Here is a 476,539-nt window from a genome sequence, read left to right as displayed (position 1 = left end):
GCTTTCACTCTTAAAAAAAGCAACTTAACTGGGGCTGGGGTTGTGGCTCAGCGGTAGAGCACTTACCTAGCATGAGTGAGGCACTGGGTTTGATCCCCAGCACCACATAAAAAAAACTAAACAAAATAAAGGTATTGTGTCCATCTACAACTAACTAACTAACTATACACACACACACACACACACACACACACACACACACACATATATATATATATATTTAAAGCAATTTACTTGCGTTCCTGTCTGGCTTAAATTCACAGGACATGTTCATTCCTTAGCAAACTACCTATTATCTGCAGGGAAATCACAGGCCTGAATCGTTGATAAGCACCCAAGTTAGCCTGAAGAAGGGAATTTGTGTGACTCTTATGCTGATCATATCTCAGGATTCAGGGAGATAAGGATACTTTCCTCTAACCATAAAATTTGTAAGAGTAGGTTTCAATTAGATCTGCTCAGTATGGGCCAAAGTGAGCTAGAGTTGTCATGGTAGTGGGGACTTGGAAATCTGATGTCATCCTGCTGTCAGTCAAAAGTCAGGAGGTAGAGCTGGGTGGGACTTCCTGGAAACTTCCTGGGGACCCCTAATAAAACCAAAGAACAGGAGAGGTACTCTGTCCCTCTCCTCTCCGAGAGGGCTCACTCTCTCCCTCGAGAGTTTTCCTTTTCCCCCTTTTCTGTCCCTTCTAATAAACTCGTGCCTGTAACTCTGAATGACTTGCCTGAATTCTTGTGACTTGATCCCCAAAACCAGGATGTGAAGGGGCGTCTCTGAGCTGCCAGAAGGCCCCAGCTCTGAAACAAAGATGTTCTGGGTTCTGCTGGGTCTTTCCCTACCCCAGTGGTGGAATCAGACAGATCCCCAAGGAGCCAGGTTCTTTTTAGTGAGGAATAGGTGGTCATTCCTATGGAAGTGTCATGTCTTCTAGGCTTCTTCAGTGTACAGGTCTGGGAGCACACATATACACAGGCACACATACACACGTATCTGTAGCTCATCTGCACAATCTACCACTTTACCACGGAGCTGCATCCCAGGCCCTTTCACAGGGTCTCACTAAGTTGCTTAGGGCTGGCCTTGAACTTGCAATTCTCCTGTCTCAGCCTCCTGAGTTGCTGATATATATATATATTTCTTTTCTTTCTTTTTTTTTTTTTTTTTTTTTTGCGTGTGTGTGTGTGTGTGTGTGTGAATTTGTGCTTCTGATTCCATCTCAACACTGCAGGGCTCTTTCTCACCTGCCTGCTTTCCTCACCACTTCCTCATTTTCTCTCCCTCCCTCCCTTTCTTCTTCATCTTTTTAAATTTATTTTTTTTAGTTTTTGGTGGACATAATATCTTTATTTATTTGTTTTTCTTTTTACGTGGTGCTGAGGATCGAACCCAGTGCCTCACGCATGCCAGGTGAGCGCTCTACCGCTGAGCCCCAACCCCAGCCCCCTTTCTTCTTCCTTAACCAAAATTTATTCTCTCAGTTCTAGAGGTCAGAATCCAAGCCCGCGATGTCAATGGCTTTGGTTCCTCCTAGCGGTTCCTGAGGGACAATGCCCCCTGCCTCCCTATTTGATGGTTGCCCAAATCTTGGTTTTTCTTGTCCTAGCTTTCTTCAATTCCATGTTGTAACTGTCTTCTTCAACAGTGGAAAATCTGGCTTCACTATATTCACTCTTTTGCTCAATCCTCTACACACAGACAGAGTTTCAGAATTGCTGCTGCTAAATACAGTTAGGAGGGCCCTGGATGCTCCTTGGTGGTAGAGCAATTGCCTCGCACGTGCAGCGCCCCTGGCCTCAATCCTGTTGCCAAAATAAAGGAGGAAATGAAACAAAACAAACAAAAAAAAAAAAAAAAAAGAAGAGAAGAAAAGAAAAAGAAAAAAGAAAGAAATGAAATACAATTAGATTCATTATTTGCATTTCAGGATTTTTCTCAATTCTTGTTGATTTATTATTTTTGAGCATTTAAAATATTAACATGCCAGGTACAGTGTGGTGCATGCCTGTAATCCCAGCTCTCAGGAGGCTAAGGCAGGAGGATTGCAAGTTCAAGGCCAGCCTGGGCAATTTAGCCAGACCTTGTCTCAAAATTAAAAAGGAAAAAAAAAAAAAAGGATTTGGGTTGTAGCTCAGTGATAAAACATCTTTGGGTTCAATCTGCAAATAAATAAATAAACAGACTTTAAAAATACTAAAATATTAACATGGTTCCAAGAGTCAAAACTACCCCAAAATTTAAAGAAATGTCAACCCTTCCATTCTTCCATTTCATTCCCATCTACCCCCTGTAGGAAACCAATCTTCATTTCAGACTTCTTTTTGCAAAATTTAACAGGTGCATATATTTTTATTACTCCTTTCTTACATAAAAGATAGTACACATATTCTTTTTTAAATATTTTTTAGATATTGATGGACCTTTATTTTATTCATTTATTTATATGTGGTGCTAAGAATCAAATGCAGTGTCTCACACATGCTAGGCAAGCGCTCTACCACTGAGCCAGAACCCCATCTCCCATATATTCTTTTCCTTCTTTCCTTTTTTCCCCCCGGGTACTGGGGATTGAACCCAGGGGGGCTTAACCACTTAGCCACATCCCCAGCCCTTTTATTCTTTATTTCGAGACAGAATCTCACTCAGTTGCTTAGAGCCTCACTAAGTTTCTGAGGCTGGAGATCCTCCTGCCTCAGCCTCCCAGTCCACTGAGATTTCAGGTATGCCCCACTGCACCCAGTTCTTTTCTACTTTTCTTTTTTTTCACTAAACAATATATCCCAGAAGACATTTCATATCAGTTCATAGAGACCTTTCTCACTCTCTTCCCCCAAAAGCAACAGTAAACTTGATAGTTAACAAATAGCCTATGTACAGGCATTTTATGTGTTTCCAGTATTTTGCAATCACAAACTATGTTGCAATTAATAATCTAGTGCCTACACATTTTTATTTTGTTCAGTGGCATCTTTTCTGGGTAACATCCTAAAAGCGGGAGTGGTGGGTGAGTCAATAGAGAAATACACTTAGTAGATCTTACCAAATTTCCCTTCAATAATCTTTTCCATTTTGCATTCCCATGTGTGAGAGTGTCTGTTTCCTGTTAGTCACACCAATAGTATGTTGTCAATCTGTATATTTATTTCCATTCAGATGATATGAGATGCGATGTCAAATGGAGGCTTTATTTTTATTCAAGTGTGGTGAGACCAACAGACCTCTAGACGGACATTGAAGAGTTTGTGACTCACAGTTCCCTGGAGGAGGAGGCATACCATGTGAAGCAGGGCCACTTGGGGAGGCACCAGTGTTGCTGAAAAGGCAGAGGGAGAGGAGGGAAAAATGGGCAAGAATGGATGTGGCCGGGTAACCAGGCTGAACAGGTTAAGTCAAAATATCAGAATAACAAGAGAAGCATTAATACAAACGATATCTCAGTTCAGTTTGGTATTTGTTTGAGGGGGGATGGGTACTGGGGATTGAACCCAGGGAGCTTTACCACTGAGCTACATCCCCAACTCTTTTTATTTTGAGACAGATTCTCTCTACATTACTTAGGGCCTTGCTAAATGGCAGAGGTTGGTCTTGAACTTGTGATCCGCTTGCTTCTGCTTCCTGAGTTGGGTCACCATGCCCAGCTTTTGCCCATTTTTTAAAAAATAGGATCTTCATTTCTTCCTTCAATTTTTGAGATATAGCTATAGAAAAATATAGAATGCATTACAATTATGTCCTCTCAAACAATATGTTCTCCTAGTTTGTCATTTGTATTTTGACTTTGTTTATGGTGTTTTGTTTTGTTTTTGTTTTGGTACTAGAGATACAGCCAGAGACATTCTACTACTGAGCTACAACCCAAACTCTTTTTATGTTTTATTTTGAGACAGAGCCTTGCTAAGTTGCCAGGTTGGCCTTGAACTTTTGATCCTCCTGCCTGCTGAATCCCTGGGATTATAAATGTGCACCAATATGCCCAAAAGTCTACTGATTTTGATTTGCAGGCTTTATATCCTGCCTTATGTGAATTCTCATCTTGTCTGAGTTTTGTTTATGATTTGGTAGGGCTTTTTAGTTGTTGTTTATGAGTCTTTGGGTGCAATTCATTGGAGCAGAGATACTAACTACATTTTTCCTGGACTTTTTTTTTTTTTCAAGGCTGTTTGTACTGAACAATCTTTAAAGATAGAAATAATGTTTCCTTCCAGAGAAAATGGTAGGTTTACCTATTTTCTAGTGTAATAAAGATAATGCCTTATTCTAGGACAAAGGCTAGTTGGGCCTATTGCCGATTTATAAAACATCCTGGTAACCTACGAACAATCTGGTTTCCTCCTCTGTAAACTTTTTTTTTTTTTTCTGGGTACCAGGGATTGAACCCAGGGGCACTCAACCACTGAGCCACATCCCCAGCCCTATTTTGTATTTTATTTAGAGACAGGATCTCACTGAGTTGCTTAGTGCCTTGCTTTTTGCTGAGGCTGTCTTTGACCTAGCAATCCTCCTGCCTCAACCTCACGAACTGCTGGGATTACAGACACGCACCACACCACTGCTGGAAAGATTTATTTTTAACTCATGGCTTCAGAGGTTTCAGTCCATGGTCAGCTGGCTTTATTCTCTGGACCTGAAGTCAGGCAGAACATCATGGCAGAAGGACATTTTGAAGGAAGCCTCTCAGCTCAGAAGTAACATCTCGTTTTTCTTTTGATCTGCATTTCTCTAATACAATGTTAAATAAGATTAAATGTCAGTAAACACATCTTTTCATGTGTCCATTGACTGCTTGCATATCTTCTTTGAAGAAATATCTACTCAAATATTTTGCCCTTTTTTTTTTTTTTTTTTGTGGTGCTGGGGATTGAACCCAGGGCCTTGTGCATGCAAAGCAAGCACTCTAACAACTGAGCTATAACCCCAGCCTTCCTTTGCCCATTTTTATTTTATTTTTGCCATGGAGTCTTGCTATTTTGCACAGACTAGCCTCAAACTCCTGGTCTTAAGTGATCCTCCTGCCCCGGCCTTATGCGTAGCTGGAACTACAGGCACATGCAAGTATGTCTGGCCTTCTTCACCCATTTTAAAACTGGATTGATTTTTTATTGAGGTCTAAGAGCTGCTTCTTTTCTTTCTTTTTTATTTTAGTGCTGGGGACTGAATAATTCAACCCAGGAATGCTTTACCACTGAGCTGTATCTCAGCCTCAGCCCCTTTTATTTGGAGACAGGGCCTACCCATAATTACCCACGCTGACTTTAAACTTATGCTACTCCTTCTCAGCCTCCCTAGTCACTGGAGATGACAGGTATGCACCACCATACCCCACTTGTAAGAGTGTTTTGTGTTTTGTACTGAGGATCGAACTCAGGGGCATTCTACCACTGAGCTATGTCTCAGGTTCCTTTTATGTTTATTTTTTAATTTTTATTTTGAGGTAGGATCTCGCTTAGTTGCTGAGTGTCTCATCAAGTTGCTGAGGCTGGCCTTGAACTTGCAACCCTTCTGCCCCAGCCTCCTGAGTTGCTGGGTGCTGGTTTATAAAAGTTGTTGTTGTTTTTTTTTAACATATTCTAGATATGTCTCTTATCAGATATATGCTTTGCAAATATTTTCTCACATTCTGTGTGTTGTCTTTTCATTTTCTTGATGTACGTGTGCTTTTATGTTATGTTACTAGGTGTGGTTTATCTTCTGGGATCTTGGGTATTATTAAAAAAAAATCCATTTTGTCCCATGTAATTTTTTATGAAGATCAACTTTGATCTTCATGTCATAACCTTAATTTTTTGTTGGTTTTTCAGTACGGCGATATCTTTGTTCATTTTTAATGTTCATACTGTTTTTTTCCATGTGTCTCTTTTAAGCCTATAGTCAATACTTCTTGAAAACCCATTTTCTGCCTCCTCTGTCCTCCTAGAACGCCCCTCTTCAGACTGGGACCCCACTCGAGTACTGATGGCTGTCACAGGGCTGAGCTCCTGAATTTCAGCTCCACAAAACACCAGTGACTCTCTCAGCACTGGATCCCTTCCTGGCCTCTTGGCACTCTCCTGCTTCCCAGCAAGGTCATTGACAGGGCAGGTCCGTGCCACTGAGCTGTCATTCTCCTCATATCCACCAGGGGGCACCCCTCTCCCACTCCTGCCAGAGTTCCTGGGTCCTCCCATCTTTCCCAGCATCACCTTCAGGTTAAAGCTCCAGAGCAGTATTTTCAGTATTACCAAAGAAAGGAGCCCATCTTTGTAGCAGACATGAAACAAACTGTCTTGTGAGAAATCAGCCCGTGCATCCTGGCTCCCTCATTCAATACCTGTTTCCTGCAGTTTCCTTATCTACAAGATGGGAACAATAACTTTCCCCATGCTGAACTCTATGCAATGCCTAAAATACTGTAGGTACCTAATGAAAGCAAATCACTTGACCAAGTCTTCAGATCTCTCTCTCTCCACAACTCTCCGTAACACTCATGGATCCACCTGATTTTTTTTTTTTTTTTTTTTTTTTTTGTGTGTGTGTGTGTGTGTGAACATATCATCCTCTTCTGACCTCAGAACCCTCTTTTAGAACCTTCTATGGGAAACTTTGGTGAGCCGGCTGCCTCAGTCCCTCTCTGCCAGGACAAGCCACGCTACCACATCTGCTTTATGTGTAAGGTTCTGAGAGGTTGGCACCTCCATCCCTTCACCTAGGAAGGGCCTCTCTACCCCTGATCTCTGTGGTACCTCAGAGAGTGGGCCTAGGGTGGAGGCGGGAGAATGCCTTTGCACGGTGAGTATTTTTATCAAAGCAATGACCTCAACTTTGACGTTCAAAATTCAAAACCTAGCTTCTTTTGCTTCTCTCTTCATTTCTTCTGGAACATTCTTGCCCCGAGGACACCCTTGCTGCCGTCTGTAATGGGGCAGGGTGGTATGACACACTAAGGAAAGAAGCCCAGTTAATATTTCCAAAGATCAGCGTGCCACACCTTTTGCTCTGTTTTCTGGGTACTCTGAGTACAGACTGACTCACACCCCATAGCACCCCAGGGACATTTTGTGCTCCTGGTAAAGGATAGGGTGGAACCTCTGGTGATGGAAGAGATTTTCTGAGGTTTGGTGGTCAGCCCTTCTGGGAGGGTAGTCAGTCAGAGCTCCCTGGTTGCATGCAACAGAGAGCAACCCTGGCTAACTACCACTTGAAGAGAATTTTCTGGAAGGATGATGGGCAGGGTGAACTGGAAACCAGCCTTATAAATCAGGTAGGAAGCCAGAACACTGAGATGCAGAGCCATAGGGAGGGTCTAGCAAGGATATTCCTGCTGCTCTCAGGGTCAGTGCTGCCCCCTGATTCCTCTGCAGGGCTCCCAACAACACAGGAATGAGATCTCAGAGGTCCCCGTTTTTCTGTGACTCTTGATCAGAGTCAAAGTCCTAGGTGGGATGAGCTCAGGTTGAGTGCCCACATGTTCTCTTCAAGGATCTGGGGCGGGGTGGAGGGGCTTCAGCAGCCCTGAACTTTTGTAGGGGGAATCCTGCCTCCAGGGCCTCTTGGGATTCACCTCTCCGCCAACATGAGTGTTTGGCTGCTATGTAACCCAAAGCCACCAGTGCCACAGTGTCTCTAATTCCCCTCAATTTGCAGTTGCCAGGAGGCAATTTCAAACCTGTCTCATGTAGGCAGCCCATACCCAGAGTGCTGCCTGTTGATGCCGCTCAGGGAGCTCGCCAAGCACAGTGAAGTCATCCTAACAGACCAAGTGCTTCTAGATAATTCCTACAGTCTTCTTCCCACGGCTAGCATTGGGGCTAACATCTACGAAGCAGCGGGCCAGGCACTGGGCTGTTTCACACGGATGATCACATGGGGTCCTTCACCCAGGTTCCCAAGGAGAAAACTGTGGCCAGGGGTTTTTATAACTTTCCCGAGTTCACACGGGTCTAAATGAGAAGAACATGGGCTATGAACTGTGACTCCTGTCAGGCCCTGCTCTCTTGTGATCCAGCTGAGACAGACATTAAGTCAATGAAGAGAATTACTCGCAGGGCATGACGGTGCATGCCTGTGATCCTGGGGATTTGGGAGGGCGAGGCAGGAGGATCACATGTTCAAGGCCAGCCTTGGCAACTTAGCAAGACCCTGCCTCAAAGTAAAATAAATAAAAATGAATTTAAGCTGGGCACGGTGGCACACACCTATAATTCCAGCAGCTCAGGAGGTAGGAAGATTGTGAGTTCAAAGCCAGCCTCCGAAAAAAGCGAGACACTGAGCAACTCAGTGAGACTCTGTATCTAAATAAAATACAAAACAGGGCTGGCGGTGTGGCTCAGTGGTTGAGTGCCCCAAGTTCAATCCCTGGTACCAAAAAAAAAAAAAAAAGAAAGAAAAATAATTTAAAAGGGCTGAGTGTGTGCATCAGGTTCAATTCTTCAGTGCTGCCCCCACCCTAAAAAGAATCCTATCTGGTCCTCCCCCACACACACTGGCCTCCCTGCTTCTACCTGGCCCTGTATGATACTCCACCAGCACTGAAGCCTCTTATCCTGTAAATCAGACCTTGCAATCCCTCAGCTTCTCCTTGGGTTTCCGGTGAAAGCCGAAGTCTCACGTGATCTCCAAACCCTCCAGGTCTGGGGCCCCTGGAACCTCCCCAATGGTGGCTCCTACAACTTTTCCCTCTCACTTGGCTTCAGTCCCACTGATCCTTTGCTCTTTCTCTGACCTTTAGGGCCTTTGCTTTGACTGTCCCCTTGCCAGAATGTTCTTGCCCCTCATTTCCACAGTCCTCGCCTCTCCTGCAGGCTTGCTTGGGCACACTCTCATGGTGGAGCCGAGCAGAAGGCAAAAGCCCTTGGCTGTATCTCATGCCTGAACATCCTACATGCTAAAGCAAGTACATGGTGGGACCTGAGTCCGAGTGGGGGGACAGCAGGTGGCAGAGGGCACATGAGGAAGATGCACTGCCACTCTTATGAAGCCCACAGCCCCTTTACCTGGGCTCCAAATCCCACCCTCCCTCCTGCTCTGGGGTCCACCTCCAGGTGTCCCTCTCCTCAGTCACCATTTCATTCTCATTGGCTCTGTATTCGTGGAGCATTCGCAGAGGCTCTGGTGGAGACCCCTGTTTTAGCCCTTAGGTGCCATGTGATAAAAAGAAAACCAGCACTGGGATGTGCTCTGAAGGAAAAAAGAGGTGGGCAAGGGCCGGCCGATCCTGGGAGGTGTGGAAGACCTTGATCAGGAGAATAAGCCTAAGGGATCTATGGGGGGAAGAAAGTGCCAAGTCAGGGCAACAGCAAATACAGAGTCCCTGGGACTGGAATGTGCTTGGTATGCTTGAGGGACAGCAGGAAGCCCAGGTGGCTGGGACTGATGATTGCAGCACAGAGGAAGGAAATGTGCTTATGGAGGTGACCAGGTCAGCTGTGTAGGAACCGGTGGGTCCAGAGAGGACTTTGGACTCTTCCAGGTGCGAGGGGAGCTCTTGGAGGGTGGTCAGTGGGGTGGAGAGAGGTAATCGGAGTTATATTTTCAAAAGGCTACCCCATTGGCCGGGCGTGGTGGTGTGTGTCTGTGCTACCAGCTGCTTGGGAGGCTGAGGTGGAGGATCGCAGGTTTGAAGCCAGCCTCAGCAACTTAGAGAGGCCCTACGCAACTTAGAAAGAACCTGTCTCAAAATAAAAAGGACTGGGGATGTGGCTCAGTGGTAGAGCACCTCTGGGTTCAATCCCCAGGACCAACAAATAAATAAATAAATAATGAATTAATAAATATCTACATCATCTGCAGAGGAAGAATAAATTACAATATAATAGAAGAGGGGAAAGGGGAAGGAAGGAGCCCCGGTTAGGAAGTTGTCCTTAAAGTTGGTGGGAATGATAGTTGCCAAGTGAGGTAGTTAGATTCAGGAAATTCCTGGAAGCTGTACCAACAGGATTTGCCCATGCAATGGAGGGAAGAAGGCAGGAGTCAAGGGTGACTGATATTTTGGACATGAACAAGTGGGCAAATGAATTGTTGTGTATGGAGATGGGGGGAGGCAGTGGAGGCTCTGTTTTAGACGTGCACGATCCTCTGGGAGAAAAGGATCTTTGGAACCTGGACAGAGGGATTGGTATCTGGAGGAAGGTGGGAGCTTGGGGAACCTCACCTTTTGCAGTGTGGGGGAAATAAGAGGCCACCAGAGTGTCACTAGGTGCTTCATTCATTCATTCACTCTTTAATTCAGCAAAAATTTAGTGAGTGTCAAACATAAACCAGACACTTTTCCGGGTCCTGGGAAAGCAGCTGGGAACAAGAGAGACAGTGTTGCCACTCTGAAATGTTACCTAGCTTTCTAGTGAGGGAGACAGGGAGTGAACAAGAAAATATCAATAAAAAAGATTTTTTTTTTCAGTGCTGGGAATTGAGCCCAGTGGCACTCACCACTGAGCTACATCCTCAGACCTTTCTCTTTCTTGTTTTGAGGCAGGGTCTGGCTAAGTTGCCCAGGCTGGCCTCAAACTTGTGATCCTCTCTCCTCAGTCTCCTGAGTTCCTGGGACTATAGGCATGCACCTCCTCACCCAGCCAAGAGAGATTATTTTACAAAAGAGACTTTATTATACAAAAGGATGAGTATTGTAAGGGACAACAGAGAGTGGCGGCAAGTGACTGGGGGCATCAGAATAGAGCAGGAGGTGTTAAGTGTGGGAGCACACCCACCCTGTAATCCCAGCAATTTGGGAGGCTGAGGCAGGAGAATTGCAAGTTCAAGGTCAGCCTGGGAAACTTAGCTAGACCCTGTCTCATCAAGGTGAGAAATAAAAAGGTCTGGGGATGTAGCTTAGTGGTAAAGCATACCTGGGTTCAATCTTCAGTACAAAAAAAGAAAAGATTGGTCAGGAGGGTTTCCCAGGCATGTTCAAGAACCCATCCCAGACTCCCCAGGACCACTATGTCTTCTTTTTGTCCCACAAAGTGGCTTCTTTAGAAGGAGGAGAGAGAAGTGGACCCTTAGTGACCCTCAGGGGTCTTTGGAAAGGTTTGGCCCCAGGGGAAGCCTCTCTTGCGGCAGAGCTGCTTCTGTCCACATGCCCTGCCTGCCAAGCTCTGGGGATTAGGAATCTCGGATCCTGGAACGGGGTGCACCTAGAGAGGTCAGGGCACAGAGAAGCTGGGAGAAGGGCACACTGCGGCCCTGCAGAGCACAGCTGCTGCCCACTGCACAATTCCGAGCGTACACAGGGCGCTGCTCACTTTGTACTGTTTGAGGGTTTCTGCTATGCCAAGAATTTTCTTTGTGCTTCTTAGTGCTTTATCCTGCAAGGAATGGGCGAGTGGAGCAAGGGTCTCTGAAGGCTCAGAAGCCCAAATCCCTTTCTCATTTCTACCAGGCGATGTGTTGTGTCCTTTGGGGACAGCCAAGTTTACACAGGACAGCAACTTAGAACCGGCTTTCAAGATGGCAGCTCAGACAATTGTGGGCCAGCTTCAGGGGTGGGAGTGGGGTCTCTGGGAAAACCTGAGAGGCTAATACAGAGGCTGAGCTGGACCGAGGGGACACATAGAGTAAGAGGGACATTTGGAAGACATATGTTCAAGTGCACTTGGAGAGTGAGCATGGAGGGATGGGGAAGGCCAGGGCATTCCTGGAATTTCTAGCTTGGGCACTTGGCGGGGAAAGATGGACTGGTCACTGTGTTATGAACCCCAGAAGAAGCAGGTTTAGAGGGAAAGGGGTCAAGTTCTGTTTGAGGATATCAAGTGCAAGATGTCTGACACACTGCTAAAAATATGGATCTGACGTTTAGGGAAAACAGAAGTCATGGAGGCCCGAGTCGTGTTTATGGCAAAGAATGACCAGATGATGACTCTGCCTGTCTTGGTTTCCTTCTGGCCTCCCTCATAGTTGGGGATACTGGCCAATGGAAAGTGAGTGAGGTGAGAATTCCACTTCCAGGCCTGGCCCCTGAAATCGGCCCTCAGCCCACCAATCCCCACCCTCCAGAGTCAGCTGACTTTTCTGCAAAGAACCAGAGAGTGACCATCTCGGGCTTTGTGATCCAGGCAATCTCTATTGCAGTTTCTCAGCTCTGCCCTGGTAGCGTGGGAATGGCCATAAGCCATGTGTCAATGAATGGGTCTGACTGTGTTCCTGTCAAACTTTATCTACAAAAAGAGGCCAGTCCTGCTCTCCTCTACTCCCTATCAGCTGTGTGGGTTCTGAGGTCCAGCTTTCCCTTAGAAGTCCACAGCTCCATCTGTCTGGGTCATTGAATGGCTGTAAGGAACAGTGGTTCCAACACTTCACCTCTACATTCTCCTTTTATAGAGTGAGAACAAACTCATATTGTGTCTGATAACTAAAATTGGGGGTTTATCTGTTGCGCAAATTTGTTATTTTAACTCATAAACTGGTACTAGTATGGCATGGCTGTATAGTTGGGTCTGGTGGTGAAGAATCCATGATCAGGGTCTGAAAAGATGGAGACTCAGCTATGCCTGGGTAAAAAGTTAGGTAAAATGATCACTTGAGAACTGGGCATGGAGGTCAGTGGGAGAGTGCTTTCCTAGCACACGAGAGGTATTGGGTTCAATCCCTAGGACTGCAAAAACAACAACAAAATATTGCTTGCGGGCTGGGGATAGAGCTCAGTTGGTAGAGCTCTTGCCTCGTATGCACAAGGCCAGGATCAATCCCTAGCACCACACACACACACACACACAAAAAAAAACAAACAAACAAACAAACAAAAAACAAACAAGCAAACAAAATAACAATTGCTTGAGATAAGCAGGCCAACCATCCTCCTAGCCTGTAGCTCTCCGGGAAGGGGTTGTGATGCAGAAGGCCATACCCACCTTGGTTGTCACTGGTTCTCTTTGACAAGGTCTAAGAAGTTTAAAATGGGCTGAGGCAAGAAATGGCTGATTTGTAAGCAAAACTAAAATGAAATAAAGATTGTGGAAATTTGGGGGCTTGGTTGGGAAAGTTGACTGTTTCTAGATGCCAAATAGAAGGAAATCAGATTTTAAGAGTCTTAGATCCAGGGGGGCTAGGAGTGTAGCTCAGTGGTCGTCCCCTGTGTACTTAGCATGTATAGGGTCCTAGGTTGGATCCCCAGCACTGAAAAATAAAAATAAGTAAATAAGAAGTCTTGAGCAACAAAGGGCCATTAGGCCTCAGTCTTGTGCAAGATCAGAGTTAGGGGTGCCCTTTCCCAAGCCTGGGAACCTCATTTGACCACCTTGACATTGAGAGGGAATGGCCCGAGGGCAGGAAATAGGAAGTCTGGCTGGAGAACAGTGTCTAAAAATGAATTTTGTGTGTGGTTGCTGGCATCTGGACCTCGTGAAGCAAATAGACGAGGATAACTTTTCAGGTTTTTGAGCAACTGCATCATCAAATTAGCCATAAGCTGGAACTAAAAAAAGAAAAATCTATTTGACCCGTTGGGCCCCCAAACCACCATCAGGCCTCCAAACTTCTAACAGCAGGAGCTGTGGGCTGCAAAGGATGAGTGGCGGCCCAGGAGGGTGCACCTGCCCCAGAGGGCCGGAGTCCCTGCGCTGGCCTTTCCCAGGGGCGAGGATGGTGCCTCGCTGTGGTCAGAGCCTGTTTTTGTCTTTTCTGTTTTCAACCTCTTTTCTGAGATTGCTGTTGGGCTGTGGTTTTCCTGTCTGAGCCCTACTACTAGGTATTGGAGTGAGTGCCTGTGTTGGAGGGGGAAGGATGGACACAAGTAGCTATTCTTTAGACTCCTGATTTCTAGGCCTCAAGGAGCGTTGGGAGCCAGGAGGAGAGAACCCTGCCTCTCTGGACGCTCCTGTTTGTGTTGAGGTCCCAGGAGACGTGAAGGGGATGGGACTCCGCTGTCTCTTTGGGGAGCACTGAGTTGTGTGAAAGGCTATTTGGTGACCCTGGGCAGCCTGTGCTGGGACTGACAAGCTGCTCATCAAAGCTAATTCCTCTGCCTTCCTTGAGAAGCCCAGTTAGACTACATTCTTCATTTTCTTTTTTTTTCTTTTTTTTTTTTTTTTTGTGGTGCTGGGGATTGAACCCAGGAACACTCTAACTACTGAGCTATATCCCCAGGTATTTTATGTTATTCTGCTTCAGAGTCTCACTAATTTGCCCAGGTTAGCTTCAAACTTGAGTGTTTTTGTTTTGTACTGGGGATTCAAGCCAGGAGTGCTTAACCACTAAGCCAGATCCCCACCCCCACTTCCTTATGAAAAAAATATTTTTAAATTTTGAGACATGATCTTGTTAAGTTGCTTAGTGCCTCACTAAGTTGCTGGGGCTGACTTTGAACCCATGATACTCCTGCCTCAGCCTCCTGAGTCCCTGGGATTATAAATCTGTGTTCTCACACACCTGGTAAACTATCTTCTTTTATTTGGTACCAGAGATTGAACCCAAGGGTGCTCGACTGAGCCACATCCCCAGCTCTTTTTATTTATTTATTTATTAGTTGTAGATGGACACAATACATATTTTATTTTTATGTGGTGCAGAGGCTCACATGTGCTAGGCAAGCGCTCTACCACTGAGCTACAACCCCAGCCCTTATTTTTTTTAATTGTGAGACAGAGTCTACACTGAATTGCTCAAGGCCTTGCTAAATTACTCAGGGCTCTCTAGGTTGCTGAGGCTGGCTTTGAATTTGTGATTCTCTTGCCTCAACCTCTGAGCCACTGGGATTATAGGTATGTGCCACCACACCTGGCTTAAACTATCTTCTTTATAGTGGATGTGGCCATGGGTGGAGTTCCAGCCAGTGGAACCTGTGTGGAAAGGACATTCATGTCTATCATAAAACCCATAAAACCTTCCACACTATTCTTCCTCCTACCCCACCCCCTTCTAGTCTTGTTCTCTCCTGGTTGCTGACTGGATATAATAATGTTCAAGGTCAATGTGGAAGCCACATGTGAATGGTGGTCCTTTTGTGACTTTGTGGAACACAGATCAATTGGGTTGTATATTAAAAAAAATACACTTTTATTATACTAAGCCACTGAAACTGGGGTCTGCTTGTTGTAGCAGCTAGCGTTACTTTAATTGAAGAAGAGTTGAAGCCATGGGAGAAGAACAGTCCGTGCAGGGAGGGGCAGGGAGAGAACAGGGCGAGACCTTGTGGAGCACCAACATGTTTAAAGGGTGGGTGGAAAGGAGGCGGAAGAAAAGGAGGAGACTGAGAAGGAGGGTGGGATGGGCCTCTAGGAGAAAAGGAATGTGGTGGGTATAGAGGGACACACACACACACACACACACACACACACACACACACACATACACATCTCTGCCTCCCCCACTCTGAAAAGGCTTTGTTTATCAAGAGGGAAAAGATGCAAACAATTTAAAAATCAAAAGCTTATTTAATGAACTTTCCTGTCTTTGCTTGTCCAATGGGCAAAGCGGGCATTGGGTACATTTTCTAAGCATCTTGATCTGCCCGTGAAATCCTTGTATGGGGGAGTTGTGGGGCAGATTCCTTAAGCAACCCTTGGAAGGATTTTTATTAAGGGGAGCAATCGCGTGCTCCCCCTTACTTCTTTCCCTTCTGTCTTATGCTTACTGCAAAATAGTCGAGGGTGCAATTAGCCAGCAGCAGCTCGAGAAGCCAGCCTTGCCATCTTGGTGCTGGGCCAGGTGCTTCATTATTTTGTCACAGCCAGAGGAGCTTTTTGATGTTTCTAAAATGCAGCAAGTTCTTTTCCTTCCTTCGCTAATTAGCCTTTATCCCTGACAAATCTGTGAGATGTAAACATGGTGGTTTCCATGGTGTGCTGGGGTTGCTGGTGGGCTCTGTCGCAGCCTTGGCTGGAAGGCGTTTGGCAAGCAGGGCTGGGGTAGTCGAGAGGGAACACTATGAAGACTCCATGATGTGGGGCTGGGGTTGTGGCTCAGCGGTAGCATCCTCGCCTAGTGTGAGTGAGGCAAATAAAAACAAAATTAAGGTATTGTGTCCACCTACAACTAAAAAATAAATATTAAAAAAAAGAATCTGCAAACAAATTCTGGGTCAGGTACAGGGCACAAGGGTGGACCTGTGAGAGTCCCTTTCTACCTGAGACTTGTGTGGAGCACAGGTCACCATGGCCTGTGGTAGATGAGATGCACAGCAAGATGTAAGGTGTGCAGGGGCTAAAGGGAGCACCCAAGGGGTTTGGGGCAGATTTACATGGGGGTCTGCATGGGGTCCTGGACCCCTCTGAGATCCAGAGATAAGGACCCTGTCCTCAGAGCCGTGTATTCAAACACAATCTTGTCCTGTCAGGCTCAGCACTTTCTAGAATTTCCAAGGCTGGCCCATGGGTCCCAGGGAAAGAGCCTCTGCTTTGCAAGGTTGCTTGAAACCTTGACTAAATACGTGAGTCAACTTCATCCTGCCCTGCCAAGGATCACTGCCTTTGCCTAGGAGGAAACAGACGCAGGGTGGAACTCGCTCAGAGCCACACGGCTGCAAGTGTGATACCTGGGTTTCAAAGCAGGTGTGTCTTTCCCTTCACAGGACACCATGCTCCTCTTCAGCTGTGTGGACTCACTGCCAACTCAGAAGAACCTGGGGAGGGGCTGGGGAAGGGCCCAGCAGGAAAACGCTGCCTTGGGGAGCTGGAGGGAGACGGGCAGAGCTCACTGAGCAGGTGAGCTCGGGCCCATCTGAAGCCAAAGCCCACACTGTGGGCACCTGTGGGCGGCCAGCAGGTCACTGGCATTAGGGAGGCTTCCTGGCCTTTTCCAGCTTCTAGTGGCCAAAGATCTCTGCCCCGCTCCAGTTTCCACCAGGTGCTCCCTCTGCGTTTGTGTCTGTGTCTCCTCCTATGGGGACACCAGTTGTGATGGATGAAGCACCTTCTCCACCGCAGCCTGACGGCTCCTCGGCCAACCACATCTGAAGGGCCCTATTTCCAAATAAAATCACGTTTTCTGAGGTGCTGGGTGTTGGGACTTCCACGTATTATTTTGGGGGCAAACAGTTCAACCCATAACACCCTGCAGGGCAATCTAGCCTGCTGCCACCCTCCACAGACTCTGCACTTCAGTGCCTCCCTGCTCCGGCCCTTGGCACCGGAAGACCTGGCTGAGCTGGGAACTGTGGGGCTCTCACAGCCCCTGCCAGGAGGCCAGGAGGCCAAAGCTGGCTCCTGCCATCCGAACCTCCCTCCTTGGGCATTCCTGCGAGTGATAACATGCTGCTAAGGCGTGCAAGCAGCTTAGGGCAGCTGGGTTGTGCTGCCAGCTCCTGGTAATCTCCCACTCAGCAGGAATGTGGTGGGGGCAGGTGGGCGGGGGCTGCTGGACCCCAGGAGTGTCGTCTGGGGAAGGTGGGAAGGAGCCTGGCGCCAGCGCTTTTCCCTGCTGGTGGAGAATTCCCCCCTTGACTGGGCTCTGGGGGTTAGCACGGGAGGGAGGAGGGGGCCAGGCTCTGGCCTGTGCTTCCTGACCCACAGTCCCTGGCTAGCTGCGGGAGCTGGGGTGACAGAGGGCGCTAAGCCCTTTCAGCTCCAGGCCAGTTCTGACAGAAAGGGGCCTAAGTGAACTCAGGGCTGGCCCAGAGGGTCCTCGAATCCCTTCCTTGCCCCACCGAGAAGCTCGCTCACTACTTTTGGGTGCCAGCTGCTGTGTTGAGGGGGGCAAAAGGAAAAGGGCCTGACGGGTGTTTCAGGGAGCAGCATTCAGAGGAGGGAGAGTGCAGGACAGGCCCCCTCCAGGGTGCAAAGGCAGGGAGCTGTCACTCGAGAACTTGGCCCCAAGAGTTGGGTTGTCACTGTGGAAGGCAGTATGACGATTCCTCAGAAAGCTGGGAATGGAACCACCATTGGACCCAACTGTTCCACTCCTCGGCCTATGCCCAAAGGACTTAAAATCAGCACACTACAGTGATGCAGCCACGTCAGTGTTTATAGCAGCTCAATTCACAATAGCTAAACTATGGAACCAACCTAGGTGTCCTTCAATAGATGGATGGATAAAGAAGATGTGGTATATATACTCAATGGAATATTACTCAGCTTTAAAGAAGAATGAAATTATGGCATTTGGCAGTAAATGGATGGAACTGGATAATATCATGCTAAGCAAAATGAGCCAATCCCCCCCAAAACCAAAGGTTGAATGTTTTCTCTAATATGCAGATGCTAATTCACAATAAGGGCGGGTGGGGCACTAGAGAGGAATAGAGTTACCTTAGATTAGGTAGAGGGAAGTGAAGGGAGGGGAGGGAATATGGGGATAGGAAGGATAGTAGAATGAAACAAACATTATTACTTTATGTATATATGTGACTGCATGATCAATGTGATTCTGCAACATGTACACTCAGAAAAATGAGAAATTATATCCCATCTGCGTATATCAAAGTGCATAAATGCATTCTACTGTCATGTATAACTGATTAAAACAAATAAAAAATAAAATAAAGAGTTGGGTTGTCACCCTCAAGTTCTAAGGGGCCACACTTGCAGCAACAAAGGATACCTGATTGGGCCAGCCATGATGGCACACCCTAGTTATCCCAAAGGCTCAGGAGGCTGAGGCAGGAGGATCTGGAGTTCAAAGCTAGCTTCTGCAATTTAGCGAGGCCCTAAGCAACTTAATGAGACCCTGTCTCTAAATAAAATATTAAAAAGGGCTGGGGATGTGGCTCAGGGTGACCATCCCCTCCTGGGTTCAATCCTCAGTATTAAAAAAAAAAATACTTAATTATCGTAGCAGAGAGCATGGTGGGTGACTACAGCACACCCAACCCCACCTGGGGATTTGTGTCACCAAATCCTGCACAAAGGTACCATCACCCACTATGCTGAGGGACAGAGAAGTGATAAGAAATTGGTAGTTGTGGTGGAGGAGAGATTGGGAGTCGGAACAACCTGTCCCAAAGAAAGCTTTTTTGGCTTTATTCTGCCGATCCCCTCCCAGATAAGGTAGTTGAGAAGTTCTTTGGTTATTGGTTGTTGGCTGGTGAAGGACATGGTTGACAGGTGACAGTGCTTACCCAACCTGGAATAGGAACTGGACTTCAGGTGGCAGCATCTTTCATGGACAGAGAGCGCTTCCACCACGCAGGTATCAGCAGCTTGGGTGAGTGGGGTCAAGGTGAAGGAAGGTGGTGTTCCATCTTTGTGAGGGGTCCTCCGCTCTTAGGGTGGCAGTATAGACATGGAGGCAGTGGGGTACAGGGTGGATGAAAGTCTTTAGCCACAGTACCCTAGAGGGGCTCCCAGTCTTGGGTCAGGGTCAAGGGTCACAAGTGCTAGCCTGGATCCCCTGTGAAGATGAGAGCCTCCATAGTCCTGGACAGTTCATGATGCACTGTGAGGAGGGAAGCATGGAGTGGTGACCATCCCCAGGGAGAAGTGGACTACAACTAGGGGTGTTCATGTCTAGGCTCCCTAGGAGTCACTCCTTGGAGGGTGGCAGGAGGTGCTGGAACTTGGGAGCGTGGACACTGCTCACAAGAGACCCTCACATCTGTGGCCCACAATTGATGATGTGGCGGGGATGGCTATCTGCTCTCCAAACTGGTCTCTTCTTCCTTCTGTGCAGCCATACTCTATTCCTAGCTCCTTTGCAGTGACGTGTGGTCACGGGACTGAGTTCAGCCCAGGAAATGTGACTGTTTTCCCAGGCCCTTCCCAAACTATAAAAACCATCCCACAGAAATGGTCCTCCAGGCTCTTTGTTTTTGATTGCTGGTTGTCAACATCTAAGATGGTCTCAGAAGCAAGGCATTGAAGACAACAGAGCCTGGGGATTCGAAGAACTGTGTGGCACAGAGCTAAAGTTGTACTGGTGGGACTAAAGCTACCTGGTTATGTGAATGGAAATTAGATTTGACTGTTTTGTGCTACTGTTTTGGTTTTTTTTTGGTGGTGGGGGGCTTATTGCAGAGTTAACCTACCCTGTCCAATATGGACAGCCGTGAAGGTTCTAGGCCATGGGATCCCGTAGCTTCCGTTTCTAGATATTCTGTATCTGTTCAGCACTTTTGGTTCCCCAGACTGTATCAGCTATAGAACTTGAACTCTCACCAGACACCAGCTAAGTCAGTTTCTTTGGATGATTAACTTATGGTGATCTGATGTGCCAAGGTGGAGAGCCAGGCTACTGTAAAGTGGTCTGAATGCCCTTGAAGGGACCACGATTATTCCTATCAGTGCTCTTGTCACTGGAAGAATTCCTGGAGAGGGAAGATTTGACTCAGGACAAGTGGGGTCCTTGGCATATGTGATGGGAAAGAATTTCGGCATACACCAGAGACGGATTTATTTAAGAAAGCAGATACATATTCAAGGGAGAATGTGATCCATCTTGAGAGTGAGAAACAGCAACCTCTTGGTCTGGCGTGTTAATATTTACAGGGACAGTAGCTAGGACTGGGCCTGCTGGCACAGACCAGTAATCCCAGCTACGCAGGACTGAGGCAGGAGGATTTCAAGTTTGAGGCCAGCCTTAGCAAATAAGTGAGACCCTAAGCAACTTAGTAAGACCCTGTCTCAAAATAAAAGTAAAAAAATGTAAAAAAAAAAAAAAAAGAAAAAAAGCATAGTTACCTGGCTCAGTGATAGAGTGGCTGAGCATTCAATCCCCCAGGACAAGAATAAATAAGAAAATTTAGGGGGACAGTATGAGGGGCTGGAACAACTAGAAGTGGAGTCAGGGTAGAGTCAGTTTTCTTGCCTTTGCACCATGGTACCTTTTGCAGGCAAGGGCAGGGGCCAAGAAGGAGGGCCAAGGACATGGGACAAGTTGCTTCTTTTGCATTCCAACAGGCATCTCTCTTTTGAGACTCATTCTTTTTTTTTTTTCCCTGCATCCCCAAATTCACATCTCAGTCTCAACTGGGACCAGCCGTCTGGTCCCACAGAACTGGTATAGAAGCACAGGGAGCCTGATGTCCCGACCAAAGCACAGAAGGTGTCACCTTAGGGGAAGTGGCTCAGAGAACAAGGCAGGAAGCAGAAACAGCTTTCTTAGTTCCTGGCAGCCTACGGCGGCCACTAGACCTTTCTCCTTCCCAAGGGGGCTGGCTGTGCGAGTAACGGAGAGCACCATGGTGATGGGCTTTCTCTTGACTCCAGTGAACCCTTTGGACAGAAAGTCAACTTGATCTACTTGAAACAAAGCAGGCCTCCCCCCACCCACTGCCACCCCTGCCCCACCCTGGAAGGGCAGTAAGGAAAGTCCCCGAGAATGGTAGCAACCAGGGTGTCCCTGAAGACCCCAGAAGCCAGAGCCAGGGACCCAACCCCATGTGGCCTTGCGAGATGTCAGCAGCTCCATATCCTCCCAGTGCCACCGCCCTAGGAAGGGTCTGAGGAAGGGTCCGAAGGATCTGGCCAGGTAATGGCCCTAGACAGGAGAGGGAGGGGTTCAGTCCAAGTCGAAGCCTTACCCACACCAGGGGCAGGGTCTGAGTGGAAGAAATAGCTTTGCTTTCTTCAAAATTCAGGAGCAGCCAGAGGTAACTTCATTTTAAGACTGGCATCCACAGAAAAGAACAGCAGGCAGAAGTGTTTTTCTCCAGCTCTCTCTGAGCATGTGAAACAAAGGAACCGGATTTAGATGGTACAAAAACAAAGAAGGGAAAGAATCCAGTGAGTTCCACAAGCTTATTTATGGCCTAAGAGATAGACCAGGGTGCGATAGACTATATTTGTGCATCCTGTCTTTGCTGTGTTTTGTGATTTCATTCAGTTATTTAACTTGTGCTTTTCAACCTGGATAGTTATAATGACGATGATGGTCATGATACTGACTAATATAGTTTATTGCTTCTAATTTTCAGGCCCCATTCTCTTCCTTTAATTTAAGAGATGGGGTCTTACTATGTTGCCCAGGCTCATCTCCAACTTCTGGACTCAAAAGATCCTCCTGGCCAGGTGTGGTGGCGCACCCCTGTCATCCCAGGGACTTGGGAGTCTGAAGCAGGGGGATCGCAAGTTCAAAGCCAGCCTCAGCAAGACCCTGTTTAAAAATAAAAATAAAAAGGGCTGGGGATGTGGCTAAGTGGTTAACCTAGGGGTTAAGTACCCCTGGGTTCAATCCCCAGTGCCCAGGGGGGTGGGGAGGGGAGATCTTCCTGACTCAGCCTCCCAAGTGATGAGACTACAGTCAAATCCACACTTGGCTCCCAGGCACAGTTCCCCCCTCAACTCTATTCTCAATTCTGTACTGACTAGTGACTCTACCACTGAGCTCCATTCCTGTAACAAGGACTTAGACTCTTCCCTTTTGGCTGCAAATGTCTGACAGGTGGCTGAAAGCAGGATTAAAGACTTGGCATCTCTGCCTCCATTTTGCATTCATCTTCTTTGCTCCCAGGCACCTTGGAGTCCCTGAACAAGGACTGATCTGATCAACATCTTGTGATGAGTCAAAGCTACACCCCAGGCAAGAGCAACTTTCTTATTTGGAACAGGGCCCCACCCAGCCAACCCTGAGATGATGGACAGACCACGTCTGATCAAGATTGCCTGCTTTGGCATCTGTGAAAACCCCCCATCCTTGCCCTCATTCCCCTTTCTGTGAGACTTCAAAGTCACTGTCAGCCCCTCAAAGACAGCGAGGAACCTGGGTCCTCTTGTCTTCCTGGTGCAGCTACGTTGACTATAGCACCTCTAGTGCTTTTCAGCATTACCTTTTCTGTTTGGTTTTGAGGTGAGTGTCTGACCTGATTTGTTGGATCCCTAGAGTCAGGTCTCTAACCTGTGAATCTGATAACATCCCCAGCTCTTGAACTTGCCATCCTCCTGCTTTCCTGCTTCATCCTGCTGCATTGCTGGATTATATAGGCATGTGCTACCACACCCCAGCTGCAGGCAGAATCTTTTAATTTTTCCGAATTGAAACCCAGGAGCTCTTAACCACTGAGCCACATCCCCAGCCCTTTTTATTTTTTATTTTGAGACAGTGTCTGGCTAAGTTGCTGAGGCTGTCCTTGAACTTGCCATCCTCCTGTCAAGCACAATTCTTAAGTAATGTGTTTCTTTTCTCTTTCTTCCTTCCTCTCTTTCTTTCTTTCTTTCTTTCTTTCTTTCTTTCTTTCTTTCTTTCTTTCTTTCTTTTTGTGGTACTGGGGATTTTGAACCCAGGGCCTTGTGCATATGAGGCAAGCACTCTACCAACTGAGCTACACCCCCAGTCCTGGTAATGTGTGTTTCTTAAGTCTTCAAAATATTTATATTGAGTAAGTGTGATAAATAAAAAGTGCAGTGGCCCATTTTCAAATACAGTATTTAGCTTTAAATATAAAATTGCTGTGGATATAAAAAGAAAATAGCCAAAGGGGAAAGGGGACGATGGTTAGAAGCAGCTCACACCTGAATGTAACAGTCTCAGCCCCTTCCCAAACAGGAAGTGAGGGGAAGGAGGCTGATCTGACCAGCAAAGATAAGCCACATACGTGCACTTACCCCAAGAGATCACAGAGAAGTGGAGACCCCATAGGAGAGAGTCAAACCTAGGCAACATCCAGAAAGACTGTACACCAGCAGTCCTCAGCCAGGGAGAACGGAGGAGGCACCCTGCACATAAGGGAATAAAATGCTGCTTGTAACTGCTCTGGAGGTGTTGCCGAAAGCTCTGTCCCCGTGCCAATCTAATAACCAGGACACGGTTTTGAGAAAAAAGAAATAAATGATTTATTGCTTTGCTAGCAAAGGAGAAACACAGGGGACTTCTGTCCCAAAGGTTGTGATTTTGCCTATCAGCAGGAACAGGGGGCTTTTAAAGAGGTGACTCAGAGGAAATGAGATTAGTGAGGAGAGATCAGGAAGGAGATCAAGGAAAAGAAGATTAGGAAGGAGGTTAGAGAAAAGAAGATCAGGGAGAAGGTTGGGGGGAAAACTTAAGTTTCAAAGCAACAAGGGATACAGTCAAAGCATCAAGTGAAGCCCTATTACATTTCCCCACTGTCAATTTCTAGCTTCTATTTCTATGGACAGTGGATGATGACATATCCAAGCTACTTCCTGCTGAAAGGGGACAAAGTTGGGGGAAGTAACCCAAAGTACTTGTTCTCCATCAGGTGGGGCATGAACCGTTAAGGGCATTCAGCATCAGAGCAGTCCAAAGGTGCATAGTGGCAGATGACAGATGACTGGATAAGGACCTGTGTAGTTCAGGGATCATGCTAATACAACAATAAAGATCAAAGTATTAAATCTTTGTAAATAATTAGGAAAAAAATTAGAATTTCAGCCAGTTTCTGAAAACCATGAGGATAGTAACTCATAATCCTATCAGTGAAAATCAGATCAAGTTCATCAATATAGGAGGTTAGGAAGATTTGTAAGTCTATGAAATCAGACTCAAATTAACTCAGGACAAATTTGGAACTCTTGTGATCATTACTATTATTCACTCTCACACAAGAACCCATCCTTTATAGCCTCCAGCTTTACTTACTTTTGGTAGAGCTGACACAAGTGTTCATCTTAAGTTACATCTTTAAAACCCATTGTTTTTTCTTTTAAATGTCCAGGTAGGATGGTGCTTTTAGGCTATACTCTTTTGCCAGGTATTTAAGACCAAGTTGGTCAAAACTGAACTTGTTCCTATCTATTCTTAAGAGTCAGCTGGGATTCCTTAGATATCATTCTTGGGGACACTTGTGAAGCCTCCTGACTCCTTTAGCTTTTCTCTACCAGTGATGCCACTTACCAGGATGGGTTGGGATCTGGCTGACCAAATATGGCTTCTCTTGGAAGCATCAGGGACATTTGCATCTCCAATGATCTTCCTCTTTGCAAAATGTGCACTGGTTGGCTTCCTGTTCTCTTGGGTCCTCTTGATCTCCCTGATCAGCAGATTGGGTGACTCACCAGAGTTGCAGGGCCCAGAAAGGGCTCCTGTCATTCTCCATGTCCTGGCTAACCTTAGAGGGCAAGGGCCAAAATGTTGGCTGCTTTTTCCTTGGCTCTTTTACTTCCTTGACTTTGGTCTCCAAGTTTTTGGTTTTAAACACCCAGCAGGCCAGTTTAATCAGGTTTAAAGAGGGAATAACACGTTGTAACTTCAATATCTATAATTTTACAGGTACCCCTTTCATTTAATTGTGGTCAGTATTAGTACTGGGAGCCAGCATTATATAGTATCTATTCAGTAGGTGATAGCTTATTATCTCAAATTAACCCAGGTTGGTTTTGTTTTGTTTTTAGAAGCAGTACCTCTGCAAAACACTAACAGGCAACAGTTTTAAAATTACAAGGAAAATACAAAATGAAATTACATTCAGCTTGTGTAATAGCTATGAACAAAGAAAAATCTTGAAACTGTACTTAATTATACATTATTTCTCCCATTTGAGATCACAGTAATCTTTACAATAAAAATCAATCTTTTGAACACAACTTTGAATAGGCTCCAGCCTGTTTCAGAGCCATTTTACCATGGGGTGAGGTGGGAGGCAGAGTCTTATCTCAGGGAAGGTGGGGCTCTTCACAATCAACACAATACAACATTACATCTGAAACTTGAATCAAAGACAGGCTAAGAGAGATTTTAACTTTCTTTTTGTGGAAACAGTGGCAAAATGCTTCCTTGTTTAATATGACACCTTTAAACAGATCAGGATCTCCTTATTATCTTCCAAAAATGCATTTAAATTCCAATTCCAGTGTGAAGAGAAACACAAAATTGTATATGTAACTTATTGACAACAGGTTACTTTATCCAGCTATAAAACAACAAATACATGAATAAATACCAACTAGATTTGTCATTTTTATACAAATCCAAGATGTTTGCTGCACATAATTTTAGTTTGGATAACACCAACTTGGCAAAATGCTCTCTTCAGTTTTACATTTAACTAAGTTGAGTTTTTAAAGTACAATTTAGAATCCAGAGTGTACGGTAATAATGGGTTAACAAAAATCAAAGGATAGCCTTAAATCTCTTATACATTTAGGAAACACTGTTAATCATCAAAAATTGACTTAGTCACAGCAATCAGATATAAGACAGGTCTTTAAATGACAGTGTGGCCCTTCTATTTCAGATACACTGTATAAAAGAGAGCACTTATTCGTTATCTTGCCAGTAAACTTACATAAACTTTCATTTTATAAACTTTTACATAATATTTAGGCAAGGCTTAGACAGATAGTTTTCAGATGCATACATATACCTACTCAGACACATTTTGGATTTCAACTATATTGTTAAAAACCTAAATTACTGTGGTTCAATCAGTTACAAAATAATCACATGACTTCAAAACAGGTACAATTCAATTCCTTTTTCTCTTTTTTAGTTGTAGATGAACACAATACCTTTATTTAATATATTTATTAATTTGATTCTGAGGATCGAACCCAGCACCTTACACATGCTAGGCAAGTGCTCTACCATCGAGCCACAACCCAGCCCCAAACAATTTCTTTAAGACAGTTTCCCCAAGTAATAAAGCCTGATAAATACAAGAAAATTATCCATAGATAAGAGCAGATCAATGTTTCAGACTTTGCTTTATAGCAGTACATTAAAATTCAAATAACTTTAACTGACTGTTCTAATTGTGGCCAATTTAATCAAACACAAACGTTTTGAGATTTACCTTCCACAAACCTTCTGCAACTTGCTTAAACATTCACAACTCCTTCACATCCTTAGTTATGTCTTCTTTCATCTTGGACTTTAGTACAAGAATATTACGTTACCAGACAAAATACTTTCTCATCCAGAAACATTTCTTTTACCTTGTAATTTTCTGTACTAAAATATATTTCCTTATGAATGGAAATGCACTCCACTGTTGTCATCTATGTAATAAATAAATTTTTAAAAAAGAAATAAATAAATAAAATATATTTCCATACCTATAACTTTCTTTTATCTTTTCTAGTTTCAGAACCTTTCTTAAATTTACATTCTGAAACAGACCTTAGGAATTTTATCTGTGTGTTTAATTTACACAACAAATTTCATCCCAGGAGAGGGTTGGACAATCTAGCATATACAAAACAAATAACAAACAAACAAAAAAAGTGTGCCTTAATCTTTTTTCTCCCAGGTTGATTTCAAGGGATTGGCACACAGGATTTTTTTTTTTTTTTTTTTGAGTCTGACCTGTCTCCATTATCATTATCACAATGCCATCAACTTAAGTGCGTTCCCCATTGTCAACTGTACCCAGAGGCTCCTTTGGGGCCTTTTCTTATACTAGGCATATTGATGTGTAATGGAGGAGGCTCTTTCCACCCTTTTCTTTAGGTTTCCTTGAAGAGCCCTTTGCAGAGGCTGCCTACAAAACACAGGTTGGCCCTAGTTTCTGTCTCTTTCTTCTCTGGGTGCAGTTATTTATTTGGCCAGTCTCCCTAGACATTTAGTTTGATGGGAAACTATTATAGCCAAATTGCTTTGCACCAGTGATGATTATTCCCTGGCCAAATGGGGTCTCCTGTCAGATCTTAAAAGGGGAGACTATTCCTGTCCCCAGGTCATAAACGGACAGTGCTGGATCCTACTGCCACATCCTTTGTGGCCAGCAGGCTCCACCCCCCAGAGGTCAAAGGGGCTGGAAGACAGGGCAGAGGCCAGGTTTTCTTTAGCCATTTTTCTACATCCCAGGAAGCTTTTCTAGGATATGTTTTTTCCCAATTTAGGGCTGGTGTCCTGGACCATAGGGAGATGATCTGTGGCTGCCTGGGGCCAAGCTGAGAAATGGTGCTGGAAGTGCCAGCACTGGGTTGAAAAGATTTAAATCTTTAGACCCCTTTCTTCTGGTGTCCTGCTATCCTTGCACACCATAGGCAGTGCCTTTGGGCACCTTCAGCTTAGCTCCTGACATCAGACCCCTTATCACGCAACTGCATAAATACCTGTACACACAGACTCTCTTCCATATACTTGACCCCTGACACACCAACTTCAATGTCAAGATTGTGCATTGTGATCCAGAAATACCATTTAAAGGCTAGATTATGTTACAGCAAACCCTCTTTCTCTTAGGCTTATACCTATAGGTGGCCCACAGGCAAGATCTCTCTACTCAGGAGACTCCTGGGAAGATCATTTCTGGCTCATTTCTTAAAGGGCCAGTAACAGACAAGAGAGGATCATTGAAACCAGAACTGACAGATGCCAATCTTTAAAAGGGACAGACCTGCATGTACGAATTTCTGCCGCTTCCTTTACCTTTGACAGACCAATTCCAACTGCAAGATTATACAAAAAGAAACACAGAGAGACCACCAGAGGGTAGCCCCAAACCCATGGCCAACAGACCCGAACCTTTAAAATTAACCAGCCAAGATCTTTCCCAAGAGACTACCCATAGAATCAATTCAGCACTGGCCACGCCTTAAAAGGGGCAGTAGCAGATACAATGTAGCAGACAACCTGAGGGGATTCCCAAACCATGGCCAACAGAGGGAAACTTTAAAATTAGAGACAGACTAGAGAGGGGAAAACCCCAAACGGCCAACTCTTGCTGAACCGTGACTTTTACACCAGCAGCACCACAGATGTCCCCAAGAAGAGGGACCAGATGTTCCCACAAAGGGGAACCAGATGTGTATACCAGGGGAGCTTACCCAATGGCCAAAGCTGTCACATCTTTCCTGGGTTCAGTTTCCTTTTTCTCAAAATGGAGAAATTGAGAGCAACGTGTCAGTTCAGGGAGAGAAAGTGGGAGTTCCCAAAGCAAAAAGAGCTTCCGCAGCTGCTGGGATGGTCCCTCAGTCCCTCCCTTTACTCACAGGAACAGCTGCTCTGGTTCATCCTGGGCAAACTCACAGTCTCTCCAGCGGTTGGCTCCCCCCAGACTCATCTGCACCTTGAATCCTCAGCACAGAAGTGGGGGCCGGTTGGAAAGCCAGACCTGCCCCGGAAATCTGCAGCAGGGACTGCTCTCGGTTCTCACCTGGGGTGCCAGATTTGTTGCCAAAAGCTCTGTCCTTGTCCCTGATGCCAATCCAATAACGAGGACATGTTTTTGAGAAAAAGGCAAAGAAGGTTTATCGCTTTGCTAGCAAAGGAGAAACACAGGGGACTCCTGTCCCGAAGGCTGTGACTCTGTCCATCACAGGAACAGGGGTTTTTTGAGAGGCGATTCAGAGAAAATGAGATTAGTGAGGAGAGATCAGGAAGGAGAAGATCAGGGAATAGAAGATTAGAAAGAAGGTTAGGCAGGAGCTTTTCAGTAAAAATTACTGGAGCCTCAGAACAAGAAGGACCAATGAAGAAATCTTAGTCTGAGACTGAAGGCCTGGAAAGTCCCTGGAGAATTTCTAGTCACAGTCCATGTTGGAACAGTGAAGAAGCTGGAGTCCAATGACATTGGACCATGGCAGCAGCAATCAAGGGCATCCACTCCAGAAGAATTGAACGTGAATCCATCCAGCTTTCTCCTTCTTCCACATGTTGTTCTTTAGAGAGTGCTGCCCACATTCAGGGTGAGTTTTCCACCTCAGCTTGCTCTCCTACATGTCAAAATACCCTCATCAACACATCTGGAAGTCTGATAATCATAGGCATCTCTCAGTCAAATCAAGTTGACTATCCAGATTAGCCATCTTGATTATTTTTAGCCAGATTCACCTGTTAATATTATTATGGCCATCCTAGTGGATCTGAAGTGGTATCTTATTATAGTTTGACTTGCATTCCTCGAAAGACTAATACTGAGTGTTCATGTGTTTATTGGACATTTGCAAATCTTCTTTTGGGAAATATATATTCAGATCTGTTTTTGTATTTCTAAATTAGATTATTATCTTTAAAAAAAAAGAAAGAAGGTTAGGGAAAAGAAGATCAGGAAGGAGAAGTTTGGTAAAAAGAAAAAAACCAAAGTTTCAAAGCAACAAAGGATATAGTCAAAGTATCAAGTGAACGAACCCCTGTTACAATTCTTCTTCTTTTTTTTTTTTTTGTACCAAGGATTGAACCCAGGGGTGCTTAACCCTAGAGCCATATCCCCAGCCCTTTTAATTTTTTTAATTTTGAGCTAGGGCCTTGCTAAATTGTTGGGACTGCCTTTGAACTTGTGATCCTCCTGTTTCAACCTCCCAAGCTACTGGGATTATAGGACTGCACCACCTGTGGGTAGCACTGTTTTCTTTTTTAAAGAGAGTTAAGTCTACAGCCAGGCGTGTTGGTGTACACCTGTAACCCCAGCAGCTTGGGAGGTTGAGGCAGGAGAATCACGAGTCTGAGGTCAGCTTCAGCAACTTAGCAACACCCTATCTCAAAATAAAAAAAATATATATATAAAAAGGGCTGAGGATGTAGCTTAATGGTAAAGTACCCTTGGGTTCAATCACCAGTGCCATAGACAAATGAATGAATGGAAATTACCAGAGTGTGTGGGTTTGCAGGAGTGCCCTTTGGCAGAGCCCTCAGATTTACAAAAGGATAAGCAGAAAGAAAGTACCCTAATTCCTCGGACCTGTAAATGTTACCTTAAATGGCAAAAGACACGATCAAGTGAAGAGTTTTCAGAAGAGAAGATTGTCCTGCATTCCCTGGTGGACCCTGAATGCCATCATAAATCTTCTTCTAAGAAGGAGGCCTCTGGAGTGTTATCATGGAAGAGGTGATGGCAATGTAGCCACTTGGGCAGAGACTGGAGTGATGCTGCTGAGGAGCCAGGAGCCAACAGAAGCTAAAAGAGGCAAGCAACGGATTCCCCTAGGAGCCCCAGCTGAGTAAAAATGGCTTTCACACTTCTGGCCTCCAGAACTGTGAGAGAATAAATTTCTGTGGCTTTGAGCCACTCAGTTATGGTAATTTGTTATAGCATCCAAAGAAAACTAATACACAGTGACACACAGTTACCATTAAGCCATAATTACTATAATATTCTGACTTATTGCAAATACAAAGTTAATAACCTTTTGGCATTCTGCATCACTCAAAACTATATCAATGATTATACTTTTCTGGGCAGAGAATTAAAATATTTCATTTTGTGCATATGCATCAAATTACTGATTTATCACTGAGCTTTATCATTGTGTTACATTCCCAGCCCTTTTTATTTTTGGTGCCAAGGATTGACCCCAGGGATGCCTAATCACTGAGCCACATCCCCAGCCCTTGTTATTTTTTATTTAAAAAAAAATTTATTATTATTTTTTAAATTTAGATACTGGAATTGAACTCTGGGCACTTGACCATTGAGCCCCATCCCCAGCCCTGTTTTGTATTTTATTTAGAGACAGGGTCTCACTGAGTTGTTTAGTGCCTCACTTTTTGCTGAGGCTGACTTTGAACTCACCATTCTCCTGTCTCAGCCCCCCCAGCCACTAGGATTACAGGTGTGCATCACCATGCCCAGCCCTTATTATTATTATTATTATTATTATTATTATTATTATTATTTTGAGACAGGGTCTCTCTAAATTGCTGAGGTTGGCCGGGAACTTGAGAGCCTCTTGCCTCAGCCTCCTGAGATGTTGACATTACAGGTATGCATGGCCAAACCCAGCCCAGCTTTTATTGATTGATTTTTTAATTTATTGGTATTTCTTGACTTTAAAAAAAGCACCCTGGAGGACTGGGGATATAGGTCAGTGGTAGAGTGCATCGCATGCACGAGGCCATGGGTTTGATCTCCAGCATCAAATAAAAAATAAATAAATAAAAAACATTGTGGGAGCCTCAGACAGGGGTTCAGTCTGGGCTTTTTTTGGTTCCTGAGAGGTCCCTGTGTGGACCTTGGAAAGATCCCTTTGGCACTCTGGCCCATCCACCATTCTGTGCACGAAAAGGGTGGCCCCGTGTCACAGGGGCTGATGAGGTCTCCTCCAGCCACATCTAAGCAGCCAGTCCGTTGGTAACCTGAAGGGCCCCCCTGGGCTCTCTCCAGCTCCATGGGGCCAGTCCCATCGCCTTCCCATTCTTGTTCCCCGGCATCCAGTGCACAGCTGGTTCTGAAGCCTAGAGGATGTGCTGGTTGCTGGGCAGAGCTAGGGACCCCTGAAGGTCCTGGGGACTCTGCCTCTGAAGCATGGGACTTTCTGTCTTAGGTGCTGGCGGGCAGAGACCTCACCTTTGTGGGATCCACTGGATTCTCATGTCCAGGGAGGCTGGGGGGTGATGACACCTGCGTTGTGTGGGGTCGGGGAGCTGTTCCCACCCGGGCATACCTACGCTGCATTGGCCTGGGGTGAGACTCAGCACTGCTCTTCCGGTTCACTGGGTCCCCTTTTATCAGTCAAGTGACACTGGCAGGTTCCCCAAGAAGCCAAAACCCTGATGGGGGTAGAGGTGCGTGCAGCTGGGGCCTCTCCAGTGGCCTTAGGAGCCAGAGCTACAGTCTGCATTGTGGGGAAGAGAAAGGAGCTGCCAGAGGCGCCACGCTGTCAGGTTCCAGCAGGACAAGGCCACCAATGGCAGGACAAATAGGCATTTGGAAGCCAGGGAGGCGAGTCACAGCTGGTGGCTTGGAATGGAAAGTGGAAATGGCAGCCTGTCCAGAGTCCAGTTTACTGGTGGGGCTTGCAGTGTGGGGCAGGAGCAGCTCTGGGGCTTTGAAATGAAAGGTTTTGCTCTGGTTTGATGGCCATGTCCCTCTCAAAACTCCTGTGCAGCGGCCATAAGAGGCATGTCCTAGGAGGGGGTTAGGCCATCAGGGTTCCACACTCAGGAATCAGGTTAGCACCCTGGGAAAGGCCCCCAGGTTGAAAGGAGCACTCCTTGCCCTCAGTCCCTCTGCCATGTGAGACCACGCTCCTCCCTTCCAGAGGACACAGAACCAAGGTGCCATCTTGAGAGCTGAGAGCAGCTCTTGCCAGATACCACCCCTGCAGGTGATGGGAACAGTAAGAAATAAATTCACTCTTTCTCTCTCCCCTTCTCTCTCTCTCCCTCTTTTATTCCCCCGCCCCTAGTATGGGGGATTAAACCCAGGGGTGCTTTATCACTGAGCTCCATCCTCATCCCTATTTATTTATTTTGAGACAGGGCTTCATTAAATTGCTGAGGATGGCTTTCAACTTGCAATCCTCCTGGCTCAGCCTCCTGAGTCGCTGGGATTACAGGTGTGTGCCACTATGCTCAGTTAAATTTCTCTTTATCAATTGTCCATTCAGGTTTTTTTTTTTTTTTGTTGTTGTTGTTGTTTGTTTTGTTTTTATGATAGCAGCAGGAACAGACTAAGATTTGATTTCCCCTTCGGCTTCTCAGTCCTCCAGGCCAGTGGGGCTGAAATCAAAGAAGCTTCATTTCTAACCAGCATCTCAGGGGATTACAGCGTGTGCCTTGAGGTGTGTTTGCATGTGTGTATATATGCATATGTGTGTGCATATATTTATATCTATCTATATATATATGCATATTTGCATGCAAATATCTTCATGTGCTTTTGCACATGTGTATTTTTTTAAGTGTGCACTTGTGTTTATGTATAATTGTGTATACACATGGATCTTTGGTACATGTATCTATGTGCATACTATGTGCACATGTGTGTGTGTTTATGTTTAAATGAATGCACATGCATTTGTGTATATTTGCATATGTGTGTGTGTGTGTGTGTGTGTGTGTGTGTGTTTCCCAGGCAGGAATTGGTGACTGGATGGAGGGTGAGAGAGGAAAAGAGGGTGGCCAAAAGATAACTGGTGAGTCTCGCTTGGGGGACCTGGTGACTTTAAGATCCCGAACAAAGACTATAATAGAGTATAATTGCTAGTAACCAGGAAGGCAGTTGGATCTCAACTGCAAACCTGTCCTCAGAAACAACCATCCCTGCCTCACCATGGGAGCCTGGCTTTTGGGGTCCCTTTGTCCTTGGTTACCCTGGCTCTGTTATCCCTGGACCTTCTCCTCTGACCCCAGCTGGTCTACACTGAGCCAGAAGAGCACAGCAGACGGGCCTCTGCCTCCTTGCTTTGATGCCTTGCCATGCAGGCTTTGCCCGGTGCAGAGCCTTAGACCCTCGGGGGGCTGCTCCTCCTAACTCGCCTGGGTCACTGTGCTGAAATGTCTTCTCTGGCCAGCCTGCTTTTCTCTCAGCTTTGTTTCCACTCCCAGCCACAGAAGGGGCTGTGTAGACCGCCCTGACGTAGGGCAGGAAGAGAACGACCTCCCAGTTGATTGACAATGAAAAGTTCTCTGGGCTGTGCAGGGAGCCACCAGCTCCGCGTTCATCCTCCTTCCTCACCACCCTGCACCAGCCTGGTTTAACCACTTCCCACCCAGCATTCAGAACAGGTGGTTCTGTTCTGTGGAGCTTCACGGAGGCTTCCTTCCTGTCAGGTTGAAAACAGAATGTTCCTGTGAAGTCTGCACCCGCAAGGGTGGGGACAGGGTGACTTGCGTGTGGAACAGTAGCTGTGCAAAGATGCTCAGAGACCACAGAGGGTCCTGAGGGCCACAGGTGGGGAGTAGCAGAGCAAAAGAGAGCACCTGAAGAAAGGCACACCTTTCTTTGGGGGGGGAGGGAGGGTACCAGGCATTGAACCCAGGGGTGCTTAACCACCGAGCCACATCCCCAGCCCTTTTTATATTTTTTATTTTGAGATGAGGTCTCAGTGAGTTGCTTAGGGCCTCACTGTTGAGAGCCACAGCCGAAGGGGCCCCAGCAAACTTCCAGCTGCCAGCAAACTTTCAGACTGCCAGCTGATGATTGGCTCACAGTGGCCCCAGCAACATCTAGCTGATTGGCTCCTCTGCGGTGATGTTCATTGGGCTGTTTCCCTGCCCTTTCAGACCACGGAGCTGCTCATTGGGGGACTTCTTTGGCTCCGCCCATGTGACCCAGCCAATCGGCCTCAAGAGCAGGAGGATTGTGGGAGGTGGTGAGGCTTGTGTTTGTGTGAGAGGCTTGTGGGAAGCTGGTGGTGGCAGTTGTGCTCTGAGGGTTTTTCCTGAGGAGCTGTTTTGTTTGGCCTGTGTGGTTCTAAAAATAAAGTTTGTTTCTTTTGACAAGTGGCTCCTGAATTGTGCCCAGCCAGACTGCGGCATTTGGTGGCCTGTACGGGGAACGAACCCACGACCTTGGCTTTATCAGCACTTACCATCTAAATTGTTGCATGTAGCAACATATTGTTCCTTTTTATTGTTGTATAGTATTTTATATTATACATATGAGTTTGTTTACCGGGTTATCTGTTGAAGTTACTCATATAACAGGAATCCCATACAATCCACAGGGACAAGGCATAGTTGAAAGAGCTCATCAAACTATTAAAATGTACTTATTAAAGCAAAAAGACGGAATTGGGAAGGGGTATATCCCCAAAGATAAACTTAAAATAACCCTTTTTACTCTAAACTTTTAAAATTTGGATTCATCAGGACTTAGTGCTGCGGAAAGGCATATGTGTCCAAAAAATGTACATAAGCCCAAGGTACTTTGGAAAGATATTCTAATAGGACAATGGAAAGGTCCTGGCCCAGTAATTGTCTGGAGTCGGGGGTCTGTTTGTGTGTTTTCACAGGAAGAACAGCAGCCGATTTGGATTCTGGAGAGATTAACTAAAGTTCTGACCCCTCTGCCTGGAGTTGGGGGCCTGTTTGTGTGTTTCCACAGGGAGAACAGCAGCCAATTTGGATTCCAGAGAGATTAACTAAAGCGGTTTCTACAGACCAAAAAGAAGATGATTTGGCTCAAATCCATAACAGCTGATATCCAAAACTCCAGTTTGGCTATCCTTAAATCTGTGACAGAACCAGGAAGCTTTGTTCAATACCTATTTTATTATTGCCCTTTCCCACATCATGAAGTTCTATTTTGTTTTTTGAGCTCATACAGACCTAGGTTAATGTTTTGCTGATTAGTTCTATTTTTTGACTATAGAGTTTTAAACATTGCAATGGAGATTTCACCTGTAAAAAGTTATAAGGCCTTTACTACTATGTTATGTGTTGTATGTATTATATTATGTGTGCACACTTGTATTTTGTGTTATATGTTTGAATGTACATATGTCCATATGTCATATATGATGAGCGCTCATGAAAAAATGGATCCAAATATTTTTTTTTATTCACGTGATTTAAATGGTTTAATTTAAATTGGGTAAACAGCTGTTGAGGATTGTTTTAATATGTGAACAAAAAAGGAGGTTAACAGATCTGTTTGTTTACTTTCACCTTTCCTTTTCATTATATTTAATAATTCTCTTCAAGATAATGTAAATTGTTAAGAAAATTGTTTTCTTTTAGTGCCTTCTGGAATATTACATAATTTTTTCTTTAGCCATTATTGCCAGAATTCCTATCTTCATCCCAGTGCCAGTAAAGACAAAGATAAAACCAATCTACAGCTTCTGCAATAGCCATCACTGAACTGCTTGTAGAACTTGCCTGGACTATGTATCACTAGTATGCATTGTGAAATCACCTGTATACCTTGTGAACTATCTGTTGGTGCAGCGACTTGTGGTAGTGTTGGGGTATTTTTGCTGATGATGTCATCGGTGGTACAATTTTTCCAAAAGGAGCCGTCAATTGGCTTGGTGTATCTTCCTCCCTTCTGCTTGTCATGATCGTTCAGCTAAAATTTGGGGGCCAACAGAGGTGAGGCATAAGAACCTCACCCCCCTGCTGGTACAAAGACCTCTCCACAGGTGTGGCTGTATACTGGACTGGTAGTCAGTGACGGGTAAGATCCAATTGCAGTGGTACCAACCTAAGACAGGAGGCTGATACCTTGAGGTCAGCTCATCCGATAACGGGTAAGGGCCATATGTACTATTGGACAACCTAAGGCAGGCACGGTCCCTAAGCCACATGCTTGTTGTTTAAACAGAGGGGGAGATGTTGAGAGCCACAGCCGAAGGGGCCCCAGCAAACTTCCAGCTGCCAGCAAACTTTCAGACTGCCAGCTGATGATTGGCTCACAGCGGCCCCAGCAACATCTAGCTGATTGGCTCCTCTGCGGTGATGCTCATTGGGGGACTTCTTTGGCTCCGCCCACACGACCCAGCCAATCGGCCTCAAGAGCAGGAGGATTGTGGGAGGTGGTGAGGCTTGTGTTGGTGAGAGAGGCTTGTGGGAAGCCGGTGGTGGCAGTTGGGCTCTGAGGGTTTTTTCCTGAGGAGCTGTTTTGTTTGGCGTGTGTGGTTCTAAAAATAAAGTTTGTTTCTTTTGACAAGTGGCTCCTGAATTGTGCCCAGCCAGACTGCGGCACCTCACAAAATTGCTGAGGCTGGCTTTGAACTTGCAATTCTCCTGACTCAGCCTCCCAAGCATGCCCAGCAGAAAGGCACATGATTGAGGGGTCTGCCATCAAAATGGTGAAAACCCTGCTCAAATGGGGGCACTCATGGAGAAGCCTGAAGGGAGGATGCTGATGTTCCTTTGTCCCCTCTGCCTGCTGCCTGGCTCTCGCTGGCTCCTGTGGGCCCAGAGGCAGGTTTTGTTGTTGCAGAGGTCAGGACCAGAGGTAATGGTACATCTTCCTTACTTTTCCTCTCCCTTTAAAGATGAACACAACCCCCCCCACACACACACACACATTTCACTGGCTGGAATTGCTTCCCCTGCCCTTCCCTAGCCAATCATTTGGCAAGAGACAGGAGCTGCCTCAGTTGTTTTGGACAAATTGAAATTCACTCCCGAGGAGGCATGGCAGGCCCACGCCTTCCCTGGAGATCATGGGTGAAGTTCAGGTCTAGCTAGTCAGAAGAAGTGGGCTCAAGGTTTCAGAGGTTTTCGTCCATGATTGCTGGCTCCAAGGCAGAAGGCCATGAGAGAGCAAAGCTGCTCAGCTCACATCAGCTGGGGAAGAGAGAGAGGGGACAGAGAACAGAGAGGAAAGAACAAGGAGATAGGAGAGAGACCAGGGGCAAGACATAGTCCCGCGGTGTGTACTTGTAGTGACACACTTCCTCCAACCATGCCCATCTGTTTCTACCACCTTCCAGTGGTCCATTCAAATGACGAATCCAGGCAGGATGTTGTGGTGCAGGCATATCATCCCAGTGACTGCCCCTCAACCCCCAGGCAGGAGAATCACAAGTTCGAGGCCAGCCTAGGCAACTTAGCCAGACCCTGTCTCAAACAATACAGAGGGCTAGGAGGTTGGAGTGGCTCAGTGATAAAGCACCCTTGGGTTCAATCCCCAGCACCCCCTACCCTCCAAAAATTATTCATCCAACAAATGGACTAATCCTTCAATGAAGTTAGAGCCCTGATGTTGTAGGGACAAACGAGGCAAGGCACCAAAGATAGCAGGAAACAGTTTTATTTGGCTGCAGCCAGGTTCAGAGGGTACAGCCTTTGCTGTAATCAATCAATCCCCTGAACCCCGAGTTCAGGGAGTTTTAGAGTTTTATACTTAGCATGTAAGGGGAGGGGCTCAGAAGTTTACAGTCTGCAGAAGTTCACATAAAAGCAGCTTTTTCTCTCACTGTTCTGGGCAAGTTAAACCTTCAAGGACAACACCTGAGGAGGGGAGAGCTTCTTCTCCCCTTTCTTTCCTCCCCCTGCCAGCTGTTACCATGGGCCCATTTGTAACTTATCTTAAAAATGTAGACATCTCTGTGAAGCCCAGCTCAAGGCCAGAGGCCTTGTTTGCACATTTCTACAAAGTACTATACTGGATATGTTTGTGAAAACTAGTAAGGGGGTGTCCAGCACCTGGAGTGCTGGTATCTTCCCGGCCAGTGGCCAAGTAAACAGGGTGACACGAAAATGGAAGTTTATCTACATTGAACTCTTTTGCAGAGACTCTTTTGCTGACAGTCCTAAAATCAGCCATGGTGAAGATTTCTGGAGAGGCCCAGTTAAGATTTTTCAGTTGAGAAAGGGGGTGCTACTTCACTGAGGATCCAGTCATTTCCTGGAAGCCCCACTTCTGATCCTTGCTGCCCTGGGAACCAGCCTTCCACATGTGAATCTTCATGGGACATTTCCTATCTAACTACGCAGAGCCAGTAGCCCTGTTGTGACCCCAGCTGACTGTGATAAAGAGGACAATGTCTATTGGTTCTGTCCTGAGCTATTCCAGCGACTTATCCCCCCATCGAGTACTACCTAGGACATGGTTCTGAGTGAGCAAGTGGGGGCTTGGCCATGACCCTAGCTAGACAGGCAGGAGGCTCAAGGCATGTGGAACCTTCAACATGGTTGGGGTTGGGGGACGGACCAGAGTGTGGTGGTGAAGGCATGGGGGAGAGCGGAAGGGAGGTGGCTGGGGGAGAGGGGAAGCACTTTTCAGGGCTGTGGGTTCCGGGATGTGGGGGAGCGGCTGTAAGATGGAAAGGCCCTCCGCATCCTTCCTACTCCATTCAAAGAGGCCCCAGGCTGCTTCTCCCCGCAGGAGATGGAGGGGAGGGCTGAGGCTCCTGGGAGAACATAGCTCAACAGTCTGCAGAATCTTTTGGCAGATTTGGAGGACCCTTGGATCCTAATGGTGAACCCTAGAGACCAGCACCAGAAAGCCCCTCATACCCTGTTCCTGAGTGTTGTAGGTAGAACAATGTGACCCCCCAGTCCCCATGTCCCTATCCACATCCCTGGAGTCCAGAAATATGTCCATACATTAAGTGGCAAGAAGGACTTTGCAGATGGGATTAAGTTACAAAATTTGAGATGGGAAGGTTCGCCTCAATTATCCAGGGGGGAGGCAGAATGTCAGAGAGGAGAAAAGATGCTTCACTGCCAGCTTTGAAGATGCAGGGGAGATTCATACAGCAAGAAATACAGGTACTGGGCTGGGGATGTGGCTCAAGCGGTAGCACGCTCGCCTGGCATGCATGCGGCCCGGGTGCGATCCTCAGCACCACATGCCAACAAAGATGTTGTGTCCGCCGAGAACTAAAAATAAATATTAAAAAAAAAAAAAAGAAATACAGGTACTATTTCTGTAGAAGCTGGAGAAGGCAAAGAACCTGATTCTCATTTTGTTGCTCCTGCCCACCTCTTATTTTGATACCAGGGACTAACTCAGGGACACTTTAACCGCTGAGCCATCTTTTTATTTTTTTTATTTTGAGAGAGGGTCTTGCTAGATTGCTCAGGGCCTCACTAAATTGCTGAGACTGACCTTGAATTTGCAATCCTCCTGCCTCAGTCTCCCGAGTTGCTGGGCTTATGGGTGTGTGCCACCATGCCCTGCTTCACACTGTTCCTTTTTTGTGGCTGCTGTAACAAATGACCTCAAACTTGGTGGTTTCAAACAACAGAAATCTGTTCTCTCACAGGTTTGGAGATCAGAACTCTGACATTAAGTCGTCAGTAGCGTCACTCCCTCTGAAGGCTCCAGGGGAGATTCTGATCACTGCCTCCTCCAACATCCAGTGGCCCTCAACATTCTTTGACCGATGGCCACATTGTTCCCGTATCTGATACCATGGTCAATTGCATGTCCATTTTTTTTGTCTTCTCAGTGTGTCTGTGTTTTTTTTTTTTTTTTTTTTTGGGGGGGGAGGGTATACCGGGAATTGAACTCAGGGGTGCTTAATCACTGAGCAGTATCCCCAGCAATTTTTTATTTTTTATTTTGAGACAGGGTCTTGCTAAGTTCCTGAGGCTAGCCTCGAACTTGTGATTCTCCTACCTCAGCCTCCTGGGTTACAGGGATTATGTAACATGTGTCTGACTTGTAAGGATACATGTGACTGCATTTAGGACTCACTCTCTCCCACTCTCAAGGTGCTCAACTTCATCATCATCATCCACTGCTCTGTGTAACCCATTCTTTTCATTTATTCTTTCTTTCTTTCTTTCTTTCTTTCTTTCTTTCTTTCTTTCTTTCTTTCTTTCTTTCTTTCTTTCTTTCTTTCTTTCCCTTTCTTTCTTTCCCTTTCTTTCTTTCTTTCCATTTCTCTCTCTCTCTCTCTCTCTCTCTCTCTCTCTCTCTCTCTCTCTCTCCCTTTCTTTCTTTCTTTCAGAAAATACCATCCAGGGGGTCCAGGAATTAGGCCGTGTACATGCCTTTTGTCTTTTTTTGCGGGGGCCAACTCAACCCACTCTACTCTCCTAGAGCCTCTGGAAGCCACAGCCCTGCTGATACCCTGGCTTTGACCCTGGGAGGCTCATTTTGGACTTCCAGCCCCCAGCATGGCAACAGAATAAATATATTTATTTTAAACTACAAAACTTGCAGTAATTTGTTACTGTAGCCACAAGAAATAAACACATTGTATTGTCACCATGAAAAGACACTTTGTGAATGAATAAAGCAGGGCAAATGAATAAAGCAGGGCAGACGAATAAAGCAGGGCAGACGCTGATACTATGATAGATTACACTGAATCCTGCTGTGCCTCGTGCCTATGTACCTGCCTGCTCTCCCTGGGGACAGTGCAATGGATGGCCACATCTAGGAGCAATGACAGGAGGAAGGCTCCCACAGGCCCAGAGCTGTGGGTGGGTGGGCTGACTTGTCATCTCTACTTGCAGCCCCGTTGCCATTCCCACCCTCTTCTGAAAGACGCTAAGGACAGGGCCACCCTCCCCGTAGCCTCTGTCCCTCTATTCACTTCCCTCATCGCAAGTCCCTTAGGTTCACTGAAAGCCAGGCCACAGGGGCAAGGTAAAAAGGGAGGGTGGGGAACAGGGGCGCGGAGAAGGGTGTGCCCTGGTCTGGGCTGTAGCCCAGGGCAGAGCCTTGCCTAGTCAGTACGAGGAAATGGCTCCTGGCGGGCAGCGCTCTCTGCTGTGGATCCATTTGACTTTCAGCACTGCTTCCCGGCCCAGAGCGCCCCTTCTTTTGCTGAACTCCACAGTTTGCTTGGTTGTTTGGGAGCCAGGCTCACTCCATCCTCAGGGTCGGTGCCCTGGCCAGGAGGCCTGTGCTCTGTCCTTACCTGTAGTTCTGGATCTCCACCAAGTGATGAGCGAAGCCCTCTTTGTCCCCCATCCCTTGCCTGCCCCCTCCCATCTGCATCCTCCTGCCTCGGCCCACCAGTCCCCTGGAGAGTCTCAGCCTTCCCTGGGAGGTGTTCAACGCTCAGTTCTCCAAGAAAACCAGACCGGACTGCTGGTCGGCAGGGGCTTTGAGCGACTCTGAAAAAAATCACCCCCCCCCCCCCCCCCGCCCGGGGCTGGGGATGTGGCTCAAGCGGTAGCGCGCTCGCCTGGCATGCGTGCGGCCTGGGTTCGATCCTCAGCACCACATACAAACAAAGATGTTGTGTCTGCCGAGAACTAAAAAATAAATATAAAAAAAAATTAAAAAAAAAATCACCCCCCCCCAACCAGGTGCTGCCCCACTGAGCTAATCCCCAGGCTTTTAAATTTTTCTTTTAATATTGAGACAGAGTCTTGCTAAATTGCCCAGACTGGCTTCAAACTTGAGATCCTCCTGTCTTAGCCTCCTGAATACCCAAGATTTCAGGTGTGCATCACCATGATTGAAGACCTTGGGGTTCTTGTGTTTTTCTTTCTTTTTTTCTTTTCTTTTCTTTTCTTTTTGTGCCAGGGATGGAACCAAGGGGTGCTTAACCATTGAATCACAACCCCAGTCCTTTTTATTTATTTTTTTAAAATTTGAGACAGGTTCTTACAAAGTCACTTAGGGCCTTACTAAGCTGCTGAGGCTGGCTTTGAACTTGTGATCCTCTTGCCTCAGCCTCTGAGTCACTAGGATTTCAGGTGTGCACCACCACACCTGGCCAGGCCTTGACTTTTTAGAGATGAATCCTCCTTCTAGACAGGAAGGTCCAGCGTGCTTGGGGCCTTAACCCATAGGCAAGCGCTATTGGCAGTAGAAAGGAGGGCCCCATCACAGACCCGACACGGCGTGCCCTGGAGTAAATCTCAGACAGCTTCTATTTATTTAAGAATTATTTCATAGCAGATTGGAGGTTGCCAGGGCCTGAGGAGAGGAGGATGGGAGTCAGAGCTTAGTGGAAACAAGGTTTCCTTTTGGGGTGATGGGACTACACAGAGGTCATTGCAAAACTTTATGACTAAATGCCAAGGAATTTTTCACTTTAAAATGGTTAATTTCAGAGTGGGACACTGTGCCTCAGTGGGTAAGCACCCTTGAGTTCAATCCTTGGTCCAAAAAAAATTGGGGGAGGGGGCTTTAATTTTTGGAGTGGGGACTGTGCCTTATGTACTGTTGTTAACTGTCACAAAGGTTTTTTTGTTTTCCTTTTAGTACTGAGGATTAAACCCTGGGGCACTCTATCACTGAGCTATATCCAAAGTTTTTTAGAGTTTATTTTGAGACAGGGTCTCACTAAGATGTCCAAGCTTCAACTTCTTGGGATCCTCCTACTTCAGCCCCCTGAGTCACTGAGATTACAAGCATGTTTACCACATCCCTTGTCAAGAGTTTTTTTTGTTTTGTCTTGATTTTTGGCACAGGGGATTGAATGCAGGGGAGCTTAACCCATAAACTACATCCCTAGTCCTTTTTTATGTTTTAAATTTTGGGACAGATTCTGGCTAAGTTTCCCCGGGTGGCCTCAAACTTTTGATCTTCCTGCCTCAGCACCCCAACTTGCCAGGATTATAGGCCTGTGCCACCATGCCTGGCTTTCATGGAGATTTTTTGGTGAGAAGACACATGATACCAGTCTCTATAGGGCTAATGATCTATTGGAAAATACAGACAGGGTAACCCAGGAGATCTCTTGGTGAGGTGATCACCAAATGTTTGTTAGATAAAATAGAAATATATGTGGGTGCTCATGGGTGGTCTGTGGAATTCCAACGGAGGGCCACAGAAGACTTCCAGGAAATGGCATCTGAACCAAGACCCAGTAGACAAACAGGAACAAGCTGGTGGGAGAGTAAGGCACACAAACGCCAGGCACTCAGGAGGGTTGGCAGCTCCCAGGAACTGAATTGTGTTGCAGGGTGGGAGGTGGGAAAGGGGATTTAGGAATTAGCAGTAGCCAGCTCCAGAGGCCCTCGGAATTGTGCTAATGTCTGCAATGTAGGCCTCCTTTGGACAAGGGTGCCTCGATATTCCTTTGGGGAATAGATTCCTTTTCCATTCCCATTCCCAATTAAACAAGTCTTGAACATTTATTATCCTTTTTGCAACTAAAATTCATTACAGGTGGATAGACGGAGGGGTGGATAAATAGATGATAGCTAGGTAAAAACAGATTTCTAAACCATCACACCTCTGTAGAGGTGAGAAGATGCAGCGAGAACTTGAAATGCAGTCCTGTTTCTCACATCCTTCTGGGCTCCCTGAGTATTTTTCCCCAACCAACATCAAAGTTGTTTATTTAATAAGAAAAGCGGCACGGCTCTCTCTCCATGTCGAGTGCCGTGAGACTCCGGGGTTGGTCAGGAGGTGGAGTGGACCGGTGTTGAAGAGCACTTGGCTTTCAGGAGGACAAAGCCAGGAAGCACATCGCGGTTCCAGCTTTGCTTACTTTCAGCAGAATGGCACTGAAAAGCGAGGCTTGACACAGCAAGTGCCTGGAAGTACTTTCTGGAAGAGGAAGGTGGGGCGTTCGGAATGGACGTGCCAGCCTGGCCATTGCTGGCTGGAGGACCAAGCTGGGGTCTGCACAGATGCCCAGTAGAGATGCTTCAGGGCCTCTGGAGGTGCTTATGACCGCCAAGAAGTGTTCTTATGCAAGATCAGTTCATTTTGGAGAGGGAAAATGGATTAGCACGTAAAAAGGCAGGTCGCAGGAAAACTGAGACCTGTTGTTGCCCTAGAGAAAGTCATCTCCACCTTCTTTTATTTTTTAATTTTAATTTTTTTTAAGTTGTAGATGGACACAATGCCTTTATTTTATTTATGTGGTGCTGAGGATCGACCCCAGGGCCTCATATTTGCAAGGCAAGGGTTCCACCACCGAGCTACGGCTGCAGCCCCATCCCCACCTTCTGGCTGGTTCTGATATCAGTGGCCCAGGGCTTCACCATCTTCTCCAGGCTGAGGGCAGGGAAGCACTGGTGTCCTGCTTGGGAGGCAGCGATGGGCTTAGGAACAGAACCTGAGGGGAGGCCTGCAGAGGGAGCCCCTGAGAAAGGCTTCTTCTAGAAAGAGCTGCTGCAGCCAACACCCACTTCCCCTGTCCATTAATGGATCTCTTTTGGAGGCTGGAACTGCTAAGTTGTAACGATGAGGAGAGACAGGGCAATGAGCATCGAGGGGTGACAGCTCTCACAGAGAGCCCTGGTCACCTCCGTCATGCTGCAGCAGATCCCTGGGACAAGGAGGAAGGGGAAGAGGTTGGGGACCCCTGGGGTTGGTCCAGAGGAGAAGGCTGGCTGCTGGAATGAGGGATGCTGGAGCCTGGAGCAGCTAGGTCAAGCAGAGGACTGATCACAAGGGGGTGCAGCTCTCACCAGTCTTTAGTTCCAGAACATTCTTATCACCATTTCTAATTGGTTCCTTCAGGCCCCAACAACTACTCATCTGCTTTCTGTCTCTGGATTTACCTGTTCACATAAATGGAACCAAATGATCGCTGTGCCTTTGCCACTGGCTTCTTTCACTTAGCATAATGTTTTCAAGGTCCACCTGTGTTCCAGCATGTGTCAGGACTTCATTCCTTTTTATGGCTCAATAGTATTCCACTGTATGGATGTGCCACATGTTCACCTCTGCTTTGGAAAGAACCAGAAGCCATGAGCCTCCTTGGCAAGGCACAGGTACGTGGAAGGGGGGAGGGGCTGCAAAACTACAACCCGGAGTACAAGTAATGCTGGCTGCTCCGGGGAGACGCTGCAGTCCTGAAACACACATGGACCCCCACCTGCAGTTTGCCACAGTACTAGTGAGGGCTTGAGATAAGGGAGGCGGGAGAGATGGGGCAGGGCAGCCGGTCATCATGGGTGAGATTCCCCAGGGTCTGGGTCTTCTGCTCCCCTCGGTGTCTTTTTCGAACCTCCAGGGGGAGGCAGGAGGCTCCTGGTCTGGCAGGAGCCTGGGGGTTGGCACAGCCCTGGAGCCGTGTCTACAACGCCTGAGTGCCCACTGGGTGCCCCCGCTGTCCAGCAGGGGGCGCGGGGGCAAGTCCAGTGCCTGGAAGTTGCTCCTGGCTGGCTCCTTCCGGACTCCCACCTGGCTGCAGTTTTCTTCTTCAGTTTACTTCGCGAATCCGTATTTGAATGAGGAGCTCTTGACTGGGGACTACGGACTCTTTGCCAGTTGGTGGCATTGTTAACAGGACTCAGGGCCCAGCAAGGTGGTGCATGCCTGGAATCCCAGTGACTCTGGAGGCTGAGGCAGGAAGATTGCAAGTTCGAGGCCAGCCTCAGCAACTTAGGGAGACCCTGACTCAAATTAAAAACTGATATGAAATAAGGGTGGGGATGTAGCTTACTGTCAGAGCACCCCTGGGCTCAATCCCCGGTGTTTGTGGGGGCAAGGGGGGATAAAGACTCCAGAGACAAACATTAGTAAACTTGTTTTAGAAGACTATGAAAGTCTCAGAGAGAATTGCTTCCCTCATCGGTCCATAGTGAAAATATGCAAATATATATTCCATATGCAAATATATGTAAATGTAGAGATGAAGGAGGAGCCATGTGACTTCAGCTGGGCTCTGATTGGCCCGTGGGAAGGCTCAGGGGAAGCCAGTGACTGGCTGCCTGTCTCCGGGGAGGGCGCCCTGTCTTTGGACAGCTCAGGATCAGCACATAGGACTGAGGCAGTGGCTTGAAACCTGTCTGTCCACAACCATCTGGGGCTTTTATGTCAACACCTCGGTGACCCTGATGTCGCTGGCCGGCCTGGGGCGCTCCCATGGCAGGCACTTTCATCTCCAGATGACTCTCATGCTGGCGCTGGAGCCTCTGCCTGTGGGTGGAGAGCAGGTGGTACAGGAAGAGGAGGGGGGGGGTCAAGGATGCAGCCTAGATGTCCCTCAGGTGCAATATCTGGGTGCCAGGGGGAGCTTTTGGAAAGGAGCTACCAGGAGAGAGGGTGGAAAACCAGGAGAGGGTGATTCACCGACACCCCAGGGAGAGCAGTCAAGGAGGACTAAGTGGTCAACAGAGACCAAGAGACCGAGCACCTATGTGTCATTTGGGCCTGCAGCGGTCACCTGGTGGCATTAGCAGAGGTGGATGTGGGAGGCTGGGTCAGCGTGGCTCAGGGTTTGGAGGATGAGAGTGAGGAGACAGGCAGGCTGTCTCTGGGGGGAGGAGCGAGGCTGGGCTGTGGGCGGAGGGGACTGTGGGGTGGACGGGCTGACCTAAGGATGCTTGGGGAAGACTTGAGTATGTCCAGAGGCCCTGGGGAAAGGTCCTGTTGGGAGGAGGTGATGAGTGTTAGGGAGGGAGAAGGCAGAACTGAGGGAATCAAGTTGTAAGACCGAGGAGGGGAGGACGGGGTCTTGGACTGTCCACAGCATTGACCTCTGATGGCTGGGGCACCTCCTGGGTTGCAGCAGGGTGGGAGGTGGAGAGAGTAAAGCAGGGTTCTGAGGTGGCTAGTGTGTGTGTTGGGTGAGTGCCAATCGGTCACCTATGGTTTACTCTGGGAGGGGGCCGTGTGCCTTCCAGGGCACAAGGCCTGGACCATACCCTCTCTCCACTTCCTCTCTTCCTTTCTTTCTCTTCTTCCACGTGGCAGCCAGACAAGGAAGCCACCGTCCCAATGTTGGGTTAGCTGGTGAGGGCCTGGTCACCCTCTCCTGGTCTGTCTTCTCCAGTGGTGGCCTGGCATCAGGTCAATCGGCCAGTGTCCACCCTGTGGTTCAGACCCTGGGGAAGGAAGCCAGGAGGTTGAAGCCTGGCCTGAGCCTCGTGGCCTGTGCTCCATGCCTAGGCAGGTTCCACCTTATTAGAGGGTCTTTGCATTGGGATCGAAATAGGGACCTAGACACCAAGGTGCCTGCGGATTAAGGAATATGGCACTATGTGATGTCCCTTGGGTCCTGACTTTTATTTATTTGGGTACAAGGGATTGAACTCAGGGGAACTGTACCACTGAGTTCCATCCCTGGCCTTTCTATTTTTTATTTTTGGTACCAGGGATTAAACTCAGGGGTACTCAACCACCAAGCCACATCCTCAGCCCTATTTTGTATTTTCTTTACAGACAGGGTCTCACTGAGTTGCTTAGTGCCTCGCTTTTGCTGAAGCTGGCTTTAAGCTCGTGATCCTCCTGCCTTGACCTTTCCAGCCATTGGGATTACGGACATGTGTCGCTACACATGGTTTTATTTTTACACAGAGTCTTGCCAAGTTGCAGAGCCTGGCTTCAGACTTGAGATCCTCCTGCCTCGGCCTTCTGAGTCACTGGGATTACAGGCATGCACCACTGTACCCCAAATGGCCTTTGACTTCTGAGTGTGCCCTGCCCCCTTGGGATGCCTCTAAGAGGAAGGGATTCGTCCCAGGATTTGGGCACTGACCCTCATCCCAACACCCTGATACCTTCTACCCTCAGTGAGGGTGGGTGTCCTTGCTTCCCTGATCCTCTTGTACCTGAAGCCACACTGGACTGGCCAGCAACTTCAAATGAATGAGGCCTCTTGAGTCCTCAGGGAGTGCCTCTCCTTCTGCCCACCTGCCGCAGGCTCAGGGTTAGTGAAGCACCTGTCCTGGCCCCTCACTGGCAGGAAGTCCTTCTGGTCCCTCGTGACATAGGGGCCTGGCCCATTTTCTGCCCCTTGTCTGTGTCCAGCAGTATCTCCAAACGTTCTACGTGAAATGGTCAGTAGCTTTCTGCACTGGAGCCGTTCCTGGGTACAGATGGCCCAGTACCGACGCGGTAAGTTAGAGCCATGTGTCCCCCGGGTCTCTCTCTTCACCTACAGACACAGTGGGCTCTTCCCCCGCCTCGAATCTCCACCTCCCAACACCCACACGAAACAGAGACGGTAGTGCAAAGGCAAAAGTTCTGAAGTAGGAGGTAAAACCAGGGCCTCCTTCATGGTGGTGGAGGCTCAGCCCCGCGTGGACCCACATGGACTCACTCCTCCCCGGCAGCCTGGCCACCTTCCAGGCCTGTGAATGTCTGTGCCACCTCCAACCTCCCAGCCGCGGCACACGCTGCTCCTTCTGTACTCGGCGGCGATTTGCTCTTCTGGTCTCAGCGTCAGGGTCACTTCCTCTAGAAGCCCTCCCCTGACCTCTTCTCCTAATTGGAAACAGCGCTCCTGCCCATCAGCACTCTTCCCTGGAGTCTGAGCTGGCCAGGCGTTCAAAGTCAAGGGCAGCTCCTCTCCCACCCTTCACAGTGGAGAAGAGACCCAGGGAGGGGAAGATGGCTCGAACCCAGGAAGATGGCTTAACCGCTGAGCCACACCCCAGCCCTTTTTATTTTTCATTCCGAGCCAGGACCTTGCTAAGTTGCTTAGGGCCTCACTAAATTGCCGAGGCTGGCTTTGAACTTGCAATCCTCCCGCCTCAGCCTTCTGAACTGCTGGGATTCCAGGTGTGCACCACCTCGCCCAGCAAGTACCCTCCTCTTACGACATCCTTCATCCTCTGTCGTTTATATCCATGTGTGTAACTGTCTCATGTCTGCAGCCCACACTAAAACTGCAAATGCATGAAGACGGACGCCATGACTGTTGGATTTCCCATCATCTCCCTGTTTTCAGGGCAGGGCACACAATAGTGCTTCAAGAGTGTTTGCTGAGTAAACAGGCGAACCCCATCTGACTCGGGTGTGCTGTGCTAGTCTCCGGGCGGTGCTTTCCTCCCAGCCTCTCTGCAAACCCTCCAACCATATCGCCAAAGGCATGGACTCTGGGAACAGCCCCAAGTATCCTCTTGTACCTAAAGGGAATTCTGGCCTCGTTCCCGTGTCTGCCTCCTGGCAGCCGGAGCACTGAGGCTGAGCGGCAGACCCGGCCTCCCCCATGGCTCCTTCAAGCCCGTTCCACTGACAGATTCCAAAAAACTATCCCCCAAGTCAGTGACATAGAACATGTTTTACTTGTCCGTGGTCCTGTGAGTCAGGAGTTTGGACAGAGTTGAGCTAGGCTGTTCTTCTGCTCTTTGTGACATTTTCTGGGACAGTGGCTCTACTGCATTCAGCTGGTGGCTGCGCTAGGCTGGAAGGTCCCAGAAAAAGCATTCAGCTCATCTGGTGCCTTGGCCGTGCTCCACGGAGCCTCTGTGTTCTCCTTGTGGGCTTGTGGGGACTTCCTGTGGCGGGTCGGCTTGGGACTGTCAGACTTCTTTCCCTTTCATCATGCTGGCTTCCGAGAGGAGCCAACCGGGAAGCTGTCGTCTTTGAGGCCTGACTTGGAAGTGGTACTTCTGGGACGTTCTGTTGGTCAAAGTCAGTTATGGGACCAGCCAGGTTCAGGGGCAGGGGAAACGCAGCCCACCCCTCTGTCTCAGGAGGGTCAAGGAAAACGCCCCCATGAGGCCAAAGGTGGCAGTGCTGAGCCAGATGTGAGCCTCAGGCCCCGTTTCTGGATTTTCCCACAAGAGCACACCCAGGGCTTGTCTTTAACTGTTCACTTTTGGGGCTAGAAATTCTAAGTGGAGAGCCAGCCTTGTGGCTGGAGAGATTCCTGGGTGAAGCAATAGCTGTGGCTCCTATCCTCATCTTGTCCATCCTGTAACCCTGAACGTGATGTCTGTGTGGGAAGCGAAGGGTTTGGAGCCATCAGAAAATACCAGCATGGGGGCTGGGGATGTGGCTCAAGCGGTAGTGCACTTGCCTGGCATGTGTGCGGCCTGGGTTCCATCCTCAGCACCACATACAAAGATGTTGTGTCCGCCGAGAACTAAAAAATAAATATTAAAATTCTCTCTCTCTCTCTCTCTCTCTCTCTCTAAAAAAAGAAAAAGAAAAAGACTATTGTAAATATCACATGACATAATAGATTCAAAAATACTTTCAAAAGAAAAAGAAAATACCAGCATGGGATCTTGGATTGGGAGGTCATGAAACCCTTAAACCCCTGATAACGGCTTCCACCTACCAATATTGCTTCTATCCTCAGTCTGTGGTCTAGAACTAGTTACATGGCTTCAACCTAAGGGCACAGAAAGCTGGGACATGCAGGGAGTACATGAGATATTTGGTTTGCACTGGTGACATATTCTTTTCTTCCTTTGAATATTGTCATGTTGGCCCTTGGGGTGATGGCAGCTGTTTTGTGACCATGAGGAAAAGGTCAAGAGAACCCCAGAAATGCTGAACTGAATCCCTAGAATTGTTAAGCAGCAGAGCCAGCCCTAATACTGACTGTTCTTGGACCCCTTGATATACGATATGTGCTTAGTTGGTTGTTTCATTACTACTTTTGCAGTCAAAAGAACCTCTACTGATACAGTGGTTAGTGCCAGAGAGAAAGGAGAGCAGGTGAAATATAACAGGATTTGGGAAAGGGTGGGAACGATTGTGTGTTCCCAATTGTAAACACAACGTTTGAGGAGAGGAAGGGAGTCTTTGAAACTGAACAGAGAAAAAAAAAAAAAAAAACAACATTATAGGAAGAGATCTTTGGGCAGAAAAAAACACATGTATAAAAACATACCCGCCATTTGGGTGTGGTGACGCACGCCTGTGATCCTGGCTACTCAGGAAGCTGAGACAGGAGGATGGCAAGTTCAAGGCCAGCCTGGGCACCTTAGTAGACTCTGTCTCAAAATTTAAAAAAAATTAAAAATTAAAAAGGGCTGGGGACGCAGCTCAGTAGCAGAGCACCCCTGGGTCCGATCCCCAGTACCACAGTAAATAAATAAGCACAAATAAAGGTTCTGTGAATGTTCATGTTCCAGTCTTGTACAGGTATGTCCTTCCGTTTCTCTTGGGTACATACATGGGAGTGGGATGACAGATGTATGTGTAACTCATATACCTTGAATCTAGAATGTTCCCCAAAGACCCCTCTGTTCAAAGCTTGGTTCCCACCTGGTGATACTATCAGGAGGTAGTGGGACCTTTCGTAGGTGGGGATTAGTGGAAGGGAGTTGGGTCATTGGGGGTGTGACCTTGAAGGAGACATTAATACCCTGGCTCTTCTTTGTTTCCTGGCAGCCACGAGGGGAGCACTTTTGATCCCCCATGCTCTGGGTCACAATGGGCTGCTTTGCCACAGGCCCCAAAGTAATGAGTTCAACTGACCATGAACTAAGACCTCTGAAACTCTGAGTCACAATACACCATTCATTGCTTAACTCAGGCATTTTGTTACAGTAACAGAAAGCTGACTATCATAGTAACTTTTGAGATGCAAACGATATTACAAGGTGATTAAACCACTTTACACTGGTAACAGAAAATACTCATTTCCCCATGAGCAGTGTTTGAAAGTTCTAGTTCCTCTGCATCTTGCCAACATTTAGTATGGCTAGGCTTTTTAGTTTTAACTATTATAATTAGTGTGTAAGGAACTCTTGTCTTTTAAAATTGCATTTCCCTAATTATTAATGATCATTTTTTAATGTAATTACCATTCATACATTGTCTTTGGTGAAGTGTCTATTCAAATCTTTTGCTGATTTTTCTTTGGGTTGTTTTTTTTTTTCATAATATAATTTTGAGAGTTTTAAAAATATATTCTGGCTGGGCATGATTACAGTGCACACCTGTAACCCCATTGGCTTGGGAGGCTGAGGCAGGAGGATTGAGAGTTCAAAGCCAGCCTCAGCAACAGGGAGACACTAAGGATTATAGATATGGGGAGGGGGATATAGATATAGACATATCGTTATCTATTTATCTATCTATCTGTCATTCTGGAACAAGGTCTTTATCAGATATGTGATTTACAAATACAATTGGCCCTCCATCTCTGTGGATTCTTCAACCACCAATCTAAAAAAGATATGTTGCATCTGACCTGAACAAATGCAGATATTTTTCTTTTTATTATTCACTGAACAATACAGTATAACAACTATTTACATAACATAATATCTAAACTGTATTAGAGGGCTGGGGATGTGGCTCAAGCGGTAGTGCGCTCGCCTGGCATGCGTGCGGCCGGGTTCGATCCTCAGCACCACATACCAACAAAGATGTTGTGTCCGCCGAGAACTAAAAAAATAAATAAATAAATATTTAAAAATTAAAAAAAAAACTGTATTAGATATGATCATTAATCTAGAGATGATTTAAAGTAAACAGGAGGATATGCACATGCAAATATTATGGAATTTCAATATGGGACTTGAGCATCCGTAGATTTGGTATCCACAGAGGATCCTGGAACCAATCTCCAGAGGAGCGCAAAGCATGACTGGATTTTCTTCCCATTTGTAAGTGCCATCTCCCATTCTCTTAACAATTTTTTTTTTTCAGGGAAAGAGCATCTTTTTTTTTTTTCATTCATGAATCATGTTTTGGATATTATACCTAAAAGCTCCTGGCCAAACTCAAGGTCCTTTAAATTCTCTCTTATTATTTTCCAGAAATGTAATAGTTTTATGTTTTACATTAAGCTCTTTGATAAACTTTAAGTTAATTTTTGAAAATGTGGAGCCTGTTATGTCTAGACGCTCTCTCTCTCTGCCTTCCCCCGCCCACCTTTGCATGAGTAGGTCTCCTTGTTCGTGGCCATCTGTGAGAAGATTGTTCTTTCTCCATGGACTTGATTTTGGTCCTTTGACAAACGTTATTTGATTGCATTTGGTTGAGTCTATTTGGGCCTTGTATTCTGTTTATCAACCTAAGTGTTTATTCTTTCACCAAGACCATGTTGTCTTGATCACTGTAACTTTATAGGAAGTTCTGAAATTTAGTAACATCAGTCCTCCAAATTTATTCTTCAGTATTGTGTTAGCTTTTTTTTTTTTTGCCTTTCCATATAAACTTTAGAACCATTTAGGATTTTAGAATCACAAAATAGTGTGCTAGGATTCTGTTTGGGATTTTGTTGAATCTATATATTAAGTTGGGAAAAATTGACATCATATCAACCCTATCATCCAATTTATAAACATGGAACATCTCTTCATGTTTTAGATTTTCTTTCATCAAAGTTCTGTAGTTCTGCTTGGTATATATAGATCCTGGACATTGTTTTAAGCTTTATACCTAATGCATTAGTACATTAGTACATTTTTTGCTTGCTATAATAAAATGCCTGAAGCTGAATATTTTATAAAGAAAAAGAGCCAGGTGTGGTAGCTCAATTCTGTAATCTTAGCAACTTAGGAGGCCGAGACAGAAGGATTGCAGGTTCAAGGCCAGACTCAGCAACTTAGAGAGGCCCTAAGCAACTTAGCCAGACCTTGCCTCAAAACAAAACAAAACAAAGGGCTGGGGGAGGGAGCTTAGTGGTAGAGCGCCCCTGGGTTAAATCTCCAATATTAAAATAAATAAATAAATTTTAAAAACAAAGTAAAAGAGCTCATTTTTTTTTTTCTTATAGTTTTGGAGGCTGAAAGTCTAAGATCAGGCAGCCCCATCTGTTTGGCCCCTTGGTGACATTACACCTTGGTGACATCACACCTTGGTGACATCACACCTCGCTGATGCGTGGAAGGAACACGGCCAGACAGAGCATCTAGGGGCTGGGGTCGAGGCTCGCAGGTAGGGCGCTGGCCTAGCGTGCGGGAGGCCCTGGGTTCGATCCTCAGCACCGCATAAGGCAGAAGAAAGACACTGTGTCCACCTCTAACTAAAAAACAAATATGAAAACAAAACCATAGCAGCTAAATACGTCATTTAAAAAATGTTAACGTAACTAGATTTTGTCTGTTTCATTTCAAATTCCAATAGTTCATATATTAATCTTGAGGCTTCTGAAAAAGGCAACAGAAGTCCCAAAGCTCTGGTTGTTCCCAAGCTTCCCAAGTGACCTTCAGCTTTTGGAATGCTCAAGAAGCGTGACATGTAGAAGGGTAACCATTACTTTGTAAAACTTTTATTTCAGTTATTCTTGTGTCTGTGTACACAGAATCACAATGAAAAATACATTTCTTTTCTTTTCTTTTTGATGCCAGGGATTGAAACCAGGGGCACTTAACCACATCCCCCGCCCTTTTTTATTTTTTATTTTGAGGCAGGGTCTCCCAAGTTGTTAAAAGCCTTACTAAGTTTGCTGAGGCTGAACTTGAACTTTCCATCCTCCTGCCTCGGCCTCCCAAATTGCTGGGATTTCAGGCTGCGCTTCTGCGCCCCGCTGAAAAATACATTTCTTACCAATGTGTTGCAGTCAAAACCTCTGAAAGCATCTGCTACAGAGGGGGTCTCTTCCCCAAGGGTCACAGATCCAAGGTCGGATCAGTTCAGCTTGTCCTCTCTTCCCATGCTTACCTCCTAAAAGTTGTCCCATGTCACCAGCAACTCTTGTCCTGTGGAGTAGAGCAAGGATCCCAATTGCTGGATTCAGTTCTCCACCGCTCTGGTCACCCAAGTCTTAACGGGTGTCTTTAAAACCATGTTGACCGTCCATTTCCGGTAAAAACAACAATCATAAGCTGGGCGTGGTGGTGCACCCCTGTAATCCCAGAGGCTTCAGAGGCTGAGGCAGGAGGATCTCGAGTTCAAAACCAGCCTCAGCAAAAGCAAGGTGCTAAGCAACTCAGTGAGACCCTGTCTCTAAATAAAATACAAAATAGGACTGGGGATGTGGCTCAGTGGTTGAATGCCCCTGAGTTCAATCCCTGGTACCCCCCTGCCAAAAAAAAAAAAAAAAAAATCATAGCTTTTTTTTTTTTTTTTTTAAGGGTCCTGACTTTCTTTCACCACGTTCGTTGATTCCACATTCTATGCACAAAATTCTTGGAGAAGGCCCAGAAACCATCCCTGCTCTGGAGGAGTTGCTGTAGCCCCAGGCTTAGACAGAATCTGGAACAGAACCCGACAGTGATGAATTGGTTCCAGAGCTCCAGAAAACGGATTCTACACTGGCACCCACGACAGGCCCAGCTGGCGGCAGCCACAGTCACTGAGGAACCAATTAGTAAAATACAACAGAGTCGAGCGAAAAGTAGGCACCGAGGCCTGGGTCCACACAGGCCACAGCAGTCACGAGAGCCACTAACCCTGAAATCCAAGAACTTCCCCTTTGTCCTCACGCAAGCAGACGTGTGCAAGAGCCCTGCCTCAGACACTGACAGAGCTGGGGGACATCAAGGCTGAGGGCTCAGGGAGCAGTGAGCAGCTCTGAGCAATCCAAGTTCAAGGTGAAGCTTCTCAGACACCCAGGGAAACACACAGACCCCGACTGTTCAGGAGGAGAGCAAAGAGGGAGGGGTGGAAGAGGCAGATGTGGGCGGCAAGGACAAGGACTGGCCACGCCAGAAGCCACCGTGTGAAGAGCAAAGGCAGCCTGAGCCCTCAAGAGCAGCAGTGAGCTGGTGTGCGAGGAACAAAGAACGTAGTCCTCTGTGTGTGCATTGTGTGTGCTTGTGAGCATGTGCGTGTGTGTTTCAAAAGAGCATTTGAAGCTTGGTTTGAACTTTATGTTGTTTCTATTATTAATAAAAAGTTATCATTTTTTGTTGGATTACAAAAGAAAGTGCTGGGGTGATAAACTTGTCAGAAAAGAGAACCTGCTGCAGAGAGCACTTCACTGAGTAGGCTGGGGAGGAGCGAAGAAGGGACAAGCCCTGCTGGCCGGGCTACTTAACCAGGACTGGGAAGGGTCACTGAAGAATTCTAGGTAGGTCTGTTCATTTGGGGGGTGACTGCGGCAACCAAGTAACACAAATTCGATGGCTAGAAACAACATAAATGTACTATCTCGCAGTTCTGAAGGCCAGAGATCCAAGATTAAAATGTTGGCAGGTCCTTGCTCCCTCTGAGGCTCGGGAGGACAGTCTCTCTGCATCATCCTGCATTTGGCCCAGGCATTCCTGGGTGTGTGGCTGCATCACCTCGAGCTCTGCCTCCGTCTTCTTGGGGCTTCTGTGTGTCTCAGTGTTCTCTGCTTTCCTCTAGTGAGAGCCTTGGATTTAGGGTCCTCTGGGATAATGGAGAACGATCCCAGCTCGAGACCTTTACTGAATAACATCTGCACAGATTCTTTTCCCAAATACGGTCACACAGATTCTGGGGCTAGGATATGCACAAATCTTTTTTTTTTTTTTTTTTTTTTTTTGAGCGGGGGGGGGGGGGGGTGTTGGTACCAGGAATTGAACTCAGGGGCACTTAACCACTGAGCCACATCCCCAGCTCTATTTTTATTTTATTTGAAGACAGGGTCTCACTGAGTTGCTTAGTGACTCACTTTTGCTGAGGCTGGCTTTGAACTGGCGATCCTCCTGCCTCAGCCTCCCAAGCTGCTGAGATTATAGGTGTGTGCCACCATGCTCAGCTGGACAAATCTTTTGAGAGGCCTCCATTCAACTCACTCCACTGAACACTGAAGTTAGCCACATGTTTTATAACCCAGTGTGGTGTTTTGTTTTATCATTTAAAAACTATACCAGGAAGTTGCCAGATGGGAAGTGGCTTTGGCCTTCAGGATATGGCTTCTGGGGTTGGGGTTGTGGCTCAGTGGTAGCATGCTTGAGGCTGGGTTCGATTTTCAGCACTGCATACAAATAAGTGAAAATAAAAGTCCATCAACAATTAAAAAATATTAAAAAAAAAAAAAGATATGGCTTCTGAGATGGGTCAAGATGCCTTGGGGCAGGAGAAGCTGGAACTCTCCAGGAGGTGAGAAAGTCCATGGCAGAGGACAAGATCCGTGTGTGAGAGGCTACAGGGAAAGACCTGCAGGAGCAGTGTGGCAGCTTCCAGAGTTTTGGGCGGCGCTGCAAACGATAAGCCAGGAGAAGTAAACTGGAGGTCCAGGTTGCGTACTTTGGCTGTGGTTAAGCCAGAAGTGTTGGAATAATGGTCAGTCATGAAAAGGCCTGTTTCTCATCCCGCCCTGACCCCTGGACACACCACACACACACACACACACACACACACACACACACACACACATAGTCACTACATTTGGACTTCTAGAATGAGTATCAGGGGTGAGTCTGGGTGTACAGAATGTGAGCCCCTTTGCTTGGCAACATGGGGCAGCAGGGAGACCCAAGTCTGAGCTCGTGTCTTTCTCATCCAAAGGAAGAAGAAAGCAAGAGGGACAGCAGAGTTCAATGGCAGTAGCTTTTAGGATGGGGAGCGCTGAGAGGGTGGGAGGCCGTGCCCACTTCTGTGTTCCTACTGATCGATCCCCCAGGCTTGGGGAAAGTGGAGACGGGCCCTTGCCGTCCCCTGGCAGAGCCGAGTGGCCGGCCGGCCCCAGCCCCGCAGCCCTGGGCCTCCGGCTCCTGCTCTCCCGTGTTTGTCTTGGCTGAGGTCTTGGCTGAGGTCTGTGCGCGGCTTTTTGAAGCTGATTTCATCAAGGCAAAGCTGGAAGAATCAGGGCAGGAGATCACAGAGGAGAGAGCTGAAGGGGCCTCAGACGGGGAAAGAGACCGTCCCAGCTCGAGTTGGTGGCCCAAGCCCCACGGAGGGGTGAGACCCGGGCCAAGGAAGACTCAGGCCAGGAGGACACGCGAGTGCTCAAAGGCGCTGGCACTGGGTTGTGCGGCCTCTGCTTGTTACACATACAGACACCCTCGGCCACACCAGCAGGTGCCCCTGGCCCAGACAGGGGTCTCCAAGGAGGTCCAGCTGGCCCAGGGCACTGGACTCTGCCCACCCCTGCCAACCCCATAATTCCCAGATCTTGATTCAGTGCCCCCCACTCCCAGATCAGTGCAGACCCCCCCTCGTCCTGTTCCGCACAGATGCTGATGGGTCATGTGCCCCACAGCTGAAGGCCTCCCCATCCACCTCCACCATCTGCTGAGGCCCCATAATTATCCCAAGGCCCCGTGCAGCCTCACTTGGAGGGGAGAGTTCATGCAGCCCTGTAATGTAACCCAGGCCCGAGGCTGCTCGGGCAGGGGGTCCCCAGCTGGGTAATGAGCCTGGCGCTTTATTGAATTCCCTGGCGTGGGACTCACTAATCACTGCTGAGGCAGCCTGCACCACCCCTCTGCTGAGCAATTCACCCGTGGTGTCCTTCTTCCCTGAACCCCAATTTCTGCTTCCCAAATCTTCTCCCCTCCCCAAACATAAATGTGTGGAAATGACCAAGATCAGGGCAGGAACGCTCCCAGGGGTCTTGCCTGCCCCACCCATTCTGCAGAAGGCAAGGCTGCCTCAGTCTGAGGCCCAGGCAGGGTGGCTGGACTTTGCCGGGGCTGCAGCTCCCACCCCCACTGCCCTCCTAGACCTGCTGACTGGCTCACCTCCCCTTCCGGGAGGCCTGGGCCCCACAGAGGGAGGGCCTTGGCCAGGGAGGCTGAGCTGCTGGCCAGGCCTTTCCACAGAGAGGTGTAGCAAACCCAACTGCAGCTCAGGCCTGGCCCCACCCGTGCGTGTAGGTGACCCCAGGCCCAGCCTCCCTGGCTCGCTCTCTGTAGCACCAGCCCCGTGATGACCCCCGGCCCAGCATTCGCCATGCTCATCCACATCCGTTTTGCATTCTTGCCTTCTGGCCCAGACTGTGCCCTCTCTGTGGAGAGACTATTGTGGATCTATGTGCACATAGTAGGTACTTTAAAAAAAAATGGTGGACAGAAATAAGATAGGGAAAGAGGGAGCAGATGCAGCGCCAGGTAAGAGGCTTGCTGCAAGCCATGGGGCATCTGCGGAGCGCTGTGGGTCTCTGTGGGTCCCCACCCCGTGCGTGCCTGAAGCCTGGGGTCGGGGCGGACCCATTGGGAAAGGGTGTCATTTGGGTTGTCCTGTCAAGACCTGAGTGGCTCAGGAGTTGATATTCTCAGGGTGGGTCTCAGGTCAAGGATCACCCAGAGTTCACTGTCTGGGGGTGACCTCCTGCCACTGTACCTAAAAGCTCCCTTGGAGGATCAGACAGGTCAGAGCTCAGCCCTCTCTCTGACCTCCTACCCCAGGTGGCCAGCAAGGCCGAGTGATGCCCGATGTCCTTGGGGAACGGGTAAAAGGCAGGGGATGCCCGCAGGCCAGCCAGATCATCCCGAGGCCAGGCCCCTCCAGGCAGCTCAGCCCAAGCTCTGCTCTTGGTGGCCCAGGTTGGGACCTGTGGGACAGTGGCAGTGGGCCTCTGGACTGTCTTCTGTACCCTGGGTTTGTCAGAAGAGCCAGGGAGACTGGCGGGGATGAGAGAAGAAGCTGGAATAGAGGGGCCTGCGAGGAGGGGACTTCAAAGCTCTCCCAGAACAGCTTCCAACCAGTGGTCTGGCCAGGAAGACGGGGCCGCAGGGCTGAGAGGGGCCTTCTGCAGGGGTGGGGTGTGAGGAGCGCAGGCAGGGGGAGGGGGGAGGGAGGGAGCGCTGCTCTGTGGGCGGGGGACCCAGGAAGGCCCACCCCACCTCCCTGGGACCTGGTTTCCTCACCCACACAAGGGCACGCCCTCCCCGGGCTGCTGCGAGGGTCAGCAGGGCTGAGAGAGGTGGAGATGCGGTGGGTGCGGAGCCCTGATCGGCCGTTATTTATTATTCTCAGCTGTGTTTCTGGTGGGAGACTTGGAAGGGCCGAGAGGGAGTCAGAGTGTTCTAGGGCCCTGTCTTCCCTGAGTGCATGGCTAGGAAGGAGGCCCCGGGAAGGTACCGTGGCTCTCGCCAGCACCACGCTGGGTGGAGGGCTTTCTGCACTGACCCCAGGAACGAAGCGGGGGCAGGATGGTCAGGCGCCCTCTGTCTTCCCCACACCCTTCTTCTACCCCCCCCCCATCTTTCCCCTGCCCTCATGGTCTCAGTGACCTCCCCAGAAATCAGCCTCCTCTCCTTGGAGGCCTATCCCTGGATAATGGGGCTGTGACAGTGTCTCTAAGTGCTGCTTAGAAATGTGTCACTGTCCATTTCTCTTTGGGATATCAAAGGAGGCCGTGCGCGGGCTGTGTGGAGGCCCTGCCTCGGACGGAGCAGCTGGAACACACTTTTATGAAATTACAGGGAATTCAAAGCAGCCAGCATCGCCCGCTGTCTGGCTTCATTACTGCGCCTGGCCTCGGAGGGAGGTTTATTCCAATAATTTAGAGGATTAGGATCTGACACCCTTCATTAGTGACTTGACATAAGCAGAAAAGACAGATCTTGCAGAACAACCCACACGACAGGAAGGAATCAGCTCCAGGGGAGGAGGGCCACCCCACCCAGCTGGGAAAAGGAAGTGGGCGGGGGAGGGGCGCCATGTGGCCTCCCTACCGTCCAATTAGGGGTGGTCTGTGGCCTCAGTTTCCCCGTCTGTAAACTGAGAGGGCTGCTGAGGGCCTGGAGACCCCTTCTGGTTCTCATGTGTGGTGCTCACCCTCTGCTATCCTGGGGACACCATCCTGGGGACACTGCTGCTCAGTCACTGCTCCTCGAACCCTCTGTGGTTTGTCATCCCCCCCCCACCCGCCCCTGCTGCCGCCTCAGCCAAGTGACCAGCACCAGCACACACAGGCTGCTGGCTCTTCTGTTTTAGATGCAGGCCTTTCTAATGAGAGGTGCCCCCAGCCCCCCAGCAACTTCTGGCTCTCTTCCAGGTTCCTCCACAAATATAAGCTCCTGATCTTCAAAAATTTCTTGTCCACCCTATAAAAACCAAGACTTTGGATGGTGCCTCGAAAGCAGTTTTGGCAGAGGATGGAGGAGGGTTAGCTTAATAAGGTCTTGGAGCTGTGTGACACAGGGCAAATTGCTTAGCCTCTCTGTGTGTCCCTTCAAACCTAAGATGGAGGTACAGTTTTCTGTGAGGATTAAACGAGGTGATGCATGTCGAGTCGGGCACATATTAAGAAAGACTGGCCTTGCCATCGCTGCTTACTGTGACCCTGGGCAAGTGTCTTGCGCTCTTCAGTCCTCTGTGCAGGGGATTGGGGGTGGGGGGGGCAAGATGGTGCCTGTACAGTGCCTGGCACTCAGAAAGGGTTCCCTGAGTAGTGGCCACCGTGGCCACAGGTGCGGGCAGCTGGGCCGTGCAGCGCTATGCTGCTATCTTTCTGGGGGGGGTTTCTTGGAGCTGAGTGTGTGGATGGAGGAGCGAGGAATGTGATACGTCCCGGAGCCGGGGGGAGCCGGAGCGTATCTGGTATGTGTCTCTGGAATGATTTGGGGAAAATTCACCAAAGTTGGAACTTCAGACACCAACCGCCGGGGACCCAGAGATAGGGAACTGTCCGTGTGCACACCCCCCACCGGGGAACCTGGTGCTGGGGTGGGAGTCGGCTTACACGGCTCAGCGCAGCTCAGGCCCGCCCTGGAACGGCCGTGAACTTGTTGTTTTTCCACGTCATTTGCTCTCAAATGTACTATCGGGCTGGGCGACGCTACTCAGCCCGCTCAGGTCCCTCCTTGTAACAAGCGACTGTGTGTTCTTTAGAGGTGGCCAAAAGGGAGGAGGGGGCCCAGCCCCGGGAGGTGGGGGAAAGGGAAACAAACCTTCTTTACAGGGAGCGTGCGTGTCCTGGAGCCAGCTCCCCCGAAGCACATGCCATTTCTGGCCCTTGAAGGGGTTAAAGGCCTCCTGGAGTCAAAACAAGCAGGTGTCCCACCGTGCCAGATACGCTGCCTAAACTGCTTCCAGCTTTCTCTCCCCCTTCTGCAATAAGTCTGTGATCGGCCACGGGACAGAGGCGCCAGCAGCCTGCCTGTGACAGGCATCAGGTTAGCTCGCTCCCACTCGGGTGGCGCGCCCAGGATAGAAATCCAGGCTCGGGCCCCTGCTGCGGCTCCTCTCCCTGCACACTCAGGAGACAGAGTTTCCTTCCAAAGACCTTTCTTTTATCTGAAGCCGCACAGCCCAGCAGGCTGCACTTGGTGGAGGCAGCAGCCGCTGCAGCAGCAGCCTCAGCAAGGAGACCTGCGGGGCCGGGAGGGCAGGTGTCTCCAGCCCCGGAGGAGAAGGCCCCGGTGGGCCCCAGCCCCTGGCGTCGCCGCAGGGGAGGTCTCGACAGCTGCAGTTCGCACCATGAGGGCCCTGGGGTGTCGCCGGTTCTGGTCCTGCCGGGGTCTGCTGCTGCTGCTGCTGCTGCTGCTCCGGGTGTCCCCGCCAGGCCTGGCACTGCCGCCCATCCGCTATTCCCATGCTGGCATCTGCCCCAACGACATGAACCCCAACCTCTGGGTGGATGCACAGAGCACCTGCAAGCGAGAGTGTGAGACGGACCAGGTGAGTTGGGAATGCGGAGCCCGAGATGGACCTGAGGTGTGAGTGAGGGGGTGGGGGCGTGGGCTGGGGACGACTGGGGAGTGCCCTCCAGGAACGTGAAGGAGCACAGGCCCTGCCCACCAGGAGATAAACAGAGCACGATGGATGCCTGTCTGTTGTCACTGAGGCCTGAAAGAGGGTGTGATGTCCAAGTTCACCAGAGCCTGGGAATCGCGGGCTGCTGCTCCTTCCTGGGTGCTGAGGGCTGCTGTGGGCCAGCACTGTGCCAGGCTCATAGAGAGAATTGGCAGATGTGTGTCAGCTGCCCACTCACAGGTAGGAGAGTGGACACTCAGAGCGGCACCATGGCCAGCGAGGGACAGGTGGGCTTGGAGCCCATATCTGCCAGACAAAGCTGAAGTTTCATCTGGCCTCCAGCCACCTCCCAGGTTTTGGGCCTAGACCCAGAGAGTAGCCAGACTGGGGGTCAGGGCAGGCATCCTCAGGAAGGAAGTGGACTGAGTTCCAGCCTGCCAGCCTCCTCAGTCCTCCCTCCTGCTCCTCTCTGAGGACACTGCAGGGCAGGGCTGATTCTAGAGCAGTTTTCTCCTCAATGCCAAGGCACCCTGACGGCCACTCCCTCCCACTCTGGCAGGGCAAAGGGCCTGTGGTACCCACATCTGCTCTGAGCACAGCTACCTGCTGCCTGTCCTGGCCAGCTCTGAGGGTAACAGGGTCCCCTGGGGCTCTGGGTCTGGGTCTGGGCCAGACATCACCAGGGAACATGAGAGACCCGGTGTTCCTGCGATGCTCGGTCACCCACAGGAGAGTACAGGGCTTCCCTGGGGAAAGTGGCCTCTGCCTCACAGTGCCCAGGGGACAATTCTCTGTCCCCTCGGGATAGATGCTTCTAGTGGGCTATGGTAGTGTCTAGAAAAAAAGATAAGGAGCAAGAGAGCCAGGGCTATTCCCACAAGCTGAGGTCACTTCACTTGTTGGCTACATTTGCAGAGAAGCTTGTGTCATTGGCACAGGGTGGCCTGAAAAGTCAGGTGGGGCTTGGGGACAGTAGGACCGATTTTGTGAGTTTGGAGAGAAGGCACCTGTTCGGGGCTGGGGATTCAGACAGCCTCTGGGTGCCTCCCAGTCCCTTAAGTGAAAGTCTTCTCAGGATCCCCTCCAGGTTCCTTCCCCCAGTTCCCAAGGGCCCATCCTCTCACGGGCCTCTGGGCCCCGAGGGAGCTTCCTGTCATCTTAGGAAATGGATGACCTCAGGTCAAGAAGCAGGCTCTCCTGCCCCATGTCCCCTAACCTGCCATCAGTTCTCCTTGGGGTCTCTCTCCCTTAGACCCAAGTGGTACACACACACGGCCCCTCCCTGCCCAAAGCCTCCCTGTATGGCCGAGAAGCCTGTGCCAAACAAGGGCTGTAAAACAAAGTCCCCATTCTGAGCTGGAAGGGGCAGAGGGTAAACAAGGGAAGCCGGCAGGCCCTGCAGAGCCAGGGCGGGGGTCCCCCCCTTAGTTGATGTGGAATGTCAAAGAGGCTGAACAAAAGTCGGGAGGACCAGAGGCCAGCCCCGGTGGGGAGTAGCTCACAGAGCCACTAGCTGGTGGAGGATCAGGAGGCTTGCCCGCTGCCCAGTGGGTACGGCATGTTATTGTGGAAAACACCACATGAAATCCCTGTTTGTGCCGGCCACAGGAGCATGTTGCTAATTTCGAGGAATTAAACTAATGCCTTAGGCGGCTCCACAGAAAATCAGAGGGGATTATGGTCTGGCAATGCCTCGCTGATGGACTTGCTGACCTTTGCCACACAAGGGAGTTTTTTCTTGTGGCTTTCTCCATGAAGTGTCCCTCATGGAGCCGAGCACCTGGCTCTGGTGTAGGCTGAGACCTGGTGTCCTGGGCCCAACACATCCTGATCTCCTCAAGGGGAGACGGGGTGTGGACAGACTCCAGAGGTGGCGTCTCCCAGTTCACCAGGGCATCCTCAAGCCAACGGAAAAGACCCGAATGCAGCATCACTGTGAGCCCAGAGCTCATTTGGTGATATCAGAATCCCACCCACTGGGCTTTGCAGTCCCTTTCTGCCACCTCCCATTGCTGTGGCATGATTGTCACCTCTCTGCATCTCTGTATACTCATATATAGATGGTGGTAAGAGAATGTCCCCTCTTAGAAATCTGTGATCCACCACTTTCCACACACTAGTCATGGAGATGACCTTGGGCAAGTCACTTAATATCTCTCCCTCTCCCTCTTTCTCTCTCTCTCTCTCTCTCTCTCTGGTACCAGGAATTGAACCCAGGGGCACTTAAACACTGAGCCTCATCCCCAGCCCTGGGGATCTCACTGAGTTGCTTAGGGCCTTGCTAAGTTGCTGAAGCTGGCTTTAAACTTATGGACCTCTGGCCTCAGCCTCCCAAGCCGCTGGGATTACAGGCGTCTGCTACCTGTAACCTCTCTGTGCCTCGGTAGCATCATTCATGAAGTGGGAATAATGGTTGCACCCACCACGGGCTTGTGAGGAGCACAGCAAGCTACCTGTCAGCTCGTAGTTGAGGGCCTGGCACCTGGCAGTGCCAGGTCTGCCTGAGCTCAGTCTCTCACCACCAGGGGTTCCACTCACACTCAATGGTGAGCCCGGCAAGTCCCCTCCCCACAAACCCTGAGGTCAGGGCAGGACTGTGTCCTTTCTTCCTTCCCCTCCCTGTTCAGAGCTCTCTCTGTGGCTCTTTCAGGAATGTGAGACCTATGAGAAGTGCTGCCCCAATGTGTGTGGGACCAAGAGCTGTGTGGCGGCCCGCTACATGGACGTGAGAGGGAAGAAGGGCCCGGTGGGCATGCCCAAGGAGGCTACGTGTGACCACTTCATGTGTCTGCAGCAGGGCTCTGAGTGTGACATCTGGGATGGCCAGCCCGTGTGTAAGTGCAAAGATCGCTGTGAGAAGGAGCCCAGTTTTACCTGTGCCTCTGACGGCCTCACCTATTACAACCGCTGCTACATGGACGCCGAGGCCTGCTCCAGGGGCATCACGCTGGCTGTGGTCACCTGCCGCTATCACTTCACCTGGCCCAACACCAGTCCCCTGCCTCCCGAGACCACTGTGCACCCCACCACAGCCTCCCCGGAGACCCCTGGGCTGGACATGGCGGCCCCGGCACTGCTCAACCACCCCGTGCACCAGTCAGTCACCGTGGGTGAGACGGTGAGCTTCCTCTGTGACGTGGTGGGCCGGCCCCGGCCTGAGATCACCTGGGAGAAGCAGCTGGAGGATCGGGAGAACGTGGTCATGCGGCCCAACCATGTGCGTGGCAATGTAGTGGTCACCAACATTGCCCAGCTGGTCATCTATAACGCCCAGCCTCAGGATGCTGGCATCTACACCTGCACGGCCCGGAATGCTGCCGGGGTCCTGAGGGCAGACTTCCCGCTGTCCGTGGTCAGGGGGGGTCAGGCTGTGGCCACCTCAGAGAGCAGCCCCAACGGCACAGCCTTCCCAGCGGCCGAGTGCCTGAAGCCCCCGGACAGCGAGGACTGTGGCGAGGAGCAGACCCGCTGGCACTTCGACGCCCAGGCCAACAACTGCCTGACCTTCACCTTTGGCCACTGCCACCGCAACCTCAACCACTTCGAGACCTACGAGGCCTGCATGGTGGCCTGCATGAGTGGGCCCCTGGCCGTGTGCAGCCTGCCCGCCCTTCAGGGGCCCTGCAAGGCCTACGCGCCACGCTGGGCCTACAACAGCCAGACCGGCCAGTGCCAGTCCTTCGTCTATGGCGGCTGTGAGGGCAATGGGAACAACTTTGAGAGCCGCGAGGCCTGTGAGGAGTCGTGCCCCTTCCCTCGGGGCAACCAGCAGTGTCGAGCCTGCAAGCCACGGCAGAAACTCGTCACCAGCTTCTGTCGGAGTGACTTTGTCATACTGGGCCGAGTCTCAGAGCTGACTGAGGAGCCTGACTCCGGCCGTGCTCTGGTGACTGTGGACGAGGTTCTAAAGGATGAGAAGATGGGCCTCAAGTTCCTGGGCCGGGAGCCACTGGAGGTCACTCTGCTCCACGTGGACTGGGCCTGTCCCTGCCCCAACGTGACAGTGGGCGAGACGCCACTCATCATCATGGGCGAGGTGGATGGCGGTATGGCCATGCTGCGACCCGACAGCTTCGTGGGAGCATCCAGCAGCCGGCGGGTCAGGAAGCTCCGAGAGGTCATGCACAAGAAGACCTGTGATGTCCTCAAGGAGTTCCTGGGCCTGCACTGAAGCCCATGCACCTCTCCCTGGTCCTCTTCCACCTACCCACCCCGGTGCCCCTCAGTCATTAAACTGGGCAAGATCAGATTCGACAGTCTTGGGCCCGCAGGGAAACGGCTATCAACATGTCACAAGAAAGCTACCAGAGGGTCTTAGATCCGCTTCTATTCTTTGAGTTCAACAAGAGGGCCGGGCCCCTTTTAGCTGAGGGGAACAAAGGAGAAGTCAATAGATACATGTATGTTATTCCTGGTGACCAGGCTGCTCAGGCCTTCTCAGTCACCCTTTGCTGGCCACCTGCCTCCTCTGGCTCTCCCAGAGTTCAAGAGATGGCTGATGGTTGAACACACTGGCTCGCAAAGAAGGTGTGTGGTGACAAGAAGGCCCTGCAACCCAGCAGGACACGCTCCCCCACAGCCTCTTAGATCACTGAGAGCACTTCATGGTAAGGGTCGTGGCAGTGGGAAGCCAGAGACATAGTCCAACCCAGCCCTGAATGGAGGCTGCCGGGACAGGTGCCTTGGGGTGGGGTTAGCCTGTGTCTCGGAGGCCACCATGGCACCGGCAGATTACCTATTTCCTCTCTGGGCTGCCTTGGTCTGTTGATTTGATTCTGTTCAGTTCAGCTCAGTGTATGCTTTCTGAGCACTTCCTGGGTGCCCAGTGCGAGAACCACAGAGAGATGTCCTTCCCAGCTCATGATGCCCCAACACAAAGGCCCCGCAGAAGCCCTCCCGGCTGGCATGTGCTCCCGTCCGATGGATGGTGTGATTCCACATACCACTCACTTCCCTGGACATAAGCAGATAGAAGCCCCAGGATCTGCTTTGGTAGCAAGAAAAATAAAGGAGGAGAAGAGCAGGCTGGGAAGGGGGTAGTGGAAGAATGAAGGGAGAGGAGGCAGCTTGGAACCAGGAGGAATGTTGCTCGATGCTCCCATCTGGTGGCAGCCTCGAGAGCCTGCAGGGACCCAGAGGGAGGCTGTAAACGGGTCTGGGAGGAAAGGTTTGGGGATGTGGCAGCTCATTTGTGCTGTGTGTGTGTGTGTGTGTGTGTGTGTGTGTGTGTGCGTGTGTGTGGCATGTGTGTGTGTGTGTGTTTCCAGCCTCCTGCGTGGGCCCAGCCACCCCACTACTAGATAGAGGACTTGGGAACCCCACTGTCAGCTCTGCATCTGCCCCCCCATCCCCTCTTCAGTCCTTCATTCTGTCCATGCTCCTCCAAAGCTAAAGAAGGCCATTGGGGGGCATCCTCATTTCTTCCTCAAATGTAGGAGGAAGACACTAATTAAAAACTCATAGTATCAACAGCTCTTCTTGGGTGACTCCTTTGGGCTACTGTGGGGAAGTGAGGGAGGACTGGTGGTTAGTGTCATTTGCTCCGATGACCTTCCAGGACGGAAGTCAGGCCAGGGGCATCATGTGTGGGTGGTGGAGGGACACTGCAAATATTCTAGGCCCACTGTGAATTTTTAACTATGGCGCTCAGCACAACTCTGTAGATTAGGGATGAGAAAGCTGAGCCAGAGAGGCAGGAGGGGTGGGGCTCAGGCCAGCCAGGGTGCTCACTTCCATCCCAGTACCCCTCCCACCAGGATGCATGGTGGATCAGGTGCGGAGTCAACCTACCACAGGTGGTGTTGAGATCAGATGGTGGAAGAGACAAGAGAGGGGTGGGCAGGGGCGTGCTGCCCAGTGGTGACTCCTTGTTGGGATTCAGGGTGAGGCCAGGTTCCTGTATGCTCGGGACATGGAGCTGGCTTCTGAGAATGAGACCAGCAGCACCTTTGGCCTCAAGGAGGCTCATGGCTTATCCCCACCCCTTGGCATGTGTCCAGAGCCCTCCAACTACAGCACACCCACAACTTGTGTCCCCACCAGAGACATCTCCCTACACACGTCCCTGGGCCATGACCCAAAGGATGAATCCAGGCTAGAACTAGCCCAGTCCAGGTCAGCCATTCTCACTGCAATAAGAGAATAAATAAAAAGGGGGCCAGGAGCAGGAAGACAAGCTGTTCCCCAACAAGGGCCAGAGGAGTGTGGATTAAGGGGAGCCACCCACAGGAGATCTCAAGTTGTCCCTGGGAGGATACTGAACACAAAATTTAGCCCTCAAGACGGCAGGAACAGAACCATCAGCCCCAACTTGCTGTGATCAGGGAGGGAGAAGTCTATCTCCTCACTCTGCCCCTCGCTAGGCCTGGGGACCTCTGTTGCACCTGTTTCCAGCCCAGGGTGCCTAAACAAATAGCCTATAGCAAAAGGGACAAGGGGGCCAGTGTCACCTCCTGCCTACCCTCACTTGCACAAATATGGGCCTGAGCCCTGTGGCTGGACCATAGGGCGCAGATCATTGTTCTGCTTTCCGGGTGGAAGTGCAAGTTCAGGGGAGCCACCCACAGTGCCAGGCTGGCAGAGTCAGAAACCACACAACCCACGGGGGCACTCACACAGCTCTGAATCAGAACTCTGCCACTTATCCACTCTCTCTGAGCCTTAAGTTCCTCATCTGTAAGAAAGACAGCAGGAAGAGCACTTTACAGAGACTTGGTTGGGGGGTTGAGCCTATATCCCTTGGAAGCTTGGAAAACCTGAGAAACAGCCTGGCACAGAGGGGCTGCCTGGAACCTTCTCACCCTCAGTGGCTCCCTGGCCAAGAATAGGCCCCAGGACCTAAAGCTCAACCCTTGTTCTTTTGGGTGCTGGACAGTGACATACAGCTTCAATGCTTTATTCTGTTGCCCACAGAGTATGTCCAGCCTGGGCTCTTCACATGGGCTGATTTGGGGCTCAGAATACATGGCATTTGGGAATGGGTTGTTGGGAATCTACTGCAATTTCTGAATACTGCATGGCATTTATTTTTCTATCCTTGAAACCGTGTTTACTCTTTCATCTCTGCTACCCTAGGCCTTATGCAATGCCTGAAATCTAGCAGGGGCTCAGTCAAGGACAAGCCAAGTTCCCAAGGCTGGGTTGCCAGGCAGCCTGTGGAGGTTACCTCACTCAGTCTGGGAGATTTGGCCTCAGGGGGCCCCAGGACATGGGGAGCCTGAGGTCTCCTTCCAGAGGCCAGGTTCACCCACTTCCCAGTCTATACTGGACACTCATGCCTCCTTTTCTGTGTTTGTATCTCCCTGGCCCCACTGTCCCTCTTTTAAGGGCATCTCTTCCCCTCCAGCCCATTCTGGCCCACCGTCTCTCTAGACTAGCCCCTGGGCCTCTGAGCCAGGCAGCTTGGCTTTTTCCACCCTCTGCACCCCCCCCACACCCCTCCCTGCACCTCCAGCCTCCTAGGACACTCTGCTCCATTGTGTGGCCAGCTGCTCCATAGTCTGATGTCACCCCCTGGACAGTGGGGCCAGAGAGCAGGGACGAGAGATGGAACCTGACCAGGGAAGGGGAACCATAATACATAGCCTTATGGTGTTTTCCTTCCACTATGGAGGAGTCCCTCTGTCCAACTGTCCTGTTACATCAGCCTGAGTGAGGACTTACTGTGTGATAGGCACTGGGCACTGTCTCTTTGTAATCTCCATTGAAGCTGCATGAGATAGGATACTGTTTTGTAGGTGGAAAAATTAAGGCTAGAAGGGAAAAGAAAACATGCCCAAAATCATACAGCTGCTGAGTGGCAGAGCCAGGATTTGGAACCTGCTAATCTGACATCAGAACTCCTAATGCTTATGTTATGCTTTACACACACACACACACACACACACGCACACACACACACACACACCCTGCTCTGGACTGGGCAATGTGGCGAACCGTCAGGACTGCAGATACCACAGAAGAGCCTGCCTCCAGCCAGCCGCATGCGCACCACCCAGGCTCTTTACGACCTCGCCATGTGACATGTATTTCCATCACACACATACGTAGTCATGGCCTAGATTCCCGAGTGCAACATCAGCCCTGTGCCTACTCGTCCTTCAAGACGTGACTCCTTGGGGGAAGCCTTGCTGTCCTCAGGCTGCCTAGGCCTCTTCAAGTCTCCCTCTGTGCTGGCACTGATCCTGATCAGAATGGTTGCCTAGGGGCTCCAGGAGTGCCCCGGGCCCAGCTCACAGAGCTCAGCAGGAGCTTGCTGGAGGAACGGGATCCAGGGACCATGGGCCTGGCGTGCACTGCACTGGATGACCGCAGCTTGGGGAAGGGGTTCCTCAGGTCTTCCCTCCTCTTCCCCAGTTCCACCTCAGCAAGCCTCCCTTCCTCCTCTTCCTGCCACCTCCCCAAAGAGACTGAAGCCTCCCTCCTCCCTCCTCCTCTGGGGAATGTGTGATTAATGCAGGCAGGATGGGTGGCAGGGTTCCTGGGTCCTATTCTTGGCTGTGCCCTCATTCTGGAATCTGCCCTGAGGTCACACTCCTCTCTCAGGCTGTGTCAGAAGGAAGGAAGAACCAGCCTCTGGCTGGCATTCTGCTGGGGGAGAGGATAGGGCAGGCAGGTAGGCAAGCCTACCAATCCTCTCCTTCCCACCTCCCAGGCTCCTCAGCTCCCAGCACTTCTAGTTCAAGGTCAGGTTGGAGTTTCTACATTCATGTCCCAGATTAACCTGGGACCCGGAACCCTGGCATCCAGGTCTCCAGCAACATGGCCACCCTTGAGCCCACCTATATGAGAGGAGACAGGACTAGCACGTCCCAGCCTGGGCTCTCCCAGAGAGATCTCTTCCCAGCATGCAGAGAAGAGGTGTGGTGGGACCCTAGGGTGTTGCCTGTTCCATGTCTTGAGGATATTGCAGGAGCCCTGACCTATCCTGATTGGTTGTTTTCTGATTTGGTAAAAGGGAAATTTGAATTCTATCTAATCTAAGGGAGCAGGTCAGGGCATCTCTCTTTGTGTAAGTCAGGGGGCCTGGAGTATTATCAAGGACCCTGGGCAGGAGAGAAGCAGAGTTCCAGAGAACAGATATTTGAGTTCTAACAACCTGTCTTGGGCACTTTACACATATTGTCTGATTGAATCCTCACAAAAAATAAAAAAGTTAGATATTATTTTATTGTGTCACCATTTGATAGATTCCACCCTGGGCTACAGCTGTCGGGAGGGCAAAGACAATGTATGTTTTGTTCACTTCTATGTACCCAGCACACAGCCTGACTGCTCAGGGTGTTCCATCAATATTTACTGAATGAATGAAAGGAACAAGCCCTACGGACCTTATGGAGGAAGACATGCTCTCGGAGGTATTATTCCCGTTTCACAGATGCGAAGCTGAGACTCTTAAACATTTACAGGAAACTTGCCCAAGACCCTAGGGTTAAAAAATGAAAGAGCCAGGATCCCACCCAGGTCTGCCTGACTTTAGTAACCATGCTCTTAACAGGGCGGTATATGTATTTCAACCATTTCAGTTAAAGGCTGAGGACCCAGATGGCGGTCCTCCTCCTGAACGTCCATACCACCCCTTCTGACTGGCCCCTGGGCCTCAGGAAGCACCAAGGCTTTGCAGAAAGATTATAAAACTGCACTATAAAATATGGATAGCAATAAAAACAAGTAAATGAACTGCAATTTTAAAAAATTTAAATTCAGTTCCTCATTTGCACTAGCCACATCTCAGGTCCACGTTTCATGAGGCTGGAAGCCACTATATTGAATAACACAGTATTTCCAACATCGCAGAAAGTTCTATTGCATAGCCCTGTTATAAAGGATTAATATAGAAATCTGTTTTCTTTGGCAGAGGGCTTGTGGGGGGAGGGGTGTTGGGGAGGGACTATCTCTAATGGTCTTTAAGCTATTGCCCTGCCAGAGACTCCAGGGATTTCCTTTTTTAGCCACGTGCTGGTATGCAGTTCATGGCCCTATTGCCAATAGTAATGTAGGGCCCTTTAATTACCCCTGTTGTCATGGGACCAGATCTAAACCTCAAGATCCCCTCATCTTTCTCCCACAAGGCTCACAGACCTTCAGGCAAATAAAGTTCTTAATGTTCCTCCTCAGTATAACAGAGTTCCTGAAAAATTAGGCAAATGACCCCCACCACCACCACAGCACTAACTGTCACAATGCTCAGGTGAAACTGGATTTACTGAGCTCTTAGTTAAATAAGGTAAGAGGGGCTGACAGAAAGGGGGAGGGCAGGAACGAGAGGCAAGGCCCTCCTGTGGCACACAGCTCAGAGCCTGTGACAGATGCTGCTTCCCAAGAATCAGGCTGACAACAGGCCAGTTACTCAACAGCTCTTCAAAGACACCTATGCAGCAGCTATAATCTTGTTTCTTACATGGAAGTAGTGACTAAAGGTCTAAGAATTACTTTGATTACTTTGTTAGTGGTCATTGCTGCTATAATTGCATTACATAAACCTTTAAAAAGAAAGAGCAGATATTTTAGGCATGGGGATCCTTATATCTCTCTCTCTCTCCTTTTTTTTTTTTTTTTTTTTTTTTTGGTACCAGGGATTGAACCCAGGAGCGCTTTATGTGGGAGTGACCTGGGGGTGTCCGAGTTTGTGCAATAAACACATATTTTCCACCAACTTCTGGAAGGATGGCATCTGCTGTGAACTCTGACATCATAAAACCAAAAAGATTTTGCCACTAAAGAGAGGAAAGCAAATCAGATGATCTTTGGGGAGCTTCTATTCTGAGGTTTCTAGGATAAACTAAACTATACTGAGCCACATCCCCACCCTTTTTTGATTTTATTTTGAGACAGGGTCTCACTAAGTTGCTTAGGGCCTTTGTAAGTTGCTGAGGCTGGTCTCAAACTTGTGATTCCTCTACCTCAACTCCCAGGTTGCTGGGATTACAGACCAGCTCCACCACACAGGGCAAAGAGTTCTTAAATCTTAATGTCCAAGGAGGTGACAGTGAGCAAAGGTCAAAGTCGTGGAAGAGCATAAGCGTTTTATTTTTTTTCCCCCTAAGAGGAGGTCTCATATTTCTAAGGCTGGTCTCAAACTCCCAGGCTCAAGTAATTCTCCCACCTCAGCTTCCAGAATACATGGCACTACAAGTGTAGAATGAGCTCTTGAGACAGACTGCCTGAGCCCAAATACTGGCTATGTGACATTGGGTAAGTTATTCTCTCTGAGCCTCAGTTCCTTCATCTATAAAATGGAATAATAATAGACCAAGAGTGTCTTCCAGGAGTAGTCATCCCAGGGCTGGTTGCTCCAGTTGGCCGGGGATAATTGCTGTTGCGTGTTTCTGCCCATGGCTGGAACAAGAAGCCAGAGCTGGGCCTTTGTAGTGGACCCACTTCCACTAGGCTGGCCCTGGAGAGCAAAGTGAGAGTAGAGGCGATCTAGCTAGCCAGCAGAGAAGAGTGCAGGTGAGGACGCCTAAGTCTGGAATAAAAGTTGTGCAGCCTAGAGAAGAGACGGGAGAGAAAGAGAGAGGCCACCCACGCCTACACCTCCTGGGTTATTCAGTTGGTGGCCCAGCAAGAAAAGATAGTGTGTAATTTGTGTAGAGATGGGAAGCCTCTGGGACCCCTCAGAGAGGCCCTAAAAACATTCTCCACCCTCCACTGCCAGCTTCAATGCCTCAGAAGAGAGGGCTCAGCTTTGACTCCTTATTCAGGTAGCACTCCCCATCTCAATGTGCCACAAGAAGCAACCGCCTTAGGGCCCTGACATGATCAATAATAGACTCCAAATATTCTCCACAATCATCACAGACAATGATTTCACCCTGGTACCCTACTAAGAGGAAAAGCTTGTATTTATGGATGCACAGAATACAGCTCCAGTAAGACACAGATGGTGACCTATTCCCATCCAGGCCTCCTAGAAAGAGGGTTCCCTTTACCAATTAGAAGCCCTGGTGGCAGAGTTGATCATTTACATTACTAAGAGCTAACAGCACTTAATATATGCTCATTATGCCCATTAAACATTTACAATCCTGTGAGGTATATGTTACTCACCTGCATTTAATATTCTCATCATTTCAGAGACGATGAAATAGGCTCCGGGAGGTGGAAGAACTCGCCCAAGGTCCTTGGTCAAACAGAGAACCAAACCTAGATGAGTGTCTGTGACTCTAAAGCCCATGCACTTAACAGTGTGTTTAATATCTTCCACCAATGATTTGAGAATAGTCAAGTGTGGTTTTCTCTCACCTTTGCTTCCTCCCTTCTCCCTGATAATCCACCAGGAAGTCGGTCTCCTAGGGCTCTCATGAAAAGGCATGTTTAAGGCCAGCTGACCTCCCATTGATTCAAGTTATTCTATGTGGGGAAAACGAATATGCTTAACATAAATCATATACGTGTGTGTGTGTTTCCTTTTTTTTTTTTTTTTTTTTGGTACCAGGGATTGAGCCCAGGGTCACTTAACCACTGAGTCACATCCCCAGTTCTTTTGAGACAGGGTCTTGCTAAGTTGCTGAGGCTGGTCTTGAACTTATTATCCTCCTGCCTCAGCCTCCTGAGCTGCTGGGATTACAGATATGCACCACCGCATCCAGCTATACATCTTATATACATCACACAAACCTAACAAGTAGAATTTCTCAATCCTCCTTTACAGATAGGAAATAAAAGGCTGACTCGGTTTAGCTATGTAAAGGTGAGTTTGGGGTTCAATTCAAAGTCCGAGCCCAGAGAGCACATTCTTCCTGTGCAGGATCACTGGGAGTAAGGTTATTTTGAGGCTTAATGCAGATCATTACTCTACTGTGAGCATTCTTATTTAGTTCTTAGCAGTTATAAGGGAGTCTGGAATAAAAGTTGTGCGGCCTAAACATCCTGCTGGTGAAGTTGGTGTGAGGCCGCATCAGATGCTGGTGTTTTCGACACCCAAGCAGAATCCGTGTTTTGTACAGAGCAGTGATGTTCTCTGAACAGTTCCAGGTCATGTGGAGGAGCTTGGCCAGATTGTGGTGGTATTTTCAGTGGATGACAGAGTGCTTGGCCACCAAAGGAGCCTGGGGAAGAACATTGCCCAGGAGAAGTTACCAAGAGTAGAAGTTATTTGGGGTTGTTAATTTTTGAAAGAGATTTATGCAGAGTTTTCCTTCTAAAGCCTCATTCTTTGATTTACATTTGAACTGGAAAATATTTCAGGCATCCAAATAACCAAACTGGAAGACAGAACAGTTGAAATCCATAAAGCCTTGTTATCTTGGCCAGGGGCAGGGTGTGATGATGAGGATGGCACGTGGGAATGACCTGGGGGTGTTCAAGTTTGTGCAATGAACACATATTTTCCACTAACTTCTGGAAGGATGGCATCTGCTGTGAACTCTGACATCACAAAACCAAAAAGATTTTGTCACTAAAGAGAGGAAAGCAAATCAGATGATCTTTGGGGAGCTTCTATCCTGAGGAGGTTTCTAGGACAAGAACTAACCTAAAAATCCATCTTGAGAGATAGGAATCAGAGCCACCCCCTGATCCAACCTCCCTCCCTCCCGCATGCCCACAGCTTCTGCTGTCTGCTTCTTACTTTCCCTCCCCATCCCACCTCTGGGTTTGGTGGCTAAGGAAATTCTAAGCTCTCTCTCTCTCTCTTCATAATGTTACTGTACAAAGGTTGAAATAGCGAACAATGTATTAAAATGTCCAGATTCAAAGACAGCTTCTCCCAAGAGTGATGGGCTGGCTGCACACTTCCAGGTCCGGCTTCCTCTGCTTTTAACGAGCACATTCTGCCCCCTGGGAACGTATCAGAAGAAAAAGATCCACCACCTTGTTCTTTCTCTCCACTGGCTGTCCCTCCATTGAAGAGGGGCATTTGAGGGATTCCAGGCTTCTCAAGAGTTTCCCGTGAATTTTTGACCTGTTCTTCATGACTTGCTAACTCCTAGATCTAGAACACCTCAGAGAGGTGTGTCTCTTCCTTTTGGCTCATACTTCTAGGTGTTCCTTTGGGATTGGGTGTTATCTTCTGCTAGACTGTAGCTCCTTGAGAGGTTCCAACTGTGTGTGTGTGTGTGGCGGGGGGGGGGGGGAGAGAGAGAGAGAGAGAGAGAGAGAGAGAGAGAGAGAGAGAGAGAACGTGCCCGCTAGTGAGCGCATTGGTTCCTAACCCAGTATGTGTTCCATGAATGTGTTGAATGAATAAACAATGGCTGTTCAGTCGTATCTCACTTTGTTTGAAAGAAAGTTTAGGGACATGAATGGAATCTGAGCCCAGGGCAGTAACTTGAGTCCTTACAACCCTTTTGTTGTAACAAGTGAAGCCCAGGAACAAAGACACCAGTAACCGAAGTGCCTATTATTTCTTGAAGAGTCTGATGATCCAGAGAGCAGTGGTGATGTGGGTAAATGAAACCAGCACATAGCTCTCAAACTTTAATATCTTACAACACATTTCTCTGTCCTAATTTTGCCTGGAAAATGTTGATATTAAAAAGAATTTGGGCCAGCCATGGTGGCACATGCCTGTAATCCCAGAAGCTTGGGAGGTTGAGGCTGAGGATTTCAAGTTCAAGGCCAGCCTCAGCAACTTAGAAAAGCCCTAAGCAACTTAACAAGACCCTATCTCAACTCAAAAAATAAAAAGGGCTGGGATGTAGCTCAGTGGTTAAATGCCTGGGATTCAATCCCCAGCACAAAAAAAAAAAAAAAAAAAAAAGAGTTTGGAGTTGAAGCAAGCAATCACTTACAGGAGAGGGAAACTTGGCACAAACTGATATTATATGGCCTCCTAAATAATTGAAGGTGATTCTTATATAAAGCCTCCTATTGGGGCTGGGGATATAGCTTAGTCGGTGGAGTGCTTGCCATGTATGCACAGGCCCTGGGTTCAATCCCCAGCAACACACACACACACATACTCACCTATCTATTGAGGACAAACAAGGCATCATGGCCTCTAGAGTCCCTAAACAGGCAGCACATAAAAACTGCTTACCTTCCTTCAAAATCTAGGAGAAAACAGAGTCATCTGGACCCTGAAGCATGCCTGACTGGGGGTTCTGGTCCTGGATCTCAGAACTGCAGAGCCTCTGCCAAGGGAAACCCATCTGCAGGGTTAACCCCGAAATCTCCCTGCTCTATTATCCTGAAACAAAGGCAACAGACACACACCCTAGCCTCCTTTTTGCCTGGCAGATGCTCCTGGGAGATATCTACTTTCATCTTTCTGTTACACTTCCACAGTACCTAAAAACATCTTTGAAATTTTGTGATAACAAGAGTCTTCTTCCAAAAAACATTTCTCTTTTTTAAGTTCCCTACTCCCAATTTTTTCTCTTCCCTTCTTTCAATCTTTTGCAAGATTCATAGAAATGCTATTTCCCCAGATAAAATTCTTATAGCCATATGAAAACTAGGCTGTGCTCAAAAGCTTTAGTTAAAGAGCCTCTGGTGACACCTTAGTTTCTAGAAAGGCTGCCCAGGGATTGCGGCTGTCTTAAGCATTGTATTGAAGTGGTTTAGGGATCCTCATTGTGTTTCCTGGAAATAGAAAGGAGTTAACAGAAAGTAAGCCACATGGGCTCTAATGAGGTTTGGGATGGTAGGTAGTTTACAAAGCAAGGAGAATTATTTTGGGGAAAAGAGCTTCGAGAGCAAGTAGGCAGATGTGGAAAATCAGAGTGGAAAAAAGAACAGGCATGTTCAATACAAAACAAAATCCAGCCTTCATCCTTCTAGAAAAGAATTGATGGGTGGTGAGGAGGTGGCAAGGAAAAGCCATCTGAAAGGAGGACCTGCATGTAGGGAAGAACAGGAAAAGGGACTGTGCCTAGGAACTACTTGGCCTGTGTCCAAGGTAACTGACCCCTGTACTAAAATGGACAATATATGCATGGGCCTATGGGTCCCTTTCTTAAGCCACACTGATGAGACATCGATGGTATTCCCTTCTCTCAGTATCCAGAAGTCATCCACGCATACCCATTGGCTGGATATCCGTCGAGGCCAATACCACATCCATGCTTGTCACACTTTATTTGTGCCCTAAAGGAAGGATGACATTGTTTTAAATCAGAATCTGGTTGTAGGGGGAACACACGACCCAGCCTTCATATTCCTAAGAGTCTATGGCACCATTGTTTCCCAGTTCTGTCAATAGGGCAAAGGAAGGAAAAGAAAGAGACCTCAAGAACTATAGAAGGACATGTAGAGAAACAACATTTAAAAATAGCTGCAACCTGATGGCTGGGGAGGAAGTTTATGTTTGACTTTAACATTCAGTGTAAAAAAAAAAAAACATAAAAGCAATGTCTAGCTCATTTTGTCAATGTGGCTTTTCCACAATTATTTTTGAAACACTTGAGGAGTATATAGACAGAAGGGATTCGACCTACAATATATGCCAAGGTTTGTCTAAAAATATTTTACACCTGTTCTCTGTTCTGCACACTGGTCATATTTTGTCCGTGAAGTAAGTACTCATAATGCCAGAGGGAATGTGTTTTTCCTTCCAAGTCCTCAATGTTTTTCCCTTCTGTAAAGCAAACCTCCTCTTCTTTTCTACCTGCACTAACATACAGCTAGCATCACTCTCCAAAGGACATTTCTATCACCAGAGCTACCTTTCAACTTCTCCTATTCCTGGGCCACTGTTGTTTAAAGGACAACAACTACTGTTCAATATTTTTTCACAACATCGTGGACTTTAATGTAGCCTACATTTTTGGCTGCTCTCAATAGGAATGTCAAACGGTATATTAGTTTAAATCAACTTGCCAATGACATGAAAAAGAACGCTCAACACTGGTTTACCTCAGGGCAACAACTAGAAATATGAGCTCAGTGACATTTATTACCAAAACATGAATAGAATAGCTTTTTGGATGTTACTATATAAATTACTCACTGATACAAGTAACTGACTAGACAATGAAATATTGATAATGGGAAGACAGGTCTTCATTTACTTTTCTAATTTTAAAGGGCAACAAATATGTCTAAAGTTCTGAACTCCACGGCTTCTAAATACCATAAGCCTTTGAAGACACATGTTCTTTTTTTTTTTAATTTTTTTTTTAAAGAGAGAGTGAGAGAGGAGAGAGAGAGAGAGAGAGAATTTTTTTTAATATTTATTTTTTAGTTCTCGGCGGACACAACATCTTTGTTGGTATGTGGTGCTGAGGATCGAACCCGGGCCGCACGCATGCCAGGCGATCACGCTACCGCTTGAGCCACATCCCCAGCCCCAAGACACATGTTCTATTAGTCCTCTAACAACTTTCAATGGCAAGGGATTAGTTATTGCTTCCCAAGAAGTACACTGATATCACTGTAGCTGCTTTACAGATGAATAAACTGAGCCATCTGAGCCAAAAGACGATAAGATTAAGTAAAGAAATAGACCTATAATTTCAAAGAGTCTCCAGACATGAATTGCCTTCTGATTAAAATTTTTTCCCCTAAAGTTTGCCTAATTGTGAAAAGATCTCAAAATCTAACAGGATATACATATATATTTTAGAAGACTTTATATATATATAAACATATATATATGTTAATATTGATAATATATATATATGTTAATGTTGATCCTAGATCCTAAATAAGATAATATCTTACCAATATGCTTAACATATATATATATATATATATATATATATATATATGTTAAGTAAGTGTTCTAAAATATATAAATCTTAAAACTGATATACTGATATAAAAATGGTTAGCAGAGGTTTACTACTTACAAGTGAAATTCCATTAATAGCAAGACTATTAGTCCAATCTAAATCTCTAGTAGCCCACAGAAGCGTTCAGCAGTATTTGGTTTAAATTCCAACCAATCCCCAAGTCTAAATATAAGGTAATTTAGTATAATGGGATTTAGTTCATATCAAAACTACAGAAATTCTTCTGGTTCATTTTAAAATTGGATGTTTCTGTTTATTGTGCACTTTAAACATATTCAAAACTGATAGTAAGAATAAAAGGTATATAAGTCCATCCATAACAGCTAATGCTTCTAAAATGTAATCACTTTTTATTTTAAATCAAAACATATTTTGAATTTTTCAAAAACAAGTTTTAAATAGGAGGTCATTTGGATTCCTTAACATTTTGAAATAAAAGAAAAAAAATTCTCAGAACTTATAACCTATAGAAATCACACATTACAAAAGTTTGCCTTAAGATAACTTCAGTAATTTACAAATAAATCATAGATATAATAGGGGCTTGAGTTGTGGTCCAGCAGTAGAGTGCTCGCCTAGCACATGTGAGGTGCTGGGTTTGATCCTCAGCACCACATAAATAAATAAATAAATTTTAAGTTATTTTAAAAATCATCGATACAAGAAACATATTGTTAAACATTACTTTGAACTCTCTTTGGAGTGTTTGTCAGTAACCACAGATAAGAAATGTTTAGGAAAATAGCCACAGGATCAATGGTTAAAGTAATATGTCCACTGAATTTATAGTCTCTAACACCAGGAAATCATCAGTAGTTCTAAAATGAGAATTTACATGATTAAGAAAACCAACAAAATGACAGCATTGATGTGACTTATAATTTCTAGAAACATTTCCAGATACCCTATGATATATAGCTTTTGGCCAATGGAAATACAAAGTATCCCTCTCAAAACATCATCATAACTTATGATCGTTGTGCTTTGCTTTGGGTATAGTGTCCCCAAAGGTCCCTGTGTTAAAGGCTTGGTTCCCAGGGTGGCCCTCTTGGGAAATGCTGTGGACCTTTAAGAGGTGGTGCCTAGTGGGAGGTCCTTAGGTCACTGGAACTGTGTCCTCTAAAGAGATCATGGGACCCCAGCCTATATCTCTTTCCTTCCTGGCTCATGATGTGAGTGGTTTGCTCTAGCTGGTGCTCGTCATCATTGCAATCTGGTGCCCTCACCAGAGCCCAAAGCAAGGGGGCCACCCAATCCTGGACAGGAACCTCCAGGATTTGAGTGAAATAAACCTTTTTTCTTTATATTAATTATCTCAGGTATTTCATTACAGTAACAAATCTGGTAAAAATAAATAGGCTTCCACTAGACCCTTCTCATTAATACTTTTGTAGGTTTTCTGTAAGTCATACCTTTAAAAAAAAAAAAAGGTTTTTATCCTCCAATTTTAAATCAGCATAGCAGCTAATCTGAGGGGACAAAGCATAGGGCTTAAGAGTATGAACTCGGGCCTGGGGATATGGCTCAAGCAGTAGCACACTTGCCTGGCATGCATGCGGCCCAGGTTGGATCCTCAGCACCACATACAAACAAAGATGTTGTGTTCACGGAAAAACTAAAAAATAAATATTAAAATTCTCTTATTTTTTTAAAAAAAGTATGAACTCTGAAATCATTACTCAAATTTGAATACCAAGTCTGCCATGTATTAGCCATTCAATCTTGGGTGAGGTAAGCTTTTTGTTCCTCAGGCCCTCCTCAACCCCTCTTCCCTCTGGTCTTCATATTGGGTTAGAACTGTGCTTGACATATAGTGCTATGTATTTAAATGAATCATTTAGAAGATTAAAAAAATGACTTCAGTGAACACATGCTACTACTTTTCCAATTGCATGCACAGATATTGATCCTAGATCCTTTCAACAAGAAGATAATATTTTACCAATATGCTACGACTAAGGAACTCTGATCTCAAGTGACCTCCTGGGCCAAACTAATTAAGCATCAATTAATTGGTGTACTAAACAATGACATGGATTTTATTCAGTGATGACAGTTTCACATACTTGTTTCTAATAGGGCTATTTTCCTTTTATCCACTCTCACACTAGAGTTGTTATACAACTTCTGACAAAAGCCTGCATTCCAGCCAAACAAGTCAGTCCTATGTCTGTGGATTTTACATCCATGGATTCAACCTACCACAGATCTAAGATACGTGGGGGGCAAAATGTGCTCAACATGTAGACTTTTTTTTCCTTGTCTTATTCCCTAAACAACACAGTATAGTGACTATTTATGTAGCATTTACATTGTTTTAGGTAGTAGAAGTAATCTAGAAATGATTTAAAGTAGAAGATATGCAAATACTTCACCAGTTTATAGTAGGGACTTGCACATCCTCAGAATTTGTATCTGTGGAGGGTCTTAGAACCAATCCTATGGGATACTAGGTATGACTGCTTTCTTGAGGTATTGTGCCATTGTGCCTATGCTATTTGGTGTAAGAAATGGGTGTGGAAGGTCTACAACCAGCATTTTTATTTCATTAGCTTATATATTTCTAAAGAGACATACTTTATTTTCTTTATATGTTAGAGACTTATTTTAACATAACCTAAGTCCTAAAAGTTAGGTCAAATCTCTCAACTGATGCCAGCATCTAAGACATCTGTATGTGAATGAAATTAATGACAACACACATTAGAACAACATTTCAAATTTAGGGGCATCTTTAGTTCCACCTTCAACAGCTAACTAATTACAGTAAATGAACATTATTATAAAGAGACATTTTGGCTGAAGAAAGCCAACATCTGTCATCTATTGTAGGTAAAAGCTATTCGAAGATTTCACTGCATCTGATTTTAGAAAAAATAAAAGCATGGCAGTGAAATACACTAGGAAAGCTACTGTTTGGTTATCATTGAGCTACACAACCTATAAAGCAGTGTGTTGAACCCCAGAAGAGAGCACTCAGAGGCTGCTGTGGTCAAAAAGCTGGAAAAGACCTCTGAAGATAATTAACTCCTCAAACCTAAACCTTAACAGTCTTCATATGCAAAGGGCCAAAAGCTGATGGCATAGTGGGGAGAAAAAGATTTGGGGCTAAGATATAAGCTTTCTAAGATGTACTAGACAAAAGCACCTTTTAAAATGTTTCCATTCCTAATGAGCAAAAAAGACGTGAAAACAAGGCCTTTGTTCATTCTCTTAAAAAAAAAAAAAAGTCCTCATGAAGCTCAAATCATACCAAGTTTCATGAAATCAATCAAGTAAAATTTGAGTTAATTCTTCTCAAGTGCCAAACTATCTGTACCAAGATAAATTTTCCCTAAGAACTAAAACATTCATACATTAAGCTCAATATTTAAAATATGAACGTGTATGTGTTCTAGTCCATTACAAATGATTGTGTATGTACTCTCCAGCTGCCTAATTCTGATTTTCAGAAAAATGTTAATGATAGCCTTTCTTTACTCAACGGCCAGTTTTCTTTCAAGTTAAGCCTATGATAACTTCACCAAGCTCTCTGGCAACTAGTGCTTAAACCATTCCCCATTCTGATAGCTATTCCAACTTTGTGATCACAAAGGCACATAATTGGAAGTGCTGGCAGACCAGCTCTGTTGGTTCCACTCACTGTTCCAATGCTTCTTCATAGCCTCATTCTGTCCACTAAAGGACAAAGGGCTCACCATGGAGCTGGCGGAACAGCTTAGCTCTTGTTATTTTCAGAGCTTGTTTCCTTAAAACTTTTTTATTGCTCTATACTGCATGGGTAAGTGACAAAAGGCTTTTGTAGACTGGTGTCCAAAAAAACTCATTTGAGACAAAATTTATTTCACTGGTAACCCAGATGTGCTGGTTTCTTACTATAAAAGCACTGAGTTATTTTTTTTTTCTTAAAGTTCAAGATAATATTCTCACTAATACTAAGTCAACACTGCATCAATGAACAATTTAAACAGTATAATGACTCATCATTTTACTTAAAGGTATTCTTCCAACTCACCAGTTAAAACAAAAAACAAACAAAAAAACTCCATCCTTACCAAGACCCTAAATTTGATACACTGTCTGCAACTCATCTTTAAAACCCCCAAACTAACAGATTAGCTACCACTTGCAAAAACATTTTTGCTGGGAAAGTGAACACAGATACTAACATTTAACATCTTATCTAAACAGGATTAGATTTGATCACAAGTACTCTAGCTATATTCAATGTCTGAACTTAATTGTAAGAATTAGTATACAGATTTTTTTTTTTTTAAAGTTAGGTCAGCTGCTTTGTCCAAGTATTCTGAACTATCTAACTATTCATTACAAAACAGAAAATTGATACTATGGGCTTTCCATATGCATTTCAAATAAATCCTCTATTACATGAGTAAACTTCATCATATCACTTTATTCTCAGAGATCAGCATGATTTTTTAAAATTTGCTATAAAATAGGGTTAAGTAGTCTTATCATATCTCCATTGTGGGGAGACAAACATGGACTGAGGGTTGCTAACAAATAATGCTGTCCCAAGCACTGGTCGGGCTACATAGTTTTGGTAGGACAACTTTTTATGTGACAAACCACTATCTGATGCACTAGAAGAGCAATTGCTTCCATTATTCCTTTGTGATTCAATGAGTCAGAACTTTCTTTATCATTAGAATTTACAACATAAGGGCTGGCGTTGTGGTTCAGTGGTAGCGTGCAAGCACGAGGCCCTGGATTCAATCCTCAGCACCACATAAAAGCAAATAAAGGTATTGTGTCCAACTACAACTAAAAAAAAAAAAAAAAGAATTTACAACATAACTCCAGCTACTATCTTTAGCAAAAGGCTTAAAAACAAAGACCACACACAATAGGCATTTTTAATTTTAAAGAATTTTAATACAAACTTAATATAAACTATTTCAGTCCCTCTTAACATGTAAGACACTGACTCAAAATACTTTTATACCGTTTTTTTCAAGTATTGCACAATATAGGTACAAAATTAATATTTACGATTACATTTTCTTCCATAATATATAGCAAAAATCTTTAAACCTTTAACAGAAAATACATTTTTTTGAAAAAGCAAATATTCGTACATTTTAATTCCACCACTAAAGGAATATCCTGTACACAATTTTTAGAATAGTTGATGTCTTTAAGATGGATATTTTACAATTTCAGTAAAAAAAATACAACATGAAGCTGCTGCTGTCACAGATCACTGTAGTAAAAAGATATAAATGCAATACCATGTCGTAGAAACAATATATATATCCTCTGATATTTTACAAACTTTGTACTAAATTAAATTATACAATTAGAAAAGACCAATAAACCCACTTATTAGTGCTAATTTTTTATAAAAAAAAAAAAAATCAGCCATGTCCTTGCTATATCTTAAATACTGTAAGAGGCCATATCTGAGAGTATACTTTAAAATATACAGTCAGTATAAAATAACTTTGTGCTTGGTTGGCAAATGAAAAATGATGCATGTTTTATTTTTGTAACCAAGCCTGAATGTATCCTTACTATAAGCTTAAAAAAAAAAATCTCAAGGAGGTGAAAAAAGTCCCCTTGGGCCCGTGCATTTTAACTTGTACGATACACTTTTTTTTTTTTTTTTTTTTTTTTAGTTAGCCATAACAGGCTGGAATTGCTGGTTAGAATACTGCATGTTATTTAAGCTAAAATTCAAGCCATCTACAAAAGACTTCTCGTTGAGGCCACCATAGGCCGCAAATACATCAAAGGCATTACTGTACTGGAGAGGACTGAGGTTAAGGGGGCTGTCACCTGGGAACATTCCATTGGTACTACTACCTTGACCCTGCATATTAGGAAAAATAAATTCCTTGGCATTAGGAGAAAGAGCAGAGGTTTTCTGCTGTTGCTGCTGCTGTGGTGGTGGTGGCGGCGGCTGGGATGGCTGCTGCTGCTGCTGCTGTGGCTGCTGCTGGCTACCCAGGCCCAGCCCGTACAGAGAGTGCATTGAGGAAGAGATGGCTTTCTGTTTCAAGAGGTCATTCACATTCAGGCCGAGGTTGATAGGAGAAGTACGCGCAACCTTGTTGCTCCGGCCACTATTCTTCATTTTGGTAGAGCCGAACTTGGTGGCAGCAAAAGTGGCAGTGGTAAAGGTTAAAGGCTGAGTGGACCGGGGCATGAAGGTAGGGCTTACAGCAGCAGAGTGACCAAAGGGAGGCGATGGAGAGCTGGACACTGAAGAGGCTGGGTCACTTATGGGCATAAAAACCTGGGCCTCTGGGTTAAAGCTGTTTTTGATCTCCTTATCCAACTCACATCCATTTTCATTATTATCATCCACATAAAGCACCTTCACTGGTCCCTTTTCACCAATTTGGTAGGAAACCTCAAATGGGTCGATCCAAACACTAAGATCCTGTGGCAGATTGCCACGAACATCATCAATGTCCAAACCACTCTCTTTGGATGCTTGTTCAATCACTGGGTCCACTTTTTCCCCTATGTGTATACATCTAAACCCTGATCCTTTGTATGGCTTTTCAGGATACCAGTGCCCTTCATATTTCTTCTTAAGAAGTCTTTCAAGCTCTTCACCAAAAATGTTGACACGTCTCCTGGGAAGCTTATTGTACAAATATGAAATAATAAAATTTAGTGCTACTTGGATTTCAAGCTGCATAGCTGCTATGCCACAAAGTTAGGTTCGTTTCAACTCCTCCACACACACACCAAGAAAAAAAAAAGTTCAATTTGTGGCAGAGAAACAAATTCTCATTCAAAGTGCTGGTATTAGTAGGTTATCCTTCACCTTGAGTGGTCTTGTTCCTTTAAGAAAACAAAACAAAACAAAAGCAAACATGTCCAAATAAGATAAATGTAATGTAAGTCCCATGACCTTTTTTGTTTAATCCCTAGAGTAATTTCACTTTTGAAAAGATCTAATAGGCTGGAAAACCTGGAAAATATACTCAGTAGAAAAAAAGGAATACACAATAAAAAACTTAAAAGTTCAAAGTCTCATGGGAAAAGGTAGATTTGCAGTTAAAACAGTATTAAAAAAAACTTATTTTCCTTTTCTGAGTAGAATATTAAGAAGAAAAACATCTCCAGTATATTTGTTAAGTGTTCTTTCTTTTCCTTTCCTCAAGTCTCACAATAATATTTGCTGGAAAGTGTAATGGACATGCCCACTCGCCCATCCACTCCCATGTATACACATGCCATTTTAAGAAGCTGGTCATTAATTTTTTTTCTGGTCATTAATTTTTATTCCTTTTCATCAATTTTGAAGTGAATCCTATATTTTTGTTCATTTTGGACATATCTTGTTTAAATCTGCTCTTTAATATTAGAAATTTAGAAATTTGAAAAGTTAGAAAAATTATTTTAATTTTTGAAGTTCATGATGCCAAATTAAAAGTACTCTATCCTAAATGAACTGTCACCCTGATAAATAATTACGAACCAAGTTATTCCGTATGGTTGCGGCCTTAAAACACACTAAGAACACACAATGTAATAGTTGCACTTCTTTGTGCTTCTTTTTTTTCCTTTTCAGCATGTATTTTCCCAAATCTGAAATGCCTTTTAAACAGCAAGTATAACAAAAACAACGATCAACTTAAAAACTCTTATTGATTATTCTGTTTAAAGGGCAGGGTTTCTCAGTTTTATTCCGATTTTAAAAGCTACGTCCCTCCCTCTCTGGATAAGAAAACAGCCCAGAGAGACAAGTATGATAAGGTCGACCTTTAAACGTTTGCTGGATCAGCACTGGGTGGGGATAAGAAAAGAACAAGGGCAAACAGAAGATATTTGCAAAGGAGATCTATTTGTACACTGAGGTTGATTAAAAAGGACATTTAAAAATCAAGTTGGTATTAATCCGTCTGTTCCATTTTCCATACTGGCGGTGACAAAGGGAAAAGAATCCCTGGCTGCCCCCAAACTACAAACACTTTCCAAGCCAAACCCGAGTGTCGGCAAAGGCAGCTGATTAGGCTCAATTGCTTGAAGGTGCAGCCGAGCGAGATTCAGGCTCGGTGGAAGATAGTTTCAAGCAACGCCTTAAGATAGGAGTGTGAAGAATTACATAAACAGCTAGTTGGGTCTCATTAGATTTCTGCTCACAGCCTTGGGAGCCCAAGCGCTACGGCAGCAGCAACAGCAAGAGGAGGTGGAGGAGGAGGAAGAGTACCAGCCTGCTGTTGGAGGGGGACCGCCACGGGAAATGGAAAGGCAACCTCTCGCGGCCGGGCAGCGGGCACCGGGCAGGTCGGGGCGCCGGCTGCAGCCGGGACAGCCGCTCCCCTCCCCCGCCGTAACCTGACCCTCCGCTCCCTGCCCCCCGCCCCAGGCGCCTGGGACCCGGCCAGCGCCCGGGGAAGCACCGGTCCCCGACACCATTTTCGGCCTGGGCGGCCACCCGCCCCTCGGACCCCAGCGCGCCCCGCGAGCTCGCCGCTCCTCCCGGGCGCCCCAACCCCCGACTCCCGTCAGCTTGCCCAGGCCGCCTTCCGCCGATCACCCACCCGGTCCGGGTCGAGCCCCACGCCTCGGGCCGGGTCCCCGGAGCCGCTCCCTTTGGGTCCCGGCAGCTGCCGCCCCTCCGCGCCCGGACAGCGACGCCGTCATCCCCGAGCCCCGGGGCTCGACGACACTGCAGCCCCTCCCTTGCTGCCTCGGCTCCGGCTCCCGACCCGGGTCGCCCCGTCCGTCGCTCCGCGATACTTACGGGCTGCGTCCGCCACAGACCCACGGCTGGGCTGGGGAAAAGGGGAGGCAGGGCGGGGGCACGAGAGGGTCTGGAGCGGCGAGCTGGCTGGGTGCAAGACGTCGCTGCCGCCGGACGGGGAACGAAGGCCTCGGGAGGGCCTCAGGAGCTCGCCGTTTCTGGCTCGGGGTGGCGGGGATCAGGGTCAGGTGAGCGCGCTCACTTCACACAGCCCGGTGCCCCGGCCCAGCGTCCCCGTACTGCGCCCACTCCGCGCCGGGCCAGAGCTTCGCTCCTTCTGCCGCGGCGCGCGCCCCGCCTCTCGTTTTATATTCTCCTCCCTGCCCCCCATCCCCTCCGTGGGGGTGCGCGCGCCCGTCCGCGTCACACAACTCGGGGCGGCGTAACCATTCCCCGCCCTCTCCTCCCCGCACTCCGGACCCTAGCTGCTGGTTCCGCCCCTGCCCAGCCCCCCGACGCCATTGGCCAAGTCCCGCCTGCCCTGGCCCTGACGGGCGGTAGACGACCGGGGTGGGGAAGGCCACACCCCCTGTATCCGAGATGGCCAATGAGCCCACGACCTGGAGAGAGCGTGGGCGGGATTAAGAGAAAATTTGGAAAGGGATTGGAGGAGAGACGCGCCAATGCAGGTGAAAGGGGTGGGGCGGGGCTCTGACGCTCCGTGAGGCGGTGAGCGCCGGGGAGAAGGGGGAGGGGAGTGGAGCAGGTGGCGGAGCGGCGGGGGAGAGATCAAGTCTTGGAGCGGGAGGGGAGAGTGTACACAAAAATGCCCTATCCGAGTAGGACTGTGCCCAGGAAAATCCCACTCGTGGACGGGCTACCAAGTCGAACTCCAGCCCACCCCAGCGGAGTCTAGAGAAAAGGCAAACTGTGACTGAGAAGCGTGCACCCGATTCATTGAATATTAATCCCCGCAGGGCCTAGGCCAACTGCCGTAGAGGGGTAACTGCAGAACCCAAAGCTGCCGGGCCGGGCTGGGGGTGGGGAAGGGAGGCCACCTCGCCGCTCCTCCCGCCCAGGTGACAGTTTAACTGCCTCCGCAGTGCCACCTCAGACCTCCCCGTGCGACCCGGCGGCAGCTCGGAGATGGGGGTGGCTTGAAAGTGTAAGAAGAATCACGTTTTGTTCCAAATGTCCCAGCCCAGGCCTCCGGGCCCAGGGTGTGGCAACACGATGTCAAATTGCGTATGTATGTGGCGGGGGGGACTATATAAATACAAATATACCTATTCATTTCCAGGGCTTTAACACAGATGCACAGAATAAACACTGTGCCTTCCTGTGATGCGCGTGTAAAGATAATTTTCGGCTGAACCATGTGCGGGTGTCTAGGGAATGGGGGAAAAGGAGACTCAAGCGCGGCGGGCGGGGGGGGAGCTTTTTTCCACAACCTGCAGCCGAGAAATTCACGAAGTTACATTGGGAGTGGAATGGGGCGTCCCCCTCAGCTAAAAATATTACTCACAGGTAGCAACGACGCCTGATTGGCCGCCCGGGTCCCTTAGCAACCAGGCGATTGGCTGCCTGGTTTCTAGGAGACGGACGTCAAACTCGGACTGGGAAAAGGGGAGAGAAAGTCTAGGGGGGTGCCAAGGAGGAAAGGGGGAGAAAGACAAGCAATGAATGAAACGCCCATCGCCTGGCCTTCCCTTTTCCCCCGTCCTCTGCACTTACGGAGCGCTTCCTGGAAAAACACAGTTGGGGTGCCGCCTTCCCCTTAAAACTGCGGGGCCTGCATTCTTAATCTGCTTGTAAGGAAGTTGAACCGCAACTCACCGTGGAGTGGGGTGTCCGCGGGCGGGCCTGTGTAGACCGGCTGGGCTCCTCGGGCACAAACCCGCTTTATGCGTCGGGCCTAAAAGGCTTTTCATCTAATGTACGCAAAACCTGGATGTACCCTTCTCCACTCCGACTGACTCTCTCGTGCCCTCTCGCCTCCCCTCTTAGAGGAAACCACGTTGAGAAAGGATTTTTCTAAAGTCTCAGTGCATGTGAGGAGGGAGGGAAGATGGATTTGTGGAGTGGACAGAGGGTGGGGAGGGGTCTCCTAAAACTCAGTGTTTGGTTTTTTTTTTTTTTTTTTTGGGGGGGGGGGCAGGGGCAAGAACATAGAAGCTTTTACTCAGTGTCTCTAAATTCTGATATATTTTTAATGTTTGGGGCTTTTAGTTGTAGACAGAAAGTGGAATCGAATTATGAAAATATGGCAAGCGTTTTAAGTTAAAATGCTCTTTCCCCAGCCCCGAAATATTTTATAATGTAAATTATTCGCTCGGTGTTTTCTTCTTTTCGTTCATTGGTACGTTTTTTGGTTTTCTACAATGAACATTAACTCTATTTGCAATAAAAGTGAGTCATTTTTAATTTTATAATTGTGCACAAAAATTGCAAGAAACTAGGTAAGATATTTTGAGAATGACTTACCAAGAGAAACCCCTTGATTTTTTCGCGTGCCCCAGAACACTAAGCAAATAATGTTACTGTACCCAACATTCTGAATTGCAGGACCATGTGTTGGGCCATGTGTCTGGATTTGTTATTTAGAAAATACATCACTATAATTAGGGAGCATATTAGGCTTGGCTGAGATTAAAATGTCTAACTGAAAATAGATGAATCATAATTTTAAGCTTATCTATACTTTTCAAGAATTCTCTAAAAGAAAGGCACAGGTTTTCTTTTCTGAATGTCTTCAATCTATAATCCCAGGTATAAAATACTAGAGCAGCCATTGGGTACTGATTAAATATCAATAGCAGTAAATTGAATTTCTGAGTCATAAATTTAGATGTCAAAAGTGTATGAATTATTGTGGCTTAGTTCAGGGGTATAAGAGGTTATCAAGCCAATATAAATATAAACACACACCTTCCCCACACATTAAGGCCCTGTGGCATTCTGGAAAAAAGTACTGAAGTGTAGGTATTGGGAAATTTGAGTATCACATCAGTTTCTATCAACTTTTAGTTTTCTCATGTATAAAAAATTGAATTAGATAATTTCTAACATCCATTTAACTTTTTTAATCCACATTTAAAACTAAGGATATATTTCTTTTTCAAAAATGGATTGCAAATAAAAAAAGGAAACACTTTCCTGTTTTTTGAACATTATAAGTCATGAGGCATACAAGTTTTTTTTTATACAAGTTTTGAACTTTAAATAACCCCTAATATAGCTAATACCTATTTAATAATTTACTTTGGAATTGTGCAGGGGAGTCGACTATTAAATGATTATTTAGATTTATAGAGAAAAAAGCATTTGATATTAGACTCTAAGTAGTATCAAAATCAAGAGATATTGCTTTTTCTGAGCAAATGGTGATCACTAGAAATCACAGTCCTTCTTTTCAAATCCCACAGGAATCCTAGAGGTACCTTACAAAAAGATTAGAATTGTTTGGGAAACAAATTCCAATATCATTGTAAAACACAGTTCTTGAAAGCACCTTTATTTACACACAATACACCCCCCTTCTTTAATTCTGAGAGACATCTGCCCTATATTTTCTACTTCTCATTCTGTTTCTTTGTCAGCTGAGATGGGCTTACAGGAGAATGGCCATACAAGTATAAACATGGTGTGTATTTACTAAGACTCATTTTAGTTCTAGAGAACCTACCTTTACCTTTATTTGGAAATAATCCCCTAGACAAATATAATATTGTTATTCATTTCTTTGTAGATAGTCATGCAACACAAACCATAGCATTTAAATTAATGAAAAATTATAAACTAACCATTGAGTTATTAAAAATCAAATAAACAATTTCTTTCCTAATCATTTTTCAAAGGAAAGCAATACACTTGTCTAAAGAAACCTCAGTGTGGTTTCCTGTGGCTTTTACTCAAGTCTGTAGAAGAGCGTCATACGTTCCTCAGAACAGACTGGTGCACAGATCTGTGCAATTAAAGATAACTAGATAACATTCAACAAATCCATTTATCTTTGGAACAAGCAATTAAACTGAAGGAACTTGGTCTGAAAGGAAAATGTCTTCTTAAAACTCATTCACTCCCTGTTATCATGATGAACAAAAGTCCAACTGAAATCTTGAAGTTACTTTCCATTAGCCAAGAATGAGGATTTTGATTTTAGCAAGAGATTATAGTGCAGATTCTAGAAGTGATACAGTGTTCACAACATTCTAAGTACAAAGAACATTTATTTAAAGTCCTCTGTGAGTGAATGTTATTAGAGTACTTTAAATACATTTAAAACATGGTTTGCATATGTTAATATGCAGCTCTGCTTACCAAAATAGAATAGTTATATATATATTAGAATATAGTTAAATATATATAACCAATTATGGCAGATACTTGCTAACTTACCATTTTCCCATGCTCCCATCCACTTCCCCTTGTCTTCCTGATTAAAGAGGCTATAAGAGCTAAGTGTGCTTTCCTAGGCTTCATTGCGTAGGGGTGGCATTGTGACACTGTTCTACCAATGACACATAATCAGCAGTCAGTTGGAATGGTTTTAGAGAAAGCTTTGCTTTTCTTATCAAAGTGGTTTGCACCAGTTGCTATTACTGCATAACAAGCTATCCCAGATACTCCTTTTATTATGCTTTTGGATCCTGGAGGGTAGGAATTCAGACAGGGGACCTGGGAATTCGTGGCTTGTCTCCACTCCACAATGTCTGGAACTTCAGCTGGGTAGACTCATTTGGAGCAGACCTGTGTAACAGAACTTCCTCCAATGGTGAAATATGCTACATCTGTGCTGCCCAGTGTGCTTGCTACATGTGGCTGCTGAGCACTTGAAATGTGGCCAGTATGACTGAGGAGAACTGAATTTTTAGTGTTTCATTTTAATTAAATTTATCTTTTAATAACCACATGTGGCCAGCAGCTTCTGGAAGGGACAACACAGATCTGGAAGCTTCTTCATGCACATGTCTAGCACCTGGGCTCAGTCCGCACTATTGCCATTGCTAGGAGCAACTGTGCAAGAACTCTGCACTCCTCCTGGGGTTGGGCTTCTCACAGCATAGCCAAGGCAGCTATGAGGAAGGCTTCCAAAGAGGGAGCTTCTAGGAAAGCCACGTGGAAGCTGCATGATCTTTTATGGCCCAGCCTCAGAAGCCACAAAGCACTGCTTCCACCATGCTCTTTTGGGCGTGTGATTACAAGTCAAATCAAGAGGAGAGGACATACTACTACCTCTTGAGGGAAAATGTCAGAGTCTGGGATCATTTTTAAAAATTGCCACTGGGGCACTTTCACCTTCTTCCTGCCTTGAACATGAATCTGATGGCAAGAGCTTCTGAAGCCTTCTTACAAGCATGAAAAAAAAATCAAGTTAATCACAGAGATAGGAGCTCTCATGAATGCAAGTAACTGCCTAGGTCTGGTTTGCTTTTTAAACCACATTAAGTGTTCTATGACTCCCAACTGAAACTATTCCCAGAAACAACACCAATTTAACATCTTTTAAGGAAACCTGAACCTGATTCTAAAAAAAAAATCAAAAAAGTTTTTTTTTTTTTCCCAGTATAAAATATCAGCTTCCTTTTCCTTATAAAGCCTGGAAATAATTCATTATAAGGCCTGGAAATAACTCATTACAGAAAGTTTGGAACACACAGACAGGAGTAAAAAGAAAATAGCAATCACATTTAATCTCACTGAACTATGATAACCGTGCATCCTGCTCCATCTCTTTCTGAATGAGTTTCTATCACATACACATTTTTGTTTCCTGTAGTATTTTAACATTACATTAGTCCTATTTCCCCCAATATTAAACATTTTTTCATATGATAATTTTTAATGACTGCATACCATATTCCATTCTATAGATTTAGAATAATTTATATAACTGCTGGTCATGTAAGTTGTTGAAATTCTATCTTAAAAACAAACATGCCAAGAATGGTAGTTTCATGCCTGTAATCTCAGAGACTCTGGAGACTGAGGCAGGATGATCACAAGTTTGAGGACAGCTTCAGCAACTTAGTGAGGCCCTAAACAATTTTGAGAGACTCTATCTCAAAATACAAAAATAAAAAAGGCTGGGGATGTAGATTAGTGGTTAAGCACCCCTGGTTTAATCCTCAGTCCAAAAAAGATGCCCAGAAAAAAATTTTATTTTTATATGGAAATCTTTAACCACATCTCTGATTATTTCCTTGGTACAGATTCTGTAAGTGAATTTACCAGATTAAAGAGAAGGGATATATGTGGGATATACAAACATATATATATATACACACAAACAATATATAATATGATATAATATATATAATAATGCACATTATTATACAATATTATATATACATTATTTTATTTATTTACTTTTTTTTTTTTTTTGCAGTACTGGGGATAGAATCCAGGGCCTCATGTATGCCAGCTAGTCAAGTGTTCAACCCCAGTCCCTGTCCATTTTAACTTTTTTTTTTCTTGAAATACATGTTAGGTGAGTGTTTTACCACTGACCTATGTCCCCAGGCCAGGAAGGGATATTTTTTAAAGCTCTTAATACACACTGGCAATCCACTTGCCAGAAAGATTATATTATTTTACATTCCAATTATAGACTCATTTCAGTCTCAATTCATTCCTAGTTGGTATTGCCTATCAAACTTTTTTTTTTCCATTCTTGGCAAATATGATAAGTAAAATTATATCTCCTTATTGTTTTAATTTTTTTATTACATGTAGGGTAAATATATTTTCACATACATTATCAGCTCTCTATATTACTGTTTCTGTGATTTCTCTCTCTCTCTCTCTCTCTCTCTCTCTCCCTCCCTCCCTCCCTCCCCCTCCCTCTCTCTTCAGTACTGGGAATTGAATCCAGAGCATATTCTAGACAAGGCTCTACCACTGAGCTACATCCCCAGTCTTTTTAATTTTTTTTCATTATTCTTATGAGATGGGGGTCTCAATAATTTCTCAGGTTGGTCTTGAATTTGGGATATTCTTGCTTCAACTTCTGAAATAGCTGGGATTACAAGCATGTGCCACTGCACATGACTATTTCTGTGACATTATTATTCATTCCTTTTCTCCACATTTCTGTTAGGGGTCTTTGTGTGTTTCTCTTCAATTTGTAAAAGCATTTTACATATATTCAAGGTATATTAAAAATGTCATTCTAAAATTTGCCCAAGTGTTTTAAATATGTATTTGGATGCCTAGAACCTTGGTTTTCAACTTACTGATTCACTTTATAACATTCTGACTGGCTCAAAGGTTATCAATGAATGAGTTGTTTGGTTTGTTTTTTAAAGGGACAAAACAAAAACAGCTCTAATGATTTTTACTCAGGCCTTTTTCTCCTTTCTACCACATTTTACACTGTTTGCTGGTAACTACTTAAAATATTCCCTTTGACTTTTAAGACTTTGAATGTTCTTATATCAACATAAGAGACTCCAACGTGATTCCTGCTTCCTCACTTCTCAGATATGGTGGGGCATAGTAGAAAAATATGAGGTTGAAATGAGAGGATTTGTGTTGGAGTCTTGCTCTACCAGATATTAGCTAAGTATGGCTGCTCCAAGTCTCAGCCCTCATGTAATAAATAGAAGCAGTAATTATCCTTGGGGCTGTGTGAGAATCAAATGAGGTGATGCCTGTGAAAAATGCTTTGGAACTGCTGAGCCCTACATAGATGTTATTTTCTTCCTTTCTCCTCCCCTCCCTCCCTATTTTCCCCTTCCCCTCCTCCTCCTCCTCCTCCTCTTCCTTCTTGCTTCTCATATCTGGCAGAAACTCAGATTCCATTTGATTTAGCTCAAGAAAGAAAATATGTGACATTACTTTTAAATGAGTATTATTAACCCTTTCTTCTGTCTTATACAGTGTCTGCAGCTCTCTCATTTCCACCTTCAAATTGCCTTTCAATGGTGTTTTAGGTTGTTATTTAATTATTAGTTTGTCTGGCTTTCCAGGTTTTTATGTCCTATCTCTTATGTTAAATTCTAAGGTTTTGTTTTAAGAGCAGGGTCTTATTCTTCTTTGCACCTTTGCTCACAAATTTATTGTACCTTGCAATCAATCAATATTGACTGACTAATGGCTTTGCTATATCGGCTGCCTAAGCCAACAAAAGAACACAGAATAATTAAGCAAAGGCAAATGGTCCAGAGTGGCTGGTGTAATATGGGTCAAAAGTGAGAATTGAGAGGATGATTAGTGATGGGCAAAAGTCAGATTACTGAGGGCCTTTTATTTGGAAATTTGAAATTTTGCCTTTTAATGGATGGAAAGATGTTGAGTGATTTTTTTTTTAAATAGGAAGATGACATTACTGGAATTCTGTTTGAAACATATTTAGCCCCAAACCCCTAGAGCCTAATACAGTATTTAACACCCAGGTATTGCCCCGTCAGTGACTATTCAATTGCTCGACCTAATTTTATCACTCAGTGGAATATTCTGCCATTATTTGGTGATTCTGAAGATGAAATATTGTCTTTCAGGGAAGAAATGGACCCTTCATGGAGACCCACCTGGGAACAAAATAAAAGGAGACAATTCTGTGGCAGGGTATAAGTCAAAAGCTTTTGGTTTCTGGAAAATCTAAAAACTTTCTGAACAGATAATTTTATTGAGGCTCCAGGAAGGTTGGTTTTTACTAGCTACCTTTCCTGTCATTATTAGACATTCCCCTTTCCTCCAGCAATAGTCCTGAGTTTCATTTAAGGCTTCATCCTTCTCCCACTCTCCATCCCTGGGCTTCCATAGGGACCTCGGCATTCTCCTGAGTTCAAGGTTGGCCGTTGTCCTAATCAGGCCAACCAGAGCCAATAATACCCAGTTCTGGGACTTCCTATTTGAAGTATCAGGATAAGGACTCTTTCTCATGAAATATAAACCTGAAGGTTTGTTGAAGCCTGTAGGGCCATTTTGAGTACCACAAGCAGAGAGTCAGCCAGAGAATGAACTAACCCAGGACAAACATGGAGAAAACCAGGGCCTGGAAACAGTCTTCAAGCCTAGGTCAGCTCTACAGAGTGTCTTTACCTAAGTGCCTAAATAAGCAGAGGTGAAGGGCTTAGCACTATCACTTTTATAGGGAGCAGGAGCGAGGACAAAAGAGAGCAAAACAGAGAAGGAGAGAGAGCCAGTTCAGGGTTGCCTCACTAAGCCAGCTGATCCTGTGGGCTGGTGCCCCAAGGAGCCATATAAACTATATACCAGGGAAGAATGTATCCTCTGGTTGTCATCTCCCACTGGTCAAGGATTTCTGTCATGGGACATGAACTCTCCTACATTTCCTACATTACATAGTTTGTACATATTGGAAGCCAGGTAGAGACCTGCAACCGGGTGTCAGCAGGGAAGTCCCAAGGTAGGAAGCAAGAGACACTATGTGAAGTGAGGAGATGTCAAACTGTTCATGTGGCAATACAGCCAGAGCCCGTGTAGATCTGGACACAGTGGCGGCAGCTGGAGGGAGAGAAGGTGAAGCCAAGAGAACCTGGAGTGGTGCGTCAGTGGCAGCGGATGCCCAGGAGCTGATAATAAGCTCCTTTTGGGCCAAAGTCAGCTACAGTTAGGTTTCTACACAGGCAACTCCATGTCCACAACCCTCATCCCCACCCCTGGGTGCTATAGCACTTACTGTCTAGATCATTCATTTTGGCATGAAAGTGTGTGCTGTCTCCCCCGATCCCTGCATATCTATATTACACAGATGTGTGTCCTGTTGCTCCAAGAGATCTACATTACCATGAGAACATGCCAGTAGGTACCTGCCCTGGGCCATGCCATTCACAAGATGCAAAATTAGTATTTTGGTGAAGTGAGTGTTCAAGTTCCATCAAATTCAGCATTCTGCTATATGATGGTTTGCATTCCAATGTGCCTTTCCCAATATGTGCTATTTCATTAACCTGCTAAATGTTATTATCTGGGCAATACTTAGAGAATTAGTCATCAGATGATTTCATATATTCAGTGGCATTTGGATTTTAAGGCCAAATCATTGTAATTCTATTCATATGAAAAAAATGTTAAACAACATGCAGAAAAACTCCCAAGAGATTTGATATTGATCAACAGAGAAATTCTAGGAAGAAGTTAAGAGAATGGAGAAAAAAATAGGAAGCAAAGAACTAAAGGCATCAGGGTCAGGGCATCTGATATATTAGATCAACTAACATAATCCATCATTTTTATTTAATAACTGTCTGGTGTAAGGAAAGGAAATAATGGGTACATATCAACATGAGAAGAGAAAAAAATGACTGTTTATAGATGATATGATTATTTACCAAGAACCACCTGAGACCAATAGCTTATTAAGTAATTTTATAAGGTGTTAAGGTGCCAGCCATGATGGCACACACCTGGAATCCTAGCCACATGGGAGGCCCAGGCAGGAGGATCCCAAGTTCAAAGCCATCCTCAGCAATTTAGTGAGCCCCTAAGCAAGTTAGTGAGCCCCTGTCTCAATACAAAAAGGGCTGAGAACTAGCTCAGTGGTAAAGTGCTTGCTTAAGATGCATGAAACCCAAGATTCAATCCCCAGTACTGCAGGTAGGGTTGGTGGGGTAAGATGAGCCTCACACCCCCAAAATCCATCTCACTCTCAAGACAAAATAAAAAATAAAAAGGAAGGAGGATATGGCTTAGTGGATAAGCACCCTTGGTTCAAATCCTTGCTACCAAAATAAAAATACAAAGAAAGTGGTCAGCTAGAAAACATACAAAAAATAATCGTTTTCCTCCACAACAGCAATAATAAATTAGGAAACAGGAAAAAAAGATGCCATTTACATTAATAATAAATGATAAGAAATTTAGAAACAAATTATTGAGAAATATACATGATTTATTATGAAGTCAACTACAAAATATTTTTGAAAGGCAAATTCCGTATGTATAGAGGAAGTGCTTATATTGTCAGATGAAAAGACTCAGTATTCAAAATACACACTCTTCTTCCAAATTAATTCCTAATGACATTCATCTGGAAAGTGCTCAAGAATAACCAAGAACATTTTGAAATGGGAAGATAATGACAGGAGTACCTCCTACCATATATCAAGACAATACAGCAAAGATTCAAGAGATAAAATAACAACATGGTATGGCTGTAGGAATAGCCAAGTGGATGAGGAAACAACAGAGGGTCCTGAAATTCATCCTGTATAAATAGAAATAAGCTTACAAAAAACATTGCAATTATAATTAGTGAAGGACGATGATGTTGAGACAACTGGTTTTCAATTTGAGGGGATAGAAGTTACATATCTCAATTTTACTAAAAACATGGGGAATACAAATAAAAACAGTGAGATATTTTGTTTCATGCATTGGTTTGATAGAACTTAATAAAAATTGCTAAGTGCTAGTATTGACCAAAGGGTGATGGGAAAGGAGTTCACATTGAATGTGAAAGGAGTTCACCTTGGTTCAGTATGACCATCAGAATGGAAACTGATACTGTTTTGGAGTGCAAATAAAAATCTCCTGGTGTGCAGAAGATATCTCTTTAAAGACACTTATTTTGGAACCATTTAGAATTGCAAAGGGGAAAAAAGCAACTTAACTATCCATCAATGAGAAATGATTGAAAGATTTTGATACATCTTATACTTTGTAGCTATCCATTAGATGGATCCATAACTTATGGGGAAGATACTATGTATCAGCCAGTGTTCCCCCTGCTTTCCAGGTTTAATTTCTTTTTCAAAGTACTCAGGATCAAATCCAGGGCCTGCTGCCTGCTAGGCAGGCATTCTACCACTGCTTCTTTCCCTTCTTCCTGCTTTGCATCTATTAATCCTCACAAACAAAACAAAAACCCTATTAGGAAAATACCAAGAAGTGCCATTTTATGCCTGAGGAAGCTGAGGCACAGTGAAGTCCATTGCATCTAAGATCACTCAGCTAAGAGACAGACCTAGGATTTGAACCAACCATTTGATGCCAGAGCCTGTGGCTGAGCCATGCCCCTACGTATGCCATGCTTCCATAGAACTATGATATCCTGGGAAGATAAGAAAACAGCAGAAAAGAGAATAATTTCATTTTTATTAAAGGTGTAAAACACTGAAACATCAGTGCTTAGGAAGAAAGTGGTCACTTTGGGTGAGGGGTAGCTTTGCTGACAGGTAAAGGGGCACATCACTTTGACTTCATTCTCCACATATAACTCTAGTTCTGAACAGTTACTTTTGCAACTAAAAACAAAATATTAAATATATTATGTATTTATTATATATTTTACATATCTCTATATCCTTTATATTGGATGCTCACTTTCTTGTTTAGGTAGTGTGTGTTTCCAAAGAGCTTTCTTTAGTTCAAACTATCTCTTTAAAAAAAGAAACAAAGAAAGAAAGAAAGAAAAGAGGGCTGTGGTGTGGCTCAGTGGTGATGCCCTTGCCTCACATGTGTGAGGCCCTAGGTTCTATCCTCAGCACTACATAAAATAAAGGTATTTGTCCATCTACAACTTATTATACACATATACATACATATAATGAGAGAAGAGCATGCCGGTCTCTCACCTGTCAACTACATCCCCCAGACCATTAATTTATCACTTTTTTTCCCCCCATTTTTACCATTCCTCCTGTAGGTTTATTTTTCTCAGGTATTTTGTCACAGTAATAGAAAGCTGATGAACACATCTGGGCTAGTGGTAGTGACTCATTTGTTACCAGTGGAAAGTAGAAGGGATACTCCAGGAAAAGTTGTGCTCCCTTTGTGTACAATGAGTCAAAGTATATTCTGCTGTCATATATACCTAATTAGAATCAATCAATCAATCAATCAATCAACCAATCAAAGCAGTATGGAGATTCCTTAGAAAACATGGAATGGAACCATCATTTATCAGTTATCCCACTCCTCGGTCTATACCAAAAGGACTTAAAAATCAGCATACTATAGTGATGCAGCTGCATCAATGTTTATAGCAGCTCAATTCACAATAGCTAAACTGTGGAAGCAACCCAGATGCCCTTCAGTAAATGAGAGGATACAGAAATGGTGGTATATACACATAATGGAATATTTCTCAGCATTAAAAGAGAATAAAATTATGGCATTTGCAGGTAAATGGGTCAAGTTGGAGAATATCATGATAAGCAAAGTAAGCCAATCCCAAAAAAAACAAAGGCTGAATGTTCTCTCTGATAAATAGACACTTATCCATAATGGGGGAGGATGGGAAGAATGGAAGAACTTTGATAAAATTTATCACTTTGGAAGGGATCTGGTTTTGTCATGGAAATTCTATAAACCACTTGGCTAAAATGGCACCCCCTTAGAGAGTTTGCCCTTTTGTGAAGTTCTATTTCTGTGCATGGATTTTCCTTTTGCAAGCCATGTCCACAGGCCTACTGTTTCTGAGATGCCCTGTTAGGTCAGGGAGATAGAAGACTGAGCAAGCCCAGGCCCGTAGGACAGACATGGCTCAAGCCAGAAGCCGGGGAGCTATCCTTTGTTCTTTTGTCCCTATTTCCAACCTGCCCCTGGGCCCATTAGTCTGCCCTCCTGTTGATCTAGTCTGCCCACCACTGTCCAGGCCCTGAACATCTCTTCCCTACACTTGAAGTCCCTACCCTCGCCCTGACTTCCCGCCTTCATTCTTGCCACCACTGCTGACCCATTTTGCATGTGACCACTGAGGGAGGGGCCTCTTAAAGATGAAACTCAGACATGTCCCCATATTCCACCCCCACTGGAGCACCTGAGCAGTGTCCCCCATTTCTTTGAGGATAAGGACCAAAGTCCTCACTCCTGTCCATCAGACTCTAGGAGCACAGCCCTGAGCTGACACCTCCCTCTACCGTCCTTTACTTCCTCAAACACTATGTTTGAACCCACGTCAGGGCCTTGCTTGGGCTGGTCCTTCTGTCTGCAGCCTCTCGCCAGCCCCTCACCTCAATAGCCCCTTCCCTGTTATTCTCTCCTTCATGCCCCAACCCTCACTCTTAGAGAAAACCCTTGGCTATTTGCCATCCGAATTCCTATGTTCTTATTTGCTCCACAGCTGTCTCCACCACAGAGCTATAAAGTCCATCAGGGCAGGGTGGGCACTGTGTCTACTTTGCTCCCTGTGGTGTTCTTGGAACTAATCACAGCTCCTGGCTCCTGCAGGTGCTCAATAAGCCTTTGAATGAACAAATGAATGAGTGCGTGGGTGGTCCAGCTATCAGATAGGTGGTGGTAGGGGCAACAGGGAGGCTGGGGCAGGTGAGGCTGGCTTTGCCTGCACGTGGGGACAGCATGGCAGAGCAGTGGGAGCCCTTGAAGGGAGAGTAGTATCCTTTCATGGGCAAGGAAAGGTAAAGAACATTCCGGACTCAAGGCCCACAGGAGCCTGAGGAGACTCCGGTGGTTGGCAGGGCAGAGTCGGGAGAGGCAGAGAGATAAGGCTGCGATTGTGGGTGAGCCCAGCCTGGGAAGGGCTCTGCATACCAAAAAAAGGATTGAACTTTATTCTGTAGGTAATGGAGGAACCTACCCAGGTGTGTCAGGCCAGCTTCCCCCACTCCCTTCCTCCTTCCATTCTTCCCTCCCTGCTCTCCTTCCTCCTGGAGAGAGGGATTGACAAGGAGTTGTTGGGTCCAGGTGACTCAGTGGGCCCTTCTTCTTGGCCTCGTCCCCAGAGTTAACTGCAAAAGGGACACACATTCCCCAGAGCCACCCACTCACCCAGAGATGTGCCTGGGAATCTCCAAAGCACCTCAGGCCTCAGTGGATGCTGAAGCAAGAGTGGAGGGAAAAGTGAGAAAGGCAAGTTGACAGAGCAGGACCAGTGTCCTGGCTATGCCACCCTCGGCTGTTTCTCCTGTCCTGTTTCCTTTGCCTCAGGACAATCGAGGGTTTGAAATCCATGACACTAGGCCTCCAGGTCTGGGACTCCAACAGTTTCTGTGCTGCCCAAAGCCAAGCAAAGTCACTTCCGGCTGAACAGAGAGGTTGGTGGCACTGCACCCAGGACCCGCAGCTTCACCTTGAAGTTGTACCTGTGTGCTTGGGGAGGGGCACTCACTTCTGGCCCAGGATGGGATTAGTGGAGCCAAGTGCCCACATGGCCAGACAGTTTTCTGTGGGCCGAGACCCCTGCTCTCCAGGCTCTTCTGCCGACATTTAAAAACTTTCACAATTTCAAAACCAGGAGACATAGTGGCTTCTAAGTTTCCCATGCTATTCTTTGGTTTGGATTTGAGCTTCTGGACTAAACAGTGTTCATACCCCCTGTGCTAAGTTCAAGTGTCATAAAGATGAATAATGTATGGTTCCTGCTCTCAAGTAACAGACTAGCAAGGGAAACAGACACAAACAGAACTTTCTATCTTTCCCCTTCCTCCCTTCCTTCCCTCTAGTGCTGGGGATTGAACCCAGGGATGTTCCTTCACTGTGCCACATCCCCAGCCCTTTTTATTTTTGTTTTATTTTGAGGCAGATCTTGCTATGTTGCCCAGGCTGCCCTTGAACTTGCAATCCTCCTGCCTCAGCCTCCCAAGTTGCTGGAATTACAAGTCTGTGCACCAGGCCTGGCACCAACAGAAATAAAACAATGTAAAGACCTCAGAAGAGGTCAAATTCCAGTGGAATCCATCCGACTTTATACCGTGTTTATGAACCTGCCATATCGGGTGCATGACTGTCACGTATGACCCAACATTTTATCTTGTTGTAATCCTTGTTTATTTTGTTGTTTTCCTCCAGCCACATTTTGGTATTATTTTGATTTGTCTGGCTACAAATATGGCAGTCATGCCTGAATTTCTTCAAAATTTCCTCTTATCCATCAATTCAACCTCACCTGAATCAGATCTTCCCCATTCCTCCTTCACCTGGGAAAGACAGGCCTTTCGCAGGCCTAAAGCCAAGATGTGACTTCTGAAGAGGAGATGGATGGGTCCCTGCCACAAACATGTCCCTGAAAAGAGCCTCAAATCTATAAGATAGATTATAATTCTATTCCTCTGAATGTGCATGAGCCCTGGGAAGGAATAAAGTCTCCAATCCTGACCACTTATCAACTCCAGCAGAGGTGTGTTTTCAGCCAAGGAGACCCATGGCGGGCCAGAAACGGAGCAGGGAGGGGCAGCCAACTTTCCAGGTAGGCCCTACCACATCCTCCAGAAACTGAGGTTAGCTGAGGCTGGGTAAGAACCATATCAAAATGTAGCAGCTTGAAAAATGATATGTTTCTTGCAAAGCCAGGTTGGTGACATGGGTGATTCTGTTGGTCTCATTTGGGATCATCTGGCTTGGGCCAGAGGGTCCAATATGGTCTTGTCCACATGCATGGCAGTTGGTGATGGTTGCTAGCTCTCCAAGTGGCCTGTCACCTTCCAGTAAGCTTACTGGATACCAGGCTATCTCTAGATTCTCAGAGGTTAACAGAGGAGATTGGAAGACCCCTTCAGGCCTGGGCACCCAAATTAGCATATTGCTATTTCTGCCACATTCTTTTGGTCAGAAAAAGTCATGAGGTCAGTCCAGATTGAAGGAAATACCAAAGCAGACTCCTCAATGGGGGAGCAGCCCCGTCAAACTGCAAAGGGGTGTGTACACAGGGGTGTGGTTCATGGGGACCACTGACATCACCACAGAGGTTAAAGATTTCCAAGGACCAAGTGTGAGAGCTTCAGGGACAGCAGAGGGGAGTTGGTAGCCCAACTCCTTGACCGTCATCTATTTCCATGATCTCACCCAGGGGTCTGTTAACTTTTGCCAGCAGGATAGAGCCCACAAATCCAGTCCCCTTGACTCCATAGAGCCCATCAAATGTCTGGGTGCCTCTTGAATCGTGAGAGCATGTTCTTCGCCAGGTCTGGTGAAGAACAGCTTTAGACTGGATAAGGGTGGGGCAGGGAGGGGGGAGCCCTGGTTTGTAACATTTGCCAATTTTTATGGTATCAGTGCGGCTTCAATCTGGTCACTGCAAGCTACCAATGTGACAATACCAGGTACAGAGTTCAGAATAGCTATGTAAAAATAAAGTAGCTCTCAGGTCTATATGAGCCAACTTTACACCTTTCACTTATCTCTGGAATTTTCTTAAAAAAAAATTAAAAAGTGAATATATTAAAAAAAAAAAAAAAAAACAAGTTTGCCTCCTGGCCATCGTTTCCTGAGCTACTTTTCTCTGCCATGCCCTCTGCCATAATGTTCTGCCTCACCTGGGGCCCAGAGTTATGGAGTTGGCCAACCATGGACTAAAATTCTGAAACCGTGATCCAAGATAAAGTTTCCCTCCTCTAAACACACACACACACACACACACACACACACACACATAAACACAAATGTGTTTAAAAGACAGTCTTCTCTGGGGGAATCTGGAATTGTACAGCTATCAGGCAGGTTTGGAAAGTGGTGGGCTCTAAACACACCTGGTGACATGTTTGTTTGGTTGGAGATGACACCCCAGGGCACCCACCTGACTACCAGTGGTTATTTCTGGAGGTGCTGGTAGGTGGAAACAAGGGACCTTTCTTGATACATTTCTATATCATCTTTACTTTTTTATATTGCATATGTATTAGATTTATAATTAAGTAATTAAAGCTAAATAGACATAGACTCATTGAACTACCAGACTCAGGAAAAACTTCATCCTAGATAAATTAGGGAATTTGCCCCTGTCCAGATTATAACCAAGACTAGAATCCAGGTCTCTGGACTTTGGATTCAGAATTCGTTAATTCTCTCCCCCAGCCTCCAGGCTGCCCCATTTCCATCCAGCTTCCCATCAAGAAGTAAGTGATGGTTGTACCCTCAAAAGCGTTCAGAAGTTTGGGGGGCGTCACCGTGGGGAGACTGGGTGCAGATCAGGGCAGCCTGCTGGGAGGAGCCCAGGCTTGGTGGGGAATAGCACCAACCCCCTTGGGGACATCCCCAGGCCCCAGAGGAAACTCTGACCTCTGCTAGTGGCCTTTAGCAGTGAAATAGAGCAGGATCTCGGATCCAGATTGTTGACCTGAGAGGTCTCCCCACCAATCTACATATGGACTGTTCTTGGGAAACTACATTACACTACTAAATCAACTCATTAAAACATATTTTTTTTTGGTGAGTTTAGTGTTTCTTTGATCTGCTTTCTCCTTTCTTGTGCCCTTTTGCTTCAACAAAGTCAGTACAAGGCCAGTCCAATGCAGCAAGAAAACAAGCACCAAAACAAGACAATAATACACAAAGGGCCGCCCTCTGTTGCCGTGCAAGAGGAGACGTTTGTTTGCAAGGAAGGGTGTCTTGTTTGGGATGAATGTGGAAGGACAGTCAGGGATAAGAGAACCACCAGATTAATGGGGATCGAAAGGGATAAACTTCTGAACACCCAACAAAATAGTTGAGACGCTCACCCTCCCCCTTCCTGGCTGCTGGGACAATGTCATCCACATCATCATCACCACGAGCAAGGGGCAGCTGCACCTTGAAACAAGCTCCACCCTAAGCCTTTATCTGCTCAAATGGACTCCTCCCCTGCTCTGACCTCTTGCCCAGCTCAGGGCTGATGGGACTCCCTGGTGCCCATTAGGAGGCCCAGAGGGGCCAAACTCCCAAGCACTGGAGGAAGAAACCAGTTCCACCCAGCCCTCATCCTGTCCCTGAAGCTTCTGTATTTTCAATTTTATTTCTGGTTCCTGAGATGTCTGTGTCCTCCTCCTTGTGAGGCTGAGGTCCCCTTGAGAGTGGAGCCCTATCTCAAAGTGCACTTCTCAAAGTGCCTGTCACAGAGGCTCATGCTCGGCACGCGATCGACAAATGTGTGTCGAATAAGGGAGTCACATTCAAAGCCACAAATATATTCACAAAGGTCTTCACTTGTTGGGTTTTTCAGAAGGAGTAGGCATGGAGAGTTAGGAATGGGGAGGAAACAGGCAATTTAAAATGATCAAAAGATGTTCCTGCCTTCAATAGCTTACACATGGGTCCAAGAGGCAGAATCCCACACAGATCTGGGTTAATGACCATTTAGTTCCTTGATATTTTCTACAGACTGTGTCCCAATTTGAGAAAGCTTTCTTCACTGCACCCCCTGTTCCCACGGGGCCACTGCAGCCCAGCTGCACAACAGGAGAAGGTGGAAAGAAGTGCTGAGCCTGTATCCGTGGTTTCCAGGGCTGAACTAAGTTCTCACATTCAGTGCTGGTTCTGGGTCATTGAGGCTGAGGTCAAGTCCTGGGGTTCCAGAGGGGGTTCCAATGGAAAGTGGGAAGAAGCAAGAGGAACAGAAAGTAGGATCCTGTCAAAGTCCTTCAGGTCCAGCTAGAGTAAGGCCGTCCAGGGGCCAGGCACAAATGGCAGGCGAGACAACTGAGTGGGAGAGGCCCCAGGTGGCCCTGGAATGGAGTGGGAGTAGGCTGGGCCGGAAGTGAGAAGGCCACTGCCTCCATGGGCAACCTGAAATATCTACAGCAGGACCTCAGAGGTGGCAGCTAGGAAGGCACAAATGGGTGAGGTCAGCACATGCACTCAGGGCCAGGACAGACACCGTGTACCTGGCCACTGAGCCTTTGCCATGGCCCTCACACCCAGCCCAGGAGGTAGCCGAGTCCCTGTGTGTGAGCCCGTCCTATGTTCTGCCCTGCCCATCAGCCCTGCTCCATGACAACGCTTCACCCTGTGGGGTGCCATCTGAGAAAAAGAACATAAGTGATCTTTTTCATAAAGTTGATTTTCATTTTCAATTTAAATGGCTACCAATTCTGAGATTCTGTTTGTCTTTCCATTTGGCGATAAGATGGCTTTTCTTTGATGAAATCTTGGTGATGGTAGGTAATTAGGGTCTGAGTTGTTTGAATTGTCTTGTTTGGCTAAATTTAAAAAGTTGGCAATATTGGTGCCCAGATTTATGAGGCAAAATTATTAATAAAACAGCAAATCCAAGTCTGGTTACGTCTGCTATCAGGAGCTGAAATCCAGTCCCTGAACCTCAGGTCCTGGCTGCCAGGACAATGTCATCCTCATCATCACCGCCACCAGCAAGGGGCAGCTGCACCTTGAGACAAGCTCCACCCTAAGCCTTTATCTGCTCAAATCCACTCCTCCCCGGCTCTGACCTCTTGCCCACTGTATCTTCCTTGTACCTTGATGGGACCCTCCCTGCTCCGGCCTATCCCAAGCTGGCCACTGCTCATATCATGAGATTAGTTGCTGGTCACAAAGAGAAGTGTGTAAAAATGCCTCCTCCCTGAGGAAGAAGGAACCTCCAGTTCAAATTCTCATTTCTACCTGTTGCTGGCAGCCTGACCCATTGACTCCCTTCACCTTTGGCAAAAAACGTGTTCCCTAGACTCAGCTTGTTGACCTGACAGCTGATTTTACCTGGAACTTTGCATGCACCGCCCCATCTTCTGGGACCTCATACCTGCCAATACCTGATCCCACATGTTCTTCTTCCCTCTCCCCATCGAAGCAGAAGCCAAGCTGCCCGGGGCTCGGGGCTCAGAGGGTGCACTCTGGGTCCTACATACAGTTGGTGTGTGACTTCAAGAAGGTAAGATTCTTTATTTCTCACAGTACAGGGGACAGAACCCAGGGCCTCACACATGCTAGGCAAGCACTCCACATCGAAGTAGTCTGGCCAGCATGTATTTATATATATATATATATATATATATATATATATATATATATGTATGTTTTCATTTATTCATTTCTGGTGGTCCTGGGGGCGGGACCCAGGTGCCCTTTACCACTAAGCTACATCCCCAGCAGGTTTCATTTTTTATTTTGAGACAGGGTCTTTCTGAGTTGCTTAGGGCTTTACTAAGTTGCTGCGGCTGGCCTTGAATTTGCCATCCTCCTGCCTCAGCCTCCTGAGTTGCTGGGATTATGGAGGTGTGCCACTGCACCCAGGAGTATCACACAGCTTTTGCAAAGTGGATCCAGAATTGAAATTCTGAGCCTCTGATTAAAGGTTAACCAGCTTCTCTATTTCTTCCAGTAGTTCCTTATTTCCATTTCTCTCTCTCCCTCTCTCTCTCTCTCTCTCTCTCTCTCTCTCTCTCTCTCTCTCTCACTCTCTCATTACTGGGGGTTGAATTCAGGGCCTGACGCATGCTAGGCCAGTGTGCTACTCCTGAACTACATCCCCAGCCCCCTTATTTCCATTTCTGACATGACAGCAGTTGGCTCGGATTTCTAGGCCACCAGTTTCCAACCTCATTAATGTGCTCCTGCAAAAGCCAGGCTCCCTAAGGGGCACTGCTGCTGTTGGGAGCAGACCCGGGTAGCTTCCGCAGCTGTCCACTTACACCTCCGAGATGGAGCACTGCAGAATTACAACCATCAGTGGGGAGAACATTTACCTCCATGGGGTGCCTAATTATGTGAACCTGAACCTGAGAAATGAAAGGGAGACGGTGGCCTGCCCGGGAATGACTGATGAGGCTGGCTGCTGCGTCTTCCCCAAGCTCTAGGCCCCAGGCTCCACTGTGAGAGCAGCTTGGCTTCGTCGCAGGCGCCGGGGCCAGGAAGGCTGAACTGGGTTAATGTCATGGGCCAGTGACTCACTCCTAGGAAGGACCTGAGATGGATCATGAAGCTGCCTTGGAACTTCTTTCAGGCCCACACCCCCAAGATGAACGCTCTCCATTTGTTTATCAGGTCTCCAACAATAGGCCACTATTCTTCCCCACAACTCGGTTACACAATCTTTCCCGCCTGTCTGTCAGCCACCTACGGAAACTGCGTCTGCCAGGCGCATGCGCTCTGCATCCCTCCGCCAAATGCCAAATGTCATCCCGGTCTTTGGTGGGGACATTCGCTTGGTGAGCAAGGGACTTACTCTCCTGCTTGAGACCTCCTGGGGGGTGGGCAGATTGTTGTTCTTTCCCCCACCCCAAAAATCTCACCTTCAAGCTGAATATATAAATAACTCCTGGGGCTGGGGTTGTGGCTCAGCAGTAGAGCGCTGGCCTAGCATGGGTCAGGTACTGGGTTCCATCCTCAGCACCACATCAGAATAAATAGAAATAAAGGTATTGTGTCCATCTACAACTGACAAATATATTTTTTTAAAAAAAATTTAAAAATAACTCCTATTTGTTTTGGAAAAAATAACACAGATCATCCAGAATCCTGCTACCCAGAAATAATCCACCTTAACATTTTCAGGGTACAATTTCTTGGACCCCCACATTCTGTGCCCTTCCTGACTGGGGCAACTCTGATGAGTCTGGTATACTGGAAGTAGGCAGATGCCACTTTTTGGTGTTTGTTGGTTTGTTTTTTTGTGGTCCTAGGGATTAACTCAAGAGGCACTCTGCCACAGCCCTTTGTTCATTTTATTTTTGAGACAAGGTCTCCTCAAGTTGCTGAGGCTGGCCTCAAATTTACCATCCTCCTGTTTCAGCCTCCTGAGTCGCTGGGATTACAGGTGTGCATCACTTCCTAAGGAGCCCATAGTACAGCATGGGATATGTTTGTCCACTTGCATGTGGCTCCATATTGGGAAATCATCTGGCTCCAGGTGAGAGGGTCTTGCTTGCAGTTATAGAACAACCTCCTCCTGAATAGGTATCTGGGTTCCCATCCATCCTGTATGTGGCCTCCAGAGTAAGCAGCCCAAGATTCTAAGGCCATCAGACAGTCCTAAGCTTGCAAACTTCAATGGCTTTTTATCCAATATGGGAAGGGAATCAGGGTTCTCACTGACCATATTCTTCATGACATGAGACCATGGTTTGAATGTGTCCTCCAAAGTTCAGGTACTGGAAACCCAATCCCAGGGCAGCTGCCTGAAGAGATGATTAGGCCATGAGGGTCTGCCTTCATGAATAGGTCATTAGGGGGGAGGTGTTCATTACAGTGGCAAAGGCATCCTTACAAAGAATAAATTCATCCCCCACCCTTCCATTGTCCACCGTGAGATGACACAAAAGGCCTTTGACAGGTGCCTGCACCTTGAACACCCTACTTTCCAGAACTGTTGAAAGATAACTTATTTTCTTTATGAGTTATCCAGTCTTTGGTATTCTGTTATAGCAACACAAAGCAAACTAAAACCCTTGCCTTTGTAGTTTTGTTTAGCCTGCCTCCTCACTGTAGGCATCCACTATATGCACCCTTGTCAAGCAATTTGCTTTTCCTAGAATGGAACTGCTGTTGTCACCCCAGGATCTTTGTACCGGCTGCTCCCTCCGCCTGGAATGTTTCCCCTCCCCCTCCCTTGTCTGAATAACATTCTCACTCTTCTTCAAGTATTAGTGCTGGTATTCCCCTCAAGCCAGGGGTGGTGGTGCTGGCCTGTAATCTCAGTAATTTGGGAGGCTTAGGCAGGAGGATCACAAATTCAAGGCCAGCCTTAGCAATTAGCATTAGTGAAACCCTGTCTCAAAATAAAAGAAAAAAAGAGCTGGAGATGTAGTTCAGTGGTAAAGTACCCCTGGTCTCAATCCCTAGTACCTTAAACAAACAAAACCTAACCAACCCACCCCCATCAAAGACACTTTTGATTTTCTGATTAGAATTGTAAGAATGAGAAATACAGGCCAGGCCCAGTGGCCCACGCCTATGATTCCAGCCACTTGGGAGGCTGAGGCCGGAGGATGGCAAGTTCAAGGTTTGTCTCGGTAATTTAGCAAGACTGTCTCAACATTAATAATAAAAATGGCTGGGGATGTAGTTCAATGGTAGAACACCCCTGGATTCAAACACAGTAACACACACACACACACACACACACACACACACACAGAAAATAAAAAATAAAGCTACTCAATGTCAATCTTGCTTAGAAGGTGAGCATTTTTATTAGAACCAGGTATGGCATGAATTTTTAATTTGATCCGCACGCTAAGTTTGTGGATCACCTAAGATCACAATGGTTTACATCATGTAAACGATCTCATGTAAATCATTTAATTTAATCTCATTTCAACCTCACAACAGCCATGTGAGGTGGGAGTTATTTCCATGTTAGATCAGCAGGACACAGGAACATGTCAGGATCTTCTAAATAGTAAATAATGGGACCAGAAATTGAACAAAAGTCAAAATTATGCTCACCATCTAAAGAAATGATTGGGATTCCATTGCCTTTAAGGTTTTCTTTAAATACCTTTATTTTACTCCTTTATATGGGGTGGTGAGGGTTGAACCCAGTACCTCACACGTACTAGGCGAGCGCTCTACCAATGAGCCATAACCCCAGCCCTCTTTAAGGTTTTTTGTTTGTTTGTTTGTTTGTTTGTTTTTAGATGCAGAAACTGTCTCCATTTAAGGAGTATCCCCAGAAAGGGTCTCCTCTCCATCTGGTTTCTCAGAATTTAGCAGCTGAATAATCATGGATTCAGATCCTCCTCAAAGGTCCCTAGGGGGCTTAGGAATAAACCTTTGCCCTTTCTTCATCTCTCAAATCTGATAAACTATTCCTAGTCACCTTCCCTCAGCCATTTTCTGCTCAACTGAAGCAATTACTGGATTGTTACCCACCAAGGAGACAAGGTATTACCAATCCAGGTGACACAGTACACAGACCTGTGCTGAAGATCTTGGCAGAGGGACTCACATGCCGAATGTCCTCTATGGGTGGAAAATTGCCTCGTTCACCTTAATAGGCTCTCATTCACTCATTCACCCCAAAACATTTACAGAGGGCCTGGTAATCACCTTTCATCACAGTAGCTGACGTTTGCTAAGGGCTTAATGTTCGAGAGACCCTGCTTTACCTGCTGCATTTAATCCCAACATGGCTCAGATGGGAGCTATTGTCATAGCAGATTTCTATTTTTTTTTTATTTTATTTTTTTAATATTTATTTTTCAGTTCTCGGTGGACACAACATCTTTGTTGGTATGTGGTGCTGAGGATCGAACCCGGGCCACACGCATGCCAGGCGAGCGCGCTACCGCTTGAGCCACATCCCCAGCCCATAGCAGCTTTCTAGATGAGGAAACCGAGAAACAGGGAGGGTAACTAACTTGCCTACAGTATCCAGCCTCTCTCGCCCTGCACAAGGCTTTCAGCCAGTTTGATGTCTGTGGCAGTGAACATGACATTGGCACCATCGTCAGGAAGTGAGGATAAAAGGTCACGTGTTAGAAACTTAATTCTTCAATGCAACAGTGTTAGAAGGTGGAGCCTAGTGGGAAGAGTTTAGGTCAAGGAGCCAGAGCTCCCAAGAATGGATTTATGCTTCTGTTTTCGCAGGCACCCACTTGCCCTTCCACTTTCTGCCATGAGTTTAAGGAGCATGAGGGCCTCACCCAGATGCGGCTGCCCAGTCTGAACTTCCCCACCTCCAGAACCATGAGCCAACCCAAACCTCTTTTCCTCATAAATAACCTAGTCTCAGGTACTCTCTGATAGCAAAAGAAAACAGACTAAGACAGAAACCTAAAAAAGGGATGTTTCATGGATAATTGATGACTTCACGGGAGTTTTAGAAGAGGTGACATTTTAACAGGGCCTTACAGGACAAGCAGGAGCTCCATCAATTGACAAGAGTAGGATTGGTTGGGGACAGCAATCTTTGCAGAGGAGGCAGAATACATAAAATGTGGAGGTAGAAGAAGAAGAACTTCCTGGAGGAACAGTGAGAACTTCTGAGAGATTGGCTTGCAGAGTCTACAATGAGAAGCAGCAATCAATAGACTGGAAGAGTAGGTTGGGGCCTAAAGGAATGGTAATTTCTTGAGAAATGGAGGGTTATTGGAGGTATTTAAACAAGAAGAGTCATATGACTAGATTTGTGTCATACCCATAAGGAAGACTGACAGTTGGATGAGAATTGAATAAGAAATACAGGGAATCAACCAAAAGGCAGTTGGAAGGCTGGGGATCTAGCTCAGTTGCCTGGGTTCGATTACCAATATCAAAAAAAAAAAAAAAAAAAGGCAGTTGATATTAACCAGGCAAGAAACACACAGTCCCCCGAAGGAGGGGGAATTGGTTGGAAAACCATTTTAAGGAGTAGAATCAATAAGACTCGATGACCCTCAGGTTCCCCCTTGGGCCTGTGTGATGAGGATGATGTAAACCATGGCAGAGAAGGAAGGAAGGAGGCCTCCTTCATTCATCTGTTTCTTTGTTCAATGGACACTTGGTCAGAGAACCTGAACAGCTCCATGAACTGGGAACGCAGCAGCCATCTAGATGCCACCTGCCCTCACAGAGCCCTCAATCTAGAGCATGAGGCACGTCAGTAAACAGACTGATGACAACGCACAGGGCCGGGGAGCCAGAGTCCCTGCGGTCTGGTGGTGACATCGTGACCGCCCAGAGGCAGCGCTGTTTTCTTCCATTCGCTCCCCTCATTGGTCTGGCCCAGCCTGGCTGCCCAGGGGCACAGACCAAGAGCCTGATATGGACATTTGGTGGCTGCAGGGCTGGAGCCAGGGCACAGCTCCTCTGAAGGCAGTGCCAACACTGGGCACCCCAGAGGGTGAATCTTGTCAAGGCCCACTGGGGAGATCTGGGAGCTAAATTCCACTGACGCTGGATGGAAACCCCTGGACCAAAGTCCCAGGGCGGGGGAAGCAGCACCTGGAGTGGAGAACTGGGCAAACATGAGTCAAGAGCCAGCTGGAGCTCACAGGGCCGCTTGCCCCACCCCCGGGGGAATCTGCTGTTTTCCCTCCCAGGCTGGTGTTAAAGAGGCCTGTCACCCGAGTATCTCTCCAATCTCAGGCAGAGAACATCCTTCCCCACCTCCCAGGGAGCCCACTCAGCGGCACCGGCACCGTGGACTGCAAGGAATGAGGCTGTGCCAGCAGGAGGCAAGTTGCAGGAGCCTGAGGGAGGTAGAGAGAGGAGCCAAGGACACCGACGACAGGGCTGGTGAGGACAGCGTTGTCCCCAGCTCTCCCTGGTCCGTTTCCTCTTTTTAAAAAAGAAAAAGGAATGACCAGGGTCAGCGAAATCCAGAGGCCGTGCAGAAGCGGCCCCTGCCACCGACCCAGCACAGTGGCAGGACCTGCTCCTCCATCAAGGCCCCTCCCAGAACATTCAGGACGAATGGACAAGGTCATTAGCCACAGGGTGAGGGAGAGGGGTTGAGAAAAAGAGTAGGGAAAATGAGAGCTTGTGAACCCAGAGGGAATGCCCAGGGCAGAGGGAGCTGGAAGGGGGAGAGAGGTGAGGCCCTGTCCCCTGCCTCTGGATTTTTGTTGTTGTTGTTGTTTCTTTCTTTCTTATTTTGGGTCCTGGGGAATTGAACCCAGGGCACTTTACCACTAAGCCACATCCCAAGGTCTTTTTAAATTTTTTTTTTTTTTTGAGACACAGTCTCTCTAAGTTCCTGAGGGTCTCACTAAGTTGCCCAGGCTGGCTTCCAACATTAGCTCCTCCTGCCTCAGCCTCCCTAGTCCCAGGAATTACAAGAGGCCACCACGTGCCAGCTACTGCCTCTAAATTCTCACAGATCAGCTCACAGCAGCCTCCTTTCACCCAAAGACACAGAGATCGGGATATGGCCCCTCAGAGAGGCAGAGGTGGCAGAGAGAGATGGGGTGGGGGACCAACCAGGCACAGCTTTTGTTTCTGAACCCCGGGGAACTTGATGTCCAATGTCCCCTGAGGGGAGAGGACAACAGGTGGACTGAGTCCCCACAGGAAGGAAGTTGACATGGGAGGAGAGGGGACAATACCAAACAGGCATCTTCATGAGGAGTCAAGGCAGCTGGAACCCCGTGATCACCATGGGCTCCTCTCCGGTGCACCCCTGCGTTTGGCAGCCTTTGCATTCACCATTCGTTGCTGCTTCTTCACTTTATTAACTTTAATTTGTAACCAGGTCCATCAGCAATCGTTCTCCCTGGAGGGTGTAATTGGGATTACAAATAAAGCCAAGGGGAGAGTTTGGACGACCAACAGCTTCGTATGTGTTCTGCACAGTAATGATCCCAGGCCCCCTGCACCTTCCCCACACTCCACTTTCCAATAGGTTTGTTACCTCCTTGACTCAAAAGGGAAGCTGGGGTCTCCGAGGACCCTCACACTTCGCCATGGGGAGGAACTAGGTTTAGTCACCTTGCTCTTCTAGGAATCAACCAGCTTGGTGTTTACTGAAAGATCATGCAATCCATTCCAGACATGCCTTCTCCTGCACATAACCTTCCCAGGCCAGGCACAGGACATACTCTCTTCCACCCGTCTTGCCAGGGCTGGACCAGAAGCCCTTCCTGCTCTTGGGTCAGGGCCCCTCCCAGAACATCCAGGACGAATGGACAAGGTCATTAGCCACAGGGCGAAGGAGAAGTGATCTGCTCCCCTTCTCTCCAACCCCCTGCCCAGATTTTCTTTTTTCAAAATGACTCAAGTTTCCACCTGGATTATTCCACGGTGCCTATCTCCCCATCTCACTGTCTCCAAAATGATCTTCTTAACAGCAAATATAACTCTGACTTGCCTCTGCCTGTAAGCCTTCCAGGGATCCGTAGAATACATTAGATCTCTTTAGAATACATGAGATCTCCCTTAGCCTGGCGCAAGCCTTCTGTCTCCCTGCCACAGTCCTGCCGGAGCCCTCTAGAACAATCCCAAGCACACACAGCCAGCCCCCACATCTCAGGGACATTGAGGGGCCAACTCTCTTTTCTTTGAATACCCTTTGGCCTTCTTCACATGGAAAGCTCCTCCACACCCTGCCAGGCCCAGTTCAGATAACTCCTTCTCTAAGGATTCTTGCACACCCCTTGGACCGTCAGCCCGCTCCTTCAAGCTCCCACAAGAATTCCTACTTTCCCTTCCTCTCACGGGGAATGCTTTATTGGTCTGTTTCTCTCTTGCCTCTACAAGTCTATGATTGCTTGGCCTAATATTCTTCCCCTCAGTCCTTGTGTCCGTGTGTCATTCTGAATTGGCCAACGCACATTTTGGACAGGGATTTTATCACTGAGATTTTTTTTTTTTTTTTCCTTTGAGGCCCAGCCAGGATAAGGTCTGTATGTAGACAGAGCACAACATGTTCCAAGTGATAAGCTGCTGCCACACACGGGGCTAAGTGTTTAAACCAGCTCTACGCAATAGAACTTTCTATGACAATGGGAACATCCTGTATCTGCATGTCCACAGGTAGCATTAAGCACTTGAAATACAACTGGTGCAATGAAGGAAAGAAAAATTAATGTTATTTAATGTTTTTTCTTCTGGTACTGGGGATTGAAGCCAAGGGTGTTCTACTATTGAGCTATATCCCCAGTCCGTTTTTTTTTTTTTGAGATAGGATCTTGCTAAGTTGCCCAGCCTGACCTCAAGCTTGCGATCCTCCTGCTCAACCTCCCAAATCACTGAAATTACAGATGTTAGATACCTAATTTGCTAATTTGATTTAACTTTAACTTAAATAATTTTAACTTAAATTTTTAACTTCATTTAAATTTAAATAGCTACCTGTGGCTGGTGGCTACCACATTGGATAGCTCAGGTTTATGTTAAGCCAGCTTGGAATAAGGGTTACAAGGTAGGCAACCTGTATCAAATTTAACATGACAGCGTTTTTGCAATCTTTACATAAAATAAATGGCAGTGATAAAAGAAGGAATTAAACCTTTGGACAGCTCAGACGGGTACCATATCGTAAACTCATCATCCCCGTCAAACTTTTTCTTTATTTTTTTTGTGTGGTGCTAGGGATTAAACCCAGGGGTGCTCTACCATAAAGCTACCTCCCCAGCCCTTTTATTTTATTTGGAGACAGGGTCTTGCTAAGTTGCCCAGGATGTTCTCAAACCTACCATCCTCCTGCCTCAGTCTCCAGAGTAGTAGCTGGGATTACAGACAGATGCCATGGCACCCAGCTCCAGTCAAATTTTTGGTAGTCCAGAGATACATCATCTGTTTAAAACATACAGGGACTGGAGAGATCTTGCAGCAAGTGCCTTCTAAGAAGGTACCGCACGAAAGCACTAAATGGGCGGCTCCAGGAAAGGGCAGTGGTTTTTTTCCCAAGCAGATGTCTTAGGTATCCTGAGGTATGAGAGAGAACATATCCCAAGAGTCTTACAACGAAGAAGATAGTCATTTATCCTACAAGAGCCATTGGTCAGCCCAACCCTAAAGAATTTGAAATGGGTAGGAAGAGGCCCAGCTTGGCCATTGTACGGTGCTGGGTTGTGAAGAGTCCCTACTCTTGCTCCGAGGGTGGATCTTTCTGCCTGTATTTTCCCACCTCTTGGCAATTAGCAAGGTGTCTGAACACACACACACACACACACACACACACACACACACACACAGAAGCTTCATCCTTTTTTTCTGGGCAACTGCATCTTTTTGAGTTAGGGAAGCCCAAAGCTCTCTGGTGACTGATAGCCAGGGGGAACCAGGGGTCAGACAGGACAGGGAGAGCTGGGGGTGGGACACTCACAGCCAGAAAGCAAAATTCTCCAGCTCACATATGACCTCCCCGAGTCATCAGCGAATGCTGCTGCAAAGGGACCATTCTAGCAACCCCACTCCTAGTTATTAATGCAAGAGAAATCAAACTACGCACCCGCACCAAGACTTACACGCAGATATTCACAAGCTCTTTACAAACGAAAGCTACAAATTCCGCCAACCCAAATGTCCAGACACAGGAGAACAGATAAGCAAACCATGATAGACCCATAGTGGAATACCACTCTGCAGTAAAAAAAAAAGAAAGAGCTTCTGATAGATGTAATGACATGGATGAATCTTGAAAAGATCATGCTGAGGGAAGAAGTCAGGTGCAAGAGAACAAACTGCATGTGAACCAGGCAGATCTAATCTGTAGTGATCCTGGTTGTGTGGGTCCCTGGAGAGAGGGGGTGACTGAGGAGGGGGCATGGGGAATTGTTCAGGGTGACAGTAGGTACATGAGCACATACATTTGTCAACTGACTGAACAGGGTTCCTAAAGTGTGCACTGTTATAAGTGAGACCTTAATAAATAACTTCTTCCCAAGAGCCTAAATGATGGGGCCGGAGCCTCATTTTGTCAGAGGTGGCCACAGGCCAAGACCTTTCCAGAAAGCCCAAAGACCAGGGATGCCTCCCTCAAGGCCAGGGTGATATGCCAAGCTATAAAACAGCTCCCTGGCAGCTTGGAGAAAGGCCCCTCTGCTGCCCTGGATCCTTCAAAGGCTGGAATTTCTGGCTGAACCAGAAGGCCTGCGCCAGTCCCCGGGGGCAGCTTCTCCCCGGCTCTCTAGGAGGCCTAGCCACCCCTCCCAGGTGCCAGCTTGCTGCCCAAGCACAGAGCCAGAGGGCCCTCAGCTAGGGGCACAGGAGGAAGGCCAGCCCTCTGTGCATGCCAGGCTCAGTCAGCAGAGCAACCTCACAGGGGACAGAAGCAGAACCCCAGCACCCACCCGGGCCCCAACTCAGAGTCATGGAGACCTTTGCTCCAAGAACAGGGATGGTTTTACAGCCCCCAGAGAGGGTCAGGGAATCTGTGAAAGAACAGGCTGGAGCCCTGGACCTTGAACTCTTAGCCCAATACTCTTTCCCCCACACTGGGAAGGAATTTTTTTTTTTTTTCTTTTTTTGGTGGTGCAGGGGATTGAACCCAGAGCCTTTCGCAAGTGAGGCCAGCACTCTACCGACTGAGCTATATACCCCAGCCCCTGGGGAAGGGATTTTTCATGAGGAATTCTGAAGAAAAACTCTCTGGGGCAGGTCCTAGGAAACCAACCAACCAAAGGGACTGTTCCCTGTAGGGACAGGAAAGCTCACGAGGAGGACAAGTGGGTAGAGGAATGCAGAGAGAGGCCAGAGGGCTTGCCAAAGGGCAGCCCTGCCCCCCAGGTGTGGGCCTTTGCCCTTCGTCTGAGGCCACCCGCTCTCTTTGCCTCCTCTGGCTCTGCCCTTCAGCCCTCTCTTGGGCTCAGTTAACCCTGGAGAAAATGTGGCCTGGAGCCAGAGCTTGGTCCCTGTAGGATGTGCCCTCGCCAGTGTCTTCAGGCCACACAGCGTCCTCAGAGATCCCCCGAGCTCCATCTCCTCTCTCTCTCTAGAGCTCCATCTGTTTCTCTTTGTTTCTGCTTCTCCGCCTCCGTCCCTGTTGTCACCTGCACCTGTCCTTATTTGCTCCATCTCTCCAATCCACAGGCTGTTTGTTCCCAGGGGTCCCTTCCTCTTATCTCCCAGTCAGCTGTCAGCCATGGCCTGAAGGTACAAAATCAGTTAACTCTTCCTCTTCCCTCTTCCTCCCTTCCCTGCACACCCCAAAAAAAAAAAAAAAACAGCAGCCAGGAGCAGCAGGGAGAACCCAGGTGGGCAGCTCAGGAAGTCTGGGGTCTGGGCCCTTCTGCAGGGTGACCCCTGCCTCACTCTGTGACCTTGACCGACCCATCCCTTGCATCTCAGCTCTTGCATCTGTACAATGAGAGACCTTTACTGTATCATCCCAGTCCCGGGCCCCCACCCCAAAACACACAAGCCTGCCACACACGACATGTTTTCAAATGGGGCTATCAGATGACATTCGTTCAATAATTATGAATTCAAGAGCTGATTTTGTCTGAAACAAAACCAATCAGAGCTTCAGAGGAGCGTGTCAGGGTTTTGTTTCATATGAAACACAATCCTGAATTAGTAATTACTGAATAAATGCACATTGATCATGTTCCCTGTTAAAATTCCTGCAAAGAAACTTGACATTTTAGTTAAGCCTGTGTAGCCTTCTCACAGATAAATGTTCTATTTCTGTTAGGCTTGTCCAAAGATAAAAGCAGCTCCAGGACTCCTCCTCCTCTTTTCTGGTCTGGGGTGCAGAGTGAGGACCAGGCATAGTTGGTCTTTAAGACCCCCCTCGTGGGGGTGGGCCCAGGTTGGTAGGCCTGTCTGTGTCTCATTGGCTGAAGCATCAGTCAATCATCAGGCCCCCATCTCCCTGTACCTGGCTTCCCACTCAGCAGCAGAAAATGGGCGGGAACCGGACCTGGCCAGAAGACCCCATCCACCCTCCCTGTCTCCTGCCAGCCCAGCCCACAACTAACACTAAAATTCAGAGCTAATGACCATGGGTCCAGAGAGAGCACAGAAAGCTCTTCCCAGGAGACAGGAAAGACTGATGTAGGGAGAAGGTGCCTTGGCGGAGGCCGTGCGCAGTGACCCCAATAGGGAATAGGCAGTGACCCCAAGTCTCCCCGGGCCCCCAAGGTACAGAGGAAAACCATCCCCTTAAGCCCCTAAAGACCTCCTTGTTCCACAGATGGGGACCCTGAGGTTCAGAAGTGTCACTTCCCCGCCATTCAAAGACCTGAGCTGGACAGGACAAATCTGGGTTTCTAGGCCCTTCTGGAAACTTCCAGAGCTGTAACTCCTGCTTCTACCTTCATTCCCTACCAGATGTTCCACCTGGATGTCTTACTGGGGCCTCACATTCCACAGGCTCAAACCAGCCTCTTATTCCCCCTCTTGGGGAGCAGGGGTGCCCCTCTGGCTCGGTTCCGCATTCTTGCACAGGCACACCAATCACCCAAGCTGGGTGTGACCCAGGGAATCATCCTGACTCCTCCTTCCCTCAGTCCCCTGTGAAACCTCTGGGCCAGGCTCCCTGGACCTTGGCTGTGGTCCTCCCCTCCCCCGCCCCACCTGGTCCCCGGTGCTTGATGGTTCACAGCCAGGGTCAAAGACCCCAGGGCTGCTTCAGCCAAAGACAGAGGGTGGGAGGGGGCACGAGGAGGAAAGAGGGGCAACTGGAGCTCTTGGGGGAACAGAAGGGGGACTGTGCATCAGTCCAAGCTCTTCAGTTTACAGATGAGAAAGACACACCCAGACCTCAGGCTGCCTCAAGGTCACCCAGCAAGGCAGAGGCGGGATGGCATGTTTGGGGGACAGTGACACCCTCTCCCACCCAGCAAGCTACCCACTCCCCGTGTCCCCGACTGGATGCTACACTGCAGCCACGTGGTGCTTCCGTGTGGCCGGCACTTGCACACCCTTCCACTCCTGGCTTCCTTCTTCTCTAAATCTGCCCTTTTTCTCCTCCCCCACAAGCCCTAGCCACTTGCCCTACCCAATTCAAACACTGCCTCCTCCAGGAAGCCCTCCCAGAATGCCTGTGTCACCTCCCCTGGATGCCTCTCATCATGTCACCCAGTATCCACAGATTAGGGTTACAATTACTCCTGTGCCTGTCCTCCAGGAGGGGCATGGGATGTTTTACTCACCTTCATATCTCCAAGATCACCCTGCCCTGTGCCTGGCTTGTCTCAGGTGCTCAACAGGTATTTCTGGAAGGAATTATCATTATATTTATATTGTCATTATGAGTGGCTGGCATTGACAGGCCTTGGTTTGAGTCAGCTCCTGTGCTCAGCAGGCAAGTCAGAGCACCTGTTTTCATGGCAGGCCTGACAATTAGCCCCATTTCACAGATGAGGAAACTGGGGCTCAGAGGAGATAAGTGGCTTGCTCTGGATCTCGCTGCTACAGGCAGGCCAAGTTGGGGCTCACCCAGGGAGAAACTAACTCCAAAATCTGTGATCTTGATCTCTGAGCTCTCTCTGCAAGCCAAGGTGACAGGACACTTGGAGACAGGCTGAAAGGTTGGTCAGGGGCCAGGACTCCTCTGGGTCTTACAGCCAGTTCCACCTCCACCATGGCCTGCCGTGTGGACAGCCTTGCCACATTTAGAGATTGCCTTGGTGGTTTGGATCCTGCCCCTTGAATTCTCAGCAGGGCCAGGTGACAAGAGTTCCCCACGGGCCCCCTGCCATAGGAACACAAAGTACCTTTACACACAACCTCTCTTTGTCCCCTGCTGGTGACAGCAGAGGGCAGGGCCAGGGCAGAATGGTAAAGTGGCAGCAGTTGGTTTTGGACTGCTTCTGCGGCCTGTCTATCCTGCCCCCTCTCCACCACGGCTTCTGTCCGCCTGACCCCTTCCAGATCTGCTGGATGGATTACAGGGCTCAGCCCTTCCCCAACCCAGAGGAACACAAAGAGGGGGACGTCAGACCTCAGGGGGAGAAGGGGAGTGAGGGTGGGGTTTTCCTTGCTCCTGAAACCTGACCGCTCTACAGTTTGTCTCAAAGGGAGCTAGTGCTTTTTGTGTCTCTGGGGTGACCGCTAATCAAAATTCAGTGGGTTCCTTGCCCTCCCCTGATCTGAGTCACTGTGCCAAGACTCTCAGACAGTAGTACAGCCAAACCTCCTGTTCCTGCCACCACACCTGTGCCTTCCTGGGAAGGGGACAAGGGACTGTCTCCACCCACCAGGACACTTAGAGACAGGCTGAAAGGTTGGTCAGGGGCCAGGACTCCAGGCCTTCACAAACACCCATTATGAGAACCCAGAATTCTTGTTTCCATTTCATGGCTGAGTACACCAGGGCTCAGAGGGGTTCCTGGCACTCTGGGTCACATGGTCCGAGTATGAGCCTCTGGGATTTGAACTTTGGTCCCCGTGGCTGCAAAACCTGTGTTGCCACCATCCTCTCTCTTTTCCATACTGCAGCCCACGTCCCTCTGGGCAAACCCACAGCCTGTTACCCCTGCCACCCTCAACCGCCCAGCACCAGAGTCAAGCACAGAGGCCAGCAGGGCTGCCCAGCAGGTGGTTCTGCTCCAGAATGGAGTCAGGATGCCCGGGTTGCCTCCCTCTTGGTCAGTCATTGAGGGGAGCAGAACCAACCTAGACCTCAGTTTTCTCTTTTCCATGTGCTAAAAATGTTCATTTCTGGGGATTCTGGTGAAGATTAGAGGAGATCATCTGAGCCAAGTGCTTCCCATAGCTGCATGTGGTAGGTGCCTAAGAAAAATGTGTCCTCTGCCTGTGGCCATGGAGATGGGGTGGCAGCCACGGTGAAGAAATGACAGAGAAACCCACAGGAAACTTCATCACAGAGACTGATGCACACTCGAGAGAAGGAACACAATGAGGAGGAAAAAACTTCTCGATTTTGGCTGAGTAAAGGCAACAATATAATTACCATCATTTATAAAAACTGCTTCCCATTAATGCCTAATTCCCATGAAGCGCAACAATGATTATCTCATTAACTATGTGTCAGATTAACTTTGTTGTAGGTTTTATTTGATTAAAACAGTGAACTCTCAACGCGGATGCTCATTCTTCATAGTCTGTGGTTTTCTGGAGCATAGTTCTCTGTTGACAACTTTTTCTCAACGGCAAGTTGTATTTCCAGGGAAGTGTTTTATGAAATGCAGTTATCTGGAGGCCCCCAAGCAAGACGAGCCAGGTTGGAGGGAGGGCCTCAGAGCTTCCTGTCTGCATCCACCTTTGGGTTTGCAAAAATGGATGATGAGACATAAATTAGATGTCAATCTTTAAAAACCCTTGGAGCATTCCTACCATTTGAATATTTTACTATGTGCATTTGTATTATTTCTGGGGCATGCATGCACACATACACAGTAGGGAATGATGTTTGGTTGGTAACTTTTTTTTTTTTTTGGCCCCCAGCACATTGAAACTCAAAAATTCTTACATCCTACATTCTGTTTTGCCCCACTGGGAGAAGAGGTTGCTATCTGCCATATGCACTTAAGCGCCTGGCATTTTTTCTCCTGTTTTGATAGGCAGCGCGGCCCCCTCCCCACTCCTCTCCCCTGCCCTAAAGGAGAGAAGCTGCTGGCTGACAGCTCCCAGCTGCTCTGGGAGATAGCAGAGCATTTTCAATAGGGAAGTGTCATGCTTTGCCAACTCTGGAGAAGACAATAATTGGCTGGACTCACAGAGCCGGGCAATGGTGCAAGAGAAGGCAGAGCTGGCGGGGTGGGGGGGGGTGGGGGGGGTTGACCCTCCAGGGTGGGTATCTGCCATGATGGAAGCCAGACCAGAGGCATTGTGTCCAGAGGCATTGTGTCCAGAGGCTCAGGCCCTTGGTGGCCCCCCTCTTCCCTGGGATCCCATAGAGGGTTCTCTGCCTGAGATCAATGGGGTGGGGATGGGGACTCAGCCCCAGCACTCGATTCTCATGTGATAGGGAAGATGGGACAATGGAGATCCCTCTCATCATGACAGAAAATGTAGGTCAGAGATTGTCTGGGATCACACTGTGCTGACTCCTTAGTTTGGGCGGATCCCCAGGTGGGAATGTCAAGTGGAGACAACTGGACTCTTAGCTCCAGACAAGGGTAAGCTTGGGTCCTGGAGGACCAGAGAGAGTAGCCCCTGACCAGAGGTCACGAGGAGAGGGCACTTGCTTGTTGCATCCTCTCCTGAGCAGAACGCAGCCTCCGTGCCTGGTGTGTGGAGGCCCCAGCTCTAGGTCCCTGGGACCCACGCTCTCCTCCAGCCCCAGGCTCTGTGGTCGAGTCTCTTTGCCTTTGGCCATGGGGCATAAGATCCGGGGCAGCGCTATTCAACAGAAATATAATGCAAACTACATGTAGAGAATTTTCTAGTAGCTACATTTTTTAAAAAAGTAAAAGGAAACAGGCAAAATTAATTACAGGAATATATTTTGCTTACCCAATATATCCAGAATATTGTTTCAACATGTAATCAATATAAAAATTAATGAGAAGATCTTGGGTTGTAGTTCAGTGGTCAAGCACTTGCCTTGCACGTCTGAGGCACTGGGTTCTATCCTCAGTACCACATAAAAACAAATAAATAAAATAAAGGTATTGTGTCCATCTACAACCAAAAAAAATATTTAAAAATTAATCAGAACTTTTGCATTCATATTGTTTTTTTTACTAAGTCTTCCAAATCTGGTGTGTGGTTTACTCTTGTAGCACATCTCAATTTGAACTAGTGGCATTCCTGGTACCAAAGGCCACTTGTGGCTCAGGGCTGCCATATTGGATAGCTCTGGCTAGAGCTCTCCTGGTGCTCTGCACTCTTCTAAGGGGAGGATATATAGCTCCCTCAGATCTGCTTGCCTTCCCCTGACCCAGAAACAAATCAACTATCTTTCTTTATAGGCCAGTAGGGAAGTTGAGAGCCCTGGACTGGGCATCCAAAGGCTCTGCCACTCTGCCTCTATGTAACCCGGCAGAAGTCACCTCTCCTCTCTGGATCCTAATTTCATTCTCTGTCAGGTGAATGTTTTTCATTAGGCTTGGGTATGGCTTTCAAACAGTGGAAGTTGTATTCTCAAGGAAGTCTCCTGGAACCCCAGTGCCTAGGCAAGCGTGGTGGCACCTGCCTGTCATCCCAGTGATGCAGGAGGCTGAGGCAGGAGGATCTCAAATTTGAAGCTAGTCTCAGCACTTAGCAAGACCCTGAGCAACTCCGCAAGACCCTTTCTCTAAATAAAAATTTAAAAATAGGGCTGAGGATGTGGCTCCGTGGTTAAGCACCCCTGGGTTCAATCCCGAGTACCAAAAAACAAAACAAAAGCCCAGTTCAGAAACCACAGGAGAGAGATGCTCTGTTAGCAGGGTTGCAGGGCCCAGGCCTTGTCTACCTCCTATCCTTGAGGAACCTATATGGCCAGACCCCAAAACACAGAGGATGAAAACCTGGCACCAAGCCTCCGTCTGCAGCCCACATTTTCCCATGTCACTCTCGAAGCATGCAGATCTAACTGTAGGTGGCTTTTGGACCCATGTGCACAGTCCTGATTTCAAGGTCATGGTTTCTAAAGAGGGAGGAAGGAAAATGGATTAGGGATGATACTACAATTCTGCTGCCAATATTTAATTTTTGTCTGAAAGAGACCTAAAGAGAGTAACAGTAAAATGTTAACATTTGTTCAAGCTTAGTGGTAGGTATGTGGCTATCACCCTGTACCTTGCTGTGTGCTTGCAACATTTTATCATTTACATGTATTTAAAACTTGAAGATGGGCAAATAAGTATAATCTGGTGTCACTGTAAGCATAGAATTTTTCTAACAAGGTAGTCAAATGTAACTTCCCCTCCCCCTACACCCTTGACAATCCCCTTCCACCCTTTCTGCCCTGGTAATCCAGGGACCTGGGTGCCGAATTGGTCAAGAGTCCTGGACCCTGGAGAGACGCACCAAAGCCCAGCAGTTAAGCAACAAGCACTGATTGTGCCTTGGAGTATCAGATATGTGGGGGCCCTGGGAGAATGAGAGCTGACTCTGGCTCAAGAGTAGCTAGAGAGAGAGAGGACTGTCCACGGCCAACCCGACCTTGGCCCTTTCCCTTTCCTGGCTCCCAGCCCACCAGCCTGTGGTCTCTGGGTGGAGGGAGCCCCTTCTCTCTCCTCACCGCTCTTCTCCTTCCCATCCATCCTGACTCTTCAGTGCACCCTGAAGTCTGGGGGAACCCCATTCCGCTCACCCATTTAAATGTGGCTCCCCCAAGCCCCATGTCTGCTCCTCCTAGTCCTCCTCTCCCACTCGACCTGGGAAGCTCACGAAGGTTGGGAGACTTGCCAAGGTCACCCTGAGGGGCTGGGCACAGGGGTGGAAGGTTGTGGGCAGCGCTGCTCCAGGCTCCGTGGGGTTGTTCCAGGCCAGCAAACAGGTCTTGCTGGTTTGCCATTTGGAGAGAGTTTGGCCCCAATTCCCATGGGCTGGGTTAAATGGTAACTTGTCTCTGCGGAAAAGTGAGAGGGAATCAGCCACCTGTTCTGACAGAGAAGCAGGGTCGGACCCAGCTAGCTAGCTTAGCGTTGGACTCAAAAGAGGCTCTCTTTGTTTTGGGTTCTTTTCCAGAACCCACCCCCCCCCGCCCCCGTTTCACATGTCCTCCTGGCCAGATGAGCCAGACCAAGGAGGAGTGGCAATGTTAATGACAGAGTGCCACAGCAGCCACCAAGGACCTTTCATGGGGAGATTTCTTAACCAAGAGTGGCTATGCCCATTTTACAGCAGGAACAACTGAGGCAGAGAGGCATGAGGTCACTCTGAGTCACAGAAGGCCTGGCTCGACATGGCTGAGCCAGAGAGGTAGAGCCGTCTGGGGTCGGGAGGGGGCTTTACCTGACACTCTGAAGAGAAACGGAGTCTCTAAATACAGTCAGATGTCAGTGTTGGCCCTAGACCCCCCCTGAGCTGTGTGGCAGGGGGTGGGGTGAGGCCACAGACGCTGCCCCCAGGATATCATCTGCTCCCACAGATCACCTCTGCAGAATAGGCAGGGCAGGTTTCGCCAGGCCCACGTACAGACTAGGAAACAGAGTCGGCCAGATTGGAGGCCTGGTTCCAAGCCTCACAGCTGGTCAGGCCCAGGGAGACGGGCTTCTGATGCCAGCACAAGGCCTGGGCTTGTCTGTGGCTGCGGGGCTCACCTCAGGCTGAACCAGCTTCCCGAGAAAGGGCCCCCCGGGATGCCATGTGTGTCTGACCTTTCAGACAAGGGACGCAGGAGGGCTTCTCTGGGTACCCATAGCGACTCAGAGAGAGGCTTTGGCGAGGCCTCTCTTGACTCCATTTCGGGCTGGTTTGGCCTGTCTGGGCCCTGACTGCTGCGTCTCCAAGCATGCTGCTGCTGGCCCCGCTCGGTTGCCAGCGCAGCCCATTCTCTAGCGGGCCCCACCATTGCCATGCACCCAGCTGCCCAGACTTGCTCGGTGCAACATTCTGGTGAGATGAAGGGAGAAAGGCCCCACCCACCTCACAATCCCGGGTGGGCAGAGGAGCTTCTCTCCAGCCTGTGTGTGGAGACCTGGGGAGGAAGGCACTCCTCCGCCCCCTCCCAGACAGGGTAGTGAGCGCTGTGTGGGTGATACTCCTGGTCAGAGGGGACAGGCCAGGTGAGAGAAGGCCCATCAGACTGGCCTGGGTCACCCCTGGGCCTGTTGAGTCCCAGCTGTGACTCACTGTCCTTCTTGGTACCCTAAAAAGGATACTACCTTCCACAGCAGGTCTTGTGAAGGGACCATGACATCATGTGTGTGAAACAGCTTCAGGCCTGGCGCACAGTAGGTGCTCAACAGCCCTGACCCCCATGTCTGGCTACTTCAGCCTCAGAGCAGCGGGAGACCCCCGGGTTTCTCCGGGCAGGGGACATGGTGTCCTCAGGGTCTTGACTGGCTCCCTCGCACTGGTTCATCAGGACACTGGACGCCCTGTTGGGGTGGGAAGCCCCACACGGAGGACTCCACAGAAGTCAGTGGGAGGCTGAAGCCAGGGCCACAGGAATGGTGAGTCCAGGGCCGCTGGGGCTACTCCCCACACTGCGGGCTGACTTGGTTTTCAGAGCCCGGCGTGGTGGTACACACGCCTGCAAGCCCAGCAATTTAGGAGGCTGAGGCAGGAGGATCACAAGCTTGAGGCCAGCCTGGGCAACTTAGTGAAACCCTGACTCAACGTAAAAAGGGCTAGGGGTGTAGCTCAGAGATGGAGCACCCCTGGATTCAATCGCAAGTACCCCTCCCCTTGTCTCCCTGCCCCCTGGAGTCTGAAAGGCCTGGGCCAGCAAAGGTCATTGTTTAGCCAGGTCTGGCCATCTCGAAGGACAAAGCAGGTGGCCCAAGTGACCTGGGCTCTTTCCGGCTGTGCTCAGGGGAGGGACACCTGGCCTTCGCTACCTGGGACCCCCTTCCTGAGGGGTGAAGGTGGAAGGATGCAGCCATTACCTAATAAGCAGGGAGGGATCCTCCTGCCAGGTGCTTCCAACCTTTGACCCAATTCTTCTCTCTCTGAGGCAAAGGGAAAGGGTGTGTCCCTTCCCCCAGGGGGCCCAAGGCTGGCCACCCTCCTTTCAGGAGATTGGATCCCTGTGGGAGGCAATGGAGGCGCCCTTCTGCTGAGTGTGTCCCTAGTTGGGGTCCTTGGACCTCTGTATCAGAAGGGACATTCCTTCCCCCTGCTCCTGCTAGTCCTCCTACCCCAGATGCCTGCTTCCTCCAGGGCATCTGATGGGTGACTCTGCCACCCCCAGGACCCTGGACAGGAGCCACCCATACAGAACCGGTTTGAAGCCAAACAATGGCGCATCCCAGTGCCGCTGAGCAGGAGGCCACAGCAGGGTGAGCGCAAGTCAAGTTCACGGCCAACAGGGGCAAAGGCGTAGGAACCAGGCCTACTGGGACATGTGTGCAGTGAGCTCCTCCCTGCCTAGCAAAGGGACCGAGACTCTCTTCTCTTCCTGGTGACCCTACTATGGCTTTTTTTTTTTTTTTTAAGAGAGAGAGAGAGAGAGAGAGAGAGAGAGAGAATTTTTTTCAATATTTATTTTTTTAGTTTTTGGCGGACACAACATCTTTGTTTGTATGTGGTGCTGAGGATCGAACCCAGTGCCCCGCGCATGCCAGGCGAGCGCGCTACCGCTTGAGCCACATCCCCAACCCTTGTCATGGCTTTGGGGGCACACATGCTGTCCCCTCCCAATCAGAGGCACCCTCCCTGGCCCTGGAGGGGAGCCGGGGTGAGTCCCACAGGGAGGAGGAAGAAACCGCAGAAGGGTCTGTCTACGCAGCCTTCCTAACACAGGCAGGAGCATTCTGGGTCATAATGGCGACCTTCCACTCCAGTAGCCCAGGGAGGCCACTTGGGCCAGAGGGAGGGCTGGATGCAGGCTCTGGGTAGAATTGGACTGTCCAATAGAAGGGGGAGGCAATTCCCTTGGAGATGGTGAATTTGAGGAGGTCCCAGACCTTCATAGGGGACAGGAGTTGGTGTGGGGGGAGGACTGGAGGTGAGTGAGTGGACCCCTGAGGCCTCCTGGAGTTACCTTTACTATGTGACTGGGGAGAAGGGGGCTCCTGGCCAGAGCTGGGAAGGGCTGTGGCCTAGGGAACCTTCTCAACATACCGCACGGTCCCTGCAAAGGGGGCAACATCCAAGAGGAAGCCCATAGTCCTTCCTCGGCCCTTGTCCAACATCCAAGAGGAAGCCCATAGTCCTTCCTCGGCTTCCCTTCTGCCCCCCAAGGAGCACAGCTGTGGCTGGACTCCAACCTGCAGCTTCTCTGACCTCAAAGGCCCCGCCCTCCTTGCCTTGTGCTTCTGTTTATTTCCCCCAGAGAAGAGCCAGCGTTTCTCCCCCTGCCTGGAGGACACAGGCAGCTCCACCCACAGGCCCACCCACTGGGCGCAGGGGACTCCTGTTCACACCCCAGCTCCATCGGCAAATAGGGGAAGGACTTGGGCCACTCACACCTGCTTCCAGGGCCCTGAATCCTCAATCTTCAAACCAAGGATGAGAGACCAGAAAAGCCCTGAGCTATCAGCGGGTCCCTAAGGTCTCGGCTTTCAGTGACTTTCCTCAGCAAACATCCCCTTTCCCTACTAAAAAGAGGTGCAGTCTGGTGGGGAGCAGGGGCACTTCACAGGTCACTGTGCCTTCTTCCCCAAATCCCAGGCCCTCGCCTTAGATCGTGAGCTGCTCCCTGCTTTTCCCTGGGAAACACCTGAAGTCACCAACCTGGAGGAGATCTTTACAATTTACGCCTGACCTGTATATCATCCATGATCACGCTCAGTCTTCACTGCTAGCTAGAGCGTGAGTTCTGTTGTATAGATGAGGACACTGAGTTTTGGATAGGCCCTGTGGTTTGCTCTGAGTCACCTGGCCAGTCCAGGGGCAGGGCTGGGGTTTTGGACCTAGGGCAGGCCCACCCACCCCAGCGGAGCCCTGGGTCGCCTGTCTTCCTCCTCCCCGGAGCTGCAGTGTGAACACCCAGGCGCCTCCATTCAGGGCCTGACTCTGCAGCCAACCCAGCCCAGTGATGTCAGCGTTGCCATGGAAACCCTCCCCAGGCTTTGGGCAGGACCAGCCTCCCCAGCGCAGTTTCCCTTTGTGTGGACTTTGCAATGCGTTACCAAGGCAGTGGGGCCTGCTGGGCGGGTTGGCACAGGGTGGGGAAGACAGACAAAAACCCACACTGCATCCCAGCAACAATCTCGGGGAGGCGAGCACTGCACACTGGGCCCCTGGGGGCTGGTGGCCAAGGCGGTGAGGGCAGGGGAGACCCCTACTCAGTGTCCCCTTACATACACCATGGTGATAGCCTTTTACCATCTTAGTTCTCTCCTGGGGTCCTGCCACCTGAACCCCCTGGGCCTGGGACCTGTGGAAAAGGCAGACCTGCTTGGCAGGGAGCCGGGGAGCGGCTGGGTTAAATGCATCCCCGGGGCCATTTGAGTGGGCCATCAATTCTGAGAATTTGGAGAGAATGACATTTATCGAGTACCTATATACACGTCAGGCCCTTTTGCCTATTATATCTTGTAGAATCCTCATGGCAACCCTGAGTGGGAGAAGGGGTCAGAAGAACTAGTGAGGTTTTTCTTTTTCTTTCTTTCATTTTTTTTTTTTTTGGTTGTTTAAATCCTCATTTCACAGTAGAAAATCCTGTAACTCAAAGAGGCTAAATCTCCTGCTGTCCTCAGGGTCCCCAACTTGGACATGGCAGAGCCTGGATTCAAACCCAGGTGTCCAAGGCCCCCCACTGCGGCCTCCTCAGTCTAGGTCCGCAACCTGCAGCCTGGTGGGGTAGCATCCTCCTCCTGCTGGCTTGCAAAGGACCTTTGTAGCCTGGGTCAGCTCTGTCCAAAGCCCCCCACCAGTCTGAAACGCAACAATTGAGCCAACCAACAGGGAATCACGAAACCTGGACTTTCTTCCCTGTTTCCCAGTCATGGGCCAGGGAGGAGGTTAGAAGGCCAGTGTGTTGCTCTCTGGCCCACTGAGCAGTGCCCCTCCCACCTAGCTGCCTGCAGAGGCTCCAACGGCCTACACAGCCTGGCAGGGAGAGCCTGTGCCCTCGCCCAGGTCTCCAACATCTGTCCCCGGTCTCAGTCTCCGGTCCTCTGTCCTGCAGGCTGCCCTGGGAGTCCTTGCTCACTTAAAAGATTTCTGAAGTCCCTAGCCCCTGCCCCTACCTTAAGGTAGGTGACCCCTGGCCCAGTCCATAGAGATGCCCCCACCCCCTTCTTGGAAGAGAAACTCTGTGACCTTTGCTGGTGGGTGGCGGAGTCTGGGGTGCTTCCCGGTGTCAACCTTCCTGGGTCCAACCCCACCCTCCTGCTTTCTCTGAAGCCTGCTTCCTCCAGGGCTGTCGCACTCTTTCCTGGCCCTCTCAGAGGGCTGGGGGGGGGGGGGGAGCCTGCACTGCAGACTTGGGATCCGTCCTGCCTGTTTATTCCAGGGGAGGCAGACAGCCCCACACCCCAGCTCCGCCCTCGCCACCTGCATGTCCTTTATTGAAGGTCAACAAACACCAGTGACGTGGGATGAGGGCTGAACTCACGCCAGGGATACCAGGAATGATTGCGGGGTGAATGGCGATGGGGCTTCGCAGCCCATGCTGGTCCCGCCTACAGCTGACCAGCATCTGGCTCACGCCATTACCCGTCTCTTCCTGCTATTCTTTCATTGAGCAACTATTTCCTGAAGTTTGTGCTATAAACTAGAAAGGATTAAAAACAAACAAACAAGTAAATAAAAAGGTCCCAGATGAGCCAACAATGATGAAAATGAGGGGAAAGAAATTAAAAATTACATAACCATGACCTCTGCGCCCGTAGGAGAGTACGACCCAGTAGGTCCGGCTTAACTTGGGGATGAAGGGGAAGCAGGCCTTCGGTACGGACAATGGCAATTTTCTAGCAGGTGGCACTGTGAGTGACTTAAATATCCTCGCCCTGCTCTCCAAACTTCCTATGCTGTGAGTTGCCATTTTGGTGAGCTGAGGGACCCCCAGAAAGCCCGAGTATCTGTGACGGCCTCTGGAGAAATCATGTCCACTTCCAGCCTGAATCTGGATCTGGAGAATGGGGCCGAGGTCAGCTGCTGCCTCCCTTCCCCCCTCCCAGCAGGGGCACACCCAGACCAGACCAGTCCATAAGTTCCCCAGGTCCACCTGGGCAGGCTGTGTGAGGCTGCCAGAGCCAACAGCCCCGGTCCAGGGGGCCCCAGAAGACTCTGACCCCAATCAGAAAGTCCAGAACAACCAGTGGCCTGAGGGAAAGGAAAGGGGAACCCCCCCCCCCATGCCTTATTCCCTCTCCTCTGGCCACCTCCCCGGGAAGCAGAGAGGAAGAGGAGGGGTGCAGGTTTCTGGAAGGGAGGAGCACCCATGTGATTGTCCCTAGCCAAGGCTTAGTTTAGTCATCTGTAAATGGGGACAATAATATCTCTTGCATTAAATGAGATAACTGGCCCTCAGGCCCCTAGGGGATGTCACCTGGCCCAGAGGAGGGATCCAGTCAACGTTGCTGAGTGCCCTATGAATGTACAAGCTGTCCTCCCTTACCGGGAGGGATCCTCCCCACACCGACTGCAGGGGTTGTAAGCTCCTAGTGTAGACAATCCGGGCAAGAAGCCCCCTTGCTCCTCAGAAGCCCAGCACAGGCTGCAGCCAGAGCCCAGGGCTCTCCCGACAGCTGGCTCCTGGGATGTCTCCTGGTGCGCTGGCCCTCAGGAGCCCCTTTGAAACTGCCACGTCCAGTCCTGCCCCAGCCCAAGCAGTAACCACAAGAACAAAAAGGATTATGGCCTTGTGGGAAATTCAAACATTTAACAAGGCCCTGTGAAGGCCAAGAGAGGTCCATCTGCGGGCCACATTCTCTGTTCTAAATTTTAGTGTTGAACTTGCTAAAAGAATGCCTTGGTGCTTTTATTCGGGCCTTTCTGTGGGATGGTTTCCTTCAAAGAAAGAGAGATCCTGGTCATGGGTACTTCAGGCTTCATCTGGCCTTGGGTGGTGCCAGTCATTCATACATGCTGCGAGGACCAGCTGGGTCTGTCCCCAGAAGGCTTTCCCAGGCACCAGTGGATCTGGGATCGTGGCAGCGATCTAAGCCTTTGAAGCAGATAGGAGGGGGTCCCTCTGGAAGCAGAGGTGCCAGCTGTACCCTGCATTGCCCACCCACATCCCCAGGATCTGCTGCAAGGCTGTGGACCTGAGACTGGGTGCAGGGGAGGAGTCTCAGAAACACCCTCCTGGGCTAAGCAGATTAGGGTCTCCACCTGCTCTTCTCTCCCATAATCCCTGGGTTTGATTCTCTAACCAAACAGGAACCAGGCCAGGTAGAGAGAGGATCAGGGTTTCCATTTTTCATGGGCAAAAACTGAGGCTCCCCAGGGTCTTCCCAGAGGTCACACAGAGACTCAATTCTACCCTGGGAACTAGGACCACTTTATAGCAGATATCCTGTGACACTTTATAGCCACATTTTGTGATTATTCTCCCGTAAGAGGCTTTGTAGCTAGTGTGGCTGGTAGGATTTCTTTCCCTTTGTAACTTTTTTTTTTTTTTTTTTGTACTGGGGATTGAACCCTGGGGCACTCTACCAAGAAGCCACATCCCCAGCCCTTTTAATTTTTTTATTTTGAAACACAGTCTCACTAAATTGCTTAAGGCCTTGCTAAATTGCTGAAGCTGGCCTCAAACTTGCAATCCCCTGTCTCAGTCTACGGAACTAATGTCATTACTGCAGCCCAATCAGAATTATTATTTTTAAAAAATCATTACATAAATTCTACATTGGTACCTGTGCCAAGAACCCCTAAAAGGCCGGTGCAGTGGCGACTGCCTGTAATCCCAGAGGCTAGGCAGGAGGCTGAAACAGGGGAATCAAAAGTTCAAAGCCAGCCTCAGCAACAGCAAGGCGCTAAGCAACTCAGACCCTGTCTCTAAATAAAATACAAAATAGGGCTGGGGATGGGGCTCAGTGGTTGAGTGCCCCTGAATTCAATCCCTGGTACCAAAAAAACAAAAAAACAAAAACCTAAAAGTAACCAAGAGATAATCCATAACCTGTGAACATCACTATATTGTATTTTCCCATTCTTCTTTCCAATCTTTGTTCACAGGAAAATCCTATTTCCTTGCCTCAGAAATACACATTTGTCACATTTCCAAAACACAATCATCATTCAGTTGGTGTATACACTTAAGGTGTCTGCATTTTTTTTTGCCCACTAAAATTAGAAGCCTCTTGGAAAATCAATGGAGTCAAGGAAAAAAATCATTTTGCAGAGATACAATGAAATCATCAGTGTAGTTTGCCTCCTAATTCATTCACTTCCCTTTATATCTCTGGGCATCTGTAAGGTTTTTAACTAAGGACAACCAGCCCCAACTGGATGAGACTCAGTAATTCATAATCCCTGACCAGCTGGCCATTCTCACAAAGGACAGCTGGGCTCTGCTGCTAACCTTAATAAATCAAAGCAGCAGTAGGATGTATGTAAGCCACTGCTCTAGAAATTCTAAGGGGAAATGAGAAGGAAAGAAACTGATGTTTAGTAAGCACCTACTATGTGCCATCTTTGGGTTATAAAAATATGAAGGTCTAGGGAGGGCCTCTGGCTCCAGATTAAGAAGGAGAGGATAATGGTTTGTGCCTGTAGTGCTAGCAGTTGGGAGACTGAGGCCAGGAGTTCAAGGCCAACCTGGGCAACATAGTGAGGCCTTGTCTCAAGAAAATAGTTTCACAATTCAGACTTTAAGGGAAGAAGGTTTACAACTAAATAAGGGGGGGGGGAATAGCACATTATAGTGTTCTCTGACCCTTGCTATTTATTATATCAGAATAAGATTTTTAAATTTTTATCTTTTTTCAAAAAGTAAGTCTATTTATTTATTTATGGCACCAAGGATTGAACCCAAGAAATGCTTAACTACTGAGCCACATCCCCAGCCCTTTTTATTTTTATTTTCAGACAGGGTCTCACCAGGTTGCTTAGAGCTAAATTGCTGAGGCTGGTTTTGAACTTGCGATCCTCCTACCTCAGCCTCCTAAACTGCTGGGATTACTGGTGTGTGCCACCATACCTGGCAAAAAGTGTCTTTAAATTGACTGTCTTGCTGAGTTCAGTGGTGTGTGTCTGTAATCCCAGCAATTTGGGATTGAGGCAGGAGGATTGCCAATTTGAGTCCAGCCTCAGTGAGACTCTGTCTCAAAATAAAAAATAAAAAAGGACTGAGATTGTAGTTCGGTGGTAGAGTGTCCCTTGGGTTCAATTCATGGTACTGGGGGAAAACATTAAAAAAAGTAAAAAAAAAAAAAAATCAAAGAGGCTGGGGATGTAACTCAGGGGTAGAGTGCCCCTGGGTTCAATCTCCAGGACTGAAAACAAAACAGAACAAAACAAAAACTCAGTGTCTCTTATTCAGCTGATTATTTTCAGTGTCTGCAGTTCTTGGCCGGCACCGCCCGCCCGCCCGCCCGGGCTTCACACCTCCTGTCTAAGAAGGTGTGCCTTCAATTTTACTGAGCCTCAGAACCCCTGCAGGGCTTGTTAAAGCACCCAGTGCTGGCCCCGCCCTGGAGATTCTGATTCAGCAGGTCTAGGGTGGGGTTTGAGAATTTGCATTTCAAACAAGCTACCCTGAGACACGCTGATGCCACTGGTGAGCTTTGGGATTACCCAAGGAGCTTTCTTTAAAAGGTGGATACCTGGTTCCTACCTCTGGGATTCTGATTTAATTGTGCGCAGCCGGGGCCTGGGGATTTCTGAAGTTCCCTGGGAGAATTCTTAAAATTGGGGCCTCATTTTCACACCTGTGCCTTTGAAGCTAAGGAAACGGTTTGCTAATGGTAGGGGGGGAAATATGTGAGTTTGTTAATAGTTAAATCAAGAGTATGTCATACTAAGTAGCCAGGCTTTCTGGTTTCTCTGGACAAGCTTCTGAACCACAAGGTTCAGCTGGCTAGAGCTGGGTCACCCCTAGCCAGGGGCTGGCCAGGAGTCATTACTTGTGCCTGGCTCAACCAAAACCTGTGCCATCCCAGTTCTCCAAAGCTGGGCCCTGAGTCCCGCCCAGGGGCTCAGGCCCACCCGGGTTCCTATACCAATGCTGATGTGAGGCGCTGTGGGGAATGGCTGCACCCCAAGCTCTGGAGCCCCATGGACCCAGTCTTGTGGCTTTGCCAGTTTCCTGACTGTGACCAGCCCAGCCTTTGTGTTCTCTCATGCGAAGTGGACTTGGAGTGGATTGCTATGATGGATGACCCAAAGAGTGGCAGACTGCAAGTCATTCAGCACAGAGCCCTGTGGGTAAAAGATGCTCGGGGGCCATCACCATTATCCTTATGAAGAGGAGAAACTTAAGTTGTACCCCAGGTCCTATTCATCCCGTGCCCTGCATCTCAACCCCAACCCCAAGATGCATTTCTCTTTGTTTTGGTAGGGAGTTCCCGGGCATTGAACGCAGATTGCTTTTATTATTTTTTTTTAAAGGTACCCGGGATTGAACCTAGGGACACTTAACAACTGAGCCACATCCCCAGCCCTTCTGATTTTTTATTTTGAGACAGGGTTTTGCTAAATTGCTGAACTTTCAATCATCCCATCTCAGCCTCCCAAGTCACTGGGATCATAGGCATGTTGTGCCTCGCACAAGACACAGCTTTTGATAATAGATATGCTTAAGTCCCCAGGGAGCCTGGATTCCTTGAAAGGTGGATCTGGACCAGCCCAAGGGTACTGAATGCTTCTCAGATTCCCTGAAGATCCTAGGTCAAGGCTGTCCTCTACCCTCAAGCCTCAGCCCTGCCATTTTTTTTTATGCCACCCGCCATCCTGGGGTGCTCTGAAGCATCATGGACATGGAGTTGGATAGCAGAACCCTCCCCTATAATGTTACTTAATGTCTGAACTTCTGTGAAATGGCAATAACTCCACTGAATCCCAAACTCCATGGGGGCAGGCAGGGTGGTTTCTGTTTCATCTCCCAGCATATACCCAGCATCTCATCTAGTACAGTGCCTGGCACATAGTAGGTGTTGAACAAATGCCTCTTGAATCAATGAATGTGTTGGCCTAAGGATTTAATTGAATAATATACCTGAAGCACAGTGTCAGGCACACAGTAACCACTGGATTAATGTTTCTTGGGCCTGGATCTGACTCCTTGTGGTTTTTGTTTTGTTTTATTTTGTGGCCTACCTGTTGGGACACAGAATCACCAGGTCCTTGGTCGTCATATTTGGCTCCCGCCTACACCTCCCAGGCAAAATTCAGCAGCAAGAGCCCGCCCCCAGGGCCAGTTCCTCATCCTCAGCCTGCGTCATCTATCCTGATGAAACCATCCGCCACCTCGGTGTCCTACACCTATTCATTCACACATCTGAAGGAGTGCCTACTATGGCCACACCTCCTCCCCAGCGTAGGAGGCCTACCCCTCCTGGTTGTCTCCACCTGGACCTGCCGCACTGCTACAAAACACCCATCAGCCTCTCTTACCCAGGTCTCATCCAAGGCTCTCTAAGTTGCTGGTGCCACGGCCAGCTGTCACTCAAGAAAAATAGCAAGACCCAAAGCTGTCCACGACAGGCACCCAGACCTGATCATTTTTTTCAAATGCTTCTCACATCTCATCCTTCCCAGCTTTCCCATCCTACTGGCTCTGGGATCCTCACACTCTCTTCTCAGTTTCTTCCCAATCACTGGTCCATCCACCTGGCCTTCTCCTCTTCCCTGCTCCTCCCCCTGCTGTCTCCAGGAGTCTCCATCTCCCACTTCCACCTTTGATGCCTCCCAACTGCTCTCAGGCTAAGCTCTCGGCCTGTCCTCAAGCCCCTGGGACCTGGGGCCCTGCTACCTCCAGCCTCACCTCCAGCTGTCTTTGAGCTTGTTCTCCTTGACATCACCTGTTCTCGCTGGCCTCGGGGCTTACTCCTGCCTGGATGCTTTTTTCTGCCTCTCTTTTACTCCCCATTCAAAGCCAGCTCCAAGTCACCTGCTCCAGGAAAACATTTCAGACTCCACCCAGCCTAGATTACAGACTCTCAGCCCTGCTCCCATATTACCTGTGCGTGACTCCGTCATTGTGCTTACCACGTTATTTTATAATTATCTGTTTCTGGGTCTGGCTTCTCCATTGAACTATTCATTTAACCGGGGGCAGAGACCATGCTTATTCATTGCCGTACCCCTCTGTGAGCAGTGCCGGGCCTACCGCGACCCCCTTTCCAGATACTATGGCTTTATAACAAATCACTCCATCATTTAGCGGCTGGGAGGTACTATTTTATTTCACTTGTGGCTTTCTGGATCTGGAATCTAGGAAACTCTAGGCCAAACAGTTCTCACTTGGGGTCTGTCACTGACTGCTGTCACTCAAAGGCTGGATGCACTAGACAGCGCATGCGCATAGCTTCAGGGGACGCTGGCTATTGGCTGGAATCAGTTGGGCCTGCCACCGAAGTGCTGCGCAGGGCTTCTCCAGTAGAGCAATCTCAAGGGTAATCAGACTTCTCACATAGCCCGCCCCCGCCCCCACCCGAGCCTTCGAGCCATTGTCCCCAGAGAGCCACAGGGGAGCTTCCTGGCCTTGTATGATCCAGGCTTGGAAGTCAGGCAGTGTCGCTTCCTACTGCATTCTATGGATGACAGGGGAGTTGCTAAGGTCCGGATTGGAAGGGAAGGGGACAGAGACGCCTTCTTTCAATGGGAAGATCGTCAAGAATTTGCAGACATTCTTAAAAACCACCAGAGCCCTGGACATAGGATGGGTGGTTGAACTGATGCCAAGTTGCTCCCCAGTGACCCCATCCCCCACCCCGTGAATACCTAGTTCTTCCTTTCTGCCTCTTTCTCCAGCACTGCTGCTGTGACCCCAGCATTTTTTTTTTTTTTTGGACTGGCAAGGGGTGGGGGGAGTGGCCAGGGGGTGAAAGAAGCCAACTAACAAAGCACAGCCTTTGTTTCCTGCTGATGTGAGGTGCTGGGACAACTCCTGTCCGGTCCTTACCCAGATAGGCCTCTAAGATCCTCCCCACCCGCCACCTGCTGCTCTAACTTTAGGTACCTGCCTAATTCCTACTCACCTCTGAAAAGGTACCAGGAAGCAAAGTCCAGCCTCAGGCTGCGAAACTGCAGGCCGCCCACCTTCTTTACCTTTGAGGGTTTGCATCTCACAGATGCAAGCACACACAGTACATTCTCCTATAAGAAACTCAAATATGTGGTCCAGAAGTGCGCAGAGTACAACATGAAATTTCTGGTGACATTCCTTTACACCTTGTTTCCCTCCAGAGGTGACAGACACCTTCACCCAGGTGGATAGCCCCTTTCTATTATCTCCTCTCAGGTACATTGCAGATGGGGAAAGAGAGAGCTTTACTGGGGAGGCGCGTATTGTTTTTTCTTTTCCCGTAAGTGAGATCACACTATTCACACCATCCTGTAACTTGCTCTTTGTCACCCAATTCTCCACTTAGGGTATATTTCCACCTTCCAATCCCCCTCCCCGTTTTCTGCTCTATAGCACTGCTATAGCACGAGTGCTCCCATGGTTCATTTGACCACTCTTTACACTGCCAAACATTTTAGTGGCTCCCAACATTGTATTATTTCGTACAATCGCTCAAGGGACACCCTCGGGCGGTGTTCTGCGCTCCACGGAATTGCAGCGCGGGAGGAGACTATTCCTGTGCAATGGAGAACCTCATCCGAGCAAGACAGGGTTCAAATCCTGACTGCAAATTGCAAACTGTGTGGCCTGGGCCAACTCTTTTGAGCTCTGCGAGCTGCTTTGTCGAGCAGGGCTAACAATAGCCCTGCTTAACAGCCCCGGGGCGGCTGACGCGCTGGGCGCCCGCAGGCAAGACCCGCCCCGGGCCCTCCCGCCCCGCGCAGAGGCCGGAGGGCCGGACTGGCTCGCAGAGGCCGCTTATCAGACCCCGGGCTGGCGCCGGTTACGTAACTGGGCCGCTAAAGCTGTTTTACTTGTCGATGGAACCCAAATTAAAAGAGGAAATTATTCTCCTGATGCTCAACTCGCCTAATCCCCATCTGTCTCTCCGCTGGTCCCCCGCGCTCGCATCGAAAGGTCTTGAACGCGTTCCAGATTTCTAATTTCGTTTGCTTATGCAACCAAAAATATTATGGCCGCGTTTCCTGGGGGTGATGAAGTCTATATTCTGGGCTCCAGGCACACTAAAAACGGCAGCGCCAGGGCCCCGCGCTGCTCGCGCGCGTACCACGCGCCGGCTTTTTTTGGTTCCTCCCCGGCGCGGGCAGCTCAGCAGCCGCGGGGGCGAAGGCGGGGCGGCCGCCGGCCAGGGCCTTGGACGGCTCCCGGGAGCGCAGGCCTCCGAGCTCAGAGGCACGAGGGGAGAGAACAAGGGCTGGCCTGGGGCGCCCCCAAAACGTGGGGGACGTTCTAGGTTCAGCCGATCCTCTCAGATCCTCAGCGTCCTCCTTGGTCTTTTCTTTTCCGGTTGATTCCTGGGGGTGCCATGCACAGGAATCCATCTTTCAAGCATGCTCCCCCACCCCCAGATCTGCAGAGAGATGTTATTACACCATTGTGCATTCAGGAATAGTAAAGAAATTGGAAACAACACGTCTGTCAACCGGGGAGTCATCAAATTGAGGGGAACATCGACATTCTGGAATTCTGCGTAGCTGATTTTTAACAATGGGGGTAGATCAAGATGTAGTGATGTGGATTAGATTGCTTAAAAAATTCTTTTTAAAAAAGCAAGCCTCAGAAATAAATATACAGGATACGGTTTTGCTTGTTTTTTTTTTGTTGTTGTTGTTGTTGTTTGTTTGTTTTATACATCTGTAAACGTGGAAATGGAAGGACTGTTAACATGTTAGTTCTAGGATCCCCACCCCAGAAGGGATCCCAAGGGGTGGGGGGTGAGGAGTGGTAAGGAGGGTAAAAGACGTCAGTCCGTTACTCTGCTTTTTGTATGATTTGAATCGTACAAAGAGACTGTATTCGTGCATTATTTGCATAATTTCAAAGATTTTTTCTTTAATGTTATGGGAAAAGAGGAAGCAGAGAGCTCCCCTAACTACCTTATTCTTTAGAAGCAGTGGTCAGATCTGGAGTGGAACCTGCAGGAAAGCACCTGCTATTCTCACAACCTCCACCCCCTACTGGGGCTTCTGGATGTCTGAGCCCCAGAAGGCTGCAGAAGCTGAAGTAGGAATGCGTGCTTGGTCTGGCAGGGCAAAGGCTTAGGGGCAGAATCTCTAGCCTGGGTGGGGTGGGGTTGTCACTCAAATGGCTCAATCTCCTGCAGCTCAGGGTCTTGGAATGAGGCTCCTTCCAAGCTCTATGCGTCAGGTGTGTCTGCCCTGACTGGCCTGGAGCTGCCATGCCACCCAGCCCCATGAGAGGGTAGGAGCTAGTGTGAGGCCTCAGGGACTTTGGAGAAGGGCTCCTGACCTGCTGCATGGGCTCCCTGCAGGCCCAGGATAGAGCAAGTCATTTGGGCTTCCCAAACCACAAGGCTCCCAACCCCGAGGGGCTCAGCCTGTCTGCACAGCCCCAAGCGACCAGACATTGGGAAGCACCCACACAATTGCCAGAGAAGCAGCAAGAAGGCCACTTGTCACAGTGGGGCCACCTCCCACTGCTCACTGTAGACTTTCCCATGTGTCATGGAGGAACCCTGATTCCATCAAGGTGTTATCATTTCAGATCAGGTTCCGACATCAAATAATTGCAGGAAATCCTGTGTTGAGCTAAAGCAACCAGGCTTCTTTACTTCAGGACTTCTTGGGACCTTTCGCATGCTTGGGTACATGGTGTCTCTCTGTGGAGCGCCAGCTGCAGCTTTACCAAAAATACATTGACTCAGGAGCTCTTTGCTTCCCCAGCATCTCCAGGGGATAGGGAGCTGCAAAACAATGAGCTAGTGGAGGCGAGACTCAGGCACAGAGGGGGAGGACTGTCACAGGCACAATCTGAGGAAATTTAAGATGAGAATGAGTAGAAAAAGGTGTGAGAAAAGTCGAGGCCAGCTCACCTGGGAGACGGAAACACTGAGCAGTCCTGCGCGTAGGACCTGTGGGGGCTGGGGAGTCCTGGCTGCCAGAGCAGGTGTATGGGGCTAAGGTTAATCTCTTTTCTGAGAGCTGGACTCGGGGCACATACCTGAGGACACACACCTGCACGCAGGAGCTCACAGGCATGTGCTCACGCGGAATGCACACAAGCACAACAGTAAGAGCACCCACGCAGCTCCTCCAGGAACCCTCGGGTGCAAGCCACTCACCACACAGAAACAGAAGAGTGCATCCATGCATGCACCCACATGCAACCCACACTAGCCACGTGCCCAGGATGACTTGCCCCCCAGGACTCAAAACACAATGACACACACTGAGGCACACGCGTCTGTACACACAAGCATAAGCAGGCACACACACACACACACACAGCACGCCCAGGAAAACACACACACACACTCACACACACACACACACACAGCTTCCATCAGGTGACTGCAGATGCAGGGGCACTGGAGCACGCGCTGTCCTCACACGCACAGCGTGTCCAAGGCCATAACAGTCTCCCCACCCAGGGGCCTGGGGTGGGCGTGCAATGGTGGAGTGGCATGCAGAGGAGAGCTGAAGGACTCCTAAGGCATGGATTGGTTCACAGAAGGCATATGTCCTTCGAGTATTTTTATCTTTAGCACTCCTATGTCTAGCAGAGTCTAGGTGGCTCTGTGTTGCTACCAGGAAGGAGGACAAGCAGTTGGATTTGAAAGCAGATGGCCTCCAAGTGCCAAGGACTCCCCCTACCCCACGAACCCCTCAGCATTCCCTCCTCCAACATATCAGGTCCCCGAGGCCTGCCCAGGCCACCCACTTCCCACCAGCAAAACAGCTGCAGGGCGGGGGTGGGGGGTGGAGCCCAGTGGTAGAGTGCTTGGGGGCCTGCCCAGGACCCCGGGGTCCACCCCCAGCTCTGCAAAACAAACAACACAACCAAGACAGATTAATCAGCCCCAACTTTGGAGAGAGGGTCTGTTACCCCCTCTCAGGGGCTCAGCTCTCCAGAGCCTCTCGGGCTAGGACCCCATGGGCTGTGGCCAACTGTGTGGGAGGTCTCTCCCTTGCTGCCCCAGATGCTTGCACACCCCGTGTTTTCCCCTATGCCTGGGCTGACAGAAGGTCTGGGCATGTGTGCTGGCCCTCTGGCTGGTCGAGGACAAGCTGGTGGATTTCGAAATCTATTTAATCCCTGGGTTCTGACGCAGCCGGTTCACCACCAGGCAGGATCTAGTGCCCACGGATCTGATGTCAGAGGGCAGGAGTAGCCTCGGCCTGGCCCTGGTGTCACTCCATCCCTCCTGCCCATGCGGCCGTGTGGCAGAGCCAGCAGAGAGCGAGGGGTCCCCACCGTCTTTGCCTCTGGAATCACAACCAGTTGCTGGGCCCGCAAACACCAGCATGGTCTAGAAAATGATGTTGTAAAAGAATAACAAGGAAAAATAATTAGGAGGTATTAGGCGAAGAGAACAGATAAGCAGAACACCGTATGTGTGTTTGTTTTAAAACAATAATCAATGTATTTAAGCAGAGGCGAAACTGGAAAAACTAACAATGACTATCTTTGGAAATTTATCATTCAACAAATATATTTTTGGAGCACCTGCTACCTATTCGTCAGAGTATTCTAAGTGCTGGAGATATAGCAGTCCAAGAAACAAAAACCTTTCGGGAAGTTTGAGTTCTAGCCAACCTCTGCCATGGAGCTGCTTCCTTGGTCCCAGGAGCTTATATTCCAGAGAGTTAACATGTAATAAAAAACACAAATTCAATATATAGTATGTTAAGTGGTAATACAATGAGAAAAAGCAGAGCATGGGGGATATTATTGGTTGAGGGAGATGTCATTTATTTATGTTTTGGTGCTCACCATGGAACCCAGGGGGTGCTCGGCCACTGAGCTACATGGCCAGCCTTTTTTAATTTTTAATTTTTATCGTGAGACAGGGTTCTCACTAACTTGCCAAGGCTGTCCTCAAATTTGTTTTTTTTTCAATATTTATTTTTTAGTTCTCGGCGGACACAACATCTTTGTTGGTATGTGGTGCTGAGGATGGAACCCGGGCCGCACGCATGCCAGGCGAGCGCGCTACCGCTTGAGCCACATCCCCAGCCCATGTCCTCAAATTTGTAATCCTCCTACCCCAGCCTCCAGGTTGCTGGGATTACTGGTATGCACCACTGCATACCACTAATTTTTTTAAAAAATAAAATGTATTTTTAGGGCAGTTTTAGTTTTGCAGGACAGTTAAGAACACTGTACCTTGACTTCCCCCAAACCCCTCCTCCTGCATCCAGTTTTCCTATTATTGACTTCTGACCTCAGGGGTGTACATTTGTTGTGGTGACCCAACCAACATGGACCCATTGTTATTAATGGACATCTAGTTCTTTTAGACTCTCTGGATCCAGCTAAGTCCCTTTTCTGTTCCAGGATGCCTTCTAGGATGTCACGTTCCATTTCATCGTTTTCTCTGGTGGCTCCCTTTGGCTGTGACGGTTCTCTGACTTTCCTTTTGATGACCCTGACAGTCTTGAGGGGTGCTGGTTAGATTATGTGTGTCGCAATTCACCTCATGCTTTCTCGGGATTTTGCTGGGGCTCTGGGTTTGGGGAGTCAGGTCACCATTTCCACCTTACCAAGGGTCTACACTGCCAATCGGAGTGACGTTGACCTTGAACACCTGGCTGAGGGAAGCTTCTGCCACTTGTCTCCACACAGGGTCACTTTCCCCTCCACCCTGCACTTTCTGGAGGGAAGTCACTGAGTGCGTCTGTGCTGTGTCAGGGCTGGGAGTCCTGTGCCCCTTTCCCATCCCCCACTTAGGGTGAAGTATCTGCAAAAATCCTTAGAAATTCTTCTACCTGGAAGCTTTGTCTCTTCTCCCCCATTGGTTTATTCAATCACTTGTTTATAATAGACTCCTGAATATCTGCTTTACATTTGGGTTACCATCCAATATTTATGTTGTTACTGAATTGTTCCAGCTTGTGGCCGGGTGACTCCTATGCTCACCTCATGTATCCTTGTTGATGTGTGTGTGTGTATGTGTGTGTGTTTTAATATATACGTATATATTTAGTTGCCAGTGGATCTTTTTCTTTTTAATTTTTATTTATTTATTTATTTATTTATATTGGTGCTGAGGATCAAACCCAGGGCTTCACACATGCCAGGCGAGTGCTCTATCACTGAGCCATAACTCCAGCCTGATGTGGTTCTTTTTTTTCTCTCTCTCTTTTTTTTGGGGGGGTACAGAGGGGCACTTGACCACTGAGCCACATCCCCAGCCCTATTTTATTTAGAGACAGGGTCTCATCAAGTTGCTTAGTGCCTCGCCATTGCTGAGGCTGGCTTTGAACTCCTGATCCTCCTGCCTCAGCCTCTGGAGCTGCTGGGATTACAAGAGCGAGCACCCCCATCCCCTCCATGTGGTTCTTTTTAAAAAGCCCTTCCTGACTTTCTGGCATTCCAGGATGCTTCAGGTTCGTCTGGTGTATTTCTTTCTTTCTTCAGTTTTTTTTTTTTTTTTTTTTAGTTGTAGACAGACACAATACTTTTGATTAATTTATTCATTTTTATGTGGTGCTGAGGATCGGACCCAGTGCCTCACACATGCCAGGCATATGATCCACCAGCTGAGCTACAAAGCCAGTCCTCAGCTAGTGTATTTTTTTCTCCACCAGGGCAGGGAGGAGGCCTGGAGAGCCCCTGGCCCCAAAGCCCGCCAAGTGGAGCAGGGGCTACATGAGGGCATTGGAGAACCCTGGGCTTTGCTTTCTGCAGTGCCAGGATTTCCCATGAGCCTCTGGGGCCAGGGATGGACATGCCCCAGGTGGAGACTGGGCTTTCCCACCAGGGGAGGCGCGCTCCAGGGTGGGTCCTGGGAGCCACATCTACCTTCTCCTTAGCTCCCAGCCTCTGGGCCCTGGCCACGGTCATCCAGGGCTGCTGCCTGTCCTCAAGGGCAGTATCTCTGGCCTGCGGGAGGTGACAGCATGAAGTCACTGGACTCCTGAAACACAAGAGATGGGGCAGGGGAGGCGGGGCAGAGGGGTGAGGGAGGGGAGGACAGGGAATGGGAGACAAGAAGAGGGAGGACACAGGCAGAGGGGAGACACCCGGAGATCAGGGGAGAGAAGAGGACTCTGCTTCCTCTCACAGGCCACTTCTAGTCCATCCACAAATGCTCTGGATGCCACCTTCACAGTCTGCATAAAGTGAGACCACCTCCTACCACACTGACGGTCAGGCCTCTACTTTTCCCCTGACTTGAGCCCCCCACCCCCCACTCCACCCAAGTCTGTTCTCAGAGCAGACAGAGTGATCCTTCCATAACAAAAACAAGATCAGGCCTTGCCTTCTTAAACCCTCACAATGGCCCTGCTAGGTCTTCCCTCTGTTCTCCAGTCCCCACTGCAGTCCTCACACACTGGCTTCTCTGCTGCTTCTCAGACACATGTGCATCTGCCTCAGGGTCTTTGCACTTGCTGTGCCCTTTACTTGGATAGTTCCCCTCCTCCCCTGCCCCAAGAGCTTTATTCCTTCACTTCCTCTAGGCCTCAGCTCAGAAGTGCCCTCCTCAGACTGGCCTTTCCTGACCACCCTATTTGAAATAGACTCCCCTCCGCCACTGTCATGCTGACCCTGACTTTCACAACTGCCCTAACTTATCAGGCGTGGGCCTCTGAAGGTCTCTGGCCCTGCTCTTGTCACTATGGGCCAAATTCCACAGGGATCCAGAATGATCTTGCTAGAAGCGGACTGGTCAGCTCACTCCTAGGTTTAACCCCCTCCAGTGGCCTCAGGATGAAGTCCAAAGTCCAGCCCACTAGGGCCTCACAACCAGGCTCCCCTCCTCCTGAGAGCTGCCCTGGGGACCAGCCCCTGACTGCTGCCTGCCTGGGGGCCCACAGCCCAGCCTGCTCCTCTGCTCCAGCCCTCTTCTGGCTTGACCGCAGTTGACTGTGCTGTGGCTTCAAGTCCTCCTGCTCTGAGTTCTTGGGCACAGCCTGGCTGGACAAGGCCTGGCTGGCAAGCTCTCTGGAAGGTTTGGCTCTCTGGCCTCAGCTTGGATGCAGATGGGGGCAGCCCTGGTGGGTGAGGGGCGGCTGATGGAGGCCACAGAAGGTGCAGAGGCCCTGGTCTCTCCCTGGGTGATGCCACTGCTGACCTGGCCTAGGCCCCAGGCGGCCTGAAGGAGGAACTGGGTCTCTTGCCCAAGGTTTGAGAAACCCTGAGCCTCTGAGAAAACATCCTGAGCCTCTGAGAAAACATCCATTGGCTGGTGGAATGGTTGACTCGAAATAGTAGTAATGGGTGCTCTTTATTTTATTATTATTTTTTTTAATTTTTGCAGCTCTGGGGATTAAACCCAGGGGTGCTCTACCACTGAGCCACATAGCCAGTGTTTTTTATTTTTAACTTTGAGGCAGGGTCTCACTATTGTTGCCAGGGCTGGCCCCCAACTTGAGATCCCCTCCAGCCTCAGTTCAGGCTAGAATTGCAGTGTGTGCACCACCATGTCTCTTTTCTTTCTTTTTTACAATTCCATCTTTTCCCATTTTTAAAAAAACAGTGGTGTTCTTGTCATTTTTTTAAGAATGAAAAAAAAATTAACCTTGAAAATTCACTTTTGCTGAAATGTTCAATGAAAAAGTAACACTTCCTGGATCTTCAAAGCTGAGCAGACACACACACCTGGGCTCCACGGTCCCTGTCCTCCACAAGCCCCCAGGATGCAGTGTGCACAGAGGCGCTCTTCAGGACAGCCAGGAGCCGGCACCTGCCCCAGTGTCCATCAACAGCAAAATGGGTGAATAAATGGTGAGAGAGTCACACAAGGGCAAGCTCCCAGCAGGATGAGCGGCCCCTGACTCCCGAGGGAGGAGCGGAACCTCAGCAACACAACCCTGAGCAAGAGAAACCAGACACCAAAGGGCACGTACTGTGTGCGCCCTGGATGCGCAGCTCAGGAGCAGGCCAGAACCGGGAAGGTTGGGAGTCGGCAGAGGCCTTATCTTTGGGGGTGCTCAGTGGGAGGGGCCTTGTGGGCCTTCTGGGACCTGGAGGGCTAGTGCAAAGTGACCCAGCTGAACACTTTTGTATACTGTTCAGTGTGTGTGCTTAACTCCGGGGGGGGGGGGGGGAGAAATAGAGTTTCAAAAATAAATGGCACACTCTCTCCAAAGGGAGGTGGGAGAGGTGCCAGCTTCCCCAGGTGCCCCCAGCATCATTCCCCTCCTCAAGCCTCTAAGACCCCTGAAGCCCCGGTCTAGGGGATCTGTTTCCATTCAGCAGAGAGTGCGTGGGGGGGGGGGGGCTCTAGAAGCAGGGCCCGGTGTGGCTGTGGGCTGGCCCTCCCTGGCTGGGTCCCTCGGGCCTGCCTGCCATCAGCCTCATGAGCAGGATAGGGATTGAGGGACGCGGGAGTGGAGCGAGAGGGCAGCCTGGGTCCCTGGGTCCTGCAGCCTCCTTTCACCTTATGGTGGCGCGAGGAGGGCGTGGGGGGGCGGGGTGGGCAGGGGTGGCGAAGGTGGGACTTCAGTGACTCCTCCCCACCTACTCCCCCCAGCAGAGGACAGGAAAGCCCAGGGGCCTGGTCTGACCTTGCGCGCCACCCCCAAAGGTCACTGCGCTGCGGCTGTCTCGGGGTTCAGGTTCCCGCAGGCCGGCTGGGGAGGGCAGTAATCAATCCGTGCCCGCGGGCCGGCGAGGGGCGCAGATCCAGCGAGTGGCTCTCAGCAGCCGCCAGGCGCGGTTATTTATAACCGCGGGTCGCGTTACCTCCTGACCTTCAGCGGGCCCAGCGATCCGCAGCGATTAGCATCTCTCCCCGCCGCCCACTGCGAACAAACACCCCTCTGTGTGCCCTCCCTGGCCGGGCCTCCCGGGAGGGCCCTGCAGGAAGCAGGATGTTGACCGGAGTCTGTGCCCAGTGGCTCCTTGGGCGGGTGGACCCAGCCACGTGTGAGTGGGGGAGGTGGGGTGTGGTTGGGGGGAAGGTGCAAGAAGTACTCTGTTCCCTTGCTTCCCAGGTTGCAAATGTTCTGGGCTATTCTGGGTGGCAGTTATATTTATAATATAGGACTCCCTAGCCTGGGTCTGCCCAAGAGGGTGCCCTCTCCCAAGCCAGTGAGAAAGAGGCCGCCGTGGTGGCCAGAGCACTTGCACAGGGGTGGTGCTGGAACCACAGCACTCTGCATTCTCCCAAACAGCACCCCCCCATTCCTAGGTGCAGCTGGTGCCCAGAGGGGGAAGTGACTGGAACAGGGTCACACAACCATCTGCAGCAGACTCCCAGCTCCTGGTTGAGGGCCTTTCCCACTAGATCTCAGAGCTCAGTTCCAGTCTGGAGGAGGCTTGTACAGGGAGGCTGGGGTGGGGAGACTGGCCTCTTCACTCATTGAACATGCTGTTGGGTGACAGCCCTGCTCCTCACCAGCCTCGGGGAGTTGATGGTCTAAGGAAGACTCCAGCCCTGGAGCCACATGCCAGGCAGTTGCCAAGGGTCTTGATGTGTGAGATCCAGGGAGGGAGCCTGAGGCAGGCAGGGCCTGGCGGAGTGACTGGGGGAGTAGGCCGTGGGCTGAGTAGTCACTGAAGAAGCCTGTTGTCACCATCAAGCTGTGAAGGCTTTGGCTCTGCTGTGGGGCCTCCCGTCAGCTTCAGATGACCTTGCACCCAGGACAGAGGGTGAGCCCAGCCTCACCCTGGGAAATCACCCTGTAGGAGGCCTGGGGTGGGGCCAGCTGAGGGGCTCCTTGCAGTGGGATGGGGGACAGTGAGGAGGCGGGAGTCTCCATGCTGTCACTCCCTCTGGCACTTTGAAGCACTTGGAAAAACTGATGGTGTGGCTTGACTAACCCTTGCCCTCTCAGGAGGCCTTGGTTTCCACAAATGAGCAATGAGGAGCTTCACGGAGGAGCCATTTCAGCCCTGGCTGCCTGTGTGGGGGCCTCTATGTGGGGGAGCAGAGACTGTGGGGAGCGTGTGGAGGGGGTGTGTAGGTCCCGGTAGGTAATGTAGGGGTGTCGTGGAAGTTGTGGGAGTATCCTGTGGGGTGGGCTGGGGTTGAGGCAGGCAGAAGGCCTGGAAGGGCCTCTCCCTCACTCTGCAAACCCTCTGCCCACATGGTCAGCTTGTGGCCTGCAGGCCCTGACCAGTCAATGAACTCAGGGTCTGGAAGTGTCAGCGGCTTTTCCGACCTTTTTGCCAAATGGGATGTCAGCATGGGGGTGGGAGGGGGCAGGGGGATGCCAGCTGGGCAAGGTGGCAATGACCTCATGACAACTGGCTGCAGCCAGGGGAGGAGGGGCAGCCACAGCCTGGCTGGGCCGAGAGATCTGCCCTATTGGCCGCTGGTCAGGGCAGAGGCCAGGGCTCCACTCCAGGTGGGGGAGACAGAGTGGTCACAGGTGCGGGCTTTCTCAGGACTGTTGGTTCCTTTTGTGAGGACTCCCTGGAGGGTAGGCAGAGCACCTTGTTTTGACCCAGCATCTTGCAAGGGCTTTCACCTGTGATCTCAGATAAACTCACAGCAAACTTTACCTCCTGTTCCTATTTTATAGTTGAGGAAACTGAGGCTCCTCAGAGTAAGGGATCCAGCTGAACTGGGAACAGGTGTTGGTGTGCCCCTACTCTGCCCCATGGTAACATGGCGAGGACAGGTGAGTGCCCTGGTGTCCAGGAATGCGCCTTTCGTGAATCCTCAGGCCTGATGCTTTCCACTTACCCCAGAGAGGCTCCTCCCTGGGAAGCCCTCCACATACTTCTCTACAATCTGGGAGGCAGTCAGCACCAATAACCAGAGGGCAGCCACCTAACAGAAGCCTTTACATCCAACATGGGACCCTTTCTCTTGTACCTGCCAGAGGCAGGGTCCTAGTCATGCAGAAGGCCTCTACCAGCCCGGGCCTCTTAGACTCCCTGGATCAGGTTGGTGCTCCTCTGTGGCGTTGGAAGGGGCTCCCAGTTTGCAACCCCAGGGTGGGTGTGACCCTGTCTTTGTACCCAGATGCTGAGATCAGCTGTGGGACTGCTCTTTCTTCAGCTGTTTATTAGTTTCCCATAATAATAATAGCTACCCCTACCTAAGCTTTATGGTTCACAAAGTACTTTCACAGACATTCTCTCATCTAACCCTCACACTGGCCCTGTGATGAGGAGCTAATATACCCATTTTATAGAACAAGAAACAGAAGCTCAGGGAGGGAGGTTCTGGGACTAGTCTCAGATCACAGGGCAGAAAGTGGCAGACATAGGCTCTGGCCTCCCTGACCTGGCACTTCCCACAGCAGCGATCCTCAGGGAGCATGGCGACCCTGTGACTTCTCCTGGGCAGACACTGGGCTGCAGCAGGGGGCCAGGAGTTCGCAGGGACAATCTGCTCTCTTCAGTCTGGGAGTGCTATGAAGAAGGCTCCTCACCTCCTTCTGCAAATACTGGAGAGAGAGGAGAGGAGGAGCAATGAAGAGGCCAAAGTGCATGAGATGGCTGGGGAGAGTGCCGGGGAGGGTCCCCCAGCACAGCTGGCTGCCCTGGCAACAGGCCCAGGCTAAGCAGTGGAAGGGACCAGACGTTCCTAGAACAGGAGTCCAGCAACGGGGTGCCCAGTGGCAGCTGTTGCCATGTTCTCATCTGCCCGCGGCAAAATGAGAATAATAAGGACAATATAGTGAGGTTTCAGAAAGCTGAATCTACTCGACCTTTCATCTGAGCCATGCGTTTTCAATAGTGTGTGCATGTATTTAAAAGCACCCTTCCTTTGACATTTCCTTTTAATGTCCTTAACTCAGCAAAATAAAAAAAACTGGTGACCATGTCAGATCCTAAATTGTTTTTTTGGAAATGTTAAGTGATCTGAGAAATCCAAAAGATGGCGAAGTGAGCTACCCCTAGAGTGCTTCCAAGTAAAATCTGGTATAGGGTTTGGGATGTGGCTCAAGTGGTAGCATGCGTGAGGCACTGGGTTCCATTCTCAGCACCACGTAAAAATAAAATAAAGATATTGTGTCCACCTAAAACTAAAAATAAATATTAAAAAATTTTTAAAAATCTGGTATGGAGGGAATTGGTTTAAATTGAGGGAGAAGGGATTGGGGTTCATGCCCAGGCAGTCCCTGTGGCCCCAGACTAGGCCTCCCCAGGAAACCTGAGCAGAAGGAACAATCGAGTAACTGTACAAGGAATTCTGAGAAAGGTTTCAGGGCTAATTCTCTATGCCACACACCCTCAGCTCCTCTCTGCCCTGGAGCCAGGAGGAAATGTTCCCTTAAACCCCACCTCTGCCTCCCCCAGACCCCACAAGGATAGTCCCAAAAAGTCCAGGCCCTAGAAGCAGACATCAGGGCTTGGGCTGGCTGCCTCTCTGAGAGGGCATGTCAGTAATGTTGCAGCCAAATATAGAGGGACACCAGACACTGGCAGGGGCCCCAGCCCTGGGGGGCTCCCCAGACTCCCCGGTGCCTGTCCTATCTCTTCTCTTCCAAAGCCCTACACCCACTAACCCAGGAGGGCAGCCAGGAGGCTGGAAGCCCTCGCCTGGTCTGGCCCATGTTGGGACATGTCCCAACAAGCCCCAGCATAGTGGGAAGCTGCCTTGAAGGCCCAGGGCCTGGGCTGGGCATGGGAATGGAGACACATTTATCTGGAAACTCCAAACACTTTTAATAAGCGTAACTTCCCACAGGGCACTCTGATACCAGGACACCAAGAGGACCCTCCTGCTCTCTGTTCTCCAGCTTCTGAAGGAGACCAAGGCCATAAAGCTGGGGGTGTGGGAGGGCAGGAAGCCAGGCTAAACCCCAATAACTTGCTGGTCGAATTGAATTGCAGATAATTAGTCCTGATCACCTCCACCCTCCTCTCTGGGGGAATTAAAAGTCAAAGGGCAGGGCTGCTGACGCAAATGTCAGGGGAGACAAGCAGTCTGAACAGCTGAGATCCTGCTCTCAGCTTCACTGCCTGAGGTCCTGAGCCCCAGTGCCTTGGACATGGTGTCCCCCAGGCTGCCGGGAGCTGGCAGTCCCCAAGATGCCTGCAGGCAATGGGGCCCAGCTTGCTCTCCCTAGTTCTAAGGTCCACAGAACTTGATGGTGAAGGTTAATGTTAGACTCCCAAGAAAAGCGTTGCCAGGACGGGGAGACTGTGCTCTGGGTCACGTGAGCCCCTCTCCCTCCCACCTCTACAAGAGGAAGAAACCTGTGTCCCTGTGACAGAGGAGCCAGGCTCCCTAAAACCCACGGTGTCCCTTCTAGGCAGGCCCCAAGGCAGGCACACCCTGGGCAGCTCCATCAGGTCTGTGCACCAGTGGGGACCCCTAGCGGTCATGGCGGGACTTGAACTTGGGCTTGGCTGGGCTGCTGCAAACCAAACAAGGCAACCACAACTCATGGCCAGTAACTTGGGGAACCCTGGTGTGAACAGCTGGGGAGTTGAGTTTGGCAAGAGAGTGTTTTAAGTCTTGATTTTTCCGAATTGAACTGTGGCTAGAACTCAGCCTAAATGTCCCGCTGTTAGCAAATCAGGGTCAACATGTCTAAGAATGAACTCATCATCTCCTGGCCCTAAACTTGCTCCTCCTCTAGACTTCCTAGTTTCTATTAATAGGGTCATCACCCGCCCAGTGCCCCAGGCTCCAAACCTTCCTGTCATCTTCAGCCTCTCCCCATAGGCTGTCTTGCCCTGCCCCTCCTTACTAGGCTGGCCAGTCTGCCATCCTTCTCCTGCGTGCTCCTTGCCATTGCCCAGTCAGCCAGCCTCTTGCCTGAGCTCCTTATGTTCTTAATAATGCTGCTGCTTGGTCAGGCCTGGGTGTGTTTCCTGCCCTCTACTAACTGGCTGTGTGACTTTGAGCAAGTTATTTAACTAACCTGAGTCTCAGTTTTGTCAGCTGGATGTGAGGGTAATGATCTCATAAAGCAATATCTAAATTAAATGCTAAAATGTACATAAAGACCCTATCACATAGGATGTTCTCAACACCTGTGAATTATCAGAGATCATCCAGTCCAACTCCTCTATTTTAGAAATAAGGAAACTGAGGCCCACAATATGAGTGCTGGGTTCCAAATGTCTTTACAGCAGGCTGCAAGAGTCTGGGCTTGGAAGTTCCTGGTGTCTTCACGTTCCCTTCCCTATCATCCTCACATTCTAGAACCCAGAACAAAAGGTCACTTCTGAGCTCCTGGGGTGTACACCCCTGTCTTCAGGACCAGGTATGTCTGGGTAGATGTTGAGATCATTCAGCCACAGGAAGCATTTTCTGGGAAAACCACAGGTCATGTCCAGAGGGCTGAGTCAGGGCAGCCCATGTGCATGAGGCTCATCATGTTGGCCCAGCCACCGGCCTCAGACACATGTCAGATGGCCATAAAGCCCAGGTGTCTCCTCCCTCATCAACCTGCCCTTGAATGCCTCTCCCTATACTCCCAGCCGCAGTCTTCACATGACTGCACTTCTCTCATGGCCTGTTTTCCTGTGAGCTTATGTTCTTGACATTCACACCATGCATAAGCACCTGGAGTCCACCCTGGAATTAAAGGCGGGAGTTGCTTCTGGGAAGACAGTCATCATTCTCATCAACATTTCAAAGGGGACTTCCCCCTAAAAAAAAAGGGCGGTAGCAAGAAGAGCAGAAGCACAGATGGTCAAGGTTTCAGCTGGGCCCCTCCTAGAGTCCTTGGGCACCTGCCATCTAAGACAATGATTCTTAAACAGGGACACCTCTGCCCTAGGGGACATTAAGCAACATATTTTCTGTCACATTGGAGGTGTATGTGGGGTTATGCTACTGGCTTTTAGTGGGTCCGAGGTCAAGGTTGCTGCTGAACTCCCTCTAATACACAGACCACACAACCAGGACGCATCCAGCCCCAACTGTCAATAGTGCTGAGATGGAGAAGCCCTGGTTTAAGAGTCCTGTCACACAGAAAGACGGGCCTCACAGCTGCCCTGAGCATGAAGGGAAGCAGTGAAGCCCTTGAAGGAGCTGGGACTGGCTCAGCACTTGCCCCAGGTTGCAAGGACCTTCCTTTTCTAAGACCTTTTTGGCTTGGCACGCAGAGGTGGAGTGGGCGGGCACATGATGTTCTGACCTTAACACTTTTTTAAAAAAAATTTTATTTTGTATCAGGGATTGAAACCTACCTAGGGTGCTTTACCACTGAGCCATATCCCCAGCCCTTTTTCTTTTTTCTTTTGAGACAGTGTTTCACTAAGTTTCTGAGACTGACTTTGAACTCACGATCCTCCTGCCTGGGTCTCCTGAGCTGCTGGGATTACAGGTGTGCGCCACCATACCTGGTGACGAGAATTTTCTGAATGATTTTTTTTCCTCTTATGGACACAATACCTTTATTTTATTTATTCATTTTTAAAAATATTTTTTAGTTGTAGGTGGACATAATATCTTTATTTCATTTTTATGTGGTGCTGAGGATCAAATCCAGCACCTCGCGAGGGCTAGGCGAGCACTCTACTACTGCCCACAACCCTAGCCCCTTCTGAATGATTTTAATGTTCCTTTTTCCCTGCCCAGCCTGGGGCATTTTCTAGAACAATCCACATTCACTTCTCAACCCTTTCAACAAGGAAAGGCAGGCCCTGTGAGGAGGCTCATCCTAGGCACTCACGGCTCTGCTTCCTTTGAGTTGGGTCTCATCTCATCGGCTCTCCAGATGGCCCTTCCTGTGTGCCCTTCTTTTTCACTGATGAGGGGAAAGGCCAGATTGGCAAGGAAGGGTGCAAATGCTTGTTCCAAGCTGTCCGTAGACCAAGCTTTTAGACCCCAGTCAGGGCAGAGGACTTGTTGAGGAGTAGCCCTTTGTAGACGCAGGGGAATGGCCGAAAAGACCTTTAATAGCAATGTGAAGTTTGGGCCAGGGGCTGGCAATCCCTCCCCACCCCTCAGCTGGGCAGTCTGTAGCCAGTGGGGGTAAAGTGTCTGTCCCTGCCTTCTCCCCTGGGACTGGCTGGAACCCCCACCTGGCCCCTTGGAGCCCTGCCGGGCAATGGGGATTGGCTTATCCAACTCAAGTATAATAGATTATCGGATTACTATCTGAGGAGGTGACTGGCCTAAGGCCAGCTCCAGAGAGGGACCTTGAGACCCCTTTCTGGCACTGCTCATTTATTGTTGGTTCTTGGGACTAAAAATACACTCCCCCTCTGCAGGTCTCAGCTTTGTGGGGAGGATACTGCCTCCTTCCCCACCTAGGGAGAGTGCTGGGCTGTGAGGGTGGGGGGAGCTGTGGCTCAGGACACCCAGCTGCTACCTTGCCTGGGACAAGCCCAGGCAGGCCACTGCTGCTGAAAAGGAAGAGGCCCTTGGGGACAGGGCACAGCCAAGGGGGAGGAGCCTGAGGACAGCAGAGTGACTGAGTATAATAAAAGGCTGAGTCCTGGGCCTCAGGAAGGAGCCGCCTCCTGCCACGTCTCTTCACCCGAGGGACATTTTTGTCTTGGTTGGAAACTTCCTCCTGATCAGTGGCATCCAGACTTGACCTCTTCCACAGTTCTGCTCTGCTGCACACCTGCCCCCAGTGCTCCTTCCCAGGCAGGCTACCTTGCCCTCTGCCAGTCTTCTCTGCAGGAGCTCCAGAGGCTGGATGGCAGCATGGCCTCCTGCCTCAGGTATCGTCTGCACCAGGTCCCTCAGGGAAGGGACTGGGGCTCCTGGCTGCTGCTCACCAAAGAAAGATTCCTCCCAAGCACCCTTATTCTCTGGCTGCTCCAATTTCCACCAAGCTTTCCTGTCCTTTCATGAGGCACAAACCTGACATCTTCCCTCTTCCCCAGGTCTTTCCTTTTCTCATGTCAGCTGGTGAGATCTGGCCTGAAGTTGTGCAGAGGCTGGGCAAGGGTGGGGGGGGGGCGCAATAAAGGAGCTGACTCGCTAATGCAGGACAGTGAGGAGTGGAAGCTGTGCCTGGGGCCTGCCAACTGGAGTTTGGTACATTCATACCTCCTGGAGTATTCTGGAACAGCCCTGGATCCTATGGGGCATTAAGCTTTCCAGGCTTGAGGATGTCAAAACACTGCTATGAGGTCCCCATTCTCTAGGCCCTGGCCTGCTTCAGCTGTGTGCGTAGCCTGGGCCTGCTCTTGCTTGCCTCGGTATCCCAACTGTGGTGAGGCCTTGGAGAGGTGGCAGGGATGTTTCACCCTGGGTACTGGGAAGCTGCCCAGTGCACTCAGAGCAACCTCCGTGTACCCAGCTCTCTTCTCACACGGTCAGTCTCATGAATCTGGGAAGGGGAGTGCTGTCCATCCCGTCTCCTCCTTGGTCTACCAGTTAGGCCCTAATCTGCCCAGTCAGCACACTGATGGCCTGCTCTTCCTTCATCGCCATCAAGAGGCTCCAACACTAACACTGGGGGCAGCAGTGGGGGACAAACCTACTCCAGCTCCTGTGCTCCTATAGTTTCGTCATGGGAGAGGAAGGTATTCTAGAACTCATCCAATCCAGCCCTGCCATTTTATAGAACAGAAAAAGGCCAGGTCTTAAAGCTGTGGCCACTCACTGCAGCTTGGGACAGGGATATGAGCTTGCTGGCAGGAAGCACAGTGTCTGCATGTGCGGTGACGGTGACGCACGTCCTTGAGTGAGCTGCAGAGGGGGTGTGTGGAGAGAGTGGAAGGTGGCCTTGGAATTTTATTCCAGGCACAGATTCTCTTCCCCTAATCCTTACCCCCTCCTTTTTTCCTTTTCAGCAGCAGTTATAAAACCCAGGAAATAAATGTGGACTGATGGCCTGTGAAGGGCTTAGTTAGTGCTGTGACCTGCTGAGTTATGTAACTCCTATTTATTATCGGCCTTGGATGAAATTTCCATTGAGGCAACTCACTAAGCTCATTCTGTGATATTTTCTTGTGCTTGCTTGGAGGTGGCAGCAGCAGAAATTCCTCTGCAACTTCAAAGACAGAAATGGTGGTGTAGATACTTTCAGAAATCCCTTTCTTTAATCTCTTAGGCCAATGTTTCTCTCGCCCCTTGAAAAAATTGTTCACGCGGGCACAAGCTCCAGGACCTGGCCCCTTTGGGTCCCTCGGCTGTAAGTGACCATAGCCTGACTGAGGAAAGGTATTTCCTTCATGCTGGGGTAAGAACCAGGGGCTGTGAGAATCTACAGGAGCTGAGTAGAAAGGGCGCTAAACTGAGTCCAGAGTTCTAGTCCAGTCTCCACCGCTGTATAACAGCTGCTCTTGGCCTCAGCCTGCTTACTGGTAGAGTGAACGAGTTTACCTATCTGTGTACTTCAACCCTCAAAAGTGTGGCAAGCTCCTTGGTCTGCTTTGCTTGCCATGCTGGGGGTGACAGCCCAGTGGTGACAGAGGGGGAGGGATGAGGGAAGGTTAGTGCCAGTAGGGCTCCACCTTGTGTTCAAAAGGGAGCAGAGCTGCTGTCTCCTCGACTCCCTTCCTGCTTTGGGAGGGGATGGTACTGGAAGAATTAAGCTTCACCTCTGAGCCCCTCACCTTAGTAGCCAAAAGGGCCCTAGGAAGAAGCTAAGGGTTCTGATGCCACACTAAAGTAGACTTTTGGAGACCCCTTCTCAGCTTTAAGAAGAAAAAGACTCAAGGGAAGTCCAGGACCCACAGAACTCAACAGTGCCTCTTCATAATCAGGACATATTCCTCTCATTACTGATTCCTTGATGCCTTAGGTACAATCTGGTGCATCAAAACAGCTTGGACCAAGTGACAATGGCTGCATTAATTCCTATCATAAAGGATCTGGGTATGCTCCTTTATGTTAAGTGACCATAGCCTGACAGAGGAAAGGTATTTCCTGGGATCTGGCTGGGCATGAAGAAGGCCACCGTTCAGACAATCCAAACTGCACTTGGCCCAAGATAAGATTGAGGGCCCACAGATGATTTTTGAAGGACCAGAAGCAGAAAGGGGCTAAATTTTACAATTCTTCATCATAACTTGGTTTTTGAGCTGGTTTCATATTACAGTAGAGGAGTCTTTGAAAGAAAGAGCTATCACCTTGGGGTTCCAGAAACATGACTTTAATATGAAGTGGAATGGTCTGATAAACCCTCAACTGAGCGGTGATCAGGACATTATAGCTCCAGGCAAACTCTCCAAGATAGAACCATAGATGGCCTACACAATAAAAGCCTGCTCCCAAACCATCCCAAACACAGCAAGAGGCAAACACCTGGAAAGTCACTCCTGGATTTCAAACTCAAAGAAACATTAACACATGTCTGGGCAGAGCCAAAGGTAGGGGGAAATAAGCTTGATGAGAAAGGGCAATGGAGCTGGGCACACTGGTGTCCATCTGTAATCCGAGGGGACTTGGGAGGCTAAGGCAGGAGGATTGCAAGTTCAAGGCCAAGCCTGGGTAACTGAATGAGTCCTTGTCTCAAAATAAAAAAATCTGGAGATGTGGCTTGGTGGTAGAGCATCCCTGGGTTCCAAAGAGAGAAAGAGGGAGGGGCAGTGGACACAAGAAATCAAGGCATCAGTAGGGGAAAAAAAAAAAACATATTTCTTCATTGTTGAGTAATATTTAACATGATCTTATTTGTTTCCTCCAATAATCTTATCACAGACCATCATTAGCATACTACTTATGAAGCAATTCAAGTTTTTGAAAGACTATTCCACTCTTTGCATGTTACCTGAGATGTCCTAAAAAATATTTTGCATTCTTGCTTGAAAAGACTGAGTTCTTAAATCATGTGGACAGCATATAATCCTTCTTGTAACCATTCCACACCCTACTGTGCATCTGATGTTAATATTTAACTTTTTTATGTCTAGTCTCCACCCACTTATAATATAGTAACTGAGCTTAATTCTTGTCATAAAGCATTATGAATAACAGATACCAAAGATTTTTTTTTAAAAGAGATAGAGAGGGAGAGAGAGAGAGAGAGAATTTTTTAATATTTATTTTTTAGTTTTCGGCAGACACAACATCTTTGTATGTGGTGCTGAGGATCGAACCCGGGCCGCACGCATGCCAGGTGAGCACGCTACCGCTTGAGCCACATCCCCAGCCCCAGATACCAAAGATGTTTTGATGGCATCTAAAATGCCAAATCTACTATTTTCATGCTTTAACATGTCCCTTAGCATTCCTGCATCGGAATGAAATTAACTATTAGATGCAAAATATGGATTTTTCTTGGCTGGGTGTAGAGTCACAAGCCTATAGTCCCAGCAACTTGGAAGGCTGAGGCAAGGCCAGCCTGGGCTTGAAAATAAAAAAGTGTCTGGGATTGTGGCTCAGAGGCACAGTGCTCACCTAGCATGTGTGAGGCACTGGGTTCAATCCTCAACACCACATAAAAATAATATATAGATATTGTGTCCACCTATAATTAAAAAATAAATATTAAAAAAAAGGGCTGGGTATATAGTTCAGAAACAGAACACCTCTTGGTGAAATCCTCAGTAGCACAAGCATACACCCACAATGGGTTTTCTTGTGTTTAGCTTTCATAGAACACCCCTTTTTCCTTAAACCGTGGAGGGCAAGGCAATAGAGCAAGGTATGTGTCAGGCCAAGGCACCTCTACTTGAGGAATTACCTTCCTCATAGGAATTACCTTCCTCAAAGCATCCTAAACAAGGCCTGAAACATTAACAAGAAGACTGAAAAATAGGATAATTCTGCTTCCGACTAGCACTGCAGCCAATTTTTCTCTTATTTTTGTCACATTATAAAGCAGACACCATACTAGTATCATTTGTTCAACTTGTGCTTCTAAGGAACAGACACCTTTGGGGTTTTCACCATTTCTGAGTCTGCTTCCCCCTACTGGTCTCCATCTCCTTGAGGGTGTCTTACCTGTCTTCACACATGTGACACCTGAGAACTCCAAAAGCACAATGCTGAGTGCCTGGCAGGGTAGGTGGTTTGTTGGTTGCTGTCACATGTTACTTAGTCATCACAAGAACCCCTTGGGAATTCTTTATTTTTTGAGCAGGGGCACTGGGGATCAAACCCAGGGGCACTTTACCATGGAGGATCCCCAGCCCTTTTTAATTTTTTTTTCCTTCTTAAGACAGGGCTTCACTGAGTTGCTGAGGCTGGCCTTGAAATTGCAATCCTCCTACCTTAGTCTCCCAAGTTACTGGGATAACAGGAGTGTACCAACACTCCTGGCTCTCTTTGGGATGTTACTCTCACCTCAGAGTAAAGAAACTGAAGAGTGACGTGACTATCAAAGAGTCACAAAACTAAGAAACATTAGACCAGGGCTTAAACCCAGTTCTCTTGGAGTGGAAGTCTAACACTTTTCTGCCCACCTGAAGTAGCCCTGGTGTTCAGTTGATCTGGTTATAGCACCAGCGAGGTACCTGATACTCTCAACTAAACTTGTTTACCAACAGGCAAGGACTTTCTGATGTCCAGGCCCCTGAATTACCTGGGAATGGTAATATTCTCCCCAAAGGGTTTCTCTGAAGATCACCTTATGAATTTTTGGGCCAAATATTTGGAAAAACTGTTAGATGTTATAAAAATGAAGCATGATAAGTAAAAGGTACTTTTTTTTTCTATGAAAAACCATCAGAAGATAGCCTTGCCAAGTGAATTCAGGCTTAAGAGAGATGAAATATTCTCTTCAAGCTTTTAATGTATCAGTAGGTTCAAAGTACCCTAAACTTCAATTGTCCATGAATCAAAAAAAAGAAAGACTATTATGTTGGGCTTGGGGTGAGTCTGCTCGCAGGCCACAATGTTCAAGTTAAAACAGGCTAAAAATGAATGAAGCTGTGTGCTCCTGGAAAACAAGTGTTTGTGAATCCAGCTGAGCTGCTTTGAGTTGCCTTTTTCTTTTTTCTTCCTTTTTTCCTGTGGTGTTGGGGATTGAACCCTAGAGTATTATGCATGCAAGGCAAGCACTCTACCAACTGAGTTATATCCCCAGCCCTGCTTTGAGTTCCTTTAAGCAGATGTTCTCAATAGGAGGATAATAATCAGCTGGGTAACTATATCAGTAGTCTGATATTCCTGAGAGGAAGAAGGGAAAAAAAAGTATTCTGCAAACAGCTCCTGGGGTGATTCTGGTCATACCTCCCTCTCCTGGTTCAGCTAAGAACTGCGGCTTTAAGTTAAATTGCTATTTCCACTGAGCAGAGGTTTATTTTGTCCACCCCTCTTTTGGGGCCTCCATTCAAATCATAACTCCTTTGTGTCTGTGGGTGGGAACCACTGTACTACTTGAATATGGTGAAAAGCAAGGAGTTAAGCTATCTAGCTTCTTTTATACAATGTTGTTCTGATAAATTGGAAACTCTAGTAATCAAATCCCACCTACCAGCTGCCTGGGCCTCATGGCAGATTGGGCAGCCCTGAACCTGCAAGCAAGGTATGGTTTTTATCTGTAAAGACAATAAAGCAAGGAAAATCAGAAATAGGGTCACAAAACCAGAGGGTTACAACTAGGGTTTTTCTTAGATCACCTGACTAAACTACCTTCCCCTTTAATACAAGAGAATTCATATCCAAGGATGTGAGTGATAAAGCACTTGCCTAGCATGCACAAGACCCTGAGTTGGATCCCCAGCACCACAAAAACAAAAGGAAAAAAAAAAAACTCACAAAAAACTCCCAAATGTTATGTTAATGTGACCTGCCTAAAGTCACTGTAGGGGTAAAGCCTGGACCCACAGCTTTTTTTCCCACTACCTTGCTCTATCTCCCTAAAGAAAATGGATTTAGGGCTGGGGATGTGGCTCAAGTGGTAGCGTGCTTGCCTGGCATGCGTGCGGCCCGGGTTCGATCCTCAGCACCACATACCAACAAAGATGTTGTGTCCGCGGAGAACTAAAAAATAAATATTAAAAAAAAAAAAAAAATTCTCTCTCTCGGGGCTGGAGATGTGGCTCAAGCGGTAGTGCGCTCGCCTGGCATGTGTGCGGCCCGGGTTCGATCCTCAGCACCACATACAAAGATGTCATGTCTGCCGAATACTAAAAAATAAATATTAAAAAATCTCTCTCTCTCTCTCTCTCTCTAAAAAAAAAAAAATTAAAAAAAAATTATCTCTCTCCTCTCTCTCTCTTTAAAAAAAAATGGATTTAGATGGGTGTGACAGTGCATAACTGTAATCCAAGCAAGTTCGAAGCCAGCCTGGACAACTCAGTGAGATCCTGTCTCAAAAATAAAATTTAAAAAGGGGCTGTGGATCTGCAGCTTACTTTTACCTAGTAGCATGCATGAGGCCCTGGGTTCAATCCCCACTACGGGCGGGGCTGGGGTAAGGGGTCAGTTTAAAATGAAGGCAGTCTGAGAAATCTATCAAACAGAGCTAGGGTTAGGGATAGGGTTAAGGTTAAGAATTGGGATAGGGTTAAGGTTAGGTTTAGGTTTAGGTCATGAGTTAGTGTTAGTGTAGTTTAAGTTTAAGGGTTAGGGATTGAGCTAGTGTTTGGACTAATAAATAAATTGATTACTGCCTCTTTAAGAGCTGGTAACTTAAGCAGAATCTCTCTACTAAGGCCTGAGAGGCAGTTCTCTCCCTGGTACTGGGCAGGGGTCTATAGGCTACAGTTCCAGTTATGACCATGGGGCTCCTGCCCTGTTCCCAACAAAAAACAAAATGAATGTCTTCTGTTGCCATTTTAACCTCTTACTAGAGGGATCAAAATATGGCTAAACAGGATGCAACAGGACTGACTAATCAATTTCCAAAACAATGCCTTGGCAGGCTCTAGAGGACGGAAGAGGCAGGTGCGTCAAGGTCCTACCAAGTCAAGGAGTGAGTCAGGCTATTGGTTATGTTATAGAGCATCCCACCTCACTGGACAGATAACTGTGTCCTTTTCTGGTGAAATGTCCTATTAACATGACAAATGGGAAGACTTTCACTATCACACAAGAATCCCAATGAAGACACACAAAATCCACTGGATCACACTAAAGACCAGTGCGATGAATGGGATTAATTTTATATCATCCTTCCTCTCAGAGTCTCTCCAAAGCAAGAGATCACAAATAAGCACACCATATTATCAGAATCCCAGCACAACCTGTCTCTGATCACAGAGTAATCTGGCAAAGGGTAAATGTTAGTGTCATGAGTGGGTTGTCACTCCCTACTCCTACATCTCTAGACAGTTCTCTTGTCCATTACCTACATCTCATTTGAACACATGAGCCAAGCGGCTCACCCCACTGCTCACCTTCAGACAGTAGCAAATGACAACATTCTGGACCCTGAGAAATGATATGTTTGATGGAGAGATTATTGGACTTTCAAATAAAACCCAAGTTCAGACCCCTGGGAAAAATAAAAAGGAAACAAAACACAATGGACCTCATACATGTTTCATATACATATTTATATATATTTCATGTACAAAGTTACATTCCGAACCCCAGGGATTCCATAATAGAAATAAATACTGAAATAACTACATTGCTAAGTGAGCATTTTGCTCTTAGAAACAAAGCCTCAGCCTCTAAGACAGTCAAGTGGGACACTCCAGAATCCCACTTTATGGAGGCAAGTAAAATTCTGGATAAGATGTCTAGAACAAAAAACAAATTTAGAACATATATTGTTAAAATATATTCAAATATTGAGAAATGCAGGACAAAATTAATAATAAAACTTAATTATTTAAGAAAAAGACATTTAGTGTTACAGAAGAGCATAACCCTGTTAGAAAAGCATTGATGACTTCCACATTTCATCTTCTCTCCTCCTCTTCCCCTGTCACAAAGTGAGACCAAGTAAGTCACTTTCTCAACATGATCAATTAAGAAGAGCCCTACAGGCAATGCAGCATGGTGGTAGAGCACTTGCCCAGCATGCACAAGGCCCTGGATTCCAACCCCAGCACCATGGGGTGGAAAAATAGGGCAAAGAAAAGCCCTAACTCTGGTTGAGTCCTTTGGTAAAGGTCATAATACTCACAAGAAAATAAATATTCAGTTCCACAGCATTTCCAAGACACACATCCTTTAGGACAATTAATATTATGAGATGTTTCATTACTAAGGCAGCCTATGTCAAGAGTTCTCTTCTCAAATGCAGGAAGAAACGAACAATATTGCAACTGAGAATCTTTTTTTTTTTTTTTTGTATTGGGGATTGAACACAGGGGTGCTTAACCACTAAGCTAGATCCCCAGTCTCCCCCCCTTTTTTTCATTGAGACAAGATCTCATTAAGTTTCTTAGGGCCTTGTTAAATTGCCTGGCCTCAACCTTGCAATCCTCTGGTATCAGCCTCCTGAGTCACTAGGACTATAGGCATGCGCCACCATGCCTGGCTCAAGAGAATGTATTTTAGCCTTTCTTTTTCTTGTTTTGCGGTATTAGAAACTGAACTCAGGAGTGCTCTACCACTGAGCTATACCCCCAGTCCTTTTATTTTTCATTTTGAGACAGGGTCGTACTAAGTTGTTGAGGCTGCCCTCAAACTTATGATCCTTCCGCTTCAACTTCCTATGTAGCTGGGACTACAGGTGTACACCACTGAGCCTGGCTTTCTACATAAACACACTTCATCTGGAAAGTCACATGCTGAATATTCTGTGCTAAAATGTTTTACACTCTCAACAAGTTGCAATTTTTAAGAGACTGATTCCTATTTTAACAATTTAGATCCATACAAGTTACAGAAAAATACTCTCAAAACTGAGTCCATAGAAAATATTCTCCCTTTGCCTCACGGAGATTTTAACTTAGACTTAATAAGTATTAGATTGAGGCATACAGTGATGCCATTTCTATAGATCAGCTATGGCTAAACAATGATAATTTCATATGATTCAATTTCTTCTTTTTTTTGACAATTTTTTAATATTTATTTTTTATTTTTCGGTGGACACAACAACTTTATTTTATTTTTATGTGGTGCTGAGGATCGAACCCAGCACCCCGCGCATGCCAGACAAGCACGCTACTGCTTGAGCCACATCCCCAGCCCTCTTCTTCTTTTTTTTTTAATATTTATTTTTTAAAAGTAGTTGGATACAATACCTTTGTTTTATTTTTATGTGGTGCTAAGGATTGAACCTAGGGCCTCGCATGTGCTAGACGATCGCTCTACCGCTGAGCCACAATCCCAGTCCCTTATATGATTCAATTTCATACATAACCCAATGTAACAAAATGAGAATCCTTAGTACCCCTGATTTCTTTCAATAGGGGCAAATTTTCTATGTGGAGAGACCAACCCAAGGCACTCAATCCTTGTCCGTCCTGGATTTGGGAGCTACAGCCTTCTACTGCTTTTGAGAAGCTTACATTTGGGCATTTCTTCAAAAGACTACCACCTTGATCAAAGTAGACATTACAAGAATATAAACCTATTATTGGGGGAAAGAAGAAGGAAAGTAATCTATAGAAAGTGTTTAACTGAAATTACAAATATACGCACAAGTCTTTATACAGGCATTTTTGTCCTTTTTGGTCCCTGAAATTAATTAACAGGGCCACAGAAAATCTGATATCTTTAGGTAAAATGATTACGCACCTATATTCCTTAAGTCAGAGCTGGTAAGTTTAAAGGGAGCATTTACAACCACGTTTGCACAGTTCATTGTTAATTCCTGATTTCCTAAGTTACATCAATCATACAAATGTGTGAAAGGCTTCTGAACAAGTGGGGCATCTGACTCTGGGATGCTTACCTCTTGGGATTAAAATTCCCAACACTTTGGTGTCTCTATGAATTTATACAACATTCCTAACAAAGGTTTAATAATGCTTTTTTAGGAATTGCCAAAAGTGGCTAAGATTAAAACAAAAACACATAGCAAACAAGCTATGGAAAAGTGGCCTAAATTTTGTTTCCTTAAGTGACTAAGCTCAAGCAAAAAATTATGTGTTACATACAGCTTTTATTAAAATAGGTTTTTCTTCTAAAACATACACAGCCACAGTTTTATTGTGTATACAGTGTGCTTATAGACACATGTGGCCAAATGGATCCAAAGGTCTTCCAAAGCTCAGTAAATCCCACGTATTTTATGTCCTAGCCAGATCATGTATATGCGTTAAAGTCACTGGTATACTTTTTACAGATATCTTTGTGTAATAGTTCAGAAGAAAAAAAAAACAAAAAAACAAAAAAACCCTGGTACCTAAGAATGCTTCGACAATTGGAGACCTGTGTTTGCTTTCTTTTCTTTGAAGTCCTTACAATGACGGGGAAACATTTTTCCCGTAAGTTTGTATTTTTTTTTTTTTTTTTTAGTTGTAGATGGACACAATAACTTTATTTTTTATGTGGTGCTGAGGCTCAAACCCAGTGCCTCACACATGCTAGGCAAGTGCTCTACCACTGAGCCTCAGCCCTAGCCCCAATAGGTTTGCATTTTAAAAATAGCATAAAATTATATTTAACTTTGCCTAGAGTAACAATAAGAAATGGTAAACCATACATTTTCAAGAAGCTTGAGAGGGAAAAACCTAAAGCATCATGGTTTTAAAAAACTTACTAAGGGAAAAAAATCAGTTAAATATAGATTCTAATCTATTTTTTAAATGGACACTGTTAATTGAAAAGATGTAATTATCAGCCTTGACTTTATATATATATGGTATATCAGCTTTGTCTTCTTCCCCTTCATAGTTTTCCTTTTTGAAGATAGTATTTTGAGCTTAGAAGGGCGCAAAAGCTTAAACATGTTACTTACATCCAAAATACCAAATATTTAGTAGTTTTACACAGAAAAAAGAAAACAACCCTCCTGGTCAAATTTCTCATTCAATGGGCTAGTGATGTAGCTCAGTGGTAAGCATACTTGACTGGCATGCACGAGGCCCTAGGTTTGGTCCTCAGGAACACACACACATATACACACAAAATCCTCACTTAATTGGTGAGGACAGACTCCATCACCCTCCATCACGACTTCACTTTTACTTCTAACAGGTCAGAACAGCCCAGGGAGAACATGTGGCAAATAGGTGATATTTTATACAGAAAAAAACCCGAATTAACCACCACCATCTCTGGTACGATGAATACAAAACACAAGGCTAAAGCTTCTTCTAAGCTTTATAAATTATAAACCTCTCAAACGTGTCAGTTTGAAAACAAGAGAAACTAGTCTCAAAAAAAAAAAAATCAGGATATTCAGAGAAGCAGGCCTCATAAACTTTAGAGCTCTAATAAGTCAGAAACAGGAAACTTTTATTTAAATAGTGTAGTCTTAATTTCTTTAATATAAAACCCCCTGAAAATCTGATGAAACAAAGTTTTATATACCATATAAACAAGATTTGTCAGACTTGAAAAGTGAAAGTTAATTTACAGTTAGCTTTTAGCCTTCTTGGGACAGTTAGACAAATCCTGATACTCCATCTGATAGTAGTGTGTGTCAATTTTATATACACCGGGGAAAACTCTGTTATAGTACTTAATGGTACAGTTTCATTTATCAAGTGTTTTCCAATAATTCCATTATTAGTGACAGCTAAAAAGTGACCCCATCAAATGAAGTGAGTGACATTAGACTGTGGCAGAAAAAACCACATCTGGATTGCTTTCTGTAATTCACCAGTTTGAAGAAAGTAATTCTTTGATTTGTTCATAATATACTGAAATTGCCTATAACACTGGTGCAGTAAAACAGCTAGTTCCTTTGTATTGTTACGGCAGGACAGATTTTTGTAATATAAAGTTAACAGGAAAAAATGCTCACATATTATGTGGTGAAACTTACTTCACCAAAAAAAAAAAAAAAAAAAAAAAAAAGCATTAAATAAAGGGGAAAAGGAAAAATAAACCATGCAGAAGAGACATGTCCCTATCTCCACCTGTATCCTATGGGCTCACTCACTGCCATACATCACTTGCCATACTATCAAGTGACTTCTTTCTGCTTTGGTGACAGATGGTTCAAGTGGAAGATCTTCTCCAAGAAGTTCTGATTCTCCACCTTCATCACCTAGTGGATGATAAGGAGACTCAAGTTAGATTAACATGGGAAATATAGAACTATGTGAATTACATAATGCTCATGGTTAGTCTATGCATAGATGCACAAAACTTGTCTGACTTCCACTGCAGAAAAACAGAAAAAGAAATACCATAAGTCAGAATCTTCACCCACTCATGCAAGTCATTACAGAGCTTTGAAAAGGTTTATTCATTTTCCCCTATACGAGTTCACCATAGTATGTTGGTAAGACATTGCAATACATCTGCACACTGATGTTAACAGAAAAGGGAAGCTAAGACAACAAAGGTGTCCAAATCTGTGTTCATCCAAAATGGACAGCTGGGGCTGGAGATACAGTTCACCAGAAGAGTGTTTGCCCTAAGTTTGATCCTCAGAAGGCTGAGCCAGCCTCAAAGTGATGTGCTAAGCAACTCAGTGAGACCCTGTCTCTAAATGAAATAAACACAAAATAGGGCTGGGGACATGGCTCAGTGGTCAAGTGCCCCTGAGTTCAATCCCCAGTACCAATAACAACAAAGTAAAAGAATTGAGATTAAATAATGCTATAAGTGTGCACAAAGAGACACAGCACACAAACTACTAAATCCCAAATCCAAACAGCTTATTAAATCAAGTGACAGAAGAAAAGTTCTTCAACTGAAGATAACCGATACAAGCATGTAGAAATTAAAAGTCTCCTTGAAAGACAGCAAATTCATCACCTGCTATACTAGGCTTTTCTTCCCATGATTTTCAGGTTTAGGACAGGTGATGAATTAACAGCATATGGTAAAGATTGAGAAACAAAAAGGTTGGGGCAGTAGGGAGGCCACAGGTCCTCTGCAAGGTAGCTAAGTGAATGTGGTGAATGAGGTAGTGGGCGCACTCACTCCTCTCCATAAGCTCACATTAGTTAACTTTTGTACAGAGCAGGGTTATTCTGACACAACCTAGTGACAACTTGTCTGGTGGGATGAATTCTTCAGCAAAATCCTAAAAATATGCATACCAAAGAACAAGATATTCTACTGATGTTCTAAAATTTTCTAATGTGACCACCTGAATTTCAGCTACACAAAAGAAAATATAGAATAGAAAATAGAAATAGAGAAACAATCTTGATTATTTGCATCTTTCTTTGCAGGCCACTCCCTCCCTTATCCACCCCACTAATTTCTGCCCTTGTCCCACAAGAATGCCAAATCACAGAGATAAAATTCATTTTCTGAACTAAAAAAATCAACGTGATTTTAGAATGTGAAAAAAAAATCAGGCTTGGCTCTTAATAGCTGTTGAGACAAAAAGTTGTTGGTACTTGTTTTCTGAGTTGTTTTGAAGATTCTATTTTATCCTGTTTCCAACAGTCTCTACATACTACAATTCAAGATACAACATTAAAAAAAATAAAGAACCTATGGAGATCTGTTTGTCATTGTTAAAATATTGCAGGAAATAAAAAAGGAAACAGAACAACAACAAAAAAATCAATTTCATTTTTTTTCTTTTTTAATATTTATTTTTTTAGTTTCGGTGGACACAACATCTTTGTTCGTATGTGGTGCTGAGGATCGAACCCAGGCCGCATGCATGCCAGGCGAGCGTGCTACAGCTTGAGCCACATCCCCAGCCTCAATTTCATTTTTTTCAATATGACCCAAAATTTATTTATCAAAGTTAAAATACTTTTAAGTGTATATAAAATTGTAAAATAACTGATGCATTTTTCAATAAAGATATCCAACATAAAATGTAATAACAGAAGAAAACAAAGGATTCATCAGTTTTGCTCCTATTTAAAGTCACCTTATTGATCCAAACATCATGAAATAGACAGTTATATATCTAGGAAATTTACCAAAAGAGCTCTCTTCTACTGGTGTGTATATTTTAATTTGTTCATGTGGGTATCTCTCCCATTTTGGTGACTGGCTAGAACAGCAATCTGTATCATGAATGTTCGAGTTGGCTTTTTATGATTATCAGTTAAGGGAACATGAATCCAGCCACTTGGTTCTACCAATTCAAGTTGCTGAACTGGATGTTCACTAAATGAAGCTGGGACCCATCTGATTGCCAGTATGTTTCTAGATTGACATCTCGTAACTGATCCACTCCAAATCCTAGTTTGCAAGGTGAGAGTGACTAAACAGCTTGTGACCCAATTTCCCGTACTGTTCCAGTCCTTTCCAATTAATTGCTTAGGATCTGCACCAGGAGGTGTTTGTTTGGTCATTTTCTAAATATTACCTTCCAGACTTGGCTTGCCACAACTGAGGGTCTCAGGGATGGCGAGAGATCCACATCCCTCCCCACTCCACTTCTACGACAGCCTGGCTTCCCCAATGATGACTTCGAATGGGGGTCATAGCCCTTCCTTCCAATTTTTTTTAATTCACTACAAAATTAATTTATAAGCCAGGTGTGTGGCACAGCCTGTAATCCCAGCATCTTCAGAGGATGAGACAGGAGGATTTCGAATTCAAAGCCAGCCTCAGCAACAGTGAGGCCCTAAGCAACTTAGTGAGACTCTGTCTCTAAATAAAATACAAAATAGAGCTGGGGATGTGGCTCAGTGGTTGATGTCCCTGAGTTTAAATCTTGGCTCCCCTCAATCCCCCCAAATTTAATTTTATAACAGGGCACAGTGGTGCGTGCCTATAAACCCAGCAACTCAGGAGGCTGAGGCAGGGGGATTATGAGTTCAAAGCCAGCCTCAGCAATTTATCGAGGCCCTAAGCAACTCAGTGAGATCCTGTCTCTAAACAAAACACCAAAAAGAGGAGGATGTGGCTCAGTGTCGAGTGCCCCTGAGTTCCAATACCTGGTAAAAAAAAAAAAAACGACGACAACAACAACAAAAAACACAATTAATTTATACTTAAAGACAAGTTTATTTTTCAGGCTGGATTACTAGAGATATTGCCAAATCTAGTTAAGCAATTTTTATGCTAGTTTCAGGAGCTACAATGGAAGGAATTTAGTGGAAATAGAAAAACCACAGATAGAAAAACTACAGAGATTTTACTAACATATTCTTTTTTTTTTTGTACTGTGGATTGAACTCTGGGGAGCATTTACCACTGAGCTACATCCCCAGTTATCTTTAATTTTTATTTTAAAACAGTGTCTCACTGAGTTACTTAGGGCCTTTGCTAAATTGCTGAGGCTTGCCTTGACTTGTGAGTCATCGGGATTACAGGAGTGTGCCACCTTGTCAGGCTCTACCATATTCATCGTATGGTTCCAAGTGCCTGCTGTATTCCAAGAAAAATCTATAGAGATTATCCCTGCCAAGTGGAGTCCTTATAATTACTTTCTATAAAGAAATGCTGCACTACTAATTATTTAAAACATTTTGAAACTAATCCATTCCTGGTGATATTAACAGGATCAAATCAATTTCTAAGCATTACTTCTTCTTCCTTAAAATTATGTCTAGAAGCCTCTCGTATTAGATATTCTGTAAAATCTCTTGCATTAGATTTTACACTAGTTGCATATGGCACGCTGTAATTTAAATGACCTTAAATTTTTACAGAATTCTTATCTAAAATAATAATCTATCACTGATTTATATTTTTATATTCTTTAAAAATCATTCAATACTTTATGTTTGGAAGCTTTTCAAATCACTGAGATTTTTAGGTTAGTCTATTTATAGCTGGTAAATTCACATTGGCATGTTGCTTTACAGTTTACTAAGCACTACTCTTTTCCTCTGGATTTGCTGCCTCTGTTTGGAGTTCTGAGTGAATGGATCATTCTCTTTTGCCACATCCCACTAGGTAACAATTCTTCATCATGCTGCTTCTGTATTCCCACTGTCCCTACCTCACTCAGGTATTCATTTTTTTTCTAACTTGCTTCCCTCTCTTTAAAAAAAATTTTTTTTTTAGTTGTAAATGGACACAATATCTTTACTCATCTCTATGTGATGCTGAGGATCAAACCCAGTATCCTTACATGTGCAAGGCAAGTGCTCTACCAATGAGCTACAGCCCCAATCCTGCACTTCTCTTTAGTCTTGAACTTTCAATCCACGTTCCACACAGATCTAATCACATTGCACCTCTATTTAAAGGCCTCTAGCAATACTCCTTTTCTTGAAAGATAAAGTGAAAATCTGGTAAATAAAGGCCTCTCATAATCCAGTTCCTCCCTCACTTTTTAGACTAGAAATTCACACTTCTTTTCTACTCCATGTTCCTGTCATTTAAAAATGTTTTTTCTTCAGCTAAAATGGTTTTGCCTCTCTAAATTTTGGTCAAGACATTCTCTTACCTCAGAATGCCAATCTTCAGCCTTCCCCAGTCCATTTCCAACCTGATCCTTTAGACTAACACTATTCAGTGATGAGTCACTTCAAGCACCATTTCTTGACTTCCTTCTCTCCCCACCCATGGGAAGAACTGACTACTCTTTACCAGAGCATTTATAACATATTAATACTGACATGTCCTCAGCCTGTATTGTTCTATAAGCTATTAGAAGGAGGCTTTATCTGACTTGTTTCCACATCTCAAAGTTAAGTCTGACATAGTAGATGCTCAATTAATATACAAAAAGAAAACAACAGGTGAAATCACTTTTGATATGAGTGCTGCTTTATAAGTATTTTTATTTTCTTCATTTTGCAGGTGAGAAAACTGTAGTAGAATGATTTGCCCTGGGTCTTTAGATTCCAGGTCTTCACATGAAACTTAATGACCACTTCTTGCTATTTCTCATATTCCTTCGAACAAATACACTTGGGTATGAAAAGAAATGTGTGTGTATGTACATATACATACATACACAGAGGCAGAAAGAAGGCAAAAAAGAAATATACAATCCTTCTTCAAGCGAAGAATTTAAAGAGAATATCTTAGAAATCATTATCAGAGTGGTTTCTATTTACTATGGCTGAAAGTCCACATTGCAGAACACTGTGGAAACTGAGCCCCCAGAACCAAAGACTTACCCATCCGGAAGTCAATGTAGCCCTCTCCTCCACTGATGACAAGCATAGACTTCAAGGGTGTCTGGCTGCTGGATTCCAGTGTAGATGGTCCTGCTTTATCACCTGTTAAATCTGTGCCACTATTGCCACTTTGTGGGCTAATGACTTGACCTATTTTACACAGGAGCAGAAGTACATATTACTTATATCACAGACGAGGACAGGGCATAGTATTTTATTCTTTCTCTCTGAATTTTTTCAGAGTTAAATAAACTGGCAAATACATGCTCAGTACAAAGTACTGGGGATGCTATAAAGTTCTGCATGATCAGAAAACAATGATTAGAAAGTCATAAGATCTCAATCTGAAAATCTTTAAAAAAATTTTTTTTGTAGTTATAGATGGACAGAATGTCTTTATTTGTTTATTTTTATGTGGTATTGAGCATGGAACCCAGTGCCTCACACATGCTAGGCAAGCACTCTGCCAATAAGCCACAACCCCAGCCATTCAATCTTTCAATCTGAAGCGGAAATAGATCCAAAATCAGTGTAGGATATGTATAGCAAGGCGGGTCTTAGCTGCCTGTTTTCAAATTATTACAATCTCTACCTTCTGGTTTGAGGGACAGTAGAAAGGTCTTTCTCCTGAAAGGAAATGTTTGCATTTGTTTATGAGACAGAATAATCTTCAACTGAAGCCTTACTGATTTGCATATTTAAATTAATATTTAAATTTATTTCAAATCCATGGCCTTCCTTTCATAGTTAAGTATATCTTATTTTTAGTTTAGAGTATATAGATAAAATTGCTAATTGCTCCATTTGTTCTAAAGCTTTAGTTCTACAGTAAAACCCATGATCATGAAATGATAAAAACCTTTAAATGTTATTCACACTGTGAATAAATGAATAGTCTCCAAGGCATCCCTTTTAGAAAGCTTTGACTACATACTTTTTTTCTTGCCAGAACCTGCTGTCTTTTGGTCAAACTACCCAGACCATGACTCCAGAAGCTAGCAGGACATTGTTATATGACATGATATACTCTAAATTAAAAAATTAATTTATCTTAAAAAAGTGTATAGGACAAGCCAGGCGCAGTGGCACATGTTTGTAATTCCAGCAGCTCAAGAGGCTGAGATAGGAGGATCGCAAGTTCAAAGCCAGCCTCAGCAACAGCAAAGCGCTGAACAACTCAGTGAGACCCTGTCTCTAAATAAAATACAAAATAGGGCGGGATATGTGGCTCAGTGGTGGTCAAGTGCCCCAGAGTTCAATCCCCATTAACCACCCCCCAAAAAAGAAAGTGGATAGGACAGTATGATGTATCCCTACAGGGCTTCATTAAGATCTGATTTAAGCATTTTCTAGAAGAAATCAAGCTTATTAGAAATAACTTATATTAGTAGACTAGTTAGTTCTGCTTCAGAAGCAAGGACATGAAGGTATGACAAGGATAAACACGATGGTTGGGGCTGTGGTTGTAGTGCCGTACATGTGAGGCACTAGGTTTGATCCTCAGTACCACATCAAAAAATAAACAAAAACAAAACAATGGTATGATAAGGATAACCAAAATTCTTTAATTTTTAGGGCCAACTGGCTTCACATGTACACGTATATGTACACACACACACACACATACACACAAACGTTGCCAATTCTACTTTTAAATTTATACCCAATAGAAAAGTCTTATACATATGCATAAGAAGGACCATCATTTTTTTTAAATGTCTTTTTTTTTTTTTTGGTACTTTTTTTTTTTTTTTTTTTTTTGGATTGAACCCAGGGGGCACTTTGTCACAGACCTTTCTATTTTTTATTTTGAGACAGGGTTTCACTAAGTTGCTTAGGGCCTCTTGCTAAATTGCCGAGACTGATCTTGAACTTGTGATTCTCCTGCCTCAGCCTCACAAGTTGCTGGGATTATAGAAGTGTGCCACAATGCCTGGCAGTATTTATTTACCTTTTAATGGTATTATGATTTTGGTTTGTATTTTTTGGGGGGTTGGGGGTACCAGGGATTGAACTCGGGACCACTTGACCAATTTTGTATTTTATTTAGAGACAGGATATCACTGAGTTGCTTAGCGCCTCGCTGTTGCTGAGGCTGGCTTTGAACTCACAATCCTCCTGTCTCAGCCTCCCCAGCTGCTGGGATTACAGGTGTGTGTCACCGCTCCCACAATGGTATTTTTTTTTTTTTTTTTAGAGTGAGAGGAGAGAGAGAGAGAGAGAGAGAGAGAGAGAGAGAGAGAGAGAGAGAGAGAGAATTTTTTTTTTAATATTTATTTTTTAGTTCTCGGCGGACACAACATCTTTGTTGGTATGTGGTGCTGAGGATCGAACCCGGGCCGCACGCATGCCAGGCAAGCGCGCTACCGCTTGAGCCACATCCTCAGCCCCAATGGTATTGTTTTTAAATGGGAACAGAAACCTAGCAGCTCATCAACTGGAGAATGAATAAAACCAAACACATTTATTTAGACATGCAAATATTATGATTAAGTAAATAAACTTGATTTTTATGCAAAAACATAGACTTTTATATTTTCTAATAAAAAAAGAAAAAAAAAGAGAAAATTCTGTTAGTTGCCTATACACGCATATACATTCTGTACATGCCTATGATCACAGCCACTTGGGAGGTTGAGGCAGGAGGATCCCAAGTCTGAGGCCAGACTGGACAACTTAGCAAAACTCTGTCTCAAAATAAAATTATATATATATATTATATATTTCAGTGGTAGTGCTTGTCTAGTATGTGCCAGGCCCCAGGTATCAAGTACCGCAAAAACACAGAAAAATCTAAAACACCATTATCACAATGTTCATTCTAGGAATTTATCCTAAGAAAATGACTGAGGCTAGCTTTGAACTCGTAAATGTACAAATGAGGTTTCAGGAGGTTCATTATCATGTGAAGAATAATTGAACAACTGGTTGTACTACCATATGCCAGCTCTTGTCTTGTGTACATTTAATCATTTAGTCTTTGGAACATCCTTGGGACATGTTAATTTTATGCGTCATCTTGGCTAGATCACTGAGTCCAGATACCTGGTCAAACACCAGATATTGCTGTGACAGTATTTTAAAGATATGCTTAATGTTTAAAGTAAGGCCCTTCATTATGTAGGTGGTCTCACCTAATCAGTGAAAGACTTAAAAGAAAAATACTGAGGGCCCCTGACTGGTTTCAGATTTAGATGCAACATCAACTCCTCTCTGGGTCTCTAGCCTGCTGGCCTGCCCTACAGATTTCAAATCTGCCAGCCACATGAGCCATTTCCTTAAAAACTCTCCACATACCCCCAACTCTCCACACATGTTGGTTTTCTTTCTCTGGAGAACAGTGACAAAAACACAAAAACACTATCATTTCTACGTTAGGCAAAGTCAGATTTGAACTTTTTTTGGTATAGGGAATTGAAACCAGAGTGCTTTACCCTGAATTATATCCCCATACCTTTTAACTTTTAATTTTAAGATAGGACATCACTAAATTGCTGAGGTTGGCTTTGAGTATGCAATCCTTTCCACGTTTCTAAGATTACAAACCCGTGCCACTGCATCCTGGCTCAAATTTGAATTATATCTAACTCCTAAACTTCCCTTTTAGGAGAAAAAAAGTTAAAAACATGGGTGAGTAACATCATTTTTAGTATTCTGAGGTACTTAAAAATGGACAGAACTTTTTTTCCCCCCTGAATATCACTACTACCATGTTGTCTGAATTGTGCTTTACAAATTCAAATGGAATTTTCACAAAAAAAGGAAGTGGGTAGGCATCCATTCAGGAGACAAGGAAACTATCAGAGGTTTAAGTGACTTGCTCAAGGTGAGTGACGGAGAAAGAGAACACGCATTCCCAGGCAACTAGCTCATCCTTAATACAACACTGCTAAAGGTGCCAGAGCACATTCCCCATTTCTTCTTGCATGTGGTCTGGATGACAAGAGGCTAGTGATCTCCTTCATAAGTCAAGACTATCTTTGGCAGATTACCCCTGCTTTTCAAAAGTAAGCAAGTATCTTAAATAAAAACCAAGGAATTTGGTTTTAGGGGGTGGGGAGAGATTGCAAAATAACTTCATTCAAGTACTCTATAGTACTTTTATCATACTCCATCATAGAACTTCTTTCATGTGTTATATTGAAATTGCCTGTAATTCTAGTACTTAGCTTTAGACTAGGTGGTGGAACCAAGAGACCTAAAAGCAACATCTCAATGGAATAATCTAACTTACCTGGGACTGCCACAAAGAATTTCACAGCATCCCGGTGTCCATGGAAGCAAAGCTGTGCATGTGCCATTGAACAATAGGGTATAAATGTTCCTGGAGTCACTTTATCGCTGTTTTCATCACCATATACACGGATTACACTGCCAGGACGATTTCCTGTTGCTCCTGAGGTTTTATTTGCTGCAATTAAAAAAAAAAAATCAAATGCCAACTATTTTTTCCTAGGAGACAGTAATAATGCAAGAGGTTACTGGTTAATCCTTATGATATTATCTAAAAGCTACAGCCAGTTGAGGTAAAACAAGGGCAGCAACGCCAATTCAAGGCAAAGCTGGAAAAAAGAGATACATAGCATGCTAGTTATTTTTAAGTACCTCAGTAAATGGAGTAGGGGATTTTGCCAGTCTAGCAACTAAACTTATGTTTTAAACACATCAATTGATTTTTTAAAAAATCAGTTTAATTATCCAAAGAAAATGGATTTGATTCTTAGGTGTATCTGTTTTTTTTTTTTTAAGTCCTCATTAAAGGAATCTAACTACTATGTAGTTTAATAGTTTTTCTTCTTATTCCCCCCCCCCCCCCGTAAGAGTATGTCCCTTGAGAGGGATGGGAAATGCTGTTTAATAGAATCCAGCCACAACCATAGAGTAGCTTCACTTACATCATACTAATGGTTTGCTGGGTTACTACAGAACAACCAGACTCACAAAACATCCCCATTCCACCAGTAAATGAATGAAAGAAACATGGTTGGTAACAAGAGTAAACAATGTAGATTAATAATAGTTTTAAGACATGTTTCATGTTTTTATTGGAAGGAAAAACAAAGTCTGAAAGAAAGTTCAGCTGCAACAAAAGATGATAAATACACTAAGCTGCTGAGCAGTTGGTGGCCATGTAACAAACGTTAAAAAAAAAAAGTCTGCTGCAAGGCAGTGACTGCGAGTGGGTGACATTGAAGAACATTCAAAAGGGTTTCTAGAGAAGAGGGAACAGCCTCACAGTGGCTGAGAAGCCAGAAAGAAGAGTTTGGTTCAGGATCTGCACTTACCCCTCAGCCCCAGTAAACGTCCCTGGTGGAGGATTACGGCTAAAGTGAGAAAGGAGGAAAGGGGACATGGAGAGGCGCATGACAGGGAGGAGAGGCATTACTGTGAGCCATCACTCTGAGCATCTTCTATCTGGTCCCCAACAAAATTAATAATATCCAACTTGGCATAATACCAAGTAACAAAGTTCTCACCAATGCCTCTACAGAACAACTCTGCTCAAAAAACACAATTTGATTTACTATGATTTTGATTTCTTTAATCATAAAGCCACTTTTGTATATCCAAATAAAAAATCTAAGAGCTTGATGTGAAATATTTCCTAAACTGCTAAAATTTCCCCTTTATTTTTTCTTCTCTTCTGTGTATTTTCAAAAGAAACTAATTTAAATATATTAAAATGTAACTCCCATGAAGAATTGGAATGAAACAAGGATCCTGGACTATTTAGGATATGAAAAGCAATATGAATACGTAGACTTGTAAGTCACTGAAGAAGATACACTTGGGATCAAGAACGTGAGTTCTTTCAAGGCTCCAAATTCTCCTTCTAGTCCTCTTTCCTCCCCTTTCCCTTAGAAAGGGTAGGGTGACTGTAACTCTGAGGTCTGTATTTATTAACTTATCTTATGGTATTTTTTTCCCCAAACCATTCCCTGCTCATGAATTCTGCAACACAAAAACACTTAATGCATGACTGATGTAATGGAACATTACATGAGAAATACACAAGGCACACTTTGCTCACAAAAATAATAAATCAAATTATTTTCAAGCAGAATTTTTTTTTTTTTTTTTTTTTTTTTTGGTACAAAGAAAGGCTTGCTGACCTCTTGAGGAACTTCTTCCACAACTTTTTTTAAGCCTCAAATACAAGAAATGGGACATGCTGGACTATTTACTGGCCTAGGAGATAGAAAACTATGACAAACAATAGGCAGTGTTCATGGATACTGGTATACTAAAACTGAAGAAAATTGGACTTAAACTTTTATTTCAAAAACAAAATAGGGCTGTGATTCCTGAAATGAGAAAAAGAGCTTCTTACAATGAAAAACTTAATTCTGAAACTGGTCCTGCTCTTCTCTCTCTAGAGTTTATACATTTCATACAAAGAGTGAAACATCAGCTTGATTTTCTGAGTTACTACTTATTTGACAATATCTAAACAATCCCTCTATCTGTGTGTTCTGGACATGATTATTTTCTACAATTCTCCTATTTGTCCTGTGACAGTTATCTAAAAATATACTTACTTTCTGTCAATGGGATGGAGATAATGACACCATTTCCTGTCCCCACCCACAAACGATTGCAAGACACCATAAGAGCTGTAATCCTCACAAAAGAGAAGCCCAATTTTCCAGTACCTGTAAGGGAGGTGGAAAGGAATACATTTTACTGAGAAACCAAAGCAGACCAAGTTTTAGATTTCAAATCCCTTAGAATAGGTGGATTAATACAACAGAGGGAAAAAAAAATGTGACCAGAGGTAGATGAATGTTTGCTGAAGGTGCACATCAAAGCAAGCTCTTATTAGCCTTATCACCAATCTGACAAGTCAGGGTTAATGGAAAAAGCAAATTCTAAAAGTACCTGGCATTATATTATCATCCACAAGGAAGGTACGCAGGAAATAAGATATATCAGGAAATATGATACAGAATTTAATTAGGGAGCAACAAAACCCCAACAAAAAAACAGTTTACTAGTTTGGGAAATCAAATGTCCTTCGGTTTTACAAGCTGAAAAATTTTGATTTGCTTTAAATTTGTGTGGATAAAAACAATCTTTGCTAACAAAATTTACACTTTTTCCTTTGTTTATAAATTTAGATTCTAAAGTAGTTTAGATATATTAGGATATCATCTACAAATAATTTAGGGAGAAAGAATTTTTTTTTAATTTTAAAAGAATTTTATAATTATAATAATTTTATGTAATTGTATAACTTATTTTCAAAAGAAACTAATTTAAATACATTAAAATGCAACTCCCATGAAGAATTGAAATAAAACCCAAGGATCCTTGACTACTTTAGGATATGGAAAGCAATATGAATACGTAAACTTGTAAGTCACTGAAGAAGATATATGGTTATCAAAATGATTAAATAGATAATACACTGAAGACAAATACCATAAATCACTCATAAATTCTACTCATAAGAATTTGAGGGCCTGATCATAGAATCAGTGTAGAAAGGAACTTTTAATTCTGATTCAGCCTAAGCTAGGAATCTTTAACCTATAGTCAAAGTACACCTTTATAGTTAGAGTGTATGTTTCCACATGCCTGACTATAGGGCAAGGAAACACAGTTGAGTCATGTTCTCCTAGGGCAATAATCTAAAAGGCTAAAAGCCACTGATCTGGTTCAAACTTTCTTCATGAAATAGTCCTTTATGATATTCCAAATAAAAATACAGCACTGGATTAGGTGCTAAAAATACAGCTGAGCACAAGACAGAGATGATTCCTGCCCTTCACAGGGGTTACAGTCTATGGAGAAAGATAGTAAACAATAACCATGTAATACCCATATAAGCACAATGATAAGCCTGTGAAGAAAAAAGATCTTTTCTGAATAGGACACAGGCTATGACCTGAAAGCTAAGTAAAAAGAGAGCAAGAAGAACTTGCTACAGCATATGTGAGGGCCCCAAATGGGAAAGCACTTGTTGAGCTGAGGGTCAATGTGAGCAAAAGAGAGTCTGAAAGAAAAATGGTCCAGACCATGTAAAGTCTTCTGCTTATGGGATAAAACGTTACCTCCCCTAAAGAGAAGAGTGGAGGAGTACCAAGGCAATTTTTGCATGCTGGTTTCTATGCAGAAGACAGTGGAAACAGGGAGATCAGTTAGGAGGTACATGGTTATCAAGTGGGGAACATGGTAGAGATAAAGAACTGATTTAAGGTCTATTTAGATTTGACAGAGTTCTTGGCGATGGACTGGAGGTAGAAAGCATGAGAGGAGTCAAAGACATTCTTAAGTTTTGGTCAAGAACCACAAGGTCAACTGGAACATCTGCTGAATACGTTCAATAATAAGAATTCACCATTCCTGGGAAACTTATTCACTGGTCTACTTAGATCATGTTTATAAATCAGGGTTGGGAATGTAGCTCATTTAAACATAAATCAGGTTGGGAATGTGCTTTCCCTAGCATGTGCAAGGCTCTGGGGTCAATCCCTAGCACTGCAATCACTCAATCAGTCAGTCAGTCAATCAATAGGCTGAGGATGTAGCTCAGTAGTAGAACATTTGCCTATCATGCCCAGAGCCATGGATTTGATCCCCAGCACCACAAATAAATAAATAAACCTTCTCTTTCATTGGCAAAGAGAAAATGCTATGGAAGCTTACCTAACATTTTGCTTACATAAGGCTCAATGTCCACATCCTGTAGATGTTGGTAAGTGTGTGCATGATAGAGACGAAGTGTAGAATCCAAACGAATGGAGACCCACACACCGTCACCCACCCATGCAAGCTGCCGCACTTGGCTCTCCTTCCTGGGATGTGCATCAAATGATTTCTAGGAGAGATGTTCAGTCATAGTTACTTTGTTACATAGAAGGTCATGTTTAAAAACTCTGCTAATCTGGACAACAATTTGGAGACTATTCATTAAAAGAGGAGCCTAGGGGCTGGGGTTGTGGCTCAGTGGTAGAGTGCTCACCTAGCACATGCAAGGCCCTGGGTTCCATCTTCAGCATCACATAAAAATAAATAAATAAAATAAAGGTATTTAAAAAAAAAAGGGGGAGCCTAGTTACCTTAATATGATTACCCTCATATACACAATTTCTTTCATCTTGAATGCAAAATACACATTTACATAAACAAATAAAATAAAAATTAAAAGGAGAATAAAGAATCACATGGCATTGAGCTTTAGCACTATAGACAACGTAACTTTATGAAAATAATGCTGGTACCTCCGTACTGTGTGACAGTGTTCAACAGAAAGATTGTGACTCTCAGGATTTTGTGTCGCTATAGAATAATACATGAAGCAATATCCTATTTATAATTAAGCAAAAAGGAACCCACAATGTTGTATAAAAAATAGAGATGAAAAATAAATAACATTTTGGAACTTCCAGAAAGGGAATGGGATTTGGGGCTGGGAGGAGAAATTTCACCTTAAAAAAATTTTCCTGCTATAAATACCTTTAAAAAAAAAACTATTAATAATAAATTTATATATTGTATCAAAAACATTTTAGGAAAGCAATAATAAGAGCCTTTTGTTTTTATAACAAATTCTCACTGTAATGCTATTTCTCAGTTTGTGATATACATGAGGATGTGCCTGGATTTACATGGAGTGGTGTGTGGAAACTTGGGAATCCTCTCAACCAATCCTTCCATAGTTAAACGATCATGCATCAAGTATTCAAATAAAACACACATACATCTATGGATATAAACACAGGCATACTTTAACATTCATGTGTGAATCTTCATTAAAAAACAACAAAACAAAACAAAAAACCCCACCCATTTCCTAACCTTATACTCAAAAGAGGCAAAAGAGCTGAAATATCACAGAAAACTAAGACATCCAAAAATAATACTAATGTGTCCCTAAAACACATAGATTCGGAAAACAATCTCTATAGAAACTGACAAAAAAAATAGTCTTCTAGTCTTTGGATAATACAAATTCACAAAGTACAAAAAAACAGGTTTAAACTTGCCTCTATTTTCATGGCCTTTGGCTGAACCACATAGATTTTGTTTCTGTAGCCACACCAGACTTTGTCGTGTACCACAGTCATACATCGTATGGAATGGTGAGGCCGTCCAAGGTCTAAGAGATGATAGTTTGATAAGTCCCACTGTCCATCTTGAAGATAAGAAGAAATTTATAGTTAATAATGCATATTACCTCTGATTGATAAAGCACTCAAATTGTGTGTATTGAGTAAACCTTTTATCTTATCCATACACTGCAAAATTCAAAGCTATCTCAAAGGTCATTTAATCCAACCAGCCACTCAGTACTTGGAGCCTCTTTAAAACATGTTTTCTGGTGGATGTGGTGGCACACATCTATAATTTTAGCTATCTGGGAGGCTGAGGCAGCAGGATTGCAAGTTCGAGGACAACTGTGGAAACTCAGTGAGACTGTCTCAAAATAAAATAAAAGGGGTTGGGGATGTAGCTCAGTGGTAGAGTAATTGCCTACCATACATGAGGTCCTGGGTTCAACCCCCAGTATTACAAAAAAATTAAAGTCAACAAGCTGGGTGTGGTGGTGCATGCCTATAACCCCAGCAACCTGGGAGGCTGAAACAAGGGGATTACAAGTTTGAGTCCAGCCTCAGCAATGCAAGAGAGATTCTGTCTCAAAATTAAGAAGGAAAAAAAAAAAAAAAAAAAAAAAAGCAAGGGATATAGCTCAGTGGCAGAATGCCCCTGGGTTCAATTTCCAGTACCAAAAAATAAATAAAGTAAATGCTTCCCAAAAGCAATGATGTGATAAAATTAGTTACAACTTGTTTATAATGATGTTTTTAGAATTAGAATGAACTTTAAAACTAGTGTGTAGCTCAATGGTAAAGTGCTTGCCTTACAATCCCTAACACCAAAGACAGAGAGAGAAAAAGACAGAGAGACAGAGACAGAGACAGATGGAGCACATGTGAAAACGAATTTAAGGTTGTTTTGGGGATAATATCTGATGGGCATCTTGATGTATTTTCCTGAGTAGAAGATGAAGGCAATTCAACTAATACTTTAGTAATTGTGAATATAGTATGAGCATTCTTAATCTGAAAATCTGAAATCCAAAATGTTCCAAAATCTAAAACTTTTTGATTGCCAACATGACTAGTATGTAACCGTTCATTGGTCTATAGTTTTGCTTTTTTGTTTTTGTTTTTTTTTTAAGAGAGAGTGATAGAGGGAGAGAGAGAGAGAGAGAGAATTTTTTTTCTTAATATTTATTTTTTAGTTTTCAGTGGACACAACATATTTATTTTATTTGTATGTGGTGCTGAGGATCGAACCCGGGCCGCACGCACGCCAGAGGAGCGCGCTACAGCTTGAGCCACATCCCCAGCCCCGGTCTATAGTTTTGCCCAGTTAAACAGAATCAATACAGTCCTAATTTCTTTGTTAAGCTCTGTCTTGTCTTTTCAACATCAAGCATGTTTTTCTTTTGGTACCAGGGACTGAACTCAGGGACATTCGACCCCTGTACCACATCCCCAGCCCTATTTTGTATTTTATTTAGAGACAGGGTCCCACTGAGTTGCTTAGCACCTCACTTCTGCTGCTGGGGTGGCTTTGAACTTGGGATCCTGCTGCCTCAGCCTCCTAAGCTGCTGGAATTATAGGTGTGCACCACTGCACCTGGCTCAACAAAGCATCTTTTGAATGACATTTGTACCTATCACAGTTTACAGATCTTTATCTTAATTCTCCTGTGTTGATACCCATTGCATAAGTTATTTTGTCAAGCAAAGCAGGATCACCATAAGCACTCTTCTGTACATTTTATTTCTATGAGGTTTAAAATGTTAACTACCTCATATTGAGTTTATAGATAACCTTCATGTAATTCTCACTCTTCAGACATATCTTTCCCATGTTGCTCTTCTGATATCAAATGTAGGACTTTGTGCTGGTCCTTAACTAAATAAATGTATTTTGTCTTATTCTATCAATATAATTTTAGATTCAGTTTATTCAAAATATTTATTATGTGATTATTTTCTAGGCTCTTTCACTTAACTAGTTGAGGGACCATGAGCAAACAGGTGACTAAAATGCTCTGTACCTCAGTTTCCTAATCTATAAAACAAGGATAGCAATAGAATATTGTTCATAAGATGTTGTGAGGAATAAACAGAAAATTTCATAAAGGGCCTCTGAAATAAAATAGGACCCTATTTCTTTGATAACATGGAGTTATTAACCAGCAATATCTAGGTACTGTTCGGTTACAAAGGTACCCAAGTATCAGCTACCTAACATATCTCTAAGCTCAAAAAGATACATGAGAGGGGCTGGGGATGTGGCTCAAGCGGTAGTGTGCTCGCCTGGCATGCGTGCGGCCCGGGTTCGATCCTCAGCACCACGTACAAACAAAGATGTTGTGTCCGCCAATAACTAAAAAGAAATAAATATTTTAAAAAAAATTCTCTCTAAAAAAAAAAAAAAAGATACATGAGATTTTGAGAAAGTGCTTTGATAAAACTCAAAAGCAGTGTATAATATTTCCCTGATCTACCACCCTACTGGCAATTTAGCAACTATCATTTTGGTTGACACATGTACAAAGGAGTGATAAAGTGATACATACTCAATTCTCTTAATCTAACCCATTCAATATAAGTTTTCTGATACCATCTCCCCTTCACCTGAAGTGGCAAAAACAGTGGCTTTAAAGGGGAATATAACTGAGTATGATGGCACATGCCTATAATCCCAGTTACTTGGGAGGCCAAAGCAGTAGGATGGCAAGTTCAAGGCCAGCCTGGGCAACTTAGTGAGACCCTGTTTCAAAATAAAGAATGAAAAGGGTTGAGGATGTAGTTCAGTGGTAGAGTATCCTTGAGGTTTCTCAGTATCAATCAATCAATCAAATAAAATAAAACAGAAATATAAGATATAAAAATACTAAACCTTAAAAAAATAATTAATAAAAACTTAACAAATATATGCCAGGTGCAGTGGTGCATGCCTGTAATTCCAGCTGCTAGGGAGGCTGAGGCAGGAGGATCCCGAGTTCAAAGCCAGCCTCAGCAAAAGTGAAGTACTGAGTAACTCAATGAGACCCTGTCTCTAAATAAAATACAAACTAGTGCTGGGGATGTGGCTCAGTGGTTGAGTGCCCCCGAGTTCAATCCCTGGTACCCCTCTAAAAAAAACAAATAACAACAACAACAAAACTTAACAAATATAAGTAGATGCATATAATTTTTAAGCAGGACAAATGAAAAAAATAATACAAAACTTCTTTCTAGTAAATGTATAAATGCAAAACAAAAGCCTCCATATTTATTATATGAGTACCAGAAAATGCTAAACTACTTGCTCACTATGGTAAATATATTTTCCATGAGTCATACTGCTCATGCATATCTCCATGAAGGCATTCGTATTTACTGATGTTTATTAAGTATCATGTCTTTAAAATATTACTAGCTGAAAAGGGCATTGGCGCACACCTGTAGTCCCAGTGACTCAGGAGACTAAGAGAGGAGTATCACAAATTCAAGGCCAGCCTTGGCAATTTAGCAAGGCCCTAAGCAACTTAGGGAGACCCTGCATCAAAATAAAAAAAGTTTATTTTTTTTAAAATATAAAGCATATACATTATCTATTCATAACTCACCAACTCCTCTGTGAAAGATTGCAAGGGTGCCATCAGCCAGGGCCACTAACACAATTCCTTTCACGTGTCTGGAAACAGGAAAAGAGATTTCAGAATCTCTACTGAGGAAAAGCCACATGCCACTGCATTAGTGCTGAGCCTTTCAAAGCACCATTATATGACAAGATAAGGAGATTACACAGAACATAAATGAACATACTTTTTCTTCTTTTTTTTCAGTACTGGGGATTGAACCCAGGGATGCTCTATCACTGAACTAGATCCCCAGATCTTAGGTTTTATTTTGAGACAGGATCTTGCTAAGTGGCTTGGAACTTGCAATCCTCCTGCTTCGGGCTCCCAAGCCACTAGGATTACAAGCCTATACCACCATGTCCTGTCACACTGCTTTCTTCATTGTGAATGTCTTGCTATGCAACAATGTCGTCTGAACTAAATAAACGGCATGTGTGCTATCTCAGTTGTTTCACTTTCTGGGCAAACCTCTTTCTCTCACTGCAGATAGTCAAGATGATTCTATAAGCCAAAAAACACACTCTTTGAGTGGAACTAACAGATCACTCGACTGACAGATAAACTGTCAGATCTTTGATAGCCAACATATAGAAAAGAACTAGCAAATTAATCCCCCAACATACATATTCACAAACTATAAGGAATACTGCAAACAAACAGAAATTAATAAGCACTGATTCTCTCCTGGAAATACTGAAGAACTCCCAGTATGGTGACAAATCAATCTGCCAAGTTAAGGTTTCCCTTCTACATAAAAGTTTTCTTTTTTATTTTCTATTATAGACTTTTTCACTCTAATTTCTCCCGTTTCAAAAAATGAGTTAAAACCAACCAACCAAACCTAGATACTGATTTATTCATGAAGTACCTATTAGATTGTATAATCTTAAAAATCTAGTTTATACCAAAATATGTAGTTTTTCAAGGAAGAATTTCAAAAATAAAACTTACACAATACTGAGAATCGAATCTTTAAGTTTAATGGAATGGAGGCATTTCCTCCACTGGGCTACAGATGAGTGGACATACAAACTGCAGAAACAAAGTGAAGACTGGTAAGGCATAGAAAATATCACATTGTTGCTTATTTCTAGTAGTGACCACAAAATTCAATCAAGAGGAAAGAAGAGGACCATACAGATTTGACATAAAGGTGCTGCTGCTTTTATGCAATAGTCAAAAAACAAAAATGAGAGTCAGGGTTAGCCTCAGAGAAATAGGCTGCTCAAGCAAAAAGAAACAACTGGAGTCTGAAAATCATTCAGACTAGTGTTTAATGTTGGAGTATCAATTAGCTTCAACTAACTTCAGCTTGCCCCACAAATTTTTAGCTAAAACCCCTGAATTATCTTAAACTGCCTGCTACTTTTAGGTGACAAGGTGATGCACATTAGGGAGTGGCTAGCTTAGTTTAATTCATTTGATACAGGTTTTTTGATATGATCACTCCTGGCCAAACCCAGCCTGCCACTTTAGTCTGAAAACTAAGAAGTTTTTCTTTTTTTAAATGATTAGAGGAAAAATTAAGAGAATTTTGTGACATGTGAATTTCAAATGGAATTTAACTTTTAGTGTCCAAAATGTTCTATTAGAACACATTTACACATGTTTGCTGATCCCTCCTTTTATATTAGACCCCTATGGAAAAGACACACAAGTGATCCTGCTCAACCTCTAGAAACGCACAGGTTTGTAAGATTCTCTACAATACAAGAAAATGAACAAGCCTTGTAATGTTAGTTATTATCCTCTGAGCTTTCAAACTATGATTTTTTTTCTGTTTTTTTTCTAGTACATCTACTATAAAGTCATGCTTGGGATTGGGCTTTCCTGAAACCAGACACATTAGTTCAATCAATAGTATTTCTTGCCAACATAAACCTATGTACACATTCTATACATCCATAATTCTTTATTTTTGTGCTCTTCAGGATCTTCTACTTCTAGAGAACCCAGACTTTAAAATCTTATTTACCTCTTCTCCTAAGAATATTATTTAAAGAGAATACTCTATAGCAAAAATAATATAGTTTACCTTTCATAACCAATCCAAGTTCAGTTTGTGAACAAAACTTGAAATTTTTGTGTATATCATAAATTCTTTTTATTAATATACACTTTGTGTTTATCCCATTTTATTCATTTTTCTTCTGCTTTCAAAAGCAAAAGTAAAGGATTAAATATACTGTCATAGTGAAAGTGCTGGCGCTTACCAGCCATTTTGAGCTCCAAGCCACATGGTTGGTAAAAGACTACTCATTTTCTGAGCTTCTTCTCTCACCAGGTCTTGTTCATTTGGCAATACTGATACTTGATCTTTATACACATCTGAGTCATTACTGTGAAAGAGGGAACAAGAAAAAAATGAGTACACTTACCTATGATTTTTAGGGGACTGAACATTTCTATATAATGTGTGCGTGTTTTTTAAATTTTTTAGGTGGACACAATATATTTTTATAAGGTGCTGAGAATCCAACCAAGTGCCTCACACATGCCAGGTGAGCACGCTACCACTTGAGCCACATCCCCAGCCCCTTAATGTGTTTTTAAAAAGTTTTCATTTATCTTATTTTTTGTGGTACTGAAGATTAAATCCAGGATCTTGCTAGGAAAGTGCTCTGACACTGAACTTTCTTTTGTTGTTTTTGTTAAACTTTGAGTCTTGCTAAATTGCCTAGGCTTGTAACCTATACTCCTGAGCCTCCCAATCAGCTGGGACTATAGGTGTGCTCCATCATCCTGACTTCTACATTTAAGTTTATCACTGGTCTTAAAAAAAAAAAAAAAAAATCGAACAGTAAAATTCCAGAAAGCCAATGTTAAATAGTAATATTTCAAGCTGGGTGCAGTGGCAAACGCCTGTAATCTTGTGGCTTGAGAGGCTGAGGCAGAGGATCCCGAGTTCAAAGCCAGCCTCAGCAAAAGCGAGGCACTAAGCAATTCAGTGAGATCCTGTCTCAAAGTAAAATACAAAACAGGGCTGGGATGTAGCTCAGTGGTCAAGTGCCCCTAAGTTCAATCTCTGGTACAAAAAAACAAAAAAATTCAACCGGTGTACCAAAAACGTTAACCCAGGAGTTTTAAAGTGCAGATAAGGGAGTAAGACATGGTAATGAAATTCAGCAGATAATGCACAGATTATAATTATGGGTCTCCTTTATAGTTATTTTGAATTTTACAATAGTTTCTTCTGGGGAGGAAAAGATACACATACACACAAAAACTAAAAGAGTTTTCTAAAGGAAATTAAGCTGAAATATGCTTGTATTCTATCATAAAACTTTTCTTTTGAGTTGTTAGGAAAAATTAAATAAAGGATATAACTGGATTACCAAATTCAAAATGTGACTTTATTCTAAATTAACAATTAAATGTTAATGAATGATTTGTTCTGGTTTAAATATTAGTAGACTTTTGGTTGTTCTACACACTGAGAAAAAATTCAGTTTCAAGAGACCCTCACCTAAGGGCTTCTAGAGAAGGCAAGAAAGAAAATGAAATAATTCTCTAAATGGGACTGAATTAACCAATGCTTTAAAGGAAAAGCCTGTTTTCTAAGAAAATGTTTATATGATAACTAAATTCAGAAAGGTCATTCAAGCTCATGTGATGGGAATATGAGTGAGACAAATTTAAACAATGGCCAATTTTGCTGGTGATGGGAGTTTGAGTGAGAATGGGGATGGGAATTTAAACGACCAAGAATTAATAGTAGAATGGAAAACATAATTTAAAAAGACAAAAAACAGGAGAAAATGACCAGGAAGAGTTTGAATTGATGGACAAGATTTTTTTTTTATATTGGAAAACACCCAGAAGAAATGAAGGGAAAAAAGTATCCAAAGAGAATGAAGAGAAAGGAAAAGATGAAGATACAGCAGGAACAGGCAATAACATCATTCGGACCACAACACTGATGCCAATTAGCAGGAATGTTTTGGCTACTTGAGATTATTTTGGTTCCTTTTAGTTGTGCTCTTTACCTAGTTTTCTAAGTTAGTGACTTAGGAAGTATACCTTGACTGATAGACTGGAGAGGGGTCTTCTGGGAGCTGAACTCCTAAAGGATCTGTAAAGACATGCTCTGTGTATACACCAGGCTGGGAGATGTCCACAGTGTCTTCAGTGGATCCTGCATTGCCTTCTGTGGCTTCAGTTGCTTCTTCTGCTGTTGGAACATTTTCATCAACCTCACTATTTTCCGCTTCCATTTCTATAAAATATATAAAGCACTCTGAGTTTGAACTTTTCCATGTCAATGCTTTCCCCACACAAATTTCTGCTATGGAACTCCACTCCACTGATCCTCTCTTTGCATTGTATTATGGAACTGAGCAGGTAACAGTCAATATGGCATCTTCTTCCCAGCTCTTTCATTCTTGCAAATTTAGGATCAACAAGTCCCTAATGAGGCATCTGGGATAGAATCAAACTCCACAACACATGGCAGGTAAGAGCAGACATACCTGGTAGTTTGTCTATCACTGGTGAAGCACCATTGGTACTAGGAGAAGTGGCAGTTCCTGTCACACCTTCTGTGGAGCAACCAACCACTGTGATGCCTCCCAACAAGCTATCTGTCTCTGCTGAGCTGTTGCTTGTCATGCTTCCACATAAAGATGCTTTGTCCACCTGACCAGATTCTGAAAGTTCTTCTCCTGCAGGATAGTCTGTTTCTCGGGCTCCTGGAAAATAAGATAAACTTTAATAGTTAAGTAAACTCCTATAAACAGCACTTTTTTTTCCCCTCCATTAAAGTCACTTGAAGCTTAAGGTGAAAATGTGCAGGTGATATAGGGACTTAAATAACATTGCCAAACTGGTAGCATTAAAAATAGGAAATTGACTGAAAAAGTAAAATAATATAGCTAAAACTAATGAAAATTTAAAAATATAAAAATATAGCTATTAAGGCGAGTGCACATAAAAAACATGAAATGTCATGTTCTTTTTTTTTTAGAGAGAGAGAGAATTTTTAAATATATATATATATTTTTAGTTTTTGGTGGACACAACATCTTTAATTTTACTTTTTATGTGGTGCTGAGGATCGAACCCAGCGCCCCGCACATGCCAGGCAAGCGTGCTACCACTTGAGCCACATCCCCAGCCCAAAAAATGTCATGTTTTTAATTAAATCCTTACCAGCCACGTGAAGTTTAAAACAGTCTGACAGTATGTGACATCAAGCCAGCAAAAAAATTTTTAAAAAGTTTTTTTTTAAATGAATGAGATTACTATTTGAAATATGGACTATCTATTACTATTAAAAATTAAAACCCTGCTGGGTGCTGTGATATACGCCTATAATCCCAGATACTCAGGAGGCTGAAGCAGGAGAATCACAAGTTCAAAGCCAGCCTCAGCAACTCAGTCAGGCCCTAAGCAACTTAGCAAGACCCTGTCTCAAAATAAAAAATGAATTGGGCTGGGGATGTGACTCAGTGTCCTTAAGTTCAATCCCCAGTACTAAAAAGAAAAAATAAATAAATAAATAAATGTCCCTAAGTATATATACATAGTGCCTTAAGAGATTAATACATTAAAAAATTAAGCATTTACAATATAAAAACAAACCTTCTCCGCTTTATTTAGAAGATTTTTTTATTCATGTAATACCAAAAATTTAATTATAATGAAAAGTACAACCAGGAGCAATGACACACACCTGTAATCCCAGTGGCTTGGGAGAGTGAGGCAGGAGGATCCTGAGTTCAAAGCCAGCCTCAGCAAAAGCAAGGTGCTAAGCAACTCAGTGAGACCCTGTCTCTAAATAAAACACAAAATAGGGCTGGGGATGTGATTTAGTGGTCAAGTACCCCTGTGTTCAATTCCCGGTAGCACTCCCCACAAAAAAAATACAAGTCAGTGACATTATTTACATTCACAATGTTGTATAGCTATCATTATTATCTATTTCTAGATTTTCCATCATACTATATATATTTTTTTTTTTAATTTTTTTTTTAAGTTATAGGTGGACACAACATCTTCATTTTATTGTTATGTGGTGCTGAGGATGGAACCCAGTGCCCTATGCATGATAGGTGAGCGCTCTACCTCTGAGCCACAACCCCAGCCCCAGATTTTTTTTTTTTAATACTGGGGTTTGAACCAGGTGTGCTTTACCACTGACCTACATCCCCTGACCTTTTTATCTTTTTTGTTGAAACAGGGTCTCATTGTAAGGATGCTATGGACTTTTTATTTTTTTAAATTTACTTATTTATTGGGTACCAGGGATTGAACCCAAGGGCATTTACCCACATTCCCAACTCTTTTAAATATTTTATTTAGAGACATGGTCTTTGCTGAGTTGCTCAGGGTCTAACTAAGTGCCTAAAGCTGACTTTGAACTCTGCCTCAGCCTCCTGAGCCACTGGGATTAAAGGGTGTGTGTGACTGCACCGAGCCCTTTTAATTTTTTTTAAATTTAAACCTTTATTTTATTTGTTTATTTTTTTATGTAGTGCTGGGGATAGAACCCAGGGCCTCACAAATGCCAGACAAGCACTCTATACCACTGAGCCACAACCTCAGGCCCCCTTCTAAAATTTTTAACAAATGTCTTAACATCATATATTTAATTCAGAATATTAGAACACCTTCCTTTATTATTTAATATAAATAGCACCCTGTCCTTTGACTCCCATTTATCTTCTCATATTTCATTTTCTTCACAGTATTTTCATCATCTGAAAATATCTTGTTTATTCAAGAGTTTCTAGTTAATTTTTGGTTTTCCCCAACTAGAACTCCATGAGAGCTAGGCAGCCAAATGCAATCTGCCTGGAAGCAAGTGTGGAGAATGGAAAGAGAGGGAAGAGAAGAGAGATACAAGACTCATTCTTACCTGGGACACTTGCAATGCAAAGAACGTGAGAGTTGCAAACAGTGAAACTGTCAAGGATGTTGCCTGGTTGAATAGCATCAATGATGATAACTTTTGTAGCTGAATGAGTGCTGGTACAGATCCAGACTTGACTGGATAATTCTTCATGACTTTTTAACTCCTTCTGCTGTTCCTAAGTAGGCAAAATGAAGAGAATGAATGTTTAAGATCATAAATATGTGCAAATATTCATAAAGCTGTGCTATTACAATAAAAGGTAATATTATTTCAAATTTATTTCCAGGTAATTTGGGAAGGTAAAAATACAACCACTTGTCAGTATCAATTACTAGACTAAAAAGTAGTAGTTAAAGTGGATCAATGATTAAAACACTTTATATCTTGATTGTAGTGGTGGTTGCATAGGTGTATACTTTTGGCAAAACTCTTTGGACCATAGTCATTTCAAGGATATGCTTGATTATACATGAATAACACCTCAAAAACAATTGGTTTTAAAAGGGTAATGGGGGATGGTAAGGAAGGGCGTAGTAACCACAACTTAAAAAAACTTGTACCCAGAAGTAAATTTTGGATCAAAAAGCTAAACCAATAGTTTCGTAAACACTTACCTTAAGTTCCTGATCTAACTTATCTAAACTACTCTGAGATGCACTTCGCTGTTTGCTGCCTTCAGTATCCAAACCAGCAACATCTTTGTAAAATACACTTGCTCCAACAACAGAACCACCATCTCTGGTCTTCCCACCAGATAAATTGACTCCAACAGCACACCACAGCTTCTCAGAAAAAAAAAAAAAAAAGGGGTATTATTGTAATTTTCTCTCTAAAAATGTTTAAAGTGGTTCCTTTTCTTAAAACAACTAAGGGTGGTAAATTAGACATTTAATACACTCTAAGACGACAAAATGAATAATAATCTCACTGCAGAAGCAGTGTTTAAACTTTTCTGGTTTTATGAGGAAAGAAAATCTATCTATCTAAAGTTTAGGGAATACCTGCTTTAGCTTCACAATTAGCTTACCTTCATGGATGCATCTTTTTCATCTAGAGGTCTGAGATAGACAGGCACAGGCAAATTTTTCATCTTATTTTCCCCTTGACCATTGGTTACCTAATGGGGTGGGGGAAGGAACAAATTAGTAAGTCTTATCAAAAGTAAACTTCTAATAGAATCACTGAGACATGGGCAGGCAATGCTGTTATACATTTGCTCCCTGAAATCAAATTCAGGTTCATTTTGTTATTCTTATTTGAAAAGTCAACAGAAAATCAAGTTGCATTAAAAGAAATAAACAGGACACTAGGATACTATTAGTGCTCAGAACAAAGGCACTAATTTTCACATATATACACGTGTGTACATGTTTATATACAAATGTGCTGAGTCTCTTAGGGGTATGGAATATGAAGTAGATAAAATTCTTGAAAACCTAAACTAGGCTTTAGTTAATTTGAAAGGCTGGACGCCATTGACTTCTTACACCTTTTAAAAAACAAACACTTTTTAAAAAATATTTTTTTAAAAATTTGTTCTTTAGTTTTAAGTGGACACAATATTTTATTTTTGTGTGTGCTGAGGACTGAACCCAGTGCCCCATGCATGCTAGGCAAGCACTCTACCACTGACCCTGGCCCCCAAATATTGTTCTTTTAAAAAAGAAAATCTTCAAGCCAGGTGCAGTGGAGCATGATTATAATCCAGTTACTCAGGAGGCTAGGGCAAGAAAATTCCAAGTTCAAGGCCAGTCTCAGCAATTTAGTGAGACCCTGTCTCAAAAAAGTCTGGGGATGTAGCTCAGTAATAGAGTACCCTAGGTTCAATTCCCAGTACTACAAAAAAATAAAATAATAAAAATAAAAATAAATAAAATCTCCAAGCATTAAAACAGCTTGTTCTAGTTAAGGCAGAACCTCAAGTTCCACATTCTTCGAACCCTTTTTTGACCACACCTCTTCTCAAACTCAGGCATTTCATTTGCATTCTAGGGCACTACAAAATAACCTGAAAACCCTCATCACGTCCCTACATGCTTGCCAAGTCTACGCAGCAAGAAATGAACAGGTCTGTGATACGTATTCTAAATTCTTCACACCCAAGTACACTTCTATCACTCACAGAATTTCGCAACTTACCTGTTTATACTTCTGAGGCAGACTCCAGCCAAAAGCTTGCACTCGACCATCTTCCTTCTGAACATGTGCCTTTACCTGACGATACTGTTCTCTCTTTTGTTCTCTGCGAGAGGCTAAACTAGCTTCAGTTCTAAAAGGAAGAGATTTCCTATTTAAATTAAGTAAATGTTACAAGACAAACAACAAAAATTATTTGATTTTTTCTGACTACAATAGCTCTTTCAAAAGTGTCATACTTCCTAGCATATGTGAGGAACTGGGTTTAATCCCTAGCACTGCATTAAAAAAAAAAAGTTATACTGGTCCTTTCATATTTGTGTAGTAAAGCTTTAAAGGGTTAGTAAGCAGCCTATTATACTGGATCATTAGCCATCAAACTTCTATCAGGTTATAGATGCTGGCCATATAAAAGGAATAAATTTCTAAGTAATTTTGGCTCTTCTATTTTTGCTGTTGTTTATTCAATAAACTTTTACTGAGGATATTCTACAAGTGACTAAAAGATCACTAAGTCAAAAACTGCTCAGGAAGATAATATAGATTAAATTTAGATTCCTCTAACTTCTTTCAGAAGAAAAAATGCCAACAGACTTGAGTAAGCTTTGGCACTATGGAATAAAATATGACAATAATTCTGAAAACAATTTCTCTTCTTTAGGCCATTAACATTTTTTGTGAAGTGACTTGCTGTGTTGGGAATCGCCCTGGCTCCAAAGACTAACTTCCCCATCCCCCAAGAAGAGCCATCTAATGGTGAGCCCTGCTGGCTCACATGATCCTTACCCACCAATCAGAGCCCTGCTGGCTCACATGATCCTTACCCTCCAATCAAAAAGCACTCCATGCCAACTGTCAAACCACCCCTGGCTCTATAAATATGCAGAGCTGTTCCTCAATAAACGGGCATTTGCTCCGATGACAAGCTTTGTTCGTTCTTTCATTGGTGCCGAAACCAAAGAGGGGAAATGCCTTGCTGCTCGAGGGTCCCCTCTCTCAAGGCTTGCCGTCCTGGTCTACTCTTTCGAGTGCTGTTTACAACACCAGATCTTTAGTAGGTGAGTTCCCCTATCGGGTATCCAACTTCAGATGGGCTACGCAGGGGATTTGACTGTGATCGACCGGCAAACCTCTGACGCCCAATCTGGAGGACAGAACGCACCCCACCACGACCTTCATGGTCATGGTGGACTCTCTGGAACCCGGTTCATGAGTGGGAGGTACTGAGGGGTGGAAGAACAGGCACTCCCCTCCCCCCTCCCTCTCTCAACCACCCTTGTCCCTCTCCTGACCTATGGGGGCCTCTTCTTCTCTCCCTGCAGACTCCCCCCTTATTAAATTCTGCACATAAGATTGGCCTTACTATCAATTAGACAATCAAAGTCAATGGCCCCCAGGAGGATCCCTAGATCCCGCAATTCTCAGAGATCTGTTTAACTTCTGTGGGCACTCGAAAAAGTGGAAGGAGTTCCCCTATGTTGAGGCTTTTTCTCTTCTTCATTCTCACCCCTACCTATCCGGCAGATGAACCTCCTCCCTACCGACCTCCCCCATTGGCTCTGTCCACCCCCTCAGGTGTTCCCCCTGACTCAGCTGACATCTTTAGTTCCTCCCAAACTAGGTCCCGCCCCTAGTCCCACAAACCATGGCCCCTTTGAGAGGTTGCTGGACCTGAGGGTATTATCCAGGTACATGTCCCGTTCTCTATGAATGACCCCATGCAACTTGGGCAAAGGATGGGCTCATTCACCACAAAAGAGAGTTTCAAAAGGGCCCTCCAGGCTTATAGCCTCACTTACATGTTATTGGCTAATTTTCTCCTTCTTGAGGAACGTACCAGAGTCTGGGAACTTGCCAGAGCCCATGCGAATAAAACTCACGGAGTTAATCCCAATCATCCTCCGGGGCCACTTGCTGCCCCCAGATCAGACTCCCAAATCCCCAGATGGCCGTCATGTCCTTATGACATATTTCCTCTGGCAGAACTACCCCGACATCTGGGCCAAACTAAAAAAGCTCAAACAAGACCCTGCCACCCCCAAGACTGAGAAATTTCAGATGCTCGCCCAGGTCCTGCAGGGTGCTTCCTTGGGTCGCTGCCCATCACTGAAAACCCCCCTGGGCGCCTGCTTCAAGTGTGGCAAGGAGGGACATTGGGCCAGGGCATGTCCTGCACCATGCACTCCGCGTACCCCATGCCCTAAATGTCAACAACAAGGTCATTGGGGCTCCGACTGTTCTAGATCTCGTAGGAGGCCTATGGCCAGGGAACCCTCCGACCTTCTGGGCATGGCAATCAATTGACAGTGCCTTGGGTCCTTGTCCCTGGCCATAACGATCAATAGACAGAAACCCAAGGTGCGGATTCAGGTGGATAGGTGCAAGGTTAACTTTCTCCTTGATACCAGAGCTACCTTCTCAGTCCTAGAATTCTGGGGGCAAAAAGTGCCGTCCACCTCTCCTATTGTCAGGGTAGGAGGAAAGACCATCTATCCAAGAAAGACTCCCCTATTACTCTGTTCCATAGACAACTTCCCAACCTCTCAGATGTTCCTATTATGCCCCAAATGTCAAATTCCTTTGCTTGGCTGAGATATTCTCTCTAAATTCAATACAACAATCAATATACGGGCTCCAGTCAGGCCCCAGAATCGGCCTGTTCATCTTTTCTGACCCTTTTGGCAGAAAACTGGCCATTCTGCTCCACTTATGAGGCTGACATGAAATACCATACTAACCTAGTTGATCAGATTGTATGGGATACCCACACCCCCTCCACCATTTCCTGATTATTCAGGACCTTCTTAGCAAGGGGTACCTCCATCCTGCTCATTCCCCTTACTCCCATACTAGCGGTAAAAAAATCCCAATGGGTCCTACCTACGACTCATCAACACTTCCATTAGGCCCATAAAGTTCTTCTGGGCCTACATCCTTTGGTTCCCAACCCATACACTCTGCTGTCTCAGATCCTCCACACTGTCACCCACTTCTCTGTCATAGATTTAAAGGATATCATTTTGCCTTTTACCTGGACTGTCCTTCCTCAGGAATTTTGAGATAGTCCACACCTCTTTGGACAAACCTTGGCCTCTGACCTCCAATCTTTTCACCCCCCAGTGCCCCAAATCCACCCTCTTGCAATATGTTGATTATCGTCTGGCAAATCTCTTTGCCCACCAGCGGAGAGGAAAGCATCCCCCCCACAGCCTGTAAGGCTCAGGGACTCCTTCCTTGGGCAGATTCGAAAGTCCTAGTCCTCTCAATTTAAGACTCAGCCATTAGAGAGACACTTATCCTCCCCTTCCTCTCCCCTCTTTCTGGCCCTGGGAGGATCTGGTCTCTCCAGGAGAGGTCCCGAAAAGCCTTGGCCAAGGTCTCCCAAGACTCTGGCTCCATCCAGGATGAGAGCTTCGATTGTCAGGATTTGGTGACGACCAATCTCTGCAGCTCGAACCTGCCACTTAGGCACTCCTGATTTTTTGGCTCTAGCGGGGACACCCCTTTTGCCAATAAATCAGTTTCCTCCTTCTCTGCGTCCTTTTCCCTCCTCCTTACATGGGTAATGTGTCCTCTCTGCTGGTCGACTCTCCCCTACAATGCCTCTTGGATCAAATATAGCACTCAGGCCTGGCCCACTTATCCCTTAGACAACCAAAGCAGATGGCCTCTTTTTGGGTCCCTGGATCCCTCCATTCTAAGGGATCTCTTCCAGGCTTTCTTCTTGCTCTGATCCAATCCTGCTCTCTGCACCTCTTGCAAACAAATTCTTCTAGCCGTCCAAAGGGCACTCAACAGATGACAGAGTTCTCCTACTTAATTTCTTGGCCTTAAAGGGATATCGGGCCTCTCCACAAAAGGCCCAAATAGCACGTATCTAGGGTTCTCTATCTCTCAAGGGAAAAAGGCCATTATTGTGTCTATACCTACACCAAAGACCAAAGATGACTCTCCTTCTTGGGTTTGGCTGGGTACTTCAGGGCCTGGAATCTGGCCAAGGGCCCCCAAGATGAACCCCTACTCTCAGTGGTAGGGAAGCCCTTCATGCCTCAGAGCCCTAGCAGCGGCCCATGACCTCCAGAAAGAAGCACACAAGCTTATCTTTGGCTCCCTGATAACCATCTCATCTCCTCACCATTAAAGGATTTTCTCACAAGGGGGCTACAGTCATTTCCTCCTTCCAGGGTTCTATCCCTCCTTGAAAATCCCTCCATCTCTTTTCAGCCCTGCTCTCCATTAAACCCTGCCTCCCTCTTCCCATCTTCTCACTCACAAGATCCCGTCCACAAATGCCTGGAGGTATTAGAGACAATTTTACCCTGCCCTACCACCATTTCTGAGGGACCCCTGCCCTCTTCGGACCTCATCTGGTTCTCAGATGGTAGCTCCTTTATATACAAAGGGGTTAAAGTAGCAAGGTATGCTGTTGTTTCCCTCTCATCCATCATAGAGGCAAAACCTCTCCCACCCAATACCACCAACCACCAAGCTGAACTCATAGCTGCCACAAGGGCATGCAAGCTAGCAGAGGAAAAACCCTCTCCCTATATAATACGTCTTCCATATCCTGATTTCCCACGCAGCCACTTGGAAAGAAAGGGGGCTATTGACCACGAGAGGGACGGCAGTCATTAATTCCACACTTATTTCTGGCCTACTACAAGCCTCCAGGCTGCCTTCCTAACTGGGAACAATCCATTGCAAGGCCCATCAAACTGACTCCTCCCTTACTACTATGGGGAATTCCAAGGCTGATCAAGCGGCTCAATCAGCCTCCCTACAGAGCTTTACCTCCTCTCCGCTACTCTTCATAACCACTGGGGATCGGCCCAAAGATCCCCAACAACTCTTTCAGTTTCATCACTCTCTATTCCATTCTATTCCACAGAGTCTTACTACTTTCCTTCATTCCTTTTTCACCCTTTCCTGCGTGATAAGACCCTCCTACAACAGATCACTTCCGCTTGTCAGATCTGCCAGAAAACCAATACCAATACTCCATTAAAACCTAAACATTTCCCTTCTCATCAGGCCTGCGGTCATACCCCAGCTGCAGAGTGGCAGACTGATTTCACCAACATGCTCCGAGTAAAAAACATCTTCTTGTATTGGTAGATATTTTTTCGGGATGCGTTGAAGCCTTTCCCACTTCCAATAAACGGGCCTCTACGGTAGTTCATCTATTGCTTACTCACATAATCCCCCGTTTTGGGATGCCCACTTCTATCTAATCAGATAATGGCCCAGAATTCACCTCACAGATAACTCAGGGACTAGCTCACGTGCTATCGCTCCCTTGGCATTTCCATTGCCCTTACCACCCCCAGGTTTCCAATCGGTCCCTTATTGCCCACCGGGGGAAAAGCCCCCTCTAAAACCAAAATGGAAGGGCCCTGCTCAGGTGATTATATGCACACCCTCAGCAGCCAAACTCAAACTACCTAATAACCAACTTACCCCATGGATTCATATTTCCAGACTTAAGCCTGGCACTCCTACACCTTCATCAGAAGAGCTAATGATCGTCACCTGTCATTAAGTACTCTTTGTCAATGCTCTTCCTCATTTCTGGCCCCTCTTGGGTCCTCTCGTTGCCCTATGTCTGAGGATTCAAGGCAAGAGACCCTAAGGGCCTCCTCCAGCCAGATCCCCCCACACTTGCTTGGATCTGGCCAGTAGTGGGACCATTGTGTGTTGTCCTTCTGACAAACCACTTAGGTGTCCAGAGCATGGTGACCCCTGAATAAGTGTGATCATAAGAGAGCACTTTACCAGTTGCCTTCTGGGCCTAAGGAGAAACATGTGTGTTTTGTTTACCCTCCCAGTTTCATTGAGGTGTAACTGGTGTGCAGGACCCTGCACATAGTTGGCACGTAAGTTTGGGCATGTGCACACGCTGGTGTTCCCATCACCACCCTCCAACAGCTTTCCCATGCCTGGGTTCCTGGTGAAGTTGTTTCTTCCTTTTGCTTATATCTACCCCTACCTGAGTTACCTTCAGTGAGTCCATGACTGTCCTGGGAGGCAACCTTAGCTCTCCTTGGGTGAGGCGTTGGGTGTGCTCTGGTCCAGCCCACCTGCTCTATCGTCACTCTGTCTTCCCCTGTCTGAAGTGCTCTCTAAATCCTTCCTTTCCTCAACTTCTCCATCCTGTGTGGAGGTTGCCCTGTTATGGTGATACACATGCCCTGCTTCTGAAAAACCACGGTGCTTCTTTGGGTACTGTCTGTTTGCCAATAGAAGAGTGAGAAGCTTTGGAGTCATGAGCTAGTTACAGGCTTTGATGATAGAGTTTCTGCTTTTCCTATGTGTATGTGTGTGCATGTCTGAGTTCAGTTTTAAGTTCCCAGGGGAAGAAGTCACCATCTTCTGATGGCAGCTGGAGTGTACGTAAGTACCACTGAGACTCGCTGCTCAGACCAGTGGTTAGCTGAAGCATCTATGCCAAGTGTGATAGCATGCACTTAGTATGTCCACCTTCAAGTTTACACGGGGCTCCAGAGGGCCTCCCAGTTTCATAAGAATTCCAAGTATCAGTATTTAAAGTTGAGGTGTTTCACATAAAACCTGGAGAGATCTGACTGCTCTCAAAGAAAAATATGGTAGCTGGTACACCCAGGTAGGAGAAAGTTTGAAGAGCAGCCTTAATAGAGAGGAGAGGGAGCTAGATTAGACTAGGAATGAAGAGTGGAATTGAGGGTGTTCTGTGCAGGACAGGCTGGTCTGCAGGGCATGCCAAACAAAGTTAGCTGACCTCTCAAACCCTCTGTCTGGTTCTATATCACCTGTTTGCTTCAAGCCCAAACGTCCACGCCCCCTGGGTTGAACACTTAACCCCTCCTGGGCCAACAAGGCAGCTTGCAGACCCAGAGACCCCATTAGATTTGGGCTATAAAAACTCCCTGTGCCTGTTCCTTCCCCCTATCATAAAGTTCATTCAGACTCAGGTGGGTAAAATTTCTAATCAAGCTTTTAACCAGCTTCTCAGGAATTACCAACTCCTGGCTACTGATGATACCTCCAGTCGAGACCTATGCCGAATGGACTGATATCATCATGGATCTGTGGTGGCAAGGAACCTTCGTTGATACCTGTGGGGGCTCCTTACTTCCCTCCTCTTTCTCCCACACCGCCCCATTTCAGCAAGAAGCAGCCAGAATGAGTTGACACCCATTCTCATTTAATAACAAAGAGGGGGAATGTTGGAAGTTGCCCCAGCTCCAAAGACTAACTTCCTCATCCCCCAAGAAGAGCCATCTAATGGTGAGCCCTGCTGGCTCACATGATCCTTACCCACCAATCAGAGCCCTGCTGGCTCACCTGATCCTACCCACCAATCAGACTAGCCCTGCTGGCTCACCTGATCCTTACCCTCCAATCAAAAAGCACCCCATGCCAACTGTCAAACCACCCCTGGCTCTATAAATATGCAGAGCTGTTCCTCAATAAATGGGATTTGCTCCGACAACAAGCCTTGTTTGTTCTTTCATGCTGTGTTGATCACAGTTAACAAATCTACCCATATACACATCAGGCATTTTACAAATATATGAAATATAATCCTAACACCTTTGAGATATGTTAGACTCATTTTTCAGTCAGAGAAACTGGGGCTCTAAGATGTTAGTCTGTCTAAGATACTAGTTTGTCTGTATATATCTAAGCAGTAAGAGAAAAGTTCAAATATTTAAGAAAAACAATTATATAAACCTTTAGCCAGGCATGGTGGTGCACACCTGCAATCCAGTGTCTCAGGAGGCCAAGGCAGAAGGATTGCAAGTTCAAAGCTAGCTTCAACGTCTTAGCAAGGCCCTAAACAACTTAAAGAGACCATGTCTCAAAATAAAAAATAAAAAGGAGCAGGTTGCAGTGGCACATGCCTGTAATCCCAGCAGCTTGGGAGGTGAAGTTTAAAGCCAGCCTCAGGAAAAAAAAAAAAAAAGACAAAGTAACTCAGTGATACCCTGTCTCTCTCTAAATAAAATACAAATCAGAGCTGGGGTTGTGGTTCAATGGTCGAGTGCCCTTGAGTTCAATCCCTGGTACCAAAAGATAGATAGCTAGATAGATAGGAAGAATAGATAGATAAGGGCTGGGGATGTAACTCTGTGATTAAGTGCCCGTGGGTTCAAACCCCAGTACCTAAATAAATAAACGTTTAGTATTTCTATTAATATTTATCAATGTCATACCAACAAAAATGAGGCATGTAAAAAAATTCCCCTTATGAAAACTGTGAAATGCAATTTTCTTTTGTTTTATATATTTATTTTTTTAGCTGTAGTTGAACACAATATCTTTAATTAATTAATTAATTTATTTTATGTGGTGCTGAGGATTGAACCCAGGGCCTTTAGGTAAGCTAACTACTACTGAGCCACAACCCCAGCCCTGCAATTTTCTTAATAAGTGCTGACCACAAGTAATTAATGGTAGACAAGTTATAGAAATAGTGTCTTTAGGTTTAACTGAATCCTTATAAAAGGTCTAATAAGGGGCAAGAAAATTTGAAAATGTTAACTTATTTTGGTCATGGCCATTCATCTAGAAAATACTTACTCTTCACTAAGGAAATCAAAAGCTTTGGACTTATCCCCAGGAAGCTGAGATAAGGTGCTGCTTCTTTTCTTGACAGAAGGAGTAACATGAGAGGTGGGTGCATTATACTTCAGATTAACAGGTGGTTCAGGCTTCTTTGTTGTATTACTTGAGGAGCTGAAAAGTCGGCTGAAACTAAAAAAAAAAAAAAAAGTGTATGTCTACCACGTTTGCTGTGATAAGAATTCATGATTTTCCACAAACTTTTAAGCTCAAGAAAATTCCAAAGTGCTTTAACAAGGCAATGAGGTTAGAAACTGGCAAAAACAGTCTTTGTAGTCACACACTGTAGCCAAACTCATATTTTCAGGGAAAAGAAACTACAGTTTAGGAAGCCAGACCTGTTCTTTAATTAGCAATTTCTATAATGTGAAAGGGAGAAGTTCTTGAGTATAGGGAGCTTCTACTGAATGAACAAAATAAAATCATTGCTTTGCTTGCTCCTACTTGGTGAATTTAAGAGTGGTTGTTAGGTAGCAAGATTAGGCCTCATGATGTGATCAGCAGCTTAGTACACCAGTTCTAAAAACAGTCTTATAGTGAAGTATTAGAACACACATTACCATGTTAACAAACATCTTATGTATTTTCTAAGTCAGTTCAACTTAAATTTCTTTCATGTCCACATTTTAAAAATTTGATGTTTCCATTAAGTATTTAATTTAAATCACTTTCATTTAAAACTTGATGTTTCCATAGCAGACTAATTAAAAGAGGGTTTTTTTAAATTTCTTTTTAGTTGTTGATAGATCTTTATTTATACACGGTGCTGAGAATCAAACCCAGTGCCTCACACATGCCAAGCCATTACACTACAGCTAAGCCACAGTCCCAGCCCCAAAAGGTAAGTTTTAATCATAGCATAAATATAATTCAAATTCAACACATACACACACTAATCAAATCCCTCAAACACCAACTTTCTCATCTTCACATCTTTCACAATCAATGAATGGGTAACATTTAATGGAGATCAAGGTAATTATCAGCTTTATAAATAGTCCCCCATTATTTTATTTAATTTGAGAGAGGATTCCATCAAATGCATAACCAACATGATGCAGCTTACGATAGCGTATTTTTTTGTCCTTCAATAACAGCCTTACCGAGTTGGCATGCTATAAAAAAAAAATTCAGTTTAGCTATTTATCTCCAATTTTTAAAAAATCAACTATAATCTTCCTGTTTCAAAGTGCTAATAGCCTTAATGTACTTACAACTGCCAGATGCTTGACCTTTTTTTTTCCTGCATGGCTGGATTTTCTCGTGATGCCCTATATTAAAAAAAAAAAACAATGGTCATCAGTTAGGTGTTCTGCTTTCTGAAAAACAAAAGACCCAAGAACTTCACAGGATACACAATTAAGTCCACAGTTAAGTTCAGCAAGTAGTTACTTTGATCCACCATTAGGAAGTCAATCTGTGAAAGTGAATAATACTAGATTAATAAAATACCATCTCTCACTCAAAGAGCTTAGTCTACTAACTGAAGATTATTATCTGTGTTGGAGAGAATAGCCAATATGTCTGAAAGTTAATATTTAAACATTTTTCCATTTCATTTTTTTTCTAAAGACATGGTCTCACCATGTTGCCAAATTAGAAACATCTTTTAGCTGGGTGCAATGATGCATACCTGTAATCCCAGTCACTCAGAATACTAAGGCAAGAATATTGCAAGTTCAAGGCCAACCTCAGCAACTTAGCAAAGCCCTAAGCAATTTAGCGAGACCCTGTTTCAAAATAAAAAGAGCTGGGGATATGGCTCAGAGGTAAATTGCCCTGGTCAAATCCCCAGTTCCTAAAATAGAATAAAATAAAAAATTAAAAACAACTTTTAGCTAGGCATGGTAGTGCTTGCCTGCAATCCCAGTCTTTAGGGAGGCTGAGCAGGGGCCTTCACAATTTAGTGAGATTCTGTCTCAAAATAAAATATACATTGTGTGCATGTACTAAAACATAACAACAAATTCCACCATTATGTACAACTATAATGCACCTATAAAAAATGACAGAACAAACAAACAAATAAATAAACAGGGCTAGGATATAGGTCAGTGATAGAGTGCCCCAGGGTTCAATCCTTCAGTACTAGAGAGGGTAAAAAGTCTTTTCAACAAACAAGAATAAGCTACCATTTCCTTTTACTCATTGATTATATCTTGGCTGTGAGAGTTAAAAAACAGCAATGAAAAACAGACTCTGGATATATGTCCTCAGTTTTAAAAATATTTAACATTTACCCTCTTTACCAAATACTACAGTTTAGAACACTCTTCTCAGGTTAGATTCCTTGTCCAATAAATAAGAATAACTTACCATAGGTACTATTTCTATTATTGCTATTATTAGTAAATCAAAAATGTAGGTATATTAGTAGGCAACTAATATACAAGCATTTCAAGAGCTCTTGCTAAATTAAAGGAATACTGTTAGTGAGAATATGACAATTAAATGGCAGAATTAGGTGAGATTTGAAACCCAATAAAAGACAATACTGCCAGGTATGGTGGTGCATGCCTTTTATTTCAGAGACTCAGGAGGCTGAGGAAGGAGGATTGCAAGTGTAAGACCAGCCTCAGCAACTTAGGCCCTGAACAACTTAGCAAGAACCTATCTCGAAATAAAAAATTAAAAGGGTTGGGGATGTGGTTCAGTGGTAAAGTGCCTGTGGATTCAATCCCTAGTACCAAAACCCAAAAAGATTGCATAACAAATTTTGATCTTTTCTTAACACTATGAAAGTAGTATCAGTTTCTTTTTTTCTGGTGTGATACTGGGGACTGAACCAGGGACACTCAACCACTGAGTTATAGTCCCAGCTCTTTCTATTTTGAGATAGGATCCCATTAAGTTGCCTTGGCTGGTCTCAAACTTGTGATTCTCTTGTCTCATCCCAAGTTGCTGGGATTACAGGCATGTACCACTTCAGTCAGCTCAGTTTTTACATGCTTTTGAAAAATGACCATCATTCCTCAGTAGTAACAACTGCCTTTTATAGATTGTGGGAGCCTCCTGGAAGATTCACAGTGACTCAAAAGATACCTTTTCTAATCACTTTCTATTACTAATCCAAGTATTATAGTCTCTCCTAGTAAACAGAGAAAATGATATTTACCCTCAAGGGAAGACTTGTTCTGAATGAAAAATATATAGATTTAAGAAACAATGGTAGGAAAACAACAAAGTACTTCTTTTTTTTTTAATATTTTTTTTTAGTTGTAGATGGACACGATATCTTTATTTATTTATTTTTATGTGGTGCTGAGGATCAAACCCAGTGCCTCACACGTGCAAGGCAGGCTCTCTACCACTGAGCCCGAGCCCCAGCCCCAGCCCACAGAGTACTTATACAAACCGAATCATCTCTGTCCATCGAACAGCTTCTTGAAGCTCCATTAATCTCTCCTTATACTGGTTTCTTTCCATGAGAACACGGGCCATTTCTACTCTAGTAAACCGCTTCCTCTGAGCTGTGGGTATATCACTCTATAATGACAAGAAAACAACAGATCACTTCAGGAGCTTATATGTGTTTTGGTATTAATCTCAGATTTAAGTAAAATCTTCAAGTTTTTAAACATTACTTAATTTCTGAAATAAAACAATGAAAATTTAAATAGTTCCTTATGACTAAAAAGAGGTAGGTGATTTAATTTCTAGACATAAATACTGATATTTAAACATATTATAAAGAAATTACAAAAATTAGTGCAGATTTGAAACTAAAACCCCAAACTGTTTTCTATACAGATTTAATATGCTCTCATCAGTTTTACTTAGAAATGTTGTTCTAATTGTGAATTTTGTGTTCTATAACAATCATCATTCAGAAAATAGCTACAAGCTAGTTCCAAAACCAACAATACATATGTACATCCAAGGATCAATATAAATGATAAACTTATTGCCTAGTTACCAGTGTACCCAAATATAAGAATAACTAAAATACGAGTAGAGATACAACAAAATAGAGACTACTGCATTAACTAGACTCATTCTTAGAACAAAGATGTGAATATGGAGGATGTGTAGGGTTAGGTTCCGAAAACGGCATGCCCAAGTTAACTTCCATCTGCTGCTGCTTTTTCAATGCTCTTGTGGGGAAAAAGGTAGGTTTAACTGTAGGTATTTTGCTTTGCTGAAAGGAGTATGAATATTTGGATCAAAGCTTGGGATATTAGGAGAAAAGCTGAGCTTAACCCTCAGCAGTCATCCTCCTTTGATCTCCTGTCACAGAACCTGGCCCCAGCTTTAAATAAAAGTTAATGACGAATAACAAAGGATCTGAATTTTGCCAATACAGCAAGTAATCCCATTATTAGGTAGATAACCTAGAAAAATTCCTATACGCTGAGACTTGCACTAAAATGTTCTTGACAGCAGCATTACTTATGGTAGTAAAACACAAGACTAACCTAAATATTCATTAACAGGAAGACAGATAAATTGTAGAATATTTATGTAATAGGATATTATGAACAACAACACTATTCTACAATACAGGTTAAATCTCAAAAATATGTTATTGAGAAAAGAAGCAAGTCTTCAAGACTAAATACATATGAAACACAAAAATAATGAAAACCATACTTTGTAAAGGGACATACATACACATATACACATGGTATGATACAATTATTGTTTTTTAAAGTTGAATAAATGATAAATACAGGATCAAGGTTTCCTTTGGAGTGGAGGAGCCCAGAGTAGTTCAATGTTTGGTAGTGGCCTAGTTCTTAAACTGGGTAGTGGATTCATAAAGTTAACTTATTCATAACTTATATGTTACATGTTTTCTGTCTGTATTAATTAATATATTAAAACACGAAAGGGCGGGTAAGATGGTAGAATGAGATGGAAATTATTACCCCTATGTATGGGTAGAATTGCATGAATGGTGTGACTCTACATCATGTACAACCAGAGAAATGAAAAGTTGTGCTCCACTTGTATAAAAAATAAAATTAAGTAAATAAATACACAAACACAGAATAAACTAAAAGGGGAATCAAATGATAATTCTCTTCAGGACTCCAATATATCTCAAGTCTGATCTTTAGTGTGAAACACCTGTTATAAGAATGATAATAAAGCTACTAAAAGAATTACCAGCATGACAACACTGGCATGAAATTCATACTTTATTCTTTTGTACTGATGTACACAGACAGCAATATGGGATAAATTTTAGTACTTGAAGCTCATGTATATATACATACATGTATTCATGTATATAGATAGCAATATGGGCTAAATGCTTAGTACTTAAAATTCTAGATTTCATCTTTTTATGTTAAATACTATTAAATAATTTTATTGTTTTCATATTTCTCTAAAACTTTTATTTTTGCAATGCCAGAAACTCAACCCACGCCCACCTAGACCAGGCTTTCATATTTCTAAGTTAAAATATGAAACAAAATAAATGATAAACAACAAAACCCAAAATGTTCCAGCTGGTCTTTGAACTTGAATAGGCAAACCACAGATCAGAGCACAGAGACAGAAAAAACATAAAAACACAGCATGTAGCTAGAAAGCTTAGCACCTGAACACTCTGGGGAAGCATGAGCTATCCTTTTCATTACCCATAAACATGTCTTCTAATTATTTAAAATATTTACAATGCTATATATCCAAATCTTAATTAGCAAGATTTTCTAAAAGTATCAAAACATGGTAAGATAAAAACCCCAAAATTATAAACCTACATCATCATCATCTTTTGCTTTCTGCCTTGCATCTTCAGCTTCTGCACGAGCTCTAGTGGGAAAATAAACAAAACACGTTATTTAAACTGAGTTCATCTTTTCAAAATACTGAAAGTGTAGGTGAAGAATTTTAACTACCACTAAAGTATTATTTTTCTTGTTCCAAAAGGGCATTTTGTTACCTTCAATTCAGAAAGATATTATCATAGCATTCCTTAAAAAATAAAACCCAAAATAAAAAACTGGGTGAAGAAAAAAATGAATTTTAATTTCCTTATTATCAAAGATACTTGAATAGTTTTAATACTTTTCACATCAAGACACAAACAAAAATGATAATATCTGGATGACAAGCTGGTAAATGGAAGGTCTGCTCACTGCAGAGATAAGGGCTGGGGGCATTTCACACTCTCCAGGGAGCTCTTGGCCCTTCCTGACTTGAGAGAGTTAAAGGTCTCAAGCTCAGGATTATACCTATAACCTTTTGTGGCATCCTGGCAAAGACAGTTTGGTTTAGAGCAGTACAGCCAAAACTTACTTTCTGAGCTCCTCTTCCAATTCTTTGTTCTTTTCTTCTAGCTTCAGTTTGGCTTGTTTCACAGCCTCTAATTCCCCTTGCAGCACGTCTTTCTCACAGGTGAGTTCATCCACTTTTGCTATCAGATCATTCTTTACTACATTCAAAGCATTTCTAAGAAACACATATTTCAAGTGCAAGATTACACGAATACTCTTTTGTCTTTCAGATTATTCCTTTGTACCCCAAAGTAACTGTACAATCATAAAGCTAAATAACTGAAGACTTGTGGACATTCTGCCTGATGCTGTTTGTAAACAAAAGCAAAAGAATAAAAAACATTCAAGTGTTTACTATTCTTCCCACTTATTTAAAGGAAGAATGGATAAAACAAGACAGACCAAGAAAAAAAATCAGAATTAACCAAGATTATTCCCAGTGTGGTAGCACATGCCTGTAATCTCAGTGACTTGGGAGGCTGAGGCAGAAGGATTGCATGTTTAAAGCCAGCCTCAACAACTTAGTGGGGCCCTCAGCAACTTAACGAGACCCTGTCTCAAAATAAAAAAATAGAAAAAAAGTGGGGATGTACTTCAGTGGTTAAGTGCTCCTGGGTTCAACTGTAAGTACCAAAAAAAGAAAGCAAATTAACATTAAGGCAACTACTATTATTAGTAAATTCTTCTTTTTTCTTTTTTAATACTTTTCACATTAAGACACAAACAAAAATGATAATATCTGGATGACAAGCTGGTAAATGGAAGGCCTGCTCACTGCAGAGATAAGGGCTGGGGGCATTTCACACTCACACTGGGTATTGAACCCAGGACACTTACCACTGAGCACATCCTCTATGCTTTTTTTTTGAGATGGGAGTCTTGCTAAATTGCTGAGGCTGGCCTTGAACTCAAAATTCTCCTGCCTCAGCCATCCGAATCACTGGATTACAAGTGTGTGCCACTACACCTAGCTTCTATTGTTTGTGAGTTCTGAAGAGAGATTGCCCAATCAATAAAGTTGAATAACTCCTTGAAGTTAAAACACTCTGAACTGGAGAGAAATTTAAGAAAAAAGTTCAAGAGGGAGTTTTTTTTAGGTATAGTGGACATAGGACCTTCTGATAGTTGTATTTTGGGTGACTATCTATACATGTTCCAGTGATCTGACATAGCAAATTGATGAGGGGACCCAGTCTACTTTTTATCCACATGACAAATGATTTGCTCCATTAAATAAAATTTCACATTCCTTGAGGGCCTAAGACTCCATAAATTGTACTAGAGAATATTCAACCTTGGTGGAAAGTTCCATAAAAATGGGCTGGGCATGTATCAAATCATTTGTGCAGAAATAGAGATAAGAACATAGACAAATCTTAGAGAAGAGAGCAAAAAATAAATTCAAAAAACAAAAACAAGTACTGGACACATCCACAAGATTAAGAGAAAGGCATGGATACTTATAAAGTGGAAAAATAACAAAAATTTGTGTTCTGCAAAGGTCCTATTACATATTTTCACAGAGAGAGAAAAGACAGAATTAGTGCTGTGTTAAACTGATGAAGTGTCACTGACTTGGACAAAAAGAAAATTTATTATTTCTTATTCCTTGTTAAAATTTCATACTTACTTGGTTTCCAACAGTTGTGTATTTTCTAGTATAAGATTCTCAACTTCACGACCCATTCCTATCAAAAGACAAATGATAAAAGACCTTGAAAATAAGTCGTGTAACAAATTATATATAAGCTATAGTCATAAATTTTATCTATCCTCTAAGAAGTCTTATTGTGCATCTAGTTTCATTTGACATATATGCTTGTATAAATTCTAAGATTATAAATAATTATCACAAAATAAAGCTAAACATCTTGTTGTCCAATTTTTCTGTTCTTGTTTTTTTTTTTTTTGAGACAGGGCCTTGCTATGGTGTCTAAGACAGTTTAAAATTCCTGGACTCAAGCAATCTTCCTGTGTTAATCTCCCAATTAGCTGGAGTTACAGGTTTATGCTAATGCACTCAACTCTTGCTGGTCTTCTTTAAATCTGTTAGTCTATATTTTATTTCTCATAGATAATATTTAAAAAGATCAAAATCTTTTGCCAAATATTCTAACAAGTAGCATTATTTAGAGAGAAAAAAGAATGGCATTAATGTAGATCAGAAATTGTTTCTAAATCACAGCTGATATTAGGCTTCTGCCTAAAAATTTGGTTTTATTAATACAGAATAGACAGAAACAAGGTCAAAAAGAGACAGAACTCCAAGGCAGATGAAACCTTACCAAAGAAATTATGGTCTTAAAGCCCATGCATTCCATGTAAAGCAAAAACAAAGAACAAGAAATGTTTTATGTAAGAAACAGCATGAAAACAGATTATTAATCTATAAAGTTCTATGCATGACATGAAAAACATCTGGAATCAGTGTTATGATTTAATGCACAATGATGTGTAAACAACAAAAAATAAAGATGATTTCCTTCATTCATATGGATGCTCTCTGTACACTGAAAAAAATGCTTTACCAATTCTCTCTCACAATAAAATTCAATATAATTAGATTGAAAACCCCACAATTTGGGTTGGGATGTAACTCAGTGGCAGAGTGCTTGCCTAGCATGTGTGAAGTCTTGGGTTCAATTCCCAACACAGATTTAAAAAAAGAAGAAGAAGAAGCCCTAAGTCAATAATACAAGGTTTCCTATAAAATACCACCTATGAAATAATAATACGATTGTTATTTTATAGAAATATACTTAATATTTTAATTGGTACTATAAAACAGGCATGTAGAACATTTAATGCCATATCCAAAGCAGACTTTAAGGAGAATAAAGCTATGTAATTTGCTTCTCTTAAGAAAATGAAGAAATAAAATAACACTTTAAAGAATATTATAAAACAAGAACACCCAAATCCCAAATCCATCACTTTACTCATCCCAACAAACAAAACAAACCTAGGCATGCTAAAAATCCCATGGACTTATATTTTGTCTTTACCAGAAGTAGCAACATATTTAACCTGGCAGCCATATATTTTTTATAAACTGAAAAAACAAAAGGAAAACTAAAAAACTTTCTAAATCCCAGCCCCAAAATAACTTCTGCCAAATTGTTTGCTTTAAACACAAATGTTAACCTTTCAATAAAGACACAGAGACAGAAGAAACTGAGTTTGAACTAGCTGAAAAAGTTCATATAATAAATATGTTTACTTGTTTACTATATATCACAAACAATATATAAGCATAAAAGCTGAAAATATATGCAGGGCAAAAAAAAAAAAACAAGTTGAGCAGAAAAAAAAATGATGAGAAAGCATTAAATGAGAACAGCAGGCAAGAACACCTAGCTTATAAAGCAGTAATATGAAATAATTTAAAAGTATACACACCAGAATATTCCCCTGGGTAAGCAGCCCAAGAGTAAAATGAATGAGAATCTCAATTAGATTATTTTCTGAAAGCAAGAAGTAAACTCATTTATTTTAAAATGAGAGAGAGGTAACAAGAAATTGAAACAATATAGGGAAAATATTAAAGACAAAGTATAAATAAATATTATAAATAGAAAAAAAAAGAAATATATCCCATGAGAACCTTTTCCTAAAATCTAGCTTCTAAAGTTTAAACTTAAACATTGAAGAGTGGAAGAGATTTTTAAAATCTAGTGCACAGAGCTGGGAATGTGGCTCAGTGGTGGAATGCTTGCCTAGCATGTATGAGGCCCTGGGATCAATCCCTGGCATTAAGGAGAAAAAAAAAAAATCCAGTGCATAAATTTAAAATATGTTAAGTGGGAATATTCAAATTTATATCAATAAATATATCAATAAAATATATCAATAAAAACTAACTCATTATAATTATAGGAAAAATACTACTTGAAGAGGTCTCATCTCTATTCAAGACTTAAACTAAGTATAAACTTCAGTCTAACATTTTTGAAACTGACTACTAAAAACAAGGGGGTGGGGAACTCCCTGACAGCTTTTAAATTATAGAAGTCTCATTTGAATATTAGCACTGATGCTCAAGTTAGGTCCACAGATAGGCTTCAGAGTTATCTAGTAAACCCTTGAGAAAGTATGCCCCATTATATCTTATTGTACACACTTTTCCAAAGGTACATTGCTCTCTTAAAAAATTCTCCCTTAAGGGATTTTTAATCCCCAAAAGTGAAGAAGCAGATTTAGAGATGAAACAAAACTGTTAGAACTATTTAACAATATTGTTCATTTAGTTGCTGTGCTTATGTGCTAAAAATGCAGTAATGCAGTTGTTCTGTCCACACTGAACATATTTAGGAGAAAACAAACAAGACTGGGGACTGGCTGCAAGAGGCTGTTCATTCACCACGACAGTACATACTGGTGCAAGAATAGGAGACAAGCAACAAAGTTAAGCTTGAGGCATGTCAAATATAGAGTCCTGTAAATCATCACAGGAGCAATAGGTAGGCAGTTTGGAAATCACAGTCTGTGACACTAGGAAAAAAGATGGGATGGAGATAAAAACTTACATTAGTCACAAAAATTAAGAAACAATGACAGCAAGTATGATTTCCCAAAGAAAGAAGCAGGCCTAGGACAGGAAAGCTGATATCTGAAAGTTGAGCAGAGAAAGCATATCCTGGTAAGATAACCAAAAAGGAAAAGCCAGAGGCAGAAAAGGAAGAAGACAAGTCTGATATTACAGAAACCCAATAAGGATAGTTTTATAGACAACTACTTTTGAGAAGTCATGTGAAATAACTGAGAAGGAATCACAACTAAGAAGGCTATTGAAGGCAAGGTTGGTGAGAATGCAGACAGCAGTAGAATGAGGAGCAAGTAAAACTGTGAAGTCCTGCTGGTTAAAGACTACAAGAAGTTTTGAAGTTTTGCTCACTATCATAGATACAGTGCTTTGCACATAGCACATATTGTAGCATAACAAGTGTAACTAAAAATGAGAAAAAAATGAGTGATAGCTGACAGACAATAATGAGTTTCAGGGTCAAAAGAGGGAAATATTCTTATTTTTAAATAGAAAAGACCTAAATATGTTTAAATGATAATGGGAAGAAGTTAATAGTGATAGAGAAGTTGAAAATATGTAAGATAATTAAGAAAAATCTCAAGAGTTGACTTATGAACATATGATTTCCAAGTTCTAGGGATGTAGTCATGAGTGACAAAGTGGAGAAAAGGACAACGGTATAACGATTAAAGAACTAAGTCCTATGGGCTGGGGATGTGGCTCAAGCGGTAGCGCGCTCGTCTGGCATGCGTGCGGCCCGGGTTCGATCCTCAGCACCACATACCAACAAAGATGTTGTGTCCGCCGAAAACTAAAAAATAAATATTAAAAATTCTCTCTCTCTCTCTCCTCTCTCACTCTCTCTTTAAAAAAAAAAAAAAAAAAAACTAAGTCCTAGGAGAAAACCATTTTATAATAATATAGGAACTTAAAAAATAAAAATAAAGAGGGCTGGGGTTGTGGCTCAGTGGTAAAGTGCTTGTCTAGCACGTGTGAGACATTGGGTTTGATCCCTAACACAATAAATAAATAGATAGATAGATAAATGGTGTTGTGTCCATCTACAACTGATTTTTTAAAAATGAAATGGACAGTGGATTCAACAACCCAAGGTTAATTAAAGGCCGTAGAGAACAATTTTATTAGCTGAACTATCTCCCATTTAGTGAGTATTACTTAAGCTGTTATCACTAAATTGCACACACAAGAGAAGCCAAGGAATATATTCCTTAGAAATTTCATTTACCATTTTGGACACAGGCACTGAACTTAATATATTAAAATATTCTAATCTGAAATATACTAATATCTGCAAATGCAAAAGATAGCAGTTTACATTTTCTTTCTTATCTTCATCGTGGAAAGGAAACCAAAAGAATCAAGATTTTGTTTTTAATCAATTTATTATGCTTAATGACTTTCACCAAATACTTGACCTAATTAAAAGACCACAAGTGTTTCAGAGTACTGTCTTGTTTTATTTTTTATAGGGACAGCTAGGGATGTAATCAGTGTAGAGTACTTGCTGAGTGTGCACAGGGTCTTATGTTCAATTCCCAGCACTACAGTTACTGAATTAATTAAAATTGATTCTTTAAAAAAATTTTATAGTTGTAGATGAACAACATGCCTTTATTTGTTTAGTTTTTTTTTAATGTGGTGCTCAGGATCAAACCCAGTGCCTCACACATGTTAGGCAAGTGCTCTGCCATTGAGCTGTAATCCCAGCCCAAAGTTAATTCTTGGAGAGAAAGAAAGTTTGGTGCCACCAGCCTCTTTTATTACTCACTATTCAGTTATGAGGCAACAGAGGGTACAAATTATTTCCAAAAATTCTTCATGCTGATTAATAATAAAGAGAAGCAATATGAAGGATTTGGAGAGGGGAAGTATATTGATTCTGTGGTGTTTACACACAGTGTGGTAGTTACACAACACTAAGCACCTGTCAAATCTCAAAAAGTTGAACACAAAAAACAGTGAATTTTATTGTACTAGTAAATATGAATATAAATTTTAAAATCTTTTAGTTCTTCAACCTAACATTCTTTTTTTTTTAATATTTATTTTTTTTTTTAGTTCTCGGCGGACACAACATCTTTGTTGGTATGTGGTGCTGAGGATCGAACCCGGGCTGCACGCATGCCAGGCATGGCGCGCTACCGCTTGAGCCACATCCCCAGCCCCTCAACCTAACATTCTTGGCATCCATACCTCAAATTTGCCAGGGAGTAATTTATCAATCAAATCTTGTTTGTTTTCCTTGTGATACTAGGATTGAGCCCAGGGGCATTAAACCACTGAGCTACATCCCCAGTCCTTTATTTATTTATTTAGGTGCTGGGGATTTAACCCAGGGGTACTTTACCACTGAGTCACATCCCTAGCCCTTTTAATGTTTTGAGACAGGGTCTCACTAAATTACTGAAGCTGGCTTTGAACTCTCTATCCTCCAGCCTCAGCCTCCTGATTCACTTGGATCACAGGCATGTGCCACCATTCCTGGCTCAATCAAATCTTTTTTTTTTTCTTCTTTAGTTGTACATAACACAATACCTTTATTTCTTTATTTACTTTACGTGGTGCTGAGGATCCAACCCAGTGCCTTACACATATAAGCTCTACCACTGAGCCACAACCCCAGGCCCTCAATCAAATCTTAAAAGGAATTTTTAAAGTACAATTGAAAACTAAGGTATAAATTTAAATGTAAAGATGGCATATTCTCTAAAAATTAATCTTTCCAACCTTCCTTGAGAAATAAAATTCATACAATTTTTCTTCCAAAGTTTTACTTAGACTTTCAATGCTGAGAGTATGTTGATATTGAACTAGGAATAGTTAAATTTATATATTTTCTACTAGATGATTGTTTAGATAGAACTTTAATACTTCACTGTCAACGATGTAACCAGCAACAAATAAATTAAACAATAATTAATGCAAACAACATCACTTCATACTATATTCACAAGAATTGACAAATAACACCTTTTGAAAACAATATAATTTATAGATTACACTAACATACACAACATTTTTTGTAGCCCTATATCTATTTCAAGGTCACAGATTTTTAATTCTATGTAGTTTTCAATTTCTAAAAGGTCTTAAGAGGATAAAAAAGGTACAACAATGCTAATTTACATGAGTCAAAATCATGTAATTATTACTCAAAGGAACTTCAGAAATCACCTAGAGTAGGAATTGGTAAACTTTTCCTATAAAGCAGCAGATGGCAAGTATTTTAGGCTTGTGGGCCACATAATCTTTGATGCAAATTATTTAATCCTGTTGAGCAAAAGCAATTATCAAGAATAAGTAAACAAATGGCAGGAAGGACTGTGTTCCAATCAAACTTCATTGACACATAAAGGTGAGATGGATTTGACTCATAAACCACAGTTTGCTGGAACCCTTTTCATTTATACATAAAGAAACTAAGGGCCAGAAAAGTGAAAAGGCCAAGTATGTTTGTTTGGTATTTTTTCCTTGTTTTGTTTTTTCTTTTTTTTTTTTTACTTTTTGTACTAGGGATCGAACTCAGGTGCTTAACCATTGGCCCACGTCCCTAGGCCAGTTCAGAAATGAAAATGCTTTCATTTATATCTTTTATGATCTCAAAGAATATTTTTTATTTGAGGCAGGTCTTACTCAGTTGCTTAGGACCTTGCTAAGTTGCTGAGGCAGGCTTTGAATTTGCAATCCTCCTGCCTCAGCCTCCTGAACCCACTGGGATTATAGGTATACACCACTGCACTCAGTCCAAATGTGTTATTCTTTTAAAACTACATGTTCAACACAAATATTTTTGCGGGGGAGGAGAGGATAACTGAGGATTAAACCCAGGGCATCTGAACTACATGCACCGTTCAACACAAACTCTAAAATTATTACATTTTCCATAGGTAAAACACTATTAAGTTCAAAAAAATCAAGTGTAATGATTGCATATTTTATTAAGGTCAGCAGTGAGATTTATTTAAGTCAGAAAACTGTCCAAACATACATTTATTTACACATACATATCACTGTTATGATTGTGTTCCTCATATGTTAATATTTGTTCTCAGAATACAGGAGGAGTTCAATAAATTGTTATATGAATTCAAAACAAATTTAAATGAATTCAATTATAAGCATATCCATAAGAAAATGCTTTCATTTATATCTTTTATGATCTCAAAGAATATATAAGTCATTTCCTAAAAGAGCAACAATTCTGTACCAACAAGCACTTGGGAAAATTTTCAATCAAATCATTAAATAAATGTATTTTTAAAGCATGATACTCTTCAGATGAGCTGCCATACCTAGTAAATCTGCTCCTTCATCCACATCTCCAATTAGGCCTGAGCCAGCTGAGGACAGTTCTTCAAAGAGAGATTCTGTATTTCGATCAAAAGCTTTGTTCTCTATGCCTTTGGTGGGAGTGCTATGCAACAAAAACAACAAAACCAAATCAACTAATTACAAAAACTTTGATAGTATATTTTTAATACAATGAGCAAAGCAACATAGGAATACCTTACCTATAAGTTACATTTACCATGAAATATAATTTTAAAAGACTTCTCAAAGGTTTCCTAAGAAATTCCCACAAACTATTCAGAGATAATTGGTAAAGAAAACTATAGCATGTTTTGTTGTGAGATCCCAGGACATCAGCAAAATGAAAGCTATGCTGCTCTGTATCAGGTACTGGTTGGTCTAAGTGTCTCATACAGATTATCTATTTCAGGCTCATAATTACTCCACAAAGCAAGTGTTGCTATCACACCAATTTTAGAATATAAAGACTAAAAAGATTAAGGAATTTGCCAAGGTCACTGAGTAAATGAGTGGAAAAACAAAAAAACAGAATTCAAATTCAGGTAGTCTGGTTTTAGAATTCATGATGTTATCTACCATGTTTTATGTTGTCTGTTATAAATTAGCATGGCATTTTAATTTTTCTTTTAAGGACAATATGACAGTATTAAAATTGACCCAAGAACACTATGCCCAAAAAGAGTCTTACAAAAGTCCTGTCACAAGCAATTATGTATGAAAAAGATGATCAGAGTAAGTCAGGTGCAATGGTACACACTTATAATCCCAGTCATGGGAGAAAGGAGGATCACAAGTTCAAAGTCAGCCTTGGCAACTGAGTAAGACCCTAACTCAAAATAAAAAATAAAAGGGGCTGGGGAGAGGCTGAGGTTGTAGCTCAGTGGTGGAGTGCTTGCCTAGTACTGGGTTTGATTCTCAGCACCACATATAAACAAATAAATAAAGGTCCATCAGTAACTAATAAAAATTTAAAACAGGGGTGGGGTGAGGCTGGAAAGTAGTTTAGAGGTAGAGCCCCCATGGGTTCAATCCCCAGTATCAAAAACAAAGTCAGAGCACCATTTTTATAGTGGCAAAAAGTTGAAACAACCTGTGATTATTAATAGGGTACCAATGAAATAAGTTATGGATATACATATAAAGTCAAAATGTTCAACTCTATGATTAAAAACATTAAAATAGAACTTGTAAAATAAGAAAACCCATTATACAAAGATTTTTTTTAAAAAAAGCTGCAAAATAGTATATACATTATAAGCCATTTTTTGTAGGGGTATGGAGGAGAATGGGAAAGTTTGTTTTTACCTCAATGCTACACTGACAGAAACACTCAGTACAGGATTTCCATTTAATCATGGTGAACTAAACACAGTCATTTGCACTCAATAATTCAGAAACCTGACTAAGATGACAGTTAAGAAAGTAGAAAGGTATATACCACCCAAAATGAAAAAGGATATGGGGGAGTTTGTGTAAAAAAAGGATTAGAGAAGATGAAACGTGAATAAGTTTCCGTAAGATAGAAAACAGGTGAGCAAACAGTAGAAACTGATGTAACAAACTATAGAAAGCTGAAACCTAAGCTGTCAGGGGGTTTAAGGAGGAGGACAATGTGTTGCCAGAACTCATGAAAGATGTAGGACTTAAAGATACCAGCAACTGCAGAGATGAGCATTCAATGGAGAATGTCAAACAGAAGGACAGGATGTAAGACTGCACAAGAAACAATACCAGACTGACCTGTAATCCACCAGAACAAAGGAACCACCCTTCTCAGCACAGTTTGGGCAGTGCTTGGGGTCAAACCCAGGGCTCATGCATACTGGGTAAGCAAACAACCCCAACCCTTGGAAGTCAAGTTTAAATGTTATAGACAAGAAACCAGAGAATCAATGTTTTTACACAAGTATACACAAAACAGTCACAGAATGCCAGACATTTAAAGAAAACTTTTTTTTATGGGGGAGCCAGGCAATCCCGATGGCTCAGGAGGCTGAGTCAGGAGGATTTTGAGTTCAAAGCCAGCCTCAGCAAAAGCAAGGCATTAAGCAACTCAGTGAGACCCTAACCACAAAGAGAGACTATTATGAAAGAGTCCAAACAAAAGAGTATGGGGACTGGGGCTGAGGCTCAGTGGTAGAGTGCTTGACTCACACATGTGAGGCACTGGGTTTGATCCTCAGCATCAAATAAAAAATAAATAATAAATAAAGATACTGGGTCCATCTGCAGTTGAAAAAAATTAAAAATGGAAAAAAAAAGAGTATGTGAAGGAGGTGCTAACTCAAACAATGAGGCAGCAGCAGCAACACAGAAAACCAAAAAAAAAAAAAAAAAAAAAAAAATTTCCAGAATAAGTATTGCATCCAAGCAAGAATAGCAAGTGGTTTAAGAAGCAACCATTCAAGAACAAGGAAAAACTTTGGGCGAAGGGGAGAAAAAAATCAAATTTTGCTTGAAATTAAATAAAAAATAGAGGAGATAGAAAAGAGGGAGCAGGAATGATGAGAATCAGTCCAATATGCTTGATATCTACCTAACAAATGTTCTAGAACAGGAGTAAGAAACAAAAAATAAAGGGCTGGGGATGTGACTCAAGTGGTAGTGTGCTCGCCTGGCATGCGTGGGGCGCTGGGTTCGATCCTCAGCACCACATAAAAATAAAAAAAATAAAGATGTTGTGTCCACCAAAAACTAAAAATAAATATTAAAAAAAATTCTTTCTCTCTAAAAAAAAAAAAGAAACAAAAATAAGGAGACATAGAGAATTTCTCATACCTGGGAGATAAGAATTTTCAGGTAAAAGTACTTAGTTTGTATAAGAAGATAAACCAAGTACAGATTAATGATTTTTTTTAAACAATCAAAAACCAAACAATAAGACCTAAAAGTTTCTGAAGAGTATATACAAAGACTTGTGAATCTAAATGGCACCACTTTGAACTCATCACGATAATGAAACCATATCTCTGCAATTCTAAAAAAAAAAAAAGTTTTCCTACCTATAATTCTATATCTAGTCAAACTATGAAACACATCTACAAATGATATTTGTCACAGTTCTCAGTTCTCAGAAAAATTATAGCTCATGCATCCTTTGCCCAGAAAGCTAGCAAGAATAAGCACTGTAGAAATAAAGGCAGAAATCAAGAAGTGGGATGCTTTGGGAGCTAGGAAATAGAGAGAGGTGAAAGAGAATTCCTGGGGTTAATAATGAAGCATATCTCAGAACCAGAGCAAACACCGCAGTCCAGATTGATGAATGGCCAATAGAAGGCCACAGGAGGGAGAGCTCTAGAAAAGATTCTGGGTTTGGTCATAAGGATGTTTATACTTGAGAAATATATGGGGTGAGGGGTGCTGGTATTGTGGCTCAGTGGTAGTGCTTGCCTAGTATTTGTGAGGAACTGGGTTCAATTCTCAGCACCACATAAAAGCTCAGTGGTAGAGCGCCTGCCTACCACATGGGCTCAATCTTCAGCAAATTTAACCTCTAAGACTACAATAATTTCAGAAAAACACAAAGTTGAAAAGAAAGGAAATTAAACTATATTTCATTCGGTGGATAATCTGTGATTAATATTGGTAGTTATTATAATAATAGAAACGATGAGGGGCTGGGGTTGTGGTTCAGTGGTAGAGCACTTGCCCAGCATGTGTGAGTAACTGGGTTCAATTCTCAGCACCATATTAAAAAAAATAAATAAAATAAAGGTAATGTGTCCAACTATAACTAAAAAATAAAATATTAAAAAAAGAAACAATGAATACTAGCAAAAGTTGAGATAAAATTATAATTCTACAGTATTATTTGACTTTAAAATTTCAGACACTTATTCTATTAAGAATAAAATTTAAGGCTAAGCCAAGAAAATGAGTCTCAAAGTTTGAGGACAGACTGGGCTACTTAGTGAGATCCTAGCTCAAAATAAAATAAAAAAGGGCTGTAGATGAGTTCCATGGGAGTACGTGTAAACATGTGTGAGGACCTAGGTTTAATCCCCACAACTGCAAAAAATAAATATACAAACAAACAAAAAATAAAGTGAAATTTTAAATTTAAAGAGGTCCAAAATGTCAAAAGTTACAATAGATCCAAGCTATATAAATAAGTAGTTAAATCTATGCTTAGAAGAAGGTGAATTTCTTAACTAGTTTCAGCTGGGGTTGTGACTCAGTGGTAGAGTGCCTGCCTAGCATGCATGAGGCACTGGCTGTCCACCCCCTGCACCACATAATAAATAAACAAACAAATAAAATAAAGGTATTGTGTCCATCTACAACTAAAATATATATATTTATATATATTTCAGTTATATATATATATGCCAGTTTCATTTTTACACTCTGATTTCAGCTCTGTTTTTTGCTAGTTTGGTGATTTTGGATAAGTTACTATACTTTTCTGAGTTTCTTTATCTGTAAAATGAGGATGAAAACATCTACTTCATAAGGTTGGTGAAAATTACAACAGAATTATATAAAATAATGATGAAAACTATTAGTCAACTTTTGTTGAATGGGGTACTTTGCCTGTGATTTTATTTTTTGCAGTACTGAGAGTTGAATGCAGGGGCAGTCTAACACTGAGCTACAACGTTTTTATTTTTTTTATTTTTGAGACAGGGCCTTGCTAAATTGATTAGGCAAAGCCTCAATCTGTGATCCTTCTGCCTCAGCCTCCTAAATCACTGGGATTATAAGGTATGTGCCATAGTGCCTGGTTCACTTTGCCAATGATTTAAAGTACATTGACTCATTTAGTCCTCATAACTATCTGGGGTATTATTATAATCCCCTTTTACAGATAAAGAAACCTAAAACTCAAATCCAAGGCCAAGATTTGAACTCATATAGTCTTACTCTTGGGCGTATGTTTTTAACTTCTATAGTGTAATGCACAATGGATTAGCAGAGATTAATAAATGGCATGTATTCTTTTTTTAAAAAAAAATTTACTAGTTGTTGTTGGACCTTTATTTATTTTTATGTGGTGCTGAGTATCAAACCCAGTGCCTCAAACAGACTAGGCAAGTGCTCTACCACTAAGCCACAACCCCAGCCCATAAACAGCATGTATTTTTATGGTCATTATTAATTAATTAAAAGATAAAATTTATGGAAGAAATCTGAATATAGTCAATAGCTTCTATTTGACATTTGCAAACATCAACATATTTCAGATAACCTTGATTAAGATGCTACCTAACCATTCTTAACCATTTTCTTCCACCATCAAACAGCCTTCTCCTGTAAAATGACACTGAAATGAGACTATTTTCTTTTAGTAATGGAGATCATTAGTTAAGGAAGGCAAAAGTACTTTCTCTTTTTCCTTATCTGGAGGAAGGAACAAAGGTTGCTCAAATTATTACTTCCTTCAACTCTCTTCTTTGTTTCCTCAAGTTTATAGAAAATACGGAATACCAGGCTGGGGATGTGGCTCAAGCAGTAACACGCTCGTCTGGCATGCGTGGGACGCTGGGTTCGATCCTCAGCACCACATAAAAATAAAATAAAGATTTTGTGTCCACGGAAAACTGAAAAATAAATATTAAAAAATTCTCTCTCTCTTCTCTCTTAAAAAAAAAAAAATGTGGAATACCTCTTAGTTTTCCTTTCCCACATCTACTATGGTACGAATGTGTCCCCTCCAAAATTTTGGTGTTGCCAATGTGATATTATTAAGAGGTAATGCCTTTGAAAGATTAGGTCATGAGTGCTCCTCCCTCCTGAATGGATAAAGGCCCTCATAAAAGAGGCTTCACATGGCATTAGGCCAACTTGCCCTCCTGTCTTATGCCATGTGATGATACCACATTCCTCTCCTCCAGAGGATGCAGCAACAAGGTGTCATCTTGGAGGCAAAGAGTAGTCCTCACCAGACAAACAAAACTGCAGCACCTTGTTTTTGAACTTCCTAGCCTTCAAGCTGGAAGAGAATAAATCTCTTTTATAAATCTCTGTTTAAATAAATCTCTGTTTCTAAATTACTCAATCTCAGATAGTGTTATAGCAGTTCAAAACAAAGACACCATCCATCCCTGTACGCCAAATCCCTGATGCTGCAAGAATAACATTTCACAGTTTAAACCATGTATAATGTTTACTTTCAAGAACAGAAATTGGAATATAATGCCAATATTTCTTTAGAAAAACATAAACTGCTCTTGTCTGGTCACATGCCAGAGAACAGAGTGCTTATGATAAAAGTAAGGAAAAGGAAAGATAAAATGTCTTAATCTGACACTTTCAGTACCTTGAACCTTTGTATCCACTGAGATCTTTGTCCATATCCAATTCAGGAGTGGACTCAATGATTGCTTGAACTTCTGACTTCTCTTCATTTTCAGCAGAGCCTAAAGAAGGACATGATGAAATAAACAAAACATGTATCATACATGCCTTCATATGCAAATCCTGTTGCTTTTATGGTTGTGAATATATCATTTAAATATTTAAAAAATGCAATCATTTTTAAAATGGGTTCTAGGAAACATAGGGTTAGCCAATGTGATACATTCAGTTAATAGTCAATCTCAGAAATTATTAAGTTTTCATTTGTGTTTCTTGAGGGGACATAGTGTAGTGGTGCAAAGCACTGCTTCCTTCCATTTCTATGTAAGGGGTGAAAAATAGAGAAACTAAAGTAACAGATTAACATACTTAGGTAGAGGATGGAAAAGGGTTGTCCTCCTGCCTTTTAAGCTCTCTAGCCTCCCAACCCCCAATATCTCTTTCCAAAACTTTATTATCTCTTTAATGTTTATTTACATTAAATATAATGAATTATCTACCATCTTTATATATCTAAAGCAGGCAACACCCCAATACATTCTTCTCATTCCCACATTATCTGAGTTTTACTCAACACTTTGTTGATTAAGAACTAGGGTCACTTACCTGTAGATGCATTTCTAGTTTCTTGGGCTACCTGCACTTCAATATGTTTGCTTATGTCTGACTTATTTGGTGTGTCAGTACCCTTCACAGATCCTTCATTATCTTCCTTTAAGGGAGTATCAGGAGGAATTGCTGCCACATCTGAAGTAGCTATTGATGCTGGAGTGGTAGCTTTAGATCCACCTTGGCTAACATCAGAAAGTTCATCCTACAAATAAAGATAATTAAGGAGGCAATTTTAACTGAATAATTTATTCTAAACCACTTAGAAATCATCTAGAGGCTGGGAGCACAGCTCAGTGGTAGAGTTCATGCTTAGCATGCGCAAGGCCCTGGGTGTAAACCCAAGCATTGGGGGAAAAAGAGTTAAGAAAGAACTGTACTAGAGAAAGTCCTACCCCCTTAAAAAAAAAAAAAGAAAAAGAAAAGAAAAACAGGCAATGAAGAGTCACTGATTACCAATAAGTAATCTGTCTAGATCATTTGCAAATAATATTTAAGTAGAACATATTTTTCCAAACATACATGAGATTTTTCTAAACAGAAAACTGGAAACTAAAGATGTATCAGTAATAAAATTATAAAAACTACACAATCATTTGTTAATAATACTTTGTGGGGCTGGAGATGTGGCTCAGCGGTAGCGCGCTCGCCTGGCATGCGTGCGGCCCGGGTTCGATCCTCAGCACCACATACCAACAAAAATGTTGTGTCCGCCGAGAACTAAAAAAAATAAATAAATATTAAAAATTCTCTTTTTCTCTCTCTCTCTCTCCCCTCTCTCTCTCTTTAAAAAAAAAAAAATAATAATAATACTTTGTAATAGTTGCTCTAAAACAGCAATGAATTCAGCAATGATTCAGGACAGTTTTGTGATCTTAAAACATTCTGCCATCCAAATCACTTAAGTATTTGTCAAAAAGACAGATTCTAAATCCAACGCCCTACTTAATGCACCCAACTTTAACAGTGAGGTCAGGTTATGTGCAATTTTACAAGCAACCCAGGTGATTCATATACTCATTTAAATTTAATATAAACTACTATTCTAGGATCTCCAAATAGAGTTAAAGGGACACGTGTTCATATGAAAATGTATGCAAAATCTATGTACAGTAAATTTTTCTGAAAAAGAATGTACAGTTTTTAACAGATTTTCAAAAAGGTCCAAAATAATGAATTACAAACTGTCCAATGGATATCAAGAATGATGTAATTCTTTTAGAGCAAAGTACAAAGGTCTATGGAGAATAGAACATGACAAAAAGTCTACTTCTAAGCCAGGAATAGTGTAGTCCAGCTACTCAGGAGGCTGAGCCTAGAAGTTTAGGGCCAGCCTGGGTAACACAATGAGCTACTCTCTCTTAAAGAGGGAAGGAAAAAAAAAGTTCTACTACTGCTAAATAAGAACAAGGGTAAATTCAATAAATTTACCATTCACTAAATGTATGATCTCAGGTAGATTATACATTCTTTCTATAACTATATTCTGTAATCTGTATCTACTTTATAGGATTATTATAAATTTTTCTATATACTAGTTTAGCAATGTACTTCATACATACTACATGTTTAAAACGTCAGCTGTTACAATTTCTCACGGTAATTATACTTACATAATTTAACAGTTTCCCTATACCTATCCCAGCCTTTTTTTTTTTCTTTTTAACTGATGAGAAATGTAGAAAGTTAAAGGATGTAGAAAATTAAAGAACTGGTACATCCAGTGTGGAGTAATCCACTAAGAATCTGAAATATCACTCAGCACAATGGCAAATGCCTGTAATCTCAGCTACTCAGGAGGCTCAAACTGGAAGATCACAAACTTGAGGCCAGCTGGGACAACTTAGAGAGACCTTGTCTCAGAATAAAATAAAAAGGGCTGAGGATGTAACTAAGTGGTGGAACATTTGCCCAGCATACTGGAGGTCCTGAGTTTAATCCCCAGGAGCAGAGGATAAGGAAAAAAAAAAAAAAAAAAAAACAGATTCTGAAATATTTTAGCTGTATTGGTAAATTTGGGTTCTAACACATGGATAAAACTGAAGTGTTTGCTTAAGACCCTTGGTTCCAGTACATTCTTGCTATTCCCAACTTTTAAAAATGACTATACTTGCACTTGTACAATAACTGGTCAGCTACTGGTTATTTTATCAATCATCATTTTGTGTATATGGCAGACAATGATCCATTTACCAAAATTGAATTTCCACTTGGACTTTGAATCTATTAAAAGAAAAATAAAATAATATATCCATTTTAGAGTATAATACCTACTTAAAATGAATTTTCAGTAATACAGTAAAATGCTTATGTTACATTAGAGAGAAGTATATATTCTTCAAGAAATAGTTAAAGATGTACACATGCTGTCATTTATACAGCAAAAAAATCCCAAACAAGTTTATAGAAACAGAGTAGAATGCTGGTTATCAGGAGCAGGGTGGGGAGAATGGTATGGCAGGGAGGGAGAAATGAGGAGTTACTAACCAAAAGCCAGAAAATTTCACTTGAGCAAGATAATTAAGCTCTAGAGATCTATTGTACAATACTAGACAAAACTGTCAACAATAATATATTATAGACTTAAAATTTAAAGAGGATAAAACTCATGTTAGTGGTTCTTATCACAATAAAATACTGCAAACAACCTTAATGATTCAAGATAGGAGAATAAGCAAATTATGATACATTTGTACAACTGAACACTATGCAGCAATTAAAATTTCGTTGAAGGGGTTAGGGGTGTAGCTCAGTGGTACAGCATTGGCCTAGCATGCACAAAGCCTTGGGTTCCATCCCCAGCACCACAAACACACACAAAAAGAAAGTTTTGCAAATACAACATGGATTAATACATTTTTATAAAACATCATCAACTAAAATAATATATTAGAATATAAAACAATATAAGAAGTATGGTCCCAAAGATTCTTTTGTTTTGTGCAATACTGGGGTTTGAAGAGAGGCACTCTACCACTGAATTATAGTGGTAATAGGGGACAATTTTCAAGAGTCAACAAAGAATGGAAACTTCAGATTTACAGCATATACTAAAAGTAGTAAATCTATATAAGAATATATACCATAAATAAAATACAAAATATCAAAGATGTCTACTGCTATGGTCTGAATGTTTGTCTATCCTCCCCAAATTCGTATATTGAAACTTCAACATAATAATGTAAGGAGTGAGACCTTTGAGGATGCTTAGATCTTGAGGCTAGAGCCCTCATGAGTATGAATATAATACCCCTATAAAGGACACCCCAGAGACAGTCCTTAATCCTTCTACCATGTACAGACAAAGCAAGAAGGTGCCATCTGAGAACCAGGAACTGTGCCCTCTGCAGACACTGAATCTGCCAGTCTTGATCATAGACTTCCCAGTCTCCTATATCCCCAGCTCTTCTTTATTTTGAGACAGGGTCTCATCAAGTTGATGAGGCAGGCCTTGATTGACTCAACCTTCCAAGTTGCTGGCTAAGATTATAGGCCATAAGCCATCACTCCTGGCTCTTGGTCCCAAAATTTTTTTTTAAAAGCATGTAAATCAACTAAGCATAGGGAATAAAATTTATTTTCTTTTTGTGACACTTTTTAGCTTTTCTGAAATTTTTTAATAGGCAACTGGTACTTTAAGGGGAAAAAGTAAATAAATTCTAAACAAATTCAAATGAACAGAACTACATGAACTTTTCTTCAATTTGAGATAAGTTTTGAAGGGGAAAAGCATTCATACTTATTTATACTTTTATGAATAAAGAAAGCATTTTTAATGGCTTGCATTTAAGATCATCTGTCATCTCAATTACAATACTAACCATATGCTAATAAAGTTAGCTAAATTATACAATTATTTTCTTCTGTGGATCTCAAACACTGGACTTAATTCCAGTGAAAAAACAGACGATTCAAAGAAAGAAATAGTTTAATTCTCCATCATCTCCACCTTCCTTAAGTTAAAACATAAAACTGCTATTTCCTTGAGCTAGTGATTGGCACCTAATATATGACACACAGAAGGAAGTCCTGAACTTAATCCCCCACATAGCAAAACAAAATAAACAAACAACAACAATACCCTACTAAGTCAAGCAAATTATCTTGTTTAAAGTTGAGTCATAAACTTTGATAATAATGTTTCTGGAGCCAAAGAGGACTATAGAAAAGACAAGTAACTATAAGCCACCACCATTCCAGAGTGACTCTTTGTCTTTGCTTTGATATGCACTCAATAAAAAATAAAAGTCCCGTATGGTGTGGTGATACATGTTTGTAATCCTAGCAGCTCAGGAGGCTGAGGCAGGAGGATTACAGTTCAAGGCTAGCTTCAGCAATTTAGCAAGACTATAAGCAATCCAATAAGACCCTTTCTCAAAATAAAAAATAAAAAGGGTTTGGTTCAGGGGTTGAGTGCCCCTGGTACCAAAAGAAAAGGGGAGGGTGGTGGGTATTATTTGGTTCATCTAACAGCCTGGCTAATTCGTATTTGTGTTTTCATATACATGAATTCCCATCCTTCAAAGGTTCAGAATGTAACACATGTTTAAGAATATAAAACTCCATAGTCCTAATGAAAGCTCTCAAATCCATCGAGACTGTGGATTCAGAAAGTGTTATAGAATATCAAGCTCATCTATACTAAGAAAATGATATGCCTTTGAAACTATTTGAAAAAAAAATAATTTGAAGTTAGTCTTGGACTTGACATTTCCCACTTAAATAAAAGTAGAGAAAATATTTCTTCTTTATCCTTACCATTCCAGCCATCAACACACTTCTTCCAAAGCCTGGTCATTGTCATCTTAAATTTTTTAATTAATAATTAAAGAGTTAACAATATAAACTCATGAGCAAAAGCCCACTTTCTCAAATTCATTTATGAACCTGAATGCATGAAGTAAAAAGAGCCAGGAGAAAGGTGAACCCAAAACAGGAAAAGGACTATAATATCTCAGGGATCCAAAGATTTCAGGCTAGAAGGAAGTCGAAAATTAAGATCTCAAAAGAAAATGATATCCTAGGCTATCCGAATAATAAGATTTATGTATCAGTAATCTACCTCCACTTTTTATGTTTGCTGCACAAAAAGATTTTATGCTCTTTAAAACAAAGTCACTTCTGACAACTAGATCCCAGGGATGTAGCATGAGAAAGAAAAGCTCTGTATTTTAAGCAGATAGTTGTCAAAAGAGTACTTATTTCTCCTTGGTCTCCCAGGCAGTGGTGATATAATACTCCCAAGATTATACTTAAACATAGTCTTTGCTATAGTGTTTGGGCAGGGACATGACATTCTTGTATTGTGTCTCCAACTAAAGACAGAATGAAAGCAACAAGCCCAAATACCTATGGCTAACATGTGGCTCTGTGGTAGAGCACATATCTAGCATTCATAAGGCTCTGAGTTCAATTCCAGGTGTCACCAAAACAAAAACAAAGGAACCAGAAAATTACAATGAAATAGTATCTTGCTCCAAATAGGATAGCTACTATTCAATTAAAAAAACAGAGTAACAATCCTAGCAAGGATGTGAAGAAACTAGAATCCCTGAACACTGCTGGCAGAACTGTCAAAACAACATAACTGCTCTAGAAAACAATGTGGAGGTTCCTCACAATAATTTTTTTAAAAAATAAAAACTACCATATCATCCAGCGATTTCACTTTGGATATAAACTGAAAAATGAGAAGGGGGTCTCAAAAGAGCTTATTTGTACAGTCACATTTGCACCATACGAGCTATTATTCACAGTAGCCAGGAGGTAGAAGCAACCCAAATTTGCCACTAATAGATGATTGTATAAATGAAAGGTGATACATACGATGGAATATTATTTGTCCTTAATAAAAAAAAAAAAAAGAAATCCTACCACACCCTGTCATATGGGGACCAGGACATTATGCTAAGTGAAATAAATCAGTCTCAAAAAGACAAATACAATATGATCCTATTTATATGAGGTATCTAATACGTGGGGTCAAATTCATAAAACAAGGTGTAATGGTGTTTTCAAGGTTGGAGGGAGGGAAATTACCATGTAACTGGTATAGAATTTTAGATATGCAAGTTGAAAAAGCTCTGAAATCTGTTTCACACTAATATGGATATACTTAAAAATTATTAAGATGGTAAATTCTTTGTTGTTGTTTTTGGTTTTTTTTTTTTTTTTTTTTTTTTTTTAATCATCACCACAACAAAGACTCAATATTTTGGTTTCACTTGAGACACCATGGTTGAAACAATCTGGTCTTTGTATATTTTCCTACTGGTATTATATATCAGGCTAAAAGTCTATAAGCCTTTCAAAATATTTTTAGTTGTTCCATTCATCAAATGGGTCATGCACTCAGTGCTAGGGTGAATATATATATGTCATATGTTATCTGGCATTACACCATCACTATTTTCTAATAAACTACATGCATAATTATAGAAAATAGATTATTCCATTAAGAACAGCTTACAAATACTACATGTTCCAATGTAGTGTTTTACCCAAGTAGCCTGCCTGCCTTCATTTGAAATAAGCTAAATAAAGGGCCAAGCAACTCTGTTAAATTTGTCTACCATTTATTTATTTATTTGATTGTTTGTTTGTTTACGGTACCAGGAATCGAACTCAGGAGCACTTGACCACCGAGCTACATCCCCAGCCCTGTTTCATATTTTATTTAGACCCAGAGTTTCACTGAGTTGCTTAGCACCTTGCTTTTTCTGAGGCTGGCTTTGAACTTGTGATGCTCCTGCCTTTGCCTCCTGAGCTGCTGGGATTATAGGTGTGTGCCACCACACCCAGCTTAACCTTTCAGATTTTAAGGTTTTATAAGCTGAAAGTAAAGACAAAATTACAAATAAGTAACTATGTCCATACAGGATGTCCTACTATAACACACACCATCTTATAATTTTATATTTACATTTCTTTTTCTCCAAATAAGTCAGACTCTAAAGCAGTGGTTATTAAACTCTCAATTTACAATTCTAAGGCACAACAATCACACAATTCTGTGTGTACATTCATTTTTTTGGAGTTTCATGTAAAAGAATTTGACCCAAAGAAACATTGAGAACCAAAATTCTAGACACTCATATATAGATAAAATATATTATAGGTGTAAACAATATTGCAGGATCAAAAGAATTCAGATTACTAAAGGAATGATATGAATTTCCTAATCCTAAGGATATTCCTGGGGGGAATAAAGAATGTTGTTTCAGTGTCAATGTTGAGGGGCTTCCATACAGACCTAGATTAACTCCTGATGTAGCAGAGAAAGTCTTGTCTTTTTATTCCCCATACCCAACATATCAAGACTCACATATACTAGGCTTTTAACAGTTGTTTGCTGAATAAAGCTGAAGAAACCTATTAAACTAGGGGAGCAATTCAAGGTAAAAAGACAACAAGGGCTGTCTCCAGGATCCATACAAAGTTAAGTACCTTTACCTTAAGGAAGATATTCGTACAAAGTGTACATGTTTTCTTACCTAGAGCTGATAAGTGTAAACAGGCAGAATTTCCATAAGACTTACTTGTCCTTTCTTCTCCTTTATTTCAAAATACTTATTTTGGAGGAGGAATAAATTTCAGACTACAGTAAAACCCTGACAACTACTGTATAATAAATTATTTCTTTTGTATTTTGGTGAATAACATCAAGTCTTCCAAACTGACCATATGATATTTTAAGAATAGCAGTTGAGGAAGTAACCAATAGTTAAACACTTTTCTTTTTTTGTAAAATGTCTTTAAAGACCATTCTCACCTCCTGTTCTACAGCCTTCAGAGGTTCAGGACTATTGCTGACCTGGGAAGAGGGAAAGATTATAAAAGAAAAAAATTACGTATTTACTAGGTGTTAAAATTTTGGCTTATACTATCTCTTAGGCTACAATGTTCATCTCTCTATTATCTACTATATTTAAAATGAAGGTTTGGTTTGGTTTTGATTTCAAATAACCTCCTCTAGGACTCTAGTTTAAGTTATATTATAAAGTAAAATTCTGCATCAGAAGCTACCACTTAGATCAGAGTCTTACTACGTACTTTAATAAGCAGCTCTTCACTTAACCCGTTTTTCTACTTACACAACTCTGAAATTTTCCTGACACTTATGTCAGTCACCTTGAATATTTAACTTAGTAAATATTAAAGGGTATTATACAGGCAGGTATGGTGGCACACGCCTGTAATCCCAGCAGTTTGGGAGACTGAGGCAGGAGGAATGCAGGTTCGGAGCCAGCCTCAGAAACTTAGCAAGACTGTAAGCAACCTAGTGAGACCCTGTCTCAAAATAAAAAGTAAAAAGGGCTGGGGATGTGGCTCAGTGGTTAAGCGCCCCTAGGTTCAATCCCTGGTACCAAAATATAAATAAATAAAGCATATTATACTTAAAATATTCACTACAACCTTTTCTCCTATCTACCATCACTTCTACAAACTGTTAAGAGTACAAGTTTCAAACTCTTTTCCATAAAAACATCTATTTATTCACATTCTTTATTTCTATATGTACCTTTTCCCTCTATGAAACAAAAATATATCTCTTAAAGACAAAGCAACCTCAAGTTTTAAAAACTCTTGGGCTAGAAATTTATCAAAATCTTTTTAGGAGCTGGGGGTGGCACAGCGCTTGCCTTGCATGAGGCACTGGGTTCGATCCTCAGCACCACTTAAAAATAAAACAAATACAAATAAAATAAAGGCATTCCGTCTATCTACAACCTTAAAAAAAATTTTTTTTAAATCTTTTTGGAAGGTTACACTATAACTGCTAGCTCAATCAATTCTAAAACAAACAAAAAACCCACAGACTGCCTCTCCCTTAATAGATACTATTTTTTCTAGCATTGTTGAGGTGTAATTGAAAAGTAAGAATAGTATATAGTTAAGGTGTACAATTTGATATTTTGATATGTGTATACGTTGTTGAAATGATCACCACAATGAAGCCAATTAACATATCCAGCCACTCAGTTACCACATGTATGCATACACGCACACGATGAGAACACTTAATGCTTGTTTATATATTTAATTCTGGATTCTTGTCATTTTTATTCTCAGCTATTCACTTTATTAAAAACTAGGTAAACCGGGCATAGTGGCAGATGCCTGTAATCCTGCAGCTTGGAAGGCTGAGACAGGAGGATCACCAGTTCAAAGCCAACCTCAGCAACTTAGTGGGGCCTTGGCAATTTAGCAAGATCTTATCTCTAAATAAAATATAAAAAAGGGATGGGGATGTGGTTCAGTGGGAAAGCACCCCTGGGTTCAATCCCTAGTACAAAACAACAACAAAAAAAACCTTGGTAAAAAAGATACACTGTTAAACAAAAAAGCAAGCTGCAGAAAAATACTTGAGAGTCAGGAGCAGAGGTGCACACCTGTAATCCCAGAGGCTCGGGAGGCTGAGCCAGGAGGATCTCAAGTTCAAAGCTAAGGCTTTAGCAAAAGTGAGGCACTGAGCAACTCAGTGAGACCCTGTCTCAAAATAAAATACAAGATATGGCTGGGGATGTTGTCAAGTTGTCAAGTGCCCCTGAGTTCAACCCCTGGTCCCTACCCTCCGACCCCCAAAAAAGAAAAAGAAAAATACTTGAGAGCATAAACCCAATTTTCTTAGAAAGTTTTTTGAGAATGTGTTATCTATGTGCATCCGTGAAGAATAAGGTGTAAAGGATACATTGACTATTTACAATGACTGGGGGAAGAAACTTTCCATTTTTTACTTTATGTTCTTCAGTATTACTAAAAACTGTAAACTGAATTAATGCAACTTTTTAAAACACATTATTAACTCTGCTTTGTAAAATATTTAGGCTTTGAGCACCTCAATATCATTTCTAGTAGATGACACTATGTCTGAAAGAGAGCATAAACAAATTGTGTGTGTTTGTGTGTATTGCTAAGGATGGAACCCAGGGCCTCATGTACGGCAGGCAAGCACTTTAGCACTGAGCTACCTCCTCAGCTCAGTAAATATTTTTGGATGTGAAATAGCATGGTAGTTTTTCTTCAACAAGAAATGTTTAAAAAACAACCTTTTCTTACCCTAAACATTAAATATTAATAAGTATTCAATAAATATATATGTTGCAATTACTTCAAAAGATGCCACATTCAAAATATAAACTTTAAACATTATCATTTTCAAAGTGTTGCTTATTTCAAATTTTCCCTCATTTTTATTTGTGCATTATATAGTTGTACATATTGATGGGACTGTTACATATCCGTTCATGCACACAATATAATTTAGCCAATATCTATTTATATTTTTATCAATTTTTACTCTCAATATATGTAAGCATCTTGTTCAACACGAGTACAACTAATATTCAACAAAACTTACTTATAAACACCTACTGATATTCCATTTCCCTTTCCCCAAGTAAAAGTTTAAAAGAGAAGAAAATACAAAATAATCAAAGAACTAAGTCTTTATACTTTTTTCCCTTCAAACAGTAAGGATCAGCTATGGGTGGCTCCTCAAGTTATCAAATGAGAATATATGTAAGAAAACAGCTGCAAACAAATATTGAGATTATAGAACAAATACCTTATCCATACTCACAAGCAAAAGTAGTATGAAATATCACAAAACTTTTTTCTTAAAATTCTTTTATTTTACCCTCTTATAAAACAGTAGTATAAACATCTAAAAGGAGGTTATACAGGGTTACAAACTAATGGGAAAACCCAACATGAGCAACAACAACAACAACAAAGGGGGCTCAGATGCAATCACATTCTAAGAAATAAGAATACTAAGTGCCTAGACCTTCGTTTCTAAATACCATTCTTCAATATAAGAAACCGGGGAACCTGGAGAAGATGCTGACTGCAGAGCTGAGGTGGGGAAAATACAAGAGCCTAGAGCATCTTACGGTGCCAGTAAGGAAGAAAAGAAGTATTCAAAAAAAAAGAAAAAAAAGGTGGCTGGATTATGGCTCAGTGGTAGAGCGCTTGCCTCTCAAGTGTAAGGCACTGGGTTTGCTCTTCGGCACTATATAAAAATAAATAAAAGGTATTTTATCCATCTACAACTTAAAAAAAAAAAGGATGTGTTGAAAGATTAAAGAAACCAACCTGAAATAACTCCCAATGTCTAAAGCTGGATTGATTTGAGAAACCAAATAAATGATAAGATTTCATATAGCCCACAAAATAAAAAATATATACACTGAGTCCAAATTTAAGAAAAGGAAGAAGACAGGGAAGGAAGATGACATTTGTAGTATTTTACTAATAATTTTGGTAGAAAGATCTACTGATGGATGTTAAAAGTTTGAGAAGAAACAGAAAATTTGTAGTCTTGAAGTATATCCACTAAAATATTATTTAATTATAAATGGAAAAATGTTTATTTTACAATGGAGACATCTAATTGGTTGAACAGAGTGACCAAAGCTACCATTACCACCAATAACATTGACGATATAGTATTTACCTCCTGATATGATTCATTTAAAAAGGCATATAGCATCTATGATATTCTTGCCAAAAACAAAAAAACAGACAACAACTGTATAACCTCAATCTGATCATGAGAAATCATCAGAGAAACCCAATGGAAAGATGTTCTACAAAATAATCAACCAGTATCCTTCAAAAGTCTCAAGGTCATGAAAGAATTGTCATGTCCAAGAAATTAATATTTGACAACTAAAAGAAACATGGGATCCTAGAATGGATCCTGGAACAGAAAAAGGACAAACAGTGGAAACTCTGAAATAACTCCCAATGTAATTTTAAAATGTAATTTTAAAATTTTAAAATTACACATGCATTTAAAAATAGGAATCTTTAATATCAGAAAACATGAAAAAAATGGTTCAACTATTATTAAGATTTGAGTTTGTGAAGACTAAAGAAACAGGAACAATTTTAGAACTTAACCACAAATGGAGGAGGATGGAAAATTCTTTTCAGTAAGAATGCTGGCTCTGTTGAGACATTTCCTGTTCTGTATGCTAAGCACATCCCCTGAAGAATGCAGCACACATTGACCACTGGCTTTACATACCAAACTCTGCTAACAAGGGCTTCTCACAGCAGTATTACCAAAGTATTTCAAATCATATGTTTTGTTTTATTTTTTAGTATTTATTTTTTAGTTGTAGTTAGACATAATACCTTTATTTTATTTTCATTTGGTGCTGAGGATCAAACCCCAGGCCTCACACATGCTAGGCAAATGCTCTACCACTGAGCCACAACCGCAGCCCCTCAAGTCATATAGTTTTTAAAAGAACACTTTAAAAGTTAGGTAAGTAGGTACCAATCTAATTGCTTTTTAATTAGCTAAAATTGTTTCCCTCCATTTTAAAATTCACATTCTACTAATAATCAACAACCCAGGATACTCTTTTTTAATATATTTTTTTATTGGTTGTTCAAAACATTACAAAGCTCATGATATATCATCTTTGGCCGTTGTTCAATTCTCTCCCTTGTTCCACCCCCCCCTTTCCCCTCACACCCTCTTCTATGTAATTTTTCCAGGATACTCTTCAAAGAAAAAATATTACTTTTTTGGAGAATGTACAGCTGTGTGGGAGTACACATATATATTATCCCATCCTTATAATTTTCATACTTTCCCCATACTTTTTACTGCAGCATTGTTTATAATAGCAAAGACTAGGAAAACAAAGGTGTCCCATTCAATGAAGATTTAAACTACAGATAGGCATGAGTAATCCACTTCCTCTGCTTATCTTCTCAAGTTCCAATGGTCTTTCTTTACTGTCTTCAATTTCTCCTGCTATTGAACTTTTCTAGGCTCACAAATAATCTAGTCACTCCCATTCTCTACCTTCTACCATGTAAACCTCCACCTCCACCTCAAGTTATTCTTTTACTCTCCTCCCACCATAACCACCTTTCTTGAGCAGGCTATCCTTGCCATGATCTTCTTTTACAATTCACATTCATTCCTATTACTGGCCCTGCAATTCAAACTGTTTAAAACCTACACCTGAAAATTTACAAATTCAGTCTCATTCTGCTTGACTTCTGTATACCAACTGATCATGGAGACAACTCCTTCTATTCACTTATCCCTGACTGCCAGGGATGAAGTTCTTACTACAACCCCTGACAATGCCCTTCTCTTCCTGAGCATTTTCCTGTTCTCCATTCCAGCTGACCCTCCCCCAAAACACACACACACACACACACACACACTGCTTTCCTTACTTGCTCAGGTTCTGAAGCCCTCTGCCTGGCTCCTTTGCTTGGGTAGGTTCTTTCATCCTGCTTAGGATTTCATACCCCCAAGCCAGGCTGCCCCACTGCAGGGGTGTCCTTTAAACTACTGGGCCCCACATGGAAACCCTCCTAACCTTGCTTGAGTTATAATGCTTCCTCCACCCTGCCCCACCGTACAGACACCAACCTTGCTCTGCACTACCTACTGGCTTTGGGACTGAATTGTGCAGAAAGGAATGGGTAACAGAAGATAAAGCAATACTACGTCATTAGAGCTTTATAGTAGGTTTTAATATCTGGCAAGGCAAGTTCCTATGCTACTTCTTCAGGTTTGTCTTGGTTACATTTGACCTTTTGTTCTCTGATTTCTTCTTGTATTGGCATCTTATTCATGAATATAATTCAGTTCCATTAAAAAAACAAAACAAAAAACCTCATCCCAACAATTTTTTTTGCCCATCCCCACCCTTAGCACTTAAAACAACAATAGCAGCAGCAAATTTAGTCATTTGATATCTATTCTATCAGAAGTCCCCCAGTAAAAAATTTCTTTTAATGATACAACATATGTAAAACTCCTTTTTTTCTGCTTTGAACTAATCTTAAAGCTCAATTTGATAATCATCAGTAGAGTATCAAGTGAGGCTTCATGCAAGCTGGCCTTGAAAGAGGGTATTTTTCCTGGTAGGCAAACTAGGAAGAAAAGTGTTGAATACAGTCTGGAGTCAGGGAGGAATCAAGGTTGGAGATTCAAATTTGTGAACACCCACATGTAGATGACATTCGCAGATATGGAACTTGACTTACATAGAATAAGAGATGGGCTGGGTTATGTGCCCTGTGATATTCTAACATTTAGAGGACAAAAAGTAGAAGAAACCATCAGGGGAAAAGGGGCAGGAAAAAAAATGAGAGGGGGTGGTTGTATCCTGGAAGCAAATTGGAAGAAACTTTTCAAGAAGTTTAATGTATTCAAATGCTGCTAACAAGGTAAAGCCAGAGAATCTTCTACTAGACTTGGAAAGAGGGATCTTTTAGGAAACCTTTGACAAAAGGGATGTTGGTACAGGAGATAGGACTCAAAAATCTGAGATGAACCAGACAAAGAAAAATACAATAAAACTTCAAACACAGAAGTATGTCTCCAGCCCAGGGTCTTTACAGTTGCTATCTCATCTTCCTCACACACTTATTTCTCCAGACCATTCCATACACCTACCTGCACATCCCCATGCCGTCACTCTAAAATAAACACCTTTCCCTACTGACTACTCTCTAGCTTACCTTGCTTTCTTAATAGCACTTAACAATACTTGCAGTGCTATTATTTAACTTATGTTTACTTGTTTGTTGATTTCCACAGAATGTGATAAATCAAGAAATATGTATAAATTCTTTTTTTTTTAAGAAGTTTCTAGGCACACATCATTCCTAGAAAACCCACTGAATTATTTATAATCTCACTAACCACAAGGCTCCCACAATGGGAAATTTCAATATAGCAACAAAGATAGTCCGTAACTTTATAGTCTCCTTTATTGTTTTTTTTTCCTCTACAAAGTTTTCTAATATTTTGTTCTCCATTTCCTTAACTATAACTCATCATGTGGTTTTGTTACAGAATATTTTCACCTTAAACTTTTACCGAAAGAGTGCTAGTAAAATGAATGTTAATTATAATTTTAACTTTTGATATTTTTCCCATTTATTTTAATGCCCTAAACATAGCTAGTTCATCCCCAAAGTTCTCAGGAGAAATGAGAATAGCAGGATATTTTAAATTAGAGATAGTCTAGTTTAATTCCTGAATCACATGGAAGCCAAGATGAGAGAGTATGTGACATGCCTGGGATAGGGTCTACCAGTAAATTCAGTCCTTGTCACCTAGGCCTTGGTAAAGTTAGAGAAAAACATCTGATTATAAGGGTTTAGGTGAAAAATAAAATAAGTCCTAATTATTAATAAGCACACTTTGCAAACAGGACTTGTGCCATTTTACAATGTACCACTTGTTCTTGAAAACTGTTAGCTTGAAAACAGTTACCATATGCTATGTGTGTGTATGTATGTATATGTGTGTGTGTGTGTAGATATCTATCTATATCTATCTACATATATATATTTATATATAATTTTTTTATAAAGATGGACACGATATCTTTATTTTATTTATTTTTTAAAGCACATTTTGCAAACAGGACTTGTGCCATTTTACAATGTGCTATCTTGTTCCTGAAAACCGTTAGCTTTAAAATAGTTACCATATGCTCTGTGTGTGTGTGTGGGGGGGGTATCTATCTATCTATATATCATTTTTTTGTAAAGATGGACACAATATCTTTATTTATTTTATTTATTTTTTAATGTGGCACTGAGGATCAAACCCAATGCCTCATGTGTGTGAAGCAAGCTCTCTACCGCTGAGCTATAACCCCAGCCCCTGGTATATATTTTTGATATACTAAAAGTATCCCTCCTACTTAATTTTGTTTTGGGAAAGGGGATATATAGCAAGTGGGCGATGGGTATTTTGAAAATCTACTAAACCTACAGGCAGGCTAAAAAAAGCCAGTATGGCTGTGGGAGTAAAAACTGAGAGTGTTTCCTAGTGTTTCCACAGTGGAATAATATTGAACATAATTGGCTTCTAACAAATTGAGCAAGAAGGGGGAAAAAATGGGGTAAACCTTAATGTTGAAAATACTTTTAAGTGGGACAAGGGCTACCAAATATTTGCTATGTGCTTACTGTTTTAAGAACATTCCAAAGGTCAACAGCATTAGTTTGAATGTTTCTACCAACTGAAGCTGAGAGAAAAACCATTTTATCCTAAAAGATACTTTCTAACATTTAAAACATAAAATTCATTTGAAAAACATGTTCTCAGTACACATTTATATATTGTCTATAATATGCTAGCTATACATTTTTCTAAGTGCCAGGGATACAGATGAAATTTATGTTCTCAGTGGAGAGAATAAAGCAAAGCAAACAATGCGAGGGAGCAGTGATGCATACCTTTAATCTTGCCTAATAAGCACTAAGAATCACAAGTTCAAGGCCAACCTTGAGAACTTTTGAGCAAGACCCTGTTCTCAAAAAATCAAATAAAGGGCTGGGGATGTGGCTCAAGTGGTAGCGCGCTCGCCCGGCATGCGTGTGGCTCGGGTTCGATCCTCAGCACCACATACCAACAAAGATGTTGTGTCGGCCGAGAACTAAAAAATAAATATTAAAAAAAAAATTTCTCTCTCTCTCTCTCTCTCTCTCTCTCTCTCTCTCCTCTCTCTCTCTTAAAAAAAAATCAAATAAAAAGGGCTAGAGGTGTAGCTCAGTGTTAGTATGCATAGTATGCATGAGGCCCTGGGTTCAATCCCCAGCTGGGGGAAATGGAGAAGGATAAACAAGTAAATGACAGTATTTTAGAAGATAGTAAGTGATATCTTTAAGTACTAAGGTCATGATAAGGATTATGGAAAAGATACAGCATGAAAAGGAAATTATACACAACTAATTCATTTGTATTCAAAACAAATGGCCTGTTTGCACACAGAGAGTTGATTATATAATGTAACAAGGCATTTTTACAATCAATATTCCCTTCATAAATGTCCTATTTTATAAAATATAGAACATAACTTTAAATTTTTGTTTAATTTCTGAAACAGGGTCTCATTATGCTGCACAGGCTGGTCTCAAACTCCTGGGCTCAGGTTACCCTCTTGACTCAGCCTCCTGAGTAGCACAGGTTACAGGTATCACCATCAGCCCAGTTACAATGCACTTTTGTACATTATAAAGTGGTTTGAGAAAGTAACAGTGGTTTGTTTTCACATCTTTTCTTTTCTTGTGATGAACACGACCTTGAGCATGTTAGGCAAGTGTTCTACCACTGTGCTATACCTTTGGCCTTTGTTTTGTTTTTAGAATGAAGCCCTACTAAATTATCAAGTTTCTACCAGTGAATCAAGGATTTTGGGCGACAATGATTTTTAACTCTAAAAAACATAATGAGGGGCTGGGGTTGTGGCTCAGCAGTACAGTGCTCACCTAGCACGTGCGAGGCCCTGGATTTGATCCTCAGCATACTAAAATTAAAAAATAAAATGAAAATAAAGGTATTGTGTTCAACTACAACTAAAAAATAAATATTAAAAAAATGAGGTTCACTAATCATCCCACCCTAAATTCATATTATGTATGTAGCCTAAACCAAATAGAAAATAATTTTGTAGGGCTGGGGATGTGGCTCAAGCCGTAGCGCGCTCGCCTGTCATGTGTGCGGCCCGGGTTCGATTCCTCAGCACCACATACAAAACGAAGATGTTGTGTCCGCCGATAACTTAAAAATAAATATTAAAAAATTCTCTCTCTCTCCCTCTCCCTCTCTCTTTAAAAAAAAAAAAAAAAGAAAATAATTTTGTCATTACTAATAAAGATGTAACAAGGTTTAACCTTGTTTTTCTATGTAACTTGAAATAGGATGATAGAAAACTAACCCTGGAAAGAGCTCATTTTTAACTTAAAAAGAAAAGGCATCAATTTTAGAAACTAAAATGTATACAAACTATTACATTTTATAATACTTTGGTTGTCTAATGTTTCTATATGAATAAGAAAGCATATGAAATGTAAACTGACAATTTCCACAAAATAAAGCTTACCTTCAGACTGGTATGAGAACGTGGTTGACTTAATTCTTGAAATTTCCATTGCTCTGATCCTGGGGTCTCACCTCCTTTCTGAGTGTCAGGTGTAAGCAATCCATCTCCAGCAGGTAATGGAAAAATTCCTAAGGATATAGGGCGTTCTTTTCTATTTGGAGAGGGGAGAAAAAAATTAGCAATAATTTATTTTTATTGATCATGACTACAAGTCATAAACCTGAATTATCACTGCTTTGGGATTGATCCTCTTAAATAATATTGTCTGTCCATTTGAACAGGTAGACCTACCAAGGAGAAAGGACACTTTCAGAAGTTTCAATTCGTTCTCAAAAATTAACTAAGAAGAGTGTCAAGAAACTGCTTAGAAAATCTTACATGTTACTGATAAGATTCTTGCCCAGAATGCAGTGTTCTGGTCTGGTGAGTTTTTAATCATGCTTAGAGTAGCCATAGGTGGATGCACAATCTCCTCCTTTGGAAGTGAGCCCAACTCCTGCACTTAGACTTTCCAAATCCTCACACTTAATTCCTGCATGTTTACTGAAGCCTTTTCAAGGTATCCTTTTTGGTCTAGAGGAAAATCATTACATTATTTGAATCATAGCTAGTGATTAAATGGTAAAAAAGAACTCAACTCCCTAAAAAGCAGGAAGTTCTTCCTTCCTTCTTTTTTTTTTTTTTTTTTTTTAACTGAGGATTAAACTCAGGGTCACTCTACCACTGAACTGAGCTACATCCCCAGTCCTTTAATGTTGTTGTATTTTAAAATTTTGAGACAGGGTCTCATCTTGATCTTCCTGCCTCAGCCTTGATTACAGCTGTATTATAGGCATGAGCCACCAAACCTGGGTGAAATTCTATTATTCTACAGATCACTATACAAATTCCTTATAGGCACAGTACATATGAGAAAAAAACTACTGTCATTTTTTTTTCAAGGAGCCAAAATAATTCTATAAAACTCTTGACTTTCCAATGCTCTTGTTAAAGTATAACAAGAGTTATACTTTTAATAGAATTTCAACAAGAAATACATCTTGTGTTAATGTACAAAAAGTTCCAAATGAAAGTGTTTTTAGAGGGTGGAAACAAGTCTACTAACAAGTCATCCTGGGTTGTTAATTAAAAACACTAAAGATTTAGTGCCTCCCAGAACCCCTACCTCTCCTAGTAAGAAAATAGAAGCTGGGCTAGGTGGCACACACCTGTAATACCAGCAACTCAGGAGGCTGAGGGAGGAGGATCCCAAGTTCAAAGCCATAATCAGCAACTTAGCAAAGCCCTAAGCAACTTAACAAGACTGTGTCTCAATATGAAAAAATAAAACAGGGCTAGGGATGTGGCTGAGTGGTTAAGTGCCCTGGGTTGAATCCCCAGTATCAAAATAAATAAATAAACAATTAAATAAAGTAGGTTGGAACAGAAACAATAAGGTTATAAATAAAATCAGGAAACATTTTAGTTGGCTAAATAAGTCTTTTATTTTGTAAGTTCATTTTTATACAATAAAATTTAAGTTTTGAAACCTGCCCTTACTTAATATAAAGGGTATGTCAGAATGCTGCCTTTTTCTTTTCTTTTTTGCAGTGCTAGGGATTGAACCCAGGGGCATTTTACCACTGAGCTATGTTCCGAGTCCTTTTTATTTTGAGATAGGGTTTCCCTAAGTTGTCTAGGCTGATCTTGAATTTGAGATCCTCCTGTCTCAGTCTCCCTAGTCACTGGGTCACAGCCACCAAGCCCAGCTTCAGAATGCCTTCTTAAAGATTAAGTGAGAGCCGGCATGATGGCACACACCTGTTAATCCCAGTGGTTTGGGAGGCTGAGACAGGAGGATAGAAAGTTCAAAGCCAGCCTCAGCAACAGCTAGGCACTAAGCAACTCAATGAGATCCTCTCTCTTAATAAAATACAAAATAGGGCTGGGGAGGGGATGTGATTCAGTGGTCGAGTGCCCCAGAGTTCAATCCCCAGTACCAAAAAAAAAAAAAAAGATTAAGTGAAGTAAAAGGGTTGAGAGATTGCACTTTATCAATGTTATATGCATAAAGAAATATAATAAATTTTAAAAATAGAACTTTCTCTTATCAAAGTTAATTATTCATCACTTCTTTACACTTGTAATACTTTTTCCTATTTGATCTGGGAAAACAATTCAAATACAGGTAAACAGCACAATAAAAGATTAGATTTTAATACCAAATATAAATTTGTAACTAAGAGCTGCCAGAATAACCAGATGACAAAAATTAAAGTCAGTTACTCTGTTTACATCAGTTATTCTCAGAAGTTGGTCAGCAACAAAATTTTCTTAAGTCAATGACAAAAAAAGGCATCACTGATTATTCCTTAGTGGTAAATATAGCACATATCATACATGTACACATTTCCATGCAACTCAGAGAACCTGTTCTTTTTGGAGAATGATTGAACCTTAAACTACATCTTTTCTGCTTCTTTGATCTTAAAATGCCCTTTCTTTCATTACATGATGGTGACTGTTGTTAGGAGCTAGATTTTTTTTCTTCATTTTTCTTCACTGACAAAATGAAAATTTGTCAATTTGATGTTTATCCCAATTTTGGGGAACAAATTTTGGGAACAGAAAATATAAGGTTCTAAGAAATACTAGTTGGACCTTTATTTATTCTCTAACATACCTTAATGCCTACATATAAAGTGGGAATTGATAGGCTGGTGTTATGGCTCAGTGGTAGAGTGTTTGCCTTGCACATGTGAAGCACTGGGTTCAATCCTCAACGCAATATAAAAATAAATAAATAAAATATAGGTATTGTGTCAATTTACAACTAAAATAGTTAAAAAAGAAAGAAATAAAGAAGGTGGAAATTGAGTTTGGCTGAGTCTAAGGGAAAGCTCTCTAACCTAAGATGCAAAGATAATATAGGAAGACCATATAGACCTCATGCAAATCCATCACACTGCTAACAAAAAACAAAATAGAAATCAGTCATTAGAATTATCTTCCTAAATGAAAGCCAACAATTCATTTTTCAAACGTACCAAATACTGAAAAAGTTTAAAATTAATGGGGAAAGGAGTCTTCTATGAGTCCAATTCATACTTTCCTATTAAATCTATAATCAAAAATAATGGTAGAATTCCCACCTTTTTAGTTTTGCTTTTATTAGTCATTCAGAAACTACTCTGTAGAAAGGAGTCTTTTCAGAGACTCAGAGCAATCTGTCAAGAGCATCAACAATGCTCTGGGTTACAAGTTCCAACTCTGGAAAAATAATATTACTACATACTCTCATGTTACTGAAAAAAACTACACAAGAGTTGAGAGAGGGAACTATGTAACTATGAACCATGTAACCATGCAAGTTCATCAGAATCCTACTTTTGAAAAGAAATTCTAAAAGACAAATATTAGTCCTGTATTATGTTGGTACATGTGTGTTTGCTAATCTATGTGTTAAATAGTAAAATTCACAGTAAAATTCACAGAAGAAATTCAACCAAAGAATGGGATATATGTGAAAAAATACTAAGTTCAGATTTAAGCCCCTACATTGAAACATCTGTTGTCACTGTCTAGTAATATTACTGTCTCATAGAAACAAAGGTATCATCAACTATCAAAATCCTTATGATATATTTTTTAAAAGTGCTTTACTCCCACATATCCATTTTTGAGATGGTTATTTAAATGTTAACTTTTTTGGTTTTGTTTTTTGGTACTGAGGACTGAACCCAGTGATGCTTTATTACTGAACTACATCCCCAGACTTTTTTATTTTAAAAGAGGTCTAAGTTGCTAAGGAAATCCCTAAATTGCCCAGGCTGGCCTCAAACTTTTTTTTCTTTCCACATTTTTTTATTGATGCATTATACTTGTACATAATGATGGGATTTGTTGTTACATATTCATACATGCATACAATATAACAATATAATTTTGGTCTCTAGCTTTCGATCCTTCTACCTCAGCCTCCCAAATTGCCCAGATTACAAGCATGTGACATGATGCCTGGCTAATTGTTAGCTTATTTTATAAATGTTTTTGAAGTAATTTTTTAGTTATACTCACATTTAATACAACTAATCTAGTAAAATTTACTTTGTAGATAAAGGACAGTAAAAAAAAAAGATTACATTTTTCGAACACTTGTCATGTAGCAGGTACTGAGCTATATGATTTATTTATATTATCTCATTCAATCCTTACCAGAAAATAGATATTGCTTTCCTAATTTATAGAGTAGGAAAAGTGATGCTCTGGGTGGTAGTAAACCGGCAGTGATGGTAATAAAAGTCAGGCCTATGAACTCCACCACCGTGTGCTTCTTCCCTTGACCTTACTACTTGGTGCTACCTACTTTCTGACAATGTAACCTTAATATTGAAGACTATTATCTTTAGTCAAATCAATTTTGTGTCATGCAGCTTTTCAAATTTAATCAAAGTATTTTATGAATAAAACAGCTGGAGTTTGAACAGTTATACTAAAAATGGGATAAAAACATACATATACATATAATAGTTTACCACATATCTTGCAACTATAATTAAAAACAAAATAATAATCTTGCTCAGTTTTTAAAACCACCTAAATGAGGAAAGTACCTTCAGAGAAGGAAACTCAGACACATAGAAATTAAGCAAATTGCCAAAGGTCCAAGGACTGATCACACGAGGCAGAGCAATTTGTACCCAGGCAGCCCAACTTCAAAGCCTCTCACCCACTGCATAGCACTTGTCTCAAATGGAAGCTAAGACTAAGAAAGCTCCTAAGTATCAGCCTTATTTTAATATTCTACATTTTCTGTAGTTTGAGTATTATTAATTTCCTCAAAACCTAAATATATATACATATATGTACAAATTTTTTATGTGCTAATATATACACAAGTAATGATTGTTCCTGATTTTTATAAATCAGAAAAGAAAGTAAATGACCATGTATACACAAGTAATAAGGCTATTTCTAATTTTTATACATTAGGAAACAAAACAAGTGACCATGTATCTAGTATTAGGCCACAGGTGCAATCTAATTCTGGGCCTTAAACTAAAACATAATATAAACTGGTCTATGAATAAAAGGGAACACTGATAAGAGCTAACTAATTCTTTATTTGTCTAAACCTATAGTTAGGATTTAAATGTTTGTAGCCATTTAAATAATCAATAAAATCTATACAAGATGAACATTCACTTAAAACCATACCCCAAGCATAAATTTGAGCAAACTGAATACTTGGGAGTTTGATAAACTAAAAAACAAAATAAATCAAAACCTTAAACCTCTAAGATATAGAAGATAGCTCTTACAGGCTGCAAGTAGAGTGAGCAGCAGCAAAGCTATAGAGATTAATGACTACCCCCACAAGCAGGCACGGATATTTGTCACCCAGGACTACAAAGAGAAGAAAGGGCGACATCTGACAAAACAATAGTGAATAGGCTTTGTAAAGCTTTCACAACTTTGATGTGTAAATAATGGGATAAATGCATTCATTGCTCTAAAAACTTGAAATCCTTTTACTTTAAAATATATATATATTTTGAGGAAAAAGCTATTATTAAAAATGTAAAATGATATCTGAACCTTCATCAGTCAAATGATAATTGATATGTAATAAACTATTGCCTGTAACTGTTTTCAAGAACCAGCATAAAAGATATTTGCCTTTAAATTCAGAAGCTAAATCCAGAGATTGCATAAACTTGGAGCAGTGCTCTACTCTTGCTCTCTCTTTACTCTGAACATTTTGCTTAAAATAAGACCACATTGACCTTGTACTTGTGTATAAGTACAATATGAAAATCCTTTTCTTTGGTCCAAAATGCTATTCCTAAGTGGTGACCTATAAATTACTATAAATAAGAATAGACATCCTAGCTTCAGGCCATTTTCCATTGTTTCAATCTGCAACAGAAATGGTTACAAAGCAGATCAGAGTGGCTAAAATTTAAGAAAAACCAGGTAAGCAGGGGCTTCTAAGAGAGACTGGAGTACCTGAGTATCCTTGGCAGGTTCTGCGTCAGAGCTGGCACACCGGTAGAAATAGAAAAGTGCACAAGCAGCAAAACAGAGAGAGACACTAAGATAGCAGAATTAATGACCACCGCCCCGCCAACGAAGCCAAACACAAACAGCAGCATGCATCCAGGACTCATGGCGCTGTGCTGGCATGGTGAAACACCCGAACCAGGAGGCCTACACGGGGGCCAAATGGGTATCTTTGTAGTGAGGATCTGTCATTCAGCTGCTGCCACAAAAACAATGCCATCAGCAGCAGCTTTCCACTCGGTCCTGCAGCGGCTCCCAAGTGATGACGTCATTCCGCTCTCCCCACCTAATAACCATAGAGCGGCTGCTCCTACCATTTATGCTGCAACCCAGAGCGACAGCCAGCCTATTAACTATCTTCCTCTCCACTGAGAGTCCTGGCTTAGCTCATTGGATACAATGCCCAGAGATCTACATAATTTATTCACACTCCTACATCAAACAGATGGCTAGCTAACCCCTTCAAACATGCCTCTCTGGACCAAAAAGGTCCAATTTAATGAAGAAATTTAAAATTTCAACATTCTCACAAATCAGAAAATTTTAGACCCTGCATAATCTCCATGAAGAATCATAAACATCAAAATACCTCAACATGCTGCTTATAATAGCATGGCTCATAATTTATCTTTTTAATAATGAAAGCTGTTTCTATTTTTCCATGCTATTCTCTCCTATAGCATTCCAACCACCGTAGAGAGCTTTTTGAACCAGCCTAACTATTGTTCCAGGATTAGAGAACACAAAAAACCAGAAACAATCAGATTATTTATTTCGTTTTTTCTCAAGGCAGAATGTCTAACAAAGCTTACCTAATTCTACTATGAGCTGCAGACTCTAGTTGATCACTCCCTGAAAGTTGATGAAGTTTTGTTCTTTCTAAGTGTTCCATATAATTATGGATCATCTATTTAAAGACAGAAAGAAAAAAAATCACAAAATTTAAGACTAATACCTGGAAATAAAAGCACAGTATTATACCAAGGAAAACTTTTTTTTGTATAATTTTCTTATTTATCAGGTTACCCAATTCCATGTTTAAAAAAATGAAGGAAATGAAATTTTTTCATGGCAAAGGAATATGCTAATGACTATGTTTTAGATGCCAGTGTCCATAGAAGTACCAATATGTTGCTTAGCAGGAAAAGAACTTTTTAAATAATAAGTGATGACATTAAGTGAAACAATACTGACATAAGTAATATGAATTGGTATATAGACATTGGGAGGAGGTGATAAGAGACTGCTGATTAAAAATAGATGGCATTTAAGAAACCTATTCACTAAAATGAGAAACAAAACCTGTGAAACTTATACGTTGATCTTTTCCATGTTAAAAGTGATTAATACCGTAAAGATCATTTCTGTTTAGTTAAACAATTCAAATATTAAATATCAAAATATTTCTGGTTTCTGTAGATTTAGTTGAAAGAAAGCTAAAAAATATTTCTCCGTTTGATAATTTATTGGTCATTACTTAATATAATTATCTATGTTAATAATAGTTTACAAATGAAAAATCAGAACACCATAAGTCTTAGGTAAGAAACCGTAAAATAGTAAAGCTGAATATGAAAGTGAAAATTTGAAAAATATAAAGTACATAAACTGGCGATGGTGATTTAACTCAACAGCAAAATACTTGTCTAACATGGAACAAGCCCTATGTTCAATTCCCAGAACAGCAAAACCAACAACTACCAAAACAACAAATAAAGTACATTAACTGTTAAAAAATTCTAATTGTCTATTTGATTCTTGATAATCTACACTTCCACTTTTCAGGATACTAAATCTGAGATTAAGACATAAAAAATTTCAATCATTTACTTATTTATTTTTTAGTTGTCGTTGGACACAATACTCTTGTTTTATTTATTTATTTTTACGTGGTGCTGAGGATCGAACTCAGGGCCTTGCATGCGCTAGGCAAGTGCTATGCCGCTGAGCCACAACCCCAGCCCCTCAAACATTTATTTTTATTGTGAAAATTCTACTTAGTATGTATAAAAATTTCAAAATATGTTAATTTTAAGGTGCTAATTATTATCAAATAAGATGTACTCTGATACATGAAATAAAATAAGTAATGTCATTAAAGCAAATGTAATAAAAAAATGAATCAGAATGTTCCTCAATTAAGACTAGTCCAGGGTTGGAGGCACTGGGTTCAATCCTCAGCATCACATAAAAATAAATAAAACAAAGGCATTGTGTCCATCTACAACTAAAAAAAAAAAAAGGACCTAGTCCAAACAGAAAATGTCAGAAGCAAAAGACATAGAGTCACAGATATGGTATGTGAAAACATTTTAATCTTAAATTTACATAATTTTAATTTTAAATTTACAGGTTTTCTCTTTACTTCCATTTTAAGAACAATTTTGCAGAAATGCAGCTATTATTTTTGTGTCAGCAAGTCAGAAAAAATGAGCTGTTTTCTTCTTTTATCAGGAAGAACTTTCAGAGGGAAAAAAACTCTGACAAATAGCTCATTCTAGATTGATACTTTTGCTTTAAATGCTTAAATAAAGATTTAAATTTTAGTAAATGCTGGATTCTAAACCTTCCTCAAACAACTGACCAAATAATTACAGATATGATATTCTGACATTCCAAAATGGTTCAAATAAGGAAATTAACAACCCAAATAAATTAGCATTTATTGAGAAAGACTAACAACAAAATAGTAGCTATCATTTATTAAGCACCAACTACATGTCAGCCAGTACATTTACAGCCATTTTTCATTTAATCCTCACGATATCACAATTCTATAAACTCCAGCTCTGGGTTAAAACAACTTGCCCAAATTGATAAACTGGCTAATGATTAACTGTTTTAAGGGCAAATCTCAGGTCTGTTTGAGTCAGTCATCTGAGCAGTTAAGCACTGTAAGACTCATGCTATATCTGCCCTTTTAGTTGATTCATTAAGCAAGCAATGAGCCCATTGTCCTTTTTCCCTCACACCCACATGAAAACCCCACACCCTAAAGCATTCCCTGACGCCTAAAATAATATACACTATATTCCATGAATGCACAAAAAAGTAGAAAAAAATAAATTGTGCTTAAAAATTAAAATTTTAAAATACGGCTTCACTTTAAAAAGTGAGAAGGAGGGTTCGGGATGTGGCTTGGAGGTAGAGCACTTGCCTAGCAAGCGGGAGGCATTGGATTTGATCCTCAGCAACACATAAAATAAAAAATAAAGATATTATGTCCACCTGTAGTAATTTTTTTTTAAGGTGAGAGGGAGAGCAAAACCTGTGCTACTAGATAGAAAAGAGACATGAAAAAGTAAAACAGGGCATGCTTTATATATTTCTACAATTGGGTCCATCAGTCTCATCCCTCCTGGTCGCAACTGCATCTCAATTTTCTCAAGATATCCAAATTAATTCATGTATATTTCTGAGTCAATTCAGCAAATAACAGTTGGAGTCATCAACAAAGAACACTGGAATCCTGGTATGGGATGTGTCCCAACTCCCTTTCCTCAGGATATCTTCACAACAGAAGTTGACTCAGCATTAGCTAAAACCAAAAAGCAAGGTAATAGTGAAGTTTGGGAGACAAGTGACATAGATCCCTATAAACATGTCTGGTATGTTTAGCCTATGAAACTTTATAATTGAAAGTTCAGGCAACAGAATCAGACCTGTCTTCAAATTCAGTTACTAATTAGCATGGGATTTTTGACAAATCACTTAAGTCTCTTTCTAAAAAACTTTAATCTATAAAATAGTGATGGATAATAGTTTGGTCAAAAGATGAAATAAAATGCCAAGGCATGATGATACATCTGATAATACAGGCAACTTGGGAGGCTGAGGCAGGAGGAATCCAAGTTGGAGGCCGGCCTGGGCAACTCAAAATTAAAAAAAAAAAAAATTTAAAGGGTTGGGGATATAGCACAGTTAACACCCTCTGCGCCCCAGCCTCTCTCTGCATTTAAATATTCCCTGATTTGCAAGACCCTCACAGGATTACACAGGGCATGTTTGTGGTCATTAGCTTAAGAGACTACATATGTGGTCCAACTACTTCATAATAACCTTTATTTTTCCTATGCTGCTCTCCTTAAAGCATATCTTGAGTAAATTTAATAATTTGCACAAAATTTTGATTTAAGAGCAGTTATTCACATTACAAAAAAGAGCAATAGTAGGTTTCCCTTAAAGAGTATATAATGTGTTTGATAAAAGTACTATTTAAACAACTATTTTGTGCCTGTAAAATGTGTAACCTTCTTTGGAAGCAACAGTAAAAAGGTTACAGATTAAACCCTCCAGACTCCCTTTCCCTGAAGATTTCCAGAATTTACCTTGAAAGGGCACCTAGTTATTTAAAAAGTTGGAGAGCTATTTATAATTGCTAATTGAATGACATCTCTAGAACAGATGTATAAACACAGAAACTTGTAGGCTAGAGTAGAACAGACTCAAATTTCAAAGCAGCCATGTTGCATGAATAAAGAAAGTCTATCAGAGCAGAAGGCAGTTGTTGCTTTTACTTAAGGAGAGGATCCTCTGAAAAGAGTTATCAGGCTGCAAGGAAAAGCTGCGTTGGTTATTGGACAGGTGTAATTCTTGACTTGGAAATTAAAGATTTTTTTTTCAAATTGCTTTTTCTTCTTGGACTGTCCTTCGCTGAAGGCATGAAATGGAAAAATTATTGCATCTTTTCATTTGAAGTCAATGTCACTTTTATCTGTAGTGATAAATCTTCACTTTTATTAAATATAGGGGGGAAAATAGGAAATTTCACTCGACAGTTAATCCTTCAAGAATGCATTCCTTAGACATACTTCAAATACATAATTTAATAATCTTCAATTATTTGTAGGTTAGAGTGTTACTTTAAAAAGCATTATTTGCCAGGTGGGGTGGGTGTCCACCTGTAATCCCAGAAACTCATGAGGCTGAGGGAGGAGGATCACAAGCTTGAGGTCAGCCCTCAGCAATTAGTGATTTAAAAAAAAAGTAAAAAAATGAAAAGGCCTGGAGATGTAGCTCAGTGGCAAAGCACCCCTGGGTTCAATCCCTAGTTCAGAGAAGAAAAAAAAAAAGGCATTATTCATCATTATCAATTTTCTATGATATTTAAGCATGTTCTTCTAAATATAGTTGTAATTACTAACAAGGATAAGCATTATAATACTATGCATAGGACAATGATCAGACATTAAAATGAATGGTATAAAGAGAATCAACATAGGCTTTTAACAACCAATGTTTTTAATAACAGCTTTAATATCTACCAAATATTATATTATTAAAGTGTGGGTATTTTTTTCCATACTGAAAAAGCTCCTGTGTAACCTGTTCCTGCCTTCCCAGAGCTTTATGTATGGTTTCCAGACTTTGGTAGTCAATTTCTTCTCTCAACCACTTGATATCAATTCTGTGACATTTCACATTTTGGGTGGGGCTATAAAATGAAGATAATAAAACCTCACCAGACACGGCTAACAGGAAGAAATTCTAACACTCCCAAGAAACTATCACCTACATTATTCCAAAACAAAGGAAATTTTAGTGCAATACGATTTTATGTTCCTTAAAAGCAATAATATAGGTTTCTGCTACAAGCAGGATAGGAAATCACACAAATTAATGAAAGAAAATCAAGAGCTAAAGGCTGGAACCAGGTCTAGGACTGTAGCTCAGTGGTAGAGCAGGTATTTATTACTGAGTTCAAGGCCCTGGGCTCAAACTCTAGTATCAGTTAAAAGAAAGTAAGAGACTAGAATCATCTGAATCATGGGAAAGACAAGATTAGATGAGGAAAAAGAAATAAAATTTTTTAGTGTAACAAATATTGCACAGACTACGAAAATTCTATTTATCTACATATGTGAATCCTAGACTGACCATGATAAACAAAAACAATTTTCACATTGAAATAAAAACAAAAAAAAAATGCTACATATAAAAAACTGACAGAGAATCATAAAAAGAATATTTTAAAGCCCTCAAGTACATTTTCTAATTTATTTTGGAGAGATTATGTAACTAAACTGTTTATTTAAAATACTGAAAACTCATGCAAAAAAACTGTTTTAGAATCATTTTAACTTAACATATTTTAATGTTTAGGTTGTCATGAATTTAATGTAACAAAATTACCTTATACTGGATTATAAATGTAGAGATCCTTACCAATAATTTACCAATGCATCATTTTCAAACTGGTAACAAATTGATTTTCTCTTCTCAGTATCATATAATCTTTTTACTACATGCACATAAGTTTTTGCTTAGCCAGCCAAGGAAACAAGTATTAGAACTGTCTTAAATAACTAAATTATTCTGTGGCATGCTAACGCACTACTTGAAAAGTTAATTCCAGATTTTAAAAAAACAAAAAGCAAAGCAGATATTTGGTATATGCCACATGACATTTAATGTTTTCTAGAAATAACCCCTGCCAGATTATTTTGATTCTCAAAGAAAAATTAAAACATGCTTTCTAAGGTCTGTTTCTTTGTCTCCACATAAGCATGGTAAGAACAGCCCAGAAACCCACCTCAGTGTGTCTTTGATGTAATGCATTATATTCCTTCTTCAGTTCTGCTTCTCTTTCTTCAAGTCTGCTAACTGAAATTAAGATACATACACTTAATCAAAACCAAATACAAGAAATTTACTTGAAAATGTCTGTCTTAAAAATGTGAAATGGATTATCCATAATGCTTATTAGCAAACTTAAGACTCAGTGCTCCATATGAAATTCTGTACAAAGCAGTGACCTCATTTCATCATCTTTAATAAATAAAACTTTCAGATGGAGAATCAGGGGGAAAAAAATAACAGATTGGTTCTCTTACGTATGTTTATTAGGTCATTCTTCTAAATAGATTTTTATTTTGTTTCTGGTACTGAGGGGTTGAACCCAGAGGCTCTTTGCCACTGACCCCAGTCCTTTTTACTTTTTAGTTTTTATTTTGAGGTAGGTCTCACTAAGTTGTCCCATCCTCCTGCCGTAGCGTCCTGAGTTGCTAGGATGACAGGTGTGTGCCACCACACCCAGCTTTTGAATAGTTGTTGTGGTTTGGGTTTTTTTTGTGGTTGCTGTTTTGTTTTTGTTTTTTCAAAAACAAACTTCCTTAAGGAAGTTTTAACCAGCAGTGAGGGCCCAAATCATTGATTCTTATGTTTTATAGTAGTATTCAAGATCCTTTTCAGCACTATCGTGAAAGTATCTTCTAAGTACTGTGATCCACAAGTCTTCTCAGTTTAAGGGAATTATCTTCTTTTATTTAGCTCCCTCTGCTGATGGATTTTGTGAGTGACACTGATGCGGAATAGCACAGAATAAAACTTACAATATTAAAACAAAAAAGAAAGCTTTAGAGCCTGAAATAAAGAATATCAGAGCAGGATATTGGGAAAGAATGATTGATAGAAAAGAAGAATGATTCAGAAGAGGTGAAGTCCAAGTAAGACGACAAAGAAATTATAATACTCAAGACAGATGGTAATGAGAGTGTTCTAGACACTAATACCATAGAGAAAGGAACACAGAACCATGCTGCTGGTGAGGCAAATGGAAGATTGGCCAGTTGGAAGAGGTCACAATGACTAAGGAGCTGTGGGAGATAGTTACTCATCCTTGTGAACCAATATTTTCTTGATAATGTACAACCAAAACAAAAACTTGGTGCTAAGGCTAAAATGAAATCCAATTATCATCCATAAACTTCAATTTCAAATTTGTGTTCATTAGCAAAGCCTCATTATTCTTGTCAGCTAACTTGTTATAACACAAATACATTTATATCATCATTATTATTGCTAACATTATAGACTTTTATATGTAATATATATATATATATATATATATAAATTACATTATAGACTACTTATTATGTCCTAACTGTAAATAAACTAACTTATTGAAGTCTGACATTAACCTTATGATAAAAATATCATCATTATATTCATTTTGGAACCAAGGAAACTTGAGACAAATAGTGACAAAGGTGATTACTTTATAACAGGAGTCTTGTCCAGAATCTCTGTTCTTAATTACCATGCTATAGAGAATCTCAGCAAACACTCCTTTTAATCTGTTTTATATATTGGAATATACTCTAAATATTTCCCTGAAGGAAGGGCAAAAGCTTCAAACAAAAAAACTCCCTGTTCTTGTGGAAATAACCAATTATACATCAAACTGTCAAGCAAAAACACATACTCAATTTTATTAAACATCAGGAAGAAGCACATATTATGATTTGGATGTGATTTGTCCCCCAAGAATTCATGTGTGGAAGCTTTGTTCCCAGGTGGAAACTAGTGAAAAGCCTTTGGGTCACTGGGATGGCTGCCCTTGGAGGAAATTAAGGCAGCTCTCATAGGACCCCTAAGTTTTCATGAGAGCAAGTTGTTATACTAGAGGACCTGACCCCTGAATTTTTCTCTGGCTTCTTGTTTTTGAGATGTAATGTCTTCCTCCTAAACACACTCCTGCCACAGTGACACCGTCATTAGGCTTCACCTAATTCACCCTGAATTTTTCTCTGGCTTCTTGTTTTTGAGATGTAATGTCTTCCTCCTAAACACACTCCTGCCACAGTGACACCATCATTAGGCTTCACCAGAGGCTGAACCAATCCTCTTCTCCCCCACTGCTCCATATTGGACTTTGAACTTCCAGAACTGTAAACCCTTTCCTTGTAGTTAGCCTTCCTCAGGTATTTTGTGATGGTAATGAAAAACAGAATAATACATTAAAAGCAAACATTGGCTAAAATAAATATAATTCACAAGCGCTAATAAAAATGTAGAACAAGTCCAACTTTCATATACTATGATGGGGAGTATTAACTGGTATACACAACCTGAAAACGTTTTTACAAAACTTAATAAAGTAGAATGTTTGTCAATTCTATGACAAAACAGTATCACTGCTAGGAAGTACACATACGTATCCATCCAAAAGCATTTAAATGTTCAAAGAAGCATTATCCATAATCAACATGGAAACAATATAACTATCCATGAACAACATAAGGGATATTCATGTACTGGAATAGATGGAAAATGAACAAATTATCTCCCATACACATCATGGATGAATATCACAAGCAAGATGTTGAGAGAAGCAGAAATCAAAGAATATAAAATTCAAAGATACACAAAACTGAAGTATTAGAAATCAGGATAGCAGTTACCTTTGGGGAGGAGTTAGTCTCTCGACCATGAATTTATTATGCATGTATAGACCCACCCTCCCCCAGTTCAAACATAATATGTATCCAATAACACAGGCGCTTTCCTTGGCTTGAATATTCATTAAGTTCATTACCCATTATGCTGTGAGTTTAACACGTAGCACAGAATTTAAACAGACTAGCTGGAATCACCATAAACATATTGTGCTCCAGGAGTAGTGGCATATGCCTGTAATCCCAGTGACTCAGGAGGCTAAGGCAAGAGGACTGCAAATTCCTGTCTCAATTAACAAATAAAAAGGACTGGTTGGTGGCAGAATACCCTTGGATTCAATCCATAGTACCACAAAAACAAATATAACCAAGTTGTATTGTTCTGATTTCAGGATTCACAGGTAGACAGCAATAGTATTACCAAATTAGAGAAAATATAAAAGGAAACAAAGATGGGTAAGGAAAGATAAACTAGAATTACTTTGTTAAAGGTCATGTTGGTAATTTCTATAAGTAATATGTATATCCTTTGATAATATGTTCTTATTTATCCTACAGATATTTATACTTATGCCCAAAGATATGAAAATGAAGACCTACTGTAACGTATCTTATAATGACCTCCAAATTGGAATAACAACCAAATTTGCCATTAGAAGGTTGATCATGAAAATTATGGAAGTCATACAGTATCAATATCATGCAGTGGATTTCCTACTTACTTACCACATGACCACAAGTAAATTAACCTCCCTGGGTCTCAGTTTCCTTGAGCAGTTAACAGTATATCAGAATTGATATTAAGGGCTGGGGCTCTAGCTCAGTGATAGAGGGCATGCCTAGCACATATGAGGCACTGGGTTCGATCCTCAGCACCACATAAAAATAAATAAAGATATTGTGTCCAACTACAACTAAAAAATATTTTTTTAAAAAAGAATTGATATTAGGTTAATATTTGAAAAGGACAGTCAACTGTGCGTGGCACAAATGTGTTTTTCAAATGAAATACAATAATTAAAGATGCCCTCAAAAGAAATGCATTGTATCTATATATACTGACATGGGATACTGTTAAGAACTGAACAGGGGCTGGGGATGTGGCTCAAGCGGTAGCGCGCTCGCCTAGCATGCGTGCGGCCCGGGTTCGATCCTCAGCAGCACCACATACCAACAAAGATGTTGTGTCCGCCGAGAACTAAGAAAAAATAAAAAAATGTTAAAATTCTCTCTCTCTCTCTCTCTGTCCCCCTCTCTCTAAAAAAAAAATAAAAATAAAAAAAATAAAAAAAAAGAACTGAACAGAAGGGTGTTGAATATATATTGTAGAAAATTAAAAAAACAAAATACAGGGCTGGGGATATGGCTCAAGCGGTAGCGCGCTCGCCTGGCATGCGTGCGGCCCGGGTTCGATCCTCAGCACCACATACCAACAAAGATGTTGTGTCCGCCGAGAACTAAAAAATAAATATTAAATATTAAAAAAAAAATACAAAGCCACTAAAATGTCCACAAAACACTAGCTCTTTTCCACACTCTTCTTACTCAAACAAAAATTTTCCCACCTATTCTTTTGCTCTTTTCTTCTCTCATATCACATGTTCAATGTATAAACAAATTCCTTCCATTCTACCTTCAAAATTAATCTAGAATCTGACTCACTTCCCTCCCCCACTTTTTTTTTTAACCACCTCTGACAAACTTCCATCATGGTCCAAGATATGATCTCTTAATTAGATCATTGCAATTATATACTATCTAGTAGCTCAGCTTAGTCACTGTTCCAGTATATTCTCAAAAAAGTGTGGGTGGAATTGGAGAGTGACTGACTACTTTAAAATCCTTCAATGGTTTCCTGTCAAGTTTAAAAGTATGTTGGGAGTGGGGCATTCTTACAATGGTCTATAGAGTTACTCAGACCACCCTACCCTTGTCCCTAACCCCATACAAAACTTTGATGTCATTACCTAGGCGTTATGGACTAGATTGTGCGTTCATCCCATAATCTCATCATAGGTGAAAGCCTATGATGAAGTTAAACTCCCAATGTGATTGTGTTTGGGAGTAAGACCTAAAGGATGTAATTGAAGTTAAATGAGGTCATGACAGTGGAGCATTAATCCAATAGGATTCATGTCCTTATAAGAAGAAGAGACACCAGAAATCTTTCTCAACCTAGAAAGAAAAAAGTCATTTTGGGACACAGAAGACTTCTACCTGCCAACCTAGGTGAAGGGCCTCAGGAAAATCCAAACCTGCTTGTAGCTTGATCTTGGATTCCAACCTCAATTGTGAGAAATAAATTTCTGCTACTTCAACTATCCAGCTTATGGTAATTTGGTATGACAGCTTTAGCTTATTAATGTATCAACTAAAAACCATTAAGTAAGCCTCAGAGAAGCTTTCATACAAAGTGTTTGTTAAGTAACTTTGTCAGGGAACAGGGTCTATATCTTACAGAAACAGGTCATAGTTTTATACTATGGTCTGCATAACTTTGTTGCAATGGACTACTTAGCAAGACTATGGGAAAGAAGAAATAAAACCTCAATATATCACTATTTTTTGGATTTCCAATATTTATTTGAATGAACATGACCATTGTTGAAACTGGCTTGGGTTTATCTACAAAAATTCCTTGACGTTCTATTAATCAATTTATTCTCCTTAAACATTTTAGATTATCCCTATCTATAATTCCTTCGGTCTCCATTCACAGCTTTCTAATCCATTAGATTTACCTGCTACTTAGTTTATTCCCACTTGGCAACATATTTTTACTTTTGCCCCAAAAATAATATTTGATAAAGTATCAACCCATTCTCTAACCACCTTGAAGACAAAATTTTATACTTATTAATCTCATAAATGATCTGTAAATATTATTTCTTAGCAAGGAATTTATCACACACAAAAAGGACATTCAACACATGCAAACTACATGGGGTTATGCACAACTCGTTCCCTATCTATTGTTTTTAAACAGACTTTATTTTTGGAATGGCTTTAGTTCACAGCAAAACTGAGCAAAAATAAAGATATTTCCCATGTGCCCACCACCCTTTGCTCCACACAACCACAACATCCCAAGTGAGAGTGGTACATTTATTATAATCAATGAACCTACAATGACACATCATCACCCAAAGTACGTCATTTACATTAGGTTTTACTCTTGGTATTATGTATTATGCATCCTGGGTTCGGAAAAATGTACAGCGACATATACCCACCTTTAAAGTATCATGCAAACATACAAAGTAGGTTCCCTACTTTTAAAAATTCTCTGTGCTCCACCTATTCATCTTCTCCTACCTACCATCAATCCTCAGCAATCACTGTTTTTTTTTTTTTTTTTTTTTTTACTGTCTCTGTAGTTTTGCCTTTTCTACATGGTATATAATTAAAATCATATCATAGACTTTTCAGATTGGCTTCTTTCACTTAGTAATAAGCATTTGAGATTACTCCATGTCTTTTTGTGATTTGATAGATCATTTCATTTTAGCACTGAATAATGTTCCATGGTATAGATTACCATGGCCTATCCTGTTATTTTCATATGAGCCAAAAGTCTTGAAATTACAAGCCTTAGAAATCATCATTTCTAAGCACAAAAGTTATATTCTTAATTCAGAAAAGTTGTATTTTAAGATATTTTCAACTAGTACTGTGTATGTGGAAAATCTGTATAACAGATGATGTCCATGTTTTCAATGCAAAATAAATCATAACTACACTTAAGCCAAGCTCTGTTTCAGTTTTTTATACAAATACATTTTTCCTATTACACTAGTTAATAGCAGGCAAAATACTGAATTTTGCATCATCTTAAATAAAAACAATTTTCCTGGTTAAAAATGTCTAAATAAATTAGATTTAAATCTAATCAGCTTGTCTAGCAAAGTATATCATCTACTTGTATCTTCCCCTCCAATCCAGTACAAGAGTAAATTATAGCCTACTGACCTCACCTACTTACTTGAGATCTTTTACTAATTTACTTGTCTGTCACATTAAACAGAAAGTTGATCATTTTGTATAGTTATACTCAAAAGTGTCACTGATAACTAATCATACAAATCAAAACAAGAAGATTAATAATATATTACCCCCATTATTATTATGTAACCACACAGCTTTATAGAGAAAGTTCAAACATTAGTTTATCTACTTCCCCATTTATGAACAAGGCACTAAACAAGTCAGGATACCAAGGGGAAATCCAAGGAATATGTTCCCCAAGTAGTTGTCCATTACATTTAACTGCAAAAGTTAGGCTTTCACACAGCTAAATTAGAGTTTTGGTTATTTCTGGCTGTGAGACCAGCAGGATATACAGGCAATTCAAAGTAGTGAGGACTGGGCATAGCAACATGCCTATAATTAATTCCAGGGGCTGCAGAGGCTGAGGCTGGATTGCACATTCAAAGCCAGCCTCAGAAACTTAGTAAGACCCTAAGCAAACTTAGCAAAACTTCATCTCAAAATTTAAAATATATATATATATATATATATATATATATATATATATATATATATAAAAGGGCTGGGATATGACTCAATGGTTAACCATCCCTGGGTTCAATACCTGGTACCAATAAATGGGCGGGGGGTGGGTGGGCAGTGAGGGATCACAAATACATATAATTCAGTCCTAAAAAGAAATGTAGTACCAATGCATAATACAATATGAATGAACTTTATGCTGAGTGAAAGAAGTGGTCACAAAAGACTCTCTATTGTAAGATTCTGTATGAACTATCTGGGTTATACAAGTCCACAGAAACCAAAAGTAGACTAGTAGTCATCAGGGAGTAGGGGAAGCAGGGAAGTGCTAATAGAGAGAATGCTAATAGGTATGGAGTTTCCTTTTGGGGTGATGAAAATGTTCTCGTATTAATAGTGGTGATCATACAACTTTGCAAATATATTAAAAACTTCTGAGTTGTACACTCTATGTGGTGGATCTTATTATATTCTAATTAGATTTCAATTTAGAAGAGTAATGACTAACTTAACCCTTAACACAAACATCAGAAAATTTATCTCCTAATTTAATAATAACCTATCTTTTAAAGGAAAAACAAATAATAAGGGAATGAAATCTCAACATTTAGTAATGTTGACTAAATTAATGAATATGCAATGACAGGGTTTTTGTTTGTGGGATTTTTTGCAGTGTTGGGAATAGAATTCAGGCAAGTGCTCTATCATTAACCTGCAATTAAGAGTTTCAAAGCAATGATAAAATCAAAACAGGAACCTTACGTTATTTTTTAAAAATAATTGTTACATTTTCTTTAAAAGTTCCTCCTTCTGAGGCCAGTGCTGTGGCTCAGTTGTAGAGTGCTCATCTAGCATGGATGAGGCACTGGGTTCAATCCTCAGTACCACATAAAAATAAATGAATAAAATAAAGGCATTATGTCCAACTACAACTAAGAAAAAATATAATTTTTAAAAAGGGGTGGGGGTGTGTAACTCAGTGGTAGACAACTTGCCTAGCAAGTTCAAGACCCTGGATTGACTCCATAGTACCATCCCCCCAAAAAAAAATTATCAGACTGTATATAATTTTCATAATTTGTCTGCTAAAACAACCAGAGTTAGCTTAATATATATCAGCTTATAAACATTTATGAGGACATTATTCATTTAATGTCCTCATAAAAGATGTCATAAATCCAAGGTATATTATTACCCCATTACACTTAAGAGTAGTGTCTATAGTCAGGTGTGGTGGCACACACCTGTAATCCCAGCAGCTCAGGAGGCTGAGGTAGGACGATCAAGAGTTCAAAGCCAGCCTCAGCAATTTAGTAAGGCCCCAAGTAACTCAGTGAGATGCTGATTCTAAATGAATACAAAAAAAAGCTGGGTATGTGGTCCAGTGGTTAAGTGCCCCTTGATTCATTCCCCAGTACCAAAAAAAAGAAAAGAAAAAAAAAAAAGACTAGTGTTTATGTCTGTTATGCTGAATGACTTTCTTTTAAAAAAAATTTTTTTTATTGGTTCTTTTTAGTTTTATGTGACAGTAGACTGTATTGTGACATACTATATGTAGTATAACTTCCCATTCTTGTGGTTGTACATGATGTGAAGTTACATTCGTCCTATACTGAATGACTTTCTGAATGCTATTCTGGCAATTATTCTCTCCTCCCTAACACAACAATTACCTAGACAGAAATGTTAATGACTTTCTGTATTTCTTTATCTGTACTGTGATCTAAATATTATCTTTTTAGGTATATACAGTACCAATCATATAAAGATCATAAAATATTATCCTATAAACGATTATATAATACATAAATTATGTATTATATATACACACATGCCGACTGAGATTATGTAATACACTAAAATCATATAGTACAAATTCAGAAGCTCTCAATCTTTTCTGAAAATAACTCAGTACAAAAACATATCCAATAAATTCAATTTACTAAGGTTTAAGTCATGTGAGATGGTACAAACATTTTTGAAAAGTACCTTTTAGCACAGGGAAGAGGCATCTCAAGAGTCCTGAATGCCACTAAGGAAACAGTAAAGGAAAAAGGAGGAAAAAAAGAAGGGAAGGGTAGAGCAGAAAAGTAAAGTCAAGTCCTTAGTCAAGGACTATAGATATCCCAGAAGCCTCAAGTACCATAAAGTTAACCAATGCCTATATTGTTATATTACTTCTGAAACGTATTGCAAGGTCATTTCTCGTTTAATAGTTCCCATGTGAACCCAAACTTCAAAATAATCTCAGGAAAAATCCTAAAATCTTATCTTCTTGCACATCAAAACAAGCTACAACCTGCCATTAACTGGCAATAAACAAGTTTCTGTTTATCCTACCTATTCCAAAACAAAAGATAACCAATCTGCAAATTTTTTTTTAATCTGCTAATTTTCTAGGGAGGGAAAATGAAATCATGATACCTAAAAGGAAAAAAGTAGGAGGACGACAAGAAAAAAATAATCAAAACTCTTCCCCCTTATAATAGCTAATTGAGACACTTTAGCCTCAATTTGAATGCTCTTTCTTTTCCATCTTTCCAAAAAGCAAGAGGATGTGATTAAGGCAGGAAGAGCCACCTGCTCTGCCGGCTCAAAATCAGAGCTTACCTCCTTAGATTGATGGCCTTTGCCAAGTTTGGAACACCTTCCATCTCTGTTGTCTTCTGCCCCATCAGACTGCTGATAGGCCTATGGGGGGAAGAAAGAGAAACAGACCTGCTAGAATGCCATATCCAACTCATTATTTGCCTTCCCAAAAGGAATCATTAATTCTTACTATTCATGGAAGGCAGATAATCCAACTATCTGTTACTGGACCTCAGAAGATTGACTTTGGTCTTTCAGAAATTCTCCTTGAATAATTTACCATTGAAACTCCCCCAAAATAAGCAAGAATCAAATGCTGACTTCAGAGCAAACAAATCTAAGACAACCGCATCAAACAGTAATATAAACCTCTCCTCTACCAACTAAGTCCTTCACCATGTCTTTAAATCTCAACTTTTCAGACAGAAAAATTAATCAATAACATTGTGAAAAATTATAAATATTTTAAAGTGCTCATGAATCAATGATCACATACTGAAAATAGAGTGGAATAACTTCAAAGAATTCCTGGGGATAGGGACTTCTAACAATCTGACACAGTCATGCTTTGAAGATGTCACCTAAGCCATCCACAACAAAACTAGCTCTCCTACCTAAAGATTCTATGTAGGGAAAGGCCATGCTTTACTTTAGTACATATTCCTGTGTATTCCTCTATGGTCAAGAAATACTTCCTCATTACCAACAAAAACCAACAAATTCATTTCTTCTAATTTAACCCTCTGAGATTACAGAAACCCAGCTTGGCATCTTTCTTATCTACCATCCCTTTTTATGTTTGAAGAAGAAACTAATTGATTTTTTTTTCCTGTTCTCTAAGCCCAACTACCAGAAACCTTTAGTCCTTACTCAGAGAATTAATTTTCTGGGTTAGCTCTAGTTCTAGGTATTAATTATAAACTACAATGGTAAGGTTCTCAGTAGACAACACTAGACTACAAAAGTGGAAGAGTGTAAATACAAATAATTAAACATAAAACAGAGCAGAAGACCACAGTATTACCTATGAAGCAGAAGTAATAAAATATTACTATTTGCATAAATTATCTTGTGTCTGCTTTCCTGCTTTCCCTCTTATAGACACTTAAAAAAAAAAACAGAAAACAAATAAATGAAAAAAAAAAACAGTCCTTAAACAAAACTTAATTCAATTCAGATATTCTTTTTTTTTTTTTTTTTTTTTTTGGTATTGGGAGTTGAACTCAACCACTAAGTGATATTTCCAGCCCTTTTTTAGATTTTTATTTAGAGACAGAGTCTTTGCTGAGTTACTTTGGGCCTTGTTAAGTTGCTGAGGCTGGCTTTGAACACAGATCCTCCTGCCTCAGTATGCTGAGTCACTGGGATTACTGAACCCAGGGCCCCATGCATGGTTCTCAAGTGCTCTACCACTAAGCTACAACTTCCACACCTTTTTAATATTTTATTTTCACACAAGGTCTCCCTAAGTTGCCCAGACTGGACCCAAACTTTTGATCCTCCTGTCTCAGCTTCCTGAATAGAGACTTCCAGGCAAGCACTACCATGGCCTATGGAAGAATAATTTAAATATGGTAACCAGGTAAATTCAAACCAGTAGTTACAAAGTTTGTTCTGAGTATCTGGATAGCTAAAATAGAAAATAAAATAGCCATTAAATAATTTTGTCTTTTTTGGCTCTAGGGATCAAACCCAGGGACACTTTACCACTGAGCTACAACCCAGTAAATTTTTTTGTTGTTGTTGTTGTTTTTAATTTTGAGACAGGACCTTGCTAAGTTATTGAGGTTGGCCTCAAACTTGCAATCTTCCTGCCTCAGCCTCCCAAGTAGCTGGGATTACAGGCGTGCACCACCATGTGCAGTTGACTGTTAAATAATTTTTATTAGAGAAAGAAGGCAGCATTGTTCCTCAGGAAAAATAATAATTGTTAATAGATGGCATTCCTTTTGGATGTTCAATATGTGCAGACATAGAAACGATAGATTATGCAACAAGTAAAATACTTACAAAAAATTAAGGAAAGATACAAATTTATACATACACTCCAACTGCAGTGATTTAAAACATGATATATGTGGAATAAAGACTAGGCCATACACATAACATGCCCCAAGCAAAAAATAAACTATGATTTCTTTCACTAGAAGGACCATATCATAATCCTTTGTATAACAAACATACCACAACCAATGTGGAATGCTGGGCATAATGCAGTAGTTTACATTTAAATGTAAAAATTAAAATATTTTTTATTTTAAAATATTAAAATATTTTTTCTAGTTGTAAATGGACACAATACCTTTATTTTATTTATTTGTAAGTGCTGCTGAGGATTGAACGCAGTGCCTCACCCATGCTAGGCAAGCACTCTACCACTGAGCTACAACCAGCCCTTACTTTTTTTTTGGGGGGGGGGCACTGGGGATTGAACTCAAGGGGCACTCAACCACTGAGCCCCGGACCCAGCCCCATTTTTATTTTATTTAGAGACAGGGTCTCACTGAGTTGTTTAATGCCTTGCTTTTGCTGAGGCTGCCTTTGAACTCAAGATCCTCCTGTCTCAGCCTCCCAAGCCACTAGGATTACAAGTGCGCACCACAGCACCCTGCCACATTTTTAACTGTATAAAAAAGCCTATATTTATCTGACAGACTTAAGATAATATTTGGCTTACAAGATAGAAATACTAAATAAACGACAGAAATGAATATAAAAAGTATTTTTTGACAAAGGACTCCTTACTGTCACACTATGAATGGCAAAGTTCATTAGCTAAAAAGCACCAAACTGGACTTTATAAGTTCACAACTTCCTTATTGCAAACCATCAATATACGTTGAAATGTATACCACATATACACTTCAGATTCTTATTTAAGACTCACAAGATGCTAATTACCAATATTGTTTTGTTACTCCCAGATAAGGAATAATATACACCATTTTTTGAGATGCTTTATTCATGTTGGAACAAAATAAAAAATATTTCTTATTCAATTTTTTAAAAGAGAACCAGAAATCTCTAAAATCAAACATTACCACAAAATTGTAATAAGATTTTTTTATAAATCAATTTCTCAACAATGTTATTATATCATACCACAACCACATTCCACACTTCAAAAGCTGTAAAATGTGGCCTTTAATTCAGTTCCTCTTTCTTTATATTTTTCTTGCTTCTCAAATAGCTAATAACTGCAACCAAATTTTCCCCGTTTTAATACAGGAAGTAGTTTTCAGAACAGAACTTGTGTTCTATTATGGCTATGTTTTAAGAGATATATGCCCTAAAACATTCATCAGTTGACATGCTCAGTCTTCTAAAATTAAAGACTCTAACACATTGTACATATATAAATACGGAAACTAGACAAAGTACAGTTGTCATATGGCACTCAATAAATGGTACTAAAGAGAAAAAACTACCTACCTACTCCTTCTTTCCTATAGGTATCACCAACTGTAATTTCAGAGGCCCTGAAATTATGATCCATGAGGTGAGGCTGTAATGAGTTGTAAGTTAAATTAAATATTGGGCTATAATTATTTTAACAAAAATCACTATATTTGGGCTGGGGATGTGGCTCAAGAGGTAGCGCGCTCGCCTGGCATGCGTGCGGCCCGGGTTCGATTCTCAGCACCACATACAAAGATGTTGTGTCCGCCAATAACTAATAAATAAATAAATATTTTTAAAAATCACTATATTTTTCTTAAAACAATTAATAGTAGACTTTTTAAAAACTAGCAAAAATAGTGTGTTTACTATTATACAAAACATTACACTATTGGAGCAGTGGCTTGAGAGTCTGATGTGGGAGGACCACTTGAGCCCAGAAGTAAAAGGCCCGTCTGGGCAACATAGTGAGACCCATCTCAAAAGAAAGAAAAAAAATTATGAGGCTGTGATAGAGCATTTGCCAAGCATGGTAAGGCTCTAGGTTCAATCACTGGCACCACAAAAAAAAAAAAAAAAAAAAAAAAAAAGGATGAATATAAAAAGAATACATTCTGGGCTGGGGATGTAGCTCAAGCGGTAACGGGCTCGCCTGGCATGTGTGGGGCGCTGGGTTCGATCCTCAGCACCACATAAGATGTTGTGTCCACCGAAAACTGAAAAATAAATATTAAAAAATTCTCTCTCTCTCTTCTCTCTCTCAAAAAAAATATTCTGACATACATCTACTGAAATTTGTTTCATCTTCTAAAAAGCAATTATTCACTGAGCATGTTGACACGTGCCTATTATTACGACTACTCTAGAGCTGAAGCAGAATTTTAAGTTGGAGCCCGACTTGGGCAATTTAGCAAGGCCCTGCCTCAAAGATGTAGCTCACAGAGTATTCTTGGATTTTAATCCTACCTCCCCCAAAAAGCACTTATTCCAAGGCCTATGTTTCCAGTAGTATATGGCATTAATGATATAAATGATTATCTTCTACCACTGTCCAAAAAATGAGGGGGTTTGGTTCATATTGGAGATTTCAGGGAGAGAAAACTCACAGAATAAAGGAAAAAAAAAAAGTCAAATATTTTCCAAAAATAAGTGGGATTATATTTAAATGTAACAAGATAAAGACTAGGGGGAAAAGTTCAATGTATATACTTAGATTTCATAGCCCCAGTTAAGGATTAGAGGAAAATAGAAGAAAGTGAGAGAAAAACAATTAGAAAACACAAAAAGACTCCAAGATCTCAAAAGCAGAGGGAATAAGTTCCAAAGTATTAATAATAGAGAACTCATTTACAGCCTCACTTGGTGAATCAAAAAATTTAGTTGTATAAACTCTACATCTGAATGGTCAATTTTACTTAACCAAAGTTGTACATTCTTTAATTGTTATTTTTTTATATTTATTATTTTTTAGTTTTTTTAGGTGGACACAATATATTTAATATTTTTAAGTGGTGCTGAGGATCGAACCCAGTGCCTCATGCATGCCAGGTGAGCACACTACCACTTAAGCCATATCCCCAGCCCCTCTTTAATTTTTATTTGGACACCAAGATAAATTTCAAAATGGGATAGAGACTCACTGGTTAAATTTGTGGGAAGATATATTAATAAGAAAAATAAAGTTTTCAGATCAAATTAAACTCAAGACCTAATTCAATATTTAATATAGAATTTATTCCTTCCTTCCCTAGAGTATTATCAATTTTAAAAGGCACCTAATTTTTAAAAATGTCTCTGAATTACAATAAAAACATGATAATACTTTCTGGAAAGAATAAAGGAAAAAAATAGTCAAATATTTTCCAACAATAGGTGGGATTATATTTAAATGTAACAAGATAAAGACTAAGGGGAAAAGTTCAATGTACATACTTAGGTTTACATACTTAGGATACAACAGAATGTGATGATTTCCAAAAAGCTGAATGTGCCTCACTAGACTGGACACTGAGATAAATAATTCTCCTAAATTGACTATTTACCTTAGTTAAGAAACTGGGTTTTTTTTTAATTCTTATTAGAAGGAACAGAAAATAAATTTTTAAATCTTAGAATCAAAAGGCTAATATGCCTATGAACAAATGAGTAACTCATTCCATTTACTTTTGTTTAAAAAAAAAAAGCAGCAGTATTTTCTCTGAATGTGACAGACATTTTACATTTTACGGTACTGTGACATAAAAAATACAATTTCAATAAAAGGTGATTCTTCTTCTTTCTTTCCACACAAGCAGATTACTTAATGCATAAATGGATTTTAAATAAGGAATTTCTTTCCAAGTCAAAAGAAAAATGTCTACTGAAAACTTGGCACTTTTTAGAAATCAAGAAAAAATTTAATATTTTAAACAAATGAAAATTAGATTGACTCTGCCAATTGTGCCTTTAATGTTTGGTTCTAAAAATACTATCTAATCCCCAATATGAAAATGAGAATTAAAACATTATCTTTTTTTAAATATATTTTTTAGATGTTAATGGACCTTTATTTTATTCATTTATTTATATGTGGTGCTAAGAATTGAACCCAGTACCTCACACATGCTAAGCAAGTGCTCTACCACTGAGCCACAACCCCAGCTCCTAAAACATTATCTTTGCTAGCTAAATTTTCTTTTTTGTTAGAGAACACTCAATCCTTAAAATGTTTCAAAAGCTTGCATTTGCCACAAGACAGTTTTTCCAGATGAGTGGTCCACAGTAATGTGACTCCAGTTATGTAAGAGTGTATGCACCAAGTAGTCTACGTAGAACCTAGAATAGAATCATAGCAGTTGCTCAATGTATTCCATGTTAACCAAGGAAAGGAATATAATTCTAGGTATCTTCAAGCCTAAATTGACATATGACATATGGCTCATTTTATTGATATTTGTTACAAAATATCTATTAGCTCTCTTCTATGATATTGCTTAATAGTCATGAATTTTTTTTTAATTCCAGAATGAACTCCAGGTTTCCAGTGATTTTGATTTAGCTCTATTAGGTCCTTTTAGAGGTTTAGAAGACACACACTCAGTTCTCACATACATTCCAAGCCAGGTGGCAAAAGCTACTCATCATGAATGGCAGTCCCTTAACAGCAGGTGTCACTAAAGAGCCTCATGGTTGATGTGGGAAAGGGTAAAACTGCTTAACCATCTCTTGGTTCCCTGGAATTCTGAAAGTTTACAATGCTGGGATGGAAAAGCAGAGAACTCTTTATTTACCTATGTCAGATATGAAAATAGGTCATGAAGTTTCTCACTTTTCTTTTTGTAGTTTTGACTTGATTAGGTCTATTTTCATTAGCCAAAAAGGGGAAACCAACCTTGAGGTTTGAAACAATTACTTTTTTAATTTTTTATTTTATTTTTTGGTACCAGGAATTGAAACCAGGGTTGCTTTACCATTGAGTCATATCCCCATCCCTTTTTATTTATTTATTTATTTTTTACTTTCTGAATCTGGGTTTTTTTAAACAATTTTTCATATCTTTGTTTGTATATAAATTATGTTGACACCCAATTCAAGTCTTCATACATGTACTTTGTATAATGATGTCCATCACATTCCACCATCCTTGCTAATCCCCTGCCCCCTCCCTTTCCCTCCCACCCCTCTTCCCTATCTAGAATTCATCTAATCCTCCCATGCTCTCCCTCCCTACCCCACTATGAATCAGCCTCCTAATATCAGAGAAAGGCCATCCCTTTTTATTTGTTGAGGCTGGCCTCAAACCTGTGATCCTGCGTCAGCTTCCTGAGTTGCTGTGATTACAAGTACGTGCCACCATAAACTGCTAAAACAATTATTTTAAAAGTCAAGAATAACATGAAATTATATTAAATTATATTTTAAAAAAATCTAAAAAAATGGACTTCTGTTCCTTTAAATACCCTTACATTTCAATTAGAAGGGAACAAAAAAAGAGACTTCATTTTTTTATATATACTTTCAAACTTGAGTTTCTCTTACATTTTTAAACTTCAGAAACATACAGAAACAATGCAACTTTGTGTACTTGATCAAAATTAGAAGAAATGATCCACACATACGAACATGCATAATGGATATAGGAAAATGTTAACTACAAATGGACTGAAAACTAAATTGAAGATGTGAGTCTTAAGTATTTTTGATTTAGCCATTTCTGCATACATGGGTACTATGTGAAAAGTGAAGAAAAAGAACTAACCCCAACACCCAGGTCTTACTTTTGAGTCTGGGACAACCATTTTAAGTATATATTTGGAACTCTTTTCAAATGTCAAGGTGAATTATTGTACTATTAGAGTTCACTCTTTAACATGTATTTATGTGCAGACATATTTTTACTTACTCTGATCAGCATAGTTTTTTGCTTTGAGTTCAAGTTGTCTTGTTTGAGATTCTAGAGATTCCACTCGGGTCTGTAAATCCTTTTTTTCCTGTTCTTGAGAATCTTCGAATTCAATGAATTTCTAATAAAGAACAATACACATTTTCATTAGAAAAGTGAAAATCTTTTTTACATTCTCAACTCCTGTGCTTTCTATTATCAAGAATAACAAGTATTAACTACTTACAGAAATCTCAGAATTGTAAATTTAGTTTCTCTATAAAAATTACACCTAAAAACCTCCAAATACAGAAGTATAAATATGACAAAATAACAGTGTTTTTTCCCCTTCATATAATAGGTATTTCAAAGGAAATACACATGTCCTACTACAAACATATAAATCCATTAGCATACTTACATATTCATCTTGAGCTCAAAACATGATTTTTAATATATAGTATGTATAATGAAAAATAAGAGAATAATGAAATAATAAAATTTGTTAATGAATTATGTGATTAATAAGCAGTCTTCGGGTTGGGGGTGTATTTCAGTATCTCTTGCCCAACATGCAGAAGACACTGAATTCAATCCAACACAAATAAAATAATAATAAAATAAAAATAAAATCAGTAGTAAGTGCTCTTGATTGCACCTGAACCATAGTGTTTAAATTTCTAAGAAGAGATCAGGGGCTAGGAATGTCTCCAATAACCACATTTATAGTTTGTTACACCTATCCTCAAGGAGATAATAGTTAAATGCAATCATTAAATCTCGGTCTTCATCTTACTTGATATATCAACAGCATCTGACAACTCATCACTCACTCCTTCTTAAAACACTTTTTTTCTCATTTAGCTTCCAGGGTTTTTCCTTGTTAAGAATTTAATTATTCTAAAATTCTACATAGCTGCTCTTCTCAATCCTCTTGATTAGTGCCTTCTTCCCAACTTCTTCACATTGGTCTTTAGACAATTTTTGTCTTCCTTTTTCACTTATTCTTTGGTGATCTCATCCATTTTCATGGCATTAAATACTAACCATATGCTGACAAATTTCTATCTCTAGCCCAGACCTGAATTTCAGATTTGAATATACTATAATCTAATGGACATTTTATTTAGATGTCGAATAGTCATTTTTAAAAAATATTTTTAGTTAAAAAAATATTTTTAGTTGTAGATGGACACAATACCTTTAGTTTATTAATTTATTTTTATGTGGTGCTGAGCATTGAACCCAGAGCCTCACACATGCTAGGCAAGCATTCTACTGATGAGCCACAACGCCAGTCCCCTCGAATAGTCATCTTAAACTTAGTATGTCAAAATTAGTGCACACCCGTAATCCCAGCAACTCAGAAGGCTTAGGGAGGAAATCACAAGCTTGAGACCAGCCTGGGCAACTTAGTGAGATCCTATATCAAAATAAAATAAAAAGGAATGAGGGTTTGTATAGCTTTGTCGTAGAATGCCCTTGGGTTCAATCCCCAGCACCACAGGGGAGGAAAAATTTTACTATCTATGGTCATTTGTTCAGGCCCAAAACTTTAGAGTCAATTTTGACTCTTCTCATTCTCTAATACCTCCTCCTATCCGCAAATCTACCTCAGATCCAATTTTTTTTTTTAAGGGTAAAAGCGTAGCATTTATTCAAGTGAGAAGAGACACAGCTTCCACAGGGCAAGAGGGGACCCAAAAGGGTTGCCACTTACGCATACTAGTCTAGGGGCTTATACAGTTCCTAGGTAGACATACCGACCAATATCTATGATAATCAGGTCTTGGAAAAGTACCAGTGCTATTGGTCAAAATCTATGCTAAACAGGTATGGGAAGATGTTAAGGTTTTGGCAAACCCTTGAATCTGTAGACTTCATTCAGACAGGTCCTGCCTCTCTATTCCCATCATCTGGGACAAAAGAATTGACTGAATTTTTGGAATGTTTCTATAGGTTAACCTCTAGGAGAGGTCTTCATTAAAAAAGGCTTAAATGGGGTCCATTACCTATCCTATTCACTCCCCCCCTTCAGAAGAAGTGCCCCTAACTGCCATTAGGGGAAGAAGGGATGACCTCTGCCTACACAGCCTGAAAAGGGGTGTTAAAAAGAGGATGGGTCCTTCTACAGAGGCCTATTTAAGGGCCCCCAGTAGGAGTTTGGTTTTGGATTCCATCTGTAAACCCATTTGTAGTTTGGGAATCTCACATATCAGGGTAGTCCAGAAGTCTATGGTGGCAGTTGGTGATTGGATAAGATATACAAAGGGGTTGAGGTCTATCCCGATGGGGCTTCTCTTGTAGCCACTCGTTGTTGGAAATGCCTCATAGAGTAATTCTGTGGTTTTGCTTTCCTCATAGGACTGTTTGTTAGGCCTGTGGGAAGTAACTACAAGACAATTAAAAAGTATGAAAGACCTAATTTTTCTTTTTATCTTAGATATTGGCATATTCCACATCTGTACTACTGAGTGTGATAATAGGATCCTAAAGTCAAATTACTTGAAGAAATTAAATCCTGAATAACTTAGGTGGAGAATTGTGAAATCATCTGGGCTCTTGAAACAAACAGATAAGCATCAGATCTTCTAAAAAGGGTATTCTTGGAATGGACAACAAAGGAATCATAATGGAAATTCCTTAAATAAAAATTTATTGACTTAAAATTACACACTTTTAAAAGAAAAACACCATTCTAAAGAAGAGTCAGCCTGTATTTTTGGCTCGAAGTTTCTCTAGTGTTTTCTGTGGAGAGAATAAATAAAAAATAAGCAGCAGTTCCTATTGTGGTATGCCCTAAATATAAGAAGGGAGGGGGCTTGTTTACCTTATGAAATTCTTTTGCCCTTTCTCTGTTCTGGGCATAAGCTTCTTGTTTTGCTTTCTCTACCTTTTGTTGTTTCACTTCAGCTAATTGATTATATAGTCTGAAAGTAATTTATATGGAATCAAATACAATATTGAAGAAAAATGAGCTACTAAAAATAAAGCAAAAAAAAAAAGCTAAAAAAAAAAAAAAAAAGATATACAAAGGGCCGGAATGATACTTTCCAAAGGATCCAGGATGAGCCCCCAAAGATGAAACTGGATTTTCAGTCTCTGCACCTACAGTATTGCAGCAGAGCCCAGCTGCCCACCAGTGCCCCCTTTCTAGGCTCTTGTTTCATGAATCTGAAGGATAAAATCTACAGATGAGCAAGAGTGAATGTAAAAGAGTAAAATTTATTCAAATGAGAAGAGACCGAGCTCCAGTAGGCCAAGAGGGGACCCAATAAGGGTACCTCCAACCATTTTTTATCATCTCCACCCCCACCCTTGTTTATGCCACCAATATCTATTGCTTGGATTATTGTTATACAATAGCCTCTTTGTTGGTCTCCTCACTTCCACTTGGGCCTCTACAATACATTCTCAACTCAGTTATTAGGGTGATCCTTTAAAAACTAATTCAGATTAGGGCTGGGGTTATATAACTCAGTGGTAAAGCACTTACCTAGCACATGAGAGGCACAGCACCACATAAAAATACATAATAAAGGTTTATTGTATTCAACTACAAGTAAAAATCAACAAAAATTTATTAAAAAAATAAACTAAGATTAATTTTCTCCTGCTCAAGACTCTCTGATGTTTTTTATATTCTTCCCCATAACCCTTACCATGGCCTCCCAGGACCTAGACAATTTGCTCCCGCCATCCCCTTACTTCATTGATGTCATCCCATATTTATTCCTCCTCCTAATTTATCCCTTCTTCTCATTCTCTGATTCAAGGTTCTAGCAGTTTTTTCAACACTCTGAGCCTTTGCATTTGCTTCCTGCTGCTTGGAAATTTCATCTTCCAAATATCCAAATGGCTTGCTCCCTCCTCACCCTCCTTTATGTCCTAACTCAAATGACACTTTCTTTAAAAACAAACAAACAAACAAGACCTTAGCAAGATCTTCTTTGGCCATCCTACTTAAGACTGTAATAATCATTCCCTATCTCCTCTCTCTGCTTATTTCCTCCAGAGCACTTCTCTCCATCTAGCATGTTATATATTTCAGTAATTTATCTTATTTATTATGGGCCTGTCCTCAATAGAATGTAGGCTCCATGAAAGCAAGGACATTTGTTTTATTCACTGCTACAATCCTGGTACAAAAAATGATGACAGAACATAGCATATTCTCCAATATTTGTTAAATTAAGGAACCAATAACTGAATAAAACTTTGAGTAATCTGAAATCCATATAGAAAAATATTATAAGTCATACACAAAACAAATTTGGATTTTCTAAATATACACTAATTTTCACGTTCAATTTTCAGTCCATTACCTATGTTATTTGTCCTCAAGCTTTTTAATCACTATAGAGAAAAAAATAATAATTTTTTTTCCCACACACATTGCCTTCCTTTGGGGAAATTCCTCTACCCAGTTTCACATTAATTCTATTAGTCATGTAATCTGATTGGTACTGACTCCATCTCCCTAGGGGGAAATGATCTAGACTGGTTAAGGTTCTTTTTGGGACATCTACCAGTTATTAGAAAAAAATACTACCTGTTATGGCTCAGATATAATTTGTCCCTATCAAAATTCATTTTGAAATCTGATTCTCAGTGTAGCAGTGTTGGAAGGTGGTAGGACCTTTAAGAGGGAATTAGATTGTTAAATTGGATAAAATACCTTTGTTATATAAGGACACTGCTCTTGAGGAATTGGATTAGTCAATCCAAGAGCAAGATGTAAAGCAAGTGAGGCAGTCCCTCATATTTTGTCTCTTCCACACATACCCACTTGCCCTTCCACTTTGGGACATGAATTGAAGCAAAACAAAGCCCTCACCAACTGCCCATCTTGGATTTCCAAATGCCACTAGAACTGTGAGCCAAAATAACTTCTTTTCTTTACGAATTATCCCATCTCAGATATTATGTTACAGCAATAGAAAGCAAACTTAAGACACCACCTTCTCCTCCTCTGGAAGCTTAAAACTTCTAAGAACTTAGCACATGTAAGCTCCAGACTGATCTCTTATTCCAACATACAAAGAGAGCAATCCTGAGAAAAAAGACAATATAGAAGAAAACAAAAGAGAAAGAAGAAAAATTCAAATTGTGTGTGTGTTTTAATTATATAAACCAGTAGATTTCTTCTTAATATCAATTTGTTCGAGCTGGTTTCTATCACAAGAATGTGAAACATCCTAACATAGTCATCTGCTTTCCCTCAAAGGTCATCTGATCCAATCTTTTCCTGATTTTTAAAGCTTGAAACCTACAATCTCTAAAACATTGGTCTTTAATCATTTGAGAATCCACAGTTCCATTTGGAAATCCAATACATCTATAAATGATGTTTCCCCATTAAAAGATGCCCTTAGGGCCGGGGATGTGGCTCAAGCGGTAGTGCGCTCGCCTGGCATGCGTGCGGCCTGGGTTCGATCCTCAGCACCACATACAAACAAAGATGTTGTGTCCGCCGAGAACTAAAATAAATAAATAAATATTTAAAAAAAAAAAAAAAAAAAGATGCCCTTACCCACCCCAAACTCTATTTCCCTTAGGAGGCTCAATGACCTCTGAAATCTTTCTACAAACCCCATGTAAAATAAAGCAATACAAAAAACAAACAAACAAACAAACAAAACAGGTTTAAACAACAGGTTTAGCACCTCTGTCCTGTATTTTTCTTTCTTTTTAAATTTTTTTTTTTTGGTTGTAGAGGGATACACAATATCTTTATCAATTTATTTTTTATGGGCTGGGGATGTGGCTCAAGTGGTAGCGCGCTCGCCTGGCATGCGTGCGGCCCGGGTTCGATCCTCAGCACCACATACCAACAAAGATGTTGTGTCCGCCGAGAACTAAAAATAAATATTAAAAATTCTCTCTCTCTCTCTCTCTCACTCTCTCTTTAAAAAAAAAAAAAAAATTTATTTTTTATGTGGTGCTGAGGATAGAACCAGTGCCTTGCACATGCTAGAAAGCACTGTCACTGAGCTACAGCCCCAGCCCTGTCTTATACTTTTCTATAAGAATATTCCATATTTGTGAGGCTTCAGCAAAAATCCAATGAAAAGCCATTCTTTATTTATCCAGAATATTAATCTAAAGATGACTATATATAGGAGAAGTAAAGGTTTATAGTAAACATAAAGAGAGGGAAATTGATAAGTCATTCATTAATTCATGAGCTTCTACTAGCTACTTACTATATGCCAGATGAGTATCTTATTATCTATCCCTGCCTTCAGAAAAGCTACAATCGAATGCAGGCAGAAGGTATAAGTTAACATTAAATAAAAAAGCATCAACTATGAGGTGTGCTAAGTCATTTCAATATTTTGTCTATATATATAAGTAAAAAGTAACAAATAAGAAAACATAATTACTTTATGACCTGCTTTGAAAATGATGTTCCTGGGCTAGGGCTGTAGCTCAGTGGCAGAGCGCTTGCCTAGCATGTGTGAGGCACTGGATTTATACCTAGCACCACATACATACATACATACATAACATAATCTGAAACTCAAAAAGAAAAGAAAAAGATATTCCCAGTCAGCCGAGGTAGCACATGCCTGTAATCCTTCCCAGTGACTCGGGGTTGTTTGTGTGTACGCCTATGAACAAAATACCATTTTACAGAAAACAGATGCTTATCAAGTAATACTTAAAATGCTGTGTTATTAAACTTCTAACAAAAAACTTTACTACTACTCTGCTTATTCAGAATTCCTTTCCGACTGATAAGAGAAACACCACAATGGATGCACGGTTCATGTCTGCTACGCTTCTTAGGCACCCAGTTTGGCTGCAGAAAAGCTTGAATAATCCATCACTGTTTCGCAGTCACTATTCAATATAAGCTTACTCTACAGTTATTACTTACAACTACCAAGATAATTCAAGCTTCAAAATTTTTCACAGTTTGTAATACTGGGGGCTTTACATCTGTATCACTTTAAGTAAAGATGGCAAAAAAGAAAAAAAATGTTTTTAATGATGTCATAGGTCTTAGACCACCAGGACTATTTATCTCTAAACAGAAATCTTTTTTCTACAATTTCCTTTCATGGGAAAAGGCTGGAAATAATGAAAATATTCCAAAGTAACTCATACTTCTAGGCCTTTCCTTAAAACAAATTAAAACAGATAAATGTAGAGACTCTAAATGAAATATTATTTCTCACTGAGGTATTTATGTTTTCTTTCTTCATCCAAGTAGTAACTCTTAAACTTTTTTGAATTATGAACTCCTTTGAGAATATAATGAAAACAGATCCTTTCCCCCAGAAAGATAAACATAAAACAAAACTATACAATTTCAGTGCATCTTTAAGCTCAAAAGATTTTTTCCCCATTTATAAAAATTAAAAATATGGATTTTTATTAGTGCTTTATAGTTATACAAAATTTTAGGGTTCATTTTGACATCATTATACAAACATGGAATATAATTTGTTCCAATTCAGTCCCTAGTACTTCCCTATTCCCTCCTCTGCTCCTACCTGTTGTTCCCTTTCGTCTACTCTGCTGGTCTTCTTTCTATTTAGTTAATAAATTAGTGCTTTATAGATACACATAAAGGTAAAATTCACTGCAGTATATTCATACATGTACATAGTATAGTTTGGTCAATTTTATCCCACCATTCCTCCCTAAATGTTGATTTTTGTAAAATTATTTTTTAAAGAATTCTCTCTATTCTTGAAAAACTCTAATTTTAAATGTATATTACACTGTGGGTAGTAGAGTGCCTGCTTGGCATCTGTGAAGCCCTAGGTTCTACCCCCACCACCAAAAAACCAAAAGTAGATTGTTTTCGTTTGGAATGAAAATGCTTTAAATTCTTTAAAATGCTAATCACTAGAGGCATCTTTTATAAATTTTAATTTATTTCTTTTTTCTAATAAGTTATATGTGACAGCAGAATGCTCTTTGATTCATTAATCACAAATGAAGCACAATTTTTGGCTTCTCTGTACCCAAAGTAAGGTCACACCATTCATGCAATCATACATGTACCTAGGGAATGATGTCCATCTCATTTCAACATCTTTCCCATCCCCATTCCTCCCCCTACCCCTTTTCCCCACCCCATCCAAAGTTCCTCCACTTATCCAAGCCCCGCCCCCCATTATGGATTAGCATCTACTAATCAGATAAAACATTTGGCCTTTGGTTTTTTGGGAGCTTACTTTGCTTAGCATGATATTCTCTAACTCCATCCATTTATCTGCAAATGCCATAATTTTATTCTCTTTTATTGTTGAGTAATACTCCATTGTGTATATATACCACAGTTTCTTTATCCATTCAACTACTGAAAGTAATCTAGGTTGGTTCCACAGTTTGACTACAGTGAATTGTGCTGCTATGAACACTGATGTGGCTGTATTACTGTAGTATGTTGTTTTTAAGTCCTCTGAGTATAGACTAAGAAGTGGGATAGCTGGGTCAAATGGTGGTTCCATTCCAAGTTCACTAAAGGCATCTTGATCACACTTGGCACTGAAAGTTTAGTAGGCTAAACTTCTTAATAGCTTTCAAAGAGTAATTTTAAAACAAGTAACAAGTGACCTAAGTATGCTAAATGGTTAACCAAGATAAAAATCAATCAAATAGGCAAATTTGAGGTCAATGTTTTATGAAACATCATTGATAATACAGCTATCTCAGAAATAAGAGTTTCTTGAAGGTAGAGTAACTTAGGAAACAGAACAGTGCTGACAATACTCCCTCTATATGCAAGGGTTCAGCATTTGTGAATTCAAACAACTGCAGTCAAAATCTGGAAGCTAGGTGTGGTGGTGTATGCCATAATCTCAGCAACTCAGGATGAAGCAGGAGGATCACAAGTTCAAGGCCAGCCAGAGCAACTTAAAAAGGCTCTAAGCAACTTAGTGAGACCCTTGTCTTAAAATTAAAAAAATAAAAAGGAGTGAGGAAGTAGCTCAGTGGTAAAGTGCCCTGGGTTCAATTTCCACTGTCCCCCCCCCCCCAAAAAAAAAAAACTGCATCTGTACTGAACACAGACTTCTATTCCTTGTCATTATTCCCTAAACATTATTCCCTATAGTCTTAACATTTTTACATAGAATTTATATTGAATCCAATATAATAAGTAATAAAGAGATTATGTAATGGATTTGGGAGGATGTGCATAGGTAATATGAATACCACACCATTTTATAAGCAACTTGAGCATCCTCGAACTTTTGTGTCCTTGAGGTCCTGGATTCAATCCCCGCAAAGATACTGAATGACATAGAGACAAAAAATAAATAAAAATAAAAACCTTGTTGTGCTCCAGTTAGCACTAAGAATGGGATCCTAAGTCATATTCCATGTATGTATAATACATATGTATAATGTACTGTCATGTACATCTAAACAGAACAAATTTTTAAAAATTTTAACATAAATGCTAGTAATATGAAAGTAAGAAATGCCGATACATCAAGAGCTTTGTAATGTTTTGAACAACTAATAAAAAAAAATGTAAACTGTCCTGAATGACAGTTTACAAATATATATTAAAAAAAAAAAAAAAAAAAGAAATGCTGATACAATCTTTTTTATTTTTGGTTCCTGGGATTGAACCCAGGGGCAGTTAACCACTGAGCCACATCTCCAGCCTTTTTTATATTTTATTTAGAGACAGGGTCTCACTGAGTTGCTTAGGGCCTCACTAAGTTGTTGAGGCTAGATTTGAACTCACAAACCTGACATAAAAAATTTTGAAGAGATGAGCCGGGCAAGGTGGTCACATCTGTAATCCCAGGAGACTGAGGCAGGAAGATCACTAGTTCAATGCCAGCCTCAGCAGATTAGTGAGGCACTTAGCAACTTAGCAAGACCTTGTCTCTAAATTAAAAAAAAAAAAATATATATATATATATATATATAGATAGATAGATAGATAGATAGATATAGATATAGATAGATATAGATATATATCAGGGGGATGTGGCTCACTGGTTAAGCACCCCTGGAGTTCAATCCCTAGTACCAAAAAAAAAAAAAAATTTTTTTTAAGAGAAAAATGGAATAGAAATGGAAGAGGTGTCATAAAATTGACTCAGATGCCAAAATAGAGCTCTTGGCAGAAAGTGGTTTGGATTCATGGCCGTAATAAAAGGGTCCTTCTTTTTCCTGGATGGGAATTAAAGGAAGAGTATAAGGAATACAATGAGAACTGTTTGTTTTCCCAATACCCAACCCTTTCATATTATCAGAAGAGTTAAGCAATAAGTGGCATTGGTTACACTAAAAAAAAAGTTCCCCAAGAAAACTTTCTTTCTACCCTTTTTCCATGCTCAGAGATTCTGGGTAGGCTAGGAGCTCATGTGAGTACTGCTGAATTTGTCTTCTTTTCACTCCCATAATTTTGACTAAACTAATTAAGATAGCACAAAAATAGAAACATATCCCATTCTGTCACTTTCTAAACAAATAAAAAATTGTTGTCACATTAAATAAGGCCATATTCCTATCTAAGTTGACTGTTGGGAATATAAACAATTATTTTATGACAGCCATCAAAGACACACAATAAACATTAACAATATAACATGCTATGTCCCCTACAGAAAACATGGAGGAACAAGGGACTAAATCAACTTTTTAAAAAAAGAAAGCATTTCAGCCAACTCTTAAGAGGAATAGTTTACCTGAAGAAGTGGGTTTGTAAAAACATTCTAGGAAGAGGTAATGGCACATGAGAAAGTATAGAGACATGAATGTCATGACATGCCCCAGGAACTACAATTTGGCATTAAAATTTGAGTAGGGGGCTGGGGATGTGGCTAAAGCGTTATCGCACTTGCCTGGCATGCATATGGCCCGGGTTCGATCCTCAGCACCACATACAAACAAAGATGTTGTGTCCGATGAAAACTAAAAAATAAATATTAAAAAATTCTCTCTAAAAAAAAAAAAAAAATTGAGTAGGGCCAGGCACGGTGGTGCATGCCTATAATTCCAGAGGCTTGGGAGGCTGAGGCAGGAGGATCGTGAGTTCAAAGCCAGCCTCAGCAAAAGCAAGGCACTAAGCAACTCTGTAAGATCCTGTATCTAAATAAAATACAAAATAGGGCTGGGGATGTGGCTCAGTGGTCAAGTGCTCCTGAGATCAATCCCTTGTACCCCACCCCCGCAAAAATAGAATTAATGTTCTTGCTGGATGTGGTGGTGCATACCTGTGATCCCAGAAACTCAGGAAGCTGAAGTTTGAACAACGTGTTCAAAGCCAGCCTCAACAACTTGGTGAGGCCCTGTCTCAAATAAAAAAATAAAAAGGACTGTGGCTGTGGCTCAGTGATTAAGTGCCCCTGGGTTCAATCCCCAATACAAAAAAAAATTTAAAAAAAAGACTAAGAATTAATCTTCTAATTCATTAACAATCTTCTAATTCATTAACGGCTTTGATAGAAAATATTATGTGTAGTCTGATCCTACTTTTATGAACTGGAGGAGTAAACAGGCATAGGAAAGGGCTTGAGGGCATATAATAAATGACCAACAATAGTCATCAGCTGTGAGATTTAGTGTGACTTGACCTTTTTTCTATAACTTTATCCTTAAATAGTCTATAAAGTTTTGGGTTTTCTGTTTGTTTTTCTTTCATAATTAACAAGAATTATTTATATATTTTAAAATAATAAAGCAAGGAAAAAATGAAAAACACAGGCCTATATTGTTTCCAAAGTGAAATAGCTGAACAGGAACCATAACTCATTTGCAATTCACTTTAGAAAAGTTTGGTATAGGGGGCTGGGATTGTGGCTTAGCGGTAGAGTGCTTGCCTAGCATGCACGGGGCCCTGGGTTCCATCCTTAGCACCACATAAAAGTAAATGAATGGAATAAAGGTATTGTGTCCAACTACAACTAAATAAAATAAATATTTAAAAAAGAAAAGAAAAACTTGGTATATTATCAAATACAGTATTATCATTTAACTAAAAATAATTGGGAGTGTTTTTCTATATATAGTTAATTAAAATCAAATTCTGAAATGGGATATTGAGGGAGGAGAAAAAAAATCAATGGGAAGGGATAATTCTATTTTAATTATATATAATTATACACAATTTGTGAACTATATTAGCTCTGTTGAAGTCAAAAGCTAAAATACAAGAATGATTAATTAATGCAAGACTGGGACAGAATTATGGGTTCATTTCAAAAAACCCATACAAAAACTGTACAAAACAGATTCACTGGGCTCTGGTATAGTTTAGTGTAGAGAGCTTGCCTACCATGCAGGAAACCCAGGGTTAGACCCCCAGCATCACAAACAAAAACAAAAAAATCCCAGAACAACTGGATTCACTATTTAGACATTGTTTGTTCTTATATTTTAAAGGTTTTCATCACGAAGGTTCCCAATCAGATGAGATGGTCTCCTTTTATTACTATAACTTGTGAATAACAATATTTTTAAAGCAAAGTAAATAGAAATTTGAAGGTTTGGGGCTGGGGTTGTGGCTCAGCGGTAGAGAGCGCTCGCCTAGCACGAGTGGGACCCGGGTTCGATTCTCAGCACCACATAAAAATAAAGGCATTATGTTGTGTCCATTTACACCAAAAAAATAAATAAATATTTTTTTAAAAAAAGAAATTTGAAGGTTTTACCCCTAGCCAAAGACATTTTGAAGAAAGAAAAAAAAAAAAAAAAGCTAAACTTAATGAATGCTTGTGAGATGTCTATGGACATTTGTAGTTGATTTAATGTGACTTAACTTTTCAGTGGCATGATTATAAAGTTGGTCACCCTCTACTGTGCTTGGCAAATATTAGAACAGTCATGATGAAGTTAAAGCAAAAAAAAAAAAAAAAAGAAAAGAAAAAGAAATCACGGGAGGAGAGCACAAGCTTTTCAAATTACAAAGCTATGTAACTCCCTGGAAACTGAGTCTACTCATCCCTTGTAGAGTTTTGTCAGGTCCTTCAGGTATGTTGGTAAAGAGTGTGTATATCCCCTCCCTATCTCTATTTGCCCTCTCATACACACAAACCTTTTTTAAAGAGTAGCAGGCAGTAAGACCCTATAAATGTACTTTTGCTGCAGACATAAAAATATATCTTGGAGCTGGGTTAGAGATAGAGTGCTTGCCTAGCATCCACGAGGCCCTGGGTTCGATCCTCGGCACCACATAAAAAATAAAAAATAAAGATATGTGTCCATCTATAAGTAAAAAATAAATAATATAACATACACACATATACACACACAAAGACACTCCTTTCTCCTTTCCCCTCTCAGTAACTAATGGGCCAGCACCAACAGTGTATAACTTCAGACAGAACTCTCCTAGGAGCAACTAGACAGTGCTTAAAAAAAAAAAAAAAAAAAAAAAAAAAAAAAACTGCAGGACAATACAGACTTACGTCAGAATCTAAAAAAGAATAAGCTTTGTGGTAAAGCAAAATGCCTGCAAGTCCAGATGGCTTATAGGGACTGTTTTGCCCTACTGTTCTGGAGAAAAACAAATGAATACTTTGAAAGGCAAGCTCCCAAAGTTAAAAAAAAAAAAAAAAAAACTTTCAGAGATTGTTGCACTTTGGAATAAAGAGATGCAGGCGGGAACCCTTTAAATAGTACTTTCAATTATGGCCAAATATCCACCAAGATATCTAACCCCGATACTTACCCTGTCATGGTGTGTGTGGGGGGGGTATTTCCATTTTATTATATAATTATTATTAAACTCAGTTAAATGCAATTGCTTTTCAGTGTAGTCTTTTTATTTTTGGTTTGTTTTGGGGGGGTTATTTTTATGTGTTATATTTTTTTTTGGCCCTAGGGATTTAACCCAGGCCCTCACACATGCTGGGGAAGCACTCTACCACTGATCTACATAAAGCCTTTTTTAGTTTTTATTTGAGACAGGGGCTCACTAAGTTGCCAAGGCAATCCTAAAGCTTGTCATCCTCCTGCCTCATCCATCCAGCTAGCTAGATGACAGGCATGCATCAACACAACTGGCTCAGTTTTATGACAGAAAAGAAGATGGAAGATCATGTTAAGCAACACCTAAGGGATATCCCCAAATTGAAAATGTGAAAAATTTTCTAACACAAATGATTTGGTTTCTTCAAAACTTGATGTCATGGGGGAAAATACAACATACATTAAAAAATTTAAGGCTGGTATGGTGACACACACCTGTAATCCCAGCCACTCGGGAGGCTGAGGAAGTTCAAACCCAGCCTCGGTAACTTAGCAAGGCCCTAAGCAACTCAGCAAGACCCTGTCTCTAATAAAATATAAAAAAGGGCTGGGAATGTGGCTCAGTGGTTAAGGGCCCCTGGGTTCAATCCTTGGTATAAAAAAAAAAAAAAAAAAAAGTTAAGACATATAAACCAAGTATAAACCTTGAGTGAAATAATCAACTATAAAACTATATGAGACAAATGGGGAAATGTGAACACTGATTAAATATTAAACATTATATGGAATAATCATTTATAACATTTAGGTGTGATAATGGTATGGCACCTATTTTTTTTTAAAGCCCTAGAAATACACTAATACGTAAGCTTTGGTCTGCTTGAAAAATATGATGGAGATGGTGAGGGGATGTAGGGAGGTTCACATGAAACAACACTGGCTTGATGTTAAAAAACAGAAGTTGAGTCATGGGTATACAGTAGCTTGTTATATTATTTGCTCTAACCATTAATCTTTGGATATTTCATTAAGTTTAAAAAACTTGGAATTACTCATGGCATTTAAGTTAATATGGAAAAAAATTAATAAGAATCTATCATTAAAAAGCAAATAAAGAGCTGAGTGTGGTGTTGCATGCCTGAAAACCTAGAGACTCAGGAGGCTGAGGCAGGAGAATCACATGTCTAGGCCAGGCTCAGCAACTTAGTAAGGTCCTAAGCAACTTAGCAAGACCCTGTCTCAAAAACATAAAAAGGCCTGGGGATGTAGTTCAGTGATAAGTGCCCTAGGTTCAATCTCTAGTGTTTAAAAAAAAAAAAAAAAAAAAAAGCAAATAAATATATAAACATTCACAAAGGTGTATGCAGGGATATTTATTGCAAATTTATTTGTAACAGTTAAAAAATCAGATTCATACTTTGGAAACTCTGTAATAGAGAAGTGGTGTGGTGAATATGCAGCTGAAATCAGGAGAGATGAGTCAGTATAAAATCCCCAGGTAGTATCCAGCCTCATCTATAAGTGGCCAGTTGGCTTTCTATGCTCAGACACAAGAAACAGGAAGTTTAGTAAACCCAACCAGAAAGATTTTACACTAGGAAACATTCTAGCCATAGACAAGCAGGTACCAAATGAAGAGAGGAAGTAAGTAAAAGTCTATACACAGACCAGTAATACTTTTAGCTGCTTTCATCCAGCTTTCCATAAGGTATAACTAAACTTATCTACCATTCACTCCAGCCACATCCCAAAAGAAATTATTCTTTCTCTGAAAGAACTTAAATGTCTTCAAGAAAGGCCAGGGACTACTAAAATCTAGAGTCCCTATAGGCAATAAACTACAACAAGGCACACAAAGCTTCTGGTCTTCCTTTTTTAGTGCCTCACTTTTAAAACATACAGGGATAATTAGGGGTTATCAGTTGGTTGAAAACTATAACCTTAAAGAGAGAGCACAAAGCTAGCAAGAAAAAAAAAAATGGGACTCTGAGGACATAGACAAAGCAGGGAACAATGAAAACTATAATTAATATATTCAGAGACCAAAGAAAAGTCACTGCTCTCATGAAACCAGAACAGTATGTTATTTTTTAAAAAAGGGTAGGGAGGGAAAAAGCTAGAACAGGAAGATATCTTGGAAATTATTAAATGAAGAGAATCAGCACTTTTCTTTTCTTATATAAACTATACCTCAGGGTAACCAGTTGATGAGGGGAAATACTCCTTTATAAGAAAATTTAGCTAATAAATGCTTAAGGAATAACTGGGTTAGAATAGCATCATTTTCAAACCCTTAATGAACTAAAATGCAATATCGAGTTGCTTTTCAAATTTTGTTAATTGTCTCATAACTGCTTTTACAATCAGGATTCAAAGTCTATGCATTGCATTTGGATAATAAATCTCGAGTGTCTTTTAAACTATAGACTTCCCAGTCCCCTTCACCGAATTGATGACCTTATGATGGAATATTATAAAGTCATTAAAAAGTATAATTTGAAATGGCACAGTGGCACACAGTTACAATCCCAGTAACTCAGGAGGCTGAGGCAGGAGGACTGAAAGTTCCAGGCCAGCATTAGCAACTTAATGAGGCCCTAAGCAACTCCCTGTTTCCAAAATAAAAAAAGGCAGGGGGGTGGGGAGGCTGGGATGTGGCTCAGCATTTAATTATCCCTGGGTTCAATTCCTAGTACCCCCCCCAAAAAAAGAAAAACCACAAAAAAACAAAACAAAAAAAGTGTATCATAAAAAAAGACCCAGGGTCTCCTGTATGCTGAGCACTGAGCTACATCCCAAGCCTTAATTTTCTATTACTTTGTGTCGTCACCATCATCATCATCTTTTTTTTTTTAAAGAATGAAGAAAGTTTTGTGCGTGCAGTAAATGTAAGTTTGAGTTTCTCATAAATAATGGTCCTTGAGGTTAAAGGGAAGATGGAGAGAGTTATAATCACAAACACCCTGACATTTTTTCCCCAGGTACACAGGGCCAACCTACTAGCACTTCTTCCACCCAAACTCTAAAAGCCGGAGAGGATAGGTATTCTGTGGAAGTATATGAGACAGGCATAATTCATACTTGGGTATTCATAATTCTATTCCAGAACTAAAATCTAGATGAATAAAATTAGGCAACAGAAGAGCAAAAGTGTGCTAAGCAAAGAGATGGTTTTTATTAAGGCCTGGGAAGAATACATTTTGTGAGACAAAATCAAAGTATTCATTATGGGTCAGAGACAAGATAAAGGGCAGCTCAATCCTAGGGTTGTATATGTTGGGAACTAAGTCCATTTCAAGAACTTTAGGCAGAGCCAATTAAGGGCTTTTTTTTAATATTTATTTTTTAGGTGTAGATGGACACAACACAATGCCTTTATTTTTATGTGGTGCTGAGGATCTAACCCGGGTCCCACTTGTGCTAGGTGAGCGCTCTACCACTGAGCCACAATCCCAGCCCATTAGGGCTTTTTTAAGAATAAAATTTTCTGATTAGATTTCCCTTTTAGAAACACTGGCAATACCAGAAACAGAAAAATCAGAAATTTATTCAGAAATATTCACTCTTGGGCTGGGGATGTGGCTCAAGCGGTAGCGCGCTCGCCTGGCATGCATGCGGCCCGGGTTCGATCCTCAGCACCACATACAAAGATGCTGTGTCCGCCGAGAACTAAAAAATAAATATTAAAAAAAAAAAATTCTCTCTCTCTTTAAAAAAAAAAAAAAAGAAATATTCACTCTGTACTTCCTATGTGCCAGTTATTGGGATATAATGTGAATGACACAAAGTTCATGCTCTGTGGAGTTTACATTTGAGGTGAGAGATGTTGGTAGCTTGCACCAGAATGGCATATGTTAATTCTTACAAAGAATTAAAGAGGACTGAGGTTGTGGCTCGTGGAAGAGTGCCTGTCTAGCATATGTGAGGCACTGGGTTTTATCCCCAGCACCACATTAAAAAACAAAACTAACTAAACATAATAAAAGCATTTTTTTTTAAAAAAAGAAAGAGATTCCAGAGATAGTTAAAAGTTGGAAACAAAAGAAAGTAAAACAGCAATTCTGTACAAGTCCCAGCTTTTTCAGAGGCCAAGGCAGGAAGACTGCTTGAGCTCATGAGTTTGTCAAGACCAGCTTGGGCAACTTCGTAAGATCACATGTCAAAAAAGGAAAAAAGGGCACTGGGTTTATAGCTCAGCAGTAGAGCACTTGCCTTGCACATGTGAGGTACTGGGTTCAATCCTCAGCACCACATAAAAATAAATAAAAATAAAGATATTATGCCCATCTTTTTTTTGAGAGAGAGAATTTTAATATTTTTTTTTTTTTTTTAGTTTTTTGGCGTACACAACATCTTTGTTTATATGTGGTGCTGGGGATTGAACCTGGGCCGCACGCATGCCAGGTGAGCTTGAGACACATCCCCAGCCCCTTGTGCCTATCTTAAGAAAGAAATCTTTAAGGAAAAAAGATGAGGAAGGAGAAGGATAGGAAAAGGAAGAAAAGAAAAACAAAGTAGAGAGAGATGGTGAGGGCGATTTCCAGGAAGGTAAAACAAAAATAATAAGCAGTCTTGGGGGGCAAGTTAAGTTTTGTTTTGTTTTGTTTTGGTACTGGAAATTGAACTCAGGGGGGATTAATCCCCCAGCCTTTTTAAATATTTTATCTAGAGACAGGGTCTTGCTGTGTTGTTTAGTGCCTCACTAAATTAGCTGGCTCTGAACTCATGATCCTCCTACCTCAGCTTCCCGAGTGTGCCACCACGCCCACACAAATTCAGTTTTGGTCAGGCTGGAAGACATACTTGTCCAATAACTAATGTAATTTGGATCCAAAACTTGAAAGAAAAGATCTGAGCTTAAGGTTCTTAATAAGCAGTCAGTTGCATAAGGGAACGACCTTGTCTATTTTACTCAAAAGTGTATCCCAGATGGGCACAGTACCAGGCACACAGTTGGCGCTCAATACAAGTATCTGTTACATGAATGAGATATGCATTCTAAGATAATCAACCAATGGTAAATGAACCTATGGGAATGGAAAATATCTGCTAGGCAGTATGCAGAGGGAGAACTAAAGAGGTCCTTAGAAATGCCAAGAAAAATCAATAAACAATATTAAGGAAAATTTAAGAGTGGTCAGATAGGTAAAAGGAAAATCAAGAGTTTCAGATCTAAATAATTATTTTTATGAGATGAATTATTTGCTGCATGACAGCTCAACCTTTTATAAACTTGCTTGTTCCATCTAAAGTGCCTGCCTCTTTACTCTTCATCACATCACTCTATTTATCTCCTACATGGAATCTATCAAACCTAAAATTGTTTGGAACTCAGGTTTGCTTCACCACTGAGCTATATCCTCAACCCTTTTTAATCTTTATTTTAAGATAGAATTTCACTAAATTACTTAGTCTCTCTCTAATAATCTGAGATTACAGGCATGCATCACTGTGCCCAGTTGAGCAATGTAGTTTTAATTTTTCTTAATGTTTGAAACTTTTCCTAATATAAAGCAGAGAGGGCTGGGTGTGGTGATGCATACCTACAATTCTAACTACTCGGGAGGCTAAAGCAGGAGTATACTAAGTTCAAGACTGGGTTTGAACTTAGACTCTGTCTCAAAAAAAAGGGATGGGGATGTAGCTCAGTGGTAGAACACTTGCCTAGAATGTGAAATAGGAAATTAAACAGAAAATAAAATACAGTGCTATTTTCAAACCAATAATTAAATATTACTGGCCAAGATTTCAAAATACAAAATATAATTTACAAATATATTTGTGAATATCAGCTTTTTAAATATATATGTTACATAAATTATTAAACTGGGTCTATATTGGATATTTCTGATCTCAGCCTAATTATTTTGGTAACAGCTGTATTCATTATGTGTGCTGAGCAAAGCAAAAAAGGTGTTTTCAAAATAACTCAGCCATTAGTCAACAGAACAAAAAAATACAACTGGCTAGGTTCTAATACCAGTTCTCCTCCAAACCTTAGGTATGCAGCCTTTAGTTAAAGGTAAACTTAGTATTCCAGAAAGTAGAAACCTCCCAGTATTTGAGTATGTGACATGTACACTAAAGACTGAACCCAGAAGCACTTTACTACTAAGCTACATTTTCAACTTTTTTATTTCTTTTTAAAATTTATTTTGGGGGGGCTGGGGATATAGCTCAGTTGGTAGAGTGCTTGCCTTGCATGCACAAGGCCCTGGGTTCAACCCCCAGCACCACCAAAAAATAAATAAATAAATAATGTTTATTTTTTAGTTGTAGTTGGATGCAATACCCTTATTTATTTATATGTGGTGCTAAGGATTGAACCAAGGGCCTTGTGTGCTAGGTGAGCATTTTACCCCTGAGTCACAATCCCAGTCCCCAGCCTTTTTATTTCTTATTTTGACACATGGTCTGGTTAAATTGCTTATGGTGACCTTGAACTGTGCCTCAACTTCCTGAGTTGCTGGGATTACAAGCATGCACCACCAAGCTTGGAACCTCTTAGTCCCTTAAACACAGAACTGAATGAGTGACCTATAGTACACACTCTGGCAATCTCATGAATTGTCCTATATTTATCTACCTTCTGACTAGAAGTCCTGGGCCCAGTTGGTAGTATACCCAATTTTGTATTCTCTTTTGTGATCTTAACTAAGTCAAAATGTGAATCTCATATAATGGTATCTCCCTTAATATCAATAACCATAGATTTCTTAAGGTTAAGAAATAATAAGGGGTTAGGGATATAGCTCAGTTGTTAGGGTGCTTGCCTTGCATGTACAAGGCCTTGGGTTCGATCCCCAGCACCATACACACACACACAAATAATAATAATAATAATAATAATAATAATAATAATAATATCTATCCTAATTAATGTATTAAATGTCAAGATCACCTATTAAAAAAAAAAAGATCTATCTTAAGAATTAAAAAATGGTTAACTGGGTCTTGGGTTGTGGCTTAGTGGTGGAGTGCTCGCCTAGCATGCATGAGGCACTGGATTTGATCCTCAGCATCACATAAAAATAAAAATATTGTTTGTCTACAAAAAAAAAAAAACCTAAAAAATAAATATTTTTTTTAAAAATGGTTAACTGATTATCATTTCAAAAGGTAATCACCAAGTGTGTGCACATACACCCCTTCAAAACTGAGTTAACTTCAGAAAGTACCAGAAAATAAGGATAAACTAGGGGCAGGGGCACATCTATTCTGACTGGAGCCAGTGTGAAGCTAGTTCAAATGATTCAGCAAGAACAATAACATTTTGAAAAATGAAGTATGTTTTAAAATTTATTAGTTTTATATACGAAATAAGGTAGGTAATACAGAAATCAACAAAGCACTAGAATGTACTTCGAGCTCTCTAAATTTTAAGATTTCAGTGAATAAATAAAGATGTAATAACATTCCAGGTGAAGCTCTGAGGGAAGAGCATTTTGGGGCAGGAAGCAGCATGGGCAAAGGCATATGACAGGGTTTGAATAAGGAATGGAAAGATAATGTGGCAGGGAGCCCAAAGAGGGAGAAAATATGGCCAATTACTTGATTAACATTTGAAACTAGTCTAAATCTATCTAAAAATCAGTCCTCCTTTAGGTGTTTGGGTTATTTTTGTGTTTTTTGTTTTGTTTTGTTTTTTTGTTTTGTGATGCTTTGCTTAAACCCACAGTGCCTAGCATGCACTCTGCCTAAAGGCTACATCCTCCAACCCCTGGGAAGTTCTTAAAGACTCACTAAAACAGCAACTGACACACACACAAAAATTCAAACAAAAGCAAAGAAAAACAAGTGTGTCTTCAACTGAAGTCCTATCATTATAATAAAGATTAAACTTTTGACTCCTTGTTGACAATTCCTGTAAGCAAATGACTACTGCACCTCACAAGCTCCTAAAACATTCTTACCATTTATATATGCTCCTAAATTTACACAAAGGTGCTCAGAATTTATTTTACACTCTTGTGATGGACAATTTCTGTTTTCAAATTACTTTTGCTGTAAATACCCTGAGGCATTTTTTGCTATAATAGCAGACTCTTACTCTTCATGTTAAAGACACAAAACAGGAAATTAAACAAAATTAACTCTGCATATTGGCCTAAGAGATTGAATTTCTAGATGTAGGTAAAATTTGTTTTAAGTCTTCTGATTTAAGATGAAGGCTGAAAATGAAATGGTTTTAGGTTTGTGGTCTGGGAGTTGGCTCATCTAACATTTCATCAGTGTTCTCCAGTCATGATCCTTTGCCCAAAGGTTTCATTATGGGGATTTTACATATGTGACTGAAAAAATATAAACTACAAAAGAAGTCATGGGATAACCTACTTTTAAAAAGTTGTTTACTTAAGCTGGGTTGGTGCATACCTGTAATCCCAGAGACTAAGAAGACTGAGGCAGGAGGATCACAAGTTCCAGGCCAGCCTCAGCAATTTATTAAAACCCTGTCTTGAAATAAAAAAAAAAAAAAAAGGACCCGGGCATGGTGATACACGCCTTTAATTCCAGTGGCTCATGTGGGTGAGGCAGGAAAATCAGGAGTTCAAACACAGCCTCTGCAATGGGGAAAAAACTGAGCAACTCAGTGAGACCCTGTCTCTAAATAAAATGCAAACAGGGCTGGGGATGCGGCTCAGTGGTTGAGTGCCCCTGAGTTCAACCCCTGGTACTCCCCAAAAAATAAAATAAAAAAATAATAAAAAGGGCTGGGATGTAGTTCACTGGTAAAGTGTCCCTGGGTTCAAACTCTCAGTACCAAAAGAAAAAAGAAAAAAAAAAAAGGTTGTTTACTTAAGAAATTAATATAAAACCCAAAGCCTACCAGCTGGTCAATTTTATTTTCTGATTCTATAACCTGTGGCAGTTTTCCTGGCACGTGTGACCTTGGCATTTTGCCCATGTTTACATGGACTGACAGGAGTTTAAGGCTGGAGGGAGTATTTCTTTTACCAGAGATGACAGATGATGCTGGGCCTGATAGATCATGCTGAGTCTGCTCCTCACCTGTATGTACATGTGGTTAATTGCCCAGTCTCTTCCATGTACAATCAACATACTGGCCTGTATGAGCATGAAGAAGTGGCAAGCCAGCTCAGAAACCTCTATTCTATAAACAGTGCTAATAAACTAGTGGAAATTGTGATCCCATTGTCATTTGTACTTTCAACCGTGCCCTCCCTATATATTTAGAAATATTCCTGAAATAAAGCCAATTGTTTGGAAAATTCAATGACATTCTTTGAGATAAATGGATCTCAAAATCATAATAACTAAAAATTGTCACTATAATCAAACTAAAAGCAACTAGGTGCAAAGATATATGTGATGAAACAAAACAAAAAGTTTAAATGGTGGCACTATTTAACATTAGGAAATGAGCTACTGAACAATCTCACATCCTAAAAACTTTTCAAGTATTTCTGAAAAATAACACATGGTTCCTTCAATAACTATTTAGCCTCTTTCAGTCACCAAGCATTTAGCCAGTTATGCTAGATGCTTGGGGAAACAAAGACAATTAGGACACTGCCTGCTTTAGATAAAAGTTCCACAGAAATAATGACAACACAGCCTGAAAACTAAAATCTTGGACTCCAAGGACATATCACTTGCACTTCAGAGCTCCAAAAGGTTCACAGATTGCAAGTGAGAGCACAGAGGTCACCACTCAGATGCTCCAGTTAACAGCAGGCCAAGTGCACCTGTAAACTGCAGTTTGAGAAGCAAATTCAAGACAGGAAAAGTGTTGCCAACTGTCACCCACACCTCCTCAACCCCGCCCCCCAGTCCTCTTATAAATAAACAGAGAGCTTTTGAAGGGAACTGTCCAAGGTTACCACCTGATATGGAAGAATGCTTTCGTGTGTGATACCAATAAAATAAAACAGTGCACACTACCTATTTATTGAGCACTGCAATACAACATTTAAATGTTGACAACGTGTTAAGAATGTTACATAGGACATTTTTAAGATCTCTTTCTCAAATGGATTAAAATGTCAAGAAGCAATTGACCGAAAGAGGGAGATCTCTAACTTCCCAAAGCAGCAGCAACCCCCTGGAAAGGTACTGGAGCCAGCGGAAGTTACATATCAAGACAGAAGTAACCCTCCTCCCAAACGGTAAAAGTTTGAGCCGCCGTCCGACCATCCTACAGTGGTCGGAAACTTCCCTAAACACCAAGGAGCAACCAGACACCCTAAAGACTCCGCCCTTGCCAACCCCAGGTGTCCTCATGCCAGGCTGTCGCTTCCTCTCTGGGCCCTGCCTTCCACCTCACTCCTTTCCTGAACACTCACTGGCCTTGCCCCGGCTTCCAACGCCGGCGAACCTCAGGGACGAGCAAGGCGTCTGGGGTCGGCGCCGGAGGCCTCGCCTCAGGCCCGTCCTCCAGGAGGCCCGGCGCGCCTCACGTCCCCAGGCCGGCCGCGACCCCCGGCCCCGTACCCTAGTAGCCCGCCAGCCCTCACCTCCTCGGCGTGCTTGCGCAGCGCCTTCTCCCGCTCGTACTGGGTGATGAGCTGCTCGTTGTCGTCCCGCAGCAGCTCCAGCTCCACCTGGTGTTCCTGGTCCTGCGCGAACACCGAGTCCAGGTTCTCCAGCACCGCCACCACCAGTGGCATCAGCTCCTTGACCACCTCTTCGTCGTAGCGCCCGATGAGCCGCTCGAACTCGCGGTATATGGAACCGGCCAGGCCGGACACCCGCTCCGACATCACGGCCCCGGAGCCGCCGGGCTCCTCCTGGTACACCACACCGTCCTCCAGCTCCATGGTGGTGGGCAGGCGGGCAGCCCGGGGCGTCGCCGGCTGAGGGACGGCACGGGCCCGCACGGGACGGGCCCGGCTAAGGCTAGGGCAGGGCCAGGCGGGGTGGGGGCCGGGGCTGGAGGAGGGGAGGGGTGGGGTGAGCGCACTCACCCCAACCGCCGCTGCACCAACTGCCGGGGCGGCCCGGCCGCGCGCCCTACACGTCACCCTCGAGGCGTGGCCGACGCCGCGAATGCCCGGTGGGCGGGGCCCCACGGGAGGCCAGGCGCGGCTGGGGGCGGAGCTATGCGTCAGCGTGCGCCGGTGGAGGAAGGCCGTGGCGTCACTACCCAGCGCCAAGCTACCGGTGCGACGCCCACGGGAAGCGTTGAGAACCGAGGCAGGATTTGCAAGGCCATCCCAAAGGAAAGGGAGGGGTTCTGAAAGAGAGACTAGCCCACCAGGACAAACGTAGCTAACATTTCTATTGCTTTTTCATAGTTCCCAGGCGCTTTCTCATTTAATCATCACAACCGGCGAAGTGCTTGAGATGTTTGGCCTCCTTTTTACAGACAAAGAAAGTAGGCCCAGAAAAGTTGTGGTTCACTCAAGGTTACGTAGCTAGGAAAGAGGCCGAGCCGGGACTTGAAACTAGTTCTAATTGGGAATTCCGGACTCAGAAAAGTGGGGGTGGGGGGGGGGAAGCAAATAGAAGAGTCTACCAAGTGATAATGTGCTCTCAAGTAGGGTAGTACTGTTTGGGGTAGGGAAGAGTAAGGATAACCTAAAACAGGAAATGCAAAGAATTCCGGAGAAGGGTAAAACTGAAACTCCACATCTTGCATTTTCCCAAACATGGTTTCTCTGCTCCGGCCAACTTGGGGAGAGGAAATTCTAGGTCTCCAACCACCTTCCTCTTCCCCGGTCTTGAAGCAGTGGGGGCAGTGATGGGGGTGGGGCGGAGCTGGTAATTCAGAGGTTGAGAAGTTAGGGAGGAAAGGGGTGGAGTCAGTGGGAGGGATAAATCTCAAGATTTATGAGATCGCTGCCGCCTGGGAGAGCATCACGTGTAGGGAATGACACAACACCCAAGGCTAGGGCGGGCTGCGTCAAGGATCTTTCCCAGTGTTCTCAGCTGGCATCCGCAAATGGGCCGGAATACACTCATAAAAGCCCTTACTCTACCACAGGTGACTCAGGAGTTCTCTAACCCCAACTTATCCAAGAATAGGAGGAGGGAAGAAAGGATTTAGGTAAACAAGGGATTTGTGGGCATAATATCCTCAATTTGGCATTTACAAATTCAGTTTCTTCCTACCAAAACATAAACTAGTCCCCAAAAGTCTCTCTCTCTCTTTTTTTTTTTTGTAGCAGGTGATTGAACCCAAGGGAGACAAACTTGTTTAGTGCCTCTCTAAATTGCTGAGGGTGGCTTTGGACTTGCGATCCTCCTGCCTCTGCCTCTTTTGGAATTATGTATGTGTTCCCCTGTGCCCGGCTAATCTCCCATTCTTGACCCTCTTGGAAACCAATACAAACAGTGTGGAGGTTGGGTGAGAGCCAATGATCGGTTCAGAAGGACAGAGATGAAAATGTAAGTCTTAATGACTGATTTGCACCTGTGCTGTTTTCCTCTCCCTCCTCCCACAGTCATCCTTAGATTGTTTATGTGTCTGGGATATAGGAATGTCAACCACTGGACTGGGTGTGATCCCCAAATGTCCTGTCTCTTCTTAACCTCACTTTTTGCTTTTTGCTTTTTTTGGGGTGGTTTGGTTCTGGGTATTAAGCCCAGGCACACTCTACCACTGCTCTACATCTCCAATCCTTTACATTTTTTTAAGACATGGTCCCACTAAGTTGCCCCAGGCTAGTGTGGAACTTGCTATCCTCCTGCTCCCCAGCCTCCCCAGTCACTGGGATTACAGGCATAGTCCACCATACCAGGATTTGACCTCATGTTTGAAAGCCAGAAAAAGTCTTGCTGAGTTTCTTTTAATTTTCTCTTCTCTTCCTGAGGGCTCTCACTCAAGCAATCTATCTATATAGGTGCTTCTATTTTCCTAGGAGTTAGAAGAGCAGGAAAACTTAAGGCAAGTCCTTATCTTTCCACAATATTATCATGCATATCAGGAAATTTAGAGGAAAAAATGTGTTGATTTTCAGGTATTTGGTTATAATTAAGTCTTCATAAAGTACACTTCTTTAGGTGTAAATTCAACATAGATAAGAGATCTATATTTATGTCTTGGTTTTAGGCATCAGTAGCTATCAGTAACCAGTAATTTAATTGCTTAAAATTCAATTCAGCATTGGGAATATATAGCTCAGTGATAGAATTAGCAGTAGCATGTGTAAGGCCCTAGGTTTGATCCCCAACCCTGTAAATTAATTAATTAATTAAATTCAGCTAAATATCCAACTGGCAAATGGATAAATAAAATGTGCTATACGTATGTAATGGAATATCATTCAGCAATAAAAAGTACATATGATAACATGGTGAAACGTCAAAACATGCTAAGTGAAAAGAGCTAGCCACAACAGATCATATATTGTCCCATTTATGTGAAATGTTCAAGAATAGCCAAACTTATAGAGATAGTAAATAAGTGGGGTTGGGAGAGGTTAAAGATAGGCAGAGATCATGAACTGAAATTTAATTTCATGCACATATGAATTTGTCAAGATGAACCCAACTACTGTGTATAACTGTAAAGTGCTAATTTAAACAAAACAAAACAAAAAAACAGCCATGTGCAGTGGTGCATTCTAATAATCCCAGAGGCTGAGGAGGTGGAGGCAGGGGAACGTAAATTCAAAGTCAGCCTCAGCAATTTGGCAGCTCCCTAAGCAACTTGGTGAGACCCTGTCTCAACATAAAAAGGGCTAGGGTTGTGGCTCAGTGGTTAAATGCCTCTGGGTTCAATCCCTAGTACAAAAAAAGAAGAAAAAAAAAAAGAAAGTAAATTAGTGGTTGCTGAGAATCGAGGGACAAGAGAGGGTGGGATGAAGGGAATGGGAATGACTGCTAGTGGAAATCAGCTTTCTTTCTGAGGCAATGAAAATGTTCTAAAATTGATTGAACTGGTGAATACAGTCTAAGACCAAACAACCCTGAATGCGCCTGGTCTTGTCTGAAGTAGTGAATACACAATTCTTGTCAATATACTAAAAGGCATTAAAAACTATACATTAAATGGGGGAACTGTATGGTTTGTAAATTTCATCAAATAAAACTATTTTAAATAAAATTTTAAAAGGGAGCTGGGGATTTATCTCAGTGGTAGAGCACTTGCCTAGCAAACATGAGGCCCTGGGTTCAATCCCTAGCACTGCAATAGGTATATAAACTAACATACAATTTATGGCAGTAATGTCTTCAGAGTAGAGCCAAAGGAAACACAAAACTCCATGTGATAGAGTAGAAAGAAAATGGTTTGAAATTTTGAACCCTGTATTCTAGTATGGACTAGCCATTTTGAACAATTTAAGCCAGGAACAAAAATGTAAATAGTTACTGAGTACCTACTAGGTGCCTATCACTGCAATGAGGACTGTGAGCCTTAATTTCTTTATCTTTACAGTGAAAGAGTTTGTTAGAGAAACTGTCAACGCTTCCTACCATTCTAAAATCTTGATTCTGAAGGTAGGAGTGACAGGATATTGGCCTTAAAATGAGTCCCGATAGTTCCTAATTACGTAGGCTGGTTAAGATTCCCAGCACCCACCTCTAAACCCAAGGACTGAAATTATTAAAGAGAGTTATCAAGGAAAAACAGGTCATATTGTAGACCTTAAGAATGTTTACTTTTGATTGCTAAAGGGAAGGAAATTCCATTTCTAGAGATTTTTTGGCCTTACAAAAATAGTGAGGACAGTAATGGGGGCAGTAGGAGGGAGGAGTTGATGAGGGAAGGAAGGGAGGAGTTTCTTCTAAACACAATAACTATAATCACTGGGAGGGTGAAATTACCAGTCCTGTTGTTTGTTCAGCCTTCTGGAACTGTTAAGAGTTTTGATGTGTGTGTGTGTGTTTGTTTGTGTGTGTTACTGGGGATTGTACTCTGCCTACAGTGAGCTACATCTTCAGCCCTTTTTTATTTTTGGAGACAGCTAAATTGTTGAGGGTCTCACTAAGTTGCTGAGGCTGGTCTCAAACTTGCAAGCCCCCTGCCTCAGTTTCCCCGAGGTGTGTGCCACACCTGCCTTCTTACAGTTATTTCTATATGCATTAGTTTCTTTAGTTTCGCACACTTAAATTTTTCCACCTGGGGAGAGAAACTGCAAAGATAAAAGAGAGGGTTCCAGGGTTAGGGATCTCAAGGCCTTTGTTATGGATGTGTGAAAAGACAAATGATTCATCACTCCTTACAAACTAGAACATCTTTGATGGCAGCCTAGCTCTGGAATGCTCTTGAAGAGTGCCAGAGCATTTTTCTGAGCCCTCAGTTTTTCCTTTGAAAGTCTTTGTTGTGGGGGTGGGGTGGGGGTGCTGCTGCTGCTGCTGCTTCTGGAGATCAGCCTCACACATGATAGGCAAGCACTCTACAACTCAGCTACATCCCTAGCCCCCCAAATGGTTGTGGTGGTGGTGCTGATGATGGTGGTTGTTCTTCTTTCTTTTATTTATTATTATTATTATTATTATTTTAGGGCTGGGGATGTGGCTCAAGTGGTAGTGCGCTCGCCTGGCATGCGTGCGGCCCAGGTTCTATCCTCAGCACCACATACAAACAAAGATGTTGTGTCCGCCGAAAACTGAAAAATAAATATTAAAAAATTCTCTCTCTCTCTCTCTCACTCTCTCTTTAAAAAAAAAAAATTATTATTCTAGGAATTGAACCTAGGAGTGCTTTATTGGTGAGCTACATCCCCAACCCTTTTCATTTTTTATTTTGAGACATGGTCTTGCTAAATTGTTGAGGGTCTCACTGAGTTGCTGAGGCTGGCCTCAAACTTGCAATTCTCCTGCCTCAACTTCCCTAGTTATTGGGATTACTGACATATGCCACCAGACCCTGCTCCTCCCAAACAGTCTTCAAATACATTTCTTTGGAAATTTCATGCAAATTCATTTTAGTCAATAAATTTATTTTCACACATTAAGTAACTATCATGCTTGGAAAGAAATGAAGGTGAGAAAAAACTATCAATTTTTACTAAACACCAATTTTTTGTGTATGATTTGGGGAAAAGGTATTAGTGACCCAAAACAGTACTCCTGAAATCCACCATCTTTGAAAATGCAATGCAATTCAGTCAGCATTTGGTGCCAATTAAGACTGAGTCTTGTGCTAGACCCAAGGTGAAAATGGGAGACCCAAGGTGAAGATGAACCTGGCACCGTCCTTGTCCCCAAGGCAAGCAGTCTAGCAGAGAAAGCAGTTTGGGGAGCACACATGGCTATCAGCATGAAAGTGCAACCATTTAAGCATAAACAAAGTAGAGTGATGGTGAAGTGGAAAGCACAGTTAACTCTGTTGGGAGGGTGTTGAGATGAAGGCCTCCTGCAGGATTTTCCCAAGTTGGAAGGTATCCTAGATAGATGATTGGTTTGAAGGATTACTCAGATCACCATTCAGATAAGCAGAATATATAATTTATTTTATATATTTTAATATATATTTTATATTTTATTTTTAGTTTAGACTAAACCTAACCTGGCCTAGTTTCTGAGCCCTTACCAAACAGACCTACTTCAAAAGAAAACTTTGTCTAACCAATTATTGAAATGGTTTGTTTAGGTCATATGCAGTCTTTCCTAGACAATAAGCTTTTGTCTGGCCAGGTGAAGTTGGAAGGCAGCCTGAGCAACCTAATGATATCCTGTCTCAAACTTCAAAAAGGGCTGAGCATCCCTGTAATCCTAACTGCTTGGGAAGCTGAGGCAGGAGGATGGCCAATTCAAGGCCAGCCTCAACAAATTAGCGAGGGACTTGGCAACTTAGTGAGACCCTATCTCTTAATAAAAAATAAAAAGGGCCGGGTATGTGTATCAGTGGTTAAGAACTGGTCCAATATGTGTGAGACCCTGAGTTCAATCCCCAATACCAGTCAGTGGCAGGAGCAGGCAAGGGGCTGGATGTGTGGCTGGTGATAGAGTGCTTGCTTAGCACAAAAGGCTACCTTAAAACAAGAAAAAATTACTTTGCAATTTCATTCGGATCCTGTCCCAGTAAGACTTTACTACCTCAAGAAAAGCTAGGGGCTGAGGATGTGGCTCAAGCGGTAGCGCACTCGCCTGGCATGTGTGCGGCCCGGGTTCGATCCTCAGCACCACGTACAAACAAAGATGTTGTGTCTGCCGAAAACTAAAAAAAAATAAATATTAAAAAAAATTCCCCCCCCCTCTCTCTCTCTAAAAAAAAAGAAAAAGGGCTGGGGATGTGGCTCAAGTGGTAGCGCGCTTGCCTGGCATGCGTGCAGCCTGGGTTCGATCCTCAGCACCACATACAAACAAAGATGTTGTGTCCGCCGAAAACTAAAAAATAAATATTAAAAAAAAATTCTCTCTCTCTCTCTCTCTCTCTCTCTCTCTCTCTCTCTCTTTAAAAAATAAAACACTAATCTTATTAAAAAAAAAAAAAGAAAAAGAAGGAAAGAAAAAGAAAAGCTAGGAACTTATCCTCAGGTTGCCACATCACCAGAGGAATGGCATACTGCTCAGAAGAAACCACATATATGAAATCACTCCATGAACAGTAAAGTGCATTTACAAAGGTTAACATCAGCTTCTATTCCTCAGAAAAGCAAGATTAAATAAATAAAGTCTAAGGACAAGGTCAATCCATAAGCAGAAAACAGGATATGAACAAATGGAAACACAATAACTTTCTGTTGAATATGTTTTCTATTTAAGGTACACGGCTGGCTTATCTGAAATAAAAGAGAAAGAGCGTCTGATTGGGATCAAGGATTGGTGTCTGGTCACAAGGAAAATAATCCACAGAGCCTCTCTGACCTTTGTTACTTTTTTCCTCCACATATTTATGTATGAAAATGACTCAGCTAGTCTCACACCAGTGGCTTATTTTTAGTCAGGGCCATAGAGCTTGTTGAAAACCTAAGCATAGTAACCATTGGCAGTCAATAGCTTCACACATCAGAAGCAGGGAACGAACACTCATTTATTCATTTCAATTTAACATGTGTGACTCAAGGGACACATTGATGTTTCCTTCTGCCACAGTACTGAAAACTCCCAGAGGGAGAATTACTACTTGGGGCATGAGACTTCAGCATTAGGAAGTCCCTGGCTGGCACTGATAATCTACAGTTGAGAAATCTTCTACAGTTGTATGTAAGTTTATGACTGTGATTCCTGAGCTACTGATTCCCAGCTAAGCACCCCATTTCACCTCTACCATTTCAAATTCCTAAGTCAAAAGCCAAATAATATTATATGTTTGACACGAGACAATTCATCTGGAAGAAGAGGATATATCCCATTCTAATTCAAGGTAAATTTTGCATGTAAGGAAAGAACATTTTATTGTTCACTATCAAATTAGCAAAGTTCAATACCTAGAGGGATATATTCTCTATTGTTTTGTTAAAATTTATAATCTTGGGGCTGGGGATGTGGCTCAAGCGGTAGCGCGCTCGCCTGGCATGCGTGCGGCCGGGTTCGATCCTCAGCACCACATACCAACAAAGATGTTGTGTCCGCCAAGAACTAAAAAATAAATATTAAAAATTCTCTCTCTCTCTCTCTCTCTCTCTCTCTCTCTCTCTCTCTCTCTCCTCTCTCACTCTCTCTTTAAAAAAAATTATAATCTTAAATGTTGTAGCTGGGGATATAACTCAGTTGGAAGAGTGCTTGCCTTGCATGCACAAGGCCCTAGGTTCAGTCCCCAGCACCACACACACACACACACACACACACAAAATATATATATATATAATAATAACTTGTATATATATATATAATCTTAAATGTTAACATTTATAATCTTAGTTGGGCATGGTGACACATGCATGTAATCCCAGCAGCTCAGGAGGCTGAAGCAGGAGGATTGAGAATTTAAAGCCAGCCTCAGCAGTGAGGCTCTAGGTAACTCATTGAGATATTTTCTCTTTATAAAATACAGAAAAGGTCTGGGGATGTGGCTCAGTGGTTAAGCAACCCTGGTACCAAAGGAGGGGTGGAATCCCTGGTACCAAAAAAAAAAAAAGTCTATAACCTTAGCCAAGCACGAAGCAATAAACAAGAATAAGGGCGAGAGTGTAAGGAGTCTGGAGTTAGCTACTGGGGTTTAAACTGTGCTTCTGCCACTGAATAGCTGTGAAGGACTGGGCAAGTCACTCTCTGTGCTTCAGTTTCCTCAATTATAAAAGTGACACTGAGGATAAGAATACCAGCTGGGCATGGTGGCACATACTTGTAATCCCAGTGACTCAGGAGGCTGAGGCAGGAGGATCACAAGTTGAAGGCAAACCTGGGTAACTTAATGACAGCTTGTCTCAAAATCAAAAATAAAAAGAGTTGGGGATGGTGCCGGTCATGATGGCACCCACCTATAAACCCCACCTATAATTGGGAGACTGAGATAGAAGAATCAAGAGTTCAAAGCCAGCCTCAGCAAAAAGCAAGGTGCTAAGCAATTCAGTGTGACCCTGTCTCTAAATAAAATACAAAATAGGGATGGGGATGTGGCTTAGTGGTTGAGTGCCCCTGAGTTCAATCCCCGATAACCCCCCTAAAAAAAAAAAAAAGTTCACGATGTGGCTCTGTGGTAGAATGCCCTGGGTTCAATTTTAGTACTGAGGGAAAAAAAAGGAAAGAAAGAAAAGAAATAAAAGTACCTATTTCATAGGGTCTTTGTGTAGGTGAAATGAGGCGATACACACAAAACACTTAGAATAGTACCTGGCGCCTAAGTGTAAGCTAACAGTATTAATCATAGAATTATTAGAAAAGAGGGCTGGAGATATAGCCAGTTGGTAGAGTGTTTGCCTCCCATGCACAAGGTCCTGGGTTCAATCCCCAGCAAAACACACACACACACACACACACACACACACACACACATTATTAGAAAAGAGCCAAACCCAGCTTGCTTCCCTAGGAATATCCCTTCTTTCTCCATGTTTTTGTCTAAAAATCACACCCAGCATATTTCTAGTAGTGGCTCCGGTTTCTTAGAAGAATCCCACATGTCCTTCTTCTTCTAGTGAACCCAGGAACATAGTACCTCTGAGCTATATCTCCAGCCCTTTTAGTTTTAAAATTTTGAGACAGGGTTTCACTAAGTTGATGAGGCTGGGCTCAAACTAAGATCCTTCTATTTAAGCCTCCTAAATTATTATATGATTATAAGCATTCACCACCCCACCTGTTCTTTTCTTTCTTTTTCTTTTCTATTTTTTTTTTTTTTTTTTTGGTACTGGGGATTGAACTCAAGGGCTCTAGACCACTGAGCCACATCCCAGGCCTATTTCGTATTTTATTTAGAGACAGGGTCTCACTGAGTTTGCACCTTGCCATTGGTGAGGCTGGCTTTGAATCCATGATCTTCCTGTCTCAGCCTCCCAGCCGCTGGGATTACAGGCGTGCGCTACCGTGGCTGGCGCCACTTGTTCTTAAAGCTTAATACAGAATGATTTTTTTGTCCTGTGAAAACTACAAAGGCCAGGAATGTTCTGAGGAAAATGTCCCATTTGGAGAGAGGACTGGAAGCTTTGACATAAAAGTATGAAATAACTGGACATGATTGACCTATTAAAAACATGATTACCCTATTGCTCACGCTACTAAAAGAGTGAACTGTCTTCAAATAACACATCACAGAGAAGACCAGAGGGAAATTATAAGCAGAGTGATGAAGAGGTGCAGCTTTTCTTTTTCTTTGTACAGAAAGTTATAATTTTTGCCAGGTGTGTTGGCCACACCTGTTATCCCAGTAACTCAGGAGGCTGAGGTAGGATGATCACAATCTAAAGCCAGCCTCAGCAAGGTAGCAAGGCCCTAAGCAACTTAAACAAACAAACAAACAAGCAAAAACAACAACACAACAACAAAAATGAGCTGGGGAAGTGGCTTAGTGATTAACTCTGCTAGGTTTAATCCCTGGTACCCTCACCTCACCGCCCACCCCCCAAAAAAAGAAAGTTATCATTTTCAGTATTTTCTCTGTGTTCCTTTCTTCACTCCTTGCCTGCCCCCCCCCCCCCCCAAGTACCAGGGATTGATCCCAGGGCCTTGTGCATGTAAGGCAAGCACTCTACCAATAGAGATATATCCCCAGGGCTGGAGATGTGGCTCAAGTGGTAGCGCGCTCGCCTGGCATGCGTGCGGCCAGGTTCGATCCTCAGCACCACATACCAACAAAGATGTTGTGTCCGCCAAGAACTAAAAAATAAATATTAAAAAAACTCTCTCTCTCTCTCTCTCTCTCTCTCTCTCTCTCTCTCTCTCCTCTCTCACTCTCTCTTAAAAAAAAAAAAAAGAGAGATATCCCGAGCCCCACCCCTTGCTCTTAATGGATCCAATTACAAAAATTCAGAGGATCTTTCCAGACCACTCTCAGCTGGCAGCTCTAGTCAGGAAGCTGACTAGATGCAAAACTAGGCATGGGGAAGGGGAGAAAGCATTCCCATGATGAGGCATGCAAGTTAAAGAGCAGAGGCCAGGTCATCCTGTAGGAGGTAAAATACTCCAAAGATCAGAAATTGGTTTAAGCAATAACGAGTGGGTTTAGAGGTAGAAGGTTAAAGTCCAAGGTACAAGTGGATGGTTTACAGCTAGACTGAGAAAGGAAAGAACTGATTGTAGTGTGTAGCATATTAATGAGAAAAGGCAAAGTCATATCCAGCTCACAAAAGACCACATGTTCCCCATATTTCTTAACCTGCTTAGAGTTAGGCAGGGTCATTTGACTAGTTCTTCTCAATGGGCTCAAAGGAGAAGTGATTTGTGTCATCTCCAGGCCAAATCAATCATATAACAGTCACTGCATGACTCTCCTGCTCCCTTGGCTCTTCTGTGGTGTGCTTAGGCCTTATACTGAGATGACACAGCCATGCGTTGGAAAAAGCCTGGCTCCCACTGCAGGGGATAGCTGACTGGTTAGGTGCTAGGCTGTAGCTGGATTGGATTTTGTGTAGCTCCTGAGAACTAGGATTTTTTCTTTCTTTTTCTTTTCTTTTTTTTTCTTTTCTTTTTTTTTTTAGCTACAGTATAACTTTGCCTATCCTGAATAATATGAAGGTATTATACTATAATGATAGTATTCTGGTAATAATAGATTATATGACATTGAACCCCAACTGGAGCTGTCAAAGGGAGGAAAAAAGTGGTGAACCAGTCTGGACTCACCATTGGTAGAAACAAAAAAATATTAGACCTAGGTCAGACTCTCAGGTCTGGTCGTGGAGAGTCAAATCACATGAGAGCAAAAAGGGTAATTAATGCTAAATTACTACCTTGAATATTGAGCCTCTTCACATACATAATCCTTTGCCCCAGAAAGGTTTAGCTTGAAAGACTATACCAGGGAAGGGCAAGTACGGGAAATGTTAAGGCAGAGAGCCCATGTTTTTGTCAAAGGCTTTATGTATTATATCTAAGCTTAGAATGTGGAAACAAAATGACTCTAAGAAGATGTAAAAAATAAAAGGGGAGAAAGTCAAGTGGCTTAAGGGGAAAAGGTCAATGGTATTAGAGTCACTGTTCATAAGAGCAGAAACTGCATGGATATCAAAGGAAAGCAACATAGTTGAGTAGAAAGAAATAAGATGACTGATGTAATTTGGGTTGGACGGTGACTGCTAAAATCTTATTCTGCAGGGAAGTCTGTGATTCCTGGACACACCATCACACAGCACGATGGTTAGGAATGTGCTTGGGGAACAGGAATAAGATGGATTCACAGCCAAGTTCTGCCATTTTATCAGTTTTGTAGCCTGATACTAATTATTTAAACTTCCTGTGCCTCAGATTTTCCATCTACAAGTTAAGATTAAGTACCCATTGTGGGCTGGGGCTGTTGCTCAGTGGTAGAGTGCTTGCCTGGCACATGTGAGGCACTGGGTTTGATCCTGAGCACTACATAAAAATAAAAACAAATAAAATAAAGGTATTCTGTCCATCAACAATTACAAAAATTTTTTTTAAAAAGAAAAGAAAAAGTATCCAACAACCAGGCGTGGTAGCATAGGCTAAAAGGGCTAGGGACATAGCTCAGTGGGAGAGCATTCCTAAGTTCAATCACTAGTGTGGAGAGGTGAAAAACAGACAAACGATTCATTAATACTAGTTGATATAACAGGAAAAATAAGTCTCCCTTGGGCTGGAAGTGTAACTCAGTGATACAGCACTTGCCTACCATGTGCAAAGTCTTGGGTTCAATCCTCAGTTCTGGTGGGGAAATGTTGGTACCCACATCAGACTATGTGATGATGACTCATGACTTACTTTCTCTATTAGCAAATAATGCAGGTTTCCTCAAAAGTTCTTGCTTCCCTCTCTCAGGAATCAGGGACTCAGATGCACTGAGGAGTCAGAGGCAGACAGATGACCTGTGTGTGTGGGTTTTGTGAAGCTCAGACAATTGCCTTCACCAAATTATCCTGCTGTTTGATTTGTAGTTTGACTCTAGAGTCAAAGGTGGGAGGGTTCATACTTCATTCTTGATTATGAGCAGTGAAGATTCCCCAGGGACTCATTCTCAGTTAGTATTATGAATGTTCGCTCTTTGCTCTGCATCCCAAGATGCCTTTCTATTTCTCATGCATGGGTATAATAATGCATTGGTTGCTCTGATTCCTTAAATGATTAATAACAGGACAGTCATGTTCCGAATTAATTCCATTCTTTGCACAGTATTGAAGCTAGCTGTTTCTTCTCAAATTACATTTGAGAATAATTGTGTCATCTCCTTGAGGTTCCATTATGATTTATTTGCACCCCATATTGATCCCCATTGGAAGTGAGATCCAGCACACCTGTGATTAAGGGCCCAGGTTTTGGTGTTGCACAGAGTGATTTGAAATCCTGGTTCTACCTCTTCTAGCTGTTGTTCTCCCTCCATGGAGCCTCAGTTTCCTTATCTGAAAATGATAATAATAAGGTTTTATCTCCATGGGGATCAAACCCAGGCTTTGCATAGTATTGACAGACATATGAAGAGCCAACAAATGCCAGCTAGAGGCCATGAGTGTGGTTGACACAGAGAGAAAGTGTGCAGTAATTTACTGCGATTCAGAAGAGATGCTGAGCCTGAGAACAGACATATAGGAATTATTTGCATAAAGGTGATTTTTAGGCCTAAAAAGTTTTTTTTTCTTTTCTTTTTTTTGTACCAGGGATTAAATTCAATAATGCTTAACCAGTGAGCTACGTCAACAACCCTTTTTTATTTAGAGAGAGAGTCTCACTGAATTGCTTAGGGTCTCACTAATTTGCTGTGGCTAGCCTCAGCTGGCATGTAGCTCAGTGGTTAAGCCCTTTTTATTTTGTATTTTGAGACAGGGTCTCACTAATTTGCTTAGAGCCTCGCTATTTGCTGAGGCTGGCCTCAAACTTGTGATCCTCCTCACTCAGCCTCTCAAGTTGCTGGGATTATAGGTGTGCATCACTGCACCTGGCTCTCTATTCTTTTTTCTCTTGTGTTCTATATCCTATGCACCAGCACCACACTTTCTGGACTTAATCTTAAATATATGCCCTCTAAACACCTGTCTCTACCTCTTTTTGTCACCACCTATTTGTACACCAACATCATCTCTCAATTGGGCTACTAATACAATCTCAACCAGTTTTTCTAATCCCACTTATTTCTTTTATTTCTAAGTACTGATTCAGAAGAAACTGCCAAAAATATGTACAAAGAAATCATAAATGATAACACATTACATAATTATAATATTAAAACTAGGAAAATGACATTAGTATAATCTACAGAATTTATTCTGATCTCACCAGTTTCACATGTACTCATTTATGTCAGGTATTTATAATTTCATGCAACATTGTCATGCAGGTGCATCTGTATAATTGCCACCACAATAAAATACAGAAACATTACCACAAGACTCCCTTGGGCTACCCCTTTATGGACACATGTGGACCCTCTTCCCCACCTCTAACTCCTGGCAGCCACTGATCTATATTTCTATAGTTTTGTTATTTCAAGCATGTTATATGGGTTCTGAAGGTGTAGCTCAGTGATAGAGTGCATGTGGAAGGCACTGGTTTGATTCCTAACACCCACTCCAGAATGTTGTACAAATACAATAATATAGTATATAACTTTTTGCAAGTGACTCCCCCCACCCCAAATGGGGTCTCACTGCTTTTTCTAGGCTAGCCTTTAACTCATGGGTGTAATAATCCTCCTGCCCTCAACTTCTCAGTAGCTGGGACATAGGAAAAAGCCACTGTGCCCAGCTACATGTCGTTTTTTTTTTTTTTTCCAGTCAGCATAATTCTCTCTTCTCTCTCCATACTGAGGATTGAACCTAGAGGCACTTAACCACTGCACCACATCACAAGCCCCTTTTATTTTTTGAGGCAAGGTTACGTAGGGCCTTTCTCAGTTGGTGAGGTTGGCCTTGAACTTGCAATCCTCCTGCCTCAGCCTCAGGAACATTTGGGATTACAGGCATGGGCCACTGTGTCCCTCCCCAGCCTTGTTAAAAAAAAAAAAAAGTTTTTATAGTTTTACACTTTACATTTAAATTGATAGACCATTTTGTGTAATTTTTAAAATAATTTGTGAGGTTAATTTTGGTCAAGTTTCATTTTTTTTTCCTATCTGTAATGGCATTTCTTTTGGAAAATGCTTTTGTAGCTTTCCTCTACCCATTCATTCTTCATAATAATTAAAAAAATATATATGTATGTATTGATCTATCTAGATCTATGTATCTATATAATTTATAAACATGTTTGGCGCAGATCCGCTGCAGGAGAGGCCTTTTTGCAGAATATAATAATAACAAGCGCCTTCCACATACACTCTACCACTGAGCCACACCTTCAGAACCCATATTTATAAATTGGGAAATAGATAGATAGATGATAGATAGATAGATAGATAGATAGATAGATATGTCATGCTGTGACAAAACCTGCTTGACTACAGCATAATGTTGACCCTTTCGAACTACGAAATGCTCACTATGGTTCTCGGCTCTCAGTCACCAGGCTTGTTCCCTCACGTCATGCAAATCTGTTCTATTATCACTTCTTCGACTCTTTCCCCCTGCTCAGTTTTTTCCTCAAAGCACTTATACAACACAAACTATTAGTTTGCTTATCTGTTTTTTGGTTAACACTCCTCTCAATCTTACCAGAAGCGAACATAGTTTATCCCCGGAGCCTAGAATAGTGCCTGGCACATAGTAGGACTCAGTAAATAATTTTATTGCTTGACAGGCTGGAAGGAGTAAATAAACGTAAAGCGGAAGCGAGAGACAAGTCCACCTCTAGGTCAGATGCTGGTTCGAACTTCATGCAAAGTGCGAGCGCCACCTCTCGGGAAGCCAATTTGCTTGAGAACGAAGGAAGTGAGTCAGAATATTAAGGTTGAAAAACAGCTGGCAGCCAGAGCGAAGAGCCCGAAAAAACTAGCGCAGGAAGTCAAACACCGGAAGGTTGCGCCCTAGAATGACGTCCTACTCACAGAAGGAGGCGTGGGCGAGCGGTGTTCTGCAAAAAGGGCTCTCCTGCAGCGGATCTGCGCCAAAGCGTTCCGTGTGTGCAGCTGCTGGGAACCACGTGGGGCCGGGGTGCGTTTCCGGTGCCGAGTACTGCGGCGGTAGTTAAAGCCCGAGCGGCTGCAGGGGTGAGAAGGGTTTGGGGTCCTGAGGGGAAAGGATAGGAGTGAAGTCTGGGGAAGAGGGGGGGTGCGAAATGAAGAGGGTTAGTGAAGGGGTGGGTTCTGCTCTGAGAGGTGTCGAGGGGATCGGATGAGCAAGAAGGGCGGGGGAGCGTCTCTGGACAGGTGCAGACTTGTCAGCACAGTTCCCACGCCACGTGGGTTCTTTGTCCATGCTGCCTATCCCGTCAGGGAGGGGCTGTGCGGTATTCTCCTTCAGTACGGTACTGGGCACAGCGTTGGCACTTAGGAAGTACTTGCTGAATGAATGAATGATGGGTGTGTGTGCCAGGGTGAAGTGTGAAGGGACTTTTATAGGTACCGGTTCTGGCCCTGTAGCCCCATTTTATTCTGGCGAATCCATGCTTGTCCAGCGCTCCTTAAGAGGTTCCCCAGCTAATCTTTCGGCTTTGCCTCTTTCTTGGAAGGGCTGAGTGATTATCATTTAAAGCATTTTCTTTGCTTTTATTGACAGGTAGGCCTCGTGGCTAGGTACCAGAGACAGATACAGGAGTAAACCAGCCTTGTTTGCAGGCCATAGACCTGCGGGGAGGTAGACACACAAATAGAAAGTTGGACTACAGTGTTCAGGTTCTATAGTAAGAGGTAACTTAAATACAGGAAGGAAGAAGGAGGCGGGGCTGCTATATCCCCTTAGGATTGTCTTTCAAGGTGAGGGATCTCTTCTTCTGGTCCTGTGCAGGTCTTCTCTGTAAAAGGAAGGGTATGGAATGGAAGCTCTCCAGGCTTCTTTCTTTCCCTGTGATATGACATGACATATTTTCTAAAACCTCTTTCAATTCTAATACTATGGCTATAGCAGTAGGTCAAACTGTATCTCCTATAGACTTGTACCAGATATCACTTCCACTTTAGTGAAACCACATCAGTGCATTTTTCTCCAACCTGGATAATTGAGAAAGATCATATTTAATTTGTGTACATCTCCTACCTTGGTTCCATTACAGTGCTGGGTGTACAGTAGATGCTTAATAGAGGCTTGTTAAATCAAATGGGATAGAAATTACAGTCCCTGCTTTTAGACTCTTCCCCACTTTGGGATATTAGTTCATATATGTATATGAAGGTAATGGAGAGGAACTTTTTTTTTTTTTTTTTTTTTTTTTAAACCAGAGAGACTTGGAATAGATATGCCAGATTTAAACCAGCTTTAAGGGGGTAATCCGCTTGAGAAGGATAATGTAGGCAGGAGATTCAGCGCTGTTTCATTCCTCTACCTGCCTATCTCCAGGACCATGGCCAACAATGAACGCACCTTCATTGCCATCAAGCCTGATGGGGTCCAGAGGGGTCTTGTGGGAGAGATCATCAAGCGTTTTGAGCAGAAAGGATTCCGTCTTGTTAGTCTGAAATTAATGCAGGTAAGTAAACTTCATTCTTCCTAGATTAATTTCTGTTTGTCCCCTCTGCTTTTAGATTTCTTCATGGTAGACTGACCACAAACGTCTTGAAGCCTGGAAACCCCTCAGGGACCTAGCATCTTGGCTAACTCTTGAAACAAAACAAGCTATTTGGGACTTGCAAAAATAGTCTGTCTTTCCCCTTAGCAATGTAGAACTCCACATAATTCCTGTAGCACTGTAATTTCTGACATAGCCCCAAGTGTGTTTGGGCTCTTGGACTCTAGATTTCTAAGCAGATAATTTTAGAGAACTTTTTTCCCTTTTTGAGGCAGGTTGTTTTTCAGCAAGAAAATCTTTGCATTGTCAGTTACTACCTGCTTAGTGTCCAACATATATCAGGTACCATTGGGGCTTTGGTGGGAAAACTATAGCTCTCCTGACATAGCAGAGAGCAGATACATCTTTATAAGACACCTACAAAACAGTATTTTAGTAAATTCAAAGGATTAGCCAAGAATCCTCTTCAAACAGATCCAAGAGATGAAGATTCAGATTCTCAAATAAATTAATTTTTCCCATTAAAGGAATCAACTTTGGCCCCTCCTAGTGCATTTTAAATTTAGCTTGATTTGCAGTTTACTTCCTGTGTGATATTTTAGGAAAGGGGATAGACTCTTAATGCTGAGGGAAGAGCGAGGTGGAATGATGAGAGTCAGTTGATGGACAAACAATGGATTTACATATTAATTTGGTTTTGAAGGTAAAATGAAATGAATGAGGTGTTGATCAGGTATTTACTCTGTGCTGGGCAACTATGTTTTCTCCTCTAGCCCTCTTGACAACCCTGAGACATTGTTAGGGGGAAGCAGGCTTGGAGAGGTTAAGTAATATGCCTGATAGCACAGTCGGTGATGCAGCTGGGATTTTTAACTTGGGTCTCTGACTCCTAAGTCAAACAATTTTCTCCTTTACAATGACTTTTCCTGTCAAGGATGTGAGTTTGGTAAAGAATGGAAGGAATGATTTCTTCCATTACTTGAGGTTCTCCGTCTATCAAAAAAAAAAGCCTCTATGTTTTGCAAGCTAAAGATCTTTAGAACCAATTAATAGAACTAAAACTAAGGGCCTTGCGAGATTCTCAGCAAGCATAGAGGCAGTGAGAGATCACAGCCAAGTTGAGTTGAAACTAAGCAGATGGTTTGCTCTCTAGCTAACTTTATTTGTTCCTATACACCAGCCTTGAAGTGTGAGAGATTCTAATTCATTCTTCCAGCAATAAATAAGAATTATTTATTGCTAGATGTCATGTTCTTTTGGGTGGTTTATGGATATCTTTGGGGATCACATGGTCACCACACTGTGGCTTTATCCTCTGAATAAGTAAGTATTCCTGGGAGATGGCCTGGTTCAGTTTGCTGCCTATAGAATGCCCACACTACCTCCCTGACTTCCCTCCCCAAGTTCATCACAGTCCACCAATGGAAATTCATTGTATTGTTTGTTTTCTTAACATGAGATGGGGGGGATTCAATTTTAATGTTATTTTATTCTGATCATTCAAGGCCTAGAGGGAGAAAATTGGTTCAAACTGCAGAAGCACTTTTAGTCCTTGTCACTGCTCCCCTCTGGTAGTGTAGAGAATGTATTCAGTTAGCTAGGGATGTGGCTCAGTGGCAGAATGCTTGCCTGGTGTGCCCAAGGCTCAGGGTTCAATTCCCAGCACCAGAAAAGAAAAAAAATGACTAAGATGAGAATGTATGATGAGCTAAGAGCTCATGTTTTAAATAGTAGGATGAGTGAGGGGGAATAACCAGATTATTTGTTTTTAGAATGTTTGGGGTTCTTAGTTCTTCTTTTCTGTCCTATGGAATAAGGCTTCTGAAGACCTTCTCAAGGAACACTACATCGACCTAAAGGACCGTCCTTTCTTCTCTGGCCTGGTGAAGTACATGCACTCTGGGCCAGTGGTTGCCATGGTGAGTGTGCCTGTGTGGGATGTTGAATGAATGACTCAGTTGGAAGTGGAGAAGAACAAATGTTGTGATTCCCAAATCTGATGCCAGGGCCTCATTGCTTCAGAGGAATTTCAGGTTGGCAGGAATGGGCAGTTGGTATGAGTCAGCTCTCTGACCCACCAAAGAAAAGATACATTTGCTTATTGAGCTGAAGACCTGTGACTAGGAGGAAACCGGAGAGACCTGCTTGTTCAAGCCTCTGGAAGGCAGGAGATTGTTTCTTGGTTATTGCAGTATTACTACCAAATATGTATATAGTCCTTGTCACTGCTCCCCTCTGGTAGTGTAGAGAATGTATTCATTTAGCTAGGGATGTGGCTCAGTGGCAGAATGCTTGCCTGGTGTGCCTTGTTATATATATGTGCCAGGCTTTCTTCTAGACATTGGGGATATAGTCATGAATGAGATAAAGTGGATATCTGTTTTCATACCTTTCTTTGCCTGCACTTCCTTTCTTCAAAAATTACAGTATTGGAGATCAAACCAAGGGCTTCGGGTATACTAGGCAAGTGCTCTACCACTGAGCTATATTCCTAGCCCTTGCCTACATTTCTTGAAGGGAGTAAGGGTGGGCAGACAATAAAGAAATTAAGAAATATGTACACATACATACATACATAATAAATATACATTATAATATATAAATATATGTATATTACTAAGCCAATATATTTAAAAGCTTATATAATAGTATAGTAAGATGCACAGGAATGAAACTGGGTGATGTGATGGTCAAGGAATGTGATTTGTAAGCTCAGATCTGAATGACAAGAAGGAGCCTGCCATGCACAAAAATCAGTGAGGAACATTCCCAAACAAGAAAACAGCATGTGGCCGGGTGCAGTGGCACATGCCTGTAATCTCCACAACTCTGGAGTCCGAGACAGGCTGAGACAGGAGAATTGTGAGTTCAAAGCTAGCCTCAGCAAAAAGTAAGGTGCTAAGCAACTCAGAGAGACTCTGTCTCTAAATAAAATACAAAATAGTGCTGGGAATGTGGCTCAGTGGTTGAGTGCCTCTGGGTTCAATCCCTAATACCTGAAAAAAGAAAAAACAAAACAGCATGTGGAAAGGACCTGGGGAGGGGCATGGCAGGGAAAGGAGGTTGGGATGGTTAAAGCCAACTTAACCAGAAACATTAGGTCGAGATAAGTTCACAACTAGATGTGGTGGTGCATGCCTAAAATCCCAGTAACTCTGGAGGCTGAGGCAGGAGAATTGCAAGTTTGAGGCTAACCTCAGCAATGTAGCGAGACCCTCAGCAACTTGGCGAGACCCTGTCTCAAAAAACAAAAAGGGCTGGGGAAGGCCATGGCACAAGGGCTGTGTTGTCCATGCTCTTCATTAGTTCTGGGAGGTGATGGGAGGTTTTACATTTGGCATTTTAAAAAAGCCACATAATTTGCCATGTTGAGAATGGATTGTAGAAAGGCAGGAGTAGGGGCAGGGAGACCAGTTACCCCAGAACTGGGAGTAGATGCTCCATAAATATTTGTTCATTGAATGAATGTCATTTTTTTTTTTTTTTTTTGAATGTCATCTTAATGGGGACTTTTTCTGAATTAATAGTTGCCAGATTTTCTGGTGAGATTGGGTTTCTTCCTTGATCACATTCTCTTTTGTCCTTGAAGGTCTGGGAGGGACTAAATGTGGTGAAGACAGGCCGAGTGATGCTCGGGGAGACCAATCCTGCTGATTCCAAGCCTGGGACCATTCGTGGGGACTTTTGCATCCAAGTTGGCAGGTGGGATTTGGTGGTTTTTTTTTTTTACTCTATTCCCAAATCTGAATTGCCACAAAAATTCGGGCTTCTGAGGCTGGAGATAGACATGATAACACATGCAGGTCAGTTTTAAATCAGAGTTCACTGTCCTCTAAAGTTAGTGGTTGACTTTGAGGGCTCTCTGTCTTTGGTCGTCATCATCCTGTGGTTGTGCCTAAGTAGAACCTGACCGGAGGCTTCCCCGAAGGCTGTCACTGCTTGTATCAGTGTTGCCAGGAGGGCTGGGTGTGGGGAGGTCCTTCTTCATCCTATTAATGGCAGCTGTGAGTTTTTTCTTTTGCTACATCGTCTAAAGTGCATGCACCTTTGGCTTTGCGCTGCTGCGGCTCTAGACTTTCTGGCATTGGGGAATGTGGTGGGTTTCTGGGCTTAATTCTTCTGGTCTTGGTAATGTGGTCATCTCTTCTCCACCAGGAACATTATCCACGGCAGCGATTCTGTGGAGAGTGCAGAGAAGGAGATCAGCTTGTGGTTTCAACCTGAGGAACTGGTGGATTACAAGAGTTGTGCACAGGACTGGATTTACGAGTGACAGGAGGGCAAGCCACCATGCTTTGCTTGTCTACTTCCCACCATTCCCATGGGCAGGGGACCAGACTATAGCAAATCTAGTTATTTCTGGAATAAATAAGAGTTTCTCCAAGGGAACTCTTGAGCTGTGAGTACTCCCTGTACAGTGTTATGTGCTACCATCAGATTAAAATGTTTCATCTCAACATAGGATTAGTTGAATTGGTTACTTTGTATTGCTTTGCATTCTTCTTTTTGTGTTTTCTGAATAATCTGAACTACTGGAGTATAAATACTATATAAATTATTTATATTGGCTTGAAGATCTCACATACACACAGGCATTCTCTTTGCCTATTTACCTCCTCACCTCCTGCATGTCATCCACTCTTGGCACAGAGCCAGTCAACAAGTATTTATGGAGGATCTGTTAGGTTGTCAAAACTAATAGGGGCTGGGTATGGTAGCACATGCCTGTAATCCTTACAGCTCAGGAGGCTGAGGTAGAAGGACCACAAATTTGAGGCTTGCCTTGGCAACTAAGTGAGGCTCTAAGCAACTTAGTGAGACTCTGCTCAAAATAAAAAACAAAAACTAGGGGCTGGGGATGTGGCTCAAGCGGTAGCGCCTGGCATGCGTGCAGCCCGGGTTCGATCCTCAGCACCACATACAAACAAAGATGTTGTGTCCGCTGAAAACTAAAAAATAAATATTAAAAAATTCTCATTCATTCTCTCTCTCTCTCTCTCTCTCTCTCTCCCCTCTCTTTAAAAAAAAAACAAAAAACTAATAAACCAGGGCTGAGGATATGGCATAGTGTTAGAGCATGCCTGGGTGTTCAGTCCCCCCCCATACACAAATACACAGAGATTGTACTGGATACAGAGGATTCATCAGAAATAAAAGATTGGGCTGGGGATATAGCTCAATTGGTACAGTGCTTGCCTTGCAGGCCATGAATTCAATCCCTAGTACCATACACATACACACGAAAAGATATCCATCCTGGTCTTCAGAAATATGAGAAGTTGTAAGTACTTAAAAACTCAAGAAAAGGGGCTGGGGAGCTGGGGATGTGGCTCAAGCAGTAGCGCACTCGCCTGGCATGCGTGTGGCCCGGGTTCGATCCTCAGCACCACATACAAAGATGTTGTGTCTGCCGAAAACTAAAATAAAGAAAAAAAAAAAAAGAAAAGGGGCTGGGTTTATGGCTCAGCGGTACAGCGCTTGCCTAACATGCACGAGGCACTGGGTTTGATTCTTAGCACCACATAAAAATAAATAAATAAAAAAATAAAGGTATTGTGTCCAACTACAACTAAAAAAATATTTAAGAAAAAAACTGGACAGTAGGCCTAGATCCCTGGGATGGTCTCAAAGTGGGACGAATCTAAGTAGCTTGGACTTATTTGGATTTGATTTGGTTGTTTTAAGAGAGATAAGACAGAAATGTACTTCTCTTACAATTTTTTTTTTTAAAGTCTTTTTTTTTTTTTTTTTAATATTTATTTTCTAGTTCTCGGCGGACACAACATCTTTGTTGGTATGTGGTGCTGAGGATCGAACCCGGGCCGCACGCATGCCAGGCGAGCGCGCTACCACTTGAGCCACATCCCCAGCCCCCTTCTCTTACAATTTAAAATCCAAGCTGTTCATTAGGGATGGTGTTGGTGGTAAGGCTCTGAACCTTGAGGTTGTCCAGGGACTCAGTTCCTTCTAACCAACTCCATGTGGATTACTACCCCTAGGGCCACATTCCAGAAAGTTGGGGATGGAAATGGAAGGAGTATCCTTTACTTTTAAAGGTATAACTCAAACTGGGTTCTGTGGTACATATTTGTAGTCCTAGCTACCTGGAAAGCAGTAGTTCAAGGCCAGCCTGGGCACTATAGTGACACCCTGTCTCAAAAGAAAAAAAGAGCCAGGTGCAGTGGCACATACCCATAATCCCAGAGACTCGGGAGGCTGAGACAGAACGATCTCAAGTTCAAAGCCAGCCTCAGCAATTTAGCAAGGTCCTAAACAACTTAGCGAGACCCTGGTTCAAAATAAAAAGCTGGGGATGTAGCCCAGTGATAAAGCATCCCTGGTACCAAACACAAAAGAAATCAAAACAAACCCCAAATCAAACACAACTAAAAAAACAAAAGTGAAATACCTTCACTGTCCCTGACATCCCATTGGCTAGGACTTAGTCATATGGCTGCATTTAGCTACTAAGAGCCTGGAAAATGTTCTTTTTATTTGAGTAAACTGTGCTCACGTAAAACTCAGAAGTTCTGGGGCTGGTGATGTGGCTCAAATGGTAACGTGCTCGCCTGGCGTGCATGGGGCGCTGGGTTTGATCCTCAACACCACATAAAAATAAAATAAAGATGTGTCCACTGAAAACTGAAAAATAAATATTAAAAAATTCTCTCTCTCTTCTCTATCTTAAACAAACAAACACAGTAGTTCTACCTTGGAAAAAGGTGAACTAGAAAGTGAGAATGAATATTGAAAGACAACTGATTTTTGCCATAAACTTCAGAAGGGTTTCTTGCTTAGTATTTGTTCATCTGGCTGGAAGGGGCAATAGAGAGCAAGGGAAAGGAGGAGGAGAATGGTTGGAATAGAGCTGCCTTCTTTTGGGGCAGCTGGAGGCTAGGTGCATTTCAATTTCATGCAAAGCCTGTTTTAGGGTGTGGGATGACAGTACCAGGACCTACCAGAACCTTTGCAGAATGTGGTAGTGAGGCAGGAGTGCTATAGCTTCTTGTTAAGGAAGGTCTTTCCAGGAAGGAAAGATGTTGGAGAGGGTTAGTATTGAACTATATGTTGGGGGCTGGGGATGTGGCTCAAGCGGTAGCGCGCTTGCCTGACATGCGTGCAGCCCGGGTTGGACCCTCAGCACCACATACAAACAAAGGTGTTGTGTCTGCCAAGAACTAAAAAAAAATTTAAAATAAATATTAAAAATTCTCTTTCTCTCTTTAAAAAAATATTTAAAAAAAAGAACTATATGTTGGTATTAGTGACCTGGCCAAGGGGCAAACAGGTGTCTACTGGATAGAGAAATGCCCAGTGAAATTTCCACACTCTTACCCACAGTTTGACATTTGGTAACTCTTAAAAGGAAAATAAATGAGTGTGGTTCAGATTGAGGTCAAAGGAAACCCTGTCCTAGAATGAGGGAAAGTGACAATTATTGTCAATATATCATGGGTTGATGCTCTGCCATTAAAGGTTTGGGAAGCTGGTAAGGTGTAATTACACGCTTGGATTGTCACCCATTTGGTCAGTCACAGGTAATAAGTGCTGTGCTAGTGAGGTCAGCTTAGAGTACTGGATGGGGGGCATAGAGAGTCACGTCATCTCAGGGCAGGGAGTGCTGGTGTACAGGTGTCAGTGTAAGGGACACTGAGGGGAGGGCTTGCTGACTCCCCTAGAGAAGCAGGGGACCATCAAAAAGGGACTCCAAGGGTGAAAGCCATCCCTAGATGAGCCTGTTGGGATTCCAGAAGAAGCACTAACTGCCAGGGTGAACAGCCCAAAGCTTATTAGGGAAACTTAAGAGTGCTGCAGCTCCTCCTTGAGACAGACATGGAGAGGAAAGGGGTGTCCTCAGCAAGGGGCCACAGTATGGAGCTTACATGTGGGTTTAGGGAATTTTGGCTTAGGCTCCTAGCCAGCTTGTGTTTTGGACAACAATCTATATGTCTTACCAACAAGGATGTTGTGTCCGCCAAGAACTAAAAAATAAATATTAAAAATTCTCTCACTAAAAAAAAAAAAAAAAAAAAAAAAAAATCTATATGTCTTAATCAGTGCCTGAGAAGGTTCTAGGCCCCAACTTGGGCTCAAGCCAGCCTGAGACAAACCTGCAGCTGGCTGGGTCACCAGAGTTGTACCGGAATTCTGTGATTTTTGTGGTTAGGACCCAGCAAAGAAGGGTGGGTGGTACCTGCAGGGAGCTAGTGGTTTGCCTGATAGATAGACAGGAGTGGGGGCTTGTTTACAAGTCAACAGGACTGATTTCTGTGAGAATCTAGACTTGCTGTGGTGTGTCTCGGGTGGAACTTAACCGTGTGGTTAAGTAGTGCTGTGTGGGAACAGGGCAGCTAATTAAGGTTGGAAGGGTAGTGGGGAGACAGGCAACCAGGGACATATAGCGAAAGGCATGCAATATCTTCTCAAGGAGTTGAACGCCTTCCTGAGGTAAGGTACAGAATCTGGAGCAGATGGCACCCAGAGGAGGGTGCTGAAAGAGGCTCCGTGCGAGCGGCTAGAGGCGAGGTCGTGGATGAACAGGCTGAGGGCTTAACCAGGGCTTAAGCAAAGGGGTGGGGAAGGGAAGGCTGACTTTCAGAGGTGTTAAGGATAAGGACTTGGGGGCGCCTGAGGGCAGGGGAATCCAGCTGGACCCGGGGCGCTCCGGCGGAGGGTGAAAGCAGATGGAATTGACCGGGAAAGAACTGCAGACCAGCAGTAGGTTCTCGCCGAGTAGAAGTGAAGCAGGAGGAACAAGGGCAGTCTTAATTGGGGAGGCCCGGAAGTTAGGGGACAAATCACCTCCCGCCTAGAACCCGGTAGTCGCTGGCAAGGCGAGGGCGTCCACTTGCAGGTAGCTGGGCGGGGACACGGCGGCCTGCCGCGTCCGGCGCGCCGGGCATCCCCGGGTTGGGCAGCGGGCCCTCCGGGGTGTGGCCGTCCGGCGCCCCGCCCCCGCTCCTCCTCCTCTGCTGTCTCCCGGGTCGGGTGGTCGCTCAGATTTCGGTCTTGCAGCACAGCCACCGCCGGTCCAGCAGTCCCCGGGTAAGGCTGGGTGCACTCTCTGCCGCCACCCCGTACCGCTTCCCGCGGATCCGGGCTCCCGTCTGCACGCGCTCGCGGCCCCTTGCTGCACCGCGCTGGTCGGATCCGGGTCCCTAGCACCTTCCCTTCCCGGGCCTTGAGACACTGCGTACGGGCGGCGGCGCCTGCAGGGGCAGGGCGGAAGCGCCCGGGAAGCCACGTGTCCCTGAACTGGGGGAGGAGGGTGGCCGGACGGGTGTCCACGTGGCCTCCCCTACTCGGGCCGTGGCCCCGGCGGGGCTGTGTCCTGGCAGACGCCGGGCCCTGACTGCGCCTCGGGTTCCGCAGGACCATGGCAAACCTCGAACGCACCTTCATCGCCATCAAGCCGGATGGCGTGCAGCGCGGCCTGGTGGGCGAGATCATCAAGCGCTTCGAGCAGAAGGGGTTCCGGCTGGTGGCCATGAAGTTCCTTCGGGTAACGCTCCCTTAGCTCCCTGCCCACTCAGCGCCCGGGCTCGGGTGTTCGCCCTCCTGGCAGCGGTTAGTCTGCGTCTCCTTTCCGGGTTGGAGTCCCCTTGGCTGACTACGCTCGCGGGAAAATCCCCTTGTCCTCTGCCCCTACCCAGGGCTGCCGTGGTCCTCTGGCCCTTTCATGATGCTGGGGAGGACCGACGCCCTTGGGAAGGTTAAGCGGAGGTAACGTGACTCCTGCCCAGGGCTGGCTTCCTTCCCTCGACGCGTCCAGCTGGTGTCCGGCTCTACCCGACGGTCACCGGGGGGCAGCACCGAGGAGGAAGTCTGAACTCCCTTCCCGGCCCTCGCGGGTCTACGTACGCACAGAATGGAGGATTGAAGTCCAGTGCTTTGCCTGACATTTGAGGATGGCGGGTTTTGGATGCAGTGTCCATCCTGGAAATACATAGGGTTGTGACCGTATTTGCCACATCAGATTTGCACAGATCCGAACCCTGATAATGATAGGTTAAATAAGGACTGAAAACCAAGTTCGTCAGAGAAGAGAATGTTCTGTTATCATCTGAAATGTTTAAAAGGGTTTTTGTTGGGCGCCGTGACCCAGCTGTTCCGGAAGCGAGGCAGGAGGATCGCGAATTCAAAGCCAGCCTCAGCAGTTTAGCGAGTCGCTAAGCAACTCAGTGAGACCCTGTCTTTAATAAAATTAAAAAACAGGGCTGGGGATGTGGCTCAGTGGTCGAGTGCCCCTGAGTTCAATCCCTGGTACCCCATCCCGGGATCAAAAAAAAAAAAAAAAAAAAAAGGGCCTCCTCAGTAGGCAACAGGATTTTAATTTGATCTCCATGTGACTTATCCTTCAGTTGCAGCCAACATTTAACTTCCTAAGTCTGGATCCTCAGATCATCTCTGGTTAAGTATTATAAAATTCATAACGTCACTGACATTACAAGGATGTTTTTATGATCAGAAGTCTTTCTGCTAAAATGGCATCAGGTGCATGGTTTGGATAGGATTCTTTTTTTCTTTTTCCTTTTTCTTTTCCCTCCCCAGTACTGGGGATTGAAGCCCGGGCATTCTACTACTGAGCTACACCCCCAGCCCCCTTTAAAAGCTGTTTTTTGCTTTTCCCCTTTTAAATTTTTTTTAATCTTTTGTGGTACCAGGGATTGGATCCAGGGCCTCATGCATGTTAGGCAAATACTTTACCATGGAGCTACATTCCCAGTCTTTAAAATATTTTAAGACTGTATTTTGGTAAGTTACTCAGGAGGGATTTGCAATAGGCTTGATTTTTTTTTTTAAATACATATCTTGTGAAAAAAGGGACTTTTTTCCCCTTTCCTTTATGGAATTCAAGGCCTTGCACATTTAGGCAGTTGCTCTACCACTGAGCTACATCCTCAGCCCCCCAAAGGACTCTTGGAGAACATGCCACATTGATGAGGGACTCAGAGAATGGGGTGGAGCCATACTTGAGCCTTTCTAGCTTGTTTCCTAACTGGATCCTCTTCTGAATATCAGGCCTCTGAGGACCATCTGAAGCAGCACTACATTGACCTGAAAGATCGTCCCTTCTTCCCAGGGCTGGTGAAGTACATGAACTCAGGGCCAGTGGTAGCTATGGTGAGTGCTTGTTGGGGATGAGGGGAGACCAGGGAAATTGCTGTGCCTACTTGCTCTTTTTTTAGATACCCCACCCTAAATAATTCCTTTTATACATGGGTCCTGCTGGAAATATTAACTAGGAGTTTGGGAGGAGAAGGGAAAGAGAATCAGATTTTAGGAAAAAAGTGATGCTTTATGGTAAATCCCCCCAGGGGTAGCCTCACTGCCAGCAAAAGGAGTGCTAGATTTCTTAGGTTCATCAAGTGTTTGTCACCATAATGTTTCCTAGACTTAAAAAAAATACTTTCTAAAAATTTCTCATGAAAAATTTGAACTTATGTAATACATGAAGCAAAAGGTCTCTAATCCTATGCTAGAGATGAAGCATTTTCTAGATGGCATTAATGTTCAATTGGGAATGAAGAGAAGTAGAGCGTGTAATAGGCACCAAAATTGAGAAAGAGCCTTTCTGGTTTCCCTAGCATGACCTTTGCCTCCTGCTCTTCCCTGGAATATTTTCCCTTTTATATCAACCTTTGCCATCTCTTGCTGTCTTCTGGGATGTTCACTGATCGTATTGCAGTTATCACTTTACCCCTTCTTCAACTATTTTTTTCTGTATCTCTTTAAGTCCCTTAAGTGTAGACTCTACCTGGATCCTATATTTGCAATAAAATTTGTCATATAGGCCCCTGCTCTCTACTGGGGTTACCACTGATTTGTCTCTTTGATGTGTGCTGTTAGGTAGGGGTGTTTGTCTGGAATGATCCTGAGTGGTAGATCTGCAACAATTCCTTTTACCCCTGGTCAAGGTCTGGGAGGGGCTGAATGTGGTGAAGACAGGCCGGGTGATGCTTGGGGAGACGAATCCAGCAGATTCTAAACCAGGTACCATTCGAGGGGACTTCTGCATTCAAGTTGGCAGGTGAGTCCTGGAACGGTGTTGATAATTTTTACTTAACTCCTGGGATGGTATTGATGACTTTACTCATTTAAATGGAGTATAAAACAAATGTTTTGGACATATTCTGTTTTTCAAAAAATCTGAACTTTAGCCGGGCGTGGTGGTGCATGCCTATAATCCCAGTGCCTCGGAGGCTGAGGCCAGGAAGATTGCAAATTCAAAGCCAGCCTCAGCAATGAGGTGCTAAGCAACTCTGTGAGACCCTGTCTCTAAATAAAAAATACAAAAATAGGGCTGGGGATTGGCTTGGTGGTTAAGTGCCCAAGTTCAATCCATGGTACCTCCTCCCCCTAAAAAAAGAAAAATGAATTTTAAATTAGGTGGTGATTTTTATTGGATAAAAACTTTCATGAATAGCTACTTCCCCAGATCACTTGAAATTTTAACCAAGACACTGCACAGGGGAGTTGCATATGGTAATTCCTTACATGGTTCTAGCCTCGCCAAGTTCTGCATTCTGGGCATCCCATCCATGGGCATATCCCTTAATTCTGGTTCCCTTACCAATACAAAGTTTATACAAAAACCATAGAGTTTTGAGATTCAAATGGAATGAAGGGATTGTTATTATTATTAATAAGTATGCATTTTGTGATTGGGCTTTACAAATCAGTGATCCAAAAGAGTGCAACAGCAATGGCCCTTGATAATAATTACATGTAGCTGGGCATAGTGTTGCATGCCTGTAATTCCTGGGATTCTGGGAGGCTGAGGCAGGAGGATCACAAGTTCAAGGCCAGCCTCAAAAACTTAGGTCCTAAGCAACTTTCTGAGACCCTGTTTCAAGATAATAAAAAGGGCAAGGGCCAAGTACAGTGGTGCTTGCTTGTAATCCCAACAATTCAGGAGGCTGAGGCAGGAGGATTACAAGTTTAAAGCCAGCCTCAGCAATTTAATAAGACTCTATCACCCCCCTGCCCCCCCCAAAAAAAAGCACATCTAGTTAAGGTTTGTTGTTCTGGTGTATGTTTGATTTTTTTTTTTCTATATGCTTCAAAATTTGAGGAGGAATTGGAATAATTTTGTAGCATCAGCAAAAAAAAAAAAAAAAAAAGATTTTTTCATTTTTTCAGTGCTGGGTATCAGATTCATGGCTTCATGCATGCTAGGCAGGCACTCTACCACTGTCCATATGCCCAGTCCTAGAAGTACTTTTCAAGGGGATGGGAACTTATAAGCATAATATAGTTGAAACAATGAATCTTTTAAATTAAGCACCTTTACAGTCACTTTGTTGAGATGGGGTATTGGTGTTACCCAGGCTAGTCTTAAGACTCCTGGGCTTAAGCAGTCCTCTTGCCTCAGCTCCCAGAATAGCACTTCCATAGTTTTTTATTTTTATACCAGAGTTTGAACCCAGGGGTGCTTAATCATTGAACCACATCCCCAGCTCTTCGAGACAGGGTCTTACCAAGTTGCCTAGGGCCTCGCTAAGTTGTTGAGGCTGGCCTCCAACTTGAAATCCTCCTGCCTAACATTCCGAGTCTCTGGGATTACAGGCATGTGCTACCATGCCTGACCATCTTCATGGTTTTGTAGTTGGTTTCAGAAATATTTTGGGGTGTGTAACTTGCTGCTTCAAGTAGCAATTTGGCTGAAAAGTTCTGCAGTGGCTGCCATTGTACCCATTAAGTAGACTTTTGCACTTTAAAACATGGTAACTAGTAATTGTTTTCTTTTTTAGGAACATCATTCATGGCAGTGATTCTGTAAAAAGTGCTGAAAAAGAGATCAGCCTATGGTTTAAGCCTGAAGAACTGGTTGACTACAAGTCTTGTGCTCATGACTGGGTCTATGAATAGAAGTGGTCAAAGTAGGGGTCCCCTTCAGCAGTCTGAGGAGTCCCTGGACACAGCTGTTCATTCCACTGACTTGGAAGGGGTAGGGTAGACCATTCTTTTCTAAAGCGTATTTACCAATAAAGCCTTTGGAATTGGGTGCAGTGGACTGTGCTTATTTGATACTAAGCTGAAAGAAATGGCTTTGTTCTCCGGTTACTGTGGCAGTAGCCATTTATTATGGAAGAAATATCTAATCCTTCTCAGAACCTGGGAATACTCAACATATTCTAGGGCTGCAGAGGAAAAGTGTAGCACTGGTTGTTCAAGGAAACTAATAAAGAAATAAACATCCCTGATAGCATTAACAATAGAGAAATGTTTATTTCTGTAAGAATTATTTGTGGAAATGCAGACTAGTCAAGTGGTCTAGATTTACGTTTGTTGTCTACAAATTAGGCAAGTTACTTCCAAAGTCTAAAGATTTTTAAAAAGGAATACCTATTAACAGTGCAATGCTGGATTAAATGAAATAGTGTATACAAATACAGTTAACTTCCATGTGTCTGGCCCATACCTGGTATACCTGCAACTCTATCAACTTCCTTTTTATTCTGGGATGAAATACTTAAGATTGCTTCTTTCCCAGGCTAGAAGCAGGAATCCTACTTTTCAGATTAATTTGGCTGGATAGGCAGTTATAAAATGCATTTGTAGTGCTCTCTTGAATTTTAAAGAGGTGGATTTATAGTTTTAAGAAAATGACAAAAATGAAATCACTTCTATGTAGGACTTTATACTGTGTTTTATGAAAATTGCTACACTAAATAAAATGAATGACACTGTGAGGGAAGCAATACATTTGGGGGCTGAAGGTATCCCTGAGGTGGACTGCTTGCCTTGCACATTGAGGTGCTGGATTTAATCCCCAGCACCATAAAAAAATAAAGAAGTTTGGTTTCTGCACATTCTTGGTACATAACTCCTAAGACCCTTGGATTTTCTTTTGCAATAAGGATCTTTTTGTATGCTGAGATGACTGTGGGGAGGGGTTAGTTTCCTGACCTCAAGGTGGGGATATGCTGGTTCTTAGAACCAATTTGTGCCTATAGGGATTGGAGCTGTGTCATCCCACAACCTCTAGGAAGGGCAGGGGGGACTAAAGGTTGAGTTGATAACCAATGGACCATGATGTAATCAACTATGCCTATATAATGAAACTCCCATAGCAAGCCAAAAGTACAGGTTTTGGGGAGTTTCCATATTCCTGAGTTGCCTGGAGGGTGGTGTGCCCATAGAACACACAGAAGCCCCATTTACCTTCCACATGAGTTGCCTTGTGCATCTTAACTGTATTCTTTATATCCTTTATTAAAAAAAGGGTGATTGGGCTGGGGATGTGGCTCAAGCGGTAGCGTGCTCGCCTGGCATGCGTGCGGCCCGGGTTCGATCCTCAGCACCACATACCAACAAAGATGTTGTGTCCACTGAGAACTAAAAAATAAATATTAAAAATTCTCTCTCTCAAAAAAAAATAAAAATAAAAAAAATTAAAAAAGGGTGATTAAGAGAAGTGCTTACCTGAGTTCTGTGAGGCAATTATGGAACTCTTGATTTATAAGCCAGCTGGTTAGAAGCACAAGTCACAACTCTAAAATGGGGGCGGGGGAGCAGTCTCGTAGGATCTGACTCTCCAAGTAGACTGTCAGAATTGATTTGAAATGTGAATTAGAAAGGATACTCAGTGTGGGCAAAAAAATGTATACCATCTGCTGTCAGAAGTGTTGACAAGGGGCTTGGGGTGTAGCTTAGTGGTACAGCACCTGCATAGTCTAGCATGGGCAAAGCTCTGGGTTAAATCTTCAGTAAAAGCACCCCCCCCTCCGCCCCCCGTTAAGCATGGTAGTAACCCTGAAACAGTTTGGTCCTGGGTCTAGCTATGGGTCCATGCTGGCCTCTGTTTCTCCTTGCCTACTAGTAGGAAATTCCTCCTCTAGGAAGGAACAGGGGCCTCTTTAAGAGCTGCTTATAGAAGGCATTCAACATTTTGAATAAAGCATCCCCCTCAAACCACAACACAGTAAAGAATGCTCAAATACAGCTTAACTTTTAACATTTTATTTTGTGTAAAAAAGGGCAAATTTAGTGAATTATTTTAATCTTGTACACAAAGTTATAATTTTAATGCTTTTCACATCCATGCTGAAAATTTGCAATTTGGTAAAAATGAAAGGAACATAAATTTCTCTGAAGGAATTTTTCACGCCATTATATACACTTTATGAGAAAGTTTCAAACACTTTCTCAATGATCACAAGTTACCAGAAAATAAAAGATTAAATTTGTACAGATATTGATCTATATATCAAATACATACAGAAATGATGTAAAAACCTTATGCAGTTTACTTTGATCTCTGTCCTCAAAAGATTTGCCTAGAACAGAGAGATGCTTTTCTTTTGTATAAATGACTGTGGCTTTATTTAAAATATGAAAATCAAAGGAAGAAACCCAGTTTAATCACAGTATTTTTAAAATCCCTTCCCAATATTAAAGGATCATTACCAAATATATAGCACCATAATACAAATATTGATGGGAGAGGGTATTCACATCACACAAAATTAATAATAATAAAAACAAACAAACACTGAAAACCCGTGTTAGTATCCATAGAATAAGAAGTTGATAACAGCTTTAGCTTTCCTCATACACAGCAAGGAAAAGGTTAAAGAGTTTAAACTACCAAAAGTCCCCAAGTAATCCCAACAGGAAAACAAAAACAAAAACAAACCCAAGGTCAGCAGTACACTGTGAACCGTAAGAGAATGGGTCTACTGAGTTGTACAATCAAGAGTTATGGCTGAGACATATATCTCCTCTGCATTGACTTATTTTCTGTTCTCAGCAGCAGGAGTTAGAGTATGAGTAATGAGGAGGGCTTCAGGTTGTATTTAGACTGTAGGAAGTCCTTACCAACCCTTAACTGTTGGTCACTGGATCAAGACAAAAAACACTTTATGAGTATATGGGAAATCCTAAAACACTCAGAGCCTGGTTTTTGCTATAGAACTGGAAGCTTATAAAACCTGGCTACAGATGAGCATTCACAGAACTAATTACCAGGACTGGTTGGCTCCAAATCACATCCCTCCTGGTTTATTCAGTTCCCCAGAGGGCCCCTACACCCAAGGTACTCCTAGAGTACACCACAGGCTTCTTGAGCCTGCATCATGGAGCCACAGTCCTGTATTTAATCCACTGAGCCTGAGAATAAAGACTGCTGTACCCTTTGCCTTGGAACTCTTCTAGGCTTTAAGTTTATGGGAAGATTCTTCAAAGTTCAAGATTTGGGAAGTGTGAGGATGTCACATTTATGGTAGGTCCCTCTCAGCAATGTTGTTTAAGATATCCAGTAATTTACAGCTGAATTCACATATATTTGACACGAGAATCAACTTGCGTTGATATGATCTGCATTTATGCCCCCAAAGAGTCAGTATTAAGAAATGGTGACATGCGATTCCATACATTCTTACATTATAAAGTAACACATTTTACTTCCAGTAGCTACTACAAAATCTTATGATATTAACCCCTCTTGCATAGAATGAGGTAAACCTGTGCGTATTACCAATGCTATTATTCCCAAAAGTAGAGCAATATTTTAGAAAATAAATTGCTGGTTTTAAACGTTCTATGCATTTTAAAATTCAAACAAAAATCTTACCTAAAATGGTCTCCTGGGACTTTCTAACATTTTTTAAAGCATTTCATAGGCTGAAGGACTGTAGAGGTTAATCATTTTGATTAATTTCTAATTAGCCCTGCCTATATTCCAGAGGAGATGGTCAGTATTATCACTCTGAAGAGGCCAGGCTAAGACCCAGAAGCACTTCTACAACAGATGCAATGAATTCCTGAGAGTTTAGTTTATGAACCTCACTGGTAAACGCTAGAGCTCTCTCATTCAGTCACAACTCACCAATTTACCCTTGTACCCTAATTTTAAAGGAAGCCATGTGAATTTTAAAATAGGGAATGTTCAAAATGGTCCAAATCACTTACTGTTATTACTGTTAAAATAAATTCTGACTACAAATAAAGATAATTCATACTAGATATAGGAATTATATGAAAATTAAATTCTCTTTCAAATTAGTTTTCTAACAAATCCAAGCTAGTTAAATGTGGAGCTGGAATGATTTTGAAATCTAAACCTATTTCGGCTTTGAACAACTTTTGATTGTTTTGGTAATATAGAACATCCGTTTTGGGGTGTGGTCATGCCAAGTTGCTATCTCACAGATGGAGGGAAATGTCAGAGAATTAATCAGAATCCCTTTTTGTGGGATTTATTTTAGTAAGGAAAAGAAAATAAACTTAGGATAATATTGCATTTTCCCTAACCCCGCAACATGTATGTCGAGATCCTGTATATCTTGTCAACCATTCCAGTTTAAACACTTTAGTGTTAGGATAATTTGAATCATTTTTTACTTAAAAGAACACATAAATGTATCCAGAGTTCTTCCAGTTTCATATAGAACTCCAAATAAATTTTCACAGAATGAAAAACATTTCTGTACAAACATTTAAAATGGGCTGCAATAAAATGCCATCAAGCAGAATTAATTACCCCTTCCGTGATCTACATGGTGATGAGCCCTCCATGAGGGGTTCAGTTGCATATTTCTGCAGCAAAGGAAGCTGGAGATGTGACTGGCTTAACTTCTAAAATCCAAAAATCTCCCAACAGGTACCAAAAAGGTTCATTTGTAATGACAGTTCATTTGCATTTACAACTATATCCTTCTTAAATCATTTCCTTCAATCCTGCTACCTAAACTTTAATCTTACCAAAAAAGTTAAGATTTTCAGTTCTTGTTAACAATGCACATAAATCCAAACTTGGAAAATATTACAAAATTCTTTCAAAAGCTTCAAATACAACACAAAAATTGTCCATCTTTTTATAAATTGAAAAATTTCCCCCCCACCCGGCTAAAATAGTTTCCCTACCCACCTGAAAAATCTGGAACTGAAAATTTCTGTGTTTAGCAAAATGTCCCAGTAGAATAGCCCGCTGTACAGCTGGATTATAAATCAGTTCTGTGTAAAATTTTTCCCCTCCCACCCTCAGTTTCTGAGCCACCTCATGGCTCTTGTTTGATGTAGAAGTTGGCAGAGCCATTGCTTTCTTGATCAGATGCTCCTTGGAGGAAGTTGTAATCCTCTCCATCTAGCAACTCCTCCTTCAGCGGCAACGTAGTCACTGCATATGAGAGAGAGAGAGAGAGAGAGAGAGAGAGAGAGAGAGAGAGAGAGAGAAATAGAGAAATGTACAGGATGTTATCAAGCTTCTGGAATATCCAGATTGCCTTTACTCTTCATGTTCCTTCAGCTTTATAGTTAATAAGACTTCTTCATCAATAAATCTAAGAAGTAAACACCAGAGGGCTGGGGATGTAGCTCAGTGGTAGAGGGCTTGTCTAGCATGGGTTTTGATTCCTGGCACTGGAAAAAATACAACATAACACAACAAAGCACAACAACCCTGAAAGTTTAAACATTTGATTAAAAAAATTATTATTTTATTATTATTTTAAAGTGCTGGGTACTAACCCATGGCTTTTTGCAAGTGCTAGGAAAGTGCTCTACCACTGAGATACACCTCTGGTCTGAATTTTAATTTTCATTGTATACTGGCAATTTAGGAATGTTCTAGAAAGGAATAATACTGCATAGTGGACACCTTTGATGGAATGCTCAAGGTAATAGTGCTCAGTAATCCAAAATAATTGTCTTTATGATAAAGTATTCACTTTTATGTCAATGTCTACAGAAACAATGGCATATTCCTTGCATACTTCTAAGGTACAATACACAATAAGTATGACTTTAATATGATCCTACTGTCCCTAAGGATCACCTTTGATTTATCTTGTAGTGCTAGAAATTAAGTTAAGGGACTTTTGCACAGAAGGGAAGTGCTTTATACTATTCTCCTAGCCCAGGAGTACCTTTATTAAAAAGACCCCCCTAAAGTAAAAACAGCATGAATCTCATAATGAACATGCAAATATTATGAATAATATGAAACAATATTTGCCATATAAATTACATTTATATAAATTTATAAAAATAAATCTGGTATTAAACTCCTATATTTAAAGTAAAGGCATAGAAAACTTGGGTAATTCTTTTAGTTTAATATCTACTGGGCTAGAGGCATAGCTCAAGGGTAGAGCACTTGCCTCACATACACAAAGGCCCTGGGTTCCAATCCCAAGGCCACACACAAAAAAACTACTGACACTAGTAATGTGAAAATCACTGATGCAAAACTACTAACTTGTCCAATGGGATCATTTAATAGTAGAACACATTGCCTGGCCAAGTTCTTATCTGATGACTCGCTTTTTAATGAAAACAAATTCAGAGTATAGGCAATACTCTATTTATGGATAGGTCACGTTTGAACAGGTCTTAATTTCTATGGAGGACTGTTTTTAGTTTCCAATATTTTATGACAGGAAAGAGGAATTTCATCTTTGCTGGGTCCAAAGCCAGAATTTCAGGTCAGGTTTAACTCTTGAGACTTTCCTATCTCCTTTAATAAACTACTCTTAACTTGTTACTACCCCTCAACCTAACTACCCAGCACCATTAGACTGCCCACAGAACTCTCTTTGTCAGACTAGTTTCATGAACTACCCAACCTCTCAGAGATGTGTTTAGTTTTCCTAAAAAGTTATTGTCCAGGAGCTGGGGATGTCGCTCAGTGGCAGAGCACTTGCCTGGCATGTAAAAAGTCCTGGGTTCAATTCACCACGTTAATGTCTAACCCAAATTGAGCTTAAAGTTTCAAAAAAACACAAAATAAAGCGTTTTTTTTTTTTTTTTTTGGGGGGGAGCAGTATTTAGCACTGAACCCAGGGGCATTCTCCCACTGAGCTACACCCCCAACTCTTTTTATTTTTTATTTTTTTTTAAATATTTTATTTACATTTTAGTTTTCGGCAGACACAACATCTTTGTATGTGGTGCTGAGGACTGAACCCAGGCCGCACCCATGCCAGAAGAGCGCGCTACCGCTTGAGCCACATCCCCAGCCCCTCTTTTTATTCTTTATGTGGAAACAGGGTCTTGTTAAGTTGCCTAGGTTGGACTTGAACTTGCAATCCTCCTGCCTCTGCCCCTTGAATCACTGGGATTACAAATGTGTACCACCATGCTCGGTGAAGTTACAAATAATTTGAAATACAGGTGAGGTGGTCTCTTAAAATAATACAATCACTGGAATCTAGTCCCATGGTGAGTAATGCTAACCTTGCTCAACTTCTTCAGGGTACACAGATCTACTAAATTGGCAGCCACAAACTATCCCTATCCCCCCCCCCCTCTCACCTGAGCCTGGGGTCAAGCTAGACAAGTGTTCTACTACTGAGCTATAAACACTTTTTAAAATCTGAGTATTTTGAAACCAGAGATTTCACAAAGAATTGGCAACATTTAACATCCTTAAAGAGCTATATGACCAGTGGGGAGTGATGGGCTGCCACACCCTGTATCTGGGCAGCCTGAGAACCCCATCTATCACTAGGCCCCCAGGCTCATGCTGTTCACTTTACTCACTGAAGTAACTTTGAGCCTCTGCAGGTGAGGTATCTGGCTCCAAATCAAAGGAAAGACTTTTTTTTTGGTTTGTGTCTATTAGGTATCTTTTCATTAACAATCTGGAATGAGAGGATGCAAATACAGTAGTCCCTCTTTATCTCTGGTTTCATTTTTTGCAGTTTCAATTTTCTGTGCTTAACTGTAGTTTGAAAATATTGAATGGGAAATTCCTGTAATAAATAATTCTAAGTTCTACATTGTACCTTATTCTGAGTAGAGTGATGAAACCTTGTGCTGTTTGGGATGTGAATCTTCCCATCATCAGGTCTATCTGTGCCCTATATACTACCTGCCTGTTAGTCACTTAGGAGCTTTCCTATCTCCTTTAATAAAGTTATCTTCGTTACTGGGTGGACTGTCATAGTATTGTAGTACATGTGTTCAAGTAACTGCTTACTTAACCCAAACAAGAGCAACAATGCTGGCAATTTTATTGTGGCACTTTGTTATGGTTTTTCTATTTTATTAGTAGTATTGTTGTTAATTTCTTATGTGCCTAATTTATACATTAAGCTTTATCATAGATACGTACATTAAAAAGAAACAACATATATGTATAGAGTTTGGTACTACATGTGGTTTTAGGCATCCACTGGGGCGGGGGTGGTCTTAGAAAATACTCCACTTGAATAAGGGAGACTACTGAATATGGAATGTAAACTGAGAACTGCTCATACTGAAAATAAAAATGTAAATTTAAGAGAAGAATTAGGACTCAAGAGCATTAAGGGGGAGTAAGCATTTACATTTTTCATGTGACAGTAATACTGTCACTAATGTCACTACGTAGAACAATATTAAAATGTCTACAACTTTTTTTTTTTTTTTGTGTGTGTGTGGTGCTAAGGATGGAAACCAGGACCTTGGGCAGGTGCATATTAGGCATATCCTCTAACAGTGAGCTACACTTCCAACTGCCATATCCTGATTTTACTTACACAGAAGATTATTTAAAAAAATTAATGACCTCTGACATCTTATTTACTAATTTACAGGACAATCTTCTGAGCAGACAACTTATTTTCTTGTCTTAAACTTTGGTACCTGTGTTGGTACTGGTGGTTAAAAATTCAATAGGCCAAAGACAGAAAAGCGAATACACTGTGTATAATAACAGCAAAATTAACACCAATCTGACTATTGAAGGTTAAGCAAACAAAACTGTGCGGTTCTTTCCTTTCTTTAAAAAAAAAAACAACTACTTTTAATAAAATGCTGTTATAGAGAACTGTATTAAATGTATAATACCTATCCTTCATCTCACATGCACTAAAGTGTTAGGGACATTTTAACAATACCACAAAGATAAACACATAGATAACAAAACCCAAGTTCATTAAAGGTGCAGTACCCACAATAAAAGGTTGATTAAAACGATATCTTGTAGGATGATCAGATGGCTAAATGAATGGGAACTACCGTGCCTTAAGATCAAACATGTTCCATTCAAACAGATGTTTTATTTTTTTAATGTTAAGAAAGGTAAGCTGAGATTCTAAAGCACATCTGAAGCTACGTGCACTTGCTGCTAATAACAAATTTCTGGATTAGGCTTCTAGTCATGTTAAAATATGAAAATGATATACTTAAAAATCACTCAAGATACAGGTGATACATTCACTCAGATGTGGAATGTTTTAATGAAAAGTTTCACGGAATCAAAAACAAAGCCTGTCTGGTATGTTCACACTAATCATTTTTCCTTCAGGCCTTATTCTCAATGAATGATGGATGAAATAGATCCTGTGGCCAGATGTCATCTTCTATACAAATGCTTTTTCTTAGCTCTCTTTTTAAAAGGAAGTCACTTTGTTGACACTAATCACTAACATTTCATGAAATAAACCAAAAATGACATTTTCCCACTTATAAAGCCCATAAATAATAAATTCTCTCAACAGCTAACTAAATTGCAGTTTTCAGATAGTTAAGGTAACAAAGCTGTCCCTACAGTTTCACCAGAGTAAAATCACACCATGTCCCACAAGATGCACCCCCAAGTCAGAAGACACAACAGACACTAAAGGAAGAAGGAAGTCACATAAGAAGCCATGTGCTGCTTTCTGTTTGGCAAGCCTACTCTAAATTCGTGGGTTTTGCCAATCTAAAAAATCAAATTCTGTTTTACATGAGTTGGGACCTCTCACAAAATGACACATGCCTCTAAAATTAGTTTTGTCTCAAGAAAATACATCCCAAATCCCATAAAAATTTAAACATATTCAGAACTCAAAATGTCTACACTTAATTAGGTAAAAGAAGACTGTTTCATAATTAGCAAGTATAAAATGAAAAGTTAAACAAACAAGAAAAAAAAAAAACTGGAAGGTTCTTCAGACAGACTATGAAGGTTTTTCTATTAAAGAGCAAGTAACTTTGTAATTCTAATCTGTTTTTCATATAAAAGTATTGTAATTTTCTCTGGACATTGGGGTATCAGGGTGATCATCAGAAAAACACTCTAGGAAAGGGGAAGATGACCTAACAGACTATGAGAGATGCAAAAAGATAAACAATATATTCTAAAATGGACAAAAAAAAAAAAGGCTGATAACTTCAGGGGCAAAAATGTTAGCAAATAGAAGAAAGAGGAAAACAGGTAGGCACTAAGTCTTATCTAGGTTTCCAACACATAAAAGACATTTTAAGGAATACTGAGAACTTTGGCTTTGAAGCCGTATCATCTCGACTCATGCCTAAAGTTCATCATATGAAAGTGAAGCTCTCTGGCATCCTCTGAAACCACCTTTGTTCTTAGCAATTACAAATGGCCAAAATAACCCTTCTGCAGTCTACTAACCTATTACTCTGGCCTCACCAACTAAACTCAAGACAAATGCTACTTTCTTAATAAATCACTCATTATACATACATAAACATGAAATTATGGCAATAAATCTCAAATCCAACACCAAAATTACATAGATATCATATTTCTAAATTTATGTTATTCGGTAATGTTTATGGTAAATGTTACTACCAAAAAGCACACTTATTCTAGAAGTCAAAACACAACCTTTCCATGAATGAGACCCTATGGAATGCACAAACAAAGCCTCACATTTGGATCTGATTGATCAGATTGTTCCTTCATGACACATTTCTCCCCTAGGTCAAGTCACAAAGAAATCTGCCAATCTAATGAAACCATAAAGTATTACAATTGCCTCATAGCTCCATAAAGCTGAAATAACTTTACCATAATTTGAAGCTTACCAAGTATTTTATAACAACAACAACAAAAAAACCTTTCCTGATGATTCATCTTTGTGATGTGACTACCAAGGATCAGTGAGAATGAATATTTTAGTTAAAAGAAAAAGAAAACTTTAATGAGGCAGCATCTGACACGCCAGACCATGCTTTGTCTCCCGCCACCCAGCCCAGCACTTTACCCTCTGCAGTACCTGTAGTGCTGAGTGACTCGTTACCTGTTTTGAGGCTGGGCCTGAACTCTCGGCTAGTGCTGGGAGGTGGGAAGGCCTCTGGGGCTGTCTGTGCTGGCAGGGCTCGGTATGGAGGAGGAGTCAACTCTTCGTCACCAGAGAAGCTCCTCCGCACCCCGCCTGTCATGGGCAGGCTCGACAAACTGACAGGCTTCTTCCCAACTGGCATCTTCCTCTCTAAACATCAAGTCAGACTGAAGTAAGCTTTGACTTACGTGCGTGGTACGAAAAGTGCAATGCATAACTAGGAAGGCTGGGTTGCACAGGACACTGCAAAGAGAACCCACTATGCTAGGGTTGTATTTCCTGCAACAATGGAGTGTTTGAGTTTGTGTGAGTGTTGGGAGTGGTAGTGGGAGACACCGTTTCTGCTCTCTGAGTGCTTTCTGACTGCCTCCTAACTCTCCAATATATTTAAAAAATTACAAAGCAAAATGAACTATAGAGACCATTTAGTGTGGAGAACAGCTAGCTGGCTAATTTCTTTCAAGAAAACCTCAGCTTGAGGTAGGGTAAAAAAACAATGGAAAAGAGTCTTTTTTCCCCCTTTCTCTGGCCATGCTGGGGACTGGGAGGACCTCATAAACACTAGGCAGGTACTTTACACCAAGCTACACTCCCAGACTGAGAGAAGATTTTAAAAGCGATAATTTCAGGGTAGTATTTCACTGGCCAAATAAGCTCAAATGCTGGTTTTCAGGGAGAAAGCAAAGTAAAATAGTTTTAACTGCATTATCCAGGGGGCAGGATTTTACTGATATAAAATGTGCTCCCCTAACAATAAATTCTCTCTCTCTCTTTTTTTTTTTTTTTTTGATACTTGGGGTTAAACCCAAGGGTGCTTTACTACTGAGCTTCAATCCCCAGTCCTTTTTGTTTTGTATTTTGAAATAGGGTCTTGCTAGTTGCTGAGGCTGGCCTTAACTTGGAAACCTCTTGTCTCAGCCTCTGAAGTTGCTGAGACTACTGGCATGTGCCAACATTCCTGGATAACAAGACATTCTTTTAGAAAACATTTCTAATTCTTATTCTGAAAAGCACTTCTAAAATTTAAAAGCTCATTGCCTGAAAGTTCTTAAGCTGCTTTCTTTTGAAACAAAATTTATCGCACCCTTCTGATATAGTTTCATTAGCCTTGTAGTACTTACAATAGTGCTTTTACTAATCAAAAATATACTCTCAACGTTACTAATACCAAATCACCAAGTATAATGCATTACTGAGGTTGACAGCTGAAGGATACTTACACAGCTTTGTGACTCTAAGTTATTTCTGTTCTTGTCCAAAGTCTACAATGACCCAGGTAAGAGCAATCAGAATTATGCTTCCCAAAATCAGAACTAAAAGATAAATCTAAGACAACATTTCTATGTAAAATGATATGGAAGCTAAAGTTCCAGTAAGTACACATTCAACTCTCAACTGCCAAACCAAAATCATGTGCAACAACTACTTAGACTTTTTTCTAATAAATTATATAACTTATAGAGGTAAAATGGCAAGGAACAATCTCCAAATCCTACTACTCCCAGTAGCCCTGAAAATAGTGAAATTTAACAGAAATTAATGTTGCTTTTCCTGCTCCAGAATTACTACACCTTGAGAAAGAGGCTTTTAAGATTGAACAGTCTATAGATCCTCTTTGCAGAACTTATTTTCACAAGAGCTAGTTAACAACTACACCTTTACAGCAAGAATTCAGCTCATTACCCCCACAAGCTAGAATGATGAAGCCAATCAACCATGTCTCTGTAAAATGTAAACAGTACCAAAGAACATCCTAATAAAAGATTTTAAGTACCAAAAAGACCAAAGAGTTATAAGATGAAACAACAAAGCCAGAACATAATAACCAACCAGCAAACACAAGGTTTTATAGCCCATGTACTACTGACATAAAAGCCCATGTACTACTGACATAAAAGCTTGTTTTGCAACGAATGACTTAGGTTTCTAAGCCCCAAGTTTGTTCTTATTTAGGTAAATGGCATTGTGGGAAAATTTTCTAATAAATCATTTTTTGTGTGTATAAACCAGCAGCAGATAAAAACTGCTCCTTCTTAATACTACACTCTTTATCTTCAATTCCAACATTCAGAAATTTTATAATATTTTGACAACAAAACCATACTCATTTTGTGATATATTTATAATTTTTACTTGATCCATTTAATGTAAATATTTAGTTTTTGGTTCAGAAAATGTTCCAGAGTGTGCAATAGGTATTACAAAATTTATGCCACACACACCATATTTCTAAAATCCAAAAAATTCTGAATTCCAAACCACATCAGTCCCAAGGATTTCTAATGAGGGTGTGTGTGTGTTTGTGTTTTCTCTCTCTCTCTTTTTTTTTGTGGTGCTGGGGATCCACTGCAGGGCCTTACATTTGCTAGGCAAGAGCTCTATCTCTGAGCTACATCCCCAGCTCAGGTTTGTACTTCTTCTCCTTTCTATATCCAAAGAAAAATTTAAAGGCATTAAAATGATGTCATAATATTGAGAGCTATAAAAAGTCACAGTTTATGAATATATTCCATCTATATAACTAAATTCAATATTCCAGCTAATCCAGAAATCTAGTAAGGATAAATATCACCAGTACTGATATTATTACCTCATTAATTACATTCTTTCTTCCATGCCCCTAGCCCATTAATTTAAATAATCTAAATCCCATAGCCAGAACCAAGCCCTGAAAGAATTATATTGAGGGAGGTGTTTGAAATGTGTACACAATAAGTCATAAATTAATAAATAGTATTCTTCATAAATCTTGGAGTAATAAAATTAATCTTCTTTTTTTTTTTTTTTGCAATATGGAAATGAACCCAGGCTGGGCCTTATGCACCTAGGCTAGCTCTACCAGTGAGAGGCCCAAGCCCTCTGCCTTTTTAAAATTCTTTTAAAAATTTTATTCTGAAATAGGGTGTCACTAAGTTGTCCAGGTTGGCGTTGGGTAACTGAGAATATAGGTATGCACCATCATATGTAGCATAAAACCATTTTTAATTTGATATCTGGGAAAGAAAATACTGAAATCTCACAATTTTCTGACATGTTTTCCAACAGAAAGTTATAAGACCAGTTAAACTGTCCTGTAAATTCCTCTTACAGAAAGCTAAGGGATTACATCTGCTAAAGTTAATCCACAGTTAAAAAATTCTCACTGAATTCTTCCTAATTATATTCAGATGAATAGGAACTCCTTTGATCTGCCTGGTTTGACAATACTCTCTGAAGTACTTTTAGGGGAATATGAGACTTTCTAGGCAGCTGTTGGCAAAAAATTGTGAGTCTGTGGGCAAGGGGCAAGAGACAATCTTCTCTATGTGTAGGGTGAGACTGACTAGGGTTTTGTGTTGGGAAAAAAACTTTTTTTTTTTTTTTTTTTTGGGAGATCCTGGAGATCCCCAGCCCTTTTAATTTATTTTTTGGTACTGGGGATTGAATTCAGGGGCAATCAACCACTGAGCCATATCCATAGTCCTCTTTTATATTTTGTTTACAGACAGGGTTTCACTGAGTTGTTTGGGACCTCACCGTTGTTGAGGCTACCTTTGAACTCACGATCCTCCTGTCTTAGCCTCTCGAGCCACTGGGATTACAGATGTGCGCCACTGTGCCTCACTGGTTTAAATTTTTTTTTTTTTTAAGTTGTAGATTGGGCACAGTACCTTTGTTTTATTTTTATTTTGTCCCAGGGATCAAACCTAGTGCCTCACGTGTGCTAGGCAAGCACTCTACTAACTGAGCTTCAACTTCAGCCCTTATTAAATTTTTTAAGACAGGGTCTTGCAAAGTTGCCAAGTTTGGCCTTGAACTTGTGATCTTCCTGCTTTAGTCTCCTTAGCTTCTAGGATTACAGGTGTCATTATTCCCAGCCTGAAATTTATTTTTCAAAGCACCATTACAGTGGCCAGTAGAAGTTTTTAAGTTCCTCCCTTAAAAATTATAAACAAATAAGTAATCAGAAAGATAAGAATAAAAATATACTTGAGTCTTTATGGTGCTATCAACACTTATTTCAAGTTGGAGACATTTTTTTAAGCCTTTTAAGTTTTAATCCTCCAGAACTTTTTGCTTAAAAAAACCTTTCATTAAGATACATAACCTTATCTTAGAATAAAATATTCTATGATATGCTTCATGAAGTTATAAAACCTGTGGCTTTCTATGCTGGTGGAGAGGGTAATATATTTTTGGTACTAGTGATTAACCCAGAAGTGCTCTACCACTGAGCTACATCACCAGCCCTTTTCTAATTTTTAAATTTTTAGACAGGGTTTCAGTAAGTTCCCAGGATGACCTCAAACTTGCAATCCTCCTGCCTCAGCCTCCTGAGTAGCTGGGATTACAGGCCAGAAAAAGATTTAAATTTAAAAGAATCAAATATCAGCATATTTTTATATTTCTGTGGCTATTAATGTCAATGATCATTCACTGTAAGGCAAAATATAGCACAAAAGCACACTGAGAAAAATTGGTTTGGTAGCCATCAGCCTGGATTGATTGTTCTAGAAAGACAGCTATACTTTGTAAGAAGAACATTTTTCTTTTTTTCTGGAACCAGGGATCAAACCTAGGGTTTTGCAGATGCGAAGCAAGAGCTTTGCCACTGAGCTACATCCCAGCACAGAAGGATGGGTTTATTAAGCTCTGAGTCTACTGTAAGCATCAAGTACCTGCTTTTTATTTATTTACTTTTTTTAGCTTTTAAAATGAAAAGTTAAAAAAATAAAGAAGTATTGACTTTTGGTAGGTTTTTAAATGATTTCAAGAAACATTTGTAGGTTTCTTTTTTTACCATGTAAATACTATGGCAGTAATTTTTCCTCTCAATTAAAATGTTTTTCATGATTGAAAAGGTTTGCCTTTTATGGCATACTGCACCTTTAAGCATAATACATAATGCAGATCATCAGTTCTCACAAGGATAGAATTTTCTGTGCAAGAATACTGTGACCCCAATTGGTTAACAATGAGAAAATGTATGTAAACACCACATGGTGACCCACTTTTCTTATGTCCTTTGTATTGCTGGGACTTAGCCTTTTTCTTCTGTTTTGATGAAGCTGATTGGCTTTCTCTTGATGCTGAAAAATAAAAAGGAAAATTGGTACCAGATAATTGCTTACCACTTTAGATACAATTTAGATGAACTGTCTTTATGAAGACCATTATATAATGCTTATAAAAATACATGATGCTCTGAAATAAGGGTATACTTTTTCCCACAAAAGCAGGAGCCTCAATACCAAACAGATTCCACTATTTACTCAATAGTACTTATTATACACCAATACATTTTTTTTTTTGCCTGTAATTTTAAACTCATCAAAACTGCAAGACCAGTTTAACCTGGTGACTACGGTGTTTCTATAGTCACTATGTAGTTCATACTGCCATGGTACACATGGTCTGATTCTGTGATAGTGTTGTTGAGTCTTAATATCTTACCTGGCAACCAATCAGACATAGGTATATTCTTGTCCTGTGAGCTCACAAGATGATTTATGTGAGACAGTCCTCTGGAGAATTGCTGATTTTTACAAAAGGACACCTTTTCTGTATACCAACTTACACTGTGATGCTGGAGGCTGTAGTTGATATCCAGTTAACTGACACCACCCTACAGGATAGAGGTCAGGAGACTCACAGTCTACCCACTGATCATACTCTTCTTCCCATCCATCAAAATGTATCCTCAAGAGACGATGAATAATTCGAGTTACTGTGGCTACACATATTAAACGTGGCTCCATGAGATCTACTGCTTCTAATTTCATTCCTACACGAAATCCATGATTTGGAACATCCTGACACAGAGAAGCAAAATATTAACATTGTTTTATAGAAAGACACAAAAGTCTACTATGATTTAGAAAGCAAAAAAGAGAAGACATATAGCCAAACAACATAATTTAAAACGAAAATTCCCATTCTTTAATTATGCAAACATATTATGAAACTAAAGCATTCAAGAACTAGGTATGATATGTTCTCATTTCTATTTCATTCAGATTAAAAACTTTAGAAACAATCTTTTCTCTTAAGAAAATATTTGTATTGCTTTATCATCAAATATTCATATTCATTCATTTTTGGGTGGGTGGGTGGGTGGGTGGGTCGGTCGGTCTGTCTATCTATCTATCTATCTATCTATCTATCTATCTATCTATCTATCTATCTATCTATCTATCTATCGCTACCACAGATTGAACTCAGGGGCACTTGACCAATGAGCCACATCCCCAGCCCTATTTTGTATTTTATTTAGAGGTAGGGTCTCACTGAGTTGCTTAGCACCTCACTTTTGCTGAGGCTGGCTTTGAACTCATGATCTTACTGTCTCAGCCTTCTGAGCCACAGAGCATGGCCTAAATGCTTATATTTATATTAGTCTTCATTAAGGTTATTCTAACACAGGCAAAGAAACATATGTGAGGTCATCATTATTATGCTTCCATTTAAACTTACCTTATTAAATAGTTTTACTGGTGCTGCAATGGAGCCAGTTTCCCTGAGGTAGTCAAACCATTTAAAAGGAAGTTTTGTGTAACCTAAAAGAAACAACTAGTTTTAAGTAGCAGTTCATTTAAAATTAGCATAAATATTATAATGCAGATAAAATAATTCAGCACATGCAATTTCAGATTTAGGCAATGTGAGAAGCTCCTAACTCGTGCTCTTTTACTACAGAGTGCAATGGTTCCTTCATGTTACAACCATCCTTCCTTTCCAGACACACAGGTGTGTCTGCCTATCCTAATGCAAAAGTGACTCTGTGCTGTCTATAACAGACTTTTGAGGGTGTTTTTGGTTACACTGAAGATTGAACCTGGGGTTCAGCATGCTAGGCAAAAGCTGTACAATTAAGCTATAGTCTATCCTCAGACTTTAGCTTTTTCAACCCCAGGCTTTTTTTTTTTTTTAAACCTTTATTTATTTATTTATTTTACCCAGTGCCTCACATATGCACTCTACCAATGAGCCACAACCCCAGCCCAGTCAATCCCAGGCTTTTGAACAGTCTAGCATTTAAAACTCTGGAGCGGTATTTTTCTCTTGAAAAAAAACTTGTTCAGCCAGCAGTAGTATTGTAAACCTTTGTTTTCACTTTCCCCCCATCTTAGTGAAAATCTCAAGGTCCAGATGTTGAAATTAATAGTGTAATTTATTAAAGCTAGCTAGAATATAATGCTTTTAAAGCAACCCAGAACTCTCGTGTGTGTATGTTTGTATGCATTTATTTATTTATACACACACATACACACATATTGTATATATACCCAAATACCAAGAAAATCTAGGGCTGTGTTAAATGTAAGCAGGTACCATGTAAGAAGAAATCAGGATTAAACTCCAGTTAACACTGTATCAAGTACCTCTGGGTGGAGTAAGTTCAATCATGTTAATTTCACAGAAACCGACAGGGAAAATAGAAGGAGAGGTTGCATGGTAACAGAACCAATCAGATCCATCTGCTGCTTCTGAGCCATCGATCCCAATCATCAGGAATCCATCAGCCAGCACCTTTTAAATTAAGAGAATCCCAAGTATTTAAAATTAGACATCACTATTTTAAAAAATATTACCTTAAATTAAATGACATTCTAAAAGGAAAATCTACTGTATAAAGGTCTCTGAAGTGAAAAAAATGCTTCTTTATTGAATTATATTAAATAATATGTTATAATGAAAAACCTATGTAAGCTGTAGGGTGCACTAGAAACAAAAGCACAACTATATAGAAGTGATATCAGAGGTCTGGGAAACAGTATCTTTACCAACCACGAGAGTTGCTGCTCTTTACAATTTAATCAGGTAGGACTGTCAGCCACTCTAAGTAGTATTGCCTTTACTTCTTTCCTGCTGATTTATCACACAAAGGAGTTTCTCCAAACCTTCTTCAGCTTTAAGTTCTAACTTGACCTCTTTTATCATGCTTCTCCACAACCCCAAGGGTGGCCCATGAAGGGGCTCTTCTTTATGCCTCATATTGTTTTAACAAGAAGTCCAGTCTCCCCCCATTTTTTTTTAAAGGTAGAGAGAGAGAGAGAATTTTTTTAATATTTATTTTTTAGTTATCAGCAGGCACAACATCTTTGTATGTGGTGCTGAGGATCGAACCTGGGCCGCACACATGCCAGGTGAGTGCGCTACCGCTTGAGCCACATCCCCAGCCCCCCCCCATTTTTTAACAAGACAAACCTTTTCTTTTTTTAGAGAGGGGGAGAGAGAATTTTTTTTTTTTAATATTTATTTTTTCGTTTTCGGCGGACACAACATCTTTGTTTGTATGTGGTGCTGAGGATCAAACCCGGGCCACACACATGCCAGAAGAGCGAGCTACCACTTGAGCCACATCCCCAGCCCGAAAACTTTTTCATCTTGCCCTGTTACCACTAGGACCTTGGTCCAAAAACATCATTTCTTATACTCTAATGTTTCCCAATTTCTGTTACATTTAAAAAATATTTTATCTCTAGCAATAATTATAGGTTCAAAAGGCACAACAGCATAGACCATGAACTCTGTATACCTGCACTCAGAGGCCTAATTTGAGGTACAAGTCATGCAATTCCTTGCTGAATCATTTCTGTTGTTATTGGTTATTTACTCAATCCAGTGACCTTTTCCCCCAGCACGTATGCTCTTCCAATTGCAGCTTCATGGAAGTACCTGATAATTACTCTTAACTTCTTGAAACATTTTCTCATAGACTTTCATCACAATACAGTCTACTGGTCAATATTTCCATCTCTATAGCCCCCTTTTCATTTCTTTTGGTAGTTGCCCTTTCACTTCCAGCCCTTAAAATTAAGTTTCTGACTGAGGCTGTTTTCTTTGTTTTGTAAACTTAATATATACCTTGAATGATTTAATGGTCAGTTTCTTTATATTCCAATGATTCATAGAGTTATTTGAGTTTAACTCCCGTCCAGAGTCTTAGTCCTGCATTTTTACCTGTATTCTAAAAGTAAGCCAACAGCTCCTTCTTTATTCCTTTAGAGGTAACTGGTCATCTGGTCCCACAATACCAACTCAAACATTTAGTCTTCCTTCTCCTTTTTTTTTTTTTGTATTGGGGATTGAATACAGGGGTGCTTAACCACTGAGGCACATCCCTAGCCCTTTTTATATTTTATTTATAGTCTCACTAAGTTGCTTAAGTCCTAAATTCCTCAGACTGGCTTTGAGCTTGCAATTTTCCTGCCTCAGACTCCTGCTGGGATTACAGGTGTGCGCCACCATGCCTGGCACGGTCTCTTCTTTATCCTTGCCCTTAACTGCTCTCTTCATCCACTATGAACATTTCTGCTGTTAAACAGAATGACCTGGGTTCAATCCAGAAAGCTTTACTAACTTTTTGTATCTACTAAGATGCCCAGATGGCCTGGCCAACCATTAAAGGCTACACTATTTTTAGTCTCTGTCCCCAGGTTCCTTTCTTCTAGATATTTCTATTAAAATTGGACACATACAACAATAACTTTCTCTTCAAGCTAATGGTTTCGCCTTCTGTCTCTGAAGAGAAGTATCTCACTCATCAGGATTCTCTTCTCCATCTTTCTAACCATAGCTGGCTGGATCAGGGGCTAGAAATGTATCACACAGGCAGTCAAGCCAATAGCTGGGTTCAGCCCTTCAGATTCTTTCAGTCATTGGAATTAACAGACACATAGACTGTTGTCAAGTCATGGTGGGAGGGAACTGAAAGGCTATTATATAAAATAGAGCTAGGGACTGCCAGTGCACATGGAGTGAGCAGGGAAACAGTAGAAAGAGAGTGAAAGAAAAGTGGCATCAACTCAGAGTGGAGCAGAGATGGGACAGAAAGGCCCTGGAAGGAGGGGAGAATAATACTGGATCTGTGCTTTCCCAATTCTCATACATTGACCTTGTGTCTGTGTTTCTCTACTGTGAGCTAACTTGAGTGGGTTTCTGTACCTCATCAACAAAAACCTTGACCTAAATATCTAATGCAACTTCCCTGATATTGCTGCATGTGAAACTTGCCATTTCCTACACATGGCCTATACTTTCACCTTAGGCTATCTTGTATTAAGCTTATTTTTGTACATCTTATTTTTGTTCCATATGACTATAATCTTTCCAAGAGTTCAAATCACATCTAGCACAGAAGTATTAATTATTCTCCAAACGAAGCTTGATATTCTCTTCACTGATCATCTCACTTCCCTGGAATAGAGCATGATACAATGGCACTACTTCCCAAACTTGCCGACTGTGAGATCACTTACAGAACTTCTTTTCGAGGCAATATTTCTTGCTATTCTGATTACACAGGTTTGCAGGAGATCATGGGAATCTGATCTCCCTTATCTGGAAGTTTTACCACTAGTCAGGTAGAACCAGTTTTAGAAGATGGGGTAGCTTTGTGATGGTAATAAGAGGCACATGGGATATGGCAGCCATCATAAGTGTTTGCCCAACTGTATTAAGATGTAAATCACAATTTACTACATTTTTACATAAGCAGATTCTGCAATGGTGTTTCTTAACCAGAGCTGTATATGAGAATCACATGGGGTCTTTAAAAAATGCCAATGCAGAGGTCCCAAAACAGGGACTAATTAATTTGGAATGGAGGGAAGGGGTTTGTCCAATTTATTTTTTTTTAAGTTCTCCAGGAAATCTTGACACTTACTGAAAATTGAGAACCCTTCTAGATATTTTCATAAGAACAGTTACATATGAAATGGAAAAGAGAAAAAAAGAAAAAGTATATCAAGAGGAAGAAAAATCATAAAAAGAAACACAGGAAAATTGAAGATAAACTTGCCCTTGTTATAATACTGTTTTGGATTAACTTTGACCAGGAAGTAACTTTGAAATACTCTTTCTCTAACTCAGGATATGCTTTTGCAAATAAAAACAGCAGACTCAAAATGACTATCATAATAAGCCACAAAGATCTGATAATAGAATTCAAACTCACTTTGAAATTCCTAATAAACCTTTCCAGTGAAGATCCAGACATGCACAATTAATGAATATGCCAGTGTTTCCTTCTACTAGCATAAGCCCAGTTCCTTTATAATTGTATTTGTTTCAAAACCTATTCTCTTACCTTTCTAATGGTTGCGACACATATTGTAGAAAGATTTAATGGGTCTATAGCTTCCAATTTCATTCCTTCCTTGAACCATTCCCCACTCTGGTCTACTTCTTTTACCTAAAAAATTATATGAAAGCACATGCAATGTTATAGATGTTACTACCGATTTGAAAAGGTTTACCAGATTCTTTCTCCTTCCTACCTAATATTACAACTTAAATTTCCATTAGAGAATACAGAGTTCAGGCAAAAACAATTTAAGAATAAGTATAATAAAGATTTGTGATACTTATGGATTATAAAATCTTAATCCATTTAAATGAACATATGTAACTGTGATTTCCATAATTTTAGGAAAAAAACCCCACAACCCTCTTTCAAATCTAATTTACAAATGAGGGTTCTTATAAAAACTTCTTACCTTAGCAAATAAATGTGGTGGTGTATCAAAATGTCCATCCTGTTTCTTTGTAATATCTACAAGGAAAAGTTACATACTAATCTGTCAGCATTTGTGAGAAGACCAAAAATCATGTTTCTTTGAAGGCTTCAAACTCACAAGGTATGTAATACTCTAAAACATGGCAGAAAGACATGCCTTCTACATTTATGGTGAATAATATTAAGTCTTTTCTCTCTTTAGGATATATGTCCATATGTTATTAAATACATTTCAGCTGATTAGAATGTTGGTAATCCCATAATTTGGGAATTACAACTTTAGAAACACGTTTTAATGTGTTTAGTATCACCAAACCTAGCCACATTTAATATTGACATTTTAATTAAAATTGAAAGGGAAGGGAAAGACTATATGTCTATCAAATGGGCATGGCTAAGAGTGCATAATTAATATTATTATTTATGTATCTTTTTATAGTGTTGGGGATTGCCCCAGAGCCTTACCCCAAGGCCTAATGCATGAAAAGTGCATTATTTTTTTAATTGAGAGTGAGAGGAAGGCATATAAAGGAATTAGTTAGGAGACTAATTTGAACCTTCACTAACTGAGGTAGAATAAGCAGCCCAAACAACTAGAATGGTATTTTTTAGTCTATGCTATTCTTCAGAGAAAAATAACCAAGTAGCATAATTCAGCCTCAATGACACTCTCAATAAGAGTACTTGTTTCCGGTACTCACCTGATCTTTTGAAACGATGGCCTATGCTTCGAGACCAACCAATGTGATGGATTAAGGGGCTGTGCATATGGCACCAGAAGTCATCTGTTCTATCTTCACTCTCCTCATACACTAGTCTCAATCTTCCACCAATTACACTTTCCACTACCGCCACTCGTGTCCGACACAAATGCCTCTTGTCAACCACTTCTACTCTCATGCAAGGCTTAAAAGGGTACTGCATACTCTCAGAAACCTTAAAATAAGAACAGACAGAACTGTTCAGAATTCATGAAGAAGGTATATAAGTAATTTTAATCAGTAATATAAAAAATACTGAATATACTCGATATTTGACCCAGGTCACCCAGTTCATGAAATTAAAACAACTCCTTAAAAAATCTCAAAGTTATTCTCTCTTAAGAGCTCTTCAGTCTTTTTAAGATCCTTTTTTTACCTTTTGTGAGAAATCAGGAGGAAGTGTTTTGGCACCAGTAAGTCTTTTCACTAGAAAGGCTTTCCAGTTTGTATATTTATGTTGAATACCTGAAACAAAACAAATAACCAGTTATACTTCAGCAGGAAGTACAATTGCTTCCTAAATTATTTGTTAAAAAAAGTAACATATTTCTCTGTCAGAGTATTAAGGTTCTCAAAGTAACAAAAATAGAGAAAACATGTTTTGTTAGTACAAAAGTTCCTTTCATTGAAAAGCATTATTATTATTATTTTTTAAATATTTATTTTTTTTTAGTTTTCTGCGGACACAACATCTTTGTTTGTATGTGGTGCTGAGGATCAAACCCGGGCCGCAGGCATGCCAGTCGAGCGCACTACCGCTTGAGCCACACCCCCAGCCCCAAGAAGTATTATCTTAATGTCTATATTACTTTAAGATCACTAGGTGGGCTGGGGATGTGGCTCAAGCGGTAGCGCGTTCGTCTGGCATGCGTGCGGCCCGGGTTCGATCCTCAGCACCACATACCAACAAAGATGTTGTGTCCGCCGAGAACTAAAAAATAAATATTAAAAATTCTCTCTCTCTCTCCTCTCTCACTCTCTCTTTACAAAAAAAAAAAAAAAAGATCACTATGTGTGAGACAGCACCAAGATAGATGTACTTACTTCTTGGAGGAACAAGAGGTTTTCCACTGGCTGCACACCAACCAACTGGATGGATATCAGATCCACATATATTGCACCAGAAGTCCAGACCAGAGTCATTTTCAAATCCTTCATATCTTAAAAGGGCATTATAACCTGAGACCAAGAAATCAATCACTATATGAGGCAAATAAATAAGAAAACCTTGAAGAAAATGGCTGTCAAACTTTAGTGTGCATCTGCAACAGAACTACATGCAAGATCTGTTAAGAGACACAGGTTGGGTGGTTTGAGAATTTACATTTCTAATAAGTCCCTGCGTGATGCTGTTGCTACTTTGAGAACCATTTGTTCAATGTGATTAATTCAGCTGTTTTTAGAGCATATCTTCCTGCCTTGAATGCATTTCAATTTACTGATAATTTCTCAAAATTTAGGAAAAAATGTTGTGAGAATAGAAGAGAAAATTTTGATAAATTAGTAAAACCTTGTCAAGTCACAGAAATCTAGCTGAAGTATATTTAAAAAAAATCACTTTATTAGCTGATCAGGTGACTAATTGCTCTAAGATAATTCTCAATGTGGCTACTTCAACAATCTTAAAATTCTGTCTCATTGGGAAATAAAATTTTAAAATGCTAGGTACAAAATTCAGTAAACAAAAAAGTATGTAAAATCTCTTAAAAATTATGTCCTAGGCAAATAATAAGCTTTATTTTCTGGAAAAAAATGTATATCGTGTTTATAATTTAGCAAACTTTAAGGTAACAGGTAAGGCTTAATTTGAGGCCTCTAGTGAAATAATGGTCAATGTATTTGTATTTCAGGATAGAAGCCAAGTTCAGCTTGCATTTTCTTATACTAATATATATTTAAAGCATTAAATTTTTAGTTCTAAAACTCACAGAACAATTCATGAACTTGCTAAATATTACTGAATTCTATGATTAATACAAGGCTTAATTGTACAAGATCAAAGTGATTTAAAAGGAGACATGAAGCAATTAGATAAAACAGAAATGTAAAGTGAAAGATGGAAGTTAGAAATAATTCTTAGATATTAAATGCATTTTTTTTTTTTTTTGGTACTAGGGATTGAACCCAGGGATGCTTAACCACTGAGCCATATCCCCACTTCTTTTTAATATTTATAGACATAGGGTCTCACTAAGTTGCTTAGGGTCTTGCTAAGTTGCTGAGGGTGGCCTTGAATTCGCAATCCTCTTACCTTAGCCTCCCAAGCAACTGGGATTGCATGCATGTGTCACTGCACCTGTATAAATGCACTGATCTATTTAAAATGCAACGTATTTAAACATTTGGGACATAAACAATATGTTATTTTAAATTATGATGCTTATAATATAAGCACTTAGAGGATGCTTATATAGTTATGTAAATATTTCAAGAAAAGGTTGGGATTGAACTGGATGGTGATACAGCAAAGTACAGAGCTTTGGACAGTCACTTGCAATGGTGATGCCGGGCATATGAAAAAAACAATGTTGCATTAAGGAGAGAGACTAGATTCATCAGAACAGATGGTTTATGATGGGAGCAATAAGTTTGATGAGTGGTGTATGATAAAACTCATCAATATTTATAAATGGTGGGTGACCATTAACATCCTTTAAGGATGAGGAAGCTATTAAAGATTCTTAAGCAGAAAAGTAGAATTAAAATTATATTTAGGGGTCCTGGGATGCAGCTCAGTAGTAGAGTGCTTGCCCAGCATGTGAAAGGCCTTGAGTTCAATCCCTACTACTGTAAAAAAAAAATTTGTTTCTGGATGCTATTATGCCTGCCTGAAATCCAGGTGGCTCAGGAGACTGAGGCAGGAGGATTGCGAGTTGAAAGCCAGCCTCGGCAAAAGTGAGGCGCTGAGCAACTCAGTGAAACCCTGTCTCTAAATAAAATACAAAAAGGGGCTGGAGATGTGGCTCAGTGGTCAAGTCCTCTGAGTTCAATCCCCGGTACCCCCCCCCCCAATTTTTTTTTTGTTTTGTTAAAGTCTTACAGCAATATAGTGTGGGACAGTATGCAGAGTGTTCTGAGAAGAATGACTAGAAATGAGATTCAAAGAGGAGGATTACCCCCTCTCACAGTAAGTAAGGATAATTTTCCTTATCTGAGTGGTTGCCCTTCTCTAAAGTACTATAGTACACTATTTACTTTACCACAGTACCACTGATTGAGTACCTTGTTGCACAATGCCTGTATTTAACATTTGGCAGATACGAGCTTACTGAAAAAACAAACCTTATATTTTCACACATCAATTGTCCATACTGTCTAATGTACTAGGACCCCTAATATGAGCCATAAGGTCCCAAGGGCCAGGCACAGTAGAGGCCATAGGAGTGAAGAGTAAGGAAGAAGTGAAGATGTACAACATTATCAATAGTGTTTACTTTTATCATTATGTACTGTATAACATTTTTTTTTTTTTTTTAGTTATCTCAACTTTTGTTAATTTTCAAAGTATTTCCCTACATAAGGGTTGGCAAACTATATTTTGGCCCATTTTCTGATGAACCTAGGGAACTCAACCTCTGAGCTATAACCCCAGTCCTTTTTATTTTGAGACAGAGTCTCCCTAAGTTGTCTTGAACTTGCAATCTTTCTGCCTCAGCCTCTAAGTAACTGTGATTACAGGCATATGCCAACGTGCCTGGATGATTTTTTTTTTAAATGGCCTGGTATCTAAGAGTAATTTCATAATTTTAAATGGTTGAAAAGAAAAGAAAAAGGAAAAGCAATATTTTAGTAAGATGTGATAATTCTATGAAATCCAAATTTCAGTGCCTGTAATAACCAGAACACAGTCCATTTGTTCATGTACTGCTATGGGTGCTTGAATGTTATAATGGTAAAAAGGATTATATGGTCTACAAAACTGAAAATATTATTTGGCTTTTTATAGAAAAAAACTTGTCAATTCCTATTCTATGTCATATCATTTATCTGGCAATATTTGCAAAATTTATAAAAATACTTTAAAAAAATTATGAGTGTCATTGGCATTTTCTAGTAAATGATCATGCATGCTTTTCACCTGCTAATTTTATAATTCCAGCAATCCAGAAGACTTTGGTAGGTAGGCTGCAGTCTGTATTGGGAACTTCTACTCTCACATTTTCTGAGATATCACCCCAGCAGGTCCCCATAGGTGCCTGTCATATAAAAATTATTAAATTATCATCTTATTAACATAAGGCCTAAAACATATTACTCAAAATAAAATAAATTAAGCATTACCATCAATAATCGAAATATTAAACTAAAAATGTCTTTTTAATTCATTCAATTCCCTCTAAAAGGTAACTGTCATTCCCCCTTAACTGAAATTCTAATCAGAAGAGGTCAGGATCAAGATTAAACTCTAAGATAATGACAGAATCTCTATTATATTAGACAGATTCATGTTGACTTCAAAATTCAACAGTTTTAACACAAGACTTAAACAACAACTTTCCTAAAAGCTGAATACAACCTTGGTAGACTTCATGAGATAAAGATGATTTGAAAAACTTATTTTTAATGAATACACTTATCCTAATCCTTAATTTTAAAAGATGTAGTCAAAGAGCAGAAAGAAAAATAATTCCAATCAGCAATGAGGTTTCCAACAACATGAATAGGAGAAACAAATTTAGCTGTCTATACTTTCAACTTAAGTTTAAGTCATAGAACATAAATACATTCTTTTAAGATAGACAAGAGGGAAAAAGCATTGGAAAGTTATTTAAAAAGGTGGAGTTGGAAGAGTTTTGGGAGATGAGTACTATTGAAAATCATTAATTATTTCAAACCTTGTCATGAAGGAATTACTATAAAGAGAAAACTTCCAATGTTAAAAATGGTTAAGATGGGCACACAAAATGGACTGTGCATCACAAAGAGATTTTCCAAAATATAACACATTCCCAAATTACCATTTCTATTACATTTTAATCCTTAAACCATAATGCAATTCATAATTATTTGGAGTTTATGCAATGGTAAATTAAATCAAGTAAGTAAACTTACAAATATATATAAATGCAGATAATTATGAATTGTTTCTGAGACCCTAGATAATCAACTCTTCATTAAATATAATTTAGAACTTTGGACATAAGTAAAAGGATTAGGTGAGGTTATAAAAGATAACATGAATAAACACGGAAAAAACAAAGTAACCTCAAAGTTCAAAGATAAAGAAACTAAGACATCCAAGAGTTTCAAGAACTAGCCAATTTGTACACTGGGAAAATGTCTTCCATAGAAGGTCCCTCATACTTTGGTGGTGGATGCTAACCCAAAAAGAGGTTAGCCTAAAACAATATTTAACTCCTATCCTCGCAATTGTTTTATGAAATTTCTAAAGGACAGGAAGAGAATATCAAATAACACTGAAGCAGGACAAGTCTAGAAACCAAAGACAGAATCAACTAATGGCTACCTCTTTGAGTTTCAAGCAATGAACATACCTCAATAACTTGGAGACATACCCAATCTTGGCTATTTCTGATTCTGGGAGGGAAAACATACCTATCTCCCCATGTTGTGCCAAAAATATATTCATTATGACTACTACTTTCCTTTTTAAATTTAAAGATTGGGCCCTTAAGGTTCTGCTATCTCCCCCTACATCATTCTAGACTGTAGGGCCATCCCTATTGCCAGCAGTTATGATCAGAAAAGGAAAGGATGGAAGGAAGACAGGTATCAAAGACTAAGCTAATGTATATTAATACAAAGACCATGTAATTATTTCTATTAGGATGACTAATTAGAGCAGACAGATGCAGTAAAATGCAAGCATAAAATTGTATTCAATTGAACTAGATAGAGTTTCTATTCCTCTTTGCTTGACTGCCAAATCTGTGAATTTGGTATATTTTCCATTGAGAAGAAAGAGGTATAGTTATACTGACAAGCTGGAGTTTTTAGGTGGGCATGTGGTGATAAGTGAATTTGGTATAAAGGATTCCCTTTGGAGCTAGATATGATAATCTGTCATACCGACTTTTTTTTTTTAAGTCTTAGCATTTGTTTGGAGAAAATAATTTTTAGTCACATTTTATTGAAGAAACCAAGTGTCAATAATGCTCATTTAAAAAACAAAGATAACGTTCACTTTAGTGGGAGATCTTATTTTTTGGTTCCTACAGTCTGGATTGGTATAGGAGAAAGTAGCAGAAAGTGACATTTGTTCTTGCCTGTAATGTTGTGGTTCTGCTAGGCCCTCTTAAACCAATCCATATGGTTTACTCTAAGAAAAAAATGAAGAAACAAAAACATCAACAAGAAAGAGCACCACAGTCATAGTATAGTATGTGCTCAATGTGTTGAACAATGTGATTTCACAGATATATCTGCCCTTTTGTTTAAAATGAATATTCTCAAGTATGGAAGACTAAATGACCCAGGGCTTAACAGCCATCTTCATCCAAGTCATCTGTCTTCTCTTGCTGGCAGGAGGGATACCTCTGAAAGTCTGGATTGGCATAGCATGAACTAGCAGAACCATCATTTACAGGTAACAACAAATTTACCTTCCAGACTCAGGACGCGAGGTCCACCTCAGGCTCCTCCCAAACAAGGAAGATCTGCTCCACCACTTCCTGCTCCAGGGCCACTCGTGAGAGCTATCTGGGAGCGACTCTCCTTCCCTGCAAGGTAAGCTGTCATCAGGTCCTGTAGGACATGGCCAAATCCAAATGCTGAGGGATCCCCAATACAAATGTATGATAACCTCTATCTGTCTGTTTGTAAGAAAATAATGGGGCTGGAAGTCTTACTTTCAGAACGTTAAGAACATTCTCAGATAGTCCAGATGGCCAGTATTCAGATTCTCAAAGGGCACACATGATGCTTAGGACAGAAATACAGATTTCCCTCCACAGAGCTGCCAACCTATAATGTTATTTTGATAACCACAATCTTTAATATATTAGCAGATACATAAGTGGGTAGAGGTTAGATCTGAAGTTGTTACACATAAGTAACCAAGAAAGACTCTATCCCCATGGTATGGCAAATGTACAAAAAGCCACCATTTACATACCTTAAGACTAACAAGCATAAAATTACTAAAGTCCATCTAGCAGAGAAGGATGATATATTATTTGGCCCAAAAAGAGGAGCAAACATTAAAGAAAGAAACAAGAATTCTACATAATACTTACTGAATTGGCAAGAAGTAGAAATAAGAAAAAAAATGATTGTTCCCACCTTCTCCAGAGAGTCCACTCACCTTTAGATACCATTTTGAGGTGGTGGTGGCAGAGAAATGGGGAGTTCAAGGAGACTACAAAAGGAAAATAAAATGCTTGGGATAGAAGACGAAGGATGAGAAAATGCTATGCATGTGTAAAGATATAAGAAGTGAAGATCACGAATTTGAAAGGCTTTAAACAGTCCATAATTAAAGAACAACAACAAACTATGTTAAAGCTAAATTGGTTAAGTACTAGGAAACTCCAAATGAGAATTAAAAACCACTTTAGGGAACAGACAACAATTAAAACAATACAAGATTTACTTGGGCTTTTCCTTTTTGCCAATATGTTTTTTTAAAAAATTAAGCTTTAAAATATAAGACAGGCAATTTTCATTTTATGAGGGTTCATTAATTTCTGAGAATCTGTTTCATAATATGTAACTCAGATGGAACCTGAGTAGTGCCAGAAACTAATTTATTTCTATTAGAAAGTCTGCAGTCTAGAATGAGCACTGGAGATTCTTCTTTAATTATAATGGAGATCAAGTCCTATTATTTTCAGTAAGAATTTTGTGATGTAGATCAAGGATAGGGTGGAAAATACTCCACAAAAAACCAAAAGATAACTTGAAAAAGATTACTCATATAAACATATAGCTGAGAAAAAGATCATGCATTTTAATACAAACTATTGCTATTATACATATATACAAACAAAAGGATGTTCATTTTTCCGTCCTTAAAATTTAAAAATTTAGATATGTATTACCAAGAAATACAGATAACTTTATTCCTTCAAAAAATGCTATTGTGCCAGGCGTAGTGGTGCACGCCTGTAATCCCAGCGATTTGGGAGGCTGAGATAGGAGGATCGTGAATTGAAAGCAAGTGAGGCACCTAGCAATAGGGCTGAGGATGTGGCTCAGAGGTTGAGTGCCCCTAAGTTCAATCCCCCCGATACTATTAAAAAAAAAAAAAAAAAAGCTAACTTTCTTGTTGGGTACGAAAAAGAGAATTAGAATATGTCATGTAAGTAATACCAAGTATATCTGAGGAGACAGAATGGAAAAGTATGAGAAAAGCTTTAAAAAGTTGTAGCATACATGTATACAAAGAAGCCTTTTTTTGGTTGTGGTACTGCTGATTGAACCCAGGGCCTTGCACAAGTTGGGCAAGCACTCTATCAATGAGCTATACCCTTAGCCCTTTATTTTGAGACACAGTGTTAAGTTGCCCAGCTGGCCTCTAACTTGATCCTCCTGCCTATGTCTCCTAAATAACTGGGATAACAGGAATGTGTCACAATGTTCACCTTACAAAGGACTTCTTTTTGGTATAAAACTATAACTATTTTCAAGGGAGAAATGTTTTAGCAATGACAGTATCAACAAGCTATGAGAGTATGTAGTTTGGGTACCAAATAGAAGGTACCTTAAGTCAGTAAATATATAACTGAAGAAATATGATTTTAGCTTTTGTATAGTTTCATGTACATTTGGTATTAGCACATTCTGGCCTGCGTTGTAATACCTAGGAAAGAAATCTTTTACTTGATTTTACAAGGTAAACATGAAAAGAAATGCTATAGCTTTTATTTTTTATTTTTGGGGCAGATTTGAGTTCTTTTATTTTTTTAATTTTTATTTCATACATTTGATCAAGTGGGTTATGAACTCCCATTTTTACCCCGTATACAGATTGCAGAATCACATCGGTTACACATCCACTGTTTTACATATTGCCATACTAGTGTCTGATGTGTTCTGCTGCCTTTCCTCTCCTCTACTATCCCCCTCCCCTCCCCTCCCATCTTCTCTCTCTACCCCATCTACTGTAATTCATTTCTCCCCCTTGTTTTTTTTTTCCCTTTCCCCTCACACGTAATTTTGTATAACAATGAGGGTCTCCTTCCATTTCCATGCAATTTCCCTTCTCTCTCCCTTTCCCTCCCACCTCTGGTCCCTGTTTAATGTTAATCTTCTTCCCATGCTCTTCCTCCTTGCTCTGTTCTTAGTTGTCCTCCTTATATCAAAGAAGCCATTTGGCACCTGTTTTTAGGGATTGGCTAGCTTCACTTAGCATAATCTGCTCTAATGCCATCTATTTCCCTGCAAATTCCATGATTTTGTCATTTTTTAGTGCAGAGTAATACTCCATTGTGTATAAATGCCACATTTTTAATCCATTCATCTATTGAAGGGCATCTAGGTTGGTTCCACACTCTAGCTACTGTGAATTCTGCTGCTATGAACATCGATGTAGCAATATCCCTATAGTATTCTCTTTTAAGGTCTTCAGGGAATAGTTTTTAAAAAGTTAAAAAAAATTAAGTGATTTAAAGCAAAGTGTTCTGAATAAACATAAATCAACTAACTGATACTGGAGTTATCCAAATAACTTTGGATATCCAAATATCCAAAACAGTATCCAAATCTATAATAATTTTCCACAATTTATAGATATGGATACTGCTTTTTGGGACTTGACAAATTACTATTCAGCTACTTAAAAAAGTAATAAGAGTTTCTGCATTGAAAAAAGATGGAAGTTGGGGACAGTGGTGCATGCCTGCAATTGCAGTGACTTGGAGAGCTGAGTCATGATTGCATGTCAAGGTCAGACTCAGCAACTTAGCAAGGCCCTATCTCAAACAAAACAACAAAAAAGCAAAAATTAAAATGGATTAGGTGAATTAGACGATTTTAAAGGGTCTCTCAGTTTGTGATCACAAAATTTAGGATTATTTTAAAGTGGCTTAGTGGTTTCTAACCTCAGGGACTGCCAAGGGGCTTTGGCAGTATTAGTCAGTCCTGCCAAACCAATCAGTGCAGTTTCCTTTTACCCTGGCTGTGTTCTGAGGTTTGAGTCAGATTTATTAGGTTCTGTGCTGTAAGAGTTAATGTTCTGATAGTTAAATATCTGAAAAACTACCACCTTGTTAAAATGATATGTCAGAAATATGGAAACATAATATACAGATTTTGATGAAGTAGATATATTGAAAAATAATGGGTATCCAATTCCATTGCAGATTATTTTTAAAGTCACTATTGTACTTTCATCAAGAGGCTATGGTTTTAGACATAGTTTGCCAAAACTTTGTTCCCAGAAGTTTAAGAGATATGTGATGGAAAGAATTCTATTCTTGAAGTACTAATTACAATAATATCTAAGTACAGAAAGAGAGGAAATATTTATGTGGGATCCTTATTCCAGAAGAGGCTGGGTTAAGTTAAAGAAGCCAGACACTTAAATGCCAATTCCTGTCCCTCCCCAACACACACACTTTTTTTTTTTTTTTAAATTGGTGCATTACAGTTGTACACACTCATAGGATTTGTTGTTACATATTTGTACATGCACTCAATATACAATATAACAATATAATTTGACCAATATCACTCTCTCCAGCACTTCCCAATTCCTGTTTCAATTGGAAAAGCTCTGTCTTCCACATTACACATTGGGTGCTTTTTTAAAAGTAAGTTTGAAAAGAATCCCCTAGGAGCAGGGAAAGACTCCTAACCTATACTAATGTAGGTGAGATGGCAGACAGAGTCCACAAGAAGATGCCCTACTGATGAACCTACGTCAGTTAGAGCAAGTATCAAGAAGACTCTGATGGTACAAGGCAGGGTCTTCAACTCCTGATAATAAGTTTCCTAAAGTCAAAGCCACCAACTCCCCTTAGAGACAAAACGATCTTGGGGGGAGGACCATGAAAACTTAATTCTAAAAGATAAAAAAATTGAGTTTAACATGAGCTCTAACCTCTTAAAACAAATGGCTTCAAATGAAGATCCTGATTAAGATAATAAAGAAAACTCATACTACTAAGATACTTTTTTTTTTTTAAAGAGAGAGAGAGGAGAGAGAGAGAGAGAGAGAGAGAGAGAGAGAGAGAGAGAGAGAGAGAATTTTTAATATTTATTTATTTTTTTTAGTTCTCGGCAGACACAACATCTTTTGTTGGTATGTGGTGCTGAGGATCGAACCCGGGCCGCACGCATGCCAGGCGAGCGCGCTACCGCTTGAGCCACATCCCCAGCCCATACTACTAAGATACTGAGGAATTCTCAATATAAAGTTTTTCATAACTGATAAAGGTAAGATTAAAGTTTACCCTCGATTACCATCTTCAATCCCACTCCCTTTACTCCTCTCAGCAGGAAACCACAATTCTCGGTTTAGTATTTATCCTTGCAAAACTTTTTCAATAGACTCTATTTTCTAACCTGTAAAAATAGAATAGTAATATATATATCTGACAAGAAAAGAACAGAGGTGAGTTGTAAGGCAGATGATGTTTTTTTTCTTTTTAGTTCATCAATGTCTTGGGCAGGAGGAGCTAAGACCTATTATAGACCATAGTTTTACACTGAATTCAACTGAAGAAGAAGAAATCCGCCTATTTCCAGGGTTGTAATTACGTGCTCTATGATAGAACATTTTAATCTTAAAAAAAGCAAAGTAGAAAACAAAATTAATCAATTTCAAATAGAAGTTTTCTCACAAGAACTTTATATTTTTGGTGGTACTGGGGAATGAACCTAGGGTCTCATGCATGCTAGGCAGTGTTCTACCACTGAGCTACACTCCCAGCCCTTATGAAATTGTACTTTCAGAGAGGGTCTTGCTAAGCTGCTCAGACTGGCTTTGAACTTTGTGATCATCCTGCCTCAGCTTCCCAAGTAAATGGGTTAAAGGTATGTACCACCTAATCAGGCTCAGAAAAAAAACTTTAATATAGTATAACTGTTCAAAGATATGTACAGGAACTAAAGTGTGCTGTTGGGACTTTGAAATGCTATTTTTAAAAAATCCTGACTACTTATATAAAATGGGCTGACCTAGTTAATGCCATTAAAAGATAAAAAGCAGATCTGAAGAGATAGGAGGGCCTTTTAGAAGGAGAAAACAGACAAATGTTGCAGGAATCTGGGATGAACAGTTAATTCTGAGCTTCTCAGGACTAGAAAGCAATATTCTAAGACAAGAGAGTTATGGATTTGCTAATTAGTTTTCTAAAGCTGCTGGTGCCTTGCATGTAATATACTTTACAATTGTGACACTATCATCAACATTACAGCAAAATAAATCACTTACTTGATGAAATATGTATATAAGAATCCACTTCAGGGGCTGGGACTATAGCTCAGTGGCAGAGTGCTTGTCTAGCATGTAGGAGGCACTGGGTTCAATCCTCAGCACCACATAAAAAGAAATATATAAAATAAAGGCCTGTTGTCCATAGACAACTACCAAAAAAAAAAAAAAGAAAGAAAGAAAGAAAGAAAAAGAATCCACTTCAGGTTGTTTTTAGAAAGGCAGCATGTCGCTAATGGTTTAACATTTATACTTTCAATAAATAGTAACAACCCCCAACCCTGGGGTAAATTAATGAACTGGGCTTTAATTTGTATTTCTACCATTGAATTAATATGCTAAATTGTGATCAAAATTCTTTGCTGGCCATGAAAGAGTGGAAAATTCATTTGGATTATGATAACAGGAAACCAAACTGACTTTTGTTCACATGATGTTATTTAAAATTGGGCTACTTAAAATAAAGTCCTAAATCCACAAAATTTCATTATTTTGTAAATTCCCTTTCCTTTTTATACGTGTACAGAGAATCTTTAAATATTTATTAAACTTCTAGACAAGTTAAAATATTGGAGAATTCATGACAGATAAATCAAAAGTAAAAAAGCTTGTCATCAGACATTTTTTTTTAAGAGAGAGTGATAGAGGGAGACAGAGAGAGAAAGAGAGAGAGAGAGAGAGAGAGAGAGAGAGAATTTTTTTTAATATTTATTTTTTAGTTATTGGCGGACACAACATGGTTGTTTGTATGTGGTGTTGAGGATCGAACCTGGGCCGCACGCACGCCAGATGAGCGCGCTACTGCTTGAGCCACATCCCCAGCCCCGTCATCAGACATTTTTGACACTAAATTTGAAGTACTTCAGATGCTCTGAAAAGAACACCTTAAAAAAAAAAAATAGTTTTAGTTGTAGATGGATGCAATACCTTTGTTTATTTAGGTTTTTTTTTTTTTTTTTTTTTTTTAATGTGGTGCTAGGGATTGAACCCAGGGCCTCACATATGCTAAATAAGTGTTCTACCACTGAGCCCCCAGCTCCAGCCCCTGAAAAGAACAACTTAAAAAAATTTTTTTTTTTGTGTGTGTGTGTGGGTGCTGGGGATTGAACCTTGTGCATGTGATGCAAGCACTCTACCAACTGAGCTGTATCCCCAGCCCTTAAAGGGTTTTTGATGATACATAACATTTATTTCAGCTCACAATGCCACATTACTAATATTGATTTTACATTAGGAAAACCCTGGAAAAAAATATCCTTGAATTATTTAGTCAAATCACAAAGATGCAGGTAACATACATGATGGATGTTAGGTTGAGCCACGACATTATCAATATGCAACTATTTTTGATATACAAAGCCTGGTAAAATATATACATATATATGTTTCACTCAATAAGAAAATTGGATGAGACTAGTACTTTTCCCTATTTAAAAAGCATTTAAATTGCAAGTTCAACCCAGGGCCTTGTGCATGCTTGGTTGCACCCTACCACTGAGCCACACCTCTGGAGTGTGAATCCAGAGGCTCACACATTTTAGGGAAGCATTCTACCACTAGCTACACTCCCATCCCTCATACTGAAATTTCATTTCTTTTCTTTCTTTTTTTTTTTTAATTTCTTTTTTCTTGTAGATGGACACAATATCTTTATTAACTTATTTTTTTTTTAAAGAGAGAGAGAGAGGAGAGAGAAAGAGACAGAGAAATTTTAATATTTATTTATTTTTTTAGTTTTTCGGCGGAAACAACATCTTTGGTTGTATGTGGTGCTGAAGATCGAACCTGGGCTGCACGCATTCCAGGTGAGCGCGCTACCGCTTGAGCCACATCCCCAGCCCTATTTACTTATTTTTATGTGGTGCTGAGGATTGAACCCAGGGCCTCACACATGCTAGGCAAACGCTCTACCACTGAGCTACAGCCCCCCCCATACTGCAATTTCTTTATACAAGACTTTATTTATAAAAGTTACAGAAATTATTTTTTAGCTGCTAGTAAGTATAATAGTTAATAAAAGGGAAGCATTTTAATTTTAAGGTATAAAACAAACATCTTTTAAGGATAAGGTTTAGAAACTACTGTAAGAAAGAATAAGCATTTAAAGAAAGAATAAGCATTTCAAAATAAGGTGAGAAATGTCATACTCACATGCTTAAAACAGGTAACTGGTGCCGCTATAAAGCTATTGCTATTGATGTAGTTACCCCAGCTGAAACCTTCCATGGAGACTGCTGAAATAAAATAAATGTAGATATATTATAATTCTCAAACCTTTTTTTAATGAAAAGCTCATACTGTTAAGGTGCAAATGAAAATAAAAAAATTTTTTTTTTAGTTGTAAATGGACACAATACCTTTGTTTACTTATTTTTATGTGGTGCAAGGCAAGCGCTCTACCTCTGAGTTACAACCCCAGCTTGAAAATAAAATTTATTTATTGCCACTAAAGAAAGTTTTTCTTTTTTCTGTTAAAGATTGAAGAATTTTGCTAAATTACATGAGCTTTTAACTCGGACCATACAGTCAAGTATCCCTTATCTGAAATACTTGGGATCAGAGCATTTCAGATTTCAGAGTTTTCTGGATTTTGAAACATTTGCATAGACGTTACTGGTGCTCAAAATGTTTCAAATTTTATTTTGAATTTCAGATTTTCTGATCAGCTTCATATTCTGATTAGTTCATTTTCAAATGAACTATAGCTTCTTTTTTCTACATGCATTCTCCTATATTTATATGTGAATACATAACCAATGTAACTCCACATCATGTACAACCATAAAAATAGGGAGGTATACTTCATGTATGTATAATATGTCAAAATACATTCTACTGTCATGTACAACTGAAAACAACAAGATCAAAAAGTTTTCTATAGGGCTGAAGATGTGGCTCAAGCGGTAGCGTGCTCAACTGGCGTGCATGCGGCCCGGGTTCGATCCTCAGCACCACATACAAACAACCATGTTGTGTCCGCCAATAACTAAAAAATAAATATTAAAATTCTCTCTCTCTCTCTCTCTCTCTCTCTCTCTCTCTCTCTCTCTCTCTCTCCCTCAGTCTTTTAAAAAAAAAAAGAATATTAAAAAGTTTTCTATATGCAACACCTGCTCTGTGGAAAGTGAAGTACAAGCTTTCCAATTAGGAAAACAAGAACAGTTAGGGAAAATGTTCAGGTTAACAAACGCTGCTAGGGTTGCTTTTGTGGTTTCTTTTTTTTTTTTTTTTTGTGGTGGCAGGGATTGAACCCAGGGCATTGTGCACGCAAAGCAAGCACTCTACCAACTGAGCTATATCCCCAGCTCTGCTTTTGGGTTTTTATGTGTGCTTCAGTATGATATTTACCCCATATCTGCCACCTAATGCCTTTATTAGTTTTGTTGTTGTTGTTTGTTTGTTTGTTTCTTGAACCAAGTTCTCACTGCATTGATCTCTGTTTAGCTGGGACTTGAGTGCTCACCACCACACTTAGCTTTTTACCCAGGTTTTAAATTGTCTTACATCTTATCTCCCTGCCTTTGTACCACCCTTAACAATCTTCTATTAGAAACAGTCCCTATTTACCTTCCTCTCCCTAATCCCTTTGAAGTCTGTATGTTTTATTTCTTTGCCCATTATTCTCCACAATGCTCCTTATAACCCACAGTAGAGACAATCAGATCATAAAAGATAAATAATGAATTAAATATAAAACTGAGATTTCGATAAGCACTAAGAACTTTTCTATGGAACTACTCCTTTTAGAATAATTTACTCAAATTAAATTCACCATCAGGAAGTCAAGAGTCATAATGTGCTAACAGGGAAGAGAAACAGCTTAAATGGAATCCAAAATTAAAATACCATTACTAAAAGCTAGATGAATCTATATTAAATATTTCCCCTATTACATTCACCAATATTACCTGCTTTCGTCTTTGCTTGATTTTGCAAGGTAGCTTGATACTGAGCATAAGCAGCTAGTTTAGCAACTAAAGGTTGTTTCTGAAGAACTTTTGCTTTTTTTGTTGGAGGCTTACCCTGAAACAAGAAGAGTTAAGTAAATAGGATTCTTTTTCATCACCCCACCACCAAAATTTAACATGATTGCAGTTCTATTCATTTTGCTTAAGTAAACATTGAGGGTTTAGAAAATTATTAAAGCAGAGGAAAGATACAAGGAATTTTAACATGAGAAATTTTTTCTGGAGTTCTGCTACAGTGTAAATATCTAACATGGGTAGCAGACCTGGCATAGACTAAAACAGCAATATGCAAATTAATATGTTAATAAAAAATTATATCCCATAAAATGTTAAAGTATAGGCTGTGGATACTTGATTTCTTCTTACAGTAGAAAGAACCAGTTGTTATTCACTCATGCAGGCTGCCAAGCATTGCTATTTACATGGTAAGAGAAGATAATTTAATGTTCAAAGAGCAAGTGACTGAGGTTTATACCTTTAGTGCTAACGCAAAAGATCAATGACAAAATGATCATGGCCAAATTCACAGTGTAACAAACTGCCATCCATTTGGGTACAGACCACTGTTCAGGATCTTTAGGTACTGTCTATCTGAAATATAGAAATACATCTAAGTGATGTATTTCCTTAATTTGGGGGATTAAATAACCCTTTCAGTGCTATGTAATGATCACACTAAGTAAAACAAACAAACAAAAATGTGACCATCTAACGAAAGATATTAAAAAATCATTTACAAAATGCTATATATGATTCAATAGTAATAACTACGTCAAATAGTCAAGATTCCATCCGTTGAAAGAATAATTATCCTCCTTCCATTCTATAAATATTTTCAAAAACAAGCAAATGCTTGATCAAGGTAGCAATTGCATCATAATGAAAAGTACAATGCTGTGCTTGGCTAGCATGTGTGAGGCCCTAGGTTTGATGCCCAGCACAATACACACACACACACACACACACACACACACACACACACACACACATACACACAAGCATTAAAAAAAAAAAAAAAAAAAAAAAAAGGATGAAGGAAAATTAAAACCAGAGAGTAAAAATTGTACCCAGAAAGTAAATTGTTTCCCTTAAGCTGTTAAAAGATTCTACTTTGGTATTAACTCAAAAGGAAACAAGAAGGGGAAAGAAAATGGCTCCATTTTTTATATGTACAAAGGTATTTCTTTTCACTTATTCGAAAAGGGTAAGTACTGTCAATTCACTTACACAAGCAATTTTTTTTTCTCTTTTTTTTTATTGTTGGTATACACAAGCAATTTATAATTTGTTTTGGATAGCATGCCTTGTCCATTTAAAATAGATACTCAATGTTATAAAACTATGGAGTTCACAAATTTCCTAAAATATGTGGGACACAAAATAACTGGCCACTTGGATAGAGGTAGAATGCAATGAAACACAATCAAATGACAGATAAATGGTGAAAGTCATAGAAATAACAGATATAAAGAATAAGAAGGTTTCTGTACCGTTACCTGAAGTCTGGCCAAAATGCTTGCCTTCTTGGAGTTTGACGAATAACTTCTTGAACAGGAAACACTGCAGAAACGTTTTGTTTTAGAGTAAAAGGCATCTCGAACACCAACCATCCCACACATCTCGCAGGTAGCTAATTAATAAAATGAAGACATTGGTTTTGATTTAATCGTACAATAAAAAAATCAAATCTTATCTAACATTTTAATAATTACTCAACTATGTATTTTCATTTAAAAAAATTTCTTCTTATATTTATACAAATTACAGAGACAAACAAAAAAAAATGAGAAAAAAAAGTAGGGCTAGCCTTGGTAACTTAGTGAGAGTCTATCCCAAAATATAAAAAGGCTGCAGATGTGGCTCAGTGGTAGAGGACGAGGTATTTCACATATAATACATATTCCAAGTTTTTTAAAGAATTATAAACAAAATATAAAAGAGGCATAAGACAACTGAGAATTACCATGGATTGCAGCTTAAGTTTTTAAAATAATACAAAGGATGAAATCTAAATAGAGGTAATACTTGGAAAAATCCTAATGGCAAGTTGAGGATTATTTTCAAGTTATGTTCAGGGGACATGAAGGAAGTGATATTCAAGTTTTGAGATAGCTGCTCTATTATTAACCAGTAATGGTGGTAAATATTGTGACTTTTAAGAGCTGTTTCATTAACAGATAATAAATACGCTGAAAAGTAGAATTACGCTGAAAAATAGAAATTAATCAACAAGTTCATAAGAACTGAAGTTCTAAACAGCTAAATAGGAAATAACATAGCAAATAACTGGGTTAATGTTTCCACCACCCAAACATGAAGGAACTTGTAAGGTACTGATTACTATATAAATAGGAAATCTATAAGTTACTCTACAAAGCTACTGAAATCATGAAAAAAAGATAGAGATGAATATAGGGCGTCAAATGGTAGAAAACTATAAATGATTTCTAATCATAAAAATTTTAGAATAGATTGTTAAAAAGGCTCATGACCACCTAGATTAAAAAAAAAAAGTTATGATCCCCCAGGGACAACGAATCCTTGCCAAGAATGATATGTGTCAAACTAGAACTCCCTTGACTAGGACCCAAGCTTCATCAGGACAGGAATCTTATTCTGTGCTGTTCATTTCTGCCTCCAGTAATTAAAGCAGATGCTAGCATATATGAAGTATTAATAATAACCTTTTCTTCTGCAATACGGTTACCAGACTGGCATGCTATAACCAAAGCATGGAAAGACTAGGTATCAATAGGCATTAATATATTTGATAAAATCTCTCACATAGCTCTGTCAACCATGATTGAGAAATAGCAGTTGGAGTAGAAAACACCTAGGCTTGCCTTTTTTTTTTTTTTAAATGTGGTGCTGGGGATTTAAGCCTGAGCCTTGCCCATGCTAGGTAAGTGCTCTACTGCTAAGCTACAATCCCAGCTCTCCCTAGGTAGGTTTCAACTGGTAGGATGACCACATCTAGTGGGTCTTGATAAAAGATAGGAATTTTTTGTTATGGTCTGGCAAGACCCTGTATCAGACCCTGAGATGTACAACTTTTTAATCAAAAGGCCAGAACAGGATTAACAGGGTAGAGTTATCAAAACTGGAAGATTAGATAACACAGTATTCAACATTAGATAGCAATTTAATTCTGCTAAGACTTAAAAGTTATTAAGGAAAAGATTTTAAAGAGATTCAAAGTCCTATACCTTTGGGTTAAGGAAATTAAAGCACAAGATCAACGCAAACTGATTTATGTGGTAAAGAATACAAACCAAACCAAAACCCAGTTATTTGTAATTCAGTATTATATTCATAAAAGGCAAAACAATGTTGGTTGTTTACATGGAAATACTGTGCTGAAAATGGCAGTAAAAGGCAGGATGGGGTTATAGTTCAGCGTCAGAGCGCTTGCCTCACACATGTGAGGCAGTGGTTCAATCCTCAGCACCACATAAAAATAAAGATATTGTGATCATATTTAAAAAAAAAAAAGGCAGTAAAGGCTGAATTATCTTCTGCTCTAATCACAAAGGGTGACCAAACATTTGCTTGAGGTTTTTCCAGGATGGGAGACTTTCAATAGTTAAAAACAGGACAGTCCCAGGCAAATCAGGAGGAGTAGCCACCCTTTTGCCACACAATCTGAAAATTCCCAGAGGAAAGTGACCCATATATTGAATTAAATCACTGTGATGCTACGAGAAATGGCTGAAACAACTGTGGCTACTTGATTTATCCAGAGACAATCTAGATTAGAATTATTCTTTTTTTTTTTAATATTAGTTTTTAGTTTTCGGTGGACACAACATCTTTGTATGTGGTGCTGATGATCGAATCTGGGCCGCACGCATGCCACGCGAGTGCACTACTGCTTGAGCCACATCCCCAGCCCCTAGATTAGAATTATTCTGTGTACTTTTTTTTTTTTAATTTCACCATCTTCATAATACCAATCCTGAGCACACTACTATTTACTCATTTATTTATTTATTTTGGTGGCACTGTTGATTAAACCCAGGGCCTTGTACATGCTCCTATTATATACCCAGTCCCTTGTGTAATTTATTTATTTTTTGTAACTGGGGATTGAACCCAGGACACTTTACCACTGAGTTACATCCTTGGCTCTTGTTACTTTGCGAAAGGGTCGCACCAAATTGGTTAGCAACTTTCTATGGTGCCCAGGATGGCCTTGAATTTGTGATCCTTCTGCCTCAGCCTCTGAGTATCTGGGATTATAGGCGTGTACCACCATGCTTGCCTTTTATGTAGCTTTATAAGCAACTTTAAAACCAAAAGACAAAAGTTAGAGCAGAATATTTTTAGTACAATATGAAGACTATTCTAGTAATTAGAGCTATTAAGAGAATGAAATTGCTTTCTGAGTCAGAGAGTACCTTATAATTGGAAATGTCAAAACAGAAGACTTAGGAGGAATTATGAGAAAAAAGCTCTACCATGAACATCTCTTTCAAATCTGTACCTCTACGATCCTTCATATTTTCAGTTATGTAATGATTTATTATCTACTGAATTTATGTCCACATTAAGTTTCTCAATAACCTTTTGCTTTTTATTTTGTTCTACTTGCTTCCCACTAGGAGGAGGTAGGCAAAAACAGAGCTTGAACATATACTCAGTGTCCTATCTGGAACTATGATTCAGGTTCTGCCTCTTCATATAGTGCTTCAAAATTCTAAGGAAGGGAAATGATGGAAAAAAATCACATGAAAACACACCCTTGAACACAAAGTTGTACAACAGGTGAAAGCTATAAATACTCACCCATGCCAGATTTACCATCTGGGTATGTGTACACTTGTCCATTGTTTTTGATAATTGGAAGATTGGAAGGTAAAGGAGCAACTTCTTCTTCACTCTCCTCTGAGCTGGAGCTGCTACTTGTGTCCTCACTGCAGCTATCATAACCGTCAAACATCCCGAATGAGTCTCTTCTTTTCCTTTTGGATTGTGAAGAATGTTCTGTTTTAAAGTACAAGAAACCAGTAACAGATGATAGAGTACTCAAATATATCCCCTGAAAGACCTCAGCACCCATTTTGGTAAATGATATTTGATGAAATCTGGCACTGAAAAACGATAATTTTATTTTATAATGAAAAGCTTAATATTTGTGTCCAAAAGGAGTCCTCCACTTATTAGACATAAATCTATCATTATCACATTACTAATAATATTAATAATTACAATGATGAACAGTGAATGTGAATCAGAAGACTATCATGTAACTCAAGTTTTATCTTAAACTAGGCATGTTACTTTTCTATATAAAGATTGGATGATTTTTTTTTTTAATTTTTATTGTTGGTTGTTCAAAATGATTTCTTAAAAAAAAAACTGTAGTGAACCACATAAATAGATTTCTTTTTTTTTTTAAAGAGAGAGAGAGAGAGAGAGAGAGAGAGAGAGAATTTTTTTTAATATTTATTTTTTAGTTCTCGGCGGACACAACATCTTTGTTTGTATGTGGTGCTGAGGATCGAACCCGGGCCGCACGCATGCCAGGCGAGCGCGCTACCGCTTGAGCCACATCCCCAGCCCCATAAATAGATTTCTTAATTTGCCTTTCATCTCTAAAATTGTAAATTTCTTTACCAATTTAGAGCATCCAGAAAATAGATATTTAAAAAAAAATCACTGCTAATAATTATAAAAGGACTAATGAAGAATTTAAAATTTCAGAGATAATTTTAAGGTATTAATTATTTCAAAAATTATTGAAGGTAACATTTCTACCTATATAAAACTATTTCATTTTTTAAAACATAAAACAATAGCAAAAGCCCAACCCAATGATCTCAAACTAAACATTATTTTTTCTTCAAATTGTGGCACAAAGACACTTTATCATCTTCAATGAACGCAGCCATATCTTTTCCAAAAGATGTTCCCTCACTCAAGCCATGAAAAAAAAAAACCCAAATACTGCTATTCCAACACCCTGAAACAAATTCCACAACTTCAATTCGGGTAAGAAGAAAGTCAAAATAAAATAGAAAACAATGAAGAGGAAAAAAGGATGCAGAGAGGGAAAACTACTAACTGAAGAATCTTTAGGAATTGGAATCTAATCTTATTCTTTTGCTTCAGTTAATGATTGTTTTTGTGTGTGTATATCTCAAACTTTCTTTACAATTTCTTTTTTGGGTAGTCTAACTTCCTTCTGGTATTCCATGGCCAATAACAAAGCTAAAATCTATTGTTCACATGTATTGGGATGGGAAGCTGATTCATTCATATTAGGTGTTAACTACGAAGGCACAAACACAGTGGAAATATTATATCCCCAAAGAACACAGACATTTAAGAACTCCCTCTGGGAAGGCTCTTTACATGTCCCCATAATGTTCCACAACCACCAACCCATAGTACTCTTCTTTTAGAACTTTTAGACTGAATTTTAAACAGAAAAATCTTTAAAATTACTCTTTTCCTAATTTTTCTTAGCATGATCATCTGTGTTATTCAGGAGATTTGGTTCTGAACAACTTGTAGGTATTTTTATGAATTAAATGCATTGTCGAGGGCTGGGGATGTGGCTCAAGCGGTAGCGCGCTCGCCTGGCATGCGTGCGGCCCGGGTTCGATCCTCAGCACCACATACCAACAAAAGATGTTGTGTCCGCCGAGAACTAAAAAATATTAAAAAAAAAAATTCTCTCTCTCTCTCTCTCTCTCCTCTCTCACTCTCTCTTTAAAAAAAAAAAAATAAATGCATTGTCGAAAAAAATCAGTTTTGCTACCATCAGAGTTTAAAAGAATAAATCAGGCTGTAAAGGATGGGAAAATCCTCATTTAGATGTAGTGTGGCACAAAGAACACAGAATTCTGACACATCTGCTATTTATTGTGTGAGAACTTGAGCAAGTTATGAGTTTTTTCTCATATTCACTAAAGATTCAACAACTATTTATCAAACGTGTGTCACACAGTAACTGAAGGTTAAGAGAAGTGTACAGAGAAGATCCAGGGTTCTTACAAAGGTTGTAGTATTTGCGGGATACACTACACAAGCAAGAAGGGGGGTCATAGGGACTGTCAGCTGAGATTCAGTGGCAACAAACAGTCTCAGTGAAGTCAGACTCCAAGAACAACAAAACAAAACAGCAACCTTTTGAATATATGCTGCTCCATATACTAGGCAAATAAAAGATCTTTTAGTCTGGCATACTAAAAAGGCTAATATCAGTTGAGGCTGGGGCTTGGGTTCCGTGGCAGAGCACTTACCTTGCACGTCCAAGGCACTGGGTTTGGTCCTCAGCACCACTCAAAAATAAACACATAAAATAAAGGCATGCTGTTCATTCAAAACCACACACACACACACATACACACACCCCAAAGACCAATACGGCTAATGCCTAATGAACAGTGTAGGAGATGAGATCAAAGGTGGGATGTACTGCCCAGGTCATGTGATCATTGTAGGCCAGTTTAGGTAAGGAATACCTTTCTTTGGGCAATGGGAAGACATTATGAACTATTTGCTACCGTGTCTGGTATGCACACTTCATATACATGTGTTAGACTCTTCTAATAAATTCATGAGGAGGTGACCTTTTACACTCCCAAGTGGCCTTTTAAACTCACTAGTTTTCATAGAAGCTTGTCTACTATACAGCCAAATCAGCAGCTACTGCATGTTTATTGCAATGTCAATCCAGAATATCTTCTAACTCGAGTTGAAATTTTAGGAGATCAATGATTACAAACATTTTAAGTTTCAATAATTATAGGCTGTTATCATTTTTTAAAAGTACCACAGTTGAAGGTGAGGTGTGATGTTGCATGCCTGTAACCCCAGCAGCTTGGGAGGCCGAGGCAGGAGGATACTGAGTTTATAGCCAGCGCCAGCAACTTAGTCGAGGCCTTAAGCAATTTAGCAAGACCATGTCTCAAAATAAAAAATAAAACGGTTGGGATGTGGCTCAGTGGTTAAGTGTTCCCGGGCTCAATCCTGTACATCCCCCTCTCCAAAATACTATAGTCAAATACATTTAGAAAATTTTCCTTACTTCAAAGTCTTCTGGAGTCTTGAATGCTTATGAACATTATGATTATCAAAGAGGGATAGGTAGTATGTAGTCTTTTCCAAATTATCTTGAAGGACTAATATTCTAGTTCTCTGACCTTTTCAGCACACATGGAGAAGATCATCTATATAATGCATGGGGATGTACCCAGACTGAAACTTTTGGCTGCCCTAAAATTATAGGGATGAGTAGCTTCTTGTTTTGCATTACCGGGGATTGAGCCCTAGGCCTTGTGCAGGCTGGGCAAGTGCTCTACCACCGAGCTACATCCTCTAACCCAGGGATGAGCATCTTGAAATACAATCCATGCCAAACTCTTTGGGAAGCTGTTTTCTATTTAGGGAGTGCTGTTCTCTAAATGTTTTTCTTACATTAAGATAGACATATAAACTATAATTGGGTTTCCCTGTGCAAAACTTATCATTATTTACTATGGAGGAACTTAAATGTCTAAAACCCCTGAGGGAGGTTACAACTTCAGTGAAAGAGTAGGTGGGAAAAAAACAAGACTACATGGAAAGAGGACTTACAAAAGAGTCTTTTCTGTGCATGCTCTTGATGGAAAGCTTCTCCGGGATTTTGTAATCACAGGTCTGCCCTCATGAGTAAATCCAAAGTTGTAATTTACCCTCCCCACTATGGTGAAGAAATCCTCAGGGGAAGAAATTAAAGTGGGTGCAGGCTACTACTGTGCTTTGACATCAAGCAGAAGAATCCTAAATCATATCAGGTAACAGTGACCTACAGTTCAGACCTTTCAGCATTCCCACCATATATGAATGCACAAATATAAACACAATAATCCACCATGAGGAAGCATCAGCAAAAATAGATTAAGAATAACAAATACTTCAGGCACTGAAACTGCCAGAAATGGAATAAAAATAATCATACATATTCTGTTTAAGAAATAAAAATAATTGAAAAATGAGCAAAGTAATTTAAAAAATTCAATAGATTAGGCAGAGCTAAATAGAGAAATGAAGGATAAATGGTTAGAATATAAATATCTAATAAATGTCTAATAAGAATTCCTTATGCTCTTAAAAATTTTTAATTTGTTTTAATCAATACATGTATAACCAAAATTGTACATATTAATCAGGTACTATATGGTATTTCAATACATGTACACACTGCTATCAGATTAAACATACCTCCTCGAACATTGATCATTTCTTTAAGGCAAAAACATTCAAAATCCTTTTTTTCTAGGCTAATGTGTGGCACATACCTATAATCCCAGCCACCCAGGAGTAAGATCACAAGTTCAAGGTTAGCTTTGGCAATTTAGCCAGATCTTCTTTCAAAACAAAAAACATAAAGGGCTGGGATACAGCTTGGGGATAGAGTTCTCCTGGGGTTTATTCCTAGTACTTAAAAAGAACATAATCACTAGACACAGTTTACATTTGACTGTACTGTAATATCACTGATTAACCCTCTCTACTTTAAGAGTAAGAATTCTTACAGCACAGAGAAAGATAATGTTGAATGAGATACTGGCTGAGAATTCTGCAGAAATTAGAACAGGAATTCATGGATAGATCTATAAAGCATATTAAACATAACAAAAAGATACCTATAACAAAACCAAGCATAGCAAAACTAAACACCACCAGAGAGAAGACTTAAAAATCAACCAGTCAGAGGTAGGGATATATACCTCAGTTGGTAGAGTGCTTGCCTTTCATGCACAAAGCCCTGGGTTCAGTCCCTAGCACTGGGGGGGAGGAGGGGTAGATCAGTGAATCTTGGTAGTCAACTAGAACAACTCAGGCACACCCAGTCTAATCAACTACTTTCTACTAAGCACTCAGAGTGATCAACCAGGTAAGGACCACTGATCATTTAACAAAGGTATCTCTAAGAGTGTGAATTAGGGACCAAAACAAATTAATAGAAAACAGAAGTAATGTATGGACCAAAAGAAAACTTAAAAAAAATGTAAGTCTTCTGAGATAGAAGAGTAAGACATTATCAAAGAACAAAATAGATCTTGGAACTTAAAAACAGAAGAGGCAAAACAATAAATCCAACAGATGAATGATAAAGTTAAATAAGAGAGCTAGAGAGAATTTTCCAATATCATGAACAAAAGAAGTGACATCACTATTTAAAAGGATAATAATTACTAATAACCTTATGCCAATAAATTCAACAACTTGTGTGAATGAACAAAATTAAAACAAAAATTATTTTAGCTGTTGATAGACCTTTATTTTATTTATTTTTATGTGGTGCTGAGGATCGAACCCAGTGTCTCACACATGCTAGGCAAGTGCTCCACCCCTGAGCCACAACACCAGCCCTGAACAAATTTTTTTCAAGACACAAATCCCAGTGTTGTTCATAAAGAAACAGAACAATCCTGTACTGGTTAAAGAAACTAAATCTGTAGTTAGAACACTCCAGGCCCAAATGGCTTTAGTAGGGAATTCTACTTAAGAAATACTGATTCTACTCCAACTCTTCCAGAACTGAAGGTAATGGAATAGTTTCCAACCCATTCAATTAGGCCAGAATTGCTTTGATTCCCCAAACAGAACTGAACAAGATTCCACATTAATACAGGAAGCAAACAGTCTTACACAAATTGTAGCAAATTGAGGCTAATGATACATAAAAATAATATGCTTTGACCAAGTAGGTTTATTCTAGTGATGCAAAACTAGTTTGACATTTGAAAATCAGTAAACTTAGCATACTGACACAATAAAGAAAAAAGCTATGGTTATCCCTAAAAGATACAGAAAAAGTGTCTGACAAAATTCAACACTGATTTCTATTAAGAATCCTCAGCAAACCAGGAACAGAAAACTTTCTTACCTGATAAAGACAATAGAAAAATCCTAAAGCTAGCATCACATGTAAGGGTGGAAAGCTGGATACTTTTCCTCTAACTAGAACAAGACTTAGAATATTCAAAGAAACACCAAACTCAATGAATGAAACAATCCAATTAAAAGAAAAAAAGATCTAAATAGACAATTCAAGTTAAGACATATAGATGACAACTGAGAACAGGAAAAGATGGGTAACATTTTTGTTCAATAAGAAAATATGAATGAGGGGGCTGGGAATGTGGCTCAGGCGGTAGCGTGCTCGCCTGGCATGCGTGCGGCCGGGGTTAGATCCTCAGCACCACATACCAACAAAGATGTTGTGTCCACTGAGAACTAAAATATAAATATTAAAAATTCTCTCTCTCTCTCTCTTTAATAAAAAAAAAAGAAAATATGAATGAAACCCTCAAGATACTATTACACATAAATGCCATGGCTTGAAAAAAATTATGGCAAACAGAACTGTTACACACTGCAGATGGGAATGTAAAAAGGAACAAGCAATTTGAAAAACAGTTTCTTAAAAAGTTAAACCTATACTACTTGCCACCCATTCTACTCCTAGGTACTTAAGATAAATGAAAGCATACGCCTATTTAAACACATATATGCAATGGACTAAATAGCCCAAATTGGAAGCAATCTAAGTATCTACCAAGTAAATAAACAAATTGTAGTACATCATTACAATAATTCCATTTTGCTTACTCAGCAATACAAAAAATAAATTGCAATATAGATAAAACCTCAAAATAATTAAGCTTTGTGAAAGACAGAAAAGGAGTACATAATAAATGATTGCTTTTATATAAAATTCCAGAAAATGTGAACTAGTGTGTAGTGATAGAAAGTAATTAGTAATTACTAGGAGACAGGGTGAGGGCCGGGGATGAAAAGGAATTATAAAGGAGAAGAAGAAAAATTGGGGAGGTGATGGGTATCCTCATTATCTAGATTGTGGTGGGAGTTCATGAGTATATACCTATGTCAAACTTATCAAATTAGGCTGGAGAAGTAGTTTAGTAGTAGAGCACTTGCCTAATACGCACAAGGACCTGGACTGGATCCCAGCACAGTAAAACAAAACTATCCCCTCAAAAAACTTATGCAACTATACATTTTACTCCAATAAATCTGTTAAAAATGCCACATTTCAAAGAAACAGTTCTAATATTCGTGTTTTTTTGGCAAGTTCCAGAAGATGCATTTTACTGTACATCAAAGAAAACAAGATAGTGGGCAGAGGTAAAGAAAATTTCTAGGGCAATGATAAAGAGATGTCCCAGGATTATAGTCATACAGCAGGCCTAGGAAGCAGACTGCATTAGAGGAGGAGGATGATGACAACTCTGGAAAAACATCAGTTTTCATATTTGTTGGAGCATGTCAAAAAATGGTGATACTCCCAAGATGACCAAATGAAAATATGAGCCAGGTGCAGTGGTGCACACTTAGCAGCTCAGGAGACTGGGGCAGCAGGATCTCAGGTTCAAAGCCAGACTCAGCAACTTAGCAAGGCTTTAGGAAACTTAGTGAGGGCCCTGTCTTAAAAAATATGAAGGGCTGGGGATGTTAAGCACTCCTGGGTTCAATCCCTAGTACAAAAAAAAAAAAAAAAGTCAACAATTACTAGAAAAAAGTATTATACTAAAGGTACTAATGACTGGGTGAACAGCAGTAATAGGTAGTATACTAGCTACATACTATGTAAACACAGCAATTTAAAAAAAACTTGTACTATATGGCAATGAAACAAGACTCCTTATTTTCCAGTGACATTAACAAAAAGCAAGTATTTTGATCTATTGAGTACTAGCTGGGTTATATATTTTTATTTTTCATAAAATTAATTTATTAATAATATTGTTTTTTTAATTTAAGAAGGTAATAATAAAAATTTTACTATAAAATAGTTAGCTTTTTTGTATCATTTATGTGTAATTTAATAGCAGTTCCAATAATACAAACTTGGTATCATTAACCTGATTGATCAATTATTAGCATTTTGACCCATTTATCTCTCTATATACAACTTCCCCCCAACCCCCAGCTATTTGTGAAAAGCTTATATGCTTCAAAGTCCACTTACCTCTAAATCAGGGCTGGAAGCCATAGCTCAGGGTTTCTCAACCTTATACTGGCATTTTGGGCCAGAGAACTTACACGGTGCATTGTATTTAGTATGTTTAGTACCATTTCTGGCAGTAATATTCCCCCATTCACCCTGTGACAACCCTAAAAGCCTCCAGGAGCTACCACTTCTTATAGGAGGTAAAACCATCCTGGTTGGGAAATACTGCCCTACATTTCAATGTGCCTTTCCTAATAATGACATCCTCTTATATGGTATCAGCATAGCAATAATGATCAAGAAATTACAAAATTAACCCAATACTTTAATCTAATCTACCACTCACATTCTGTTGATGACTCAATGTGTGGATTTTTCCCCCTCTAGTCCAAGATCAAACATTCCATTTGTCATGTCAATCTTAAGTTTGAATCTAGAAGGATAATTTTGTCTTTCTTAACACTTAACATATTTTTAAGAACATAGTTCCTTCCTTTAAAGGAGCTATTTTCAGAAGTTAGAAAATCTGAAAATACAGCAGGTTTAAACATCCACTTCTACTATTATTAAATCTTAGTATTGTGCATTTGTTGCAAAGAATCAACATTGACACGTTATCCTTAAACACTCTACACTTAATTCAGATCTCTTTCATTTTCACCTAATGTTCTTTCGGTTCCAAGATTCTATATTACATATAGTTGCCATAAGTCTTCAGGCATAAAATTGTCCTAAAGTTATTGTGGATTTAAAAAAAAATTCTTTTGGATATCTTGAGAGTTCTGCTTAGGTAATTTGTTTAACACCTCTCCACTGAGATTTGTTCTCATGATCAGGCTGAAGTTGTGTTGGAAGGTATGTTACATCAATGTCATTTATGTTACATAAATACTATCAACATGACTTATTAGTGTTGATGTTGACTTTGATTATCTGGTTGAGGCAGTGTCAAATTTCTCCATGTAAAGTGATTTTTGTGTGGGGAGGGGGTAATTGGGAATTGAACACAGGGGTGCTTAACCACTGAGCCACATCCTCAGCCCTTTTTGAGACAGGGCCTACGTTGCTGAGGCTGGCTTTGAACTTGTGATCCTCCAGCCTCATCCTCCCGAGCTACTAGGATTACAAGCATGTGCCACTATGCCCTGCAATAGTGATTCTTAACCTTTCCCATATTGAACTATTGGGAAGAAAGTGCTGTGGTATAGCCCCCACTTCAGGAGTGGGTGTTATGATCTCCCTACTTGAAAGATTATCTTACATAAACTGGAATTTTGTAGATTTTCACTTATCTCAAAAGTAAAAATTTCTTTATTTTGGGTTTACTTGAGATTTTCTCATTAATTGATGATGTTGCACATCAACCAGCTGTTTACATAACTAGTGCTGTTTTTCTCAGGGTATCAACTCCAGAAGCAGGATGGCTATCTGTCCTTACTGGTGATGTTAATTTTAATGACCTGCTCTAGGTTTGGTCTGGTTTCAAGACAAAAAATTTAACATTTTCCGTTAAATAAGCTATCTATGGGGAAACACTTAAACATACAAATATTCTAATCATCAAAATATTACTTTGGATTTAACATCCAATGATCCTTGTGCAAGCAGTCCTTAACTGTGATTATTTTCCACCCCCAGCATTTCATGTTCATCATTTGGCATCTTCTCTAAGGGACCTTATCACTTACTATTTACTATGGATATCAACTCAGAGATTACTACTTTCCAATGGCTTATTATTATTATTGTTCTTAATTACTCAATGGTTCAAATTGTCACAGACTGGGTGAGAGGGAGCTCCTTCAAGATGAGGTTATTTAGACACATTCCTAACGTTTTTTGGAGTAACTCCTTACTTCCCGGCACAACAAGGTATTTCAGACTTATCATAAACCCAGCTCTTTCTGAGCTGGAATCACATACTTCTCCAAACAGCCTTAGTTTCTTTTATTAGATTATTATTGTATTAGACATAAACATGTAGGTGTCCAATTTGTTCATTGCCATTGGGATTTCTCTGCTTCAGGGCCCTTTGAGAGAATTAAGAATATGCACAAACTTGTATGTGACAAATGCATATACACAAGTATTTTAGAATATTGGGAACTTCTACCTATAACCACAATTTCAATCTCCCCCACAGGTTTTTTCCTTTTTAAAACCTATTCACACTCCCTATTTGTCTCTTCTACAGTGAAAACTCTTGTTCCTCAACAAACTCAATGTACTCATTTGCTCAATCCTTTTATATACTTAAATAGCAAAAGAAGAACTATATTACATACAAAATTAAAAGTTCATAATTTCTTTGCAGCCCTTTCTCCCCAGATCAAGGGGCTGGGTGTCAACTGAAGAAGAGTTATTTGAATTATTTCTCCTTCCATAGTGGTTATGTTAGTATTTTCTAATTGTTTGTTTTGCTTTTAGTTTTTAAACTCCTTCATTGAATTAAATTTCATTTTCTACCTGGAAGATCAGTTTCCTTCTGTGTAATCAACTTTATTGCTTTCTGGTTCATGCTTTTTGTAGGTATACTCTTTCCAAAGGTAAATGGATACATACATGCTTTTTTATTTTCCTTTCTTACACGAAAGATCAAATACTATAATCTCCTCTTAGAATAAAAATAACTCCATTTCAGTGCAAATGCATCTAGTTTTCAAGTTTTTGCAATTACAAATATGCTACAATAAAGTTATGCATATGTATTTTTATATTAGTGAAGTATTCCTCCAGGATTTATTCTCAGAAGTACGATACATGTATGTGTGTATACCTATGTTAGACACTGACAAATTTCTCCAAAGAGTTACTAGTTATACTTGCACCAGCAAATTGAGAGTGCTTGCTTCTCAAAACCTAATGGAAAATACTCTTTGTCTTTTAATATATGCCAAAATGACAGGTGAAAAATGGTACATTAATGCAGTTTTTTCTTTTTAAAATTCCTATTTGGAAATAACATCATGCTTTCAGAAACACTGAACCCTTGCACTCACAGACTCACCAGTTGTTAACGTTGGACCCAACTGGTTGGCTCTCTCTAATTTTCTAAATCATTTAAACTCTATGCATTTCCTAGGATTAAAAACTTTCTCTCATAACTATAGCACAGTTATCAGTTTGAGAAAATACATTAATTTGAATTAATGTTAAACATAATTCTCTAAAATACCATCCTTAGTACAAACTGAATCCACAATATTATCTGCATTTCTTCCTTCCAGTCCAGGATCACATTGTATTTATCTTTTTAAAATGAAAGGTTAATTTTGAAGAATGCAGAGTTGCCCCCTTTTAATCTTGGGGGGTTCATCTGACCTTCCCTCATTAGATTCGTGTTATGTATTCCCACAATACTGCATAAACAATGTTGTATCCCTCTCAGGATGTTGAACTGAGGCATAAGATGCCCAAGGTCTCATGCAGTTTTTCCTACTGTATATTCACCTAATTTCTCCTTGCAATTAATAAGCAGGCCTGGGTCATGATTAAAATATGCATATATTGCTTCTCATTAAAATCCCACTCCCACCCTTAATTTACTATGTAATGATAAAATCCTTGCCAAACCAAACTCTATCATGATGGCTGCTAAAATGACTTCCCAACTCCAGCGCTACACCAGTCATCAAGAAATCTTGCTCTCAATTCATCTGCTTACCTGTTAATTACCAATATGAATTAATTCCTATTTTCCCCCAACAATTCATCATTGTCCTTATCTGGGGGTTCATATAATCCCAGGTTTGGATGCTAGGATCTCCCCAAACTGGTTTTTTTTTCACATGCTCCTGACTATTTTTGAGTACTTCCTTTCTGGCACAAAAACATGTTTCATGCTCAATTTTCTTTTTACCTATGCTGTTCCAACCCTAAAATTCATTTTTCTAAGAAACTCTTGTTATTTTAGTGGGGAGTTGATATTAAAGACCAACTCTTTAAACTCAGTGCTCAGTCTAGCATACTTTGTCTTTTTTTGTATCTTCTTTTGCGCACGTGGGATTCGTCTGTTCTGATCTTTTTGTGCTTTTTCCTTAAGGTTTTTAGTCATGATTTATTTCGGTTGTTTGTACTCAGAAATTCACTCTTCTCTGTATTTATGGCAAATTATGATTATGCACATGAAGTTTTTGTGGCATAAAATTATTTTTTTAATGTATTAAAATTTACCAGTATTTTTTTCTTTTTTGATGCTAAGAATCAAACGCAGGGCCTATGCATTTGAAGCATGCACTCTACCACTGAGCTAAGTCCCTAGGGCAACCAATATAGTCTTTCATTGTATCTTAATTATGAATCAATTAGAAAAGAATTTCTTAAATCATGATATAGAAAAATTCACCCACATTTCCTTCTGGCATTTATACAGTTTTATATTTAGATTCTGACCCATTTGGAGTTTATTCTTGTGTATGGTGTGAAAAATGGGCCTAATATCCATCCCCCCACCACCAAATAGCTAGGTAGTTGCTAAAATATCTTTTATTAGAATGTCCACCTTTACCTCTGGTTTGAAATACCACTTTAAGTATTAGGTATCCCTATGTAGTTTTGTCCGCTTCTGGATCTTATACTATAGCCACATCAATTAATTTCAGGTACATGTTTCAAGAAATGTAACATTGAATGATTCTACTGTTGGTTAAACATAAAATGCAATTACACAAACCCAGAAACTATGGCCTACTACACATTAGGCTATATTATATAGCCTATGCTATTTGTCTGACAAATAATTATTTCCCCCATTCAGCCTAGTTTCCACAAGTTCTTCAGCTGTTTTCACATCAGGACTCACACATTCACTTTCACATAATGCAATGAACTAATGATTTCTGAATCATTTCAGCCACTCAAAGCTAGCAGTAAATTCAACACTGTGGTCAGGTCCAGCCTTTTCTTTCATCATCACCAACTTTTTGCCTTGGCCATGACCATCACGGTACTGACAGGAATATGCTTCTGTGTTTGGTCTTCAATCCAGGTCATTACAAGTACCTGTACATCAGACATAGACCCTTCTTGAATTGTAGTCTTATTGCCTTCAATGAAGCAGATCCTTCTTTGTTCTTGTTCTTCAAGCTCATGGCTATGGAGGAATGGGACATGCCTGACTGGCGAGCAATAATCATCACTGATTTTCCACCTTTGTAGTGCTTAATCACTTATTTCATTTCAAGTCAGTCCCTCCATGTGGCCTCACAGTGGCAATATGAGCAATGGATTTTGTATGCTTAGGGGCCACGATGAGCAAAACAACATGTGACTAAATCAAGTAGAAGAGAAAACGGCATGATGGAAAGATGCAGTGAACATGAGATTTATGAGGCTACTGTTGATATAACATGGAATACTGTTTAACAGCAAACTTAAAAATGATAAAAAGCATAGTAAACACATAAACCAGTCACAGGCATTTATTATTAAGCATTATGCAGTGTACATAACTGTGTGTGATATACTTTTAAAGCACTAGAATACAGTAGGTTTGTTAACACCAGCATCAACACAAACATGTAGTACATTGTGCTACCACATTATAGTGGCTACTATAATGTCAGAAGCAACAGGAAAATTTCAGCACCGTTATAATCTTATGGTACCACTATTGTACATGTGGTTCCTTGTTGACTAAAAGATTAGGTGGTGCAGGGCTTTTTTGTTTGTCTAGTCATGTGCCATTTCCTAGCTTTTATAACTGCACGCTTTCCAGGATATTTTTATACCTGCTGGAGCTAGATCCACTTCAAAGAGCTCTTTAAATGTTTCCATATTCTTGCATGTTTTTCCAGATGAACTTCTTGTATTAACTAGTTCAACTCTACACCAAAAAATTTATATTGGGATTTAATCAAATTTATCAATTAACTTAGAAAGATGTGACAACTAGATGATATTGAGATGTCTTACACAAGAACAATGGATGCTTTTCCATTTGTTCAAATTTTCCTTATGTTTTCTTTTTGGTACTAGGGATTGAACCCAGGGTTGCTTAACCACTGAGCCAACAACCCCAGCCCCCCCTTTTTTTAAAATCTGAGATAGGGCCATACTGAGTTGCTGAGGTTGGTCTGGAACTTGTGGTCCTCCTGTTTCAGCCTCTTGAGCTGCTAGGATTATAGGCGTGTGTCACCGTGCCTGGCTTAACTTTTGTCTTTTAGGAATGCTTTATAGTTTGGTTCACATAGCGTTTTATTTAAAAAAAAAAATTCTTTTTTTTTAATTGTAGATGGACATAGTAACTTTATTTTTTATGTGGTGCTGAGGATCGAACTTAGTGCCTCACACATGCTAAGCAAGTGCTCTACAACCCCGGACCCCAAGCTTCACTTAACTTTTAAAACAATTCTCGTTAAAGCACACATCCTTAAGAATTTTAAGTATTTTGTTGTTCCTACTATAAATGTGATTTTCTTTTTGTGGTACCACCTTTCCTATTTTCCCTCCTTTTTTTGCAGTTTTGGGGATTGAACCCAGGGTCACTCTACCACTGAGCTAGTTTTTTGTCATTTTATTTTTTTGAGACAGGGTCTCACTAAGTTGCCAAGGCTGGCCTTGAGCTTGAGATCCTCCAGCCTCAAATTACTGATTAGCTTGGATTATAGGTGTGCACCACCATGCCTGGTTGTTGTATTGTCTTAACTGGCTATTTCTGCACTACATGGACATTTATTATTTAAGATTCTCAAATTGTCTTGAGATAGTTTGGCCATTGATTTACTACGGCTTTTCAGAAAAACGATCATGTCACCAACAAAGAAACTTTATTTTTTCTTTTTCCAGTATTATGCCTGACTTGTTTTCTCCATCCTGCATGTATGGGCCCAGAGTTCTAGTCTAAATAGTGTAGAAAAGGGTCACCCTTACTTTGTTACTGTGTTTCTTATTAAAATGCTGGCTTTAGGACTGAGGTGCTTATTTGTGAAAATAAAGTCATGTTAAATAAAGAAGTATTTATCCACGCCTGTTTTCTCAAAACTTTTGGTTAGGTGTTAAAATTTTACCTCAGGCCTTTTCAAGATCTATAATCTTTCTGTTCAGAACTATTAATATAGTAAATTATGTAGGTTCACAAACACTAAATTATCTTTGTATTTCTAGTATAAGCTTCACCAAGATGTTTTTACACAATTCATTAAGTCACAAGTTTTCAATTCTGTGAACATAATTTTCACATATTATTTTAGTCACCCTTAGTGGTATATTTGTTGCTCAATTTAAGTTTTTAAAGGTGTTCCACAACTGGGACACAATGAGTTAATGTGGTGCGAGAGACTGCGTAATAGTTAGAATTTTGCAGTGATATTCTTAACTCTTATCTGTAGTTTTCATTTCTTTGCATTACCTCCATCAAAGGTTTAGAAATCAGTATTATTTCTAAAAATAATCACAATTTCCTCTTCCATTTTCTGTAGTCATGTAGCACTGGGAACATGTGATCTCCCAGGCAGAATTCCCCTTGGTCTATCTATTGTTCTTTTTCTCATCTTAAATTAGTTAATGGTTTATCTGTCTTGCAAATTTTCCCCTAAAGGCCCAGGATTGATTCATTAATTGGATGTATAGTTTTTTTTTTTTTTTTTTGGTAAACTCATTAATTTCTTTTATTTGCAGATGGATACAATACCTTTGTTTATTCATTTATTTTTTATGTGGTGCTGAGGATTGAACCTAGTGCCTCACATGTGCTAGACAGGTACTCTATCACTGAGCTTTAACCCCAGCTCCTAACTCATTAATTTCCACTTTTCTTTTTTACTTTTTTTTTTGTGTGTGGGTGTGTGTGTGTGTTTTCTTTTGGCTTTTTTTTGGTTCTTTTTGCTTCTGAGACAAGCATATTCATTAATACAGGGCTATGAATTTTCTTCTCACTATACAATAAATATATTGTACAGATTATGTTGCATAGTATTTTAGTCATTGTTTATCAGAAACTGCAGTTTGTTTGCATTTCTCTTTAAGTTTTTCAAAACCGAGGCATGCTGGCACAAGTCTATAATCCCAGCAGTTTGGGAGGCTAAGACAGGAGGATCCAAAGTTCAAAGTCAACACCAGCAAAAGTGAGCCGCTAAGCAACTCAATGAGTCCCTGTCTCTAAGTAAAATACAAAATAGGGCTGGGGATGTGGCTCAGTGGTTGAGTGCCCCTGAGTTCAATCTCTGGTAACTTGCCCCCCCCCCAAAAAAAAACGTGAGGCATATTTTTGAATGCATATCAAGATATAGCACTTCTCTGTCATTCTAGAAATCTCCCTCATGTACTTTTCCAGTTAATTCTTCTCCTCCTCCCAGAATTCTACCAGCTTCTATGAATACCTATAATAATTTATAAATTGGGCACAGTAAGATTAACAATAATAAGAGAATAATTGAAATATACTGTAATAGAAGTTATATGAATGGAAACTGACAAAATATCTACTTAGTCTATACTCACCCTTCTTGTAATGATATAAGGCCTATATGATGAGATGATCAGTATGGCTTCAGGCTCCTACATAAGGTATTTTAACACAAGCCCTCTAATACCTTAATAGTCTGATAAGTGAGATGGCTAGTAAATAATGGGTGGATAAAATTGTGGATAACTGGACAAAAGGATGATTCATGTTCCAGGCAGGATTGAGCGAGATGGCATCTAACAAGTATATTTTCTCAAACTTTAAATGTGAACATTGTATGCATGAGCTCACAAACTTCACAACAGATATTCTATGATGACTGGACTTAGAAGTGAGGGTGCTTTTTAAGCTCTCGCTGGCCTCTTCCTTATTCCACACCTGGATGAAAAGCACAGTTTGGCCAGTGATAAATCCAAATTTCTGTTTTGGGGTCCAACTTCTGGTTTTATCATTATCATGACTTTGGATGCAACAATTACTTGGGTCTTAGTTTCTCTTCTAAATAAGGAAAATACCACTTACCACACAGGAAGATGTATGATAAAATAAAATAGTTCACATGGACACTTTCAGTTCTTCAGAAGAAAGTTATGAATCCTTAAGTATGAACCTGAAAAGCTAATTAAAAATAAGATGACCTTGTCAAAATTAAGTATGAAACACATGGTGGCCTAGAGGGTCTTTAAGATCATTATTATCAGGGCTAATGAAAAAAGCCTAATATTTCTCTTGGTGTTTTTTTTTTTTGAAAGCTCTGGATACCAAACCCAGTTTCTTGTGCAGGCTAGGCAAATGCTCTAACACCATGCAACATCCCTAGCATGATCATCTTTTAAAAATATATTTGAAGCTGGTTGCTCAAAAGCTATGTAATCACTGCTGGGCATGGTGGTGCATGCCTTTAACCCCAGCTACTCCGGCTTTTAGTAGCAGGAGAAACACAAGTTGAGGCCAGATTCAACTATTTTAGTGAGATACTATCTCAAAATAACAAGAACTGGGGAGGTAGTTCAGTGGTAGATAGCCCCTGGGTTCAATCTATCCCCAGTACTAAGAAACAAAATCACTGAACATTAACCAATAGAACATTACTGAGTTACAGGGCTGGGGTTGTGGCTCAGCAGTAGAGCACTCGCCTCCCTGGGTTTGATTCTAAGCACCATATTAAAAAAAAAAAAAAGTGAATGAATAAAATAAAGATATTGTGTCCAACTACAACTAAAAAATTAAAAAAAAAATTGAGTTACATACATATATGTAAAGTAAGGGGATATTTCTCTGGTATATAAAATAATCTATAACTAATTAATTACAGTTTTGAAGCCTAAAAGTAAATAAACAGATGATATTAGTCAATATTTATGGAGCTACACGCATCGTTATGCTAAGCATCAGAAATCCAAAAAAAATTAAGACTCATTATGCCCACTTTACAACTAAGACTGCAAACTGTGGCTGCAATTGATTTAATAAATGAATGAGCTTTATATACAACCAGTTTTATAATAGAGCATGAATTAGATAATCCAGTCAAAAGGGAGAAGAGGGGATTCTAGTTTATAGAAAACTTCAGAAGGGAAGCAAGGCTGATTCTCACCCCACATTTCAGATGAGGAATAGGAAGCTCAAAGAGATTAGGAAACTTGTCTGAGATCACAGGTCAGAAGGTGGCAGAGCCAGAGCTAGAGCCCAGTTTGCTCACTTTGATCAGAGGTCATTTATATTATACTAAATGCTAGGTTATCAACACCACAGTAAGAACTAGAAGGGTGCTCAGAAATCTCTTATGCAGTGTTTCTTTAACTAATCTGATGAAAAACAAAACAAAAATAAAACTCTCTAGAGCATATATTTAAAACAAATTCTCAGATGTTACTGCAGACCTTACTACTGTAGACCTTACTATATCCAGGGGAGGAGTATGTATTTTTAACAAAAGCCTCCAAGAGGGAAGTCTAGCTATATTTGAAAAACACTGTTCTATACCTGCATGTTCAATTTGGCAGACATGTGGCTATTGAAATTGACTGATTAATACAATAAAAAATTGAGTTCTTTGGTTTACTAGCTACATTTTAAGTGCTCAATAGTCATATGTGGACAGCACGAATATAGGACGTTTCCACCACTGCACCAAGTTCTACTGGACAATGCTAACTGATTATACATCAACTTTTCAACTGGGATGAGAAAACTGAGACACAGGACCTTCAACCACTATCATGCAACTAGACAGTGGCAGAATCACAACTCTAACCTACTTTTCCAGGGCCCCCTCACTCCACCACTTCATCCTACCTCACATTTATAGAGTTTGTTCAAATGGAATTATTATTCATGCACCTTTTCTTTTTTTTTTTAATAATTATTTTTTAAGTTTTAGATGGACACAATATCTTTATTTTACATTTATGTGGTGCTGAAGATCGAACCCAGCACCCCGTGCATGCCAGGTGAGTACTCCACTGTTGAGCCACAACCCCTTCATGCACCTTTTCTTGACTGAAGCAAAGCAAAAAAATAAATTATAAGTTTATGGGAACTAAATCCTTAAAAAATGTTCATTAAAAACAAAAAACAAAAAACTCTTTAACTGCATGGCACTACCCACCTGTAATCCCAGCAACTTGGGAGGCTGGGGCGGGAGGATTGCAAGTTCGAGATCAGCCTCTACAATTTAGTGAGGCCTTAAGCAACTTAGTGAGACCCTGTCTCAAAATAAAAAATACAAAGGGGTTGGGGGTGTAGATTAGTAGTTAAGCACCCCTGGGTTCAATTCAGTACCCTCCCCCAACCAAAGTAACCTGTTATTTTCACATAAAATCAAAAGTTGGGGCTGGGGATGTGGCTCAAGCAGTAGCGCGCTCGCCTGCCATGAGTGGGGCGCTGGGTTTGATCCTCAACACCACATAAAAATAAAATAAAAGATGTTGTCCACCGAAAACTTTAAAAAATAAATAAATTAAAAATTCTCTCTTTAAAAAAAAAAAGTTGTCTGGGATAGTTAATACACTACTATTGTTGGAAGACACAGTTAAGCTTATTGTAACTACTTAGGAACTTTTTTCCCCTATTGTTCTGTTTTATCTCTCTTGGAATTGAAAACCCAAGACTAATGAGACATATTAACTGTCTTACTCTGAACTCTAAGTGTTAAAGGTTAAATCTTATCTAGTAAAGATTTTAAAAATGAAAAAGTGAGAAACAAGGAGACACCAAAGAATAGTGATTCTTTTAAGTTTAGAAGGTAGTCATTGAGATCACTGAGTATTTCTGGCTTTTAGTAGGTCATTTAAGGTAGGTTTATTTATTTTTTGTGGTGCTAAGGATTGAACCCAGGGCCTTGTGCATGTGAGGCAAGCACTGAGCTATATCCCCAGCCACATAGTTTAAGATTTATGAAGTTAATATGTCAATTTCACTCATGAACTATGATTTTACATTCATTTGACCAATATTATATGCTTTCACATACTTTAAAATAAGTTATTTCATTTTAATTTCCAAAATTAATACTACAAGCAGCACCTGACTATCTAGAAAGGCTTCGATAATAATGTCAACATATAACTAATCATAAAAAATACAGCAGTGTCTTCTTTAAAAGTGAAACCAGTTGTTCCTGTCTAGTATGTTTAGAGGGCAAATGGTTTCAAAGTTAGTCAACTTATGTCATGACAGCTCACATTTAAAGTAAGCAGGAAAACAACTTGGAACTCCATATTGATTACAACTTTAAAGACACAATTATACTGCTCTATTAATATTTTCATGATCTAGTATTCAATTCCATGTTAAATTTTAGTGACTAGATTTTTAAGAAAATATTACATGTCCAAGTTCACAAAGTTAAAAATTGTATGGTTGAAAACCATGGCTTCACATATGAACAGAAACTTGCTCAAGACAGATTTTGCTATAATTTACAAGTTATTCACAAGCCTTGAGTATGGGTTCTATAAAAATATAGAAGCTACTTGTTATTCAGAGGAGGTGGTGCAAAAAAAATCTATTTTCTTTCTAAACAGTCTTTGGTATTGAGGTAAACAAAAACCAGCCTAAGCACACTAGAGCAAAGCAAGTCTCTAAGTCATAAGAGAGGAAAGAAAAAAATGTGCTCTAACATTCTAAACAGGGGCCTGGAAGTTTAGGAAAAAAATTTATTGGCTGTCTTTTAGACCAGATGCATTACTTCTACATTATGTTTGGACTCCCACTTCACCATATTAGGAAGAAAAAAACACGTGCCCCAAGATTCTTTTGCCAAGAAAACTACTGGAGGCAACAGAGCTCACTAAATGAAGAACATTAAAAGACTGAGCAACAATATATATTTGAAACCGAACTACCGAGTGACAAATACTGGTGCTTTTTAATGTAGGGAGCATTAAAAATATTGCAAACTCCAAGCAAATATTAAAGTGCTGCATAAATTTCAAATCTCATAAAAGACAGAACTGTTAAAAAATGATGGAGAGTAGTTCTGATCAGTTCTCTACCAGGCTGAAGTTTCTAAGGGCTTTAGTATTTTCCCCAGGATGCAATTTTAGGCATCCTTAGGGAAAGTGAGGCAACAAGCAAATGTGTTTTGTGATAGAACTACAGAGATGATGAAATTTCTAACTTTAAAAAGTTGCACTAGTGAGAGAAAATGGCCATGAAATCCTGATTTCAATTCTCTAGTTTCCTGTCAGAAGAGTATCAACCATCTTAAGATATGTAAGTCAGTACACTTGAAATTGACCCAGCAAAGTTTTCAGCTGGCCTTCACGTTCTCAAATCCTCCCCCCTCACTCCACTTCCCTGCTGTTCTTTCCTGGCACACAAAATATAGGCCAATGAGCAGTGGGTGGGTGAGGAGGATGTGAGAGAAAATTTGAGAAGTAAAAAAAGGAGCAACTTAACCAGGACATGAATGAGACTGAAGGGTCTAATAAGGGTAGGCAAAGGATGAGAATTACTTAAAAAGGGGCTTTCCTGGGCAGTAGTGAGCACTCAGTGTTTGTAGGGGTTTAGTAGAGGCCAAACTACCTACCACTTTTCAGAGGCTGCAGAGGGGACGGCTGCTTTGGGTGACCTCTAATGTCTCTTCCGACTCTGAAATGTTAGGATTTTTATTTCACAAAAGAGAACGCAGTAGCCTTAGAAGCCCACCGATCTGGAACCCTTTTAAATAAGCGGCCTTGGTGGCGGCTTCCCAAACACCCCTCCCACCTCTCCTTCCCACACGTGCCCACCCCGCCCCCTTTCAATATTTCCACCTCCACGTGCAAAATGCCTCGCGGCACCGGTCCCCAAACGGATAGGTACCTTTTTTTGCAAAGCACCAAAACTATATTTCCCCACACCCACTCTCCCACCCTGGGCGCCTAAAAAAGTAAGTGTCGGATTCAGCCTTTCTCCCTAGTCAGAGTAGGGTGGGGGTGGGGTGGGGGCATAAAAAAAAACTTTCTTCTCGATTTGTTTCCCCCAGAGAGTGGAGGAAAGAACCCGAACGAATCCGGGACTGAGGGGGTGGGGGAGGGGAACCCCTGAATCGTTTAACGGTCGGTAGGGGGAGGGGGCGTGGGATGAAGAAACAGGCCTAGGAGCGGGGTCAGGGAGTTGCGGGGTTCCTGGGGTCGGGGAGCTGCAGGCGTTCCCCCCACCTGGTACACAAAGCGGCTGCCGCGCTCGGCTCTCACCAGATCCTTTGTGTTTTCCATCAGGGCCTCATGGGTAGGGGTTGTCCGTGCTCCCCGAGCCCGCAGCGCCCCCTCCCCGAGCTGGGGGCAAGCGCCTCTCCCCGGGACTGCGGCGACTAAAGGGAGCCCCCAGCTGGGCCCAGACTGGTGGCGGCTGCGGCAGCCCCCGGATTTCCCCCCTTTAACTCGGGTGGCCCCAGGATATCAACAACATTAGCATAGCCCTCCCTCCCCAGCGCGCCTGCGCCGTGACCCGCGCCCCGATTGGCCCACTTCCCTACATACCCTCCTCTCTCTCCTCCAGCGTGGGACCCTCTGCAGGCTCCCTACTCTAAGGACCGTACCAAAACGAAGGGAAGTAAAGGTAATTGGGGTTTGGGTAAAGTCCAGTGGTTAAAAGATCTGAAGGGAGAGCAGAAGTTTCATTTAGTCACCCTCGTTTGTACTCAGGCTGTCTTGCGCACCTTTCAATATGTTGCATTTGTTGTGTTGGAAAAAATTTCCACTCCAATCACGCCGCGTCCCCCTACACCCGGAAGATTGGCCCTCCCGGAGGAACTCCCACACGGGGAGGGGCTGGCGAGGGGAGTGGGAGTGACGTAGTGGTATTGGTCACGTGGCCAGAGGCTGCGCAAGCTCCTTCCGGTCCCCCGGGAACTCCTCGGTGGCAGCTTGCGAGGCGACGGAGCGCGTGCGCAGAACAGCTCCACGTGAGCGGTTGCGTTTCTTCTCAAACCCAACAATGCCGCCCGAACGCAGGAGCCGGATGAGATCCGAACGGAGAGCCCGCGCAAGGCCGGACAGGAAGACCAAAATGAGGTCAGACCAGAAAGCCAGGGCAGGGACGGGTGGGCCACCCCAAAAGGCTGCCCCTTCATCTCGGCGGACTCCGCCGGCCCACCCGACCGCTGCAGCCGTTTCGATCACTGTCGCCGCCGGGGCGGAGGAGAGACGGCTCCGGCAGCAGAATCGCCTGACTCTGGAGGAGGACAAACCGGCCGTAGAGCGGTGCCTGGAAGAGCTGGTTTTCGGTGATGTCGAGGACGACGAGGACTCGCTGCTGCGGCGGCTGCGGGGCCCGCGGGTGAGGGAGGCCCGGGCGCGGGCCGAGCGCGCTCTGGCGGGGCGCGCGGCGGGCGGCGAGGTTCTGAAGGCGGAGCCTGGGCGACCTGCGGCGGCGAGCGCTCAGGTGGGAGGGAGGGAGGGAGCCCTGAAAGCTGGCGCCGAGGGGCGCCGCTTTGCGTACCCGGCCTTCCCGCGCTGGACTGCAAGCTTGGGCGGGCACAGACCACGCCTTATTCTGTCCGGGAGGAGCCACTGCGCCTTGTATGCAGCAGGCGCTCAACACGTTTTTGTTTTTCGAACTGTAGTCGTGACCATTTTGGGCAGCTCAGCTCTGCTGTCTGGCTGGCGGTGGTGGTCTCATCACTTGCCCCGGTTCCTTGCCAGTGATTCAAGGAGTTCCAATTCCATAATGGAATCCGTTGGAGAGCACAAGCCTGGGAATAAGCGTTTTAACAAGTCTTTCGGCGCGATCATGTCGTGCATCAACTTTTAAAAATGATCACGTATTCATTTAACAGATATTTGTAGGTCTTTGATACTCTTCCAGGTGATGGCAAACGCTCTGTGGTTGATTGTAATATTTGCATTCTACTTTTTAAAAAATTCTGTAGTCCAAGAGATTCCCAGGCATAGACAAAACGGACAAAAATCCCTGCCCTCTTGGCGCTTGTGGCATAGAAGATAAGGAAGTGGTAAATCAGTAAAATTCAAGTAATTGGTGATTAGTGTTGAAGAGAAAAAAAAAATCTTCGAAAAAGAAAAATACGTGTATGAAGGACTGAACTTTTAGATAAGTGAGAAAGGATAAGGATTACTGTTGACTTAGCAAGTATCTGCTGATTGCCACCTCCTTTGGGTGCTTATGAGAGAAGTTGCTGCAGTCTAGAGAACTAGTTTTGGAAGTGTGCTAAATCTGGTGAAGGTTTTACAGTCAGGAGAAACAGCCTACTAGAGGTGGGGTTTGTTGGGCTTTGAAGCATATTGAACTGTAGTAATGCAGGTAGAAGTCAATGGGATATTGCTGTCATATGGGTTGAGGAAAGCTCAAACTAACAATTTAAAGGGGATTTTTGTGGTCTAGATTTAGATTTGATGGTTTGGTATAACTTTTTTTAAAGAGGTGGGATTAAGAATGGGTAAGAGGAAACAAGCAATATGCCTAAGAATATGAGATAAGACTTAAATGATATTATCTTTAACTCTAGTCTGCCTTGGGACTTGTAATTTCTGTATTTTGGGCATTTCTCCTGCCCTTTTCTTCCTCTATTAACTTACCCTTTGTTCTTGCCTGCTTTAGTCTTCTGTCAGCATGTTCACTTGCTTTCCTTAACTGTTCCAGCTTGCTTTGCTTGTCTAGCTGGAGGTGTCATTCCCTGGTCTTATTTTCTGCTTCTGCCCCCTGCATTTGTTTTGGTAGCATTCTTTCCAATTGTTTAATCAGAGGGTCATAAAAACAAAGCATTGTTCAAATCACTTAAGGCATGGGTGACTGTGGGATGAGAAAAACCCAATGCTTGAAGGTGTTTTGTCTTCTGTAGGTTCACTTGCATGAAGACTCTGATGACTCGGAAGTGGAGAATGAAGCAAAAGATTCTTTCCCCCCTCAGAAGCAGCCGGTGTGGGTAGATGAAGAAGATGATGAGGAGGAAATGTAAGCTGCCCAACTTTTTTTTCAAATCCGTCTGTAAACTTCAAAAGTAATTCTGTAGGTTTTTAAAATCTTTCTCTTTAAAACTATATGAGTATGTGAAGATTTGATGAACATTTGGAAGTAAAGAACCAGGTCCTTTTGAGAGAGAACTACTGTTAACATGTTGGCATTCTCTTCTGTGTCTTTTGTGCAGTATAGATCAACTAAAAAAAAAAACAGTATTTGGAGTTAGAGCTGAGTTTGCTTCCTTAATTGTCCAGTTCCAAATTGACCATGGACAGGTTTGGAACCTGCCTTTTATTTTTAAGATGAACATAATTATAGTAAGTATTATCAGAGGCTGTTCTGATTAAATAGTGCCTGTAAAACTTTTAGTGCAGTGTCTGAAACCGAGTAAAGGATTAAAAGAAAGCTAGCCCACACAGTATGTACTTTTGTAGATGAAAATGTACTGTCTACTTACTTTGATAATTTATTTGTGCATAAAATCATATTGGCAAATGTTCTTCCCAATTTTTAAAAAAAATATTGTTTAAATTTATTCTAATTATACATGCCAGTAGAATGCATTTAGACACATTGTACACAAATGGAGAACAACTTCACCTTCCTCTGGCTGAATATGGTGCAGTTACACCAGTAATGTAATCATACATGTATATAGGGTAATAGTGTCCATCTCATTCCACTGTCCTTCCCATCCTGGTACCCCTCCACTTATTCCTGTCGGCATAATCCAGAGTTCTTCTACCCTCCCCCCAATATGGATCACTATCCGCTTATCAGAGAAAATATTCAGCCTTTGGTTTTTTGGGTTTTGGCTTATTTCATTTAGCATGATATTCTCCAACTCCATCCACTTACCTGCAAAAGCCATAATTTCATTCTTCTTTAAGGCTGAGTAATGTTCTTATTGCGTATACCACATTTTCTTTATCCATTTACCTGTTGAAGGGCATCTAGGTTGGTTCCATAGTTTAGCTATTGTGAATTGAGCTTCTACAAACATTGATGTGGCTGCATCACCGTAGTATGCTGATTTTAGTCCTTTGGGTATACACTGAGGAGTGGGATAACTGCGTCAAATGGTGGTTCCATTCCGAGTTTTCTGAGGTATTTTCATGCTGTTTTCCATAGTGATTGCACCAATTTGCAGTCCCACCAGCAATGAATGAGTGTTTCTTTTTCCCTCCACATTCTTACCAACTTTTATTGTTTGTATTCTTGATAATTGTCATTCTGACTGGAGGGAGATGAAATTTTAGAATAGTTTTGATTTGCATTTCTCTAATCGCTAGAGATGGTTAATATTTTTTCATGTTTGTAGATCAATTTTTTTTTCTTTTGTGAAGTGTCTGTTCAGTTCCTTAGCACATTTATTGGTTGGTTTATTTGGGGTTTTTTTGGTGATTATTTGGTGTTTTTTGAGAAATTAGTGCTTTGAGGTGTGTGTGGTAAAGATTTTCTCCCATTCTGTAGGCTCTCTCTTTAAATTATTGATTGTTTCCTTTGCTTTTTAGTTTGAGTCCACCCCTTTATTGATTCTTGATTTTACTTCTCGTGCTTTAGGAGTCTGGTTAAGGAAGTCAGTTCCTAGCCGACATGGTAGAGATTTGGTCCCACTTTTTCTTCTATTAAGCACAGGTTCTAGTGCCTAAGTCTTTGATCCACTTGGAGTTGATTTTTTTGTGCGGGGTGAGAGATTTTTTTAAAAAAAATATTTATTTTTTAGTTGTAGTTGGACACAATTTATTTTTTTTTATTTCACTTATTTATTTTTATGTGGTGCTGAGGATTGAACCCCGGGTCTCACAGGTATGAGGTGAGCGCTGAGCCATAACCCCAGCCCAAGAGATAGATTTAATTTCATTTTGTTACTTATGGATTTCTAGTTTTCCCAGCACCATCTGTTAAGTAGGCTATCTTTTCTCCAATGTATGTTTTTTGGTGCCTTATTTAGTATGAGATAACCACATTTATGTGGGTTTGTCTCTGTGTCCTCTATTCTCTACCGTTGGTCTACTTGTGTATTTTGGTACCAATACCATGCTGTTTTTGTTACAATTGCTCTGTAGTATAGTTCAAGATCTGGTATTGTAATGTCTCCTGCTTCACTCTTCTTGCTAAGGATTGCTTTGGCTATTTTGGATCTCTTGTTTTTCCAAATGAATTTCATGATTGCTTTTTCTAGTTCTATGAAGAATGCCATTGGAATTTTAATAGAAATTACATTAAATCTGTATAACAGATCTGGTAGAATGGCCATTTTGATAATATTAATTTTGCCTATCCAAGAGCATGGGAGATCTTTCCATCTTTTAAGGCATTCCTCAATTTCCTTCTGTAGTTTTCATTGTAGAGGTATTTCAGTTCTTTTCTTAGGTTGGTTTCCAAGTATTTTATTTATTTATTTATTTTGAGACTATTATGAATGAAATTAGTTCTCCTAATTTCTCTTTCAGTTGATTCATCATTGATGTATAGAAATGCATTTGATTTATGGGTATTGATTTTATATCTAACTGCTACTTAGCTGAATTCATTTATTCTACAAGTTTTCTGGTGAAGATTTTTGGATTTTCTAAACATAGAATCATGTTGTTGGCAAATAGTGCTAGTTTGAGTCTTGCTTTCCTATTTGTATCCCTTTAATTTCTTTCGTCTGTCTAATTGCTCTGGCTAAAGTTTCAAGGACTGTAATGAATAGAAGTGGTGAAAGGGCATCCAAGTCTTATTCTAGTTTTTAGGGGGAATGCTTTCAATTTTTATTCCCACTTATCACAAAGACCTTTGTCAACTTTTTTTTGTTCTTTTTTAGTTACTCATGACAGTAAAATGTATTTTGGCAAATTTTATAATGTTATACATAAGAGTAAACATTCTAATTAGGATCCTATTCTTGTGGTTGTACATGATGCGAAGTTACCCTGGTTGTGTATTCACATACAAGGCTAGGAAGGTTATGTCTGATTCATTCTACTGACTTTCCTATTCCCAACCTCTTGCCGCAGGCTGCCCGGCCCCGGGTCGGCTGAGTTCCGCTCCTGCCGCCTCTATCGCCGAGCCCTGCCTGCCGCACCCCTGCTGAGCGATTCCCTGCTGAGCTGTCAGTGCGCGCGCGGGCTTGCAAACTTGCAACCCGGTTGGGCACAAAAACACAAGCCAGTCAAACTGAGACAAAGTTTTATTTAGAGAGAGGCCGTGTGCGTCCCCTAACAAGTGGGTCCGCCACGTGTGTCTTCTACCTGAGCCGGGGGGTTTCCCCTTCCCCCGGAACACCCTCCTACCATCCTTTCCCAACCAATGGGAACTCTCCCATTACAAGAGTGACATGAGTAACCTGAGTCCTGAAATGGGCCCAGCTGAACAGCATGAGTCCAATTACCATATGAATGTGAATTGCTGGCTGGCAGTCATAAAATCCAAAGGTGCCTGTATCAATATTTTTGCTGTGGCTTCTAACATCTGCCCCCTTCTGTTTAAATAAACAACAGGCAAATGTGGCTAGGGACCGTACCTGTTAGGTATGTCCAATTCACATATGGTTCTTACCCGTCATGGGAAAACTGACCTTATTGCGTCAGTCTCCTGGCTTAGGTTGATACCACTGTAACCGAATCATACCCGTCACTGACTACCGGTCCAGTATATAGCCATACCTGTGTAAATGGCCTATGCACCAGTGGGGGGGTGAGGTTCTTGCCTCACCTCTGTTGGCCCCCAAATTTAACCTTGGTGCCAGTGGGGGGGTGAGGTTCTTGCCTCACCTCTGTTGGCCCCCAAAATCAGACCATCACTAGCAGAAGGGAGAAAGACGCAGAATTGCCACGACACCAAGCCAATTGACGGCTCCTATGGAAACACTGGTGACACATCGGCTAAGATTTTTAGCACTACCAGTTCGCTGTATCAACAAATAGAACACAATGCATACAGGTGATACATAGTCCAGACAAGTTGTGTAAGCAGTTCAAAGTGGAGGAGTCTATCAATATGTCCATTTCCTCCCAAAGTAAATTAAGTCCTTGATTGAGCAGTTCAAAGTGGAGGAGTCTATCAATATGTCCATTTCCTCCCAAAGTAAATTAAGTCCTTGATTGAGCAGTCTTATTGAGTTATTTTGATTGATGTATCAATTTATACAGTTTATAGTGATAGCTATCATAAAAGTTGTAGTTTGGTCTTAGTCTTCACCGGCACTGGGATGGAGATGGGAATTATGTCCATGTTGCTAAAGAGACATTATCCTGAACAGAATTATGAAATATAATGAAAAGGAAAGGTGAAAGTAAACAAACATATCTGTTAACCACCTTTAAAAACAAAATTTAATAACAGCTGTTTACCTAAAGTAAATTAAACCATATAAGTCACGTGACTAATTTTTTTTTTTTTTTGGGAATACTTGTATCTATTTATACATGAGCGCTCCTTATAAATGAAATATGGACATACACACATACAGACATACAACACAAAACAGCATACATAACATAGAACATATAAGACAATAGTAAATAAAGGCCTTGTAGCTATAGCTAGGTGAAATCTCCATTGCAATGTTTAAAAACTTTACAGTTAAAAAAAATAAAACACAGTCAAAAAATAAAACTGATCAGAAAAACATTAACCTAGGTTTGTATGAGCTTAAAAAATAAGGTAAGATAAAATAAAATAAAATAAAATAGAACTTTATGATGTGGGAAAAATGCAAATAATAAAATAGATATTGAAAAAGGCACCGTGGTAAATCACTGTCGCAGATGCAAGAATAGCCAGGCTGGAACTCTGGATATCAGCTGTTATGGATTTGAGTCAAATCATCTTCTTTTTCTGTAGAAATTGTTTTAGTTAATCTCTCTGGAATCCAAATTGGTTGCTGTTCCTCCTGTGGAAAAACACAGACGGAGCCCCGACTCCAGACTATTACTGGGTCCGGACCTTTCCATTGTCCTGTTAGAATATCTTTCCAAAGTACCTTAGGCTTATGTACATTTTTCGGATACATATGTCTTTCCGCAGCACTAAGTCCTGATGAATCCAAATTTAGAAAGTTTAGAGTAAAAAGGGTTATTTTAAGTTTATCTTTGGGGGATATATACCCCTTACTAATTCCCTCCCTTTGCTTTAATAAGTACATTTTTATAGTTTGATGAGCTCTTTCAACTATGCCTTGTCCCTGTGGGTTGTATGGGATTCCTGTTATATGAGTAATGCCAAATGATGAGCAAAATTGTTTAAAAGACTTGGAGGTGTAACCAGGGCCATTGTCCGTTTTTAACTGTTTAGGAACACCCACAGTGGCAAAATTTTGTAAGCAATGAGCTATAACATCTTTAGTTTTTTCTCCGGGATGAAGGGAGCCCATGAAAAATCCAGAAGAAGTATCAACTGTAACATGTAAATATTTTAATTTTCCAAATTCTGGCAAGTGTGTGACGTCCATCTGCCAAATATGGTTAGGTATCAGTCCTCTAGGATTCACTCCAAGATTAACTTGTGGCAAAAATGTCACACAATTTTGACATTGTTTTATTATATGTCTGGCTTGTTCTTTAGTTATTTTAAAACGTTTTTGTAAAGTATTAGCATTGACATGGAACCTTTTATGAAAATTTATAGCTTCTTCTATTGTGGAGAAAATATGTATGTCATGTGTAGATTTATCTGCTAGTTCATTACCCAAACTAAGGGCTCCAGGCAATCCTGTATGTGCTCTGATATGTCCTATAAAGAATGGATCCTTTCTATCCCAGATTAGACTTTGTATAGCAGAAAACAAAGAGAAAACAGTAAAGGAAGGAGAAATCCTACCAGCATCTTCAAGAGATACCATAGCATTAACTACATACTGACTATCAGAAAATAAATTAAATGTAGACTCTTTGAACATCATAAAAGCTTGCAATACTGCATTAAGCTCTACCTTTTGAGCTGATTGTTTGGGTACTAAAAATGTAAAAGTTTGATCAGGAGTAACTACTGCTGCTGTACCATTGTTTGACCCATCAGTGAATATATTTGGAGCATTTATGATAGGGGTTTTTCTTGTCATTTTTGGAAAAACTACAGGATGCTTAGACCAAAAAGACAACAAAGGATTAGATGGCAAGTGATTATCAAATGCAACACTAGATTTACACATGATTATTGCCCAAGTATTTAACTCATTAGCTAACTCATCAATTTGGTCCATAGTATATGGAGTAATAATTTTATTGGGAGAAATCCCAAACACTCCTTTTGCTGCTTTTATTCCTTTGAGTATTAATTGCCCTACAGCCTCAGGATATCTAGTAAGAATAGTATTAGGAGAATAAGATAAATGTATCCATAATAATGGACCTTCTTGCCAAAATACCCCTGTAGGAATATTTTTTGTCGGTAGTACAATAAATAATAAAGGCAAACTTATATCAATTCTATCCAAATGCATATTTTCCATATATGTTTCAATGATTTTTAATGCCTTTCTAGCTTCAGGTGTTAACATGCGGGGTGAATTTGGATCTGATGGACCCTTTAGAATATCAAATAAAGGTCCTAATTCTCCTGTTGGTATGCCTAGATAAGGCCTTATCCAATTTATATCTCCCAATAACTTTTGAAAGTCATTAAGTGATTTGAGTTGATCTACTCGTATTTGAATTTTTGGTGGACGGACCATGGTTGAGGATAATAGAACTCCTAAATAATTAATTGGAAGATTTAATTGTACTTTATCTATTGCTATCTCTAGATTATAATTCTTTAATAAGTTTGTAAGCGTGGCATAACATTCTAGCAATGTGTTTTTATCTTTATGTGCCATTAACACATCATCCATATAGTGAAATATCTGTAGTTCAGGGTTTTGATTTCTAAGTGGCTGGATTGCTTTATCAACATAAATTTGGCACAAAGTTGGGCTGTTAGCCATCCCTTGAGGGAGTACTTTCCATTCATATCTCTGATCAGGACCTTCATGATTCAGTGCAGGGATAGTAAATGCAAAATGTGGACTATCCTCGGGATGAATTGGAATTGAGAAGAAACAATCTTTAATATCTATAGCTAGAACATGCCAGGTTTTTGGTAGAGCAGACAATTGGGGAATCCCTGATTGAGTAGGTCCCATAATAACCATTTCATTATTAATGGCTCTCAAATCTTGTAATAATCTCCATTTACCAGATTTCTTTTTAATAACAAAAATGGGAGTATTATGGGGAGATACGGAAGGTTGTATATGTCCTTCCGCTAATTGCTGTTTGACCAGATCATGGGCTACTTGTATCTTTTCTTTAGTTAGGGGCCACTGAGGAACCCACACTGGTCTTTCTGATTTCCAAGTAATTTTGATTGTCTCAGTGGCCCTTTTTGAAAACCCAATCCATGTTTATTTATCTCTTGATCTATTTGAATTGGTGCTGTTATATCTTGTTCTTGATCTCTTAATCTCTTTTCTTTTCTAAAGCCTTGTTTTGCCCTAGTAGTGGGCGCGTTAGGATTGACGTTATTTGTTAATGTCAATCCTAATTGATCTAGGACGTCTCGTCCCCATAAATTTATGGGGAGATGGTCCAATACATAGGGCTGTATAGTTCCTTCACATCCTTCAGGATCCTTCCAATCTAATACCATTGCACTTCTATGGGGATTAGTCGCCACTCCTAGGCCTCTAAGCGTTTGTGTGGCTTGCTGTAATGGCCAATGTTTAGGCCATTCCTGGCGAGATATGATGCTGAGATCAGCGCCTGTGTCCAGCAGTCCATTAAAATCATGTCCTTGAATATTTAATTTTAGCATAGGGCGAGAATCTAAATTTAAAGATAGCATAGCCCAATCTACACCTGTGGAGCCTAATCCCTTGGAACCTCTTTCTACATTACAACTGGAAAATTTATCATGTAGGCTTGGTATTATTAATAACTGTGCTATTCTATCTCCTGATGAAATTACTGATATACCTCTTGGAGAACTAGCTATAATTTTTATTTCACCCTCATAATCGGGATCAATTACCCCAGGACTTATCATAAGTCCTTTAAGTGTAGAAGAACTGCGTCCTAATAATAAGCCTACTGTTCCCTGGGGAAGAGGTCCTTTTACTCCTGTGGGAATGATTTGAACTCCCATCTCTGGAGTTAATACTGCTCTGGCAGAGGCACAGATGTCCAACCCTGCGCTCCCTCTAGTCTGTCTGATGAGGGATCTAATGGATAATGCGTCCTGGGCACCACCTTGATGGTGCTGCTGGGTTCCTCCATTGCCCCATATATTTGTGGTTTTGGGCCCCGGGGCATTGGGCCCTCCAATTCGTTTTTTTTTTTTTTTTTTTTAGAGAGAGTGAGAGAGGAGAGAGAGAGAGAGAGAGAGAGAGAGAGAGAGAGAGAGAGAGAGAATTTTTAATATTTATTTATTTATTTTTTTTTAGTTCTCGGCGGACACAACATCTTTGTTGGTATGTGGTGCTGAGGATCGAACCCGGGCTGCACGCATGCCAGGCGATCGCGCTACCGCTGAGCCACATCCCCAGCCCTCCAATTCGTTTTTTGACAACGGGGCCTGATGCCTTTCTCCACGATATCGTGGGTAGACACTTGGTCTTTGTCCATTTTTTGATAACGGAATACCCTCTATGGTGGTTTGAGAATGGCATTCATTAGCCCAATGTCTCCCTCTATGGCATCGTGGGCAAATACCCGGGATTCTACTCTTTTGATACCTAGCTTTGTTAAACCCTCCTCCTATGGGGCAATTTATTTTAAAATGCCCTTCTTGATTGCAATTATAGCATGTTTTTGGCTTGGTACTTAAAGCCTGTTTTACTTCAGCTGCCATGACTTGTCCTTGTTCATTAATGTCTCTACATAATTTAATATATGTGTTTAAATCTTCCTGTTTCCACGGTCTAATGACCTCTTTGCAGCAACGATTTGCTTGATCGTAAGCCAGTTGTTTTATAAATGGCATTGCCTGTTCTGTATTTTCAAATGTCTCAGAGGCTGCTTCAATAAGTCTAGCTACAAAGTCAGCGTAGGGCTCATTAACTCCTTGTATTGTCTTAGATAGTTGACCTTGAAAATCCCCTTGTCCCTTCAAAGTTTTCCATGCCTTAATTGCATTTATGGCGACCTGAGCGTATACGCCAGGATCATATCTGATTTGCTGCATCTGCCCTTCAAATTCTTCTTTCCCCAGTAACATTTTCAGGTCTCGTTCAGGGTAACCTGCTTCTGCATTTCGCCTAGCTGTCTCCTTGCAAAATTCCTCATTGGCAATTTTCCATAATAAATATTGTCCTCCATTTAGCACAGAATTACACACGTTAACCCAATCTGCTGGTGTTAAGTCCCAGCTGGTAATAGATTCGACCATACTGACTGTGAAGGGAGCGGCCGGGCCGTAGGTTGCTACAGCTTCCTTTAATTGCTTTACTATTTTGAAATCTAAGGCACGGTAAACTCGTTCTCTTTCTTCTCCCCGCTCAACTACAGGGCATGCTAATTTTTGGGGTCCCGCCTCAGGATTCCTTTCATCATCTATGGAGGCAGGTAAAGCTGTTGGTTGAATTATGCCCTCTGGTGGTGAAACGGAGTTAGTAGCAGCTTCCCTATCTGATGACCGTTTTTTCCCTGAGCTTGCCTTGTTCAAATTTTCTTCTATCTGACTAGCTTGAGAGACCTTTTGTTTTGCTTGACCTAATATGTTTTCTGCCATGGCCTGGACCTCTAACAATTTACTTAACAGTTTTTCGGTTTGTTTTTTACTAGATTCTAATCTACTATAAAGGTAACGTAACCCAATAAGATAGGATAGAAGAAAGCCAAAACAGAATGAAACAGAAACGGAGAGGAGGAAAATGATTATGTCAATTTTCTCTCTCTCAGGGCCGAATAACTTCAAACCTTGAGTTAACCATTTATCCCAATTCGTCTGAAAAAATTGTAAGGCTAGAGAGCCTGAAATAAAAGCAGAATAAATCAAAACAGAAATACCCATTCTGTCGCCTTTCCTTAGGGGCGAGCGATATTACTCACCTTTAAATTTTGGGCGTTCCCAGTACAGGGCCACCAAAATGCCGCAGGCTGCCCGGCCCCGGGTCGGCTGAGTTCCGCTCCTGCCGCCTCTATCGCCGAGCCCTGCCTGCCGCACCCCTGCTGAGCGATTCCCTGCTGAGCTGTCAGTGCGCGCGCAGGCTTGCAATCTTGCAACCCGGTTGGGCACAAAAACACAAGCCAGTCAAACTGAGACAAAGTTTTATTTAGAGAGAGGCCGTGTGCGTCCCCTAACAAGTGGGTCCGCCACGTGTGTCTTCTACCTGAGCCGGGGGGTTTCCCCTTTCCCCCGGAACACCCTCCTACCATCCTTTCCCAACCAATGGGAACTCTCCCATTACAAGAGTGACATGAGTAACCTGAGTCCTGAAATGGGCCCAGCTGAACAGCATGAGTCCAATTACCATATGAATGTGAATTGCTGGCTGGCAGTCATAAAATCCAAAGGTGCCTGTATCAATATTTTTGCTGTGGCTTCTAACAACCTCTCTCCTTTTTCTTCCTTCCCCTTATCAACATTTTTTTTATTTTTTAATTTTTTAAATTTTTTATTTTTTAAATTTTTTTTTATTGTTGGTCGTTCAAAACATTACATAGTTCTTAATACATCATATTTCACTGTTTGATTCAAGTGGGTTATGAACTCCCAATTTTACCCTGTATACAGATTGCTGTATCACATCAGTTACCCTTCCATTGATTGACATATTGCCTTTCTAGTGTCTGATGTATTCTGCTGTCTGTCCTATTCTCTACTATCCCCTCTCCCCTCCCCTCCTCTCCCCTTTTCTCTCTCTACCTCTTCTACTGTAAATCATTTCTTCCATTTGTATTATCTTGTCTTATCCCTCCTTTCCTCTTATATGTCATTTTGTATAACCCTGAGGATCGCCTTCCATTTCCATGCGATTTCCCTTCTCACTTCCTTTCCCTCCCACCTCTCATCCTTGTTAATGTAAATCTTCTTCTCAAGCTCTTCGTCCCTACCCTGTCCTTGTTTACTCCCATTATATCAAAGGAGTCATTTGGTATTTGTTTTTTAAAGATTGACTAGATTCACTTAGCATAATCTGCTCTAATGCCATCCATTTCCCTCCAAATTCTATGATTTTGTCATTTTTTAATGCAGAGTAATACTCCATTGTGTGTAAATGCCACATTTTTTTTTATCCATTCATCTATTGAAGGGCATCTAGGCTGATTCCACAATCTTGCTATCATGAATTGTGCTGCTATGAACATCGATGTAGCAGTGTCCCTGTAGCATGCTCTTATTAGGTCTTTAGGGAATAGACCGAGAAGGGGAATAGCTGGGTCAAATGGTGGTTCCATTCCCAGCTTTCCAAGAAATCTCCATACTGCTTTCCAAATTGGCTGCACCAATTTGCAGTCCCACCAGCAATGAACAAGAGTGCCCTTTTCCCCGCATCCTCTCCAGCACTTATTGTTGTTTGACTTCCTAATGGCTGCCAATCTTACTGGAGTGAGATGGTATCTTAGGGTAGTTTTGATTTGCATTTCTCTGACTGCTAGCGATGGTGAGCATTTTTTCATGTACTTATTGATTGATTGTATGTCCTCATCTGAGAAGTGTCTGTTCAGGTCCTTTGCCCATTTATTGATTGGGTTATTTGTTATCCTATTGTCTAATTTTTTGAGTTCTTTGTATATTCTGGTTATTAGGGCTCTATCTGAAGTGTGTGGAGTAAAGATTTGTTCCCAGGATGTAGGCTCTCTGTTTATCTCTCTTATTGTTTCTTTTGCTGAGAAAAAACTTTAGTTTGAGTAAGTCCCATTTGTTGATTCTAGTTGTTAACTCTTGCGCTATGGGTGTCCTATTGAGGAATTTGGAGCCTGATCCCACAGTATGTAGATCATAGCCAACTTTTTCTTCTATCAGATGCCTTGTCTCTGATTTAATATCAAGCTCCTTGATCCATTTTGAGTTAACTTTTGTGCATGGCGAGAGATAGGGATTCAGATTCATTTTGATGCAGATGGATTTCCAGTTTTCCCAGCACCATTTGTTGAAGATGCTATCCTTCCTCCATTGCATGCTTTTAGCCCCTTTATCAAATATAAGATAGTTGTAGTTTTGTGGATCGGTTACTGTGTCCTCTATTCTGTACCATTGTCAACATTTTTTATGTGGCTATGTTGTAGCCTGTTGTGAGCCAGTTGTAATTTATGTACCTATTGTTGGATGGACAGATTTCCTTACTTTTCCCTTTAATAACAATGCTGACATAAACATCTTTATAAATAAACTTTATGCTTTTTCAATTAATTTCTTAAGAAATATTCTTTGATGTTGAATTACTTGATCAAAGAGCACAAATATTTTTAAGACTCTTGATTTATACTGCCAAACTGCATACCAGTTTTCCTTTCCCTTGAAGTCCGTTTTTTGTTTCTTCCCAGCTTTTTCAGTGTGATATTTGTGTTGAGAATTTTTTTTTTTTAATATTTCAGTTCTAGGTGGACACAGTGTCTTTATTTTATATTTATGTGGTGCTGAGGATCTAACCCAGATCCTTATGCATGCTAGGCGAGCACTCTACCACTGAGCCACAATCCCAGCCCCAGGATGTTTCTGTTATTAGCCACTGGCATTTCTTTTTTTTTTTTTCCCCCATATTTTTTTTTAACTGGTGCATTATAGTGGCCCAGGCATTTCCAGTAAGTATTTTGTATTATATCCATCTATTGGAGGCTGTTTTTTAATGATCTTAGTATGTCAAGTTTCTTAAATATTGAGAATTTCAAACTGTTATGTGTGTCATTTATTGTAGGCTTACCCTCAGCTTTCTGTGCACAGAAGTTTTAAATTTTTAGATAAGTGAGATTTGTGAAACTTTTCATTCATTATTTTTTTTTTTAGTATTTTATTTTTTAGTTGTAGTTGTACCCAACACCTTTTTAATTTTATTTATTTTATTTTTTTATGTGGTGCTGAGGATCGAACCCAGGGTTCGCATGTGCTAGGCAAGCGCTGTACTGCTGAGCCACAACCCCAGCCCTCATTCATTATTTTTATTGTTGCTTTTTTAAAAAATATTGTTTTAGTTGTAGACGACTTTTTAAAAAAATATTGTTTTAGTTGTAGACGGACACGATACCTTTGTTTTATTTATTTACATGTGGTTCTGAGGATCAAATCCAATGCCTCATAGGTGCTAGGCAAGTGCTCTACCACTGAGCTAAAACACCAGCCCCTTACTGTTTGTTTTAATAGTAAAATGTTCTTTAGCAGAAAGATAGACGTTTGCCTATATTTTTCCTTGATAGTATTTTTTTTTTTTTTTTGTACTGGGAATTGAACCCAGGGGCACTCTACCACTGAGCTACATCCCATAAATAAAATTTTGAGACAGGATCTATAAGTTGCTGAGTCTGGTGTCAAGCTTGCTGTATTCCTGCCTCAGCCTCTGGAGTTGCTAGAGTTATAGGCATATGTTACCATGTGCAGCTCCTTCATGGTATTTTAAGATTTGCTTTTTGTACACTTAACTCTTTGTACACTTACCTGGGATTTATTTTAGAGAATTTATATGTATGTAGAGAAGACGTGAAGAGTTTTCTGAAATTCCAGCTCTCCATAGGGTAAGCTAGATGATTTAAAATATTGAAGACGTCAAAGGAGGAAGAATGGAGAAAAATATATGCGTGATGTTCTGCATCTTACAAATCCATCTTATAAATTCCATTTAGTGTTTTCTCAAAATGCTAAAGGCAGCACCAATTTATAATGACTCTTAAAATTGTTTATAATATGTCATTCTGTGTTTTATAGGGTTGACATGGTGAACAATCGGTTTCGGAAAGATATGATGAAAAATGCAACTGAAAGTAAACTTTCAATAGATAAACTTCAGAAGAGACTGAAAGAAGAGTAAGTGTCCTTTTTCATATGATTTATCAAGAAGTATGTAATCAGCATTTTATTTGGGGTTTGTTCCATCTTTGACTATAATAATTTCTTCGATAGTCACATTTCCATTATGAAACAGTAGGAGCATTGCTGTTGGAAGCAGTGATTACTTGCCAGTATTGGGGGATGGGAATGCAACAGATGCAAAGAAAATTTGAAAGAAAACTTGAAATGAAATCTAAACATAATCAGTAATAATATTGTTAACTTGCTTGTTAATTTTTATATAATAAACCATCTTTTTGCGACAGTATTGTATTAAACACCTGTTAACCTTGTACACTGATTTTTCAAACAAATTTGCCATATTTGTATTATGTATTTGGTGTGTGTTTTCCCAGTCTATTTGAAAATAAGCTGCAGATAAGGCAGCACTTTGACCCCAGTTTCCTCAGTGTGCATCACGTTAAGTTTAAAGAGATTTTTCTTCATAGTCACGATATTATTGCTACACCTAAGGAAATTAATAGTTAATGACAGCCAGTATTAATTTCTTCAGTTCTCATGAAGCTCATACATTATATTTTGACTTGACATCTCTTAAATCTCTCTTAACCTAAACCGTATATTCCATCTTTTAGGTTTTTTTTCCCCCTTGATACTGTTTTGTTTTTAATGTTGAGGCATGTTTTGTAGAATGTCTCATAGTCTCATTTTCTCACTTTTCATTGAGGATGAAGTTCACATAAATGTAACTATTTTATTGTTTTAGTTTTAAGAAATGTAACCATTTTAAAGTGCACAATTTAGTGTCACTTAGTATATTCACAATATTGTACAATGATCTCTTTATTGTGGTTTCCAAATGTTTTCATCATCCTATATCCATTAATCAGTTAACTTCCCATTTTCTCCTCCCCAGTCTGATTATTTTTTTCACTGTGGAGATCTTCCATTATCTGGGTTTCTGAAACATTTTTGCAGGAATCTTGTTAAGGTGATGTATACTAACTGTTACTGATATTACTAATGTTTCTATTATTTGCATCACCAATAATGCAAAGCATTATCACTTCGGGTTTTGTACCACTAGATAGCTTTGTTTTGAAAGTCTTAACCTCGTCTTTCCAATTAGCAAATAATATGTGAGGTTCTTGGGCATTGAATGAACCCAGAAACTCACCTAAGGGTTTAAAACATTGATAGTTATTATTGCCTGAAGTAGTTATTTCATTAAGGGTAGCAAAATGGTGTTTTTTTCTGTGTCTATTGTTGAAATGCTCATACACAGATGATAACAGAAGCCTTTTGATCACATGGAGTTGTTTTTTATTAAGTTTGCTGAACAGGAGAAAGCACTATTTTGAGAGTCTCAGTGTCTGTGATGGAATTCCGGCAGGATGTTTATGGAATTTGGGCCTGAGGTTAGCCATAGGGATAAATTTAGGGTAGAAGTTAATATAATAATTATGGTCTTGGGTAGAGATTGTTCAGAATTTTTAAGCCAGACAAGTTATTAGAAGTCTGCATATTGTTAACTGCTTGTGGTCTTATTTTGGAATGTATGGGTCTTTGTGATTTGGTTTTAGACATTTTGAGCTATGTTGTGTGTCTTGTTTTGTCCAGTTATCTGTTTGCAAGTATTAGTGTACTTAGTTTGCAAATTATGGTCTTTACTCTGTTTCTCATTCTACTTAATGGTGGGCCTTCTTTTGATCTTTTGAAAAGAAGTCCCCTCTCCCCTCCCCTCGGGATTTCACTGATTTTCTTTTGGATTCATGGGATTTTATTTATTCGGTGTGTTATAATCAATTATTGTCATAGGTCTTTGCTCTAATTTTCCAGATCTGGCCTATGGAGGAGCCCTTCGTAGTTGGCTCTTGTGTTCATATTTCCTATCCTTTCTGGCTTCAAAGGTATTCTAGGTTTACTTTGTCCTTTCCCTGCCCTGAATCAGCCTGTTTTCCCAGGAACCCTGCTTCCTTTCAGGGGAAATCATATCTAGAGTATAGTTAATGTTATGAGGATTTTATTGTTTCTAGGCTCTTTAAAAGTTGACTAGAGCTAGGATGTATACATTTTTTTAAATAATGATTTTGATACTTCCAACTCAAGTTTAACAAATTTTAAAAAATTAAAAATTAAAAAGCTTTACATTATTTTATGTTCTTAGAGGTTCTTTGCATTATCATCCCTTTTTTGGGAGATGGCAGTTTGAAACAGATTTTTAGAATGAATATATTTAAGGGTTGAAAGAATGAGTAAAAGAAGTAAGAACAGAAATAGGCCCACTCTTTCCCCTGAAGGTCTCCAGATGGCTGTTTGCAGGTCTGACTGCCCCATTTGCCTACCCTTTGCACTGTAGACTGCTGGGGCCAGCTAATCTGGTCCTTTGCATTTGGCACTGTGTTGAATACTTCATGGGGCTCCACTCCTGGGGGCAGTAATTTCTGGCCTAGAGCTTCTTCAGGGCTGGCCATATCATGGTCTAGGGACCCCACACTTGGCACACTGCAGAATCTTTTTTTTCACTTATTGCAGGGCTTCATGCATACTGTTTTTTTTAAAGTAGGTTTATTGATGCATAATCTGCAGTATAACATAGAATTTGTTAAGTATGTTCAGTCATTTAAGCACCATCATAGTTAAGGTAGGGAATCAATATATATAACATAGCTGTCACACCCAGAGGTGTCAAATACTCCTTTGTAGTCAACCCTCTCTCCTCTACTTATAATGTTATTAGCTCCTGGCAAACAGTGATCTGTTTTCTGACCTTATAGATTTGCCTTTTACAGAATGTCCTATAAATGAGATGATACAGCATGTAGTCTTTTGAATCTGTTAAACTCATCTGGCAAATTTATTATTTCAGATATTGTTTTTTTTAGCTTTAGAGGATAGTTTCAGCTTGAAACCTTTCTATTTTATTTTATATGATAGTTTATTATAGTTCATACTTCCTTTAATGCTTTGATATATTAGTTATTTATATTTTAAAATCTTTGAGTGCTATTCTTGAGTGCTAATCTGTCATGTCTGTTATTTCTATTTCTATTGTCTGATTTTCTTCTGTTATAGTTCATGTTTTTCTTTATTGAATGTATAGCAAGTTGAATTCTGGGCTATGTTATTTTTTGCTATTTGTCTTGGCAGGCATTTAATTGGCTTACAAATCACTTTGATTCTTTCAAGATTTGTTTTTAAGCAGGTCTAGGGGGAGGTGCTTACTCTTGGCTGGTTTAGTCCCTCTACTAAGGTATGGTGTTTCTGGGATATCTGCTGAATGCTGAGTGTTGAGTAAGGACTTTCCCTCTAGCTGGTTGCAACTTGAATGTCTGGCCTTTGGTTCTGTGTGACTTAGCTCCTTTGTACTTCTTTGCCTGACCTCATGAAGCTCATCTTATCAGTGTGGAGCTTATATTCAGAAGAGTTGTCATTGGACTTTTATGCAGATTTCCCAAGCTCTTTCTCTCTACTCTTTTCAGAGTAGCTTCTTTCAAGTCAGTCCTTTTTCTTGGTTCTGTGCCAGGGTCTTAAATGCCATCAAAGGCCAGACATGGTGGTGTATACCTGTAATCCCAGTGGCTCTGGAGGCTGAGGCAGGAGGATCCTGAGTTCAAAGCCAGCCTCAGTAAAAGCGAGGTGCTTAGCAACTCAATGAGACCCTGTCTCTAAATAAAATACAAAACAGGGCTGGGGATTTGACTCACCCCACCTCCCCAAATTTAAATGCCGTCAGGGGAAAATTCCTGGTATTGGTAGGGCTCACCTTGTTTATCTTCCTTCTTTCAAGAATCACAGTTCTGTGCTGCCTTTTCTGTATTTTCTGAAAAAATATATATATTTTTATGGCTACTTGGCTTAGTTTGGGCTAGTTTGTTTTTCTGCATTAAAAAGTTGCAATGACTTTTTGTCCTCTTTCCCTTACTAGTTGTTCAGAATACAGCCAGCATGCTTCTCTTTTTTTCAGTGTTCATCCTCATGCTTCTCTTAAAGCTTACTTTATAATAGAGGAAAATGCTCCCATTTTATTTTAATGATATGAGATGAAGTTTTTTATATTCTTACCAATCTGGTCATTTTCTTTCAGACTTGTTCAGTTACATACATTGGTATTATAACTTCTTTAATTAGTCCTGACATTGAAGATGTTTTGAAATGAACAATAGTCATATGACTAGACATAAATTAACAACAAATAGGTATCCAGGTGTCCTGTATCTGCTAGTTGAGGTGGGGAGAGGTTCCTGCAAGTTTCAAAATAAGCAGTGTGAGACTGTCTCTTGTGAGTAAAGATAACTTCTGTTTTTGATGGTAGTAACTTCTGTGGAAGAAAGTCTGTATGCTCTCTCAGGGGTGCTCTAAACTAGTTTTTAAATGTATCAAGCTCTATGAGTATACAGTGATTATCACAATATATATTTTTAAAAACTATTTAATTTTTTTAGGTTTTTTTTTTTTTAGGTGGACACAATATCTGTATTTTACATTTATATGGTGCTGAGAATCGAACCCAGTGCCTCACGCATGTTAGACGAGCGCACTACCACTTGAGCCACATCCCCAACCCCACAATATTTTTTTTTAATATTTATTTTTTAGTTGTAGTTGGATACAATATTTTTAATTAATTAATTTATTTTTATGTGGTGCTGAGGATTGAACCCAGGGCCTCGCTCATGCTAGGCGAGCGTTCTACTGCTGAGCCAACCCTAGCCCTCACAATATTTTTTTAAAAAGTATTTTTGCTTAGATTTCAGCATGCGATGGGAGGAGTACCTGCCTGGGCAGAGACTAATAAGCGGAAAACATCTTCAGATGGTGAGTGTTGATAGCTTTGTTAGTAAATAAGTCCCTTTGCCCATTCTGTTATTATTTGAGCTTTCTTAGGTTCCTTAGAAACTAGTGTTTCAAGTAGAACTTTTTTGAAAAAAAGAATATTTGGTTTTGAAGTCTACCATTTCTCTGAGGGAGGCCTTTTTTAATAGTGGAAGATTTAATACAAGTTGAGCATCCCTGACTCGAATTTGAATTGCTTCAAAATCTGAAACTTTTTGAGTACCAACATGATGCCACAAGTGAAAAACTCCATACCATGAAATTTATTCATGTACAAAATTATTAAAAATATTATATAAAATTACCTTCAGGTTATGTGTATAAGGGGTATAAGAAGCATAAGTGAATTTCATGTTTAGACTTGGGTTCCATTCCCAAAATAGCTCATTATGCATATGCAAATATTCCAAAGTCTAATCCAAAACACTTCTGGTTCCAAGCACTTAAGATTAAAGGATATTCAAGATAGTATGTTCTGCACTGTAAGGAAAATAAAGGGTAGATGAATTTTGTTTCTTTCTCAATAGAGCTATGTTGCATTATGGCATAGGATTAAGGAAAAACAAGTAATATTCTTGTCTTTTATGAAGTACATGTCAGATCAAGCCCAGATGATTGATCATAAAAATCTGGTTTCCACTCTAGTTTTTAAAGTTGGCTCGTATCATTATTGTTTTCTGGTATTTAATGTCCTTTGAGTTTAGATATTATAAATACAGATGGCTTAGCCACAATTTGGTTTCTGTGTTTCAAGTTATAAATTTTAGTCTTGTAGTTAACCTTTGAAATCCTTCAGGAAGTCTAGAATATATATCCTCCCACATAGTATAGGAGTGCCTTCCTTAGCGTCCTTGTTATCTAACGAGTGCTGTTTGATTGTCACCACCTCTACCCACTTCTTCCCACCCCCATCAGCCCTTGCAGTCTTTAAGTCAGGGAGTGAGTATTTTGTATAATTTTGTTGGAAAGTTCAGTCTGAGAGGAAAAATAACCTTGTTTCTAATCAGATGCTCTTAGAGGTTGAAGGAAATATTAGTGATATAGTTTGATTTCATCCACTTCAAGAATCTTTTCTATGACATTATCCTCTGCTTAAATATATGAAATAATGTTGTACTTGTTACTAGACTGTTTTTCTTTTGGAACTGTTAATTAATTAATTAATTAATTTATTTATTTATTTTGAGACTCATCTTCCAACAACTCTAGTCCTACCTTTTGAACATATATGGATTACATAAGCTCTCATAATTTTAATCTTATAAAGCTCTTTTATTTGAGAAATGTCTAAGTTATTTTTGTTTTGTTTTGTTTTTAACATGTTAAACATTCCTTGTTCCTTTAGCCATTTTTATGACATGCTTGTAGACTCTAGGTCACTACTCTAGACCTATCCTCCTGTATGAAACATGTTTTTATTATGCATTTTAGAATGTTGCATTTATAAATCACCAACCTTTTAGATCTGTGTAATTATAGATATAAGGATGTGCTACCTGTTGAAACAGTAAATCATTCAGCTCCCAGCAGTTTAATCAAATAAAAGGTTTTTCCTGTGTTTTGGTTTCTTTTTTTTTTTTTGCACATCAAATTGGGCTTGTGAGAAAGGACCCAAATTGAAGGGTCTGCTGTTTCTGGGTGGGTCTTCCTTTTGAAACTGTCCAAGGTGTTGACATAAATTGACTCCCCAGAGGAGGTTTATTATTGGCTTTACCTGAAAGGTTTTATGATAATTTTGCCTTTAATTCTTTGAGGTTTATGTCTTTTTTTTTTTTTTTTTTTGCTGAAACTATATCATGAGGTTACATTAACTTTGAGGGATGCCAGGAAGTTTTGTTTGGCTTTGTGCACAGGGGAAAAAGTAAACGGAAAGTCAGTAGTTGCCAGTCTGCTACCATCTGGGATATTCTAGCCTAAACCCACCTTTATTTTTACAGATGAGAGAGCTTCAAAGAGATAAGTGACTTGCCCATAGCATACTTATTAGCAGAATGGTGACAAGAACCCAGCTTCACAATTCTCTCCAATGTATTTTTAAATGCATAATTGAGTTTTTTAAAAGAGAAGTCCTCCCCTTCAAATAGAACAACAAAAGTAACATCACACAGCTCCAAAATTTGTTAGTACTAAGGATTGTTTTGTTATTATCATTATTTTAATTTTAAACCCTTCCCCTTCCCTCCAGTTGACAGTTTGCATGTTTGTTAAATGCTTTCTGTATTTTCTTTTTTTCCCCCTATACTTTATAGTATGGATTTTTTTTTTGATCCATTTTCCAGATCACTTATTCTCTCTTCAACTAATTTTGATATACTGTTAAAAACATCCATTCAGGGTTAAATTTAAATAACTTCATGTTTTAATTCTAGAATTTCCATTAGGGTCTTTTTATAAAAATTTTCTAATTGTTCAATTCTGAATATTGTTTTTCATTATTCTTATATACATGTAAGAATAAGTCAATTCAGAATTCTTTGAGGTTTATGTCTGCCAACCTCATTGTCTAGACTACCTATGGGAATTGTCTGTTTTCCCTTTTCATTTGCAGTCAAGTTATCTTATTCATTTCTTTTTTTTTTTTTCTTTTTATTGTACTGGGGGTTGAACCTAGGGATATTTTACCGCTCATCTACGTCCCCAGACCTTTTTATTTTTTGAGATAGGGTCTTGCTTAGTTGCTGGGAGTCTCTCCAAGTTAAGAGAGGTCTAGCTGTAACTTGCAATCCTCCTGCCTTAGCCTTTGGGATTGTTTGGATTATAAGCTTGTGCCATCGTGCCCAAGCAAGTTATTTCATCAGTATTGGTTTGGTTACATTTCATTGAGTGCTGGACCTTATATATAAAAATTCATGTGGATTAATTAGGTCTAGGGTGATGGTTTCCATATTTGCTCCTGAGTAGGTAATTGGGAAGGCCACACGAGTAGTCCCAGAGCATATAGTTTCATTGAGGAATTACGAAGATATAAAGCTGGATTTCATTTTCTGGAAAATTTTCTTATTTTTCTTATTTCACTCTCAATTCCATGTGTATTCTTTTGGTGGCCCTAATCCAGATCTGCTTGAGAAACTAGAGGGCTTTCTAGTACTATTTGCTTTTTTAGCTCCATAAGTGTTTAAAAAGTTTGCCCAGCTTCTTTCTGCTCCATACTAGAATCATCATTACTGATATCTAGGGGAAATATCTAGGGGAAAAACAGTCCTGTTAGCTCTTTGAAGTTCTGATAGCGAGTTTGTGACATTGATCTTTTAGTAAAATGAAATTTTTTCTAGTTCTTTTTCATGTGTGTCATTAGGCTAGGTCTGCTGTCAACCTTATTGGTAATTTTTGCCATAATTACGAGTTGCTCTTTTTAAATTAAATGCTGGCTTTGTTTAAACTTATTTCACTTCATCTTTAGTTAACATCTCTGTATGTGTGTGTGTGTTAGTCTTTCATTCCAGTAAAGCTTTGATTTTAACTATATTGCATACTGTGTCATCTTTTCCCTTTTCTTTAAGATGTGTTTTGCTTTTGTCAATTGTGGCTTTAAAAAAGTGATCAAGATTGGGAGGCTGGAGAGAGTTGAAATTGGAAATATAGAAGTTTGGGGTAGGTGATGGGCCATCTTGTTGATTCTCAAGATCAGCTTTGTGGGTTTGTTCAACTTAGATGAAAGTGAAGAGGATGAAGATGATTTGTTGCACAGGACTGGGAATTTCATATCCACATCAACTTCTCTTCCAAGAGGAATCTTGAAGGTGAGAGTCTATAAAGTTGGGACCTATCCAGTTATTTACCTCTGAAATTCAGTTTGCCTCCTAGTACAGATGTATGGGTTCCTATTATATGTGGGATTAAGTGTACTTACTGTCCTAAGAGATGCTAAATTATGTCTCAAGTAGTTCTAGGAATCCTATTTGACTTTTCCTTTTGTATTTTATTTCCATTGGCAGCAGCTTCCATACTGCTGTCATCTTTCACCTGACCTACTGCAGTGTCTTTGTAGTTGACTGATCTTGCCCCTTCCACTTGACCTCTTTTTAAACCATTCTTGATGTAGTAGCCCGAGGGAGCTTTTAAAAATAAAATATCTGGTCATGTCACTTTTCATTGCTTTTGAAACCTTCTGAATTCCTATTGTAGCCTACGCTGCCCTTTGTGATCCCACTTCTGTTCACATCATCAGCTTTATCTTAGACCTCTTTTCCCTAATTCCCTACTTGTGCCATGCAGGCCTTTTCTGTTTCTTACACATGCTGAGGCAAGAAAAGCCTTTGAACCTTTGCTCTTGCTCTGTCTGTCTGTCCTTCAAGCACTGCTAGTGGCCTGCTCATTCTTAATTTTCTGCTCAAATGTAACCTCAGAAATGACTATCTAAAGTGGCCTATACTATTTATTTTTTAACTCATCACTGAATCTAGCTGGTTCTTTGTGGTAGCCAAGAACCTACCCAGAACAGTGATTCAGTTAAATCTGTGTCAAATTAATAGACCTTCTTATGACATAAATATTTCCCTATAATACAGCATGTGTATTTAGATGGGGCAAGGGAATTATCATGGTAAATTACTAGGAGACAGATTCTGCTGCCTCCCACCTTATGAGGTCAGTTCATTCAGCTCCTCATAGGATACATTCAATTCCATTGAAAATGTAGTTCATATAAAAAATTAATTCAGTATTCACAAACAAAACAAATATACATATGCTACTTGCTTTTTTTTTTTGTTGTTGTTGTTTTTGTTTGTTTGGGGGTGGTGGGGGTGGGTACTAGAGATTGAACACAGGGATGCTCCACCACTGAACTATATCCCCAGCACTTCTTTATTTTCATTTTGAGAACACACGTGTTCTATTCCTGAGCTACATCTCCAACCATTTTTATTTTAATTTTTTATTTTGAGACAGGGTCTCACTAAGTTGCCCAGGCTGGCCTTCAATTGCAATGCACTCCTCCTCCCTGTACCTCCCAAGTTGCTGGGATTACAGGTGTGCACCACCATACCTGATTTGCATTGTTGTTTTGTTTTGTTTTGGTGGTAGTACTGGGGATTGAACCCAGGGCTATGTGTATGCGAGGAAGCACTCTACCAACTGAGGTATATCCCCAACCCAGCTTTGTTTTTAATTGAATTTTTGATGCAGGGGAAAAAAACCTGTAAAGCCAGAAGCAGTAACTGAAAATAGTCCCAGTGATTCATGAGATTACCATCACTTTAAACTAGCAACCAGGTACCCTGGGAGGAGAACATAAAGCAGTCTGTGCCAACCATAGAGTTGTGGGGACAATTGCATGGTGTCTCTTACACTTGTGCTATCAATACAGAGATACCAGAACAGTAGTTTTAAGTAAAATTTCTCCAGAAGTGAAAATCTCCTAACTTAAATGAATGTATCTTGAATGATAGTATGCTAATGCTTTAAAGTTTAAATCTAGACATTTGGTGATTTAATCTCTTAATTTGAAAGATGGTGAAGGTAGGATTCTTGTGAAGTGACTTGCTAGTTGGTGCCGGATCTGTGATCTTTTGGTTACCATTCTAGTTGTTCTGATTTATAAACTATTTATTTATGTTTTTCTTCATGCTCTAAATGATATTAACTGATTTGGACTGATAAAATTCCAGCTTTATTTTTCTTTAGATAAAGAACTGCCAGCCTGCTAATGCTGAACGGCCTACCACTGCTCGGATCTCGTCAGTGCAGTTCCATCCTCACGCACAGGTTGTGATGGTTGCAGGGTTGGATAATGCCGTGTCTCTGTTTCAGGTATGCATTTTAGAATGAAGACTTGTCATGAAAAATGTTTACTACCAGCATACAGAGTCCATAGAAATAGCCAAAATAAACATTTTGTGCTTCCTTCTAGGTTGATGGCAAAACAAATCCTAAAATCCAGAGCATTTATTTGGATAAGTTTCCAATCTTTAAGGCTTGTTTTAGTGCTAATGGAGAAGAAGTTTTAGCCACAAGTATTCACAGCAAGGTTCTTTATGTCTATGATATGATAGCTGGAAAGTTAATTCCTGTGCATCAAGTGAGAGGTAAGATTGTTGTTGAACACGCTGCCTGCCATTCATTCCCTGCCCAAGCTGAGTTGATTTAATGGTATTCACAACTACTTTTTCATTTTTTTTTTCTTTAGTATTGGGAAAATGTCATTGTGCTAATATGTTTGAATTAAACAAGTGAACTAACTTAGTTACTGAGCACTTATGTAAAAATCTTAATTTGCAGATATACACCTTTCCCTAGAAAGAAAAGTAGTTGTAGATATGTGGTTGTAAAGTTAGCAATTGAGGTAGCAGAAAGAGCTTGAAACAGGGAGCAAGAAAACCTGGAATCCACTTCCTTGGACACATTGTTTTACTTCTCTGATAGGAAATTTGTATACCCTTTAATTCTGGTGCTTATTATAAATTTTGATTAGCGGAATAAAGCACTATTTTGGAGGTAGATCAGTCTTCAGAAGTAACTACATAAAAACAAACATCAGGTGAAGATTTATCTAACTTCTACCTTATCCATTCTTTTCCTGTATTCTCCTACCTGTATTGCCACAAAATATAGTGACACATAATGATTCCTTTGGGAACCAAAACCATTGTAATGAGGTTGGCTGGGTTAGCATAATAAATCTTGGGATATAGCATTGGCATAGGCCATAGCTCACTGGCAGTCTCCCTGTTAAATAGCATGTGTAGCTGTAAAAGGACAAAAGTAGTTTTCTTTAAGTGTTTTCCTACTAGTGGCTGAAAATGAATTACAGCCAACTTCAGAAACATTTATGATGTTTATTTTCACTGTTGCCACTCTCCTATTTTCTCACACCTTTAATGATCCTGTAGGTTCCTGGTTTACCTAACCGTGCTTTAAGCCAAAGTCAGTGAGCATGTGAATCACCTGGCAGTCCTGTTAAGTTGCAGCTGTGATTCTGTAGGTCTGAGGTGTGTCTGATCTTCATTTCCAGTAGCTCTTAGGTGCTGCTGGTTCATGGACTGTACGTGGAAAAAATTTAAACCCACTCCTCATATTGAAATAGAAAATAATGTGCAGTAGTTATTAGTTTTACATATTACTTCACTAATCAAAGGAATGGATTTTGGACCATCCTTGTCTTGCATCCTCTAGCAGAGTACATTGAGGTTTAGCTAAGTTTTGGTTAGTGACCTTACTCTGGATCTGGTGGATATCTGAAGTGTATGAAGTCTGCTTTTCGGACTTGGCATTCATCTTTTCTTCCTGATATTTTTTCTTTTTCTCTACCTTCAGTAAACATAGCTTGGTAATAATGATAGTAATGATAAATATATTTCTCTTTGTGGTGGTATATTATTGAGCACTATTCTCAGCCTTTCATCATTATAAAATCATGCTTTTTTTTTTTTTTTGGTGGTGCCATGTCAAACCCACAGCCTCATGCATGCTAGGCAAGCGCTCTACCACTGTTCTAAATCACTAGCTGTATAAAACTGTGAGCTCAAGAAATTAATTAGACATTTATTGGGAAATTGCCAACTAATTAGGATATGAAAGCCTTCTTATATGTATGCAAACTCCTGGTTGTCATAAATAGTAGTTTGAAAAATGAAGAACATAGGATTGATGCAAATGGTACATTCCATTAACCTTGTCAGGGTTCATGACCTGTGGCTAGAAATGGCCTGTAGTAAACTTAACCAGCATTTTCCTGTAGGGGTACAGTGCTTCACTACATTTTTCTAAATCCTTTTTCTCAATTCAATATTTTAATGTAGCAACTTAAATTAAATTTTCTTTGACTGCGCAGTTGTTCCTGTTGTGCAAAGTCTAATATATACAAATGAGTATATAGAGAAAAGCCTCTTCTACTTCTTCTCCCTTGGTATACCTTCCATTTCTTGGAGATAATTGATTGTATTCTTTTTTTTTTTTTTTTACTTGTCAATGGGCCTTTATTTTATTTATTGATATGTGGTGCTGAGAATCGAATCCAGTGCCTCACACATGCTAGGCAGGCACTCGGCCACTGAGCCCCAGCCCCAGCCCTGGTTGAATTTATTCTTTCTTTTTTTTTTTAATACCTTTATTTATTTATTTTTATGTGTTGCTGAGGATTCAACCCAAGGCCTCGAACATGCTACACATGCTAGGGGAGTGAGTGCTCTACCCATGAGCCACAATGTATTCTTTTCATTAGGCAGCTTTTTAGTGAGTAACTTGACTCTAAGCATTCTGATATAGTTACTGAATGTTTCAGGCATGGAAAAAGGGACATGTCCCTTTGTAAATGAATAAACTGACTCTGGATTATATACTTATCTCCTGTGACTTGGTTATATGAATCCCCATCTTGAGAAACTAACCAGTTCTTGAATACACTGACACATTGATTTTTTTTTTTTTTGGACCCACAAAGTTAATGATTATACTCCTGTTCATCATAGAATGCTTAGTAGGTGGCGAGAAAATAGTTTATATATGTTTTTTGTCTGCCTCTGATGGCAGTGTATTCCCTTCTGGTGTTGAACTTTGAGACAAAATAGGATTTTATCTGTTTAGTTAATTAAAGATATTGCTACTTTCATTTGGAAAGTTAGTTGATAGGTTTATTGTTGGAGAGCTGAATTTCTGGCCTGCAATTAAAATATTGAATGCTAAACAAGACAAAAAAGAAGTTTGCCAAGTACTTTGTAGTGTTCGTAGTGACCTTATTGGGTCCTTATTGGTGATCCATGAGGTTAGATTTATTTAGAATCTAAGCCTGGGGTTCACTTAATTTGCAAAACTTAGACATTTTAAAAGGAAAGAATTTGTTTGTCAGTAGGATATATCTTTATTGAAAACCATATAAAAATCTCATTAAATCAATTTATCTTCCTTTTTTAGGTTTGAAAGAAAAAAGAGTGAGGAGATTTGAAGTCTCCCCAGATGGCTCCTTCTTGCTCATAAATGGTGTTGCTGGATATTCTCATTTGCTATCAATGAAGGTGAACCATTGTTGTTGCTTGTTTCTTGGATTAGACATTAGTGTAAGAACAGTCTTGAACCTTAACTCAGTGTGTTCTTAAATCTGCATCTGAAGTAGAAGAATTTTGGGAGAAATTGTAGGCAGTTAGGAAAAACAAGTAGGATCTAGAAAATAACAGACTAGATTGCTTTTGTTCTATACAGTATGGTCCTTCCCCATACCTTGTAACAGTTGATAATTAGTATTTATTTTTTTAGACCAAAGAACTAATTGGTAGCATGAAGATTAATGGAGGGCTTTCAGCATCCACGTTCTCTTCAGATAGTAAGAAAATATATACCTCTTCTGGTAAGTTATATTGATGATACAAGAGAAGCTTTGGATGTGTTTATATTTCAAATTATCCCCAAAAATGTTCCTTTTCAATTTTCTTGTTTTAGTAAGAAAATCATGTTTAGTTTTGGAAATTAATTTTTGTTGGCATTTGCCTTTTCTCTAACCTAGTCATAGTGAGGGATTAGCCATTTAGTATGCAGGGCTAATCTATTTACTTCTGCTTAATGTGCACCCTTATTCCAGCCTGGAAAATTTTGTCAAAGAAATAGTAAAACAGTAAAATTCACTGATTTCTCATTGTGACAAAAAGAATACCTATAGTAGGGCAAACTTTGAAACAGTACCTTCAGAAAAGGGAGGGATGAAGAGAGAGAGAGAAGAACCATCTTTGATGTGGATGTAGGGGTCATTATAGAAATGTACAGCGACAGAGAAGAGGGTGGTCACCAATATCAAGTGCTATGGGAAAGAGAAATAAAGAATAAGGACTAATTTTGGCCATTAGATGGCCATTTCTATCATGAAAATATTTGTGGTCTCTTATATTTAATATTCTTTTTATCTTGCCTGCATAATTATAATTTCTTTAAATTATTTATGCTTGTTACTCATGTGTATCATTCCTATCATTTAAGTGGTAGCATAATTAAGTTATAAATTCTTTGTGATCTGGGTCACTTCATTCTTAATTTTTTTCCTCCATCAAAAAAATTTGGTATCTATATCACCTAGCCTTATGTATTAGGTACTCTAATGTCTGTTGATTAATGTTTTTTCCCCCTTCATGTTTTTGTTCCAGTAATTTATCTAAGTAGAAACTTTTTCTGAAAGCTTAGTTGAAACATAGAATTTGTGATCATTCACGTTAAACCAAAAGATAACCTGTTTAAATAAATAATGTTTTTTCTATGTATGTGAATGTATAAGAAATATTTTTAGTCTGGGTTTCTAGTGGCAGGAGGAGAGGTCATCATGGGTTTTTATTTGTAGTTCTTACCCTATTAAAGAGAGGCTAAGAGTGGTCAGTTCAGTTGCCTTTCAATTTTACTTAAAATTAATCAAACCCTTCTTTGGCTCTTTCATTCAGAGGATGGAGAAGTTTATGTTTGGGATGTGAACTCTAGGAAATGCCTTAACAGATTTGTTGATGAAGGCAGTTTACGTGGATTAAGCATTGCTACATCGAGGAATGGACAATATGTGGCTTGTGGGTGAGTAAAGAGTTTTGTGAAACCTGAATCACATTGTGCTAATGAGAAACTGCTTAGGGATTGAATATACTCAGTGGGGAATTAGGAGTTCTGTTTACATCTACTCACTAGTAGGAAATAAGTCATCTCAGGTCAGACTTTCGCTTTGCATTATCTTCATGTGGGTTTTTTTTTTTTTTTTTTTTTTTTAGTGTGGATAGACACAATACCTTTATTTGATTTATTTTATTTTTATGTGATACTGAGGATCGAATCTAGTGCCTCACATGTACTAGACAGGCACTGTACCACTGATCCATAACTTCAGTCCTTTCGTGCAGTTTTAATACTTATAATGAAGACTAGTGTTTAAAACTAATATAAACAGTTTATCAGCTTGTTAGCAAAGAAAGTGCTACATTGCCTTAAATTATTGTATAGTTTTCTATATTTGAAATGCCCATTTGATCACATCACATTTTTCTAATATTATTGCCATTGGTGAGGTAGAAATAGTCAACTTTGGATTTTAGTGTTAAAGATTTAGCATATTTTCCTTTAGTATAAACCAAAAACATGTTATTTGGAAATTCCATTTGTTAGTATTATAGAAACTTAAAAAATATTACTTAAACACATATCATTGTGTCATTACTAGAAAAAAATGGTTATTACCTGGGTTATTATCTTTTGATGGCTTAATTCTCCTACTTGATTCTAAAGGTTCAGGATGGAAGAGGAAGACATTGGATACTTACCAGTGGTTCTAAACTAACTTACCAAACTAGTAATTGACGTCTATGGATCTGTAATTTTGAGAAGCAGTATTTTTTTAAAAAAATCTTTCTTAGATTGAACACAATTGAGCCATCAAGAGGTTTTAGTTAAATCCTGCCTATGTTGGGAAGTCAAGTGGGTCTGAATGTGCAAAAACAGCATACTCTCTATGTTCACTTCACTCCTTAAAATTGAGGAAACTGCTTATATATTATCCCTGCCACCATTTGAAAACTGGTAAGCTACCTTGAGGCCTGGGAGGAAATGCAAGTAGAATAAGGCTGTGGAACTTGGAGACCAGGCCAGCATCCTGTGGATGTGCGTAGGTTGTAGGATAGTGATGGTTACTTGGCGTTGAGGTACTCTAGTTGGGTCCTCTTCTTTCCTTTGTTACTCTTAGTCATCCTATGCCAAACCTGTAGCAGGATAAATCTCAACTCTAGACAAATATTTGCCAAAGTAATGTGCACCATGGCACCAATTCATGATTAGCAGATCTGGGAATAAAGTTTTAAAATGAAGACTAGTGTATAAATAATTTTAAGCAGAACTCCTTTTGCCTCTGTGGGGCAAGGATAATTGCACAAAAATGACCTCCTTTTAGGGCTGGGGTTATAGCTCAGTGGTAGAGCGCTTGCCTCACATGTGTGCCCTTTGATCCTCCGCACCACATAAAAATAAGTAAATAAAAATAAAGATATTGTGTCCATCTACAACTAAAAAAGAAAAAGAAAAAGAAATGACTTCCTTTTAAATTTGTGAAGTCAGTATAGTTAATCTTTTTCTGGTTCTTGCCCTTTCCTTTTTGTGTCACTTTTTATTAATTTCCCATTGAAGGAACTGAACAGGAAAGAATCTAATACTAGTAGTTTAAACAGATTTAATTTTAATTGCCTTTCAACATAATTGGATTCTGATAGGCTTAGCCAAAGACCATTATCAGATACTGATTATTGAACATATAAAGAAGGTCTTTAACCCTTGTTAGAGAAGTTGTTGATGACATCAGGAAGGTAGGGAGAGTTGCTGTTGCAGGAGGAGCCAGGCAGAGGCAGAAGAAGCTGGATCATGTGACTGCCTTTTTTCCTCTCTTTCCTAGTGCTGGGGTGGAAACCTTCCATTCTGGCCTCTACTGGGGCATTTTACTTCTTTGATCTTATAGCCCATCTGTTACTGTCACCTCTTCTTACTCCATGTCCTGACTTCATGGATGCTTTCTATTTACAGTTTTGCTCTGGTAAGGAAACTAAGAATATAGTAAATAGGAAACTCTTTAGTTCATGTTGTCATTTTTAAAATGGCTTTGGTTAATTAAAGATTGCTATATGTTTTTATTCATTAAACAGTAGTGTTGGTACATACTTGGGAAATCATTCTTGTATAGTTCAAGATATAGAACCTTGGGGTAGTAGAGAAACAGGTGACTATGAAAGAGACTGAGGAGGAGAGAAGAACTGATAGGGTTCACCTAAGAATTTGAATGTTTTCAGCTTGTTTGGTTGATATTCTATAGGACAACAGTGGCTGGGGTAGCTCTGGTTGTGGCTTAAACTCTTTTTTTTCAAGTGCTGGAAATAGAACCCAGGGCCTTGTATATGCTATGCAGTGCTTTGCCACTGAATTGCACCTCTAACCTGTGTCTTTTTAAAAATTTTTAAAAAAATTTTAAAAATTTATTGTTTTTAGTTATATGACAGTAGAATGTATTTTGACATATCATATATATATTTATGGTAAATAATTTCCCAATTTTGAGGTTGTACATGGTTGTGTGCTCATATATGAACATAGGAAAGTTATGTCAGGTTCATTCTACTGTCTTTCTCATTCCCATTCCCGCTCCCTTCTCCACTATCCGCCCTATTCAACCTGGTGAACCGCCTATGAGTCAGCATTCACAGATGAGAGAGAACATTTAGCCTTTGGTTTTTTGGGGATTGAAGTCAAGTAGAGTTCAGGTGTCCCGAGGGATTGAACTATTTCTCAGTCTGTTGTACATTCTGTTGGTATGGTACTACAGTATTCTCCTTCCCTACTTTTTCATTTCACTTAGCATGATATTCTCTAACTCCATCAATTTACCTGTAAAAGCCATAATTTTATTCTTCTTGAAGGCCGAGTAATATTCTATTGTGTGTGTATGCCACATTTTCTTTCTTTTTTTTTTTATTGTTGGTCATTCAAAACATTACATAGTTCTTAATACATCATATTTCACTGTTTGATTCAAGTGGGTTATGAACTCCCAATTTTACCCCGTACACAGATTGCTGTATCACATCAGTTACCCTTCCATTGATTGACATATTGCCTTTCTAGTGTCTGATGTATTCTGCTGTCTGTCCTATTCTCTACTATCCCCCCTCCCCTCCCCACCCCTCCCCTCCCCTTTTCTCTCTCTACCCCTTCTACTGTAAATCATTTCTTCCATTTGTATTATCTTGTCTTACCCCTCCTTTCCTCTTATATGTCATTTTGTATAACCCTGAGGATCGCCTTCCATACCATGCGATTTCCCTTCTCACTTCCTTTCCCTCCCACCTCTCAACCCTGTTAATGTAAATCTTCGTCTCAAGCTCTTCGTCCCTACCCTGTCCTTGTTTACTCCCCTTATATCAAAGGAGTCATTTGGTATTTGTTTTTTAAAGATTGACTAGCTTCACTTAGCATAATCTGCTCTAATGCCATCCATTTCCCTCCAAATTCTATGATTTTGTCATTTTTTAATGCAGAGTAATACTCCATTGTGTATAAATCCCACATTTTTTTTATCCATTCATCTATTGAAGGGCATCTAGGCTGATTCCACAATCTTGCTATCATGAATTGTGCTGCTATGAACATCGATGTAGCAGTGTCCCTGTAGCATGCTCTTATTAGGTCTTTGGGGAATAGACCGAGAAGGGGAATAGCTGGGTCAAATGGTGGTTCCATTCCCAGCTTTCCAAGAAATCTCCATACTGCTTTCCAAATTGGCTGCACCAATTTGCAGTCCCACCAGCAATGAACAAGAGTGCCCTTTTCCCCGCATCCTCTCCAGCACTTATTGTTGTTTGACTTCCTAATGGCTGCCAATCTTACTGGAGTGAGATGGTATCTTAGGGTAGTTTTGATTTGCATTTCTCTGACTGCTAGCGATGGTGAGCATTTTTTCATGTACTTATTGATTGATTGTATGTCCTCATCTGAGAAGTATCTGTTCAAGTCCTTTGCCCATTTATTGATTGGGTTATTTGTTATCCTATTGTCTAATTTTTTGAGTTCTTTGTATATTCTGGTTATTAGGGCTCTATCTGAAGTGTGTGGAGTAAAGATTTGTTCCCAGGATGTAGGCTCCCTGTTTCTCTCTCTTATTGTTTCTTTTGCTGAGAAAAAACTTTTTAGTTTGAGTAAGTCCCATTTGTTGATTCTAGTTGTTAACTCTTGCGCTATGGGTGTCCTATTGAGGAATTTGGAGCCTGATCCCACAGTATGTAGATCATAGCCAACTTTTTCTTCTATCAGATGCCTTGTCTCTGATTTAATATCAAGCTCCTTGATCCATTTTGAGTTAACTTTTGTGCATGGCGAGAGATAGGGATTCAGATTCATTTTGATGCAGATGGATTTCCAGTTTTCCCAGCACCATTTGTTGAAGATGCTATCCTTCCTCCATTGCATGCTTTTAGCCCCTTTATCAAATATAAGATAGTTGTAGTTTTGTGGATCGGTTACTGTGTCCTCTATTCTGTACCATTGGTCCACCCGCCTGTTTTGGTACCAGTACCATGCTGTTTTTGTTACTATTGCTCTGTAGTATAGTTTGAAGTCTGGTATCGCTATACCGCCTGATTCACACTTTCTGCTTAGTATTGTTTTTGCTATTCTGGGTCTTTTATTATTCCATATGAATTTCATGATTCTTTTATCTATTTCTACAAGAAATGCTGTTGGGATTTTGATTGGCATTGCATTGAACTTATAGAGAACTTTTGGTAATATTGCCATTTTGATGATGTTAGTTCTGCCTATCCATGAGCAGGGTATATTTTTCCATATTCTAAGGTCTTCTTCTATATCTTTCTTTAAGGTTCTGTAATTTTCATTGTATAAATCTTTCACCTCTTTTGTTAGGTTGATTCCCAAGTATTTTATTTTTTGGGGGGATATTGTGAATGGAGTAGTTGTCCTCATTTCCATTTCAGAGGGTTTGTCGCTGATATACAGGAATGCCTTTGATTTATGCGTGTTGATCTTATATCCTGCCACTTTGCTGAATTCATTTATTAGCTCTAATAGCTTCTTTGTAGACCCTTTTGGGTCTGCTAGGTATAGAATCATATCATCTGCAAATAGTGATAATTTAAGTTCTTCTTTTCCTATTTTTATGCCTTTAATTTCTTTCGTCTGTCTAATTGCTCTGGCCAGTGTTTCGAGGACTATGTTGAACAGAAGTGGTGAGAGAGGGCATCCCTGTCTTGTACCAGATCTTAGAGGGAATGCCTTCAATTTTTCTCCATTCAGAATGATGCTGGCCTGTGGCTTATCATAGATTGCTTTTACAATGTTGAGGTATGATCCAGTTATCCCTAATTTTTCTAGAGTTTTGAACATAAAGGGATGCTGTACTTTGTCGAATGCTTTTTCTGCATCTATCGAGATGATCATATGGTTCTTATTTTTAAGTCTATTGATGTGGTGAATAACATTAATTGATTTCCGTATATTGAACCAGCCTTGCATCCCATGGATGAATCCTACTTGATCATGGTATATAATTTTTTTGATATGTATTTGAATCCGATTTGCCAGAATTTTATTGAGGATTTTTGCGTCAAGGTTCATTAGAGATATTGGTCTGTAGTTTTGTTTCTTTGAAGTGTCTTTGTCTGGTTTCGGAATCAGGGTGATGTTGGCTTCGTAGAATGAATTTGGAAGTTCTCCCTCTTTTTCTATTTCCTGGAATAGCTTGAAAAGTATTGGTGTTAGTTCCTCTTTAAAGGTTTTGTAAAACTCTGCTGTATACCCATCCGGTCCTGGGCTTTTCTTAGTTGGTAATTTTTTGATGGTTTCTTCTATTTCCTCTATTGTTATTGGTCTGTTTAGGTTGTCTATATCCTCCTGACTCAATCTGGGCAGATCATAAGACTTAAGAAATTTATCGATGCCTTCACTATCTTCTATTTCATTGGAGTATAAGGATTCAAAATAATTTCTAATTATCTTCTGTATTTCTGAATTGTCTGTTGTGATATTGCCTTTTTCATCCCGTATGCTAGTAATTTGGGTTTTCTCTCTTCTTCTCTTCGTTAGCATGGCTAAGGGTCTGTCAATTTTATTTATTTTTTCAAAGAACCAACTTTTAGTTTTGTCAATTTTTTCAATTGTTTCTTTTGTTTCAATTTCATTAATTTCAGCTCTAATTTTAATTATTTCTTGCCTTCTACTTTTTTTTCTATTGTTTTGCTCTTCTTTTTCTAGGATTTTGAGATGAAGTATGAGATCATCTATTTGTTGGTGTTTTCTTTTTTTGAGGAATGAACTCCAAGCAATGAATTTTCCTCTTAGAACTGCTTTCAATGTGTCCCATAGATTCCGATATGTTGTGTCTGTGTTTTCATTTGACTCTAGGAAGTTTTTAATTTCCTCCTTGATGTCTTCTAAAACCCATTGATCATTCAGCAACCTATTGTTCATTCTCCAAGTGATGTTTGATTTTTCCTTCCTTCTTTTATCATTGATTTTCAGTTTCATTCCATTATGATCAGATAAGATGCATGGTATTATCTCTACCCCTTTATATTGTCTAAGAGTTGCCCTGTGACATAATATATGATCTATTTTTGAGAAGGATCCATGTGCTGCTGAGAAAAAAGTGTAACTACTTGATGTTGGGTGGTATAGTCTATATATGTCAATTAAGTCTAGGTTGTTGATTGTGTTGTTGAGTTCTATAGTTTCCTTATTTAACTTTTGTTTGGTAGATCTGTCGAGTGGTGAGAGAGGTGAGTTGAAGTCTCCCATGATTATTGTATGGTGGTCTATTAGACTCTTGAACTTGAGAAGAGTTTGCTTGATGAACACAGCTGCACCATTATTTGGGGCATATATATTTATGATTGTTATGTCTTGTTGGTGTATGGTTCCCTTGAGCAGTATGAAGTGTCCTTCTTTATCCCTTTTGATTAACTTTGGCTTGAAATCTATTTTATTGGATATGAGTATGGACACTCCTGCTTGTTTCCGCAGTCCATATGAGTGGTATGATTTTTCCCAACCTTTCACCTTCAGTCTATGAATATCTTTTCCTATCAGATGCGTCTCCTGTAGGCAGCATATTGTTGGGTCTTGTTTTGTGATCCATTCTACTAGCCTGTGTCTCTTAATTGGTGAGTTTAAGCCATTAACATTTAGGGTTATTATTGAGATATGGTTTGTTCTTCTATCCATATTTGTTTATTGATGTTACTAAACCTGATTTGTTATCCTCTTTGACTACTTTCCCCCCTTTACTGTCCTACCTCCCATTGTTGGTTTTCAATGTTATTTTCCATTTCCTCTTCCTGTAATGTTTTGCCAAGGATTTTTTGAAGAGATGGTTTTCTAGCTGCGAATTCTTTTAACTTTTGTTTATCGTGGAAGGTTTTAATTTCATCTTCTATCCTGAAGCTTAATTTCGCCGGATACACGATTCTTGGTTGGAACCCATTTTCTTTCAGTGTTTGAAATATGTTATTCCAGGATCTTCTAGCTTTCAGAGTCTGTGTTGAGAGATCAGCTGTTATCCTGATTGGTTTACCCCTAAATGTAATCTGCTTTCTTTCTCTTGCAGCTTTTAAAATTCTCTCCTTATTCTGTATGTTGGACATCTTCATTATAATGTGTCTAGGTGTGGATCTCTTATGATTTTGCACCATCGGCGTCCTGTAGGCTTCTAGGATTTGGGATTCTGTCTCATTCTTCAAGTCTGGGAAGTTTTCTGGTATTATTTCACTGAATATACTGTTTATTCCTTTGGTATGGAGCTCTGTGCCTTCATGTATCCCAATGACTCTTAAATTTGGTCTTTTGATATTGTCCCATAATTCTTGGATGTTCTGCTCATGGTTTCTTAGCAGACTTGCTGAGCTGTCTATGTTCTTTTCCAGTTGAAATACTTTGTCTTCATTGTCTGATGTTCTCTCTTCTAGGTGATCTACTCTGCTGGTAGTATTCTCAATTGAGTTTTTAAGTTGGCTTATTGTTTCCTGCATTTCTAGGATTTCTATTTGTTTGTTTTTTATTACCTCTATCTCCCTGTGAAATTGATCTTTTACTTCCTGGATTTGTTTGTCAATGTGGTCTTTCATTATCTGATTTTGCTGTCTCATGTCTTCCTTGAGACTCCTGATCATCTGAAGCATGTATATCCTGACCTCTCTATCAGACATTCCATCTGTTGCAGCTATTACCTCTTCTAAAGTTGAGTTGACCTGCATTGCCTGTGGTCCTTTCTTTCCTTGTCTTTTCATACTGCTCACGTTTCTTTCTGCTTGGTGAAACTGTTGTGTTTTTGAAATTTTCCCTCTATTTATTTATGTTGCTCTTGTATGGTTGAAAGATCACCTTGCAGGGCAGGTAGTGGCTGTGATCCTCCTCCAATTTGTGTGATCCGTCTGTTATGCTGGCAGGCCCTAGGTCTGCTCTGCTGGTCGGTCAAAGGTCCGCCTACCCAGCAGGCAGGAGGGGCACCTCTGTCACTCTGCAGGTTGCTGGGCCTAACCTCCCAATGGGTCGAAGGTTTGCTTAGCTTGCAGGCACTGGGGGAGGGGCCGGTTCCACCCCTCAGTAGGCTGCTCTGCCAGTGGTCGCAGCCCCGCCTACCTTGCAGACACTGGGGGAGGGGATGGGCCTGCCCTTCAGCAAGCCGCTGGCCCTGTCCTACTTGTGGGTCCTGACCACGTTCCCTGCAGGCGAGCGTAGCTGTTCTCTCACCCAGCAGGTTGCTGGACCTGACCAGCCCGTGGGTTGCAGGTTCGCCTAGCTTGCAGGCACTGGGGGTGGGGCCGGTTCCACCCCTCAGCAGGCCGCTGGGGCCATCCCCACATTTTCTTTATCTATCTGTTGAAGGGCATCTAGGTTGGTTCCATAGTTTAGCTATTGTGAATTGAGCTTCTATAAACACTGAAGCGGCCATGTCTCTGTAGTATGCTGATTTTAAGTCCTTTGGGTATACACTGAAGAGTGGGATAACTAGGTCAAATGGTGGTTCCATTCCAAGTTTTCTGAGGTGTTTTCATACTGCTTTCCATAGTGGTTGCACCAATTTGCAGTCCCACCAGCAATGTGAGTATAACTTGTACCAACATTTAATGTTACTTGTATTCTTGATAATTGCCATTCTGACTGGAGTGAGATGAAATCTCAGTTTAATTTGTATTTCTCTAATTGCTAGTGATGTTAAACATTTTTTTTTCATATATTTGTTGACTGATCATATTTCTTCTGTGAAGTATGCAGCCCTGTGTTCTAAAGTCTGCATTTGAGGAGTGACCTTCTTTGGGCCACCTTCACATGTCTACAAAGGAGAAACACACAGCTATGGACAGGGCTGTGCAAAGTATTCAGGTGTCTCGAGGGATTGAACTGTTTCTCAGTTTGTTGTACATTCTGCTGGTATGGTACTACAGTGTTCTCCTTCCCTACTTTTACATACTATTTTCTTTACCAGTATGCTTCATTGATATTTTGGGCTGGATACCTTGTTGTTGGGCCTGTCCTGTGCACTGTAGGATGTTTTGCAGCATCCTTAGTCTTTCCCAACCAGGTGTCAGTTCTGTACATTCACCCCCCTCCCCCCAGTTGTGACAATGACATTGAAGTTCCCCAAGAGAGCAAAATTGCCCACTTGATTACCACTGTTGTGTTGTAGTTGTTATTTTTTGTTTTTGTTTTTGTTTTTTTTTAATAATTTCATCTGTGGCTTCCATGTGCCCTTTCTATGTCCTTTTAGCTTTGACTCCCACCACCATCAGCATGTGGTGGGTCCTAGTCCCACTAGTCCCACTGATACTGGTGTTGATCAGGATCTGTGGTTGTTGTGTCAGGGTGGGGTTCTCCCCCTCAAGGTTTAACATCCAAGAAACACCTGCGCCAAGAGCAGAAAGTTTTATTTATAGGATAGAACGGAGAGACAGAGAGTCCTCTGCAGATCAGAGGAGGGGGTCCAAGTTGCAAGTGGAAATTAGTGCCTGAGGAAGTAGGGGTGTCCTTCCTTTTGTGGATTTTAGATTTCCTTTGTTCTTATGCTCTATCCTCCTCTTACTTGCCTACAGTGACCCAAAGGTGGGCCGAAAGCTTCAGGATACAGTCAGGTAGGGAGTGGCCCAGGGGGCATTCATTAGCTACTCTTTGTAGGGAGGCTCAGTTCCCTGGAGGCAGGTAACCTTGGAAATAGGATGGAGGAGGGAGAAGGGAGAAGGACTTTGGAGATATTAGCATTTTATTTCCTTTTCTTTTGAACCAGCCTCCATATTTCTGATCTGACTGATCATTCATTATCTCAATTGAGATAATGTCCTTTTGTTGCTCATTCCCCCTTACCACCGTTGATCTGGCTAATGGTCTTCTTTCCTGTTTGGGAAGAACTTTGTGTACCAGAACACTTGTGGTTGTAATCTGCTAATGGATTCACTGCCTTTGGTTTGGGAGCCCATTTCTAGTGGAGGAAGCTATGGTTTGGGTGGGAGAGTAACAGTCACATTGTTCTTTCAGTTAGGAGTTCAAGGGCGAGGTAATATAAGTATGGCTATTTCTTCCTGTGTTCTTGCTCTTCTTATTTGTTTTCACCTCTCTTCTCCCTTTCCCAGTTTAAGTTTCACCTTTCCACAAAGCTCTTTTGGAACAGCTTCATCTCATATTGCCATATTTGGTTCTGTTGTATCTCTGGCAGTTTTTAATGCAGGTGTACTTTTTTCTAGAATAATTTTTCTGTGATGTTGTATATTCCTGAGGCACTACCTACCGCTGGACGTGTGGATATCATTTAGTAGCTTTTACTAGCATATTAGAATGAGTTATATTCTTTTAGCATAAACTCAACTATAGAAATAAGGTGTATATATCAAAATAATTAACTTGTGCTATTTTTGTTCCACAAACTTAAGGGATAGTCAAATAAGAATAGGCACTATTTAAGACGTCTCTAATGTTCAGAAGGTAGGATTTGATCTGTGGATTATAACTTTTTGTCCTTAATTAAAATGAATTTAAATCTGTTCTTAGCAAGAAAAGAGATTTGGTATAAAAACAAGTACAACAAATAAATATTTTGATTCAAGTCAAAAAAAGAAGGAAAAAAGGAAATTTGTGTTTGTTGGCTCAGGCTGCTGTAACCAAATACCATAGACTGGGGTGGATTATAAATAACAGAAATTCATTAATTAATTTTTGTGGTGCTGGGGATTGAACCCAGGGCCTTGTGCATGCAAGGCAAGCACTCTAACAACTGAGCTACATCCCCAGCCCTAAACAACAGAAATTTATTTCTTGCAGTTCTTGTGGACTGGGAGTCTGAGATTAGGATGATAGCATTGTTGGCTTCTAATGAAGGCTCGCTCTCTCTCTCTCTCTCTCTCTCTCTCTCTCTCTCTCTCTCTCTCTTTTTTAACAGTTTATTTCTTAGTTTTTTAGGTGGATACAATATCTTTACATTTATGTGGTGCTGAGAATCAAACTCAGTGCATCACGCATGCTTTAAAGTCACAGATGGCTGATTTCTTTCTGTTTTTTTATATGGTAGAAAACCAATGAGGAAGCTCTCTGGCGTCTCTTTATAAGGTCACTCATCCCATCAATGAGGGCTTCACTTTTATGATCTAATTACTTCCTAGAGACCTCGCACCTCCTAATACCATCACATTGGGAGTGTTAGGATTTCAGCATGAATTTTGGGTGTACACACATAGTCCATAACAATTACATAAATTGAAGATATTACGTAATGTTTTTCTTGAGTGAACTACATAGTTCTATTTAAGGAGTTAGTAGTGGTGGCCCATGCTTCTAATCTCAGCTACTTGGGATTGTAAATTCAAGTCCTTCCTGGCCAATTTAGGGAGGCTGTCTCAAAATAAAAATAAAAGGGATGGGGATGTAGCTAGGTGAGAGCCACTCCCGGGTTCAGTTCCAAGTACTGCAAAAAAAAAAAAAAAAAAAAAACAGAAAGAACAAAAAACTAGTATCAAGTGAGAAAATGTGTGTATAAGTAGTTGGATGACTTTCAAGTACTTAATTCTAACATACTATTTGTGTATTGTCTATAATATCAAGTTATAGAATCTTTCATGTAAACTGAATTTGTCTTTTTTGTTGTTCCTGGTTAATTATCAGCAGTCAATAGTATTAAGTGCATAAATTAGGCTGTTTCAGTAGTAGGAATGTGAGTATACTTAGTGGATTGTGTTTCACTCTTGTGAGATTGAGGCTTAATTTCTTGCATTACTCGGGTTTATATTGCAACTAAATTAAGTTTGTGCTATGCCGAATGTGTCCCTTAAAATTCATATGTGGAAACTTAAATGAGAATATTAAGAAGTAGAGCCGTTTAAGAGGCAATTAAGTTATGAGGGTAGATCCCTCAAGGATGGGATTAGTGTTACTGTCCAGGAGTGCTGGGTTCGTTGTCTCCGTTCAACAAAGAATTGAAGAACAGGACACAGAGATAGCAGGCAAGAAGTAGGTTTATTGAAAAGAGAGAGACACAAATAGACTTTTCCGAGGAGAAGGGACCCCAGAGCTGGGAGTCCAGTGGGGGAGTTTTGGCTTGTTCTTTTTATGGTCTCTGGAATTTCCTCTTCTCCTTACCCCCTCTACTGACCAGGTATCCTCACTATTATTGATTGGTGCGTCCTCTGTCCACGCTTCTGTTTTAGTTTTTCTGTTGGATTCCCCACTTAGGAGCACAAGTGAAGAAGTGGCTGATTGAGTCCCCTGCTTGTGTCCATGAGCACTTTCATCAGGCAGGAAGTTGACCTCATCAGAAGACCCTCTCCATGCTCCTTTGTTCTGGCCCTGCCCCTGACCTCTTCACTGGCCATGTTGCCCTGATTACCTAAGCCCTTCTATATCTTCCTCATTAGGACTTTCATTAAAGGGCTTAGGGAGTAATTTCAATTCCTTCTGCTGAATACACATTTCCCCTTGGGAGAATGCAGCAATACAGCTCCATCTTGGAAATAGCCATCAACCTGTCAGCACCTTAATTTTGGACTTCCTAGCTTCCAAAACTATCAAATAATTTTCTATTGTATATAAACTACCCAGTGATAAGTGTTTCGTTATAGTAGCAGAAGTAGACTATGACCATTGAATTAAATATCTGTGAGTTACAAGTACTTTATTCTTGATGCCCAGGGCATTTGGAGTTTGATAATTGAGATTAAAGATGTTTACCCTAAAGTTCTTGCCTGTGAATGATTCTGTTTATGATATACTAACTTTCGGTCAATAGGATTTACTCTTTTAAAGTTTTGGATATAATTCATTGCTGAATTATATTTATTTAAGTAAACTTGGAGTAAATGATCTCTTCTATAACCCTTGACTGTAGATACTCCCAGAAAGCAAAACTAAAGTTCCTGCTTTTACTGCTGCTCTTTGTTACTATTTTGGAAGTCCTCATAAATGCAATAGAATAATAAAAGTAAGGAATCATAGGGGAAGGTCAGGTATCTTTCACACATTAGAATATTAGGCTATAAGCACTATGAGAATTGTGGTCTTGGTCTATTTTGTTCACCTTTGCATTCCAAGTTTTCAAGTAGTGCCTGACAAAGAGTTGACATTTGGTAAGTATTTATCACATGAAGGAATAAAGGAGATTCTATGCTTTATTGGATTTTCTAGCTAGACCCACACTGAAAGTTGCCAGAGTTGGTAAGAACTCAGCAGGACTGAAGTAGAACTAATAGAATGTGTCTAGCTTTTGCCTTGCCGTGGTCTCTTCAGCTGCTAGGTTCTATATAACTTATGAAACATGCAAATATCAGTTTGTAGGTTGAAATCTATATTCACTTAGGTGATAAAATCCTTTTTACGTGTTTTAAAATCTGTTTTATTATCTTTTCTTTTTGCAGTTCTAATTGTGGAGTGGTAAACATATATAATCAAGATTCTTGTCTCCAAGAAGCAAACCCAAAGCCAGTGAAAGCTATAATGAACTTGGTTACTGGTGTTACTTCTCTGGTCTTCAGTCCTACCACAGAAATTTTGGCAATAGCTTCAGAAAAAATAAAAGAAGCAGTGAGATTGGTAATACACCTTTTCTCTTCGTTTTTAGCATTGGTAACTTTAAAATCTGAAGTTCAAAACAGGAAATGCTAACAGGATAGGTCAAGTGTTAGATTATTTTAAAAAGTGACTTTGTTTAGTCACTCTTAAGTTGTTGTCTAGAAATTACTAGTATTAAAGCTTTCGGGTGTGCTTGTTGAAATAATGCACAGGAGCCATAAATTTGTATTATATCAGTTCTTTTGGGAAAGCTTGAGCTCTCCATTCTCCATATTTTGTAAGTGGTGGTCTTCATTTTCAGAGGTTTCTTTCAGCATATAAATTACATAATACTTAAGGCAAGCACTTCATACCTCTGCAATTTTCTTTCCATTTCATTTTTTTTTTTTGGGCACCAGGGATTGAACCCAGGGGTATATTAACCACTGAGCCACATCCCCAGCCCTTTTATTTTTTTATTATTTATTTATCTTTTTAACTTTGAGATAGGATCTTGCTAAGTTGCTTAGCAACTTAAACCTCACTAAGTTGCTAAGGCTGGCCTTGAACTCTTGATCCTAAATTGCTGGGATTACAGGTATGTGCCACCATGCCTGACCATTTCTACTTTTTTTTGGCGGCGGTGGGGCAGTGGGGGGTGGTACTGAGGACCGAACTCAGGGGCACTAGGCCACTGAGCCACATCCCTAGCCCTATTTTGTATTTAGAGACAGGGTGTCACTGAGTTGCTACAGTGCCTTGATAAGTTGCTGAGGCTGGCTTTGAACTCAGGATCCTCCTGCCTCAGCCTCCTGAGCTACTGGGATTATGGGCGTACCCCACTGTGCTCAGCCATTTCTACTTTTTAAAGGGCTGTTATTTTAATGGAGTGGAGGCAATTCTCAGGTGTGTATGTGTGTGTGTATGTGTATGTATATATTATACATATACACACACACATACTTTTTCCTTTTTGGTGTTGGGAATTAAACCTAGGATCTTATATGTTCTAGTCCGGTGCTGTACCAATGAACTGAATTCTTAGATTTTGAAAATGAGTTATGTAAAAATAATGGAATTCAAAAAGCTAGGACTACCTTCATATTTGATGATTTACTAGAAGAGCTCACTGGATTTGGTATATGGTCATATTTATGGCTTTACTACACAACTTCAGGGCTCAGCTTAAATGTCACCCCCTTCTCTGTGAAGTTTTCTAGTCTTCAAACAGAATCAATTTTTTCATTTAACAATTATTTGCTCTAGGTGCCAGGTGTAACAGATGGCATAGAACTTTGAATAGCATCATTGCATCACTGCCAGGTTGTGTTTTATAGACTGCTGTTTTTATCTTGCTTGTTTAACAAAAAGCTTTGTAAACTTTATCAAGTATGAGCTTATATAATAGTATGTCGTTTACAAAGACTTATGAAGAATTCTTCAAAAATTTGAGTCAGATGACAGTCCTTCAGAGGATAAATATACAACAGTTTGTAAAGGGCAGAATTGTGATTCTAGATCTTGTATTCTTTCTAGCGCTGCTGTGCAGAGGACTTTATTTGACAGAAATGGCAAGGAGGAGGCTCAGCTCCTGCTTATATAGAACAGTGTGACTGTTACGTGTGGTATATATTGAGATTCTCTGCCTAAGATTTTCTTAAAGGGTTTTGCTGGGAAAAGAGTTTGAAAAAATACAGCATTTGCATTTTTTTTCCTTTCTGTTGAATGAATCATTTGATAAGTGAGAAGTTTCCAATTCAAGGCAGCTTTAAAATCCCTGCTCCTCAGTCCCCGCTTATGGGAGTGGCGGTGTACTCGTACATATTAACCTTTTTATCATTTTAATGGTAGTAAATTGTTTTAGAAAACCATGGGATCTATCTCCTGTTGACATAATATATTCTGCAAGATGCACGGTAGTTAGTTCTGCCTAGTTTGCTTCAGTGATCATGACAGCCTTTATGTTTTTTTATTGTGGCAGAATCACAGAAGGAATTCATTAGTAACAGCCAAATCACATTTTTTAAATGGTAGTCAACCATAATATCTAATGGAAAGAAGCCAAGCATTACAGCTTCAAAATGCCTCAGTGAAACAGTGTTGGTATCATTAAATGCAATTGCTTATAATGATCCAAACAATTTTGTTATCCCAGCATAAAGCAGTGAATATAAATCTAAGCCACTGCATCAGTAGGAGATGCAGAAGTCAAATTGTTATCATATTTATAATCTCTAATTGTAGTAGAAAGTAGTGGACTTTTCTGTCCAATAAATTAAGAATAAATGAGCTTTTCCTTGTTGAATTTTGATCTCTGGACCCTTAACTGCCATGACAGAAGGGGCATTAAGAAACCAAAGAAAATTTTAAATTAATGTAGTTGGGTCTTTATTGGTCTCCTTCTTAATTAATAGCTCAGTTATACCTTTTAATACAGGGACCCGAAGAAGATCAGAGCACACTAGAGTTCTAGCCAGGTAGGATTGATCATTGGTCTGAGAGAAGAGCACTAGTGCAGAGAGAGAATTCCATGGGCACATCATGGGAGAAGACACTGAGTCTATAAATTAGTTGAGACTTATCTCACCTGCCTAGGACTGAGGCCCATTTTCTCTGTAAGTAGACTTGAAAGAAAGGGCCAGTGCTCCTCCTCATGCCTACTCCCAGCTTTGGCTAAACTTTTGGCTCCCTCTACATCATCAGTTCCACTTGATGAATCTGGTTTTCATGATTCATCTCTCTTTGAGGAGAGATGGCAGAAGGCAAGGAGTTTATCATGTAGTTGTAAAAAGAAAATTTTATGATATTGAAAGATGTGATTTGACTTTACCTAGGCTTCAGTTACATACAATCAGGTGTTTGATAATATTTAAGATATCTATTTCCTGTGATCAGATTTTAGTCAGTTAGCTAGAGCATTAATAGACACTACTATTGATGTTTCGCTTGAGTTTATACATTCCTTTATTTGTTCAGCCAACATCTGAATCTTCAGGTACCAGGCTGGATGTCACATGAGTGCTTTCTTCTCTTCCTTAACAATTAATAGACATGAAAATTAAATTTTGGGATGGGGATATAGCTCAGTTGGTAGAGTGCTTGCCTCCCAGGCTCAAGGCCCTGCGTTCAATCCCTAGCAACACACACACACAAACACACGCGCACGCGCACACACACACACACACACATCTTAATTTTGGACCAATTTGCTCCATTAAGAGAGAAGTGATGGGAGGGGAAGGGAGAGGAGGGGAGGGGAGGGGAAGGGGGGGATAGGAAGAGCAGCAGAATAAAATAGACACTAGTATTGCTATATGTATATATGTGACTGTATGACCAATGTCATTCTGCAACCTGTGCACTCAGAATAATGAGAAATTACACCCCATTTGATTCAGATGTATGATATGTCAAGATCATTGTACTGTCATGTGTAACTAATTAAAACAAATTTTAAAAAAAGAGAATACTTTTATGTATATGCCAATCAAAACAAACTTTCTGTTCCAGCAAAATGGTAGTGAAAATTAAATTTTAAGAAAGACTAATTTCCAGTTTTTGTAATATAAGGCTTTTTACTATCTCCTGCAGGTTCACCTTCCTTCTTGTACAGTATTTTCTAACTTCCCAGGCACTAAAACAAATATTTCTCACGTTCATACCATGGATTTTTCTCCCAGAGGTGGATACTTTGCTTTGGGGAATGAGAAAGGCAAGGCCCTGATGTATAGGTAGGTATTATGTTTAAAAGTTAGAGATACCTAATAAGCTTCTTTTTAAAAATGTGAAGAGATACTATGTATTCCCAGCTCTACAGTTAGGTACAATTTATTGATTGCATAATTAGTGTTTGGCCTGACTCTCATCCTTATTATCTTTGTGCATTTTTCTACCATAAAATGTCATTATCAGAAAAGTATACCTGAAGAATGAAAGAGAGAGTGAGTGAGTGAGTGAGTGTGTGTGTGTGTGTGTTTCATATAAGCATTTTTCCCTCAATAAGCTGTAGGAAAATTAGCCACTTTAATAATCTTGCCACTTTCTTGGTGCCCTATGTTTATATTCACCTTTGCTGTTTTGGCAATGGACCATTTACCAGATTTAAGTGATCTTTTTAAAAAACACATGTTTACCTGAAAATGTAAGGAACGATATTAATCACAAAGATATCCCAAAGTTATGTCCTGTGTCCTGGCTTCTTTTCTGAATACAACATTCTTGGCTATAAAACAAGAAGATAGAAAGTCTAATTGCATGATTGCTAGAAGATAATTGGTGATGAGGTAAACTCAAGAGCCATCAATAGGAATCCCATGACTTAAATCACAATCTCCTTTCCTTATTTCTCATATTGCTCTTGGGGACTGCATAGAACCCTGTGTTTATGTTTAAATGCTTTAGGGATGGCCTTCAGGGTGATAAAAAGGAAGAATGTAGATTGGTTTTGAGGGAGTAGTAATGAAAAGAGAATGTAGCAAACTGTGTAGATTAAAGTTTTGTTTACCTTGAGAGGAAATGGAGTTATCAAGAGTTAACTCCTCTGGTCTCATTTTTTAGATGTTTTGGAGTGCTTCTTAGTACAGATTTTATAAAAAGATGCAGATTGCACTTAAAAATTCTTTCCTTTCTTTAAGTGCACCCCAGAAGGCTTTAGATTTTTCACCAGAGCATAGCTTTGTAGAATCACACTGTTTTTAGCTATATTAGTGAGTGAATTTGAATGACAGCACATCTGTTGATCAGGCATTTCATAGACCTCAGTCTCATGCTTTGGAACAGGTTAATGATTTTACATAAAGTTCAAGGCAGTAAGATCCTCCAGAATGTTGGCTTGGGGTGTCTGAACCTAACTGCCTTTTGAGAATGATTATCCATGTTCCTCCGTTCTTCCTATGTGCCATTCCATGAGTTAGTGACTGTACTGTGGGTAATTACAACGTTGTTTTTCTCTTTTTCAGGTTGCACCATTATTCAGACTTCTGAAGAGAAAATTATTTGAAGTAAGAAAATTCTTTTTGATATATTCTGCAGATTTTAAGGTTACACGATTGCTATCACTTGGCAGAGGTACCATGTTAGCCAAGCTTTGTTTCTCTGCCCCCTTGGTTGTTGCATCTTAGGGGAGTTGAGGTGGCAGTAGATCAGGAACTATCTCACTGGATTCAGCCTTCCTTGGGAGCTTCTTATCCCCATTGACAACAATCTCTGTCCTTTTGAGGTCAGATCTCCAATATTGCATTTAGAATTGTCATCAAAATCATAATTACTGAACATGTTTAATCCAGGAAAGAAAATAGGCTTAGCAGAGAGATAGGTATCTGCTAGTTATAGATACTTGATATCTACCCTATGGCTTGTATGAACTTAAAGCATCTTACCTGTGTATGCTTCTTGGGAGAGTATTAAGTGGCTTACCCTGTTTCACAGAGCTAGTTAATAGTTAGTCATTGTTTTTTCTGCCCAGTATTTAAAACAGGGCATGCTTCCTTACTCATGGCTTGACCTTCTACCTGATACTGTGACCTTTGCAGTTGGCCTGTTCACAGTCGACTATTTGGTGTCCTGTGATATTTATGAATGTGGAGCAAGACACTTTGGGAGGGCAGTTAGATTTAATTAGGGGAAAAGGATTTTTAAAGATTGAGGAATTTTGAGCAGCACTTTAGTTGGGAGAGGAAAGCAGTTCAGTTATCTTGCCTCTGAAAGTAACAAGTGCCAGTACATGTTGCTTATTGACCAGCAACTCTGAATCAGGTGTATAATTTCTTCTGTTCTTTTTTCAGATCCAGTTGAACCACAGAGGGAGCCTGTCCCGATACATCTTCTCAGAAACTTTCCAGGATGTGTGATAATATATGATAAAGATTTGTGGTGCCAGCTGTGCTTAAGTTAAAAGCAATGTCATAATAAAGAAATGTCAGCTTTTGTTTGAAAATAAGTGTTTGTGGTTCTTACCCACCCCCATACCAGGATGCATTTCTTTTAGACTAAACACCCCTGTCTATAGACAAAAATAATACAAGTGGATATTCTTGTACTTCCCTGTGGACCCTGACTGATTTTCAGCAAAAGTTTCTCTGTTCTTCAGGGTATCAGCTACAGTCATTCTGAGGAGTTATGGCAGTCAGTGGCTTCATTTGAGAGCAGTGAGACCTCATGGGGAGAGTTTTTAATGCCCAGGACTTCAGGGAAGTTGGTTATGGAAATAAAAAGTCTTCTGGGCTTCTTACTTCAAATTGTTTTCATAGTTACTTGGGGAATGGTTATATAATCACTCCCCTTCTGGAAATGCTCATTATTCAAACATACAAGTGATTTCATAATCCTTTAGTTATAATATACCTTGAGTTAGACTAGTCCCTATATTTCTTAGGAAAAAATGGGCTCCATATCATTTATATGAGAAGTATTAAAGGGGCTTGGGGGGGATGTTGAGAAGTATCAAATAGAAGTCTATAGCTTTCATCCCATTTCCCTATTCAAACATGAAAGAAGTCAGAGTGAAGGAAGGAGGGTTGGCGAAGTAACAGGTCCTATCTAAATTTATTCAAACAGATGAGGGCAGGATATCTTCAGGGACTTTTGGGCCTTTCCAGGTCTGCTGGAGGTGACCTAGAGCAGTCTGTTAAGTGTGGGTTGCATTTACTTGTTCCAGCATCTTTCTAAATGAATGTTTTCTATTAGGATGGACTACTGCTATGTAAGTGTAGAGAACATTCTTCCGCCTTCACCTTTACTAGCAACATTGTCCATAGGAAATAATGCTTAATCAAATTCCTAAAACCAGCTGAGTGGTCCATGCTATTCCTGTCTTGAGCTGCTAGAGGGCAGCATTGGATTGGAATGCTAGTAACTGAAGTCAAGGCTTTTGATAGACTTTTCCTGCCACTTTTGTCTTTAGCTTCAGCTAAATCATTGCTTGTTTCCAAAATGGACAACAAACCTTATATGTGCTTATTTTGCATATGATTTTCAGGTCCCAGGTTTAAGATTTAGGGCAATTTATCTTTCTAGAGCAAATGATGGAAGCAGAGATGAAATTTTAACTGCATTTTGTTAAAACCTCTAGATGAGTTTTATCCTCTACCTAAAAGCAGAGAATTCCCAGTTCTAATCTCCCAAATAGAGAGATGTGCCATTTGTTCTATTGAGATGCTACAGAGCTCATGTCTTTTAATATTTGTTTTCCCCTCTGTGAAAGGGATTTGAGCCAGGCTCTCATTGCCTCTTACAACCATGGCCAGGCTAATTCTTCAAAGAGATTAGAGCCACAGCCAGGAGCTCCATTACACAATTCTGTATGGGCAGTTGCTATGATAGCATGAATGGCTCAGATTCCTGTTTTTTTTTTTTTTTTTTTTTTGTTTTTTCTTTGAGGGAAGGTTGGGGAACCATCTTGAGCTGGCAGATGACGTTTTGCTATATAGAGCCACACAGGATGTATTTGGGTATATTTGGAGTGAAGGATTGACAAGTTGAAATCTCTCCTATTCACCCTCTCCTCCACTTCCATGAATATTCAGTGAACGGGGCAGAAATTTCCTTTTTGCAAAGATTACAGGCTAACAATTTGCCTTACTGGATGGAAGTGTTGTGGGGGCGGGGGGAGATTCTGGTTAGGGTCTGTAACCCCTTGAAAGCAGCACAGAATGTTTCTTCACGTGAGAAACAAAGCTACTGTCATTATTTCCCTTTTTACAGTACTGGGGTTTGAACCATGGCCTCAGACATGGTAGACAAGCACTCTACCACTGAGCCACACTCCCAGCCCCATTCTGTTATTATAAACTGAAGAAATGGAGTCTGGGGCAGGAGGTGGGGGGAGCAGGTGGGGGACAGCATTTTCCACCCCTGGGGCTGTGCTTGTGCTGACATCAGTTTGTTCGTAGAATTTCATGCAATTCTCATTGTTCCTCTGTAAGGAACTCTAATTTTATAGGGAAGTAAGTTGAGATTTCAAGAGGTGGGGCATCCAATCCTAAAGCCACTGACTGTACATGGACTCGGAGTGAGGAGTGCATGCTCTTGAGAGTATGAAGAACACCTCAGGAGACTGGAAATGAGATACTGAAACTTTATATTGTGCAAAAAGGATCTTACTTCACAATGTATTTATACTATAGATCATGTAGGTAAACAAGGATGTTTCTACTGGGGGTACTTTCAGTGTCCCTTTCATTAAGAAATACCCTACCTAATGCCACACCAAATGACACATTGCCCTACTCTTCTGTTTCCCAGACTTTCTTTGTATTCTCTATAATATTAACAACTCCTGTTTTAAACATGAGATTGTTCTCCCGACCATATAGACTAGTTACCAAACAAGTTTTACTCTTAAAACGTCCTCTTTAACCTACTGCTACTTTAGCTCTCATCAACTCTCACTTGTTGAACAATCCTGTAACTGGCCTCTAACTTTTTTTTTTTTTTTTTGTAGTGCTGGGTATTGAACCCAAGGCCTTGTGCTTAGTAGGCAGTGCTCTACCTCTGAGCCATATCCTCAGACCCCTCTTTACTTCCTACTTTACACTTTCTCATTTGGACCTCCACATTGCAGCTAGTGATTTAAATATATTTATACATTTACTATGGAAAAATTCAAACACAAAAGATGAGGGACTAGTATAGTTCGCATTGCCAAATTATCAGAGTGTAGGAATCTTTATGTGCCCACCCCAATTCCTGTTATTTTAAAGTAATGGTAAGTTCATTCTATCAATAAATACTATGTACAGAAATGTATTTTAAAAATATATGTCTAGTCACGCTACTCTGGTTTAAAGTCTTCGAAGGCTCATCTCTCCCAAACTCTCTTTAGTTTCCCCTACCTATACAAATGGTGTGAAAATAGACCTGCCTTGTAGGATTAGAGTACCTGGCCCAGAGTAAGCTCTGAGTAAATGTTAGCTGCCATTGTTACAGTCATGACCGTGTCAGGTACAGGATGATGGTCAAGCTCGTTAGCTTGATAGAAAGACCCATTATTTTGGCTTCTTCCATCTCTCCAGTTTCTCACTTGCCTTATGCTTCTCAAGTCTTGAGCTGCTTTGTGATCTCCCCAAATAAGCCAAGGCATTTCTCTCCCTTCTGCCTTTATTCTTGCTCTTGAACCCCGCTTGCCTTTTCTTTTGCCTTTAAATATCTGGCAAGACTCCATGGGAATTCCGCATCCACATTTTCTTTTGTCTAAATGGTAAATTGGATGGACTTGTACTATACAATTTCACATTTATAGCACCTAGTTTAATGCTTGCTCCATATATTAGACATGTAATTTATGAGCTTAAAAATGTAACTTGATTACATATAAAATAAAAAGTTAAGTATGAGGCACTGACTAAGGGCACATTTTCTGAATCCTGAATCAAGATCCTTAATAGATTTGATACAGATTTTTATTCCACTTTTAGATGTGAGGATCTGTCTTGGAGCTATAATATGAATGTAGAAATGGTGAAACCTCTGAGGTATTTTGATGGTTTCTATAGACAGCAGGTCAGAATATTTGAAACTATTTTAGGGGTTAAGTTGTAAAGAAGAGCTTAAGAGGGAAAGTTGAGGCATAAGGAGAGATGGACTGTGGGTAGCCAGAGGCAAAACTCAAGTCAGTTTTTAAAATAGATGATGAGTTGAAAATAAACCATGAAACTTTGAGTCAGCCAGCAGCAGGCAAATGCATTTTCTCATTGACAGCAAAGCAGAGATAAAATTCCCTCATTGTAGGTCCTGCCTCTTCTCAGAAAGCTTGTGTGGGCTTCTCATAGTAAAGTGAAATCAAATTCCCAGAAGTTCCGGTATGGTTATTTACAGTTATTTTTATATGCCCCCTGTTCTCCCTCAAACCTGTGCTGCTTATGCAACATCTCTCCCCTATTGCTCTCTACTGGATTTTTAGGACATTGGTTCACCCACCCACCCACACAGTCGTCCGTCCATATCCATCCACCTGTTCGTTCACTAAATGATGTATAGACCTTTTTTTTTGAGAGGGAGTTCTGGGGATAAAACCCAGGGGGCAGGTACCACGTTGTTCACTCTAGATTTCTCATTCTGGATGCCAAGCACTCCTGGAGAGAACACCACACATTAGGCAGGTTGAACAAGTGTGACCAATTTAGAAGAGCTTTAGGAACATGGGGCAAGGAAACCTGAGCTGGTCTGAAGGGTTCTGAAAGGCTCCCCAAGGGAGCCATGTTTAAGCCTAGTTTGGAAGAATAAGCGTTGACCAGGAGTCAGAGGAGTTCCGTCCTGTCTCCCCCACCCTTGTACCCCGTTCTCCCAGAGCCTGCTCTCCATTGTACTCTGTGGAATTCCCTTTCATACTGTGAAAACTCCCTGTGCATTTTTTTTTTTCAATTGCTACTCTTTATTTGGAGCCCCAGGTCCTCTCTGAAGCTCTTGGGTCTCCTGTGGACTACTGCTCTTTCTGCTCTTTGATGATTCTACTTACTCCGACTTCTCTCTCAGTTTGATGACAGAGAAGGTCACAATGGCTCTCTTTTTTTTTTGAGGGGGTGCTGGGGATAAAACCCAGGGCCCTGTGCATGCTAGACAAGCACTCTACCACTGAGCTACATCCCCAACCCTGTAGAACACTTCTTAGACAATACTCTAATAGGACTTTGAAAGGCAAGAAGTGAATTATATTTCAGAGCTTGGGATAACTTTTCTTGTCATAGCATTGCCACGTTTATTAAGCATTTAGCACTGGGTCCAGCACAAAGTAAGCTCTTCATGTATATTCTAGCTATTTTTATTTTTAAAAGCTTCTGATGGAACATTACACCCAGTAGGATCTTCATAAATGCCAAGTCCCTTCCTTCATCCCAGTGCCCATGGGTCAGGCAGGGCAGAAAAGATAGGGTTGTAAGAATCCAATTTGGTTAAGGACCTTGAAGGTCCTTTGGTCCAGATGGTGGGAGTGACTTGTCCCAAGTTGCATGACTCATGCATATCAGAGTTAGCTTGGGATCCAGGACTTGATGCTCAAACCCAGGCATCCTGAGTTGCACTTTAAAGCTCTTTCTACTTTGGTACCTCATGCTGTCCAATCAATCCCTTTGTGGGGAACTTTGTTGGGGCTCTTCTCCCAGGAAGGCAACAAAGGCCTTGAGTCTGTGCTCTAGGAAGTTTCCTCCACAAAATGTGGACTGTCACATGCAATCCTCTACATGCCCAGGAATCCTCTCCAGAGTGCGTATCTGGCTGTCAGGGATGAGGTGGGGGAAGACACCGTGCCCTCTCCTGCTCTTTCCTTGAGCCTCCTTATGTCCCTTAACCTTTGCTTGGAGGTGTCCTTGAAGCTGGCCCTCTGCTTTGGCTGGGAGGGAACTGTCCTCCAGGCAGCCTGTCTTCCATTGTGCAGTTTTCAGCCCACAGGGTCCTTCTAGAGATGTGCACATCAGAGTTAAGGCACAGAACCTGGCATCAATCTATTTGGGTTTAATGTCAGCCTTAACTTGGGAAGAGCATTTAAATTCTCCAAGTCTCTGTTTCTTTACCTGTAGAACAGGGGCAGCAATGGAAGCGACTTCAGTGGGTTGATGGAGAATTAAGTGGTACTAGGACATATAAAGCCGGTGGCCCCCTGCCTGGCACCTAGCAAGACTTCTGTGGAAGCCAGCTGTTATTATTTGCTCATCTGATCCTTCCTGCAGCTTTGGGAGGTAGGAGGGCAGGTGTTATTAACCCCTTTATACCCCTGGGGAGGCTGGGTTTCAGAAACGTTAAATGACTTGATCTGAGGTCACAAAGTCAGTAAATGGCAGTCAGGACCCCAAGTGGCCTGACTCTGAGCCCAGTGCTCCTTCCCCTTCTTACAGTGGCCTCTGAAATGAATGATATTTCCCTGGGGAACTGCCTGACCAACTTTCATGTGTGTGAATTCTCTCTCCTTCCAGCTGCTCCTCTTTTTGTCAGAATTCTGCCTGGTCTTAGTCTTCAGAAACCTTCCTGTCGCTGTAAAGCCAGGACCCCAGTCTCAGGAGGACTGCAAGGCTGGTGGGTTCCTGTCATTCAGGGAGTGTGTTGAGCTTTGGGCTGGGAGTTGTCTATGAATGGAATTAACTGAGTTCCTCCAACTTGAAGTAAAAACCTATCATCTGTTTATACATTTGAGAATTTTAGGATGATTTAATTTTACAGAAGGCATTATATGATAATGTATACAGTACTACTGAAGAGATGCTAATGAGTTTTTGCACTGTTGAGCTCTATACAAAATATAACTTCTCATTCAAGGTCTTTGGGCTTCTCGCTTTCAGAAAGTACCAAGAACATTCCATTTTGTTCAACAAAAACATTGGGTTTCATTCTCTTTTCTGCCTGATGGATTGGCAGGGTAGTTGCTTGTTTCTTATTCTCTTACCTCTGGAGTATTGATTTCCGAAGTGAAAGGCTCTTTGATCTGTTTGGCTAGCTGACTTTGGGTACATGGCTGAGCCTCAGTTTCCACATCTGAATCAATGGTAATTATCTCACAGATGTGTAAAGAGTTCAATAAAATGTACAGCACTTTCCTTGACCTTTGGTAGGAGCTTTGCCAGCCTGGTTCTATTTGTTATGTTTCTAAAGTCCTTAACACTTATCCACCCATAGTTACATGCATTTTTTTTTTTGTGTGTGTGTGTGTGTGTGTGTCTGTTCCTGAGCTTATAAGACATATGGGACCACTATTAATTTAAAATATAGATAGACATGGCTAAATTGCCTGACAAAACCTTTATCAGTTTTTATTCCCATCAACTTTGTGTGAAAGGGCCCAGTTTAGAGTAGTTTAACTTAAGCTTAACTTTTTAAATTGAAAAACAAAACACATAACATATGCCACTATTGACATCTTCCCAGGTCCACTTTATAATGAATAAACTTTTTTCATGTTGTATCAAATACTGAAATTAGGCCTAACAGATTTGTATACATAAAACATAAAAATAATTATACAATATATAATGTATATAATATATATATTATATATACATACAACTTCACCAGGAAAACAAAATATTATACAGAGAACAAACAATTGCCCCAAACTCCTAGTACATTAGCTATTTTGTGTGTTTCCTCCAGTCTTATCCACCAAATTTATTATTTCATATCTTTATTCAGGTTTTATTTATTTATTTGATGTTCTGACATTGAAGATTTTCTTGCTGCTTCTATATCATACAAAACAGTTTAATATATCTTAGAAAAATTAGCAAATAACAAGAAAGTTGAGCATATTATATTGTACAAATGTTTAGACAGGAATGTTTGAAAGTTATAAATATTTTGTTCCCTCTCAATACTACAAATAAAAAAAAACGTATTTAAAAAAACTTTTCCATGTATAATTCTTGGAAAGGGTCATGTCTCTACTTATTGAGGAAAAGGTCTGATTATGACAAGCCTTCAAACACTTCTGAAATTTTCTGTACAGTAATTACAAAAGTAAAACCAAGGGGTCTATAGGAACTTTGACAGTTGAAACCATTTTAAATATGAGAAGGAATTCGATTAGTATCAAAATACCATCCCAAATGAGACTTAACGCATTTTGTTTCTATGCTGCCTTTTCTCTCCATTGTTTAAAGGGGCTCTTGCTTCCTGGAGATTGTGCAATGGAATCTGGGTGTCCATTGGCAATACCATGCAATAAATAGAAACCTTCTCCACGACCACAGGCAACACTGCTTGGTTCAGACAGGGCCCACATGTGACCAGAAAGCAGGCAGTCTTCAGGCTGACGGCCCAGACCAGAAAGTGAGGTCCATGGGAGGCCAGGACTGGAGCAGCTATGCTCCAGGTCCTGTCTTCAGCTGCAGTTGTGCAACAAGCCAGTTTTTTGAGGAAGGACATTCTATAAGGGTAGATGGCCTATTTATTCAGATTTTAAAAATTTTTTAAATCAAAGCAACAATGTGCATGGTTAAGAAATCACATGGTACTGAAAGGCTTAAGATGCAAAAACCCATCTCTCCTCACCCCTCCTCATCCTCAGTCTTAGCTCTCAGAGGCAGCCACATGGAATCCCTTTAGCCCCTTCATCTGAGAGTCACTTCCCTGTCTCTGAATAATATGCTGATACTGCTATTTTATGGCTTCTCACCTTAAGACATGTTCTGTTGACTTCTTTCTGTCATGTTTAAAATAAAGACTTATGGATATTTTACCTGTCCCCCCCCTCCCCTATCTGATTCTCACAACATGGAAATTTTATTATTTTATTTTTTAGTGAAATGGTATTTCTGTTATTATGACTAAGTAAATCTGATGAAGTAGAAAAGGAAGTGGTCTATTTTCATTATATTTAATTTGATAATTTCCACTATCATATCTTCCTTTGATTTTGCTTCTTCCTCCAGCCGTGCTATTAGATCGGATGTCTCTTCACCCAGAATCCTTCATCTGCTCCCGTCTGCACTCTGAGTTCTCCTTGGCTGCTCTCCTGGTTGTTTGCCACTGTTTCTGGCTTCCACATTGTCCGTATTCTTAGTTTAGCTGCCACTTCTCCTCCTCCTCCCCCTTCTCCTTCTCCCCTCCTCCTCCTCCTCCTCTTTTTCTTCCCCTAGTACATTCTTTTTTTTTTCTTTTGTAATTGTAGATGGACACACTACCTTCATTTTATTTATTTATTTTTTAATGTGATGCTGAGGCTGGAATCTAGTGCCTCACATGTGCTAGGCAAATGTTCTACCACTGAGTACAACTTCAGTCCCCCTAGAACATTCTTAAATAACTTTCCTTAATAGAGTGTGCTGAAGGTAAGATTTTTTGGAACTTGTATGTATGGAAATGTCTACTTGAATCTGAAAATTAAAACCCTTAGAATTTTGAGGTGGTTCTTTTGTCATAGTGTTATTGTTGGGAAATCAGATTATATTCTGATTCTGTTTTCTTTCAATGTGATATTTTTTTTTCCTCTGGAAGCTTTTAGATTTTTTTTTTTTTAAAGTTTTGGTGCTGCAGGATATTATGAGGATTTTCTTTGGCATTACTTTTGGTACTACTTTTGTATCCTTTGTCCTGGGTTCTCAGTGGAAATTTTATGGTACCCCATTTCAATTTTTTTTTTTTTTTTTGTGGTGCTGGGGATTGAACCTGGGTCCTTGTGCATGCAAGACAAGCACTCTACCAACTGAGCTACATCCCCAGCCTGGTACTCCATTTTAATTACTGTATGCCACGAATTATTTGCTGCAGGCCTGGTCAGGGCTATTTTTAACGTTTCCTATGGCCATATATAAAATATTTAAATGCTAATATGTCTATGTAGACACATTAGCCAAAAAAAGAGATCACACTTGTTTAGTTAGATTTTCTTTAATGGAGTGAGTGCTGGGGCATTGTAATAAACAGAAATATGACTGATATTCTGTTATATAGAAATGAATGTAATGAGGTAGATTTAGTGCACTCGATTGTACTTTAGGTTCTTATTATCTCAATATTTCTAATATTAGTAACAAAACAAAGATTTAAGGTGTCTGGATTCTTTGGAACATCAGTATTAGATTGGTTTTCATGACCGGAGCCAGGCTCTGGCTTGGAATTCCAGTTTCTGTTTCTCAGGCTCCCCTTCTTTGCCTCCTTAGTGCCCTCACTGTTCCCTGTACCCACTAATCTTCAAGTATCTTGAGGTCAGGCACCACATCTAGTTCAGCTTTGTTTCTGCTGCACGGAGCACAGTGCCCAAATTGTAATAGGCAGTGAATGGACAGATACCTACTTACATGATAAAGATCACGATTTCTATTACTTGTTTGCGTATCTCTTTCTTCCTATAAGGATATGATGAATCCCCAGGGTAGAGATCAGGAACTATTCAGTTTTGCAACCCTCTGCTTAGTATTCATTGATAAATGAGAACAGGACATCAGAAGACCTTTAACAAGGAACGATCCTTTTTGTGTTTCTGAAGGCTTTAAGAGACAAAGGTAATTTTGCACTTGTGGCTTCTAGGACTAAGTGAAGAGATCGAATGAAGTCAAATTGACTCAGAGCACCAGGATTTCTATGCACATGTTCAGTTCTGTTCCCATCATCACAGACAGAACTGCTGTGCCTCCCCTCCCCAGTCTGAGACAGACCTCAGTCACATCCTCCCAGGCTATTATCATTTGCCCGACTGTGAAAACACATTCTTCCTTTCTCTAGCAGATGATTAAACTCTAGTTTCCTACTGGTGCCAGGAACTTGCTCAAGGGCTGGGGAAGTGCCTAGACTCTAGACTTCCTCTCAAAATTCTTCTGACTTAAAGGACCCACCACACAGCCCCTGCTGTGTGCACACTTGGGATATCTCCACCATATCAGTGCAGGCTTGTCCAGACGTGTGTGATGCCCTATTGAATCGCACAGCAGACATCTGCCTGCCTCTCTTGGGGACAGCCTGGTAGCCCATTCAGTTGGTTTCAGGGGCCTCATTTTGCTCCAGAGCCTTATCATGTCCTTTGGCCCATGTAATGTTGCTGACTGTACAAATGATCTTTTATTAAAGCACTTATAAAGGTACCAGCTACTGTACTGAGTGTGATTCAAATGGCATTTAATTGAACACCAACAACCCAAATGAGTTCATTACTGCAGGTGAAGCCTCTGAGAAGTTGGGCAGTTTTTCTCAAGGTCACAGGGCAAAAAAGTAGAAATGCCAGGATTCAAACTCAGGTGTGTTAGGAGCGTCCAAAGTCCATATTCCTAACAACTTGTATCACTAGGGTTCCAGGGAAGCAGGGGCTCTGAGGTAGAGATTTGTGTGCAGGTGATTTCTTTCTTTCTTTCTTTCTTTCTTTCTTTCTTTCTTTCTTTCTTTCTTTCTTTCTTTCTTTCTTTCTTTTTTAAATATTTGTTTTTTAATTGTAGTTGAACACAATACCTTTATTTCACTTATTTATTTTTATTGCTGAGGATTGAACTCAGGGTCTCGCGCACGTGAGGTGAGTGCTCTACCACTGAGCCACAACCCCAGCCCCTGTGTGCAGGTGATTTCTGAGGGGATCTTGTTGAGATCCATACCCATGGAAGGAGCGAGATGGAAGCAGCATAGTGCAGAAGAAGAAGTGGAGCGCTGATAAAGCCCCAGTGAAAGCCTCGGCCAGCTCTGGGGAAACTGGAGCCACCATGGCCTTTTAGCTTTGTCCTATGTTGGGGTGCAGGAGCTGGAGGAAGGAGAAAACCTACAAAATGAGGAAAGAAGACTTCTATGTCCCCGCTCCAGGGAAGCTGGCTAGTTCATCCATTTACCTGCTCATTAATTAATTAAATTAATTAATCAATTCATTCAGTGTTCCAGTTAGTGCTGGATCCTGGGGGATAAACAAGGTGAGGTTTGTAGTCAACATGGAAATGATGTACACATGAGCTAGAGGAGTACCAACTCGGGGTGCTAGGATAGAGGTGTGCACAGGGTTCCGGGAGAACATGGATGGGGCAGTGCTGGGAGAAGCCTAGATGTTGTTGCCTCCCCCAGGGGTGGCTGGGCTTCACTGAGGGAAAGGGAGGAAGGGCCTTCCTGGCTAAGGAAGAGACCGAGCCTTTTGACACTTTATGTCCAGGTGGTGCTGTCTGCATCAGTTGTGGTTACTGCAACAAAAATACCACAGACTAGGTGGCTTAAGAACAACAGGCATTTCTTAAGGTTCTGAAGGTTGGAAGTCTGAGGTCAGGGTGCTACCATAGCCTAAGGGGAGGGTCCTTTTCTGGGTTGCAGACCACTGACTCTCACATAGTGGAAAGAGAGCTAATGAGCCCTCTGTTTTTATTTTTTCCTTCCTCCTTTTAAATAAAGGCACTAGGGGGTGACTCCCTCTCTCAGGTTGCTGGCACTCCCATCCTTGTCCCTTTATACTAAATCGCTTGCTGTTACTTATATATCTGGTATGTCCTTAAATTCCTTTATGTGACATGGTCAAGACCATGGAAATTCCAAGGAATGGTCTCCTCTGCTCTTGGAGACTTCTTTGGACTCTTATGTGATAGCAGGGAGGCTGACGCAGAAGGATTGCAAGTTCAAGTTCAGCCTGGGTAACTGAATGAGACACTGTTACAAAACAAAACAAAACAAAACAAAAACAAACCCTGAAAAGGATGTACCTTATAGGTAGAGTGCTTACTTATTATGTGCAAGGTCCTGAGTTCAATTCCCAGAAACACACACAAACACACACACACACACACACACACACACACACACACACACCTCAATAAATAGATAGATAAATAAACAAAAAAAGCACTAATCCCATTCTTGACAGCTCCATCCCCAGACCTAATTATTCCCAGATTCCACACCTCCTAATACTATCATCTTGGAGGGTAGGATTTCAACAGTTCATACAGATCCTGAGAGAGTGAGATGGGGTCAGAAACAAAGACCCCCCATGTGCATGCTTTAAAGAATTAGCATATGTTTCCCCACCATTCATTTTTTTCTTAGGGTGATGAGGTAAAGAGGTGACTGATGGGATTTCCCCTATTCCCTGTTTATCCTGTACTTTCTACCCGCCTTGATTCTCACCAATAGGAAGGAGATCAGCACCGGATGGGACAAAACAGAGGGGACAAATGAGTAATGATTAAGTTTCAAAGTCACAGGAGCAGGTTTCAAATAGAAAGATTTGGGGAGAAGATGTGATCAGCCCAAAGTGATTTTTCTCTTCCTGGAAATATGAAAGTCGTGGTGCTCTTGGAGAATGGGTGTTAAGAGGAGAAGCCACGGTAATGAGAGACAGCTAGGAAAAATGAATGGTGGGGAAACATGTGAATTCTTTAAAATATCATCCCAGGCAGGAGGATTGCAGGTTAGGTGGGCAGAAGATAAAAAGAGTAGATGAATCTCAGAGGCCAGGGCAAGCCAGTGCTCAGGGATCCAGGGCAGGACCCTGACACCAAAGTGGTGTGCCCTAGCTGGGGCCTGTGGACCTCAGGCTGGTCAAAGGCCAGGAGTATCTGGCCCTGCAAATAGGTGGAAGGGCCAAGTGTTAAATGCATAGTGCAAGGGGGTAAAGAGTGCTCCAAGGGCCAGGGGACAGAGTGACAGCTATAAGAGGTCATACCAGCTCCCCCATGCTTGCCTCAAGAAACAAAGCAAAGGTCAGAGGCAAAGTGAATATTTGGCAGGGATCCAAAGCCAATGCCCAGCCAGAGTCAGAGCTGGTCAGTTGTGGAAGGCCTTCTAGGTGGTGGTTTCTGAGGTGATCATGACCAAATGTGGTGCCTCCAACCCTGGCTTGCATAGAGATCCCAGAAAGCAAATCTTTAAGAGCAAAGCAGGAGGAGGGGTTTGCAGTGAGTTAACAGGCTGAACTGTGACTCCCCAGATTCATACGTTGAAGTCTGAACTCCTAATACCTTAGAATGTGAATGCATTTGGAGATAGCACCTTTAAAAAGGTAATTAAGGTAAAGCAAGATCATACGGGTGGGCCCTAATGAGTGGTGTTTGGGAGAAGTGGCAGTTAGGACACAGACCACATGGGGGCAGAGAGATGATCATGTGAAGACACAGTAAGAGGCGGCTGTTGGCCTGCCAAGGAGGGAGACCTCAGAAGAAACCACAACTGCCAACACCTTGATGTGACTTCCAACCTCGGGAACTGTGAGAAAAATAAAGTCCTGTTGTTGAAGCCCACCCAGTCTGGTTTTGTTGTTGTTGTTGTGGCAGCCCTTGCAAACAGTAGAGTGGCCATCGATTTCCTCTCTAAGTGAATTCCAAGCCCACGTACAGGTGATCTACAAGTGCTTACTGAGCGCTTTCTAAGACAGGGCATCCTGCCAGCTGCTCCCCAGGGTACTCCCTGTCCTTGAGGAACTCGATGGAGGACTAAACCTTTGCAGAGGAATTTATGATCAGAAGTACCTCCCTTGAAGAAGTACCCATGGGAAACCCCAGCTGTCTCATGGGTGATCTCACCAGATCCCACATTATGAGTCATTTATCTCCATCTTCCCCTAGCTTTAGAGGTTTTCAGATACTGAGGATCAGAGACGTAAGTGCAGCGTCAGTAAGTGGTAGAAACTTGGACACCGATTCCTAATTCTCAAACCATATTGTCTCTGTGAATCCTCAACTCTTCTGATGCACCTGCTCAACTTTGGTGTATCGGCCAGTGGGAATAGACTTTGGTGGGTGTTCTTGAGATGTGATATAAAGCACTTGATATGGGAGGATCAGATTCCATTTCTTAAGAAGCAGTAGGTTGGAGCATGTCTCTTTCAAACGACCTCTGGATATTTTCTCGGTTGGAAACAATCAGTTTTGGGTAATTCTGAAGATCCCACTTGGATGCCTTTCGCCAAGCCTTCTCATGTCTCCCTGGGCCTCATCAGTTCCTTTTTCTTTCCAAGATGGGGAGAGATGCTCCCTGACCCCACCCAGCCTGTGTGACACCACAAACTTGGTGGAGAATGCTTGGACCTATAAGGCTTGTGACTGATAAACCTTGGGGTTCTTGAGGGGGAGGGATGAGTGGGTGGCAGCTTTGCTAAGAAAGAAGAGACATGTGTAATTGCCACTGACATTGGCCACCTCTGTAGGTCTCTAATAGAGATCCTTGTCTCTAATGGGATGCCTTCCAGGGAGATGGCATTGACTTGATCAATCAATTGTGACTTCATTAGTCTCTCCCTGATATTAATAGTAGTGGATACCCAGCCTCCAAGGGCCAGCTTAGGCCTCCTGTACCGGGAGGAAAGGGGTCAGGATGGGAGGGCTCATGTCATAAAGGAGGGGGCTGACTTTCCTACTCTCAAGACCAGATCTGCTCTCATGCTTAATTAGTTGCTCCTAGGAAAGATTAAACAAAAAGAAAGAAAAAGAACCAAAAAATGTAGGTTGATAAAGTACTTGGTGTTTATGAAGCTGCCAAATCCTCTGATCTCAGGCTTTCTGGATTCCCCCTGAACTTCTGTTTATCCTACATATAGCACCTTATTTAATCCTTACCATGGCCCTAGGATTATCTTCATTTAGAGGAAAAAAAACAGAGACCCAGGGAGGTTAAGGAGCTTCCCTAACTGTCCAGTTTAAGGGCCATGCAAAGGAAAATTTTATAAAATTTTCTACTGTTCAAATACATGCCAACCATATCATTTAAAATCAGGGTCGGTGAATCATAACCCACAGGCTAAATCCACCTGCTGTTCATTTCTTTATGGCTTGCAACCTAAAAATGGTTCTTTTTTTTTTTAACATTTTTTAATGGTTAAAAATCAAAACAATAATGATATTTGATGACATGTGAAAATTACACAAAATTCAAATTTTGGTGTCTGTAAATAGAGTTTTATTGGAACACAGACCTGCTCATTCACTTCTAGGTTATCTGTGGCTGCTGTTGCCCTGCCATGACAGAGTTGAGTGGTTGTGACAGGGACTTTGTAGCCAGCAAAACCGAAAATATTTACTTTCAGACTTTTACAGAAAATATTTGCCAAGCCCATTCAAACTGGTTATTATCCCAAATGACAAAGGAAAAGATGAGTTCAGACACGGACTTATCACTTTTTTGAGAACCAACTTTGTTAGACATAATTAAACACTCACAATTTCAAAAACATCCAACACCATTCCATCTCCTGTCAGGATTGGCCCCGCAAGGGTTTTAGGATTTATAAGCATCGTTAAATATTGCAGGAAAGATTGCTCAGCCACTTCAGTGATTTGCCTTGAAGGTACTTAATAGTTTCAAGTAAATGCTAGGGTTGGAGTTATGAATATAATTTGAATAGCTTGCTAATTTCTTTGTTTCTTGATTATCACATGTGTGTGATTACTGCAAAAACAAAAAACAAAAAGCAAAAACGTTGACTATCCCCAAAGTTTCTCAGCTCTGGGTGTGTGGATGTCTAATTGCTCAATGGTGGCGATATATATCATGTTTGTCTATTTCAGCTAAAAGTGAAACAAAGGAAGAAGGAAAAGAAGAAGATGACCTCTGCAGGCTGTTAACAGGCCACTGGTTTTATTGAAACACACTTTAAAAAGAACATGCATGAGTGAGCTCTCTTTCCAGTCCAAGGGTGTTTGATTCCTCTGTGATAAAAAAATTCTCTGACCTGACAGGAAAATATCCAAAGAAAGGCAGAAGGGGAAGATTCTTTCTTGCTAGTTTCTAATATAGCTCCCTTTGATTGGAGAAAGAACTCTTGTCCTCAACAGCTGGTCATGGTCCGGGTTGACTGTACTTACCCCATCGCCTCCTGCAAGATCCACCTTCTCTGTGAACTTTCTGGTCTCGGGCTGCATCTCCTCCTCCCCGTCACCATCGTGTCTCACACAAGCACCTGCCTGATATGAAGGGTACTTGTCCATAGGTGAGGTCTTGTTTTCTTATTTCTGTATCCATCAGAAAGTCAAGTCTCACTAAACAGTTATCAAATGAATGAACAGATAGAATAAAGGAGCCTTGTTAGGGAAGGTGCCCACTGGCCTGGAATGCTGGGAGCTGAATGTAATACTCCCTTCTCCTCCGGTTGAAAGAGAAGAGGGACAGTATCCATCAGGCCCCTTGGGAAGAGTGCTGACCAAAGTACCCCACTGAACAGAGGGTAGAGAAAACAGGCCCAGAGAAGGTGAACGTGAGGACTGAGGTTCAAAATATGCCCAAAGACTTCCTGGCAGTGATGTGGACCAGCTCTGTCTAGCACCTGTGGTTGCCTTGACCCCTTTTGGACCTCATAATGGCCCCGTTGGGAGAAGGTTATATGTGTGTGTTTGTGTGTGTGTGTGTGTGTGTGTGTGTGTGTGTGCTGGAGAGTGAACCATATCCCTATCAAAGAAACCAAACTCATATTATTTAAACTCCCTAATGTCACACTTAGTTAAAAACAACTAAGTAAGGACTCACACTTGATTTTTTTTTCTTAATTTTTTTGTAGTTGTAGATGGACAGCATGTCTTTATTTTATTTGTTTATTTTTATGTGGTGCTGAGGATCGGACCCAGTGGCTCACATGTGCTAAGCAAGGGCTCTGCCATTGAGCTACAGCCCCAGCCCATACTTGATCTTTTCTCTAGAACCTGGTGAATATTTCAGGAGAAGATCTGCCTACTTTGATGGTGTTGGTTTCACAGAAAAACCCAAACCTCCTCATTCCTGCTTTTTGGCAATCTTGGACCCTCTAGGTGATTATCATACTCTATCATGTTTAGTATCTCTCCCCAAACAAAAGAATATAGCCATGTGCTGATGCACTCATGCGGTCAAAGGACTCTTATTATTTTTTATTATTAATTTTTGCAGTGCTAGGGATGGAACCCAGGACCTCGTGCTACCCCTCCAGATGCCACTGGGCTTTTAATAGTTCTCTTCCAGTTGTTTTAGTCATAGAATCCTTCTCTGCCAGTGGCACAGAGTTCTGACCTTGGAGAGTGGAGGGACTGAAACCGGAAGAGCCAAGTTCAGGTGCAGGCACAGGTGCGCGGCTGAGGTGGGGCTGTAGGAAATGCATGAGAAGCCTCTGGGAACCAGAGCAGAAAGGATGCTGAGAGCAAGGTCACTGCTGTCTGAGTTGGTGGCTGCAAGCGAAGCTGTGGGTCAGGGTGGACATTTGGGTGTATGGGAGGGAACTGTGGAATCTGGCCTTGGTCTGATGTGGACACTGGGTAAAAGTGCTGCCTTTGTGTCCCTCATGGCATTAGGCACTGTGCTGGGCATGCAACGGTATGTTCAATGAATGGCCATGTCCAGACCCCAAGCCAGGAGTCATCCAGTCTGTCAGTGATGATGGAATAGCTCAGACCTCAATCCACTCCTTTCCACCCCGTAGCCACCACCCTCGACAAAGGCAGCATCTCCTTCCTCCAGGGGTTCTGTAACAGCCTCCTATCCCTTCTCCTTGCATTCCTGGAGTGTGACTTTCTCCCTCTGCTGTCACTCCCAATTTGTTCTCCACGCTGTATTCAGGGATCTCTTCAAAATGCGACTCTGATTGTGTGTCTGAACCCCCACTCCTGCCCCATTCTTTAGTCTCACCTCAAACATCTTTTTCTTCAATCAGGTCAAGCCCTTCTGTTATTTGCTCTCAAAATATCATGTGCTATTCCTTCCAAGTCCTTATCATGGTTTTTAATTATACATTTTTTTTGCATGTGATTAATAGATTAATTTCCTTTTTCTCCACTAAACTCTAAATTCCATGAGGAGAAGGACAGTGTCTATTTTTTGCTCATCCATGACCGTGTTTCCTAAGCAACCAAGACAGTCTGTAACTTGGTAGTTGTTAAATGCAAAAAATAAACAAATCCATTTTAGTGAATGAAAGACATAATGAACAAATAGACGGAGATGTGACCTGGACTGACTGCTGGGCAGGGATCAGAGGGAACACGCAGAGAGACAAACCCGGAGACCTCTTGCCTTCTGTGAGAGTGTGGATACTCACTTTTGAAACACTTAAAAACATGTTCCATGATTCTAAGACGTTTCCCTAAAATAGATTTAGTGAACAAAAACGTGGAATCACATAATATAATCTGGCTAACAAAACAAAACAAAGAAAAATCCAAATTGGTTCTTATCTAGGTAAAAACAAACAAATTAGAAATTAATATAACATTTGTGGACCTTTTAGAATAAGATGGAGAAGAATGTGATAAGGTAAGTGGACAGAATGGGTTTGTGTAGAATGGGATTCCCTCCTTTGGCCACTTGGTGCTTGAGTGTACTTGGCTTTGGGCCAAAGACACCTACCTGCTTTAGTGCGCTGCTTTCTCCAGAAACCTCTTCTCCTTCCACCTGTACGTCCAGGGCAAATGAGTTGACTCCACTTAACAGATGGGACCAATGAAGCTAAGCAAGCACAGTAACTAGGCCAGAAGCAACAAATATGTCTTCTTCTTAGCCCATGCCCTTCCTTCATCCAGTACCTAAATATGGCTCCCCATCCCACTCTTCTTAGCTGTCACCCAATCCATCCTTACATCCCTACCTGCCGCGGCAGGCTGGCACAACACTTGTTCCCCACACCCCCTGGGTGTGTTGGTGCCCAAGCAACCAGTCTGGCTCCCATCTCTGCTTTTACCTCCCTGGGTCAGTCCTTCTGGAGCAGGGTAAAGAGCGTGGAGAAGTGGTCGTGGAAAGACTCTAGGCTTTGGATTCAGACCTTGGTTCAGAACACAGTGGATACTGCAATTTACTAAACATCTCAGAGCTTTGCTTTCTCATTTGTGAAAAAGTAGAGTAAGATCTAACCTTGCACGATCGCTGTAAGGACTGATTGTATGCAGTGGCTAGCATACTGTCGGAGTCCATTGATATTTGCTCCTAACTTCTTTTCCTGTCTCTCCTTCAGGAAGGAGTATGGTACAGAGCATGGGTGTGTATGGGTTTTTCAGCCAGGCTGATCTGGGTGAGATCCTGGCTTGGCCATGGACTTGCTCTGTGTTCTTGTACAAATAGCTTAGCCTCTCTGAGCCTCCCTTTTCTCATCTGTAAACTGGAGCTAGCAGGTGGAGAAATTGAGCATCACAAAAGATAATGTATGTTCAGTGCCTGGTACAGAGACAGGAGTGAAATCATTGCATGCAAATCCCCTCTTCTCTGTTCCTTTGTGAATTGATGGAGTGATTCATAGTTATTTGCCCATCAAGGGGTGATTGAGTTTTCCAAAGCTCACAAATGGACACCACATACACACCCTCCAAAGGAAATGTGAGCCCAGAAGTACCCCTGTAGAATATTAACTAGGACATCTGCTTTCACAGCCTGTCTGCACAAAGGGCTGTTTGTGGATCCACTTGCGTTGGTATGCCAACGGTGTACCCAACCACAGCTTTGTACCAGGCGGAACCTCTGCAGCTGACGGACGGGCTCTGTCTGAGCCACGCAGCTGCTGAGACACCCTGGGTGACAAGACGCCCCCTCTGTTATTTCAGTGTAGCTCCTGTCACTTCATTTACAAAAATGGCCTTTAAAAGGAAACCCATACCTCACATTCAGAGGTGTTTATTCCATTTGTCCACAGATGGGGGGGTCAAACGTTCCCTTCTAGAATCTTCCTCAGCACCTGGAAACAGAGAAAGGCTGGGAAGGGCCGAGTATTCCATGTGCTAGAGAGATGCAGTGAGTTCTCCAGAAGCTCCTTACACACCCATTTTTCATCACCTTTATGTGAAGGGGGGAGAGAGGGGAATGATTTCTTCCAAATGTCACCTGCCTCAAACTGCACTTCAATGAATCCTGGGTTGTGGAGTCAGACTCACCTGTGCTTAAAACCTGACCCTGCCATTTATTTACCTGGAGCAGAAGCGGTGATCTTTTTGAACCTCAGTTAATCGCCTGTAAAATGGGAGAGGAAAGAGTCCCCACCTCACCAGGTTTGTTTGGAAGAAATGCTGTCCTCTTGGTTCCACTCCAGCCCGGAACAGTGCAGCCACTTGGCAGCGTCCCTCCTTCCTTCCCTTTATTTTTTCGGAGGTGCATTCACAGGGTGGGTTCATTAGGTGTGATGACACTAAGATCCCTCAAACAAGGAATGATTCTAGATGGCCACCCAGTCTGTGGGTTGTGAGTCTCTAGGTTGCTTGTGAGTACTACGTTCAGGGTCTTGGACCTGTCTGTCCAAGCAGAGGAAGGCACATATGAAAGTTATGGGTACAAATGCCTGGACACAAGTCCCAGGTGCTCTCTCACTTGCTCACTAGACCATAACTTCCACTTGCTTCTTCTCACCTTAGCCATTTTGTAGTTGTGGCCACAGAGGAACTTCCTTCCCTCCCAGTGTGCAGATGACTTCCCAGGGCACTGAAAGCCTCCAGGCATGCTGCTGGCTGAAGTTTAAAACCAGTGCCTGGCATCAGGCAAGGGGTGCTTGCTTCAGGCTATTTCTTCTCCACCAATGTCCAACGCATCCCCACCCACTTCTCTAGGTCATTTTATTTGCCCTTCCCATTTGTGGCCAATAAGTGGAAAAAGCATGGGTCTTCAAATCAGATCACAGATTCAGGATTGCCCCCTTTATGGGTGACTTCTAACAATTACTTAATCTTTCTGAGTCTCATTTCCTTTACCTGTAAAGGAGTTATGCTTGTTTTAGCATTTCCCAAATGCCTTGTATGGAGCTGGTTTGTTGGGTTCCCCAGGTGCCATAGGAACAGTTAGGTAAGCATGGGCAACACCGGGTCAGGCAAAGAGAAAGACACTTCTTTACTGTAGAGCTTCACTTCCTGCAATGTAAATCTTCAACACTTCCAAACTCATGTCACCCCATTTATTCCTCGCAATTGGAATATCCCCTTCGATATGAAAGGTGATAAGGTGCAGTGGCTAAGGACATAGACTTGGGAATGAGAGTGGCTGAGAACAAGCCCTGTCTTTGCTACCTACTGGCTGTGTTTGTTATTTACTGCTGTGTAACAAATGACCTCACACGTAGTGGTTGAAATCATGCATGTGGCTGTGGGTCTGAAATTATCTCATAGCTGTGTGGGTCAGGAGAACAGAGCTGTCTCACACATGGCTTCAATCAAGGTGTTAACCAGCGTTAGGGGTCTCATCTAAAGTCTCCACTGGGGCAGGATCTGCTTCCAAGCCCACGTGGGTATTAGTAGAATTGTTTCCTGGGGGCTGTTGGCTGGAGGCTGCTGTTCATTTTTTTTTTTTTTTTTTTTTGCTCTGATCCAAGAGCCTCGTCATCAAAGCCAGCAAGGGAGGGAGTCTTCCAGCAAAGATGGAAGTCACAATCTCACAAAGCCTAATCACAACGACAGCCTGTCACCCATGCCATATTCTACTGGTTAGAAGCAGTCACTGGGTCTACCCACACTCAAGGAAAGAGACTTCACAGGATGTAGACACCAGGAGACAGGGGTCAGCGGGCGGGGGGGGGCATCGGAGAGACTGCCTGTCACCCCAGTTGCTGCTCTTAGCTATAACATTGTGATGGAATAGATAGTATTTTCTTTATAAGGTTATCATGATTGAATCAACCTGTATAGAGCAGCGTCTGGCAAACAATAGACCCTATATTAATATTTGCTTCTATTATTACCTATTCTGTATCTGGCATGAAGAGAAACACCTACAGTAAACAACAGCTGCTTGCATGAATCAAGGAGAGAACGGAACTCCAGGCGTCATGCTTTAAGGAAGGCTGCCCTACTTAAGAATTCTATGTGAAGCAGCCAGCACAGTCCCTGGCACAGGCTAGGTCCCTGGTCAATGTCAGTCCCTGCTCCTGATTCCAGACTGAGATGTCTAGGCTGAGATTCAAAGCCCCAGAGGGTCAGGTCCAGCTTCTCCCTCTGTTCATGACCTCCCTCTCTCCCCTTCTTTCTCCTTTCTTTCCCTCCCTCTCTCCTCCACCAAGAGTCATTTTCTCGGTACAGTACCTGGTATGGTGCCATGAGCAGTTAAATGCTTCTTAGTGGCTCTGGAAGAGGCTGGCGATGACAATTAAGGGCACTTCAGGGGACTGAGCAACCATGGAAATGAGGTGAATGGGGGAAGAGAGAATAAAGGTCTAAAGATGTGGGGGAAAAAAGACCCAGAAAGGACCACTTTGAAGAGCAATGCTATTTTTTCCTTTATGTATCTAAGAGTTTTGAGGTGTTTTAATAAATCACTCTTAAAAATCTTAACAACACTGCCTCATTTTTTTTTTTCTTTCAACTCAGCTACACTTAGTTACTATGTTCAAAGCAGATATTCCTTTCCAGTCTTCTCTGCAAATGGTAGCTTGGCATCTACTTTTAAGCAAATTAAAATTGATTTGCTTTTTGATTTTCATGATACCTCTCGAGTGAATAAAAACAGCGGATGTCTCCCCAGGATTCTGCACTTGCAAAATGCTTTCACACACATGGCGTTTGAATCTTGTGACAATCCAGCAAAAGTTGCTGTTACTGTTTTCTTCATTTTAGAATGGACAGCATGCTGGGGTGGCTGAAGTGAAGCCACCTGGGACAGATGTCAGGACCTTATCACAGCATCTGACTCCAGGCCAGGGTGCTCCTCCTGCAGTGGTCGCAGGTGGGGATAGTAACGGGAGCTCATTCATAACTTGGGGGAACTTGACTCAGGCCATTGTCTATCACATCATCTGTTGGTTGCCACAGGGGGAACTGTGACCATCTTTAGCTTTGAGAAGGGGTCTCCTACTCTTCTTTCTGGGCCTCCCTGAGTCTTACAGGACACCCTTCTATTTTAGTAGTCTTCCCACCCACAGCGTAGGAATGATTAGAAGTCAGACAGGGGAGGGGATGGGGCCGCCTGGAACAGCTTTCTTGGCTTGCAGGGAAGGAAGGCTCCCTGATGTCTGATGGCCTCTATTCCTTTTGCTGGCTGTCCTCTGCAGAGCGGAGGGACTCTGGGCTGTGATGGCAGCCACAGGGCAGTATGTTCAGGGCCTCTGACTACTCCTGCTCTCTCAGTGCTCACAGCCAGCAGCCAGAGCCTTTCAATTTGTTTCCTCTTGGAATGTTCTGGATCTAGGGACTCAGTGGGCCCCGTCTCCCGCATCCACATTGCTTTTGCTCAGTGGTTCTCAACCAGGGGTGATCCCGTCATCCCACCCCAGCTACTTCCCAGCTGAGCCCTGGGGACACTTGGTAATGTCTAGAGATGGTTAGGGTTGTCACAACTTAGCAGGAAGGAGGGATTGATGGTCATTGTCATTTAGGGGTGGTGGTGGCCAGGGATGTTGCTAAATGTCCTCCAAAGCACAGAACATCCCTCAACGACAAAAACATTCCCACCCCAAATTGCCACTAGGGCTGAGGCTGAGAAGTGCTGCTGAGCCTTATTCTTTTAGGAGCCTCAATGGGTCTGGGGGTCCAGGTGGAAGAAGATGACAGGATGGTGTCTTTGGATGGGCTCAGACTGCTAAATGGGGGCTTGTTTCAGGGTATCCCGTCACTGTCCCGAGTCCCCGGCTTATTTAGCTCTCCCTTGTGTATTTTAATTCTGTTCTCAGCTGCTACTGTCTGATAGGGCAGAAGTGTCTTCCCCATAGACCCTCTGCCTGGCCTGCTCTTGGCCGTGGCCTCCCGGCTCTGGCTGGGAATTCATATGCTACTGTTTGGAGAGAGTCATATTTTTTACAGCAACATAACCCATTTTACCTTTATAGTAATTGTTTTGGAATAAGAAGTAATCATCCAGGACTGACCAACTTGCTTTACTAAGCGCTCCTTTCTCACTCCTGGCAAATTGCTTTGAGAATTGAACAAAGCCCGGCTCAATCATGCAGGATATCCATTCCAAAGGATGCCGGCGAAGTAAATCTCTGTTAAGCCAGCCCCAGTCAGGCCTCCTTCTCCTCTTTCCTGGGGATCAAATGGTGAGTGTGCGCTTCGTTCCACATGGCCCTCGTCTTAGGGATGGATGCCGTAAGCCTGGGGCTTGACCAGGGTGTTCTCCATGCTCCTGGGATTGCACAGGAAACCTGCGGCAATGGACAGTTATATTAAAGAGCTTTTGCTGGTGGGGGCTGATGCCAGGGTGGGTGCTTTCCACGTGGTTGTTGAACTTAATTTATGGAAATCTTTTCCTGATGTATGTTCTGTGATATGTTAAATAGATATTGATCAAAGAAAGCAGTCAGGTAAATTGGGGGACTCAGTGTTCTTTATGGCAAGACTTCTCACAGTCTCTATAGAGTTAACGAGCTC

At 41.4% G+C, this 476,539-nt stretch overlaps 6 protein-coding genes, 2 long non-coding RNA genes, 2 other non-coding genes and 1 pseudogene across 24 annotated transcripts; 6 read left to right on the top strand and 5 right to left on the bottom strand.

Moving 5' to 3' along the window:
• Window positions 1-61,644: 61,644 nt before the first annotated feature.
• Wfikkn2 (WAP, follistatin/kazal, immunoglobulin, kunitz and netrin domain containing 2) lies at window positions 61,645-68,274 on the top strand. 2 transcript variants are annotated; one of them, XM_026386940.2, is made up of 3 exons: window positions 61,645-61,700; window positions 62,062-62,780; window positions 65,506-68,274. In XM_026386940.2, exons 2-3 carry the CDS (start codon window positions 62,580-62,582, stop codon window positions 67,024-67,026), a joined length of 1,722 nt encoding a protein of 573 aa, XP_026242725.2. In that variant the 5' UTR covers window positions 61,645-61,700; window positions 62,062-62,579; the 3' UTR covers window positions 67,027-68,274. The 2 variants fall into 2 exon arrangements, with proteins under 2 accessions (XP_026242725.2, XP_026242726.2); XM_026386941.2 differs by lacking the exon at window positions 61,645-61,700 and having other exon boundaries at window positions 62,055-62,780.
• Window positions 68,275-85,897: 17,623 nt separating this feature from the next.
• Tob1 (transducer of ERBB2, 1) lies at window positions 85,898-89,551 on the bottom strand. Its single transcript, XM_026387018.2, has 2 exons — window positions 89,256-89,551; window positions 85,898-87,346 (listed from the first exon to the last, which is right to left on the bottom strand). Exon 2 carries the CDS (start codon window positions 87,198-87,200, stop codon window positions 86,166-86,168), a length of 1,035 nt encoding a protein of 344 aa, XP_026242803.2. The 5' UTR covers window positions 87,201-87,346; window positions 89,256-89,551; the 3' UTR covers window positions 85,898-86,165.
• Window positions 89,552-148,292: 58,741 nt separating this feature from the next.
• Window positions 148,293-151,394, bottom strand: LOC113181377 (uncharacterized). 2 transcript variants are annotated; one of them, XR_003300585.2, is made up of 3 exons: window positions 151,308-151,394; window positions 150,320-150,484; window positions 148,293-148,714 (listed from the first exon to the last, which is right to left on the bottom strand). It is a non-coding gene; the product is annotated as an uncharacterized LOC113181377 (long non-coding RNA). The 2 variants fall into 2 exon arrangements; XR_003300584.2 differs by having other exon boundaries at window positions 150,320-150,611; window positions 151,308-151,391.
• A 185-nt stretch (window positions 151,395-151,579) lies between these two features.
• Window positions 151,580-200,094, top strand: LOC113181378 (uncharacterized). The gene is made up of 4 exons (XR_013343948.1): window positions 151,580-151,668; window positions 153,270-153,368; window positions 199,026-199,101; window positions 199,831-200,094. It is a non-coding gene; the product is annotated as an uncharacterized LOC113181378 (long non-coding RNA).
• Spag9 (sperm associated antigen 9) lies at window positions 168,603-302,333 on the bottom strand. Of its 8 annotated transcripts, XM_026386873.2 has the most exons (32): window positions 301,867-302,333; window positions 277,742-277,862; window positions 260,220-260,290; window positions 254,500-254,594; window positions 247,646-247,796; window positions 237,532-237,573; window positions 229,758-229,965; window positions 229,114-229,213; window positions 222,836-222,957; window positions 215,628-215,685; window positions 214,020-214,172; window positions 213,482-213,533; window positions 211,126-211,256; window positions 208,985-209,041; window positions 208,874-208,885; window positions 207,729-207,902; window positions 199,173-199,302; window positions 198,061-198,150; window positions 197,648-197,815; window positions 197,037-197,208; window positions 194,650-194,868; window positions 194,201-194,396; window positions 192,394-192,519; window positions 191,132-191,212; window positions 190,166-190,233; window positions 186,519-186,667; window positions 185,179-185,350; window positions 183,069-183,182; window positions 181,815-181,853; window positions 180,764-180,940; window positions 176,530-176,679; window positions 168,603-171,575 (listed from the first exon to the last, which is right to left on the bottom strand). In XM_026386873.2, exons 1-32 carry the CDS (start codon window positions 302,167-302,169, stop codon window positions 171,460-171,462), a joined length of 4,017 nt encoding a protein of 1,338 aa, XP_026242658.2. In that variant the 5' UTR covers window positions 302,170-302,333; the 3' UTR covers window positions 168,603-171,459. The 8 variants fall into 8 exon arrangements, with proteins under 8 accessions (XP_026242658.2, XP_026242660.2, XP_026242659.2 ...); XM_026386875.2 differs by lacking the exon at window positions 181,815-181,853; XM_026386874.2 differs by lacking the exon at window positions 208,874-208,885 and having other exon boundaries at window positions 301,867-302,332.
• On the bottom strand, window positions 173,369-175,885 carry LOC113181554 (anaphase-promoting complex subunit 10 pseudogene; annotated as a pseudogene).
• LOC113181565 (small nucleolar RNA SNORA18) lies at window positions 279,994-280,125 on the top strand. Its single transcript, XR_003300605.1, has one exon. It is a non-coding gene; the product is annotated as a small nucleolar RNA SNORA18 (small nucleolar RNA).
• Trnaa-ugc (transfer RNA alanine (anticodon UGC)) lies at window positions 297,558-297,630 on the top strand. Its single transcript has one exon. It is a non-coding gene; the product is annotated as a tRNA-Ala (tRNA).
• Window positions 302,334-303,518: 1,185 nt separating the features above from the next.
• On the top strand, window positions 303,519-333,398 carry Nme1 (NME/NM23 nucleoside diphosphate kinase 1). 5 transcript variants are annotated; one of them, XM_077800500.1, is made up of 7 exons: window positions 319,222-319,351; window positions 321,208-321,309; window positions 322,980-323,092; window positions 328,763-328,892; window positions 330,413-330,514; window positions 331,309-331,421; window positions 333,145-333,398. In XM_077800500.1, the coding sequence occupies exons 1-7, from the start codon at window positions 319,226-319,228 to the stop codon at window positions 333,260-333,262; spliced, it is 804 nt and encodes a 267-aa protein (XP_077656626.1). In that variant the 5' UTR covers window positions 319,222-319,225; the 3' UTR covers window positions 333,263-333,398. The 5 variants fall into 5 exon arrangements, with proteins under 5 accessions (XP_026242540.1, XP_026242538.1, XP_026242541.1 ...); XM_026386755.2 differs by lacking the exons at window positions 328,763-328,892; window positions 330,413-330,514; window positions 331,309-331,421; window positions 333,145-333,398 and adding exons at window positions 303,519-303,739; window positions 323,546-324,325; XM_026386753.2 differs by lacking the exons at window positions 328,763-328,892; window positions 330,413-330,514; window positions 331,309-331,421; window positions 333,145-333,398 and adding exons at window positions 317,784-317,880; window positions 323,546-324,325.
• A 4,978-nt stretch (window positions 333,399-338,376) lies between these two features.
• On the bottom strand, window positions 338,377-400,238 carry Mbtd1 (mbt domain containing 1). 2 transcript variants are annotated; one of them, XM_077800498.1, is made up of 19 exons: window positions 400,016-400,238; window positions 399,367-399,428; window positions 394,854-394,949; window positions 377,743-377,940; window positions 374,454-374,587; window positions 372,898-373,012; window positions 371,141-371,223; window positions 360,731-360,848; window positions 357,697-357,831; window positions 357,029-357,117; window positions 356,593-356,827; window positions 355,872-355,927; window positions 355,463-355,567; window positions 351,753-351,900; window positions 350,845-350,927; window positions 349,949-350,183; window positions 349,383-349,460; window positions 344,350-344,541; window positions 338,377-338,513 (listed from the first exon to the last, which is right to left on the bottom strand). In XM_077800498.1, exons 4-19 carry the CDS (start codon window positions 377,894-377,896, stop codon window positions 338,395-338,397), a joined length of 2,079 nt encoding a protein of 692 aa, XP_077656624.1. In that variant the 5' UTR covers window positions 377,897-377,940; window positions 394,854-394,949; window positions 399,367-399,428; window positions 400,016-400,238; the 3' UTR covers window positions 338,377-338,394. The 2 variants fall into 2 exon arrangements, with proteins under 2 accessions (XP_077656624.1, XP_077656625.1); XM_077800499.1 differs by lacking the exons at window positions 377,743-377,940; window positions 394,854-394,949; window positions 399,367-399,428; window positions 400,016-400,238 and adding an exon at window positions 373,433-373,548 and having other exon boundaries at window positions 374,454-374,522.
• A 425-nt stretch (window positions 400,239-400,663) lies between these two features.
• On the top strand, window positions 400,664-451,878 carry Utp18 (UTP18 small subunit processome component). The gene is made up of 14 exons (XM_026386730.2): window positions 400,664-401,099; window positions 402,619-402,731; window positions 416,565-416,663; window positions 421,399-421,466; window positions 425,136-425,224; window positions 427,110-427,235; window positions 427,336-427,510; window positions 430,335-430,435; window positions 430,674-430,764; window positions 431,840-431,963; window positions 445,814-445,988; window positions 449,538-449,677; window positions 450,905-450,946; window positions 451,730-451,878. The coding sequence occupies exons 1-13, from the start codon at window positions 400,758-400,760 to the stop codon at window positions 450,927-450,929; spliced, it is 1,668 nt and encodes a 555-aa protein (XP_026242515.2). The 5' UTR covers window positions 400,664-400,757; the 3' UTR covers window positions 450,930-450,946; window positions 451,730-451,878.
• The last annotated feature ends 24,661 nt before the right edge of the window (window positions 451,879-476,539 follow it).

Source organism: Urocitellus parryii, chromosome 7, assembly GCF_045843805.1.
Source record: "Urocitellus parryii isolate mUroPar1 chromosome 7, mUroPar1.hap1, whole genome shotgun sequence".
Lineage (NCBI taxonomy): Eukaryota > Metazoa > Chordata > Mammalia > Rodentia > Sciuridae > Urocitellus > Urocitellus parryii.
The sequence above is the reverse complement of the archived record's forward strand: the minus strand, read 5'-3'. Positions and strand labels throughout refer to the sequence as shown.

Excerpts from the sequence above, each read along its gene's own strand:
- Wfikkn2 (XM_026386940.2), top strand. The coding sequence starts at position 62,580 with ATGAGGGCCCTGGGGTGTCGCCGGTTCTGGTCCTGCCGGGGTCTGCTG. Across the intron at positions 62,781-65,505 it reads GAGAGTGTGAGACGGACCAG|GAATGTGAGACCTATGAGAA; the intron begins GTGAGTTGGGAA and ends TGGCTCTTTCAG.
- Mbtd1 (XM_077800498.1), bottom strand. The coding sequence starts at position 377,896 with ATGTTTGACGGTTATGATAGCTGCAGTGAGGACACAAGTAGCAGCTCC. Across the intron at positions 350,928-351,752 it reads TGAACTTACTCCACCCAGAG|GTTACACAAAACTTCCTTTT; the intron begins GTACTTGATACA and ends TGTTTCTTTTAG. Across the intron at positions 338,514-344,349 it reads CAGGCCCAGCCTCAAAACAG|TGACTACGTTGCCGCTGAAG; the intron begins GTAACGAGTCAC and ends TCTCATATGCAG.
- Nme1 (XM_077800500.1), top strand. The coding sequence starts at position 319,226 with ATGGCCAACAATGAACGCACCTTCATTGCCATCAAGCCTGATGGGGTC. Across the intron at positions 321,310-322,979 it reads CTGGGCCAGTGGTTGCCATG|GTCTGGGAGGGACTAAATGT; the intron begins GTGAGTGTGCCT and ends TTGTCCTTGAAG. Across the intron at positions 323,093-328,762 it reads TTTTGCATCCAAGTTGGCAG|GACCATGGCAAACCTCGAAC; the intron begins GTGGGATTTGGT and ends CGGGTTCCGCAG.
- Spag9 (XM_026386873.2), bottom strand. The coding sequence starts at position 302,169 with ATGGAGCTGGAGGACGGTGTGGTGTACCAGGAGGAGCCCGGCGGCTCC. Across the intron at positions 215,686-222,835 it reads TGAAGGAGCAGATTTACTAG|GAATGGGTCGTGAAGTTGAG; the intron begins GTATGGCAGCTC and ends GTCTTTTGATAG. Across the intron at positions 197,209-197,647 it reads AGTTAGATCAGGAACTTAAG|GAACAGCAGAAGGAGTTAAA; the intron begins GTAAGTGTTTAC and ends TTGCCTACTTAG.
- Utp18 (XM_026386730.2), top strand. The coding sequence starts at position 400,758 with ATGCCGCCCGAACGCAGGAGCCGGATGAGATCCGAACGGAGAGCCCGC. Across the intron at positions 416,664-421,398 it reads CAGAAGAGACTGAAAGAAGA|ATTTCAGCATGCGATGGGAG; the intron begins GTAAGTGTCCTT and ends ATTTTTGCTTAG. Across the intron at positions 430,436-430,673 it reads CTCATTTGCTATCAATGAAG|ACCAAAGAACTAATTGGTAG; the intron begins GTGAACCATTGT and ends TTATTTTTTTAG.
- Tob1 (XM_026387018.2), bottom strand. The coding sequence starts at position 87,200 with ATGCAGCTTGAAATCCAAGTAGCACTAAATTTTATTATTTCATATTTG.